Here is a 447,761-nt window from a genome sequence, read left to right on the forward strand (position 1 = left end):
GTCTTTTTTCACTGTGATATATTGACCCTTATTATATTATAAAGTCCCCATCTCTTTTATTTAAATTTGATTGATTGAAGACAAACATTATAATATGTGGACTAACTTTGTACAAGCATGCATTATCATATGCTAAAAGTTACCTCCTCAGATAGACTAGAACATTGATTGGTGCCCAAACATTTTCCTTACAAGGGCCAAACCTGACTGAGGGCCGTGGGCCAAAAGTAAATGTTGTTGTGTTATATTAAAATTAAAGTTGCCCTGATAACCCCTAATTCATAATTTTAAAAATAAATAAGCAAACATTACTCTGTTTATGCATAACTTATGCAGTTTTATTTTCCAAGGCTTTTTGTAGAAAAAAGAAATCGTTTTGCCAATCATTTTAAATATCCTTTTCTCTGTGTGCCACTGCCCCAACCTCTTCATTTTTAGTCTATAGTACCCGAGTCCATTAATTTCCGTGATGCATTTTATACACCTTCAAGAATGCATGAAACATAAAAAAATTCACTTTAATCCCTTGCATTTAATTTTAATTTACATTTTGTAATGTAAAAATACAACAAAAAATGATACATTTTAGAAAATGTTTAATAAAAAATACGAACATCTGCGTCAATGACTTTTGTTTTCTTTTTCCTTATCTCACGTGGCATGATGGGCCAAATTAAAGGTCTATTGTGGGCCAACTTTGGGCACCTCTAGCTGACAGGTATCTGCAGATATGTTTACCCAAGTTTGTCAGTCTGTATCACCCAACATGTTTTGCATTCATATGTGAAAGACTGTCTTTTAGATTATGGACCTGTCTATTGATATTTTTGTTTCCAATTTATCAACATCCTAGCTAGCAAAATTTGTTACATGATGTCATTTGAACGGCTTCTTTTAAACGATGTATGCAGCATTGAGAGATACATGCACAATATTCTTAATATTAATAATAAACGTATTTAGAAAACACAGTTTTTATGTACCACAATACTGTATGTGCTGTCTTAAAGAGACATGATTAACCCCCCACCCCACTCAGCTCTGAAAACAAAGAAGACACCTCTACCTGTGGGTCATTAACATATAAAAAGCCCTTCACACCTCACACCCACCCCTCCTCACAACCAGCTGTAAGGATTCCTGGAAACTTCCACCAGTTCCTACATACATCCACAAACGTAAGGTTTCTGGATGTTTAACAAGTTTACTTTGGTGTATTACCTTTCCAAGCACTCTGCCTCAAAAATCTGGCAAACCTAAAGTTTAGCAGAGATTTCCCATCCCGTATTTGTCCGTATACAGCTCTTTTCATGCAGTGAACTGAAAAGTTTAATGTTGTCTACCATTATTCATTTATGTACTAAAAGACATCCCTGTACAACCATAATTTAACTATTTGTTGACAAAACAAACTCTTGATTATCCGCGAAAGCATATAATAGTATCAGATTAGTTTAGCGGACATTCCATATCAAAGCAACCAAAAAGCCTCAGCTAACACTGCCAAGCAAACCCTAGGGCAGGGTTCCTCAAATCTTACCCTGGAGGTCCGGAGCAGTACAGAGTTTAGCTCCTGCCCTGATCAAAGACACATTAACAAGCTAATCAAGGTCTTCATGATCACTAGAAAATCACAGGTGGATAAATTTGATTAGGGTTGGAGCTAAACTCTGTAGTGCTCCAGCCCTCCAGGGTAAGATTTGGGGAATCTTGACGTAAGGGTTTGCGTTTTCAGCCATATAATAAGTCTTCTTCAGTTATTTTTAAGGGTTTGCCAGGAGACAGGTAACCTTTAGCAATGAGATGATGTTTTCTGAAACGAGCTGTAGGCAGGAATCCAGTGCCAAGACAGTCTCAAACACATCTCCTTATGCTGCTCTGCAGATGTTTTTCACAAATACTTTCAGTTTTCTTTTACAATAATAACCACGGTGTCAACAAAACTTTGTCAAGATTGTGTCAATGAGACTTTGTGAAGTCTGTGTCAACACGACTTTGTCAAGCCTGTGTCAACACTACTTTGTCAAGTGTCAACACTACTTTGTCAAGCCTGTGTCAACACTACTTTGTCAAGTCTGCGTCAACACATAAACACTACTTTGTCAAGTCTGTGTCAACACTACTTTGTCAAGTCTGTGTCAACACATAACCACTACTTTGTCAAGTCTGTGTCAACACTACTTTGTCAAGTCTGTGTCAACACATAACTACTACTTTGTCAAGTCTGTGTCAACACTACTTTGTCAAGCCTGTGTCAACACTACTTTGTCAAGTCTGCGTCAACACATAAACACTACTTTGTCAAGTCTGTGTCAACACTACTTTGTCAAGTCTGTGTCAACACATAAACACTACTTTGTCAAGTCCGTGTCAACATGACTTTGTTATGTCTGTGTCAACACCACTTTGTCAAGTGTGCGTCAACACTACTTTGTCAAGTCTGTGTCAACACTACTTTGTCAAGTCTTACGTCAACACGACTTTGTCAAGTCTGTGTCAACACATAACCACTACTTTGTCAAGTCTGTGTCAACACTACTTTGTCAAGTCTGCGTCAACACGTCAACACGACTTTGTCAAGTCTGCGTCAACACAACAACACGACTTTGTCAAGGCTGTGTCAACACTACTTTGTCAAGTCTGCGTCAACACATAACCACGACTTTGTCAAGTCTGTGTCAACACTACTTTGTCAAGTCTGTGTCAACACTACTTTGTCAAGTCTGCGTCAACACATAACCACTACTTTGTCAAGTCTGTGTCAACACTACTTTGTCAAGTCTGTGTCAACACTACTTTGTCAAGTCTGCGTAAACACGTCAACACGACTTTGTCAAGTCTGCGTCAACACAACAACACGACTTTGTCAAGGCTGTGTCAACACTACTTTGTCAAGTCTGTGTCAACACATAACCACTACTTTGTCAAGTCTGCGTCAACACGACTTTGTCAAGTCTGCGTCAACACATAACCACTACTTTGTCAAGTCTGTGTCAACACTACTTTGTCAAGTCTGCGTCAACACGACTTTGTCAAGTCTGCGTCAACACATAACCACTACTTTGTCAAGTCTGTGTCAACACTACTTTGTCAAGTCTGTGTCAACACTACTTTGTCAAGTCTGTGTCAACACTACTTTGTCAAGTCTGCGTAAACACGTCAACACGACTTTGTCAAGTCTGCGTCAACACAACAACACGACTTTGTCAAGGCTGTGTCAACACTACTTTGTCAAGTCTGTGTCAACACATAACCACTACTTTGTCAAGTCTGCGTCAACACTACTTTGTCAAGTCTGCGTCAACACTACTTTGTCAAGTCTGCGTCAACACGACTATGTCAAGTCTGCGTCAACACGACTTTGTCAAGTCTGCGTCAACACATAACCACTACTTTGTCAAGTCTGTGTCAACACTACTTTGTCAAGTCTGCGTCAACACGACTTTGTCAAGTCTGCGTCAACACATAACCACTACTTTGTCAAGTCTGTGTCAACACTACTTTGTCAAGTCTGTGTCAACACTACTTTGTCAAGTCTGTGTCAACACTACTTTGTCAAGTCTGCGTAAACACGTCAACACGACTTTGTCAAGTCTGCGTCAACACAACAACACGACTTTGTCAAGGCTGTGTCAACACTACTTTGTCAAGTCTGTGTCAACACATAACCACTACTTTGTCAAGTCTGCGTCAACACTACTTTGTCAAGTCTGCGTCAACACGACTATGTCAAGTCTGCGTCAACACGACTTTGTCGAGTCTGCGTCAACACGACTTTGTCGAGTCTGCGTCAACACGACTTTGTCAAGTCTGCGTCAACACTACTTTGTCAAGTCTGCGTCAACACTACTTTGTCAAGTCTGCGTCAACACTACTTTGTCAAGTCTGCGTCAACACGACTTTGTCAAGTCTGCGTCAACACGACTATGTCAAGTCTGCGTCAACACGACTTTGTCAAGTCTGCGTCAACACGACTTTGTCAAGTCTGCGTCAACACGACTTTGTCAAGTCTGCGTCAACACGACTTTGTCAAGTCTGCGTCAACACGACTTTGTCAAGTCTGCGTCAACACGACTTTGTCAAGTCTGCGTCAACACTACTTCGTCAAGTCTGCGTCAACACTACTTTGTGTAGTCTGCGTCAACACGACTATGTCAAGTCTGCGTCAACACGACTTTGTCAAGTCTGCGTCAACACGACTTTGTCAAGTCTGCGTCAACACTACTTTGTCAAGTCTGCGTCAACACTACTTTGTCAAGTCTGCGTCAACACGACTTTGTCAAGTCTGCGTCAACACGACTTTGTCAAGTCTGCGTCAACACGACTTTGTCAAGTCTGCGTCAACACTACTTCGTTGAGTCTGTGTCAACACTACTTTGTCGAGTCTGTGTCAACACTACTTTTTCGAGTCTGTGTCAACACTACTTTGTCAAGCCTGTGTCAACACTACTTTGTAAAGTCTGTGTCAACACTACTTTGTCAAGTCTGTGTCAACACGACTTTGTCAAGTCTCCGTCAACACGTCAACGTGACTTTGTCAAGGCTGTGTCAACACGACTGTTAAGTCTGTGTCAACACGACTTTGTCAAGTCTGTGTCAACACGTCAACACGACTTTGTTAAGTCTGTGTCAACACGTCAATGTCAACACGACTTCGTCGAGTCTGTGTCAACACGACTTCGTCGAGTCTGTGTCAACACGACTTCGTCGAGTCTGTGTCAACACGACTTCGTCGAGTCTGTGTCAACACGACTTCGTCGAGTCTGTGTCAACACGACTTCGTCGAGTCTGTGTCAACACGACTTCGTCGAGTCTGTGTCAACACGACTTCGTCGAGTCTGTGTCAACACGTCTTCGTCGAGTCTGTGTCAACACGACTTCGTCGAGATTGTGTCAACACGACTTCGTCGAGACTGTGTCAACACGACTTCGTCGAGACTGTCTCAACACGACTTCGTCGAGTCTGTGTCAACACGACTTCGTCGAGTCTGTGTCAACACGACTTTGTCACGTCTGTGTCAACACGTCAACACGACTTTGTCAAGTCTGTGTCAACACTACTTTGTCAAGTCTGTGTCAACACTACTTTGTCAAGTCTGTGTCAACACTACTTTGTCAAGTCTGTGTCAACATGTCAACACGACTTCGTCAAGTCTGTGTCAACACGTCAACGTCAAAACGACTTCTTCAAGTCTGTGTCAACACGTCAACACGACTTCGTCGAGTCTGTGTCAACACGACTTCGTCGAGTCTGTGTCAACACGACTTCGTCGAGTCTGTGTCAACACGACTTCGTCGAGACTGTGTCAACACGACTTCGTCGAGACTGTGTCAACACGACTTCGTCGAGACTGTGTCAACACGACTTCGTCGAGTCTGTGTCAACACGACTTCGTCGAGTCTGTGTCAACACGAATTCGTCGAGTCTGTGTCAACACGAATTCGTCGAGTCTGTGTCAACACGACTTCGTCACGTCTGTGTCAACACGTCAACACGACTTTGTCACGTCTGTGTCAACACGTCAACACGACTTTGTCAAGTCTGTGTCAACACTACTTTGTCAAGTCTGTGTCAACACTACTTTGTCAAGTCTGTGTCAACACTACTTTGTCAAGTCTGTGTTAACACGTCAACACGACTTTGTCACGTCTGTGTCAACACGTCAACACGACTTTGTCAAGTCTGTGTCAACGCTACTTTGTCAAGTCTGTGTCATCGCTACTTTGTCAAGTCTGTGTCAACACGACTTTGTCACGTCTGTGTCAACACGTCAACACGACTTGTCACGTCTGTGTCAACACGTCAACACGACTTTGTCACGTCTGTGTCAACACTACTTTGTCAAGTCTGTGTCAACTCTACTTTGTCAAGTCTGTGTCAACACTACTTTGTCAAGTCTGTGTCAACACTACTTTGTCAAGTCTGTGTTAACACGTCAACACGACTTTGTCACGTCTGTGTCAACACGTCAACACGACTTTGTCAAGTCTGTGTCAACACTACTTTGTCAAGTCTGTGTTAACACGTCAACACGACTTTGTCAAGTCTGTGTCAACACGACTTTGTCAAGTCTGTGTCAACACTACTTTGTCAAGTCTGTGTCAACACGACTTTGTCACGTCTGTGTCAACACGTCAACACGACTTTGTCAAGTCTGTGTCAACACTACTTTGTCAAGTCTGTGTCAACACGACTTTGTCACGTCTGTGTCAACACGTCAACACGACTTTGTCAAGTCTGTGTCAACACTACTTTGTCAAGTCTGTGTCAACACTACTTTGTCAAGTCTGTGTCAACACATCAACACTACTTTGTCAAGACTGTGTCAACACGTCAACACGACTTTGTCAAGTCTGTGTCAACACTACTTTGTCAAGTCTGTGTCAACACGACTTTGTCAAGTCTGTGTCAACATGTCAACACGACTTTGTCAAGTCTGTGTCAACACTTCTTTGTCAAGTCTGTGTCAACACTACTTTGTCAAGTCTGTGTCAACACGTCAACACTACTTTGTCAAGACTGTGTCAACACGTCAACACGACTTTGTCAAGTCTGTGTCAACACTACTTTGTCAAGTCTGTGTCAACACGACTTTGTCAAGTCTGCGTCAACACGACTTTGTCAAGTCTGTGTCAACACGTCAACACGACTTTGTCAAATCTGTGTCAACACGTCAACACGACTTCGTCAAGTCTGTGTCAACACGTCAACACGACTTCGTCAAGTCTGTGTCAACACGACTTCGTCAAGTCTGTGTCAACACGACTTCGTCAAGTCTGTGTCAACACGACTTCGTCAAGTCTGTGTCAACACGACTTCGTCAAGTCTGTGTCAACACGACTTCGTCAAGTCTGTGTCAACACGACTTCGTCAAGTCTGTGTCAACACGACTTCGTCAAGTCTGTGTCAACACGAATTCGTCAAGTCTGTGTCAACACGTCAACACGACTTCGTCAAGTCTGTGTCAACACGACTTCGTCAAGTCTGTGTCAACACGACTTCGTCAAGTCTGTGTCAACACGACTTCGTCAAGTCTGTGTCAACACGTCAACACGACTTCGTCAAGTCTGTGTCAACATGTCAACACGACTTCGTCAAGTCTGTGTCAACACGACTTCGTCAAGTCTGTGTCAACACGACTTCGTCAAGTCTGTGTCAACACGACTTCGTCAAGTCTGTGTCAACACGACTTCGTCAAGTCTGTGTCAACACGACTTCGTCAAGTCTGTGTCAACACATAAATACATACATGATGATGTGAATTTAGGCCATGGGGGAAAACATTGCCTTGGCGCCAATTGAAATACACGGGACAATCATGCCAAAGAGTTGCTGTCTCGTTTTCTGTACTACCAATAAGCTAACAAATTATGAATTGAAGCAATACCTCTAGAGTACTCTATAGTATGTCCTAAAATACTATAGTATTCCTATAATATTTTGTCCCAAAATACTACACGATTCCTATAGTTGTTTTTCATAAGGAATGACTCATTCACATTAGCGTTATCAGCTGAAGGCTCGCTTGATAGGCCAATCGCTACGTCTTCCTATATTAGCTTTGTAGATGCAGAGGTGTAAAGTACTTGAGTAATTTTACTTGATTACTGTACTTAAGTATTATTTTTGGGGATTTTTACTTTACTTGAGTACAATTTAAAATCAGTACTTTTACTTTTACTTAATTACATTTTTTAAGAAAAAAAGTACTTTTTACTCCTTACAATTTTATTTACAGTCAAAAAGTACTTATTTTTTAGAGATCACTTTATTCTATTTTCCCTTACTCTTACCAAACCAATTGAATTGTGCTGACGGCCAGTTTAATTTAAATGTTATTTATTTTCCTTGGCCGAGATACAGTGTGCCACTCCCTGAAATTCATACGGTCGTAGCTCAGGCACCTTCAGTCCGGGGTGTTCGCCCTTCGGGTCCCTTATCTTACCCGAGTGGGCCTTTTCAACGAGCCAACCCCCGACTCTCTAACCCTTTCTGTGGCCGACGGTCTCCTGAATTTCAAACGTCCGTGGCTCGGTCGCTTTAAGTCCTAGGCATTCGCCCTTGGCGTCCCTTATCCTACCTGAGAGGGCCTTTCCAACGAGCCAACGCTGACGCTCTAACCCTTTCCCCGGCTGAGATTCAGCGGTCATTCCCCTGATTTTCCCAAGACTGTAGCTTGGATGCCTTTGGGTCGCTTATACCCGAGGGGACTTATGGTGCCCGAGCTACAGACGTGGAAAAAATCAGGGAAAGGACCACCGTATCTCGGCCGGGGAAAGGGCTAGAGACTCGTGGGTGGCTTGTTGTAAAGGTCCTCTTGGGTAGGATAAGGGACCTGAAGGGCGAACGCCCTGGACTTAAGGTGCCTGAGCTAAGGCCAAGGAAAAATCCGGGAAGGGTTGACCAAATCTCGGCTCGAGAAAGGGCTAGAGACTCGCGAGTGGGCTCGTCGGATGAAGATTTTTTTGCTTCTTTGAAACCGACAACACATTAAGCCAGCAAAGAGTTGGATGGATATCTGGCCTGAGTTTCAGACACCAGGAAGTCTCTGCTCACGTTCCCTGCTATTTGCAGCCTCTCTATCAAGACTAAGACCTTGTTCACGCTGTCAGTCCAAAACTGATTTTGTTGCATGTCTGACTGGACAGACTCACTGTCCACATTGTGTTAAGATCCGATCTGTGCGTCCTGTAGGGTTTTGCCATTTTCTGGATTATCTACACTGTTTCTATGGCAATGACGCCACACTGGCACAACAATCGTGTTTACATTTTACGTGACGCAACAGCATGACGTAACCGAAAAGCTACAAAAATACGATCAGATCGGTCAGACTTAAATGTATTTGTGATGGAGCACGATCGCCAACCACGCTGAGCAGGCAACACTGGCGCACACACACATACATACACGGACATACACCACATACACCGCATACACTTACCTTAACTATACTCCGATTCGGCGGCGAGTGCACACGAAGCCGATTCACATGGACATTACAGTCATCAACATTTCCCCCAGTTAATCCTGTTATTTCATACACATGCACACACTTTGTTTTGTTTGTTTGTTTGGTTTGTTTGTTTAGCCAGCCTTCCGTGGTGGGATGCTGCGCCGGCAAACCTGAGCGATTGAGCGGCACACGCTTATGACGTCACAGAGTGTGTCGCGCCGGCGCAGTATTCGCGAAGGTTGGCAGAGTCCATTATGTTTGTTTATAGGGGGGTGGTGTTTTTGTATGTCATTGTTAAAGGGGCTATGTGTTAAATTATATTTTAATATGTGTCAAACAGATGTTTTGTTAGGTGTATATAATGTCATGTTTATGTGTTTAAACTCACTGGATCTGAGTTTAATGGCAATTTAAAATGCTTACCTGGATACTTACCTGGTTATGGGAACTCCCATTGAAGGGGAGGAGTCTGGCTCTATAAAAAGGGAGGCCAGACTCACAATCAGGACTTGTTTACCAAGTCGACCGGAGTGAGTGGTTGTGGAGAAGTTGCTATTGATATATTGTGAATATTTACTTGTGTATATTTTTCGTCATTTTTTTGTTTTATTTATTTTTTTTGGTATTTTGGGTTTTGGTTTCTACACTTGTAAATATAAATATATCACCTTGGTTTTTCTCCTGTTTCACTGTAAATAAACTTCACTTTGTACAAGAGTACATTTGCGGTCTGAGCCATCATTTTTGTTTTGGGGATTTTTCCTTTATTTTTGGGACTTACCCACGTCAAAGGTGAACCGCTGGTGTTCACTTTGTCACATTTGGTGTCAGAAGTGGGATGGCTTCCTAGCAAGAAGAAAGGCCAAGCCCGGCCTGAAGTGAAGGCAGTGAGGGAGGATGTAACCTGGGATGCTACTGAGCTGGTCGGCGAGGGGCTGGCTACCAGGCATTCGGGTGCATCGCCAAAGAGCAGCTCTCCACTAGGCAAGGCCGCTACACCAGGTCTAGTGGCTGAAGAAGGGATGGTTGCCCTAATGCGCAAGTTCTTGGATGCGCAGGAGCAGAGGGAGGAGCGACAGATGCTGGAGCTCCGAAGCCTACGGGAGGCCGTTCTGCAGACGACGTCCCATGCTGAGTTTCCAGTGGATGCCAGCGTTCGGATGGAGCTACCAACCCAAGCAGGTCGGAAAGGTATGGGTCGATACGTTTCAGATTATGACCAAGACCCTCCGCAAAACCCTGCTCCCTTTCAGCCAATGCAACGGGCAGATCCGAAGCTACCCGCCTACCAGCAAGGAGATGATATTGAGAGCTACCTCCGTCGGTTCGAGCGTCTGGCGAAAACCTGGAGATGGCCACAGGAGGAGTGGAGCTACCGTCTGGTCCCATTGCTGACAGGACAAGCGTTGGAGGCATACCTGGCGATGGATGAGGATGAGGCGGAGGTCTACCCCCAGTTAAAGGAGGCGATCCTGGCAAAGTTCAGCATCTCGGCAGAGACCTATCGTCAGCGTTTCCGGGCGACAACAGTACCTGCTGGTGAGTCGCCGACGGAGTCGTACAACCTACTGAAGGGCCTGTATACACGTTGGGTCCGGCCAGAGGAGCATTCGAAGGAGGAGATCGGCGAGGCCATCATTCTCGAACAGCTGTTGAGGGTGCTACCTTTCGATACACGAATGTGGGTGAAGGAGCATGAGCCGAGATCAGGAATGGAAGCGGCGAAGCTAGCGCAACGATACCTGAATGCTCATCGTGATAGCCCTCGCACTCAACCTCCAAAAGGTACTGTACGCACTGTTACACCATTCAAGATGTCCGATACTGTGGTTCAGAAGAGTGGTAGCGAATCCACCACCTGTGTACAGCCAAGTAAGAGACTGATTTGCTTTTACTGCCAACAGTCGGGGCACAAAGCTGCTGATTGTCCGGTACGTAAAGCAAAATTAACTGGATTTTGTTATGTTCCACGAGAAGGGGACAATGTTAAAGACACTATACATGAACTGAACATTATGTGTGATGTGACCATCAATGGACATTGCTTACGAGCCTTAGTGGACACTGGGAGTTCACTTTCGTTGGTTAAGTCATGTCATGTTAACAATGTTGATTATATGCATACATCTGCTGTAAAATGTGTACATGGGGATGTTAAGCAGTATCCCCAAGCAGAAGTCACTGTGGGTATTTTTGACCAAAATTTTCTGTTGAAAGTGGCAGTAGTGGACAATTTACCTGCTGATGTAATTCTGGGAGTAGATGTACCTGTGTTATATGATCTCCTAGCATTTAAGAATGTTGAAACCATGTCTTCCACTGTCAATAATCTGTCATGTGCTGTGTTAACTAGAGCCCAAACTAAGGCTGGTCTGCAACCACTGCCAGACTTTGACGATAGTCTGCTGCAGGGTGCAACCAAGGGCCCCAGGAAAACACGCTGACAACGGCGGCTTGCAAAGTACTTGGGTACCCCAGTCGTTGAGACCTCAGTGGAGGGTCTCAATGTTCATGGCTGGAGGGTCCCAGAAAACATATCTGAGTTGCAAAGGGATGATGTTTCTTTAAAACCATTATTTGATAAAGCTGAACGGTTGGGAAATCCAAATGTGTGTGATGAATCATACGTTGTGTTGAATAATGTGTTGTATTTGCAAGTGAAGGATGTAACACGTTTGATTGTTCCTACATGTTGTCGTCCTGTGGTTTTGCATTTGGCACATTCAGTGCCCTGGGCTGGTCACCTTGGCCGCCAGAAAACATATGCACGCATATCATCACGTTTTCACTGGCCAACACTGTTTACTGATGTACAAACATATTGCAACACATGTTCCATCTGCCAAAAGACCAGTGTTGTATCTCAGCGGGGTAGAGCTCCCCTGCAACCCCTCCCTGTTATCTCTGTTCCTTTCAGACGCATTGCGATGGACATTGTCGGACCATTAGAAAAGAGCAGTACAGGATATCAGTACATCTTGGTGGTCAGCGATTATGCAACCCGATACCCAGAAGCTTTCCCACTACGATCGATCACAACAGCCAAGGTAATTCATGCTCTCATCCAGTTATTCTCTAGGGTGGGAATACCCGACGAGATCCTGACGGACCAAGATACAAATTTCACCTCGAAGCTGATGGGACAGCTGAATCGACAATTGGGCATCACCGCCATAAGAACAACTCCTTATCATCCCCAGACAGATGGCCTGGTGGAGAGATTCAACCAGACTTTGAAATGCATGCTGAGGAAGTTTGTGGCAGACACTGGCAGAGATTGGGACAAGTGGCTACTGTTTGTGCTGTTTGCCTACAGAGAAGTACCCCAAGCGTCAACTGGCTTCTCACCGTTTGAACTCTTGTACGGCTGGCAAGTGCAAGGACCCCTAGACCTACTGAGAACGAGTTGGGAGGGTTCTGCATCTAAACCTGGAGAGAGAGGTATCGTCCAGTACGTGCTAGAGATGCGAGATCGGCTGGAGCGGTATAGAGAAGAGGCAAGGGAGAACCTGCAAGAGGCACAAAGAGCACAAAAGAGTTGGTCCGACAGGAATGCAAGGAACCGAGAGTTCAATCCAGGACAAAAGGTACTACTCCTATTACCTACATCATCAAATAAATTGCTGGCCAAGTGGCAGGGTCCATACAGTGTGATCCGGAAGATGGGGCCAGTAACCTACGAAGTCTCTCACCCTGATAAAGGCAAGACCAAGCAAACTTACCACGTGAACCTACTAAAAGAGTGGAAGGAGCCAACTGGAAAGACGTCTGAAAAGTCACTGCTGGTGCGAAAGGTGGAGAGTGTGGAGGATGATGCTGCAGAGTCCAGAGTGGAGCAGAGAGTGTCTGTGGTGGATTTATTTCACCTAGAGGACCTCAAGCGACGAGACCTGCAACAGCTACTGAACCAGTTCCCTGAGATGTTCCGTCAGAGGCCTGGGCGGACGGAGCTGGCACATCACACCATCCACTTAGCTGATCCGACACCTTCAAGACAGCGGCCTTACAGAGTGCCAGAGCGGCTAGTTGAACCACTAAAAGAGGAAGTCCCCGTTATGACAGAGCTTGGAGTCATAGAGCCTTCGTCAAGTGAGTGGAGCAGTCCGGTAGTGATCGTACCAAAGAAGGATGGGTCGTTACGGATCTGCATTGATTTCAGGAGATTGAACAGCCAATCTAAATTCGATGCCTACCCAATGCCTAGAGTGGATGACCTTCTGGAAATAATAGGTAAGGCACAGTACATCACCACATTGGACCTGTGTAAGGGGTACTGGCAGGTACCCTTAGATCCAGCTTCAAGGCCCTACACTGCGTTCCGCACACCTCTAGGACTATTCCAGTTCACGGTCCTGCCATTTGGCCTGCATGGGGCACCGGCGACCTTCCAGAGGTTAATGGACAAGGTGCTTGAAGGATGTGAAGAGTGGTCTGCAGCATACCTAGACGATGTGGTCATCTACAGTCATTCATGGGGTGAGCATCTAAAACATATAGAAAGAACTCTAAGGAAGATTCAAGAAGCAGGTTTGACGTTAAACGTTGACAAGTGTAACTGGGCGAAAGAAGAAACTTGTTACCTGGGTTACCAACTGGGAAGGGGACAGCTTCGTCCTCAAGTGGACAAAGTGGAAGCGATTCGACGGAGCCCCAGACCAACCACAAAGAAAGAGGTGAGGTCTTTCTTGGGTCTTGCTGGGTGGTACCGAAGATTCATCCCTGAATTTGCTGCCATTGCTGTGCCACTAACGAACCTGCTAGGGAAAAACATCAAGAACCCAATACCCTGGACCGCAGATACTGAAGTGGCGTTCAGGACCCTGAAAGACAAGATGTGTGCCAACCCAGTACTACAGAGTCCCGATTTCACCAAGCAGTTCCTGGTCCAGGTAGATGCCTCAGCAACAGGGGTAGGGGCAGTCTTGGCCCAGGGCGAAGCGGGGCGAGAGTTACCAGTGCTTTACTTAAGCCGGAAGTTGTTGCCTCGAGAGACCAGATACTCAGCGGTGGAAAAGGAGTGCCTAGCGATCAAGTGGAGTCTGGATAGCCTCCGCTATTATCTCCTAGGGCGGGAGTTTGACCTGGAAACAGACCATCGAGCCCTGACCTGGCTGCATACAATGAAGGACAGAAATTCCAGGGTGACAAGGTGGTACCTCAATCTCCAACCCTACAACTTCAAAGTACGACATCGACCAGGGAAGCAAAATGTGGTCGCCGACTACCTGTCTCGTTTCCCGGCCAGTACGCGGCTTGGAGAGGGGGAAGGTAATGTGATGGAGCACGATCGCCAACCACGCTGAGCAGGCAACACTGGCGCACACACACATACATACTGGCCAGATACTTTTACTTTTAATTGAGTAAAATTTACACTCAGTACTTGTACTTTCACTTGAGTAACATTTTTGAGTACTTTTTACACCTCTGTGTAGATGTGACTAAATAAAAAGACTACCAACACATATTGGTGTAATATATAAATAGTGTGAATCAATGCATTGATTGACTGTTAATAAAGAAAAATCATTGCCTTTAACTCAATGTATTTAAATAGCTCACTATGAGCTTCCAGGAACTCAAGTCCCCATGAATCACGTGACATTAGCAACACATAACAAATCACAAACAGCCTTTTAATGGTAACTTTTGTTCTCATAAAACAGATTTATCCATTACTGTGTAATAAGAGATACAGGCTAACGCGATGGCAGTACATATTTATGCAAAAAGCGTATGGGTGTTTTGGCACTGTGATTCTGCTGGTCAATTAAATTAAATGCAATAAATTAATCTATAAATAATTTGTATTAATAAAATGCATTTATTAATACGTACAGGGATTATTAATAATTTAAAAGTAATGAGCATCTCCCTTCAGAAGTTCATATTAACAACAAAAAGATAGCGATACTGTGCCAGTGGTATTATAATAATTTACAATAAATTAAATGAAGAAGTGCCTTATGAGTCTCTTTTAAATATTTTACTTATGAATCAAACAGGCACGAGATATATTCACAGCACACAGTCAACTGTACATTATAAACATGCACAAACATTATAAGCTTACACTCTAAAAAACAAACGGTGCTATATAGCACCAAAACAGTTGCTTTGGATCGTAACGATAGAAGAACCATTTTTAGTGCCATATAGCACCGGTGAAGCACCAGTGAAGCACCAGTGAAGCACCTGTGTAGAACCATATAGTGCTATGTAGAACCATATGTGGTGCTATAGTGGTGCTATATGGCCCCTATATGGTTCTACACTGGTGCTTCACTGGTGCTTCACTGGTGCTTCACCGGTGCTATATGGCACTAAAATGGTTCTTCTATCGTTACGATCCAAAGCAACTGTTTTGGTGCTATATAGCACCGTTTGTTTTTTTAGAGTGTACATACTACACAGTGTGATGCATTTTAAAGCTTTAAAATTGTTAGAGGCAGTGTAACAAAGCACATAACAGCAGCTGACCATACTAATCTTCCTATATTAGTGGTCTTTATTCATCAAAAAAACATTTTTGATGTAACTACATACAAATACTTACATATATTGGTCAGATATTAAATATTGTAAATAAATGCATTTCCTGACTTAAATCACAGCTCTTACTTTTAAACCTTTCAAATAAGGTAATAATAGACAATTTCATTCTAAGGGCAAATCCTAGGGTTGTAAATTGACATGTAAAAACGTTTCTGAATTATCTTAATCACTTAATAAAGCCATAAACCTTCTATGAAGATACTAGAGAACAATTTAATATAATCTTTCAAAGTCAAATTTACTGAGTTTCGTGCACAGACATTTTGAGGGGCAGTGGACGAAACCAAATAAGGGCACTAGAGGGGCGTGTACTATTAATATGGTTTTAATAAAATGTGTTTATAATGTGTAATAGATGACTAGAAAATTAAAATAAATATACTGACTTAACTTACCTGTTAATCAGGGCCTGAAATTAACTTTTTTGACCACCAGCCACTGTGGCAGGTGGATTTAGAAATCCACCTGCCACAGAGACTTTTTACCAGCCAGTTTTTTTTCCCGAATAGTGAATTATAACACTGTCTTTATTGTATGAATTAAATATAAAAAAAATTCAGAGCTACAAAAGTGAATTTCTCTTTGTCTTAGGTTGTTTGATTAACATTAATGACACAGACTTAAGTAGGTTAATTGAGGTTACTGTCTCTTTAAGACCAGCACAGACTGGTTTTTGACTCTCTATACATACACTTAAGACATAAAGAAATGTTTTATTAGAAAATGAATACTGTTGAGATCATTTTGTTTATGTGCCCTGTCAAGAGCAGAAAGATTTTATGTACGCATGCTTTTAGGAACGCGTCTCTCCGATGTGCCCTATTGAGTCCCCTTAAACCTGGCACGCACACAGAGACAGAGGGGGCACAAACTGCGCACATAAACGCCGCACATACGTTGTTTTTCATTACTATATTCGCAAAATGTATGTTAATGTACTACAGTATAAGGCATAGTAGCGCAACTCTCTCTAAAGTTTACACATCAAGAGTTCTGATCCGTCACAGCAGCACTACACATCTGTGCAACTGCGATTGTACAGTAGCCTATGTCAGCATTGCATTCTCTTCCCATCTCACCACCAGTTTAATACTTACTCGCACATCCAAACGTAGTCAGAGAAGTGCCTCATCTTCTTTCCAATCGCATGAACGTTGCGAAACAGCAGCCGCATCCTCTCAATGAATCACTCAATTTGCATCGGTGATATGCGCAGGTTGATAAGAAATGAGCGGGTGCCGGTTACGAGTCATCCAAAAATATTTTACTGATATTCAGGCCGCGGTCAAGTTTAAAAACTATTTTGAACAATTGCGGGCGGGGCGGGTTAGTTGAAAATGTCGGTCTGGAGTGGGTTGTTTATACAATGACCCGCGCATCTCTGATTCGCATTGGCTACCCGCCAATGTGGCTGGTAGATTGACAGTGTTACCCGCCAATTGCAAAATCCACCCGCATTTGGCGCGTGGTCGGGTGTTAATTTCATGCCCTGCTGTTAATGCAACGAACTTCGGCAACTGTCGTCTCCACTCTCCAAATTGTGAAAACATGGTGAAAACACGAAGTGGATTATCGGAATCAGTAGATCTTTTGCGGAGCGGGATTACCGGTTGAGCGACCAGACTGTTATTCTCCTTCCCATAAAATAACCCATCACAATGCAAACTGCACATTATACAATGAGAGCGCGGACGTTCTATGTGACGCTTTACATAATATAATCCATGACGTTTCACATTCCAAAATCCATTATGTCATCTGTGACTTGTAAGGGATGGTGACCTTTTTTTATTGTTTGATTTATTTGAATAGGTATACACGATATATTTGTCTGAAAATTCATCTTAAGACTTTTGTCACTGATTTTATCTTTGGTTCTTAATTGTAATTAAAAAATTTTTTTAAAGCAAACAATATATGTCAGACCCTTAACCTAAATTTACTTGAGTACTCCCTGATATTTTAAGAAAATGTTCCATAATTTAATAGCATTTTGGATGTTTAACTTTCAAGACAATTATTTCTTGTACGTTTAAAAATTTTATGAATAGCATTTTTGGGACCTTCATTTTCTTTTACTGGTAAAACGCATCTGTCCATTTTCCACTTTTCAGTTTTTTGGTAATAGTCACATGACATGCAGACATTAAGTGTTTTATTTAGATTTTTTATGTTTAAACTATTTATTTACAGTTGTATGATTTGGTTATTTTCCCATTAACTCAGAAAACCCCTGCGATTTCCCCACGGACCACCAGGGGTTCTCAAACCCTATGGGCGGCGGTGGCAATTTCTTTTTCCTAAAGAACACAAAATATATTTTGATGGTAAGCACACGATTTTAACCATTGACTTCCATATTAGGAAAAACAAATATGGTGGTGGCTTTCAATGGGTACCGTCAACTGTTTGCTTACCACCATTCTATCAAAATATCTTCTTCATCCTTTAACACTTAATACTTGCATAATATTTGTTTATCTACTATGGAAGTCAACGGTTCCAATAAAAAAAAAAAAATACAAGTTTAGAAAAACATGACGATGAGAACATTTTGAAATAATTATTATTTTGGGTTAACTAACTCTTCAAAACGTGAATGGTTTCCAAATCAAATCCGTATATGTTTTGATCATTGCTTTGAAACTGATCTCCAATAAAAGTCCTTAACAAAAATGCAATTATCTCAGCTTTTTGTTCAAAATGTTGTGTTTTGTGTACACTTTGAGAGGTGATAAAAAGAGAACAAATTAAGATAAGATGAAACGCGTTTTTATTGGTTTGAAAGCAGATGGTCTGTTTTTTCATTTGTTGTATGTTTATATGTTTAAAGGATTTTCTTTTTTTTTTTTTTGAAAACCTTTGTGAAAATCATAAAAATGCTGGTGCTGACTGGGAACTTTTTTAAAAACGCTGGTGGGGAAAGAGTTATACTCCAGAAACAGTTAACTATCAAGCAGTTATATATCCCTTACAAAATTAACATGGTTTTGCTACAGTTCAAATACAAAAAAAAGGTTACTGTAGTAAAACCACAATTACCACAAAATAACCATGGTTTTAAAAAAACATGGTTACTACACTTTTATCACAAAAACACATGGTTAATTTTCGTAAGTGTTTATGTCCAACATTCCCATTGTTTTATTAATTTCCTTAATTTAATTTCTTCGTACATAATATATATTAATTCAGTGTTTATAATGCTAATACTTGAACTTAGAAGAATTTAACCGAAACTGAAATGGATTTTGGAGAGCAAAGGTTTATTGAATTTGGGGGTCAAAAATTTTGTAAAAAAAACTGCTTAAAGAATTTGATGATCAAGTGATTGTACTAGAGTTTTAATTACTAGGTGTATGTTTGTGATTCTATCTAGTTGACATTATTATTATTTTTCTTGTTGACATTAGTTGTAGCTCTCTGCTTTGCTGTTTTCCCAACGCTTTTTGTTTGGTCCAAACCGGTCACCGTAGGTTCACGCGTCAGTGGAGTTTAAGATGGCGGCCACCTTGACGAGAAGTCTTTCGGGTACGAAATGCTCAAGTTCATATTCAAGATGTTTTATTAATTTTATTAAAATAATTTTGAGACTTTCTGCCTTGGACAAATTTCGTATGTGCTGTTACTATTTGTGTATATCTGCTGTAATGCAGAAAACGTTGTATTTCGGGCTGCCTGCATGTGATGTTTTTGCAATTAAGTTATGAGTCTAACGTTACCTACCCAAATTCGCGGTAGTATTGTCAGCAGATTGTATTACTTTGACTAAACTGCATCTGCTTATCTGATGATCAGGTTTGCTGAGACCTCTGTCGCTGTTAGGAAGAGACTGTCTCTCTCATGCTGTCAGAGTCACATATCAGACACCTCGCTTCTCAACTCTTGTACAGAGACATGTCTTTAGACCACTGCATCCTCTTCATAGCACTGTACAACAGACTGCTTTACTGGATCGGTAAATCTTAAATTCTATATGTTTATCAGATACGAAAGGTGTTTGATTATACTGCACAAAAATCCCCTACTTGTCTTAATGCATTAAAGGTTCTTAGTTTGCCCCAGGTATTTGTGTAAGATGCCATCGTTTCCTGTAAAACAAATTGTTTGTTCAACTTAAAAATATTAGTTGACTCAAAAAAAAATTGTGTAAAATATGTCTCAACTAATACTGTTAAGTTGAATTAATTTAAAAAAGGATGTTACCTGGTTGCATTAAAATGTTGAGTTAATTCAACTCTTATTTTTACAGTGTATTAACCACCTTTCCTCTTTTGCAGTGTAACCCCACTCATTCCTTCTCTGAAGCTTCAGCAGAGTAGAAACTTGACATACTACAGTATTTCGAAAGGCAAAAGGAAATCAGTGAAGTCTGTAACGCAGCGGTTTCTCAGGCTGCACTGTGGCCTGTGGTTGAGGAGAAAGGTATATTTTGATATGATCCTGCTTAAATTCTTCATTCATTTTTTTATATTAGTAGCTATTCTGCTATCTCAGGCTAAATCAGTGGTGGCTGGTGACTGCTCTTCTGAGGGGCGCAAATTCAAAATATGTTTTGGAGTGTCATATGAACCTAACACATATTTTAAAATTACGAACCAGACACATAACGGGCTACATACATGTTGTGACGAACATCGCATTGTGTGCCCTCGAAAAAAGTCGTCACCGGCTACAACTGGGCTAAGTTGATAAGATAATGGAACTACAATAAAAAACAATAGTTTCTTTGGAATCACAACAAAACATAAGACTATTTGTTTGACTTTTCCTTAGCTTAGTGGTTCTCAAGCTTTTCCATGTTCTCAAGCTTTGTCCGGTGCAGGGTGCATCCCTTTGCACCCTCCTAAAGAATTTTAATTATTAAACAAATATTAAATTATGCAGTGTAGTGCCTTTGGTTTATGGCCTTATTTTTCAGATGTTTTTACACAGACTTTTTGAATGTTTTTTATAAAATGTGATAATATTGAGGCTCCCTGGGACCATGTCCCCCAGTTTGAGAACCACTCCCTTAGCTGGAGCATTTATGATAAATTAATGTATTTCATTAAACTGGGGCCCCCGGCACAATTTTTTGCCCAAACCTAACACTCACCCCCACCCAGTTGGCAACATCCCCATTCGGGAACCACTGCCATAACTGGATAATGTTGTCCTCCTGTGCATTTCATATTTTTAACAAAGCTGTTATTTTCAGGCTGGTTATAAGAAAAAGCTGTGGAAGAAGTCAGCAGCCAGGAAGAAGCGTCTGAGAGAACATGTCTTCTGTAATAAAACTCAATCCAAACTGTTGGATAAAATGACCACACCCTATTGGAAAAGAAGAAATTGGTACCTCAATGACCCCTACCAGAAGTACCATGATAGAGTTAACCTCAAAGTGTAAAATGCTGATGGTGTTTATCCACATTTCAAATGCTATTTAACAATTTGTTGTAAAATGTCAAAAAAATCTGTGAGTCAATAAATAAAGCTTTAAAAAACGAGATCTGTTTGTTCCCCACAGATGGTTAAATATTTCAAATCAGAATATTAAGCATCAGTTCTTTAATTTTGTGCAATTTGATTAAATCGTTGTTGCAAATTTATAGCAGCTCTTGAGGAGCTTTATGTTAATTTAATCATGTCACACATATTTAGCAGTTCTAAGTAAAGAAGTCACATGACGCAGGTATTCATTCACCTTTTAATTGCTGAATGTCAATACATTTATTTATTTTACATCAACCTCTGTCTTTTTAACTCTCTAGACATATTCAGTAAAGGACCTTGACCAATGAGATATATTCTGGCCTGCCAGACATAACAGATGTGGTGTATGGAAATACTTCTCAATAGTGATGCTGCAAATGTTTGAGAAGAAAGTGAATTCCTGAAAGCACCCTTAGGTTCCTTCTGCTCTGGCAAAAAAAAAAACTTGCACAAGCCTCAAGTCCCTGATTTGATCTAAATGTACCTATGGCATGATAAGGCGCATAAGTGTGAAATGTCTCATTTGCGTATTTGCAAACTACTGAGTAGACTAACCATGTAAATTATATTTTATATATTTTTATTTGTTAAATTTGATTGAGTTCATAAATATTCCATATTTACTCATTACGTAGGAGAAAGCCGTATTACACAACTAAACTGGTCTTCATATAGTAAGAAATGTTAAAGGTTGTCCTTTTAATGACTTCATTATGAAACATATTCAAAGAAGGTTCAGCTACTTTTTAATGCTGTAAAAAGATGAAATTATTCCATATAGGGCACTTATCCTACTTAAATAGAATGCTGGATTTTCAGTGAGCAAAAAAATAAATAAAAATAACTGATGGGATGGTTAACTCTAAATAAAATGCAGTACAATCAACTGTAACAAAGTCAGACAACCTATTGACATTTACTGCTAAATGTCTAATAGTCTTTACACTTTATCACTGCTCAATGACCTTTACGCATTGTAAAAAGTTTTACAAGTGTAAATATATTGGTGATGAAAGTCTAAAAGAACAATTCCTGAGGCAGATATTTTGTCAGTGAGGTTTGTTTCCAAAGCATTTCATTTGGACAGTTCCAAGATTTTACATACATTACATCCTTGATTTTACAAAGTGTGTTTATAGGATTGTCATTATTCTCACAGCCTAAAACATATTCTCTTCAACCCTTCCTAAATATTGAAAAAACAACTCTTTCAATATCCACATTTGGGCTATGCATTCGAAACAGTTCAGACTCTACTGCCCACTTCAGGACATATAAGAGTATTACAGCTCTAAGTTTTTCTAACACATTACTGTAATCAGGAATGATACAACACCAAGCTGTGATACATGTCAGTGTAAACGCACAGTATTTGGACAATTCTATTACCTGTCGATTCCTCTTATATGAGTAAATATGTTAATGCTACCAACAAGTGAGTTAAGAGACCCGCTTTGTGTTGTACCAAAGCATCACTAATGCCACTAAACCCAACTCTGATAAGGTACTTTAAAAGTAATACTGAGCACGCTTAACAAGTGGAGGCCAAAAGTGTGAAACACATTCAAATCGTCAACATTTTGTGTAAATACATGCAACTAAAGCAACTAAAAAAGAAATGTAAAAATCAAAAACACATACAATCTATGATATTCAAACAGTTTTGAAATGTTTATAAATGATTTAAAATACTGTACAGCCTAATAATAATAATAATGATCAAAATAAACACTTTGATTTCCTCCTCGAATATGTTTATCTATTTGAAAGCAACAGCATCATTTTTGTATTACAGTTCAGCAAAATTACAATGTCCATTGCACTTTATGAATAATTTATTGTGCATAATAATATGATTGGTATCAGGTAATCAATACCTGTTTTTGGTTAAACTACGAGCTTGTATTTAAGGATTACTCTTTGCAGACAAATGTTTGCATTTGTTTGTACAGAATTCATCAGATAAATGTTATGTTTGAGGCCAAACACAGCAACCATCTTGGTGAGGTAAATCTTTTCCAAAGAACTTCCATTCAAAGAAAGCCAAAATCTGAACTCTCCTTATTAAACATGTGAGTTTTCGACACTTAACCCAAAATATTAAATATCCCTGTCATAAAAATGAGATGACTGTGTGTGATCATGACTTATGGATGGTTGGGGGACCCGAGACACAAGACCGAGGACACATGCATGCATTGTTTTCTCCCAATATCATAACGAGAAGTCAAACGATCTACACTCAAACATAACGTAAATATGTACAAAACCAGTTCAATGACCCCAAAAGTGTCTCAGAGCAGCAGTATGTACACATAAGTGTTGCCTGCCATAAATGTATATCCTTCCCATTAAGTGTCAAAGATCAAAAGTGAAATGTTGCACGTCACTTTGGTTACCTCATTACAGAGCAAAGCTGCTTTTGAATATTTTAACATTTTGGCTGCATTCCTTTTTTCTCTGCCTTCGCTCATTGCATCTCCCGTTGTTGCAGGTAGGACAGCTAAAGCACTCTCAGAGCATATGCACAGTCACATAGCTTCAGTGTCTGAAGAGAGGGCGGTCTTTGATCTGGATCGGGTGACGGGTCTCAGGGTTCTAGGAGGAGGCTTATAGAGAATGAGAATAGAGAGATGTAAGAGATCAGTGTCAACAGAACTGAGGCCATCATACAGACAGCAGATAAAAGCAGGCATGGTATACACACATGTTAAGTGTTCACAAATCAACACAAGCACAGGCAAAGATCAGCAGGTAGGAGTAAAAATTTAATTTGTAAATAATGCAAATTTAAAAAAAATATATATATCAATGAGATGTCAGTTTTTTGCCCCAACACTAATGAAATGAGCAAAAAAAAGTGCTGTAAAAATGCTCACTGTTGTGCACTGTTGGTATAAAAGAATTCAAGAATTTTGTTCAAAATGACTAATTACAAACAATACAAACACAATCCAACAGATGGCGCAAATCTGTAGTACGCTTTATTATTTTTATGAAATAATTATGTGTCCGACAAGCGTATGATATCAAAGTAACAGTTACCGCGAGACCCGAGAGCAATTCGAGAACGCATCAAAGATGTCTGCTCTTCAAGCGCTCTCGCGGTATTTTGATGTCATCTGCCTGTCGGTCTGCGCGGCTCCGCATGTAGTCGAACACGAGAAATGGGCGCGGAAAATTAAAGATAAGTGTACTTTGAATGCAGCGTGTTTAAGAATGGACATCACATACTTCGTCAGTACGGGACAAAATGCGGTATGTAGATTTGCAAAGAAAATATTGCTGTTTTTAAAGACCATGGCCTGATTACTTGACAATTACAAGGCAGATATGAGTTGGGTTTTGATCTATGATGATTACACCACACCCTTACAAAAATTTACCATGGTTTTACTACAGTTAAACCAAAAAACTATGGTAACTGTAGTAAAACCATGGTAACAACAAAATAACCATGTTTATGGCAATCATGGTTTTTAAAAATCATAGTTAAACCATGGTTACTGTAAAACCATCGATTTGCTGATAGTAATCATACACACACGCACGCACACACACACAAAACATGGTTACTATACTTTAACCACAATAAAACCAAAACCATGGTTAATTTTCGTAAGGGCAGGGCTGTTGAATGCTTTATTCTGATTGATTGAAAAATGCTACGTGAATATGCATTATTTTTCGATAATCCCACACCTGTCAAATGTCTTTAAGAAACCATATGAAAATTAACAATGTTTTACTACAGTTAAAACAACAACCAAACAAAAAACATGGTTACTGTAGTAAAATAACCATGGTTTTGTTTTTAAAAACCATAGTCAAACCATGGTTATTGTAGTAAAAAATGGTTTTGCTAAAAGTAATTAACACACACACACACACACACACACACACACACACACACACACACACACACACACACACACACACACACACACACACACACACACACACACACACACACACACACACACACACACAACATGGTTACTTCCTACACTTCTTTTACCACAAAAAAACATGGCTAATTTTCGCAAGAGCAATGTCTTAGCAACGTCTGTGGTAACCATGGTATAAGCAAAATAACTGACTCCGGTCAGATCTGAATTCTTTGGAAATAAAGCAAACCCCGCTGTGTAACGGGACCTCATTGGGTGTGAATTTTTTTTCAAATAATTAAATGGCCCGTCATCCATTATTCCTTACATATAGCACTACTGATATTTGTTGCTTTTTTGACATTGGTAGCTTAAAAGTGTCCCTGACTATTTACACTATACTTTAAAGGCGGGGTGCGTGATCTCTGAAATCCAATCCTTCTTTTGATAGACCATCCCTACACATACGCAACCCAGACAACAATGTTGGTTAACAGACACGCCCCTTACTGCTGATTGGCTACAAGTATATTTTGGTAGTCAGTCCGACTCCCCTTTTCAAAGTGTTTTTCAAAAATCGTGCACCCCTGTGTAAAAAAATAGCAGTGTGATCATCTAGCTCTCCTTCTGTATATTTTTGGGTGAACTATTCCTTTATGATATATTTAACATACTGTACGAAGTGTCATAGTAAGTTTCCTACTTAAGATGCCTTTGTATGGCCGATAGGATAGCTGATAACAACAACTAAAGGGTAAAAAGACTAGTAGTCCAATGACAAATAGTAAAAAGCACTTTCATACTAAACAATAACGGACCATAGATTATCAGATAATCATTGAAAACACAGCTAACAGATTGAAATTCAGCCTTTTGAGGGATAAGGCTTTATACAGTATTTGTAAACTTGTCTCTTTTCCATTAAAGAGACCTAAGACAACAATTTGTCTCACTAGCCGAAATGTCTCAGATGGTCTACCTTGGGTGATTATCAGACTCACACAGAGACAAATCTTCTGTTGACTGCTGGTTAATCAGCTGCTTTGGTTAGTGGTTGAGTGGGTTAGTCACAACAAAACTAACAAACCCTCAGTGCAGCCAGGCAAGTCAACAGCTAGCCATCAGAAAAGTGGGTACCTCAGGGGCACGTCTCTTAAATTTGAGTTGGGGTGACCCTGCGGGGGCATATCCCTCCTTCCCCTTATTCAGAGGCTCCTCTGGGGATACAGGTGGAGAGGGAGGTGGGGAATCCTGGAAGGACTCAGAATAGGAAAGCAGTGGAGTCAGGGGGTCAGGCTGCGATGGGGCAGGGTAGGAAGTCAATGGGCAGGGAGGCTCCTTAGAAGGGCATGTCTCCAACACCTCATACTCGGTCATGTCAAAATCATAGCCTGTGCCATAACAACAGGTCATCAGATCACAAATTGTATAATTTAATGTGGAATTGAACTCCTTTCAAGGTGTCATTATAGGCTGAGGCAGAATGACACTAATTGATGAGGATTATTGTTGATAATAAGCTTTGACATCGCTGCTAACCAAATGTTTGGGCAAACAATATACTTCCTGCTGCGCACAGGAAAGTGAACTCTAGTACATTTTGTCATACAGCTTTTGTAAACAGCTTTGGACTCTCATGTTTATAGAATAAACTTGAACAGGAAACATGTCAGAAGGAAAAGCCTTCTCTTCCTGTAAAATGGAAAATACTCCCATGTCATCAGAATTTAAGATAATTTAGCAAGGGAAAAGACTTGCACCTCGTTTTCTAGAAAGAATCAAAGCAATAACTTTTTTGCCTTTTTAACCTATATCAATTATTTGTATCTTTAATAACTAGTGATAGACCGATATATCGCCCGTCCGATATATCGGGCCGATATTTGCGAGTTTTTTATGTGTATCGGCATCGGGCGATATGTGGCTGCTGTGTTTGACGATTTTTTTCCGGCATTATTTACACACAGAGTGCTGAAAGCCGCAAGCGATTGCAGGTGACTAAAAACAACCAACCCTTCCATGACAACATCGAAAGCTCGGCCTAACAGCTGATCATAGCTGCACAAAGCAAGTCTTTATTTCTCATCTCTCTATAATATTTGTAGTAGTAAAGAGCTAGAAATCAATATCCTTTGCTGATAGTTCCTCATCATTGTGGAGAGTGCAGTTCATGGTTCCATAGCACCCTCACCTGTTTTTCCTATTTGTTAAATATAGTTTTTTTTTTAAGTTCAATAAATGTTACTTTTTTTAAATTGAGACTTGTAACATTTGGCATCATCGTGTCATTTTTATAATGAAAATTGAGTGAGCAAAAGCAGTATCGGCTCCAAATATCGGCTCAAGAAAATCGGCAGCCTGTATCGGTCATCTGCTAAGGCTGATGAATCAAAAATCGGTATCGGCATCGTCACAAAAAAAATCCATATCGATCGATCCCTATTAATAACATGTCTTAAATACATATTCTTATTTGATCTAGGGAAGATGTTTCAAATTATGATGTTTCAAGTACATTGTTTTTACAGTGCATCAAGCTAATTCATTTCATTAGCTATTTCATGAGATCATGTCTTTAAAGAGTAACTAAACCCCAAACCAACTTTTTTTAGTTAATGATCTGTAAGAATGATGCTTTATTAGTGCTGTTCATTGATTTTAGTAAGTTTTTTGACATTTGGATATAAAGTGTTTCAATACTACAATATATGGTGTAAAAACGTCTGAGTGCTGCCCTCTTGAGGTTGAACGGTGGCTACTGCAGTTGAATTTTCCTATTGGATGTTGGGTCCAAGAAATGACTCGTGAAGTAAGCAGGTTCAAGCTCACCACGCCCTTGTTACGATCTCACCACACACTTAGTTCGTCCCCTCTATCTCCGTTGGGATCTGCCCACTTTTCTTGCATTTTTCAAATATTGCAGTGGGTGGAGCCAGGCTCTGACCAGGGGTTTAGTTACGCTTTAAAGTCCTGGTGAACCGGAAGTCGCGGTCGACTTTACTTCGTGTTGTGATGTATTTCCAAGTGAAACAGAAAAATTTTGGGCATGACCTGTGTTTTCCACTGTGCTTTGATTGGATATAGAAAAGGAGGCGTTTCATTCAGAAATGGAACTGGCATCAGACTGACAGTTGGAGGGGGTGGAGTTAATGGATGCTCTCAAAATAAGCTGAATAGCTGACGTCATCAGAGAATGATGATGATGATGAATTATATGAGGGCACATAAACTGTTTATAACAAATACTGTAATATTACATTAAAATAAAAATTGACAATTTTGACATTGGGACTTTAAAGGAAATTATTAGACTGTGTTTTGGAATGCTTGATTCTGATTGGTCAGTATTACCAAATAATGTACATCCAGATGGTTGTTATCATAAATGAACACCTTTAGGATGATACACGACATGATCACCTTGTTGGGATTTATTCTGCGATAACAACCTTCACACGTTTTCCCTTGTTTGTACAAAGCTTCTCGATGCCTACTGTCTCTTTCAGCTGGATCAATGATAGTTACAACTAATATCTACTGCCGTTTGAAAATGTCTGTTCTGTAATAGTTGTGTTGATCGTATTCTGAACTAGCTTGCAACTCGAGTGTCAAATATAAATAAGAGCAGAGCCCAGTATATTTAAACATAGCTTCACCAGAGACATTGGCAGGCTTACAAGTTTTAGTTACATGCAAAGATGATGAGACAAGCAGCTCAGACAATTAGGATTAGCAGAAGTCTGACTGGGTGATGGCATGATCCTCAAAGGGTTAACTGAAATGCATATGGCTTGGCACACTTACCCTTACTGTAACCAGTCTCAGATTTGCTGCGCATCATACTGCGCGTTCTGTGCTGTGTAGCTGCAGGCTGGGTGGTAACAGAACTCTGGTTGGTTTCTTGGCCTTCAGCCTGGAAGGATGACAGGTCATGCATACTGAAACTCCGAAGTCGCTCAGAGAGAACTCCTTGGCCCTGGATTTGGATATGGAGAGTAACCTTTTAAGAATGTTTATTTAGTATTATGTTTTGTTCTGAAGATTATCATTAACATTTTCTATTTAACAAAATGTTCATGGACCTTTGGATGTTTGGTTTCCCCTGGCTCAGAATTAAAAAAAAATAGTTGTGACTTTATTTAGTTGGCTCAGAAATGTTTAATAAGCTCAGGTTATATAAATTTATCAATTGAGGAAACAGGAAAATTTCTTTACTGTCTTACAGTAGTTTTGTAATATTCTATATGATCATATGATATGAAATTGCCAGCATTTTGGATTGCAACAAGTTGCAAAGCACAGTGTTAACAACAGTTAGGTTGAGGGTTCGATACCAAACCAGGGACCCACATGAACCACAAAAGATCCATGACCTTATTGCCTAATAATCACTTTGGATAAAAGCTGCATGAATTTATTATTCTAAATTGCACCCAAAAGTCAAATTTATCTGAAAAAGATGCTTGTCATAATTTAAAAAATCTATAAAAAATATATTTCATGTTCATTAGATAACTACCTTGCTAGCAGCCATAACTGCTGCTGTTGCCGCCACATTGAGTCCTTTCCTTCCGAAATGAACTAGAGTGTCGTAGCTTTTATCTTTTGCTTGGCATAGGTATTCATCGATGTCCTAAGAAAAAAATACAAAAGATATTTCGCTCTCATACTGCATGCAGAACAGTACAGTTTAAAGAATTCACAATTTAACTTCTCTGTAGGCCCATACAACGTCTTTTTACTGTGTCTGCAAAAGATTTTGCTTATTGTTATCAGTGTCTTTTCACTTGCCCTAACTGTGTCCCTCTGATGAATTTCCTGCTACAAAAATAAAGAGCAAAGGAAAGACTGGAAAATCACAGTTAGTTTCCTTACAACATTCATTCTCGGTCAACCAGAGAGAACACCGAAACAGGAAAAGAAGTCAAATGTACATTTCCTTAGAATCACCCATTAAATTAAAAAAACTATTTCATTCAACAATTCTATCCTTTTAATTGTGTGAACGTTATCTCAGTGTAAATGTATTTTTTATGTTTGTCCTAGGGTATATGTGATATATATGATATAAGATACCCCCAACCCTAAACAGCATGTGGGATAAAAACAAACTTTGATTGGCCAGCCTTAGCAACAGACATCTCTTAGGGCACAATCACATTAGACACAGTCGCCTTGAACTATGCCCTCTACAAGCAGGCCAGGGCACAACTAACCAAACCATGCCCGGGCACGGTTGCTCACACTAGTCAATCACGGGGTGCACGATTTTTGAGATACGCTTTGGAAAAGGGAGTTGGGCCGAGTACCAAAACACATTTGTAACCGATCAGCAGTAAGGGGCATGTTTACTAACCGACATTGTTGCCTGGGTTTGCGTATGTGTGGGGCGGGTCTATCAAAAGAAGGTCCAGATTCTATTGGGATAGGGGCGTTTTTGTTTAGGTGATTTCAAATGTCAACATTGGCTTTCAGAGATCATACATCCCGCCTTTAAAGCTAATGTGCACGATTTTGAAAAATGCTAACTTTAGCCTACTAGCACATAAATCACGATTCCACCCTCCATTCAAAATGTCAATTTGACTTGTCAATTCAGCAGGAATAACTCTTAGCAGATTAAATTTTTATGGGGCGTGCACACCAAAGTTTTTATGCCCACGGCGGGCGCATGTTTTCAATTGTTTCCAATGGAAGCTCAGCGTTTTCAAATAAGCCTGCAGCTAGCGTTGTTTTTTCGCTCTAGGCAGTTTTTCTGTACTCGTCACTGAGCGTCGAGAGTTGAAAGAGATTCAACTTTGGGTGAAAAGCTCCGCTCGTCAATGTCAGTTCTCACACTCCTGTCCAATCACAGTGGAGGAGGGGCGGGACAGGTATCACACCAACCAACCGTCTCACAGATCAAGTATCACAGCTACCAAAGCACTCGGCTAAAGAAACTGGCGCTCAGCTGAAAAAACAGCTGGCAATCGGTGTCCTTCATGCGTTTCAGCCGCGTTTAAAAGTTTTGGTGTGCACAACCCCTTAGTCTTTTTCTTCTTAAAATATGAACAACTACTTTTCTTCATTATATTTTATATATAAAATGAGAATATTCCTTTGATATACCTCATCCAGTTCAAGACAAAGGAAAGAAAACTAAGCTCATAAGTAAAATTCACAGGATCTTTGAAAACATTTTAGTACATTACCTTCTCCTTCGAGGACAGTGTAGGGTGCACAAATTTTCTATAGAGCACACTGGAGCCTTTTGTGTATGGGGAAAGTAACCACACCACAAAGGCGATTTTGAGTTCATAGTAGAATGGGAGCCTTCAATAGACAATAAAATACAATAATACTATTATGTGTCATACTGGTTGCAGCCCACATGACAGAGCATTAGCTGAATAAAAAACATGAGTAATTCTTAACAACAAGACCTGTAAAAGTTAATGTAATGGCATAATGTACTTACCAGCACAAAAATATATCTGTAATCACTTCAGCTGTTGTAAAAAGTGCAAATATTATCCAGTACATCATCCATTTCACCTATTTCAAATAAAACATTAATAACATGAAAAATGAGAAGTCAAATAAAAAGGAAGACAATGAAATTATGCATATGCCTGCTTAGATAAAGCGGTGGAAGATATACTTACGTATTCTCTCACATCTTTAGATTTTACAGCTTTATATGAGGAGTAAGCTGGGTAAAGGGTACCAAAGATGAGCCTGTGAGAGATACAAAAACATACTTAAGATCGGTAAGTGGACAACAAATATTCTAAGTGTTCAATGGTATTGGGATGATCAATGCTTTTTTCAATTGAGAAAGTTATTATTCAGCTATTATTATTATTATACTGTAACTATTTGAGGCAGAAGTCAAATTGCACAAATAATTACTTGATTTTCTTGCTTAAATCATATGTTGTAATAGCTAGTTGAGATAAACACAAAAGAAGATATTTTTGATAAATGATTGTAAGCACAAAATTGATGGCAGAGTATATAAGAGAGGCAAGAATCTCTGTTCCATGCTCAAACCATTTTATAATCACTCCGCTCCAGCTCTGCTCTGGGTTTTCCATTTCCCACTACTCGCTCCCTCTCTGCTCCCTCCTCTTTTACTCCACATTCCATGTTCGCTCCATTAAAAATTTGGTCTTAATGAAGAAATATTTTAGGCTTTCTTTTGCCTACACATTTACAAGTAAATTTTTTCGGTATTATTTGTCTCCCCCTCAAAATATGTCCCTGAGAAATTTTATTTGTATTGTTCCCCCAACTGCTAGGTGAAATTTATGCCCATGGTTGCATTATGAGCCGTAAACATGAGTTGTGCTCTTGATGGAGCGGTAGTGGAGTCCTCTTGGAGAGAAAACCAGAATGCCTACCGTAAATTTTTCTAGCTCCAGATTTCACTCTCTTCCTGAAATGCACGGATTTGAAAAGCTCTGTGTCCCTGATTGGCCAACTAATCTGTACATTGTGATTGGCCACAATACCTCTGACATCAGCCGGAAACGTGACGCTCCTTACCATGTTTGAAAGATTTGGTTGCTAACAGGAGTTAACTTACAGGCTGTAAGGCCAAAGTGGGAGGAATTATGATAATGTCGGTCTACATCACCAATCCCAGGAAGTAAACTGTTGCCAACAATCCGTGTGTTTGTTGTAGTCCAAGAAAAGAGATTTACGTTTGAGACAATAACTTGTGTCATCGTTTACTTTGGGGTATGTACCTTTTGCATATCGTTAATGTACTACACACTTACGCACCAAAGGAAATTTAAAAATGTGAATCAAGAATAGGTGCTCTTTAAAAAAAAATCCACCCTTAGCTCCAAGCAAAATCACGCTGCTACACTCACATACTCTAGTTCCATAGTCTTGGTTTTTCCTACAACATGAGGGTAAGCAAACGGTGACAGAATTTTCATTTTTGTCTTTAAGGCACATTTTAAAATGTTAGCTTACAAAAAGTTGTCACTGACTGTTCACATACTTTCATTTCATTAAAGGCGGGGACCAGGGTGCATGATTTTGGGAAAACACTTTGGAAAAGGGAGTCGGGCTGACTACCAAAACACACTTGTATACAATCAGCAGTAAGGGCGTACCTACTCACAGACGGTAGCCTCTTTCACACAGTAGTTCTGGTAAATTACCATAAATTTACCAGAATTAATTTACCAGTAAATACAAAAATGTGCTGTTCACACATGCAGTGACATTCTGTCTTTTTAACAGTAAGACATCATTCACACATCAGTTTTAAAATACCGGTAAACTCAGAGAGAAAGCGGAAGTTACCTGTGGCGCGCGGCCGGCGAGCTCCGTCCGTGTCGTATTTGTAAACAATGGCGGGTTATGACTTAATATCCACGGTCCGTATTTTGTTGTTTTCACATCTGTGGCAAACGGTCGCGAAGTAGCTTGTGACAAAACAAATTGCATTAGGCGGCGTCAAACGGAACCTGCGTTTGGACATTAGGCTTCACAGATGGTGTACTAAGGATGTCGGCAATATGGCGAATAGATGGTAAGCTGTTTTAAACAACTTTGGTGAAGAAATGTGGATGTTAACTTCAGGTGTGCTCGAATTTTAAGCAGCATGTCTGTGGAAACGAATGTAAACAGTGCGGGGGTGAACGCATCATCTGTATAAAAAAACTTTCTGATTGGCCCGAGCTGCCAGCGCAGTCTGACGTCGTCCGTTCTAAATGCCAGTAATCCTATATTTTTCGTTTACACATAGCGCTTACCGGTAAATTACTGGTAATCTTACAACCTGTCTTACTGGTAAATTGGGAGCACTGATTTACCGGAAAGGTTCTGTTCACACATGACATATTAACTGCAATTTACCAGTAAATTACCAGTAAAGACTGTATGTGTGAAAGGGACTATTGTTGCCTGGGTTGCGTATGTGTGGGGCGGGTCTATCAAAAGAAGTTCCAGATTCTCTTGGGATAGGGGCGTGTTTGTTTAGGTGATTTCAAATATCAACATTTCGCTTTCAGAGATCGTGCACCCCGCCTTTAATCACATTTTTTTTGGCAATTAGGATGTGCAATATACCTTTACATTTTGCTTTTTTAATAGTAGCTGAAAATGATATATAATACACATTAAATAAAAATAAACTGTAGAAGGATTTTGTATCCAAAAATATTCCTCTTAATTCAGTTAATATTGTGACAACATGCCCCATCAATACTATCTTTCTACAAAAATGGTGGAAATGTCAATTTTGTAGCATTTAGTAGCCAAGACTCTGTCCTTTAAAAATAAATTTACCCTAAAAAATATTACTCAAGTAAAAAGTGACTAGTAGGTCCTTCCTACAAAAAAAATCATGACAGGAATGCTTGCATGTAGGATTACGTCATCAGTGCATGCAACAAGGAAACACCTTCTTGTTTTTATAAGATTATATACCTTATGGTAAGAAACAACAACATTACAAGATTATTATATAATATTGAAGGTACATTTAGCCCAAGAACAAAAGCCACATGTAGCCTATTTTATAGGTCTACTTCTCTGAAAGGAAACGGCTCCACTCCCTTTCCATTACTGATATTTGAGATAACTACTGCACTTTAGAAACGCGTCTAGAGTCTTATTAATTCAGCAGGGTACAATAGGCATGTATAATAGCCTACAGATCGTAGCAACACTGTTGCACGTCTACAGGCGACATATCTGTGCGACCCCGTTAATATTTCAAGTTTACATGCTGCATGCTTGATAAAAATAGACCCGCGAATGCTCGTCAAGGGCGCAAAAAAGATCATAAGCAAACAAGACGAGACGAATGCTGTTTGCTGGCACTGCACTATTGCATTTGTTAAACCTGTTATAACGGATATTTGGAAAGTGCTAAAAAAGAAACCAAGTGGCCAGCAGCACCTGTGTATTTTAACTCCTATCCCTGAGTCAACCAGCTCGGTAACAGCTGACCCGATCAAATGACTGACCCACAAACAGCTTCTATAACCAAAACCTAACAAAGCACTTTTAACATATAGTCAGGCTTGGACACAACAAGCAAAATATATGTTTGTTGTGTATTTTTAGAATCGTCTCGTATCCAAATGTAATGCACAAGTGTTGGATGTGCAATGTCATTGGATATTGTGATCTAATATGAACTGAAAGGCTATTTAGAGATTTCGCTCGCGCAGCAAGAGAGACGAAATGAAAGTGCAATAACAAAATTGAGACAACTTTGCGGAATAACTAAAAATGACACATTTTAAATTGTTAATATATATATATATTAGATGTATATAGAAAAATAAAATACATGGTGGAAAATGAACAGGACGATGGCCATCATATGGTTGACCCATCCTATTGTCTTTTTATGCAGACACATCAAAGACCTGGTAAGTAAAAAATTTCCAGCAACGGGCACAATATTCGCACCCGATATTACGAATTTCCTCAAAATATAGATAATGCAGTTTAAATGAATTTCTTTAATATCTCATAATAAACTGATTGTAGGCTACACAATCCACCACCGGTTGTGTCTGATGTTTATTTATAAAAATAAACATAATCAATAGGCTAATCTATAGATCTGCTGTTATATTAATAAGATAGTCTTTGATATAAACATATTTAATATAAACATATTTAAATGACTAATCGGCCAAATTTGGCCTAAAAACAATGATTTAAAATCACTGTAACGTTAAACCTATTCACCCTAGAAATAATAGTAGCCCCAAATAGCTTAACCTCGCGTTATCGTATCTGAAAAGGTAGAAAACAAAATATTCACATATAGATTTAATCACTGAACTGTAGATCATAGAGCAATAGTTCAAAAAAATAAACTTACACCACAAGCCTAGAAATAAGCCAGGAGACCATTGCGATAAGAGCAGCGTGTGTTGTCAACAGGGAGGAGTTTGTGTTGTCGGCACTTACCGTTTGACAGACCCGTCTGCGCAGGCGCACTCATGCAGTCGCTCTCAAGCAGTCTTGCACGTTATAAATAATGACTACGAGAACATTTACCAGTATTGTCCTGTAATGTTCCCATTGGATCCAATGATTAAAACACAACCGAAAATTAAATGATTCCCCAAAATACAGTTTAGTAAGGCAACACTACAAGTTTTGGACAACTATTTTAACATATAATAATGAAATCTTTGCAGAAAAAAAATACTTTTTATATTATTTATAATTACTCATAATCAAATAAATCTGAAAGGTTTTGAAAGTATACTCAGATTTACTGAATCTGTGGGTATTTAAAGGGAAAGTTTGGAAGCATTGGAAACAATAAAGAGCTACAGAGGCAGTAACCTAGATTCCCAGTCAAAAGGCAGGGAAAATATCTGGTTTCCTTTGCTTTGGATGAGTGGAGAAGGAGCGGGTCAATGGGGAATTGAGATAAGTTCCAATTAATCTTCTAGAAATCCAAGAAAACCACAAACAAATGGAAATTGCTGAATGTTTTTAGCGCATTAACTAACTCTGTTATTACTTTTTCTAGGATAAAATAGTGAGACATACATTATAATATCATTTGTATCATTGGCTCTGAAACAACTCTTTTGTTTGTAAAATTTATTAGTGTTATTAATATAATTTGTGTATGTACAAATGGTTGTGCAGATGTGAACATTTTTTTCACAAATAAAATAAAACTTCCACCTAATTTGGTTCATTCTGGAGATTATAAATGTTTAGAATTAAGACACTAAACCTGGATCACTACCATATATTTTTGTTCTTGACACATCCAGAACCGACAGTAAAAGTAAAGCAAACTGATATTATTTGACATGCCATACAAAACATTTAATTGTAATTCCAAATGATATGTTCTTATCTCTGCAGACATTTTTGTAGACATTAACAAAAAACAGCAAATTCCATATTCAGCAGATAAACCTAACATACAGAGCCCAGCTAAAGAACCATGGCATGTGTACCTTTACACCTTCTATAGAAACTTATAGCTGTTATATGCCGTTTTATACATGATGTCATTAGATAAGCCTGTCATTAGGAATCTATGAAATCGGTTATGCTAAAACACTTATAAAGATAACACACAAAAAACATAAGATACAAAGCATTACCAGAAACAGAACAGAAACAATAACTGGACCATGGTGTGATGATAACATTTAAGCTGCAAAAACCAGCCAGTAATCAATCCACAACCAGTCCATTATTTTAAAACCTTGTTTTCCTGCCTTACAATTTGTCAATAGTTTCTTAAACCACGCCGCATATACGAGGGAGTGTTTACTTATAAAAACAACGCCAACATTTAGCGATAATTTTTATATTTAGTATTTTTACAAGATTTACAAATTATGAATTTGTCCTTCTCAGTAAAACCAATTTACCAGATATAGGAAAGAACTATTCACTTAGCATAGCCTACATAAAGCTTAAGAAAAACTGCAAATTTGACAACAAAGACAGAACGACTATGAGCAACATCGATATGACACCACTGAACAACAGATGATTGGACAAGCTGCTGCTAAGCTATAGGCATAGCTTTAAACAAAATGGCCTTTAAAAGTAGTGAAATGGTTTTGAAAAGTCAACAAGCTGAAATATCCTTTCACTTGCTACATTTCTGTATTCTGACATTGCAGTCCTTCTTTCTATAATATAATAAATTTATTTTAATAATTCTATAGTATGTAATCAAGGGTATACTTTCTATTTCATATCCACTCCAATAGGTTTCTGTTTGACTTATGTGCCGTTTGAATACACCCCTAAATTTACCATACCAAAGTGCCCAATGTCCTGATGGGTAAGAAAAAGGTATAGAAGACATAAGAAATGGTGTTGTTGTCTATCCCTGCAGAGCTCAAGGTATTCTAGCTTCTCAGTGCTGCTAGCCTAGACTGCATCTCCTCGATATCTTCTTCTTCCTCCTCTTCTTCTTCTGAAGCTGCTGTGGCCCCAGCTGGCACTGGCTCTGGTAGAGCATCTGTAACTTTGCTGGGAGCTTTTCCAAGAGCACCTGTTATTAAGCAAAACACAAATAAAAAGATTTTCATTCTAAAATATAATATACACTGTAAAGTGATTGATGTCTCAACAACTATGACATATTATGATATGTAGCTTTTGCACATATTTACATTATTTGTGACAATTACAAAAAAATACACTACAAGATAAAACTCAAAAGGTATGCATAAAGTAAATTGAAAAAAATTATATTTTTCAAACAATAAAAATGGATGGGGCTTTAAATAGTTGTTAATAAGAGGTAGAAAGAGGTTTCGGCTCTGTTTAGTATTAATGATGTTGTTTTGTTGTAAAATAAATGAGAGTTTTCTGTGAAGTCACCATTCAGAAGATCATGGGTTGCTTTAGTAAACATGGACTCTCCACAACACATTATATTTCCACAACAATGGAGACCCACATTACCCTCTTTGTATATCTGTGGTGAAACAAGTCCAGTTATGACTGCCATAGAAGCAGTCAATTAAGTTTATTTTTAAAAACTCTCTTAAGATAGGCATTAGTATTTTATATGAGCATCAATTTAAATTAATTTAACAATTTGAGTACAGTCTACATGAGTATTATAAGTAAACTGAACTGGTGTTACATATTTTTTTAAATAAGGAAGGTGGAGTAAACTCAAATATTTATGTAAATTCTTTTTTTTTATATATAATGACCAATGTATGGTCACCCATACTTGAACTAGGACCTCTGCATTTAACACATCATCTAGTGAATAGAGTGTATGCACGTGATGTCAACTTCGGCGAAAGTGAGTGCGGTCAGCAGAAACACGGGAAAAACGCGTCTAAATGGGGAAAAGCTGTTGTGCGATAGACTTTACTAACAAATTAACAAGAATTCAGAGCTATCGTTTTACAGACTGCCAAAAAACACTGAAAGGAGAAGTAAATAGATCGTTCATGCAAACGTACACAGACCACAGGTGGGTTGACAAGTTGCTAGGGTCACTATCAAGCAGAGGTTTTACTTTCTACTTAAAAGTATTTTTCAAGTATTTGTATTTTATCCGTGTTTTTCTTTGGAAAACAAACATTCCAAAGCAAATTATCATAATTTTTACCCTATTACATTTCATAAATACAAGTTTTTGTTTTATATTTAAAATTTAAGTACATTAACATACTTTTACTCAAGTAAAAGTACACAATTGCAATATAAAAGAATACACTGTATGATTCTATGCTTTTAATGAAGTAAATTTGTCCCAATACACACCCTAATAAAGCACAGATGCTTGGAAAATGTAACTAAGTATTGCCCGCTATCAAATCCAATGAAATTCAATTTAATCTGATAATAGTCAGTTTTACTGGCATTTTCCTAGCAGCCGCTATGAAAACCAGCCATTTTGTTGAACGTTTGCCACTCAACAGGGCGAGTTCCGGCGTGGTCCCATGGAAAAGTGACGTCAATGCATACCCTCTACAGTAAACACACCCAAAGCAGTAGGCAGCTATCACTGCAGTGCCCAGGGAGCTATGGGGGACATGTTGCCTTGCTCAGGGCACCTCAGTCCCAAACTTCCAGCTGTGAGACTCAAACCGGCAACTCTTGGGTAACAAGTTCGACTCTACACCATGGGTCTCAAACATTTTTCCTATAGGGCACCTGTCCTGCTCCAACAGTTTAGTTCCAACTCTACTCCAAAACACCTGTCTCTAAACTTAAGGTAGCCCAAACAACTTGATAAGCAGGTTCGGGTGTGTTTGGTAGGGGTTGGAACTGAAATCTGGAGGACTGGTGCCCTCCAGGAACAAGGTTGGAGACCCAGGCTCTACACATTTGGCCACGACTGCCCAAGACTATTTTGATTTAAATCCTCCCCAAGTTGAATTTACTTATAAAGCATGTTGCAAAAAGTATGCATATAGATAGTTTAAGTTATTACAAAATATCTTTAAGTTTATATATAGTGGAGCACCAAATAAAGACTGGACGATTTTATCACCTTCCAGATTGCATGTGTGTATGTGTGTGGTTTCTTACCGGCTGTAATCTCATATAGGATCTTGTCAACCTCAGCTTCTGCTGCTTCCTCCATCTCCTCCTCATCATCCATACCCTCCAGTGTGTCTTCCAGCATCTCCTCTATGATACCAGCCTGCAAAACATAAGTTCCCCACATTACAGATGTAACATGTACCAATAAAATATAATATATTTTTAAGCTCAATCCATTTACTAGTTTTTTATACAATAGTATATTCGGAAAGAAAAGGCAAAACAGGGCATAACATTGATTTTAGCCAAGTTTTGATCCATTGTATATTGACTGGATCACAAAAAATGGGCCTTACATACCAGATTATATTCAAGTCAAGTGGTTTGGAGGAGAGAGGTTGAAAAATAGTAGGTCTTTATGACACACACCAAATAAATCAAGCACAATAAATCCATGAATAGAAGAGTCTTCAGGTAAATGGGGTCCGTTTTGATTTCATGTCAACTTTTGCCCATGGAATAAAAGTGTTTACTCGTTTAAGGTTTATATGTCTGACCTTCGTCATTTCTTTTGATAGCTCTCTCATGGTGGCTTGAATCTCTGGGATTTTAACCAGGCTTTGCATGGCCTTCATGACCTCTGTGCTCTTCTGCATAGCACCAGCTAATCTTAATACAGCTGTAATGAGAAACACAAATCAGTGAATCAGGAAGGAGATGCATAAATGAGTTAATCAAGATGGTGCACATGCAATCTAAAGTAAACATCAACAATTTAACATTAAATAACATTATAATTACAATTAGTGTACAGCACCTGTTACTTTACAGGATTTAGTATGGGGTACGCAAATAAAAAAGTAATACTCACCTAACTGATTCTTCATATTTAGAAGCACAGAGTTCATTTGGGCTTTGGAAGCGTACAGTTTGTTAACAGCCTTCTTTGAATGAATCATCTCTTTGGCGAGAATTATGCAAACATCCCTCTGCCCCTTCCTAGCAGCATCCTTGATGGATCTCTTCACCTTCTCCTCCTCTCTTTGAATATCTTCATGACAATCATGAAATATACATCATTGCAGTAAATGTACAAATGTTAGAAAATTAACACAGTCTTAATTACATTATTAAACATTATTAAAAATAAACTGTATTTTATCTAATAATTAATTTTTTGTTTAATGTATAATTTCCTAAGTGCAATGATAGGAATGTGTATTGAGCATATTATTATTATGGCTCACCTCGGATTTGTCTGTCAATAACCCTCATTTCTTTCCTGATTTTTAAAGACCATTCATTGATCTATGTAAAAGAGAAGTAAACACATGTAATCAATTATCTGTTGTAACTAGATTGAACTGACAGATTTGGGTTTTCCATAACAAAAGCAGCAAATATCGCTGTAAAAGTGTAATGGTGTCTTGTTCACGTTAACTTTAGAAAATAGCAGTGGCATTATGTTATTAACCATGTTATTAACTAATATGATAAGCAAGTGAGCTACTTGTAGGCCTACTTTTCATACTTTTCAACGATAAAACATTAAGAAAAACGTTAACTCCCGTTGCCTAATAAAAGCTAATGGGGATTTATATTTACTTACAAGGTCCTTTGGTGGTTTCTCTTGTGTCTTTCCAAAAAGCCCCATTTTAAACCTCAAAATTAGTTAGTTAAACAGCGACGGGCTAAAACAAAACAGTACATAAAACAAAACAGTACATTACAATTTCACTTCCTGATTCTTACCACTGAGCGTGTGACATCATAAATAACTTCCGGTTATAATGCGTGTGGTATTCATTTCATAATAAAAGTATTACTCTGCATGAATGCAGCGAATGCAGACGTTTCCTCAAGATTATAGTATATATTTAAAATAATTTATTTTAAAGCTAAATAAATATACATTTCTTAATATTATTTCGTAGTATACGATTTCAACTTTACAATACGTAAAATAAATACAATATTTTGTACTAAAGTAAATACAAATTTAGTACATTTAAAAAAATGCTAGATGCTTTTTTATTTCTATTTAATTATTTGTATTAAACCAAACCCCATATTCTTCTCGTATTTTGTGATATTTATTGGACTGTTGTCCATTAAAACGGTTCTGGAGAATGTATTGCTTCGCTGTTACTAAGTGACTCTTTTAAAAGTATCTGGATTTAACATTTTTCAATCAGGAGCATAAAAAAGAGAAACAAATACAAATATAAACCATGTGTCATGGATAAGCTCTAAAGCTATTTTGAGATTTTTTTAATAGAAAATGTTTTTTTGGATGATGAGTTGAATATTATTTTTACACCACATCCAGTGATGGGCCCTATCATGAAAGGTTACCATGCACTCTCATAGGTCGTTTAACTGCACGGTCATTCCCAGTGACGTAAAACGCGAGTTTATTTCGCCAGGTTCTAGATTTTTCGTCCTTGTCTGGGATGCTGCACCAATCGATGAGCTGTTTTGTGTCCAGTGACCAATCACCCCCCGACAGTGGGCGGGGTTTGGTTAAATTCCAGTCCCCCGACAAATGCGCAGGTTTACCCATATTGCCGGTTGACAATATCGGTGAAGGCTGCAAGAATGCAGTAGAAGCGTCCTCTGCTAAGATTAGGGTACAAGAGTTGTCTATAAAAAGCCAGACTTACATAATAGCAAGTAAGTCGTCTAGCTCGGTAAACGACAGGTAAATATTGTAGAACAGGAGTGTCGTTTGTTTTCACCCAGCTGAACTGTTCAAAACTGGACTGGAGGTGTTAAGCATAAAGAAATAAGGACTGAACATGTCTGTGGTGGGCATTGATGTGGGTTTCCAGAACTGTTACATCGCTGTTGCCAGGAGCGGTGGCATTGAAACCATTGCAAATGAATACAGTGACAGATGCACTCCGTAAGTACGGCATTGACATCCCTGTAAAATGATGCTGTGTGTTGTTACGCAACGTTTGCTGTTGCCTAGCTGACCGTGGTGTTTTTGATACATTATATTTCTCACTATAAGTCTCTAATGCATAGTGCAATGCAGCTATTGAGCAGTTAAAAATCAAAGTGAATTTTGTGTTAACCTCTGTAAGTCTTTAAAACTGGATTGTTAGGACTCGATCTTTTTATACAAGCCTGTTTTGCAAATGTGTATGCTGTATATAAATTAGAAAAACTAATGCTAATGCGTCGTAAAAACAGATTGAAGGGCTGAGGCATGTGCACGTGAACGGTATAATCTGACACTTAGATGGGGCAAATCCACAGACTGTCACCGTGTCATCGTGCATGTTCTCCAGTCGACAAATCCTCACACAAATGCACATTTGGGCGGGGCACCTAAACCATATTAAAAATGTTCCTTGTTGTATTTTCTAAGTTTTTTTTGTCCAGTGACCCACAAGCAAAGCAAAAACGCGGTGTATAAGTCGGAACTTAAATCAAATTATGTTGTTAGTTAGCCCATCGTTTATTTACTCAGTATTTATAACTGACACGTTTAATTTTATCATTTGGCTGTGAAATAAAGATGTGACTTTGGTGTCCTTTATGAGGAATTACATCCATGTCTAAATAAAATTTGTAAAATTGAGTACAGATCCTAGATTTAGCCTGATGCCTTTCTTAAATGTCTTGTCAAATAACACAAGCTTGTTTCACACTTTAGTTTGGATAATACGTAATGAAAAATATAGATTAAATACACTGTAAAAATGACCCAGGCTTGATGTACTACAGACGCTGTCCAAGGTGCTGAATGGGGTTGTTTTGAAATGGCGTATGGGAACAAGCTCTATAAAAAGTTTTTTTTTAATCTTTTAAAAATAGATATACTACATATTTTTGAGTTAGGAACAATGTGTTTATAAAGCTTTATTCATTTAACAACATTTTTGATCATTGTTTTTTTACCCTATCCCTATTCAAAAAATGTCAGGTGTCCATTTTCCGGATAAGTTTTAATGCTGTCCATGTTTAATGCTGATTGTTTGTTTATTTGAGAGTGCCATTTAAAATTATAATCCTGAAAATTGTTTGAAAGTGTAAAACAACTTTACCATAAAGCTTAGATTGTAGAACAAATGAATAGAATATGTTTAAGAACAATACTTTAAAAAATAATAAAAACAATTAAAGACAACCTTAGCTTGCATTATAATTAGCTAAATTATAAGCTTATTACAGTTATCTTAGCTAAATGTTTTTTATTTGTTAGAGGCATTCATAGCAGTTGCACCTTTGACTTTCTGGTTGCACCACCTGACCTATGCAATTAATTTACATTTATCAGACTTCTACTTGGATGCTGGTATTAGCTTAAAGGGGACATACCATGAAAATCTGACTTTTTCCATATTTAAGTGCTATAATTGGGTCCCCAGTGCTTTTATCAACCTAGAAAATGTGGAAAAAAAACAATCCAGTTGGTAAACCTTTATCTGCAAGCACGTGAAAAATTAGGTCATTGAAATTTGGCTCCCCTAGTGATGTCAGAAAGGGTTCTTATTTTAATAATACTGCCCCTTAATCTGCACTATCCAACCATGACACTGCCATTTACTGCAGAGAGAAAGAGAGAGATAGAAAAAAATATTGACAGCACAATTGAGTTTCAATTTCAACAAACCACCATCATTGTGATCAGTGTTTGCATTTCATCAGCTCATGTGCATTTTAAAGGACACGCTCAAATTGCACATTTTTGCTATAATAAATAATCTATATGGTATTTTGAACTAAAAGTTCACATATGTATTCTGTGGAGACCAAAGATTTATTTTACATCTTTACAAGTCTTGTAAAATGTCCCCTTTAATATCAAATTCATAAATATACCTTTAAAATACGAATAAAATGTGTTGCTTTTTTCTAGTTTTGGTTGTACAACCTGACACAGAAAGTGTACCAGCCTACCCATTGCATTAAAGTGGCTGTTTTTTCAGTATTTAAGAGAAACCTACAAACTTTTCATTCACCCACAGAGACCACCTGGGGTTTACTAAAATGGTGTGATATATTTTTTACTGTTTATACTTGTTAACCTCTTAATGAAAGTCCCATGATTGTGGCTGTACTATCTTGACATTTAAGAACATCCAAATTGTTGGGCAAAAAGTTTTTTCAATAGGAAAGGTTTCAAAGGAAAGGTTTCGAACATAAACAATGCCAAAGTATCTTATTTTGAATTTTCAAATAATTTAAACACAATTTTTAACATTTAAACCACTAATTTGTACCTGCAGTTGCCTGCCTTTTTTACAAGTTTGACATACCAAAAAATATTTTTATTTATTATTTAAAAATACTGAAAATGTATTTAAACAATATTGGTTTGTATAGAATAAAGTGACAAGTGTCATTTTTAATAGATTTTATAGTAAATAATGCCCCGGGACACAAAAATATGCATGTCATGTCATTGACCCTTATAAAGGTTGACATCAAAGTGTCTGATAAATGTGTGTATGTGATCTTTACAAACAGAGCATGCATTTCACTGGCGTCTAAAAACCGGACCGTTGGAAATGCTGCTAAGAGTCAGGTACTGTTTCACTGTCAAAGATTGAATAAATCATGATTTATGATCATATTCGAATCACTAATCTGTAACTAATAAACATCCTCCTGCAGATTGTAACTAACTTTAAGAACACGGTTCATGGCTTTAAGAAGTTTCATGGTCGAGCATATGATGACCCATACATTCAAAGAGAAAAATCCAAGTTGCCTTACAGCCTTCACAAACTGGACAATGGCAGCACTGGTATAAAGGTAATAAAAATGTGTTCTGCTACCACTCTAAAACATGTAGAAATAAAACCTTTGTGCTGTTTGAAAATATGAATTCAATGCAATGTGACCTAGTGCACTTATTTCTGAGCTGCAAGTATCAACTACCAAACATTTTTTCATTCCCATTTCTTCACTTAAAGTGCATTGCAAAGGTCCATTGTGGATCTATATTTTTAGCAATTCGTTTCTATACCTGTCATCATTCAGAAGGATATGCAGAATGGCAGGTGAGACATACTGCCAGGAAGGTTTGTCAGATGGCCCCTTGTTTACTGGGTGAAATAAGCATTGTTGTTGACATGCATGTGGGTGGTCATGCATTAATGAGATTTTAACGTCAAAAGCACAAAGATATCAGATAAAGACTTTTTTGCAGTCGTGAGTTTAGCACAATTAATTGGATAATTGTAATGTCCATCTCACAGGTCCGTTATTTGAATGAAGAGAAGGTGTTCACCATTGAGCAGATGACAGCAATGCTGCTCACTAAGCTGAAAGAAACTTCTGAGCATGCGTTGAAGAAGCCTGTGGTGGACTGCGTGGTATCTGTAAGTACCTCTAAAATGCTGAACCTCACAAAAGTTGAGACCAGTGGTTTTCACATGCTCATGCTCATTCTATAATGCTCTTTCCAGGTCCCTAGCTTCTTCACTGATGTGGAAAGAAGATCTTTAATAGATGCCACTCAGATTGCTGGACTGAACTGTTTGAGACTGATCAATGACACAACAGCAGGTGAGTAAAATCAAATAAAAATGTCTGGGATGGTCACTGTTCACTATGTCATTTGAATAGTAGGCCAATATCTATAGGTCAGTGCACCTTGGATATTTTCTTGTAGCTCAGTGTTATATTGAGCATGTACAGTGTAAGGTTTTTGTTCAGTGCCTAGCATCTGCAACTATTGTATGTGTGTTCTTAGACCACTGCATTGGCAGCGTTTATGATTCCCAGGGAATACACATACTGACAAATTGTTTAGGTTGAAGGTGCTTGCTAGTCATTTTGGGTAGAAGTGTGACTGCACACACTTACTATATTCATTTTATCTAATGACATTAACACAAACACAAAAAACAGTATCACTTGATGATTTGTATTTTTTTCTATTGTAATTTAATAATCATATCCAAGTTTAAAATAAGCTATTTGTAGGTTGATTTCACCAAAGACTAAACTGTGGCTCTGTGCAACATTCAGGATATTGATCTGTGTGATTAAAATATCCAACATGTCAACTGGCAAAACAAATGGTGTAATTTTGTAGCAGGACTCTACCTGTTTGTCTAAATTAGGGGTGGGCGGTAAGACCAAAAATCCATTTTATGAAATGTGTAATTTTAATTCACAGTAACAATGTATTTCACGGGATATGTTTCTGAGCTTTATATTTATATTGTTGTTTTTTGAATATACTAAATTTAGCAAAATGCAAGAAGTAATGATGTAATATCTTACCGCAAGTCGTCACGAAATATTTAATTTATTTGTGTCATAATTTCTGCTGTTTTTTGTGTTACTGGAGCATGAATGTCTTTTTCGTGTCACCCAGCACGAATTTCTATAAGTAGTTTTTCATGTCATTTTATATTTTTTTCTAATAGTTTTTTCCTATTTTCAAATCATTGTCGCCTTGGGTTGAGGTTAGATTCGGGGTTTGCGTTAGGATATAATTTTATACATTGGTTTCTACATGTTTTTCTTCCGCTTTTAAAGCAACACTTAAGAGTTTTTGCTCTTTGCTCCCCCTATAGGTTGGAAGCGGAATTGTTAATTACCACTGTCATAAATAATTTAGCCTACTGCAGCAAAGCTGGCTCTGATTGGATTGTAGGTCTGCTGTAAAGCAAGTTTTTGTAGTTTTCACCCGAATTACAGGACCGCGACCCGACGGTTGGAAACTTCGTTAGTTCGGTTTTGGCCGATAGAGGGCTGCAAAGCGAATGTAAAAGTGTCGTTCACCCTGTTTTGAGTGCATGAACGACTGAAACTTTTTTGGAAACGTTATTTTAAGGTAAAAAAAGCTCTTTGGTGTTGCTTTAAAGCTATTCTCGACTGGAGTTGGGGTTAGAGTTGGGGTTTGGGTTAGGATTTCGCAAAAAAAAGCAATTCTAAACCCAACCCCAAGCGACAATGGAAAAAAAAAATGAAAAAACAATGAGAAAACAAAAAAAAAAAATGACACAATCAAGAAAGTCGTGCCACAGAGACAAAAATTTTTTTTTTGTTCATTTGTTATGTGTGGATTATTTCACGTTTCTCTGTCACACTCAGTTCTACATGCAAGAAGTGCTGAGTTAACCACGCCCACTTATTTACATTCCACGGTATACATAAAATGGTCAATCTGTTACGGTTGCCATTTCATCTCGCCGTAAAGGTATATACCATATTGTTTATTTTATGCTGTTAGGGGCTTTACACACACACACATTGATTTATCAAAACACAAACGGTACAAAATTCTATGAGCTGTAGTTTTTCAACATCAGAAACTTTAATTAAAACACATTAACTGAGCTTTGTAACTATGCATATCTTATACAAGCACAAACAGCTAAAAAACAGCAAATAATCCCACTATATAAAAAAGAAAACATGAAATCGTATTACTTGACCCTATTAAACGTATACTGATTGTGTTTGAGGGGGTCTGTGACTGGATGAAAGGTGTCGGAGATCATTCTCAACATCGTGATCAGCACTGCTGCTGCTGTTGCTGCTTGTGGTACCCCAAGATCTGACAGGTGGATGACATCAAAGTACCGCGAGAGCGACAGCAGTCTCCTCTGAATTCACGAATCACAGGATTTTGATGCTATCTGTTGCTTGGCTCTTGTGGTGCCACATGAAGTCGAACAAGCTTGTTGTATCAGTCACTGGTTAGATCAGCGTAGCAGTCAAAAACGGGACTAATATAGGACAGTTGGCAACCCTATTTCAAACTGGAGGGGTTTGTTTTACTTCTTATCCATCACATAAATAAATGGACATAAAATATTGATTTGAGATTATGAGAAGCCACAGACTCTGATAAGAGAGAAATTAGTAAGGCAGAAAATAGGAAATCAATTACACATTTTAGTGGTCATTATACCAAAATATTTGACCGCAGACTGTCATGTTTAACCAATCAAAATAAAGTATTCGTAACGGACCTATTTATTCTATACATTAAGGGTCAAAAAAGTATCCTTGTGGAATTGTATATTTAAAATTGGACTGTCCTTATAATGCTGCAAATAATGCAAATGTGGTATTTGGATGAACTATTTCACCATTCTCTCTTTTGATCAATACTATGAAGACTTCACGTTTTCATTTGATTCCTATTGCAGTGGCCTTGGCCTATGGGATCTATAAACAAGACCTGCCAAACCCAGAGGAGAAGCCCCGCAATGTCGTGTTTGTTGACATTGGACATTCATCTTATCAAGTTTCCATTGCCTCCTTTAACAAGGGGAAGTTGAAGGTCTGTGTTTTTCCTGACATTTTGTTGAATATGCATGCAGTACATTTAATCCCTCACTTAGCCGTAAGATAAGATCTCCCTGTTTTTCACAGGTGCTGGCTACAGCGTTTGACCCGTATTTGGGCGGACGCAATTTTGACGAAATGCTCGTGGAATATTTCTGCGAAGACTTCAAAAAACGATTCAAACTCAACGTTAAAGAAAACCCGAGGGCCCTGTTGAGGCTCTATCAGGAGTGTGAGAAGCTGAAGAAGCTCATGAGTGCAAACTCCTCTGACCTGCCTCTCAACATTGAGTGCTTCATGAATGACATAGATGTGCATGGGAAAATGAACAGGTAACTGAAATAACTGTTAGTTTAGTAAATGCCAATGAGTTGCTATTGTGTATTTCAGGCATAGTGCTTCATGATAAATGTTATTTTGGATCTATGGTTTCAGTATGTGTTTATGTGATTTGATACAGGCCTCAGTTTGAAGAGATGTGTGCTCAGTTATTGATACGAGTGGATGCGCCATTAAAATCGGTCATGGAACAATCAAGTAAGCAGCAACAAATGAGTTCTGTCTTGATTTCTTATGCAGATTTAATTTCAAACCTGTCTATTTTCCATGAACCACCCCTCCTTTGGTGTTTCATGGATAAAGTGAGGTTTAGAACAACATGAGAAAATGCTAACCTAACCAAGCTAACAAAAACCTAATAAAAATGTGATATTTATCATTTGCTACAGATTTGTAACTTACATTCCCAATTTTCTTTTATCCCATTACAGAGCTCAGCAGAGATGAGATCTATGCCATTGAAGTGGTTGGCGGAGCTACCAGGATTCCAGCAATCAAAGAGAGAATCTCAAAGTATTTCGGTAAAGACATCAGTACCACACTGAACGCAGATGAGGCTGTGGCACGTGGATGTGCACTGCAGGTAAAAAGTCCAAATGACAGGAAATGAATCAGTGATATGGAAAATTCTAGAAGAAGGGCCTTGTGCAAGTGATCCTAAGGTCATGAATTATAAGCAAAATAATAATAGATATAATATTTGAGTGCATTGTAAGTTGTTTTGGATACGCTTTTGCTGAATGTATACATGTGAAAATGGCCTTGATGTTGGTAATTGCAAGTGTAAACACATACACAGCAGGGAGCCTTTGGTTTCTGTGGGAGAGACATGAAAACAAGATGAAATCTGTGGTCCGTGCCTGGATTATCATGCAATGCTTTCTCTGATTTCTTATACTAATACTCTGTTTAGACAGCTTATGTAACAGCATTTGCTTGTGTATACATAAATGTTTATTTTTGGTGTGTATGTGTGTTTAGTGCGCAATCCTTTCTCCAGCCTTCAAAGTCAGAGAGTTCTCCATTACAGATGCCGTTCCCTTCCCGATTACTCTTCGCTGGAAGTCTCAAACTGATGAAAGTGTTGGGTAAGGAGCCTTTGGTTCTGCTTCAATCAAAAATACATTTATAAACTGTTTGAATCCACTCCACTCCACTAGATAGAGCATTATTTGTCGTGGCTTGCTGTATAACATGGTGCTTGTTAAGGCAAGCATCACTATTACTATGGCTCATAGTACTGAAAGTTAGGGATTTGAACAAACCTTTAATGCTTTAGTATTAAATTGCTGCACGCAATTCATCCAGTACCACTTGTGTTATGGATGTGAAATATGAAACCTCAAATTACACCCTGCAGCTTGTTGTAAAGAGGTGTGCTGTTACTGTCTAAGCAAGACTTGTGAATTTCCGTCTGGCTGATGCTAAATCATAAACACTCATAGACCGGATCCATATCTAAAAATGAGAATATCGTTGGGGATGGGCCCTTTTGAATTGAGGTTGTAATAAATCTATAAAATCTATAATAAAAAAGGGAATAAAAAGCCCTTTTAAACAACCACTCAAAGCACACTACTATTTTGCTGGAGAGCAACTGTACAAATGTAGCTTATTTAGGCATAATTAATTATGCACATAATTAGGGTTATAGGTTTCAGAGGTTTTCCCCTTTGTTTGGGATAATTCAGCAAATTTTTAGTAAGTTTTAAGTAAGTTGTTACAAACATTTATAAATTACTTTGTTCTGCTGAACAAAGCAGATATTTTGAAGAATGTTTGTAACAAAGCAGATCTGGGGCACCATTCATTTCCATTATGCTACTATTGAATGGAATTGTGCCCCTGATCTGTTTTTTTTTTTAAATGACTTCCCTCAAACCACGCAATTAATTGAGTATAGGAATAAGTAGTGGCTCGTGACTGCTCTTCCGAGGGGCGCAAATTTTAAAATATGTGTTCGGAGACGAGGTGTCATGTGTGTTTCTCGTGTTTTCAAAATATGTGTTTGTGACATCATGTGAACCATGTGCATCACGTGTCTTGTCAAAATAAGTGCCTGCTGCACATGCGTCAAAACCGTTTATGATAAAAGAGACGCTCACGTTCACAGAATACACGCAAGACACTCCCTTAAAAGTAAACTATGATTACAAATGAGATTATGCGAGTATCTGGCAAACGTGAGTGTCTCTTTTATCATAAACCCTTTAGACGCATCTGCAGCAGGCACTTATTTTGACAAGACACGTGATGCACATAGGTTAACTCGACGCGCCAAACACATATTTTGAAATCACAAACCACACACATGACGGGCTACATACATGTTGTGACGAACTTTGCATCGTGCGCTCTCGAAAAAATAAGTCACCGGCTGCCACTGATAGAAATGCTGATACTTTTCGCAGTGTTTTAACTTACGTAACACATAGGCAAGCAGCAGTCATATATAAATAAAAATTAAAGGTATTGCGGAGGATTTTCTTTTTCCGGGGTGGATCATCAAGACTATTGGTCCTCCTAGTTGTCAATCAGGAGTGTTGCGCAATCGCATTTTTTAAAAAAGTGAAGAAGGCGGTTCTTTTCTAAAATTTGAGAAAATCCTCCGCTACACCTTTAATTTGAATTAAAGTTATATTTATTAAATTATCTATTTTCTCATTTTCAGTGAATGTGAGGTGTACAGTAAGAACCATGCTTCACCTTTCTCCAAAGTCATCACCTTCCACAAGAAGGAACCTTTTGACCTGGAGGCGTTCTATAGCTCTCCACATGAGCTGCCCTATCCTGACACCAGGATAGGTACGTATCACTGTACTGCATGTTGTATGATTATACAGTACTATGCAAAAGTCTTAGGCCACCATGCCAGAATTAGATTTGTTGTTTTTGCAATGTTATAGTGATCATATATAATTATTTCTCAGTCTCTTTAATAGAATACATCCAGAAAATACAGGAAATGTGTATATAGTATTAAAAACTGTATAAAAATGTAAACCAAGATAGGTCACACTAAACACTGACAATAAGACATTTAGTCCTGAAAATGTAATTCTTTATTTTTTTGTACATAATAAAATAGATTGAAAAATAAATATGGATGGACATTAAAACTTGGTGGTGATGTGGCCTTTTGCACAGTACTGTATGTATTGAGGTTGACATTCTGTTGAGATATTATTCACTTCAGAGCTTTAGTCAGGTTTTCCAGCCTAATTCAAAAGCAAAATGAGACCAATCACTCTGTTGGGAAGCTCAAGGGACCCATAAATAGTCATTCATGTCCTCATTTGATTAAGAATGTCCTCAGCATGGTAATCCATTGTGTCTGCTGAAGTGGGTTAGGGTTAGTCCAAACCTCAGGGGTGTGTCATAGTGGTATCGAAATTCACCATCTGCCTGCCTGTCAGGTAATTAGGACTGAGACATGTTGTCCCATACGTACTGACTTTTACCACATCAGCTGCTTTCTGAAATCTCCAGATTGACTGTGTGTCAGTACGTGAGGGCTACACTCCCATATGGCTATCGCATGAATCTCTGAGGCTTTATTAGTACTGACGCTACTATTGTGAATTTACCGTAAACTAAATCTACGTTTGGCCAATATGATTAAATTAAGAGAGGTCAATACTCGATTGATCAATAGATTTTAAAATCAATAATATGAATGAAAAACATAAGGCACTTTTTCTGATTCTGGGTCTTATTATCTTGTTGTTTTGCTGTGATTAGGTCGTTTTACTGTCCAGAATGTTGTACCGCAACCTGATGGTGACAGTTCAAAAGTCAAGGTGAAAGTGCGCGTGAATGTGCATGGCATCTTCAGTGTGTCGAGCGCTTCTCTGATAGAGAAGCAGAAAGGAGAGGCAGATGATGTGCAGATGGAGACAGATCCTACTGTACAGAACGAGGGCCAGCCTGAAGATCAGGTATGGTTAAACGAACAACAAACTGGCAAAACTATAAATTTATAAATCCAGATAGGATCTGTGCAAATGAAAAAAGGTGCAATGTGGGACTTTTAAAAGGATCTCTTGACAGAAATATAATATACATAACTCTATACTATCAGTGCGGTATAAACACCTAACATTATCGAACAGTATTGTTTTTATTACTTTAGAATGAACTGTTTTTATCTACATACACCATGGATCTCCTTACATGGAAATTGACGCCATGGGCCTCATTTATAAAATGCTGCGTAAAAACCATCCTAAATTTGATCTTACGATCATTTAACAAAAATGCGTACGTGTGATTCATAAACCGAACGTACGCGCAGAAAACGCGCGTACCCCTTTCAAATCTATAAATCAGAAATGAATTTGAACTTGTGCGCGCAGCCGAGCAGTTTCAGATCTCCGCCTTTAAACGATGCGTAATTAATGTCAGACATATAAATAGCGCTTGTCAATGTTTAAACCCAGTTTCAAACAGCAAGAACGGCTTATATTTCCAAAAACCTGCAGCAATCAGACAAGCAAAAGTGCGTACGTCTGCTCAGACCCTGACGTGGCGCTAAGCAGTTTTCCACGTCAAAGACGGTTTTTATAAATATGGACTTTGCCGTGGATTTTCGCCTACGCACACTTTACGATCAAATCTGTGCGTACGCACGCTTTATAAATGAGGCCCCATGTTTCTACAGTAGCCCTAAATGGACAAACTGTTCTACAGAGAGCGTTTCGTCTCCACGTTGTCTCAGAAGACAACATTTTTGTCCTGTGGCAGCTACCGTAGCTTCTATTTGCGCTTTTCAAAATTGAGGTTGGTTGCAATTTGCCGCTAAAAACTCACATTGCACCTTTGTAGCTATTAAAGGTGCAGTGTGTAGATTTTTGTGGCATCTAGTGGTGTGGTTGAGTATTGCACCCCTCTCTTTCGAAGCACATAGAGAAGCTATGGTAGCCATCACAGGATAAACATATCGTCTGAGACAACGTAGTGACGAACGCCCTCTGTAGAGCAGTTTGTCCATTTATGGCTACTGTAGAAACATGACGGCGGCTTCTATGGAACGGGACCCGCGGTGTATGTAGATAAAAATGGCTTATTCTAAGGAAATAAAAACACTACAGCTTAAACAACACTGAAAACATAGTTATCTATATTATATTGCATTGCTGTCAAAAGATCCTACTAAAATGTACACACTGCACCTTTAAACTGTAGAAACCCTATACACATATGAATGAAGTGTACACAGAAAAGTATACACATCCATGGGATTAACCTGTCTCACGTGCTGTCTTCAATTGCAACCACATCTAATACTGCCTGTGTTCACCCCAACAGCTATTTTTATAATGCACAATACACGTGACTAAATGTTACTACTGGCATTAAAACCTGGTTTGCCCCATAATATCTGTCTGTGCCTCTGGTTGAAATCTGCTTTTAAATCTGATTGAGAGTATGAATAATGTTTGCTGCATTTATGTTATGATTGCCACATTACAAAGCCTAGGGTGCATTTGTAGCATAATGATGCACTCAGCCTCAGCTGTTCAATAGTCCTCTCCGTTTATGAAAATTTACATAACAAGCAAAAGAATTCAACACTGCAAGCTTTATCAGTTTATCTGTGGAAGGTGAAGCTGCGAAATCAGATGACACTCGAATGTCATCTAATGTGCTAATTTTACATTTTTTTCATAGAGTAAAATGCAAGTGGATCAGGAAGGCAAAGGGGAAAATAACACTGATGAGGAAAAAATGAATAACTCTGGCAATAAGGTATCATTTGCCTTACTGAATATATTGTATTTTCTCACATGCTTTTGCTTTTTAAAAGTGTCATATATAAATGTTACGTTTTTATTTCCAGTTAACATTAAATTGCCGTTTTGTGTTACCGTACTTTTACTCTTAATTAAGGTTGAAATAATCAGGTAAAAATTAACAGTAATGTTTTTTTTAAGGATGGTACATCTTCTGATAAGCAAGAACAAGGTGCAGGGAGTAGCAAACCCAAAACTAAAGTTAAGAGTGTTGATCTGCCCATCTTGGCCAGCACCACCAGACAGCTGGATAGAGATGTGCTGAATAACTTTACTGAATATGAGGTAAGTTGAAGCATTTCCCTTCATTTTCAGTCTGCCTTAGATCCCTTGAGTATATTCAGACAGCTGGAATTAATTTAACACTTCAAAGTGTCTCTTTAAAACCATCCACCCAATGCCTTTTTGATGCACATTTCAAAGCAGAAATTCGTTTTTTGCACTTTGCTATAATTCATACATAAAAGGTATTCATATTTCATAATGTATCATGAACAAACATGAATATAATATATAATATATATATCTCGCACATATGCTTGAGAATATATATATATATTACTATTGGCTACCATGATACAAAAATGCACAAATTTTTTTTTATAACAAATTATTATATGTATACATATATATATATATATATATATATATATATATATATATATATATATATATATATATATATATATATATATATATATATATATATATATATATATATATATATATATATATATATATATATATATAAAATTATTTGTGATAAAAATATTTTTGTGCATTTTTGTATCATGGTATCCAATAGTCAGTTGAATGAATGCTTCTCTTTGTATCTTACAATGTGCATTGACATGAAGTGAAGAATTTTGTGTTTGCCCTAAATATCCATGACTGAGCTCAATTCACACCTCAGGGAAAAGATATTAGTAGATCATTACGTCAGTGGAATAACAAAAAAAGATCATGCCCTATACACTTAGTGTGTCTGCTTTTATCATTTCATCAAAACTTTGATATGATATGTTTTGATATAATATGTGATGTTCTTGATAAAGGCTGGATAAAAGTGTCACAACTTTTTGCTATTGAAATCTTTTTGTTTATAAAAATATATGTCTGCCTGCTAATTTTTTGTCTTTGTTAAAGGAATAGTCCCCCCCCCCCCTCCCAAAAAAATCTGTCATCATTTAATCACTCTCATGTGGTAACAAACCTGTATAAATGTCTTTGTTCTGATGAACACAAAGAAGATACTTTGAGGAATGTTGATCAGCGGCCCCATTAACCTCCACAGTATTCTTTTTTCCTACTATGGAAGTCCATGAGGTCTCTGATCGGTTTAATTTGGGTGAACCATCTCTTTAGGCGTTTTAAATTATGCATGCTGATTATTTCTGTTGTTTTCTTACATTTGTAACCTGTGTGTTATAATGTTAATTTATAATGTAAAGTAATGATACTCCTTGTAATGCTGATTTGATAAGTGAAACGTTTATGAAGTGAAAAGAATGTGTGCTGTATTGCAATCTGTTTTTCAGAAAAAAATGATAATTCAGGACAAGCTGGAGAAGGAGAGGAATGATGCTAAAAATGGTGTGGAGGAATATGTTTATGATCTGAGAGACAAACTCTGCGGCATCTATGAGAAATATGTCACTGGAGATGTAAGACATCACCTTGTTATCTGTAGAGCTGTTGATCTCAGAGAAACCACTAGGAAGCTTATTTAACCATTTTACAAATTAAATGGAACAGTATAAATATAAATGAGTAGTTACACACAGAAAAGACGTGTTTTTGTATGTATGGATGTTGTTTGCAGGAAAGCAACCGTCTGGCACATATGCTTGAGGACACAGAAAACTGGCTGTATGAAGAAGGAGAAGACCAGGAGAAAGAAATCTATCAGGGCAAACTGTCTGAGCTCAAAGTACGTATTTTTTATTGTCCAAGTTACATATAAATATTTCATAGTATGTACACTCACCTAAAGGATTATTAGGAAAACCTGTTAAATTTCTTAATAATGCAATTATCATTACCAATCACATGGCAGTTGCTTTAATGCATTTAGGGGTGTGGTCCTGGTCAAGACAATCTCCTAAACTCCAAACTGAATGTCAGAATGGGAAAGGAATGTATTTTAAGCAATTTTGAGCGTGGCATGGTTGTTGGTGTTAAATGGGCCGGTCCGAGTATTTTTACAATCTGCTCAGTTACTGAGATTTTCACACACAACCATTTCTAGGGTTTACAAAGAATGGTCTGAAAAGGGTAAAACATCCAGTATGCTGCAGTCCTGTGGGCGAAAATGCCTGGTTGATGACAGAGGTCAGAGGAGAATGGGTCGACTGATTCAAACTGATATAAGAGCAACTTTGACTGAAATAACCACTCGTTACAACGGAGGTATGCAGCAAAGCATTTGTGAAGCCACAACACGCACAACCTTGAGGCGGATGGGCTACAACAGCAGAAGACCCCACCGGGTACCACTCATCTCCACTACAAATAGAAAAGAGGCTACAATTTGCACGAGCTCACCAAAATTGGAGAGTTGAAGACTGGAAAAATGTTGCCTGGTCTGATGAGTCTCAATTTCTGTTGAGACATTTAGATGGTAGAGTCAGAATTTGGCGTAAACAGAATGAGAACATGCATCCATCATGCCTTGTTACCACTGTGCAGGCTTGTGGTGGTGGTGTAATGGTGTGGGCTGATGTATCTGATGGCTACTTCGAGCAAGATAATGCACCATGTCACAAAGCTCAAATCATTTCAAATTGGTTTCTTGAAAATGTCAATGAGTTCACTGTACTAAAATGGCCCACAGTCACCAGATCTCAACCCAATAGAGCATCTTTGGGATGTGGCAGGGCCGGAGTGGGGCCACTTTTCAGCCAAAGAGTTTCAGGCCCAAGACCGGCCCACTTTTTCCATGGTGGAATATTCAAAATTAGCACTTTTGCCAAATTGGATAAATGAAGCAAAAGTTCAGCACTTACTTTTGTGTAGTTTTTATTAATACCATGGTTCAACAAATAATGTAAAGGTTAAATATCAATTAAATAATAATAATATACTTATTCACTACAAAAATTATTAGTAATTAAAATAAAATAATAATAAAAAGTAATTTTACAGCGTACACAGATCAAGCTTGAGTTTTGTTATCAATATTAAACTGCATAATATAGCCTATGAATCGCCATGTATTGGGTGATACACAAGGCTAATATTTTGATTAAATTTATGTTTTGCTTGTGAATAGGTAGAGAACGGTATTAGCTGAATAATTAAGTTGCTTATGCTAATCATTACTAGGCATATCTTTCTTTACCTGTCGCCACCTGTGTTTGTCCTCTTAAAAATAAATTGGTTAGCTCCGAAGTCTTTTTTTCTTCAACCTGGATTTTACAGCCCCTCCTGGCCTCTTCCAACCCACCCATCCTCCCTGAAACACGTACCTCAGGGCTGGCCCAGCCTACCTGAGAAAAGTCTTGGAAAAGACGCGCTATGGACCGAACCAACGCTGTGGGAGGGGGGAACTCACCTACATGGTACAACCCAGAGGCTGCGCGCTGCGGTGTCAGAATGCAGAACGTGTGTAGTGTTATTTAAGAGAAGATAGTCTCACTAATGTGACAAATTTAAAAAAACAAAAACCTCGACCGGCCCAAAAGTTAAGCGGCCCACCGGGAATTCTCCCGGTTCTCCCGATTACCCACCCCGGGCCTGGGATGTGGTGGAACGGGAGCTTCGTGCCCTGGATGTGCATCCCACAAATCTCCATCAACTGCAAGATGCTATCCTATCAATAGGGCCCAACTAACCCAAATGGGCCAACATTTCTAAAGAATGCTTGCACCTTGTTGAATCAATTCCACATAGAATTAAGGCAGTTCTGAAGGCGAAAGGGGGTCAAATACAGAATTAATATGGTGTTCCTAATAATCCTTTAGGTGAGTGTATATTGCTGTGCATATTTTCTAAACTTAAAAATAACATAAATGAATGCTGTATAGCCATTTGGTAAAGCAAGTAGCAAGATGTTGTGTTTGTGTTTTGTAGAAGTTTGGTGAGCCAATTGAGGAACGCTACAGAGAGCATGAGGGCAGACCTAGAGCGTTTGATGAGCTTGGCAAGAAATTACAGCTGTTTATGAAGGCTGTGGATGTGTATAAACACAAGGTAAGTATATATAAGTAACAAAAGTATAATAATCTTAAAGGGTACATATTAGGCCCATTTGTAAAATAAGTCTCAGGTGTGCCTAGAATGTGTCTTGTGAAGTTTCAGCTCAGAATTCCCCACAGATAATTTGTTATAGCATGTCCAAAATGCCCCTATTTGGGTGGGAGCAAAAACACTGTGTTCATCTGTGTACCTTTAAATGCGGTTGTAAATTCCTGTGTGTTTAGAAAAAGTGTTTTGGGGTCCAAGCCCCCTGCTGTAAACCCTGTAGGAGTTTTGCTGTAGCGTTCAGTTTTCTTCCCTATATAGAGATGTCCCAACATCTTGTAAAAGTGGATTTTGCAGAATATGTGCCCTTTAAGATCAGAGGTTTGTACTTTTAAGAAAACATATCTTAATAAAATGTGTAGTGTACTGTAAATGCACTTTAAGTCATTTTGAATGAAGGCTCTGCCAAATGCATAAATGTTTAATTTAGTATAAATCATTTAAAAATATTTAATTATGTTATTAGCACAAATCTCACCTGTTGTATTGTTAGCACCCAGAGGATGATGTTTGGCCTCCTTTTTACAAACATTAATAGACTTTTTTTTTGGAATAACGTCTTTGCACGGCTATACTGGCCTAATTACTTTCATAACTTTAATTATTTTTTACGATCTTAAAGCTATTTAGTGTATAATGTTGTGTTTCCAAATGTTCTCCAGGGAGATAAAGCACATAGTTGATGTTTTTAATATTTAAGATGTTTTAAAATGACCATCTCGTCTTCAGTTGTGCTGGTGGTCATTAAGGCTATGTTCTGCCTTGTTCTTAAAGGAGCATTTCACCCGTAGAAACATTAATCTTTATTGAAAGTGTGTCATATTTGTAGTCGAAATGTAACATACATTTAGAATTTGGTGCCTATTTGACTGAGAAAAGGGGTGTTTGTAGTCTCACCCCCTCAACAAAGATTTTGCACTTCCTTCTTTCAATGATGCAAAATGATGATTTTTACATCATTGAAAGAAGGAAGTGCAACACTGAAATCTGTATTTCTCCTGTCTCAGCGGCAACTGAGGAAATGATGCATGACCTTTCAAAAACATGACTGGGGTTCTAACTATACAAAGCTTAATGCAAAGGGTAAAGTGTCCCTTTAAAGGGGACATAACAACAAGACTTTTTTAAGATATCAAATAAATCTTTGGTGTCCCCCAGAGTATGTATGTGAAGTTCTAGAAAAAATGTCATATAGATAATTTATTAAAGCATGTTAAAATTACCACTTTGTAGGTGTGAACAAAAATGCACCGTTTTTGGGTGTGTCCTTTTAATTGCAAATGAGCTGATATCTGCACTAAATGGTAGTGATGTGGTTGGATAGTGCAGATTAAGGGGTGGTATTATCCTCTTCTAACATTACAAGGGAGCCAGATTTTAATTACCTATTTTTTCACATGCTTGCAGAGAATGGTTTACCGAAACTAAGTTACTGGATTGCTCTTTTTCACATTTTCTAGGTGATAAAAGCACAGGGGACCCATTTATAGCACTTAAAGCAACACTATGTAGTTTTTTTACCTTTAAATAATGTCTCTAAAATTATTTCAGTGATAGAACAACTTTTAACTGGACAAATTGTACTGTTGCTGCAACCTGAGCAGCCTCCTAGCTGCTACAAGCACACTCTGAAAGTGGCGGTGGAGGGTAGGAAACACAGCCCCGCCCCTCCCCCTGTCTGCAGAAGAGTGTCTGATACCAGGCACTGTTGCACTATTCAACCACATGGGGGAGCTGTAAGTCATTTTTACATGGAAATTACATAGTGTTGCTTTAAACATGGAACAAGTCAGATTTTCATGATATGCCACCTTTAAAGACATACTTCACTCAAAAGTGAAACATTCTGTCATTATTTACTTTCAGGATATTACAAACATTATGATTTCTGTTCTTCCGTGGAACACAAAAGGGAAGGAGGTTAGGGACTGATGACCTCAGGCATCATTCATTCCAATAATTTTTTCCCGGTAATAAGATTGTATGTGTTAACATAAGTAAATGCATTAGTTAATGTGAACAAACACTGAGCAATATAGTTTTTTTTCAGCATTTATTAATCCTTGTTATTGTTAGTTAATGCCCATACAATTCTATCCAAACAATGTTCATTGTGCATTAACTAATAGTTAAAATGTCTTATTTGCAGCAATTTACGTATGTATTGAACCAAGATTAAAGGAGCATTTCACCTGTGGAAACATTAATCTTTATTAAAAGTGGATCATATTTGTAGTCGAAATATAACATAAATTTATAATTTGGTGCCTATTTGACTGAGGAAAGGAGTGTTTGTAGTCTCAACCCCTCTACAAAGATATTGGACTTCCTTCTTTCAATGATGCAAAATTATAATTTTTACATCATTGAAAGAAGGAAGTGCAACACTGAAATCTGTATTTCTCCTGTCTCAGCGGCAACTGAGAAAATGATGCACGACCATTCAAAAACATGACTGGGGTTCTAACTATACAAAGATTAATGCAAATGGGTGAAGTGTCCCTTTAATAAATGCTATTGTTAGTTGATGTTAGCTTATGCATTAGCTAATGTTAACAAATTCAACCTTATTGTAGAGTGTTACAATTTCTTCTAAACAATCATGCAAGTGAAGGGTGACTGAGGTCAGTCTCTAACATTCTGTGAAACATCTCCAGTTGTGTTCCACTGAAAAAAGCTAACACAACAACAAGGCTTTTACTAAAATAAATGGGAGCTGAGATATGTTAATTACATGTTTTACATTTGATCAGCAGGATGAGCGCTACCAGCATTTGAGCGCTGAGGAGATGGGTATGGTTGAGAGAAGTGTGAATGAAGCCTACGAATGGATGAATGCAAAGATGATCGCCCAGAGCAAACTCAAAATTGCTCAAGACCCAGCAGTCAAAGTAGCAGACATCATTCAAAAGATTCAGGTTTGTGCAGTTTTGCAAAAATAACATTGAAGAGCTCAGATGCAAAACCCTCTAAGTGCATCTGACACGTTTTCTTGTAAATTAGCTTTTTATCAGACTCTTAAAGGGACACTCCACTTTTGTTTTTAAATATGCTCATTTTCCAGCTCCCCTAGAGTAAAACATTTTATTTTTAATGTTTTGGAATCCATTTTGCCGATCTCTGGGTCTGGTGCTACTAGGGCTGTGACGGTCATTATATAACCGTGAGACCGACGGTTATAGTTGAACAACGTCATTAGAACTCTATAACCGGCAAAACCGTGTTAGTAACATATTTAAAAAACATTTTTATCATAAAGAATGTTTAAATACTAATTAAAAACAGTTGTTCTGTGTTATACGCCCCACCATGTTCTCCCGCAGTGAAAAATACAGAGCTGGGCAGACACTGACAACGCGCTGACATACAGGACAGACCAGGTTACTTTTCAGTTACTTTTGAGGTTTAACATATTAAACAAAGTCTCACCTTTCAAATCATCTCTTCCTTCTAGTTAATTTATAGCATCAAATAAACATGAATGACCATAAGAAGGATGTTGTTTTAACCGCGGAAAGGCGTCAGTACACTCCGCTTTTCAAGTTCAAATCCTCCCGTGCTAATCTACTAACTCTCCTGAAAGCACATTCACTGCTTGTCTTGCTGTTAATTTTAAATAAACGTAGAGTAAGTAGCTAATCAGTGTCTTGTTTATTCAAACGCCGGTTGTCTTCGCAAGTGTGAGCACTGAACAGCGCGTACTGTATGTGGAGAGCGTTTGCCGCGCGTGGCCATTGTCGGCTGGGTTTGCAGCGCATACTTTGCAGTTTAATAACAGTATAAAAATCTCAAGTTCATATTCCTTTACTTTACATGCATTTATGAGCAAAACCTCTTCAAGACGCTTTTTAATCCACATTCCGGTCCATGTAATGACAGATATAGACACAATTAAATCTGTTTCTCTGAAGATTATCAAAATAGATGAGAGGATTCATTTATGCTGAGCAGAGAGTGACAGCGCAGTCTTCTGTTAACAGTGTGTGTGTTTTTTTTATATTTCATTGCTCTCTGTTCAATTGCTTAAAGTCATTACTGTTTAAAACACACTTGGCATCACATTCATGATTTTATGGTAAAATGACACTTTCGCGTCAATCCACAAGCATTTAAACGAGCAAAACGCCCCCCACAGACGGTTATGTTATGAACCGTCACATTTGACTCATGTCATAACCGTCATCACCAATTCTGAAACCGGCACACCCCTAGGTGCTACCACTTTTAGCATAGCTCATTGAATCTGATTAGACCATTTAGCACTGCGCTCAAAAATAACCAAAGAGTTTTCCTATTTAAAACTTGACTCCTCTGTAGTTACATCATACAACTTACAACTATACTCTCATTCTGACGTAATAATCAAGGACTTTGCTGCCGTAACATGGCTGTAGGAGGCGCAATGATATTACGCAGTGCCCAAAAATAGTCCCCTGCTAATGAAAGTTACCAAGGGGACTACTTTCAGGCACTGTGTAATACCATTGCGCCTTTTGCAGCCATGCTACAGCAGCAAAGTCCTTGAATATTACGCCAGAATCTGCCTAGAAAATCACAACTTTTAATTTTCAGTCGGTCTAAGTACACGATGTAACTACAGAAGAGTCAAGTTTTAAATAGGAAAACATATTGAAACTCTTTGATTATTTTTAAGCGTGATGCTAAATGGTCCAATTAGATTCAATGGATTGTGCTTAGCTATGCTAAAAGTGGTACCGCCAGACCTGAAGATTGGCTGAATGGATTCTAAAACAGTTAAATTCAAATGTTTAACTTTAGGGGAGATGAAAAATTTGTATATTTTCAAAAAAAGTGGAGTGTCCCTTTAATGGATTCTGCCAACAAACTGGTATTTCTGTATGGCATGAGGCAGGGATTAAGCGGATATGACACATAAGTATTCGATGAATGTATAATACATGCCGAGGGCATTTGGTTAATTTTATTATCTCATTTTAGATGCCGTTTAGTGGCTTTTGTATCTGAGATTCTTAATTGTAAATTTACTAAAATATTTTGAGATTACACTTAAAAAAAAAAAATATTCTTTACATAAAGAAAACGAGATTTGTTTTTTATAATAACAAATTAATCTTATATTAAAGGCATCCATATAAATATTAATGTGACTAATATTGTGTTGAATTACAGGAGTTAGAGGAGGTTTGCAACCCTGTGCTCAACCGACCCAAACCCAAAACCGAGGAGCCTGTAGAAGAGGGGGACAAAAACAACGGAGCACATAACGGCCCTTCGCCACAAGAAGGTGCTGAAAGTAAAGGCAATCAGCAGACAAAACATCCGTCTGGAGAGATGGAAGTGGACTGAGCTCTTTCACACTCAATTGCTGCCACTCTTACTCAAGCCACTATTAAACTTTTTCAGCTTACACTGAATCAATAATTGGAACCATTCTCTTTGTGTCCACCACTCAGTTGGCTATATTTGTGCATCTGTTTGTTAACGTCTACTCTTCTGTTGGGTTTTCTCTTGTACCTATTAAGGGATCAGATCAGGCTATCCTTTGAATGATACAGATATATTTTCAACTCAGTTTGGGATTGTACGTCCATGATAGCATCATATAAAGTAGATGTAGTGCAATAGCAAAGCAACTCTTAATAAAACCGTATCCCTGAAATAATGTGACACCTGCATTTTGGGAGACCCAAAGTAATTCTCAAGAGGTCAATGATATCGCACAATAACTTGCTATGGGAAAAATGTACCAAAATACTGGTTGATCAGTCATTAAGGTTGAGGTAAACAAGCAAATATGTATGCAATACATATATGTTATATATTTGTATTTAATATATACATTTCCAAAGGATGTGTTGTCTAGAGCCTGTAAATATTATTTTAGTAATTTGAATTTATGAGTGCTTAGATATAGGTACACTCCTGTTGTTGACATTGCAACGCTTTCAGCTCTGTAGTATGTACTGAGGGTTCATAACTTTTTTCCCAGTTTTCATGCAGTCCCATAGTCTTGAGGTTTGACGATCACAAATAATAAAACATGCCTTTATGACTAAATGCGTGTTTGATGCTGTAAAATACATTAGTGTTTCCTCTGTTTATATCATACATTTTATTATTGTTCACTTTTATATTGTTCATCTAGTCTTGGACTGAACGTTTATAGACACACTTTTTAATTTTTATTTTGTCACAAAATCTGTGAAAATTTCAAATAATAGAAACATTTATTTTTCTTAAACTATAGATCAAGTCTATGTTGAAACTGGCAAGCAGTTTATTATTGATTAGAGTAGTCAGTGAGTAGAAACAAGATTTAATGGACATAACCTTATCTTTCTGTGATGTCCTCCCTAAAAACAGCTAGAAAATCTATAATGTTATAAATTTTAGGGGACCCAGTGTAACAATTAAATAACAAGACCATGCTGTCAATAACTAATAAAAAAAAAAAATAAAATATATATATATATATATATATATATATATATATATATATATATATATATATATATATATATAAAACTTAAAATTAGTTATTGACATTCTCATCAATGATGATTAAATGATTTTCATCTACCCATAGATCAGTGGTTGGGGGGACCCATAGGTCACCTGGAGGGCTGCCAGATGATGCCAGGGGGCACCTGTACTATGTCATTTTTTTGAAATATATTTATCATAAATTCTGTGTAATCAAACCTCAGATAAAAAGTCTAACTAACCAACCGAACTACACTGAATAATGTATTGTTTTTATTTAATTAAAATTATAAGTTTGAGTTTATTTCATGAATTTTCTTTAGGCGCTGCAAAGGGGATTCACTTTACACAAGCTTAAAAGGTTGGGTATTTAAAATATATCATGCCTTGGAAAATAGGACTTTTAATTTGACAAACGCTGTCTAGTTCCGTGTTGTTCGACTTCTGGCCACCCATTGGTCATAGGTCGTATGACGTAGAATGCGTCATTACGAGTTCTAACGGGCGGACTTTTTCAAAATGGAGGAAAGGCAAACATTTTGGAGGGGAAGCCATTCACACATATTAAATGTATTTTTGTACGTCATGCTCCAGTCAAAACATCGAATCGCTACAGAAAAATGACGATGTTTTTGGATTTATTTTACAAATCGATCTACTGAAGATATTATGAAGTAAAAATGAGTGTTTCTATCGGGGATAAAATTGAGGTAAGTTAAGTTGAGCGGTCGCTTGAGGCTCGAGCCTGACGAGCTTTCGTAACTTACTTGATTCGATTGTTGTGTGTTTGTTTGTTTGTTTGTTTGTCCTGAAAAATAGTTAAACTTATTATTTCGTAAATGAAATGTCCAGGTCTTAATTTTCATTCGTTTCTGCTACTAATGCATTTGGCAAAGAGTTTTAAACGTATCATATTGTTTAACAGGAACCAAGCCAAAATGCATGAGATGAAAAACGTTTTCAGTTAAATAGTAAAAATGCCCCCGATACGTTTTGACAAATGCTGAGTCTCTCGCCGTCTGTTCATCCATCTGCGGTACATTTTAACGTTGCAAAGGTGTTTTGGGAATTGCGAACATGGAGACAGTTGCTAGGCTACGGAATGTGGCGTCAGTGTCAGGTAGAGTAGCGCGAGGAGAGCGGGAGAGTGATGAACAGATGTCAATGTCAGATGCAGGTAACTAGTGACGCGTCAACAAAGAGTGCACACTGTGTCCAACGGGATGCTATTGTGTTGTTGGGTAAAATCCGTGATCGCAGCACTATATGCAAGATGTTGGATTTAGTTCAGTCATTCCTGCAAAATGTAACTACTAACGATTCTCAAGAGGACAGAATTTTAGCATCATCTGCAGATCTTAACATTGAGGTTAGGAGAGTGCTGAGATTTTTCTCCAAAGAAACCTTCAAATGAATAAGATTGATCCTGGGGGACAGCACTAAACTCTTGAATTGATCTTATTGCATTTGTGTTTTTAATTTCTAACGCAGACTGCATTGTTTTATATTACAGGACTTTAAAGTTCTCACCTTGCTGGGTAAAGGCTCTTTTGCCTGTGTTTACAGAGCAAAATCTGTAAACACAGGGTTGGAGGTGGCAATTAAAATGGTAAGAACATACTTTCTGCTGTGTTTTAATCTTCTGTTTAACAAGCGGGTAGATAACTGGTGTTGTGGTTGTGCAGCATCTGTTCAAAACTGTTCATTGTACCCATGTGTATTTGCAGATTGACAAGAAGGCCATGCACAAAGCTGGCATGGTGCAGAGAGTCATTAATGAGGTGGAGATTCAGTGTCGGTTAAAGCATCCAGCAGTTCTTGAGGTGAGCTCAAATCCTTTTCACAGAGATGGATTACTATTACAGTTCAACTCATGGTCACAATTAATTAAAAAAGCTTGATTACAGCTTTATTGCCAGATTATTTAAGTTTGGTAACATTAGTAAATAAACATAAACAAACATTTTGGACGTTATTGCACAAGAAATATCAAAATGGTAATTTTCCGGTACTCTTTTGATTGACAGGATAACACAGCCATGCTGATAGTGTTGAAAATTGCTTTATTGCTTTTATCAACCGATACTAATTATTGGTAGATCTCTATTATGCACATATTTGTAGCATAGTAATATAACATTATTGTGTATTTGCAATATTATTTGAAGGAAGATGTCACACTGAATTACTTTAATTAAGTAGATATTGACTTATTCTGTTTTTTTTTTTTCATTTTCTGACTCAAGCTGTACAATTACTTTGAGGACAGTAATTATGTGTACTTGGTTCTGGAGATGTGTCACAATGGAGAGATGAGCCGCTTTCTGAAAGACAGGAAAAACCCTTTTACAGAGGAAGAAGGTGAGTTTTAACTTGATCTGTTAGAAGATGGTTAATCAGGCCAAGAAACAATTTAGTGGGCCAGCAAAGACAGCACATTATAAATCATATTGTCTGTTTTTGGTACTTGCATTTAAATTAAATTCTTCAATTACCTGCCTATTAAATTCAGATTGCAAGTTTATGTAAAGTACAGCCTAATGTACTTTTCTATTGTCTGTCCCCTGGTGGTCTGCAACAGAATTGAAGGGGGATAGTGAGTTGATGAAAAACAATGAATTGATTACAATTATATCACAAAATGAAAACAAATAATTTTAATGAATAAATAAAACATTTATTTACACACAATATTTGTTTTATTTGTTAAATCTGAATGCCATGTGACCATAAAACTATGTCAGAATTGAAAGCTAATGCAAAATGAAAGAAGATAAGCATATGAACGTCCAATAAGAGGTAATAATAATAATGATGATGATGATGATGCAACTTGTTTTTGATCAAACTTTAAAGCAGATGAAAAATGTTTTTGAAGCTAAACATGCAAATGTGCTATAAATTATTAGAATATTAACTTCATCAAAGGGATAGTTCACCCAAAAATCAAAATAATGTCATTAACAACTCGCACTCATGTCATTCCAAACTTGTAAGACCTCCGTTCATCTTCGGAACACAGTTTAAGATGTTTTATATTTAGTGCGAAAGCTTTTTGACCTTTCATTGAAAATCTATGTACAGTATACTGTCCATGTCCAGAAAGGTAATAAAAACATCATCAAAGTAGTCCATGTGACATCAGTGGGTCAGTTAGAACGTGTTGAAGCATCAAAAATATATTTTGGTCCCAAAATTACGACTTTATTCATCATTGTCTTCTCTTCTGCGTCTGTTGTGAAGCGCATGCGCAAGACTAAAGTCACATGACTGCAGTGACATGGATGACGTACGACGCGGATGACATGTTATCTGGTGCGCTCCAGCTGTTTTTTTTTGTGTGACCAGGCTTCATTTACAGTCTGAGGGATACACATGCTGTAAGTTTGAAAAAACAACAACCTTGCTAACATGTCTGAGGATAACATGTCATCCGCGTCACTGCAGTCACGTGACTTTAGTCTCGCGATTGTGCTTCACAACAATTGCAAAGAGAAGACACTTCTGAATAGAGTCGTAATTTTTGTTGTTTTTGGACCAAAATGTATTTTCGATGCTTCAACCCGTTCAAACTGACCCACTGATGTCACATGGACTACATTAATGATGTTTTTATTACCTTTCTGAACATGGAAAATTTACGGTGCATAGATTTTCAATGAAGGGTCAACAAGCTCTCGGACCAAATCTAAAACATCTTAAACTGTGTTCCGAAGATGAACGGATGTCTCGCGCATTTGGAACAACATGAGGTTGAGTCATTAATGCCATTATTTTCATTTTTAGGTGAACTATCCCTTTAACAAAGTCTTGATATGATGCATATTATACCTAAAAGTAAAAAAGGATTTTGTCGCACCAAAAAGTATTTTTTAAACACAATTCAGTCATACTTTATTTACTTAGGGTGCAAAAGTCTGTAGGAATGTGATGCTAGAAAACCGATTTATGTGTTTGTTTCTAACGTTACTGTCTGGTAACTTTTGTTGTCTTATTAACAGCGAGGCACTTCATGCATCAGATTGTGAAGGGCATGCTGTACTTGCACACTCATGGCATCATGCACAGGGATCTGACCCTGTCCAACCTCTTGCTCACTAGCAGCATGAACATTAAGATTGGAGACTTTGGCTTGGCAACACAGCTAAAGCTTCCCAGTGAGAAGCATTTCACTATGTGCGGCACACCAAACTACATTTCCCCTGAGGTGGCCACACGCAGCGCTCACGGCCTTGAGTCAGACGTCTGGTCGCTAGGCTGCATGTTCTACGCTTTCCTAACGGGAAGACCACCCTTTGACACGGACACTGTAAAACGCACCCTCAACAAGGTGGTACTGGGAGAGTATCAGATGCCTATGCACATATCAGCAGAAGCTCAGGATCTGATTCAGCAGCTGTTGCAAAAGAACCCCACCCTCAGACCCAGCCTCTCGACAGTGCTGGACCATCCTTTTATGACTCAAACCGGCCCCACCGGAAATAAAGACTCTGGAAGCAGCGACGGAGGGTCCATAGACAGCGGCATTGCCACAATATCCACAGCCTCCAATGCCACCAATAGCAGCGGTAGCAGTCGGCTTCAGAGAAGAACCAGGCAGGTGATTGGACAGCCCTTACCCAATCGCATGGCACCGATCCCCAGCCACTCCCATCACTCCACCAGCTCCAGTTTTAAGAGTGGGCACGAATGGCAGCCTAACTCACAAGAAGAATTTTCCAGGATAGGTGGTGGGCGAATTCCCCTCAGCACTGACAGCGGAAGGCCTCATTCTCGCTACCTAAGACGCGCTCATTCGTCAGATCGATCCGGTGCTGGGTTTAGCCAAAATCGACAGGAGGCGGAGCTTGAGAGATGCCACTCAGAAGAGACGCTTCCAGGGTCAGGGCGCTTGTTCCCACCAACCTCCAATTACAGAGATACGCCCCATAGCTACTCTGAGCATGGACGTCTCCCATCTCCACCTGTCAAACAGCCTGCAAAGTAAGAGGCAGTGTGATTATATAATTTTTTTTTTGAAAGTTCAGCAAATGAGAGCTTGTATGTTATTTTAGTATTATTATAATGTAGTGCAGTATCTATTCCTATTTTATTATAATTTGTGACTTTGTTATTTTTCTTCCTCAGTTCTGGATCTTCTTTCCATACATCTACGCATTCTATAAGATCGCAGATGTCCGACTCTCAAACGCAACCCTGGTTCAACAATGATGGTATCACTATCTCTTACGGTTTATTAGAGGTTTTCTTTCACAGAAATTATAACACAATAAGACACTGTAAGACTTAAAATGACGTGTAATGTACCTTTTAAGTGGTTTGGATTACTTTATACTGTCTTAATGTCTTTTCAAGGGCCTTTCAAGAGACCAGCAGATCTGAGCAACCACAGCAGCAGTGGAAGTTTCCATGCCGGACGTAGGCAAGCTGTGACACAAACCTCCTGCAGTGACAAACCCAGTGGACTTCGGTCTCAACAGCAGCCCAACTTGTTCCCTCACACCAACCCTAGACCTGGCAGAGAGGACGAGTTTAGATCAGGGCAAGCAACTGAATCTCAGATCTACTCAGACCCGTGCCCGTCCCTTGCCAAAGGCAAAGCAAACACAGAGAAGGAAAAAGCATCCTGTAAGAAGAACTTTTCACCGCTCTGTGCTGCCAGACTCAAGCCCATTAGACAGAAGACCAAAAACGCTGTGGTGAGCAAAGCCACTCTGCAGTCTTCATGGACATGTCTAAATGTATTTATATGGTCAAATTAAAAGATGAATAATACAATGTGTTTTCTTCTTAGGTAAGTATCTTGGACACCAGTGAGGTGTGTATGGAGCTGCTGAAAGGACAAGGAACTCAAGAGAGAGTCAAGGAAGTGCTGAGGATCTCCTGTGACGGATCCATGGTGAGGGACTTTTCCCTAGTTAATGTAATACAGCAGTTAATGCTTGTTTGGAAGATTGTTATTTATGGAAGATGATATGCTTAGATTACAGTATACCAGCCCAATGAAGGTAAAGGCTTCCCTGTTTTGGACCATCCCCCCTCACCACCTGAAGACATTCTCATCTGCAGCTTTGAGGATTTACCAGGTAAGTTATGAATTAAACAAGGAGAAAGGGGTTGAAGTATGGTTTATCATAATTATTATTGGGATAAGAAAGATCATCAAAGCATCACAATTTACTTCGTTTCCTACAGAAAAATACTGGAAGAAGTATCAGTATGCTACCAAGTTTGTTCAGCTGGTGAAATCAAAGACCCCTAAAGTCACATTGTACACTAAGTTTGCCAAGTGTATGTTGATGGAGAACTCTCCAAACGCAGACTTGGAAGTGTGCTTCTATGATGGTGAGTGGCACAGACTGACTGTTTTCTGATTTATAAAATAGATATCTAACAATCCTTAACTTCACTGTTCCCAAGAGTAAAGGATGTAACCAAATTGCTTCAGTTGGTCAGATAAACATATTCATCCCACCCACAATGTAATATTGCTGTAGGTTTAGCCATAGCATTTTGCGTCATATCGGAACAATACTGAACGAGCCAGGATTTGTGGAGATATTAACCAACAAATGTAGCCTATAGAAATCTCAAATTAAACAACTGACAAGAGGAACAAAAGGAATTTTTAGGTTCTGGTAAATTACACCCTTAACAAGATGCATCACTGCTATTGCGATAAATGGGGAAGATTGCAACGGTCAATATGGCCGCTCTAGTCCTGCCTTTCAGAGTCAATCGTATACCGTTAAAGGAACATGCTGACTTTTTGGGACTTTAGCTTATTCATCGTATTCCCCAGAGTTAGATAAGTCCGTACATACGTTTTTATCTTCATGCGTGCCGTAACTCTGTCTGACGCACCCACTGCTAGCCTAGCTTAGCACAAAGACTGGAAGTAAATAGCTCCAGCTAGCATACTGCTCCTAATAAGTGACAAAATAATGCAGAAACATTTTACTATTTATATGTTGTGATTTGTATAGTCACAGCATGGACAAATAACAAGGTCATATGAGACATAGCCATCCTTTAACCGTATACATACTGGGAACTATATTTTTAGAAGGCAAAGCACTGCTACTTGGGCGGAGTGATTTGCTCACAGCACCTGAGAAGCCCTGTGGTGAGGAGCAGAGAGTTTGCGCAAGTGTTGAGCAAATCACTTCACCCAAGTAGCAGTGCTTCGCCTTCTGAGAATATAGTTCCCAGTATGTATACGGTTAAAAGTTGGCTGTGTCTCATATGACCTTGTTATTTGTACACGGTGTGATTATACAAATCACAACATACAAAAAGGAAAATGTTGGCATTATTTTGTCACTTATTGGGAGCAGTATGCTAGCTGGAGCCATATACTTCCAGTCTTTGTGCTAAGCTAGGCAAGCGGTGGGTGCGTTAGACAGAGTTATGGGACGCATGGAGATGAGAAAGGTATGGACTTATTTAACTGTGGGGGATACGATGACTAAGCTAAACTCCCAAAAAGTCGGCATGTTCCTTTAAAGAATGACATGCCTTGACGCATGCGCAGTATCTGACTTGTCTTGCTTTACCAAATTGCAAACCTGACGGCGCAGTGATGCAACTTCCCTAAAAAGACCTTGTTGTGTTTTCAGACAAGTACATCCATTAGTGTATTAAAAGGATATTTTGTCATTTTTTTGGCCAGGTGCGAAAACCCATAAGACGAGCGAGCATATGCGCGTGGTGGAGAAGAGTGGAAAGTCATACACGGTGAAAGGTGACGTTGGGCTGAATGGACTGAGTGCTGACTGCAGACTCTACATGGAGCTTTCTGAGGAGGTACTGCTTTGGGTTTAGTACTATCAAAGCTGATTTTTGGCTTTTAACTGTAAATTTATTTTCTTTTCTGCATTGGAGTGTACATGTTTCTATGTCGGGCTGTATGCTACTTTGAGATCGTAGTAATACTCAGGTGTTTCTGTCTCTTTCAGGGACATCGGATGTGTCTTTCTTTGGAAGCAGCTATAACTGCTGAGGAGCAGCAAAGTGCTAAATGCACTCAATTTTTCCCCATCACTATTGGCAGGTGAGCCTTAGGTTAAGACAGTTGTGGACCAGTAAGACTTTGTTGAGACTGTTATACGTTTTGAGTGCACCCCCAATTGGATGTTTGAATTGTTGTATTATTACATTTATGTATTTTCTATATTGGTATTTGTTGCACTTCCTTCAGTTTATGCAGAATAATTTAAAATATATATTTTATTATTGTAAATACAGTAAATAAAGAAGAATTTAACCATTAAAGTAATAGTCCATTTTCTTAAAAGAAAAATCCAGATAATTTACTCACCACCATGTCATCCAAAATGTTGATGTCTTTCTTTGTTCAGTCGAGAAGAAATTCTGTCTTTTGAGGAAAACATTGCAGGATTTTTCTCATTTTAATGGACTTCAATAGAGCCCAACATTTAATACTTAACTCAACACTTAACAGTTTTTTTCAACTGAGTTTCAAAGGACTATAAACGATCCCAAACGAGGCATAAGGGTCTTATCTAGCGAAACGATTGTCATTTTTGACAAGAAAAATAAAAAATATGCTCTTTTAAACCACAACTTTTCGTCTAGGTCCGGTCCAGCGTGACCTAACGTAATTGCGTAGTGACGTAGGGAGGTCACGTGTTACATATATAAAACGCACATTTGCGGACCATTGTAAACAATAAACTGACACAAAGACATTAATTAGTGTCAGTTGACATACAACAACGTAGGAACGGTCCTCTTTCAACACACTTGTAAACACTGGGGCGGAGTTTCACGTTCGTCCTCTGTGACCTCTTGACGTCATGACGTATTGCGTGGGGTCACGCTGACGCATCATGACCTTATCTAGACGAAAAGTTGTGGTTTAAAAGAGCATATTTTTTTATTTTTCTTGTCAAAAATGACAATCGTTTTGCTAGATAAGACCCTAATGCCTCGTTTGGGATCGTTTACAGTCCTTTGAAACTCCGTTGAAAAAAACTGTTAAAGTCGCCATGAAACGGAAGTAGCGATTGCCTTATTTTCCCCGTGGTGACGTATATCCGAATGAAACGGCTTTTGAGATGAAATAAGGCAGGGCTGGATTTGAATTTGTCCATCGAGATCTGATTGGATCGTTTGAAGTTGGGTCGTGTTGCTAATTGCTAATCACTGCGATCTTCTCCCGGACCCCGCCCACCTGCCATACTTTTGACCGGAAGTGAAGAGAGATCGTTTTGAGGAGGGGAGGAGATTTGCATTTTTGATTAAAGATTATGAGCACACACGAATTTTTAAAAAATAATGAAGCTCACAGATAAGTCATTTGTTAATAATACCACACTATTAAAAATACATATATAGTTTTTCATTTCAATTTCATTGCGACTTTAAGTGTTGAGTTAAGTATTAAATGTTGGGTTCTATTAAAGTCCATTAAAATGAGAAAAATCCTTCAATGTTTTCCTCAAAAAACACAATTTCTTCTCGACTGAACAAAGAAAGGCATCAACATTTTGGATGACATGGTGGTGAGTAAATTATCTGGATTTTTCTTTTAAGAAAATTGACTATTCCTTTAAGAATAATGGGAAAGTAAAATATCTAGGTGGTGCATTATGGAATTTTCTGGGAAGTTCTTAATTGTAATGCAAATGATGTTTTAATATTAACTAATGGTTAAAGCAGGGTTTATTTTCTTTATGCAAATTTTAATTTTACTTTGAATTTGAGGTCAAATGTGACTTATGCATTTTGTGGAGAGAACTTACTTACAATTGAAGTTAGACTTTAAAATCAGTCTTGACTGTATTTGAATGATCATATATCACTTTTATTTGTTTGTTTATCAGGAAACCCACCAATCCTGTTTCTCCAGCCCCTCAGGCTCAGTGTTCATCTGATTCAAACCCTGCGGGACCTGCAGCGGTCGCTCAGGTCTGCCCGAGTCCACCGCAACCCCCAAACATCACTCCATCTGTACGTCATGCATGAATTTGAATCATATCTAGTGTTTAAATTATTTCGGAGTTTCGGAAATGAGGAGCTTAGATACAAAAGCTGCTAAACGGCACCTCCGGCAAAAATTATATCATCTGAATGCTTTCAGCACGTATTATACATTCAGCAGTACTTTCTAATCTGCTTAATCCTAGCCTCAGGCGATTCAGAAATACCGCTTTGTCAAGAAAAGGCAAGTTTATTTGTATAGCACATTTCATACACCTACGTAATTAAAAGTGCTTTACAAGTATAAATGTCAGACCCATTTAGAGGACTTTGCATCTGAGCTCTTCAGATTTAGAAATGATTTTTTTTATAATTAACTGATAAAATAATTCAATCCTAGATGATTTCCTACACTGGATCAGACTTCACCACAGCCAGTATGGCTAAAGGCAGCTCACCCCAGTCAGGCAAAGAAGAACGAACCATTAACACTGGAAAGGTCCTGAAGTCCATTTTTGTGCCAAACATTGGCTGGGCATCACAGGTAAGTTAACTTATTTTTTATTTATTATTATAATAATAATAAAATAATTTTTAATGTTTTACATTACAGTGTAGTAAAATACAGTATTATCAGTTTACTTTGTTTTGTTTTAGCTTACAAGTGGTGAGGTTTGGGTTCAGTTTAATGATGGATCCCAGCTGATGGTCCAAGTTGGCGTCTCCTGCATCACTTTTACTTCCTCTGATGGACATGTAACCAGGTACAGGCTTTCATATAGAAATTAATTATTAAAAACATCTGACACAAAGTTATATTATGTATATGTTGAATGTTTCGTTATATTAGCATAAATATAAGCAATGAATGAGATAAATAAAATAAGGGCTATTTTAGACAATACATAAGATCAGATTTAATTTGAAACAATTTTTACACAGGTATAAAGAAAATGAGAAGCTACCAGAGCTGGTCAAAGAAAAGCTACACTGTCTGTCCACCATCCTGGGGCTTTTGGCGAGCCCTGCTTCCAGACGCTGAGAAAAACAAATCACACGCCAAACAAACGCAGAGTTCATGTGACCTAGCACTTCTGTTTTTTATGTCACATTTAACTAATGAAAATGCTTTGAGTGTTTGTAAATACATTTTTAAACGTTTGTACATATAGTCCTAAAGATTATGAAAATTATATATTTTTATGTTGTACATAATGGGTTTCCTGTCTTTGTGTATTTAGATGTATTGTGCGTGGTGGCTTTGTTTTTTCTACCAGTGTCCTCAGCTTTACAATGAAATGTTAGATGTACAAATACATAAGCATTAAACATCTGCTGCCTGGTCTATAATTGGTCATGCTGTTTTGTGTTTCTGCTTTATTTAGCACTTGTTGGAAAGGGAGTTGAACTGGTAGTGGTATTATGACATAAAATATATTTTGCATAAAGAATTGAATCTCTAGAAATATTAAGATGTAATGCTACATTATAACAATAAAGTGTACCCCTCCTACTATTTTAAGTAGCCTGCTATAATGTTAAAAACAGAATAAGGATATGAAGGGAACAATTGAAGATGGGCCTTGAATTATTAGAAAATAATGCAAACACAAGGTGGCAATGTGACACAGGTGTGCATTATTTTCAAATAATCCAACGGCCAGACTTAATAATTGCTCTTGTACCACAGCTACAGATATTGTTCTGGTGATTATTTTAAGACCTTTGACAGGTCAGATGTGCGTTAATCGAAAAATAATGCATATCTGTGAAACATTTCTCAACCAATCGGAATAAAGGATTCAACACCCCAAGGTATAAATTAAAATATGAAGTGCATTTGCAAGTAGCCTACAACATTGTTGTATTTTTAATATGTTGATTTTGAGTTTGAATGTGGATGCTAAGCATAAAAAATTTAATTTTTATTCAAATAAATAATTTATGTATATTAACAATGATTAGCAAGAAAAAAAATTGTTTAGGAATAAAAATGATCTGGATCTATTTAAGCAGGATAAAACGCAAGTTAAAAAAATGACACAAAATTAGATAATTTCATAGAAAAAAATAAAAACATTGTTCCTAGGGAAAAAGCATAAAAAGAAGGAATTTTTTAAGGTAATATTAGTTCAACACAGTGCATTATTTATTTTTTAAATACTTTAAAGCATGGTTTTCAACCAGATAATTTACATTTATGTATACGGAATTAACCCATTTAAATTATAAAATTAATAATGTATGTGTGAATTTGTTTGCTCTTCTTATTTACAGAGGTGTGGTGCATTTTCGCGGGGAAAGTCAGTGTGACGTCATTTTGACTTCAACCCACTTAAAGGAAAATAACATGCAAATTTATGTCTCACAGAGAGATGGCGATAGAAAGTTACGGATTGCAGCTTTTAAAACAAGCATTTCCATTGCAAAACATTGTTTACAAAGTCTACTTAACAGCAGTTATCTTTATTTAGGCGTTTATCTTTCATTGAAGACAAACAAAACGTTTTCTTTCTATCTTTAAACCAAATTCAGTTCAAAAACAGCCACACAGAGGGTTAAATATGTATTACCTTTCTTAAAAATCCCATTATCTGCTAGTCGAAGTACTGCCAATGACAGCACACGTCGCACTGGCGCCCCTTATCGACCATTGCTAGGAAGCGACGTTTACCACCGTCGAGCGGCGAGGCGGTGAACAGCACAAACCTCCTGTCATGCTTTAGGAGCAGCACACACACACACATGTTAGCCGGACTGAACTGAGCCCAGCCCTACCTCTGGACTGCGATCAGTTCACATCAGATCCGTCCGATCATCATCAGAGCTCCTTAAACTAACAGTCTCAGCGACAGACAGACAGACAGCCACACGAGTTATGGACACCAGACTGCCCTCCAGCTAGCTAACTGCTATCGGAGCCCGAAACATGCACTAGACAGGTATTTATACGACTCCATCTGCCTTCTAAATGTATCGACTGGAGATAAAACAAGAGTAGAGGATTTCTGACATCTAACGTTATCAGTTAGACTTGAGATGATATGAATGTGAAAGTAGGTGGAGTGCTAGCTTGTTTGTGCTGCTGTTGAATGAGCGGTTTAAAGCGGATTTCAGTAGTCGGCTTGGGTCACTACTAGACTTAAAAAAAGAAACAAAAAATGCATAAGAGTAAGACTGAACTGTATTTGGTCCAGTATAATGATACAGTTATGTTTAATCCAGCGCTGGGCAGTGTCTCAACATCTGGTGAGCTCCCCTCATGGACAGCATTTCAGGCGGTTTCCTCTTCTTTCATAATATGAATTAAGTGTACGTGCACTGATGTCCCCAATGTTTAAATACAGCGTCAAACATCCAAATCGTTCAAACTCCAGTGAGACTTCGAAAATTGGGAAACATTTATTTATTTAGACAGCTCACTTGGTTTTGAGACACAGCCATGGAGATTTCTGGGATGACCTGAGCATCACTTTAAAGAGAATCTGTTCTGAACATCTACTGGCTTATTTCAGCATCCGTCTTCTTTGTTTAGAGTCAGATACCTGCTGGTCTTTGACGTTATCATTAAGAGGATACTAGCCACGTGTTTGTTGGACTGATCGTTTCTCTTGGGTTTGACAGGCGTTGTGTAAGAAGAACGTTTCCTGTTTTTGCTGGAGTGACATTGGTGTCACATCTGGCCATCAGCAGTTGAAGATGCAGACCTTTCTGAGATGCAGGCGTGTGGGCTATTGGCTCAGCGAAAAGAAGATGAAAAAACTCAATTTCTTGGCATTTGCAGAGATGTGCAGGTAAGCGGAGATCAGTCTTTTTCCTGGATGTCATCCTGCATGTGTTTCCATGTAGGAGCACAACGGGATGGGGTTTCTGCACTTGAGAGAAAGACAATTTTCAGTGCCTGCTCTTGTTCCAACGTTACTAGTTTAAAGATACGACATTTCATGGTGTATGAGTGTCATCGGACATGGCTATTAGGAAAACTTTGAGCTATATTGAGAACAATAAAGGATGGAGGCTTGAGGTTGTTTAAATCCGTGTTCAACAAGGAGTCATGCTAAGATAACACTTTGTTTTTTCTTCTTGGAAGTGCCTTTATGAGTAGGAATTGTTGTTTAGATTGTCAAAAGTGTTTTTTTCTGATTTTTTCTGAACTGTGCAAATGTGCTTGGCCATTTTGGTGGTTGCACGACCCAAGCCCCGGAGCACCCAGGGGATCGGCGCATATCTGCGTGTTTATTGTAGCACTTCCACTCATGAAACAAGACGTTAGAAACCTTTTTGGGGTTATAATGTTTCCAGCCGCGCTGAAAACGCATTCTGGTGTACTGGTAGCGCAGATTGATACTTTTTCGCAACTTTGAGCAACCAAGAGAGAACGGCCTATTCTCAATCCAAAGGCTGCAGCCTCCGGAGGTCGCTTATGCAGGCTGTATATGTCATCAAGCCTGGTTTATTATTTTCAGACATTTGCAAGTCATAAGCATATTACAACAATGTATGATTTAACAAAGAATAATAGTCAACTTTATAATTGTTAATGTTATGAAATAAGACCGTCTTGATGACGTATGCAGCTTGCAAATGCGACCTCCGGAGGCTTCGGATTGAGAAACGACCAATATCTTGCCTCATTGTTCCGCCCCCAAGCCAGCGGGTCATCACTGATATCAGTTGCCTTCCCTTGCAAATAGCGCATTAAAGCAACACCAAAGAGTTTTTTTTACCTTAAAATAACATTTCCAAAAAAGTTTCAGTCGTTCATCCACTCGAAACAGGGGGACCGGCACTTTCACATTCGCTTTGCAGCCCTCTATCGACCAAAACCACACTAAAGAAGTTTTCAACCGTTGGGTAGCGGTCCTGTAGTTCGAGTGAAAACTACAAAAACTTGCTTTAAGGCAGACCTACAATCCAATCAGAGCCAGCTATGCTGCAGTATTTACAACAGTGGGTAATGGACAATTACGCTTCTAACCTGTAGGGGGAGCAAAGAGCAAAAACCCTTAGTGTTGCTTTAACTCTGCGTCTGCTGGCTGTTTGCGTTAACACAAACCTGAAGACATCTCACTGGGCGAGATTGTACTTTATATTTTTCATAATTTGTGACGTGCACACCACCGCAGGGCGCACTTCCCGACCGCGGGTCGCACTCCACCACCGCGGTGTGAATTACAACCGTCCCAGCCCTAATGTAGATAATTTATTATAGCATGTTAAAATTGCCATTTTGTAGGTGCGAGCAAAAATGTGCAGTTTTTTGGGTGTGTCCTTTAAAATGCAAATAAGCTGATAAAATGCAAACAATGATTGGCATGTTAGAGGTTTGTCGAAATTGAAACTTAATTGTGCTGTGCATTTTATTCTCTCTCTCTCTCTCTCTCTCTGCACTAAATGGTAGTATTGGATAGTGCAGATTTAGGGGCGGTATTATTATAATAACAGGGGTCAACGTAAATAATTTTTTATACTGGCCCGGTGGTTCAGGTTTTCACTTGCCCTGCCAAAATGTTCACTGTCCCCACTAAAAACAAATTCAGTGTCTGTCACATATTTAAAAATAATAATTCAAAAGTCAAATATAATTGTATCCATATACAAAAGACATGTCTATCAAAAAAGGGCTCTCAGCTTTTTAGCTTTACCTGTAAACTGTCAGCAAACAGTTTGTTTCTTTCGTCGTATTTTACCAAAGTAAATGTCTGCTTTCAAGATTAAATTAAATTATTATATTTTTGACTGGCGCCCCCACCATCTTAAGATCTTATTGCTCTACCAGCTGACGTAATAAGCAACACACATTGTTGTTCACAACAACCAATGAGGTTGGAGAAACCTCATGACATTACTCAAAAGTAAACCTTCGAAACGCTTAAATGTGTCATGATGATAACATTACATAGGAATACATACGGCCACAGGCAGAGAATACATTTTTTGTTACTGAGGGCGAAGCACTGGCCCGATCGGGCAAGTGACAATACTTTTTACTTTGCCCGAACGTCCCCCATGCTTGCCCCGGGCCACTGGGCAGTCCTTTATGTTGAGCCCAGAATAAGATCCCCTTTTGACGTCACACAGGAGCCAAATTTCAATGACCTATTTTTCACATGCTTGCAGATAATGGTTTACCAAAACTAACTTACTGGATTGTTCCTTTTTTACATTTTCTAAGTTGACAGAAGCACTTAAACATGGAAAAGTCAGATTTTTTATGACAAATTTCTGGTGTCTGTTGGTTTTGATAGTATTTTAACCTTACATACTCAATTTTGGCAAGTAGCATGCTAGTACTATACATAAATGATTCCAAATATGATGTGGATAGGTATACTTTTACTTTTTCAAAAATCCCATAGACTTAAATTGAAGGAAGAAGCTAATAGCTTACGACAAGAGTATCATATTATCCAACACAATCTCATGCAATACATACCTATTTTGGGTACTTTGGTGGGTAATTCATTTGTAACACCTCATTCGTTCATATGTTTTAGGAAAATCTTTTTTCGCCATAGGACATTTTGGGTTGGGTTTCATACATGCCTTTTTTGGATATTCGTATGTTTTTGTATGATTCACATTGTCCGGATTCGGAATTGCCTCCATGTTAAAGAGGGAAATTTCCCCTGAGATCAGGTTGACTCATCTCGGATTAGGTCTCTTTACTTGTACCAGGAAGCAGGCGAATTGCAACTACCCAGAATACTCCAGCAACCTAGTAACCGTTGGTAATAACCACTCTACAGTTTAGCCTCTGCATAACATTGCTGTGGCAACCACCAACAACAACACTGCAGCATCCTGAGGCAGACTTTCACACAAACAAAAAAACTTTAATCTGGTTTAATCAGCTTTGCTTTACATAATACGTTTAGCTGTTTATTACATGCTGTGTTTTAAATTTAGTTGTTTAATATGTCTACTTAAATTCGTAAAGTTAAAGGTGTCAAAGTGAAAAAAGACTCTGGGTTCCCCACTGAACCTTTTTATGAAAGGGTCTTGAAATAACATATCCAAAAATGTATCCTACTAAGAATGGGTTGGTTAGTTTCACGAACAGGTTCTTTATCCACGGTGCTTGCAAAGTGACATGGGTGTTGTGGTGAATGACCCAAAAGCAATTTAGACCAGTTAATGACTAGCAGCTACAATGTGAGACCGTTGCCTTGCTCAAGGGCACCACAGTTGCAATTTGCTGGCCGTGAGACTCAAACTGGAAACTCACAGGTTAAATACATGACTGCCCTTTGGTGGGTCTTTAATATGGACAGGCCCTGGAATACCCGAGAACCCCTGCTTTATGGGACCAGACCTTGAGACAAAGAGTCATTTAAGAACCAAGAATGTGTGGTTTCATCTATTTGTTGCATTCATAATATGCATTATCATAAGGGTAGTTAGCTTGTTTAAAAGCAGAACAAGCTGTTATAGGATCATTGTTTGCAGTGTTTCCCCCAAACCGGTGTTTTGTTCCGCACTGAGTGTGTTTTGGCTAATGCATTTGTTGTTTTAACTATGGTGCCCTTGAATGGTTTTACATGGCGTGTTGAGGTCACCCGTACTGACCCACAGTGCTGTATCACTCCGCCAACCCTTTTTATTCAACCGTGCAATCAGACAGATTGCCTTGCTCATCATTAAAGGTTCCCTGGGTTGTTAGTCAGCAGTCAGTGGGTGAGAGAGACAGCAAGCAGACTGGATGAGAGGGAAAAAGATTTGGCATAGCAAAGCATTCCGAGTCCAAGAGCTTTGGTTCTGTGTTTGTATGGGCTGTGAAACTTGAGTGAACTGAATTGTTGGACCGGCAAAGGGTTAAGGTTACACACAGGACTTGAATATTAAATGTATGTGGTAGAGTGAAAGATTGTGTGTGTGTAGATCTTTGTTTTTGTCTACTCGTTGCTTGCCGTCCTCCACTGTCTCTCTCCAGTTGAATGAACAATTGTGTAATGTGTGAAGCCAGTGTTGCATCGAATTTCCTCAGTGACCAGAGACACTCTCTGTGTGTGTGTGTGTGTGTGTGTGTGTGTGTGGGTAATTGTGTGTCTGAGCTGGGAGAAAGTAGGAATAAGAAGAAAGGGGAATAAGAACAATGTGATCACTGTAAGCATTCAACACTGTCAGCCAATGAACAGACAAGGCTAAGTTATATTTTTTGTGTTTCACACAAAAAAACATGTCAATAAAAAGAAACTTTCCTTGTTTCTTATGATAAACATTAAGAACCCTATTTTAAAGGGATATTTCGACCAAAAAGGAAAATTACTTCTTGATTTACTCACCCTGAAGCCACCCGAGTTACATATGTCCATCCTTTTGAATACAAACACATATTCAGATATTTTTGAACATTTCTGTGCCAATGATCAATGGCACAATCATTTTCAGTTGCCTCAAATTAGCAACACGCTAACAATGCAGTGTTTCTCACAAATCTGAAATTTACTTTTACAGGTGAAAAGGGCAATCATTACCCACTGACAAAAAAAGTTTTTCACACCGAACTCATTGGAAGAGACATGACGTGCTCGCACGCAAAATGTCATTATTACTGTTGGTCTGCGCGTCTACTAGTTTGCCGCTTGAACATTTTGAGTTTACTCGCTTCATTCATGCATGAAAGCCACGTGTGAAATTCTAGTAATCGAGACATTCACATGGAAATTCACGTTATGGGAGGGGCTTCTGCAACTTCTTTCGCTTCCTGTAATCACGTCACTAATAGAGAAAGTTCCTGATAGGTTAACGCGGCACGTTTTTCCGCCAATGTTCAAATTTTCCGACTTGCGCGTTTCCCATGGCAACGCTCAATTCGCGCAATTCGCTCGGACTAGGGGCGCGAATGAGGCGGAAACGCATCTATCGCGCCAAACACCTAATTCGTGCCACGAGACATTGAAATTACTCGCGCTTGGCGCCTCTACCACGGCTGGTGTTAACGCAGCATTAAAGAGTGTCATTTTCACGGAAGAACAAAAAAGACAAAATTGGATGCTAGATATACTTGGGCGCTTGTTAATATATCTGGACGTTCCCCCAAGTAAAGTTAATATAATATGTGGGAAACACTGCAATGTGAGTGCATTTGCTATTTAAAAAACAATAGCGTCGGGTTGAAACTAGCAAAAAACTCTAATGTCGTGACTGGCATCTCATTGCGTATGGTTTATAATAGCGCCCTAGGAGTGTTTATAAAGCACTAATTAAGCTTTTCAAAAATGTCATGCAAATGATTAGTCCGACTGAAATCAAACTATTGTTTTTTGGGGAAAAGAATGTGACATTTACCTAAAGACGTGGATAATGTTACTCGTTATTTAAATGACAATTAAAGAGTTTCGTTGCAAAACGAGATAAATCCGTTTTTAACATTTTTGTCAAAACATGTTTATTATTATGTTATCATGTTATTTTGTTTTATGGTGCTACTTAGCTGTATTTTTTAAGTTATGAAGGTTTAAATCAAAACAAACCAACTGCAGTTGAATTGATATTAATTGGAATTAGGGCTGTCACTTTTGAGAAAAATCTAATTCGAACGGATTTCGAATATCATGCAATGTATCCGAATATATTCGAATATCTAGGCGCCGCCCCCCACGCGCATCAAAAACCCACCGTAATGGAGATTCAATCACAAAATTACTACTGTAGCAGTGACAGTCATACACAGGGTTGTCTGGATTACTTTTTACTTAATGTTTGAAACAGCAGGTTATCAACTTATGAATAACAAACTTATATATATATAAAAAAAAAATGATTCAGAACAGTTACAAACAATAACGTGACAACTTAAATAGCAGCAGGAGTATATAGACAGACGCAAACGGAATTCGCGCCCGCAGATTTCGGCAGAAAACTCCGCGGAATTTCGCGGATTTAATGCCCATCATTGACAAGCACACATATCCCGCGCTTGAGCGTGTTTGTGACCAGAACTGTCATTGACAACAAGCACACTTATACAAAGCCTATCCCGCGCGTTTGTGAGCCGTCATTCACAAGTACATTAACCCTGCGCGTGCTGTTTGCTTGCCCGTTTTCAATGATAGAGAGCACAAACCCTTTGATACTTGAGATGAAATTAAACTTATAGATGAGTTAATCAGATCTCACTTGACTCTGTCGTCTATGTGACGCGCGACAGTCAGCACATGATCATTTAAAATCCGTTTACAAGACAAATGCTGTTGTTGTTTAATATAAAGTTTACATTGCGTGGTAAAAATAATAAAATTATCTTCATTCATGCTAATTTCATAATGCGAACGTATTAACACAAGCTTTTATTCTGATATAATATTTAACACTATAAACAATATGTCATTTTATATACAAACTATAATTCTATCTTAACATGCACATTAGGTTCATGTTGGTCCAATTTATTTCCCTCTCTTGCGCACAGTCGCCGTCGTCGGTCTCACTCTCAGCCTCCTTCCTATTACGAGGTGTTACTGTAAAAAATGCGTTACATATGGCATTTAAAAAACCGGATGGTTTATTTATAGTTCGAATACGGATATTTCACGTCATGTTCGAATGCATATTCGAATATCGAATAAAAAGTGACAGCCCTAATTGGAATGCACAACCAAAAAACGAGATTTCTGAAAAATTAAAGTTTTACAACGAAAATCAATTAGACTCTAGCTTACACATGCTGCAGAAACACAATGAAATGCTATTATTATTATTATTATTATGTTTTTATTAAGGTGTATCAACAGATAAAAGCAGTTTTTCACATTATCATGCATCTATAGGATTTTACAACATAATCATTTGAAATAAGGAGCAAAACTATCGGTATCTGTCAGTAGCAGCAGATGTCAATTTAAAGGTTCTGTAGAATGTAAAACTGTATTTACCTTGGCATAGATGAGTTCTGTAAATGGTAATGACATATCGTGAACCTCAAACTCTATTGTTTCCTCATTCTTATGTAAACCTCAAGCATGCAAAAGAACGTTGGAAAACAGGCCAATCTTAACATTACTTAACCACGAAGTTGTATGTCGAGTTAGCGTTATATGCTAGTTAATGCTATATGCTAGTGTAAAACTTTAGACTGAAGTTCTACTATTGACATTACAGTTACTTTTTGCAGGTCCATACAAAAAACACACAAATTTACCACAACTATAATTTCCAATCTACGAATAATTGATTATTCCTCATACTGTTTCTTCATCTTATATGGGCTCAAACATAAACATAAGGTATTCATCACCTTTAAGTAATTTAAAAACATTTCTATCAGTGCATGCATTATTTATGTTAATATTTAAATGCACACTGTCATAGAGAAAATAAGTTTGCAGTTCGACTAGGCAATAATCCTTGGCAGCATGACTATAGCATGATTTTAGTACAATTGTGTGGTTATCTCATGAGATTCAAAATAGTATGTTATCCCCTTTAATCGAATACCCTCATGGGGAAGGGATACACCATACACCGATAAATCAGCCAATGTTTGAATTTCAGAAACTGTTTATTTCTATATACCTCAGACTTTAATCGCCCTGCTACACTTTTAAAACAAATGTGTTAAAATCTCTGTGTTATTTTTGAAACAACATGCTTTGTGTTGTTTTAACACATCTTGTGTTGTCCCTTTTATCTATTTAAACACAAAATCAACACGAAATGACACATAATGTGTTAAAATAACACATGATGTGTTAAATGGGATAACACAAAACAAAGTGTAAAACTAACACATCCTTTCTTAGAACGTATGTAGTTATCATCATCACATCAGCAGTTAAAAATACCCTAACTTTAAAGAATGACTATTTCTGGAATTATGTCACTATTACGCAATAAAATATTTATACCCAATTGCAAACATCAGTTCTCACAACTAAGGATTGCGGAAGTTATAAAATAATTTGTGACCCGTGTTGGCAAAATGAGTCGGAATTAGCAAATTTTCAAAAATGAGTAAAACTCTAAAATGATGTATGATTTGTTGTAATGTAAAAAAAAAAATTATAGAGCTACACCTGTTTGAAGCTGATAGAGTCAGCAAAGTCAGTTTTGAGAAAAATCGAGTTATATCACCGCATCCATACCTTAAAGGTGCCAAAGAATACTTTGAAAAAATATGTTAAATTATTCTTTGATATCTACATATGAGGTATGTAACTTTGTTTAGTGCAAAAATTATCCAGAAACATTTTTACATGTCCATTTACAACCCTAGGATTTCTCCTTTGAATGAAATGGTCTATTATTTCCCTATTTGAAAGGGTCATGAACAATAATATTGAGCTCTGCTCTGATTGCTCTGCTCTGAGGCTCATGCCAGTAGCTCACATTAGTAAACAGACCTTATATGTTTGAGCCTGTCAAAAAATATCAGACAAAAATACAGATTTTAAAGCTCACGTAACACACGCTGTTTCTGCATTTCTGATGTTAATGAAGTACCTATAGAGTAGTATGACATCCTTTATATCTCCGTCTTTACAAAATAAAACGTAGCGCTTTTCTAAGCGGATTTAAAAGAGGAACTATATTTTATGGCGGAATAGCACTTTTGGGAGTACTTCGACTCGCCTGAAAAATCCTACAGTGTTACAGTGTTGCCGCTACAGTGTAGGTTCCGCATCGGTTCCGCAACGGTTTTTATTTATACTTTTGCGTCGTCGTCCGCGTCGATGTGCAAACACATTCGCAGACCGCTGGTAGGCAGTATCCACGCGTGTAACCATAGTAACAGTTTGGCCATCAGTGAAGAAGCAGCTTGGCAAGTTAACCCACAAACAAAGAAGAAACAGCAACTTGTTGTGTCTGATTTGAGAAGACCATCAATGATGGAAGTAAATAAACAGCGACTCTTGTTGCAGTTTGAGTTAAATCACTCCTCAACTTGGCTCATCTTTCTTCACCGTTGCCAACGGAAATACCTATGATACAGTTTTTTTCCATGACGGGAGGGGTTCTGGTGGACCAATCATAGCGCTTGTGGTCTGTGTAGAACTGACGTGCTGTTAAAAATTTTGCGAGGTGCATGTCAGGCTACGCAGAGGCTACGGATAACCAACGGTGTAGAGCTTACGCACGACTATAAATCGGGCTTAAATGCTAGCATATAGCATTTACTAGCATGCAGCGCTTACTCAGCAATCACATCTTTGTTTTTAGCATTTTTAACAGCTTTCTATTTAATTAAATATGGAATTTAAGGTTAGGGGCGAACATCATGACTGTAACGTCACAGGTGGTGTTATGTTAAGATTGGCATGTTTTCGGCAGTCTTTTGCATGCACGAGGTTTACAAAAGAATGAGGAAACAATCATGTTTGAGGCTCACAATATGTCAATACCATGTACAAAACTCTTATAATGCATCAATGCCTAGGTAAATACAGGTTTTTTTATCCTACGACACAAAATCACCGGTAAAACTAATACAAGTTTACCTCACTTGTAAGTCGCTTTGGACAAAAGCGTCTGCTAAATGACTAAATGTAAATGTAGATTTGGCGCACACAAAGTCAAAAACAATACTAAAGGAAAAATATATGTTCAACTTCTTTCTTTCTTTTATTGTTTGATTAACATTGAGACAGACAGCTTTAAGATCTACTGTAATGAAAATATAATGTTACATATCAGATATTTTTCCCCAACAGTTAACCAAAAATTCACTAAAGACAAAACAGATTATATCCATATCTTAAAACTGTAGTTCTGTGTTTATATCAGGGTCGCATGCTCGTGCGTCTGTTTGTAGCGAATCTGTCAGTCAGCACGAGGAAGTTAATTTCTTATCTCTCTTAATAACTCTTTAAACATCAAGCAAGTTCTGCATTTTTCTCATTTCTGCATGTTTTAAAACTGAAACCAAAATGTCACACACACATGCGGATGGACACGCGTCTTTGAACAGGTTAAGCATTTAGGACGGTACACCTCTCAGCATTGGGAACGCCAGACGAGGGTTTAATGTACTTATTTGTATGAAAACCTCAGTTTCGACCAAAATGGACATTTCTACTATTCCAACATTCATTTTGTCAGCATGGGTCGCATATGTTGTCCCAAATGTCAAAGTGTTTCTGTAGTTTGCAAAGGTCATAGATTTGATTACATACATGTTGATAAAAACAATGTATGAATTGGATGCACTGTTATAAAAGATAAAAGCATCTGCCAAATGCATGAATGTAAATTATACTAGATTGTGTAGCCTACGTGAAATGGAGGTTTGAGACAATAAACACACTGACAGAATAACATCAAATAGACAAAGATTATTTTGGTAATGTGTCTGTACTGTACCGCAAGATAACAATCTTTGACACCACTGCATCATTACGTGCGTATCATACTGCAACAAAACTGCCTGCTTGGTGCCTTGTTGTAAATATTCTAGGTCGTATTTTACGGCATATTGTTAATTCAATTAATGCATTAATCCAGACTACTGCAAACTCATGAGGAAAGAGTTTTCTCAGCAGTGGCTTGGAGGATTTAGAACAGAAGTTTTTTTTTAACCTGGTAGAAAGCCAGCTGTTTTAAAAGTCTTGTTTAATAAGTGTCCTAGGATAAGACCTCAAGAATCTGGTTGACCAAAGGGCAAAGGGTGACTACTTTAAAAATGATTAACGTAATAAAGAAAGAAATATATTAAAGAAATATAACAGTTGTTGTGTTATTTTTATATGAAATAAAAATTATTGCGCAGTTAGCGATTTCCCTTGTCTTTGTCAAGGCGTATGCGACGCGACAGTCAGCCTATGATCATTTCAAATCCATTTATAAGACAAACGCTCTTGCTTTGTTTAATTTGAAGTTATATTATTTAAACTGTTGTAAAAATTATGAAATTATCTTGATACATGCAAAATGTGTAAAATATATGTTTTACTATAAACAAAAAATATATGTAATTGTATACAAGTCTAAATATAATTCTATGACATGCACATTATCTTGTTCATGTTGGTTCAGTTTAATTCTCATTTGGTTTGATTTAATCATAAGCTAATGGAATTTTGTTGTATAGAAAACCTTAAAAAAGTAAATTTTTTAGATTTTATTTTGTAATATTTACAGTTTGATTTCTCTCAGATCTTTTTATAACATTTAAAATCATTCTGCAGAATTCCGCAGATTTTCCCAAAAAATTCAGCAGACAAAGCAAAAAAGATCTTTGATTCTGTCTGAAGCTGCTGATAGAGAAACTTTGTGAAATGCACAGTGTTTCTGCAGTTTGCAAAGGTCATGAGTTTGATTTGCTGATAAAAACAATTTATAGATTGGATGCACTGAAAGATGTTAAAGGTCCCGTTTTTCCTGATTCCATTTTTCAAACTTTAGTTAGTGTGTAATGTTGCTGTTAGAGCATAAATAATACCTGCTAAATTATAAAGCTATGAAGCTAATAGGGGTGTCACGATTCTCCAAATACTCGATTCGATTACAGTTTCGATTCTTAGGTTACGATTTGTCAGTTTTATGCGTTTCATGCGAGCTGAGGAAAACTATCCCTTTTGTTTAAAATATAATTTGCTGCTTCTTGGCGCCTCATTCTCACTCACGTGCAGAGAGCCGCAATCTGTCCGAAGGCAGAACAGTAGGTAGTAATCCTGTTTATGATATGCATTTCAAAGAGTTGTAGCAATACATCCCTCGTGATAAAATATAAATATCTGAGAGGTTTTTCTCCCGCTTGGCAAGCCGACCGCACATGACATGGGGCGTGGCAGCATCAACAATCCCATTTTTTAATTCGAAGTTCGAGGTTGTGACTTAATTTCGATCGATTTCGATTTAAAATCGACACCCTTAGAAGCTAAATACGTCAGTCACCAGCTAAATTCAAACGGCTCTGGCTAAGCTAAGCTGCTGTCCAATCATGTCATGTCTGAGTAAAACTCACGTGCAAAATCTACTTGAGAGGAAAGATCAAAGTTCTTATGACACTTATTGACACAATTACTGCCGCAATTAGGTGACTACACTTTTATAGACCAATTTAGAGTAGACGTCACAGTTACGTCACTGCAAGCTGCGCGCGCAATGCGGTTGCAGAAAAACAGTGGAAATGAATTAGACACGAGTGAAAAGAGCAAGATAACTCACTAGAAAATGTCCTGTTGTGCTGTTAAGTGTCAGAATAAGAATGCCAAAAAAGATGGCTTTCATTTTTATAGAATACCATCGTCAAAGACATCATTTGAAGACAAACGTAGGTGTTTATGATTACAATAAGCCCTTAAACGGACAGAATGGAGCAAGGAAATCATCTGGGAATCTTTTAATAATTAGAATAGAAAATAAGTAGAGAAGATGTCCGGTGTTCTGTCGAAGTCTGTTCCCTCCATGTGTTTCTTATAGCGTTTTTATCATGTTACAATTATAATTTATTAAGGAAGAAATAATAGAAAACAGGAAAATTATGAAATATTTAATAAACGCTATTATATATAATACATGATAGTATTGCTTTTACATGTACTTTAGCGATTCAGACTGTAAAAATATTTGATTTAGCAAAAAAGAACAATACATATACATTACATACATGCATATCAGTAGCCAAGCCATTTAAACTTTTTATCTATCTAAAAAAATAAACGTAATGTGATTAAAACGCTATAAGAAACATTGCACTAAAGGGAAACATAAAGGAATCAGACTTCAACAGAACACCGGATCCATAAAAATCACGGTTTAATGCTAAAACACTTCACAACCCTACTGCGGAGCAGTCACTTTCTGCAACCAGTTTTGCTCCGCCCACAAAAAACATCATCTCTGTTTGCAAACACGAAATTGGTCTATATGCTACAGGTCACGTTAATATTTTTATTATACACTTTATCCTCACTTCGAGTGATCCCTGTATTTAATATGGTCTGGGCTAATCCCCGGATGCCCTTCAATGCTGGAAACGCCTCTGTACTGTACCACAACAAGATATCAACAATCTTTGCATCATTATGTGCGTATCAAACTGCAACAACACTGCCTGCACATGCCTTGTTAATGTAGTGTAGGTTGTATTTTACGGCATATGGTTAAATCAATGAATGCATTAATCCAGGCTACTGCAAACTCATGGCAAAGAGTTTTCTTATCAGTGGCTTAATGGATTTATAAGTTTTTTGAAAGCCAGCTGTTTAAGAAGTGCTGTTTAAAAAGTATCCAATGAGATTGTTTCTAAGATGACAAAAGGGCACAGTGGTGACCACTTCAAAGATGATATAACTGTAATAATTAAAAATATATATTAAAGAAATATAATGGTAGCTGTAACACACAAGTGCGGGGCATCTTGCTGATTCTCAGCTTTTCATGGTGTTAAGTGATGAAAACCTGGAACACTGATGACTTCATAAACCCTGCATTACTTTATCAAGCTAATCAAGGGTGGATGCTACGAGCTACATGCACTTTAGTGTACTTTAGATAATTTTTGTACTTTAACAGTGTTGCAGTTTTTCTGACAACTAGTTGCTTGCTTATGCATCTATAAACTTGATAAGCTTAATTGATTAAAGGTATAGCGGAGGATTTTCTCGAATTTTAAAAAAGAACCGCCTTCTCCACTTTTTTAAAAAATGCAATTGCGCAACACTCCTGATTGACAACTAGGAGGACCAATAGTCTGGATGATCCACCCGGAAAAAGAAAATCTTCCGCTATACCTTTAAGTTATTGAAAATCTATGAATCAATTGTTGATTAATTGTTAATATCCCTAATATGTATCTTATTAAACCTTATCAAATATGTAAACATTTAGTAATAGTCTTTGGGTAAACTCAAGACTGTGTACCTATAGTATACATTTTTCTTTACGTTTTTTTATGTATTGGTGACCTTCTGACTAACACAGATAAATGTTTTGCCGATTAAAATTGTAATCTCTTCGTAACCTCTTTAGAAAAATTACTTGAGCTGTCCAGAAGCAATCTCAGTAAAGGAAAAGAGCAATTTAGTGTTAGGCATATCTCTGTTGACACCTGTCATATTTGTCACAACATGTCCCAAATATGTGTCATCATTTTCTAGGAAAGCCTTTATGACAGTCTTTACCCCCGTCAACTCTTGATTTTCTTGCAGAGGTTGATGTTCTTGTCAGTGGCCAGATTGTGTGTTTTCAAGTGTTAAACACAAAGTAATGTAAATGTAGTAATTTAGAAGTCCTACAAATGAGCTCAACAAATAATAAAAAGCACCACAGAAGTATCATGAAAACAAATCTCATTTTAATCATGATTTATAAAGGGGTTATTGGTAGTGAACGACTGAGAATTTTTACTAAACTGATTTTCAATTGAACCAGGTGGGTAGACTACTTTTAAAATATTTCACTATAGACTATAGAGTACATTATGTAATTTCATGTATTTTGTAAGTGATGCAAACTAAGTGCTCTTCCGCCATACAATATAGTTCTCATTTTTAATAAAATTCCCATGTTTTATTATGTGCCACCATACTTACTCGTGTAACAACTCATGTAAAAGTCTTTAAATAGGAAAACATGGAAGTGTTTGGTGGCTTCTAAATTCATCCCTGTTTGGATCCTAAGGAATGAATGGGGCTAGGCTAAATGCTAACACATTCATGATGTGCTGTACAAAGATTAAGTGCACGCATTGAAAAAAGATAGGTATGTATTAATTTGTCAAAATTAAGTTAAGAACATAGTGAAATATTGAAAAAAGGTGGTGTTTTCCTTTAACCGTTACTTGCTATTATTCTTTTACATTCAATGTGAAAATTATACTCTGGTCTAAAATTGCGGATTGTGAGTGCAATCTATATAAAATATTTAGCTATCATGAATAGGCTTAGCTCAGGAAATTTAGAAATATTCCAAGTTGGAAACTTAAGGAATTAATGAAAATGATTTGTACATTTTCGGTAATTCATAAAAACTGTATAAGTACAAACAATAGCTTCTTCGACATCTGACTCATTTTCATATGTATGCCACAATTTCCATTTATTCCTGTGTAATTTGCATGGAACGTTTCCAAATCGTACCCTAATGAACAACTCCCTTTTCCTTCCTCATTTTGCAATTAATTATAGGCTGCACAATACAAAATAAATAATACAATAACCCAACAACTGTAGTTCAAGTTTTTTTAACAGGTGCAACAAATGAGGCATAGCAACTAATTTAAAACCAAACGGTTATGAACACAGGCAGCCATAGATGCTGGCATGGCATTAAGAAAACGGTTTGTGTGTTTGGTAACCATGAATATTCTGCACGTTCCTGTCCTAAACAGCTGATGATTATTATTCGCTCATGCAGCGGGGGTAAACAAAGGTCATGAGAGTTCATGGTTGCGCTCTTTAAGCAATGAGGTTATCGCCTCAACAGTACCACCCATCCCCTGTCATGTACAATCAGATATAAATCACGTATAAAATTATGAATTATGTTTTATTGTTCAAACCATAGGCTTCATTTGTTATGGACCAGACCTAATAGAGGATTAGATTTGCTTTAAGAGTTTAAGAACTTTAAAATGATTCTTGTAGCTACTCTGTGTTTCAAAAGCAGAACTGAAGTTTTGTTCGGTGTAATTTATATTTGTGCTTGCCATCACAGTCTAAATCTATATTCCAAAAATAGAGAATTTGTGAAGTTAATGTTTGGCTAGGTTTTTAATTGTTTTGTTAGTGTAAACACTTGTTTTTGTGGCTTGTGCTGCAGATGTGCTGTTTAGCAGTGTGGTTCACCACATGCACATTTCTGTATCTGTACTGTTTTCAATTTCATTTTACATACACTGATAGTATTATTAATAATTAATTATTGATTTAATAATTAATTTTCAATTAAATTAACCATTTTTGAAGTCAACCTTTCCAGCTGTGTTGTTTATGGTACTCCAGTTATCACTCTATGATCTTGATATGAAACTTAATTTAAAGTGTTGAACGTCTGCGTGACTAAATGATCATGAATCATGAATGAAAGCATACTATTAGGGAAGTAAGTGGAGCTGAAATGACTGAAGTTGAGTTTGTGGTATGTAACCATACACATGCTCATATCTTCCAGGCTGATGTAAATGTGCTCACTGAATCCCGGATGTTATCTTTAGATTACTCACAAGGCTGTTTGAGTTTTCCATTTTATATCTATTTATTTATGTACTCATTTATTTTGTTTGTTTGTTTTTATAACAATATGTTATCATCAAGGCTAACTATTCGTAAATTGTAATATTTTTGATGTTGTCATATCAATTAATTATTTATTTATTTATAGTCATTTAAAACTCAAATATAACAATACTATTCAAATATTAAGGGGGCTTTTTAATATTTGTTTTAATTATAAAACATATAAAAATATAACATAAAAAATGTATATTTATTTTGTAAATTATTAATAGTTATACTTACATTTTTTATTTAATTCTTAAAACTTAAATCTTTAAAAACTGTGGTTTTAAAGGCAAGTGGGGAACATATTAATAATATTAAAATATAAAGGGGACTTTTGAATACTTAATTTTTTATGAAAATTATATATTTTTTACATTATATACTTAATAATAATTTAGTAAATAAATAATAGGCAACAATTTCTTTAGATTGATTTTTGAATTAATTAAATAATGTTTTATTTTTTACATTAATTATTTTGTTTATTTATTTAAAAAAAAAATTTATTAAATGAAATAATTTTTTATAATTATGCAAGCGGCAAACATTGAACATCACTCTGCTGTGTCTCATGTTCACTGTGTTTCAGACCAGAATATGTGAGTTAATTGTTTAAGCTTTGTTCGATTTATAAGAAAAGGTATTGTGTCTTTATGCCTAAAACTGAGCGCATTGTTTTTCTGGAGTCTGACATATCGTATCATAGTCAAAAAAAAGATTACATGCTCGCCCTGTTTTACTTTCTCCTTCCATTATATCCTGCTTTAGTTAGTTAACAGACTAAAACCCAGCAAAGAAATCTGAGCCACACATACGTCAGTCTTTATCTTTAAATCCGGTGGCCTTAATCTGTCACCGTGACCGAGCTCAGTCAAAACTTTGAGTCTTGTTTTACACAGTACTGCTGTTGGATTGTCTTGCCTTAGATTTAGTCCAATATTTTATTTACCCTTTAGGTTTGGCAGAATCTCCTCACAAAAAAATCCTACTTGGATAGTTAGGAATCACAGGAAAGCTGATCCCATTTAGTTTGTAAGTGAGTGTTGAATTGAGTGCATTAAACCATGTACATTTAAAAGCCAGAGGTCCCTGACCACAATAAAAGGCCCTTCTATCTGCAATTTTTTGATCACTTTTCTTTCACAATAAATGTCATTCTTTCCCTCCTGCTTGCTCAGTTTTTGATGAATGTAATTCTGACAGCATTCTCCACATTCAGGAGGAGTTGAGGCATGTGTGTTCTGTACACTCTGACAGGCCTGCAGATTTTTGATTTTTAGGGAAGCACTGGGGCTTCATCAAAACCACAACTTCAAACTCAAGGGTATTTTTGGATATATGTTTTTTTCAGTTTCCATATCCGCAAGACAGCGCAAAGATGATTTTTTTTAAATCTGTCTCCCACCAAAATAATCCACTACCCATAATGAATTACCCAATGTGTCCCCACACAGAATGCAGGCTTAAATCATTTGCACAAACTCCCATATGACGTTTGTTGACAGAATCAGAAACTTCACATCATATGAATGATATCAACCTAAAATTGAAATAATGTTGAGTATAAAAGTACACACGTTTCACATTTCCAGCTACACGGGTTACTTTCCGATTTTTTTTTAGAGCGTGATTTATAATGGAAAAAATGTCTTGCAAAAAGCTATATAACACATTAACCTTAACTGTGTTCTCCTACTGTCAGATTTCTCATCTAGATCAACTCCTGTCATGGTGCAGCGATAGTTTAAATACAATCTTGCTGAACAAGTTAAAGTTAGTTAACTATCTATCTTTATAGCTAGCTACTAAAATTACACGTTAAGTTTAATAGCGCAGACGTTTGAAAGTAATTTTATCACCCCCTTGTGTACTGAGGTATATTACTGTTATATAGTAATGCGTAGAAAACATTTAAAGGATTAGTCCATTTTCTTAAAAATCCAGATAATTTACTCACCACCATGCCATCCAAAATGTTGATGTCTTTCTTTGTTCAGTCGTGAAGAAATTATGTTCTTTGAGGAAAACATTCCAGGATTTTTCTCATTAATGGACTTTAATGGATCCCAACATTTAACACTTAACTCAAAACATAACTCTTTCACCGCCAGCGTTTTTAAAAAAAGTTGCCAGCCAGCGCCAGCGTTTTTCATGATTTTCACCAAAGTTTAATGCCTTCCAGAAAATGTTCTTCTTTAAATATATACACATACAATATACCAAATGAAAGAACAGACCCTCTGCTTTCAAACAAAAAAAACTGTTTCATCCTACCTTTAGTGGTTCTTTTGCAATCAGCTTTTGAATATGGGTAGGTTTTTGCAAAAACACCATATTTTGAGCAAAAAGCAGAGATAATTCCATTTTTATGACGGACTTTTCATATAGATCCCATTCAGAGCGATCTTTAAAACAGACACGGACATGCAGCAGCTTGCCATTGGGCAATACTTTCGGTTTTAAAAAGTTGCCACCTGGTGGATAATAGCGGTATTGCGGGAAGATGGAAAATCTCGTCATTGGCGGGGAAGAGTTTTCTTTTAATTGACGAGATATCTCGTCAATGGCGGGGAAAGAGTTAACAGTTATTTTCAACGGCGTTTCAAAGGACTTTAAACGATCCCAAACGAGGCATAAGGGTCTTATCTAGCGAAACGATTGTCATTTTTGACAAGAAAAAAAAATGCACTTTTACTCCGTTGAAAAAACTGTTAAGTGTTGAGAAGTGTCGGTGTCCATTAAGGTCCATTAAAATTAGACCTGTTGGAGTCGTGACTCACTCGGATCTTTAACCCGGATCTTTAACTCATGAGTCGCGAGTCTCTAGTGTCATTAACCCGGATCAGTTGAGTCCTACTACAATTCAATGTAAAACCATAAACAGCGCCACCACACACACAAACCTCTTTCAACATTATTGATGAGACTTCGCTCGCACTACAAATCCACTCGTAACCGGCTGATCTGCGCGAGAACTGACCCGAGATTCTCACTCAGAGCCGGAAACATTGCAAACTCGAGAGACCTGCGGATCTGCGCGAGCCGCGAACTGACCCGAGATTCTCACCCAGAGCCGGAAACCATGCGGACTCGAGAGACATGCGAATCTGCTCTGACTCGAGAGTCTCTCAACTCGAAACCGGCTGATCCGTAACCGACTGATCCGTAACCAGCTGATCCGCCGGCTGATCCGTAACCGGCTGATCTGCGCGAACTAGGGATGGGCATAATTAATCGACGATCGATAATTGATTGTTAAGAATTTCGTCGATCACGTTAATTTGTTATCAATTAATTGAATGCATTTTTTTTTATCTAACTCCTGTTTCACAAATACTGCGTATGCAGTGCGTTTGCGTATGCAGTGCGTTTGCGTATGTGTGCGGCGAATCCGTCAAGCACCCGTTGCAGTGCGCTGCTGACCGCTTATTCTGCATATAAAATGTTCATGTGATTGACACTTTCTGTGAACACTTTTCCGCATAAACAATAGAACAAAGCATCATTTTTTTTTTCACAAAACAATATATGTTAGATATTATTTGACAGACTAGTAAATGTGGATTAAGGATGTTTAAAATCTCTATCCTGGTGGTCAGGATCTGAATGGATCAAATCAGCAGTTTTGCAATGCTTTATTTATCTCCACATATATCATAAATAAAAATAAGAAGAGTAACTTTGCAAGTCTAGCCTTCCACTTATATATTTCCTACTATGTATGTATATGATTTCCAAATAATAAACGAGAGTATTCAACGACAAAAAGCGTCTCATATGGAAATAAATCCTCACAATGTTATTATTTCTCAAAACTTTATGACAAAAATAAGCAACTGTATTCATACAATTATTCAAAGACGCACACATTATTCCGCATATATTTGAATATTATACAAACGTATTCATATAACGGCACGTTTCATATGGCAAATAAATATCCTCACATTAACATAACAGCATAATGAAATGAATAAACAGACAATGAAACAGGATTGAAATATAAATTGTATTATTATTACCGGAAAAAAGCAATATTGCTAAAATAATCTCTGAGGTAAATGCGTCAAAAACGCTGTTACCCGCACAATAAGTTTAAATGAGCAATTAAAGTGAAAAAAGCATTATTAGGCCATGTCTCAAAACTTTATATGACAAAATATATTTAAAAGAAATGTATACTTACAGTTATTCAAAGATGCACACATTATTCCATATTACTCCCGTTTATGAGCACGTTGTCTCTGGCCTCGCTCTGTTATTTAATAGATTGACAGGTGCGCATCTCCGTCTTTCAAACATATATAATTTTGTAATTACTACCTTAGGAAAATTAGCCATGATTTTATCATTGTGAAAATGTTTTTTTTTTTTTGCAGATTAAAACGATTTGTATTTCCTGAATTTTACTACAAATACCATGGTTATGGTATATTGTGGAGTTGGAGACCATAGTAAATTTGTGTCTACTGTTGTTTTACAACAAATAAAAACTAAAAGACTATGTTAGTATAATTAAACAATGGTGAATGGGGCTCACAAAACGCACGCTGTTTCACACATACTCTGTATGCGGAATAAGCCAAGTTAGCGCTGAGGTACCTGTGCATCCCGGTCAGTCTCCTCGGAGCGGCTGTTTTCGGCGGCAGCAGGACTGATGGTCACCATGGGTTGCGGTCGCGTCTGACCCCAAAACATGCTTTTATTTCTCAAAAAAAAAATCAGTAGACTGGTGCAGAAGTTTTATGCGAGTTACTTAAGTTAGTTATTTTTCACGAGGCTTTAAGTAGCCTAATTTGTTATAGCCTAATGTTAGGAAGGCTAATATCTTGCACTTTCTTCTGGCTTGAATAATTTTGAGTTACATTTTGACAAAACCTTTCAGATCTAAGTATTATGTTTTTTGTTTAATTTAATGTTAAACATGAATCTGTTTTTTTTTATTTATTTTGGAACTAATGAGGTCTCTGTTTAAGAACGCTGGCTCGCAGCTGCAGGTTCCGCTGCGTTAGAGCACCGCACATGCACGCACATATATGTTTGAAACATAGTTTAAATGTCTGCCACAAGTTGATCTTATAATAAAGGTCTCATCGAGGAAAAACACGCTGTATATTTGTATTCATTGCATTTTTTAAGTATAAAAGTTAAATAACAAATTTTATTATAAAAATATTAATGATTAATCGATAGTCGATCGTTAATTCTCCCGACGATCGACAAAGAAAACTTAATCGAATGCCCATCCCTAGCGCGAACTGTCTCTCCGGCTCTGAGGGCTACAATAGCAGGACAGTTTTATTCTATATTTTCTCTATATTATTATGCTATTGTTATTAGGCTTCTTTTTTAAATGGTTGACCATACACACCAAACCTAAAACCTATAAGCATGTTATTTCAGAAGTGAAAGGCTTTTGTTATGGATTTGCTTTTGAGGATACTTCAGTCGCTCTATAGATCCACTAACCGGCTCCGGCTGATCCACGCGAATCAGCCGGTAAGTGGATCTGTAGAGCGAGTCTCATGTCCATGGTCTGCGAGTCTGCAATGTTTCCGGCTCTGAGAATCTCGAGTCGCGTGGATCAGCTGGTTACAAGTGGGTCTGTACTGAGTTTCCTTGGCAATTTAGCAATACTGACTCAAATGACTCAAGTGAATCACACAACCCGGATCACTTCAGTGAGTGACTCACAATAACCCGGATCCTTAAAAGGAATCGAGTTTGCCAGGCCTAATTAAAATGAGAAAAATTACATTTTCATATCAAAGAGTATTCCAGTATGATGTTATCCTTTAAAATGTTAATGTAATATCATTATTGCCTGGGGAATGAGAAGAAAGTAACAGTCATTGTTTTTTCTTTCTTGCAGAAAAAGGGGGATAGAAGTTGTTCAGGTAAGGAATTTTAACATTTTTTTTTTACATGTTTCTAAAATCACTTCTGTCAGTATCAGTGTGTCAGTATTAATGAACTGAATTTAATTGAATCACTTTTTTTGAGATGTTCAGCGATTTGTTTACAAACACAGTGAATGATTGATTGAATGAGTGATTGTAATGATAACCATAAAGTACACCTGCCGAACATTGCATGTATTATTTATCTTAGCTAGCTATCATTAGCTGTTAGCATTAGCTAGAAAACATTCACATTTTGTTAGCATATTTCATATTTATTTAAATACTCATCATGTGTAACCCAATTTTGAAGGCTGCGACCTTCGACTGGCGTATTACAAGACCGATTGCATCATAGTAGCATGACTTGGCTGTACCAATTTGAAGGCTGCTTAAAATTAAGCCTTAAAATGCGTCCTTATTTCTCAGCACTGTTGTGTCCTGCTGACCAGCATGGTGAACGCGCACAGCAGGTAATGCAAATTATGAATCCTCTGAAGGTAGGGGTGTGACGGATCAAAAAACTCACGGTTGGGATCACATTACGGTTTTTGAGTCACGGATAATTTTTCGCATCAGCAAAAAAGGGGTGGGAAAAATCTAAGAACAAATAAAGAAATTACAAACATTTATAAAAAACGAACAAGGTTGCACATTAAGTAGATTCTAAAATTAGTATTAGGTAAAGAAATTGAATCAAATAAATAATAATAATGTTTTTATTGTATAAATGAAATATAATTATTACTGGTTTAAGCTGGTCCTCCCAAGTCCAGCTGGACAAGTTTAAAAAGTAACCAAAGCTTGCTACAGCTTGTAAAACTAGGCTGGGAGACCAGCTAAAACCCACTAACCAGTGTATGATGGTTTTAGCTGTTTTATTTCAGTAGGGGTGTGCCTAGTTTGTTGTCATTAGAAAGATTGTTTAAAAAGGTGAGCCAAAATTGCTCTCAATGCATTTGACTATGCTAATATTTACATTTAGCATTCAACAAAGCCAGCACCTGGAAAGCCTTAAACCACCTGTCATAATCTGACCAAACTCCTCACATGTAAAGCAGACATCTACCAGTCGCATTTCAGAAGTTGGCCACATTGAACTTTTGATGATTGATGTTCATTACAGATTGAGATGTACACGGGGTCATTTCTATAGTTCAAGCATTACAAATCATTATACCATGTATGAGTTAGCAACAACTCTTTGACTTCTAACCTTAGAGTGCTAAAAGAGATCCGTTTTCAGCTTCCAGATTACTAACAGTGATGTAATGTTTGGTAACTAAGTTCCTCAAGCAAGTTCTCTATAGAGTAAAACCACAGGGAAAAAAACTCAATAGGCTTTTGTGAGATCATTGGGACTTGAGTCGTGTCTAGTTACTGGTGGTTCCCAATTATTATGTGTACTGAAGAGAGGTGAGTTGTGATTATTATTTCACTTAAAGGTGACATAGAATGATTGTTTGGGTCTGTAATGCCTTAGAAGCTTCCTAAAAACCTCTCTCAGATAGCTCTATTAGGGTGGGGGATTTTAAACAAGTGGTTTTGCACCTATTTGGCTCCCCCTACTGGCTTAACTTGCAATCTCATTACTGATTGGCTGACTTGTTACAACTCAAAAAATGTAGCCAATTATTTTAAAGTGGAGGGGCAGTTAGATGCCTGTGATGTCATAAGCTTCAGTTTTTCAAATTGGGCCGTTTTCTGGCTGACATTTCTAAAAGAGGAATTTCTATGAGACTGAGATGTTTAGCATGTCTAGCACTTTTTGTATGTTTGTGATTGCGGGTAGACTGCCATTATTCAACAAAGACAAGTTAAAAATGGTTTTTCATTCTCTGTCCCCTTTAAAGGATAATTCTGGTATTTAACACTTTGAGTCTCATTTCTGGTTTGTTTTGGATAAACTACAGTGATGGACACTGAAATTTTGACAATGGGTCGTGTCTTGACTTTTTGACTCATGTCGAAGCGTCTCTTGACTGCCTCAGAACGGAAGTCAATGACTATGCACAAACATGTCAATAAAACAACACTTAACGTTCATTTTCAAAACTGTACTACTCACCGAGTGGTTTGTGGTGTTCGTTGATGATTAAAAACAAATATATTGGCGCAATGTATGATTTCAATCCATGTTATTTGCTGTAGTGGAACTATTTTTTCAGATACCTCACAACCGCGTATATACTTCCGCTCTATATTTGAGTCTGAAGCGTTAGCACACTCCCGACCACTTGATGGCGACAACCACTTTGCCGTACAAGTACGCTCGGTGTCTAGCGTTTAGACAGTCACAATCGAGCTCAACTTCAAACATAAGGCTGGTCACGGAGCCATTAAATATGGGAAAAATTTTACGAGAGAAACCGAGCGAAAAAACTACAACCACATGTAAACAGACCCCTTTCCCGTTTCCAGCGGCGGAGTGATATATCAGCGAGCAATTAGTCTTCCAAGAGAAGTCAATGGAATTTTACAAAATGCCAAATAAAACACGACAGAAACTGTATTTCGCTACACTACTTGTTTTTAATCATCAACGAACACCACAAACCACTCGGTGAGTAGCATAGTTTTGAAAATGAACGTTAAGTGTTGTTTTAATGACATGTTTGTGCATGGCCCTTGACTTCCATTCTGAAGCAGTCAAGAGACGCTTCTAAACGAGTCAAAAAGTCAAGACACGACCCATTGTCAAAATTTCAGTGTCCATCACTGTAGTTCATCCAAAACAAACCAGAAATGAGACACAATGTGTTAAATACTGGAATTATCCTTTAAGATTTTTGTCTGGTAGACCATTAAATGGAAAAAAGATAATAGTGATAGATTTAAGATATATCATAAAACCATACTTAGGTGTGGACTTTTTATTCTTCTGGGCCAGTAAGAAAGCATCAGAATGCTCTAGCAACTGGCTAATACTGCCTTAGCAACCAGCCCGAACTTCCTGGCAGGTGCATACTGTAGTAACCCCCCAGCAACCCCTCAAAACTCACTTTAGCAACCACACAGCATCTGACAAACAAACTTGCATGATGGCGGTGAGTATAATGTACAATATGTACAAGTCTTCTGTATAGGATGCTATACATTGCAAAAGGTCATGGATTCGAACCCAGGGAACACACATACTGATAAAAGTGTATACCTTGATAAAAGTGACTGCCAAATGCATGAATGAAAATCAACGAAATGACAAATCTAGTTCTATTTTGTTGTTTTTTTTTTACTTGTTCTTGACGTCATCACTTCTTATGTGCGTGTTAGGCATTCGCTGTAATCTGGAGGTCACATCAATGCATGCGAGTATCCCAAAACCCAACAGTCCCTTGAGGCTGACCTTTTGGCTTTTTATTTAAGTGTGGGAAAACAAAGACAAGGCTTTCTTGTGAATAAATAGGCAAGGACAGGCTCAGCCCTCGAAAAAGACTTAAATATATATCATTGGACCTCCCATTGAGTTCTGTTGTTTATATGAAAGCTTTTTATTTTTAGGGATGGGTCTTATAAAAGTCGTGAGGCTGGGTAGGTTTATTTTCATTTTGGATAATGTTATAATAGTTAGTTAGTGGCAAATGTTGGATGAAATCCAGTCTCAATCTAATTTTGAGATTAAAATTTCAGATAAAAATAGATGTGATTTCTGTGAATTCGGTCTAAGACAATAGTATATTTAGCTGCATTAGTGCTACAATGTGCTAACAAACACATTTAGAAAAGCTTTTGGGTAAAGTTAAGGGCTCATTATGGTTGTGCGTAGGTCCTATGGCGTAGCCGCAACGGTGAGGTCACGCGTCAGTTTTCATATTTACATCTGCGTCATCGTCAATGTGCAAACACACATGCAGACCGCTGGTAGGCAGTATCCACATGTGTAACCACAGTAGCAGTGCGGTCATCAACGAAGAAGCAGCTTGGTCAACCACAAACGAAGAAGAAACCGCAACTTGTTGTGTATGTTTTGAGAAGACCAGCAATGATGGAAATAAATAAGCAGTAAATTATATTGCAGTTTGAGTTAAGTCACTGGTCAACTTGGCCCATCTTTGTTCTCACCGTCGCAAACGGAAATAACTATGACGCAGAGGTTCTTGTGGACCAATCACAGCACTTGCTCTGTTAAAATTTTGGCGAGGTGCACGTCAGGCTACGCAGAGCTACACACAGGCTCCAGATAACCTACACTGTGTAGCTACGGGGTAGACCTTACACACGACTATAACATGAGCTCTAACCAGTCAGTGGCTGTGGGTGGGGCTTTGTTAGTGACATCAATTTACCAAAAGAATCAAAACAGCATGTCTACTTAGACTGCTGTGGTTTAGTGGGTAGATTTTTTTCATGGTAGGGTTCACTCACTGCCAACACACACATATGTCTAAACAACTTAATAATAAAATTGACCCTTTAAAATTTACAAACTTTTACAGTTAAGAGTTGTAAAATAAACAAAACATTACTATAATGAAAAAGAAAATGGCACCATATTTTTAAAACATGTTTCCTGTATTTTTATGGTGGTTTTCTGGCAACCACAACTGCCAGTTTTTTTTACAGTAAAAACTATGGATTTACATGCAGTGAAGCTGTAATGCATTCAGACACATTAACCCAGACAATGTTTTCATCAGGCTCATTTCCTTCCTGAGCACTACATGATTCATATTTAATTCTCATACTTTGAGGCTGGAGATGTGAGTCTCCATTAGAACGAATAGCATTTCCTGTTTTCTTCAAATGCTGCATGGGTCCATGGGCATATTGAGGTGAATCATGAGACAAGCATCATATGGGGTTTTCAGCACTTTACTTTGGTTATCTTAAAGTGCTTCTTATTAGCCCATCAGTGCTGTAGGGTGCTTGTCTCTCACCTCAGTATGCTTTTGTATAACCATTCCCTGCTTATTTTCTAAAACAGATCCATCAAACACAAACGCTGGCTGGGAAGAATGTCAATATTTTATGAATGAGGGAAGATTTAAGTATGGTGACATCAGCGGTGATGGATTTTACTCCCTGATGTGACTCCTTTGTTCTCATCTTACTGTATTTTTGTTCCCTGTGTGTGGCGTATATCTGCTGCTCACAAACAAAATGCATTACTTCAGTTTTGGGGGGTATAAAAATGGCATTAAAAACACATTTCAAAGATAATGTAATGTAATAACTCGCTCCACCTTTAAAACGACTTGACATTTTAATTGATGTCACTTAGGTTATGTGGGTAGGGATAATATTGGTAATCGATATCCTAATAGCTTTTTAAAAATGTAAGATATTTAGGCTATTGATGTGGGTTATTACGACTTGGGAGTAATGTAGGAATTTAATGTCGCTTGACCGTTTAATAATTTAAAGGTTATTGTTCATTTAGGTCTATTTTATATTACAAAAAAAACGTCAAAAAACTTCATTATCAGTTACCAAAATTGTTAGGGACAGTCCAAGATTAGTTAAAGGGGCCATGGCACAAAACTTTAAGATGTCAAATAAATATTTGGTGTCCCCAGAGCACATATGTGAGGTTTTAGCTCTAAATACCATATAGATAATTTATTATAGCTTGTTAAAATTGCCACTTTGTAGGTGTGTGCAAAAATGTGCTGTTTTGGGTGTGTCCTTGAAAATGCAAATGAGTAGAGTTGTTCCGATTCCGATACCAGTATCGGAAATTTGTCGGATACCACAAAAAATTCTGCCATCGGAATCGGCGAGTACTTGAACCCATGTACCGATCCGATACCATTCTCTTAAACAACCTAGTTATGCCTGTTATAGCTAACGCTAAAGCAAATGCTGCAAAGCTAAACTAATTTCTTCTTCGCTGCTCTGCGCACAAACACCAGGAAGTTACCAAATGCAACCACTGTTTAGAGCGTTGAAGAAGAAATTAAAGCGCGCAGCCATATGTCCGCTGTTTGTTAGTATTTTAGACTAATAAAACGCCAGCATGTCTCATATGCCATGCTGCATTTTCGATGGGTTGCACAAGTATTAATAACTTTAACACAAGTAACTTAATAAAGCATTTCAAGACGCGTCACCCCAAAGAACACGATGGTTACACTTAAGTCTCTTATTTCACTACACTTAGTGTTTTTAAAGGAACTTTATTTTGCTGTTTTATACAGTTATATTCTAAAACTAAAATACCCTTTCAATTTACAGTGTTAGATTTGTGGCTCTTTTTCACTAAGGTAAAATAAATAATATTACTGTCAAATGTCTTTCAGATAATACAAATATTCTAGGTTACTGTATCTATTTGTTCATGTTTCAAGTCTGAAGCACAGCATAAAACAGTTATATACATTCATACTGGGTTAGTATGTACAGTTATACAGTATATTATACAGATACACACCTAGGTATTGGATCGGTACTTGGTATCGGCCCATACCCTGATCCCAGGTATCGGAATCGGTATCGGGAAGAGAAAAATAGTGCAGATTAAGGGGTGGTATTATTATAATAAGAGCTCCTTATGACATCATAAGGAGAGACAAATTTCAACAACCTATTTTTTCATGTGCTTTTAGAGAATGGTTTACCAAAACTTTTTTTTACATTTTCTAGGTTGATAGAAGCACTGGGGACCCAATCATAGCACTTAAACATGGAAAAAGTTAGATTTGCATGCCATTGCCCCTAAACATTTCAAAATGATGTGATTTCAGTGTCCATTCATATTTTATTATTTAGGATTTCTTAAAAAGAGTAAAAATCTCATCTTGTTCTCATGAACCCAATCTTGTGTATCATCTCATGGATTAAGTGTCCCGTCACACCCCTACTAATTGCATTACATTATCCACAAACATGATTTTGTTAGTCATGTTTGATTGATTTTCATCCACAGTGAAGACAACAACTTCTGTCATTCTACTCTCTTTCACACTTTCATGAAGCTACGGCACTATTATTTTTTTATTTGGTGAAAATTGCATATTACGCCTATAATGTTATAAGATATTTCTATGGTTCATTAAAATCTCACAGCTTTCAAACTATCTGCTAATTCATCTCCTGATGATTGTAACTGACAGTTTCAGAATGTGATTCGCTGCATGATTCGCCAAAATTCATCTTTGGGTTTTTCTTACATTGCACATCTCCCTCTGTCAGCCATCTGCCTGTTTCTTACAGGAACATGACTCATCAGTACAGACTGGGTCAGCATCTGACCTCTGCCTGCTCAGTCTTGTCATGAGCTCTCCTTGTGTGTTACTAATAAGAGGAGAAAATGCCCCATTTTCACATAGATATATTTTCTAGAGGTGATTTTTTTCTTATTTACACTTCTGATATCAGAGATGAGCTATGGAAAGGTGCCTGAAAGCAGCCCATCCTCCGCTAAACACGCATCATAGGTCATTATGTGCTACCTTTGGTTGCAGGCAGTCAGGTATTGGTGTTTAGTTACTTGCGATGTCTCGGTTGGTGTACAGCATCATGAATAACTGATACATTGTTTCTCTACATAGATGAGGAAATGGAAGTGAATCATGATTAACGTGACACAGGATATTACGTTTGGAGTGTTGACAAATTTGTCACTTTATTCAATATCAAATGAACTACACAAAACACTTGTGTAAAGTGATAAAACAATGTGTAACATGCATACATTGGCTGTCTAGGAGCGTTATGCCGTAATAGCATCTATAAATTGACACTTTAAATTACCCTGGCAAAATGCGCTTAAACTTGCCCTGGTTTCATATAATTTCAGTGAATCTTGTATTAAATAGGTGTGCAAAAACATATCAATATGTGAGTATCACGATTTTTTTCCCACCGGTATGGTATTGATTCTCAAAAATGCAATGTCGTTTTTTTTTTAGAAATCATACAAGGTTTATGGCAATTGTTTAGTTTGAAGTTTACATCCCAACCACTAGATGGCATTCTTCTTATTTCTGAACTTAAAACGTGACCGGAAGTACTAACATAAAAGTGCACAACAAATCGTTTTGCTAAGGTTTGCATATGGTGGGGTGTTCTCAATGACAGCTTTCTTAAAATTATATCCTATTATATTCTTAAAAAATGCCATATGCAAATATATTGCCCCACTTTGCAATGTATCGCAACATATTGCAGAGCAACCCATGTGTCGTGATGTGCATCGTATTGTGAGGTTCTTTCCAACACACAGCTCTAGAACTAGGAATGTTCAGCAATCGAAACAGCCGAAAACAATCCCTCAAGAAAAACGTGATTATGCGATCACATGATTCAACATATAATCAGCCAAAGTCCGCATATTTATGCGGGGGCCGCATTTTTCAAATACGCCGCACTTTCGCAGCATAACTTGGAGATTTCTGTGTGCAAAATATGCAGGTCTTGCATGATTTCATAATCCCTGCATTTTAGCAAAAATCACATATATCTTAGCAGAAAGTTGAAAAATGTTGCATTTACTGCACACAAGCACAGCCATGTCTCCTGTTGCCATGTTAACATTATGAAGTGATGTGGTTATGTGACGCAAACATCATTGAAAAGCTGCAAAAGCTGCAAACAGTTTTTGCAAGTTCCCGCAGTTTTTGCAAGTTCCCGCAGTTTTTGCAAGTTCCCGCAGTTTTTGCAAGTTCCCGCAGTTTTTGCAAGTCCCCGCAGTTTTTGCAAGTTCTCGCAATTTCATCGCATAAAATTGCATAATATCCCAATAATTCCATCGCATTTTTTAAGAAAACTTGCCACAAGATTAAGGATTTTTGCCCGCAACAGTCACAAAAAACTGCGATTTTCTAGAAGGACTGTGAAAATAGCAAAAATGCTTTTGCAGTGTTCGGCTAAATGGTGAAAAAAACAAACAAAATGTACAGAACAATGCCGCAATTGATGATGTGATTAAATAACAATAGCATACAGTGAGACTCTTTAGAAATGCAGCAGACATTGCACCAGTGTGAAAGACTTTAGCGAAATTAGCTTTTTTTTGCTATTTTTAACATTTATATTTTCGGTTGCCAGACATTCGGTGGATCCCTAAATAAAACTATTATAAAAAATGAGTTTAATACATTTAAATGTTTACCACTCTATGGGGCTTTTCACACTGGAAATAGTTAACCCTGGGTTATTCTAAACCCCGGGTAAATGTAATCCTTGGTAATTTATTTCACATAACACACTGTTACTTAACGAGGGGTTTAATAGGGGTTAAACCCACAAAAGCGGTGCTGACACTGCTTCAGAGCAGGGTTTCATAACCCTGGGTTAATTTCAGGGATAACCCCGCTTCTAAATTACAAGGGTGAAACGCTCCTTAACCCAGGGTTAAAAGCGGGGTTTAGAATGATGATAACCCAGGGTTAAGTGCGGTGTGAAAAGCCCTTATGTATTGATATAGTGCCGACGTTTTTGTTCTCTAATTGACATTTTTTTGTCTTAATGACATAAATTGACATGGTTAATTTTAAAGGAAAAAGTTATTTGTTGTCAAAAGACTTAAAATATTGAGCTTCAATTTTGATTTACATTAAATATATTGCACATAAACAAGATTATTTACAATTCAATAGCCATGTAAATAACAAATGTAGACTGTATTAACGTTAGTTTAACAAACCTGTCATAAAAAGTTAATAAAATTTAAATTTTGTGCTATTTCCTCATATTCATCTTACAAATTCCTTGTCTCACAGCAAACAGAGCAATTTTGTCTTCGATGTCCCAATACTTATGGAGGGCTCTGTATATTAACATGAAGCTAAATGATGCATACTTATTAATGCATAATGAAGCAATGCATTTACAAGCGAGAAATTATATTACTCTATCGATTTTTTTTAACGAAGTATTACCTTTTGAGTATCTTGTTATATTATATTAGAGGGATCTGCCTCTTGTTACTTTATAGGCCCACTAGATGATATAGAAGCCGCTGTTTAGCCAACAAATTGTCTAAATAAATAAAAGTTGTGGCTATTGTACCATCTTTGGCATTGAGACGGTTGGTATGAGGCCACAGTGGTATGTCTCCACTCTCCACATATGGCCTTCTACTGGAACGACTCGTTCCTGTACAGTAAGCATGAGATTAACAGAGACAGAACAGGTTTGTTAGCGCATCAGCACCCCAGGATTTAAGCTCTGGGTGGTTTAAAGTTGCTCCATCTTCTTGAGGTTGACGCACGGCCACTCGGGTGGTGACCCTTTCTGGACTTGAGAAGTGGGAGGAATGAAACTAAATATAAAGCTAATCTGGGCAGTCATCTCGGTTTAAATATTTTTGTTGCGCTAAATACAACTCCGTACATGGGTTGTAGATTGAAACTAGATTGTAGCCATTAATGTGATTCAGGGTAGTTCAGGGTATGTTAATGTACTACTTATTTAATCTGACATAAGGACTTTGTTCCAAGCTTGTATGGCTTCTTTGGGAAAATGTAATTATTTAGTAAAATCAGATTCAGTTTATGTGAATGATTTCAGACTGGTTCTAAAAAAGCTGACAACTGCAGGGGCAGATTATCAGCGAATAGTAACTTAACAATTTTTCTTTACAGTACTGCTTTATATTTATGCTTTGAGTGCACAAGGTGACCTTTTACTTTTCTCTTTCCCTTAGCTTGACTTGAGCCAGCCGCTAGAAGATCAGGGTCCATTGGATGTCATCATTCATAAGCTAACAGACCTGATCCTGGAGGCGGACCAGAACGACACTCAGTCCCTCCTTCTGGTCCAGCGGGTGCAGGTGAGAATCTGAGAATGTGTCCTGCTGGACAAGCTGTGGTTTAAAGCCGAGATCCACAGCTCTGATTAAGTGAAGGAATCTGGAACAGGAATTTAATCTACATCTATAGAGCTGAAAGGATAACAGGATATAACTACACAATCAAAGCGTAATGATGATTACAGGAAAGTATTTTTTAAATAGAATGTGTAGTTTTATTGTATACTTAAAAAGTCAACAACACAATGCATTGTGATATACAGTGGCGCATAGAATTTGTTTATGATAATCGTCAGTGTTGGGGATAGGGATGTTAACCGATGACCGTTTGACCGATGGTTGACCGTATCAACGTTAACCGGTCAAAGTTGTCGGTTGTCGGTTAAAAAAAGGGATCTGTAAATTAGGCTATTATAGACAGTGGACTAAACCCTACTACAGTTAGTCATCTCTTTCTTTCCAAGATCATTTTGTGTGAAGTGAACAAATCCCTCACACTCAGTTTTTCATAACTGGTCTGTTTGTACTTTATAAACCAATAAAAAAACATTTGGTGCGAGGTCACTGCGTTTGGTTTCGCATGCTCACAAGGTTTGCGAAAAGTAAATGCTACAGGCTATTTTTTGATAAATTCCTTTATTCGAATAGTAAATAAAATACAGCAATAAAATAATTAAAATTAAAGTCTCTCCTGGTTGTGTTCCAAATTATTAACATTTATGTATTTTAGGCTAACAGTAAAGTGCAGAGTAAGTTTTGTTTCTGTAAATCCTCAGCCATGATTTTTACCACTTTATTAAGTTTTGCTTTGTAGAAAGCATTTCTTTAAAGTGAATTTCGTTTTGTATAAATTGTATCTTAATTTTAATAAATGTTTCATCAACCAAATGCATGTATTTAATAAATAAAAAGCAAATATAGCAGAGTATATAATTACCGGTCCGTGCATGAAGGCGCCGGCACGGCGCGTTCACTTGCATTGCATTGTTAATTAGAACGCACCTCGTCATAAATAAATAAAACTCAGCGTAGGCCTATATGCCTCATACAAGCATTAAATATCTTTGCTGCATTTGTTCTAGAACAAACACAGTGCGAGACCTGCTTTGGCCGGTGCGTCTTTTACACATTCTGAAGGTGCCGTTTAATCCATTGGTTTTATCGTGTTGCAGTCTATTAGGCAACATTCCGCATAAGATGGGTTTAGATTTGGAAATACATTACATCTATATTTCAGTGGTAACAGAAAAGGTGATGATGATCATCCTATGTCTTTATTATTACTACCCCAAACTAAAGCGCATTCTCTACTGAGCTGTCATTTTCTTAAATGAGCCGCGGCAATTTTCAAATGAGCTTCACAAACGCCTTTATTTTCAAGTTCAACGCGATCACCTAGTACCTAAACTATTTCAAAACTAAGCACGGCGCCGCGTTTGCGGGACTTATGTTTCGCGCTGTAGGGGATTTAAAAAGTGTTGTGAGGTCTGTGTGTGTGTGTGTGAGCCGGAGGCAGAGCGCAGAGAGATGCAAGTTGCGAAATTGCAGGCGCGGCTCGAAATGGTAGGTATGTGACAAAAAAATATAAATACTAGAAAATTCATATATAATTATAACCATATGATAGATAAAAAAGAACTTTAACAGGGTTTTTAAATTATTAAAATCGGATAATTATTAAGAAAGTTATGGATTTTTTTATCTCGAAAATTAGGGGGAATTTTTGTACCCAATTAAAACGATAAAACTATGAAAAACTGTGACCTCTTCCGCTTGACCAAACACTTTAAAATATCATAACTTCCTCATTTCTTGGTCTATTTGCATAATTCAAACACCACATTGTAGGTAATTAAAAGCCCAACAAGATTAAGATGACATCTTTTTAAAAGATATATAAAAATGTTATTATTTTTGATTAACCACTAATTAATGAAACCCAGAGCATCAATCCACGCATGTCTTTCCATATGAAATCAAAGCCCTCTCAAATAAAATTGCTGTATTTTTATATATTAAAGAAACATTTCATTGTTTCTTTAATATTTCTTAATTGACTAATAATGCTGGCGAGCAATTTAAATGGTCAGATATTATTAATACATTAATTGATGATTATGTTATTTATCATTCATAAATCAATAAATGCATGCATGTTGCATGCATGTATTTATTTATATGTTTGACAAAATTATGCCAATAATGTAATCTAGAGAGTCTAATCCTTCGTTCTGTATGATTACTTTGAAAAATACTGCACGGATTGATGAAAACGGAGAAGTTTTGGAAGCCAATATGATTGAATGGGCGATTCTGCTTTTGACAACAACGTCACTTGCGGATCTTAAAAAAGCTCATGCGAATGTTACAATCAATCCCAAACTTCACCTAATTCAAGTTAAATGTATATTCTATCAAAAGTATTTGGTTTGAAACAAAAAATACTCGCCTTCATAGAGGATTTCAATGCCAAACACAAGAGAAATTTTGCTTCGCTTATAACTTTCTTCTTACGACAGCTGTCTTGGAAATTCGAACGTGAGAATCAACGTGAGGAAGTAATTTATGTCACTAGTATATGGGCTTTAGAGGTATTCACAAAGCAAAGATATGACAGATTTCCTAAGTCACCAACGTGTCTGGCGCTGAATACCTGCTGGGAACACAGCCGTGGGAACAAAGCGCTCGTGCGTATTACGTCATTTTGTCACATACCTAGAAATGGCTGTTATTTTAAATAGCATAGCATATTTTAAACTATCGGTTAACCGGTTTCAACCGGCTAATGAGGCTCGGTGGCCGGTCAAGAAAATTTTTCGTTTTCGCCATCCCTAGTTGGGGAAAGTTACTTTTAAAAGTAATGCATTACAATATTAAGTTACTCCCCAAAAAAAGTAACTAATTGCGTTACTTTTCATGGAACGTAATGCTTACATTACTTTTTAGTTACTTTTGCGTTACTTTTTCTTGACTAAGGGCTTGGTCTTTTCAGGCCTTGCAGGTGTTTTTTATGACTGAAAGTTCTGCATTCAGAAATTGCATATTTCATCACAAAAATTTCGAGCTCTGGTCTGCCATCTCAGTTTCTGACTCAAACAGTTCCCACACAGGTGTGTATGCATAGAGTGCATAATGTAATTAGTTTAATTCAGTACATAATTTTAAATCAAATTAATTAAACTAAAAAGTAACTTGCATTACTTTTTTGAAAAAGTAACTCAAATATTAATGGGTACATTTATAAAGTAATGTGTTACTTTATTCGTTACTTCAGAAAAGTAATGTTATTACGTAATGCACGTTACTTGTAATGCATTACCCCCAACACTGATAATCGTACGATTTTGCACACTTCATACAAATTCATAAGAATTAGCCAATTCGTAAAATATAAAAAAATTCTTGTGAGATCGGGCTGGATTATATTAAAATATTGCACGGAAAAGTGTTCCTATTGCTAGTACAGTTCAGAATTCATTTTGCTCTTTATTTTGTCTTTGTATGAAATTTCACCCCAAGAATTGACCTCCAAATGAGACGGTAAGAGTGCCGAGCCTGTTAATGTTCTTAAACAAAGCTCTCCTATAAGATCAGGCTCTCACTACCGAAGCTCTTATGTTTATTACATAGATTTTCCCACAGGATGATCTCAATATTGATTTATATAACTACACCCAGTGGTAAAAAGTTTAGACTTGTTTACGGTGTTTGCTTGTTTTTTATTATCTTTATCTGCTTGCTTATAATCAATAATAATTTTTAAAATTAATATCTTGCATGCATTTCATGAATATTCATCACTTGGGAATCAACCCCATAATCTTGTTGTTGTTAGCAACATCCTCTACAAGTTAAGCTACAGGAAAGCTGTTAGCTAAAAAAAGCTACTTAAAGGGACAGTTCGGACAAAAATTATATTACATCCATGATTTACTCAACCCCAAGCCGTCCGAGATGCACATGTCCATCACTTTTCAGACGAACACATTTTCAGTTATTTTAGAAAATGTCTTAGATGTTTCAGTTAATCAAATATAAAGTTACAGGGTCCATTCCTTCAAATCCAAAAAATGCGCATACATCCTTCAAAATATTCCAAACGGCTCCCCGATGATGAACAAAGGCCTTCTGAGGGTAATCCACGCCGTTTTGTTGTAGAAATATCTATATTTAAAACTTTATGAATGAAAATATCTAGCTTCTGGTAACGCCGACATCTTAGACTCCTCTGTATTCAGGAGAGAGTATCAGCGAAGTGTACGCACTTTTCTTAGTGACGTATGACAAATTCGGAGGGCGGGGGCACAGAGCAGAAGCACAGAACCCTCCATAAACTTCGTAAGCTCTCATCTTAAATGCAGACGCGACTAAGATGGCGGTGTAACTGGAAGCAAGTTATTTCGTTTATGAAGTTTTAAATATGGATATTTCTACACCAAAATGGCACGGATTACTCTCAGAAGGCCTTATTTTCAATTATTTTGTGAAAGATGGATCCTGAAAAGTGAAGCTGCTTGCTCTTTGATCACCCCCTGGTGGCTGGATGCAGTACAAGTCATAAACCCCACCCTCTCCATGCAAACGAACATGACTCGGGCCAAAATAAAAAATAAATTACACTTCCAATAAAATTTTCCAAAATATGGTTTTGGTCCTTTAAGGTAGTTGATACCATGCTGATATATGTTCAATTGTTAATTTTGGTGATTACTTTCATTTTAGCGAGTAGTTTGAGGCTATAGAAACCAAGGATGCACCAGGGGTGTGATTCTTCCGGATAAATCCGGAATTCCGGCTTTTCCGACCTGAAAATGAGGCTTTCGTGAATCATGCAAATCCAATTTTTTGTGTGTGTGGGTGGGGGGGTTGCAAGGCACCGTTATAAATAACCGCATATCACTACGCATTAGTCTATTTATTTGTCACGATGGAACTTCATTCAAAGCAGAGCTCACTAAAGAGCTTGCAGTCAGATCTCCGGCGTGTGTTGTTGGCTGCGAATTAAAAAAAAAACATGCGTTTGCCAACAAATAGTATGAGAGAAACACATCTTTCACTCTCAACCAAACTAACAAACTAGCCAATCAGAAGTAGAATGGGGAGGGGTCTTTGAGGTGCGGCTGAGGTCCAGCTACAGATGCCGCGCGGCCGCGGTGAAGTCGTAACAAGTTAACGTTGTCAGCAGGATGAAGAGTAAGTTTATGAAGCCTAGGTAAGACAACCTAATTGATAAAGGACCTAAATCAGTGGCGCTGGGCATGGATAGAAGGAATAGGCAGAGACAAACAGCATTTTAGTAGTAAGAAAATTAAGAGAACCCGCCAGGTGTTTGCTGCTTTGACAAAACTGTCCGTTTCAAATCAGGCTATGCCAGTAATGTAAATATCAGATTTCTCGTCGAGGTGAAATGCTGTCTCGCAATATCAATATAAAGTTGCGTTTGTGTCAAAATGTTTGCTTGCATTATTATTCTGTAATCACTTACGTTAACGCACGCATATAAGTTACGCAAACCAATCCAACGTCATCCTGACGAACTCACGCATGCGTTTGCTCCTCTTAATGGTTTGTGAATCTGGCTGTAATGCTTGTGATTACAGAATAATATAATGACAAACACACACATTCATGGATCTGGTTTGCCTGTGTGTGTGCGTGTGTGCGTGTGTGCGTGTGTGAAACGCGTAGCTCGACTGTGCCAATTTGCCAAAAGAACTATGCAAAAGACAAATGCACTTGACTGCCTTTCCAGAAAGTCATAACATTTGAATTAAGTAACAAATGTTGCAATCAATAATTAATCTGTATTAAATGCCCCCACTAATTATTCTATAAACATTAAACATGTTTTGACCAATAGCAAATCCCATTTATCAAATTGTGTATGTGGCTTGTGTGCCTTATTATTACGATATGCAACCAAAGATTTTACTAAAAGGGCATACATTTGTTTAGAAGAACATAAAAATCCTCATAGATCTAGTCACTTATTTTTACTCTCAAAATGCACCACATTGATGTATTTACTTTTAAATGCACAAAATGATTTTGTTCAGTCTGATGCAGTGGCAAGGCTACATAATGGTCAGGGTGGCACTTGCCCACGCATTGACGATTGGCCACTCAGATCGATCAACTTTGAGCCCAAATTATATTTCAACTGTATTTCATTTTATATAAATGTGTGTGTGTGTGTGTGTGTGCGTGCGTGCGTGCGTGCATGTGTGCATATGTATGTCGCCACGTCATGGTAGGTGTGCCGTATATTTTCCTGCTTTTTTGTCCTTTGCCAATCACACCTATGATGCACCGAAACCAGGAACGCACCTGGGGAAACGAGCATGTCGCACCGCATCGCTTTCATTATGCATAGGCTTATGGTAATTGTCAAAATAGTTTTCCCACTTGTCATCCTGGCATAATGTTGCCTACACTTTTTTTACAGTTAAAATCAAATAAAATAAAAAAATACGCTGCTGTGGACATTGTTTACTTCATTCATGTGTTTTACTGTGTTAATGGAATAAGGATGCAAGTAGGATTCAGTATTCGGTTTTGGATTCGGCCAAATCTTAAACAGTGGATTCGGTTTTCGTCCGAACCCAAAAAATCTGGATTCGGTGCAACCCTAATAGAAACTAGGGCTGTAACGATGTATCACATGTCCCATTTAAAAGACCGGTCTAAAATCGATTCTGCATCGCAAGGTTGCGATTTTGTGTTTCATGAGCAGCTTGTGCGTGTACTATGGCATTTTGGTCAGTAAGAACTCCTTACACGAGATCGCCCCCTGGCTTTGGGATGTGGCGGGATTTCACCGTAATTCATTTAAATTAATTCATTGAGAAAACACGGATTTGCACGATAAACTGTTTCAGCCCTAATAGAAACGGGGCGTGTCGTTATGATTGACATTTGTGATTGACAGCTTGTCTGAGCGGACTAGCGGAGCTTCGAGGAAAGATCATACCGACAAAAAGAGTTTTTTTACTAACCTTATTTTAGCAAACCAGTCTAATGAGATGTTTAAGGGGCATGGTTGAATTGGGTGCGGGAGCGTTTGGGCAGATGTTTGATACCGCGGCTTCACCTCCGGGCTCCAGGGATGATTCCTTATGTGCTTGCCCTGGCTCCAAACTGATGTTTTTGTGTAACATGTCAGCGCTCATCGTCGTCCATTTTACAATCAGTACATTACAATGGAAGGAAGCGCCATCACATCATCCATCTTTTTTTATAGTATATGATGAGGACAGAGGAGAGAGCAGTACGAGAGGAAATGGGATGGGTGGTTATGTAAAAGTGACAGCCTTGCAGATTTGCATACAGTGATGTTACAGTAATAGTCTGGCTGCATGTGCACATGTCTATGTGCAATTCTTGTGTGTTAGTTCATACATGTTATATAACTGCCATTCTCTTAACACTGTCTTAATAATGTAGTTGGGATTATTATTGATGATTAATAGATTTTACAAAGTTTGAAATGTTTTATAACTTTCTGTGAAGGAGCTGCATGGTAAATTCTAAACATCCAAAACTAAATAATAACAAATAATTATGGGAATTATGTTGTTAGTAAAAAGTCCAAAACGAATTCACCCGTTATTGTTATCCTGATTCTTTTTTTGATTAATGTGCAACAGGATGTTAAAAATTTCTATTTGTCATTGTTCTGACTTCCGTTGGTCTTGCAGGATTATATTGATGCTCACCCAGAGACCATCATTCTGGACCCACTTCCAGCCATCAGAACTCTACTGGATCGTTGCAAGTCTTACCAGCTGGTCCACCGGATAGAGGACCGCATGAGAGGTAATGGCACATAAGACATTACAGATATAATGAATTTGTCTATGGCAGGGGTCTTCTGTATACTAAATGTGTAAAACACAGATATATAAGCCTATGCGGCCACACACGTGTGCACCTTATAGGGGACATGTACATATGTTTTACATTTTTAGCAAAAAATTACTTGTGATTAAACATCATTTGGTGGACACCTGCAGTTTAGACCCCCGGTTGAGGACCCATAGTCTATGGTGAGCAGATTTGTATGGTATGACACGTTACTGTAGTCACTAGCTCTTCCGGGTTTCCCATTTTGAGTAATGAATACCAACTACTGGCACCTGCTGCTATCTCATCTCACATACGAGCAGAGTGGATGTGCTACATAGCCGGATGTATGGTGACCGACAGATGGTCACTGCACTGCAAAGAAAGAAAACACATGTAAATAGAAAAAACCCAAGCAAATCAAGAAAACATCTTCATCAGTTTTACAACACATACGCTGCAGATACTCGCAACACAAAAAATACAGAAACACGTTACAAATTCTCATAACACAAACAAATACAGAAACGCATTGCAAATCCTCACAACACAAACAAATACAAAAAGCGTTACAAATTCTTACAACAAAAACAAAGAAAGCGCTGCAAATACTCGCAATACAAAGAAATACAAAAATGCGCTGCAAATACTCGCAACACAAACAAAGAGTTTGGTTTCAAAACGCAATAATAATGGGGTATGGGATCGGCAAATGACCACGAGCCGGGAATCGAACTCGGGTCGCCAAAAGGGCGAAAGCACCACATGTCAGAGCGCTCCCCACGACACCATCGGCTCTGACAAGAATTTACTTTTTAATACTGACCTGATACAAAACTGATTTTGGTGGTAATTAACTTTTTTTTTAAATGACGTTTGTCGCGTTTTGAAACCAAACTATTCAAATACAAAAATGCTTTGGAAGCTGAACTAACAACAACAAACTTGTTTCAGGGGAGGAAATTTCATAAGTAAAAAAATCTACTTAAAATTGCCATTAATTTAAACTTTTTTTGACTAGTTAGCAGTTGCTAGACATTAGTTAAAGTTAAAATAACTTTTATAATTCACAACAACTCCTCACTAGTCAAAAAAGTTGAAATGAATTGTAAATAAAGTTAATTAAACTTTCAAATTTAAGTACAACAAGGAATTTTTTTACCGTGCAGGAGAGAAAGTCTGTACATTTTAACACTGGTATGAATTAATATGAATTTATATGAATTTATATTTTTCTTGAGGTGCTTGCAATTTACACTTTTGCTAATGACCAACAGTTACCTCAAACACCCCACCATACACACAATACAGCACACATTTGGGAGCATTTTTCCTTAGTGTACTCTGCAGGCACGTTTGTCAATGTCTATATTTGTCTTTGTGTGTCCGGACTCTATTGAACCAGACATGACAGATGGTTATGTAACACAGTCATCTGTAAACCCCCAGTCTGTGTCTCTCCTCTCGCCCTCATTTCAGAGCCTTCCACCGCTTATCTCACGGAAACATGAAAGACACATTTAATGCGTTCAGTTACATAGCAATATTAAACAGGCTGCAATATAAATTCAAACAATAAGCATTCATTTTTGGCCCATTTCTGTCCTTACTGCTGGCCATCTGTCACCCTCCTATACTCTCTCGCCCTCTCACATTCACGTACGGACACAGACTCACATCCCTCTTTTCAACAACAGTGAGCATGCCTGACAGTGGTTACCATAGCAACAAGCATGGCAGCCGCTCTAGATTACTGGTTCAACTATTTTGGCCAAGGGTTTGGGCACTTTTTCAAACCCAGGGAGTTTTTTTCAAAGAGGCTGTTTACACCTGGCATTAAGATGCATTTGGTTGATTTGATCACAAGTGGACGACCCTAAAGACGGGTGTAAACGGGGTGTAAAACGTTTTGAGCTCGTCCTCTTTTGACCACATTGCTTTGGTGGTGTAGACGCACATGTGGTCGGATGTGTTCGAGCAGCCGCAAAAAAACGCCTACTCTCTGCCTATTGATCTAATGCAGGGGTCTCCAACCTTTTTGTGAGCAAGGGCTACCACAATGGATTAAACAATCTGGAGGGCTACTTTTTGATATACCGTAGTCTACTCAAAACTTTAACGTTTTACTTGTTAATTTTATTTTATTTTACTTGTTGATATGTTTTAGTATTGTTTAAAATGTTAACATGCACGAACCAAGTTTTTCCATTGGACATGACTTCTAGCCCTATAAGAACCCACGTTTTTTTCGTCGTGATCTTTAGGCTTTCATTGCTAAAAGAGCGGCTGCTCTCTGCCTCTTTCATTTATTTCATTTTGCAATCGTTTGAAAGTTGCACAAGCCTATAATATTAATGGCTTTGAAATATCAGAGAACATGTACATGTACAAAACTTGCAGCAAGTTTACTAACAACACAAACAGCGGACTCCACTTGTGATCCGATTGACCAAAATGCATGTTAAAGATCCCAAAGAATGCATTGAAATAATATGTAAAATTGTTCTCTGATATCTACATAAAAGTAATGTGGCCTTATTAAAGGCAGGGTATCTGATTTAATCCAGACACATTTTTGGTTATGCTGGTTAAAAGTCTTCTCACATCATGATAGAAATCACTGTTAAGTTGTTTAAATGTATTTTTAAAAATATATGATATCTGTGAAAGGCATAGGACCCTAAAATATTCAACAAATCATTGAACTCGAACTATAATTGTACGCATGCAATTTTTGCCCCTCATCTGTCTGTGTTTTGCATATGCCCCTGCGAAACCTGTTCATGCAGACACCATACCCCATCAGCGCGTTCACGTGCGCTCACCTCCCGTCTGTAAACAGAGGGAGAAGGGCAAACTTTCCTGCTGAATTGACAACCTGCACAGGAGCCACAAAACAAAAATAGTTTTTTTTTAAACAACAATGACAAAAACTGTCTGGATCAGCAAAGAGCAAAAAATTAACATCGGTAACTTTACTGTTTTACCACGAGATACAAACAGCTGCTGGAGGCAAAGGGTCTGAAATGGTCGTTGCAATGTTTATTTTGGTAATGTAGGTACGTGATATGATTGTATTTAAGTGGATTCAGATATTTTACTTTGATGAAACATTGTGTTGCTTTTGAAGTCTGTGTTCCTTAAGGAATTAGCGTAACAATATACTACTACGACTTTAGTACCGGAAACGTGCTTTAACTAATTCCGATTTAAAACAGTTGTTTATGTTCGTTATTCACCTTGTTCTGCAAAGTTTTCCCACTGGTGAATGAGACATTGTATGTGGACCATGGATCTCTGGTCTGTGCATGTTCATGTGTTTGGGAGGAGGTGTGGCTTTGAATGGCGATTTGAATGGAGGGTGGAATCATGATTTCAGTGTTTGTAGGCTACCATTAAAATTTTTCAAAATCAGATACCCTGCCTTAAACTCTTTCACCGCCATTGACAAGATAACTCGTCAATTAAGAGAAAACGTTTCCCTGCCAGGTGGCGCAGTACCACAACTTATACAACCCAGAAGTAGCACCTCAAGTGAAAGAGAAAGATTTCCGTGTATGTTTTAAAGATCGCTCTGCATCTGATCTCTATCAAAAGTCCTTCACAAAAGTGGAATTATCTCAGCTTTTTGCTCAAAATAGGGTGTTTTTGAAGAAACTTACACATATTTGAGAGGTGATAAAAAGAGAATTAATGATGGTAGGATGAAACGTGTTTTTTTTAAAGCAGGGGTCTGTTCTTTCATTTAATATATTGTTTGTTTATATATTTAAAGAAGAATATTTTCTGGAAGGCAATAAACATAAAATCATGAAAAATGCTGGCGCTGGCTGGCAACTTTTATTAAAAACGCTGGCGGGGAAAGAGTTAAGTGCATCAATTATTCAGAGACATGTCCATTTACAACCGTAGGATTTGCCTTTAGAATTAAATAAAAGAGACATGAATAATAATGTTGAGCTCTGCTCTGATTGGGTGTTTCACAGAGCAGCTCCTTTCAATAGCTCTGTGTGTGTTAATAGACCTTATGTTTGAGCCTGTATCAGACAAAGATACAGAATTTGAGAAATAACCAATTGTTTGGAGATTGTTGATGGATGTTTCTGAGTGCTAAGTTTGTGTTTTTTCATTATGGACCTGCAAAACGTAACTGTAATGTCAATAGTAGAACTTATATAGAGCATATAGCGCTAACTCAACAGGCACAACTTTGTGTTTATCATTGTAACAACATTGTACTTAATTTCATGTTGGGGCGTATATCTCAACTGTAAAGTCACAGATGGTGTTATGTTGAGAGTGGCCTGTTTTCCAGCGGTCTTTCGCATGCACGAGGTTTACATATGAAGGAGGAAACAATCGTGTTTGAGGCTCACAATGTCATTACCATGTACATAACTCTTATTATCATCTATGGCTAGGTAAATGGGTGATTCTCACGAAACCATTGAAACACCACGGCACTAATGATTTGAGATATAAAATGTGTAATATAGTAATATTAAAAAGCCTCAGAATTAACACAATACTGTGTTCTACCTTGCACAATGTGTGATTTCAACATAAGAATTTATAATTTGTCAATTTTATCTCATTTTCTGCTGAAATTCTCATTACCGCAATGCGTCCGGCTGTGTTTGAACATGCGTTATGTTGTAATTTAAACATATTAAAACAAAAATATTTAGAAAAAAAATAAATGGATGTTTTGCTAGACTACTTTAGATGACAGAAAAATAATTTACTGAATATTCATGTATAATAATAATGAAGAAAAATTAGGAAATTGATGTGTCCATGCCTGATGTTCTCATCCTCCGCAACACTTTTTGAGAACAGTTTAAGCACACATACAGAATTTTAATACAGTTTGATTTTGAGTGACCAAGCAGATGGACCAGTTACTTCAAGATGGCTACCAGGTAAGATCATCTCTTTATATCTTTCCAGTTAAATTTGAAATATTCTCTTGTCAGAATGCTTACACGACATTTTGATTATCATTACCGAAACAGGTAGTTTTCTACATTGCGAAGATTTTTTGATTTACAATTTTTTATGAAAATGTTCTTTATTAAAGTCTAATTATATGCACTGAATAAAAAATGAGCAAAGCCTACATGGCTTCTCTATTTTTAGCAAAACATACTGGGGTACCTCATCCTCCGCAACACCATTCTCATATACCGCAACCATTTAATAGCAGTTGCGGTAAAGAGAACTTCTGTTTCGGAAATGAGAATTTAAGCATATTGTTTATTACATTTAAATATCTCTTATGAATTTAATATAAATTTAAAATGTAATAACTGTTGATATTTTGCTTTATGATGCTTCATTGTAGACAGTCAGCAAGTGAGAAAAAAGCTTTAGCAAAGGCCAGGTTGACAAAGTTCAGGGAGAAACTTAACAGCAACCCAGAATGGCTAGAGGAGTACAGAAGGAAGGAGAGAGAGAGGTTAGGTTTGGAGATGTTACTAGCAGGTGTAATTAGCAAAAAACACACTACAGTGTTAGGAAATGTACATGACAAACACACAACACAACGCAACAAGTCTATACTATATGATGATGTGTACATTAATTTTTTTTCTCCCATGTTGTGAGACATGCTAATTTAATGTTATGCTTTCTTTCCACTTTCAGGTATCAAAAACAACCTAGCGATGGCACGCCACGCATCTAGGCGCTGCAACATCAGTTGGATCACAAGATCCACAAAGTTGGATCCCATGCGTGCCAGCATCTCAGCTACCTGCGACCGCACAACGCGCGCTGTCTGCAGCGTCAGATTGCTGCCTGGGGGCGAGGGACAAAGGGAGACTAAAGGCGGCACCTCCTTTCTGCGCAATTCATTAGGACTGTGCGTTAACCCTTTCCACCTCTGCTGTCTTCGCAGCATGTGGGTCGTGTTTGAGAGTGGGGGGGCGTGTTGTAGACGCTTATGTGCGGATGGGCCCTGGGGCGAGCAACACAAAACCAACTGAGGAGAAAAATGCTCTGTTTTTTAACGGCTTCGTTCCGGACGGCAGTCCCCCAGGACCCAGTTTCTTGCATCATATACTGGAGGATTTGTGCCAGGGACTCTTGTGATGCACCACCGGTTCTGGTCCATGAGACACAGGGTGGTGAGGTAGGAAGTGGCTCATAGCGCTCTTCACCGCTTCCGAGAAATGCTCCGTGATTGTGCCCACCGTGTCACCAAACAGGCCGGATGGAGAAACAGGCGTGACTGTGCATGGCCACCATGAGTGGTCTTCGTGGCCCTTGGCGTGAAATCCGTAACCATTCTCAGATCCCTGAAGGTATTTAGATCCGTGCTGCCCTCATCCAGAGCCTTAAGCACCTGCGCCTAAAAGATCTATAGGACCGCCATAGTGTGCAATGCAGACAGAGCCTCTCTCGGCGCGGGTATGCTTTTTCGGACAGGTGTGCTGTCATGAGGCTTCACTACCCTCAAAGCTGCGCCACACCATCCAAGGAAGTGGACAAGGGGCAGAGGTGAGCAGCCACAGCGTCCTTGATGGGGGGAATACAAAGGTAGCCTACCTAAGAAAAAAAATGGGGGGAGGGGTAGCCCACGCTTTGGTGACTTTCCTCCGAGCATCAGCGGGGCGGCCTGAGTGAAGAAAACAAAAGTCAAGCTTGCTTCTCTGGGGTTCTTGTGGGGTGCTCCACTCAATCTCAAGTCCTGCACGGCTTTGAAGAGAATGCGCACCAGTTCCTTGTAGAAGGATGGCTGTGTGTCTGATGCACCACGTGGAGCCTGGTCCCAGTCTCCATCCAACGCTGTCAGACATCTCATCTTCCTCCACCGGAAACCCAAAGGAAACAGACCTGGCGGCTCCCGGTTCAGGACACAGGCTCTCGGTGACAAACTGAACCGGTTGAGCAAGGGGAGGACGACCACCAGCGGCTCTTTGCCGGCAGTGGGACACTGCAGTAAGAAACCTCCAAGGGCGATGTTGAGCCGGGTCCTGAGCACCTTCATCGGGAGATCCTCACAATAAGGGACACCCTGAGCCAACAATTGCCGCCTTTGGGTGGAGAAGCCCCAAGCAGAGCACACAGAGCTCGTGTGAATTGGGTGGGTCGATCAGACCTCCGCACCACAAGCAGATTTGCGACATCCCGGAACACAGAGAGGGCTGCTTATATTTCGACCTGAATTCAATTTTGCTGCCTATGAAGTCTGTCCTAAAGCATTTCTCGGAGCTGCCATTATGCAGCCAAAGTCATTGTCTCATAAGGCAGCGAGGGAACAAGTCAGCTGTCTAAACTTTCGGATACAGCCTCTCTCTCTCTCTCTCTCTCTCTCTCTCCCTCTCTCTCTCTATCCCTCTCTCTCTCTCTCTCTCTCTCTCTAATCGAAACAGATACAGAATGGTAAAAGGTCAGAAGACCAAATCATATCCAGCAAGGAAATATTTTTCATCTTATTTACACAAATGTTTTGTGATATCCAGCTGACATTAGCTGGCCATTTCTCAATCCGATGGCTGCAGCCTTCAGAGCTCGCATTTGTAGGCAGCATATGTCATCAAGACCATCTTATTTCAGTATGTTAAATGCATAAATGGGGACTTAAATATGACACAAAGGAATATTAATATAATTAATATTTTTTTCAAAGACTACACAATAAAACAGTTTTGAACTTGAACGCATGATGCTGTAAATATTATCAGACTTTCTACTTTAAAATTTGTTTTTAACAAAATCTCAGGCTAGTATACGTATTCTCATTACCGAAATAATTAACCTCATTTCCGAAACCTATGTATCATTACCGCAACAGATGCTTATTAAATGTTAATTTCATTAATAGAAGCATAATACTTTGATTTTAAATGCATGTGCAGAATCTCCAAATTATGTTCTTTCAGGTTTGTCATGTCATTTTGAAAATGTGTCAGGTTTCTTCGAAATATATAAAAAAAATAGTTGTCAATTGTGGAAGGTGTTGCGGTATATGAGCTAAATAAAACAAAATAAAAAAACCGTTAAATTTAAAATAAATATTATTTCAGAATTTCAATTTACTGTGCATGACTATTAATAATCAATTTTTTAAAATGTGAAAATATATTAGCTTTTCTAACAGTGTTGATGTTTTCTGACTGTTGCGGTAATGAGATTTTTTAGGACTTATTTTTGAAATTATGTTACAAAAAGTGTTAAATGATAAGTAAAAGTTTTTAAATTAATGTTCCCATATACTTCAGACTTTGTTTCTAATGTCTGGTGGAAAAAAGTAAATTCAAGCAATTTTTACATTTTCATGCTTGACATTTTTACAACCAAGTTTTCGTGAGAATCACCCAAATACAGTTTTCCATTCTATGGCACCTTTAATACCAGGTATAAACAGCCCCTAAGACAGCATCCTAACTGAAATAATGAGTGATGATGTGCGATCCGTGTATGCTTTGTCTGTATCTGTTTAATGGCTTTCCAACAGCGGCCTGCAGCGCACAGGAAGTCGCCCCCTCACTGGTGTCATAATGACCGCTTTTCGTCCTCACTTCACATTCATTTCTCTGTCAGAAATGAGAGGCCGTTTCCTAATGAGACTGCTAGCAATGTGATTATGACCACTTTTCCTGGCTTTGCTGTCGTCCACATGACTCATGCACATCCTGAAGGACTTCACCTAAACACTGTCCTCCTGCTTGCGGACACAAAGCAGAACCAGAATTTACACTTGTAAAATACTTTTCCTGCACTCTGTTTATGTTATTCACGTACAGGACTCCATGCAGAAGACAAGATTGTTTCAGGCTTTATAAGGGAAAGATTCACACCTTTATTATTAAGGATTCTATGTTTTTACAGGAATTGTTTATTACGGAGTAATTTGGAAAAGTGCCTCCCAGATATGCGGTGGAGATTTTTACTTTAACAAATTCCATAGGAAGGAAGATTAGAAAAATGTAACTTGGTTTATTTTGATATATCATTTGGCAAATAGAATAAAAGGATAAAGGATTTATGTACTTAAAATAGAAAACCAAGACTTTAAAGAGATATGGACTACCGGCACATCCGGGAACTTGACTGTCAATTTCGTCTCCGCCCCTTTTGGGGGGAAAACAAACTAGACATCCCATTGACTTCCATATAAAATAACATAACAAAGCAACGTTCTTACACAACCGACAGGCGTAAATACCTTAAGAATTCACTCAGATTGAACATGTCGAGTAATTATATGTCCACCCTGCCCGCCATAGAGTGTGAAAGATACATCAACAAATTTAATTTGGTCAATTTAAAAACATGTCCCTTTCATTTTCCCAGCGTCCAATTTCTGTAACAATGCTACCCAGTAGCCAGAAGTGTCTTACAGTAAATGATTTTACTTCGTATTTGAATGTTACTTTGTATTTATATATTATATCTTTATATTTAGAGTACTGAGTGCACTTTTCCACACATCCATACAACTATCCGGGCTTAGCGATATTTCCATCTATCACTGAATAGCGCTGTTACACAAATGTGACGCTGGTACACAAATTTATAAATTTAATAAATATTTGGTCTGTCATTTCAGAGACTCAGTTTAGCAAAATTTCTCCCTATCTAAATTGTTCAATAAAGGACTGCAAAGTTGACAGTTGGTAGGCCTAAACAAACCCACAGCAAGTTACGTTGGTGTTGTTTAGTAGGATCGAGGCCAAAGCTCCATAGCAATGCTTTATAAACGTGTTCAAAATATTCCACAAACGTCCCATAAACGTCTCAGCCGGCTCCAGCAGGTCTGCTTAAAGCCAGGAATGTTTAGACAGAGGTAAAGATTAATACTGAACTCTCGCTTAGATAGGAACAGGAACATCGGGAAGCATTTGTAATTGCTCACGAGGATTTCCCATTACTCTTTCTTTTTATTTACAGTATCGCCCTCGAACGATTGAGATGGAGTCTCAAGTTCCAATAATAAGTCATTTATTAACAGCCATCAGATATACAAAACCTACAACTGCTTCATGTCGCTGTACAGGTTGTGCACTATAACTTTCCATGTGATGTTCTGCTTTACAACAACCGGAAAATATTTCACTTGTTCCCCAGCTTATACAAAATAAGTAATACATGTACTTATAATTTAATTTAAGCATTTGCAGTTAATATTTTATTAGTTGTTCTCGGTTAAAAATATATTAATTGGTCTCTTAAGTGTGTCAATATTTTGCTATTCATTCTGGTGCTAAAACTTTGCCCCATAGCTTTCTATTGTAACAGGGGACAAGTAAAAGCTTAACATCAAAACTGTATTATAATCTTGGCTGCTTATATTTTGTTTATGAATAGTTGTAGGTGGCTCACGCTACTAAACATCTGTACGTCTTGGTGTTTTTCAACTGGCTTTTATAAACTGGCTTATCTACCTTTTCACTGGAATAGGAGAACAAATAGCTAGCAGGTGGATGAATGGACAAGTTCTGATAAGAAACTAGCAACACACATGCAGTTTCAACAGGATATTTCAATAGTGATACTATCATTTGGCAACTCAAAAACAAGGCAGACAAAACAGGAAGTAAATGGCCAGCGTGTGTTTTTATTGGCTAACGAGAAGCTGCATGTGGAACTTTTGTCACACAATCAGTAACCGTTCTTATAGTTCTCTTTTTAAACGAGTCCTCTTTGCGTTAAGTGAAAATATTAATATACACCGTGTTTAAAAATTAAAATGAAATACTGAAACTAAAATGTTTCTCATTAACTAAAAAGCCCAGAATAGATGGGAATCTATTTAGACTTAGTACTGTCTTAAAGGGGAAGTTTAACCAAAAATGAAAATTCTGTTATCATTTAATCACTTGTTAAAAATGTCTTTGTTCTGAATGTTTGCAACCAAACGCACCACAGACTTGCATCGTATGATAAAAAGATTCTATAAAAATGAATGGTGCTTCACATGAAAGTGTGTAATGATGATAGAATTTTCATTATTGGGTGAACTATCCCTTTAAAAGCATCTACGTTTTTTGCAGGCTGCTTCAATGATGTGACTACTTTTAAGGCGCTATAATACAACATATAGTTTGGGATTATTTTAGAATTGTTTATAGGAAAATATGTGTAAGAATAATTAAGGGGCAGTTGTTCTAGGGCCAGTTGTGGTCTGGTGGTTAATTCTCATGGCCGGTGATTGAGGTACCATTGAGCAAGGCACCCTTTTCCCAGTTTTGGGAGCGTTCAGAGTAAACTTAGCACACAAAGCTACGATTGCAAGTAGGAAAGATAGCTTATCATGATAACCAGATGGTTGTGTAGTAAATGTGAGCTTATTGAGCCGTATTCAGCAGCTCATCAGCACTTTTGTTAGTGCTCAGATGTAATCACAGTCCTCGGTAAGTTGCTTGTGTGGAGAGCCGCGTCATCAGGCTGTTGTGGGTTCACTCTTCAACTCATTTCCTGTGCTGCGCCATCAAAACCTCCAAAAGAAGCCTTATCACCCCAGATAACAGCACTGAACCTGGTGTCTGTCTGAAAGCATGTTACACGCTGCAGATTTGTATATGTAATCAAGTATTTATGGAGGACCATTTACTTCCATAGTAGGAAAAAGTACAGTGGTGCTCCAAAACTTTGGTTACCAACATTTCTCAAAACAAATCGTCCTTTTTGTTCAGCAGAACAACAAAATGTACACTATAATAAATGATGACAGAATTTTCATTTTTGGGTTAACTATCCCCTTAAAGGGACACTCTACTTTTTTCACATAGGCTAATTTTCCAGCTCCCCTGGAGTTAAACAACTGATTTTTACCTTTTTGAAATCCATTCAGCCGATCTCCGGGTCTGGCGGTACCACTTTTAGCATAGCTTAGCACAATCCATTGAATCTGATTAGACCATTAGCATCGCGCTGAAAAATGAACAAAAAGTTTCAATATTTTTCCTATTTAAAACTTGACTCTTCTATAGTTACATCGTGTACTAACACCGACAGAAAATGAAAAGAAAGTGATTTTCTAGGTCGATGTGGCTAGGAACTATACTCTCATTTCGGCGTAATAATCAATACTTTGCCGCCCTACCGTGACTGCAGCAGGTGCAATAATATTACGCACAACCGAAAAAAGTCCCCTTGGTAACTTTCAATAGCATGGGACTATTTTCGGGCATCATTGCGCACCTTTTTGCTGCTAATGCAGTGCTGTACCAGTTAAGCCACAAAAATAATGTACATCCAGTTAGTTATTGTATACATAGATACTCATTAACAGCTATTGAGACTTTTGTTTCATCTCTCATCATACACTGGACATGAAAGTACAGTATTTTCAAACAAAGCCTTGAACCCGGAGGTCAAATTGCTGGACTTCTATTGAGTGGCTCCTGCATTATGCAGAGTGAGTCAGGACTCGGTGCCTTGTGTCCATTGTTCTCCAGTCAGAAAAGTAAATAGGGAAGTAAAGGCCAGCAGAGGGGAACTGATGACAGAGGACTTTTTGACAAGTGAGAGCTCTGAGTTTTTTCATGAGGTTCACTGCGGCTATCATTCATTCTGAACAAATATAATCATCCTTTTCAGTGCGTATAATAATCATTGGGACTAAGCCCGTTATGATGAACTTTAAGTTTAATATGCTGTCAATCTGCACTGGCTTAGTTTTACAGAACATGTTAGATACTGTACAGTATCATTAAATAATGTTTGCTTTCCAGCTTAAATGACCCAGAATTGCTGGTTACCCGGAGACCAGCACGGTTTAAAAACGAATGGGTTGCCCTCATAGGCAGCTGCCTACTAAAGGCCCTTTCACACCAAACATAAATAATCACAATGAATGTTCGGTGCAGTAAATCTCTTGAATCAAAACAATAAGTCCCTATAAAGCTATTCACACCAGCCGTGATCATTTTTCTGCAGACAAAGCAAGGTTTTTTATTGTATATGATCAAATGTGCCGTGTTGTTAGATGTGAGCAATAGATTATGTGACAGTAGCCAAAAACACTTAGCATTCTCAAATATATGACAATGCATCTGAAAACCCGTTTATAATTTTTTTGTGATTTCTGTTTTCTACGTAAAATCATCCTAGATAATGTGAAGAACATACTGTGATAATAATACAACCTTGGTATATACATATACACTCAAATCAATGATTAAAATCTAAGGTTTGTTATTTCCAAATAACAAACGCTCAAAACTATTAACACATCATAACCCAGATGCTGCAAATCATTTTGACAGGTACAGTTTAATATCATATGTCTTTTAACTCTTTCCCCGCCATTGACGAGATATCTCGTCAATCTGCAATACCGCTATTATCCACCAGGTGGCTCTTCCGCAACTTATAAAAACCGGAAGTATTGCCCTAAGGCAAACAGCTGTATGTCCGTGTATGTTTTAAAGAACGCTCTGCATCTGATCTCTATCAAAAGTCCTTCACAAAAATTGAATTATCTAGCTTTTTGCTCAAAATTTGATGTTTTTCATGAAACCTACACATATTTGAGAAGTGATAAAAACAGAACACATGAAGGTAGAATGAAACGGATTCTTTTGTTTGAAAGCAGAGGGTCTGTTCTTTTATTTCATATATTGTATGTTTATATATTTAAAAAGGAGCATTTTCTGGAAGGCATTAAACTTTTGTGAAAATCATGAAAAATGCTGGCGGTGAAAGAGTTAATAACATATATGACATTATATTTATAAATGATTAACCCAAATAATGTGTTTGTGACATTTAATATCTTGTCTTATCTTAAAACTGAAAGTCAATGGGTTTTCCTGTCAGAAGGTCTGTATTCTTAAAAAAATTCTAATCAATATTTAATGTTCCTTACATTACTTATGAGGTAAATTTCCGTGTACCTAATAGGATAATGTACAGGCAGCCAGTTGTTTTTAATGAAATAAGCCCCTTCAGTTTGATACAAAACCCTGATCACACTGTCTGGACTTATTTTTGCGATATCAACATCCTGTTTATACATTATCTCTTACTTAAAACAAGACATAGCAATGTAAGTTGTCCTGTTTCAAGGCTGCTTTCTAAGAATGTGAATAAAACAGGGTCAGTTTAATATCAAATGGTAATATGAATATGGAAAGCCCAACACTCTCTAAATAAGTTTTTCTGGAGAACATTACCAGCTGCCATAAACCAGCCCGGACCAGCTCGGAAATTCCTTCCTTTATAAGTATCTGTGCTGTTCAGCTGGACTTATCTTTATTTCTCTTTATTTCTCTGCAGATGACAGGATATGTTCTCCTCCGTTTATGGTACTGAACAGCGAGTGTGGGCCAGATACACTGGAGCAGATCGAGCAGCACGGTCTTACATTTCCCTTCAGTAAGTCCCGCCTCTTCCTCTCTGGAACAGGAAGTGATGTGTCACTCAGTCAGTTTTCTGTTATCTATGACCACAACAACAAACTGTTAAGTTAAACACTACATTGACTTTAAATGCTCATCAGACTATGAAATAAATATTGTGCCTTTAATTTTGAACAGCTGTTAACAGCTGTTGGGATGTTAAGGAAGGAATAATTGATTACGGACCATTGGGTGTGCATTCATTCTCAAGAACTTATTGGCATAAAGTATCACAGTATATGCAATATTCTGTTTTGTCAGAGTTTCTAGGACTTTTTATTTGCTGGAGTAAAAGATGAGCACACTATGGGGCTGTTTACACTTGTAATTAAGATGTGTGTTTTCATCGATCGGATCACAAGTGGACGAGAGAGACACATCACGTTACACCTGGTAGTTAAATCCGTCTCTTTTGTCCACTTTCGACCGCTTCTGTCCTGAATACTGTGAGGGGGTGGTCTGTGAGATGGTGGGCGAGTCTCTCTGCTGTCATTCAAACGCGAGGGGGAGTAATTATGAGTTTACATGAACGCGTTGCGTACTAATATTCTGAAACTTCAGCGCAATTGATGAAATAAGATCGCGCAACTTTCATACGCTTGCAAAATTAAACTATGCGGAGATCAGACGCTTTAGTTTAATCAATGAAAGGCTAAAAATAGCGCTGTTCACCGTGTGTTCGTGCCAGAAGTCAGAAAAGATGTAAAACATTGTGTTTAGTACCTCAGATTAGATAAATGGGCGGAGAGAAGGTGGTCGCGTGTGGCTGTTCGAACACATTCAACCACATGTGCGTTTACACTACAAAAGCAATACGATCGAAAGTGTATTGGACTACCTCTGAATGTGTTGGAAGGTGGTCGAAAATGGATGAGCTCAAAACGTTTTGAACATTGTTTACACCTGGCATTAACGTCGTCCACTTGTGAACCGATCGATGAAAACGCATGTTAATGCCAAGTGTAAACAGCATCTATGACAGAAAGAAACGAAGCGATCGAGAATGCCAATGCGATTTAGGACTGGGTGATATTCTCAAAAAAATTATCTCAGTAATTTTAGGCTGAATGGCTAAATATGTTTTATATATTGCGCTTTTATATTTTGACTATACAGTGAGTGAAATAAGTATTGAACACTAGAGTTGTGCCGATAGACGATAGTATCGTGTATTGACGATCGTCAGACGTATCGCCAATGGCAGGCTTTCATGACGATAGTTGGCTCATCATCATTATCACATGTTAATAGTATTAATATTATTAACATGTGCATTGCATGCTTTTCCTCGCATAAGAGGGTTTGTGGGCTTCACTTTGCGTGAGAGAGCTTGTAACCCACGCTGATTTCTTCTCGCATACACGTGGGCTTAATGCGCACGTCTTGGACTCTTGCTCGGACCCTAATGCATTCCTTTTAGCACATGAACTTTTCACGCGCATGATACTCCTTCTCGGACATGAGCTTGTAATACACGTGGCTCTGACATTTCCTTGCACTAGAGAGGTTACACACATGGGTTTAAAACTTTCGTATTAATGGCATCAGTTTTAAGAAAGTTGCGGTCATCACAGTGTTGCCCTTGCTACACCAATATTTTGTCCACCAATAGAGTGACTTGTCATAAATGAGTAAAAAATGAACAAATATATAAATGAGTAAACTACTGCCCCGCCCCCTGATACTATCGTGTACTGGCGATCTCACAGGCTGACGATAGGACGATCTCAAAATGGGGCATATCGCCCAACACGTCACTATTTTTCTCAGTAAATATATTTCCAAAGGTGCTATTGACATGAAATTTTCACCAGATGTTGGTACTGTAACAACCAAAGTGATCCATACATACAAAGAAACCAAAACAAATAAGTTAAAAAATTAAGTTATGTGTAATAATGTGAAATCACACAGGGCATAAGTATTGAACACATGTAGAAAGGCAGGTGCAAAAAGGCATGGAAAGCCAAGACAACAGCTGAAAACTATCAGTATTTAAAAAGCAATTTTGCATGTATGGATTACCTGGGTGGTTACCAACATCTGGTGAAAAATCATGTCAATAACACATTTGGAAATATATTTACTGAGGAAAATAGTGAAGTGTTGTTCAATACTTATTTCAAGCGCTGTATTTATATACGCTTTAAACCAAAATAGGTTTTTAAAGCAGAAGTTAAAATCCTTAAATAAAAAAATGAAAATGCACCAAGAGGAACACACATTCACTCATTTCAGCATAGTCATTATATCTGATTGCCCCATTATAATAGTCACTTTACAGATACTACTATCATAAAAATACACTTACCGGTTTTAAAATTCTACACATGGCTTGTATAATATCCAACAACTATTTTAGTCAGAATAATTTGAGCACTGTTTTATTGTTCCTTTTTATGTGTTTGGCCCCTGTGTTCGCTTGCGTATGGCCTGACATCTTCAGAAAACAAAATGGAATTGAAGAGCTCAGATGCAAAAACCGCTAAAGGCCACCTCCGTCAAAAATGAGATAATGATATTGACCGGACGATCTTGGCATGTATTTTATGTTAATCAAATACCTTTACTTCAAATCGTTCTTGCACCTTTCAGAAATACTGCTTTGTTATCAGAATCCGCTAAATGCCTCATTGACTTTGTGCACTTATCCCCCAAGATGAATTAGATAAATGATGACATGCAAAACGACAGTGGATCACATTTAAACTTGTGTCCCCTGTGACTACTTGGACCTTTATGTTGCAGTCACATGGACCCCTGCGCCACTCATGTGTCCTTTGATGTTGTACAGATGTGCTCATAACATCCAAATACTGTATTGCCTCACGCTAGATCTTTAAAGGGACTCTCCATTTTGGAATCCTTTTAGCTGATCTCCGGGTCTGGTAGTAACATTTTTAGCATAGCTTAGCATAATCCATTGAATCTGATTAGACCATTTAGCATCGCGCTCAAAAATATACAAAGAGTTTCCATATTTTTCCTATTTAAAACTTGACACTTCTGTGGTTACAGCGTGTGCTGAGACAGACAGAAAATTAAAAGTTATGATTTTCTGGGTTGATGTAGCTAGGAACTTTACTCTCATTTTGGCGTTATAATCAAGGACTTTGCTGCCGTACCATGGCTGCAGGAGGCACAATGATATTACACAGTGCCCGAAAATAGTCACCTGCTATTGAAAGTTACTAAGGGGAATATTTTTAGGCGCTGTGTAATATCATTCCACCTCCTGCAGCCATGTTACGGCAGGAAGTCCTTGATTATTACGCCAGAATGAGAGTTTAGTTCCTTTTTGAGCGCAATGCTAATGGTCTAATCAGAATCAATGGATTAGGCTAAGCTATGCTAAAAGTGGTACCACCAGACCCGGAGATCAGCTGAATGGATTCCAGAACGGTAAAAAAATCTAATTTAACTCTGGAGGAGCCTATTTTCAAAAAAGTGCCCCTTTAATATAAAAATATTGATATATTTCCCAAACTCGATATATATTTTAGCCCTAGTGTGATTACTTGCATCTGTCTCAGCTTTTGTTAGTGTTGGGCAGTAGTCTCTTTCTCGGTTGAGAGTCTGTAATATTGTAAATTTTGATGGAGCTTTTCAGTTGTAAAAGTTTTTTATGGACTAAGTTACAAGATTTTATTGACTCTCTGTCTGTCTGTGTGTGTTTGCTGTAATGTAAAAATACAAAGGTTTTTGTCTTTTTCTGCTTTTTTTGCTATACCAAGCAATTTGTAAAAGCTTAAATTATTGGACGAAGTAATATTGAACTGTAGTGTAGAATAAACCTGTAACTACTTCATAACCATGTATTATGAGGGAATCCCTTGTCTGTCAAACAGTCAGTATTAAGCATTCATCACTGCCATATTGACTTATTCAAGTGTCTTATTATTAAATGGACATATTCACTACCTCTTTTTTCTGTTTTTTTCTTTCAGTTTGCAAAACACGTGTGGCTCACGGAACAAACTCCCATGAGGTAAGGCTCATCTTTCTGTGACTACAGAGAGGACATGAAGTAATAAAACACACACATATTCTCTGTATAAACATGTATTGTTTTATAATTTCTTATCAGGGGGGGTTTTAGAGGATGTGTGCAGACTAGCAAACTACAGTAGGAGTGTGAAAAAGTAGAGAGAATTCAAAATGTTATGTGAAATAGTAGATGGAGAACTTTTTTTAATAAAGTTTTTCATTAAAATATAAATGACCTTGTTATAGTGACACCTGGTGTTGAGTTTGGGAGCTTGTCTGGACAGTGGACGAACCAGATGAATGAATTGATCTTATTTGGGTTTAGCATTACAATATAGATCAGGGATTTTCAAACTTTTTTGTCAGCCGAACCCCCTTGACCTGAAATATTTACTTGAAGTACCCCCTTACATTTTAAGTTAATATTTTAGTGATTCAATTGCATTTTATGTTGTTGTTGTTATTATTATTATTTTTTTTTGGTCTTTATCTGGGAATTAAATTTTATTGGTAACGTATTGGTCACGTGTCTGTGACCCTGGACCACAAAACCATCCTGGCAAAAGCCAAAAATACATAGTATGGGTCACAATTCATGCCAAAAATCATTAGGATATTAAGTAAAGATCATGTTCCATGAAGATATTTTTTACATTTCCTACCATAAATATTTAAAAACCTTATTTTTTGTGAATGGATGAAGTTGCTACGGACATTTGCACAACTTTAATGGCGATTTTCTAATTTTTATATTTTATATTTTCCAGATTTTCTTTGCATAATATTGTCCCATACTAACAAACCATACATCAATAGACAACTTATTTTAGTGATTCAATTGCATTTTACATTGTTGTTGTTATTATTATTTGTTTCTGGGAATTACATTTTATTGGTAACGTATTTGTGACCCTGGACCACAAAACCTTCCTGGCAAAAGCCAAAAATACATAGTATGGGTCACAATTCATGCCAAAAATCATTAGTATATTAAGTAAATATCATGTTCCATGAAGATATTTTGTAGATTTCCTACCATAAATATTTAAAAACCTTATTTTTGTGAATGGATGAAGTTGCTACGGACATTTGCACTACTTTAATGCCGATTTTCTAATTTTGATATTTTATATTTTCCAGATTTTCTTTGCATAATATTGTCCTATACTAACAAACCATACATCAATAGACAACTTATTTTAGTGATTCAATTGCATTTTACATTGTTGTTGTTATTATTATTTGTTTTTTGGTCTTTATCTGGGAATTACATTTTATTGGTAACGTATTTGTGACCCTGGACCACAAAACCATCCTGGCAAAAGCCAAAAATACATAGTATGGGTCACAATTCATGCCAAAATCATTAGGATATTAAGTAAAGATCATGTTCCATGAAAATATTTTGTAGATTTCCTACCATAATTATTTAAAAACCATATTTTTGTGAATGGATGAAGTTGCCACGGACATTTGCACAACTTTAATGGCGATTTTCTAATTTTTATATTTTAGATTTTCCAGATTTTCTTTGCATAATATTGTCCCATACTAACAAACCATACATCAATAGAAAACTTATTGTAGAGTTGTGTAATGGAACATGACATTTAGATTAAACAGATAAAATATATCTTTTGTTTAAGTATTTAAACAAACATTTTAGAATTTAAAGTGCCATGGTCAGGTCCAATTTCTAAGCTTCATAATATTGTTAAGTAGTCCCCAACAAAAGGTTTAAATGCATGCAAGGTAAAAAACACTGTAATTTTCTCAAAATATAAATTTTATATTACCCCATTTCTCAGAGATTCCCAAACGAATTGTGTGAAGCCGTTCAACGAGTCCTTCTGCCGTAACCCCACCCTTTTGTAGCCTACTCTGCTCTAATTGGTCAACTGACACAGTCTCCTTACAGACTTACTAAGAAGACATTAGCGACATCAATACACATTATTCATCATTAATCCAAGCAATAAAAACGACTACAGACACTAACATTTTAAGACTCATTTAAGCAAGTATGTAAGCTAACCGGGCCATTGCAAAAATTTAAACAGTAGTGCAAAATGCGTTAGCCGCTTGCTAACGTCACTCACTGACAGTATTATAAGCGTTTAAACACCAACATCAATACACATCATTAATCATTAGTCCAAGTTATAAAACGACGACAGACGCAAATATTTTTACACTCATTTAAGCAAGTATGTAAGCTAACTGGGCCACAGCTAAACAGTAGTTTAACTGCAACATGCGTTGCTAGCGCGGCTTACTAATAAGACATTACTGTAAACTAGACATTTTATAACACTCGGGGAAAACAAACACATAATGTAATAATCATACTTACAGGTTGTGGTTAGGAGATGCATGTTGTTCCAAATAAATTGGGGACTGAACTCTTTCATTGCCAAACGTTTAGTAAACCCTTACTTGAAAAAGTCATTTTAACCACTGATCTTTATCCTTTGGTAGTGAAAACAAACTTGCCTTTACAGCTGAAAACGCTGTTTTTTTCGACATGATGTTTACACACTAACTAGCTGAAGTGTCTTTGGCCAAGTCTGAGTTTTTGTTTCTCACGGGCAAGACTGTAGGCGAAGATTATTATACAAAGTGTTTGTATTTATGTAAAGACAGGCAGAAGATTCAAACTATATGATGATTCATTTCAGAGATTCAGAGTCGAGTGCCTACTATTAAATCCAATAACTTTATTAATCGTGCACTTTTTTAAAATACTTTGCACATTGTTTACATTTTAATTGTTAATTTATTTTAATTTCCTGCAATTCCCAGAAACCCAGTTTTGATATAGATATAAATACCTAGTATACTTAAAGTAAATCATATTTTTAGTTTGGTTAAACTTTTTAAAATGCTTTTGAATTCAGTATGAACTTGAAGCATTTATTTATAGTATTTTTTTCTGTTCAATATATCTGTTAAAATACATTCTGCCTTCTCCATTAAGCATGCTGGGCAATGCAAGATTTTGGACAAGAAGAGGTATATTTTAAAAATAAAAGAGCATTACAGCTCATAGGATGGCGCCAAGTGACATTCAGTTTTAGCCCCTGTGCTTGATATTAACAACAGGGCATTGAGATTTATCATTTCTCCTCTCTTTGACCCTGTGCAGATGGCTATAATTTTCGGTGCTGAGGACCTAAAGGATGTAAAGCCCCCTTGTGTTATTCAGAGTTTCATAAACCACAACGCTGTGCTCTATAAGGTGTTCGTGGTCGGCGAGTCGTACACTGTGGTGGAGAGACCATCGCTGAAGAACTTCCCCTTTGGACCATCCGGTAAGTGGGCTTCATCTCTTTCAAAGCAAAATGTCCATGAAAGTCTCTGTGGGATTTTTTTCAACCATGATCCGATAGTTCTGCTTATATGATTTACGTGCAGAGACTAAGGCCTCTGTAAAATACGTTGGCATATGCTAATTTCCGTGGACTTCCATGTAAAACAGTTGCGGTCAGAGGCTGTGCAACCTGTTAGTTTAATGCAAATTCATGAGAACAGCTCTTTGCTGAAATAAGTAATACAGGTGTAATTATATGCAATATAAAAACAATGAGTGGCATGATGTCGGATAGTTACTATACAGGTTTAGCTGCTCATAATGGTCTGTTGAGGTGTAAAATGGGTGTGTGTGTGTGACTTTAAACATCTTTTGCTCTTTCTTTAAGCAACAATGGCATTTACCGTATCCATTAAAAGGGAAATTTAGTGAGCGAAATCTCTGAGGATTAATAGATGTACACCATAAATATTAGCTTGTGACTTTGTGTCTGCATAAAGAAAGAAAGCTGAGTGGTAGATCGCTGTCTCACTTTAAATCAATCGTTTTTATTGCTATTTGAGTGGAGGTTATAAATCTCAGGGTCCTTCGGGCACAAGATTTTTGTTTTTCTTTTCCTCTCTCTCTCTCTCTGTCTCTCTCCCCCCTCCCTCTCCCTGTTTGCCTGGCACTCCTAAAGCCCAGTAAATCTGTGCACTCAATCACGAGTCTCTGCTGCTGTCTAGTGGCTTTTTGCGCACTTGCACTTTTACACTTCATCTCTTATTTAAGTGATTTTGCTGAACTGAACATGTTTTTTTGTGTGTCATACTAATTTGGGTTTTTATTTTGCACCTTTGCAGACAGAAAAGCAATTTTCTTCAATAGCCACAACGTGTCCAAGCCCGAGTCATCGTCTGACCTCACATCTGTAAGCATTCTCTATACAAAGTTTAGGCATCTATACCAGTAAACAAATACGTTGTTTAATATATTGATATTGAGTCTAAATTTTTCTGAATTTATACGTCTTGTGTTTCTGTTTTGTTAGAGAGACAATGTGGAAGGTGTATCTCAGCCACCTAATAATGATGTCATCAGGGAGCTGTGTAAATCTCTGCGGGAATCTCTGGGGGTTTCGCTTTTTGGCGTTGATGTTATCATTAACAACCAGACGGGCCAACACGCAGTCATTGACATCAATGCATTCCCCGGTGCGTATCTCTCCACATAAACATCCTACTAAATACACGTTATACACTCGACACCCTGGCTTTATTGGGTATTTGTGGAATCCATGAAGAGTCCCCGCCTCCACCAGCTCAGACTACAGGCCGAAGTATAGCCCATTTTTTATGTGCAACAAGCATGCCGAACAAGCCCTGAAAAGTGAAGACAAAATGTCTCGATCGCCCCCCAGTGACTGGTCCCAGTATAGCTCATAAACCCCGCCTCCCCCATGTTATTTAATTGGGACTTGAGACCAACTAAACAATTTAATTACACTTCAATTATCTTTTTTTCGAAGCTGGTTTCTGTCATTTACTGTAGTTTTTATCATGCTGATGTAAATTCAAGTGTTTGCTTTTAAAATAAGTTTGTTTTTAGTTAGTTATTTACTCTTATAAAAAGGTGGCGTCACGTCATGATTGACAGGTGTGATATGCGCATTCTGCGAGGGCGGGGCCTTGATTTTGGTACTCAAGACCCAAGATGTCAGCGCCGTATCGGGACACTGGTGGCTTCACTTTTCACCAATAAAAGAGAGCGATTGTGCGTTGTCCATATTTTTTTACAGTCTATGGTACGCAAGGGTACCTGTACGGTGCGCATGACACAATTTTCGTCATCAGAAAAGGGCACACGTGCTGTACCTGCACCACTGTATTTTTGTGCCAGGTTCTTACATTTTTAATACTTTACTAAACTTAAAAAACACCTTACATGAAACATTTTAAAGGGGTCGTATTATGATTTTTCACTTTTTTAACTTTAGTGTGTATTGTTGATGTTTTTATGAAGAAGTCACTAAATATTTTAATTTAAAATGTTATAACTAAATGTTTTATGGCGTTTGTTCTTTGAGTAATATGTGTCAGGTCATATACATTTTGAGACTCACTGAACATAGACCTGTTGCAGAACTTCATATTGGTGGACAAAAGTTTTTCAGATATTAATATGTTAAAACAGAAATCTGAAAAATTGTATCCTTACTATTGGGCCATTTTACTGATTTTTTCCCCCCATTAAAATCTACATATACAGTACTGTGCAAAAGTCTAATACTGCGTTTACACCAACCTCGTTTCAGGCGTCAAAATCGTGTCTACCACGCCTAGTTTGCCGTTTGAATGCATTCGCGCGTGTAGAGCGAAATAGACGGGTGGAAAAAGTTAGCATTTGAAGCGCATCAGAGTCAAAATTCGCTTCTTGTGGGAGGAGGAAGTGCTATGCGGTTGTCTGTTTGCAGGATGGCTGATGTTGATATTGGCTGGTTTGTATTTACTCACCTTACTATAGGGGGAAAATAAACGCCGCAGGTCGATAAACGTCACGCGACTTAAAAGTGAAATGTGTATTTACAACTTACCAGGTTGCCCAATGTCCTCACTGACACTCTTCCAAGCGAGGTCCTTTTTATTACTGTCTCTATAGAAATAAGAACTTGTGTCGTATAGCTCCGGATGACTGCTCATGGAAAATATCAAGCCTTCATGCTAAATGAGTGACTCTGGGCGGGGCTGCTCCTGATTGGTTAACGTGGCGCAAAAATCCGCCAAAGTTAAAAAATTTTAACGTCAAACGCAAAATGCACAAAAGCACCATTTGCGCGTCTTCCACGCCGCGCTAAACGCCTCATCCGCGCCGCGGAACCTCCAGATGCGGGTCAATGCGTCTTCACATTGACTTAACATTGATTGCGCTTGCCGCCTCTACCGTGTCTGGTGTGAACGCAGCATTAGGCCACCACCACCAGTCTTGTTGTTTTAGAAGTTTTAATGTCCATCCATATTTATTTTTCAATATATTTTATTAAGATACAAACAGAAAAAACGGGTACAAAAAAATTATTTTCAGGACTAAATGTCTTCTTTAGGCATCGTCAGTGTTTAGTGTGACCTCTCTTGGCACTAAACACATCTTGAGCGTTTTTGAGCAGAATGAAGTAAAAAGACTAATTTCTTTCAAATTAAAAAAAATTTGGATTCAATTTTATGTAGGTTTAAGAGATCCTGCAGTTTCCTGCTATTGCTCAAGTGGAAGGGGAGTTTACCCTAAAAACTTAACACATCAGTTTAAACTTTTATACAGTTTTTAATACTATACACATTTCCTGTATTTGGTTTCTTGCATTGGTTTCTTGAGCTTAAAGTGTCATACATTTTTTAGATCTGCTCTTTTTTTGTATGCAGGATATGAGGGTGTTCCCGAGTTTTTCAATGACCTCCTGAACCACATCATCAGCGTCCTTCAAGGCCACTCTTCCAGCGATCCGTTGGCTCCGCCTCCTTCCACCCACCAATCCACTTTAGGTGCAGGAGAGCGTAGCTGTGCCCCATCCCAGGAGTGCTGCAGTGTGCTGGCAAAGGAGTCGGACAGCAGCCCCTGGATTGTGGAGGGGGAGGGTGGTCTAAAGGGCCCCTGTCAGAGACTGGGCTGCAACCCGGCCATGTCCCCCAACTTCCAGCAGCATTGCGTGTCCACAATTGCCACTAAAGCATCGTCGCAATGACTGCCCCTGAGCCCCCAGCCTTTCCTTGAACAAATTGTGAAGACAAAGTGAATAATATACAATAACAATAATAACTATAATATATCTGTAATCACAAATAAACTATAATGGGAATAATTGTAATGATGTTGATAATGGGCATTGGCCTCTTTCTCCTACGCCTATGTTTTTTTTTAATAGTTTATTTGCTTTCTTTTTAGTCCAATAACTCAGTACTGTAATGTGAACTTTCTGGAACTCAATATTGATCCGCTGATTTGTGGTATTTTTTAAATCTGTTTTATTCTGAATCAAAGTAGGGAAATTAGTGGAAGTTGAGTCGACTTAACACACTAGTATGATCGGACATTTGAGCTGAAAATGGTTACTCTAGTTGCATACAGAAAGGTTAACTTTAGCAGTCTTTGACACTGAACACACACAATATTCACACCGCCCGGACACCTACAATGTTTTTGTGTTCTATATTTAGTGGCAGTCCCATAGTGTGATGATTCACAGTGTAAGACCTTGGGCATCGTCTCCAAACCTGCTCTTAAATGAAGGCCACATGGAACAGCATGCAGCTTGCATAGACTGAATGCCACCGTGTCTGATTTTCTGACACTCCGTGATTATTTCGTACTTCCACAACTTGACACCTGAAATTTTTCACATACATGTTGCTAAATCAGCATTCTGTTATTTGTCGGTGTTAAGTTTAATTACACAGTTGCAAGAGGATATCTTGACATTCCCTCTGTGTGTGTGTGTGTGTGTGTACATACGTGAGTGCGTAATTTTTTTAAGCAGACCGTCCTTAAAAAGTTCTAATGTTTTGTATTTGATCCAGTACAAGTCATTTTTGTGACTACACAGTAAGCTTCATATTAGTACATATCTTTCAAATATATGAACAAACTGTAAAAGATGGATTTAATGTATATGTTGCGGGTCATTTTTTTGTTGTTGTTTCTAATTGCACAGAAAGAGACATCGGTTTGTAAAAGGGTTAATCGCTTACCATTCCTGCTTTAGAAGGAAATATTGATAATTTTGTTTTTATCGCTAACCTGTTTAAAAATGACTAATTAATACAAAGTATTTAAGTTTTACACAGACATACAGTTAGCTAGGTAACATTAAATAATTTGCTGATTTGGAGACTGATCAAACTAATGTGTTAACAGCCATAAAGTGTTTCAAAAGATTGACTCATTTAGCACTAATTCATAAAAATTGTAAATAAAACCATGTGGTGAAAGAATTAGATATTGATACAAATTAATAACATCATTATTTGATTTGGGGTTGTTGAAAACCGCAGCTTTCGGTTCTTTTTTGCACAAGTTCTTTTAAAAAACTGTAACACATTACAATAAGGTTGCATTTGTTAAGATAGCTAATGCATTAGCTAACAATGAACAATACTTCTCCAGCATGTATTAATCTAAGTTCATGCTTTTTTCAGCATTTAACTCATTCCCTGCCAGCCTTTTTTTTTTTTTTTTTTGAAAAATTGCTCGCTTGCTTTTTTGTGATTTTCAAAAAAGTTTCACAAAATGCTTTCCAGGAAAATGTTCTTCTAAAAATATATAAACATATAAATATATCAAATCAAAAAGAACAGACCATCTGCTTTCAAACAAGCAATAAACAAACTAACAAAACGGGGGGGGGGAACTTTAGTTCTATCTATATTTTTTCTGCTTATGGTTTTTTTTTTTTAAACAAAATTTTTTACCAAAATGCTGAAATAATTTCATTTTTCTGAAGGAATTTTGTTAAGAGATCAGATTCAGAACGATTTTCAAAACATACACAGAGTTTAAAATGAGTAAATAACGTTTTTGCTTCAGTTTTTTATAAATTGGATAAGTGCGCCATATAGTGGATAATCGCGGTATTAACATAATTCGTCAGGAACACATTTTAATGCAAATGTTTTCTCTTAATTGACGAGATAACTTGTCAATTGCGGGGAAAGAGTTAATACATTTTTAATATCAAAAGTTTGTAACTGTTAACATTAATTAATGCACCATGAACTAACACATAGTTAATATATTTATATACTATATAACTGTATTAGCGTTAACAAACATTAACAAAGATGTCAGCTAATGCATTGAGTAATGTTAAGAAATACAACCTTATTATTTAGTGTTAAGCTTTAAGATGTCATAAAAGTTTCACATACTTAGTGCCCATTAAGAGAGAAGTGTTTGATGACCAACGACAGTTTTTTGTACTGTGAGCGTAACGAAGATTAACACAAAGACAGTGGACTTGCAATGTTGTAATGTATATTAGGACAGCGGTAATGCAGGGCAGTTTTCAGCATCTACTGTACTTCAACTGCATTTAAACCCATCCTCCCAACCATGAGCACCTTATGTTGACTGCTGGTGTTCTTGTCCTGAAGGGGTCCATTTTTATGTAACATATTTAAAATGAATATTTTTTCATAGGGAAACTATGCTTTTCTATAATGTCTGCTTCACTGCTATGGACTACAAATGCAAAGGCTGTTATTGAAATGCAATGTTAAAGATCATAAGCCATGTTAACATCAGAAGAAATAGTCTGCCTTTATTTTCATTGGATGTTCAGCCTCTTGCTTGTCCTTGGTGTTTATTCCAAGATATTTGGAATAGGTTTATATGATTAATGTGAATTGTGTTCAGATTAAGGTTGTGTTTTGTATAACCTAAATGATTTTAGCTCTGTAAGAGGTATAGGGATAATGACAGCCTTTGATACAGCTTTACCTTTTGTCTCTGTAATTTTGCCTTTATTGTGCTATCAAATAGAAAAATAATCCTTACCAACTAAATTCCTTGTATTTATAAATATTTTTCCCTGACATGGTTTGGATCTCATATTTGCAAACTACATGCGTAATTACACATAACTAATACTCAATTTACAGTACACAATGTGTCTTTATTTAGTAGTGTTTGCTGGGGCAACCACATAGATAGTGAACATCAAACAGAGTATTAAACATACACTCACATAAAGGATTATTAGTAACACCTGTTAATTTTCTCATTAATGTAATGGTGTGGGGGGTATTTTCTTGGCACACTTTAGGCCCCTTAGTGCCAATTGGACATCGTTTAAATGCCACGACCTGCCTGAGGATTGTTTCTGACCATGTCTATCTTTTTATGACCACCATGTATCCATCCTCTGATGGCTACTTCCAGCAGGATAATGCACCATGTCACAAAGCTTGAATTATTTCAAATTGGTTTCTTGAACATGACAATGAGTTCACTGTACTTAAATGGAATCCACAGTCACCAGATCTCAACCCAATAGTGGAACGGGAGCTTTGTGCCCTGGATGTGCATCCCACAAATCTCCGTCAACTGCAAGATGCTATCCTATCAATATGGGCCAACATTTCTAAAGAATGCTTTCAGCACCTTGTTGAATCAATGCCTCGTAGAATTAAGGCAGTTCTGAAAGCGAAAGGGTGTCAAACACAGTATTAGTATGGTGTTCCTAATAATCCTTTAGGTGAGTGTATTTGTTCTATGGAAATGGTACAACAAATAGCTGACATCTAAGAGGTGTGCTGCTGCGTTTTAGTGCAGTTTTTGCCATTAAGATGATAAAAAGGTACAGAATACACTCACACTATTACAAAATGAATGCGTTAAACAAGCTTATCTGCAGTAAAGCCACAGAATAACCATTTTTCGTTTCTTAAAGCACCTTATAGTGAACCGTTCTTCTAGGAATCCATTTCTTTCTCACCTGTTAATAGTCTAAGAAACCTTTTTCCACTATAAAAAAAACTTTTGTGCAATAGAAAGGTTATGTGAGTGTCTATATGGAACCATACAGCCAGATAAATAACATTTTAGGAGCCGTTTTGTTTTTGTAAAAGTGTGTATACTGTATATACACCAAATCAGCCATAACATTATGACCACCTACCTAATATTTTGTAGATCATCCTTTTGCCACCAAAACAGCCCTGACCCGTTGAGGCATGGACTCCACTAGACCTTTCTATCAGAACCAGCATTGACTTTTTCAGCAATTTCAGCTATAGTAGCCCGTCTGTTGCATCGGACCACATGCGCCTTCACTCCCCACTTTGTACATAAAAGGTGCATAATGGCCCCTGGGGGGCCCCAGTTTGATAACAATTTATAAAATACATAAATTTAATAAATAAACCTCAGAAAAATAAGGCTATACAACAGCACAACATTGTATCATTTAAATGTTAAGTTTTGTAATGTTTTATGTCATACATTTTCTTTGGGACAGCCATGAAGGGATGCACCGTAGCTACACAAGGGGGGGTCGCATGCCGAAAAAGTTTGAGAACCATACTGGTACCTCAGATGTACATATATGTACCTCAATGGTATATATTAGAAAGTATTTATACAAAGATACCGTCCTAGTAACTTCTTTTTCTGATAGTGTACAATTAAAGCAATTAATCTATTTGACATAAAAACAGAAATGGGCAAAGTACAGTTAAAACTGCAGGAATACAGCCAGGGGTTCGGATAATTATTATGTAAATATGTGAAGGACTCACATAGACACAGTCTACTATTTGAGCTAAATGTCTGGCAGAGCTTAGAAACAACGCCACCCTCTTCTTTCCTGCCATTGGTCCACACATTTTCTCCTCAAGTGATCCTGAAAACACGATTGGTCAGACGTTCTGTCCATTACAACCGTCGCTAATCATTGGCCGGCCCCAGTTAACTAATGCGAAAAATCCTTGTTCCCAGGTTTTGACATGTCACTAGAGCAAAGCCACCGGTCCGAACAGAAGTACGGAGAGTAGCTTCACGCCTCGCACATGTCACAAGTAGCACACGACAGATTCAAAGCCGATTTACAGAACAAAAAAATTGCACCAACATTATGCAAACAGCCTAAAGTTGTGTACTTCACAAAAAAATATGTCGTCGATTTGTTTGTCTTCGACCGGACGAAGCTGCGCTGCTAGAGAACTGAGTGGATAAACGGGACTGAATGACGGCTCGTCGCCACGGTGAATGAAGAAACACCAGCTGTTCGCTTCGCTGCAAACCCCGTCCGAACATGGCTGACCGAACAGCACCGAACTGTCATCTACGACTGGAGTGGGTTTACGGCTACCGAGGACACCAGTGCCGCAACAACCTGTACTACACGTCCGCTAAGGAGATCGTCTACTTTGTCGCCGGCGTCGGAGTTGTGTACAACACACGGGAACACAAACAGAAATTTTATTTGGGACACAACGATGACATTATCAGGTAGGCACATCCAAGTTACGCTTTTGAAGAAATTTACGGCGCGTGTATCGAGGTAAATGTATCCCACCAAATGAACAGAAACTATCACGGAAAGTACTGAAGTGGTCAACAATTGTTGTTAATACATGGACGTTGTCCCTGTAGGCCTATTTAAACCCCAACCTCGTCAAAATGCAGATATTGAGGGTAAAGTTGATCCGTGGAGGCGCTGTCCAGCACGCGAGGCTGTTGGAAGGTGATCCCCGTCACGCTCATTTGATCTCCCGATCACCTTCAGGAAGCTCGCGTGCTGGACAGCTCCTCAGCAACTTACAAGGCGCGTTCACATGATGATACGCATTTTTGAGTAATTTTTTAAGATGTTGGTATACGCACACGCGCGTAGGGTCTCGTTTTTCAGCATTTCATGTATTATGAGCGTAAAGTTTAAAGTAGTTCAACTTTAAAACGCGTTCGTGCGTTCTGGTTCACTTCGTCGAGCTCAGTCTAACTGCCTTTGTGATGCGCTTTTAACACTCCTTTAAAGGTTGTTTGTCTAGATGTGGCTGTGTTAAATTCACCTTTAGCCTACATTTCTCATTACCAGTCGTGGTAGTTTTGATAGGTTCGCTGTGCTGTGAAATTATCAAAAATGGAACTTAAATTAAATACTTAATGTATAAAATATAACATTTAACCCGTTTTATATCATTTAAAGCTAGGAAGTAAATTTGGTTGAATTAATAGTTAATATTTTAAAAATAATTACTGTTGAATAGCACAGATAGCCTACCAGTTTTTGAAGTGTGACATTATAATGTAAATTGCTTTTTGTTTGGATATGTAAATAAAGCTATAATGTAAATGAATAGTAGCATAAAATGTAATACCTAACTGCAGGACTTTTTTATTAAATTAATAGCATTTTTATTAAATGTCCATATAAATTATATTTAGTGGTCATAAGGATGTGTCAATCTTAATGATAATTCTGTAATGTCTTAAGGATAAACGTGCATTGATGGAAGGCATCGTCATTCTGTGCGCTATATGATCATCAAGGTTAGGGCATCCTACAGGAGCGCGTGCGCGGGTGTGCGTGCGTCTGTGTTAGTGGGTGTGTCGTTAGTCCGTTTGTGCGTGTGTCAGTTGTGTGTTGTACGTGTGCGGTGTTTTAGTGAGAGCTGGAGGGGGTGGTGATCTGCCCTCGCCGCCGGTCATCTGCCTCAATTCTCCATTATTAATTAAATGACAGCGAAACTGACCTTGGTTACCTTGCATCTCTGTGAATGGGTTTGTGGACACAACGTATCCATCTGTATATAGATACCATGATTGTTGAAATGCTTAAATTAAAGCGCTTAGTTTCTTATGCATATGCTGCAATATGTCATTTGTGCCTTTGTTCAGTTTATTCACTGGCTCCAAGTGAGCTATGTGTGCATGTGTGTCAGATGTCTCATAGGGTCTCATTCATTACTTCAGTAGCCTATCAGAATGTGACCCATTGCTTGGCTCTCTGATAGAGCCATTATGTGCTATTCATGCATATCAGATGCATCTATATGACAGCAGTGCACTGTTACCTATTAGTCTATTAATCTTCAATGCAAGTGTTTTAATACACAGGCAGTCATGTGTTAAGCAAGAATACAATACTGCACCAGTAAATTGCATTTATACATTCTATACAAGACACCTAAAGTACATCAGTTGAGACTAATAGAGAGATATTATTTAAGACGATTGCTAATACAATTATTGGAAGCCTCATATGAAATGCAGAAGGCACAATCATGTACCTACTTCTATAAGGGAACATACAACAATTATACCAGGTCACAAACTTAAGCCACAGGTTTTTAAGCCATTGGTTGCTGAGTGGCTGTTGGCATTGCATTGGTAGCTGGTAGTGAAGCTGGTTTGTATCCATTTATATTTGCCCTTGAGAAATGTTCAGTGGGAGGTAGGGGATAAGTTGAGTTACAGATGTTGAACAGCAGCTTGTGTGAAAGAGAGGGAGAGAGAGGCGGAGGGTGAGAGACCCTATTTTACTTAACAGCCATGCTGTTCTTATCCTATGGTGATTTGGTCTGAATTCACACTTTTAAGGAACTTGTGTAATCATGCTGGGCCGTGTTAAGCACTGCTGATATCTGTCCCAATTCTGCATTAATGTCATACTTTATGAAAACAGCCTCAAGCGCCTACAAAAGCATGTGAAACTTTGTCTTGTAATGCAAATTTCCTCTAGATGAAGTGAGAATACATTAAAATTGAAAACTGCAGAATAAAGTCTTTAAACAAAATACACTGAAGCATTTAATCCATTAAAATAGAACATATTATTATAGGTCTGGGGCCGTATTCACAAAGAATTTTAAGGCTAAAAGTAGCTCCTAACTGGCGAATTTAGGAGCAACTCCTAAAAATAATGGGCGTGTCACTCCTAAATTTAGGACTCCTAATTTTTTTCACTAAGAGTAATTCACAAAGCATTTTAGCCCTAAAAGTAGCACCTAAGTCTGGGACAGCTTAAAAGAAGTCGAGAGGACTCCTAACTCACTAAGACCTATTCACAAAAGATCTTAAAATGTCTTAGGTGCTGATCCTCCTTAACATGGACAGTTTCACCAACTCAAAAGCATTGCACATAGGCTACTTAAAAGCACACTTTAATGTAATCATATTGTTTATAACATTTGTTTCATAATTCATTACATTCATGACAAGCAGGAAGTTTTTTAGAATTACATGAAACAATAATGATATTAAATATTAAATATTATAGGCATACCTGTTGCCATGCTAGTCTGTTTAAAGGCTGCAATCTCAACCCTCTACTGCGATTATAATGCATATACCACCGCCTCTCGCATTCGTCCGGGGTCCGCGACATAAGCGGGAATGCTGCATTGATCTGCAACAAATCCTCTCCCCAGTGATGCGCGGGTTGATCCGAAATGAGCGGATGCATGCGGCACCCGCGGTCACGAGTCATCCAAAAATATTCGGGTCGCGTTCGGTCGGGTTGTTTGAAATAAAGATGGCAATTAACTATTAAACAATTACTACTTGCAAAAAAAATGCTGGCCAGGGAGCGGGTCGGGTACACTATTTATTTTTTATTTTTTGCGGTCCGAGTTGCGAGCGGGTTAGTTGAAAACGTTGGTCGGGAGCCAGTTGTTTTGTACATTGACCCGCGCATCACTTTCTCGCATGTCTCACGCTTAGTTTTGCTTGATATCTCAGTGCCGAATTTCCCTTTTATTACGTTTCTTTTGTCCAGCACCAACTGGGCCAGTAGCAGTAACTGATCCTGCATCCATTTGGGCTTTCTTTTTCGTTTTGGCGAGTTCCACCATCATTTATTTATTACATTAGGCAGGCTTCTTTAATATGGGCAACATTTCCTTGCTTTAAGTAGTCTATTTAGGCTAATAGGATGTACATTAATCAAGCAAGTGTTCATGTAATGTCGTTTTATTATTAGGCAATTGGCGGTTTTCATTTGTATTAGGCTTGATTTAATTTAATTTAATTCACGACTTTTCTTTTATATGTGCATTTCGATGGCATTACTATAATTATTATTTTGTATAGGACACAGACATATTTCGATATTGTAATTCCATGATTTGGTGCGTCTGTGTTATGTTCCGCGTGACAGCCCTGTCATCTAACAACCAATCACCGTGGTCATTGCGAGGCAGCTCGTGCATGAGAATTGACGTCATCCGTAGCAACGAAGACTCACTCTTAGTTTAGGAGTTATCATTTTTCCTTACTAAAAGTAGGTCTGAAAGGCGTTGTGAATAACTTTTAAGAGAAAACTCCTAGCTAAAATCTTTTAGTGCGATTTAGGAGTACTCTTAGTGATAAGATAAAATGCTTTGTGAATACGGCCCCTGATGTATTTTAAGACTTTAAAATTAAGATTTATTAATTATGGTACAGATTCTAATTCCACCTACAACGATTCTGGTCCCTTATACTGTAGTGTTTCATTAATGATTTTTTAAGTTCTTGTATAAAAGTGTCCCAGAAAAATATTAAAATTATGATGTTATCCTAACAAAACTACTACTTTGGCAATTTTGTCAAATGATATACACTCACCTAAAGGATATTAGGAACACCTGTTCACTGAAAAATGATTTAAGCAATTTTGAGCGTGGCATGGTTGTTGGTGCCAGACGGGCCAGTCTGAGTATTTCACAATCTGCTCAGTTACTGGGATTTTCACGCACAACCATTTCTAGTATGCGGCAGTCCTATGGGCGAAAATGTCTTGTTGATGCTAGAGGTCAGAGGAGAATGGGCCGACTGATTCAAGCTGATAGAAGAGCAACTTTGACTGAAATAACCACTCGTTAAAACCGAGGTATGCAGCAAAGCATTTGTTGAAGCCACAACACGCACAACCTTGAGGGTGTGGGGGGTGTTTCTTGGCACACTTTAGGCCCCTTGGTGCCAATTGGGTATCGTTTAAATGCCACGGCCTACCTGAGGATTTTTTCTGACCATGTCCATCCCTTTATGACCACCATGTACGCATCCTCTGATGGCTACTTCCAGCAGGATAATGCACCATGTCACAAAGCTTGAATAATTTCAAATTGGTTTCTTGAACATGAGAATGAGGTAACTGTACTAAAATGGCCCCCACAGTACCCAGATCTCAACCCAATATAGCATCTTTGGGATGTGGTGGAACAGGAGCTTCGTGCTCTGGATGTGCATCACACAAATCTCCATCAACTGCAAGATGCTATCCTATCAATATGGGCCAAGATTTCTAAAGAATGCTTTCAGCTCTTGTTGAATCAGTGCCACGTAGAATTAAGGCAGTTCTGAAGGCGAAAGGGGGTCAAACACAGTATTAGTATGGTGTAAATCCGTCAGGTGAGTGTATATCAGTAGAATTTGTTACAATTAAACATCATCGTAAGACACTAATTACAAGTGAGTTTAAGGCTGATTTCTAGGGGTGGGCAAAAAAATCGATTCTTAGATGAATCGCGATTCGGACGTGGGCCGATTCTGAATCGATTCACAAATGTCAAGAATCGATTCTTAAATGTTAGTTTACAAAATAACGTCACGTTATCAGAACCAAAAGGCGGAACTCAACTGGGGGAGCGGTGATGCACACGGACAACTTAAGAGAGCGCGCCCTGCAAGAGCGCATAGCCGAGCTTACAAGAGCAGAAGAGAAAGAACACTTTAAATGCTTGTAGGACTATACTGCATATATCTCTACATTGAATTTAGGGCTGTCACCATTACTCTATTCTTTTTGAGGAGTTTTAAAAAAAATCCTTGCGTACATGTCGAGTACTCCTTAAAATAGCGGAGATGCGGTTTAGTGAAACTAACAGTATTAGAAGCATACAAATCAGCGCTACGCTGCCTCTCTCTCCCTCTCGTTTGCTCGCTCACACACACCGTGCGTGTGAATCAGGATCTGCGTGAGGCAAGAATGCGCATCCATGTGAATTTTGGAAGTTAAAGACGACTGAGCTGCAGTGGCATGGCAAAACACATTTGAGAAGAAAGGCGCAGCAACTCAAAAAGACCTTGCATGTTTCACATACTCCAAAAGACCATAATGACAATTTTGCGCGTGGAGCAGCAGTTGTGCGATCTACCGGCATTGCCTTTGCGATCGACGTATTGTACACCCCTGCCCTAAACCATCCGCAGACTGTTTAGATATAACATGAATATACTTCTGTAAAAATATGCACATAGTTTGTTATTCAGTCGCTGGGTGCGCTGCATTATATAAATACAGTAATACTGCCAATCACTGTGTATAATGATGATGATTAGACGCTTAACGTTCGTGGAAGTTAATGCCGGTTAACATATAGAATTAATATGTCACGTTAAATTAATATTTTTACTGATTTTAATGTCTTACAACAGAAACAACACATGTATGTATATAAGAATGACATTATTTATCCCTAGTTGCATTAAAGTACAGTATATGACAGTTCAGAGACTAGCAAAAGCGCAATCATTAACCTGGCTTTGAAAGCAAATGCGACGTAATGACGTCACAGATATGCAAATTAGTACGTCAAGAATCGATTCTGAATCGAATCGGGACCCTAAGAATCGATTCTGAATCGATTCATGAGGGTCCAAGCGATTCCCACCCCTACTGATTTCCTTTTTTTAATTAATGCGCAGTTCACATATCGTGCCTAAAAACGCGTTTAAAATGCTAGGCACCACTTTCTCCTTTTGTCAAAGCGCTCAGACAGTTGCGCTCCTGAGGCGTCTGTCGTTGGACCACAATTATAACCTGCTCCTCCATGTTTCTGCTAAGGTTTCAAAGTTATGAAAAAGGTAAGGAAGCTCATTGGTTGGTTCTTGTCCCATGCTTGTGGCATTCTGAAAAGTTGAGATTTTTTAACTCGATGTGGCTGCGCCTGGAAAACGAGCGTGTGATACACCGTGTGCGCGTCGTGACCGCGTTGCTTCCATTATAAAGCATTCCATATGGATTTGCTTCATACATTTGAAATAACGAACTTGAGCGTGCAAATGACCCAATTTGTGAACAGCCCCTAAAAAATGCTGGGTTATTTTTAGCCCATGGTTAGGTCAAAAAAGTACAATCTCCACCGTTGGGTTAAATTAACCAAAATTGTAATTTTTTTTTATCTAACTATGGGTTAATAAAACCTGATATTTTGGGTCAAAACAAACCAGCATAGGTTATTTATAACCCAACAGTGGGTTTGTGTCTTTTTGATCCGACCATGGGTTGAAAATAACCCAGCTTTTTGCATGGTCTTTTGACCGAATAATTAAAGGTCCACTCTTTAGATTATTAGCGACATCTAGTTTTGAATCTGAATTGCAACCAATGGCTCAGTTCACAGCTTACTCCTCCCTTTCAAAATAGCATAGTGAAGCTACAGTAACACTACAGGACAATCATGTCATTGTCTGAGACAATGTAGGGACTATGTAGAGCTGTTTGTCCATCAAGGGCTACTGTAGAAATATGGCGGCGACATCCATGTAAGCGGACCTGTGGTGTATGTAGATAAAAACGACTCATTCTAAGGTAATAAATAATACAGTTCGTTCTGTAAGGTCTTATACCACTGATATAATGAATATATTATATAGCATTTCTGTAATTAGATCCTTCTAAAAGTTACACAATGTACCTTTAAGGGGAACTATTGTGCCCCTTTAAAAAAAAGATGTAAAATAAGTCTCATGTGTACCCAAAATGTGTCTGTGAAATTTCAGCTCAAAACTACTAGCATTCCCAAAAAGCCTTTAATTCGGTGGGTGGGCGGGCTTGCCGGCATTGACATCATCTGAAAAATCTCAGATTCAGACACTGCTTCAGGTTTATGAGAATTATAAAGAAACTTAGTGGGTGGACTTAGTGGGTGGATTTTACCTTTATAGGGTGGTTATTTACAGACACTGAAGACATACAACTGCATTCACACACTATGTAAAATATTTTAATTTACAGTTCTGTTCTACTGTATCATTTCATAGCACCCAGTCTGTCTCTCTCATCACATCCAAATCAAACTGGAAGTTTAGAGCTCAGATAAAACAATTACTTTAGACATGGTGCTGATGCTGGATCACTTTTTTTATTTTTGAGTACATCACTGCATGAATGCAAACATGAAAATCACTTTGTTCTAGCAATTAAAAAGAACTTACGTTCTCAATAAAAATGCAATGAGTATACGTGTTTCACAGACAGGTGCATGCTTCTCACGCAATGGCTGTTTGTTTTTACAAACAGGTGTTCAAAAAATTAATAGAGGTGGATACGAAGCGTGATGAAAAATGACTGAAAAACATTGTCCCCAGTTATCTGCTGCGTGGATTTTCTGGTGCACTTTTTAGGTTAAACAGCCTTGTAGTTTTTATTGGTGTTGGATTAATGTTTTTGTCAGAAAGATTTTGAAGGCTGAATGCTGTGGAAGTGGTTCACTTCTTATTAAAACAGGGATTAGGTGACTTCAGCAACATTTGCCAGATGCTTGGTGTATTGCCAGCCACATGAGCATGTGTGACGGACTGACATCATCGCTCAAGGGGGGATGGGGTGGATATTGTGTCTCGCTTAAACCACGTGACCTAATCAGATGGGAGCTTTCCCGGTCATTTCTACTGCTGGAGTTCATCTGTATGCCATGTGCGCTCATTTCCACTGTAATCCTTAATCTCTGTTGCCTTCTGATGCTCTTACTCTTATAGTATCAATGAGTGTTTGAATGTGTGAGAGCGTGTGACGTTGTGTGTTTGTAGTCGGGGTTGTCAGTTTTACTACAGATCATGTGCGTTGTACATTGCACAAATGGCAGTCAAGGGTTTGGGTTCGACTTTGATTATTGTGTACTGTATGTGTGTTGAAGTTTCAACTGCCACAGGGATTAAATGTCAAATTTTTATACTTTCTACATAAGCCCCTCTGGGCGGACTCGGCTTGTTAGCGTTTTGTCAAAGGGCTTGGCAGCTCTCCACCTAACGTGATTGAACGATTGCTATTATGGCTTATGGAGGAAAACCTTCTTTAGAGGCAGAAATCACTGCTGTCTGAAAAGCAGCCATACATCTGAGACATACAGTATGTGAGACACATAATAATATTGTTGATGAATGTTTTTTTGATGAAGGTTTTGGACAATATGGCCAATATGGTCTTGGATTCTGCAAGAAAAATGTGTCCAGTTACAGGGAAGTCAATGAGACAAAGTTGTTTTGGTTGTTCTGTCTTTGACGTAGACCTTAAAAGTGCCGTAAAATGTAAAACTGTAATTAGCTAGACAAAGATGAATAATAAGAGTTCTATACATGGTAATGACATGGCCTCAAACACGATTGTTTCATCATCTTTATGTAAACCTTGTGCATGCAAAATAACACTGGAAAACAGGCCAATCTTAACCTAACATTGACTGTGATGTTACATTTACTCATTGAGTTATCTCGTCAATTAAGAGAAAACATTTGCATGAAAAATGCGTCCCTGATGAGTTTTCATGTTAGTCTGTAATACCGCGATTATCCACTAGATGGATCCCAATTTATTAAAAAAACTTAAAATTTTACACTCTGTGTGTGTTTTAATAATCATTCTGAAACTGATCTCTAACAAATTTTTTTTTAAAGAGTTTAAAGGCACAGAAAAAATATAGATAGGATGAAATTTTTGTTTGTTTATTGTTTGTTTGAAAGCAGATGGTCTGTTCTTTCATTTGATATATTTGTATGTTTATATATTTTTAGAAGAATTTTTTCCTGGAAGTAGGGTTGCCGCGGTGACAGAATTTTCCCACCAGTTAATCGGCGTGTCACAAAGGTTCATCGGGTGGGAGGGGCTTATAAATGCTTATAAATGCGCATGCAGACGTGCACATTTACTTTTGAATTACGCAGCTGTTTAAATGCAGTGCTTGCGTACGCTGCGTTAAATCGCGTATGAATTTGCGTGCAATGTGAGTGCAACAGCTGGTTTAATAAAGTGCTTGAGTCAATGTGCGCAGGTAATTCTCACAGAACCCGCCAGTCCCAAGCAGAGCAACCGGGTACTTCTCCATAAAGCGCTGCTTGAATGATGGGTTTATTATTTTTCTTGATGAAAAACAGAACAACAAAATGATCTCGCTTATATTAAACATCGTATATGTATATTATAACAAAAATGAGTAAGCAAGCGGCTTCTGTCATCATCATCGCGGCAAGCCTACCTGGAAGGCATTTTGTGAAACTTTTGTGAAAATCACAAAAAATGCTGCCAGGCAACTTTTCAAAAAAGCTTGGAGGGGGTAGAGTTAAAGTACTCATTAAATTAATTACAAGGTTGTTACAATGCTAAAAACAAAGTTGTGACTGCTGGGTAAGCACTGTATGCTAGGTAATGCTATACTCTAGCGTTTAGACTGAAGTTCTACTATTGACCTTCTTTGATTTGATTGGCCATCGCATCATTTTGACTTCGACGAGTGCTTTCATATGCAGATTGAGAGAGGCCAGATAGAGATTTTCTACAGTGTTTTACAGTATTTACGGTTATGCAAATTAGACAATTTTTTATGACTCTTATTACACTCAATGGTAGGGGTATGACAAAAAATTCATTTCACAGAATAAATCATTTTATTTTACGGTAACTGTATATTTCACGGTATACATGTTTTTCAGTTTATATTGTTTTTGGAATATAAAAATTTGCTGAAATTTGCTCAACTAAACTAAATGCTCAACAGATTAAATGCTCTATCATACACCCGGCGCAATGCGCGACCCAAGGGTCTTTTGCTAGTTTCAACCCGGCTCAATTATCATTTTCACGTTTAGCCCCACGTTGTTAAAAATCCCAAGGCGCTGACCGAGTGCTGAAACGCTTTGGCTCTCCGCACATTTGTAAATTCTTTATCTCTTGTTTGTATTTTTAGAGTACAAACCTTTTCTTGCAAATTTGCAAATTATTTTATAAGATTACAATGATTATGTAGGAAATCAATACATTTAGCTACAGCAATTAAAATCCTGCTATTTGTACTTCAATGACTGAAAGAAAACAGCTTTTAAAGGTTTTAATCCAAAAAAATTACATTTCAGTTAAAATGAAAACAACACAATTTTTTAACATAATTCTTAAACTAGGGGTCTTCTTCCTCCGCTTAGTTTTTCAGTTTACGTTACGTTACGCCCAAAACACACCCATTGCTCATAGGAGAATATGAACAACCCTTTTCGACCGTGCGCTTGGTGCACAAACCATTTTAGCAAAAATTAGCAAAAGTGGCATCAGACACGCCCCAACATCTAGACTTAGATTTTAGAAAACGCTCATTTAATTATTATCTTTGGTATTGATTACAGGTATTGGCCTTAGAAGGACTTGGGATCAAAAAGAAGTACAGTTAGGCCTGGTATTTCTATTCTGAAGTGAAGCATAAACTGTTGTTACAAACCAGTTTATCTTCAGTTTTAAATGTCACAAAATATAGGTGCATGCAATACTTAGGGCATTTCAGTGCATGTAAGATGTGTCAGGATGAGCACACACTTGCATCATGTTTGCGAATAGTAAACACATTGCATGTATGTTGACAAGATGCAGTCATGTGGGTTAGAGCCCATTAAAGTGATGCTAATGCTGAGAGACGGGTGCTCTGTTCCTACCGTTCCTTCACACTGATCAGCAAGGCTTCCCCTTTTCATAGCAATGGAATGTCACTCCAGCAGGGAATCCCCCCATCTCTGTCTCTCTCTGTCTCTCTCTCTCATTCTTATTAACTCTCTAGTATCTTCAGTGATCGCAACAATCACCCTCATTATTCATTATCTCAAATCTGCTTATCTTACACAGATACATACCCCTCTGGATAGCCATCATACAAACATACACCAGCACATTTTGTGTCACAGTTTAAATTCCTTTCTTGCAGAGCTTATGGATGGTAAGAGGTCTTTCAGACTGGATGAGGGTATTAATACTGGTATCAACTATTCAACTCTGTGTCCATTAGCTCATGATCCTTTGTAGACCAAATTCTGTGATTTATGCACATCTACACAACCATAGCAACATTATCATTTTTGTAAGTTGTTTATTGTATTCCAACAAATAAAATATCAACATCTTAAATCCCAAAGTCCCTATATGGATTATGTTGGATTACTGAACTCTTATAAACATTTACAAACATTCTGCCAATCTCAGTTCTGTTCAACATATAAAGTTGTTCATATGTAAAATGACTAGATGAAGGAAATGACACCCTCCTGTGCACGGCCCTGTCGCTCATACTCGAAATGTGACCTCTGCATTTAACCTATCCCAATGGGTAGTGAACACTGCAAGTCAGGAACACACAGACAGCAGTGGGAAGCTATCACCGCAGCACCCGGGAGCAACAAGGGGTAACATGCCTTGCTCAAGGGCACCTCAATCAACCAGCCGTGATACTCGAATCACAACCTGCCAGCCATGAGACTCGAACAGCCAAACTTAGGTTACAAGCCATTTGGCCGACTGCCCCCACTAAATAGGTAATGGGTTTCATACGTTACTGTTCTGGGTTTATAATCATTATCAGTTAAGGTTTTCTATTAGTTTTCCATCTTACATTTGATAAATCGTCTTTGTGTACTGGAAGTTTTGAGTTAAAATAAAAATGTCTTTACATTATGTCCCCGTAGTACATTAATGTTTTAATTTATCTCTCTCATAAATTGGTGTGATCAATAATCGTCATTAAGATTTCTAACATGCATTTTACATAACAAATTGATCCAAAATCATAAGACAGTTTCTTTGGAAATTAAGGATGCCTGCAAAAAAGCTTTTCTTCATCTTATTGTCTATAAGAGCCAAAAGGCTATACAGCACAAACACTGGGAAACATTGTGAAATATGGCTTTGGAAAGCAAGTGATGAATCATTCCATGCACGTGATCTGCTCTCTATTGGATTAAATTTTACATGATCTCATCCTGTTGTATCCTTCTTTTATCTCTTATTTTAGTATGGCAGGACCAAATTCTGTTTCACTAGAAATATTGAGAGAGATTAGACTATACTACATCTTGAACATTATTGATGCATTTTGCCTAGCTTTTGGAACTTTCATAAACATTTATTTCAAGAAAAAAATATTGTTTTAAGCACAAATTCGCTTAAATTTATATTTTTGGTCTAAAAACTAGACTTATTTTTGCTCATTTTGCTCATCAAGAAAATACATCTTAATATGAGAATTTATAGATATTGTTACTGAAAACAAGACAAAAATACTAAGTAAGAAAGGCATTTTTTTTTGCAATGCATATGAAGAATTGCTTAATATTAGTCCTGAATAACTTAAATTCTTTATTTATATTAATATGAATTGTTTTATAGCTATTACCGAATACAGTCCAGAGTTTGATGAGTGCAAAGTCACAAAAACTTTCGTTATTTGGCTTTATAAAAAGCACCGGCAGTTTTGCCTCCGGCTGTTTCTGTTGGCTTACATGGACATTTGGCTATTTCTGTGCAGACAGGTGTTGCATGGAGTGTTATTGGTTGTTGGGATTTAACTTGCTCTGTAGAAGCCAGGGTAAGCAAGATAAATACTGACTTTTGGAAATGTGCTAATCTTCTCCTTGCTGGTAATCCAAAACAAGGTCAAGTAAGGTGGCAGCTGTAATAGCTGCTTTGACCCGATTTGGACTAAATCCAGAATGTGTGTGTTGTTTGTGTATGTGTGATTGGCATGGATATGAAACAGTGAACCCAAATATGAAGTGCCATACAGTCATCTCAAAAAGATAATATTTAGGATTATTAAGTAAAAAAGAAGTATATTTAATATACATATTTTAAATATATAATTGAATCTCTAGCAGTGCTTATCGTCAGCATGTTTATTGAATGCAGGTCTGAAGCATGGGATGATGGTGTGCCAACCAGGCTTCTTAACTTAACCAGCAATGTAACGATGGTGTGCTATCTTGAGTATGAAGAGCCACTATAACATCAGTCTATAACAGACCTTGCATGTGAACCGATTCTTGTCAGGAACGCACAACAGACGCTCTCCAACTTTACATTTCACCTCCCACTCATCCTCTTGTTACCATGACAAGCTTCTGTTTCTCACCCTAAAGCTCTCCGGCTTTAGTTTGCGTGCCTTTGCAGCAGCTAAACACTTCCACCCACCTGCCTACCCAAGTAGAGCCCTTTAGCACTTTTGCAGAGAAAACAGAACAAGAGAGATATCCTACTTCGCTGTATATTTGTCCAGCATTGCTGCAGTCCTGCACCATTGGCCTGTGCACCCGCTGAGGACCTCCATCGAACCCATTAGCTAATAAGCTGAGGCATCGGAGAGCTGTACATCACACAGGGATCGGCGCTGTGACAAACCTCCACTTACTAAAGGAGCTCATTAGCTGATTGATTGGTAATATGGGAGAGGGGGTAAAAGCTGTTGTATGTATGGTGCAGCACAGTAACTTAGTGGGTAGCACTGTTGCCTCACAGTAAGAAGGTCCTCGGTTCGAGCCCTGGTTAGATCAGAAGGTCTTTCTGGGTGGAATTTGAATGTTCTTTCTGTGTCAGTCTGGGTTATCCAGTTTCCTCTCACAGTCTAAAGACATGCAGGTTATGTGAATTGGATATGTCTAATTCCCCTTCCCCCAATGTGTGTGTAGATCATCTTGTGTACAGATTAACCCAGTGCTTCCCAATCCTGGTCCAAGAGGACCCCCTCCCAAAAAGTTTTAGATGTCTCCTTATTTAAAACACTTTTGATTCAAGTTGATTTGATTGGCTGTCATTGGTTTTTCGTTAATCAGTTGGAAAAAAATGCTCAGTTGGCAAAAATTTGAAGTAATATTTCGAAATATTATAACTGTTGAATATTGGGAATGAATTCTTAATTTATGGCCATACTTTAGACTAAGTAAGAAAACGAATTGTTCATCTCTGTCCATGATGTAGCATAACCCCGGATTTCCACCGACTGCGGAACGGCTGCGGATCCGCTGCGGAACGGCAGCGGAGTCAATCGGTTTCCATTCAAGTCAATGTGTGTATTTCCACTGACTGCGCTCCGAATCCGTCACAGCTCTGGCCATCCGCAGCCCTCCGGCACAAATACGCAGAGCTTCTATTTTTGACGGATGCCGAACAGCTCCGCAGGGCGGAGCCATGACTTTATCGCGTGATCATACCTGAATACGCGAGAACTCGTGTTTTTTTTATTAAATATTTGCAATACAAACATTACAAACACAAACAAATAAAGTCATTAATACAGAAACAACAAATAAGAACAGAGCCAGGGGCAGTTTCAAATAAATACATTAAAGATAGAGCATAAATAAATGTTTTAGCAGCCTTCTTATTTTTTGAATTTTGGATGGATTTGATGTACTGCTCTGTCTACGCGAGATCTTGTGTTGTGATCTAGGCTGGTTTGTAAAAACGTTATAATTCAACGGCATAATGGGCAGAGACAGAACTAGGTATCGCGCGATCATCACGTGAATTTCCGAGACCTCATGGGTCCTCGTCACTTCAGCACGCAGCCACTCTGCAACAAATACGGATCTGGTGGGTATTGGCGGACGGCGGAGTGCGGAGCCGTAACGCAGCGGAGCTGATCTGCAGCCGCTCCGCAGTCGGTGGAAATCCGGGGTAAAAGATAACTTCTAAATTCGTGTCCAAGATTTGGTCTGCATGTTGTTATGATCGGATTCGGGGCTCCATTCAACACGAGAACCTTACCTATTCATGTATTCATTTATTATCGAATGGTACCATGTAACTAACTAGCCCACCTTTTGATGCATTACCATGTTTTCGTAGCACATCCTTGTACTTTCTGGCAATGTGCCGCTTCAGAATCCAGTATGAATCTTTGATAACTCTTACAGTCTCTCCGCACTAACTTTAAATTTCTTCTCCCTGCTCAATCTTAACTTTGATTTTTACTTTACATTTATGTAAAAGGCTTGCAACTTCATTAAAACAATATTTGAATTCCATAACTTATTGCTAGATGTTTTCACTGATTCTCGAACTAGCAAATTACCAAATGCCATTCTGGGTTGAGCGAGCGGCGCTGAGCATATTGAGCGAGCTGAATTTTCTGATGTAATATTACCACACCGCTCAACCCTCCGCTCCCACTAAGCTCCGCTCACATGCTCTGATCTGAACTAAATGAGTGACAGCTCATTAGATGGAAAATGCCCTTCCTTTACCACATTTTTGCTAAAATTCTTGAAATATCATGATATAATTTTGAGGCAGTATTGCCCACCCCTAGCATCAATTATTTTTTCAGAACTAGATTATGACTCTCATGAGTTTTATGCACATAATCTACCACCTGCAGTATGATTGATGAACTTATAATCAATCTTTTTTTGGCCAAGCATGCTTTCTTTTTAGGCAAATGAGGCTTGTTATAGAATTCACAAATGGTGCTGTTTGTCAGATGCCGGTAACATGTCTCCACCTGCAAATGCTGGCATTTTAGGCAGAATGGACATCTGTGTGTGTATTATCTTATTATTATGACATCATAATTCATCAAAGATTGATTAAATGATAAAGACAAGCATTATAACTGGACACATATCCAGGCACACAATGTAGTCAAGGACATTTTTTGCCAAAGCTTTTTATTTTAACATACAAGTGTTTGACCTGAAAATGGCAGGCTGTCGTTCGATGAAATTCAACAGGGAACAAGACTGTTCACCCAGGCCCACGTAGTACGTGGGATGGTGGTATTTGATCATACAGAATCAAATCAGAAATACCAGCATTTATATTCTGAAAGAGCTCTAACTAGCAAGTCACATAGGAATACACGCTACTGAAGATTGCATCTGGAGCGTACACAGAGAGAGAGCCATAGTTATTGTCACATGACTGTGTGTTGTTTAAGTTGTACTAATGCCTTTTAATGCATTGACATTTGGGGCCCTATCTTGCACCCAGCGCAATTGACTTTTTCAGTGACGCATGTATCATTCGTATTTTGCACCGGCACACAGTGGGGTTTTCCCTCCACAAACGCACGTCGGCAAACTAGGGAATGAACTTGCGCTCCCTGGGCGGTTCAGCGCAAAAAAAGGGGCGTGTTCCGGCGCAAACCATCCCTGATGCTATTTTGCAGTTTCAAAAAACAATTGCGCCACTGACCAGAAAAAAAAAATTTAAAGTCAGTGGCACGTTGCGCGTGGTTCATTATGCTATTTTAAGGGCGCATGCTTGACCATTATAGCGTGCACAACGCGCATACACTTTGCATCTAATCTACACAGATGCAACAGTTATTTTTGCAAATCATAAATTGTTAAACTAAAAAATATTAATACACGAGATAAGGGGAATCATAGTGGTGAGCATTGTGGTGATAGTTTTTATTTATTGTGTGGCTGCGTTAAAAATTCTCATGCAAATAACGATTAAAATATTTTCATAAGTTTGTTGTGTGGCAGTATTACGTTTATTTTATGTAAATAATAATTAAAATGTTTTCATAAGAAACCTTAATGTATATGAACTTGATTTGTAAGAGTACTTTGGGGTTGGACCTTGCTTGCGTTTCTTGGGTCCGATCTCAAAGCCCCCAAACCCTTTCAGCGGAGAGGGTGGACGCAGCGATGTCCTCTGCTGGCGTCAGGTCCTGAGGCAGACCCACCTCCCGTTACACGGCGTGCCCGATTTATGCTGGCAACCTTGGATTCCCCCGTCTCCTGACATCATTGTACTTGGCGCAACGATGGGGATGCCAGCTGATGAGACTGTGGATATTTCCTCTCACGCCTGTTTAACCTACGCTTATTTGGACGGGTTTCTCCTATCCCCACACAAAACAACTTCTCTGCCTTTGACTGCTTTTACAAGAACGTCGGTCTCCTCGGCTGTGAACCGCTCCTGGCCTACGCCTGGTAAATCCGTCATAATAATAGCAACCCGCCATGGAACTTGCGCCCTTGCGTTTAAAGGGAATGTTGGATAGCGTTCTGATTGGTTTATTTGACGTTACGCCCAAACCACACCTATGAATAATGAACCTACTTCAGACCAACCCCTTATTGATTTGCGCCCGGCGCAAGAGTTATTTCTCACGCCGGGAAAATAGCAACAGCGCCCAAGATCCGCCCACAAACTCACTTGCGCGTTGCGCTTCGCACTTGCGTTTCAGATCGTTAAAATAGGGCCCTTAATGTTCTGGTGATTGTTGTGTTGTCTTATTTTTGACTCTCTAGATATCTGTTGTAGCTGAGAGTGTAATCTGTTTCCTAACAGCCCAGCTTTAGTCATTGACAGACACTTAGCTTGTGTCAAAATGTGGTTTGGTTAAGCATGTGTATTGAGGACAACTTCGTGCTTTGACCCATCTGTCCCTTGGGCAGGATTGAATGAGAAATATGGAGTTAATCTCTCCATCTTAATATCACGGTTAATGAGACACGCTGGGGGCTAACACATAAAAAAACTAAACAGTTGTGAAGGCTAAACAGACCCTTGTGGTAATCCATATGTTATGGGATATCCCTGTCTGTGATTTAGAGACAGATTCGATAGACTACTTGTGTTCATAGTGTGCTGCCTACCTAGCATTTTAAACCTTTGGGAAAGATGTTCAAAACAGTAGCAAGGCGGATGCTGCAAGAAAGTACAGTATACTGTACCTATTTTGTCTGCTGTGTTCAGGGCTTTGAGGAACCCTGTTTGCGCGTCCAACATTACACAAAAGGAAAATGTTTACGCACATTTGGATTCCGTGATTCCGTTCACGTTATCCGCATCACGGAATACATAGGGCTCTACTTATAAATGAATAACTTGCCTCATCTTGCTCCACTCCTTCAAGTCTAACTGACACTGTGATGTAAACCAAGAGCGCGTGCCACATCCGGAAGTGCTTGCGCAACATCACGCACAGTGCATGAACATTACCGATCACTTATTGAACTATCGTTATCGAATTATCACCCAGCACTAACGCCCCAACATTAAATGACACATTAAATTAAGTACAATGCTGTTATAATGCTAAAAAACAAAGTTGACTGCTGAGTTAGCGCTATATGCTAGTTATTGCTATATGCTAGCGTTAAGGCTAAAGTTCTAGCAGGGCTCATCATCTGGGCCAGCGTAGGAGACACTTGGGCCAGTAAATAGTATTGTTTCGCCTTCAGTCCCTAAAATATATTTTCTGCTTGTTGCAGTTTGTTTGTATGTATTTTTATGCAATGTTTCAAGACACATTTTAAAGGGGCCACAGCACAAGACTTTTTTAAGATGTCAAATAAATTTTTGGTGTCCCCAGAGCACATATGTGAAGTTTTAGCTCAAAATACCATATAAATAATTTATTATAGCATGTTAAAATTGACACTTTTTAGGTATGTACCATTTTGGGTGTCCTTTAAAATGCAAATGAGCGGATGAAGTGCAAACACTTATCATAATGATGGTGGTTTGTTGCAATTGAAACTCAATTGTGCTGTGAATTATTTTCTCTCTCTCTTTGTCTCTGCACTAAATGGCAGTGCTGTGATTGGATAGTGCAGATTAAGGGGTGGTATTATTATAATAAGAGCTCCTTATGACATCATAAGGAGAGACAAATTTCAACGACCTATTTTTTCATTTGCTTGCAGAGAATGGTTTACCAAAACTAAGTTACTGGGTTGATCTTTTTCATATTTTCTAGGTTGATACAAGCACTGGGGACCCAATCATAGCACTTAAACATGGAAAAAGTCAGATTTTCATGCCATGGCCCCTTTAAGCGTTGCGAACGTTTACTTCTCAGCAATGTCATTAGGTTTTATTATCTTATTGGTTGTTGTGGATGCTGTTGGGTGTATTGCGTGTTACAGTCAGCTTTTAAAGCAAAGAGATGTTAAGATGTTTACCTTTAATATTGGTTCGTTATCTTCCTTACAACAAGATTACTTTGATATGAGTTGTTCATTTCTGTCTGATTGACCCTGATGAGAGAATTGCGATATTTCAGAATCAGAGTTTACATTTAAAAATGTAAAAAAATTGTCTTTACAAGTGATGAATAATATGTAAATGTATGCAATTATATTTGACTTTTGAATGATTATTTTGAATATGTGATTTGTGAATATATTGAAAATTCTTTACGTTGAGCCCTGTCTAGTATTGACGTTACAGTTACGTTTTGCGGGTCCATACTGAAAAATCAAAAACGTACCACTCATAAACGTCCATTTACAATCTCAGAATAATTAATTATTCCTTAAAATCTGTATCATCGTCTGATACAGGCTCAAACATAAGGTTTGTTTGCACACACACAGAGCTACTAATATGAGCCGCTCTGAGAAACAGCCAATCAGAGCAGAGCTCAACATTATTATATATTAACCTTTTAAATAAGGTAATAATAGACTATTTCTTTCTGGGGAAAAACCCTAGAGTTGTGAATGGACATGTAAACCCTCTCTCGATCATTGTTGCACTCCCATGTAGGTATCAAAGAATAAAGTTACATATTATAACAATGCATTCTGTGGCATCTTTAAAATGACTTCCTCGACCTCACTAAACCAGAGGTTCACACATGCATGCACACACATGTATATTCCTAATTTATAACTGTACATACCGGTCCCTTTGCACATAAATTACAAATGGCATATTTATATGTACCTCTCTAATCAACATGTAGCCTGGTACGGGACAAAGTAAACCGCATTTCATATAGGTTTAATACAGAATGCTGCTTTGATGTCTTAAATACGAGATTATTCATTTTTATACGAAACGGTTGGCAACCCTACAATTGAAATCAATTCTGAATCAATTCCATTCTGAGTCTCCATTTTTCACACTATGTACAGTACAGCATTGCCAATGACTCACTTATGAGGTATCAATTCTGTTAGAATGAATGCAGTAGACAGTGAAGCAGCTCTTCAGATGTAATTCACAGAATATAGAAATTTAGAGACTCAACAGGCAGCCGAGAGCCTGACAATTCCTGCTTAAGCAGTCTGAAGCATTGTTAAGCCCTTTTGCAAGTCTCCTTGGCCTTGGCATTTTCTGTTTAATTAAATCCTTTATGACCCCTAGTCATTAATGTACGCAGAAGGCATCAACAGTGACTCTTTGACGTTTATTAAATCAGTTTTCAGTCATAATGTGACGAAGGCTGAGAAAACATTGCGCCAGTGCCTATGCACTATTTTAAGTGTTTTTAAGTTAAGAGATTATGTTATACACAGAGAGAAAAATTAAGACTGGCGACTGCTCAATTTACTGCAGGGTCATGTGCAGTAGTAACTACTGTACACAGCAGCTAAGATTTGGGATATACTGCTCTGTACTAGTTACCAACAAAACTGATTTTAAAGAGCACCAATTATGCTAATAAATTAGCACGTTAGCACGTTATTGTAATATCCCATAGTACATACATGTTATTAAAACTTGAACTAATGCACTGTTAGTCTTATAAATTGCTTACATACCTCACCGATTTCTGCATGTCTGGAAAACGCTCGGTTTAGTTCCTGTCTCCGCCTCCCAAAATGTCTAGTGTATTCGGATTGGTCAGATGACTACTCAACTGTTATTGGTCAACTGGGTTCGGCGTGTGTTTGAAAGGTTACGCCCCTGACTACGTGTGGATTTTCCGGTTCTGACTGAGAGTCACAGGCAACGTAAACAAGCGCTATATTTCTCTATAAACGATGGTGTCTGTACTGCCTTACCACTTCAAGCTCGATCCAGAGAGTTCAGAAGGCCGTTACGATATAAACGATCTCCGTCAATGAACGCGATTGGATTTTTAAGGTGTCCTTAGCTCTGCCAGAATGCTAAACGAAGACGAAAATGTGTTGCAAAGACATCCAAAAGGTAATTATAACGTACTACATTACTTTGCAAACTATATGGAAACACCAAATGTAGCACATAGAAGGTTTTATTTGAAATGATTATAAAACTATTTCACTTATTAACATTATTTTACTATAGTAAACTTTATTATAAAAGACCGCTTACATACTATATTACTGTGCAAACTATATGGAAACACCAAATGTAGCACATAGAAAGTATTTGTTGAAATGATTATAAAACTATTTCACTTATTAACATTATTTTACTATTGTAAACTTTATTATAAAAGACTGTTACATACTATATTACTGTGCAAACTATATGGAAACACCAAATGTAGCACATAGAAGGTTTTATTTGAAATGATTATAAAACTATTTCACTTATTAACATTATTTTACTATTGTAAACTTTATTATAAAAGACTGTTACATACTATATTACTGTGCAAACTATATGGAAACACCAAATGTAGCACAAAGAAAGTATTTGTTGAAATGAATGTTCTACATTATTTCACTATGGTAAAGTTTATTATGAAAAACTGCTTACTTATAAGTGCTATGTTTTTACTTATTAGGTTTTAAGGAGAATGCAACATGTTCCAGGGCCTCTTACCTGCGTGATTCATCATCCAGGTTTTGCACAAATTGTCTAAATCCCTACACACAGAACATTTATTGTACCGACTATAAGCCTTTGAGGTGCAGGACTAGAGTAAGTTTTATTACATTTTTAAACCAATAACACTAAAGTATCATTATAGTAACAAAGTACCCAAAAGAACAAAAGATGCAACTTTAAAGAAAATATAATAGTCAGTCAAAAGTTTTTTTTATTTATTACAAATATATATTTAAATGTTAAACAATATACAAATAAACATACTTTAGTACCCATATTGTGCTCTTGTTTCAAAAATTGTTCAATTCATTTCTTACAGCTATCTATTCAGATAAATGGCATATCAAAGCTTTGTCAGCTGGTGCTATCTAAGACGACACTATAAGGTTATCATCCTGTCGTGTGTTGTTCTCCAGATACGCTTGGAGCTTCCTGATCAGATCGGTCACAATTTTGGCTTTCGACGACCCCTGCACTGAAGATGGCATGCAATCACGTCCTCCTTTGAAGGTCTCTCAAACTGTGATGCCAGGTCCATTGGAATCGGGGTTTCCTTCAGCTTATCTTCAAATACCTCATCAAACACAAGCCTGATCACATCCTCCACATAACTGTAGAAATATTGCAGTCAATAAATCTTTTGTTTTGATAATTTATTTCCCTGCTTCATACATTAAGTTTTTAATTATGAATGTATTTGAAATAAAACATTACTGCTTACGGTATGTCACTTGTGTGTTTTGGGAACATAGCCTTGTACTTTCCCTCTCCTGCTTTTGTTACGGCTTGGTGACATTGTAATGGATGGCTGCAAGGTACAAATACCTGTAAAATATAAACAAGCAATTAATTTATTGTAAAAGTAAATACTACTTTATTTAACACAGTTACTAAAATACTTAAATACCTGCACAGCATTCCAATAAATGAGAAAATCATTTTTTTTTTGCTGCAAATCTGAAATCTCAGGCTACGGACGGCAAAGGCATCCACTGATGATGATGATGGAAACATTGTGAAATGATGCTACTGCCTGGGTTCCTATTATTATGCAGAGAAAAAAAACTTTGTCATCATCAGTTATACATTTAAGACTGGTAGTGGTTTCACTAGGTAAATACATAATATGTGTTAAACACCTTTGCTCCTCATATGCCAGTCTGACTCCTTGTACTGTGTGTAATGATGTTGCATGTTTGCATACAGTGTAGAAGGATGTGTCCAGCTGCGAATCTAGGATATAGACAAATAAAACAAACATGTATTCAGTCAAAAAGAAATATTATAACATAGAGTACAACGACTATAAATCGTTAGCTGTAGGGGTTCAATCTTCAGCTGGCTGGCAGGGCCAGCCACTGGCGGGTCACGTGACCTGACACTCAGCCACTGGCAGGTCACATGACCCGCCAGTGGCAGCGATTTCTCAAAAGTGATAGTTTAACGTATTTGGAAGTGATTTGCTTTGTCTTTTATTCATTCAGTATGTTTAATGTCTATGCGTGTTAGTTATTTGAACATGTACTTTGATTAAAAGCTATTTTTCATGCATTCACAACCGGTAGGACGATCAGTACAGCCAGCAGCAGAGTGACAAAGCTCCTAATGGAGCGCCTTTCTTTTCTGTTCAAAACCGGATTTATTTGGTTAGTCTAATGGATCTGTTTTATGTGTCAGTCAAATGGCTATTAAGGCTTGAATTGGAAGCTCCGTTCATATAGATCCTACCCGCCTGCTCCCGCTTACATTATTATATTAAACGAAATATTTTCAACAGGCAGCTTGTCAGACAGTCAATATTGTGGGCGGACTTTTGACGGGCACACTCCTGCTCTCCGCAAAAGGAATTATATAATTGTTTTACTTATGGATGTCTTCCAATAATTAATTATAATTTTGTTAACATTTATCCCGTTTAAGTTGCTTAAAATCAATGGATATGTACAGGATGCCTTCACAGCCAGCTGTTTTGCGTGAACTTTGATGCTCACCCTCATGCTCTCCACAAAAGGATTTATAGTATATTTTCACTCTGCATTTGTGCTTATGGATGTCTTTCAATAAAAAAATCATAATTTTGTAAACATTTATCACATTTAAGGTGCTTAAAATCAAATTCTCTGTATTGGATGCCTTCACAGCCAGCCAGTGAGAGAAATGATCTGTACTGGATGCATTCGTTTGCGCAAATTTTTGACTGCTCTTCACAAAAGGAATTATATTATTTTTACTCTGATTTGGTGCTTATGGATGTCTTCCAGTAATAAATCATAATTTTGTTAAATTTAATTACATTTAAGGTACCTAAAATCAAACAATTTCTACTCGATGCATTCTCAGCCAGCAACTGTTTTCCGCAAACTTTAAAGCCCACCCTCCTGCTCTGCACAAAGGGAATTATATTATTTTTTATTCTTCATTTGTGCTTACGAATGTCTTCCGATAATCAATCATCATTTGGTAAGCATTTATCACATTTAAGGTGCTTAAAATCAAATTATCGGAACTGGATGCCTTCACAGCCAGCCAGTGAGAGAAATGATCTGTACTGGATGCATTCACAGACAGACCGTTTTGCGCAAACTTTTGACTGCTCTTCACAAAAGGAATTATATTATTTTTACTCTGATTTGGTGCGTATGGATGTCTTCCAGGAATAAATCATCATTTTGTTAAATTTAATCACATTTAAGGTGCCTTAAATCAAACGATTTCTACTGGAAGCCCTTCACAGCCAGCCAGTGAGAGAAGTGATCTGTACTGGATGCATTCGTTCGCGCAAACTTTTGACTGCTCTTCACAAAAGGAATTACATTATTTTTATTCTTCATGTGCTTATGGAAGTCTTCTGGTAATAAATCATGATTTTGTAAACATTTATCACGTTTAAGGTGCTTAAAATCAGATTATCTGTACTGGATGCATTCAAAGCCAGCCAGTGAGAGAAATGATCTTTACTGGATGCATTCGTTTGCGCAAACTTTTGAGTGCTCTTCACAAAAGGAATTACATTATTTGTATTCTTCATTTGTGCTTACGGATGTCTTCCGATAATCAGTCATCATTTTGTAAACATTTATCACGTTTAAGGTGCTTAAAATCAGATTATCTGTAATGGATGCAAGAAGACCTGTTACATAATATGAATTAACCGTTGTGTGATTTTCTCTTTAATCAATTTACAATATTAAAAATGGTTTCTATTTTGCTATAATTTGATTGTTAATGTCTGATTATCTTCACTAGATGTCTGATGATCTCAGTTTGATTCTGGATGTGCCAGTGGGGATTGTGATAGTTGAAGATTGGACGACTCTTTAACCCCTCAACTCTCTGATTACCATTATAAAAATTGAGATTGTGATGTACATTTTGGATATGTGTGTTTCGATATTGCTGCAAGTATTGTCATTTTTTTCCCTTTATTATTTATATTGGGGTAGCACTTAGATGTGTGTTAGACATTATATATAATATAATGACAATATATCAAACACTAAAGTTAATTTAATTGATAAACACAATGGCCCTCATTTATCAAAAGTGCGTACACCAAATTTCCAGCGTACACCTTGCGTACACCCAAAACCACGGTGACTTTGAGATTTATCAATATGGACGTTGGCGTACGGCACGCTCAAATCCTACGCCAGCTCAGGAGGTGGTGTACGCACATTTTGAGTTAGTGCAGAAATGCGCAAAAACTTCCTAACACCACAAAACGTACTGACAAACTAAAATATATGATATATTATGACCCACTGTAAAAAACATAGTAATTATAAACTTCAGTGTTTATTTTTATGCAACAATGTTCAATGTTTAATGACTTTACCAAAGCATTTGATTTGTATGCATATGTATTCCTTCAGTTGAGAGCCTGTGCGCTTTACCTGATGTTTCAGAGCGAGCATGTGAACGGAGCTTAGTGGGAGCGGAGCGTTGAGCGGTGCGGTAATATTACCATCAAAGCGCCTTTCCGAAAATTCCGCTCCCTCAGCACCGCTCGTTGAACCCAGAACGCCCTTTGATAATTTGCTAGTTCGAGAATCTGTAAAAACGTCTAGCAATAAGTTATGGAATTCAAGCCTTATACATAAATGTAAAGTAAAAATCAAAGTTAAGATTGAGCAGGAAGAAAAAATTGAAAGGGACTGCGGAGAGACTGTAAAGAGTTAGCAAATATTCTTCCTGGAATCTGAAGCGGCACATTGCAAGAAAGCACAAGGATGTGCTACGAAAACATGGTAATGCAATAAAAGGTAAGCTAGTTACATACCATTCGATGATAAATAAATACAGATGAGGTAAAAATGCTTGTGTTGAATGCAGCCGTAAATCCGATCATGATGACATGCGGACAAAATTATGGCCACGAATAATTTTTTATGCTATGGACACTTCTTTTTCTTATTTAGTCTAAAGTATGGCCATAAATTTAGAATTTGTTCCCAATATTCAACAGTTTGTTCCTTGGAATTAATTATTATAATATTTAGAATATTTCGTAATTACTATTACAATTATTATTACTTCAAATTATGAATTAGCTTAGCTAAAACATGTGGATGTCGTGGAAACAAATTGTTAATTTGAATTATATCCGGAGCTCCGTATCAAACTGGATCTAAGATACAGCTAACAAACAACTGTATGTAAATACAGAACAACACACTACAAAAGTTAGGGTGAAGTCAGGTAAAGTGGGACACTTTTTGGTAAATTGCATTTTAAACAACCTAAATCAGTTAGAATGTATTAAAAGTGTATGTGTTTTGTTTAAATAGATTGTAATGAAGGCCACTATGGTGAAATTTTTACAATTTATGAATTTATTAACAAACTGTTTATCTTTAAACATCATCTGACACCCTCTTCAGCAAACTGGAAGCAATCAGGTTGAGTGGGACACTTTGTTAGGGAAAGTGGGACACTATTTTTTGGCCCTGGCTAAAAACCTTAATTTTGGTTTGTGTCCTTCAGTCACCTCCTGCTCATATTCTTCAAGAGCCCCTTCCATTCTCTCTTCACTCCACTGGTTTAATTTTCTTCTTTTCGTATTTTACTGTCTTTTTCTTATCTGTATTGCCCTGTCACTTTTTCCTCCCTGCTGAAAAAACAGCATACCAGCAAGACCAGCATATGTTGTGTTTTGGTGCTGGTTTGTTAGTGAACACCAGCTAAACCAGCACCAGCATTAGCACTAGCTAAACCAGCACCAAACCAGTATTAGCACCAGCTAAACCAGCACCAAAGCAGCATTAGCACCAGCTAAACCACCACAATCAAACCAGCATTAGCACCAGCATCCCATGCTGGTCATACCAGCAAGACCAGCAAATGTTGTGTTTTGGTGCTGGTATGCTGGTGACCACCAGCATCAAACCAGCATAGACCAGCATAATTCCCATGCTGGTTTGATGCTGTTTTTTCAGCAGGGGTTCTCTCTCTCTTTCCCTCTCCTCTCTGTAAGGATGCCATCTTGTGTATATTGAAAAATATAAATTTTATAAAAATGTTACACATTATTATTACTTATAACTTAAAAATTGCATTTTCTAGTTCATGAAATGGCTGCACTGTGTTTGCTAGCATTACCCCTAAAACTGTCCCACTCAACCTGAAATACACTGTCCCACTCAACCTAACACTGTCAGGTTGAGTGGGATAGTGCTGTGAATCTAATTTTTACAAATATTGTATACAGTTAGATGCTCATTGTTATTAATCTCTAATGCACAGACAGTATAAATGTATGTGTAAGCAAAAGTTTTATTGTTATATCATAAGTGACAGAATTATCAACCTTATTATTCTACAATAGATTTGCACTTGCCGGATGGCTTACGGTGAGGTCCCAGGAGTGAAGCAATTTGACAAATAACAACCAGCCCACATCTGTGATGTCACACCAATCACAACCTTTATTTCATATTCAATAGACATTCAGCCACAACATAGTAACAATTATTGTGATTGGCTTACAAAATTAACCCCTTACAGTACCCAAAAGCTTAAGTGTCCCACTCAACCTGATGTCCCACTCTACCTGAATTCACCCTACTACATCATTTTAAAATATTATATAAAAAAAATTAACTGAACCATTAAGCAGACATAGAATTTAGATGTAGGCAACAGTAAATAATAATACTAATAATAAATAATTATTCTTCTAAATATCAATAATAATAAAAATAATAATAAGAATATTACAAATTGTCATCCAATTATTAATGTGTCTTTAATCCCACTCTTTAAACTGCCAAATAAAACAATTTTGTTTCTTTTCACTTCCCCGGATTCTCTTCTTTGCCGTCTTTCGTGTGTCAATGGCGTAAAATAAGGGCGTGGGGGAGGCGGAGACTTGAATTTATATGGGCTTGTTATTCTAATGACGCTCGTTTTCGGCCGCGGCATTTATGAAGGGCAGATATTGCGTACACCTGAATATCAACGGTACGCACAGTTTCATAAATCAGGCGGTGAGAGGAGTGTAAGCATAATCTTACGCCAACATATACGCCCGTTTCTACGCAAGAATGATAAATGAGGGCCAATATTCGGTCAATTCAACTAAATTAAGTTGTCTATTTTCAGTTCTCAACTGAGAGAGAAATAATCTGAGTAGTCTCAATTTATTGGAGTTTACAATGCAGAGGGATTTCACCCATTTAAAGCATTTGTTGAACATTTTAGAAAACGTAATAGGCTATCTTTAAGAAAATGTCTATATTCTGTGTAGGTTTGTAAACATTAACAAAACACAATCATTATTATTTGGGAAAACCAATACTTTATGTGGTATGTGATTTTATTCATGCACTATATAATTTTGAATAATCTATTCTGTCATTTAAAATATGGTTAGAACTGTTACAGCAGAGTTAAAGATATATCTCGTTGTACAATGGTGGCTGGCTGAGCTGGCTGTGAATGCATCCAGTACAGATAATTTGATTTTAAGCACCTTAAATGTGATAAAAGCTTACAAAATCATGATTAATAATCTGAAGACATTCGTAAGCACAAATGAAGAATAAAAAAATAATATAATTCCCTTTGTGGAGAGCAGGGTGGGCTTCAAAGTTCGCGGAAAACAGTTGCTGACTGTAAATGCATCCAGTAGAAATTGTTTGATTTTAGGCACCTTAAATGTGATTAAATTTAACAAAATGATGATTTATTACTGGAAGACATCCATAAGCACAAAATCAGAGTAAAAATAATATAATTCCTTTTGTGAAGAGCAGTCAAAAGTTTGTGCAAAACGGTCTGTCCTTAAATGCATCCAGTACAGATCATTTCTCTCACTGGCTGGCTGTGAATGCATCCAGTACCGAGCATTTGATTTTAGGCACCTTAAAAACGTGATAAAATTTAACAAAATCATGATTTATTACCGGAAGACTTCCATAAGCACATGAAGAATAAAAATAATGTAATTCCTTTTGTGAAGAGCAGTCAAAAGTTTGCGCAAACGAATGCATCCAGTACAGATCATTTCTCTCACTGGCTGGCTTTGAATGCATCCAGTACAGATAATTTGAATTTAGGCACCTTAAACGTGATAAAAGTTTACAAAATGATGACTAATAATCGGAAGACATCCGTAAGCACAAATGCAGAGTGAAAAAATAATATAAATCCTTTTGTCGAGAGCAGGCGGGTGCGCGTCAAAGTTCGCGCAAAACAGCTGGTTGTGAATGCATCCAGTACATATCAATCGATTTTAAGAAGCTTAAACGGGATAAATATTTACAAAATGATGATTGTTTATTGGAAGACATCCATAAGGAGAGTAAAAAAATTATATAATTCCTTTTGCGGAGAGTGCGTCAAAACTCCGCCCACAATACTGACTGTCTGACTGAGTTGCCTGTTGAAAATATTTCGTTTAATATAATAATGTAATCGGGAGCAGGCGGGTAGGATCTATATGAACGGAGCTTCCAATTCAAGCCTTAATAGCCATTTGACTGACACATAAAACAGATCCATTAGACAAAGCAAATGAATCAGGTGTTGTGTCGAAGTCTGTTCCCCCTATTTTTCCCTTCAGTGTAGTGTTTTTTATAGCATTTTCATCACATTATAGGTTTTATTATTTATATATTTAAAGTTTTAATGGCTACTGAGATGTATATGTGAGCATTTCTGTAATGTATCTGTATTGTTCTTAATGGTAAGTCAATTATTTTTACAGTATGAATCATATTATATGTATAATATATATTTATTATGTATGCAAACATTACATTTTTAAACAACCAGTAAAGGAAAAAATAAAAAGACAGGCTATATTTTAAAAGAAATACCCTAATAGAAAACTGTCAAATGTATGAAATATTTAATAAATTGCATTATAAAATACATGATATTATTGCCTTTTAGTATAACCAATGAAAATCTTTAATCTTTCTAAATGTTACGTGATGAAAACGCTATAAAAACACTACAATAAAGGGAAACATAGGGGGAACTGAGTTTGAACAGAAAAGAAAGGCGCTTCATTAGGAGCTTTGTCACTCTGCTGCTGGCTGTACTGTTCGTCCTACCGGTTGTGAATGCATGAAAAATACCTTTTAATCCAAGTTCATACTCAAATAACTAACACGCATTGACATTAAACATACTGAATGAATAAAAGACAAAGCATATCACTTCCAAATACGTTAAACTCACTTTTAAGAAATCGCTGCCACTGGCAGGGATGGCAGGTGACGTGACCTACCAGTGGCAGGGATAGCGGGTCACGTGATCTGACGGGTCACGGGACCAACAATCCCCGCTACAGGCAGCTTCCAATCAGCCACTGTCAGGTCACGTGACCCGCCAGTGGCTGCCCCTGCCAGCCAGCTGAAGATTGAACCCCCTCTCATCGTTAGACTATTCATTAAAACGTAAATGTATTACATATTACATGGCCCAACATTAGCAACACACATTACGTGTTTAATTCGTTTCAAAATCTAAGAAAGCTTCAAGTAAATACAACAGTAAAATACATATAACTTTAAACAAATCATCTGTACTTAGAGTTTCTTGAGTTTGATCATGAGAACAAATTTTACCGGTAAGAGATTAGCTGGCATTTGTATTTATCTTAGCAACTTAGCAAGTTTGTAAACATGTCTAAACCAACATCGATAAAAAAAAACGAAAGCCTGCATAATTCAACATACACGTGTGTAAATATGGTACGTTGTTTATGAAATACAGTTTTACAACACAAGACAATTAGCTTGCAAGCTTAGCTCTACACGCACATTATGTTAATCTCCGGTTACGTAATGTACAGTAAAAGGCTAATAATAAACATGAATACTTACAGTCTGTGATCCAGAAGTGCACAGTAATCAACTTTCAAGAGGAGACGTCGCGCAAATCCAGCTTCGGTTCATGAGAAGCAGTTATTGTGAAAACTCCGTGAACAACTTCTGACTGGATTTTTCCGGAACCGTATTAAACATGATGTCCTCTGTGGAAGTCCATAAAGTGCTATTTTGCCCTCGCATCTAAAGAGACAGCGTCTACTTGAGATTTAGTCGCTTAAACAATGAAACAAGAGTTTGCAAACAGAGTAAAAGCAGGGACTCACAACCTCCGCCATTTTAGCTCTCTTCTGACTCGGCGCTCCCCACCCCACCCTCGTCTTTGAGGGCGTACCCAAGCAAAGCAGAGAGGGCTGAACTATGATAATGTTGGTCTTATCTAGTCACTAATCCCAGGAAGTAAACTGTTGCCTACAATCCGAGTGTTTTTTGTAGTCCTCGAACGTTAGAGACGATAACTCGCGTCATCGTTTTCTTTGAGGTATGTACTTTTTGAATATCGTTAGCATGTACTAATGCACACTTACACACAAAAGGATGTTTAAAAACGTGTATCCCATAATAGGTGCTCTTTAATGTATAATGAAGAAGAAACGTATAAAATAAGAAAATAGTGTATGAGAAAAAGTGAGAAGCTGTGTGGAAGCGAGACAGAGGTTAAGACAGACAGACAGGCAGACACGGTGATGTTCACAAGCGGTACGGCTCCCTGAGGGGTTTATTGTAGTCACTCCTCCAGAATGCCAAGAAGGATCACCCTGGCAGGCTTATGAAGCTTCATCAGTGGGCTCAGGCTAAGGCAGACTCTGGCTGAATATCAACACATTCAACAGAGTTCCTGTAAAGGTGTGGGAGATTATTTGACAGATAGTCAATGTTAAATTGTTGACAACATTGTGTCTCTTGAATTATTTGGAGTCCTAGTAATGCCGTGTGTGCTGACTGAAAACTTCTTTATAAAGCTCACAAAAACATTTGTGCACTGTAAAACATGATTTGCTGCCTACAATGAAGACTAATCAACTTGGATTAGTCATTTTAACTTATTTATTATTATGACTTGTGAATTTAGGTTGATTAAAGTTAAAAAATAAACAGTGTGTGTAGGAAGAAAATGGTTCCAAGCTGTCACTGGGGCAGGAGTTGGGTATCGTCTTAATTCTAGCGATTCCGATGCCAATTAAACTTATCGAATCCAGTTCTTATTGATTTTTTGATTCTAATTCCAATATTTTTAGTTAATAATTTTTATTTTTTATTTTATTAATGCCACATTTAGTCTATAACCTGTTGGTTGTAACTGTTAAAGGAAAACACCACCGTTTTTCAATATTTTACTATGTTCTTACCTCAACTTAGATGAATAAATACATACCTATCTTTATTCAATGCGTGCATTTTTAGTCTTTGTAGAGCGCTTTTTGAATGTGTTAGCATTTAGCCTAGCCCCATTTATTCCTATGGTTCCAAACAAAAGTTTTATTTTGTGGCTTATAAATTCATCTGTTTGGAGCCATAGGAATGAATGCGGCTATGCTAAATGCTAACACATTCACAAGGTGCTGTACAAAGATTAAGTGCACGCACTGGAAAAAGATAGGTATTAATTTGTCTAAGTTGAGGTAAGAACATAGCAAAATATTGAAAAACGGTGGTGTTTTCCTTTAACTGTAAGAATTTGTCTAAAAATAAAATTTTAAAAAGTGCCAGAATACATTATACAAATTAATTTCAAATAAACTATGTTGTCCTGTAGCTGCCTAATTTTTTATTGTGATCGCTATTTAAAAAACAAGTAAACAAAAGTGATCAGTCTTACAAAAGAGATGTCAGTTTATCCAGAAGAATGCATCATATCAATTCACCTGGGTTTTCTTTTTAGACAGGACCCTTAAAAAAATTCCTTATATGTACCATTTAGGTACAGATATGTATACATTTGGTATTAATACCAAATTAATACTAAATGTACCTTTGTGGCACTAATATGCACTCTTTGGTACCACTATGTACCTCTGAAGTACTAATAAGAACTCTTTGAGTGCAAAGGTGTACTTTTTAAAAGGGTACCGCCTCAGTGACAGCTAGGAACAATGTTTTTGTCAGTGTTATTACCTTTCTCTGGTCAGTATGTCCCCAAACACAGATTATCCTCTCCTTCTAAAAATCTCAAAGTGGCTAAAAATATAGATGATACTAATTTGATCTTTTCCAGCTGTGAGACAGTACCCTAGCCTTATCCATACTAGTGTAGCTTCTCCATATAGAAAATGTAGTAATCTTTCACATATAACATATGTTTTATAACATTGACTTGTCAGTGGTCTATCTGTATATGACAAGCAGTGGCTTTATGTGACCAGCATTTAAAGCATCCCTGTATTAAACCGAACCAAACAACAACTGGCACGCTTGTTATGCATGTTCTCTTTTTTAACAAGCACAGGGTCTATTAAGTCAGTGCAGAATTACACTGCTGATAAATATGGATGTGCATGTGAGGGAATGTAGTAAAGCTGGACAGATGTTACGCAACATCCATACGCCTCTGGGATTTCCCCAGGCATGTGATGGCAAGCCTGAATGCTTTTGGTGAACTAGTGTGATGGTGAGAGGGAAAACTGCTCGGTGAACCGTGAAGATCTGATTTTTCCACCTCGTGTCTATGCTGTTTCTGCACCAGGGGCATTATTATGGATAGTTTTACATGCTTTGGGATGAAATAATAGTGTTTTTCCAAAAAGGCGATTCAGATCTATTACTGAAGCACACACAGCTTTAATGGTCTTTTTCTGGGCACTTTGTTTTAATGACTCTTGGGTTACAGAAGATAATGTCATCTCCAGATTATCTTTTCATGGGTTTCCGATAACTGCAAGCTCTTCTCACACTTTCACTCCTGGGTGAAGAAAATGATAATCGGGGATAGATCATCTTACTGTAGATGCCCGCAATCATATAACCCCTCTTAAGCACTCCAGCAGTGACATATAAAATCCGCACACCAAAGCTTACAAAAAGATCAAATGTCTGATGAAGAACCTGTGCGCCTGAAACCTCACATTAAGATTTGTTGAGCTTATTAGCTTTGGTGTATTGACTTTATATTTGCTTTGATATTAACACTTTAGAAACTACTATATTACCCCACAATACGATAAGATTCTAGCGATTCAAGACAAGCAATTTGACTGTCAACACCAGACACAGTGATAAATAAAAATCAAAAACCACAGCCAATCAGAACAGTGTGTGTCATAAATATTACACCATTTTAATGTGATTAAAAATACATACTGACTCAAGGCCGCCACACATTAAAAGATAATCTGGCCAAATTTGGGCCGATTTTCTCCCTTGCGACAATCGTCGTGCTTGTTTAATGTGAAGTCACATTTGACAGTACTTTATTTAAAATCATAAATATTACACCACTAAATATGATTTAAAATAAATACTGAGTAAAGGCTGCCAAACATTAAAAGATAATCGGACTGAATATATTTGTTTACTGTGAAGTCTTTGTTGTACTGACATTTTTCTGTGTTCTCAGGCAAGACCCACATGGTTTGTGAAGGGATCCAGTGGTGTGTAGTGTGCTGTCATGAACACATAGGGACTATACCATTATACCAAAAGTGTGACATTGTCGATTTTTTTGTCATTATGTTTGTGGTCGCTCAGTTTTAGAAAATTTGAGTAAGATTTTACAAAAAATCCTTGTCATAAAATACAATTTGTAAGATATTTGCAGTAAAATATCCAAAAACCACTAGCCCAGTGTTTTGTCCAGCTGATTACCAACAATATCTCTAATGTTTTCAACTTCTTGTAAATTATGAGAAAATTGCCATTCTAATCAGTGACACAGAGCAGTGGAGTCGGCTGCAAATTACGTTAATATCCATGTTACCCTTTGTTACCGCCTTTACTGACGTAAAAACCACATGACAACAGTGTCGTGGACAAATGCGGAAGTAATAGCATCTGTCGGGCCACTCGCTTGTTTATGGTAAATTTGTTAATCTGAACACTTAATTATGTGCTGTGTTAACACACCATCGTATTGGACTAATACTGTCACATCTACTGTATGACTAACAATTGCGTTTTGAACATTACATGAAACCTTACATAATGAAATAAAACGATGCCATCAAACACAACATTTATAAAATTTGATTAATTTTCCCTTATGTGTTAACTTGATTTCTCATTCCCATCTAAATGATGGCCATCAGCGTTTGAGTTAAAGACAACAAATCCCATCATTCTTATATAATGCACATGTAAGGTGATGGGAAACCCTGACAAAAGGTATTTTTAAAGCCAGCAGCAAATGGGTGAATCCACAGGGAACCGTTTTTTAATTCCTGTTAAATTATCATCTGAAACCTTTCTCAAAGAATTCACATCTACCCTCCAAGACCCCATGGTGTGGGCACAGAAGAGTCACACCCTACCACGGGCATTCCCAAACTGTGGTACGCGGACCACTAGTGGTCCATGAGGGTACTGCAGGTGGTCCGTTTAAAGGCAAAATAAAATATAAAATAATATATTTTTGTAAGAAAAATATATTTTTTAAGAATATGTTTTAAGAATCTGTTGTACTGATGTGATGACCAGTTATAGTTTTAGTGCTAGTAAGCCTATTTAGAGGTGCAGATAAATAAATTCAGGACTTTGTTTAGACATATTTTATTATGAGTATTATGAGGTGGTCCGCGAAAATTCTTAAATATAAATAGTGGTCCACACACACAAAAAGTTTGAAAAACCACACTTTCTCGTCCCCCTCTCATCATGTTCTATAAGCAAACTATATACGGAATGGTACATTCTACATGCACAAAGAATCTGAAACTGGTCTTGTTTAGTGTTATATGAAGTGTTTTAATGCAAGTGGTTCATTTGGGTTTACTAATATGACAACAGGATTCAATGTTAATATGCAGCAATTAAAGTAAGCAAACTTAACCTAATGTTGGGAGACAACTCCTACTTTAGACATGTTTACCAATCACCCACTGTATGTATATTAGGCAACACCCCTGAGCTTACAAGAGTCAATCAGTATATCATTATCACAATGCTTTGTTCTCTGGATATTTAAGAAAAATGGTAAAAGATTTGGATGGGACTTTCTATATCGTGAAATGCACCCCCATGATGCTGTCCTGGCACAGCATCATGTATTTTTATTTTATTTAGAGAAATCTGTAACCAGATCTTCATCTCATTACCAGGTATGCAATGGGTTTTTCATAACATTGTTTCATATTTGAATTGGAATGTAAATTGGCTTTTGAATTGTGTTTTATCTACCTGGTTAATAAATTGTTACGTTTGTATTCATTCTAATTTGCTCTGTTTTGTTGACTCTTCTAAGTTACTATAAAGTATTACGATATCCTTTGTTACCCACATATCTTTGATCGGGGTTAATTCATGTTAATTAAGTTTTACCTCTAACTAAGTTGTTATGCAGTCTTGTTTATATGTGGGCCATCAGGGTGATGAGTCATAACTTCTAATCATTGCCTTTACTTTGATTAAGTTGTATATAGTAATATGATTTATATATATTCGGCTAGACGGTGCTATGCCCGAAACACATAAGCAGTTTACAGTACTAGACTGTGTGGTTGTTCCAGCAGTGACATCGCAGAGAAAAAACACAGATTAACATGAAAAAGATACTTTTTATTGCATGTCGCGTTGTCATGTGACGTGTACAGTGTCAGATGTCATGCCTCATGAATGTTTGCTGAACATCTGATGCATGAGGTACACAAAAGTGAAAACAATTCAGGTGTCATATGATTGGTTAAATTTGACGCAACTGCAAATGCTGTGATTAGTCCGTTAGAACCCCTCCTGTCAGGTCATGAAAATTTGCATACGCATTTCCGCTTGCGACGGTAAAAACAAAGTTGAGGAGTGATATTTAACACAATCTGCAACACAAGTCTATTTATCTCCATCACTGCTGATATAGTACATCTCCAACATCAAGCTGCTTCTTCTTTAGCATTGCCTTGATGTTGTGTATACACCATGATATGCCCTGTGGGGACATTGCCTATTAGCGATCTGCATGTGTAAGTGCACGTCTGTGAAGTCTGAATGATAACCACTGCGTAGCCTTTGCATCGAGGCTATACGCCGTAGGTCCTATGCAAATCTTAAATGAACACTTAATTATGATGCTGATCAAAACAAACTGTGATTTGTTGGGTTACATTTGGGTGATTCTCATGAAATCCAGATTTAGAAGATATCCAGCCACAGAATTTTTTAAAAGCCCTTGAAGCCATTTTTTTTGCACATATAAGATGAATGTCTAAACTTACTATAACTATTATTTTAGAGGATTTAAAAAAATATTTCCTATAAAATTATTTAAATTTTTTAGATTATCATTATCAAAAATTATCATTACCGCAACATATTACATTAAATATATGCATTTACAAACTCATGTTTCGGTAATGAGAACTACAAAAAAAGTTGTCTAGGTACTATGAAAAACAAAATTTGAACTTTTATCTGGAGAGAAAAAATAAGAACTGCTTACCTGGTAGCCATCTTGAGTGTCACAGTCAATTATGTCCCTTCAAACATTTATTTTTTTGTTCCTTGAGGGCTTAAACAATGATTGAAAATTGTTGCGGAGGATGAGAAAATTGGTCTTGGACACATTTATGTTCCTTATTAGTGTCTCTACATTTACCAATGATCACCAAATGCCACATGTTTCTTTACTGTAAATGTTTATAGTATAACATGCACTGAAGCTTTTTATTTTTTAGATTTTTTAATTATAAATATTTTCATGTCAAAGAACCCAAATCCAGTCATGGACACGTTGCGGTAATGAAAATGTTTTCCTTAAATGTGGAAAAACTGTGGATATCATTTCAAATCATGTGCAAAATAGTACATGACAAGATGTTTGTACTTGTACAGTATGCTTCTTATTTTGATACTCTTAATTTGCATTTACTTTTTCATCAAAATGTTTCATGACACCTCATAAGTCTGATTTCGCGAGAATCACCCATTTCAGTCATATGGTCTCTGGACAGACGCCATGTACTTAGGAGTCCAGACCTTTTTCCATGAGTCTGAGGGCACGGTCACATTATACCAGCCAAACCGCACCAGAGCACCGCGCCAGAGCCTTTTGAATGTCTGAGCTGTACACGTGACAGATCAACTAAGCAATATGATAGGAATGTGAGAAGGCAGTGTGTCATTGCGCACCAAACGACCCAGAATAAAAAACACAGACTTAGCATCACAATGGGTTCCAAGAAAGCGCTTTACTTCCTGTTTTCTTCAAAACAATCGCATCCTAATGACCAAAACGTGCTCGGATCGGTCAAAATACAGTGAGTGCGTGCTTCTGGGGGAGCAGGGAGGGGGGACAATCGCACAGGTTAGGTATGATATGAGTGCGCCCTGAAGGTCTGTCTATGCAAGACTACAACAGCAGTTACACTGCAAAAAATACTTTCTTACCTAGTATTTTTGTCTTGTTTTCAATAGAAATATCTAAAAATTCTTAAATTAAGGTGTTTTTTCTTGATGAGCAAGTAAATAAGTCTAGTTTTAAGACAAATAATATACAATTTAAGTGAATTGGGGTGAGAAAAAAAATTGTGAAATAAGATTTATTTTTTCTTAAACACTTAATTCAAGTAAAATTTTCTCACCCCATTGGCAGATATTTTTGCTTGTTTTAAGCATAAATTCACTTAAATTGTATATTTTTTATCTAAAAACTAGTATTATTTTCTAAGGTCATTTTGCTCATAAAGAAAATACATCTTGATTTAAGAATTTTTAGATATTTCTACTGAAAACAAGACAAAAATACTAAATAAGAAAGTCATTTTTTGCAGTGTATGCCTGCTTTAGCACACCCTGTGCTATGAATTGTGTGCTTATGTACCCGGAAGTGATAGGATGGACATGAAGGGTGTTTTACATAACATTTATCATGTTAAATTAATACAAATGTTGGTTTCCTTTTTTTCTCATTAACTTTCTCTTTTCACAGTTTAGCCTTGCATCCAGAGCGAGTGATGGTGGCCACAGGACAAGTGGGAAAAGAGCCGTATATATGCGTGTGGGACTCCTACACAGTCCAGACGGTGTCCATATTGAAGGACATGCACACGCATGGTATCGCCTGTCTTGCTTTCAACCTTGAAGGACAGGTGAGTCATTGTTAGCAACTTCTATGAAGTTAAAGTTGTACTCTCGCTATGTGATAATGTCTCTGGTAAGGTGCTGTGAAGCTTTTCATAAGTTTTTGAAACCTGCATCTGTGAATCCACAAGCTCCCACAGTGTGACAATATGTGTGAGACTGTGTGCATGCCGCAGCCCTTGCAAAAATTAAAAAAATTTTACTACAGTAACCATGATGTAACTATGGTTTTTGAAAACCATGGTTATCAAAACCATAGTTATTTTGTGGTAACCATAGTTTTACTACAGTAACCATGTTTTTTTTTGTTTTAACTGTAGTAAAACCATGATTAATTTTGTAAGGGAGTTGTTGGGTCTCACCCAGACACAAATGCAGGCACTTGAAACTCTCTGCAGTCACGTCAGATGACAAACTCAGGGATCGTGGCCAAACTCTGTGCTATAGGCTAATGGCATTAGAAGCTTATATCATAAGAGTCCTTGCTGTACTTGCACAATGATTACACTTTCACCAGTGGCAGCTGGTGCTTTTCAAGAGTGGAAAAGCGCAGATGTCACTTCTCAATGGCAAAATATGCGTTAGATCTATTTTTAAGTGAATGTGTGTCTGCTATGTTGCTCCGAAATTCTGCTTTTCAAATTACCACTGAATAAGAAATGAGTTAACAAACGGCCAGGCTCAGAACAATGTTTTTACATTATTTGCAAAAATATGATTAATGTCTGCAGATAGAATTAAAGATGCCGTTTAGCGGCTTTTGCATGTGAGCTCTTCATTTATTTTTACTTTTATAGACTTAAGCTGCTTTTCCATTGTTTGGATCGGTACCATGCACCTCGACTCGTCTCACCTTACTTGGGCTCGGTTTGCTTTTCCAGTGAGTTAAGTACCGCTTCGGAGTGAGTGGGATTTTCGGCGTGTTGTTAAATTTGCGCTGACTACTGCTGTGACATCATACAAACGTAGGATACACTTTGTTTCCCATACATTCATTTATTTGTGTCTGTCAAAATTGACAACCACAAATAGATTTTTGCACATAGCATTTATCACGTTCAGAATTGGTCTTCCTGATTCTCAGCCTGTGGATGTTGTCCACCGCTAAAAGTGAGATTGGAAACTTGTACTACAAATTAGAGATGACAACATCACTGGTTTACTCGAGACAGCTCTCACATGAGGGTAAGATATAAAGCTAATTTGCATTTAGCAATGACGCTTATAGTGATGATTCTCTTAGACCAATCAGTGATCTACAGTGTTTTCATTTAGTATCAGCTCAGCTCGCTTGGAACCTCAACTGAGGTAAAAAGTATTGGGTACTTCTTTACCCATTGGAAACCCACCCAAACGTGAGCTGAACAGACCCGACCCATGGGGTACTCTGCAATTAAAAAGCGCCATTACAGTGCAGCATGACATCTGGGTGGGTCCCAAAATGACATATTTACAGTCTTGATCTTTACTCTATTACAGTTACTGGTACAGATATCTGCTCAAGAGTCTATGGACCATCCACTGAATCCTACACATACTTGTTTATTGAAACAGATCATAAACATTGCAGTAAAAAACGTTGATTTCACCGAGAGTGATGTGTAAAACATTTAAATATTATTTGTGCATAGATGAATGACATTTCTGCATTTTTAGCATTTTAGCATTGCACATTATAGCAGAAAGACATTTCCTATGTACAGTATAGTCTTGTATGGGAGTTAAAACCTGTCAAACTTGTTTTATAGCATTTTAACAGTCTTTACCTTTCAAGGGTTAAGCAATCACCACTGACTTTGACATTGTTCAATAAAACTGGCTGTCCATTGATTTTCAGGGCTTTTTGCAATGCTGTAAACATTCTGCACTTAGCAAGAATTGTTCTGTGTAGCCCAAAGTCAACCAGTTTTTAAGCTCAAAAGCAGCTGAGAGCTTAGGGACCAGTCTGCTTTAATAATGTACGAATGACACTGTGACACTGAGTGTAAATTTGAAAATATCGAATTCCTAACATTTAAAAGCAAAAGGCCAAAGTAGATGAGAATCTAGTTAGATTAACAATCCTTTAAAGCCACCTCACTAAAGACTTACAGGAGAAGATTGACATTTTTATATTTCTCAGCTAACTCTCACTTTATCTGAGAGAATTCACCCATCGCCACCTCCAGCGGGGCTGAGAAAGCTGGATTGGCTTCATAATTTATTTGACACAGATAGATGAAACACCAAAGAGAAAGATGCAAGACAGGCGTATACAAACCCGTAGTGTCTAAAGCAACACTTTCACTAAATTCATCAAAGGTTTAGCAGCTCATAATTGATTGGAGGCACTGAGTTTCAGTCTGTGCACAGTTTGTTGGAAGAACTCAGTTTCTAGAAGCAGTTTATACTTTAATTCAAGTAATATGGTAGATTTTCATACATATTTGGTATCACTGTAGGGAACACATATTCACTATTATACTTTATGAGATGGGGCCCCTACCACAAACAGTGATGTCATGTCCAGCACCTGCTGCAATAACAGAGTCTGTCCCTCAATTTACATAATTTACTTAAATTCATTTTATTTGTAAGGTTTGTTTGTACAAACTACTTAAATATCCTAATATAACTAAGGTCAATAAATGTATTTGTCATGAATTTAAAGGTCCAGTTCTTTGTGTGTTTTTAAACCTTTGATTGTGTTTACAGTGCGCAATATAACATGTGTTCATGTTTCACGTGTGAAAACCGCAGTATTTTTTTTAACCAATTTACTTATTTTTATACCACTGTTTTCACTGTCCTCAAAATGGGCTGATGTCTTCCTTGTTCTATGAAGTCCCTCTTTCAGAAATACATAACGAATTCTGATTGTGTAGCTTGTTTAGTGTGTTGTGATTCGACAGCAGCTTAGCTTGCCGTTAGCTTAGCTTGCCGTTAGCTTAGCTGGCGACTGACATATTCCTGTGGGCGGAGTTAAGTCAAAAAACTGTTCTACTGACATCATTAAAGCAGGAAACAGAGGGCTGTAGTCCAAACCGGCCGTTCGCTGTAGGCTTTGAAAGGCGAATTCTGTAAATATATTGCCTGGCAGTGAACTTTGAGCTTTATCATTTTACAGGTATTATTTATGCTATTATAGCAACATTATACACTAACTGGCGTTTAACAAATGGGATCAGAAAGAACGTGACCTTTAATAGGTTGCGTATAATGCTTTTTAGTAAAAAAATACTGTCAAGAAAGCATTTTTGTTTTACGAAAATGCAGACAAACTTACCCCATTGCGATTTTATTGTTGGATTATCAAAAACAGAAATAATTTGCAGCATTTCTTAAAGCCTCATGTTATAATCAACATATTTTATTAAAATGTTTGGTCATGTCTTAGTTAAAGCCCTTGTCTACAGCATTAGACGGTTTCAGCAGTAACAACATAAACAAGCGGCTTTTCGTGGTCAACACGTTACATCCGGTAAACTCCGCTAAGAATAAATAACAACAAGTCCTTTTAAAGTAGTTTATTTATATAACAAGCAAAATAAACAACACGTAGATTACTTGGAAACCAAAACATTTGTTATTTTCTACGAGGTATTTGTTCAAGAGTTCAGTTTAGCAACTAGTCAGACCATTAAAAAAACTGTAACCGGAAGTAAAGTTCGGACCCGACGCCACCGCACATGTGTCAGATGAATCCTATAGGGATTATAGTCAAATTTTGCAGATTGTAAAATAAATTACACCGACATATTTATGGCTTAATATATAGCTTGAAACTTTTTAATTTTTTTTAAACCTTTTTCAGCCAATTTGACACAACGCTGTATGCTACATTTTGATAACTTTCCATACAATACAAAAAACACTTTTGACAATTAAAAACACTTTTGACAATTAACCTTTTTTTAATAAATAATAGACATTAACCTTAAATAAAAAAAATTGTTCGCAAAATCTTTCACTGCAGCTTTTTCGATGCTGCAAGTGCGGGCATTCTTGATACTCAAAAGAGCTAATCTAGAAAGTCTTTCCTGGGGCTATGTGCTTCGGAGATATGTCTTGATCATTTTAACTTGGAGAATTATCTTTCAGCAGTTGCAACTGTCACGGGTAAAGTAAGAAACAACTTGAGAGCTGTTTTAAGTCATAAAGACTTTTATGATTATTTCAGAATATTTACAATTAATATAAAGTTGACTGTTATTCGTAGGCTTGATAACGTATGCAGTCTGCATATGCGACCTTCGCAGGCTGCAGTCTTTGGATTGAGAAAAAAAAGTTGCACACTTAAATACACTTTGTCTTTATTTGCCCTGAGCTTCTACTTTCAAAGCTAGGTATTAATTGAGTTAACAAAACCAGTAGTAATCGAATGCAGACATGATTATGCAATGTAATAAAAGAGTTGATACATTCATATAGTCTTCCAAATACAAAAATGAAATGAAAATGAGTTTGACACCCCTGCGCTACAGTACAAAGTTTACAGTTTCAAACCGGTCGTTGTCATAATAGCACAGCAGAGGACCAGAACACAAATACCAAAAGCACTTTGTCACTTCATTCAGTTTGAGTGATAGTTGTGATGTACATGTGTCAATTGTTGCACAGAAAACAGAAACCTAAGATTTTGCAGACGTTGATCTTCGCATAGTTTATCAAAATGCGTCTTCATGCACCTTGTGAATAAATGAAGAACGAATGCCTAAGCCTTAAAAAGTCATAATAAAGATACTTTTGTTTGATTGGAGAGCAGCACACATGGGTAAGTGCATGGGGGAAGTAAAAATTTGTTTATATATTAATTAACAGAGAATGTCACTCACTGCAAAGATTAAAAATTAGAATTCATTTAAATTTCAGATAAATATTTTATGTGCGTCGGGACCATCAAAGGGGTGGGGTTTGCGGGGGTGTCCCCTATGCCAGTGAGTGAGTGGGTCCATTGGTCTTAAAAAGTGAGTGGGTCTTGTCCCACCCACATATAATGGTTCTAACGCCCATGCTTTGATATGATATTTTTCTTATGTGATTTGTCTTCTGCAGTGTTTGGTGTCAGTGGGCTTGGATTCAAAGAACACAATCTGTGTGTGGGACTGGAGACGGGGTAGAGTTTTGGCAGCTGCTCCTGGTCATACAGACCGGGTAAGAACACACAAATCACTGGATATGGCAGAAAGGCAGTGTTATAATAATTCTTTCACACTTTTATTTGCCTTTCCTCCCTTATTAATTTACAGTCACTACATTGAGTGACTCATAAGTTACAATCCCAAAGCAGACAGCCATAAACACATTAGCAATGATTAGGTGAGTGTTTGGATTCAAGGAAACGGCACCTTTGAATGCACTTAATTAAATGATTTTTGAAGTTACTAATGGAGTTGCCGTATATTCGTTGAACCAAAAACACACTTTTCCTGCCTTTCTGTTTTTCTTTATAGGCTACACCCACATTTAATAAGAGTATTTTTACAAAAATATCTTCTCATTTTTGCATGTCTCCCTGTGGACTTGTTATGAATTTCTGCACATTAAGCCTCAACGCATGCACTGTAAAAAGACATTTGTTTCATCAACTCAGATTTACAAGTCACTTATTATTATTTACTTTGACAAGAGATGAGTTGCTAAAACGTATAAAGTGAAAGTTGATTTCAACTTATAAGTTATAACAACTCTGTCTAGTAAAGATAAATAATATTAAGTCGAAATGACTTATAAATCTTTTAAAAGTTGATTAAACAAAGAAATTTAGGGCAGCAAAGCATTTTTTTACAGTGTGTATATGCTCTGGATTTTTGTAATTTGGTTACTAGAGGCAAACTTGAGATTTTCTTGGGCTTTGTTCAAACTGCAGACAAATTCGATTTTGTTTTATAACCATTCGCACTGACATTTTGCAAGATCTAAAATCCATTTTTCAGACATCTTAGTCAATATCTGTTGTCTCGGTTGCTATATTAATGATGTAAGAGACGACTGTAGGAAAAAAATTTGGCTTCTACTCATGTTTGTCATGACCTTGTTGCAGGACCTGTGTTGAACTCATGAGGCTCATGAGAGAATAGAAGCAATTCATGCATATACTGTGTCTAAAACCACTCACTCGTTCACATTTCACTATATAGTTTTCTCATTCACTGCAGTATTTACTACGTAGTAGCGCTTTTTACACTGCACTTAACCCCTAGTTTATCTTTATAATTTAATTTGCATGTATTTAGAAATTTTGAAAAACAGTGCTTAAGCTTTCCAGAATTTCTTTTGATCATTTAGCTGGTTTGTGAATTGAAAAGGTAAAGCATCAATTAAATCTAATCCAATGCTTTTCATTTTGACTTAAATTTAGCTTTCTACTTGCTAGCAAATGAAAGAAAATAAAAAGAAAATATATGAAATTGCCTAATGTGTTGAACCAAAATCCCTTGAGCGCACATCGCACTGCGATTCAAATTTCAGACCAGTAAGTAAAATTTCCCAAGTGAACTTGAAAGCAGTACCTGTATCGGTTCACTGGTTTCTGTGGGTACCTAGTAATTTAATTGACGAAAACTTTTCTTTTTTTCTTTTGTAAAGATATTTGACATATCATGGGACTTGTTTCAGCAAAGCAAGCTGGTCAGCTGTGGAGTCAAACATATCAAGGTATGTTCTCCTTTTCTGTGTCTAAATCTGGTCGTTTTCTGAATGTTTTCTCATTTAAAAACAAAATTACTACTGCTCTCGGGTGCTAAAACTTTCTTCTTAACACTTCAATGTTTCAAAAGAGATTACATTTGAAACATATATTTTTGTCTGGTTAATAAACATTAGGTAAGTCGATGTAACCTTCTAAATAACCACCTAGGTATATAGGCAGCCCCTTATCTCACTCTGATCTGAGTGGTTCCAGCATCCCTCCACCTGTATACTTTAGATATCTATTCTGTGTAATCATGCATTAGAAGTCCTAACAGAATTTGACTTAAACTGCAAAAGTCTGCCAAAGATAGCAAACCCTACACATTTTAATCTTAATGCTTAAAAAATATAAACAAATAGAAAACAGCTAAACTCTTTTCTCTCCAGAAAAAAATTTTCATCCTACCTTCATTTGTTCTCTTTTTATCACCTCTCAAATATGGGTTTCTTCAAAAACACCAAATTTTAAGCAAAAAGCTGAGATAATTCCATTTTTGTGAAGGACTTTTGATATAGATCAGATACAGAGCGATCCTAAAAATTTACACAGACATACAGCTGCTTGCCCTAGGCCAGTGTTTCCCAATCCTGGTCCTCAAGGACCCCCTCCCAGAAAGTTTTAGATGTTTCCTTATTTAACACACCTGATTTAACTCATCAGCTTGTTAGGGAAACACGTTCACCATTTTGGAAGGAGGCTGATTAGTTGGATCAGGTGTTTTTTAATAAGGTGACATCTAACCCTTTCTTGTAGGGGGTCCACGAGGACCAGGATTGGGAAGCACTGCGCTAGGCCAATACTTCCGGGTTTTATAAGTTGCAATAGAGCGAATAACGTGGTGGATAATAGCAGTATTGCAGAAAGCCGGAAATACTCGTCATTGGCAGGGAAGGGTTTTCTCTTAATTGACAAGTTAACTCAATGGCGGGGGAAAGAGTTAAACATCCTTTAAATTTTCTCATCTACCAAAGAAAATCATACAGGTTTGGAAACACATGATGAATAAATGATGGAATAAAAGATGACAAAGGTTTCATTATTGGGTGAACTATCCCCTAAATAAACCCAAAGATATGCACAGGAACCAAAACATTTGGCTCTTTGTATGAACAGCTGGTCATTGAAATGTACCACTTTTCCATTCTACATTTCCACATTCTCAGTTCTTCCAAAAAACTTGAGGATCTCCTTAGAAATGCAGAAGAGCTGTGAAAGAAAGGGATTGCATCTAGTTCAAAAACCCTCTGCCAAAGCTTCTGCTGAGAATACAGATGAAAGAATTCCCACAGTTTATTTCAGTTTCTGTTTTTTTGGCTACTGTATATAGGCGGTTGCAACAACATAAACAAATGGCATTTGTGGCCAAACTTCACTTCCAGCATTGGGTAAATATTGGACAAAACACACTGATGGGTTAAAACTTACCCAATGCTGGGTTGCTTTAACTCAACACTGGTTTGTTTCCACCCAAGTGATGGGTTATTATAACAGAGGATAACAAAAAACAAAAACCCAGCATTGGGTAACTTTTTTAACCCTTCTGTGTGTTCTGTCCAATATTTACCCAATGCTGGGTTGAAAATAACACAGAATTTTTAGAGTGTAACCCTAAACCTAACCCAAATTGAGTACTTGTACTTAAATATAAAAAAAACATTTTGCTGAATAAGAATACTGTAAAATGAAGTGCATCCATTTAGTCTCTTATGAGATATTGTATTCAATTGTTGCCAAGATGGAAAAGAAATGTACATTACTGTGAAAGAGAGTTCTTTGTTCTATTAGTTTTTCTCAGCCCACATGCAAGAAAATAATAAAAACATAGATTGGATACACAAGCATTGTCTGCATACTAAGTGAGTTAGATTAAAGCACTGATAGCATTTATCTTAATGATGTTTATGCATCCTGCACTGGTGCACTTTATCCTTTAAAGGGATAGTTCGGCCAAAAACGATATTAAACCCATAATTTACTCACCCTCAAGCTGTCCGAGTTGCATATGTCCATCGTTTTTCAGGCAAACACATTTTCGGATATTTTAGAAAATATTTTAGATCTTTCAGTTGATTAAATGTAATGTTACGGGGTCCACCCATAGTCCACGACCTTCAAGTCCAAAAAAAGTGCGTCCATCCTTCACAAATTAAATCCAAACGGCTCCAGGATGATAAACAAAGGTCTTCTGAGGGTAATCCGCGCGGTGTTGTTGTAGAAATATCCATATTTAAAACTTTATTAACGAAAATAAATACCTTCCGGTAGCGCCGCCATCTTAGTCGCGTCTGCATTCAGGATGAGAGCTTACGCAGCCTATGGAGGCTACTCTGCTGCTGCTCTGTGCCCCCGCCCTCAGAATTTGTCTTACGTCACTAAGAAAAGTGCGTACACTACGCTAATACTCTCTCCTGAATACAAAGGAGTCTAAGATGGCGGTCGTTAATAAAGTTTAAAATATGGATATTTCTACAACAACACCGCGCGGATTACCTTCAGAAGACATTTGTTTATCATCCTGGAGCCGTTTGGATTTAATTTGTGAAGGATGGACGCACTTTTTTTGGACTTGAAGGTCGTGGACTATGGGTGGACCCCGTAACATTACATTTAATCAACTGAAAGATCTAAAATATTTTCTAAAATATCCGAAAACGTGTTTGTCTGAAAAACGATGGACATATGCAACTCGGACAGCTTGGGGGTGAGTAAATCATGGGTTTAATATCGTTTTTGGCCGAACTATCCCTTTAAGACAATCCCTCTTATTTTAAACAGCTAGAAAACTTTTATAAAACTTTTGGTCAGTTGTGCAGCCCACCAGTAATTATGTATGCACCGATGGAAATGTTCACTTCGACCAACAATACAGCAATTTGTGACCTTGTTGTCAAGAAAGAACAATAAAGTATGATGCCTCAAAATACCTCAAAAGATTTAAAGGCACAAAACATTGTGTTTGGAGAACCTTTGTGGTTAAGAGTTGAGGGTGTACTTTAAAAAAGCCTGCTTTTGTATGTATGTGTGTGCGCATTTTTTAAACAGCATTCCGTCATTATCATTGTCTCATTTTTAGATGAGGTAGCTTTCTAAGTGGCATTTTATAGTGGCAATAAAAAGTATGTTAACGTTTTGGGATGTCATGGTTTTCTGAATAAATTTGTCATAAAAGGTGATCTGATCTTCATCTAAGTCAAGGGTATTGAAGGGTACTGTCTAAAAATAATTACAGGGAAGTGAACCCTTAAAATTAATAACTGGTTAACTGCCCCCTTGGCAGCAATAACATCAGCCTGGCGCTTTCTGTAGCTGTGGATCAGACCTGCACATTGTAATGGGGGCATTTTAGATTATCCTTCCTGGTAGAACTATTTAGTTCTTTGGTCGTCTCATGTGTATGGCCCTCTTTAAGTCAATCCATAGCATCTCTATTGGGTTGAGGTCTGGGCTCTGACTTGGCCACTCCAAAAGGCGTGTTTTGTTTTTCTGAAACCATTCTGTTGTGGACTTTCTCTGGTGTTTTGGGTTGTTGTTCGGTTGCATCACCCACCTTCTACACAGTTTCCGCTGACGTGCTCACATTATCCTGAAGAATTGTCTGATATTCTTGGGAATTCATCTTCCCCTTAATGATTGAAAGCTGGCCAGGCCCTGATGCAGCAAAGCAGGCCCAAACTATGATGTTTCTTCCACCATACTTTACAGTTGGGATGATGTTTCATGTTGATATGCCGTGCCCTTTCTATGCCAGATGTTATGCCGAGTTCAGACTGCACGATTTAAGCCCTGATTTTGACTCGCCGACAGGTTTGAGAAGTCGCAGACAAATGCCTGAAATCACAGGCAAATCAATGCTCGTGCACGCGAGTGACAATCACACAGTGTGAATTATGGAGGAGGAGTGTTTCCAAACATTTCCTACTTCATAATTTTTATTTCTTCTTCTTTCCGCTTCAAATGAGTGCACATGCAAGCTACCATTTTTAATAATAATCCCAGTCTCGCGTGAGAACTCCGGTCTTGCACGCATGACCTTGCGTTGTCTCCTTCGTGTCACTTCTCGCGTGCGTTTGGTTGTGAGACGTAGTTTGCGGACCGGGACAAAGTTGTCAGTGATTCTTCCTATGCTAAAGTCATGCAGTATGAAAACCCCTGTCGACAATCCATCATGCAGTCTGAAACAGCAGTGACGGAACGCTACCCCAGATAATCACGCAGTAAGAAAACATCTGTGACCTGACTAGTTTGAAAATCATGCAGTCTGAACTCGGCATTAGTTTCATCAGTTCACAAAACATTTAGCCAATGCTGCTGTGGAGTGTCAATGTGCTCTTTTGCAAACTTCAGGTGTGCAGCAATGTTCTTTTTAGTAAGCAGTTGCTTCCTTTGCATTGTCCTGTTGTGGATAACCTGCCTGTTCAGTGTTTTACACATTGTAGACTCATAAACAGAGATGTTAGCAAGTTCCAATGATGCCTTCAAATCTTCTGCTGTCATTCGAGGTTGTTTATTTACCTCATTGATGAGTCTTCGTTGTGCTCTTGGTGTCGTTTTGATTGGGTGCTCACTTCTTGGTAGAGTAGCAACAGTCCCAAAGCGTCTTCATTTGTAGATTGTTTGCCTAACTGTGAACGTCCAAAGTCTTTGAAATAACTTTGTAACCCTTTCCAGCTTTATGTATAGCAACAATTCTTGATCGTAACTACTCGGAAAGCTTTTGTTCTTCTTGTGCAGAGCAAACTCCAAAAGTTTAAGGGGTTTTTATCGGTCAAAGTAGCTGTAGTCCACACCTCCAAACGTATTATTTTAACAAAACTCCAGATGTGCTAAAACCTGACCCCAATTAGCTTTTTTGAGGTCATTACTTTTTTCACATAGTTTTTCCAGAAGCACTTTGAGTTTAAGGGCCCTATTTTAACGATCTGAAACGCAAGTGCGAAGCGCAACGCGCAAGTGAGTTTGTGGGCGGATCTTCGGCGCTGTTGCTATTTTCCCGGCATGAGAAATAACTCTTGCGCCGGGCGCAAATCAATAAGGGGTTGGTCTGAAGTAGGTTCATTATTCATAGGTGTGGTTTGGGCGTAACGTCAAATAAACCAATCAGAACGCTATCCAACATTCCCTTTAAACTCAAGGGCGCAAGTTCCATGGCGGGTTGCTATTATTATGACGGATTTACCAGGCGCACACCAGGATCGGTTCACAGCCGAGGAGACCGACGTTCTTGTACGGGGGAATTCCAAGCTTGCCAGCATAAATCGGGCACGCCATGTAACGGGAGGTGGATCTGCCTACACATGACCTGACGCCAGCAGAGGACATCGCTGCGTCCACCCTCACCGCTGAAAGGGTTTGGGGGCTTTGAAATCGGACCCAAGAAACGCAAGCAAGGTCCAACCCCAAAGTACACTTACAAATCAAGTTCATATACATTAAGGTTTCTTATGAAAACATTTTAATTATTATTTACATAAAATAAACGTAATACAGCCACACAACAAACTTATGAAAATATTTTAATCGTTATTTGCATGAGAATTTTTTAACGCAGCCACACAATAAATAAAAACTATCACCACAATGCTCACCACTATGATTCCCCTTATTTCGTGTATTAATATTTTTAAGTGTAACAATTTATGATTTGCAAAAATAACTCTTGCATCTGTGTAGATTAGATGCAAAGTGTATGCGCGTTGTGCACGCTATACATTATGGTCAAGCATGCGCCCTTAAAATAGCATAATGAACAATGCGCAACGCGCCACTGACTTTAAACTTTTTTTTCTGGTCAGTGGCGCAATTGTTTTTTTGCAAACTGCAAAATAGCATCAGGGATGGTTTGCGCCGGAACACACCCCTTTTTTTGCGCTGAACCGCCCAGGGAGCGCAAGTTCATTCCCTAGTTTGCCGACGTGCATCTGTGGAGGGAAAAACCCGCTATGCGCCGGTGCAAAATACGAATGATACATGCGTCACTGACAAAGTCAATTGCGCTGGGTGCAAGATAGGGCCCTAAGAGTTAAAGGGTGGGTTGCACCAACAAGGATTAGGCCTAAATCTGGTTTAAATCAAAGCTTTTTTAATAATTCCGTTGCACCAAACTTTAAACCTTTTTAAAAATAATCAGGTTTTCATTTAAACTGTCATTTTGATCCAGGTTTAAATCTTACAGTAAGGGGTTGTGTACACCAAAACTTTTAAACACGGCTGAAAACGCCTGGACAACATCGAATGCCAGCTGTTTTTCAGCTGAGTGCCAGCTTTCTTCAGCTAAGCGCTTTGGTAGCTCTGATACATCAGCTGTGAGATGGTTGGTTGCTGTGATACTTGTCCCGCCCCCTCCTCCACTTTGAAACTCTCGGTGCTCGGGATGAGCGGGGAAAAAACGCCGGCCGCCGGTTTTCAGCGCGGAAGAAAACAGCTAGCTGCTGGCTTATTTGAAAAACGCCGACCTTCCATTGGAAACAATTGAAAACATGCACCGGCCGCGGGCGTAAAAGCTTTGGTGTGTCCAGCCCCTTAATCTAGATTATCTTTAATCCTGTTGCTCCATTACTTTAAACTCTGTTTTAAATCTCAGTGAGGGATTAACTTTAAACTTGCATATGAGGAGGTTTAAATATGTTTTTTTTACAATTAAATGTCTGGCTAAATGATTAGAAACACATACCACGAGCGTGGTGGCGCTATTCAAAGATGCGTTTATTATAACATCTCAACAAAGTGAGTTTGGCGGCTCAAAAAGATTATTAACAGCACCGGTGACAGCTACCGATGCTCATATGTGCTTCTCCTCTGTCACGCACGCTCCAGTCAGACGAAGGACAGTGAATGAACGGACACATGGTGATGCTTCATGACAAATACCTCGACACATCTTGCCCATTATATAACAATATCTGAGATTTGCGATATTTCCTGTCACAATATTTCCTGATCTGTTAATCAATAAAATTGTTTTAAAACATCGTCAAATGTTTTTATTTGAATCAGACCTTTAAATTAGCCTAACGGTGTATGTAGGTGATTTATAATACAAAAATTACATTACCTTTGCTTGCATAAACTGTTTATTTCCATTTTGAATGACCACGTCAACATTGTTGTTGTTTAATTACACCGGAAAATTCAACATGGCGGACAAAATAAATCGCAGATGAAGGGTTTAATACAGTTTAAATTTTTACAAGATTTGTTAATCTGCGTTTAAATTTAAGTGGTGCAACACAACTCGACTTAAAATTAAACTGAGATCAACAAACCCTAGATTAGCTCTAAACTCTGGTTAAGTTAATCCTTGTTGGTGCAACCCACCCAAAGAGTTAAAGTTTTTGTTAATATTTTAGACACATTATGTTTGTCAATTCCCTTGATCACATTTTATGACAAATTTATTCAGAAAACGATGAAATTCCAAAAGGTTCACATACTTGCTCCTGTCACTGTATATATAGCTTCATACGTTCTCCTTAAAGTAATCCCCAGAGGCTATACCTTAATTTTTATTTCTCTCTCTTTGTGCCTTTCTTCCTATCTCTCTTTCTTCCCTTGTTTACTTGAAGTTCTGTACTTAGATCACTGTGCATCCTCTATATCTGTTGCTGTTACAGTATTTTTTTCTATATGTCTCTGTCATTTAACCCCCCCCCCCCCTTGTATCAGGCCAGTGTAGCAATTGTCCCATATAATTCTTGAGTCTCTAACCCCCTCGACCATGTGACATCTGCTCCCAGGCCTGTGCTCACTCAGCGATTATGCACTCAATGCATGCCAGAGATTTAGCTTGCTGTAATCCCCCCTTTTCTCTCTCTCTTTTTGAAGCAGATATTGAAGTCATTGCTTTTTGGTGTCAGACGAAATGCAAAATTGTGTGGGAACCTATATCTTCAAAGGCTGTTCCTCCTTTAAGAACATTGAACAGTTTTTACATCAATTTTTTGTAATATTAATATTTAACATTACGTTCAAATCATCTGCCATCTTGAAATGTTTTGACTGAACTGCTCATATTGCACTGTGGTATTGCCTTCTCCATAAGAGATGGAATATGCCTAAAGTATGATCATGTTTAATAGCGTCTAGGAGTAGTGTGTTCTCAATACAATTGAAAGGTATCTCGACTATGAAGACTTTTATGCTTTAATACTTTACATTTGCCTTCTGGTAATGAAATCCATAGAAACACATTAAATATTTTTATTACTTAAAGTTTCTACAACACAAGCTGTTTCTGCATTTCTGATGTTAATCTGGAGTACCTATAGAATAGTATTACATCCTTCATATCTCCGAAGAGTCTTTAGTTTTATCAGATTTATAAAAGACAGATTAACTTTATCGAGTCTTTCTGATAACTTAAATAATAGACAATTTTGGAAGAAGGAGTTACTAGCTGCGGGAGGAGCGAGTCAGAGTCAACACTTTATACAACACTGGCTGGATATCTTATGATTCACTGCATGTTTGTGTCGTTTAAATTATATGCACTTACATGCCTATTTCCAACATAACACAGAAGTCTTACTAACCGCATGCAACTCATGACCCGGTTGGGACATTTCAATAAAATCCAGGGTTTAACAAACACACACAAAACACTCCGCTGCTACCCCGGATAAACAAACTATATATACTGTTATCATAATGCTGGCTTTATTCTCTACTTACATCCAAAAACACACTCATTCTTTCGTGTCATTGTTGAGTTTGATATAAAACAAAACTGTTGCGTTAAGTGATGCCTGTAACTTGCCCTGTGACTCGGCTCGAGCTGATTGACGTGTGAACATGGTTCCCTGTCGAGAACGTTCTCTCGACATTGCGTCAGTTAGCTGACGCTATGGGATTGATCCTTCAATCACGATCACGATAACCCTGAAGCCTTATTGCACAACGCCAGTGCAGTTGAAACTCGCGCTGGCCAATGACGCTCAAGACGGCAAAAGAGGGCGTGGCCTTCTCACTATAATAGCAGCCGTCCTGAGCGAATATCTTCAGTATTTTCTCCTTCACGAGCAAGTTTTACCCTGCAACGAAGACATCTGTTGAGTACGCGGATAAGACGGACGTCCCTCTTAGCGATCCAGATGTCGCGAATGTGCTCACGGTGCGGAGGTCCTATCGACCCGCCCGATTCGCACAAACTGTGTATAGTATGTCTGGGGCTTCTCCACGCAGAGACGGCGTTGGTTGGGTCGGAGTGCCCTCATTGTGATGAGCTCACAATGATGGTGCTCAGGACTCGGCTCAACATCGCTCTCGAAAGCTCCTCGCTGCAGCCTCCCACTGCCGCCAAGGTGCCGCTGGTGGGGGCTCAGCCACCGACGGAGAGCGAGCGCGTGCCGGAACGCCGCGCTTCCCCTCCCCGTCGCTCTCCGGTTCAGTTCGTCGCCGAGAGCCTGCGTCCTGAACCGGGAGCTGCCGAGTCTGTCTCCTTTGGGGTCCCCGCAGAGGAGGATGAGATGTCACTGACGGCGTCTGACGGAGATTGGGACCAATCTCCGCCTGCCGCGTCGGAGGCTGACGCCCACCCCCCCTCCTTTCACGAAGAGCTGGTGCGCATTCTCTCTAAGGCCGTGCAGGATTTAGAGATCGAGTGGAGTTCCCCGCAAGAACCCCAAAGGAGCAAGCTCGATTCGTGGTACTTTGACTCGGGCCGCTGCGCCGCCTCTCCGAGGAAAAGTGCCCCTTTCCTCCCAGACCTGCACGATGAGGTCACCAAAGCGTGGGCGACCCCCCAAGGCGTCCGCGCTCGCGCCGGCGGGTCTGAGCTGTTTTCTAAAGTGGACGGGGCGGAGGCTCGTGGATACCTGCATATCCCCCCCGTCGAGGAAGCCGTGGCGGCCCATCTCTGCCCGTCGTCCTCCTCCTTGGGTGGTGAGGCTTCACTACCCTCTAAGGCGTGCCGCATGACGGCGCACCTGGCTGATAAAGCCTACGCCGCGTCAGGGGAGGCTCTGTCGTCGCTACACGCCATGGCGGTCCTCCAGATTTTTCAGGCGCGGGCTCTAAAGGCGCTGGACGAGGGCAGCACTGACCTGAGTACCTTCAGGGATCTGAGGGCGGCAACGGACTTCGCGCTGAAAGCCACCAAAAAGTCGGCGCAGGCTATCGGACGCAGCATGGGCTTCATGGTGGTGATGCAGCGCCAGCTGTGGTTAAATCTCACAGATCTCAAGGAGGCCGACAGGAAGACGCTGCTTAACGCTCCCGTTTCCCCATCTGGCCTGTTCGGTGACGCCGTGGGTACCATCACGGAGCGATTCTCGGAGGCGGTGAAGAGTTCTAAAGCCATGAGTCACTTTCTTCCTCGCCGCCCTATGTCTCATGCGCCGGCGGGACCGCCGCCGCCGAGACACCGCTCCGAGTCTGCGCCACGCCGGCCGGCAGCGCAACCCCCCGCGGCGACGCCCCCGACAGTGAGACCTGAACCGGTGGTGCGTCACAAGAGCCCCTGGCACGAATCCACCAGGAAGCGTCGCAAGAAACCGGGTCCAGGGGGACCGCAGTCCGGAGCAAAGCCGCGTTCCTGACGTGAGTGGTGTGAGAGAGAGAACGCCGAGCGGCGAGCCCGCCGCCAAGAGAACGAAAGTCTCGTCAAGCGTCCCCCTGGCTGTTGCGGGCGACGCAGAGACTGTCTCTTTAAATGTTTTTGTGTTGAATGCAATAAAAAATGTTACTTTTTCACAAAAAGAGCGTTTTCCTCCTTATCTGGTTTCGGGTCGCTCGCCCCAGGGCAGCTCCCACCCTCATATAGACACGCACAGCGCACCCTCCCTGCTTTCGAACCCCCCCGCGACGCGCGGGTCGCAGAGAAAGCGGGGACGGGAAGGGTTAATGCACGGTCTCAGCGAGCCGCACAAAAGCCCGTTGTCTATCGCGGCGTCAGCCGCCCCCCGGCCGTCCTCTCTTGTGCCCGTAACACACACGCTGCACAGAGCGGAGAGGTCTTCATTAGTCCCGCTGGGTCACTCGCCCCCGAGCAGCGATCCGGCGAGCAACGCGCAGCCCCCCAGAACCGAGCTACCCGTCACGCACGAGACGCTCGGCGGCAACGAGCGGTCAGGTCATCCTGTCATTCAACCGCTATCACTGCGCTTAGATGCATGGCTTGCCATTCCCAACATATCGGAATGGATGCTGAACATTATTCAGAAAGGATATTCTCTACAGTTTCGACGCAGACCTCCCCGTTTCAACGGCGTGATAGCGTCAACGGTCCGGGCTCAGGACGAGTCGATTTTGTATCAGGAAATCTGCAATCTCCTCGCCAAACAAGCGATAGAGTCATTTCCGATGCAAGAGAGAGAGAGCGGTTTTTACAGCCGGTACTTTGTCGACCCGAAAAAAGACGGCGGTCTCAGACCGATCTTGGATTTGAGACAAATCAACAAAGCATTACACAAACGTGCTTTCAAAATGACTACACTGAAACAGATCCTCGCCCACATTCGGCCCGGGGACTGGTTTATTTCAGTGGACCTAAAGGATGCTTATTTTCACATTCAGATCGCCCCGCACCACAGGCGCTTTCTGAGATTTGCATTCAAGGATGCTGCATACCAGTTCACGGTCCTCCCGTTCGGTCTGGCGCTCGCCCCGCGCACATTCACGAAATGTATAGACGCGGCGCTGTCCCCGCTGAGAGCGAGCGGCATTCGCATCCTGAATTATTTGGACGATTGGCTGATTTTAGCACAATCCAGAGAGGTGCTCATCAGCCACAGGGACGCAGTACTTTCGCATTTAGACAGCCTCGGTCTACGTGTGAATTTGCAGAAGAGCGCTCTATCTCCAACGCAGGAGATCGCGTTTCTAGGCGTGCGTCTCGACTCAGTCTCAATGAAGGCTTTCTTATCAGAGGAGCGCAAACGGGATCTGACGTCTGCTCTGAATGTATTCAGCCACGGAGGCACTGTGCCACTGAAACGGTTTCAGAGACTTTTAGGCTTGATGGCGGCAGCCTCACCGGTTTGCCCACTCGGTCTGCTGTATATGCGCCCGTTGCAACTATGGTTACGATCCAGAGTGCCCAACAGGGCGTGGATATCGGGACGAGCGCGCATTACAGTTACGAACGGATGTATGCGAGCGCTGAGACCCTGGTTCGATCCCAACCTGTTCAGCGGGGGTGCCCCACTCGGGCTGGTTACGAGACGGAAAGTAGTCACAACGGACGCGTCGTTAACGGGCTGGGGAGCCCTGTGCGATGGCGTCCCGGCTTCGGGCTCCTGGCCGGAGTCGGAGCGGTTATGGCATATAAACCGTCTAGAGCTCAAAGCCGTCTTTTTAGCACTGCAGAGCTTTGCGACGCTGATCGGGGGCCATCATGTTCTTGTCCGGACGGACAACACTACGGTGGTTTCATACATAAATCGCCAGGGAGGAGTGCGCTCCAGGCCGCTGTTCAGGCAGGCAGAAGCGATACTGTTGTGGGCGGATCGTCATCTCCTTTCAATAAAAGCGACGCATGTACCGGGCAGCATGAACTGCGGAGCGGATATGCTGTCGAGGAACGGCATTCCCCAAGGGGAATGGAGATTGAACCCCCTATCTATCGAGCTGATCTGGAGTCAGTTCGGGAAAGCAGAAGTGGATCTGTTTGCGTCCGAGGAAAACACACACTGCCCGCTGTTCTTCTCGTTGACGAGCTCTCCTCTGGGCGGAGAAGCGCTGTCGTTGCCGTGGCCGCGAGCCAGCAAATATGCGTTTCCCCCCATAAAACTGCTGCCGTCAGTTTTACACAAGATCAGAGAGGAAAAAGCAACAGTGACACTAATCGCCCCGTACTGGCCGAACCAGCCGTGGTTTCCCGAGCTGTTGGAACTGTCAACGGCTCCCCCGTGGCCGATCCCGTTGAGACGAGACCTGCTCTCTCAGGCGAACGGATCAATCTGGCACCCCAGCCCCGAGAAGTGGAAACTTCACGCGTGGAAGGTGTGTGGGAACCGCTGACAGACGCGGCGCTGCCGCAGAGTGTGCTCGATACGCTGATGCAGTCGCGTGCCCCCGCTACAAGACGGTTATATGCCCTTAAGTGGTCGGTATTCGCTGCGTGGTGCAAAGAAAAAGAGTTTGACCCGGTGAACTGCTCCGTGTCAGCTATTCTATCCTTTCTACAGCACAGAATGGATACGGGAAGCATGCCCTCCACCCTTAAAGTGTATGTTGCTGCTATCGCAGCTTTTCATGCTAATATTGGGGGGCGCTCGGTGGGCAAACACGAGCTCATAACGAAGTTTTTACGGGGTGCACGGCGCCTCAGACCTTCTCGCCCTCCCACCGTACCGTCTTGGGACCTGGCCTTGGTCCTGAAAGCACTAACTCTTCCTCCGTTTGAGCCTATTCTAACGGTAGGTTTGAAGGAGCTTTCTCTAAAAACTGTGCTTCTGCTGGCTTTGGCTTCAGCTAAGCGCATAGGAGATCTGCATGCTCTCTCTGTGAACGCTGAATGCTTACAATTTGGACCAGGAGACTGTAATGTCACGTTGAAACCCAAAGCGGGTTATGTGCCTAAATCGCTATCCACGCCATTTAGAGCGCAGGTTATTTCTATCCCCGCCTTCTCCTCGGATGACGCGGCGACTACTAACGCGATCGTCCAGAGGGAGCTTTGCCCGGTAAGAGCGCTAAAAGCTTATATTGATCGCTCGGCACCGTTCCGGGCAGCGGAACAGCTGTTTGTTTGTTTTGGAGGCAGCACCAAAGGACGCCCAGTTTCCAAGCAAAGACTTTCGCACTGGGTGGTTGATGCTATTTCACTGGCATACTCTAGCCAAGGAGTGCGATGCCCTTTGAATATTAGAGCCCATTCTACGAGAGCTATTGCATCGTCATGGGCTTGGTATAAAGGCGCATCTATTCAGGATTTATGCTTGGCTGCTGGCTGGTCGTCTCAGAACACCTTTGCTAGGTTTTATAATCTGGATGTCTCCTCATTGGCCTCCCGAGTGCTTTCGGTAAACAATGCCTCCACCTCCAGTGCCTGACATACCTGATGGTTTCTATCAGGTCGTGTGTAAGGGGCGGCGCTACTGCGACGCCAACTTGAGAATACCTTAGCGCCGGACGCTGCTCGCTCGCTGAGTATTCGGTTTATTCACTACGAGAATACCACCATGTATTGGTTTTTGCGGATTATCACTTGCATTCCGGACGCCGGAAATCACCCGCTCGCTGGATGCTGAGTCATATGAATATTGCATGTGGATTATTTTCTACAAACTTCAACGCCGGACCTCGTCCGCCGTTTGGGGATGTCAACAGGTGACTGCAAGAGTGCTGTGTTCACCGCCGCTAGTCCAATGATCTAAACACTTCTACAACTTGTGCGCCGGACGCCGTCCGCTCGCTAGGTATGTTGTTAATTCTTTAGCGTTTACTTCTAACCCGCTTAATGTGGTGTTACGCTAGTACGCTACTGGCCCTGTTATGGTTTTTGGCTGGTGATTAGTACGATATGCCGCTATCGGCTGGTCATTGAGATTGTTGCATGCTGTTTGCTTCGTTATGCTTGGCCTATCTTGCCGTATGCACGGCGCGGTTCTATACAATCTCCCATAGCGTCAGCTAACTGACGCAATGTCGAGAGAACGTTCTCGACAGGGAACGTCTCGGTTACTATCGTAACCTCGGTTCCCTGAGAGAACGTGAACGAGACATTGCGTTAGCTGCCGTGCTCACGGCTTCGTAGGCTGTACGCTCGTTCAGTCGTTTTTACTGAAGATATTCGCTCAGGACGGCTGCTATTATAGTGAGAAGGCCACGCCCTCTTTTGCCGTCTTGAGCGTCATTGGCCAGCGCGAGTTTCAACTGCACTGGCGTTGTGCAATAAGGCTTCAGGGTTATCGTGATCGTGATTGAAGGATCAATCCCATAGCGTCAGCTAACTGACGCAATGTCTCGTTCACGTTCTCTCAGGGAACCGAGGTTACGATAGTAACCGAGATGTTTTCCGGGGGAAGTGCCCATAAAAAGAAGTGATACGTAGAAACATCAGCAGTTCCTGTAATCGAAAAAACTTTATGAAACTTGTACGAACCCTGGCGAAGTGCATTCAGAACAGAAATACTCTGTAAGACGTCCAACTGCTTTTTTGACACTTTGCCTATGTTAAGCATGAGGCAACAACTCTATAACTGTGTTAATAAGTCAGAATGCATGAAATACCGTTGAACCCCCCTTTAAAAACGTCTCAACATGTAATACTCATTTTAAGCTGTGGAGGGTGACATTATGTCTCGAGCATAGTGCGTTGTGGGTCGCTGACGTGTAATGGTTGTTGCAAAATATTACAACTGTTTACTATAGTAATTACTATGTATCTACAGTTCTTTAGTTTATCATGTGAGAATATTTTACTTTCCACTCCCCAACTCTTACCTGTTTATTTTTATCATCTTTCATTCGTATATTTTCTGTAGTTCATCATTTATGTTACTCTCCGAATCATATTGAAAGGGGTGAACAGAAGACGTTGATGTTCTTGTATTTTTAAAGGGGCATATCATGAAAATCTTTTTCCATGTTTAAGTGTTATAATTGGGTCCCCAGTGCTTCTATCAACCTAGAAAATGTGAAAAAGATCAACACAGTAACTTAGTTTTGGTAATTAATTCTTTGTGAAAAATAGATAATTGAAATTTGGCTCTCCTTGTGATGTCAGAAGGGGATAATACCGCTCATTAATATGCACTATCCAACCACAGCACTGCCATTTAGTGCAGAGATCAGCTCATTAGCATTTAATAGGAAACACCCAAAAAAGCACATTTTGCTCACACCTACAAAGTTTAAGATGCTATAATAAATTATCTTTATGGTATTTTGAGCTAGAACTTCACATACGTACTCTGGGGACACAGAATATTTGACATCTTAAAAAAGTCACGTGAACGTCCTCTTTAATGGCATGCAGCTTTCAAGACCACACACCGCCACCTACTGTCTATGTGCATTTATGACTCTGATCTTCTGTTTCATCATTATATCATAATTGTACAATCTTTTCATTGAAGACTTGTTTACCATGTTTTCCTTTCCGTAGCGTTAATAGAACAGGTTTTGATTGCAACGTTCTGATGTCATGTATTGTGATCACACAAAATTACGGCCTCAAGAGTAAAATTTATTACAGTTTATTTCAACTATGACATTTGTACTGTTTTTAATTTCACATTCATATATCCAATTCAACTGTTAATGCGTTTATAGTCGGGGTACCCCTTAAAGTATGTATGCCGCACAGAGGTGTAAAGTACTTGAGTAATTTTGCTTGATTACTGTACTTAAGTATTATTTTGGAGGATTTTTACTTTACTTGAGTATAATAAAAAATCACTACTTTTACTTTTACTTAATTACATTTTTTAAGAAAAATAAGTACTTTTTACTCCTTACAATTTTATTTACAGTCAAAAAGTACTTTTTTAGAGATCACCTCATTTTTTCTTCCCTTGCTCTAACCAAACCAATTGGATTGCACTGATGGCCAGTTTAATTTAAATGTTATTTATTCTAAAGCCTTTGGACCACTCTAACGGTACATTCACACTGGGCTTAAGCGTTAATGCTTCCCATTCACTTTTAATGGGTGACGTCATGCGTTGCCGAACTGAATTGTGGATCCGTCGGTGCCCCGTCACTGCCGTTGCTCGCCATAGATATGTATAAAGGCTATGTGTTAAGGCGGAGTCTCTAATGTCATCACCTGGCGGCCATCTTACCACAGGGCGCTCACTCACTCGTACCATTGTATTTTAATGATGCATACTTTTAAATGTTAAACCATAACTTGCTCAATTTTCTACCAAATTTTCAAACGGTTTGGTTTCTTACAAACGTTATTAACCTGGCTATAATTCTGAATGCTTTTACATGTTTCATTTTTTTTTTTTTAAGTATGTAGTGTCATAGGTACATCTTTGACATTTATAACAAACCAAACCGTTTGAAAATCGGTAGAAAACTAAGCAAGTTATGGTCATTTTAAAGTACATGCATCATTAAAACACAATGCTACGAGTGAGCGAGCGCCCTGTGGTAAGATGGCTGCCAAATGCGGACGTTCCACTCAGTTGGCCAGCAGCATCTAGCCTTTATATATATCCATGTTGCTCGCGGTAGAAGTTAAACATTTCTCAAGCGGCAACGTGTGCGCCAGCCAATCAGATCGCCTAACCTAGGCAGAGCCGGCCAATTACATTTATGGAAGACCGGAGCATGTGTTGCGGCCACAGTGATTGGCTGTTGGCCACGCTTCAGACAAGCCTTCCATCAAGCGTTAACGCTTTCGCCCCGTGTGAATGCACCGTAAGGAATTGGCTAACAGTTCATCTAATGATGAAGATTTTTTTCGGTGCTTTGAAATCGACAACACATGAAGTGTGTTCCCGTGTGACACGTTCTCTGCTATTTATAGCTCTCTATCAAGACTAAGACCTTGTTCACACTGTCAGTCCAAATCTGATTTTGGTGCATATTCAATTTGACAGACCCAATGTCCATATTGTGTATCACAACTGTTCAGATCTGATCTGTGCGTCCTGTAGCGTTTTGCTGTTTTCCGGATTATCTGCACTCTTTCTATGGCAATGACGTCGCTCTGGCATGACAATCTGCCTCGACGTCTGATGTGTTTACATTTTACGTGACGCGACAGCATGACGTAACCGAAAAGCTACACAAATGCGATCAGGGCGGTCAGACTGAAATGGATTTCTGGAGTTAAATTTGAGGTTACAACTTTGAGTAGCATGTTGCATTTAGGTTGTAGGCTTATAGTTTGATAAATAAATACAATTAAATACAAACAGTTGCAAAGCAGGATAAAACCTTGAATGTGGTTCATTCATTTTAGAGATGAAAAGCTTAAACAAGAGTCTAGTTTTTATTCTTCCTGTTACTTTTACTTTTTTAATACTCAAGTACAATTTTAATGGGGTACTTTTTACTTTTACTCAAGTATGATTCTGGCCAGATACTTTTACTTTTAATTGAGTAAAATTTATACTCAATACTTGTACTCTCACTTGAGTAACATTTTTGTGTACTTTTTACACCTCTGATGCCGCAATAAGCCCCAATATTAGCATGTGTGGTTCAACTGAGGTTGCCTGCTCAAAGGAACCCTCTCACTGCCTCCACCACATAATCACGACATCACCCACACAGGGCCAAACAAAATCACTATATTTACACAAATAACACAACAGTCACAACAGTGGTTTATAAATCAGATATGTGACAGCGGCCACACACCACGCAATTACATGTAACCAGATTAAGGTGTTGTGGGCCACCCTGGACTAATTATCCTTCTCCCAGTATGCTAATTATGCTGTAGTTGTCTTGCTGGCTTTAAGGCTGTTTGATTAGTCTAGATGTGCAGATTCGGAGCGGCACGCACGGTCGTGCAGGAGGCGGCTGTCTCCATAGAGCAGGGAGATGTGCTTCAGGATGAAGCCGGGCTTCCTCTAATGGAGGCTTGGCAGATGAATGGCACTGAGTCATTTTGATTATATTAAAGCTTTGGCAAAGCACAGACCTGCAGAAACACAGGATCTTGTGATTCAGTGCTGCTCTGAAGCTCCCTGACGTCATACAGCTTGGCTGTCTGGAAGAGAACCACCGGCGCAGGGCTACTAATGGGCCAGCAACAGCTTCATCTTACGCTTTTTTTCTTCCCCTCTTCATGTCGTGACTGCTTTTTTCAACGCTGAAGTGCTTGGGTTTTATGGAGACAATGAACTGTAATTAAAACCTCTGAATTGAAAACAAAGAAATTTGAGATGATGTTTGGTTGAGTGCTGCTGGTTGCGGGTGTTGGCTGTTAGAGCCCAGATTAAATTTTTATTGCTCAGAGGAGAGGCTATTTAATGTCTCCCAGGAGACCTAGTAGACTTCTCAATTATGTTTCACGTAATGTATAATCAACTGTACAAAACATCTTACGTGTTTCTCCTAAAATTATTCATAAATTCATAGAAACAAATGAGAATTGTTGACATATACAGTAGCTAACCAAAGGGCAACGTCCCAGATATAAAGATTTTTTTATATCTGAAAAATGGAATGGAATGAGACCACTTTAAAAGACCTCAATCAGACATATCGCACATATCTACATCACTGTGTGGGAATATCCGGGTTGTGGCTAGAAGGGATACAGCTACGGCCAAATCTCGTGAAATCTCGCAGGATGAGCGCTGTTTTCATCATAATCCTACCTCCAAACCTAACCATAAACCCAACATTTTATGTGATTTAGGCTATAGCTTTATCCTATCTAACCAGAATAGCTGTTTTTATCCTAATTCTGCTTCCAAACCTAACCCTAAACCTAACATCAGATCAATTCCCTGTAGCCATAACTGAATATCTGCATGATAGAATACATGGCTTCAGAAAGAATACATGGCTTTGTTTATTGCTGTAGTGTTGTCACTGCTATGTCTTGGAGATGCTGTGTTTCTTTGCGATAGCAAAACTGCTTCATTTGGCTTTTTAAAAGAGGACACAATTAAAAACCTGTGGTTACATTTTATTTACAAGACAGTACAACCCAATCGATGTTCAGCACAATTTACAGGCCAGCTGTGCACAAAGGCTGTTTCTAAGTGGGGAAATTACAATAAAAATGGTGCTTAATAGCACAAAAAGTGGTTCACTGGCTCGTAATCATAGGGGAACCATTTTTAGTGCTAAACATCACCTACGTAGAACCTTATTGTGCTATGTTGAACCATGGATGGTACTATGGTCATGCTTTAGCAAAACTTATGGTTCTACAGAGCTATATATAGGTGCTCTGTGGGGCTAAAAATGGTTCCCCTATGATTACGAGCTTTTAGTACTATTTAGCACACATTTTTTTGAGTGTAGTATCCTCTGTTCTTTGCTTATAATTGGCAGGGAAAAGACATTTTCCAAGTTAAAAACAAGTTAAGGCATTGATGTTTTTAATTGGACAGGCTAATTAGATTTAGCACTCTGTCCGCTTTAAATCCAACACAGATAAAGTAGGGCGATAGGATTGTATTTATTTGAATTAATTATAACATTTATTTGGATTAATTATTGAGAGAGAGAGAGAGAGAGAGAGAGAGAGAGAGAGAGAGAGAGAGAGAGAGAGAGAGAGATGCATGTCTCTGATAGTCTAGTAAAGGTGCTATCCAGAGGGTCACTTGGTAAGGGTATAACATTTTCTCAACACGCTTGAGCTATTTTCGGCCAATTGAAGTGCACAGGCTCAGCTAGCCAATCAGAGCACACTGTGCATTTCAGAACTATGAGATTTGTAAAAATAACTTGTTTTAGAAACATTGGGCATAGTAGAGCAACAAAGATGTGCAGATTATGTGTAGATTAAAAGTGTCTGTATATCCAAATGTGAAACATAATCTAGGGAAGCATAAGAAACAGTACAAAGCACACAAATGATGGGAAACACTTAAATACATTATAGTGGGGCAACATTATAAGAACTACAAGAGAAGATTGACAGGACTATAACGGAAAATTACATCATTAAAGACATGATGACAACAACAGCAAAACACAGTTATATGACACAGAGAAACATGCTGTTAAGGAAAGATAGTGGCTGTGTTCATAATCGCCCCCTATACCCCTATACCTATACCATTTGTTTTGTATCCTAAACCTTAAGCTATGTTTATAGTCGGCGCGTCTGCACAGACGGTCATGCACGTTGGATGCACGAAACCCCATATTGCGTGGAGGTGTGCACGGCTCGCATCTGAAAATAACCGAACTCGAGTCGATTCTGTCCAAGAAGGCAAGCCAGTGACGTATCTCTTTGATCAATCCATGCATATACTATTTATCTGACACTCTGGAAGTAAAGTATGGAAACTTTGCAGTTTATGCATATACTTTAATACATATGTGACCCGTCACGGAAACCAGTGACACAAGTCGGCAGCACTCTTGAGAAAGAAAGTTTTTTTTTATTTGATTTTCGTTTTATTGCAGAATCTGTTAGTTGAGATCACGAAGACGCCTCTCCATGTTTGAGATAGCAGTTTATTTATATTTAATATATATTTTGCGGTTGAAATCGACTTGTTTTTCCGAAGACACTTGCGTGCAGCGGAAGGGCATCATTGTCTGTGTATATTTACATACTGGATAAGCGGGTGTTTTTCCCCCGCCCCCAAAGGGAACAGCGTGGCCCCTTAATAGGGATAGTTTGCCCAAAAATAAAAATAATCTCATTAATGACTTACCCTTATGTTGTTCTAAACTTGGAAGACCTCCGTTCATCTTCGGAACACACTACAAAATCTACGGTTTCCATGTCCAGAAAGGTAATAAAAACATCATCAAAGTAGTCCATGTAACATCAGTGGGTCAGTTAGAATGTGTTCAAAATCGAAAATACATTTTGGTGGAAAAAATAGCAAGAATTTAGACTTTATTCAGCATGGTCTTCTCTTTCGGTTCTGTTGTGAACCGCATGAACTAACGTGACTGTAGTGACGCGGCTGACCTGTTCCTCAGACATGTTTGCTAAGTTTTTATGTTAAACTTACAGCGTGCGTCTCCCCAGACTGTAAACGAAGCTCGGGCGCACAAAACAGAAGACAAAAAAAGAAGCTGGGGCGGAAAAGATAACAGTCAGCTGCGTCGTATGTCAGCCGCATCACTGGCTTGCTCGACTATATGCGGTGCCGCAGTCGGATGACGTCAAAGTACTTTGACGTCATCTGTCTGTCAGTTCTTGCAGCATAGCATGAAGTCATACATACACAAAAAAGTCACACAGATATCGTTGGATTTGTTATATAATTGGCTACATGTTTTTTCTAACAATATTTTCCATGAAGTCATTGGCTGATGGAGGAACGAGCGAGCGATTGGTTACATCCCTAAAGGACGTCACAATTTTAAATACAAACTTTAAAGGCGGGTTCATGTGTTTACCGGAATGTAAATTACCGGAGTGTACCTTACATGTTACTATATTTTATTACCAGACGTTCATGCGAAATATGATGTAAACAATAGACTTTATATCTATATTTCACGGATTATACGCATTTGTGGACAAAAATGGTCATTGGATGAATTACACATCTGAAACACACTGGATTCGACTTGTGATCAACACAAAGGTAAAAAGTCATGTTTATTTTTGTCATCTGGACTTCTGTCACAAAATACTTCATATGATGCTAGAACATCTGTATCTCAAAACTGGTTTACAGGGGGTATGGCTTAGCTAAATGAGATGTAAATGAGCCCTGTTGTCTCTCCCAACAGGGAAAAGTGTTAACTATTCTTTCTCTATTTTCTCGGTTTGAGTTTTCCTGAGTTCTATATTTAAATGGCCACAACTTCTCCAAATCTTATCAGATTTTTTCATGTGTTACACATTGTTGGAAAGCTTAGAAACTTCACTTTCAGGATCTGTGAATAACTCAAAATGCCCCAGATCCGACTTGTGTCCCTACTTTCCTTGACTGGTCACATATTTAAGAGAGTGTTGTTTTATTCATGTTCTCATATTTATATTTCAAGTTCTGATGTTACAGCACCAGGGTTGTTCCAGCGGACGACAACTTCTATCCTCTTCTTTGTGTTTGTTTTTGACTTGATTGCTTGCGTCGCCCCCTGGCGGTTCAAAGAATAATGCAACAGCCAGTGCATCAACTATAAACGCCTTGTCTGTTTGTAGAGACGCGGGCGCGATCAGCAGAGACTCGTGTTGCAGACAAAAGCGCGACTATAAACAAAGCTTTAGTGGCCATTATTTAGTGCACTCATTTAATTCCATGATGCTGGGTTTTTACAGACAGTGACAAATTTATGCATTAAGAGATTACTTCAATGCTCTCTACGCAACTTACGAAGCATTGAAGGTCCTAGGTTACCTGGGAAGGAAATCAAACGGATACCCTTGACGTGTTAGTGCCAAACTCTACTAGTTATACTAGTTCTACGGAAACACATAAATAGAGTGTTGTCTAAGAAGAAATAAGATATTCCTGTCTAATTTTAATATCATTGCTATCTAGGAGAATAAGTGAGATAATAAAGAGATTAGTAATTTTTCTTTCGTATGGCAGAACATAATTTAGAAACCAATGTCTGACCCGCTTTAAAAACACTTCAGGATTACATTATAAGGTCATACACAAAGTTAACCCTGTTATTCTCTCAAACAAAAGCATGTGACCTCATGAAATAAAGCTCCGGGGTGTCCCACAAATACACACACAGACACAGCTGATAAGAGTCAATGAGGCAATTATTATGCATTGGCTGTGGGGGCTATCAGTGTTTGTTCTGGATTGGGAATGTGCCTGTGCATTTTAATGATGTGTTTAACAAGTGTAAGCAGTAGTATTTTTGCAAGCCTGTATGTGTTTTTGTGCATGTTCTCAGTGATCACAGGAAAATGTATTTTGCTCCCTAATACAAGTGCGCATTTATGTGCACTGCTATGGATTAACCATGTCACTATTTATTTTGTAAGACCTCTAAATGTTTTTTTTTTTCAAAAAATTATCATATTAAGGGCCAGATTTACTAAACGGCATGAGAGTGCAATTCCAAAAATGCGCCGATGGGAGTGGTAATATCTGCCGGTTACTTACTAAAAAAACGCAAATTGAATAACACAGACCAACACAAGTTTGTTCAAAACTTAATCAGTCCTTCTAGAAAAACGCAGAGTTTTTTTGTGATTGTTGCGGGCAAAAATTGTTGATCTTGCGGCATGTTTTCTTAAAAAATGCAATGAAATTGCGGGAACTTGCAAAAAACTTTGCATCTTTTGCAGCTTTTCAATTATGTTCCCGTCACATAATCATGTCAATTCAGAACGTTTCCATGGCAACAGGGGACATGGCTGCGCTTGTGTGAGGTAAATTCAACATTTTTCAACTTTCTAAGATATATGTGATTTTTTCTACGAAAATGCGAAGATTATGAAATCAAGCACTGCAAATTTTGCACTCGGAAATCTGCAATTTATGCTGCGAAAGTGCGGCATATTTTAAAAAATGCATCCCCCCCATAATGCGTTGAATCATGCGATCACATAATCGCGTTTTTCTGGAGGGACTGACTAATATCAAGTAAAGAGTCGAGAGACTACAGCAACAGCAATCATAACAAATAAGAGATCATGAAAGTGTAACTGATGTATATAATGCTTTCAATATTTATACATATTCATATTTATGTATCACTCTCTCCTTTAGTTCTGGAGTCTGTGTGGGAACGCTCTGACACCTAAGCGTGGTGTGTTTGGGAAGACCGGCGACCTTCAGACGATCCTCTGTCTGGCCTGTGCGAGAGAGGAGATCACATATTCTGGTGCCTTGAATGGAGACATCTATGTCTGGAAAGGAATCAATTTAATTCGAACAGTTCAAGGAGCCCATGGGGTACGTGAGTGGGCATTTCCACCACCCACCTCAGATTGACCGCCGAGCTGACATAGATCTGCATTTGCTTTCATTTATAGCTGAGCAAAAAAGTAGTTTGTCTATATCGCTGTCATGAGAGCTTTAGAGTTTATATTACAAGATGATACAGCTTTTAATGCTTGGAGTGTTTTAAGAAGAAGCTTTAATGTCCATGTACTGTAAATAATTGCTTTTACGTGCATCATTTGGCCTGTGTCATAGTCAATTTGTTCTCTCAAACATTCAGTTATTAAGAAATGAAAAGGATAGGTCACCCAGAAATGAAAACTTTATTTTCATTTGTTATTTACTCTTTCTAAAGTTGTTTGTTCCCTCAATGTCTTGCTTTATCTTTAAAACCCTAAGAAAAGTGTTTGTTTCATTTAATGACAGAGTGTTGCTTTGGGTTTTCTGGTTAATATGGGAGTGGTTGATGACCGCCTCTTTAAGCTTGAAAGGACCCAAAAGTGTTAAAAAATTACTCCACTCGACTTGATACGTATAGTTTAAGTGTCCTGAATGCATACAAAGGGTTTCATTATTTAATGAAAGTCTTTAAGTGCACACTCTCTGTGCCTGAATTGTTGTTTAGGCAGTTTTATGTTTACTTAACTATTGGAACAACAGCAATATCCACAACAAGAAAGTAGAGTAAATGTCTTCACCCAACTTGTCATGTCATGTGTGTTAAATTTTAAGTCTAATGGAGTTCCCTGTCAGTCGGCCACTTTGACATCACATCAATGACAGAACTCGCTTAGAGGGACCAGTGTGCTTCGTGTGTCTAAAATAGAGCCAATGAGTATTGGCGTGCAGCATTTGCATCTGTTGGCAATGTCCTGCCATGCGAGTTTAAAAGGGCAGCAGGTGCGCTACATCAGTAGCTTTTCACTACGAAGCCAAGCGGTCATCTGCTCGACTAGAAGCGTGGTTGTCTGGAGAGTCTCTTATTCTCTTATTCTTGACTGATCATTGACGTGAAGGCGTTACAGCGGCTGTCTCCGCCATTTCCCCTGCGGCCTGGATTCAAATCACACTGGCTTGCCGCCAAACTTTTGCTCGTGGTCAGACTTCATTTTTTTGGGCAGGTGTGTCCATAGAACAGGTTTTCAGGCATACTGTGGTATTCACGTATGCCTCCTTCACGGGATGGGGGCCATGTACAACAGGCATGCATATCAGTAGTCTGGAAGGAACCCCAGCACATCAACCGCCTCGAGTTGTGGACAGTATATCTTGCTCTTGACCGCCTCAAAAGAGTTACGAGGCAAAGATGTTCTAGTCCGTATAGAGAATATTGCGACCGTTGCGTATATCAACTGACAAGGTAGATTGCCGAATGTCACAACTCGCCGGCCATCTCCTCCTGTGGAGTCAGAAGCATCTGAGGTTGATTCACGCTCAACCGTAGGGCCGATGAGCTGTCAGAGGCAGCACGTCTAGTAGAGTGGCAACTCCACCCTGATTTGTCCACGGTTTGGGGTAGCACAGGTAGACTTGTTTGTGTCCACAGAAACCTCTCACGGCCACCTATTTTACTCTCTGACCGAGGGAACACTCGGAACAGATGCACTGGCACACAGCTCCAGAAATATGCATTTCTCCCAGTGTGCCTTCTCACACAAACATTGTGCAAAGTCAGGGAAGACGGGGAGCGCATCCTTCTAGTGGCACCTTATTGGCCTATCAGGACATGGTTCACAGAACTTGTGCTCCTGGCGACAGCCCCTCCCCAGTGGATTTTCCTGAGCAAGGACCTTTTTTCTCAGAGAGGGGACACCATATGGCACCCGCTACCGGATCTATGAAACCTTCATGTGTGGTCCTTGGACGGGACACGGAGGTTCTTATAGGGGGCCAGAGGCCTATGCAGGGCACTAGAAAGGGGCAGCACCCATAGCACTTTGGTAGGGATTGACAATTCGTCATCATTGGTGTGATGTTGAAGTGACTGACTGAAAGGGAATGTCTGGGCTACGGATGTTATCCTTGTTCCTGAATGGAAGGAAACGGAGATGCCAGTCTCGTCGCCACGAATGCTGTACCACTGCTGAGGCAGCCTGGACTCCCAGACTTGGCTCCTCAGAGAAAAACTATTGATGCAGCGCACCTGCTTGCCTTTTATACTAGCCCGGTGGGATGTTCCCAGCAGATGCAAATGCTGCATGCCAATACTCATCGGCTCGTTTTTAGACACATGAGGCAGATTTGGTCTCTCTAAGCAAGTTCCCAATTTCGTTGCACATCGATGTGACGTCTCAGTTTCCTTCCTTCAGGGAATCCCTAACTGAGATGTTATTTATCTACTGTAACACCTTTGATTCATTTTGAAGCTAGAAGGGTTTTCTTGTTAATATGGGTGTGGATAGTGAATCATCCACTCCCATAGTAGTTTGAAAACCCAAAACAACACTTTCTGCGATTGGGTTCTAAAGAACAAAGAATGACTTTTAGGGTTCAAACAACATTTACAATTTTGTGTGAACTATGAAATTCTGTTTGTGTTGACTAAATGTTGTTATGTTTTACACATTATTTTATTTAATTTTCTCAAATTAGATTTTTTATGTTTAGTTTCAATAAATTATGTTTTGGCACTATTTAAATTTTAAGATGTTTACAGTACAAAGTAAATTGTAGTCAAAAAAGACTAATTGAATTTCGTATGATACTATATGATACCTTCAGGACCATCACTGCAGTTTACAATACTTTTTTATAAAGTTTGAGACAGTGGATGTCTTTTGATTAAATTGTTTTAGTTGTCAGAGATGTTCATTCTCTTACTGAACCTGTGTGTGTTTGTGTGCAGTCAGGGATTTTCAGCATGAATGCGTGTGAGGAAGGCTTTGCTACTGGAGGCAGAGATGGTTGTATCAGGCTATGGGACTTGAACTTCAAACCCATCACCGTCATTGACCTCAGGGAAACAGACCAGGGATATAAGGGTGAGTAAGACAAATTCAAAGAATCCATACACAATTATTTATTTAATTCATTAGGGTTTCAATTTTTTTATAATGCCTACAATAAAGCAGGATCCCACAAAACAACTGTCTTTTGTCTCTAACTGAGTCCTATCTTTGTTTCTTTCTTCTTTAATTCCATTAACTTTGACTCATCAGTAGCTAGAGGTGAAAATTCAAGAGGTGCGTTGTGGTGGTCAGTGTTGTTTATGCAGGCCATCCGCCCTGTCTTTCAGTATATCCGTAGCTCTTACCTCTGTTTGTCAGCAATCCTATATGTATTTTTAAGCATCCAAGACCCTCCCCATCTTCTCCCTAGTTGCTCATGATGGTCTACAGCAATGTTCTTCACTCCCAACCCTGGAGAGCCGGTGCCCTGCAGAGTTTAGCTCCCACCTTAATCAAACACACCTGCAAGCTAATCAAGGTCTTCATGATCACTAGAAATCACAGGTAGGTGTGTTTGATTAAGGTTGGAGCTAAACTCTGCAGGGCACTGGCTCTCCAGGATTGGGAGTGAAGAACACTGGTCTACAGCATACCCAGTGTACATCCTTCAGTCTGTTCAGGATCATATCTGTGTACCTTTGTGATTAACTTGTAGTATTGCTATATTAATGGTGCTTAATTGTGTATACAATGGATCTGTGCAGGCCTGTCAGTGCGTAGCGTGTGCTGGAGAGGGGATCATATTCTGATAGGCACACAGGACAGCGAGATCTTTGAGGTGGTGGTGCATGATCGCACCAAGCCCTTTCTTATCATGCAGGGTCACTGTGAGGGGGAGCTGTGGGCCCTGGCAACTCATCCAACCAAACCTCTTGCCATGACCGGCAGCGACGACCGCTCTGTTCGGTAAGAACAATCACACATCAAAAAAACTGATTCAATTCAGTATTAAGTTAAATAATCATATGTCTTTGACTTTGTGGGCAGTCAAGGCTAAAAAATGCTGTTTATTTACGGTTTTCTACATAACATCATCCTAGATAATGCAAAGAACATTCTGTGACAATATAACATTGATAACCTTGATAAGAGACACTCCACTTAAAAAATAGGCTTATTTTTTTAGCTCCCCTAGAGTTAAACAATTGAGTTTTAGCGCTTTGGAATCCATTCAGTCGATCTCCAGGTCTGGCGGTACCACTTTTAGCATTGCATAGCATAATTCATTGAATCTGATTAGACCCAATAATATTACGCAGTGCCTGAAAATAGTCCCTTGGGTAACGTTCAATAGCTGGGGACTATTTTCAGCACTGCGTAATATCATTGGCAGCAAAGTCCTTGATTATTACGCCAGAATGAGAGTATAGTTCCTAGCCATATCAGCCTAGAAAATCGCAATTTTAAATTTTGCATCATTCTTAGTACATGATGTTACTACAGAAGGGTCAAGTTTAAAATAAAAAATTTGGTTATTTTTGAGCGTACACTGCAAAATGTAATTAGTTGACCTTACTTAAAAAAAGTATGCAAACTCGTTGCCTCAAAAAAATTAAGCAAAGTTAGCTTAAGATTAGTGATTTATAAAAGCTTGTTTATTTTAAGTGTGCAGTATTAATCTAGTAGTACCACTAACATGCTTTTTTTAAGTTCATGTAACTTTTTCATTTTGTGTGGATTGCTTGATATAAATTTAACCCCACTTAGAATTACTAAATACCTACAACTTAATACTTTTAGTTCTGCTTACTCAAAGAAACCAATTTGGGTCCTTGTTTTGTTGTTACGATCTAATAAACACATCCCAAACATATAATTTAAAAGAACACGCACTTGATTCAGCTACATTACAACATTTATTCAATGCACATTCATGTACATAACAGCAGCTAAACAAAGTTGTGGTTGATTTAACTGTAGAGAGTTAAAATGTAACTTTTTTTACATTAAAAAAATTGCATTCAGTTAAAAATTGCATTTTAAACTGAAAGTACAACAAATGCTTTTGTGTCCCAAAGTGAGCAGTGAAAGGATTAAAGCAACAAACAAAAACATCACTCCTTGGGGTTTGTATTTGTACTAAATTACAACTATAAAAAGCTTTCCTAAAACACAAATGTAAACAGGACAACCGTGGTAGGTTATTTTCTGACATTATCATCTAATAACAACTAACAACTCTTAATAAAACACGGTGGCTCCATTTCCAACATTAGCATACCTGGATAACATTACAGACTTTAATGGAATTTCTTTTATTTATTAAGATCAGAAGCAAATACAGTTGCATGAAAGCATCAAACTGTATCTAACAACAGGAGAACATTAATGGCTGCAAAGCTTCCAAAGTTCTATCGGACAGCTCTTTAACCCAGAAGACTGTTCTTCAGAGTCAACCGTTTTGGTGGGAGGTTTTTCTTTCCCAGTCCAAGCATCACAGTCTAAATAAAGTTGAGTGTATTTGCCATGCATTTTGGGTAATCCCAAACAAAAGACTTGAGGCAAGTTCTTAACATTATCCATAACAATACCTCCCTCCAGAATGATGGCAGTGGAGATGGGCTGGAGGACCACTAAGCTTTGACCCTCGTGAGGACTATCTTCACTGACAACCATCAGGACACCAACAGTGATGCATTCTAGAGCCTGGTGTCTAATGATACACAGAGAAAGAAAAGATAAGTTAACAGAGTAAATTGCAAGGCACAAGCAGACAGGAAATAAAATAGGTTGGTCTGGATTGTCTCATTTAGAACTTGATGAACTAACATACAGATCAAAAGCAAAATGAATCTACTTACCAGCCAGCTCATGTGCTGCATCAGCTCCTTGAGTTTCTGGCCAACAGTTCCCTTTTTGTTTTGAAAAGTTCAATGAAACGTGGGGCATACTGGTCCAAAGCCTCAAGTCTCCCTCAAGATTCTTACTGGCGATTCTATTAAACTCAGCAAACACCTAAAAAAGTAGAGAGGGGTATTAACATTCCAACAAGTGTTTGGATTTCTAGCCACACCCCTTGAATTCATTTTGATTTGCATAATTTTATTGGTTGAAAACAAAAATAGGTTACCTGTCTCTCTGTGAAAAGTGCTGGCCATCGTTCAACCATGTTCTGTACAGCAGGCCCTTGTTTTTTACAATTTCTTGTCTGCATAGTGGGAATGATTGGTCCATCATTTGTGAAATGAGAGTGCCACGTTTGGTTGTTTTTTCTTCATTTCTTCCACTAAAACACAAAGAAGTGACATTATATGGGGATGATGGGAGAAACCCACACAAATAAGCTCTGGTTAAAATAATAATAATAATTTGGGTTAATTCTTTCACATCTTCACGGACACAACAATTAATGTTTTAATATTTTTCCTTGTAATAATGTATGATTAGAAAAAATGCAAATGCATTCGTGTAGATGAGGGAATCAAAGTGTATGCTCGTTGTGCACACTCTACATTATGGCCAAGCATGCTCGCTAAAAATAGCATCGGAATACCACAAGCAACACTTAAAACAATTCCACCACTGACTTTAGACATTAGAAACTGCAAAATAGCATCAGGGATTGTTTGCGCCGGAACACGCCTTCTTTTTTTGCGCTGAACAGCCCAGGGAGCACAAGTTCATTCCTAGTTTACTAACGTGCGTCTGTGGAGGGAAAGTCCGCTGTGCATCAGGTGTAAGATAGGGCTGGCTGCATTATCAGACTTTATTACACGGCTCTCTGGAATGCTTGATTCTGATTGGTCAGTTGAGACATTTGCAGGTTCGTTCTTTTCAAATAATAACCGCTCCAAAATAATAACGCATAGCCGGACTACTTGTACGAGTAAAATCGCTCCGCGCCATATAAAGATCAATAAAGATTACTGTTTGGCGCCATCTTGTGACAAACACTGGAACATTTTGACATTCATTTTAACATGTACGGAAAAAACAAAACATTTAAACAGTGGATAGAAGAACGAACAGCGACAAGACACAGAGAGCTTACTGAGACTGAACTTGACAAAATAGAGCATGACAGCTACGAAGCCAACACCAAAAAAAAAAACAGAATGGGCATTAAAACTTCTCAAAGACTGGCTAAAACAAAACAAAAATGGAGACAGACAAGTATGAAGCAGAGGATCTTAATAAGGTATTACGATCATTTTATGCATCTGTGCAAAGTTTCGCGGAAGGATATAAATGTTAATTTAAAACAAATATGCCAATAAAATGTTTCAAATTCATATTCATGACCAGTTTTTTTTTAAGTGGCAAGTAGCCGTGTAATAAGCGGGATAATGTACATTATCCCTTACTTAAATACCAGAGCTATAGGAAAAAGGAAATCCTTGCAAAAATCTAATTATCAAGCTTTTCATCATTGAACTTCAAGACAAGCGAACAGAGCAGTACAAAAGGTAAATTACTCACTTTTGTGGTTGGCATCTAGGATACTGTAGTCCTGGGTATGATGGACTGTCCACAGTATCTATAAAGACAGTTCAGAAATACTAATTACATCAAATATTTGAAATTCAACATATGCACAAAATATTCTGTATGATGAAATGTACTATAATGATAAATTCATTTAAACACACAAGATATTTACTTTGAATTCCTTAAATTGATTTGCTTTTGTTGTAATCCAATTGCTCTGATGTAAGAATAACTTTTACTTTAACATGCAATAATAACAGTTATTAGTTGAAAATACCTTTTATTGCTGGGATTATGGAATGTGTGGAGGATTGATTACCATTCTGCTTGAGCCTGAAAGAGGACAGTTTAAAAAAAAAAATACAACAATTTAATACAACCAAAGTTCACCACAACTCACAAACAAGTAACGTTACATGTGAAAACTAACATAGCCCTATAACCCACAGACAGTTCCCCTTATTAAAATGTGCATATTATGTACAAGATGACATTGAATAATAATGTAAGCAACGGAGTATGCCAGCAAATACGTTCCCCATCATAACAGGCTATGATAAACTGTGTAAAAAAAATTCAGACAGGGAGACACTCTTGTCTGTAACGTGTCTGATCTGGGTACTACACGTGGTAACCATGGAAACGGCACAGCTACGAATATCGACCAGTTTTAAGTGCGAGTGTTAAATAAAATAACATTGTTGGGATATCCCCAATCATATGTCGACACACGTGGTAATCTTGTCTTTGATAAGCACAGACTGTTATTATTGGTAGCTAAATTAGCATTAGTGCTAACTTTACAGCCTAGCTTAAAATAAAATGATACATACATACTTGTTCTGCCTAAACTTATAAAAATCAGTTATAAAGCTCAGGAAACTCACAAACCACCGGGATCATTCTGTCATCATGCTAGTCAGTACGTTACTCGACAAAAGTTACCTTACTAGGCTTGTTCGACTTCATGCGGCGCCGCAAGAACCGACAGCTGGATGACGTCAAAGTACCGAGAGAATGATTCAAGAAATCTTTTTCGTCTCGCTCTCGCGATACTTTGACGACTTGCGGCGCTGCATAACACTGAAGTTATTCCTGAACTTTAACGTGTCAAAAGTCTTTAAAGTTTCCAATTTTCAACACCGAGGAAGTTGTGGATTGAAAAAATAATAAAGTATTGACCAAGTTTCAGCAAAATATAGCCACGTTATGTCTATAATATAGTTAGCCAGCGTAAGCAGACATTACTACACGCAAATCAAGCGCAAAATACTGGCGCAGACTTACAGATACAAAACGCTGTGCACACAGGTAAAATATTTACTCACCAAATAAGTGTGCCAAGCACAAGAATCTCGGCTGAAGATAATCAAAAGTGCCGTAGAAGCGATGTATAGGTCCAGCTCCACCTGGTCAGTTGCGGCATGTGGTGAGGTGACTTGTAACGACCGTCTGCAAAATTATGATTCCCGCAACGCCAAGACCCGCCCCACGAAGCACCTTGATTGGTTGGGTTTAGGCATTTCAGAGAGGACTGATCTGCGCATGTCCACATGTCATAAACTTACTTTTTCTATATGAATCCAGCTTAAGTAGACTGAGCTGGTAAGATTTTTCAACCTCAAAGTACAAGTAACTCACTAAAAGCAAGTGTTAAAGGCGGAGTCCATGATGTTTGAAAGCCAATGTTGATATTTGAAATCACCTAAACAAACACGCCCCTACCCCAATAAAATCTGGACCTTCTGTTGATAGACCCGCCCCACACATACGCAACCCGGCATTTGATTTGATTTGATTGGCTATAAGTGTGTTTTGGTAGTCGGCCCGTCTCCTTTTCCAAACCGTTTTTCAAACATCGTGGACTCCGCCTTTAACAGCAGGTTGATAAAAACTGATTAAGGTCAATTGACTTTTTTTAAGTAAGTACCATGTTTGCATTTACAGTGTAATGCTAATGGTCTAACCAGATTCAAAGAATTATGCTAAGCTATGCTAAAAGTGGTACCGCCACACTTGGTTTGGCTGAATGGATTCCAAACAGTAAAACTCAATTGTTTAACTCTAGGGGAGCTGGAAAATGAGCCTATTTTAAAAAATGTGGAGTGTCCCTTTAATATTGACTGAGTAAGGTCATGTCAAAGATTAACATTAAAGTGAAATCGGTGAGGAAAATCAAACTTTGATGCTCCTAATCTTATTATTATTATATATTAGCCTGGATTTTAGAGTTAGGGTCATATTGCACCTATAATAAAAGTCATGGTAATTAACAAAAATTAAAAGTTTAGAAAACTGCTAAGAAGTCCAAGTTAAAAACTAAAACGTTTCGCATCAAATTCTCCCAAGACCAAATCTTCTGAGCAATATTATTCATTCATTTTATAACACTGTACTCTCACAGTATGAAAACAATTAGCCCATTTTTGATTGTTTTCTCATACGGCTTTCTAGGAGACACATCTGGTACAAAACTGATGCTTTAACAAAACATAATTAAGAACTCATTAAAGTTTCTTGAGCTATGAAAAGCAACCTCTGAGCAAGTTTTCCTCTAGGGCTAAATTAGATGCAGATTAGATACAGAATATTAAAAACAAAATTTTTAATGGCCAACATGCTAATTTGTGTATCTTTATGGATCATTGTGTGTTTGTGTTCGGAGGATCTGGAGTCTTGTGGATCACGCGCTGATAGCACGCTGCAACATGGAAGAACCAATACGATGTGCTGTTTTTAGCCCAGATGGTATCCACCTTGCTCTTGGCATGAAAGACGGATCCTTCACAGTACTGAGAGTCAGGTGAACAACACAGACACAACAAAGACACTGTTCAGATCAGAGTTTCCTAAAATGTTTTGTCTGTATGATTTCATCAGCTAACCAGAGTAGCGTTGCTTATATATTATAATATTGATTTTATTCCTTATTTGAAGATATAAAGGGGTCATGACATTAGGAATCAAATTTGCCTTGACCTTTTGACATATAACAGATCTTGGTATCATTAAAAAGCACCAATTATTCGATTCATGATTTTACATTTCCTTTGGTGTGTAAGTGAGTATTTGTAAATGTAAACCATATGCAAAAGGTACATACCCCAAAGTAAACGTCTCCAACTTAAATCTCTTTTCTTGGACTACAACAAACACACAGATTGTAGGCAATAGTTTACTTCCTGGGATTGGTGATGTAGTAAAGACAGACATTGTCATAATTCCTAAGGGTGCAATTCTGTTTTAAAAAGTAAACATTGCTGTGTTTGTACACATTAGCTGAGAACGATATGTCTGTGTTCGCTAGTGATTCATTTATATGCTTCCTTTAGCGGTAAAAACTTTTATCGTTGACATAGAGACAGCCCCAACGTGAAAAGTAGCACACAAATCAGACTGTTTTATTCAGAGGATAGAACACAGGAGGACTTTAAACTTAGTATTTTATAAGTGCACATCACGGAAAATAATAAAAACACATGTCATGACCCATTTAAATTAATACTGTGGTTAAGAAGTCTTTAAATGTACCTCTCCCTAATTTCAAAGCTGAGCTTATTTTGTATGTTTGTATTAACTTAATTATCATTGAAGCAGTAGGAAAAATCAACTGTTTGAGGAAACTAAACCCCACACTCAGACAGGTTTTGTTATCTTTTCTTAAAAAGGAACACAATTTGTGTATGATTAACTAAAAGAAATCACAAAATTTATTGTGATGTATTAACAGTTTTGAGATTTTCCTATTATAATAATAAGTACAATTTTAAAAATTAAAAACAAAATGTTTAACAAAGGAAAGTACATGCACCCCTGGCAACTTTGTTTACTGTATAATAACCATACTGGTGTTGCAGGGACATGACGGAGGTGGTTCACATAAAGGACCGTAAAGAGGCCATCCATGAACTGAAATACTCCCCTGATGGATCATACCTAGCTGTGGGCTCTAATGATAACTCGGTGGACATATACAATGTCATGCAACGCTACAAGAAGGTTGGCGAATGTGTGGGCTCCACAAGCTTCATCACACACATGGACTGGTCCACTGACAGCAAGTTCTTGCAGACCAACGATGGCAATGGCCGGCGACTCTTTTACAGGATCCCTAGTAAGACCTCCATCCTCTCATGGATTTATGCTCTTGTCTGTTTTTATTGATTGAAAAGACATCAAACTCTATGGGCTCTATCTTACACCCGGCGCAATGCAGCGCGATACGCGACGCAAGTGTCTTTGCTAGTTTCCACCCTGCGCAATTATCATTTTCAATTATAGCGCCAAGTTGTTTAAATAGCAAATGCATTTGCGCCCCCTTTTGCGCCCATGGGCGTTCTGGTCTGAAAACGAGGTGTGTTCAGGCACATTGTTGGCACGTTGCTATTTTGAGGCAACTAAAATAGACTACGCCATTGACCAACAAATACCTGGTCTAAAGTCTAAAGTCAATGCCGCAATATGTTTTTTGTTATTTAAAGAGCGCATTAGTAATATGCACCTATAAACAGGACGACAACGCAGGTTTGCTTATCACATACATGAATGCGCAGCAGCACAAAAACGCTTTTAAATATGAAAGATTAAATCATTCAAATGTAAAAGATTATTATTGAGTCTCTTCGACATAAATGAGGACCGATTATGAGACGTTAGAACACTGAAAAAAATTATTCATTGAATTTAATCATTTTTTTAAGGAAAGTGGTTGCAATCAATTTATTTAAGATACATTTAAACAAAAAAGATTAGTAAAGTAAAATAAAATATAAAACTTTTGTTTAAATGTAGCTTAAATAAATTGATTGCAACCACTTACCTTAAAAAAATTGATTAAATTCAATGAATCATTTTTTTCAGTGAAGGCACAAAGAGCTGCTTCACCTGCAGCCTGGTTAGTAAATAAATGCTTTGCTTTAAACAAATGCATCTATTTTTAAATGTTTTTTTAAAAATGCTACGTCACGGATTTATTGTATATGATGACTCTGTACCTGTGGATATGGTGGTATGAGAAACATTTTTAAGTAATGCTTAAAAAAACTGACGCTGTCCAAGTGCTGAAACATGCGGAGAGCCGTTTGTAAATTCTTTATCTCCTGTTTGTTACAAATAAAGTATTTTTACAGTACAAACCTTTTCTTACATACTTGTAAATTATTTTTTGATGATATTGGATAGCCATACATTTAAAGCAATTAAAAGCCTGCTTTTTTCTTCCATGACTAAAAGAAAACGGGTTTTAAAGGTTTTAATAAAAAATAACAATTTCAATACAAGTGAAAAACAACACAATTATTTAACATTAATCTTAAACTGGGGATCTTCTTTCTCTGCTTAGTTTTTCAGTTTACAAAGTCCGTCATCTAAATAGGGATTAGACATAGCGCCAGCACAGCTGGCTTTTAAAGGGGATGAGAGATGAGACTCTCATTGGTTTATTGCACGTTACGCCCAAAATACTACCAATACTCATTAAAAAAGTAACAACCCTTTTCTACCATGCGCTCTGCGCACAAACCATTTTTCCCTTTGTTAAATTAGCAAAAGTGGATTCGGACATGCCCATTTAGACGTTGCGCTGTGCGCTTTAGACAATGCGCTTGGATCGTTTAAATAGGGCCCCATGTATTTAAACGCTTGGTGTCTCTATCAGGCTTTATAGCTATCAGCAGTCAACCAGGTTCACTATACAGAACATGCTGGTAAACTAGCTTCTAGGGATGGGTCACACGGGTCAACCAGTCGACTAACTGCTGACTTTTTATCTCATTTATTTTTATATTATTGGTTTCGATAATTTTTGGGTTTTGCCATTTATGAACATTTCACTAGTTAGTTCAAGTTATCAATAGTCCAACTACCACATATGTCTTGAGACCCTGAATTTTATTTAGGTCTTTCCTTGTGTCCCTTGTCTTTAGGTGGCAAGGAAGTGACAAATAGGGAAGAACTGAAGCTTGTCCAGTGGTCCTCATGGACCTGTGTCCTCGGACCAGAGGTGAACGGGATTTGGCCCAAATACTCGGATATCAATGACATCAACTCTGTGGATGCAAACTTTAGTAACCAAGTTTTAATTACTGCTGACGATTATGGATTGGTTAAATTATTTCGGTACCCATGTATAAGGAAAGGTGGGTCCTGTTTTTGTTTTTATTTTTGTTGCATTATGATTGCATTATTTATTATCACTCTGTCTTATTTTGACCTCCAGGTGCAAAGTTTAAAAAATATTTAGGACACTCTGCACACATAACCAATATTAGATGGTCACATGATTATCAGTGGGTGATTTCTATTGGGGGAGCTGACCACTCAGTATTCCAGTGGAAGTTTGTCCCTGAAAGGAAGTCAAAAGAAACTCTTCACATAGCTCCTCAAGGTATGAAACAGTCTTTTTAAAACTCATTTAGGCAGTGTTGGAAAAACTCCTTCGCAGTTAGCTGTTTGGAGCTGTTAACTACAGTCAAGCTACCCATGTAAATTGGAGTTAGATGCAGTACAAGCAGTACAGAAACAATAATTAAAGTCTCTGTAAAGCCAATCTTGTAAATTGTTTTTAAACACATTATAAATGTTAGAAATAGTCGGAGTCAATGGTGTAGTGGGCAGCGCTCCGACATGTGGTGCTTTCGCACTTTCGGCGACCCCAGTTCGATTTCCGGATCATGGTCATTTGCAGATCCCATACTCTATCTCCACCCTGTACTTTTCTGTCCTCTCCTCTATCAAAATAAAAGGCAAAAATGGCCAAAAATATACCTTAAAAATAAAATCCTATTAGAAATGCTGAAACACGCCCTAAAGACCGCAAAAAATGACTCTCTTACTAAACTTTTTTGTCTTGTTTTCAGTAGAAATATCTAAAATTTTTTAAATTAAGATGTATTTTCTTGATGAGCAAAATGACCTAAGAAAATAAGTCTAGTTTGTAGACAAACTATACAATTTAATTGAATTTGTGCTTAAAACAAGCTAAATTATCTGCCAATGGGGTGAGAAATTTTTGCTTAAATTAAGTGTTTAAGAAAAATAAATCTTATTTTAAGATTTTTTTCTCACCCCATTGGCAAATAATTTTGCCTTGATTTAAGCACAAATTCACTTAAATTTGATATGTTTTGTCTTAAAATTAGACCTATTTTCTTAGGTTATTTTGCTCATCAAGAAAATGCATCTTAATTTAACTTCTTACACCCTGAAGCTATTTTGGGGATTTTCGCCTGGATTTGGCCTACCCAATTTCAAAAGCATCCCATACCCACATGCAGAGGTTTACATACAAAAGTTTGGTATCATTTTACAGGTAACCCTTTGAAATTACATAAAACACTGTTGAAAGTGCTCAACATGGTTGTATGTGATATCAGTCCTCTAATAAACACATAAATAAATAGGCGCTTTTTAATGTTTTTTTCTAAAGTTTTTATTTGAAAGTATATAACTCTAGCCCTGGGTATCTCAGGTCCCTGCAGACAGTTTGATTCCAGCAATTGTCAGCTTACAGAGGAAAAAGGAATTTTTTCTCTATCATAATCTATGCAAAAGTTATTTTACTCCAACTGAAGGGAGGAATAATACCCTTTTTGTATACAATTTCTGCCTAAGAACATTTGAAGTGTCCCCATAACCACATACAGTGGAATAAATGCAATATCTTTATATCATTTTAAAGAAAACCCTTTGAAGTTGCATAAAAAGCTGCTGTTTGTGACAAATTTTGTTATTTATGTTGTTTTTCATATGATGAAACACCAAATTTTCTTTTTTATGTTGTAAATACTGTCTTTGATAGTGTATAACTCTGGTTCTTTGTGATCTAGCAGACTGCAGACAGTTCTGGTTGTTAGCAGTGGCAGACAGTAAACACCCAAAAAAAGAATGAACTCTTTAGCATGTCGCATTCAAAAGTTATTCTCATTTTACTAAAGGGTGTGAAAATACATTTTTCATATAAATATTAATTTTTTGTTTTGCACATATAATAAATAGCAAGGGATTAATTATGCACACAACCAAAGAAAATGCTGTGAATGGACTCATTGTTTAGAGTAGGACCTAAAATAAAAGATGGTGTATCATTTGTGGCTATATGTGCTATCTGAGGCAGTCCACACTCAAGTTTCACATATGTTTACAAAAGACCATTTTTTACCTTATTATTCATTCAGCGATTGTTGGATATGTGTTGATATTAGAACAAAAATAATGCTGTAGTCTTATTCCTGAGAGTGAGAGCTTTCATTTGATATAAGACTTGCCCATGTTTGTCATTTTTGAAAAATATGAAATATGTAAATATTAAATGATATAATAAAATATTGGGGGGGTGATAGTGTAAATTAAGTGTAAATAACTTTCTTACAGTAAAAGATGTGTCAAAGTGATGCATATCTGCAGAAAGTAGAGACTCTAAGCTTTCAAACAGTATCTCATATGTGTTACTGGGGTCCATGACGGAGCATCAAAGATTAAAAGAATATTTTATATTAAGTCAAAATACGAAATTCTGGACCCGGGACAGGGTCCTCAGGGTTGAAGAGGTTAAGAATTTGTAGATATTTCTACTGAAAACAACACAAAAATACTAAGAAAGTCATTTTTGTAGTACTTAATATTTTTGTCTTGTTTTTAGTAAAAAGATAATTTTTTTTTAAATTAAGATGTATTTGTTTGATGAGCAAAATAACCTAGGAAAATCAGTCTAGTTTTTAGACAAAAAATATAAAATTTAAGCGAATTTGTGCTTAAAACAAGCAACAAAAATCTGCTGATGGAATAAGAAATTTTCTTGAATTAAATGTTTATGAAAAAAGTTAACTTATTTCAATAAAATATTTCTTATTCCATTGGCAAATTTTTTGCTTGTTTTAAGCACAAATGTACCTAAAATTTATTTTTTTTGTCCAAAAACTAGACTTATTTCCCTAGGTAATTTTGCTCATCAAGAAAATACATCTTTATTTAAGAAACTTTAGATATTTTTACTGAAAACAAGATAAAAATCCTAAGTAAGAAAGTCATTTTTTTTGCAGTGTATTTAAACAGTTTTTCACCATTTCTGTGTTCAGGATTTTTTTAGGTCACGCACTTGAGCCACCGCGCATGGAATTTTTTAAAAATACAGTAATTCCCTATTTTGGTCCAATTCCTGTTCTGCTGAAATATGCATTAGATCAGTGGTTCTTAAACTTTTTCGGCGTGCGGCCCCCCATGTGTATGATTCATCCCTTCATGGCCCTCCAAAGAAAGTTTAATGACAAAACATCCTAAAACCTTTTTTGTGGTCAGTAGCCATTTTTTTCTGAGGTTTAATACACAGAATTTATGATAAATTAATATATTTTATAAAATGTCATAAAACTCAAGCTCCCCTGGCACAACCACTGCATTAGATTATAGAAGCATATTTTTAACTAATGCAAATTCACTTCTTTTTATTCCTTTGCATATTGCAGAGCTCAGACAAACATGCAGCTTTTCATTTTCCTAATGGTTTTGTCACTGCTCACGCTGGCAGTTATGTAACTTAGTCATCAGCAGTTTTCTCGATGATTAATCTATAAAGAGTAAAGACAGAACTTAAAAATGGCTTAAAAGTTATTCAGGACCTCTTAGGAAATAACAGTAATAGAATTGTTGCTAAAGTGTTAATTAATTAAGTGTTTAACTAGAGTTCAATGCATAATCAATACATGAGCCGAAGACCTCTGTTTATCCTACAGAGACATTGATGGACTCACACAGCGAGGAATCGGATTCTGATCAATCAGATGTGCCTGAGATGGACTCTGAAATTGAGCAGGAGACGCAGCATACATACCGGCGACAGGTCTGCAATTTCATGGATATCAAATATTGTGGGCTGCACCCTGATGTATCACACTGGTGCTATGAGCAACCCTACAGTGGTTGTTTCCTTCTCCTATCACTTCCTGTCTATAATCCACTGTCCAGTCCAATAAAGCCCAAAGTTATAACTTAACTCTTTCCCCGCCAGTTTTTTTAAAAGTCGCCAGCCTTTTTCATGATTTTCACAAAAGTTTAATGCCTTCCAGAAAATGTTCTACTTAAAAATATAAACATATATATCAAATGAAAGAACGGACCCTTTGCTTTTTAAACAAAAAATAATTTCTCTTTTTATCACCTCTCATATATGGGTAGGTTTCTTCAATAACACCAAATTTTGAGCAAAAAGCTGAGATTATTAAATTTTTAGTAATAGTATAAAGGGTAATAGTATTGCAGAAAGACGGAAATACTCATCATTGGCAGGGAAGCGTTTTCTCTTAGGGGTTGTGCACACCAAAACACTTCAAACGCGGTTGAAAACGCCTGGAGGACGCTGAATTCCATCTGTTTTTCAGCTGAGTGCCAGCTTTCTTTAGCTGAGCGCTTTGGTAGCTCTGATACTTCAGCTGTGAGCCGGTTGGTTGCTGTGGTAATTTCCCGCCCCTGCGCCACTGTGATTGGACGGCCGTGTGAGAACTGACATTAATGAGCGGAGCTTTTCACCCAAAGATGAATATTTTTAAACTCTCTGCGCGCATCGCTGAGCACCGAAAAACCGCCAAGCGTCGGTTTTCTGCACGGAATAAAACCGCTAGCTGCTGGCTTTTTTGAAAAATGCAGAGCTTCCATTGGAAACAATTGAAAAAATGCGCCGGCCGCAAGCGTAAAAGCTTTGGTGTGCACGCTCCTTAAATTGAGGAGTTAACTCGTCAATTGCAGGGAAAGAGTTAAACAAGACATTGCTTAGTGCAAGTAGGTTTTTGAAAGTAAATCCATGTTCTCACGTATCCTGCATGTGAATTTGGTGATATCCCTCTCCAGGTTTACAAAGAAGATCTACCTCAGCTTAAAGAGCAGTGTAAAGAGAAGCACCGTGCCATGGCCATGAAGAAAAGAGAGAGAGCTCCAGCCAGCGGATTGAGGTTGCACTTTATCCATGGGTAAGAGCTGCAACAGATCCCCAGACCAAAAGCACTGTTTGGTCAGATTGCTATTTGCTCAAAGATCTGTCTAGTCAGATTTGTAGGTTTGACTCCCAATCTCAGTTGAGCGCAAGTGCAGTTTGGTAATCTTGTTAACTTAAGGTCTACCAAACAGTTTTCTTTTCTTTCCTTGATCTGAAACCATCAGGCCCCAGTGCAGTTTTTTTACCAGATCCACATACAGTAGGTGTGGACGAAGGTCTGATCTTCTGCTAACTGATGGTCTAGCCAACCAGGTCTGCTCAATTTTTAGTACGATATTCTGTGACAATGCACTCACCAGCATCCTGCTTCTCAGATGAAGCTCAGAGAATCATTAAAGAGCACCTTCTTGACAGTCCACAGCCCAATGTGTTTCTGAGATGATGTGACCAGCACTGAAGTTTTTTGGGACTGTCCCATCTCCCTTCCTTTTCATATTTTCCACGAAAGGCTGAGGATACCTATAAACAAGCTCATGTCAAAAGCATTGGTGAAGATGAGCACAGGAAGCTGAAATAGGGTTTGTGATTAAAGTGTTAATTTTAGGTGGCTCTATAAATCTATATACATCTTCTAACAGATTTGTGATGAAAATGTCACTGTAGTAGACTTGGATATGCCTTTAGAAGATAAAGAAATGCTTAATAAATGAAACTTTTATTCGAATGCGGAGGCAATGCATTTGATCAGATACTTTTAAAACAGCACTCATGTATTTCAGTGTACCATAATTTTACGACTGCACTCTGCTAATGTGGTTTTGTTTAAATAGTATATGGCATTCCTGTATCTCAGAAGGTCGAGCTCTTCACACTAGCAATGCTAATGTCATGGGTTCGATTTTATAGGGGATACAAACTGAAATGTGTGTAAGATCTTCACTACCAAATGCAAGATTTGTTTATAGTGCATGTAATGGTCCCACAAGCCACCTACAAAGTTTAATTTGTTTGGAATTAAAGAAGTCTGTTCATTACATTACATTAGATAATCCACTGTATGCTTACTGTGTGTTGCAGTTACAGAGGTTATGACTGCAGAAGTAACCTTTTCTACACCCAGACTGGTGAGATTGTGTATCATGTGGCAGCTGTTGGAGTCGTGTACAACAGACAGCAAAACACACAGCGCTTTTACCTGGGCCATGATGATGACATCCTCTGTCTGGCCATCCACCCTGTCAAAGACTATGTAGCCACAGGCCAGGTACAGTCAAACAGTCAATGTCTGCAGCATACTGAAGTAACAGGTTTACTGAATGCATCAAGACAGCAGTTAATGTTTTGATTTACCATATTCATGGGGATTAATATTGATATCTGTGTATATTTCCTATTCAGGTTGGCCGAGATTCTTCTATTCATGTATGGGAAACAGAGTTTTTGAAGCCTTTGTCTGTACTTAAAGGATTTCACCAGTTTGGGGTCTGTGCCCTTGACTTCTCAGGTACATTTGTTGATGAGTTTATCAGCAGTGTCAATGAATATTATTATTGTCTTTTTTTGATTATGTGTGAAACCTTTATTATTATTGGCATCTCTTAAATCTAAGATCCTAAGTATTATGGGTTATTTATTTATTTTGAGAAGAAAGCAGAGGTAGACATGAAGCAATAATCAAGGACAGAGAGGATAGGATTGGAAAAGGACCACAAGTCGGGACTCAAATACCGGGCTTACACTACAGGATTTACAATCCTGGCCGATTATGAAATCTGGTTGCAGCAGCACACACATAAGGAAAATCCTGACAGTTTTTTTTCTCTCAAATCTAAATCTAAATTCTCGATTTAAAATCGTATATATCAAACATGTTTGAAATGATCAAAACGGCCCTATTTGCTTGCGAACATATTGGGAGGTATAAGATTTCTTTTGAATGGGGCGGTTTCCCTGACATGATTTATTTTAGTCCCAGATTAAAGAGCATGTTTGAGCTGCCTTCATTTTAAAACAACTTGCATTGATGCATCTTAACATATATCATTACCACTGTTTTGTCTCAAGAGGCACACCAATAATGTTTTTTGTAAGGTTTGTTTGTAAAAACTACTTAAATGTCCTAATACAACTAAGGCCTAGTCCTGGATTAATCTAAGAGGCTGTTTACACTTGGCATTAACATGCGTTTTCGTCGATTGGATCACAAGTGGACGACGTTAATGCCAGGTGTAAACGGTGTTCAAAACATTTTGAACGCGTCCACTTTCGACCACTTTCAACCACATCCAGAGGTAGTCGAAACCACTTTCGATCGGATCGCTTTGGAGTTGCGGAACGCAAATGTGGTTGAATGTGTTCGAACAGCCACCCGCGACCGCCTTCTCTCCGCCCATTTATCTAATCTGAGGTATTAAACACAAGTTTTACGTCTTTTTTTGACTTCTGGCGTGAACATACGGTGAACAGCGCTATTTTTAGCCTTTCATTGATAAAACTACTGCGGGTGTTCTCCGTAGTTTCGTTTTGAAAGCATGAAAGTTGCGCGATCCTATTTCATCAATTGCGCTGAAAATTCAGAGAAAGCTCCAACATATAAACAAACAAAACACTGTGCAGCATGTATACTTGCTAAACAAGCAGCGGACTCCGACATAATATTAGTTTGCGTCCATATAAACTCATAATTACTCCCGCTCGCATTTGAATGACAGCAAAGAGACTCGCCCACCGTCTCACGGACCGTCCCCTCACAGTATTCAGGACAAAAGCGGTCGAAAGTGGACAAAAGAGACGGATTTAAATACCAGGTGTAAACGTCATGTGTCTCTCTCGTCCACTTGTGATCCGATCGATGAAAACACATCTTAATACCAAGTGTAAACAGCCCCTAAACCCTGTCTGGGAAACCGCCCTTAAATATCGCACCATTACATGATAATCTGAGCTGAACATCAGAACTGATTGAGGTCTTGGAATTGACTTTCCTCAATAACACAGTCTCACCCCATTTCGTAGGGTATACCTTTCGCGTCATTTTTTGACGAACTGGGGACTTCAATACTATTACGTCCGTTGCATTCTCTTCTCCTATTTTCTTACCAATTTCGCGTCGGTTTAGGGTTAGATTACGCAAAATTAAACCGTGTACGCGAAATTAAACAGTGTACGCGAAATTAAACAGTTGTCACCTGGCGTTGGGGTTAGAAACAGTTGTCACCTGGCGTTGGGGTTAGAGTTAGGTTTGGGTAGGGATGTCATTATGTAAATCTAACCCTAAACCGACGCGAAATTGGTAAGAAAATAGGAGAAGAGAATGCAACGGACGTAATAGTATTGAAGTCCCCAGTTCGTCAAAAAATGACGCGAAAGGTATACCCTCCGCGTCACATATTGACGAATGGTCAAGTGTCGTCAAATATTGATGAAATGGGGTGAGACTGGGTTGTCCTCAAAGGGGAAAACGGTGGTAAATTCGGGATGAACATTCTGTAGTGTGAGCCTGGCTAAAGTTGGGTACTAATGTGCTGTAGCACTATGGGGCATTTTCCCGGACAGGGATAGAACTAAAACTCCTAGACTAAAATAAATAGTAAGATCTGTCCAAACTGAAAACAATTTGCACTGACATATCTTAAAATACATCAGTGCCCTTTGTTTTGCCTCAAAATGCATGCCAGTAATGTTTTTAGTTAGGCATGTTTGTTAACACTAGTTATATTTCATCCAGGAAACCACCCCTAAATGTCTTTAGTAGAGGTTTTCACTGGTCCACTAAGATCCAAAAATCAGGTTCGATCCAAGACCCAATCAGGTTCGGGTCCAAAAGTTTCACGTGTGCCTCGGACATGGGTTGTTTATTATCAGCATTGGGTTAGCGGGCCAAATTGGATGCGAGGCCAAAGGGTTTTTGGTGATCTAACTGGTGCCCGCCGGGATGCAGACTGCACACACGGCGATGCTGTTTATATTCGGGTCCAGTCGGGTTCAAAACAATTGTCATTGGTTTGGGTTGGACTCTCGGGTTTGTCTCGGATATGGTCTTTCTTTAACAAAAAAATATTTATTCACGTCAGGTTTAGGTAAAAGTGATTCAGGTAATTTCTGGTCGCGTACTTTTCTTTGGACCCGAGAAGACCTCTACTGTGGAGCGCGGATTACATGGCCAAAGCTTCAAAAATGCAAAGGATTACCTGTCCTACCCACAACATTTGTGTTGAGGAGTGGTTTGAAACCTTAAATGTAAATGTGGCTTGTTAAAAGGGCTTTGACTATAAGGAAAAAATAAATAGCTGCTAAGTGGGGTAAAATAGCTCTATACATGCATTAAAGAAAGGGATCTGAGACATATCGGGAAACTAAAAACATGGAGACTTTGGGGTTCTGGTGTCCACACAGAACAACCCAAGCCAATCTTAGCATACATCCAACACACTAGAAATGTGAGATGTCTTTCACAAAGGTGACTTTCTTAGCAAAATGTATAATCTTGCTTTGTATTAATATTATCTAAACATTCTGAGATCAAGTGGTAAGCCATAGTTATTATTTAAGGTACAATTATGTTGTCGAGAGGAAGACAACTTATATGTTTGCAGTTTTGAAAAATATTGTAACAGTGGGTGTGTTGTACACTCGAATCTTTTCTGAGCCAGTTCATTATATTCTCACTGTCTGGCAGCTGTCTGGAAATAGCAACCGACTCCCTCCCTCCAATCACTGTGGGCGGCACCTGTAATCTCTGTGTTAGTTTAGCAGGTCCAGATGTCTGACAGTCAGCAAAATCTGGCCCACATTAAAGCTTATTATATTCAAGAACCACACACTGTCAGAAAAAAATGGTTTAAAAATGGTCCCTAGCTGTCACTGAAGGCGGTACCCTTTAAAAAGTATACAGTTGGTACCAATATGGACATTTGAGGTACCAATATGAGTTCTTTAGACGCAAAGGTGTACTTTTCAAAATGGTTATACCCTGATGACAGCTAGGGACCATTTTTTGCACCATCGACGTTGCAGAAAAGACTATTCAAACACCAAATCATACCCATTATATTCAGAGAACAAGTTTGTTCAAAGGTATTGATTAATTCACAATGTGACCAGACTATCTACAGTATGTTATAAAAGAGTGGTCCAGTTTATAGAAGCAGCCTCACATTGACAAGGCAAAATAGCCTCCCACTGTCTGTCAACGTCACATGCCTAAACGTAGATGATTATTCCCATTAGAAATGCTATTCAGCTTATATTCCCTCTGAAATGATGCCTTGTTAACTGTCACCTTACATTACTTGGGACGTCTTGTTTCATAGTTGCTGGGTCCAATACAGTTTATTGTCATTACAGTATTATGCCGTTATTTACTGACTGATATTTAGTGCACTCAGAGCTGAGTTATATGTCTGTATTCACAGCCGATGGAAAGAGGCTGGCATCAGTGGGTCTGGATGAAAATCACACCATCGTCCTGTGGGAATGGAGGAAAGGAGAGAAACTCTCCACCATCCGGTGAGTGAACAGGACCTGTGTTTATCCTTGCCCCTTTTATTAAAGGTGAAGTGTGGGATTAAGGCACCAATAATGGCACCAAAAGGATTTACAGCAATATAGTTACCGCTTTAAAACTGGTTTCCGAACACTTCTCCTTTGTAGTTGATTGGGAAGATTGTCCTACCCCAAAATCACAGCAATCATTTAATTTGTGGTTTAGGTGTCCATCACTGATTTTTTTTGGCATAGAGTTTGTTTTACAGTTGCCATGGTGGTTTACACATCACATTGTGATTATCAACTCTTAAAGGAAAACACCACAGTTTTGCAATATTTCACTATGTTCTTACCTTAACTTAGACAAATTAATACATACCTATCTTTTTAATGCGTAAACCTTATCTTTGTACAGCGCAACGTGAATGTGTTAGCATTTAGCCTAGCCCCATTCATTCCTTAGGATCCAAACAGGGATGAATTAAGAGCAAAAACTCAAAAACTTTCATGTTTTCCCTATTTAAAGACTATTTTACTATGTCCCTATGTTACATGAGTAGTTACACGAGTAAGTATGGTGACACTAAATTAAACATGGCGATTTTTTTAAGCAGAAAAAACTGAGAACTATGTTGTATGGCGGAAGAGCACTTTAGTTTGCAGCACTTCGACCTTGGGTGCATGAATATTGACGGATGTTTGAGCAAGAAGGGGAGTAATCAGGAGTGATGATGTTACTGCGCGCCAAGGTTGAAGTGCTGCAAACTAAGTGCGCCTCCGCCATACATAAAGTTCTCATTTTTTATCTGCTTAAAAATTGCCAAGTTTAATTTAGTGCCACCATACTTACTCGTGTAACTACTCATGTAACAGTCTTTAAATTGGCAATCATGGAAGTGTTTGGTGGCTTCTAAATTCATCCCTGTTTGGATCCTAAGGAATCTGTCATCATTTAATCATATTGTTCTAAATTTCTTTTTTCTGATGAACACAAAAGAAAATATTTTGATAAATGATGGAAAGCACACAGTTGATAGCACCCATTAAATTCCAACATATTTTTTTATTCCTACAATGGAAGTCAATGTACACTATATGCTGTGTGTTTACCATTATTTATCAAAATATCTTCTTTTGTGTTCATCAGAAAAAAAAGTTCTAAATACAGATTCAGAACAACATGAGGATGAGTAAATGATGACAGAATTTTCATTTTGGGGTGAACTATCCCTTTAAGTGCACGCATTGAAAAAAGATAGATATGTATTCATTCGTCTCAGTTGAGGTAAGAACATAGTAAAATATTGAAAAACGGTTTGTTTTCCTTTTACCATTGTAAAATCTCTAAAGAATTCCTGAAATTATATTTTTTCTTTCGCACATCCTGGAAACACCCACGCATGCTCTCTTGTCCTAATGTTTTAACTGAATCACATATTACACAAAGTTTATATATAACATTTCCTCTCACTGACTAAATACCTATCTGAACTCCCTGTCTGGAGTTCGGAGGTAGTGCAGCGCTCCAAACAGCTCCGCCCTGGGGCCCTGTCTGATAGAGCGGGTGTGTGTGAGAGTGGAAGTAAATAGGGCCTGACAGTGCAGCCGCTGCTCAGTACTCTGCCCGTTCCACATCAGGGCCTAATGCGGAGCTGTGGACAGCCACTGTCCCCTGCACTGAAGCCTTCACCAATAGCACTCAGTTACACAGCAGACAGGTCAGTTACATCCCAACAGCGTCTCATGCGAGCCTATAAACTCCACTGTCTAGGTTCATTTCTGTCTAGTGGATCAGTGAATACATACCTGAAGATAATCTCAGTAATTCTTCTGTAAATACTGTACTTTTTTGTAGACCAGATGCTATAGCATTGCTTTATAGCATTTTTGGGCGGACTATCAATTTAAGATTTCATAATAATGACTAAATTTACAAAGCCTTAAATATTTCTCGTTCATTTAAAGGGGAAGTAAAGACAAGATCTTTGTCATTAAAATCAACCCACACGTGCCAGACAAACTGATCACAGCTGGAGTAAAACACATGAAGTTTTGGCACAGAGCAGGTAAGACTAAAGCCAATGTGAAGTAATTGAAACAATTGATCAGTGTTAATCTGATATTGTGCCTGCAATCTCCTCAGGAGGTGGAATGATTGGGAAGAAGGGCAGCATGGGAAAAACAGAGACCATGATGTGCGCCGTATATGGCTGGACTGAAGAAATGGTCTTCTCAGGAACTTGCACAGGAGACATCTGCATATGGAGAGACATGTTCTTGGTGAAAACTCTCAAAGCTCACGATGGGCCTGTTTTTAGCATGCACGCTCTGGAAAAGGTACTGTATCAGATATTTAACCTTAAATGTGAAACGAGGCATGTTTACATTTTTTAGTAAACAGAAGTTTTCTGTGGTCAACAGGGCTTTGTAACTGGTGGGAAAGATGGAATAGTGGCTCTGTGGGACGACACATTTGAGAGATGCCTCAAGACATATGCCATTAAACGATCGGTGCTGGCCCCAGGCTCCAAAGGTAAACTTTCCATTTTCCCTTTGTGTAATACAAAATTGTAATTTTTTAACTTATGTAAGAATTTTTTTATTTTAAGCATAACTAGTGAAAATTTAAAGCAGCTTAAAATACAAAGTATTGGGCGCTGTTGCTATTTTCCCGGCGGGAGAAATAACTCTTGCGCCAGGCGCAAATCAATAAGGGGTTGGTCTGAAGTAGGTTCATTATTCATAGGTGTGGTTTGGGCATAACCTCAAATAAACCAATCAGAACGCTATCCAACATTCCCTTTAAACGCAAGGGCGCAAGTTCCTTGGCGGGTTGCTATTATTATGACGGATTTACCAGGCGCGCACCAGGAGTGGTTCACAGCCGAGGAGACCAACGTTCTTGTAAAAGCAGTCAAAGACAGAGAAGTTGTTTTGTATGGGGATAGGAGAAACCCACCCAAATCAGTGTAGGTTAAACAGGCGTGGGAGGAAATAGCCACAATTGTCTCATCAGCTGGCATCCCCATCGTTGCACCAAGCGCTACAATGATGTCAGGAGACGGGGGAATCCCAAGCTTGCCAGCATAAACCGGGCACGCCGTGTAACGGGAGGTGGATCTGCCTCTACACAGACGCCAGCAGAGGACATCGCTGTGTCCACCCTCACCGCTGAAAGTGTTGAAGGCGGTTTGGGGGCTTTGAGATCGGACCCAAGAAACGCAAGCAGTCCAACCCCAAAGTACACTTACAAATCCAGTTCACATACATTAAGGTTTCTTATGAAAACATTTTAAATATTATTTACATAAAATAAACGTAATACAGCCACACAACAAACTTATGAAAATATTTTTATCGTTATTTTATTTGCATGAGAATTTTTTAACACCGCCACACAACAAATAAAAACTATCACCACAATGCTCACCACAATGATTTCCCTTATCTCATGTGTTAATATTTTTTATTGTAACAATTTATGATTTGCAAAAATATGTGTTGCATCTGTTTAGATTAGATGTGTGTGCGGGTTGTTCACGCTATATATTATGGTCAAGCATGAACCCTTAAAATAGCATAATGAACCACGCACAACGCGCCACTGACTTTAGACTAGTTTTTTTTTGGTCAGTGGTGCAATTGTTTTTTGAAACTGGAAAATAGCATCAGGGATGGTTTGCGCCAGAACACTCCTCCTATTTTGCGCTGAACCGCCCAGGGAGTGCAAGTTCATTCCCTAGTTTGCCGACGTTCGTTTGTGGAGGGAAAAACCTGCTTTGCGCCGGTGCAAAATACGAAAAGATACATGCGTCACTGACAAAGTAAATTGCGCTGGGTGCAAGATAGGGCCCTTAAAGTTAAACTGTGTCACTTAATTCTACTATCAAAAATATCTCAAATGAATAATTAATAAAATTAAAACACTCCATCTGCCAGTGGTTAGCCAAACATTGTTTCAACCCAAACTTACAGTGTTGCCAGTGTTGCTGTGTCAGAGCAGAGACATAATGTTTACACTTTTCAGAGAAAAGGGAGTACAGTTATAGTCGTCTCTGCATCTTAAGTATATTGATATAGGAAAAAGTATTTCACATCGAAAAATGACAGACTCTAGCTTTTATAAGTGGTATTTTTTATAAATCTCTGGCTATTTTTACTGAAAACCATGAACTTTATACTGTTTTATTGCAGTGCAGCGTGACATTGAGTAACATATGCATTTAAGGTCAAATACAGTACATCCTTTCATCCAAGAATGTTCTGTGTGTTTAATACAGTATATAGAAAGAAAAGGTCATAGATGAGTGTTTATTTATAATACATCCCATCCTTCAGGTTTGCTTTTGGAGGACAACCCCTCCATTCGTGCCATATCCTTGGGTCATGGATATATTCTTGTAGGAACAAAGAATGGTGAGATTTTGGAGGTGGATAAAAATGGACCTATCACCCTTCTGGTTCAGGTAAGACACAAATTTAGCTGCTCATCATCCAGAGCTTTTGTACGAACAAGGATATTTACAGTCAAAAAATTTGAATACCTATCCAGTTAAAACTACATTAATCTCATAAGGTACATAAGCAACCATCTACCCACAACCAATGATGATTCTTCTGGCATCCCTTCTCCACCCCAGCTCCTCCTGTATGCTAATATACATTTACATTTAGTCATTTAGCAGACGCTTTTGTCCAAAGCGACTTAAAAATGAGGTAACAATAGAAGCAATTAAAGGAACACAAGAACAGCAATACGTAAGTGCACTAGAACTAGTCTCATCAAGTCTAACACAGTATACATAGCCAAGGGTAAGTAAAGATAAGGATCGAGAAAAAATAGAAAATATTAGCAAGTGAGGTGTTGGCGGAAGATGGGTTTTTAGCCAATTCTAAAAACTGCCACATAGTCAACAGATCTTGTCGCAGCTGGTACTTTATTCCACATATGAGAAACAGACCCAGAGAAAGTGCGCGATAATGATTTTTTTCCTTTTTGGGATGCACCACAAGCCGTCGCTCTGTGACAGAGCACAGGGATTTAGAAGGTATATACGTCTGTAAAAGCAATTGTAGGTAAGGGGACACTGACCCAAAGGTGGTTTTAAAGGCCAGAAGCAGAGCTTTAAATTTGATGCGGGCTGCTATAAGAAGCCAGTGTAACCTGACGAAGAGAGGAGTGACGTGCGCCCTCTTTGGCTGATTGAAGACCATTCTTGCCGCAGAATTTTGGATCATCTGTAGGGGTTTGGTTGTGAAGGCTAGAAGTCCAGCCAATAACGCATTGCAATAGTCCTGCCTGGACAGGACAAGAGACTGAATTAGGACTTGTGTAGCATGCTCAGATAGGAAAGATCTAATTTTTGTAATAATGTAGAGGATAATTTTACAATTGGGCGGTGCTGGCAACATGCTCCGTGAAACTGAGCTGATTATCAGTGACCACTCCCAGGTTTCTGGCTGTTCTGGAAGGCGTAATGGTCGAAGAACCTAGTTGAACTGAAAGATTGTGTTGAATCTTAGGGTCAGATGTTATGACAAGCAGTTCTGTCTTAGCAACGTTTAGCTGGAGATGATGATCCTTCATCCACAGTGAGATGTCACACAGGCAAGCTGAGATGCGGGCAGAAACAGTGAGATCGTCAGGCTGGATCGGCAGGTGGAGTTGTGTGTCATTTGCATAGTAGTGATAAGAAAAGCCATGTTTCCGAATGACAGATCTCGGGAATGTCATGTATATCGAAAAGAGCACTGGTCCAAGCACTGAGCCTTGAGGTACCCCAGTACTGAGACATTGGGGTTTGGAGATGTCACCTCTCCAGGATTCCCTGAATGATCTACCTGAGATGTAAGACCTGATTCACAGTAGCGGCGTTCCAGAGACACCCATAGCCTTGAGGATCGACAGGAGGATGTTGTGATTGACCGTGTCAAAGGACTGCCATTGCCTGTCTTAGGGCTTCAATGATGGAGAGCAGTGCAGTTTCAGTAGAGTGACCACTCTTGAAACCAGACTGGTTGCTGCCCATGAGGTTATTTTTTGTGACGAAGGAGGAGAGTTGGTCAAAAATAACATGCTCAAGAGTCTTGGCAATGAAGGGAAGGAGAGATATAGTCATATACAAAAGTTTGGGCACCCCTGACAATTTCCATGATTTTCATTTATAAATATTTGGTGTTTGGATCAGCAATTTCATTTTGATCTATCAAATAACTGAAGGACACCGTAATATTTCAGTAGTGAAATGAGGTTTATTGGATTAACAGAAAATTTGCAATATGCATAAAAACTAAATTAGACCGGTGCATACATTTGGGCTTTAATGCAGATAGTGAGGAGCTCCCTTATTTTTGCTTCATTCCAAAGTTTGCAGACTTTTCTTGTCATGTTGATCAAGATTTAAAACCCTGTGTCAAAGAGTTCTTATTGCGATGACACTATGACACACCCCTGATGGCATTGTTCCTGCCTTTTGGTCACACAGGACGCGTTCCAGAAATGTTACGTCAGTGTCACTAGGTCCCCTTTATGGAAACAATGCCATAATAAATTACAGGACGTGAATGCATTCACACAGAAGGCAAACTGGCAATTTTCTGAGAATTTTCCGGGATCTCGTGCTGTGTGAAATGGGTTTAAATAATTTGATTTGTTTTCTTGTTTCATTTTAAACTGTAACACTACTCTTTTCTTGTTGTTTTCACTCCAAAGTTCTTACAGCATCACTGGAAGTAAACTGTATGATTTGTATTTCAAAGAGAAAGTAAATGGTCTTGCTGTATGGTTATGTAACACAGTGTCAGTAAATGCAGACTGAGCAAAAATGTCATTATTTTTCCACTCTACATGCTTGAAAATGTATTTAGAGTTTTTGTTGTTCAGCTTGATGGTTCCCAGTTTTGGGACAGGGATTAAATGTTTGTCGCTTTGGCTCTGGTGGAGTTGGGCATCAGGATTAATTACCAGTTTTTGTTATTTGTAGAACTCAAGTCCTTGTTTACCTACTAAATGTAACATAGCAAGCGTTCCTTTGTCACACATACCCCAAGGGTTTTATTTGAGTCAGTTCATTTGTCAAACAATTATTGGAATAGATAAATAGTAAAATCAGTTTTTTGCCTTATGGGCCATTTACATGACAGTTTTCAACTAAAAACCGAAAGTTTTTTATGTTTTTTGGTTGTTTTTGTTGATGATAAAGGAATATTGTTTATTAGTTAGCAGTTACTGTATGTTTTGTACGTGACTGGGTGTTTTTAGGGTCACATGGAAGGAGAAGTATGTGGTCTTGCCACTCACCCTCATCTGCCACTGTGTGCCACTGTGAGTGACGATAAGACTCTGCGCATATGGGACCTCTCGCCCAGCCACTGCATGCTTGCTGTTCGCAAACTCAAGAAAGGTAAGCAGGTCATTCTGGCATTGCACTAGAACATTGGTCTCCAACATGGTGTCTGTGAATTGCACGCCAAAGCACATTCAATTAATAGCCTCAATTTAAAAAAAAATGTCCTGAACTATTCTAGTATTCTTTTTTCTACTATGGAAGTCAGTGGAGCCTCTGATCGGTTTGATTACAAACATTCCTCAAAATATTTGGGTGAACTAACCCCTTAGAGCGCTTTGGATTACCTATGTCAGTGGTTCTCAATTCCAGTCCTCGCCCCCCCTCCCAGAATGTTTTAGATGTTTCCTTATATGAAACACCTGATTTCACTCATCAGGCTCCTTAATTAAAACATTAACAAGCTGATGAACTGAAGCCCTGTTTACACGTACATGGTTATTTTGAAAAACAGAGACATTTCCCTTCATTTGCGCACTTCGTTTACACGCAAACGGAGAACTCGCCACTGAAACCAATTCTTTATAAAAACTCCGGCCAGAGTGGAGATTTTGAAAATCTTCGCTTGCACGGTTGCATGTAAACTGAGACAAACGGATGTTTAGGCAGCCAACAACACAGGATGCGCCAAAGCTCGCACCTACGTCAAAAGTGCGACCTTGTTCAAAAGAGGAACAGGAAGTGATTTGTTGCTGTTTTCGGGTAAGCTTATTGGCTTACGTGGGCTTGAGCTTCTCGTTACACCATATATACACAGGTACGTGTCAATGAACACTTTTCTGAAAACTGACTTGTGTGCACAAAGTTATTTTTGAAACCGGAGAGGTTGAAATATCCGTTTTATGAAAATAGCCACCCCGTCTGAATCAGGTTTTTTTATATATGGAGACATCTAAAATGTTCTGGGAGGGGGGTCCCGAGGACTGGAATTGAGAACCACCCTGCTGAACAAAACAATAAAACCATTGCAGAACATTCTAATGGTTTCCATTAAAATACCAATAGGAACCATTAGCTTTTACCATTAAAACCACTTCACTGTAGTGTGTTTTGGGCCATATTCCATTAGAACCACATAGAACCAATACATACCATTAAAGACCAACAAAGACCAATACACTGTAGTGTGTTTTGGGCCATATTCCATTAGAACCAATAAAATTCCCAATAAAACCAATAGAATTTCTGTGATGGTATCTATTATTTTTTTTATCAGGGCACTGACTTATTTAAGGGATTGATGCAAATTTTGAGGCTTCAAAGTTGCTCCCTGATCCCTGTTTTCTCCCATTCTAAGCTTGAAAAAGCAAGGATATTTTTTTTAGTAACTCCATATGTGTTTGTCTGAAAAATGATGGACATCACAGGGTAATTTTGATATTTAAATGGAGTATCCCTTTAAGCTCTCTAAACGTTAGAGTTTTGTTTAGCTGCTCAATTCTGTGTGTGCATGCCTGAAGCTCATTGTCCATCAGCGCCACTTATCTTACAGTCGTGAAATAGCTGAAGGAGAAAAATCGTTTAGTCCTTGATGTGTTTGTTGGCAATTCGCTTGTTTAATTGCATCGCTGGCAGTGTGTAAAAGCTTTACTTCGTCTCTACTCTTCTTGCTGAATACACAATTCTTATTAGAATCTGGCCTACTACACAATGATTGACCTCTTTATTCTTCAGAAACTTAATCTGCACAAAGAAATATAATTTAAGTGAAGAACACTCAACATGTAAATGTTTGCCTGAAGGCAGAATAACTAAAGCATGACTGAAATAGTGTTGTAGAAGAGCTACTGGCGTTCATACAAAAGATACTCAACAGAGCGTTCACCCAAATGTGGCATTTCGATCATGATTTTCTCACCCTCATGTTGTTTTAAAGCTGTGAGACTCTTGTCAAAAGATGACTTTTAGCTGAATCATTGATCAGTGGTACAACTATAAGACTTGACAAAATCAATAAAAAATCACAGCCTGGTCATTTCAAACAGTTGTTATACAATCTTTCGATGCTACATGCTATTAAACAGTTTTCTTCTGTTAGGAGGTCGATGTTGCTGCTTCTCACCGGATGGCAAAGCTCTGGCTGTGGGCCTGAATGATGGCAGCTTCCTCATTGTTAACGCGGACACTCTGGAAGACCTGGTGTCATTTCATCATCGCAAAGATCTCATATCCGAAATCCGCTTCTCTCCTGGTTAGTTAACATGCTTATATTGCTACACAAGCTTGGTATGTGACTATACTGTAGGACTGACAACAGGAGCATACTTAAATGTATTTACTCTGTTCAGCAGGAAAGTATGAAATATTTCTATACTGTACCTTGGCATATGCTAATGCAATGAACAGAACCTTTTGGAAAAGTATTAGCATATTGATACTTGGTCAATGGGCAGAGCTAAAGATTAATCTTTTTTGTAAAGTAACAGGGAAGTATTTGGCCGTGGCATCAGCCGACAGCTTTGTGGACATATACAATGTGATGAGCAGCAAGAGGGTTGGCGTGTGTAAAGGATCCATGAACTACATCACCCATCTGGACTGGGACAAGAGAGGTGAGAATATCAAAGAGCAAAATGTATTGACAGTGTTAAATACATACGTCATCCATTTTCAGTTAATAATGCCATTTAAAGGAAAACACCACCGATAACACCAGTGTTTGGTGGCTTCTAAATTCATCCCTGTTTGGATCCTAAGGAATGAATGGAGCTAGGCTAAATGCTAACACATTCATGACACGCTGTACAAAGAGTAAGTGTATGCATTAAAAAAAGATATGTATGTATTAATTTGTTTAAGTTGAGGTAAGAACATAGTAAAATATTGAAAAACTGTGGTGTTTTCCTTTTACGATGCTATGAATGATGGCAATGCAAGCAGAGAAAGTTGAAAGCAAAGTATCCTTAATGCAAATGAGCAGTTATGCAGGTGGCAACTTGCAATATTGAGTGATTCGTTACATTAAAAATGATCATTGTGTGAACAACAATCAGTTTGTTTACTGCCTGTCAGTGACTAACTTCTTAAATCGTAAACATTTGTTCAGTGTCTCTGTTTTCTGTATTTAGGAAAGCTTTTGCAGGTCAACACATCAGCAAAGGAGCAGTTCTTTTTCGAGGCACCCCGTGGGAAGAAACAAACAATTCCCTCCACAGAGGTACTGTATGGATCCTGAGCATCTTTCTGTAAAGGGCACTCTTATGGTGCTTTTCCATTGCACAGTAAATAGGGTGGCCATTCATGCCAGTTCCGCCGGACACATCCCGAACATGTTTTCGGGTGTGTTCTCCGGAAGTCGCATTGGTCGACCGCATTCTTCATCAAGGTTTAAAGGGCGATTTGCAGGTAAAATTTTTCAACGAATTTGTGCAATTTGCTTGTTGATAATAAACATTTAAACTGTTATCCATTGTATTTTATGTTGTTGGGTATCACAAAACCCGAAAAAGTATGAAAAAGTACAGCGGTTTGCAATGATTCTCCTTTCCCCCACAACGCACTGTATGACGTCACGCTGGGGAGAGAATTTCCCAAAGCCGCATTGAGAGCATTGAGAATGACTATAGAAAGACGAGTAAAGTACAGTTCTGATAGCGCAGATTATAGATAGATAGATAGATAGATAGATAGATAGATAGATAGATAGACAGACAGACAGACAGACAGACAGACAGACAGACAGACAGACAGACAGACAGATAGATAGGCTAGTATAGAGAGATAGGCAGACAGCCAGATAGCATAACGTTAGCATATCTTCGTGTAGAAAGTAAACAAACAATTAACATACTCGTGCATGCTGGCTTGAGGGGGATGATCCTGCCTGAAATGGGTGTAACTTTATGCGATCTTCAGCACAAACGGTTTTGGCAGCATGTCTCTAATCCTGGAAGCTGAGTGAGGCACGTCACATCTGTTCGCGGGGACCAGCGACCCAAACGCACTCACTTTCTTACAACCAGTAGCGGAATGGCAATCGAGAGAGTCGGGACTTTCCCGGTGGGTCGATCTGATAATAGTTATACATTTCGAGTTAACACAGTCTGGCGGCGTGATATGCGTCCGGTTCCCGCAGCCCGCTGGTCAAACTGCTCAACCTCTCTGCTAAACAAAGTATATGAAAGTCCTCAACCTGTTCGGCAGGTCCAAACATGTACAGGATTTATAAAAATACGGTGATCAATGAGCGGTTCCTCCTCAAATGGCATAGTCTGTCGTGATGTAAAAAGCCACCGAACGCCTGTTTATTACAGTATGTATGCGGTCGGATCCGAGTATGCTGCAGCTGCTGACTGCTGCGTATAAAATGATCGTGTGATTCGTTATAATCGCATAAACAATATAAAGCATCCTTTTATTTCACAAAACAATATATTTGAGATATTATTTGATAGACTAGTAAGTGTGGATTAACTAAGGATGTTTAAAAATCTCTAGCCTGGTGGTCAGGACATGAATGGATCAAATCAGCAGATTTGCGAAGTTTTATTTATTTCCACAGATATCATAAATAATAATTATCATGGTAACTTTGCAGTATAACACATTATATATTTACTACGATGTATATATGATTTCCAAATTGTATACGTAAGTATTAAACAGCAATAAATGTCTCATCTATCTCTATGGCTCTGGCTGAGGCTTCCTTCACTTCTCCCCAACGTGACGTCATCGCAGAATTGCGTAAAAAAAACCGTTAATACCAAAAACGTAAAAAAGTGGTCTTTAAGACCATTTTTGAGACATTTTAAAAATTATACACATATCTTGAGTGATTTATGTACCCATTAATCGACAGTGGTGGTTAACCTGCAAGACGCACTTTAATATTTCGGGTTCAATTTTTAAAAAAGCAACCGTTACATTTCAAGGTAAGAATGAAACTACAATTATTGTAGGTTACACTTTATTTTGATAGTCCACTTTAGACATTCTACTAACTTTAAATAACTTTGCAGCTACATGTCAACTAAATTTCAATAGTTTGCAACTATATGTCAACTAACTGTCATTAGTGTATTAGTCGACTGTAAGGGTTGGGGTTAGGGAAGGGGTTTGGGTTAGTGGAATAAGTTGACATGCACCTGCAAAGATACTTATAGACAGTTGAATGTCTGTTGAGATATCATCAGCAGACAAGCAGACAGTCTACTAATTCTCTAAAGATTGGTAGTTGATAAGTAGTCGAACGTTACTTATAATTAGTAAAATGTCTAAAGTGGACTATCGAAATAAAGTGTAACCATATTGTATGTCTTAAAAGAAATAAATCTGAATTTTTATGTATTTTAACTGAAATGTTAGAACCTCTATGACGTGTGCGGTCGAGCAACGCGACTTGAACCGAAAACATGTTCGGGATGTGTCCGGCGGAACTGGCACGAATGGCCACCCTAATAGTACCCCACAGTTTGGTTTGGGTCAGGTCGGGTCACCTCACTTCACTTTGGCTTGGTTAGCTTTCCATCCAGTTTAGCAACACTTCGCAGTGGGAGGGATTATAGACGTGTCGTTATATTTGGGCTGCCTACTGCTGTGACATCATACAAGTGAGAGCGTCATTGTACATTCGCATATATTCATTTAATTGTCAATCCGCCAACAAAATTAAAACTGACCACCACAAATAGATGTTTGCACACTACCTCTGTCTCACATGACAGTTTCTGTACAAACACCCGAGGCGTCAGTCGCGAATGTGCCCCCACAAACTGCAAGTCTGGAAAAAACCTGTTACGGTGTTCCTGATTCTCAACTTGTGGATGTTTTTTATCACTAAAAGGGAGTTTGGGAACTTACAGCAAAGCACAGATGACAACAGGTTTTCTCGAGACATGAAGTTAAAGCTAATCCTTCACATTATAGCGATGATGCTGGTAGTGACAATTCTCTCAGACCAATCAGTGATTTACAGTGTTTTCGCGTCACGTTTTGGTATCAGCTCGGGTCGCTTTGAACCGAGGTGGTACTAAAAAAAGTATTGGGTACTACGTACTGCACCTAGTGGAAAAGCCCCCAAAAGTAAGCTGACCCAAACCGTGGGGTACTATGCATTGAAAAAGCGCCATTAAGGTCAAGAACATGGCCCACTTTTCATTAGCTTGCCTCTAAATTTGGAGGCAGGGAATTAGGCCATGTTTAGGGCCACTTGTACATTGGGACAGTGAACAACACTTATCTTAATAACTGGAGATTTAGTAAAAGCTGGAAGCCCTTCAAAGCTTCTGATCTTCTGCTGTTAGCTAATTGCCCAGTTTCTGTTGGAGGCATTCTGGCCACTGTTCATATTAAATTGCTTTCAATTCTTGACATTAATGCTGCTATTCATACTTCTACAAAGGTTTTTGTTCATTTGAAGTTATAAAATATGTATCTTTGATACATTAACTATATATACCGTGTTGATTAAACATTGTTGTCATTATTAGAAATAGTTCCGGTTTTCGTTGTTTTATTAAGTCTGGATTTTAATGATAAACCTCAATTTCTGTTCTCAGGTTGAGAAGATTGACTGGAGCACATGGACATGTGTGGTTGGAAGTTCCTGTGAGGGAATCTGGCCCGTGGTCAGTGAAGTAACTGAAGTAACATCTGCATGTCTTACCAGTGACAAGAAGTTGCTAGCCACTGGAGATGACCTTGGATATGTCAAGCTCTTCAAATACCCAGTCAAGGTTAAAAAAATCTTAATTTTATTATTGGTGATTGCTAAGGCCAGTATTAATATTGCTCATATGCCTTAGCATTCATCCAGAACACGCTAGCAACCACATTGCAATGCACTAAAACATTGAACACTTGTCCCACCCTCTTGGACAACTTGGTATATAAAACAAACTATGTAAATTAACTTTGGTGTGTTTCATATAGGGCAGTTTCCTGGACAGGAAATTTATCCAAGACTAAGAGCCGATTCACACCGGATGCGTGCCGTAAGCGTCTCAGCTGCGTGGCGTGTCCGTTTTTATTTAGGCTCCCATGTTAGCAGGTTTGACCATGCACACGTGACGTTTTTGTAGTTGAAACCGGACACTTCAGGTCAGTTTATCAATAGGAAACATACATGTATACAGAATAGGCTAGCCGCAGCAGCGCCATGTCAAAAACGCTTCTGGTAAGCAAGGGCATAGAAAACGCCACGCAGCTGCCATGCAACACACACGCCACGCATGCTGTGTGAATCGGCCCTAGGCCTTAGTTATATTAGGACCTCTTTTACAAAAAACAATGCTTGTGTGCATCATGAAACAAAAGAATGGCACTGATATATGTTAATATATGTCAGTACAAGGTATTTTTAAATTAAGGCAGCTCAAACATGCATTTTTATCTGGCACTAGGATAAGCCCTGTCCGGGGAAACAGCCCCTATAGGAGGACAGCCTCTTGCCATATAAAAAATTTGTCTTTCTCTTTTACATTTTGAAAATAATCCCTACATTATATAGTCATATCAATTACCATGCATAGAAGAAATTGTATCCAGCACATAAAATGACGAGTTTAAGATCAAGCAAAAGTATTTGTAAATAGTAAATTGTAATCTGTTTACATACCTTTTTAGCAAGGATTACCAAGTCAATGTTATGTCACCTAATTAATAATCATGAGTCAAGCTACCATGTTTAAGTCAGGGTTTATAATATGCCTCTTTTTTAGTGCAACTATAAAAAGACACAAACATTTTTTACTATGATCTTTTTAAATGTTCTTCACTTAAATTCCTCCTACATGCCCTTTAACATAAACTTTATCTTAATAGGGAAAGTATGCAAAGTTCAAACGGTACATGGCTCACAGCACCCATGTGACCAACGTGCGCTGGTCACACGACGACTCCCTGCTGGCGTCAGTCGGCGGCTCCGACACCTGTCTGATGATCTGGAGCCATGAGACCGAGAGCTGTCGAGAGGCGAGACAGTGTGACAGCGAGGAATCAGACATCGAAAGCGAAGATGATGGAGGTGAGAAATGAAGGTCATTCAGCTTATGAGAACAATTGCTACTATCACCTGCTGTCATCTGGTATTACAGTGAGTTGCTATCCATCATATAACACAATCTTAATTTAAAGGCGTTTTTTAAGGATATAAAATTGAAATATTTCTCCACTCACTCGTTTCTCTCTATATCGATCTTCTCTTTCTTTGTAGGATACGACAGTGATGTAACTCGAGAGAATGAGATCATCTATATAATTAAGGCCTTATCTACAAATTATCGACCTATGACAGGGGTCAAGCCACACTTACAGCAAAAAGAGCCATCAGCAGATGAAAGGTAACCTCTTATGGATTCAATAAATGGCAGCCAATGTGGCATAAGTGTTGTGAATGCTGTTTGGGGTCTCTTTTTCTTTTGGCTTTGCTTTTCTTTCTGGTGTGGTACACAATGTTTTAAGAAATGATAGTTACAAATGTTGTGACAAGCTTTTAAACAGGGTTTATGTAAAACAATTTTACAGGTGTAAAAATGGCATATTTTGCACTCAAGTTAAGACCACCAAAAGGTGTGTTTGCACAGATTATTTTTAAATCTCAGGAGTTATTAACAATAAAGCACATTCTTAAATGTTGTTGATATGTTGTTATGATGGCAAAGCCGATAGAATGAGATGTTTAGATAAACATTGGGCCTCATTTATTAAGCATGCGTACGCACAAATTTGTGTGTGAGATGTGCGTACGGATGTTTTCATGAACAAATCAGGATTCAACAAAAGCTTTCATATCAAAATTTCTTCTAAATGTATGCAAAAAAAAAACTAAAACCACTTGAACCCAATAATCACATACGCTATAATCAAGTACATGGCTATAATTATAATGTTTATAATAACGTTGATATATAAAATTAACAAAATTATATTTTATATTATAATATTTTCTGTATTATATATTATTATACATGATCTACATTATTATTATATACATTATATTATACATTATTATAGCCTACTTGTTTTTTCCACATACAGTATAAAGAAGATACACTTAATAAAACATCTTCATGCTTTCCTTTCTCACTTTTAAATCTTTATATGAAAGCGTCTGCTTAATGCCTAATGAGAAGTCCAAACGTCAATTACTTGATTTCCTGTCTGTTTTATTTTAGATAAAGATGCACGTCTCTGTCATATTAATTTAATGTCATATTTGTTAATGCATCCAATGCTTATTTAATGTTACTCCGGTCGGTGGACAGCACTGGCTTCCTCCAGCGACAACAAAACCTCACAAATAAAAAATGCAAAGCAAATTGGACCTTTATTGATAATAAATATGATGCTCTTTTGCTTCTATGACAAATTACTCAAAAAAATTTTGTAGACCAGCCCTGCGGAAAGCCCTTATATAGAGCTGGTGTGGGCGTGTTTTATGCAAATTACCAACCTTGTTCATGCGGCCGTAGAACACTCCAAATTCACTTACGTAAGAACAAGTATAAGAACAAATTTATGTGCGCACGCATGTGTTGTGAATTAGGCGAAACGTTTTTGTGAGAAGTTTAAGTGTGAGTATAAATACGAAAAACGTATGCAATTATTACTGAATGAGACCAATGTTTAGCTTTACCAAGACAGAATAAATAGAAATCTCACAAAAGGCACACAAAAGGTCATTGGAAACTTTACAATGGTACAGATTTATATTTGTAAATGCAGTATGGTGTTGGCAATTTAATGTAAAGTTTCACATAGACTACTTTACATGTCCAACCATATTGAATGCATCTATGAGTTACTGTTATTTTTAGTTCATACTCTAAGTTTATATTGGTAGCACACATTAATAATCCTTTACCAAATATTTAAGTCCCCCTGTAGCCGAGAAATCTATCCCTTAAAAAACTCATCTTAAAAACAGCATTACTGTGATAAAAATAATTTCTTCATGTCTTAAAATAGCTTTAATGTAACTCTACACCCTTGCCTCATTTAGTATACGCAGATCTATGAATATGCTCCATTAGTCCCCACTTAACCTTGATAAATCCTTAGGGTCAATCTGACCCCCAAGCCACTTTTCTTTAGTTTAAAAACATGGTTCCTTTCATCTCAGTGGAATAAGATTTTGGGACTTTTCCAGATTATCTGTCAAGACTCATATAAAAAACTGAGCTTGATTCGGTCATTCTAAAGAGGCGTTTTTTTACTTACATAGTAAAAATGACCCCAATTGGGAAATGCAAAAAAAAAACTTTTTTTCTTTTTATTTGTCAAAAATAATCAATGCATCCAGATTAAATCTGAAAATTTCAACACAGAAAAGTAGGCCTGGTACTAGAGCACAAATGCAATATAGAAAAGACATGCTCAATCACACCCCACACAAACACGCACGCACACACACACACATGCATGCACACACACACACACACACACACACACACACACACACACACACACACACACACACACACACACACACACACACACACACACACACACACACACACACACACACACTGGCCACATCCAGTGAAATGAATGGGTCTCTATGGGCCTCTGCTGGTTGAAATAATTTATTTCCAACTGTAATTCTTTAGTTTTTTTTCTAAACACCTGATGGCCGAATTCAACACATAACATCTAGATCAATATCTAAAAACAATTTAATACAAATTTAGATCATAATTTATGTAAAATATTCATAACAATTTGATATTATACAGGCAAGCTAATGGTGTAGTTGAGGAATTTAGTGGTTAACAGGTACAAAAGTACTTCATATCTCCCGAAACAAATGCTCTTAAAGTTTTTTACACGAGCCAGTCAAACATGTAACTGCAATTTTGGTACACAAGTTTCTCTGAAATGTAACAAAATTGAACCAAGAGACTTTGTCACAAGACACAACAGATCTCACAAAGCCCATTTCAACCCTTAACTCAATTTTGACCAAATGCGTAGTTAATATATATATATTTTTGTATCAGGTCATTTTTACCTCTGCAGAACTATAATGTATACAGGAAAATCGGGTCTTATGAGGGTTAATCACACCAGCTCAGACCATAGATATATGCACCGATCAGCCATAAAATTATGAGCCTTGTCCGCCCATGACCCTGTCGCCAGTTCACCACTTCTCCTTCCTCGAACCACTTTAACACATCAACTACACTTGTCCTAAAAAATTATGTGTTAGAAGCAGGAAAAATGGACAAGCATAAGGATCTGAGCGACAAGGGCCAAATTGTGATGGCTAGATCAGGGCATCTCCAAAACTGCAGCTCTTGTGGGTTGTTCCCGGTCTGCAGTGGTCAGTACCAATCAAAAGTGATCCAAGGAAGGAAAAGCAGTGAGCTGGCGACAGGGTCATGGGCAGCTAAGGCTCATTGACACGTGGGGAGCGAACCCTGGCCCATGTGGTTCGATCCAACAGACGGGCTACTGTAGCTGACATTGCTAAAAAGTGATAGAAAGAACTAGTTGAGTCCATGCCTTGGTGGGTCAGGTGGCAAAATGGGTCCCTACATTAGGCAAGTGGTCATAATGTAATGGCTGATTGGTGTATGCACATAGATGCCGCATTCGGCAGTTCTAGAAACATAGCAGCTGAGGTCAATTTCAAAATACACATGTGAGCATCTCATGATCGTGCACCTAGTCTATACGGCATTCCATACATACAGTATCTATGGTTCAGTCTGCATGATGCACGGTTCAACTGACGTGATAGGTTGGATGTTTGTGATGTAGGAAACCAGGGCGAATTTAAACTGTGTCTTTGTAAAACTGCAATTTTATTGAGAAAACTTGCAATGGTGTTGAATGCTGAATTTGCACATTGATTGTCTTAAAGCATATCAAAAACATCACATAGACACATCAAAAACATTAAAAACTTGATTTTTCTTCCACATTTAGATAATTTACTGATTATTAAACAGGTTTTGAACAGAGAGGTTTTACTCAACACATGTGGCTTAGTTAAATGTGTGAGTTTTGAGTGACATTGCTATCCTCTTGTTTGTCTTTTTCAATTTCCTTCACTTTTCCGCAATGCACCCTCTCTCTCTTTCTCCATGTGAAGGCAGGGCGTAGTCAGGTAAGATCAACAAAAGTGTAATTTGTTCCCAAAATATAAGCCGATCCCATGTCTTGCCTTTCTTGTGAACTTTGCTATGCTGCACACAGACAGCCATTATATCCATAAACCTACTTGTCGCTAAATTATTGCTCCTGTTTTAGCCTGGGATGCTTTAAATGCAGGTCATTTTCGTCTTCAATTAGAGTAGATGGCACTGCATTACGGTAAGTGGTTTGCTGGCTGACTTTATTACTTTATTGTAATTATTTAAACAGTAATGCTGCTTCTTCAGCAACCTGGAACATTGCTTGTGCTTTATCCTCACAGCACAAGCATAAAGAAATCATTTTACGCCTGAGCTAGTTTTAGACAGATTGCTTTTCTTTGCTTGACAAGCTCTTTGGGTTGTTTTGACCATGTATGCTCTCAAATAAACACGATCTTGGTTATAGAGAACATAGTAAGCAATGCTGCCAGTGTGTTTTATGTGTTGCCAGTGTCCTTGTGTTGTGTTGCGTTTTATCTGGAGAGCATCTGGGTAGCAGCTCACTAAGAGACCACAGTTCTAATTTTTTTTCTTTCTTTCTCTGTTAATGCTGCTATTTAAGGGGCTCAAGGTAAGACCAGGCCACTCACTTAAACTTTTGTTGTACATTATCGACTTAAATAATTTCATCTTTAATAAAAGGTTACTTTTTTGTATTCCTGAAGTGAAACAGAACCTTAAAAAATACCTGCTGTCTTTTCCACCATGTTACTGTATAATTACTGCTGTAAGCCTAATTACATGTTTTTGTTTTTGCTTGTTTGGGTGCAGACCCCCAGTAAGTAGGGCTCCACCAATGCCAGAGAAACTACAGACCAACAACGTGGGCAAGAAAAAAAGACCCATTGAAGTGAGTGATGGGCTGCATGGTCCTATATTATTCTACGTATATAGAGCTACAGGATGATGTATTTTTGTAGGCCAGCCTGGAAGTTAGCTTCACACAACTTCCCTTGTCAATGTGTCAATGGGTTTTCTCCATAGGCTTTTGAATTATCAAGAAATATGTGATTAAGAGAAAGTCTAAATACAATTGCCTAAAATTTGACATCTGAAAACTATAAAAATCATGAGTAGTTGTGTTAATTGTGTTTCATATCATAGATTAAAACAAAAAAATATCTTGAGCTTTTGTTAACCACAGATTTTATTCAAGGTCTTAACCAAAAACAAAGAACATTTTGGGTTGAGAGAAGTGCTAAAATGCTAATTCTGTTTCAATCTCTGCAGCCCTCTGTACTATACTATGCTATGCTTTATACAATGCTATACAATCCTATATCATACAGCACCATACCAGACTGTACAATGCAATGCAATACAATAAAATGCAATGCTATTGACAGTTTCAGCAGCAACAACATAAACAATGTTTTTGTGAATCAAATTTAACTTCCAGTAGACATCCGCGTAGAATCAACAACATAAAATTTGCTGATTATAAGCAGAGTGAATAACTAGTAAATTACTGGTTACACTTTACTTGAAGGGTTGTTCATAAGACTGACATGACACCTTCATAATCATGACATGACACGTGCCATTAGGATGAAGGAGATTTTATGCACGTTTATGACAACTGTCATTGAGTGTCATTTATTCAATTATGTAATTTTAATGCAAAAATGACATTGTTTGAGATGTCTTTGTTATGACAACTTGACATTTACCAATACATCATAACTTTATGATCATTAACCAAGACAACATAACTGAACACTTTTAACCAGTGATACAAATTGAATTTGTCATTAAAATGTCATTAAGTCTTAATACTCTGTGTTTTATAACAGCGTCATGAATATTTTTCTTGACCTCAACTACAGTCGTACAAATATAATTTGTCATTAAAATGTCATTAAGTGTTAATACTCTGTCAAATAGTTTTATAATGGCGACTTTTTAATTTTATTGCATTTGGAGACTGATTCACCTAAAATTAAATTAAAACATACTATAATGGGTTAAGCAATGCAGTGTTAGTGTGAGAAAGAACAAGTTCTGTTAGTTGTCAGTTTTTTATGTAAAATATAATCTTTTGACGTGTCTGTTGCTTTTTGTTAAGGTATTTAAAATTATTTGACATAGTATTAACACTTAATGACATTTAAATGACAGTTTAATGTAATGTTAACCCGTAAAGCTATGTAGTTTCTTAAGTTTGATCATTATTCTGCTATGCCATGTTTATGACAGATTTATGACACGTTATGATGTATTAGTTTATGTCAAGTTGTCATAACAAAGACATTTCAAACAATATCATCTTTGCGTTAAAAATTACATAATCGAACAAATTACACTTAATGACAGTTGTCCTAAATGTGCATAAAATCTCCTTCATGATTAAGAAGGTGTCATGTTAGTCTTATGAACACCCCTTCAAGTAAAGTGTTGCAAAATTACCTTCAAATTACCTCAAATCATAGCTAAAGCGTATCAACCATTCTACTGAGCTAACATTAGTAGTTACATTACAGAGGTCAGTGTAGTCGCTAGCCAGACTGATAAACAAGCATGGACCAGAAGTTAACTTCGAGCCAGATGGGTAACCACAGCAAAGCATGTGCGTCTGATGAAACCATCTATACCAGTGGTTCCCAAACTTTTTCAGCGTGTGACCCCCCTTGTGTACGGTGCATTCCTTCGCGGCCCCCCAAATAAAATTTGTGACAAAAAACTGTTCTAAAACTCAACATTTTATAAAAAAAAAACATTAAATTATACAAAAAGTAGTGCTTTTGGTTAGTAGTCTTATTTTTTTAGGTTTAATTACACAGAATTCATGATAAATTAATGTATTTCATAAAATGTCATAAAACTGGGGCCCCCCTGGCACCATCTCGCGACCCCCCTGGGGGCCCCGGACCCCAGTTTGAAAACCACCGATCTATACTATACTACGCTATTGCATTGGGGATGCCAAAATATCCTTCCCTAAACTTGTTTATAGATTAAATTGTGTGTAGATTAGATTGTGTAGCGTAAATAAATAAACTATACCATACCACACCATTTCATACCATACCATACCACACCATGGATTATGATCTGTTCTGTTTAACTAAGTAAATTAAACCTAACAACTCAAAATACATTTTTCTCAGTTTCAGTATTTTACTGCAGTTACTGCATTTCGGCTTTGAAGGGCTTGTTTGCTATGTAATGCAGCACTTTATTATATTATACCATACGATTCTATCTTACTATTTCTTTTCAATTAAATGTCCATTACAGAGCCTTCTGTTCTTTCAGTGAGATCGGTTAGATGATCTTTTTAACCTCTCTTGATTGAACTACACCATAGATTTCCTGTGCCCATCCTTTTACATCCCGACAGCAAGATACTCTCAGCTGTTGTCATGGATACGACCTCAGACACCCCTCTTTGACTCTCTCCGCAGGACCTGGTGCTTGAGCTGGTGTTTGGTTACCGAGGCAACGACTGCCGTAACAATGTGCATTACCTAAATGAGGGGGCGGATATCATCTATCACACCGCCTCAGTAGGGGTTGTCCTAAACTTAACAACAGGTGTGGGGGATCTCATAATTTGTAATGCAATTGTTAATGCATTTATGTAAGAAGTCAGCAAGGATTATATATGATTTCATTTATCTATTTATTTCAAGCAGATGTGCATAACTGTGTTCAGCATCCTCATTGTTCTTTTCTGATTGTTTATTCTTAGCGTGTCAGAGTTTCTATTTAGAACACAGTGATGATATTCTGTGCCTGACTATAAATCAACACCCAAAGTTCCCCAACGTGGTGGCAACAGGCCAAGTAGGTATGTTTGTGAAACCATCCACCCTATCTACTCACTTAGACCTTTGTTTCTTCTAAAATGCATTTTGAATATTTTATGTCAAACATAAGTAGATAAGCTGCATAAGATAGGAGTAATGTTATATATTAAAGAGCACCTATTGGCCAATTCCCGTTTTTACATTTCCTTTGGTGTGTAAGTGTGTATTTGTACATGTTAACGATATGGAAAAGGTACATACCCCAAAGTAAACGATGATGCGAGTTATCGTCTCCAACATAAATCTCTTTTCTTGGTCTTCAACAAACACACAGATTGTAGGCAATAGTTTACTTCCTGGGATTGGTGATGTAGACAAGACCGACATTATCATAATTCCTCCCGCTTCAGACTCACAGCCTGCAAATTAACTCCTGTTAGCAACCGAATCTTTCAAACATGGTAAGGAGCGTCACATTTCCTGCTGATGTCAGATGTATTCAGGCCAATCACAACGTACAGATTAGATGGCCAATCAGGGACACAGAGCTTTTCAAATCCGTGCATTTCAGGAAGACAGTAAAATTTGGAACTACAAAAATAATGTGTGCTATTTTACAAACACATTGTAAAATACCGAATACACGAAATAACGTTGTTTTAAGCAATGAAATAGGTGCTCTTTTAAGTAGTTAAATAATTACCTAACAAGGCCAATTAACAGATCTTGAACCTGCAGATTTTTTCTTTCATATTTAAAATGTTAATGTTTTATATTTTGTCTAACAGTTGTTGTTGTTGTTTACTCAGGCGACACTGGTGATATGTCAGGTAAGGTTAACACTAACCTTGTCCAGCTCTTAGTAACAGATAGATTTCTGGTTGAAAAATTCATTAGAATTCATGCTATATGATTATTTTGAATTGGGTGACAGTGAGTTACAGTTTGTATGCTCTGAACTACTTGGATTTCAGAACATAATAATTTGAAACAAGGAGTAAAGAGCAAAACTATTTATTGGTATCAGTAGATGGCATTAAGTAATCAAATATCAGAAATTTCAGCAAAAAAATTTTCTTTATTCGATCTGGCACTGTCGTTAATATGCCCACCACAAACCTGAACCATTGGTTGAGCCATAAGTTCACATCAAGCCCGGACTATAGTCTGTTTTTTATGTGTAAGCAAACGTACGTGCACGGTTGAACACACAAGCCTCGCAAAGTATAGTTTATTTGACTCGTACGTGTACACAGCCATTCGACACGTGCGCTTTGTGACTAAATGCAATGCATCTCCTAGGCTACATACAATATTCTCCTTCAGGCAAATAATGAAATTCACTATGTATTGCGGGTTTTAAAAATCTGACGGTTTGTGTAAAGTACGCGTGCATTTTTCAGATGACGAAAAATGTGTCAGTCGCACTGTACCCTCGCATACGCGTAAAAAATGGACTATACTTCAGCCTCAACAGGTTTTAGAGGTTTTGAAAATGCTGCAATCAACCTACAATTATCTTAGTTGTAGTTAACTCTAAGGGCCAGATTTACTAAGCGCTTGCGCCAGCGTAAACCATCATTTTGGCGGTAAATAGCGATGTCGGAATTTACTAAAGACGCGCAGTGGATCATTAGCGCTGAAAAGGTGTGGTCTAGTTCTTTTTGCGACTGACCTGATTCCATATGCATTTCTAGGAGTTTCCCTTTCAGACGCAAACATTTTGGGAGGAGACTATTTAAATGATTCACGCAACGCGATTTACTAATGTTTGCGCACGTGTTATGTATGGCATTTGCGCGACTATTTAACGCCGAAAAAAAGCATGTCTTAAATCATTTTGCGCTCGAAATGGCTGCAATTGTTGTTGCTAGGAGGAGACATCGCAGAAATCAGAGACTGCATGGTAGAAGGGAGAGGATTTTTTCCACACGTATCAATTTATTTGGAATGCCAGAACAACAAATTATCCAAAAATGTCGTTTGCCAAGCCATGTTATTCTAAATTTGCTGGAAGAAATACAAGACGATCTGGAGCCCTCAACTAGAAGGAGTCACGCAATCCCAGGTGTTTCAAAACTTCTTGCAACACTTCATTTTTTGTCCTCCGGTTCTTTTCAGTCTACTATGGCTACGTTAGCTGGAATTTCACAATCCGCATTTTCACCTGCGTTGTCCGTGGTGCTGAAGTCCTCTAAAGGCGTCAGGGGCATTTCCTCAATAGGACCACCACCGGTCTTCTTCACTGCTGCTTTATTAAAAGCGACCTTTTCTTTTGTACGTCTCCTTAGGTCATGCCATCTTTTCTTAATTTCATCAGCGGAACGCGATTTACCCCCTATTGCATTTACCTTTTTCGCAATAAAGTTCCAAATGTCCTTTTTGCGAGCAGTTTGGACATTGCGATTTTGAAGCATTTTACTATAATTACTACACTCCTCTACTAACACATCCAGTTCTTGGGCAGAAAACTTCTCCCTCCGCTGCCTCTCCTTGGTCTTTTCCGCCATCATTTTACCAGATAAGTTCACGCGTCTCTCTGCCTTTATTTATCGGCCTGTATATCACATGCACCTGCAGGAGCATCATCTCTGCTTATTTGCAACCATGCGCTAATTTGCGCTGCTCTTAGTAGATTGGTTGGTCATTATGGAAATCAGCTGTTGCGCCTGTGTTATTTAATTAGCGCTTTTTTAGTAAATAACCCGCAGATATCACCACTCCCATCAGCGCATTTTTGGAATTGCGCTCATGCGCTAATTTGCCCTGTTTAGTAAATCTGGCCCTAAATGTTAAACAAGGATAAAATGAATTATTTATACATTATAAAAAATTACACACTTCAACTTTAACTACAGATAGTTAACCCAGATTATTAGCATTCCTTGGAACCCTTATTGCTACATGATTAAGACATGGTTACTTTATAAATGTAAATAACAATGCACATCTAAAATATATATGTGTATTTGTAGCTACGTCTCCGTCTATCCATGTGTGGGAAGCCATGAACAAACAGACTCTTTCGGTGCTCCGTTGCCATCATTCCCGTGGTGTTTGTTCCGTAAGTTTCAGCGCCACCGGCAAACTGCTGCTCTCCGTGGGTCTGGACCCGCAACACACTCTCACTATCTGGAAGTGGCAGGAAGGTAATTTCTTGTTCACCCACAGCAATGTGATTTACAATGTTTAGGTGATGGTATCATTTACTGTGTATAATATTTTTTCATGTTCGTGGTCTAATTCTTTACTAAGGTGCCAAGATAGCCAGTCGGGCCGGTCATTCCCAGAGAATCTTCGTGGCTGAGTTCAGGCCTGATTCGGATACTCAGTTTGTGTCAGTTGGGATAAAACACGTGCGGTTTTGGACGCTGGCTGGCAGAGCTCTGCTTAGTAAGAAAGGAGTGCTAAGCTCTATCGAGGACGCCCGCATGCAAACCATGCTGTCAGTAGCATTTGGAGCTGTAAGTAAGCCTCTGTTTCTAATTGAATCTAATTTGAATGCCATTGTTAAGAGTTGACCCAAAATCGCAAATTTCTGTCATTAACTCACTCTTTTGTTGTTCCAAACCATTATTTTGTTTTACAGTTTCCTATAATATTACGCACCCGACCGACATTTTCAACTAACTCGGACCGCAAAAAAAAATAATATTGTACCCGACCTGCTTCCTGAGTCCTGACCCGCATTTTTTAAGAGTAGTCATTGTTTGAAATAGTTTATTGGCATCTTTATTTCAAACGACCTGACCCATCATTAAAAATATTTTTTGATGACTCGTAACCGAGGTAACCACGGGTGACTGCAGACACCCGCTCATTTTGGATCAACCCACACATCACTGATTCTGGAGACTCTAACATACAGGAATGTCAATTAGGGATGTCAAGTTAAAATATGAAATGTGCGCTACAGCATATACACTCACCTAAAGGATTATTAGGAACACCAGACTAATACTGTGTTTGACCCCCTTTCACCTTCAGAACTGCCTTAATTCTACGTGGCATTGATTCAACAAGGTGCTGAAAGCATTCTTTAGAAATGTTGGCCCATATTGATAGGATAGCATTGTGCAGTTGATGGAGATTTGTTGGATGCAGATCCAGGGCACTAAGCTCCCGTTCCACCACATCCCAAGGGGGGGGGGGGCATTTTAGTACAGTGAACTCATTGTCATGTTCAAGAAACCAATTTGAAATTATTCAAGCTTTGTGACATGGTGCATTATCCTGCTGGAAGTAGCTATCAGAGGATGGGTACATGGTGGTCATAAAGGGATGGACATGGTCAGAAACAATGCTCAGGTAGGCCGTGGCATTTAAACAATGCCCAATTAGCACTAATGGGCCTAAAGTGTGCCAAGAAAACATCCCCAACACCATTACACCATTGCATTAATGAGAAATCGAACGGGTGTTCCTAATAATCCTTTAGGTGAGTGTACGATAGCTTTGAGTGAGGAACAAACCAAAAACACAATTTTCTAAAAATCTTGCCTTACACCAAAAATTTCATATCTCAAATACTTTACATACATTAAAGTAGGCATGTTGCGTTAGATTAGACGTCAATGAAGAGCGGTCGCGTTGCAAAACAAGAACCAAAGATGGATCAAACCTTCTGTGGCTCAACGTGTCATATTTATATGTAAAGGACTATAAACAAAATCTGAGCGACACAAAATAACTTCTTTTGTGCTCCATGTAAGACATAAAATATTATGTTTAAAACAACATAAGGGTGAGTAAACAATGACAGATATATTTTTGGGTAAATAGTTTTTTGTGGAAATGTCTGTGAGTAGGTATTTATGTATACATGCAAGCATGTGTGTGCATTTGTGCATTTGTTTGTGTGCTGATGCGTCAGCTAATATCTTTACTTATTCAAGACATTGTCTGGTTGTATTCAATAACTTTAAAAATCCACACATTTACACATAGAAGATCTTTTAAGGAGCTCCATTAAATGTTTAGTACAAAAGTATTAATAAAAGAATATAAAAATGCTGTGCTTTGCTATGTTTGTGCTGTTGTTTTTCTTAGAGGTCACTAGATTAGTCCAGGTTTGTTTTCTTTTCAGAATAACTTGACATTTACAGGTACCATTAGTGGAGATGTGTGTGTATGGAAGGAACACATTCTAGTGAGAATCGTGGCCAAGGCTCACACTGGACCTGTGTTTACCATGTACACCACATTACGTGACGGGCTCATTGTCACAGGAGGCAAGGAACGACCGTGAGTGATCTGATCATAATAAACTATTTTTTTCTGTGTTAATATATTTCCTATCGAAGTAGAAATGTTGGTCGGGATATTTTTACTTGCCAAACTTACTGGTTGCTACTGCTAGTCAGTAGTAGGTGGTATTTACTTTACAGTTTGTGGTCAGGGGTGTTCTCACTCTCAACTTGTTTGAATAAGAAATACAATTTAACGTTACAGGTCCAAGCCTCCACTCGCTTCATATGAGACTATTTATTTATATCACACATTTAAGCTATATATTTATAAGCTTTACACACTACATTCTCCAAGTGCACAGTGGCTAAAAATTGGACAAAACAATTATTAAAATAAGCTAAAACAAGTAAAAAGCAAGATTTTTCTTATTTTTTGGCCATTGTAGTAGCAAATATACATCTGTCTAGTGATTCCAAGTTCTATTTAATTTTGTGTGGAAAAAATGGAGTGAGTGCGGGGCCTTTAAATATTGTTGTGGGCAACTAGGGGGCCTTGAAGTGAAAAAGGTTGGGAACCACTGGTGTATTGAATGAAAGGGTTTGTGTGTTCTGCCCTCTGCAGGTCTAAGGAGGGTGGTGCACTGAAACTCTGGGATCAGGAACTGAAGCGCTGCAGAGCTTTCAGACTGGAGACAGGCCAGATCATAGACTGTGTGCGCTCTGTGTGCCGTGGCAAGGTACAGCACATACACAACATCATTATAATGTGCAACACACTTACTTAACAGACAATCAGCCTGCCACTTGTTATGTTATACATTAGCGATGTGAAAATATTTGCCTATAGGTTTGTAATTGGGGTCCCCAGTGTTTCTATCAACCTAGGAAATGTGAAAAAGAACAACCCACAAACTTAGTTTTTTGTAAACCATTCTCTGCAAGCATGTAAAAAAATGGGTAACTGAAATTTGGCTCCCCTTGTGATGTCACAAGGGGTTAATACCGCCCCTTAATCTGCACTATCCAACCACGACAATGCCAGTTAGTGCAGAGATCAGCTCATTTGCATTTTAAAGGACACACCCAAAAAACCCACATTTTTGCTCATGCTTATAAAGTGGCAATTTCAGCATAATATAATAAATTATCTACATGGTATTTTGAGCTAAAACTTTACATACGTACTCTGGGAAACAAACGATTTATTTGACATCTTAAAAAAAAGTATTGTGAAATGTCCCCTATAAGCAATTGTGTGTGTCAAATTTTTAATAAGATCCATATTAGCTATACTAACTGTGCAAAAACTATGCAGCTCAATAATGTCTGCTGTTATATATTTTGTATCATATCATCATATTCTCGTGTAACATCACTATTCAGGGAAAGATTCTTGTGGGCACTCGAAACGCGGAGATCATTGAAGTTGGTGAGAAGAATGCAGCGTGTAACATTCTGGTGAACGGCCACATGGATGGTCCTATCTGGGGTTTGGGAGCTCACCCCACCAGAGACGTCTTCCTATCCGCTGCGGAGGATGGCACTGTTCGCCTTTGGGACATTTCAGAGAGGGTAAATGTAGCAAATTATGATGTCTTTGCAGGGGGAGCTGTTCTTCTGCAATAAAATCCTTTAATACGTTCTCTTGTATGGAAACACAGAAGATGGTGAATAAGGTGAGCCTCGGCCATCCTGCGCGCACGGTGAGCTACAGCCCAGAGGGCGACATGGTGGCCATCGGCATGAAGAATGGAGAATTCATTATCCTCCTTGTCACCTCACTCAAAATATGGGGGAAGAAAAGAGATCGGCGCTCTGCCATTCAAGATATCAGGTGAAACCGATGCTCTTTATTTCACTTAATATTATTTTATTATTTCAAGCCGACAACATACACCATTATTGGGGGGGGGGGGGGGTAACATTTTAACAAGATGTAATATAAGTCTCAGGTGTGCCTAGAATGTGTCTGTGAAGTTTCAGCTCAAAATCATGATCACAGATCATTCATTATAGCCAAAATGCCCCTGTTTGGGCGGGGGCACGAAAAGGGCTGTTTTTATTTGTGTACCTTTAAATGCAAATGAGCTACAGCTTTTGTTTATAAATAGATCTGATTCAGATAAATACATTCTGGTACAAAAGTACCTTTAGATGCATTAGGGCTACAATGTGCTAAGATACACATTTAGAAAAGTTTTTTGGTAAAATAAACCTGTCAGTCAGTGGCTGTGGGTAGGGCTTTGTTAGTGTGACATCACATTAACATTAAAAGAGTCAATATAGCATGTCTAATGAGACTGCTCTGGTTTGATAGAGATTAAAAAGGGAGTTGTGGATGGATTTTTTTCATTGTAGGGTGGTTGTGTTCACACACTGCCAGCACCCATTCATTTCCAAACACCTTGCAAAGTGAATTTTGCATAATATGGGCCCTTTAAGCCTCAGACATGAAGCCCATGGACCACCTGCAGTCTGTTCACAGACCTTCTGATACATATTTCACACCCAAATGGCAAAAGTTTAGTTAAAATTAGCAAGCTCTGTTGTAATTGACTGGATTTACGTAATTCAGAGGATTCAGGTTGCAAGTTTTTTATCATTTAAATGGAAAATAAAGTCAATGTAGCAAACGTTGGTGCAAGGTTTCTGCTGTCAAATATTTGCAAAATATAAAGAATTATGTTTGAAGTTTTATATCAAATTTCAGATTAAGCTATCCATTATCATCAAATGAAAAGCGTGAACTGTAATTGCTCATTTTAAATGTTGATCTGATGGTCTCTTCCTGTCTAAATATGCAGTTCTTGGCCTGATGAAAATGCAGAATGATCAAAACCCATTTAACATAAATATTAGTACGATATTAACGTGGTGCATGCAACAGCTCAAGTTTTCTTTTTTTCAGGTTCAGTCCAGATGCCCGATACCTGGCTGTGGGTTCTAGTGAGAATGCTGTCGATTTTTATGACCTGACATTAGGACCACAGCTGAACCGCATCAACTGCTGCCGAGACATCCCTAGCTTTGTCATGCAAATGGATTTTTCTGCTGACAGCTGCTATGTGCAGGTATAGTGTTTAAAAAAATTGAGATAAACTTCTGCTTATTTCAATTTCTAGACAAACTCATTCACTCTGTATGCATTTTTCTCTGCAGTTGTCCACTGGTGCTTATAAACGTGTCGTCTATGAGGTGCCTTCTGGAAAACAGGTCACTGAGCAAGCCATGATAGACAGAATTACTTGGGCCACATGGACGAGGTACTGTAACTGACTTTTGCATTACCTATGCTCTCAATTATTATTATCAAGAGCAAATATATATATTTGATGCATGACATCAGTCTTTTGAAGCCACAATATGTAGGATTTCACCACTAGAGGTCGCTATTTCACAATAATGCAATAACAAAGGCGAAACATAATGATATTATGAAGGAGAGTGGAACAATGGGAGATGTTGGTTTCACCATTCAGAGACGAATGGAATTCGCTAATCATCTTCATGGCTAAGATAATGAATTAAAGTTTATTTTACATGTACGTTTAATCACATTATTTTATGCCATCATATTGAATTAGCTGCAAGGCACAACAGCTGCGTGTAAGATGCTGTATAACCGCCACTTTGTCCACTCGTGTTGCCTCAGTTTCTGCAACCGGAAACTGAGGATAGTGTAGATATTAAAGGGACAATCCACTTTTTTATATATGCTCATTTTCCAGCTCTCCTAGAGTTAAACATTAGATTTTTACAGTTTTGGAATCCATTCACCCATAGTCTACGACCTTCAAGTCCAAAAAAAGTGCGTACATCCTTCACAAATTAAATCCAAACGGCTCCAGGATGATAAACAAAGGTCTTCTGAGGGTAATCCGTGCGGTGTTGTTGTAGAAATATCCATATTTAAAACTTTATTAACGTAAATAAATACCTTCCGGTAGCGCCGCCATCTTAGACTCCTCTGTACATACTTTTCTTAGTGACGTATGACAAATTCGGAGGGCGGGGGCACAGACCAGCAGTAGAGTAGCCTCCGTAGGCTGCGTAAGCTCTCATCCTGAATGCGGACGCGACTAAGATGGCGGCGCTACCGGAAGGTATTTATTTTCATTAATAAAGTTTTAAATATGGATATTTCTACAACAACACCGCGCGGATTACCCTCAGAAGACCTTTGTTTGTCATCCTGGGGCCGTTTGGATTTAATTTGTGAAGGATGGACACACTTTTTTGGACTTGAAGGTCGTGGACTATGGGTGGACCCCGTAACATTACATTTAATCAACTGAAAGATCCAAAACATTTTATAAAATATCCGAAAATGTGTTTGTCTGAAAAACGATGGACATATGCAACCCGGACAGATTGAGGGTAAGTAAATCATGGGTTTAATATCATTTTTGGCCGAACTATCCCTTTAAATAGGAAAAACTCTTTGGTTATTTTTAGCACTATGCTAATGGTCTAATCAAATTCAATGGATTATGCTAAAACTATGCTAAAAGTGGTTACGCCAGGCGTGGAGATCAACTGAATGGATTTCAAAACGGTACAAATCAAATGTTTAACTCTGGGGAGCTGGAAAATGAGCATATTTTCAAAAAAAGTGGAGTGTCCCTTTAAGTTACTACAATGGCGAAAATTATAAGGGAGACAAGGGATGAGACATTATTTAAAATAGGAATTTCTCTAATATATATAATGAAAGTAGCCTACACAACTCTATGAAATATCAGACTGTGATATTTTATTACAAAAATCGTACATTTTGTGGCTTTAAGAATCTAATTATTTCTTTTGACATAACAACATATATTGCTCATTTTTAGTATGTTGTGTACATGTAATCTGATCTAAACTGTCTCTGTAGTGTCCTAGGGGACGAGGTGGTGGGCATCTGGTCTAGGAACACAGATAAAGCAGATGTAACCTGTGCTTGTGTCTCTCACTCCGGCATTAACATTGTCACAGGCGATGACTTTGGAATGGTAAAGCTGTTCGACTTTCCCTGTCCAGAGAAATTTGTAAGTTCACTACCTTATTCTTGAATCATTTGAAAATACACTTAATATGTGCAAATGTAATCTAGTTTATTTATTTTTTAGTGATAACTTGTTAAATGGTCATTGCGTCATTATGAAATTTTAAACCCCCATGACTTCAAAATGTCAGTAGCCACCTAGCCTATGTAGACTTGGGCTGTGCGTTCTGAAAATGAAAAAAAAATACGCAAAAAAACGTTTTATATCTTCCACAATGTTTATTTTGAAGATTAAGCCAAATCATTCACTAATATAAGAAGATGAATGTCAGATTAAGGGTGGGTTGCACCAACAAGGATTAAATTAAGCAGAGTTTAGAGCTAATCTAGGGTTTGTTGATCTCAGTTTAATTTTAATTCGAGTTGTGTTGCCCCACTTAAATTTAAACACAGATTAACAAATCTTAGATTAAAACTTTAAACTGTATTAAACCCATCATCTGCGATTTATTTTGTCCGCCATGTTGAATTTTTCGGTGTAATTAAACAGCAACAATGTTGACATTGTCATTCAAAAAGGAAATAAACAGTTTATGCAAGCAAATGTAATTTGATTTTTGTATTATAAATCACCTACATACACCGGTAGGCTAATCTAAAGGTCTGATTCAAATAAAAACATTTGACAATCTTTTAAAACAATTGTATTGATTAACATATCAGGAAATATTGTGACAGGAAATATCGCAAAGCTCAGATATTGTGATATAATGAACAAGATGTGTCGACGCATTTGTCATTAAGCGCCACCGTGTGTCCGTTCATTCACTGTCTTTCTTCTGACTGGAGCGCGCGTGACAGAAGAGAAGCACATATGAGCATCGGTAACTTTTTGAGCCGCCAAACTCACTTTGTTGAGACGTTATAATAAACGCATCTTTGAATAGCGCCACCACGCTCACGATATGTGTTTCTAATCATTTAGCCAGACATTTAATTATAAAAAAACATATTTAAACCTCCTCATATGCAAGTTTAAAGTTAATCCCTCACTTAGATTTAAAACCGAGTTTAAAGTAATGGAGCAACAGGATTAAAGATAATCTAGATTTACTGTAAGATTTAAACCTGGATCAAAATGACAGTTTAAATTTAAACCTGTTTATTTTTAAACAGGTTTAAACTTTGGTGCAACAGAATTATTAAATAAGCTTTTATTTAAACCAGATTTTGGCCTAATCCTTGTTGGTGCAACCCACCCTATGGGGCAGTTTCCCAGACAGGTTTTAAATTAAGCCAGGACTAGGCCTTAGTTATATTAGAACATGCTTTAAGTAGTTTTTACAAACAGAACTTACAAAAAACATCACTGGTGTGCAACTTGAGACAAAACAATGGCACTGATATATGTTAAGATACACCAAGATGTTTCTACATTAAGGCAGCTCAAACTTGCATTTTAATCTGGGACTAGAGTCCTGTCTGGGAAACTTCCCCAGTGTGCTTTTGTGGTTTTAAACCTGACAGTCAGTAAACAGATACCAAAGACTAATTTTCACTGTTTCGGCATAATATATTTATGGAATAATAAGGAAAATGTGACATGTGACAACACCTCACAACAGACAATAAAAAATTAAATGTGACTCGATTTCCTTCTGTGTTATAACTTCTGTAAAACACATTACTAATACTGCAAAATCTGCGCATTTTCACAGCCAAAGTTCAACCTTTTAATGGATGTTTATATTTTTTAAACATTATATATACCTATATAAAGCAAAGGATGGCTGAGCAAATCTGTCTACTATTATATGTCATATATTTTTAAAACCTCTCCCTTACTCAGCCTATCTCTGTTTTTTCAATGATAAATGTATAAAAGTCTCACTAGAAATTGTGTCCTCAGGCCAAGCACAAACGTTTTCTGGGTCACTCTGCCCACCTGACCAACATCCGCTTCATAAATGGGGATCGCTTTGTCGTCAGTGCCGGAGGTGATGATAGAAGGTTGGTTCTGTTAGACATTGCTGTGTTATTTTTTTAATAATATTTCTCTTGGTTCACAAACTTAAAACTCTTCCCTTTTTAAAAATCAGCATGCCTTGACAGTTTCAGTACTGCCAATGTTTTGTTCCCCTGTGGTGAGATTAATCAGTTTTGAGGTTTAACCAAAGTCCCTTTAGGGAAGACGTGCCACTAGGTGACCATTTTTTCCTCCGGGCAGTGATTTTCTTTATTCTGCTTGAATGGGGAAAGACAGATATCTCTAAATTTGCGTGCTAAAATTAAACAGAAGTTTTTGGACCAACAATAGGCTATTGTTGGTCCAAGGCACACCTGGATTAATCAGTGCCTGACCTCAGTAGTCACAAACAAACTGATTAATCCAGGTGTGCCTGACCTCAGTAGTCACAACAACATAATCAGACACACCTGAATTAATCAGTTTGTCCAATAATGGCATACAGGAAACAAGGAGGTGGCTGAAGTTCAGGAAGTAGTGCAGCTGGGCATAAAACCTATTAAACCTGACAACTGTACCATAACTTTTGTTCCTAATGCCGCGTACACACCAAATGCGAAGCATCGCGTTCCTCGCTCTAATTAGGTTTAACTTTGGCTGTGTCTCAATCATCTCCCTTGTTCAGTAGGCAGGGCACTGATCAGGGAGTTGGCATGGCAAAATCCTTCCAGTGCACTAGAACAATTCCCACAATGCAACGCAAAAACGCAAATATTGCGAACTCAATAAAGTTCATGAAATGCGTTAGTTTTAGTTTTTATATAAACACACATTGCTGGACATGTAGGGACCACAATCTGCTTAACTCTTTCACCGCCAGCGTTTTTAAAAAAAGTTGCCAGCCAGCGCCAGCATTTTTCATGATTTTCACCAAAGTTTAATGCCTTCCAGAAAATGTTCTTCTTTAAATATATAAACATACAATATACCAAATGAAAGAACAGACCCTCTGCTTTCAAACAAAAAAAAACCGTTTCATCCTACCTTTAGTGGTTCTTTTGCAATCAGCTTTTGAATATGGGTAGGTTTTTGCAAAAACACCATATTTTGAGCAAAAAGCAGAGATAATTCCATTTTTATGACGGACTTTTCATAGAGATCCCATTCAGAGCGATCTTTAAAACAGACACGGACATGCAGCAGCTTGCCATAGGGCAATACTTCCGGTTTTAAAAAGTTGCGGATAATAGCGGTATTGCGGAAAGACGGAAAATCTCGTCATTGGCGGGGAAGCGTTTTCTCTTAATTGACGAGATATCTCGTCAATGGCGGGGAAAGAGTTAATATATAAATGTAATATTCCTCAAAATGTATGCATGGATATGTAATGTGTCATTCACACCAGTCGCGGAAGAGGCGGCAATGCAAGTGATTAACATGTTAAGTCAATGCAAAGACGCATCCTGTGGTGTGGTACGCGCGAATGGTCTGGTGCGAATGACGCTGAACGCACGGAAGGCGTGGTGCGGAGCATGCGGAAGGTGCAGTGCGGATGGTGCGTTCCGCGCAAATTGAGCGTTGCCGCAGGAAACACGCAAGTTGAAAAATTATGAACTTTGGAGGATATTCGCGACGCGGTAACCAATAAGGAGCTTGCTCTATAGCAGTATTCACGTGATTACATTTTTTTTATGAAATTTTATTTATATAGCGCTTTTCACAATTGATAATTGTTTCAAAGCAGATTTACATTAAAAGAAGCAGGAGAAAACACAGAAAAATCGACAAACAATATAAGTAGCAAAATACTGTGGCTATGAATAAACTTTACAAGCGAGCGTATTAATAATGTATCGTATACAAGAGAGTGCTAAGTTAAGCCAATGTCAGCTGACTCCCCGGGGTTGAAAAAACCCGCTGATGTTAACGGATAAGGAGATTGTTAAAGAAAAAAGTCTTAAGTTTAGATTTAAAGTGATCGACTGTGTCTGATTCACAGACATCAGTTGGCAAATCATTCCAGAGCTTAGGGGCTAAGTAGGAAAAGGATCTTTCACCTTTAGACACTTCTGATGTTCTAGGGATAGTTAAGAGACCAGAATTTTGTGACCTGCCAGTCGCAGAAGCTCCTCCCATGACGCAAATTTCCGTGAGAATGTCTTGAATGACTAGAATTTCATAATTCGCGTTTGGTGTGTACGCCCCATAAGCCAAATTGCACTTAAAATGATGTTTTATTAACAAAGTTCGAGAGGAGCACATTTTAATAATCTGCAAAACTATCTCGTAATTACGGCCAGCTGTCAACAATCAGCAATCAGGTGTCCACCTGATCGGCATGAGTGGAAACCTATATAAACAGGCAGCTAACTCTCACATGTTTTTATAAAACATCCTCGTTATTAATGTTTTTAATATATTTATACTTTCTCCTTGTCTTTTTCGTCAATCAGCTTGTTTGTGTGGCGATGTGTCCATGCTCCTCACTGAGGGAACACCTTTTCCTTCCATTCCCTTAAGCCTCAAATCCACAATGAGCCCAGATGACTGCATGAATGAACAGAATCATGGAGTTATTCTGCTCTTTTACCAGGTGCATGGATCTTAATGAGCTGCTGGCCTTGTTACACATACATGAACTGAACCGTTACTGAATGACCGTTGGGCACACAATGACCAATGTAAAAGATCTTGTCAGATATGTATGTGTTAACCACACACCTTTAAAGAAGAACGTCTTATATTTTGAAGTTTGTTTGTTTCATTGTTTCAAAGATTTTCTTCCAAACGATAAAGCTCTTGTAGCAAGCTAAGTACGATCAGCCTTAAACTACCTGTGGAGTGTTTTTTTTTTAGTTGTGATTGTTATTTTTGTGATGGGGTTATTTTGGAAACTTTTGATTTTATTTAATAATAGTTTCTTTGGTGGTGAACATTCATAGATCTCCTGTGGCCTTCTCCCTGAATGTAACACTGGTGTTATATTCTAGGATGTCAGCATGCCAAAGCATTCTATGCACTGTATACTTGACCTGCTCACTGTGGTAGTTCAGTGGTCTTTAAATGTTGATCTTGAACGTGGTATTCAATCATTAAACCTCAGTCTCCCTTAAACAGTAGGTAATACTCCTAACCTTATATGTAGCAACTTTAGCTTGTTTAGTAACTTGAGATATGTCCGTATGTGTGTTTGTTTGAATAGGTAAAAACTGTATGCTTTGTCTTTAATGTCTGAGATAACAGAGTATAGGAAAAAAAAGAGTAATACAGTAATTCCCTCAGAAAATGAATGATGATGTTGTTTCATTGCTGTCTTATCTTCAATCACTGTTGCTGCTGAAGCCTTTATAACATCACATTTCATTCTGACTATGAATTAAAGTTGAATAATTCGTTTTTTTAATCAGATTTGATTTTGTTTAACTGGACTGTCTTGCATCAGAATTAACTGAGGATATGAAATGCAATATTTTCTCTCCTTCAGTGTAACATTCTGTTTGAAATATGTGCTCAACGCATGTTGTTTTCCAATGTAAATATCATTTGTAAAGACATTTTTGTATATTTTTTGTGAAATGTTTCTTAAAGTCAACTTTAATAAAAAAAGATGTATATATATATATCACAAGTTCATGTAAGGAGGTGATGTTATTAGATATATTATTGTATATTTCTACACTATTTCACTATTTCATACACTCATAAAACACAAATTTTCTGCAGTTATTGAATTTAATACACCACAGCTTTTATATTATACACTTTATACAAGGAGATACTTTAGCAGACTTGTGAGTTTGCAGTTTAAATGAAATGAAGTGAGATCTCAAGGGGTGATTTCTTGGACAGGGATTACCTTAAACCAGGACTAGGCCTTAGGTTAATTAGAAAATATAACTAGTTTTAACAAACATGACTTACTTAAAACATTACAGGCAGGGCTCCAGACTAACTTTTTTCACTAGGAGCACAGTGGCCCCCAACTGAAAATTTTAGGGGCGCAACCAGAAAATTTAGGGGCACACACTGTAAATCAACATGCTAACCAAATATTCACATTTCTACTAAGTAATACACTGTATTACTAATAAATACTTTGATGATAGATGCAGAAAGTACAATGTGCTGTTTTAAATTCATTGTCACATCACAAAAAAAGGTCAAATTTACTGCTCGCACATGTGCGACTGGATGTAAAAAATCAGTGGCACACTCTCAAATTTTGGTGGCAAAATGTCACCATTTGGTGGAAGTCTGGAGCCCTGACTGGCATGCACTGATGTATTTTATGATATGTCAGTGCAAGTAGTTTTAAGTTTAGACAGCTCTTACATTTATTTTAGTCTAGGACTAGTCTAATCCCTGTCCAGGAAACCACCCACAAGAGTTCCCTTTAAAGTTATAGTTCACCCAAAAATCACATTTCTGTCATCGTTTACTCACCCTCATGTCGATCTAAACCTGTACAAGTTTCTTTATTCTGTTGAACACAAGATATTTTGATGGTGGTAAGCATAAAGTTGATGGTAACCATTAACTTCCATAGTATTTGTACTTTTTACTATGAATTCCAATGGGCACCATTCACTATGTGGTTACCTTATCAAAAACAATTTTGTTGGATTAATGGATGACAATGCTTTTCTCAAATTTAAATAAACTTCTTAAAAAGCTAGCAAAGACTGTAACAGACCAGTCTTTTATTACAAAATTATTGTATTAAGTGTGGCCCAAATTGATTCTTAACATTCTTTCACACTTACCTTTGATCATCTTTAGGCGACGACCTTGTCAGCGATACATACAGTACTATGACTAATCTCTTTAGGATCATGAGATTTAATTTAAAATGATAATAATGTTTGTAATGCATTCAGAAAGATCTTTCATTCAGTTCATTTAATGCAAAATACACATTACTTGATTAAATCTGAGAGGCCTTCTTTTGTGTGAAATATTAAAGTTGTCCTTTTCACCATCATTATGATTAAGAGCTTCCTCAAAACACACATGATACATTAATTTACTGGTATTTTTTGTGTATATCCAAAAGCAACAAAGGTTGCTAAGACAACATGATTCATAACACAAAAACACAATAATAAGCTGAGCAACTACATTTTAGGATAGCAAGATCACATGAAGTTTATTAATAGTCTATTTACATTCTATGTACAATACACAAACAGCTTTGGGCTCCATCGTGTAACACTGTGCGTTTATATAATTCATAACTTATTCATCTTTTCCTTCATCGACTGTGAACAATGCTTCTGACTGAAATGCTTCTCAACTTTATTACATTTAATAATAATCTCGTAGTGACAAAGAAATGTTTAGACCTTGACAGAAAAAGATGAACCACATGAGCAGCCGTGATCAGCTTTAGGGTTCTTTGACACCAGAAAAGAAGAGCGAATGAGCTCCTGACTGAAGTCAATTGTGGATCCTTTCAAAAACTCCAGACTTTCCTCGTCGACTATAACTCCAGTGCCATTCTTTTCAAACAGTCTGATAAGACACCAAAGCAGAAACAGAAGTAAATGCAAGTGAAAATCCATTACTGTATTACTTTACATTAAATTTCTGCAATATGAACACTGGTTTGGTATTGTGTTTTGGGTGGCCACATGAAAAATCCACCCCTAAATCTCTACATGCTGTCATCTATCATATTTCAGTTCATGTCCAGTTGCTTAGAAAAGCAATACACACTTTAACATGTCAGTTTCTAAGATAATGTTGCTGCAGGACACTTCCCAACCTTAAAACACAAAAACTAGGGGTTCTTCTACTCCATAAACTTTAAAGGGATAGTTCATCCAAAAATGAAAATTGTGTTATCTTTTACTCACCGTCAAGTTGTTACAGATCTGTATAAATGTATTTATTCTGCTGAACACAAAGGAAGATTTTATGAGCAATGTTTGTAACCAATCTTGGGCACTATTGACTTGCATAGTATTTGTTTTCCTGCTATGGAAGTCAATGGTGCTCATTTTTTCCGCTTCATAACAAATATCTATCTTTGTGTTTAGCAGAACAAAAAATGTATAGAGGATCAAATGATGACAGAATTTTCATTTTGGGGTGAACTATCCCTTTAAGTATATGCAACAACAAATAGAGATGCTAATTTTATCAAACACCACTAAATACTAATGCACATGAGGAGTTCTTTCTGACATTAATGGTGTCATTACCTATCATCGTTGTTTATGGCTGTGTCCACTGAGAATTTATACTGGAAACCTGAACATCCACCGCCCTCCACTGTTATCCTCAGATACTCTCCTTTACTCATGATTTCTGTAAGCCTCTGCAGGGACATCACAAATCAACACAATCATACAACAAGAGGCTTATTATTTGCATTGTATGAGTTCATTTGTTACTTTATATAAATGCAATCACTGTGAGATGTAGTCAAACCTTGACACAGGATTCAGTGAGATTAATGCCATCACCAGCTGTGCTGGATGTGTTTAGTTGTTCTTTAGAAGAGGACACGCTGCTGTAGCGCACTGTAACGTTAGATGTGGCAGTAGATCGTCTCACTGAATGACCTCTGGCTGAAGATAAACTGAAGAAAAACATCAAGAAATGTCAGACAACTACCATACACAGTGACATTTATCATAGTAAACGTATGGGTACATCACGAGGTCATAACCATATTATATTAATGTTAATATACTGAATAGCATTTGAAATACATATGATAAAAACAATGGCTGGATACTTTGTTTATTAAATGAAGTCGTTTGGTTAATCGTTTAAATCTTTGCATTAGGAAATTACACATTAATTAAATCACATATTTTATCTGACATGTTGAATAATAGTCGACATCAAAAATGTCACTTTTAAGGTAAGTTATTGAAACGCAGTCATATACTGTAGCTTAACACTGCAGCTGCATCATGAAGCTAGCAAGCTAGCTATGCCAACTTATGTCAAAAATACTACGAAGTCATTTATTTAGGCAAAGTAACTGAACGAATCACTGTCATGTCGTTAAGAAAGTTAGCACATACTTGAGAAGGTAAAATGTTGCAGTTTTGGGGGCGCTTGAGAGGAGTCTTCGAACAAGTGACATCTTCTATAACGCAAAATGCGTACTGCGCATGTGCGTTATTGAAGGGCAGATAATATGGGTTGCCAGATTGTGTGAAAGTTGGAGACGTTGTTGTTTGTGTTTTGATTACGCAGAATATGTTGTTTTTTGTGTTAGCTTATAAATGAAAGGAAAATAACTTTTTAAACAAAAACGTATGCTGCTTTTCAGTATAGATCAGCGACTATAAAAACGAATTAGATATATTTGCTGTTTCTGTGTCTGTTGGAAGACACAAGTGTGTACTATATAATATATTTATTTATTTAACACGGAATTAAATCAAAGAGTAAACTGTGCTTATGTTTTTATTAAACACAACCACAATGGTGTAATGTGTTGTTATGTGCACCACTAGGGGGATGTCTTGATTTTAGGATTATTGTAGATGTCGATGTGACTTCTCCAATATGCTGACGGGGCTGGGAACGAGCAACTCGAGTGTTCAGTAATAAATATGTGTGCTTGAGACATATTTATTAAATGCTCTACACAAATATTGTGGTTAATTGCTTGTCTCAACTATTGGGTGGGTTATTTCAATTATCTCCCACAGAAATTACGTCCCTGGAAATATATTTGAAATGAAAACTAAAATTCACTTTATACTTTTATTAATCGCCTATCGGTTAACAATCCTCGACGGGTAGATGAAAACTTGTAATATATTTGGCAACATGATGTTCCCCATGAGTCATTGCCATTGGTTAAGCGTTTAATAGAAAGACACATTCGTCACTGTCCACGCCCACATAGACAGTATTTGATTGGGTGACAGTCACACTTATCTCGTGACACGGAAACAAAGTATAAGAACTGTGGACTCAAAATCGGGGTTTGGTGGGTAAACGTATGTTTATTCTATAAGACGATATTTATCACATTTTAATTACGATCCAGATTGTTTGTTTGTTTACTTACTTAGTTTTAACACAGTTTTCTGGCGGATTGAAACTATTTTTGAGAGGAAGCGTAGTGAAACTAAATTCAGTAGACACCCTGTCATGTGATTTGAGTATTAACTGTTACGTTTGTTTTGTCTGGACTCTGTACGTTAGTAAACGCGTATTTTCTTGACAGCATTTACCTGAACGATGGAATACCGTGTGATCTGCGTTGTTTTGCTCTCTTTCCTCGGATATGCTTCCTCTGAACAAGTGAAATATTTAGATTGTGGTAAGTGCTGTTTATCTTGACGCTTCTTTGAAATGTTTAGCAATTATTTTACTGCAATTTGAGTTTTTCTCCTTTTTAAGTTTTACATTTCCAGTGCATTGTATATCCAGAATAAGAGTCATTTTGTTGGAACGTGTGATCATGCATATAATCTTTACTGCTTTCCATACAGATTGTTTTTTTTTGTTGCCATGTATAATTTGTACCCTCATGTGCTCTCATAGGCTCAGTACAGGGTGCAGTTATTGGGGTTGACATCCAGCCCTGCCCACAACAACCATGCAAGCTTCACAAGGGACAATCCTACACTGTCAATGTAACCTTCAGCAGTAGTAAGTTGATTTTTTTCATTTAGGCATCAGGGCCAATACCTGTACAGCAGAGCAATGTTTTGACAAGCAACAACATCTTTCTTTGAATCTAGATGTTGTGAGTCAGACCAGTAAAGCTATCGTACATGGAGAGATCGCTCGAGTGCCCGTTCCGTTCCCCATCCCGATTGATGATGGTTGCAAGTCTGGAATCCAGTGCCCGATTAAGGAAAAACTCACTTACAGCTATGTCAACCAGTTGCCTGTCAAGAGCGTGTACCCAGAAGTAAGTGCATTAAAACACTGTTTTCACATCCTCTTCAAAGAGCGCATGCTTTCATTCTAAATCTGGTCATGTGCCTGTCACTGGCTTCCTTAAAGTATGTTTTTATTTGTTTATTAGATCAGGTTGGTTGTGAAATGGGAGTTAAGAGACGACTTGAGCAAAGATCTGTTCTGCATCAGGTTCCCTGTTGAGATTGTGAGCTAAAGGCCAACCCTGAAACCAAGAAAAGGACTCTCGAAAAGGGACATTATTAACCTTTGTGTGCCTAAATGATTATCTACAGACATTTTAGATCTAATTTAATTTTATGATTGATTTTTCTAACCATGACAGATGTCATTTTAACGTTTGATATCCATCTATGGACACGTGCCACTTTACAAGCAATTGCCTAATTCCATTTTTTGTTGTGCTAAGATTATAGCAATGATTTACCGGAGTGAGATGCTGACAAATGGCATTTGGTTTATATGAGGAAGATCAGTGTTCGTGATTCAATCAGGCTCATGTGATTGTTTGCTAGCTTCTGCAAGGCTAGACTGTACTGTTTTAATCTTTTCTTAAAGTTCAGATGTTAATTTTACTCATCTAAATCTCCATATTAAATAAAAACTGCATTTTTTTTTAAATTGTTGTCTTTAGTTGCCACAATTGAAAGGCTGTGTTTAATAAGCAACTATGTTCTGACAGAAATAAACTACTTTTTATATGGTACAATGTGATTGTTTTGAATTATTGGACTTAATAATTTGTTTGTATTGCTTGTGTGCAACTTAACTAAAAGTGAATTTCAATTTATTACGGTTAATTAAAGAGATCTGCTATCTGGTTGAAAGTATCAGTTTCTAAAACTACAGGAATGTGTTGAAAGTGTATACCATGATTTAAAATGTTGCCTATGAAAGCAAAGTGACTCTTTTTGGGTGTGCACATTGTTTTTGTAATTCACCTGGTTTATCATATCATGTGCTTTATTTACTTCTTAACAATAACCATATGTCAAGATTTGTCAGTGTTAATGTTAAAAACAAAATTACAAAAATAATTTACAACGTTATTTTCAGAGCTTAACAGTAGTAGCTTTTTTATTTTTAAAGAAAGAAGGAACACTGCTTTTATATGCTGTATAAGCTCTTTCTGCAAAACAAATGGGTAGCACTTTATTTTACCAAACGTGTACTAACCTTGTACATATATGGTAAATAAGTTGTACTTATCGACAAATGTGTGGTACTTACTTTTAGGTATTTACATGGTAATTAATTTGTATCATTACGGTACTTACCAGTGGTACATGCTTGGTAGTTATTATGTAACTCTAGATAAGTACTGGGTAATAACAGATACATACTTATAATGTAGATATTCTGTAACTGACGATAAACATTACTGTACTTACAAATAAATCCACAATATAAGTATTTATCTAAAGGCAAGTTAGGGTAAATGACAGGTATTTATAGCGTACATATTTGAGAACTCATATCAAACACTACTGTACTTACAAATTGTATATACACAATAAGTTTGTACTAGTGAATGTACCCAGTAGTTATTCATATGATAGTCAATGGTTGGGTTTGCCTCACAGTGACATGTATATGATGCTATATCTTAGGTGGTAGGTCCTATGTAATAACTGTGTAAAAAGTAACACTTTATTTTAAAGTCCTGTTCCCATGCAGTTACCATGGACGTACTAATGAATGTACCCAGTAGTTAATGCATATGGTTATTTAATGCTTTGTTTAAAGGACAAAGATAGTGAGTACCCTGGCACATTAGTAATGTTTGTTCTAGTTATTATATACGTATGGTATAAGTATAACTTACACTTGCCTGCAGGTACCACACACTTATCGTGTATATACAATTTGTAAGTACAGTAGTGTTTGATATTAGTTATCAAACACTATAAATACCTTTCATTTACCCTAACTTGCCTATAAATACTAAATATTAAATTGTAGATTTATTTGTAAGTACAGTAATGTTTCTTGTTAGTTACAGTATACCTACACTATAAGTATATCTGTTATTACCCAGTACTTATCTAGAGTTACATAATAACTACCAAGTATGTACGACTGGTAAGTACAGTAATGATACCAATTAATTACCATGTAGATACCTAAAAGTACGTACCACACATTTGTCGGTAAGTACAACTTATTTACCATATATGTACAAGGTAAGTACATGTACTGTAAAATAAAGTGCTACCAACATAGGTAAATTAAATCAAACCAAAATAAAATTTGAATGTGTATTTTTTATTACAAGGAAATAAAAGCAAGCAACTTTTAGGTACATAAGATAATTGTGCCATGTAATTTATCTAATTTATCTGTGTTTAATCTTTTCCAAACAAATATTGAGGAAATTATTAGGACGCTTTCAAAACAAGAAAGGTACTGTATGTTCTGCTTAATCAAAACCACCTGGATACACAAAATTGCCTTTCCATTTTAGAAATTGAAATTTTATCTTATCTCTCAACTGAATTATAGGGAGATAAAAGAAAAAATGAAATGCAATGTAATTGTAGCATATTAAGCAGCCAAAAATCACTACCAAACATCCTTTTGTGCAATTTTGTTCGCTCTCTCTCTCTCTCGTGAGATAGATATTATTTTGAACCAAATCAAAGACTAGTCACTACATAATATCTGTCATCCCCAAACCAAAAATATTGTTAAACACACTTTTAAAAAACTAATATTCTAATCACATATTGTGTGATATTTTTAATCAACCATGAAATATACCAATCTTTACAACAAAAATAAGGACATTGCAAATAAAAATATAATGCTTTTATGAATTATTTAAGAAAAAGACCATTGTCTACATTAACAGTATGTTCCACAGTATTGTAAAGAAACAATTTAACATTTTCAATAAAATATTTTGGAGTATTTTCTACCGACTTTGTCAAGTTGAGAAAGCAAAGAAAAAGTTAAGACACAAGGGGGTTTGATATGAGCAAACAATTGTAAGGTAACATACTAAAGTGTTCTGTTTTAAACTAATGTATGCACAACACTGTGGACCGATCGAACTTAAATGTGTGGATGAAAGTATTAAGGCATCTGATATTATTTTTAATAATAATACCTGTACCAAGCTTTAAACTGATGACACAAGTACAGTACGAAGCTTCAAAAATAATACTTTGCTGGGCCCAGTTAAGCTGAAATCAGTGCAGCTAACACAAGATCTTAGTACCAAGAAGTCCTCAAATATTTTAACATAGTAAATTATGTGGAGTAATATTAATCTGGTCTCCTTATCGGTTGCAACCTCAAATAATACCTCTCTAAATAATACTTAAAACATCACAAGCAAGTCATTTTCCAAGTTCTATAAAACAAATAACAGGTAAAAATTGAAAATGGCAAAGTATCAATGATGTATTAAGCAGAGGGCATCACAGGACTTGGTTTAATGACCAAGATGTTTTGAGTCATACTGAACCCCTCAGTGTCCATTTTGTTTAAGTCTCTCTAGTCTTTGTAGCAAAGCATTTCCAAATGCCTCCCTGTAACCAGGACTTAAGGAATCCAACAGTGAGTAAACAGTCTCATGATACTGGGTGCTCAAACCGTCATCGACCTGATCAAAGGTGTGTCCCACCACCTAAAAAATAACAGATGGTTTTAGAACATGGTAGAAATTATTCCACAGGTTAAAGTACAAGCCTAGATCAACACATCCCTCACTCCATTACCCATCAATGCTTGAGAAAACAGTAAATTGTCAATATAATGATCAATGTCGTAATAAAACTTGTTTTGTCCAGATCTACACCACTGGAGACTTTTTCTTCGTTTTATCACTCACCCTCAACCCAGCCTCGGTGAGCTCCAAGCAATACCGGTGTCCCTCTCTGGTTTCGACGTTAATATACGCAACATCCACTCCACTGGTAAGACTGTGAGAGACGTACATGGTTGTTACGGCGAAGAGCACATCGTTGACCACCGCCTCAGCTTCCAGCCTCATATCTTTAACATCTGTCAGCTCCACACAGCGTTCCTCATAGGCACACTTGGACAGGTCCTCTGGTTTACAGTCCACTTCCATTCCCTAAAACAACAGTGTGCATTCAGATGATCGAATACAAAACTAAAGAACTGCGGAGACGAACTGCATTTTCATAAACATCTGACGTCGTCTGATCACGAGGGGGCGCGAGCGACCGCTGATAAAATGATGCTAACGTCTCTGACTCATGCTGCAAGTTGAAGTACCAAACCAAAATACGTAGTCTTAGTAAGAATACAGTTTTTGGAGGAATCAGATATGATAAATTAACAGGTGGGGTGTACGATATCGATTCTAAAGTGTACGTTTTAATAAGCTTATAAAAACCTATAACATAACGTTAAAGAGCTAGCCGTCTAAGCTGCTGTAGTGTAAAACGGTGACATTAGTTGATACGATTTCAAAAATCGTGCGGAGACACAATCCACCCATTTGTTATTAGATCATAAAAGTTTGCAGTGGTTGTTAATAATTATTTATTATAGCAATTTTGTACTAACCTCCTCCTCCAGGGGTAATTCGTCAGAACACTTCCGGCTCATGCCGGTGTCGGTGTCGGTGTCAGTGCGGTGTGCTCATCAGCGTCAATTATGCACAGCAGTTGCGCAGTGCATAAAGGCGTATCCTCAACAGCATGAGATTATAAAAAAATCTGCGGTGTATGAAGATGCATATTTTACAGTATACATATATGCCACAAAAATTATTTGAAAATGAAAAAGGTTTATATTTTTATAATGAATAATACTTCATTATGTAACTGTGCGTGTGAGCTTTGGGGGCGGCGGCTTCCAGAGCATTCTGTATTCTTAATAAAACCGATGCAATTTTTAATAAAATAAATATAGTTATTAAAATTATACTAACGTATAGTATTATTGCTATAAAGGTAATTAACAGGTTTTGTAACACCTTTAGCATTGTATTCTTAAATGTGAGAGTTTATAACAGTTGTTCATAGATATGCGTAACTCTAATAAACATATTCGAATTAATATTTTAAATCGCATTCAAAGAAATCTACGTCGGTTTTAACAAGGAAGATTTAAGAATTTAAATTTAGCCTTCGTCATTTGGGTCTTTTCAACGCGCTATGTGCGGTTAACTGTTTGCCTACAGAAACTCACACACAGAAAATGCACAACTACAGCACAAAACGACTTAAAAAATCTGACACCACACATTAGATCATCTAAATCCATTATACTATATAATTTAAAGAGACTTACCATAAACAAAACACATTTGCTTAACATATGCTTTTAAACGACGTTTTTCCTCCCGTAAAAGATACTCTCCTCTAGCTGCGTGGCTAACTAAGCTGTACAATGTCTGCGCAGAGCGGTTGCTCGTGAACACACCGCGCATGAGAGTGCGCAGTCACAAGCGTGTTTGTAAACACTATCATTGGCCTCATTTAAAGATATAGATAGTGATGCTGCTTTCATGCGACCCGACGGCAGCATATAATGCACCCAAAGCCCAGAATCTCCAGTTTAATATAGATACTATTATTACGCGATGCTTTAGCTGAACAGACAAACGTGAATAAAATATTAAGGATTGCGTTTAGCCAGCATGCTAGTTCGCCCAAAGCTAAGGAACAACGGTTAGTCAGCTATTTTTAACACAGGTGAGATATTTCACTTTAACATATCTTATTTTGAGTAAGGCCGACGCATGCTGTCACTTTTTAAACGTTTTATTGTTGCATCATGATCTAGTATTGTTGACAGGCAAACAAACTGACCAACATTAGCAAACGCTGGTTACTAAATACTGTAATTCCAGACAGCAGTATCATGCAAAGGCAGATGCATACGAGATGTAGTCTTTTAAAATTTGTTTAATATCGCCACGCTTTTCTGATATTGTAGTGTAGTGATTGGTTGTCATTTTCTGTTTGACATTCAGACTTTATGTGGATTGAGAGTAAGTATTAGTGTATGGGTTAGTTGTAATGCAGATATGATTGATCAAGCAGTAAAATCAGTTTGATGGCAGAATTAGTCATCTAGAATCAGGTCTTGTATTTATACTTAGTCATTATTATCAACAACCTTTCCACATAAACCAGACTGTTCACTCTGTAGTATTTAGTAAAACAATGTGACAAGTTGTCAGATTGCCAGTACTATTTTAAACGGCAGAAGTCGTTGCATTTTATGTACTATGAACAGTATGTGTATCATTTCATCATTAGTTTACAGTAACAACATTTAACTGCACCATTTAGTCTCTGCCTTCCTAAAGTTTAAAGATAATTCTAGCAAAAAGCTCTTATGGCTGGTTAATGTTTGTCCCAGTCTTTTGCTTAGTAAAATGCCCTGGATTTTCCTGTTTTAGTACATGCTAATCTCAAGCACGGGTCAAGATGCCATGGCCATTTTCTGAATCTATTAAGAAGCGGGCATGCAGGTACCTGCTGCACCGCTATCTTGGCAATTTCCTCCAAGAGAAGCTTAGTTTGGACCAGCTTAGTCTGGATCTCTATCAAGGCACAGGGTCGCTCGCTCAAGTGCCACTCGACAAATGGGTAAGTCTTTAGTTTTGTGGTGTTGCCACTACAAATCCCCATTTGACATTTGCTTCTTAATTATAAAGCCATCAAAAAGATTACATTTCAATGACTTTGTTTCTTGCATCTCCAGTCCCTGAATGAGATCCTGGAGTCTGTGGATGCTCCATTTGAAGTAAGTGAGGGCTTTATTAAGACCATTACACTCACGGTGCCATGGGCCTCACTGCTTCAGGACAACTGTGCGCTGGAAGTGAGGGGTTTAGAGATGGTGCTCAGGCCAAGACCTCGAATGAGTAAGAAACACTGATGCAATCACATATCCATTTTATTTTTACAGATGTCTGGGTTGCATTTTAGTGCATTCTACAATCGTCTGTGCTGCAGATGCTTTGTGGTCTTTTGTGAATGGTTTTATAATGTTTATTACATTGATGTGCATGTGTTTAAAACTATTCCAGTAGGTCTTTTCTAATGTCTTTTCTGTGTTAAATGCAGTCTATTTTGTGTGCATTGTGCTTCATGTTTGGTGCTACAGTGGCAAGAAAAAGTATGTGAACCCCTAGGAATAAACTTGTTTTCTACTGTGATTTGCAGTAAAATGTGATTTGATCCTCATATAGGTCACAACAATAGACAAGCATAATCTGTATAAGCTGACAACACACAAATAATTCGAGTTTCTTGTGTCTTTTTTGAAAACACCCATTAAACATTCACACTGCTAGAGGAAAATGTAAGTAAACCCTTGGATTTAATAGCTTGTTGGACCCTCTTTGGCAGCAATTACTTCAAGCAAGCGCTTTCAATAGCTCTGAATCAGGAATTTTTACCCATTCCCCTTCCGGTTCAACTCCGACACATTTGTAGGATGTCTGGTGTGAACCAATCTCTTGAGGTTATTACACAGTTTAAGGTCTTGGGTTTGACTAGGACACTCCTAATTTAGTTTTTCTTAAGCCAGTCTGTGGTGGATTTACTTAGATGATTAAGGTTCAGTTTTATTATCCCACTAAGGGAAATTAGATTGCAGCCAGGTATCAAAAAACAAACCACACACATTCAATACATAATAAGTGATAAACCATATTACACCACAAAAAGAAGACAAGGACCAATACATTAATAAAATACAATACAATACGAGATCACTGCATAGAGGGACTGAAAGAAGTAACAGTCATTGTCTTGCTTCATTAAACAACTTCTACTGAGCTTCAACTGGCGGACAGCCACCCTGACATTATCCTGTAGAATTTTTGGCTCAACTTGGGAATTCATTTTCAACTTGATGCTGTCAAGTGGTCCAGGCCCTGAGGCAGCAAAGCATGCCCAAATCATCATGTTCCCTCCAGCATACTCCACTTTTGGGATGATGTTTTGATTGTTTTTTGGTAAGCTGTGCCATTTTTGCACAATATAATTTTTCCTGATCAATTCAACATTTTTTTTCATCAGTCCATAAAATATTTCTCAGTAGCAGTAAAGTTTGCTAAGGTGCTCTTGTGCAAACTTCAGGCTCACAGGAATGTTTTCATTCTGCAGCGGCTGTGCCTGTTCAAAGACTTGCGTATGGTAGACTCATGAACAGAGATGTGTGCCAGTTCCAATGATGTCTTCAAGCCTTAAGCTGTTACTCGCGAGTCCTCTTTACTTCATTGAGTATTATGCGTTGTGCCGTAAGGGGGCATTTTGGCTGTGCACCCACTTCTAGGAAGGGTAGCTACAATATTAAACTGTCTCCATTTCTAAACAATTTGTCCTACTGTCGACTGATGTATGTCTAAACTTTTTTAGATTGTTTTGTATCCCTTTTTAGCCTTATGGAGTGCAACCTCTGTTGATCGAATCTCATTAGAGAGGTATGGTTCATAAGAGCTTATTCTTCTTAAGGACAGCAATCTTAAAATGTTTAAGTGTCTTTTAATGAATCAAAGTTGCACTAAACCATACCTTTAAACTCATTATATTAATTGAACTCCAGTTTGCCAGCTTCTGACACAAATTAGCTTTCATTAAAGTAATTAGTCTATGGGTTCACTTAGGTTTTCCTCCAGCACTGTGAATGTTTAATGGGTGTTTTCAAAAAAGACACAAGAAACTAGAATTATTTGCGTGTTGTCAGCTTATGCACATTGTGTTTGACTATTGTTGTGACCTAGATGAGGATCAAATTACATTTTATGGCAAATTACTGTAGAAAACCAGTTTATTCCTAGGGGTTCACATATTTTTGCCACTGTACTTTTGTTTATAAATTTTGTTTATTTACTTACTTATTTACAGCATCCGGGATGGAGCCAATGTACTGGTCCAGCTTCATGGCCAGCAGCATGCAGCTGGCCAAAGAGTGTCTAAGCCAAAGACTCACTGATGATCAGGGAGAGAGCTTCCAACCTCTGGATGGTCTGGAGAAGTTTGCAGAGACTATTGACACAGGTATTATTCTACATTTTGTTTTATAGACATTTAGTTTATAAATCAGTTACTTATCATCTTTTAATGCTGATTGTTTCTAAAAGGAAACTTAAATTTCCCAGATTTTGGAATTCAGGATTCATAATAGAGTTCTTCATTATGTTATTATATGTTATGATCTTATGTTTCCCTCATATCTTTGTTAGTGTTGAGAAGAGTCAAGATCACTTTTGTGGATACTGTTCTACGGATGGAGCACATTCCCGAGAACTCTAAAACTGGCATTGCCCTCGAACTCAGAATTAATAAGTTAGTAATATTTTTAATGCAGCATGATGTGCTTCAGAGAAGTGCCCTGTATAACCTTACATAACTCACTTTGATCTTAACTTGGTCCAGTAATTGCTTTCAATTGAAACGTCATCATGCTCTCTGTACATGCTGTGATGTATAGGATGATTTACTGTGATGAGAGTATGGAGGACTCCAGTGTCAATATCCATCAGCCCACCACATTTGCACATAAAAATCTAACACTGGATGGGGCTTCTGTGTTCTGGGATGAGTTTTCAGAATCGGCACGCGCTGGCCTCAAATCACCTCCTCCACAAACAGTGAGTTTACTTGTTCTGTTGTCATCAAACAATCATCCTAGACCTTTATAGTTGCAGACAAGTTGTTTATTATTTTAGAACGTAAAGATGAAATTCATACAGAAATTACAAATCCGTCATCATTTTGTCATCACCCTTGTGTCACTAAAAGAGCTATCTAGCAGAGTTTTTATTTTTGGGTGAGCTATCTCTGTAAGGACATTTACTTTTTGCTGTATACAAGCGAATTTCAAAGCACTCACACACCATATGTACTTTACACATTTAAGGAGACTGAGCCTAAGCTTTCACCGAGTTGGAACCCAAGAATCATCTGTGAGCCTCATCCCCAGTTCCCAGAACCTGTTTCATCCAGTATGGCATTTGAGCCGGTGCAGGTAGGCTGCCTTAGTGGTCGACTGGAGCTGTCCGTGGTTCTGAAGCAAAATGAAGCCATCCCAGGAGCAAAGGTGGGTGAGCAAATGAAGAGTTTGGTTCCACAACGAGATAACTTTTTTCTTATCTTAAATTTTTGTCAAAACATGTTTATTATTATGTTACCATGTTTTTATTGTGCTACTTAGCTGTATTTTTTTAGTTATGAAGGCAAGTTTGATGCAGTTTGAAGCATGCGTACACACTGATTTGTGCGTGAAATGTCCGTTCTGACGTTTTCACAAACAAATCAAAAGTGAAAACTTTCTACAACAACTAATACCACACATACACAATCATGTAAGCCCTAATCAAACACTAGGCTATTGTTATAATGCATCTAATAATTTGCCAGCAGCCATATCACCCTGTAGCCCAAGACAGCTTGCCCACTGAAGCTAAGCAGGGTTGAGCCTGGTTAGTACTTGGATGGGAGACCACCTGCGAAAAAAACCAGGTTGCTGCTGGTAGAGGTGTTAGTGAGACCAGCAGGGGGTGCTCACCCTGTGGTCTGTGTGGGTCCTAATGCCCCAGTATAGTGACGGGGACACTATACTGTCAAAAAAAGCACCGTCCTTCGGATGAGACGTTAAACCGAGGTCCTGACTCTCTGTGGTCATTAAAAATCCCAGGATGTCCTTCGAAAAAGAGTAGGGGTGTGCCCCGGCATCCTGGCCAAACTTGCCCATTGGCCTACTAATCATTCCTCATACTAATTGGCTATATCACTCGGTCTCCTCTCCACTAATTAGCTGGTGTGTGGTGGGCGTTCTGGCGCAATATGGCTGCCGTCGCATCATCCAGGTGGATGCTGCACATTGGTGGTGGTTGAGGAGATTCCCCCATTCATATGTAAAGCGCTTTGAGCACTGGAAAAGCGCTATATAAATGTAACTAATAATAAAAAATAATAATAATAATGTTGATATATAATATTTTCATGATTATATTTTATATTTGATTAACCACAGTATATTATGTATTATTATATGAGAAAATAAAACTTTTTTCTACATCTAAAGAAGATACGCGTAATCTTCATGCTTTGCTTCCTCTCTTTTTTAATCTCTATGAAAGTGTTAATGCCTAATGTAAACGTAATGTAATGAAAAGTCCAAACGTCAATCACTTGATCTAGGCCCCCTGTCTGTTTTATTTTAGAGAGTCTACAGATGCGCGTCTCATATTATGAAAGGTCTTCATTATCGCATCTCATATACTTCTTTCTTTTTTACCAATACCTGTTACTCCGGTGGACACACAGCACACCTGGCTTCCTCCACTGACAGCAAAACCTCCCATATCGAAAATGCAAAGCAAAACAGAACTTTACAGATAATAAATGATCATGGTTTCTTTTCTAGCTATTCTGCTATACTGACAAACTTTTCCAAAATTTTCTGGAGACAAGCGCTGCGGAAAGCCCTTATATGGAGCTGATTTTGGCGTGTATAATGCAAACTGCCAACCTTGTGCACGCGGCCGCTAATGTAAAACACTCCAAATTCACAAGTATAACAATAAATTCATGTGAATACGCGCGTTTTGTAAAGTATAATTACGAAACGTATGGGTGATTCTCATGAAATCCAGACTTATAATTTTTTTTTCCAATTTTTTGCACATATAAGATTAAGGTCTGAACTTACTATAACCATTATTTTTAGAGGATTTAAAAAAATATTTCCTATAGAATTATTTAAATTTTTTAGATTATCGTTATCAAAAATTATCATTACCGCAACATGATATTACATTAAATATATGCATTTACAAGCTCATGTTTCGGTAATGAGAACTAAGAAGTTGTCTAGGTACTATAACAAACAAAATGTAAACTTTTATCTGGAGAGAAAAAATAAGAACCGCTTACATGGTTGATGGCCATCTTGAGTGTCACAGTCAATTATGTCCCTTCCAACTATTTTTTTTTTAAATGTTAGTTCCTTGAGGGCTTAAACAATGATTGAAAATTGTTGCGGAGGATGAGAAAATTGGTCTTACACATTTATATTCCTTATTATTGTCTCTACATTTACCAATGATCACCAAATGCCACATGTTTCTTTACTGTAAATGTTTATAGTATAACATGCACTGAAGCTTTTTATTTTTATTAATTAGAAAAATTTCCATGTCAAAGAACCCAATTCCAGTCATGGACACGTTGCGATAATGAAAATTTTCCCCTTAAATGTGGAAAAAATAACAAAAATAAGTTGGTTTGTATGATGTCATTTGAAATCATGTGCAAAATAGTACATGAAGAGATGTTTGTAACTGTATGCTACTTATTTTGATACTCTTACTTTGCATTTACTTTTTTTTATCAAAATGTTTCATGACACCTCATAAGTCTAATTTCAACAGAATCACTCGTATGCAATTATTAGTAAATGAGACCCAGTGTTCATTGTTTAAGTCTTTTCAACACATCATCTACATTCACAACCCAGTTGAATGCGGCCCCATTATGATTTATTTGGTAACACAGATCTGTTATTTGGATTTCAGCAGTAACCGCTATAAACACATTAGATAGGACATTTGATTTGGGCCACTTTCATATGTGAAAATTAATTGGGTGAGAAAATTTGACTCTAATAAATTGAACTTCAACTGTGTATGGCTGAAAGAGGATTCATTTACATCTAGGGTGAATAAAATACGGGCTTTTGTTCATTTTGGGTGAACTTTTTAATAAAAATAATAAAAAGTGGTTGATTATTGGTATGTTTTATGGCTGTTTTTCACAGTTGGACATCGATGGACAGTTTGAATCACTAATCATGTTACTATCACCACGTCAAGTTCACCTTTTACTGGACATGTTTGGTGTCTTCTCCGGCTCAGGTGACACAATCACACAGGATTCACTTGTATGGTTTCATTGTAAACGGGCACCAGTGCAATCAGTAAGTGTGATTGAGTTATCATGTGTATGTAGCAGGGCAGGAGTGGTCTGCTTTAGGAAAAGACAGGAAGAATCGCCCTATGCAGCAGGAGGATGAATATCGCCTTCAAATGGAGCTCAACCGCTGCCTGAAGAAGGAAACCATATCAGGAGTCATAGACCAGGACCTGTTTGAGAGTCAGACTACCAGAACAGTGTCCAGCAGGGGTTAGTTCAGCACATCATTTAAGTCTCACTGCTTTCGGTTTATGTAGTTTACTTCGCTGATGTGTGCCTTTTTATATTGGTCTGACAGAGGATGTATTTTTCTCTATGGCTGATATGGACATGTCCCACAGCCTATCATCTCTTCCACCTCTTGGAGATCCACCCACCGTGGATCTGGATTTGTCTCTAAATAGCAACTACTCCGCTTCCCTGGGGGAGTCGCCCACTGGAAATGTATCAGTATGTCACCACTGCTCACTTTAGTAGTGAACTAATTGTTTTATTAATATTATTTACAGGGTCATATCACACATTTGAATACAAGCGTTCTTAAATAAAATTGTCTGCAAAAATCATGCATGAAAATTAATTAATAACTTGATGAGGTACATTTTTACAATATGTAAGATATTTATTGTGCCATATATTGTGTTTTTCAAGACTGTGTGGGATGAGTGCATAGATGTTTCTAAACAAAAGGAGAAACGGACTAATGAGATGCCACAGCTTTCCAGAGATCCTCAGTTCCCCCAAAGGCTACTCCGGCAGACCTGTGAGACTCCTTTATGGTCAATAAGAGTTGAACTAAACTAATCCTTTGGTCTGGTTTTCCAGATTAGACTAGACTTTTAACTGAAACAAAAAATCTTATCATAAAAAAATCTTACAAATATATATAAGGGCCATTGTTTTGTCTTAAGATGCACACCAGTTATGTTTAAATGTCATAGAGTAGGCCAGGTTTAGGCCTTTTCGGTGAAACTGGACCTTTGAGATTCATCTGAGCTCAGTCTTAGCATTTATTGGAATTGTTTACCTTTATGTTTTCTTAACACATAGTAACTAATTTCTGTGTGATCCCTAGCTCATCCATCTAAGGGCCACTGTGATGAATCCAGGCCTGAGCTGGTTCTCAGGCTGTCATTGGGGAACGTCTGTCTGTCAGTCCTACATATTGACCCTCTCCCACCACCAGATTCCTCTGTCAACCCTCTTGCACCAATGGCCTCAGAGTTTTTTCGTATACTGTCTTTAAATCAACTCACTGTAGGGGGTTTTATCCAATCACGAACTGTCTTTGATCAAGCCTGTCCACATGATCATCTCAGGTAAAATTATAAGAAGGTAATTTACAAAACTTGATAAGTAATATTGGAAGCATTGATAAGTTTTAGTAGTATTTGTAATGGAAAACAAATTCAGAATGTTTCCTTTTTCTGCTAACTGGTAAACTATTCAATTTAAACTATAAAAAAGTGTTGGACCAAAGACAGAGCCTTGTGGAACCTCATATCCATGCTGTTTTGGAGAAAAGGTGTTTCACTGAATACGGGGTAACTTTTGATAATGTACTTTTTACCTCCTCAGGTTCATAGGTCAGAAATTAAAAGTGACTTATGAGCACTGCCAAAGCTCCAGCATACGAACACTAAACACTGATCTTTCCCTGAGCCAGCTGGAGCTTCTGGAGTGCCTGTATTCTGCTGATAGCCGCACTACACAGAGTGGAGCACAATACACAGAGGTACACATACACACCGACATGAAGATAAATCACAATCATACTGTAGCTAACATAACATATAAAGAACTGTTGACTTAGAGGACATTCTGACGGCACGTTTCCCTAGATTAAATACTGAAATTATTTGTGTCTTTTGTGTGAAATATCAGCTTCTTACTTTCGACGTCCCAACCAGTAGTAGTGAATCTCCCCATCCCACTTGCCTCCACCTACTCTACAAACTAACAGAACGCAGAGGCCCGCAGGTAACTGATCAGTATGATGCAACACTTCTTAATAGATTTGATTGTAATATTTCACAGCTAATTCACTATATTACTTTAACCTGGTCTTTCTAAAGTAAATTGAGGCTGCTTACTTGACATCATGACTTACTAGTTGCATTAAATAAATGTAAATGTTTCTGAACAAACACATTCTGTTTTCACTAGGGCGGGCAGGTACGTCTGAGTGCTATACCTCGTAAGGCAGAGTTGCAGGTTGAGCTGGGTAAAGTTCGCTCGGAGTGTGATGTCAGTATCGTGGACAGGCTCAACTCTCTGCTCCAGCCCCAGAAACTGGTTACCACAGAGATGATGGCATCTCACATGTACACATCCTACAATAAACACGTCAGTCTGGTGAGAAACACTATCACCCCTCTCTGTGTTATTTAGCATTTGTACTTGTGTAGTTCTTTGCCTCACAGTTTTGTGTTTTCCTCAAGCACAAGGCATTCGCAGAAGTCTTCCTGGACGATAGTCGTAACCCAGCGCACTGTCATGTGTCTGTGACGATAAACGCCCCCTTGCTGGTGCTGGTGGTGCGGTTTCCCATCCCAGATCTACGTTCGGATCAGGAGAGGGGTCCCTGGTTTAAGAAATCCCTGCAGAAAGAGCTTTTGTGTCTGGAGCTAGAAGACGTAGAGCTCAAGACCGAGTTCACTGGAGGAAACTCATCAGAGCAGACCAAGATGGAGCTCATGTTTAAAGAGCTCAGTGGTAATAACTTACAGACACACATAATTTAAATGCAAATACTTTTATTGTCAAGTTTTTGGTTTAGTTCTGTAAATTGATGCTGGACAGGAAGTCTAGGTAATTGATTTATTTAAATGAATACACTGCTGTGCTCTTCACATATAGGAAGCAGATATACTTTTATAAGCATTACTTCTTGTTTTTTTTTAACATAGAAAACTCAGTTCTGTAAAAACATACAGGTGTACTTCTCGAAAGTTTTATGTTTACAGAATCTAGTTTTTACCCGTCATATCTAAAGATAAAGCAAAGTGGATAAAAAAGTTATTCATTGACTTTTTTTATACAATCAGTTTAAACACAAATGTATAATCTAAAAAGCTTTCATATGGTGGAAGACCCTTGACTCTTTATATTTCAGTAATTTATCTGCATTTGGTAACATTCACAACGTCTCCTACAATATACCAAATTTCAGCCATACATTATTATTTTGCTTTACCAGGGTCGTTCCAAAAAGACAAAGATCACCCTGCAGCCAGATTCTTACGAGTAGCTAACACAATGGAGGAGGACATGACGTCCTCTGACAGTGGCAAATTTGACTGGCCCAGGTATGCTGCGCTAGGCTCTCTAAATCTGTAGCTTGTTCTATAAAACATTACCTGTATAAATCATCCAGGTTCAGAAGCTGAACTTTTTGGTTGTTTTGTTGTTCAGAGTTGTTCTGAAGGTGAACCCCAAGGCTGTGCACTCCATCCTAGAGCGTGTAACAACCGAAGAAGAGGAGGAAGGGGTGGATGGTCATTCACAGGAGGAAGAAGAAGAGGAGGAAGGAGCCTCCCACTCCCTAAAGGATGTGTGTGATTTTGGCAAAACTGAGCCCTCCCCTTTTTCTTCACGGCGTGTCATGTATGAAAACGAAGAGGTAGAAACTGCTTTTCTCTTTGGAATAAACATCATGTTATGGAGATAGTGATGAGAAATGTTATTGTTCGCAGCTTTCATTTAAATATTTTGCAAGGGCAGTGACAAACGTTTATCTGTAAATAGATTAATCCCATTTATTATGCTGTAAATTTTGGCATGTTTTGATGCAGATGGTAATCCCAGGAGATGTGTTGGAAATGACGGAATTCCAGGAAAAAACCATGAGCAACTCTCGGTACATCCTGGAGCTGTTTCTTCCCAATGTTCAGCTCGCTTTGCCCAATAAAGCCTTTTATGAGAAATTACACAACAGGTAACCATATTACTGTTAGTCCACTAATAAACCTTTACATACAGTGTCAACCCCTAGTGTGATGCTAAAAAGAATGTTATTTTGTGTATTTGGTAAATGCAATGGGTCTCATTCACAAATAACTGAGTAAATTTTTCGTATTTATACGCACACTTGAACTTTTCACGAAAACTTTCTGCCTAATTCACAATACGTGCATACGCACATGAATGTGTACTTTTACTTGTTCTTATGTTTGTGAATTTGGAGTGTTCTACATGAGCGGCCGCATGCACAATGTGGGTAATTTGCATAAAACACGCCCACACCAGCTCCATATAAGGGTTTTCCGCAGCGCTAGTCCGCCGAAAATTTTAAGAGTAGTTTGTCATAGAAGCAAAAGAGCTCGAAAAGATCCATGATCATAGTTACTATCGGTAAAGTTACGTTTTGCTTTTCATTTTTTATTTTGGAGGTTTTGCTGTCGCTGGAGGAAGCCAGTGCTATCCACCGACTGGAGTGACATTAAATAAGTATTGGATGCATTAACAAATATGACATTAAATTAATATGACAGAGACGTGCATCTGTATCTAAAATAAAACAGACAGGAGATCAAGTGATTGTTGTTTGAAATTCTCATTACATTTACATGACGTTTACATTAGGCATTAAGCAGACGCTTATAGAGAAGAAGGAAAAAGTGAGGAAGGAAAGTGAGAAGATTTGTCATTAAGTGCATTTTCTTTATATGTGTAGTAAAAATAAGTAGGCTATAATAATGTATAATATAATGTATATAATAATAATATAGATCATATATTATAATATATTGTACAGAAAATATTATAATATAAAATATAATCATGTACATTTTATATATCAACATTATCATACACATTATAATTATAGCCTAGTATTTGATTATAGCGTGCGTGATTATTGCGTAGTTGCGTACGAGTGGTTTTAAGTTTTTTAAGTTTAGAATTTTTGCGTACATTTAGAAGACATTTTAATATGGACGTTTTTGTTGAATCACGATTTGTTCGTGAAACATCTCGCGTACAAATTTGTGCGTACGCATGCTTAGTGAATGAGACCCATTGTGTTTGCATGGTTAACTTTATGGTTTAAAAATCTCATTATTTTCCACATACCGTTTAGTATTGGTGTCTCCTTTATGCCATGCCTCTCTAAAACATGTAGATTTTGTACAAAGCTTATAGTTCTGAAAGGGGTGGTATGCTTCGGTCGGCCACCTATCTAGTGTGTTGTGATTGGCCGATTACCTATTTATTATATTTATTATAGTTCAACTAAACGGTTGCCTACAATCCTTGCGTTTGTTTTAGTCCAAGAAAAGAGATTTCACTTGGAGATGATAAATCTCTCATTCATATACTTTGGGATTTATTACTTTGCATATCGTTAACATGTACTAATACACACACAAAAGGAAATGTAAAATCGGATTATAGGTGCTCTTTAAAACATTATATAATTGAAACCAAAATGTAGTTTGTTCAACAGTCCTCTCTTTTCCTCTGACAGGATTAACAATGACCTGCTGCTATGGGAGCCCACAGCCCCATCACCAGTGGAGACAGTGGAGAACATCCCATATGGTGTTGGGCTGTCTGTAGCCAGTCAACTCATCAACACCTACAATAAAGACAGCTTCAGTCAGTTCAGATCTACCTGCCCTGAGGGTAAAGGCACATCCCATTCAAAATGCTACATGGCATTAATCACTTTTTAATCCAGACCACACATTAGTACTGGGCGATATTGACCAAAAATCATATATAGGGATTTTTTGTTGTTGTTAATAATTGGTGATATACGATATATATCAGTATTTTCCAACATGATCTCATGGAAATTCATGTTATCGTCACGGAAAATGTAATCACTTTATCCGTGTCCATGTCACAGAATTCAGCGAATTTTAGAATTTACCACAAACAGCATATGATAAAAATAAATAAAATTCAAAGACAGGTGTTTCCTCCCATACACAGCTGCCTACTATGCGAGCTGTTTGGAAAGCTTACGTCTGACCCCAGTGTACATATCTGGTTGAGGTTTTGTTGCAAAGACGATGACTGATGTATTACCAAAACTCGGTATACCGCCCAGCCCTACAAAACATAATGAAAATATAACATTCATTGCCAAGACTTTAAAAGTATGTTGTTTGCCAAGTGATAATATTTTCTGGCATGTTGTTTGTTCTAGTGCCTCTTTTAAGTCCTTAAACATGCTTATGTGTTTGTCTGTGTGTGTAGAGGAAGACAGTGGTTCTGAAGAAGAAGCCCTGCAGTACTACACTCCTGCTGAGCTTGGCTACAGGAGCAGGAGGAAGAAGAGGAGTAAGATTCAGCCCAAAAACTCACAGAGCCTCTTCTCCATTGTCTTGTCTGTAAATCACGGCCTACTGTCTCTACACACACAGATCAAGGTATTACATTAGTATCACACAGACACGAAGAAAAGCTGCCAATGCGAACCCACTACTATATTTTTGCCCTTTGCAGAGTTGCTATTTGGAGTACTAGTTTTTGAATCAGAACAATCATATAAAACTGATTTATGTAAGTAATTGATGCATTGCTTGCATATTTAACAAATGGCAATACTTCCAGCAGGAGGATAATAGTGTGTTGCCAAACAAACACGGAGAGTTTTGGTTAGAAGTGAAAAATGGGACTCTGTTTGGCGTGACACAGCATGAAGGCTACAAAGACCAACATTACATCTGCTTTCACACATCGCAGGCTTGCCTTTATCACCACGGTAAATACATTTTTATGTTCTTCTCAATGAGGTAATCATACTTCTCTATTTCTGTTCATTTTGGCTGTTATTTGAGTTTTTTTTTCGTTCTTGAATTCCTCAGGCTCTGTGGATGGAGATGCCCCTGACTGGAGTGTTACTCTGCCCTGCAGGACACGTCCTCATTGGCTGGAGCCTGTGATGTACGCATCTGAATCGGCGCCTGAAAGGGCGTCTCCTTCTGAGGGACTCAGTTTGGAGCCTCACAGCATGCTGTCTGTTGCTGTTAAAATCTCCTCCCACAACACTGAGCGCAATGTCAAGGTGAGCCACAGCAACTGTGGACAGATTAACGGTCACTTCATATGCATAGCAGGGTTTCATCAAAAAAACACGGCAAATAACTCCAATAAATTATTTAGTACTAATATTACTCTTTCGCCAAACAAAGTAGTTCCTCAGAAACATCAAGTGTGACTGGAACAAAGCGGTTCCCAAGCAACACAGATGCAGCAAAGACACAATGAAAATATAATAAATAAATTAACATTTATAACATGCAATTGTTGAAATTTGAAACAAATTCTTTGGAAGCTTGCTTAACTCTTTCCTCACAAGCGTTTTTTTTTTTTTAAGTTGCCAGCCAGCGCCAGCATTTTTTTTTATGATTTTCACAAAGTTTAATGCATTCCAGTTTGTTGTTTTTTCCATTGAATGTCTTTTTCTCAAAAGAGTTTTTAAAAATTGCTGAGTTCTTGATATGTGTTGCTGTGTTGTTAGGAGTTTCTCATAGCCGTTGGCATGAGGGGGGTCACACTTCAGCACAGAGTGGTGCCTTCAAGTCTGGGATGGTACGATCAGGTAAAACAGAACCACATACAGACCTAAAGTAAAAGCTTTTACTGTTACATTTTAAAAAGATGAAATGATACACGAGAGCTGACATCTGATTTGAAAAATGCAATAAAGCTGATTTTAGTGTGTATCTGTGCTAAACATCTCTGGTTGTCTGTCCACTTCAGATAGTTGACTTTTTAAATGTGTCGGACGAGCCAGTACTTGGCTATAACCCCCAAACTTCAGCATCTACCCTTCATCTACACCTTTGGAGCTGTTCTCTCGATTACAGGTGATGCCTTTACCTATAGTTCAATGTAAACTTTTAACAGTTAAAGGTATAGTTCAGCCAAAAATGAAAATTACTTTAGGGTGAGTAAATCATGTCATTTTTTGGTTGAACTAAATCATGGGGTAATTTTCATTTTTGGCTATAATATTCCTTTTAACATTACAGCTGCCCTGTATGTATTGTAAGAAATATATATTGACAGAGTATGACTGTATGATTTATCATATAGTTATTTGCCATGATTTTGAAGAAACATATTGTTAAACAAATTAGTTAGATTTCTACATGGTTTAAGATGTTTAAAAAAAAAGATAAATATCAATAAATATTTCTCTACTTAAAATGCTAATTTATTTTGGAATCTGTGCAAATAGGTATTCATTATGCTTTATTATGCTTTCTATAGACCCTTATACTTACCTATGAGATCTCTGTTGACTGTGGAGACTTTTAGCATCTCCAGCAGCGTATCCTTAGATCACTCTTCATCTAACCTCAGGTAAAGCTTGGATCATGTCAACATCTACACCAGCCATTACTTAAAGGAAAACACCACCATTTTTCAATATTTTACTATGTTCTTACCTCAACTTAGACAAATTAATACAAACATATCTGTTTTCAATGTGTGCACTAAATATTTGTTCAGCGCATTGTGAATGTGTTTGCATTTAGCCTAGCCCCATTCATTTAGAAGCCACCAAACACTTCCATGTTTTCCCTATTTAAAGACTGTTACATGAGTAGTTACACGAGTAAGTATGGTGGCACAAAATAAAACGTGGCAGTAATATTGATGGAAGTTTGAGCGAGAGGGGGAGTAGTCAGGAGCTATGATGTTACTGCGCGCCGAGGTCGAAGTACTGCAAACTAAGTGCTCTTCCGCCATACAATATAGTTCTTATTTTTTTATTGCTTTATCACGTTTTATTTAGTGCCACCATACTTACTCATGTAACAGTCTTTAAATAGGGAAAACATGGAAGTGTTTGGTGGCTTCTAAATTCATCCCTGTTTGGATCCTAAGAAATAAATGGGGCTAGGCTAAATGCTAACACATCCACGACGCGCTGTACAAAGATAAAGTGCACGCATTAAAAAAAGATAGGTATGTATTCATTAGTCTAAGTTGGGGTAAGAACATTGTAAAATATTGAAAAATGGTGGTGTTTTCCTTTCATTCTAACATGGGTAGTCTAGTTGCTCATACCATTCTCTCTTTTACAGAATTATTTTAGACGAGGCAGCGCTGTTTCTGTCTGACAAAATCAATGCTGTGTCTGTCAATTTGGCTCGAGGTGAGGAATCGTATACTGTATGCTTAATTGCAGTATCAGAATGTGTCTTCCTATAATAGAGACTAACATTTCCTTAACTCTTATGTCTTAGATTATGTACAGGTGGTTGATATGGGCACTCTGGAATTGAGGATCACAGCAGTGAAACCAGGAACAGATGGCAAAATGGTAGGAACTTGTTTTCCCTCATGAATCTCATGGACTTTATTATCTTAATCTTATGCCGTGTATATTGTTTATGTCTTTAGATGGAGCCAAGGTTTGAGCTGCGTTGCTCAAGTGATGTTATTCACATTCGCACCTGTTCTGACTCTTGCGCCGCTCTTATGAACCTTATTCAGTACATAGCCAGTTATGGGGACCTACTGCCCCCTTCTGGACTGGAGACTAAAAGCAGAAGCGCTAAGCAGAGAGTGAAGGTCAGTTCAGGTGGACATAATCTTTTTTCATATCTCTAAACAAGTCTTAAATGCAACATTTAATCATTTATCCACAGTTAATTTTAATTCTTGTTGAGGGTGCACTGAGCTGTTGTTTATGAATGATTCATGCTGATTCAGACTGAAGCAGGAAGCCGCCCACCACCTCAGACTCCTTTGCTTCCGGAGGCAGATCAGCAGATTCTTCAGGATCTGATGAGCGATGCTATGGAGGAGACAGACGGCCTGCAGTCTCACGCGCCTCAGCAAAACGGTCAGACTCTGCTCACAGATAGGCTAACAAAAATAAATCGAACCTCTAACTTGCTGCATTCTGTTTTGATAAAGGATGCTTTAATGCACTGGTCTTCCTCCCATTGAATCTGTCGATCTCTTCTGCAGGTGTCAATGAAAATCACTCCCATGATCAAGACCCACCCCGCTCAGATCTCTTTCTCTTTCCTGACGAGAGCGGAAACCTGGGGCAGGAGCCGAGCCCAATATACCCCACCCTGCATTCCCCACTCATCTCTCCTCCCGTTCCCTCCCTGCAACACGATTCTGATGACTTTTGCATCCTGGACACACCCAGTTCCAAACTAATGGTGAGTTACATTATTGGTTGTGTTTCAATTATCCTTCAAATTGACAATGCGCCCAATGGAAACGCAGAAATTTCGCATAAACTCCAATATTTTGCAAGTTTATAAGCTCGGGTAAGGTGGTCTTTTTGGAAATATGAAAAAGGAATATATTGCAAAATGGAATAAGTTTTTTGTTGTTGTTGCATTTACAGGTACAGAAGAGTTGTGGTCGACTTCATGTGGCGTCATAAGAACTCTCAAGCGCATGACATTAAAATATCTATTCTATATGCTTTCAAGTTGCTCTGGCGCTATTTTGATGTCATCCGCATGCCGGTCTGGGCAGCGCTGTATGAAGTCGAACACACCCTTCACCAGTGTTTTTGGAATGAATTATCGCAAGACAGTAAATTTACTTTATAGTCTCATAACATCAGTTAAATGCTGTCATTTAGCAATCGTTTTTGGATTGCATTAAGAAAATGACGCCAAAAAAAGAAAAGAAAATGACGCCAAAGTTTTGTGCAAATCTTTAATGGTAACGCACTTTCTTGTTTTTTGGAAAAATTCAGACTTTGTGGTCTTTATTTCAGGAAAGGGACGAGGAGCCTGTGGTAAAGAAGTTGACCTCAGAACCCATACTATTAAAGGAGAACTACTTCAATGCCCCTATAGAGGGCAGCTCTAATAGGGGCCCACTTCACTTCCCCATCCCTGAAGTAAGATATCTTGTCAAGGAGATCTCAGTGGTGTGGCATCTCTACGGAGGAAAGGATTTTGGAGGCGGGGCGCTCTCCTCTTCGCCAGCTCGCAGTCGAGGGTATGGAAAAGTTTTCGCTTTACAGAAATAAATCTGTGCATGCGCAGTATGACAATTCAGAAAGCTGAACTGTATGTTGATTTATGTGTGTGTGTAGGTGCACTCCACACAGTTCTCCATCACAGACTCCTTTAAGACAGGCCAGAAGAAGCTCCCGTGCTGGAGGAGGGTGGAGCAGAAATGCTGATGTTCTCATGGAGATTCAGCTCAGTAAGGTGAGAGTCGTTTTTTGTACTGTATGCAAAATCTTTATACTGGTTAAACTGGTTATATTGAAATCTGGTGCTTTGTTCTTAGTGCTTGAATTCCATCTACACTCACCTTAAGGATTATTAGGAACACCTGTTCTATTTCTCATTAATTAAATTATCTAATCAACCAATCACATGGCAGTTGCTTAAATGCATTTAGGGCTGTGGTCCTGGTCAAGACAATTTCCTGAACTCCAAACTGAATGTCAGAATGGGAAAGAAAGGTGATTTAAGCAGTTTTGAGCGTGGCATGGTTGTTGGTGCCAGACGGGCCGGTCTGAGTATTTCACAATCTGCTCAGTTACTGGGATTTTCAAGCACAACCATTTCTAGGGTTTACAAAGAATGGTGTGAAAAGGGAAAACACATCCAGTATGCGGCAGTCCTGTGGGCGAAAATGTCTTGTTGATGCTAGAGGTCAGAGGAGAATGGGCCGACTGATTCAAGCTGATAGAAGAGAAACTTTGACTGAAATAACCGAGGTATGCAGCAAAGCATTTGTGAAGCCACAACATGCACAACCTTGAGGTGGATGGGCTACAACAGCAGAAGACGCCACCGGGTACCACTCATCTCCACTACAAATAGGAAAAAGAGGCTACATTTTGCACGAGCTCAGCAAAATTGGACAGTTGAGAACTGGAAAAAAGTTGCCTGGTCTGATGAGTCTCGATTTCTGTTTTCTGAGACAATCAGATGGTAGTCAAAATTTGGCGTAAACAGAATGTGGACATGGATCCATCATGCCTGGTTACCATTGTGCAGGCTGGTGGTGGTGGTGTTATGGTGTGGGGGATGTTTTATTGGCACACTTTAGGCCCTTAATGCCAATTGGGCATCGTTTAAATGCCACAGCCTACCTGAGCATTGTTTCTGACTATGTCCATCCCTTTATGACCACCATGTATCTATCCTCTGATGGCTACTTCCAGCAAGATAATGCACCATGTCACAAAGCTCAAATAATTTCAAACATGACGTTTCCTGAACATGACAATGAGTTCACTGTACTAAAATGGTCCCCACAGTCACCAGATCTCAACCCAATAGAGCATCTTTGGGATGTGGTGGAACGGGAGCTTCGTGCCCTGGATGTGCATCCCACAAATCTCCATTAACTGCAAGATGCTGTCCTTTCAATATGGGCCAAAATTTCTAAAGAATGTTTCAGCACCTTGTTGAATCAATGCCACGTAGAATTTTAGCATTGAAATTTGGCTGCCTTGTGATGACTTCAAAAAAGCTCTTCACAAAACTATGGGTGACGTCACAGACCCTACATCCGTATTTATTACAGCCTACTGTATGTTTGAATCATGTACAGGTGCGGTTCCAGCATGAGGTGTATTCACAGATGGCACCAGAGGCAGGTGTTTCAGCAGAGCAGCCGGTGTCCAGACAGGTGTTTTCTGTGCAAGACCTGGAGATACGAGATAGGCTGGCCTCCTCCATGATGAACAAGTTCCTCTACCTGTACTCCAGTAAGGAGATGCCCAGGAAGGCTCACTCCAATATGGTGAGAGACAAATACTGATCACACAGCTCACCTGATATGCAGATGGTTGCAGCATGGTTTCTAATAGAGCCCGACCGATTTATCGTTTTGCCGATTTTATCGGCCGATATGAGCCTGTCGCAGATATATCTGTATCGGCGTATAAGCCGCAGATATGAAGCCGATATGAACGTTCCTTCAGAAGACATTAAATGCTTTTGAAAGATGTAAGTACTTGTTTGTCCAGCAGAGTGCGCCCTACTGGTTGCTAATGGTGACCCAGGTCACTCACTGTAGTGACACCAGCCAACCCCCCTTCACTTCAGTCAGTCTCTCAGTTCAGGTGGAGGCAGCCACGCGGTTTCTTCACAGCATTTTACACCTGGTATTAAGACGCGCTTTGGTCGATTGGATTAAAAGTGGGCGAGAAAGACACATTCCGGTTTACATTTGGTGTTTTTAATCCGTCTCTTTTGTCCACTTTCGAGTTGTTTAAAACGCAAGCGGAAGAAATGACGCGAGGTGGAGAAAGTACGCCCTTTAACTGATGCGAAGTCTGTGGGAGCATGGGCGGAAATCCCGGGGGGGTCGGGGGGGACAGGACCCCCCCTATCTGAGGGTTGTCCCCCCTAAATTATCATTAGAATATGTGTATTGAAAATAATTTAATGATTTATAATACTTAAACTAGTTGTGTAAGAAGTGAAACAATACAAATGCAAACGGAGCAACAACAAAAAAACGTTTTAAATATTTGGATTCCCCCTCCCTTGCCTCACAGTGGTTTGGTCCACTGCCCACGCCCCTTTTACCTCACCACCACACATTCCGGTGGTAGAGAAGTGTACGGAGCCGACGCGTTAATAAGCTATATACAATACAACGTTTCCCATCACTTATCAGTTTATCCTCATATGTTTTAAAACTGGACTATTTTGACATATAAACATGAACATATTTCGTTTTCTGAGAACAGAAGCAGATAAACGATCAAGAAAACATTTTTATGCATTCATGCAGAGGTGAGGCAGAGCTGAAAGTAACAAATTACATTTACTCACCTTGCTGTAACTGAGTTTTTTGTGTACTTTTACTTTGAGTAGTTTTTAAAATCTGTACTTTACTTTTACTTAAGTATGTTTAAAGTATTGTTGGTTACTTCGCTACATGTTAAATCATATCCGTTACTGAGTAAAAATAAATAAAAAAGTAAGGTGATAAAGACGCGCCACGGTCGGATGATTGATTGATGGGCGGGGGAACGCGCAAAAAGAACCATGGAGAGGGACGAGACAGGCGCAGGCTAATGCAGACCCTCAATTCAATTCTTACGAAAGAAACCCCTGGCCATTGACGCAAAGCGATTGTTTCATTCAGGTAGGGTTCATGCTCTTGAGTACGGAGTTTGAGAATTGCCGACCGTGTTTAACCGCTAATTTGCACGATGCATTTTTAATACATGCGCATTATCTTCCGAGGTCTAGCAGCTTCGCGTCAAGTCAAACAACTTGAGAACGTCCTCGAGAATGCGCAGATCATTAGACATTGCAGAGAGAGAGAGAGCGCGAGAGAGATAGATTGAAAGACATCAGGTACACAGGTCTGGGAGCTAATAAACGTGTAAAGGATGTATAGTGTATAGCCATGGCACTCATCTCATTATATGTTCATTTATGTATATAGTTTAATAACAATGTATGTTACCAGCAATACATCAATTACAACCTTCATATAATGATTGTATTTACTAGCTGCTGACCTCATATTATTTTTGCTTCAAAAGTGCATAACTCACCTGTAAAAATCATTAAATAATTCCATAAATGTTTCTTAGTTATAAAAAGCTTTTTATTTTATTAACATTTGTTATTGCACTTTAATTGTAGAGATGTTTACAATTAAAAACATAGTTTGAGATGTATATATCCTTCCTTTGTGAACTATACTAGAAACCTCTCCCCGCTGTAAAAAAGTAACTCTTAAAATTAAAATGACTTTTTACTTGAGTAGATTTTTAGACCAGTAACTTTACTTTTACTTAAGTAAAATATTATTAAAGTAACTTTACTATTACTTAAGTAGAAAATTGTATTACTCTTTTCACCTCTGCATTCATATGTATTAAAATTAAATTTGCGTCCGTTCATAGAGAAAGAGAAACGTTTTCTATCTGTACCCATTTCCTTGCAAGTACAATTTTGCCTGTATTATTGGTGTCCCCTTCAAAAATTGTTCTTGAAAAATTTTATGTTTATTGTCCCCCCCAACATTTAGATGAGATTTTCGCCCCTGTGTGGGAGCATGGGCGGAAATCCCGGGGGGGTCGGGGGGGACAGGACCCCCCCTATCTGAGGGTTGTCCCCCCTAAATTATCATTAGAATATGTGTATTGAAAATAATTTAATGATTTATAATACTTAAACTAGTTGTGTAAGAAGTGAAACAATACAAATGCAAACGGAGCAACAACAAAAAAACGTTTTAAATATTTGGATTCCCCCTCCCTTGCCTCACAGTGGTTTGGTCCACTGCCCACGCCCCTTTTACCTCACCACCACACATTCCGGTGGTAGAGAAGTGTACGGAGCCGACGCGTTAATAAGCTATATACAATACAACGTTTCCCATCACTTATCAGTTTATCCTCATATGTTTTAAAACTGGACTATTTTGACATATAAACATGAACATATTTCGTTTTCTGAGAACAGAAGCAGATAAACGATCAAGAAAACATTTTTATGCATTCATGCAGAGGTGAGGCAGAGCTGAAAGTAACAAATTACATTTACTCACCTTGCTGTAACTGAGTTTTTTGTGTACTTTTACTTTGAGTAGTTTTTAAAATCTGTACTTTACTTTTACTTAAGTATGTTTAAAGTATTGTTGGTTACTTCGCTACATGTTAAATCATATCCGTTACTGAGTAAAAATAAATAAAAAAGTAAGGTGATAAAGACGCGCCACGGTCGGATGATTGATTGATGGGCGGGGGAACGCGCAAAAAGAACCATGGAGAGGGACGAGACAGGCGCAGGCTAATGCAGACCCTCAATTCAATTCTTACGAAAGAAACCCCTGGCCATTGACGCAAAGCGATTGTTTCATTCAGGTAGGGTTCATGCTCTTGAGTACGGAGTTTGAGAATTGCCGACCGTGTTTAACCGCTAATTTGCACGATGCATTTTTAATACATGCGCATTATCTTCCGAGGTCTAGCAGCTTCGCGTCAAGTCAAACAACTTGAGAACGTCCTCGAGAATGCGCAGATCATTAGACATTGCAGAGAGAGAGAGAGCGCGAGAGAGATAGATTGAAAGACATCAGGTACACAGGTCTGGGAGCTAATAAACGTGTAAAGGATGTATAGTGTATAGCCATGGCACTCATCTCATTATATGTTCATTTATGTATATAGTTTAATAACAATGTATGTTACCAGCAATACATCAATTACAACCTTCATATAATGATTGTATTTACTAGCTGCTGACCTCATATTATTTTTGCTTCAAAAGTGCATAACTCACCTGTAAAAATCATTAAATAATTCCATAAATGTTTCTTAGTTATAAAAAGCTTTTTATTTTATTAACATTTGTTATTGCACTTTAATTGTAGAGATGTTTACAATTAAAAACATAGTTTGAGATGTATATATCCTTCCTTTGTGAACTATACTAGAAACCTCTCCCCGCTGTAAAAAAGTAACTCTTAAAATTAAAATGACTTTTTACTTGAGTAGATTTTTAGACCAGTAACTTTACTTTTACTTAAGTAAAATATTATTAAAGTAACTTTACTATTACTTAAGTAGAAAATTGTATTACTCTTTTCACCTCTGCATTCATATGTATTAAAATTAAATTTGCGTCCGTTCATAGAGAAAGAGAAACGTTTTCTATCTGTACCCATTTCCTTGCAAGTACAATTTTGCCTGTATTATTGGTGTCCCCTTCAAAAATTGTTCTTGAAAAATTTTATGTTTATTGTCCCCCCCAACATTTAGATGAGATTTTCGCCCCTGTGTGGGAGTACAGCTGCTTGTGTTGTTACTGAACATGCTCATTTCAAAGCAATTGATTAAATAAGCTTGCGCAACTTTACACCCTCGCTAAATTAAAGAGGCGGAGAGAAGACGCTTTAGTTTTATAAAAGTTTAAAGTACCGGCAGAACACTGTGGGTTTGTGTTATAAAAACGTTGTGCATTACATTAAACATAAGCCTACATCAGTATGTTGTCAGTAAAGCATTGTCGTCTTAACAGTAAGTTTCTAATTAATTTGTGAAGTACATAACTTACTGTAAAGCTAATAAACAATGACTTTATAAGTTTCCATTTTCAAAATAAGCCCAATATAACATTATTCTCGTCAAAACTGACAATCATTTAAGTTATATGTATTTTGTTTTGTTTGTGTTTTAAAGTTATTTATAATTAGTCAAGTTAACTGTTTTGTGCACTTATATTAGAATCATTTTGGATAATAAAGTTTATTGTTAACTTGTAAAACACACCTGCCTATATTACATATCTTTGTCACGTCATTTTAAGTGTTTGATCACCACATTTGTGAGTGATCATTGCAAAAAAAGTATTTATATATAGTATACTCTGTTAATGTATATAGTGTATTATATGTACAGTAGCCTGCTGTAGTATAATATACTGTAGTATATGTGTACTGTACTATAATATACACATAAAGAATATCGGCCGATATATCGTTATCGGTCTTTTTTAACTCCCTAATATCTGTATCGGCATCGGCCCCAAAAAATGCATATCGGTCGGGCTCTAGTTTCTAAACCATCACTTATAAGCCATGCATTACAGAAATTATAATGAATTGAATGAGTGTTTATGTGTTTAGTTGACCGTCAGAGCCCTGCATCTGTGTCCAGAGGTGGGCCAAGCACCTCAGGAATGCTGCCTACGTGTATCTCTAATGCCCCTTCGTCTGAACATCGACCAGGTACAGAGCACCACACCGCACACGTTCTGCTTTGTGTACACAGCACAAACAAAATCAAGTTACTTATCCTAGTCCCAGACTAAAATGCATGTTTGAACTGCCGTTATTTTTATCTTAACATATGATATCTTAACATATATCAGTGCCATTGTTTTGTCTCAAGATGCACACCAGTGTTGTTTTTTTCTAACATATGTTTGTAAAAACTGTTGAACAGGATGCTCTGTTCTTCCTGAAGAACTTCTTCACCAGTCTTTCAACAGAAGTTGAACTGTTTTCTCCACCAGAGCAAGAAGGTGATGCACAGCATGCAAAACACAAACTACGAGGGACTTTGCTGCAGGTGTTTTAACACTGCAATCATTTATCGATTTGTGTTGCAGTGTTCTACATGTCGATGAAGAAGCCACCCGGCCCTGACGTCTCGTGTAGTTTTTCCAAATACAATGGTGGGACGAGTCAGGACCCCGCTCCCATCATCTCTGTGCCAACGCAAGCACGTAGCAGTCCAAGTTTCATCAGCACCTGCAGCCAAGGTGGTGCTACTGAGACAGACACATCTGCTTCCTCATCTTTCACAGACCAACCTATTTTCTTCAGGTGTGTATGTGTGAGAGAAATCTAGTTAATGATCTTAAAGGGGACATTTCACAAGACTTTTTTTTAAGATGTCAAATCAATCTTTGGTGTCCACAGAGTAAACATGTTAAGTTTAAGCTCAAAACTAAATTTATGTTAAAATTGACACTTTGTAGGTGTGAGCAAAAATGTGCCGTTTTTGGGTGTGTCCTTTAAAATGCAAATGAGCTGATCTCTGCACTAAATGGCAGTAGTGGTTGGATAGTGCAGATTAAGGGCCGGTATTATCCCCTTCTGACATCACAAGGGGAGCCAAATTTTAATTACCTGTTTTTTCGCATGCTTGCAGATAATGGTTTACCAAAACTAAGTTACTGGGTTGATCTTTTACAAATTTTCTGGGTTGATAGAAGCACTGGGATCCAATTATAGCACTTAAACTCAGATTTTCATGATATGTCCTCTTTAAATCATGTAACAAACTGTTTGAATCATCAAACAAGTAGTAAGAAGTTATGAATCATTTCCTAACAGCAAACAAAATGTTTGGTGATGGTTGTTTTTCAGAGAGTTCCTATTCACGTCAGAGGTGCCGATCAGATTAGACTACCATGGAAAACACATGGCAATGGAGCAGGTGCGATATGTCGTCACTATCATAGCCTGACACCTACTGGTGCAAATTTATGAAACATAACTATTGTTGCAGATAAATTTTTAATTGAGGTTCTATAAACTGCTCTCCCAAACTAAACCCTTATTGAACTTGACCCGTTTGCAGCTATATTTCTTTATATTATTATTTTGGTTATAGAGTCACATTTTACCCAGACATTTTTTTAAAGAATATACGAATAAATAATTGTATGATATCTGGGTATGATGTTGTGCTATTACTTTCTCAGGGCACATTTGCTGGTATTGTAATTGGACTGACACAACTAAACTGCTCAGAACTCAAATTACGCCGCTTGTGTTACAGACAAGGGTAAGAACAGTCATCTTAATTTTATCTCACAAAATGATACAAGTCGGCTCATAAAAATAACTTTTTATTGTTTTGTTTTTTTAAAGATTGTTGGGTGTTGACAAGCTGTTTTCTTATGCCATTAACGAGTGGCTAAATGACATAAAGAAGAACCAGCTGCCTGGGATCCTTGGAGGGGTGGGACCCATACATTCCCTGGTGCAGCTAGGTCAAACACACTTTTATATCATACCAAGTGAATGAAATGCTTTTGTGACCACGTAAATTCACAATGCTCCAGTAAGTTCAGTGTGTTGAGTAGTGTTGTGCTCTCTGTATAGTTCAGGGTTTTAAGGATCTAGTGTGGCTGCCCATTGAGCAGTACCGGAAGGATGGGAGAATAGTACGCGGCTTCCAGCGAGGCACCGCCTCTTTCGGCACCTCCACTGCAATGGCGGCATTGGAACTAACCAATCGCATGGTTCGAACAATACAGGTAAAACACAGCACCATGTGTAAGATAAAGTTTACCGGCCATGTAAAACTTTATGTAATTGATGCAGTTACACATGTGCATAAATACTGTTTTTACATGTTACCAAAATGTGACTACATTATTCATTACTTTTCACCGCATTCCAAATTATTATGCACATGCCATTTTTGTTTATATTTCCAATACGGTCAGTAAGTTTAGAAATTTTATTTTACACTCAACACTTATAAGATAGTGTGGATGTTATTCTATTTACATGTAATTAAAATGTCAAAAGATACTTTTGAAAAACATGCTGTTCCAAATTGTTAAGCAAGTTGTAGTTCTCCTAAAATATGGGTATGAGAAAAGATGTTTCTAAAGACAAAAAGTGTGCATTATCTTAAAAAAGCTAATTACTTCCTATAACAGTTTATATTTGGTAGATCTAAACAGAAATTATTGAACTATTATAAGATTTATAAGTGATTCACAGTACAGAAAGATTTGACTATATAAAGGCTTTTTATAATATTTCTAGGAAAATATTAGGAAAAGGAAGCAATAAAAAGCCACAGTTAAGAAACAAACATGTATGTAAACCTGCTGGTGTCTCAGGAATCCCAAGAACCCCTTTAATACCAGATCCTTCAGTGCATAAAGCTGTATTTTTTCCCCTCTCCCAAACTAAAACTTGCAAAATGAAACATTTGCTGTGAGCTCAGAATACTAGAAGACTATGTAAACACAGTTTATTCATTGACATGCCATAATACACTGAATAATGTAAATAAATGCCATTCTGAATTGTTGGTGAATAGCCACTATATTCAAACAAGACTGTAACATTAGGGAAAGGTGGCAGAGTAAAGATTTGGACTCGAATATTGGGAAGTAAGATGCTAGGTCCCTTTAGGGTCCCTGAGGGGGTCAAAAGGACATCTAAAAGAAATGCAGTGTTCCTAAAAAGATGTTTTTCACAATGGGATATAAAGGGAATCATGTCTTCTGATATAAATGTACTTTCGTGGAGGATAATACACCATCCCATGCTACAAAAAGCATCAGACTATTTTAATTCATATGAGCATAAAATAATAAAGAAATCAAGGTGTGACCACCATCATCCTCTAACCTTAGTCCTATTTAAGAGCCCATGGTGCATCATTATATGAAAAATAAATTTGGTTAAAGTGCATTCTGCATAATAATTTGGAATAGCATATTTTGCATATTTAAAGTATTAAAGTATCTTTTAACATAGGTATTTCATTTAAATAGAATAACATCCACAATGTCATATAAGTGTTGAGGGTAAAATAATATGTTTAAACTTACTGACTGTATCGGAAAAAAAAAAACAAAAATGGCATATGCATAATAATTTGGAACGTGGTGTATATATCAGCACGCTTTTTTGTTATGCTTCTTTGGTTAAAGTCACAAAACCTATTGGGAAAATATACAACAAACTCAAAAGTTTCAACACATGCAGAATATCTTTTATATCATTTAGATTTTGGTGTAAAATCATTTTTATTATGAGAATCAGGTATTAAATAAATGACACCTGATATTTTATTTTGATTGTTTTGTGTGTTTTTTTATGCAGGCGGCTGCTGAAACAGCTTATGACATGGTCTCTCCAGTTCCAGATGAGAATGAATGTAAAAAGATTAAACGGTACTCACATTACTGCCTGGCACATCAACCAGTGGACCTCAGAGAGGGAGTAGCCAAAGCATACAGTGTAGTGAAAGAGGTATGACCTGCCGTCTTATATACAATGATTGTAAAACCTTCCAGACTGTATACGAATAAATATTAATGCACTGTTAATCTAAAGAGTGTTAATATTATTCTAACTGTAATGTGTGTTTACAGGGCATTACAGACACAGCTTTGACTATTTATGACACTGCTACACGCGAGCATGAACAAAGGGGCATGACGGGCGCTGTGGGCGGAGTCCTGCGTCAGCTTCCTCCCGCAGTCGTTAAACCTCTTATCGTCGCCACAGAAGCAACTTCCAACGTGCTGGGAGGCATGAGGAACCAGATTCACCCTGACGCGCGACAGGAAGAGTCCCAGAAGTGGCGCTTGGGGGAAGAATGAGCTGTGCTCCTGTAAATTTGCCCCCCTGCCCCGCATATCTTAAATGATATTCATGCTGACGTAACGGCCCATAGTACATGTGCTGACTTTGAATAGTGTGTTTAATGCCTGTAAAGGTGATATGTGGCCAGTTTCAGTTTTCTGCTTATGCTTTTGTATAAAGCGCTCATGATGTTTTGGAGGCAGACGATCACAGGCTGTGGTAGAAAAAGTTTGACCTCCAGATGAAGCATTAGAGGAGACTAAAATTTATTTCATCCTTTTTTTAACACCGCTTTATGATATTTAACTGGAGACATTGAGTCGCATAACTGGAGATGCACAGCTCTAATAGTAGTGTCTTTATGTTACAGTTCATTATTATTACATGATATGGTTAAGTGTCTTGTGGTCAACAAGATTACTGTGCCATGTATTGTTTACTTCATTCTAAAAATGGCTGGGTTATTTTTGACGCCTAATGGGCAAATATTGGACAGAACACATGCTGGGTTAAAAATGACCTAATGTTGGGTTGTTGATATGCAACAATGGGGTATAATAACCCAGCAATTGGGTTAAAACATCCCAGCACTGGGTCACTTTTAACCCAGCAGTGTGTTCTGTCCAAAATTTACCAATTATGGGTCAAAAATTACCTTGTTCAATTCTAAAGAAATGCTGGTGACCATTGTTGTGTAATGTTAAGCTGTCTAAAAGGTGAATCTCTTAAAGTGTCCTGATTATAGAGTATTTTTTTCTCCATTTTTTGATTTTGCCGAAGAAATTATATTTTGCATAAAGAAAATACTGCTTTGTTTCCTTTTCAAATGTTTGCATTGTGAAAATTGTTTGGACACCTCTCACCTCAAAAATTGGTCAGTCCACCCTAAATTTTTATTAAGAAGTAAAAAAATAAATGATTATTTACATTACAGTGGGCTATTAGAGTTGCCAAATATGCACTTATTGATTTTAAAAATATCTGTGCAAGAGAGGCTAAATATAAAATTTTCATGAATTAATTTAACAATGGGGTGTAAAATCACATGAACATTCAGTTCAGTGGAATTTATACATAAAAGCTTAACATGGCAAATATTTAACTAGAGTTATAGCTAACATTATTACAATTAGAAAAAAAAAACGTAGTATCTCCATCACCTGTTATCGAAACAGCACTCTTGTTTGAGTGGAAAACAGCATTACAACTAATAAATTTGTCTGGAGTTCAAGTAACACAATATTGTGTAGCTTTTCTCTTTCCAGTTGTGGTGTTAGAAACTAGTCCTCAAAGTGTGTGTGGTTTTTATTACCATTTGCACTTTGTATTTCAGTAATCCTAGAAAACTATGATCTTTATCCCTAATCTATCTTTGGCAGTTTTGTCAGACGTGTGTCAGCGACATTCCTAAGCAGCTGCATTACAGGAGTCGATACTGCACATTTTTCTTAAGATAAGGACACAAAACCCGTATGTAGTTTTCCGCATTGTTAAAATATTCAAATAAACAAGCATTTTTTTTTGTTTTTCTTTCAACAGTATGTTCAATCTGTTTCTACTGGGAAGCATTCTGTCAATTGAATATTTGGATGAACTAAAAATTATATTAAAATCTCAATTTCTCATTTAAATGGCACCTCTAATATTTATTGTACGATTTATTTTAAATTGTGGTGATAACAGTTCTTGTACATAGATGTATAGGTCATTTTCCCAATTTATACAAAAGCATGTATGATCAATAAAAGGGAAATAAATTATTTAACGTCCACCACTTGCCTCTTTGTGCTGTATGCTATTGCTTTCAGTGAGCATTAAATTGATTGAAATAAAAAACAAAACTAATAATGCAGATCATTGCTGTTATTCATTTTACATAACATATATTAAACAACACAGTTTGCTAGTTATATTACAAAAAATGTGTTACAATACCACCCAGTTTCCAGTATGAGAATTTGGTATGGGAACACCTCACCAGTTAACATCTGTGGTTTTTCCAAAAACTGATATGATAAAGGCATTTGTTTAAAGGCGTACATTTCCCATGAACTTCTTGACAGCTTATAAAATGAGAGTGGGATTACTCACCCAGATGGTTGCTTGTGTGCAGGGACACAATGAAGCTTTTGCTTGTGGCTGCTCTCATTGGGCTTGGCTTTGCCCAACACGACCCGAACACTAAACATGGCAGGACCTCCATTGTTCATCTGTTTGAGTGGCGTTGGGAAGATATAGCTGCAGAATGTGAGAGATACTTGGCACCTAATGGCTACGCTGGAGTTCAGGTATGTGCTACATTTTATATATATATATATATATATATATATATATATATAAGGAATAATTGACGACGGGCCATTGAATTATTAGAAAATAATGCACACCCAAGGTGCAATGTGGCACGACATTATATACATCTTGTTGATACAGTAATTTTTTAACATGGGCAATAATAGAGATTTTGAAAAATGTGCAATATCTTTTAGGTGCAATATGTCTTTGTAAACATTATATATACTTATTTTGCTTATAATGTTTATTATATTATTATGTCTTCTTTTTGTTTTTGCTGTTGTAACACTGACATTTCCCCATTGTGGGACAAATACAGGAATATCTAATTATATCAATTATATTCCTTTTATACCACGGTTACCACAAACATTGCTTTGGTGCCTATTTTTAAGACATTTGACAAGTTAGGTGTGCGGTTATCAGACATAAATGCATACCCACAGGACATTTCTCAGCCAATCAGAATATAGCATTCAACAGACCCTTGGTATAAATATAGACTTTAACACAGTTCTATATATATATAGATTTCCCTCACTTTCAAGAGCTACACATCTGGTTTATAACCATATATCATACTTTATTTATGTAAACCAATTATAACATGAAGCTGATAATAGTGATATTAAAGGGATACTTCACCCAAAAATGAAAATTCTGTCATCATTTACTTACTCTCATGTTGTTACAAACCCATATAAATTTATTTTGTTTTGAGGAACACAGAGGAAGATATTTTAAGAAGTGTTTGTAACCAAACCGTTTGTGGACCCCATTTACTTCCATAGTATTCTGTTTTCCTAATATGGAAGTAAATGGAGTCCACGAACGGTTTGGTTACAACCATTTCTTAAAATATCTTCCTCTGTGTTCATCAAAACAAAATACATTTATACGGGTTTGTAACAACGCAAAAGTAAATTATGACAGAATTTTCATTTTTGGATGAACTATCCCTTTAAGCCTTGCTACCAAATGCACAATACTGTTAGAAATATATTTTTACTAAATGTTTTATTAGTTATCATTTTAAATATTAAATGTTTTCTTGGCTGATTTATTAAAATAATAGTGATTTTCCTGATTAGCCTTTCTCATGTGTGGCAAGTTGGACCTTTAAATTGTGAAGTCATATTTATCTGACCATATGGTACACATTTTTAAACTTATTATTACTTTTGTGGTCTGGCAGATCTCTCCACCCAGTGAACACATTACGCTGACTAATCCTTGGCATCCTTGGTGGCAGAGGTATCAGCCAATAGGCTACAACTTGTGCTCCAGATCAGGAACAGAGGCTGAGCTGAGGGACATGATCACACGCTGTAACAATGTTGGGGTAAAGTGTACTATATCATCAGAACCATTAAAAGAGCCATTAATAAGACATCAGTCACCCTTTCACACTGTTACATCATCAGACAGACACTACAAAGCCAAAACATCAAGACTAAGAAAAAGCTCTTATCCTCAGCATCCACCACCTCTCTCTTCATCACAACAGACACAAATTTTGTGTATAAAAATGACAACAAAATAACAACATGACCACATTCGCCATGTTGAAATTGCTCTAAACACTTTATAAGTCTCTTTAACGGTTTCATAATAATTAGGAATGCACTGATTTTTTTACTATAATCAGCAGATAAAAGCATTTATTGTGAAATGGGTGACAATGACAACAGAATTGCAATTTGTACAGTCTGCATTTCTAGGATTTTACTACATAATATTTTGAAATAAATTTACAACGCTCGCTTGTAAGGTTTATTCTTAGCCGCTGTTTTCTTCTTCTTATATTATCTATAGATTATTCTGTGTTTTTCCCTACATCTATTCATGTAAAGCTGCTTTGAAAAAATTGTCTGCTTTGGCGACAATTGTGAAAAGCGTTAAATAAATAAAATTGAAATGAATTGAAAAAAATATAATTAGAATATCATATAATAATCGAATCATTACAATATCATCAAAAAGTTGATTTATTTCACTAATACCATTCAAAAAGTGAAACTTGCATATTCATTCATTACACAGACTGATATCTTTCAAATGTTTATTTCTTTTCATTTTGATAACTATAACTGACAACTAAGGAAAATCCCAAATTCAGTATCTCAGAAAATTTGGATATTGTGAAAAGGTTCAATATTGAAGACACCTGGTGCCACACTCTAATCAGCTAATTAATTCAAAACACCTGCAAAGGCCTTTAAATGGTCTCTCAGTCTAGTTCTGTAGGCTACACAATCGTGGGGAAGACGGCTGACTTGACATTTGTCCAAAAGACGACCAGTGACACCTTGCACAAAGAGCACAAGACACAAAAGGTCATTGCAAAAGGGGCTGGCTGTTCACAAAGCTCTGTGTTCAAGCACATTAATAGAGAGGCGAAGGGAAGGAAAAGATGTGGTAGAAAAAAGTGTACAAGCAAAAGGGATAACCACACCCTGGAGAGGATTGTGAAACAAAACCCATTTAAAAATGTGGGGGAGATTCACAAAGAGGGGACAGCAGCTGGAGTCAGTGCTTTAAGAACCACTATGCACAGACGTATGCAAGACATGGTTTTCAGGTGTCGCATTCCTTGTGTCAAGCCACTCTTGAACAACAGGCAGCCTGGGCTAAAGACAAAAAGGACTGGACTGCTGCTGAGTGGTCCAAAGTTATGTTCTCTGATGAAAGTAAATTTTGCATTTCCTTTGGAAATCAGGGTCCCAGAGTCTGGAGGAAGAGAGGCACACAATCTACGTTGCTTGAGGTCCAGTGTAAAGTTTCCACAGTCAGTGATGGCTTGGGGTGCCATGTCATTTATGGTGCTTTTCCATTGCATAGTACCCCACGGTTTGGTTTAGTTAGGGTCGGGTCAGCTTACTTTTGGGAGCTTTTCCATTGGGTGCAGTACGTAGTACCCGATACTTTTTTTCGTACCACCTCGGTTGGGGTTCCAAGCGACCCGAGCTGATACCAAACATGACGCGAAAACACTGTAGGTCACTGATTGGTCTGAGAGAAGCGTCATCGCTATAATGTAAATATTAGCTTTAGCTTACTGCTAGCTTGCGCTGTCTCAAGCAAACATGTTGTTATCTGTGTTCTGCTATAAGTTTCCAAACACCCTTTTAGCGATGAAAAACATCCACAGGTTGAGAATCCGGGACACCATAACAGTTTTTTCCAGACTTGCAGTTTGTGGCGGCACATCACGACGTGCACGTCCGCATTATATATGCTTATTACACGGCTCTCTGGAATGCTTGATTCTGATTGGTCAGTTGAGACATTTGCAGGTTCGATCTTTTCAAATAATAACCGCTCCAAAATAATAACGCATAGCCGAACTACTTGCACGAGTAAAATCGCTCCGCGCCAATAAAGATCAATAAAGATTACTGTCTGTTTGGCGCCATCTTGTGACAAACACTCGACAACCACGACAAGACACAGAGAGCTTACTGAGACTGAACTTGACAAAATAGAGCATGACAGCTACGAAGCCAACACACAAAAAAATACAGAATGGGCATTAAAAACTTCTCAAAGACTGGTTAAAGAGAAAAAAATGGAGACGATCATTTTATGCATCTGTGCAAAGTTTCGCGGAAGGATAAAAATGTTAATTTACAACAAATATGCCAATAAAATGTTTCAAATTCATATTCATGTCCAGATTTTTTCTTATGTGGCAAGTAGCTGTGTAATAAGCGGGATAATGTAGAGGCAGCAGGTAGTTATTGGGAAATAAGCCCCGACAGTGTGATCAGGACCCGACGCGAAGCGTCCCTTACTTGAATGAGGCTCAGCGGAGCGCCGTCGACTGACGCCACGGGTCGGGTGTTTGAACAGAAACTGTAATGTGAGACAGAGGTAGTTATAAACACAATGTGGAAACATCTATTTGTGGTGGCCAATTTTAATTTTGTGGCAGACTGAGAAATAAATGAATGTATGGGAATGTACAATAACGTTCTCACGTGTATGATGTCACAGCAGTAGGCAGCGTAAATATAACGACACGCCTATAATCCCTCCCACTCCGAAGTGATACTAAACTCAATGGAAAAGCTTACCATGCCAAAGTGAGGTGAGCTGACCCGACCCAAACTAAACTAAACCGTGGGGTACTATGCAATGGAAAAGCGCCATTACTGGTCTTGGTCCACTGTGTTTTTTGAGGTCCATGGTCAACGTATCCGTATACCAGGAAGTTTTAAAGCACTTAATGCTTCCTGCTGTTGACCAACTTTATGGAGATGCAGATTTGATTTTCCAACAGGACTTGGCACATACACGCAGTGTCACAGCTACCAGTACCTGGTTTATGGACCTTGGTATCCCTGTTCCTAACTGGCCAGCAAACTTGCCTGACCTTAACCCCATAGAAAATCTATGAGGTATTGTGAAGAGGAAGATGTGATATGCCAGACCCAATAATGCAGAAGAGCTAAAGGCCACTATCAGAGCAACCTGAGCTCTTATAACACCTGAGCAGTGCCACAGACTGAACGACTCCATGCCACGCCGCATTACTGCAGTAATTCAGGCAAAAGGAGCCCCAATGAAGTATTGAGTGCTGTACATGCTCATAATTTTCAAGTTTATACTTTTCAGTTGGACAAGATTTTTTAAATCCTTTCTTTGTATTGGTCTTAAGTAATATTAACATTTTCTGAGATACTGAATTTGGGATTTTCTTTCCCTCAGTTATAAAAAAGTAAAAAAACTGAACATTTGAAATATATCTGTCTCTTTGTAATGAATGAATATAATATACAAGTTTCTTTTTTTGAATGAAATTTGTGAAATAAATAAACTTTTTTTATTAAAAACTATGTGACCAGCACCTCTATATTGTATATAAATAATCTAGAAATGGTGTACATAATTGATATGTTATATATTATAATTATAGTACTATAAAAATATTACAATTTGATTATTGTGTACGTGTGTAAAATTTAATTTACAATAAATTTTGGAATGAAAGGTTTAGGTGAATCACGATTTGTTTCTCACAAATTTGATTTGTGCTTAGTGAATGAGACGCACTGTTTTCTTCTAGTCGTGAAATTTAATTCGATGTTTATATTTATTTTTGTTTGAACAATTTCTTATAAAATTTTGTAATGTTACTGTTGTTGGTCTGTGTGATACTGTAGGTGAATGTGTACGCAGATGTAGTGATTAACCACATGTGTGGAGCTGCTGGTGGAGATGGCACTCACTCCAGCTGTGGATCATACTTCAACACCAACAAGCAGGATTTCCCTTCTGTCCCCTACTCATACCTGGACTTCAATGATTACAAATGTAAAACCGGCAGTGGAGACATCGAGAACTACAATGATATCTACCAGGTTCTTTTTAACACATACAATAGAGATATTGTGCAAACCAAAACTAATTCAAGCAGACTAATCTGCTTTTCTTTTGATTTGTCTGCTATATTGAACAGGTCAGAGATTGTCGCTTGGTGAGTCTCTTGGATTTGGCCTTGGAGAAGGATTATGTTAGAGAAAAAGTGGCTGAATTTCTGAACAAACTGATTGACATGGGTATGGCTGGATTCAGAGTGGATGCTTGCAAGCACATGTGGCCTGGTGATCTTAGTAATGTTTTTGGGAGACTCAAAACCCTGAACACCAAATGGTTTCCATCCGGCACCAAACCTTTCATATATCAAGAGGTAACAATCGTGGTGTATTCTAGGTGTTTGTGCTGCTTTAAAATTTTGAGTTAATTCAACTTACAAATATTACAACATTTTGACACAATTTTTTGAGGTAACTAATGTTATATGTAAACATTGAATTAACTCAAAATTTGAAGGCATGCATAAACACTTACTTTTTAAGTTGAACCAACTAATTTTTTTAGCTGACTTGATTCTTACATAAATAAATCATGACACAAATAACACAAATTTGTTTTATCAGGTTATCGACTTAGGCGGTGAGCCCATTAAAGCCAATGAGTATTTTGGGTTTGGAAGAGTGACAGAGTTCAAGCACAGTGCAAAGTTGGGGACAGTCATTCGTAAATGGGACGGAGAGAAGCTAAGCTACCTGAAGTATGTAGCAGTTACTCTTAATGTGTGTGTTTGGTGATGTCCGTTGTGATTCTTATGTTATGTCTGTAATTAAGTAAACTAATGTTATTTTGTCTTAAAGGAATTGGGGAGAGGGCTGGGGTTTCATGCCCTCTGATAAAGCTGTGGTGTTTGTGGACAACCATGATAATCAGAGAGGCCACGGTGCTGGTGGAGCTTCTGTTTTAACATTCTGGGACTCCAGGTAACAGTTTTATAATCTCCTGTTATTAATAAAAGCTGTTGTTGAAGAGTCAATACTCTTCCTGACGTACTATAAATGGTATTTTATAAATTTTGGGTGTATTTTTTAGGCTTTACAAGATTGGTACAGGACTCATGTTGGCTCATCCATACGGTGTGACCAGAGTGATGTCTAGCTTCCGCTGGGATCGACACTTTGTGAATGGAAAAGTAAAAAACATAATTTGAGGAAATATTGATAAATTAAATTTAGTTCAAAGTCATAAGTTTAAGGTGAATATCTTTTATTCTGTTACATTACATGCAGGATCAGAATGACTGGATGGGCCCTCCAAGCTTTTCTGATGGATCCACTAAACCAGTACCCATTAACCCTGACACCACATGTGGGGACAACTGGGTGTGTGAGCACAGATGGCGCCAAATCAGGTTGGTGCGATTGAATCCAACCCTTTTAAATATCAAAGTCCTGTCATTTATGTTAACTCTGTGCTGTCTGTCCACAGGAATATGGTCATTTTTCGCAATGTGGTCAATGGGCAGCCTCTCAGCAACTGGTGGGACAATGGCAATAGTCAGATCAGCTTTAGCCGTGGCAGCAAAGGATTCATTGTGATCAATAATGATGATTGGTGAGACTCTCCTAACACTTAAAGGGATAGTTCACCCAAAAATAAAAATTCTGTCATCATTTACAAATTACAGCGGGGAAAATAAGTATGAGACACATCAGCATTTTTATGAGTAAGGGGATTTCTAAGTTTCAACCAGATGTATCCATCAAGCCAAATATTGAATTCATAGAAAGAAATGAGAACATTTATGTATACAAGTTGAGTCATAATAAATAAAATGACAAAGGGAAGAAGTATTGAACACACTTTATTTAATACTTTGTAGAAAGGCCTTTGTTGGTGATTACAGCTTCTAGACACCTCTTGTAAGGAGAGACCAGTCGTCTACATTGCTCAAGAGTTCAGTTTTGCTTTCATCTGACCATACTATAGTCTCCCAATAATCCACCGGCTTCTCCAAATGCTCTTTCGCAAACTTGAATCAAGCGTCAACATACTTTTTGTTCAGCAATGGAGTCTTGTGTGGTGAGCGTGCAAGGATGCCATGGCCGTTCAGTGCATTACTTATAGTTTTCTTTGGAACAACAGTACCTGCTGATGCAAGGTCTTCCTGAAGTTCTGCCCGAGTGGTTCTTGGCTCTTGGAGAACTCTCCTGATTATTCTTTGGACTCCTCGGACAGGGATCTTACGTGGAGCACCTGATTGTGACCAGTTTATGGTGAAGTGATGCTCTTTCCATTTCCGGATAATGGCCCCCACAGTGCTTACAGCAGGGGTGTTAAGAATACGGCCCGCAAAGGTGTCCAGTCTGGCCCGCATGATGATTTTTACAGTATTATAAAATAGGGAGGCTGCTGAAGGCAGTTCAACATTGCAAACTTGGATTCAAAGCTTCATCAAGCCAGCAGGTAAATCATATTGAATTTTAGCAGATTGTCACACTTTAATTCGTGTTATTATATTTCCCATTATTATCATTTGTCTAAGTTGATGCTAGTAATATATAACACATCATATTTATAATACTTTATTAAAACCATAATAATAGTACTACCCCCTTTGTGCCACTGCCCCATCTAGCATTTTCATTTTCTAAATGACTGTTCTCATTTCAAATATATTCCAAAGAAAAGTGAATGGTTTATAAATAATTTTGGCATTAAGGTATACAGGAACAGCGTTCTGGAAATTTGCCTATAACCATTCCCATCAAAATGCTTTTCAACAATAAGATTACGGAGATCTTGAGAGAGTTCTTTGCTTTTACCCATCATGAAGTCTTTCATCTGTGCCTCCTGGGTAATGAGAAGCCTTTATTTGCCATCAGTTAGGACTAAATCAGCTGATATCAATTAGTACTGATAGGGGGCAGGGTTTCTCTCTCAATACTAACAGAATTCATTTGATCTCCTGGCTTTCTATGCCATTTTGCACCTTGTTCTCTTCATGTGTTCAATACTTAATCCCTGTGTCATTTTAGTTTATTTATTATGACTCAACTTGTATACATAAATGTTCTGATCTCTTTGCATGAATTCAATATTTAGCTTGAAGGCTACATCTGGTGGAAATCCCCACTTAGAAATCCGCTTACTGATAAAAAGGTAACATAACACATTACTTCCATAGTACTCTTTTTTACTACTATGGAAGTGAATGGGGTCCACAAACCCTAGTTTGGTTAGAAACATTTCTCAAAATACCTTCCTTCATGTTCATCAGAACAAAGAAATATATACAGGTTTGTAACAACATGAGCATTAGAAATTGATGACAGAATTTTTTTTTTGGGTGAACTACCCCATTAAATGTTGAAAATGTGCTGAATGAAATATCTAATAAGTGCTAAATTAATTATTACCAATACCACAGGGACCTGAATGAGACCTTGAACACGGGTTTGCCTGAAGGAACATACTGTGATATCATCTCTGGAGATAAGAGTGGGAACAGTTGCACAGGAAAAAAGATCTCAGTGGGTTCAGATGGACGTGCCACTTTCTACATCAGCCACACAGAGGAGGATCCATTTATTGCCATCCATACTGAATCTAAACTATAGATTTAGTGAGGAGAAAACCAGGTTGTCAAAATTGTCATATTAAAGCAACCTTTGATGACATCTATTGTCTTGAGTATATTAATAAAAAAAATCTTAAACAGATCAAGGCAGCGATAATAATCTAAAAGATGCTTTTCTACTACCTATGGGCGGTTCCCCATACAGGGATTAGATTAATTTAGGACTAGGCCTTTGTAAAAAAAAAAATACATAAATCTCTCTCTCTACCTTTTAGTTAATTTTATAGCTTTTAAAGACCAAGGCTAAATTACGGTCTAATTTTAGGTTTTACTAAATGACAGCAGTGCATCAGACAATTCCGAGGCATTTTACTTACACAATGCAATTACACAGAATATAATTTAAAATGTTGTTTTTTATTAAAACTTTTTCCATTTTGTTGTTCAGTCTTTGAATTATTAGCTATTTATTATTTTGTTATATAACACATAACAGTATATTCCAGTTTAAATATTACTCATATAAAACATCAAAAAGTAAAACATTTCAAATGGCAGTGCACACGTAATAAAATAGCATTCATAGTCTTATAAGGCAGCAAAATATATAAATCACTGTTCGTTTCCTCTGTATGAGAGCATACAGAATATTGTTGTTAGCTGCACACTCTATAGTCCATGGGCTATTTATAATAGCTTGTGCAATGCGTTTTTCTTCATGTAAGGAATTTCTTCCTGACCTATTGTGCATAGAGGTACGTCCTTGTGCTTTTGTGCCGCACTCTTTGTAACAGGCTCTTCCTGGAGTCGTGTATGACAGAGTTTCTGTCAGAAGACCTTGCTTGTGTTTGTTTATACTGTTTGTACACATTTAGGCAGTGTACATTTAATGTTGACTTTTTTAAAGAAATAGTTCATCCAAAAATAGGGTATAGTGACGCAAGTGAAACGTCATTGAGATTAACCAAATGATTTTCGTGCATATCATGGTTTTAGCTACCATATCTGATTTGATTGCTATTTTATGTGGGTTTGTTCCTCATAACATTTAGTAGTTTAATTCTTTAAAGCTTTACGTCAGTATAAAGTATGGTCAGTATAAACTAAAATGAGCTCCTTTAAAATGTTACACAGAATAAAACAACATATATAGAGTTTTGAATGTCATGATGAGTGAACGGTGACAGATTTGGGTAAACTATTCTTTTTTTAGTCTTTGGAAATAGTGTGATGTGTAAATGTGACTGAGAATTATTGTAGCGGGTTTTTCGGGGTCCATCTGTGCTGGCCGAGCCACTGCTGTGAGATCTGATAGAAGAATCCTGGTGCATTCCGACAGTTTGATGGTGGTAGCAGCTAAAGTACAAACCAGAGGTCAATAAACCATGTTTATTATTTTGCCTTTGCACTGGAATTGAAACATTTAGTGTATGCTAAATTTAGCTAATTATTTGATCTAAGTTTGAACAGTCTGATTCCAAAACGCGATAAACGCCATTTAAAAAATAATTTACCACCAAAATCAGTAATGCATCTGGTTAGGATTAAAAAGTAAATTCTTAATTTTAAGCAAAATCCAATATCCGCCGTGTTATTCTGTCATCTTTTCCCCGTGACAAATGCCAGTCCTCCTTCCATGCAGAATGCAATAAATCCACTCAACAAATCACAGCACACCTTTCCATGCATTGTAAACAATAAGGGTGGTGCTTTGAATACAAAAAATCCTAGCTTTCCTCACTTTGTACTTCGTGATCAACAAACAAACAAAACAAAATAATATTTTAGATGGCATTGATAAACCTGTGGTGGTTTTCTGTGGCGGGGCAGAAAAGTAAGCCATCAATATCTAATAATGTACGTGAGAAGCACTCGGGCAAAGGAAAAATGCCGGTTGTTGCTTGTTCTCACATGACAGCATTAAGCTCCTGTCATGCTAACACATTGACCCCAGGGGATCTTATGAAAAACTTTCCATTATTTTACAAAAATGAGCAGGACCAAAATATTTTACAGCTGATCGCGGTCAAAAAAGTTCAGTGACGACGTCCCAAAGATGACAGCAGCAATGACAGTGTTATTAATTTAACAAAGTAAGTGTTTTGATTAATGCCATTAATGTTTATTTTTTTTATCAGTGTATACCACTAGTCAACTAAATGAATATAAAATGGCAAAGATGAATGGACATTTATATATTGACTTAATAGATTTATAGCATTTAAAAGAAAACTTAATAAATAATCAGCTTTTATAATAAAACTTTGAAAATCAAATTATGGATTTGAATTTATTTATGTTAGAACCGAAAGATGCTATGTGAAAGTTTGTAACAGAAATAGCGGTTTTTAACTTGTCACTTTCTTGGTATAGAAAACACGTTTTTACAGAAATGAGTAAAAATGGATTTATAACGTTTTGGAACCAAACTCTTTATTTGTTAATTAATTACCAATTATTATTACTCTTGGTAACAAATTAATTGCATTGGCTGCATCCATGAAGGCACTGAGTACACATGACAGGTAAAGAAAGACTAACCTTGGTTTGAATAAGTGCTACAGGAAGGTCCTCAAGCTCTTCTAGTTTAAGATCAGAAAGAATTGAGCTCTGTAAAAAAGGGACAATTGCTTAGATTAGCAGAACAACAATAGATGTTCTTTTTTTACTTTTTTTGTTTCCTATTTATGTTGCGGTGTATTGTGAGCTTTACATTTGTGTCGTAAGTTGAGGTAGAAAGTACAGTTTTAGGTTTTTCGATGACCTTGCTGTCATTTGTATTTGGAACTGCAATTAAATGACGACTGATTTTAATTTTTGTGAACCAATTTCTTTCCCAAAATGTCTAATTCCAGAAAAGTTTTGTACATTTTAATGTTAACATTGTGATCTGTTTACTCTATATCACATTACATTTTATTGGTCCAGTGGCAAAAACATAACTTCCAAAAAACATTACTGGTGTGCATCTTGAGACAAAACAATGGCACTTATGTTAAGATACAAGATGTTTTTAAATTATGGCAGCTCAAACATGCATTTTATTCTGGGACTAGGAAAAGCTCTGTCTGGGAAACCACCCCATAGTGCAATAGCTGGAGGTTTGGATATAATCAAAATATGAAGAAATAATAATAGTGATGATTGTCTTACACCCTTAAAAATAGATGTGTTACAAAAAAATGCCATAGAAGATCCACTTTTGTTTTCCCAAAGAACCATCAATTTTAACCACCTTTTTATAGACTAAAGAAAGATTTTCCAATCCAAAAAACCTTGTGTGAATCAGAAGTTAAAGATTTTTTATGGAAGCATTATTTTTAGGAGTATAGCCATCATGTTTTGATACTCCACTTAGATAGTGAAGAATCTATAAAGAATACCAGTAGCACTATCACAGCCTGTATAAACCCACCTGTGAGGATGTGTCTGTGTCAGGTTGTCTGAGCTGAAGTGTTTTCAGGAGTTTTTCCCTGCAGTGTAATTTGGGTCTGATGCCTGACAGTCTGAGAACATCTGACTGTAGATGACACCAGAAATTTGCAGCTTCACTGTTGGGGAATTGGAAGAAATAATCCTTTAAATAACCTTTCACCACACCAAATCATTTAAAACATTTGCATTGTACTGTGCACAGTAGTTTGTGAAAGTAGTCCCCTGCTATTGAAAGTAACTATGGGGACTATTTTCGGCCAGTGCGTAATATCACCACGCCTGCTGCAACCATGTTCCAGAAGCTGAGTTGTTGAATATTACACCAGAATGAGAGTATAGTTCCTAGCCATATCTGTCTAGAAAATCGCAACTTTTAATTTTCCGTTGGTCTTAGTACACGATGTAACTACAGAAGAGTCAAGTTTTAAATAGGAAAAATATCAAAACTCTTTGGTTATTAGCGATGCTAATGGTCCAATCAGATTCAATGGATTATGCTAAGCTATGCTAAAAGTGATACAGGCAGACCCGGAGATCAGCTGAATGGATTCCAAAAAGTAGGGGTGTAACGAATAACCGCGCAAATGCGCGTTTTCTCAATGAATGAATTTGAATGAATTACGGTGAAATCCCGGCACATCTGAACGCCAGGGGGCGCTCTCATGCAGAAACACCCTTTGTACCACACAAGTATCATTGCAAACACTATTCCAGGAAATTTATACACCGTTCTTCAAATTGTTTCAGGTATTTTCATGATAATAAAGAATATTTTGAATGATTTTGCTTAACGAGTGTTGCGCTTTTAAATGCACGTTATAAACGACTCCAACTCATAATGATTTTAGATTGATAAGGACTTCCTACTGACCAAATGCCGTAGTACACGCACAAGCTGTGCATAAAACAAAGAATCGCAGCCTTGCGATTCAGAATCGATTTCAGACAGGCATTTTTAATGGGGACCGCGATTGAATCGTTACATCCCTACCAAAAAGGTAAAAATGTAAATGTTTAACTCTAGGGAAGCTGGAAAATGAGCCATTTTTTAAAAAAAAGTGGAGTGTCCCTTTAAGAGGTTAAATTGATAATGTCTAAAACCAAAAGTTTTTCAACCTAAAATGTTTCAATTACTTCAATTGATAATTTTTATTTTTTAAACCCAAAATATTGAAATGTTTTCAAACTTGTCAGGTTGATAAACTTAACATTTTTAGGCATTATCAACTGAATAATTTTTTTTTATCCTTTTTACAGTATAATGTTTACTGGTACAACCTTATTGTAAGGCATTATTGCTTAAATATATATTTATACCTTTATCTAATTCTTTATAAATACCTTCTATAATATAATAATTTGCTGTATAATGCACAGTTAATTTTCAGTTTCACACCCACTATTTATATAATGACAGTGACAGCCACATACAATGTGGTTCACTCATAGACCCGTACCTTGATATTCCTACAGGCTGAGAGGGCAGATCTGTTTTGCTGTGCAGTAGCTGGAACAGTGTAGGGATTTCCATCTTGAGAGTTTCTTTTTCTGCCTCACCATCATGAAAACAGTCATGAAAAACAAACTGGACATCTGCCTGGTTCTCATTTTCCGTCTGTAAATAAAATCAGCGTTAAATGCTACAATAACACACAATCCAGCAAATAACTACAACTACAGCAAACAAAACAAACTTTTTCGGGAAGCTCTGAAGTTCCTGTTTCTACCACAGGTATGGAAGATAATTCTTCCTCTTTCCTGGTATTGTCCTGGAATTCAGACCAGTCTGACCTGTTGTCGTCCTGTCGAGGCTCTGCCCAGTCAGCAGAGCTAAAGGTGGACCAATCGGCGTCAAATCCCTCAGAATTCTGAAAATCATCTTCATCATAGCTGTCCAACATACATTCACCCATTACATAAAACTACTCCTGTTATTATCCAGGTATTCAGATGAATACAATAAACACCAAGAAAGTCCTTTCTACATCAGTAGTCTTTTTCAAACTTTAACAGGATCGACAGGGATTGTTGGAGCAAGCACCAGCCTCACGCCAGACCTAACTTTAGATGTCTTTGTAGCTGTGGTTTTGGATCTCTGGCAGCAGGCAGCGAGTTTCAATTGTGTTTCAGATGCAAGCTTAGTGAAACATGCTTCCTTTTAAACACAAAAGCAGCTGTTGCATTTCCTTGGCTGGTTTGTTTCGATTTTCCAAAAAAGGGCCGGAGAATCTGTAGAGAGAGAGAGAGAGTGAGGTAGAGACCAACATGGTTATTTGGTCCAGTTGTGTTTCCTATTAATTACTGTGTTCTATGTTTTTTATTAACGTTACATACAAGAAAATATCTGGTACACAAATGGTTGAAATAAACCAAACACAGTACAAAGAGATCACTGGATGTCATGTATGTAACTGTCATAATATTATTATAAAGTATGATTTTCTTGACATACTCTCCCCACTTACTCGCAAATCTTTTTACTGCTAATATTTAAATGCTTAAAGATTAATTTATTTTGTGCATTGGATAAGCTAAAAATCCAATGCCCAAAACAATACAGTTCATATGTGACCCTGACGTCATCAAAAAAAAAAAAAAAACCCCAAAAAACACGTAGTTTTCTTAAGCTCTTTTATGATTTCATGTACAACAGCAAATCACACGACTTTATCTCGTTTTTTACAGATTGGGTCACATATTGTGAACTCTTGGCATATGGTTTAAAAAGCATAGACGGGGCAAAGACTGGCTATTTTAAGAATATTAAAAAGTTTTGATTTATATAGTTCAACACTCCACTTGAAGTCTTTTTTTACATCCTTTTAATCAATTCACTGTTTAAATGTAAGGATGGCAGATCCTAAACCTTTGAGTAGCAATGTACATTTCAATATACAGCATTTAACAGAATCTAAACATATTACAAGGCACGCTTTTCGAGACCAATTGTTTTTAAGCAGGTATCGTTTCTTGGTTTTTCCTTTTCAACGATGCTCTTTCAACCGGCAGGTAAATAAACATTGTAACGTGACATATTCTCTAAAACGACCTGTGTTCAAATAAGCAAATAAATAAATAACTACAGCCCACTTACCTTGTTAAATAATAAGCGAATGGCATATAAAGTGGATATAAATGATTATCCACGTAGCGCTTCCGCATTTTACACTCATTATTTGACGTCAGAATAACAGGCGTGGTCAGTGATGCGCACACCTGTCTGTTTGACGACACGCTCAGCACAGGTAAAACGCATCATCATCAACAGTAGGTTAAATATTTTGTATGAAAAATAGCATTCTTACAAGCCAGATAAATCTTGTACTTATATATGTATATATATATATATATATATATGTATATATATATATATATATGTATATATATATGTATATATATGTATATATATATGTATATATATTAGGGCTGTCAAAAGATTAATCGCGATTAATCGCATCCAAAATAAAAGTTTGTGTTTACATAACATATGTGTGTGTACTGTGTGTAAATATTATGAATATATAAATAGACACACAATCATGTGTATATTTAAGAAAAAAAATTATATTTCTATATAAAATATTTATATTTCTATATAATATAAATTATATAAATGTATATACAGTATATAAATGCAAATATTTGTTAAATATATACATGAATTTGTGTATATTTATATATACATAATATTTACACACAGTACACACACATATTTTATGTAAACATAAACTTTTATTTTGGATGCGATTAATCGCGATTAATCTTTTGACAGCCCTAATATATATATATGTATATATATATATATATATATGAATTTTATTTATTTAATAAAGAATTGTATTTGTAGGCATAGTGCATGATCATGTGTATGCAAAACATCAAGGGGCACTTTCCAGACAATGTTTGAATGAATCCAGTCCTAGGATTTAGTTAATTAGTGCATATAAATAGTTTTTACAACCACACCTTACAAAAGACAAAACTGGTGTACATCTTGAGACAAAACAATAGCTTTTATATGATATGTCAATGCAATTTGTGTTCAAATTAAGGCAGCTTATATGCATTTTAGTCTGGGTCTGGGATAAACCCCTCCAGGAAACCGCCCCTATATGCATCATTTCCCACAGGAGTTGAATAGCGGATGTTCAGCTATCGTCCTTCACGTAATGCTGTTTATCAATATACATTTTATGCTAAAAACAGAGCTTGAAAGTGTACATTCAGACAGTGGCAAGACCAGTGTTTGAAGTAAGGGGGGTCTCAGAACACTCTCATAAGCATTAAAGAGGACATTTCACAAGACTTTTTTAAGATGTCAAATAAATCTTTGGTGTCCCCAGAGTACGCATGTGTAGTTCTAGCTCAAAATACCATATAGACCATTTATTATAGCATGTTAAAATAGCCACTTTGTATGTGTGAGCAAAAATGTGCTGTTTTGGGTGTTTCCTTTGAAATGCAATGAACTGATCTCTGCACTAAATGGCAGTGCCGTGGTTGGGTAGTGCAGATTAAGGGGTGGTATTATCCCCTTCTGACATCACAGGGGGGAGACAATTTTCAATGACCTATTTTTTCACATGCTTGTAGTGAATGGTTTACCAAAACTAAGTTACTGGGTCGATGTTTTTTTTTCCATTTTCTAGATTGATAGAAGCACTGGGGACACAATTTTAGCACTTAAACGTGGCATTCCCCATTTATTTTTTATTAAATTGTGTGTGAATGCGTTCCTGACCAAACCTTAACTGGATCAATTGTTGTTGAAGAGAACAAAAAAAAACTAATACGGATACAAAATTCACAATTAAAGACAAAGTAATAGAAAGTCAGAATTCTTTAATTTATTAGAGGCAATTTTTGTTTAATAAAGGACAAAGATGTGCAAAGGTTTAGCCACAGAGAATACCTCAGCCTCAAACTGCCTATTTAGCTTTTAAAATATGACCAGAAAAATAAAGGAACTCCTCCTAAATGTTATAGACAGCAGTATTTTGAACGTTTAGAGATGACAGTTCTAAGTTACAACGAATCTTGCTAGTACATTTGTTAAAAGGAAGCCACTAGTTTGGTACAGACATAAATGACAGTCTTAGTAACTACGACCAAACATTGTGTAGAACTGGGCGGGTTTTTTCCCACAAACACACATCTGACCGGGCTGCAGTTTCTTCAAGGGTTCAAAGGGGATACACAGACTCTTTGCTCCCATTGAAGGTGCCCCAGGCTCCAGATCTTGATCCCTGGGAGAGAGAGTGAGAGAATATTTGAGATGTGTCAATACGGTCCATCTTAAGCAGAAACTGGTTATCACAGAAACAATAACCTGAGGGCCTAGACATACAAGTCAGTCAGTCACTAACCTGGCTGTTGTCTTCTTAATCCAGTCCTCACACTCTATTTCTCCACAGAAGGGTATCTGTACAATCTAAAAGAAAAAAAAATATATAGTTAGTTTATCAAAATGTTAACCTTCACCATCAAAGATCTATGGTGTTTACTTACTTTTCCCTGGTCCAGTTCTTTCTGGAATTGTTCCATACTGTCTGCTACAACCATGTGCTTCTTCAGGTCATCAGACGCCCTGAAAAAAAAAGAGGGGAAAATCCATAAGTCATTATTACAAATCTGGCAACCAGAGATGGCAGCGCTTTAATGTGGTGATGTAACAAGGACATGTTATTCAATCAATTATCAAGATATTTTAATTTTTTTCTTTCTGATGGTAATGTGTGCATACTTCTTAAAAAGATTGTTCTGGATCTCATCAAGAAGGTTTGCTATTTTCTTCTCCGTGTCAGCCTCTGGTATGGTGATCTTTTCTCCCGTGTCTCTCCTTACTGCAACAAACTGGCCCTTCTTTAAGTCCTTTGGCCCAACCTCCAACCTTATGGGTACACCCTGCAATTATAAAACAGGAAGTCCAACTTCAAATTCAGGCTTAAAGCAAGCAATGCAAGAGATGAGGAACCTCCATACCTTTAACTCCCAATGGTTAAACTTCCAGCCAGGTGAGTAGTTGTCACGTAGGTCTGCCTTCACTCTGATGTCGGCCTTCTGCAACCTGGAAAGATATTTGGAGCACTGGGCCAATATAAGGTCTTTCTCTGCTTCTGGTAGCGTGGCTGTTATTCCACAAGGAATGATGATCACCTGAGAAACAGAGGGTGCAAATGAGCATCAAATGCTACTGTCCATTATTCTTTGGAAAAACAAGGAAGATACCTACATACCTGTAAACATGCTACTTTGGGTGGCAGCACCAGGCCCATGTTGTCACCATGAACCATTGTTAGGACTCCAATGGTACGTGTCGTGATTCCCCATGAGTTCTGGTAGGCAAACTGCTTCTCACCTGGTTTTTTAGGGTCTTCGAAGATAATCTCAAACATCTTTGAGAAGTTCTGGCCCAGGTGATGAGATGTGGCCCCCTGAAGGAGTGATACGAAAAGTTAGGTTTTAAATGTATTACAGGACGTTAATAGTTCATTCTTGTATCCTCCAGGACTGAGAGCACATTAGTCTATTTGGGCTAAAATTCAACTACACAACTTTCAGACAAAAATCTGTGTGGTCTTTCCAATGTTAACATCTCACAGCCACAGGTTTTTATGGTCCTTGGATAAATATTAGAAACAAGCAATAAGTGCATACAATCCTAGGTGCTTGCTTACCCTAACATTGATAAAATAACATGTAGTAGCTTAATTAACTCATACTATTTAGTCCTATAGTGCTCTCTCTAGTAATAGATATGCATATCTTTGCTAGTACTAAAACAATGATTGATTCTAATGTTGTTTGAAAGAAAATGTGGTAACACTTTATTACATGGAGCATGCATGTCATAATCATGACATGACGTGAGTCATAAACTTGAAACTGTCATGTGGTTGGTTTTGACATTGGCTGTAATGAGGCCATTATAATTGTGTCATGAATATATTTCTGACCACTTTTTACCAGTGATACAAATTGTATTTGTTATTAAAATGTAATTAAGTGTTAATATTCTGTCAAATAGCGTTATAACAGCGTCATTAATATTTTTCTTGACCTCAACTACAGTGGTTAAATTTTAACTTGTCATTAAAATGTCATGTTAATACTCATGAATATTCTTCATTTCATAATAGTGTTTGGCTATATGCCGCATTTAGAGATCGATAAAAACTTTTAATTTTAAGTACACGATAAAAGGGATCTGCAATTTTCTAGGCAGATATGGCTAGGAACTATACTCTCCAACTGGCGTAATAATCAGTGACGTTGCTGATGTAACATGGCTTCAGCAGGTGTAGTGCTATTACGCACTGCCCGAAAATAGTCCCCTGCTATTGAAAGTAACCAAGGGGAGTATTTTCGTAATAGCACTACGCCTGCTGCGGCCATGTTACATCAGCAAAGTCACTGATTATTACGCAAGGTTGAGAGTATAGTATAGCCATATCTGCCTAGAAAATTGCAGATCCCTTTTATTGTGTACTTAAAATTAAAATCTCTTAATTTTAAGTACACAATGTAAATCTTGGCAGAAGAGCCAAGTTTTTGAGCACAATGCTAATGGCCTAATCAGATTCAATGAATTGTGCTAAACTATGCTAAAAGTGATACCGCCAGACCTGGAGATCAGCTAAATGGATTCCAAAACAGTAAAAATCAAAATGTTTAACTCTAGGGGAGCTGAAAAATTAGCATATTTCCAAAAAAAGTTAAATGTCCCTTCAATGACAGTAGTGATCAACGTGCATAAAATCTCCTTCATGTTCATGACACGTGTCATGTCATGATTATGAAGGTTTTGTGTCAGTCTTATGCACACCCCTTCTATAGTAAAGTGTTACCGAAAAGGTTTGCCAGGGGTTTTTAGAAATCAAATGTTTACCTGAATAGCTCTGCCGCTGGCTGAGATGAAAGCCTCCACAGTAGTGGTGTAGTCTCCTCCTGCAAACTTTTCCTTCTCTGTCTTTCTGCCCTTGACCACAGGAATGGCCATCAGCTCCTCATACACCCGAGCATACAGTTCTAGGATCTGCATAACCTACCGAACATGATGGACATAGAGAGAGAAGGTCAAAAACACAGAACGGCTTTCAACATCGGTATGCAACTGGTGAATGATGTATGGCAGGCACATCTAACCTCCTCTGTGGCTTCTTCCTTTGTAGCAAATGCTGTGTGTCCCTCTTGCCAAAGGAACTCTCTGGTCCTCAGGAAGGGCTGTGGGTGCTTGAACTCCCAACGCTTAAAAGAAAAAACGGAAGGGATTATATAGCCTACTTATTTTATATATGAATTTCATGACATAGAGGCTAAAACTTACCACAACGTTGCACCACTGGTTGAGTTTGATTGGCAGGTCTCTGTGTGATTGAACCCACTTGGCATAAGCGGGGTACATCACTGCAAAAACACAGTGGAAAAGTACATAAGATCACGAGACAGGAGTCTGATTATTGGAGGAGCTTTTAATGTGAAGGCAAAATTCGCTCACCCGTCTCGCTAGTGGGACGCACAGCGATGGGCTCAGCCAGTTCTGTCTTTCCTGATCTTGTCACCCAAGCAACCTAATGAGAATTTGCAGATTAAAAGTTGAGTTGTGCCACAGATAATAACAACAGCCTACTTGGCAATAAGCCACTTTCCATTGAATTATGCCATGAACCATTAACTTTCTAAAACCACCATACAAATTATTTTTCACCTCTGGAGCGAAATCTGCAATATGGGTTTTCTCTTTCTCCAGGGCAGCCTGAGAAACAAACATGGGGAAGTAGCAGTTCTCCACACCCAGCTTCTTGATCTCACGATCAAAGAATTCTTTGATGGCATCCCAGATGGCGAAAGACCAGGGCCTCAAGACGTAACATCCACTGACGTCATAGTACTCAATCATCTCAGCTTTGGTGATCACCTGAAAACCGAAAATTAAAAGTGAAAACAACTCGGCACATGATTTATGATCAAGCGACTTGCACTTAACAGCCCAGACGTACCTGCGAATACCAATCAGCCAGGTTTTCCTCTTTTTTGGCTTCTAGTCCAAGCCTACATTAAAAAACACAAAGTGAACCTGTTGTTCTGGCTTTCAACAAATGCAACACTTTCAAATACATAATCTTTGTAGCCATTTGTGACCTCAATGAAGTGTTCACAAACACAGCTAATGTTCTGAATAAATCATTCAGACAGAGCTGCAGTGTTTGAGGTTTAATCTTGGAGGACAGAACCAGTTGTGGCAGTACCCAAAAAACTGCAAAACTTTCTCAAGCCTCCGATCTAGAACATCCTAGCAGCGAAGTAAATCTTATGTGGCTTATTAAGATCCTCCTACATATCAAATCATTTGTCATCTGTCACTTCCTAAAATGACTCAATTATCTTTAAACATCTCATTAATGTCTCACCGTGTTTGTTTCTTTGGCCCCTGGCCATCTCCTGATCCACCTGCTGCAGCATCTTGACCTTGAGGTTTCTCTCCTCCCTTCTGCTGCTTGCGTCCTCCACCGCCTCCACCTCCTCCCTGCTTCTCAGACTTGTTCTCTCGCTCCTTGCGGCTCTTGTCTTCTCCTCCCGTGTGTCCTCCTGGTGTTGTCACGGGTTTGTACTCTTCTCCGGTGAGGGCTTTATACTGACCTTTCAGCTCCAGCAGAGTCTTCAATGCTTTATCCACCTGCTCCTGAACCAATACATCATACAAAAACAATCCCATGAGCATTAAATACGGCCATATTAACAATTATATGGTACGGATGCAGGATAAAACAGGAAAAAAATTTCATATGGGTTTAAAATAATAATGAGTAAGTATTAAAGGGGACATATCACGAAAATCTGACTTTTCCATGTTTAAGTGCTATAATTTGGTCCCCAGTTCTTCTATAATGTGAAAAATATCAACACAGTAACTTAGTTTTGGTAAACCATTCTCTGCGAGCATGTGAAAAAATAGGTCATTGAAATTTGGGGCTGCAACTAACGATTATTTTAATAATCGATTAATCTGTTGATTATTTGTTCGATTAATCGATGAATCGGATAAAAAACAAAAAACAAGAAAAGCATTAATTTCCAACCCCTTATTCAAAACAGAACTAAAAGAGAAGAAATTGCACAAACACGTTGCTCCTTGAACACACCTGAGCTGTTACAATAATAATAAAATAAAATAAAAATGGACAAACACAAAAAAATACACATGTATGCTTTACATCTGCCAAATATATAGACTTTTTTATGATGCATTTCCCATCAAGAAGCCTCTCTTGATGTGATCAAAAAGATAGTATATGAGTTCACTCTCAGAAATAAAAGTACAAAAGTTGTCACTGGACAGTACCCTTTCAAAAAGGTACACCTTTAATAAAAAGTGCATATTAGTACTTCAAAAGTACACATTGGCAGTTCAAAGATACATATTTGTACCTAAATGGTACATATTAGGACCTTTTATAAAGGGTACTGCCCCAGTGACAGCTTTGTACCTTATATTTGACTTTATGTGTTTTCTCTGATCGGATAGCAATCTCATTTGTTAAAACTGTTCCCTTTAAATTTGGCCACATAAATGCGTCTTGTGAAAACGGAAAATGCGTCTTCTACTCCCGCGCATAATGCAAATACAGCATTCATTACTTCGCCTTAAAAAATGTAAGACGATGTTTATGCAACAAAAGGCTGCACTTAAGGTATGTTGTACTGTATGTTGGGTACGCGCGTCTCCTTGCTCGGCATGAGCTGAAACGCGCAGTATAGAACAGCAGGAGAGTGACGGCGCGATAATTTAACATAGGTCCATGACGGGGAAAAGCATCCATACAACTCTCTCTCAACGTTTTATTTCTTTGTTTAATATCATTGGAGTTTTTTATTCGTTCTAGAAACTTTTTTTACTCTCTGTCATCGCTCCATAAAGCATAAGCGTGTCGTCTTTGTTTGTTTACCTCTTTGCCGGCTATAACTTCCAGATGACGCGCTTATGTTTGGGAGGAGTAAAACACTGACATGTGGTTTTCCTCTACCTTTGCTGGTTTTTTATCTTTTCTCTGCCCTGTCTATGAAGCGCCGAACTCTGCAAGCAACAGTGCGCGAGAGAGACCGCGCTCCGTCCCAAACCGCATACTTCCATACTATATAGTAGGCGAAAAGCACTACTTCTCGTACTCTTTGCCTATGGAATTTGGCGGTTTGGGTCGCAGTGCGAGTGTGTTCACTCCGCTCCGCGGTTAACTGAAGTTTTTCCTTTTTTTTATTAAACGTCTCTGCGTCACAACGAATTGATTAGGAAATTCGTTGCCAACACTTTTAGTAATCAATTTTTAATCGATTTAATTTAACTCTTTCCCCGCCCTTGACGAGTTATCTTGTCAATTATGTGAAAAAATAGGTCTAAGTAATTAAGGGAAACGCCTTCCCTGCCAATGACGAGTTTTTACGGCAATCCATTTCTGCTATTATCCACTATGTGGCACTCTTACGCAATTCATAAAACATTAAAGCATTAATGGTTTCAAAAACAGTAAGTAACTCCATGTATATGTTTTGATTATCGCTCTGAATCTAATCTCTAACAAAAGTCCTTTACAAAAAAGCAAGTATCTCAGTTTTTTTCTCAAAATTAGGCATTTGTGATGGGTAATAAAAAGAGGACAAATGAAGGAAGGGTGATATGACCAGCGGCCATATCACCCTGTAGCCCAAGACAGCTTGCCCACTGAAGCTAAGCAGGGTTGAGCCTGGTCAGTACTTGGATGGGAGACCACCTGGGAAAACCAGGTTGCTGCTGGTAGAGGTGTTAGTGAGACCAGTAGGGGGTGCTCACCCTGTGGTCTGTGTGGGTCCTAACACCCCAGTATAGTGATGGGGACACTATACTGTCAAAAAGCACCGTCTTTCGGATGAGACGTTAAACCGAGGTCCTGACTCTCTGTGGTAATTAAAAATCCCAGGATGTCATTTGAAAAAGAGTAGGGGTGTGCCCCGGGCCAAACTTGCCCTACTAATCATCCCCATATCTACTAATTGGCTATATCACTCGGTCTCCTCTCCACTAATAAGCTGGTGTGTGGTGGGTGTTCTGGCGCAATATGGCTGCCGTCGCATCATCCAGGTGGATGCTGCACATTGGTGGTGGTCGAGGAGATTCCCCCATTCATATGTAAAGTGCTTTGAGTACTGAGAAAAGCGCTATATAAATGTAACGAATTATTATGAAACATTACATTTTTTGAAAGCAAAATCTTTCAAAAAAAGTCTGTTCTTTCATTTGATATATTGTATGTTTATATATTTCAAAGAAGAACATTTTCTGGAAGGCATTCAACTTTTGTGAAAATCATAAAAAATGATGGCGCTGGCCACTTTTTTTTTTTTAAACGCTGGCGGGGAAAGAGTTCAAGAGACAAAAATCGAATAATGTGTAATCAAAAATAAACCAAATTAATATAAAAGAACAAAGCACAACATCTCTAAACCCTAGTTTAGCTAGTATTTGGTAGTCAACTGAATACGAAAAGCAAACAAACCTTAGGAGCTTTCTCTGCTTTGAGCCGTCTCACTTGCTCCCCCTGCTGGGCTATATCTGCAAACAGCGCTTGAGCCTGAGGGGAGGAGCTGGACTGAGGTTGGGAGGAGCTTGTTGATTGTTGGGTGGGGGGAGATTTTGAAGGGGCAGGGCCTGTCGAAGGAGGCACGCCTGGTTTGTATTCCTGTCCAGTTTGCTGCTTGTACTCAGCTTTAAGACTGAGCAACTGCTTGACAGCAGCATCTATCTGATCCTAGAAAAATTTAAGATCGTTAAATACCACTGAGATATGGAAAACAAAATAATGTTTACAAACATAAAAAATGTAAAAACCTTGGGTGCCTTGTCTGTTTTCAACTTCCTCACAAGTTCACCTTGTTGAGTTACACGTTCATAAATAGGCACAGGGGAGCTGTCCGAGGTGCTTGACACGGCAGGTGTGGTGCTGGCAGGCTGTGCTGGAGCTGATGGAGAAGCACCAGCTGGTGGAGCTCCTGGCTTGTAATCCTGGCCCGTCACCTTTTTATACTCTGCCTTTAGAGACACAAGTTGCTTTACTGCTGCATCAATCTGTTCCTGAAGGGGAAAGTTTGATAAGGTGTTATTATTCAGCTTGACCGATTATGATCAAAATATACAAATTTTAACGACTGTCTCACTTTTGGTGCTTTCTCAGTCTTCAGCTTTCTAACCACGTCTCCTTGGTCAGCTACGCGTGCATATAAGGCAGCAGAGGAGGAGGAGTCAGACGAAGGTGCAGAATGGGATGGAGCTGTGGGTGGACCCATGTCTGGTTTATAGTCCTGACCAGTAAGCTGTTTAAACTCCGCTTTAAAAGCCAAAAGTTGTTTCACAGCTGCATCTATTTGCTCCTGTAAAATGGTGTTGATATTTCCAATAATGACTTTACTGTCTAACAATTTATGAATTAAATATATAATTGGAACAGAGCTACATATACAAACCTTGGGTGCCTTTTCTGCTTTCAGTTTTCGAACCACCTCCCCTTGTTCTGCAACGCGAGTGTAAGGACATGAAGAGGAAACAGGACTTGGACTACCTCCTGCAGGAGTGGGGGCGGAGCTCTTTAGTGCTGGAGCAGAAGTGGGCGGTGTCATGCCAGGTTTGTACTCCTGTCCGGTGAGCTGTTTGAACTCAGCCTTGAGGGCCATGAGCTGCTTCACAGCGGCGTCAACTTGATCTTTAGGGGCTTTATCCGTCTTAAGCTGCCTGACTAGGTCTCCCTGAGCCACAATACTAGAGAACACGGCAGGAGCATCTCCTGAACTGGCTGATGATGGACTGGTGGTCGAAGCTTGTTTGGCTTTACTGGGAGCAGCAGACTCGGCCTTGAACAAAAAACAAAATGGAAAGTTTTTTTAAGCGTTAAAATAACAGACAAAGAAGTTGGTGTATAGAATATGGACATTTCTCTGTACTCACTGGTTTAGCAGAAGCCTGGCTTTTGCTCTTGTCCTTGGATCCAGCAGTGGGCATATCTTTTGTGTGTCCATCTGGGATGTAAAACAGGACACAGGGACTCTCCTTACAGCTGTTAGGGCTAAACAAACCATAAATGAGACAGAAAAAATGATAAAAATCAAATTTTATCAATAGAGGAGCGATGAAAATCAAGTGAAATTAAGTCTTATTTAACACCAGGAAGATTCTCTCTGCAAGTATGTAAAAAACTAGCATTTCTAGCTACACAAGTCCAATTTTATACATCATTACATCTGTAGTCAAGCGTTCATGTCTCTGTATTGCATTAAAGGGGACATATCAAGTAAATCAGATTTTTTTTCCATGTTTAAGTGCTATAATTGGGTCCCCATTGTTTCTATCAACCTAGAAAATGTAACCCCCCCCCAAAAAACAGTAACTTAGTTTTGGTAAACCATTCTGTGCAAGCATGTGAAAAAATAGGCAATTTAAATTTGGCTCCTCTTATGATGTCAGAAGGGGATAATACTGCCCTTTAAAGGAATAGTCAATTTTCTTAAAAAAAAATCCAGATAATTTACTCACCACCATGTCATCCAAAATGTTGATGTCTTTCTTTGTTCAGTCAAGAAGAAATTATGTTTTTTGAGGAAAACATTCCATGGACTTTTATGGACCCCAACACTTAACAGTTTTAATGTGGTATAAAATGGCAGTTTTATACAGGTCTTATCTAGCAAAACAATTGTCATTTTTGACAAAAACAAATATATATATGCACTTTTAAACCACAACTTCTCGACTATCTCTGGTCCTGTGACGGGCCAGCGCGACATCATGCAAAACGTCATCACGTCAAGAGGTCACAGATGACAAATGGGAAACTACACCCCAGTGTTTACAAGTGTGGAGAAAGAGGACTGTTCCGACGGAATGATACTAATAAATGTCTTTGTGTCAGTTTTGTTGTTTAAAATGGTCCGCAAATGTGCGTTTCATATATGAAACACATGAGCTTTCCACGGCATTACGCAATTACGTGAGGTCGGGCTGGCGCGCAACAGGACCAGAGAGAGATGAGAAGTTGTGGTTTAAAAGTGCATTTTTTTTCTTGTCAAAAATGACAATCGTTTCGCTAGATAAGACCCGTATGCCTCGCTTGGGATCGTTTAGAGTCCTTTGAAACTCTGTTGGTCGTGTTGGGGTCCATTAAAGTCCATCAAAGTGAGAAAAATCCTGGCATGTTTTCCCCAAAAAATATCTTCTCGACTGAACAAAGAAAGACATCAACATTTTGGATGACATGGTGATGGGTAAATTATCTGGATTTTTTTAAAGAAAATGGACTCATTTTAATTTTAACTTTAATCTGTACTATCCAACTACAGCACTGCAATTTAGTGCAGAGATTAACTAATTTGCATTTTAAAGGACACACCCAAAAAAGGCACATTTTTGCTCACACCTACAAAGTGGCAATTTTAACATGTTTAAAGAAATTATCTATATGGTATTTTGAGCTAAAACTTTACATATGTACTCTGGGAACACCAAAGTTTTATTTGACATCTTAAAAAAGTCTTGTGAAATGTCCCCTTTAAATATGTTTCAGGCAAAACACTTTAGAGTAGATTTAAAAGACTAAATGATTAAGTTAGAATAGATTCATTGTGTAACCTGATTGGCTCATAGGGTTGATCACAGATATAGAAGCCCCGCCTCTGCAGCTGTATAATGTCACCTTTCTTCAAATCTTTAAGGCAAGGATCTCCCAGCATCTTCTCCTCCATCTGGAAACAAAATATCACATAAATGTATATTACAGCGTGGAAAGAAAAGGTGAAAAACTTAACATAAGTAGCTGGGCTATGTTCACAAATTCAATTTTCCATTTAAAACTTTTTAAACAGCTCATTTCAGACACTATATTTTTGCATCAATCCATGACAGACAAACATGCGATATACCTTGCTATTCTTGTTAATGTAACTCTTGAAATCATCGTCTTTGCCTAGGACTGGTTTGGTAATGAGATGCTGGTAGTTCACACATACAGTGGGCACAAGGGGGGCATGGGCGGTGTCAGCAATCCAGGTGATCTTAGTGGTCTTTTTATAATCTGTGTTCTCCAGGTTTAGCCGAGCCTCTATTGATGATATCACTCCACTGCTGTCCCTAAAAGACCAAGATGAAAGTGGAGCATTAAACAAGCAGCCACTATTTAATGCCATTAACAGGCTAGGAAGAGCCAGGATATTATTTAATAGCTCTAAATGTGTTCAGCCAAGGAAAGGAAGTTAATGATGCTGAAAAATTCCTAAACTATTCCTTAAATACTGTGCTTTTGTGTGTCCCCAGCATGTTTACAGATGCTTTACCTGTGGATTTTGGTGATGATAAGGTTACCCCAGTTGATGAAGGTGACCATCTCACCCTCTGTGAACGTTTCGGCATCAGCACCCTCAATAAAGACCTTTGGCCCGAACCACACCTGCTTCATTCCCACATCTGCATTCTGAAAAATTCCACAAATTCCAACTGACAATCATTTTCACCAGACAAGGCCCAGTTTACCAGGCATGGGTAGTTAGACAAATCTACCGAAAGGCAAATAGATGCAAATTCCAAGAACGGCTTTTTTGGGATTCAAAAGGGAATTCCCTGCTTAATGTCTTGTCATTGTCCAACCAAACATATTTTTATGCTACTGACAAGTTGAATGAATGCAGGTGTGCAGCATCTATTACCTTGGGATGTTTGGCGACCTCTTTCATCTCCTCCTTGGCTTCAGAAACGTGGACTGGAACGACCTGAGAGCTTAGCAGGGCAGTGTATCGAGGGGCTACTGGGTCAATGACCTAACACAGCGACACAAAAAAAGAATGAAACTGTTATTTAGGCCAGAGTAGAAGTTATTAATGTCAGAAAACAAGTAAGAAAAAAATAACCCAACTATTAAGTCTTTTAATGTTCACACACTGTTCTGCAAAGACCGGAAAAGCAACTTAAATGGATAACACATGATGGAGGGAAAAAGAATGTGATGAGATGAAGCAAGAAAGGATAGATAATGAAAATGAGTGTGGCATAAAAAGCATGGGAAGCCAAACACTATACTATACTGTGTATACCAAACAGATTCTGTATGAATAATGATATCTGCCCAAAACACATGTGCAGGTTTAGTTGGGTAAGCTTACAATAACCGTTAAAGCATTGATGGTCTTTAAATGGGACATGAGTGAGTCATTATGTGTTACAACCATTTAAGTTTTTAGGTTAGAAACAAATGTTTTTAAATGTGTGTCTAGGTATGTCTACAGTGAAATATTTTGTTTTCTATGATATCTGCCAGAAGCTGTATGAGGGGGAGAATGATTTATAGGACAAACACAGAATGTATATAGGAAGGTCTCCTCACAGAAATGTGCCAAAAATAAATATATAGCTAAAATGTTACTTTTGGGTGAATTACACACAACTCTTATGATCTTTTAATACCCTTATGTCTTTTTTCAGTGGAACAAAAAAAAAAATTTCCAAGCTGTTCTATGGCCCCATACACCTGCAGCTAAATTCAGTTGCCGGTTCACCGTTTAGTGCTTAATCCTGTTCTGTATGAGAGTGACAACAACATTCTACTACTGAATTAACCTCGCTAAGTGCTGGAGTGACAACCGCTTTTACAGAAATTTTACGCAGTGTGTAAAGAACGGAACAGAACAACCAGATATTGATATACGTGCGACAGGGACATTACAAGTCTCTTCGGTGTGCGTGATGCAGAAAACCACAGGAACACATGTATGAGTATTTACTTGCTCGTGCTCCCTGATCTTGTGCAAAAAACTGAGACCATTATAAACCCATAATAAATCCAAATGCATTACTTAAAAACAACTCAAACTATCACGACTCACATCTTTCCAGTTCAAAAACTCCAAAAACTTGAGCCAAGAATGAAAACGGTTAAGCCTCAAAAATATGTGGACATAAGACAGCACATCTTTAGATGGGGTCATATGATTCGACTTTGTTTTTCTTTGTCTTTGGAGTGTTAAAAACTGTTCATCAGTATAGAAGATCTGTAAAGTCACCAAGATTAAAGTCTTAAAGGGACATTCCACTTTTTTTGAAAATATGTTCATTTTCCAGCCCCTATTGGTTACTTTTAATAGCATGGGACTATTTTCGGGCACTGCATAATATCGCTACGCCTGCTGCCGCCATGTTAAATCAGCAAAGTCCTTGATTATAACAGCAGTTTGAGAGTATAGTTCCTAGCCATATCAGACTAGAAAATCGCAATTTAGTCTTAGTACACGATGTAACTAAAGAACAGTCAAGTTTTAAAGGAATAGTCTACCCTTTTGCCATATTACACTATGTTATTACCTCAACCTAGACGAATTAATACATACCTATCTTTTTTTAATGCGTGCACTGTACAGTGCGTTGTGAATTTGTTAGCATTTAGCCTAGCCCCATTCATTCCTATGGTACCAAAAAAAAGGTTTATTTTGTGGCACCATACTTACTGGTATAACTCCTCATGTAACAGTCTTTAAATAGGGAAAACACGGAAGTGTTTGGTGGCTTCCCTGTTTGGCACCACAGGAATGAATGGCTCTAGGCTAAATGCTAACACATTCACGACACGTTGTACAGTGCACGCATTGAAAAAAGATAGATATGTATTAATTTGTCTAAGTTGAGGTAATAACATAGTTTAATATGGCAAAAGGGTAGACTATTCCTTTAAATAGGAAAAATATTGAAACTCTATGGTTATTCTTCAGCGCAATGCTAATGGTCGAATCAGAAGGTGCGTTCCATTCGACAAGGTCCCTACAGTGTGTTTACTGCTCCCTACTCCCCGAGAACGGTATATCAGTTGAATTGGACTACACTGACAATAACGTTCATTTGGAACGCCCTGCAAACGGCATCAAAAAAAGTCAATGACCGGGTCGCGCAGATTGATATAACATCAATATATATATATGTGTGTGTGTGTGTGTTTCATCAATGGTCATATAATTGCATAGCGGTCTGCCTGTTCTGACTGGTGATGACGTGGTGCGTGCAATGACAGTTGGGTGATTATCGCTCTCCACTTCCTGTGAAGTGATGTTTCGATGTTCCCTGATTCCCTATGGCGTGCGCAGCGCCCTTCAAACTGAACATGTTCGCTCCCTTCGGATTGGAATCTCAGTTAAGATGGCAGAATACCCTGCGAAGTCCACTTCGCAGTCCACTTACGGTCAAATGGAACGCACCTAGATTTAATGGATTGTGCTAAGGTTTGCAAAAGTGCTAGCGCCAGACCTGGAGATCAGCTGAATGGATTCCAAAACGGTAATAATCAAAATGTTTAACTCTAGGGGAGCTAGAAAATGAGCATATTTTCAAAAAAAGTGGAATGTCCTTTTAAAAAGACATTCTTTCTAAAAGTGAAGGCTCATCCACGCCTCCCTTAAACATCTCAAACACATATCTATGCACTGGGTGGAAAGATTTGCGTAACACTGCCCAAATGTATACGCAAAGAAAGGCGGCGCAGCTGCCATGTCGTGGAGATGCTGTGCTTTGGCAGCTGATATTCCAAATATGGTAAGGGGTGTAACATTTCGTTACATCCTTGATGTATTCGGCCAATCACAGCGCACTGGATAGCGGGCCAATCATAGCACACTGCGCTTTTAAAAATGATGATGGTGGGCATAGAGAAGCAACAATATTCTATGGCATGTAGAAAATAATGTTTTTTTATACCTTAAACAGCTTAAACAGATTGCATTACACCAAATATACAATTGCAATATAATGTTCTTTTTGCAACGTCATATGACCCCTTTAATATTATTTATATAACAGCACACTCTAAGTATGCAAGGTGGCAGACCGTTGCTATGGTTACCTCTGAGTCAATGGCATTTGCGGAAGCAAGTCTTGCTCTGTATGCACACACATGTATCCATCATTTAGGGGATTCACTCTTGCATTAAAATGTGGTTATCACTCCTGAAACTTTGCGGTGTGTATGGGGCCTATGTCATGTATAATTCAATTCTGTTAAGTGTGTTAATAATAGGCATGAATAAAAAAAAAATATTCAGAAGCTGCTTGACCAAGAGAAGTTAATGCTTAAATACAATAGGACTGGCACACTTATCGTTTTAGCTCCCAAGAAAATTTTGTGAGTTGTAAAATCCAGGCTAATTATAAGATAAGGAGCATCATATATGATCTCACTTTAATTTCAATCTTTAACATGACCTTGGTATAGAGATATCAAGGCTAAATTTCACAAAATGTTCTTTCAAATTATGTAGGATGACTTTATGTAGAACACAATAAATTTGACTTTAGCTGGTATTTGTTCCTTGGAGAGCTTAACAACTGTCCAAATTTTTTTATTTTTAAATAAATGCAGAATATTGATAAAAATTTTAAAACAATTAAGTGAAAGAGATAAGGGAATAGAAAGTGAGAGGCAATGCAGGGGACATGTGAGGAAAAGAAAAAGGAAGGAGGAAAAGGAGGAGTAGGAATACCTTTTTACAGCTAACTGGCAGCTTGTAAACAGAAGAGTGAGATGCACTTTAATGCAGAACGCGACACACAGCTCACAGATGGACAGAACGGGAAGTGTTTCAGTGTGCAAATCTCAAAAACTCTTTCGGTTTATTTAACATAAGGACCAAGCCCATGAGCGGCAATTACAAACTTGAACTTAATAGCCTAAATGTAACGTAACGGCCAAAATTATCTAAAGATTTTATATTTCCTGACCATAAAAACAACACTCCTGCTCTCAAACAAAAAAAGAATGCAGAGAAATTTTGGTGTCAAAAAAAGCAAAGAATGAATAGAAAAAAAGTAAGATGATGGTGGCTGATGAAGATGACAGATCGTGCAGATAACCAATAAAATACACAATATTACAAACATGTTTCTAGCTTTTGAAAGATGGCTGTTAATATGACTTGAAGATAGAAGTATCAATAAAGAAAACATGAGCCACGAATAAAGCAAAAGCTGTGAAAACAGGAAAATGATAAAAGCACTGCGATGTCTGACACAACAAAACAGATGCAGAGGTGAGTAAGTAGGTGAGTGGTAAGCTATGAGGAATGCTAACGAAAAACTCCACATCTGAATAAAATCTTCCCAAGGACTTAAAAGATAAGCACCTGAATCCTTTAAGATTAACTTAGAATGTAAAAAGACTACCTAGCTAATTAGTTTAAGATATTTTAACAAGTGAATGAATGTGATCACAAGGACCAGCTGGAGATCAGGTGCATTCATGATGAATGTTGAGTGTGGTCACAATTTTTACCTTTTTGTTAAATGACCAAATCTTGTCCCACTCCATGTTGACTACAGATCTTGAACCTCCCTGAGTGTAGAATAAAAAAAAGAAAATGGACGAGACTACGGTTAAATACAGCAAGTAATCTCTTTTCATGTTTGTCCCAAATGTAGCATTTTGATTGTAAAAAAATACTAAACACACCTGAGCGGCAATGAATTGTTTAAGTCCCTCAACAGTCATTCCTCTTCGCAAAACACCTCTGACTGTGGGGAAACGAGGATCATCCCTGTAGGAAGGAATGGAAAAGCAAATCTAAGATCTAATAACCATGACATCTAATACTCATACTCAAACTAATCATGTGTAAATGAAACTCACCAGCCATCCACATAGCCCTCATTGACAAACCAGGTGAGCTTCCTCTTGGAGAGCACAGTGTTGTTAAGATTGAGTCTGGCATACTCCCAGATGAAGGGTTTACGTATACCCAGCGCATCTATTACCCAGTAGAACTGCTCGTCTCTGTCGTGGTACTCGGTGGTACGCAAGGCATGCGTCACACCCTCAACGCTGTCCACGATTGGGCAAGCAAAGTCATATGTGGGGTACACTCTGGAAGAACAAAAAAGATAAGACATTTAAAGAACGTCTCTATTTTCCCGAAATAAATTTGTAATTTGGTTCTTGCATATACATGCACAAAGCATTTTGATATGTATGAATAGTTTATTAAGTATATAGTATGTATAAATTACTGAACAGTAGGCCTGTGATGGTTGTCATAACCACCGCACCATGCAGCACGGTGGTGAAGTTCAACCAGCGATGGTGTTCACATCACAAACTATAAAAATATAAAGTACAATCTAGCCCAGCGAGACTCATAATATAATATAATATAATATTCGATATAATCTATATTCATTGAGTTGAATCAAGAACCAAGTATAAAAACCGAGCAGAGAATCGAAAATCGAATCGATTTGATAGCTTGTGAACCGAAATTGAATCGATCTGGAACATCTGAATTGATACCCAGCCCTATCCACCACATCCCAATTATGCTCTATTAGGTTCAGATCTGGTGACTGTGGGAGTCATTTTAGTACAGTGAACTCATTGTCATGTTCAAGGTGGTCATGAAGGGATGTACATGGTCAGAAACAAAGCTCAGGTAGGCCGTGGCATTTAAATTATGCTCAATTGGCACGAAGGGGCCTAAAGTGTGCCAAGAAAACATCCCCCACACCATTACACCACCACCACCACCAGCCTGCACAGTGGTAACAAGGCATGATGGATCCATGTTCTCCTTCTGTTTACGCCAAATTCTGACTCTACAATCTGAATGTCTCAACAGAAATCGAGACTCATCAGACCAGGCAACATTTTTCCAGTCTTCAACTGTCCAATTTTGGTGAGCTTGTGCAAATTGTAGCCTCTTTTTCCTATTTGTAGTGGAGATGAGTGGTACCCGGTGAGGTATTCTGCTGCTGTAGCCCATCCACCTCAAGGTTGTGCGTGTTGTGGCTTCACAAATGCTTTGCTGCATACCTCGGTTGGAACGAGTGGTTATTCTGTCAAAGTTGCTCTTCTATCAGCTTGAATCAGTCGGCCCATTCTCCTCTGACCTCTAGCATCAACAAGGCATTTTCGCCCAAAGGATCGCTGCATACTGGATGTTTTTCCCTTTTCACAACATTCTTTGTAAACCCTAGAAATGGTTGTGAGTGAAAATCCTAGTAACTGAGCAGATTATGAATTACTCAGTCCGGCGCATCTGGCACCAACAACCATGCCATGCTCAAAATAGCTTAAATCACCTTTCTTTCCCATTCTGACATTCAGTTTGGAGTTCAGGAGGTTGTCTTGACCAGGACCACACCCCTGAATGCATTGAAGCAACTGCCATGTGATTGTTTGATAAGATAATTGCATTAATGAGAAATTGAAAAGGTGTTCCTAATAATCCTTTAGGTGAGTGTATATAAGCCTATATGCATTAATGCATGTGTGTGTGCACCGTGGTGAATTGGTGCATTACCATTGTAGTGGTAAAAAAGTGGTAGTGGGCTAAATGTCAAATCAAAAACCAAAAGCACCATGTAGTTTTTATTAAAGTAGAGACTTAGAACAATGCCTTACTTGTATGTGCTTCCAGTGCGTGGATGAGGAGCATTTTTGCAGCGGTACAATGTGGGGTCACGCAAACAGCCGTTGTTGGAGTTCATGTCAATCTTTGCTCTCATGCAGCAGGTTTGGCCATACTCAGTTCCTTTCTTCATCTCCTCCCACATCTGCATGTTCTTCTCCACCGCTGCGGCACACCAAAAAAAAAAAAAAAAAAAACACATTCAGGGCAACATCTTGAACTAGCACTCTTAAGCAAATGATACTTTCTATAAGAAAGTAAAAACAACCGTTGCACTCACAGTTACTGCGGTTATGCGACTCAATTCTTTGCTCTCTCTCTTGCTTCATGACGTCTGGAGGCGTATCATCTATGTAGGCCTTGCCCTCCTGCAGAAGTTTCTCTGCCAGCCGCTGGATGGCGGGAAAGTGATCGCTTGTGTAGGTGAACTGGTCTGGTTTGATTTGTAGCATGGCTACGTCCTCCAGGATCACCTGCAGCAAGAAAGCACCCACCGTTACTTTGGGAGTCATGGCTTAGGAGTTACAGCAGATATGTTGAACCCTGGAGCTAAATTATGCAGAATTGTGGATGACGAAAGATCACATTTTATGCTCCCTTGTTAGGCTTAAATTGAAAGGAACGGACCTGAGCCATACAGGTATATTGGCAACAAAACATCACATACAGTCATACCTTTTCAAAGTCCTCCTTCTCCTTCTCAGGGTTGGTGTCATCAAAGCGCATGATTAACTTGCCCTTGAAAGTAACCTGGTAGTGCTGGTTGAGCAGAGCTGCCTTGGCATGGCCAATGTGCAGGTACCTGAAAAGATATGTATATAAGAAAATCCTACATCTATACAGTCAGAGATTAAGATAAATACTACGTACCCACTAGCCTCCGGGGGAAAGCGCACGACAACTTTGCCCTCCTCAGCCCCAGGAAGCTCCACAAACTTTCCCAAATCCTGTTTCTTCTCCTTTTGCACAGCCTACAAACAACAGTATTAAGACTTTAAAATGCAGAGAAATTCAAGTAGATGTATTGTTTTAAAGTTGCACAACTTTATTATTCAATTTATTTTTAAGTTAGAGCTTTATTACTTAAAGTGAACAGGTACACTCACAGTGGCTTTGCTGGCAGTGATCTTGCTTGCCCATTTACTGCCCACAGAACTGAATGGCACCTGAGAGCTCAGGAAGGAAAACCAGCGGCACAGATGTGGGTATGAGTTTGACTTGATGTGTGATTCGCCATTACCTGAGGGTCAAAGACACACCTGACCTTTGATACATATAACTAAATTATATTACACGCAGCATACTTGCTTTTGTTGTACTGCTGACATCTAGCATAGCAGAGGGAGCATCATGCAAATACAGGTTTTTGTAGCTATCAAAATCTGCTATTCGCACAATAAAACAAAAGAACTGACCTTTGAGAGCAGCCCACACAGAGAGGTCAGCCAATGTCACACTGTGACCTACAAGAAAGGTTCTCAGCGCCAGAGCTTTATCCAGCTCAAGCAGACCATTAGAAAGATCTGACTGACCACAGAGACGACGGGCACTGAACTCCAGCCAATGATCAACCTGCAAGAAAGAGAGCAACTTCAAGAACATTTCCCATGATAGACAGATTTATTCATGAAGCAGATTTATTGGACTGAATCTGACCGTTTTGGCAAGTATCAGTTTCAAATATCTACCAATACTGTTAATAGATGTATATTTTATTTTGCAAAATAAACCAATCCTTGTCATTTATGTGTTTAAACATGTTTTTTTATTAATGATTATACATTTTTAAAAGTATTTATTATTCAATGAGGTTTATGTAAAATTTATTTGCTATAATTAAATTGGAATATACAGAGTAGATTCCTAAATAGAAGAATTTACTTCAGAAGGCATGGACGTGAAAAACCTGATGTTCGATTATCATCATGATTTAATAACATTCTGAAGAGCATCATGATGATAGATAATTTTCTTTAAGATTAAAAGTGCTGACAGGGTCAAAGTCAATAATCCGCTCATTTAATTAGCAGCCTAGAAACTTCTTAAACATTTATTCTTTATTTTTAATTCTTTATCCTAAATGATTAAATTAAATTGTTTTCCTTATTGTAAACAAAATAAATCAGTTGAGGTGGTTTTTCAGGTCATTCGAGTCACTTGATGTGCGTATATGTCACATGATCATTCTTTTAAAAAGATGCTGTATGTTTGGTTAAAGGACCAGACAGAAGAGGTGTGTTTAAGCTTCATGTGGTGTAACAAGAACCGACAAGCACATGACATCAGGTATTGCGAGAGCGATTTAGGAGTCAATTGCTCTGTATGCTTTTAAGTAGCTCTCGCTGTATTTTGATGTCATCTGCATGTCGGTCTGCTTGGCACTGTACAAAATCAAACACATCCGTGACCATTTTTCTTTGTGAATGACTAATCGCTAGACAATAATATTACGTTTTAATCACATAACATCGGTAAATGAAAACATCGACATAAAGCTAAAAAAAATAAAGCTAAAGTTTTGTGCAAATCTTTAAAGGGAAAATTAAAATTCTGTCATTATTTACTCACTCTTATGTTGTTAAAAACCCGCATACATTTCTTTGTTCTGATGAACACAGAGGAAGATATTTTGAAATATGTTTGTAACCAAACCGTTAGTGGACCCCATTCACTTCCATAGTAGGAAAAATGAATGCTATAGAAGTAAATGGGGTCCACGAATGGTTTGGTTATAAAATATCTTCCTTTGTGTTCATCAGAACAAAGAAATTTATACAGGTTTGTAAGAACATGAGGGTGAGTAAATGATGACTGAATTTTCATTTTTGGGTGAACTATCCCCTTAATGTAATGGCAGCTAGTGAGGTGTAATTGATGATTCCTAACCTCAGTTTGCTCCATCAAGTTAGAACCGTACAGTCCCAATGCTGGAGCCACTCGGGCGAGATATCGTGTGATGGAGTTCACGTCACTGAACTGCACCTTACTGAAAAGGAGAAACATGAATAAAATAGTTGAAAAAGAAAGTATCTTCTAGGTATAAATATATTTTTTAAAAATCTTTCATTTTAGTCTACATGCAGGAAATCTACTGATTATACTTACTCAGACACAAGAAGCTTTGTGTCTTTACCCTCCTCAACAGAAAGATTGACACTGCCTTTCACATGTTCTGCAGCCAACAGCGCCCCTACAGACAGAGTAATGAAATAATTAAAGTCGCATGCAAATCCATTCCAAAGCAAGCAGGGCATTTACATAGGAATATGGCAGATGCTTTTATCCAAAGCAACTTACAGTAACACATCTGCCATATTCAGACATGTAAACTCAAGCCATAATTTTTTTTGTGAATTCACAAGCTTAAAATGACATGCCTAAAGATGACCATTTCTAACCACTTTTGTTTGCTTGCATTTTATGCCATGATATGACTAGGTATTTTCATGACATTAACCAGGTAAAGAAAGAATAAGAGATATAAAAATGTCAAAACTCAGTTTAGTCTGACTGTTAAAATTCTTTATCTGACAATAACAACATATGCGGTCCTGAGTGACCTACACACACACAAAAAAAAATTATGAATACATCGGTATAACGCTTATACTCCAACATATAAATATTTTGTTTGTTCATTTTTTATCATACTTTAACTTGGGAAAATCTATAGTGGCAATAAGGTCAAAGGGACCGAAAAAAAATGTCCATAATAACAAAACTAATTTTTCTGACTTGAAAAGCTCTGTATGAAAGGAATTAACTTCTGCCTTACATTTACACTCGCATAGGCATTTAAAATAGTTTCCCTTAAAAAAAAAAAAAAAAAAAAAAAAAAATGCTTTTCTGCATCGCGACTACGGCTGATGCCTGTATTGGGATTTTGATACTGAAACGATAACATAGCAAAGCAAATTAACTTTCGGTTTTGATTTACTGCAAAAATTGTTTTTTGAAACATTACTTAAGCTATTTCATCTTAAAACATTTACGACCATATGCACATCAAAATAATCTCACTCTAATATACACAGAAACATTTTCGACAAAGAGAGAGTGCCCTGCTGCACAAAACGCATGAGTTTGACAGCTGTGGGATACTCTTTCAAATGGCTTGCATCAGCCGGTGATACTCCTCCCCCAGCAGAGGACGGCATTCTCCTCACTTCATTTCAACATTCAGATTATTTCATTCAAAACAGCATAACATAACAAAATTGTATAACAGACAGGCTTTAAAAGAACAACCGGAAGTCTGCACTTTGTGAGAGTAAATATCCATACCCATCATAATAACTCCTTGCACAGTCAGTTTGATTTGCTATAAACCGATTTCCATCATATAAGTAACCATAAATGCCCTTGCTTAGATTTACTTTCTTTTAAAATGCACTGTACTGAAAAGAAAGGCCCATGTGTCCCATAAAAAGTCAAACAGATAATTGAAGGCTATGCCACGATGGCACGAGGATATTCTGTGTGTCAATTCATAGTGCTTGTGTTCGTGCTTAGTCGCAGTATTATTTTCGCACCTAGCATGCATTTAATGTAAAATATCGCAAGTGTACTTACCTAAAGGTGGGTTGCTGCTGTTGATAATCAGGTTTAGTGCCATATCGTACTCGCGGTCAGCTCGCAATGATCCTGTCACACTTTCAGCACCGACCTACTTCATTAACCCAAAACTGCTAAGCTCCGCCTACTCTGCATGCACATCACCTAAATGATCCGGATAAAACCAGACCCACGAAAAAAGGTTCCGTTGTAAAGCAGGGATGAAAATGTGTTATGGTAACAATTCATTTATTTTAAATATTCATTTACAAATTTGTACAGAAAAAAAAAAACATTTGTTAGCTAACTGCAAAACCACTAATAGGAAAAAATGGTGTCAGATTCCAGAGTTTCAGTTAAATGCTACAGAATCTTCATGTTTACTCTAATGCGACTCCAGCGACACCAAAAGGAATTGCAATAATAACGTTTCCTGCCTGCACTGCTGACGGTTTCTTTCATAGATATGTATATAAAGGCTAGATGGCTCAAGGCGGAGTCAGCTGTGTCGTCACTTGGCGGCCATCTTAGGTCAGTGCTGCCATAGTGCTGCTCCCTGCTGCTGTGGACGGAAGGTGAGTGACATACGCCAACTAAAATGCTCGTAACTTGCTGAATTCTTGACGGATTTACAAACGGTTTGGTTTTTTACAAACGTTGTTAACGTGGCTATAATTCTGGATGCTTTAACATGTTTCATGAATTTTTTATTTATTTTTAGTATACGTATTCAGTGTCATAGGTACATCTTTGACGTTTATAACAAACCAATCCGTTTGAAAATCGGTAAAAAATTAAGCAAGTTATGGTCATTTAAAAGTACCTGCATCATTAAAACTCAATGCTACGAGTGAGCGAGCGCCCTGTCCTAAGATGGCCGCCAAAATGCGGACGTTTTTTTTTTTTTTTTTTATTGAGTAAAAGAATACAAAACAGAGCATAACATTATACAGTTTTATACAAAACAAAATATAGTATTAATTGGACATCGGGCATTGGAAAATAATGTCATAGAGCTTTAAACATGTTATTGACTTTTTGTTTTTTAACAATTTTAAAGAAGAAATAAAACATTCAAATTCTGCTAAAAACACCTTGAAAATTGGTGGTGCATTTAAATACTTTTGTTTATGTATATAGAATTTAGCCTGTAATATGAATAAATTAACAATGTACTCAAGATCTTTGTTTGCATTGTTTTCATAGTGTACAATGATATCCTTTAAAGAAAAAAAATATTTATCCTTTACTTTACTAAAAATATAGGTTGCCAATTCTTTCCAAAAAACTTGGGTTATGTTACAATAAAAAAATAAATGTGTTAACACTTCTTTCTCAATTTTACAAAAGGAACATAAATCATCAATATCAGAATATTTTGAAATTATTGACTTAACAGGGTAAATGGTATGCAAAATCTTAAAATGTATTTCTTTAGTTTTGTTATTTATACAATATTTAAAGGGAATTAACCAAGCTGTTTTCCAATTAATATTCTCGATAATAGAGTTCCAAAAGAATTTTCCTCTGGGTTTTAATTTATTTTGATTTTGTAATATAGTGCAGATATGTTTGTTATTGCATTTTTTATCAGTCAGTTCAAAACCATTTAACATTAATTTGGGTTTTATCGTCACTTTAGAGTTATAAAGAACATGACCTTTAACAAGATGAATAAGAGTAAGAGGAATAGCTTTACAGACTGAATTAAATTCCTTGAAATGCACAGGGAAATTGTGGATTTGCATAAATTGTTCATAGGGTAAAAGATTTCCATAATTATCAAACATATTCATAAGATGATTAATATCCCTTTTAAACCAATTTCTTAAAAATAAAGATTTATTACCAGTTGTTATGTTGGCATTATTCCAAATGAAGGAAGTATGAGGAGAGAAATTATGTGAATAGCATATCTTCCAGGCTAACAGCACTTGCTGGTGGAATTTGGATAACTTAAGAGGAATTTTGGAAATATTGAAGTCACAGGTTAATAGAAAATCTAACCCACCTATTTTGTTAAAGAGACTGTGTGGGATGTGGTTCCAAAAGGAATTACGATTCCTCAAACATTTTTTAATCCAACTGATTTTAAAAGTTCTATTAACATCTTCAAAATAAAGTACTTCCAAGCCTCCTTCAGCTTTCTTATTAGTTAGCACCCTTTTCTTTAGTTTTTGAGATTTGTTTTTCCAAATAAAAGAATAAAACAAATTATTTATATCTTTACAATAAGAGTCTTTAACATACAAAGATAGGGAGGGATAAACAAACCGAGATAATCCTTCTGCTTTAGATAAAAGAACACGACCATAAACCGAAAGATCACGTTGTAACCAACAGTTTAATACCATTTTTGCTTTTTTTAATCTAAATGAGAAGTTTAAGTTTTGTCTTTCATTAACATCTTTTGTTACATGAATTCCTAGGTATTTGACAGACGATTTCACAGGAATATTATTAAAAACTTTATCATTTAAATTGTGTAAAGGGAGAATTTCACATTTGGATAAGTTTAGTTCTAAACCAGAAGCCTTAGAGAAAATATTGATGAAGGAGATAGCATTGGGGACAGATGATAAGTTTTTTAAGAATAGGGTTGTGTCATCTGCCAATTGCGATATTTTAATTTCTTTTCCAAAAATTTGGAGACCTTGAATTTGTTCATTATTTACAATACCAATGGATAATAATTCAACTACCAACAAAAATAAAAAGGGGGAAATTGGACAACCTTGACGTACACCACGCTTAATGTTAAATCTTTGAGTGGTAGAAGTGTTAATTATTACGGAGCTATTTATATCATTGTAAAACATTTTAACTACATTCAAAAAATTATTTCCAAATCCAAAATGCGGACGTTCCACTCAATTGGCCATCAGCGCGGACGAGCCATCTAGCCTTTATATACATATCTATGGTTTCTTTAGCACATGCTGCCGCCCCCTTACGTCCATCTACAGATCAGCATGCTGTGTGTGCTCGAGAGAGTATTTGAGTCAGCGAAATGGGTTTCTTTAGCCGACAGGTAAATATTAAATAACTAGAAAAATAACACAAAGCTTTGATTATGTGGGATCATAATCTGTCACAGGTTGGAGATTGTCTTCCAATATGAAAGAAAAATAAAGATGACCAAAGTGACCAAAGAATAAAGGGAGAAGAAAAAGAGCAGATACGCCAGCGAACTTACAGGTCAGTTATCATTAAAGAGGACATTTAACAAGACTTTTTTAGGACTTAAAATAAATCTTTGGTGTCCCCAGAGTACGTATTTGAAGTTCTAGCTCAAAATACCACATAGTTCATTTATTATAGCATGTTAAAATTTCCCAAAAATGTGCTGTGTTTGGGTGTGTCCTTTTAAATGCAAATAAGTTGATAAACATTTTAATATTAATTAACAGGCTGTCAGTTTATTAAATGATAAGTTTACAAAAGCAGTTTATTCAGTGTCTTGAAGCATTTTCTCTAGTGACATCATACTGCTGCATTGTTTTGTCTTCATAACGTTAGACTCTTTAATGTTAGACTGTAGGAGGGTTCTGATATGTCCTTATATAGCATGAATCCGGTTTAGGTGTCTAGCTAGATATCTTTTAGATTAGTTTGTGGCACCCTTTTAAAAGTTACCATCTTATGTTTCCGACATTTGCCTGCTGGCCTTGCACAGCTTTTGATGAATGCAGTGAAAAGGAGGGTAGACAAGTAAATCCATTGCAATTTATGTGTCCAGGGCAGTAAACGCCAGTATACCTGTTTACCTTAACAATGTTAATTAAAATAAATAGAACAAATGGCAGCAACAGCAAGTCCATATCTACGTCAAAGGTAATGTGGATTTACTTAAATGCTCAGGATAACATTAACTTTTATCAATGGCTGTTTTTGTGTGCCCCTAAAGCTATTATTGTCCAAAATATGATGCCCTGATACATTTTCACAACCCAGTTTGTGGAAGCACACCAACAGTAAACCTTTTGGATGTTCCCGTAATTAAATACATTTAGTTGGACTCGTCGGCTCATTACACAAGACCTGGAGTGGGTGTGTCAGATAAATGAGACATTCAAATCACAAAGTGCCTCCAGGAACAGAGTTGGCAACCTGAAATGTACCAATCCTTATGTTATTTGAAACCCAAGTAACCTAAAATACATTTGTAACTACTCATGTAACAGTCATTAAATAGGGAAAACATGGAAGTGTTTGGTCGGTGGCTTCTAAATTCATCCATGTTTGGATCCTAAAAAATGGGGCTAGGCTAAATGCTAACACATTCATGACGAGCTGTACAAACATTAAGTGCACACGTTGAAAAAAGATAGGTATGTATTAATTTGTCTAAGTTGTGGTAAGAACATATTAAAACATTAAAAAACGGTGGTGTTTTCCTTGAACTATTTTGCATGGTAAGAACCAGGCTTGGTGCCACAGGGGGGCAAAAGGGGGCATCAGATCTGATTCCCCTGAGTTTATTTCTGGTAATCATGGCAAGGTTTAAAAATGAGGCTTTACAAAAAGATAACTAATTGAAACTGTATTGTATGTTTACAAAAAACTAAAAATATAAAGAAAGTATATTTAGGTTTCTTAATTTTCTGTTTATTTTATATGCAACAAGTCTACGCGCCTCCGACTGGCAATGAGGCATATGAATAATCGCCCTAAAAGAAAGGATAAACGCGGATTTCTGTTGGCAGCATTACAATTTCTATTGGCTGCCTGTCGTGCTGGGTGCATCTCATGTAACGCAGCTCAGTGTATAAGGTCAGTAAGCCCCCTTAAACATTTCACGTGCCCCCTCAATCATTTCATTCTGCAGCTGGGCCTGATCAGAACACATTTACATTTTATGCTTTTGGCAGACGCTTTTATCCAAACAGAATTACAGTGCATTCAATGTAGCTATACCTTTTTATCAGCATGTGTCTTCCCTGGAAATTGAACCCAGTCCCACAACCATTTATGCTGCTAACACAATGCTCTACCAATTCAGCTACAACAAGCTACAAAGGTTAAAAGTATATTTTTATTCATGTTGTATAAGTCGTGCATGTCTTAACTCAATTTTTTTGCACTTCTGTTTTACAATTTAGCATAGCCGTGGTAAAAATAAACAGACCACTTCAAGATTATTTTCAGTTTTTCTAAATTAACTTTTTATAGTTATGTGTTTAAGTAAAATACTATTTTTGTTTCATTCTGTCAACTACCAACACCAATTGGATTGCTCTACAGAGTTTGTTTCGTCCGTCTCAGACAATGACATATGTTTGTGCTGTGGCTGCTATCGTAGCTTCTCATTGCGTTTTGAAATTGGTGTTGGTTGCAATTCACAATCTCACCACCAGATCAAATAAACTTTATAAAAAGAGGCTTTAGGCTTATGACGTATGTTCAGTGGCGGCTCGTGACTGTTCTTCCGAGGGGCGCTAATTCAAAATATGTGTTGTCATGTGTTTGCTCGTGTTTTCAAAATATGTGTTTGTTGCGTCATGTGAACCATGTGCATCACGTGTTTTGTCAAAAGAAGTGCCTGCTGCATACACGTCAAAACCGTTTATGATAAAAGAGACGCTCACGTTCACAAAATACACGCAAGACACAAGGCACTTATTTTGACAAGACACGTGATGCACATAGGTTCACGCGTCGTGCAGAACATATATTTTTTTAATTACGAACCACACACATGACGGGCTACATACATGTTATGACGGACTACCCATCGTGCGCCCTCGAAAAAAAGAAGTCATCTAAAACCTTTATATTTTTGTACAACTTTTTGATTCATTTTTGTTTAATCCTCAATTGATTTTGTAAAAAAAAAATAATGAAGACATAATGCATAACCCTAAGGCCAGTTTCTGTTTATATAGCTGACAGACTACATCATTAAAGATGCTAATCTTCATAGTTATGCAACTTATACCAGCAACATCGTTTGTTTTTTCCACCGATCATTAATCCATCTGACAGTGCAATAACTCCTAGGACCAGCTCTTATACTCATGTGGAGCTTCGTGACAGACTACAGCGAGGATTTATGTGGTGAATTGTCATTCTCTCATGTGTTTGTTAAAGATGACAGAATAATAAGATAAAGACATAAAGCACTCTACATGTGAGTGGGTAAGACAGCATCGATGGAAGTGTCTCTCCTACGCTGTACTTCATTAGAGCTCATACTGTACACGCACTGCTCCCACCTTTAAAGCCCTAACAGGTTGGAAGCACATTAGCATTCACTTCTAATGAGACTCTGGCAGTGAAATGCAGCATCAAATTTATATCTTCCAAAGGCAGAGACATAAAACCCAATAATGCCTGACGCCAAAGCAGGTACACCACAGACTGATGAAATATGGAAATGTGACTTGTTTGCTCAGTGAGGTCTGCAGTTGCCGCTGACATTTTCACACATAAAGCCAGTGTAAGCTTATTAATCTTCGGGACTATTCCATATGTGAAATCACAGAAGCGGTAGAGGGAGAAAAATCCCTTCAGAATTACGTTAGACGGCTGTGTAATGAATGTGAAGCTAATAGCTTCAAGACAGCGCCTTAGGACGGAGGCAGAAGAAAATTGCGGGAGTTTCTTTCTTTCTTCTATTTCTTCTTAAGCGCGTTACATACTTGACAATATCTTCATTAGACCTCATATCAAGTATGTAATTACCAGAGAAATGAAGAGCCTTTTGAAAGATCAATCTTAGGCCCGTAATTGTCTTGTCATCTCATTTAGATGGGAGGTCTGTGTGAAAAGAGAGAGAAATTGCTTTGTCAGCTGCACTTTGTCATTTTCCCATTTGAGAATAATAGAGTCACTTGAAGGCATTAATGCACTTGTTCACTTGCAGCTTTTATGGAAAGATTGCACACACGGTTTCAGGTTGTTGTAACTTTAGAAAAATCCCCAAACGTCACCAGGAGATGGTGGTGTGTGACTGAACAATGCCATGCTGGGTTGTGTGAGGGCAAATTTGAACTGTATTTTTCCACACTGAATTATGGGGAACTCAAAAATAGTTACATGTGTAAAACAGTAAAAACTGCCATGTTTTTTTTTTTTATTTAAATTGTGAGCAGGAGAACAGGCACACTTATATAGTGATCGTTTACTTAGGTACCATGGTGCTATAGCTCAGTGAGTGGCCAGGTTGGCTAATATTAAGGTGAAGTAAATAAAACTTTCGTTTTAGGATATTTTTATTTTTTATTTCTCTCTTTGACTGCAATTCTGAATGGTGAAACAGTGAACCTTGGCCATTTAAGTACATTTGAATCAGACTTTCCAGGTTGTACAACCTGTATTTGGCTAGGAAACTACATTTAAAGCTACAACTAAATCTGTTCTGACAGCAAGAGTTTTCTTTGTGTGAAAGACCTGGTTGCCTACAGCAGGGTTTAACAAAAATGTACCCACAGCACTGGCCACATAAACCCTGGATTTTAGAAATGTTTTTAACCAGCAAGTCAGTCTCTGCATGTGGGTTTTTGGATACATGGAGAGGCTTTTATACAGTATGTTTCATATTCTTCTTAGAAACTAAAATAAAAAATGATATTATGGCTATATCGATGTTCCTGTGTTAGTTTTGAAAGTACTTTGCTGTTAATTCTCACCTGTGTTAAGCATTTAATGTGCAACAAATGAACAAAAAATCGCAAAATGGATTTTTGCGCCGCGTTAACAAAATCAGGGGCTAGCAGTGATGTGATTACAGGAAGTAAGCGGAGGCAGAAAAGCAAAACAACAATGCAGGACAATCATTGCTACAAGATACATATTCGTTCTTTTACATGAATTAAAAGGATCTTGTTTGGAAGAAAGTGAGTGAGGAGGTCAAACAATCTGGTAAGTTTACTCAATTCGAGCTATAAGCCCCTCCCATGACGCAAATTTAAACGTGAATGTCTCAAATGACTAGAATTTCACGTACAAATGAAGCGAGTAAACTCAAAATGTTCAAGCGTCCAACTATGCCAAATAGCGCGTTTTTGCCGGCTCTTCTGCATCTGGTGTGAATGGAGAGTTATACATGTGCTTTGGACTACATCAAAACGTACACAGAAGGTTGAACTATGCGCACATAAGGCACAGTCTGGCCCGTCCAACAGGCAATACAGGCGATTGCCTGGGGCCCCGCTCAAAGACATGGGCCCTCCATGGATAAAAATTATTTTGTCATTGCACAAATCTCATACACCCGATCAGCAGGCAGTACGTGCTGCATGCGCAGGTAGTACCTTATTGATTAAAATAGGGATCACAAAGAGGGGAGGTGAAAAATCACAGGGATTGAACAATAGGATAAATTGCCCACACAACAATCTACAGTAAAATGAAAATAAATACAAAACCTTAGTATAAGTAAAGACATAAAACATTACAAAATAAGAACAGAGTGGGCTAAAAAACAGAGTGCATAATGTTAATGATGCAATGGCGCTTGCGGAGGTGTGTCTCAATGCGCATGCTTGGAAATGAAACGTTTTGGATTATGAGTAACGTAGTATCGTATAACAACGCAATGTTTACGTTACATCTTTCAATAAAGATAAAAACAAGACTTATTTTAGTGAGGTTGCGGTGATTTGGCAAACTATGGCATTAAAACGATACCTTTTAGGAGCTGAAGAGAAAAGCAGAGAAAGAAAAGCAATCACAAACTAAAGGTATTTTCTGCTTTACATTGTTTTATGCCTATGCTAATTTAAAAACATTAGAAAAATGTCCAGCACCCCTTCTAAATGAACCCACATGAAAAAAAAACGCAGTAAACTGTTTAGTAAAATACTATTAGATGCTAAAAATATACTATAGCAGGTTTTAAAAACAGAATACAGAATACTGTTACACCCTATAGTAATTATTCTGTCAATATCCATAATATTTGTATTGATACAGTACTGTAGTTCTGTTGCACTACAGTTGTTGCACTAACAATATTGCTAAATATGTTGCACTTAATAAAAACTTCTACACCAGGCCCGGCGCCACGAGGGGGCAAAAGGGGGCATTGCCCCCTCAGATCTGATTTGTGCCCCCTCTGTTTTATTTTTGTATTCATGGTCACAAGTAAAATTTTCATCCTTTTGAGTTAAAAAATAATTTAACCTTATCCCCATATGGGAATTAGAATGTTCAGTGACGTGACATTACTGCCAGATTCAAAACTCTTTCGCATTGGTTTATGCTGTGGACGCTGAGCCAGACGGATGAGCTCAGCGCTCTCATATATCAACACTATGCAGTGTTTTCAACCTCATAATGTTTATTTTAGATTTCAGACATTTAAATAAACATAAGCACAAAACAATAGCCTATAGTTTGCAAAATACACCCTGATGTCCGTGGAAGCAGCAATAAACATCTATTCAAATAAAATAATTATAATTTGCAAATAATAAATAAAAATGTTCAAATAATAATAATTTGTCAATGTGTGTTATTCATATCAGACAAACACAGTGGAAGCAACTATAAAGTTAACTCTATTGTTATAAAGGTTATAATGATACCTGTTTAAATATAGCCTATGGAATAATGTGTGCATCTTTGAACAACTGTAAGAATATTTCCTTTAAATATCATTTTTGTCATATAAAGTTTTAAGAGATAATAATGTTTTTCCACTTATATTGCTTATTAAACTTACTTGATTAACAGCATGTTTGGCGCATTTAGCCTACCTCCGAGTTTATTTCAGTAATATTGCTGTTTTTCCGGTAATAATAATACAATTTACATGTCAATACTGCTTCCTTCTCTGTTTATTAATTTCATTATGCTGTTATGTTAAGTTATATAGCCTATGTGGATATTTATTGCCATATGAGACATCCATTGCGTTTATAAAAATCATATGCGGAATAATGTGTGCATCTTTGAATAACTGTAAGAATACAGTTCCTTTTGAAAATATTTTTTTTTCAAAGTTTTGAGAAATAATGTAGTTAGGATATTTATTGCCGTTGAATACTTTTGTCTATCATATGGAAATCACATAGGACATAGGCTTTATAATGTGGTATACTGCAAAGTTACCCTGCTAATTTTAATTCATATGTGGAGATAAATAAACCTTTGCAAATCTGCTGATTTAATCCATTCATGTCCTGACCACAGGCTAGAAATTTTAAACATCCTTAATCCACACTTACTAGTCTATCAAATAATATCTCATGATCTATCATCATTAGTGAGTTTCTGGTTACATGTGCTGTGCAGTTGCATATGGAGTGTTTTATGGACCGCTGCATTTAAAAATATGTCTTTTCAAAGCGAGATCTCAGTGTATCATTGATGGTATAAAGTTAAGCCCCCTCAACAATTTCACATGCCCCCTCAGTCATTTCATCCTGCAGCCGGGCCTGTTCTACACTTAAATATATACATTTTCATTTTTGTCTGTTTTAATTTCACTTATCAAATTGCATTGCTATTAAATTTTTTACACCAGTAGGGCCCATTTTCAAGGTCTCGCCTAGGGCCCCATAACCCCAAGGGCTGGCCCTGCTGTTGTGGTTTAAAGGAGATTACACAAAGAAGAATAGATGGATTTGTATTATTACAGAATGTTTTTGCCCACACACTGGCAACTAATTTTCTGCTAAAAACACATTTAAAGGTGCATTTTTTAGGTAAGGGGGGCTTTAAGGATAGAAAAGTGGCAAAATGTCTGTAGGCACATTGACACGCACTGTGTGTGAACAAATATTTATTTTTTTTATAAATATTATATTTTACAATTATATTTATTTTTCATAAATTCTTACCTTCGGTTAACCGGTCACATACCTATAACAAACTTTGAGCAATAAAACGTTCTTTATGTAGTGCCAAATGTGCACAAATGTGTATAGTTTGTTAGTATATAGGGCAATATTTGGAAATCCAACTATTTGAAAATCTGCAATCTGAGGGTGCAAAAATATCAAAATATTAAGAAAACCACCTTTAAGGTTGTCTAAATAAAGTCCTTAGCAACACATACTAATGATATAATATATCAAAATTTATTTATCATCAGTTTATATATTTAATGTATAGGAAATTTAAAAAACATCATCATGGAATATGATCTTTACTTAATATCCTAATGACTTTTGGCATAAAAATTTATAATTTTGACCCATTCAATGTATTGTTGACTATTGCTACTATTATACCTGTGCGACTTATGAAGGTCACAAATACTCAAATAGAAGCATAAGATTCATATAGATATATTCACATAGCCCGAACATACTTACGTCCACCAGCATAAAAACGATTAATCATTCATTAATCACTTTATAACCCAATGTTTCAGTCAAACATTTCACCTAAAGCAATCACTGATATTCTAAACTCAGATCCCTTGATAGGTTGCGCTAGTTCGATAGAAGATATGCTAAATGTCCTTGTTTTTATTTTTATAAATATCTGCACCCAGATGCTGTGCTGGCCCAGAAGATTTGTTTTCCTCTGGCCATTATAGAAGAAAAACTACAATATATTACTAACATTAGCCTCGACAAAACATTTCTCAACCATGCCAACGTTTCAACGACCTATACATGCAAGATAGATATACGTCACTTTGACTCTCTCTGCTGTGACTGTGAAAAATACAACACAATTATAAGCCGCATTGGTATTGATCGAAATCCTCTCACAATACTTCAGATGTTGTGGTGGATAATGTCACAAAGATTTTTAGTTTATGGAATCTGTATCAGACAAGGTATCCATAAATACAAGCAACTCTCCAGGGTCTCGTTTTTTAAATGCTCTGAGATGTTACACCACCGTAAAACTCATTAAACGACTTAGCTGTTGACAGGCATAATTCTTCCATTAATGGTATTTGGGTGCGTTTTTCTCCACCAGGATCGAAGTAGACATGCAGACGAATGTTCACAGAGTCTAGCGCAATAATTTGTCATTTCTTTCCTCCGCTGTCATACTTTCTCTTCATCATGCTTCTGAAAGGGTAAAAGGACGTGGGAAACAGCGGCATAGAAAAAAGGAACAGCTGATGTTTGCAAACTTCACTTAAATCAAAAGCTAGAAACATTCTAAGCCTGAACTTTTTGAATACAATTTAATCTGCTCAGTTTCGAAAATAGCAACACTCCCACATTTAATTAGAAATAGTTGTATATATATAACAATATTATGATACTACACTATCACTCACAGCTCCTAAACATTTAAATATATTAAAGTTAAATAGGAATCAGGTAATTTCTGCACCACTAGACATAGCAAAAAATTGTCTTAACCAATTGGGTAAGTGTGCGGCAGGACTAGCTGTTTGTCCAATGGCAGATAAAGAAAGCCTTTGAAACTTTGAAAATAATCATTATCACAGTTTTGTTTGGTGGTACAGGAATTTTAAAACTTACATTTGAGATAAATATGTACACTGATGAGTTAAAACATTATGACTGTTCTCTCCATGCTACCAAATAGGCTCTGACCCACCAAGCCACTGTAAAGCCCACTGACTCAATTCACTCGGAGTAAAAAGGTACAAGAAGGTACAAAAGTTGTCACTGGTGTACCTAAATTGTACATATTAGGTCCATTCTAAAAGGTACTGCTCCAGTGATACCATTTGTACATTTATTTCTGAGAGTATTGGATTGAGATCTGAAGAATTTGAAGGTCAGGGTAACACCTTGAACCCTTCAACATGTTCTTAAAATCATTTCTAAACAGTGTGTCCAGTGTGGCAAAGTCCATTATCCTGCTGTAAGAAGGCACTTCCACCTGAAAAAAACATTGTCATGAAGGGTTGTACCCGGTCTGCAACGTTTTGGTAGGCAGCACTGGTCAAATTTATATCCATGTGAATGGTCGGTCCCAGGGTTTCTGAGCAAACATTACCTAAAGCATCACACTACATCCGTCGGCTTCCCGTCATCCTAAAGTGCATCCTGGTGCCATCACTTTCTCAGTTAAATGGCTGTCATGATGTAAAAGAAAATGAGTCCATACTTTATTTTCTAAGGGGGAAATCCTGCATATTCTCCACTGTAAAAATGTATTGTAGCACTTACATTTTTAAGTTTAATCAACTTGAAATTTTAATTAATTTTAACTTTCTTGACTAGTGAGGAGATGCTATAAATTATACAAAATAAAGATGAAATAAACTAATTCAACTTAATTTTCATAATTTATATCACTCGTCACTAGTTTATTTTATTTTATTATTTTAAAGAGCAACTATGGTCCGATTCACAATTTTACAGTTGTGCATTCGTACATGTTAAAGATATGCAAAGGGTACATACCCCAAAGTTAATAATCGTCTCCACCAAAATCTCTTTTCTTGGACGACAACAAACACACAACAGGCAACAGTTTACTTCCTGGGATTGTTGATGTAGACAAGATCGACATTATCTCACAGCCTGTAATTGAACTACTGTTATCTCCTGTGTGACCAAATCTTTCAAACATGGTAAGGAGCGTCACATTTCCTGTTGACATCAGAGGTATTCAGGCCAATCACAACGTACAGATAAGCTGGCCAATGAGGGACACAGCGCTTTTCAAATTGATGAGTTTTGTACAAAATCAGTGGGATTCAGGAAGAGAGTGAAATCTGGAGCTATTAAAAAGGTACGGTATGTGGAAAATAATGTGTCTTTTAACCATAAACTACTCGAACACATTGTATTATACTAAATGCACAAAAATAATGTTTTTAGCAGTAAAATAGGTGCACTTTAATTAACCCTTGACTATGTATACAGTGATTGACTTATTGCACTTATGGATTGCTGTTCTTGTGTTGCTCTAATTGCTTCTATTGTTCATTTGTAAGTCACTTTGGACAAAAGTGTAAATGTAAATGTAGTCAAGAAAGTTGAAATTAATTTGGAAATCTAAGTTGATTCAACTTAAAAATGTTAGTACACATTTTTGGCTGGAGGAAACCCAAGTACCCAGAGTAAACTCCACACAGAAAGGCCACCTAACCCAGCCAGGGTTCAAACTGGGGAACTTCTTGTTGTGAGTCAACAGTGAGCCACTTTCCAGTAAATGTGTGATATGCAAATTATTATACAACACCGTCTGCTGTCAACAACATCAAATTTTAATCATCAGATGAAACAATTCTGTATTTATTCTTGTCAAATTTGTCAATATTTATAATAAGCAAAATTACACAGTTTTTGAATTTATTTTATCTACATTGGAACACAATGAATGCTAGGCAACAGATCTTTTGTCTACAACCCATTCAGCAAATGCATTAAATTCAATGAAAATGACCGTACAGTAATTGCAAGGACAGTTTTCTTGGTGTAACCCAAGGTTAAGTGAGCTCTGAAGGGTACAGTGGTGATAGAAAAGGATTGTGATCTCATTAACTTCAGACCTGGTTCATACCAATTTAGGACTGAACTTATAGCCTTCTCATTAAAACCCAAAGCCCAGAACAGTTAGCACACCACAATCATTAAGCTGCTGTCACTCTTTAAGGTAGCGCTTTTCTTTTAAAAGCATAAACCCATTAGCAGTCCACGCAGTTTGAACTACACCAGTCAGTCATACAGATAGACTAGCAGAGGCAGATTTGCACTATTGGAATAAAGTATTGTCTACTTTGTAACAGAGTCTGGTAAAGTGATCAGCTAGTTTTTATTATTGAGGTATACATTTAAAAATATCTGAAACTATCAAAACAGACTGGAAAAAGCAGGTTCAAATGGATGAACAGCGTAAACACTGCACAAAATATGTTGTTAAAGGGATAGTTCACCTTAAAATTAAAATTCTGTCATCATTTACTCATCCTCATGTTTTTTAAACCTGTATAAATGTATTTTTTCTGATGAACACAAAAGAAGATATTTTGAGAAATGATTGTAAACATACAGCAAATAGTGACCTTTGACTTCCATAGTAGGAATAAAAAAATATAGTGAAATTTAATGGGTACCATTAACTGTGTGCTTACCATCATTTATCAAAATATTTTCTTCATCATTTATCACAATACTTCCAAAATGTTTTTTTATTACCACGGAAGTCAATGGTCACTTTTTTGTGTTCATCAGAAAAAAGTAATTCATACAGGTTTAGAACAACATGAGGATGAGTAACTGATGACAGAATTTTCATTTTAAGGTGAACTATCCCTTTAAGAACAAATAACAATAATAATAACAAAATGTAAATAAAAAAAAAATTGTCAGACACACTTAGAGCGTTTTGCATCTAAAGGCATGCTAAATCTCTCGATTTTAATTCAGTCCTTTTGGAGTGCTTTCTGGTGTTTATGCATATTTCATGTTTAATATTTCATAAAATAGTGTTGTTTTACCATTGTCTGTTAATTACAACTGCATGAAAGGTTTTTATTAGCCTTTTGTATATATTTAGACATTCTATTCACTTGAAAGTTTCTCAGGTTTTTGTAAATTGTTAAGGTGTGTTTATAGCGCCTCCTTAGAGGTCACACTTGCATTCTGAAGGCAAAGAATAAACAATGATGCATGTGGGCCTAGTTTATTTGTGCTTTTTGTGATGATTTTGTTTTTGTGAAGTGTTAAATCCACAAACCTTGTAAACAACACTCACTCACAATGATTGCCAATTAGCAGTGTATATGAGCAGCAAAAGTATTGCGACAATTAACACTTAGACATGTTTGTTTCCAAACAACATGAAGCAAAAGAGGTCAAAGAGTTGGCGTTAAAGTTCCATGTGCAATAGTTACAAAAAACACAAGAAATCATTAAAGCACTGACAATGAATAAACTTCACTCTAAAAACAAACAGTGCTAAATAGCACTAAAAGTGGTTCTTGGCTTGTAATCATAGAGGAACCATTTTAACTGCCATATACAGCGGGGAACATAACTATTTGACACATCAGCATTTTTATGAGTAAGGGGATTTCTAAGTATTGACACAAAATTTCCACCAGATGTAGCCATCAAGCCAAATATTGAATTCATACAAATAAATTAGAACATTTAAGTATACAAGTTGAGTCATAATAAATATAAAAGTGAAATGACACAAGGAATAAGTACACATGAATAGTGCTGTTTAGCATTATTTGTTTTTAGAGTTTTTAGAGTGAGCCAATGGGAATGTTGGCGGAAGGTCAAGGCTCACTGATACAATACTTACAAAGCAATTGAAGCAGCTTCTTTGGGATCAGTGTAGTTCCTGTAGTTCTGGTACAGGTAGTTAAGCTTGATGCTAGCTTGCAATGTCAAGGTCATGGATTTGATTTCCAGGAGATACAGGGACTAATCACTGATCTATATAAATGACTGGATTGCGCATGACGTCACACTTGTGAAGCCACCGCGCCGCCATGTTGGTATACCCAAACGTTCTATTAAATCAATGGACGTTATCAGATTTTAATGATAAAACATCACTTTACTCGTCTTCGTTTTTATATGTGAAGTTACCCTGTACATTATTACAACACAAAAGTCCAAAGCATGTAAATAGTTATTTACTGAAAGTTGTACAATTTGCGTTTTAAACAGTTATTATACATTCATCTTTATTACAGTATTAGATCAGCAGACAGACCGCAGCATATTTAGTATTAATGACAATAAACGTACTCATTCTGAAATCTAAATAAATAATCATGCTTTGTACCGTATGTGCATGCAATAATTTGCTAGTTTTGTAATTATGTTATCTAAACTTACAAGTTACCTGAACTTATTTAGAGAAATAACGCTGACCGTCACAGAATGTCAAACAAAACTTTATTTATACCCGTGTCATTAACAAATGCAACAGACACACTCACCTTAACGGTTTTTTATAAATTCATTATCCTGCCCGATTAAAACATAAACATTGCAAATAACACCAGAATTAACAAATACTTAACGTATACATATCCTAAAAATTTACCTTATGTAACTGATACGCTGTAAAGGGGGTAAATTTTGATCATGATTTTGAATGGAAGTCAATGGGACTCTCTGCCGGTTGCGTATACCAAGATGGCGGCTCGAACTCTGCGCTGGCTTCACCTCACTCGGTTACGTCAAGCGTTCTATGGGCAATCCAGTCATTTATAGATCAGTGGGACTAATGTATAAAATGTGTAGCTTGAATGAGTTGCTTGACACATTATTGCCACCCAACCCTGTGGACACTACACTTTCCACTAACAAAAATCTCACATTTTTGTCATATGCACACAACTCATGTTAAAATTAACCTTGCTACATTAACTGTGAGCCGTTGCCCACTTTTGGACACATGTTATACATCCTCCATTATTACACGGCTCTCTGGAATGCTTGATTCTGATTGGTCAGTTGAGACATTTGCAGGTTCGTTCTTTTCAAATAATAACCGCTCCAAAATAATAACGCATAGCCGGACTACTTTCACGAGTAAAATCGCTCCGCGCCAATAAAGATCAATAAAGATTACTGTCTGTTTGGCGCCATCTTGTGACAAACACTCGACAACCACGACAAGACACAGACAGCTTACTGAGACTGAACTTGACAAAATAGAGCATGACAGCTACGAAGCCAACACACAAAAAAAATACAGAATGGGCATTAAAACTTCTCAAAGACTGGCTAAAAGAGAAAAAATGGAGACAGACAAGTATGAAGCAGAGGATCTTAATAAGGTATTACGATCATTTTATGCATCTGTGCAAAGTTTCGCGGAAGGATAAAAATGTTAATTTAAAACAAATATGCCAATAAAATGTTTCAAATTCATATTCATGTCCAGTTTTTTTTCTTATGTGACAAGTAGCCGTGTAATAAGCGGGATAATGTAGAGGCAGCCGGTAGTTATTGGGAAATAAGCCCCTTCAGTGTGATACAAGACCCTCCGCTTCGCGTCGGGTCCTGATCACACTGTCGGGGCTTATTTCCCAATAACTACCGGCTGCCTCTACATTATCCCTTACATAATGTAGAGTAAATATATTATAAGGAATATTTCATTTATTGTATCACAGTTTATATCATTGTCAAAGGGATAGTTCACCCAAAAAATGAAAAATTCTGTTATAATTATAAATACAAATCTGTATGAATTTCTTTGTTCTGATGAACACAAAGGTAGATATTTTGAGGAATGTTTGTAACCAAACGGATCATAGACTCCATTGACTTCTATAGTATGGAAATTGGTGAGTCCTCTGATCGGTACATTTTAATTTTTGGGTGAACTATCCATTTAAGCACAAGTACACCAAGACAAATTCCTTTAACATGTAAAAGTTTAGTACTTGTCAATGAAGGTGATTCTGTTTCCTCTGATTTTGTAATGTGTCGCTTTCTATATCTCTGTCTGCTAAGTGCATAAATTAAATGCCTTGTAATGACTGCAACAAAAACCACTGAAATACCACAGCATGTTGTGATCTTCATAACATTTGTGGCAGGGCTAATTGAAAACTGCTTGTTTTCAAGGCCAAAACACATAATTGGATGACTCTATATGGTTTAATTTGTCATCTTTTCTGCATCACGAGGGCTTTATATTTGAGAAATACCTTCAGTTCTTATCTATTGTTAAGTGCTAAACAGGGCAGAAAATCAACAATGGCATGTGCAGACATTTCACAAGCGTAATTTGGTCTGCAGACTGTTCTCCATTATAGATGAATGTTCAAGGAAAACGAGATTCTTATACTGTACTGTAGAATGCGATTATGGTGCAAACAGTGCTCACCCATGAGTCTCACATATTCCAGGATGGGAATGAATGTCCTCTTAAGGAAAGGTCATGCATTTCACTTCATTATAGAACTTCTATGACCTTGTATGAAGAACTTTGAGAGAAAATAATTGAATACACACATTGCCCTCATAATGCACCTTAAAGCATATGAAGGTTCAGTTCTTAAAGAAATAGTTCAACCAACAATAAAATGTATGTCTATAATGCACATCTTGGCAAGATAACAACGTAAAGCTCACATTCTTTCTTACACAAAATTATGGCATGGTTTCAAGAGGCATACAAGACATATAAACTACTGTTATAGTGCTTTTCTGTCTTTCTGTAGAATAACAAAAGTCATATGGACATGGTAAAAAGTTTCATTTTTGGATGAACTATCCCTTAAAATTTTTGCTCTATACTGCCATCAATATTAAAGCCCTTACATGAGCTGATATAATTTGATCCAATAGGAAGCTTGGCTCTGCTGTATGAAGTCAGGTTGCCTTCATTATAGATCCTTATAGTCTCCTAAGCGCTATCCTGAATCAATCTTTTGTAATAAGCCACTTTTTTGTCCTGGCTAAATAAAGTGGGCAGTTTCACTGACATTTGCACTTTTTCCCTACCTTTCTAGCTTAGCCCAGATAAAAAGTAACCCACCTCTGCTGTCAGTCACGTCAGAGAGATAGAAAAAGGGAATGAAAGGTGATGTAGGAGACAGAAATAGTAGAAAGGAGTGATATTTTCTCAGCACTTTTTTATTTCTACTGTTGATTTATGATGTAGTCATCAGAATCTTTTAATTATCCTGCATAATGAAACGACTCTCATTCATCTCCTGTGGTTAACAACATGTTCGACTGTGACTCAGAAACAGCCTGAGATCTATACCAGCAGTCACAACCCACATGTTCTATATGGTATGCCTGCTGTATAAGGTGGTAGATTGATTATCACTGTATTTTATATATTGATTTTCTATGTTTTTCATCTCACTGAGCCATTTTAAACTGCAAAGGTAGCATTTTAAATGACACAGAAATGCATAGTGTTTGGGTGAAAACTTGCCTTTATGCTCTTAAAAAATTCTCACATAACACACACTGTTTCTGCTTATGACAACTTATGATTCACTACGTTCGTGCAATTTACATTATATATATTTTCGCTCCGATTGCCAACAAAACAGACATTTGATGCAGTTTAACTTACCGCCTGCGACTCGTGACCCGGTTTGGACCACCTCATTTGAACAAAATCTAGCTTTAAACAAACACACTTGAACAACTCCATAAGCATACTATATTTATTCTTTCCATAATGCTGGGTTCATTGGTATGCTGAACAAATTTAACTCATTCCCTGCCATCCTTTTTTATAAAGTTGCAGGCAGCATTTTTTGTGATTTTTAAAAAAGTTTCACAAAATAACTTTCAAGAAAATTTTCTTCTATAAATATATAAACATACAAATATATCAAATGAAAGAAGAGAACCTTTTACTTTCAAACAAAATGCGGGAAAAATCATCCTATCTTCATTTGTCTCCTTTTTATACCCTTAAAAAATAATTGCATTTTTGTAAAGGAATTTTTTTAGTGATCAGAATCAGAATGAAGATCAAACATACAGGAATTAAAAATTGATTAAATTCGTTTTTGCATCAGTTTTTTTTATAAAAGCGTCATCTAGTGGATAATATCGGAAATACAGATTACCATAAAAACTTGTCGTCTTAATTGACGAGATAATTTGTCAATGGCAGGGAAAGAGTTAAACTTTCCCACTTCTCTGGTGATTTTGAATTTGTGTCAGCTCTTGGTGGGTGTGTGCGTACCTTATAGAGACAGAGCGCAACACGTCATAACCTGAAAACCATGCCCACTGGGCGGTAAAACAATCCATCCGTCTCCATTGACTTTGTATTGCGAAAGGCTGCCTCCTTGTCATTTCTGGCTTATAACAAAAAACAGAGAAATGCCTAAAAGCTGCTGTGTGACAGGGTGTACAGCTAACAAGCCAAAAAACCCAGAAATAAGTGTTTATAAGCTGTCGACCCCAAAAACTGAGTGGTTAAAGACACAAAAGTGGAAACAGGCAACTTTTTATAGTACTACTATTAGTAGAACTGCACCCACTAGAGGGAAACGTAGTCGGCGATCCACTTTTTTCTCCTTAAAGGCTGGGTTTTACGGCTCGACAGCTTATAAAAACTTATTTCTGGGTTTTTTGGCTTGTTAGCTGTACACTCTGTCACACAGCAGCTTTTAGGCATTATTCTGTTTTCTGTTATAAGCCAGAAATGACAAGGAGGCGGCCTCTCGCAATGGAGACGGTTGGATTGTTTCCCCCCGGTGGGTGTGGTTTTCAAATTAGCAAACCTGCGCTCTGTCTCTATTCCATTAAAAGTACCCATATAAGGACTTCCACTGTACTTCCTACACTGAAATTGCCCATAAAAGAATTAAAGCATTACGAAACTTACACGAACCCTAGGGAAGTGCATTAGGCACAAAAATACTCATATGCCCAAGTTTGCCTATGTTGCATGAGGAATCCAACTCTTTAACTGTGTTATTATAATAAGTCAGAATGCATGAAATAGCTTCAGTCAGTCGAACTGCAGTAACACAAGCAAGTCTGCATTAGGGCCATATATTAACACGGCTGTGGCTTAGGCCTTCAACCAAATCACACCTTTAATAATGGAGCCATTGAATCAAATTGGACAACTAGCCCAAAAGTCGACCAGCCCACCAGGAAAAGTTCAGGGGGGTCGGATTTACCAAGAAGTACTGTACTTTGCTTAACATGTCTCGGATTACATTGATGCAGAGGGGCACTCGAAAAACTACGATGATTACCCAGAAAGGCTTTGTATACCAACATTCTTGGTTCAGGATTATCCCAGGTACCCTATTTTTATTTTGTCATTGCTCAACACAGTAAAGATTCCGTCATCAACACTGCTGAAATAAAGGGATGCTCGCTGGTGTAGGAAGCCACTACACAGAAAGATCAAAGCAGTGTCTCTAGGGCTCATATGCAGAAGCGCTGAGGAGTAGAGGATGAGCGCTGGGCTGGAACGCATTTATCACAATGTACAACTGACAGCCTGACGGTTTTACGCTTAAGAAATTTTACCAACACAAAAGCAGAGGTGTAACATCCTACCTGTAATGTTTTCATTATGATCATTTAAAAGAAAAGAGACCTAAAACACATGAAAATATTGTTGAAAAAGAGCACCCCTGATTTAGAGAAAGTAAACCACTTTATAGGTGAGCTTTATGAAATTCTAGGTGGTCTCGTTGCTGTTGCTTTCTTAAAAAGTGCACTAAATAATTTTTTGATTCATTGACTTTTGTGCGGGTCACCTTTATTCATTTTGCACAGATTACTGTATGCAGATGCCTGCTTTGGTAAAGTTCATCAAACTTATTTTGATTTAGGCTATAGTAAAGGATGTAACTTGTTGCATGATCATGCACTCTTAGAACGAATGTGTTAAAAACAACACATTAGTGTTGATTCTGGGACAACACACTAAATGCGTTGTCCCAGAATTCACCCATCTCTGTGTTATTATCGAAACAACACATTTTGTGTTACTTTTAATACAACTTGTGTTATATTTTAACACAAAATCAACACAAACCCTATTGAAAAAAACAGCATCAAACCAGCATGGACCAGCATGGGAATTATGCTGGTCTATGCTGGTTTAGCTGGTGGTCACAGCATACCAGCACCAAAACACAACATATGCTGGTATGACCAGCATGGGATGCTGGTGCTAATGCTGGTTTAGCTGGTGCTAATGCTGGTTTGTTGCTGGTTTAGCTGGTGCTAATGCTGGTGCTGATGCTGGTTTGATGCTGGTTTAGCTGGTGTTCACTAGCAAACCAGCACCAAAACACAACATATGCTGGTCTTGCTGGTATGCTGTTTTTTCAGCAGGGAAATCACACATAATTTGTTAAAATTACACATAATGTGTTAATAGCTTAAAGGAATAGTCTATCCATTTTCCATATTAAACTATGTTATTACCTTAACTAAGAAGAGTTGATACATCCCTCTATCATCTTAGTGTGTGCATGTAAGCACTGGGGCGCGCTGCGACACTTCGATAGCATTTAGCGTAGCCCCATCCATTCAATGGTACCAAACAGAGATAAAGTTAGAAGTGACCAAACACATCAACGTTTTTCCTATTTAAGACGAGTAGTTATATGAGCAAGTATGGTGGCACAAAATAAAACGTAGCGCTTTTCTAAGCGGATTTAAAAGGGTAACTGTATTGTATGGCGGAATAGCACTTTTGGGAGTACTTCGACTCGGCACAGTAACACCCTCCCTCTCCCATTATGAGAGGGAGAAGGGGAGCGGATTTTTCGGGCGAGTCCATTCCGCCGTACAATATAGTTACCCTTTAAAATCCGCTTAGAAAAGCGCTACGTTTTATTTTGTGACATACTAAGTAAGAAAGTCATTTTTGCAGTGTAAGTCGCACAAATATTGCTTGATTTTCAGAACATTTTAACCAAATGCTTTTTTAACAAAATCAGCCATTTCAAAAAGTGGTGGGGACATGTCCCCAGCGTCCCCAGTGTAAATGACACCTATGCATATTATTTATGGGGTTTAGACCCCCAACAAAACCCCCCCTTGGTTCGCACCATGGGAGTAGCATTAGTTTAAAAGTTTTCACTATTTCACTTTTTGCAGTCATCCAAAATGTGCATTCTGCAAGCAAAATATTGGATAGTAAGAGGTTTACAAGCTGAAGTAAAATTTGGCTGTGATCTCAGCATGGCCACCCCCATAAGCCCACCAGCTCGATTTAAAATGAAACTATTTTATTAAGGTAAAACAGTGACTCTCTTCTGTTTCACTGATGCCTCTTGAAAACAGAAAAAAACGTCAGTAAATAATAGAGTAGTCCTCAACGGGTTTAATTCGAGAAGATACAGTACAGTAAGATGCTTTAAATAAAAGTGTCTGTCAAATATGTGCATGTCATGTTCTTATTGAAGTCTTCATATCAGCAGACAAACTATTAATTTATTTATGTGCAAAACTTTTTAAAACACAGTGCACGTGTGAAATCTATTAATAAATTATTTTTGACATTACACAGGTGGCGGTTTCCTATGCAATCCAACTGATAAGCAGATGTTCAAATGGTAGAAAGGTTACAATTAAAGAGCTCAAATGCAAAATGCTCTTTTGACATAATTTCTTGTAAATGAGCATTTTTTACCAGACTCTTAATGGATTCTGCCAACAAAGTGGGATTTCTTATTGGCCTTAGGCCAGATTTAGTGGACTTGAAGCAAAAGTTTTTGATGAACTTATAAAAAGTGCAGCGAGCATTCTGTCAGTATTTTTATCAAATTTTTGATGAAGATGGCGTTTAGTGGCTTTTGCATCTGAGCTCCACAATTATCCTAAATCACTGTAAACAATGATGTCATTTGCGTGACAAGAGTAAAGTCAAAAATTTTCTAGCTAGGGAAGGTCTGTTTTAGTAAATGGCAGAGGAAGATTTTTGGTTGTGAGAAGAAAAACACATGGCAGGGATAGCAAACAGCTTTGCCACAGTGGGGTTTCTCTCTGGATACACGCCTGCAGGGATGGTTGAGCTTTTAATATCAAGTTGGCTGAGGAAGCGTGTCGTTCCCTCAGAGACCATCTGAAAGCTCTGTCTAAAAATCAAGAAAGACTGAACAGATGATTCGGGTGGAGAGGGTGTGACTAGATGTGTTTGTCTGCTTGTGTGATTGGAAAAGATGATTTGTGTACTGTACTGTATTTTAAAAAGAAAAATAGGCACTGGTAAAATATAGTGAAAAATTTAGAAACGTGCTAAGTGCATACAGTGAATGTATAATACAAAATATTGTACATTAAAATACAAGACAAAAGCTATTAGGAGGGTACCACTTTAAAAAGGTCATAATATGTACCATTTAGGTATAGATATGTAACTCTAAGATATTAATATGCACCCTTTAGGTACAACGGTGTAGGAAAGACTCAATCATTCAAAAAATATTTGCATATGATTAATCCTATTTTTACACAACCCACACACACACACACACACACACACACACACACACACACACACACACACACACACACACACACCTACCAATGAACACAAACCCAAAGTTTGTTTGTGGAACATAACATTCTCTTACAATTGCACTAAAAATAACAGAAGTAAAAATGTTACAACTTAGCCCATATGTTTGAGAATTGTAACACTACATTTAAAAACAATTATCTGTTTATTAGAGGTGGATGTTTGTACATCTGTTTCCAACAGATAGATATCCACACATCCATCCATCCATGATCGTTCATCTAACCTTTCTTCTATGGATCAGTAAAGATATTTTTGAAAGAAACAAAGACTGATTAAAATAATATAAGGTTGGTTTTGTGACTTACACACCCAACACAGAAATCGAATAAATATTACAAATTGAGACTATTAATAGAATGTGCTTTGGCACCACGTTGGAGACCCATGGTCTAAAGTCAATGGCGCAATATTGTTTTTGTTATTTAATGAGTGTGTTAGTAATATGCGCCTGTGAGGAATAGCAGGAACAGATGAACCCAAACGCAAACGATGTCGGGGGGGGAAACAGAAAACACTTTATTTTTACAAAAAACAAAAACCCACGAGGGGGTACAAAACATGAAACATGAAACTCTGACAGATGACACTAAACTTTGACTAGGTAACAAGACTTGAGCCTACACGAGGAACAGAACACAACACAATGATCCTGCACAGAACTAAAGATACACTGACATTAAATAGAATGAACCAAACAAGATAACGAGCGGGGAACAGGTGATGGGAATAAGTAATAATTAACAATAAGCAGGAGGACGAGGGGGCGGGGACAAATGACAAGACACCGGAGGCACATGCCAAACACAAAACAAGGCATGAACCTTCACACAAGGCCAGGGACTGCCAGAACTCTGCCACCCTGACAAAATACAAATGTAACACAAGACTTCAAGGCAGAGTCCTGACAGCGCCTATAAACAAGACGACAACGCGTGTTTGCTTATTACAAACATGGACACCATACAAACGTTTTTAAATATAAAAATTAAAGAATTAAAATGTAAAAGATTATTATTGAGCCCCCACAAATGCGCATTAATTGCAATAGCCTACATAATTTTAAAAAAAAATTTTTACTACTAAAATTAGGTATACCATTAAGGTACTGTACCAATATGCACAACAGTGTATATATAACAGACAGGAACCAATCACAAAACAGAAACACTGGGTAATTACGACAACACACGAGAGGGAATAAATGAGTTCAATGAGTGTCCATAGCAAAAAACAAGTGGGTGGAGAAATCAATAAACAGGAGGGCAAAACAACAGACAGACTCATTACATGTACAATGTAGACGTATTTGCAACATTTAACTGTAGCATTATTAAGTTTTTACAGCTACAAAACATAAAGCGTTTACAGATCTTTCATACCATAAAGATTGCTGTATAATTTTGTTTAACCATTTTATCAATAATGTTTCCACCCCTACCCCAAACCTTACCCAAACCAATTTTTTTTTTTAAATACGTAATGTATTCTTTTTATATCATGCAACGTAACCGACAGAAATGTGTAGGAAAATTTTAATAACAATATAGCATTTAAAAGATATTTTAAGCCACTAATACAGTCCTATCCCTAAACCTACCCAAAACAGTTTATTCAATCATGTATTGTTAAAAATAAAAAGCATAACAGACAGACAAGTGTATCCACAATAACTTATTGTGCTGCATCCGCAGTCCTTTCTGGAGGATATGAAGTACAGAAAAGTATAAAAGTTATTAATTCACGAGAACGTTACTCCGGCTTCTCTTTGTGAAGGCGTCCATTTCAAATTTCAAAAGTACATGGACTTACAGATGGCAATGTCGCAAATCTGTGACGTAGCAGGTTACACGCAAGAGCCAATGAGCTTTTGATATCACCTTAAATGTATCACAAAGCTTCTTGAGATGCAATATTTGAATTCAATTAGTGAATGAGAGATTTGATCTTTACAGTCACGTATTAGAACTGGAATCAAGATCGCTGGATAAAGTGCAAAATTGGGTATGTTTCTCGTGATCGTATAAATTTTTCTGGCTTAAATGTCCTGGGCTGCGTTCTCTGAAACTACCTTAACGCTACGTCGTTCTTAAGTTGTACCTTAAGCTGTACCTTATCGCTAATACGTGTTTGCCGAAACGTTCTTAGTTACGTATACCTTCTGTAAGTCATACGTTCGTAAGGTTGGTCTGGAGCACTCTTAGCTAAACCTTATCCCACATGAATCCACTAGGGGCCATTACTTTTATAAAAGCTTACATTGCGATCTATATAACTAAATATTTGTAAAAAAAAAAGTTGCAATACACTCCGTGTTTAATTAGGCAAATATTTTTATATTTAAAGAATAAAACATTTACATAATTAGACATCATTACATTGATGGTTGTTAGATTTTTAATTATGTTTTCCAAAGGGACGTCATCAGCTGCGAACTATTAAATGCTGCAGGATTAAGAAACTATTTAAATATTTGGTATTATAATATTTGGTATTTATAATATTTTGGGTGATGGAGTTGGTGATACTGGCAGCTATACAGCGAATCCTATTTCATTTGTGCATTTCATATCCGTTAAATCTTAGTCTACCGGCTAGTATTTTAGCTGCATAAATAAATCGGAAAAAATTACAAAAAAAACGAATTATGATTATTAATGTTAATTCGACTTTGCATCAAAGTTTTTTAATGTTTTATAACTTTGAGGCAACTGCATGCCATATTATTTATAAACATTCAAAATAAACTGCGCAATTGATTACTGCTTGTTTAGTCTCCTAAGGTCAACAACATTTCCACATTAAAACTAATCAAAGATAAAATCTACAGCAATCATACTATATATTTATATAGGCTATTATATAATATTTAATATGTTATATTTAGACAGACAGGCTCCAGAAATGCGTCCGTTAAGCTTTATCCGCATTGTAACCACGTTGCTTGCGCATCCAGTGTCCAAGCACAATAAACGCGTGAACTAATGAACAACAGCAGTTTGTTTTTATATATTTTAAATGTAATGCACAGCCAAGTACTTGCACGACCCACCTTATTTCCCTGTGCAAAGCACTTATTGGGAACCCCTAATATAAATGATCCTTTCAAGGCATAGCGGATGAATTGGAGCAGTTTAAACATGATACGTTTGGAAATAAAGTTGCGGGTTTTGCAGAGGTTTGATATAAAATATAGAAGGTTGAATTTATTGTTTGCAATTTGAAATATTTTTTACCAGATATTCCTAATAAATTTAACTTGAACTATTTCTAAAATGTTTCTTAAATAAAGAAAACCGCTATCTCATAACGCAGCGAAACCTATTACATAAAGTGAACAATTGATTGTCGAGCAATCGATATCAACCTATTCAGCACCTCCACCATGGACAGCACCCGCTAAGGTCGAACTTAAGAAGGTTTACCTTAAGCAACATCCTAAGGTATAGTTCGGAGAACACACGTAAGAAAGGTATACCTGTAGTTAAGGTTTACCTTAAGAGTCTTCGTAGCGCGCTAAGAGACAACGTTATCGGAGAACGCACCCCAGATGCTTTTTGGGACCCCTGTAGTTTGGCATAGTCTTCATACTGAAGGTCTGGGAATCTTGGTCACTTTGAATGGCTAAGGAGGCCATGAGGTCATATGACTGACACGTTAAGCAACTATTAACACAATAACATTTCGCTTTGAGCCATGTCATGTTTAGGGTCGTTGAGATGTCTCAGAACAGTGTGCAAACATCATTCTCGGATGTCTCCAAACTGTACAACAACAATGGGTTAAAATACTGTAGCTCTTTTAGAGTCCACTAATTGCTTCAAGCTAAAGATGTCTTTTAAGACTTTATGCCGTGAACCTCGCATCATTTTTTTAAAAAGTAGCTTTTATCTCGATGAAGCATATTGTCAGCGATGTAAACATGACAGCTTTCTTCTTCGATCAGAAGACTTTGTATTGTTTACAAACAACGGACTGTTAAAGATCGCGACACACACATTTCTCAGAAATCCTGTAAATTTCAACCAATCAGAGACCGATTTAGAATTTGCTAAAGTGTTTCCAGTTGAGTGTCAGACATTCAGCGAATAGTCCCTCGGCGTGATGTCTGAGACCAGGGCCACCTTATCTCATAAATAATATAATAAGGTTTTGCTGACACAGCAGTAATAGGGACATGCACAGTTTGTGCCAAACTCCGGTTAAATTCACATGCAGTGGTCAGATTAGACTGACAAACTCTAAAATCTTAAACTACAGGAAACCAGCCGCAGTTTATTTTGCATGGGAAGCAAAGAGATTAATGTCAGAAACAACTTTTTTCACTCGTACGGCTTTGCATATTTCCAGTAACCCTTTTAAGGGTTCAGATCCATACGACCAGCTGAACTCATTCCAATCCAGTCAACACCAATTCAGCATCTCACATCCACATTCCACATACATTTTCAAGGGTTTTTACTATATCCGTCCTGCATTTGGCGATGGTCCACTCTCATAGAGCCCTTCATCTCTCAAAGCCCAAAGACTTGAGAAGCGAAGAGCTTAATCTCACCGGCCAATCTCATCATCCACGAGAATGCTGAAAGAAAAGTGCATGTACAGAAATGGCAGGCGTGTTGTTGTAGGAATTAGCTCTGATCATCAAGCTGCACCATCACATCCAGAATCCAATGCGAAATCCTTTAACCCATATCTGTCACAGCCTTAAGTTATCCAGAAAGATTTTCAGTCCATTCCTTTTTCCAACTGAAATCTGCGGCTTTCAAACGAGCGAGTTTTGACCATTTGTGCTGTGGCTTAAGCCCCTAATGTTTTGTTGTTGAGCAACGTTTTATCACCTTACTTTTTATGTTTGGTAATTTACATTTAAACCATTCAGAGCAAGACTTCTGCTCTGTAATTCATCATTTTTATGTGAAAACCCAAACCAGGGAGTGAAAATTACCACGGTTTTGCAAGAAACATTTAATCAAAGCTCGAATATATATTTATTTTTTAATAGTTTTTATTGTGATTACATCTTCACATAATTATTCCGATATAGTTTGTTTTTGTGGAGCAATGCAAATAAATACACCGGCCTTCGCCTTCCTTTAGGGGCTATGCCAGCAAGAGGAAGTAACACGTCCCAAACAGCAACATAATGAGCCATTAAGATTGAAAATGCATATAACTTTTTAATGTTTTTATCCTGGGGGCAATGTAAGGGATTTAGAAACCATAGTGAAATATACAGTTGTGCTTAACTCATTTAACTTTAAGACACAAACTGCAACCACATTTTTATTTTTTGCACATGATGCCTTTAGCAAAACCTTCATAATTTTTTTTTTTACAAAGCTCAAACTGCAACAATAACTTCAGCACAGTTAAAATTTTGTAAATACTAGGGGTGTGGCGAGATTAAATGTGTTTCGCGAGATTACATGTGTCTCGCGAGATTTTTTGTGGAGGTGAAATGCTGGCTGTTTCTCAAATAAAAGACTGCATCCTTCGGAGGTCGCATTTTTAAACTGCATTTACTTCATCATTGTCTTATTAAAACTATTAACAATTATAAAGTTTACTAATTATTTAGTTAATTGCAAATTGTTGTAATATGCTCACGACTTGTGAATGTAATGCTCAGTTAATGATCTGAAATAAACCTTGATGACGTATGCAGCCTGCATATGCGACCTCCGGAGGATGCAGCTTTCTGTTTGACCCTTTTACAGTGCATGCATTATATTTGTCTTTTACTGCGTTTGCTTTTTTGTTTGGGTTTCCAGTAATGTTCGTTTGGGAGCTCGTGTGAAGTCTGAGACGCGTTGTGTTTGTCTGTTGATCAGTGTCAGATGTGAAGTCTCAGCAGATTAAACCCTCACTCAGAGTTTACATGATTTAATGTCTGCATGTTCTTGCTAAAAATGACAGTGGCTGTATCATTTCTAGTGTAAAGAAATTGACATATATTAAATATTAATATGGATTTAAACATTGTTTGGCTAAAAATAAGCATTTCTCTCCGTCTAAAGTGAAAGTGAAAGTGAAGACAGCGTCCGCAAGACGAGTCCTCTATCGCCCCCTGCAGGCATTTTTTATAATACATACATAATGCTTTTTATTCATAGGCCACAAATGTAATGTGTTTGTTAATGTTGTTTAATGTAACTTGGTTTTAATACTTAATTTGAACCAATTATTATTGCATCTTCGTTATTATGTAATTTTAAATGCTACTGCTCACTTGGGTCTATTTTTATTACCCCAAAATAACAAATTACTTAATTATCAGTTAGCAAAATAATTGTTAGGGCCAGTCCTTGATTAGTTAAAACATTTAAAAATAATGTGATTTCAGTTTCTTATTCATTTATTTTATCATTGAGGGTTTCTTAAAAAGTGTAAAAATATCGTCTCGTCTCGTTTTTGTGAACCCAATCACGTGTTTTGTCTCGTCTCGTGGATTAAGTGTCTCGTCACACCCCTAGTAAATACAGTATGTATCTTCTTTTTGTTAGATGGCAATGAGATTAAATAGAGAGCAAATTCAAACACTGGCTTATTCTAGACTCTAACACTCCGCTACTGCTTTTGTTGTCATGTTGCATGGCTTATGTGACTTTTTCAGTCACATTTGCATGTTATTATTTCTTTTAAGAAAGTGTTTCACATCGCCACATTATTATCTCTTCAAAATAAGCCCATGCATTTGCTTTCTGTGGGTCATGTTATACACACGTGTCGCTTTTAAAACTCACAGTGGGAACTCATCTGCACTGTACTAATTGGATTATGTGACTTGACGACCGTATCTAGGAATAGCATTGCAAAAAATGCAACATAATTCATATTCTTCTTCTGCAGCACTTAGCTTTTGTGTAGGAAATATAGCCCTTTGTAAAGCTTTTATCAGAATCGAAAGCTGTCAATTTCCCACTTTTCTGGGATTTTGTGGTTTATACATAAATGATCTATAACTGAAACTTTTTCAAATGTCTTGAGCTATAAAAGAAAAACTTCTGAGCAATATAATTTTCTATTTTTGAACAAAGCTAAAAAGTCAATGACACAGAACAATCATCAAATTCACAAAACTAGAGCTGTTCAATATACCAGAATTTCTCATATGAGCATATCGCATATCACAATAGTTTTAATGAAATAATAAATGAGATTTCATTTTAATACATTGAAAAGTAACAAGGTTGATTGGCATAATATAGTATCTGGCAAGTGGAGATTAGTTGGGATATGCGTGCGCATGCACAATCCAATTTATATTTTGATATTTAACTGATATTTATTTTTGTTTGTTTGTTTACATTGTTAAAGAGAGCACCTATTTTGTAGCTAAAACAGACTTCATTTTGTGTATTTGGTATACAATAACACAAAAACACATTAATTTCCACATACCAGACATTTTTGTTGCTCCAGATCGTTCTAGTGAATGTACCCAGTATTAATGCATACAGTATTCAATGTTTGGATTTAAAGGGTACAAAAAAGGACAAAGATACTGAGTACAAAAATTGCACATCGTGTTTGTTATTAATTATTGGTTATTATATATGTACACTATAAGTGTCTTTCATTAACTTACACTGGGCTGCATGTACCACACATTTACTGTGTATATAAAATTTGTAAATTCAGTAATGTTTCTCGTTAGTTATAGTAGGGGTGCGCTGGGCAAAAACCAATGCGGGGTTAGTTGTAGCACAGACTTTTTACATTGTTGCACAAGGTTGAGCATTTCGTTTTTCCGGTACTTTTTACGCTGCCAAATGACGATCTCCCGCAAATTATTGGAAATGTATAATGTTCCCTTTCAATACGGTTCACTTCGCATTGCGTCAGTTAGCTGACGCTATGGGGGGAAACTCCTGTTTACTCCGTGACTGAAGCCTATTGGTTAACGTCTGTACAAAGTACAGACCAATGACGTTTGAACCCGCGCGCGGGAGGAATGCGTCCCTATATAAGCGCGGTTCAATCGTCAGGAGCTCATTATTTTCTCCTTCAGCGCGAACCTCTCGCTGCTCCGAAGAAAAAGAAGAAGCCTTACCTCGCCGTTGACAAAAGCCCTGCAGCGGAGTCCAGGCCTAGCGTCTTCCCCTGCCGTTTTCCGGCTGAGAACCGAAGATAGCAGAGTCCAGGTCTAGCGTCTTCCCCTGCCGCTTTCCGGCCGAGAACCGAAGATAGCCTTCGCTTGCCGTGGTACGAGCCCTGTGCAGCGGACACACGCCTGACGAGGTCTCCCCTGCGGCCGCCCGGTAAGATCAATATTTTTAATATAAAGCTATAAGCTAAAAGAGCAGGCGCTGTTGTAATAGCGTCCAGCACAGCGGCTCGGTGAGCATCTCTGCTATGAATTTCCTCCGAGCGCGTTACCGGTCTGGCACCTCCCACGCCGGGACCGCGCTTATGCTTTGGTTGTCTTATCCATGTTTCGTGCTCCCCCTGCTGTTCCTCTCTCGCCGGGATGAACACACGGCGAGCCATGAGACTAGATGGATGCATAGACAAGCACACACGGACTAACCCCCCCTGTGTTCTGTCACACCGCAACCGTTCATGCTTACAGAGTCCCTTCGCTCCTCTTACATTCAGTGGCGAGATCTCTGGCACATATATTAATCCCCCGAGTGCATCGGGTGATACCGTCACGACGCATGGCTGTTCTGTCTGTGTTGCTGCTCCCCTCTGCCGTTCCTCTCTTGTTGAGATGAACAAGCGGGGAACCGTAGACCTGGATAGATGCATACGACAAGCAAACACGGGCGGTCTGCCCCTGTCTCTGTCATAGCACAGCCACTCGTGCTCCACGCTCGCGGAGTCCCTCGCTCCTTTCCCCACAGTGGTGAGGTCTCTTAACGGCTTAGCTAGCACGCGGTATTACGGCTCGCTGCCTCTAAATGCAGCTGTCCAGTGTTCAACGATTACAGAGCTTCATGCCCCTCCCCTCCTGGAGCGGCGCGATCTCATTCGTCTGCTCGATAGGGCCGATTCGCCGCTATTGGAGCACCAAGAACACTCATTATAAGAGAGCTTCATGCCCCTCCCCTCCTGGAGCGGCACGATCTCATTCGTCTGCTCGATAAGGCGGACACGCCTCTATTGGAGCGCTAAAACACTTATTATAGAGCTTTACTGGCCTGAGCCGATCTCACTTCAGATAGCTCATTCTTTGTCTGCCTGGTAATTTCTCTCTGGTTTAGACGGAATCAGAGGCAGAACGAATTTGTTTATAATATACTGAGGCCCGAATACCTCCCTTTATTCAGTCCCGTCCTATATCAGTGCGCTGAATATTGGTACATTCTTATATATATACCCGGTTTTTCTGCCCTTTTAATAAACGGCAAAACCGCGGGCCTCACGGCAGACTTCCTCTCTGCGATGGGTTCAGTCTGACATTAAACCACCTAGACATACTACCCTGCTCCGTGAGCCGTTCGGTCACCGTCACTACTGAGGCTTGTGCACCTGAACGGCTGAGCTCTGGTCTCCGCAGCACAGCTGCATCAACAGAGAACGAAACTGTCTGGGAGAAAAGGGGTTATGTCGCGCCTCGGCTGGACTGCCCTGAAATGTTTTCTGTGTGCTGTTTATCCAAACATACTGTGTAATACTGTCGGCTATGCGACCTCACTATAGTGGCGAACGGTATTTAATTCCTCTAAAAAGAGTAATTTCCGTGCTTACTATACTGTGTTTTGACACCCACGGTTGTACGGTGTCTCTAAACACTTTATCGCCTTACTGACAAGCAATCAGTAATACGCACACACGGCCCGCTGTCCATAATTCTATCGACGCTAGCCGAAAAAACCCCGGTTTGGCCATATACTGTGTATTGACACCCCACGACTGTACGGTGTCTCTAACACCTTTCTGCCAAATTCGCTCGCAGCCCACCTCAGTTTCTCCGCTACGATGCTGATGGCGCAAACGAGCACGGTCTTACGGCTGTTATTCTCTCTTCCTAGAGGAAGGACAGCCTCAGACTTTTGCATGGCTCCAAGCGTTTGAATCGCGCCCTCTCCGGACGGCCACTCAAAGGCTTACAGCCAAGCGGTTTATGACGTTTTTCGGCCATATAGCTGATTTATATTAGCGGATCCGAAGACGCTCACACCTCCGCTCCAATACTCGGAGATATTAAGGGTAATATCAACCTCAAGTGAGCTTGCTACCCGCCACAATAAGTTTCAAAGCTTAAAGCGCGCGCACAGTCAGACGCGCGCGGCATCTCGTTTAAGACGGGCACACGTACCCCTCTAACGAGCCTCAGAAAGCTGAATATCGTGGCATTCTGTTCATAAGTCCACTTCAGTTTGACTAAGCAAAGGTCCCGCCCCGAGCTGACGGCCGGGAAGCTTGCTTAAGTTACACACGGCTGCATGAAGTGCTGTCATTACGAGCTAGCCCAGCATTTGCTGTGGGTTGAACACGCTTTACGACGGCAATCAGCCTTCGGCGCGTGGAACGCCGTTTGTCTCATATAAATCACCTTGTACTGTGAATACGGTACATTAAGCGGATGATTTAGCACTGCAGCACTCTCGACCGTGTTATTGTGATAATGCGGTCGGGCAATCTACGGTGGTTTCATTATTTACCGAACCAGACTGAGATCTCGCCCCCTGAACAAGCTGACGAGTCATCTCCTTTATAAACTCATTGCATCGCTTTATAAGCTATGTTCAATCAGAGTGATACGCATCTCATGCTTAACTACCAATATTAACCCATTACGATGGGCGTGCGGAGATGGCATCCGTGGGACACGACCTACATTACGTGCCTTATGACACATTGACACAAGCTGCTAGGACCCCTTTCACAAGGCGTCCTTATGCAAAGTCTGATCCATTCTGTCTAGTGACATTTGAAAGTCAAAACCCCCCGCGAATCGCCGGTGGAACACTTTTCTCCTCACTACAGAGGCACGGCGGCTCTCTCCCCTACCTATATCTATGTGGCCGTGATAACAGCGAACCACGCTTTTACGACCGACCATTCATTTAATTCACAAGCCTGTCATCTCTCAGATGCGGACGGCGGCGGTAACAGCGAACCATGCTTTTACGGCTGGCCATTCACTTTATTCATAAGCCTGTCATTTCTCAGATGCGGACGGTGCCCGAGGCACAGCGCTCTGGAACTGTCCAAGGTCCTGTATGACACATACGTCTGACGTACATCAGACGATCAGCTGTTCATCTGCGTCACAGATCACTCACTAGAGCACCTGTCAATACAGGCTATTTATGGATCGTTGACGTTATCACCTCCCGTGACAATCATGCTCACTTGTCTTAGAGCATGGGCATGGTCTTAGAGGTTTCTCATTGACAATTGTGACACGGCCGGCTGGTCCCCGCCGTCCACGTTGTCAGTTTACAGCTTCGACATCCCTGCTTCGCGCACTACTGAGGTTTGTTGCATTAAAGGTGCGCCCATTAGCTCACCTGTATGCACGATATGGTTTTTAATTATATGCGTCCACCGTGCGCTTAGAGAAGCTCACATGTACACGCTATAACATTTTGGTATACAATAAGATGCGCTTGGGAAAGCTCACCTGTATACACAGCTGTGTTATGCTTTGTGACACATACATTGTTGTTCATCTGTGTACGTTCACGGTGCGTTGGGTGCCCACCGTTACGTTCATCAATCATATCTGTACACATTCACGGCGCGTTCTGTGCACTGATTTATCTATACGCATTCACGGTGCACTGAAGAGTTCACCCGTGTGCGCACAATTTATTATCAGAACACATGACGGCGCGCTCGAGAATCTTGCCGGCCTGTGCATTATAACACTCTGATTCATCTATATGCATTCACGATGTATTCAAGTGTTCACCTGTGCCCGTGCAATTTATAGTCAATACACATTTACGGCGCGCTTGGAAAGCTCACCGATCTGTGCACTATAATACTACCTATATGCATCCCGATGCGCTCGAGGGTGCACCTGGGTTCACACTATTGTGGTATCTGTATAATCCCACGCTACGAACCGTTCTGCCGCATATTATAGTCAGATCGGCCGTTCGTGAGCTGCGCAGATCACTCACTACGTATGTCTGTTGCTAACAGTGGTTATTTAGATGGATCGTTGAAACCATCGCACTGGCTCACGCCCCTCTATGAGCTATGTCCTATATAGAGCCCACTCTGTGCGAGTTTGGCTTCTTCATGAACTTGGTCTACAGGGGTATCTATATCTATATTTGATATCTGCTACGCGGCCGGCTGGTCTTCGCCGTCTACGTTGTCAGATTGTACAGCTTAGACGTCCCTGCCCTACGAGCGCAGGTTCTCTCGGCTCAATCATGCACGCTCATGCGTTTTATGTGTACACCACGGTGCGCTCAGCGAGCTCACCAACGTGACTCTGAATTTACTTATCTCGCACAGCCGCGGCGCGCTCGGTACCTCGCCGTCTTGTGCTATGTTATGTGCCCCCGGTGCGTTTAAAACCCCACCGTGTGCGCGTCAACAATTTATATGGTGCTTACACATTTGCTTTTAAAGCTGTGAATATGCCGGGTATAGGGCCACACGCAGTGTCTCTCCGGTAAGGCACTTCAGTACGTTGTGTATGCACGGCGTGATGGGATTACGTTCCCCCATAGCGTCAGCTAACTGACGCAATGCGAAGTGAACCGTATTGAAAGGGAACGCTTAGGTTACTCACGTAACCCCGGTTCCCTGAAATAACGGGAACGAAGCATTGCGTCTCTTGCCGTGCTACAAACGTCTACGCAGCGAGTGTTATTCGGCTGCGCGCTTCAGTCGAATATAATGAGCTCCTGACGATTGAACCGCGCTTATATAGGGACGCATTCCTCCCGCGCGCGGGTTCAAACGTCATTGGTCTGTACTTTGTACAGACGTTAACCAATAGGCTTCAGTCACGGAGTAAACAGGAGTTTCCCCCCATAGCGTCAGCTAACTGACGCAATGCTTCGTTCCCGTTATTTCAGGGAACCGGGGTTACGTGAGTAACCTAAGCGTTTTCCCAGAGAGTTATTGATGAAAGAGTGTTTTGGTGGCATTTAAGTACATTTTATGTTTTTTTTGTCTCAAAGTTGGGTGTGTAAGATACCAAATCCAATGCTAAGTCATATTAATCATTAATCATAATTGTCTTGTTGACTAAAACATAGCATTGTTTGAAATATGTCTGCAGCAATATGAAAACCGCTAACTTTAGCATAATTCTTGCCATTGTTTTAAATAGGCTACACAAGAATTGTGTGTCAAATTTATTTTGTTCATATCTTTAATATTAATTGAATAAGATCACGTCAAAGATTGAAATCATAATGAAATGAAAGGCTTAAAATATAGACTTTGATGCTCTTTATCTCAGAATTTGATTTTGAAACTGTAGTATGGTTATTACAGACTGGGTCACATATAAAAAAAAAGCTTTGTCATAATTGTGCTGCTTTTTCTCACATATTTAGACATTTGTATCCATTTATATTTGAACTATTGTTAGAAAAGGGCTGGATGAATGAATACAGTGTTGATACCCGTCTATTATAGAAAAATATATAAACAATATCCACTTCAATTATATAGACAAATTAGTATTGAAATATTTGCCTGCAAACTTAATTTTTAGCAAGTGTTACAACTAACCCCCTGCCTGTTACAATTAACCCCACCTATGGGGTAAGTTGTAACGTTTGCAATTCTGTCACGTTTGGTGTAATTGTCCAAGAATGGTAAGTACTAGAAACAAACTTCAAATGGTCATTTGTAGCAGAGATGTGTGTGTTGCTTGTGTAAAAATTAAATGTATTACTTAAAAATATAAATAAAATAATAAAAATAATAAAATATAATAATAAAAAATAATAATAAAATAAAACTTAAAAATATTTTTTTGAATGATTGAGCCAAAACCAAAAAGGGTTAGGTTGTGCCCCGCTCTCCCCTATATATACACTATATGTGCCAGTATATGTAATACACACTTACCATGTACATACAATTTGTAGGTACAGTAGTGTTTCATACCTGACATCAACCCACACTTGCCTGTAAGTACTAAATACTTATATTGTACATTCATTTGTAAGTACAGTAGTGTTTCTTTTAAGTTAATGTATACCTACACTACACAGGTAAGTATGTATCTGTTATTACCCAGTACTTATCTAGAGTTACATAATAACTACCAAGTATGTACCACTGGTAAGTACAGTAATGATACCATTTAATTACCATGTAGATACTCAAAAGTAAGTAGCACACATTTGTCTGTAAGTACAACATATTTACCATATATGTACAAGATAAGTACACGTACTGTAAAATAAAGTGGTACCAATATTTTAATACAAGTTAAATCGATTAAAAAAAAAGAAACATTGCAGTGCATATTTAGCATGCTACCCTATGCTAACCCTACACATAGCTAAAGCGTTTTCCTTTTTCTCCTACTGTACTACCACATTTCAATGGAGAGTTTAAGAATCACACAACTTCTAAACTAAAACTCTTATCATTTTTAATTTCTGCGATATTTAAAATGTATGTCATACACAGGACATCTTCCAGATGTAACGATTCAACATTACATATAAAGTGTATTATGAGTATAACCAGTATTTCAAAGTTGGCCTTTGGGCTAAGCCCTAAATATCCACTGATCTTAACTGCCCATGATTTAACCAGATAAAGTCAGCTTAACAATGTGAAGACTCACAAGAGAGACTGCAGTGTCTCTTCTCTTATTCCCAGGGTGAAATTGGATGACCATTAAATGGTTTAATGCAATTTTATCAAAGCGAGATTTTTGACACCCAATTGATTGAGTGTCTGGCTTAATAGGGGTTAAGTGCAGTCTCTATCTTTTAATATAGATGTGCCGACAGCAGAATCAATGTTAGTACTGTGGAAAAGAATGAGACATGTCTTAACCACTGGAGGGTTTTATGAATTAGGTACACGCACACCTGAGTCAGTCTATAGAAGTGGAAAGAGCTTTTGAGATATCCTGCAGTGGACGTGAGAGTGAGGATGGATTGAGACCGTGTACTGGAGAGCGCATTTGACTGGGGTAGCTGCGTTGTGTGCCAGCTGATTTGGCCGTCATCCAGCTTCTGCTCTTAGGAGTCCCCAAATGGATTTGGCTTTATTACATAGAGACACACAGAGAACAGAAGAATGGAGAATCGACCTGATGAATCTTAGGACACGAGATGACAAATCCTGGGAGAGAGACCCAATGCCAGTCTATTGTGTCCCAGTGATCTCAACCATAATTTCTCTCCTTGTTAGTTAGATATAGACAGCATATTAGAACAGATGTGAGGCCATATAGAGTTAGGTACTCCACAGTCTCGTATAACCAGACATTTAACAGTAGGCAGACTGGTGCACATCCCAGTTTGTACTAGACAAAATTGCCTTCGTTGACAGTAAAGGGGATCTAGGACAACTCGGAAGTACAGTATCGTACACCGGAAGTGCACATTAAATAGAGCAAGCTTAGTCAGATAGCGTCTACTTCAAAATACAAAATATACGTTAGCAGCGAATGTTATACCCTAAAGATTTGGGACAAATAAGATGTAATTTAATATTAAACTATGTGAGTGGCGCGACAGGAATTTGAGCAGCATCCTGAATCACAGCGGATAGCCGCCGGCAGGCGCCGCCAGTGTGCGTGCATTCATAGAAAATATTGTTTTCTGTTTTTAGATTCATGGCGCAAGGCTGCACTTCTCGTCCGGTGTGCGACCCCCTTGAGGGTCTGTTTGGCCCTCATGTAAGCAACCAATCACAGTTTTTTGTTTTGGCAACTATGATTTGCAATATACAGCTGTGACAGGCTTGATTTTTGACCAGTTAGATATAATGTGGACATGGTCATATGTCCTGGCGGGTGCTCGCCACAATGTCAAGAAATGGCAGACACTATGAGAGCACCCAAGTGCTTTGGGAAGAAGGAGGAAAGCGGCACATTAAAGTTTACACGCAAAATGTTAAGCGCCTCTTTTTCTGCATGCATTGTAGATATTACTTGTGATATCCACCAATCAGAGCTTTTTTGGTTAAAATTAATTGAGCATATCTGGCGTTTTCCGTCGGTTCTCGCCATTTCGGTGGGCACTCACGGGATCGGCCCATATGGACGTGGCTACCTAGCCTCATGTGAAAATACACAAAACTGATCATTAACAGGCACAATTTCATCTGTTAGATCTGTTAGCGCTACTTAAAAGTGGGGTGCATGATCTCTGAAAGCCAATGTTGACATTTGAAATCACCTAAACAAACACGCCCCTGCCACAATAGAATCTGGACCTCCTTTTGATAGACCCGCCTCACACATACTCAACCCAGGCAACAATGTCGATAAGTAGACACGATGCTTACTGACGATTGGCTACAAGTGTGTTTTGGTACTTGGGCCGACTCCCTTTTCCAAAGCATTTCTCTAAAATCATGCACAGCGCCTTTCATTTAATGCACTCTTGTAAGATAAAAAAATCTAATTTACTGATTTAATTAAACTCTTTAATTTGCAAACATTATTGTAATGAGTTGTCCGGACATAATAATGTTGATAATAACATCTACCTAATATTGTGTGTAATTTAAGCCTTATCCGTGAAATTGGCAGATAACTTTTCCACACCAATTGATCATTAGCAAAGATTCACAGTCTCCACAGACCATCCCCTTAAAGTAATCAGGACAGAAGCGGTCAAAATTGGACAAAAGAGATAAAATACCAGGTGTAAACGGAATGTGTCTCTCTTGTACGCTTGTGGCAATTGCGAAAAACGTATCTTTATACCAGGTACAAACAGCCCCACAGTAACATGAGTGATCGTTGGGGTTACAACAAGAGAGTTTGTAAAATGTACAGTAATAATTTCAAATGATGCATTCAAAATTTTTGCCATTGGAAAAAGATCAAACTAGTTTAATACATCTTTACATTGTAAGTGCCGAGTTAAGTGGAAATAGCTTTTATACGGCTAGTTCATGTATGTTGGATGATTATTGACTCCAGAAAGGCGTTCAGTCCCATAAATCTCTGCAGGGCAGCCGGATCAATACTGCTTTGGTTTACATGAGCGAATGAGGCTTTAACTCACTTTCAAGCAATTTTACAGCACGCTTTCCTTAATCAGCCCCTCTCAGTCTCTCATTACACAGAATTTCCTGTAAGGTAATTTGGAAAATGCGTCCTGACGTCGGAATAACGGATTGCCCGCCTGTAATCTTTTTAAGAAGTATTCTCCTTCACAATATTCTAGTAGGTGCTTTGTATCCATGAGAGCTTACCCGTTAAGATGCTAAACCCTGCATCAAGCTAAGCTTCACTCCGTTTCTATTTTCCCTGAAATAATCCTGTTCGGCTACGGTGAGGTTAACATGCTGTCAAAGGCGCTGGAGCTGCACTTTAGAGCACTGACACTGGGTTGGACTGCTGTGTTTCCTGACATGGCCCTCTAAGTGAGATGTAAAAAGAGTATAAGCATTTGGTAAGTGACTCAGACATCCGCTACGGTGATGCTAGACAGTTATGTCATCGATGAAAAGGGTCTAAATCCGGAGAGCTCAGGATTCTGCTTTTCTCCTCACTGCGGCACCGGTTTTCTCCCTGGGGAATGGGAGATACCGTGAAGCGATTGATCTTCTCGCTCTCTTTTATGTTTTTGCATTCAGCTTGCAACCACATGACATAGCAGACAACCAATCGTGTGAGGATACACTAGCAGTGTTGGGATGATTTAACAAAAAAACATGGTGCAACAAGGCCTGGCTATTGGGCTACGCTACAGCCCTAAATTTTTCTTTAGTGAATCTTATTTGTGTGCTTATTCTTGTACTTTTGTTAAATTATTTGATTCTTTAATCTTTGCTGTAAATTTTGCTGTAAGTTGCTGTTAAATTTTGAGTGCAAAAAACAGATGGGTGTATATATATATATGTGTGTGTGTGTGTGTGTGTGTGTGTGTGTGTGTGTGTAGAGAGAGAGAGAGAGAGAGAGAGAGAGAGAGAGAGAGAGAGAGAGAGAGAGAGAGAGAGAGAGAGAGAGAGAGAGAGAGAGAGAGAGAGAGAGAGAGAGAGAGAGAGAGAGAGAGAGACGTTGCAGGCCATATTCACTCCCCCTGTGCCAGTTCCCTCCTCTGGAGTGAGGTCATAACAGAGTATATGTTGCTCAAAGCTCTCTGCATGATGTATTTTAAAGAAGTGCACTGAAGTGTATTCAAGTGTGTGTGCTTGTGTGTGTATCTCCAGACGGTGAAGTAAGAGCGATGCAATGAACCCTGACTGCGAGTGCCGATGGCGCTGCCCCGAGGGAATGTGTGCATGTGTGTGTGAAGCCATGATGGACGGGTAAAAGACATGGTGCCGTGCCCCGGCAGGTGAAACTGAGTGGCACAAAGGTTGCCGTTGTTTGGCATAGGATTGTTGTTGCATCATTCTTTAACTTATTCTGTCTCTCAATCACTCTTTACTTTGTCAAGCTGAAAGTTTATGCAAATAAATATAATTTGAATCTCTTTATATCCACTTTTACAAACTGTATTGCAGCTCTGCCAAATCTCAGGCTGAAAATTGCTTTAGGGGCAAAGAATGCACACTGAGCAGCCCTTAAAGTGAAGTAGGACTGCTTGTTTACATATGAAATACCAACGCATGTATGTTAAACCATCATTTCTGACACACATCTCGCTTATAATCAGGTGAAATATGATTGGTGGTTGTACATGACGATCAAAAAGCCCCTTCGTATTTGAACAGATAGCTTTTTGGCCTGTACAAGCTGCAATTTGCACCAAATTTAATGCAGACAGTCACAATTTTGGCTTTTTTGTCTAGTCGGAGCAGACTGTGGTTTATGAGAGCACCCGATACGCAAAAATTATTCCCGGTACTGTGAAAAGAATTGCCAATACTCCTAGCCGGCCCACCTCAAGCACCGTCAGCGGATAGTGATGTTTATTTGAAGCACAAAACACTCTTTATCTGCAGCTCCCCTTTTTTGCCTTAAAGCTGCCCGTCCAAAACAGACCTCCATTTATCCTCACTATAGACGATTTCACACCTTTAATGCCACAGACCCACATCACACACTTCAGAAACAGTGGAGTAATTACACTCTTTATTTGAAGCCTTTTATGAGGTTATAATTGCCCCCTGAGCCCTCCAAACAAACTCTCATCCTCTGCTGTGAAACAAGCACACTCTCTTCAGCAGGGAAGTGTGCTCCCCTTGGATATTGTCATTGTATAATTCGCTCTGCTCTTTTTTTCTTCCCCCATCTTACCAATTGTTGGGTCTTTGATGCTGCTCACTCTTTGATAAGTGCCAAACAATTGCTCATTTTGGGGATAGTATTCATGTAGCTCAACTGATGGAGCACTTTGTTGGGACACCATCATTTTTGTTGTTTTAGCAAAGTTTTAATTGTATATTTGTACATTACTTGTATAAAAAGGCAAAAGTCAGTATTTAGTGTGACCTCCCTTGGCACTAAACACATCTTGAACTGTTCTGAGGAGACTGAAGTCCTGAAGTCATTAGATTAGAATCCAAATTAAAGGTACAATTCGCTTTTTTTGAAAATATGCTCATTTTCCAACCCCCCTAGAGTTAAACATTTGATTCTTACAGTTTTGAGATCCATTCAGTTGATCTCCGGGTCTGGCGCTAGCACTTTTAGCATAGCTTAGCACAATCCATTGAATCTGATTAGACCATTAGCATCGCACAAAAAATCCCCAAAGAGTTTGGATATTTTTTCTATTTAAAACTTGACTCTTCTGTAGTTACATTGTGTACTAAGACAGACAGAAAAGTAAAAGCTGCGATTTTCTAGGCAGATATGGCTAGGAACTATATTTTCAAACTGGTGTAATAATCAAGATAATCATGATATTACGCACTGCCCGAAAATAGTCCCCTTGGTTACTCTCAATGGGAGAGGACTATTTTCGGGCAGTGCGTAATATCACTACACCTGCTGCAGCCATGTTACATCAGCAAAGTCCTTGATTATTACGCCAGAATGAGACTATAATACTAACCATATCTACCTAGAAAATCGCAATCTTTTAATTTTCTATCGGTCTTAGTACACAATGTAACTACAGAAGAGTCAAGTTTTAAATAGGAAAAAAATTCAAAACTCTTTGGTTATTTTATAGCGCAATACTAATGGTCTAATCAGATTCAATGGTTTGTGCTAAACTATGTTAAAAGTGCTAGCACCAGACCTGGAGCCTTGGATTCCAAAACGGTAAGAATCAAATGTTTAACTCTAGGGGAGCTGGAACATGAGCTTATTTCCAAAAAGTGGAATGTCCCTTTAAGGTTTCATTTCATTTAAAGGGGGCATATCATGAAAATCCGACTTTTTCCAAATATGAACCCAGTAACTAAGTTTTGATAAGCTATTATCGGCAAGCATGTGAAAAATAGGTCATTGAAATTTGGCTCCCCCTGTGATGTCAGAAGGGGATAACACTGCCCCCTAATCTGCTATTTAGTGCAAAGATCAACTCATTTGCATTTTAAAGGACACACCCCAAAACAGCACATTTTTGCTCATACCTAAATAGTGTCAAATTTAAAATGTTATAATAAATGATCTATATGGTATTCTGAGCTAAAACTTCACATAGGTATTCTGGGGACAGCAAAGATTTATTTGACATCTTAAAATTGTGTCTTGTGAAATGTCCCCTTAAGAGAGCCTGCCGGTTCCTGCTATTGTTCAAGTGTAAAGGTTGGTCATACTAATTACGTGTAACTTTAGCTTATAATTTTATTTTGTTTTTAATACTGCTCTCAAATTTCGTGTCATTTATAGCTGTTTTCTTACAAAGTGACTGAAGTAATTATATATGAACACTATACAATAAACAACAAATTGAATAATGACATGGTGGTCTAATTCACATTTTGAATCTAAAACCGTGCAGAAAACACAACGCTTTCCTTCTTTTTCCAAAGTGCTTTCCAAAGTATTTTTAACTGGCTGCATTGCCGACGCACCTGGATAAAAGAGCATTGCGTGTGTGTTGTATGTGTCATGTCCATGTCACTCTCTATATGAGCGTGATTGCTGTGTGTCTACATTTAAAATAATGTATTTGTGCACGCAAAAAAAAATAAAGCTTTGCACAGTACACGTAGTTTGATTGCACTGGAAGTTTGCTTTGGATGAAAGCATCTGCCAAATATTTAAATGGCTAAGGTTTTAAAACACCTCTACTATACTGCCCTACAATGGCTAAGTGCAGACACTGAAACTGAGAAAAATGCCCTTAAAGTTTTTTACACCAGCCAGTCAAACATTTTCCTGCAATTTTGGCACACACGTTTCTCTGAAACGGGACAAAATTGAACCAGGAGACACAACAGATCTCACAAAGCCCATTTTAACCCTTAACTAAATTTTGACCAAATGCGTAGTTATTGCGCTTTGGCTTTGTAGGGCAGTATAGGGTTTTACTGTGATATGAGAGTGTAAATGTGGCCACCCAGAACAAATGAATAGCAAAACACCTAAAATTCCTTTAACTCTTTCACCGCCATTGACGAGACCTCTCGTTAATTAAGAGAAAATGCTTCCCCGCCAATGACGAGATTTTCCGTCTTTCCGCACTTCCGCAACTTATACAACCCGGAAGTAGCGCCTCACGTGAAAGAGAAAGAACTCCGTGTATGTTTTAAAGATCGCTCTGCATCTGATCTCTATCAAAAGTCCTTCACAAAAATGGAATTATCTCAGCTTTTTGCTCAAAATTGGGTGTTTTTGAAGAAACCTACCAATGTTTGAGGGGTGATTACAAGAGAACTAAGGTAGGGTTTTTTTTTTTTTTGAAAGCATGAGAGTCTGTTCTTTCATCTGATATATGTTCGTTTATATATTTAAAGAAGAACATTTTCTGGAAGGCATTAAACTTTTGTGAAAATCATGAAAAATGCTGGCGCTGGCTGGCAACATTTTTTAAAAAACGCTGGCGGGGAAAGAGTTAAAAAACCCTCAGTGTCCATATAACCTGCTAACAATCTACACTGCAAAAAATGACTTTCTTACTTAGTATTTTTGTCTTGTTTTCAGTAGAAATATCTAAAAATTCTTAAATTAAGATGCTTTTTCTGATGAGCAAAATGACCTAAGTAAATAAGTCTAGTTTTTAGACAAATAATATACAAGTTAAGTGAAATTGTCCTTAAAACAAGCAAAATTATCTGCCAATGGGTTGAGAAAAAAAATTGTGAAATAAGATTTTACTTAATTCAAGTAAAAATTTCTTACCCCATTGGCAGATATTTTTGCTTGTTTTAAGCACTAATTCACTTAAATTGTATATTTTTTGTCTAAAAACTAGTATTATTTTCTTAGGTCATTTTGCTCAAGAAAATACATCTTGATTTAAGAATTTTTAGATATTTCTACTGAAAACAAGACAAAAATACTAGAATGTATTTTTTTTTATTGAATGCCATGGAAACCTGCCAAACAATTTAGCATTGGAAGTGTTTTGGATGGACCAAACTCACATTTTCTTCAGAAAAAGTAAAAATGAGAAAACCATGACAAAAATCTTTCTATATTTTTCTAAACCTTTCACTTTGATGTACTTCAAGCCATCCAAAACCATTTTTCCTCAATTATGTTGTTGTCCAAAATCATTTTTATGCTGTAAATAAACTCGTTCTGCACTATATGAAAGTGATTTTATTTCTTTTAGATAATACTTTTCACAAAACCTGCTGTAGGGAAAACCATGTTTGCAGGTGTTGCAGCTGGTATCTTCAATCTTTTGCTGAGACTTCTCATGAAAGGTGAAATCTTTTTTTGTGAGAAAACAAAACCACAGCCACTCAACACAAAGCAAAGGCCTGGGATCAGAAGCATTTCACAGAATACTTTAATCTCAATATAAAAGGCGATGGTGGAGTGAGCCATCAGACCATCAACATGACGTCAGTTAAAAACACTTTTAGGTTTTAAAGTATGAATGTTTGTATTGTTTGTACATTTCAGGGTAGATTTACCCCTTGAAAATTGCTTTTGCTTAAACCAACCAAAATGCTTCATCATGAAAAAGTAAAACATAAGGCCCCTCTAAAACAGCCTAAATTGCAATATTCAGAGCAGTCATGGTTGGGTCCCTTCCTACAAACTGTCTGTTTAATTAAATTTAATGTCTGAAAAAAGTGCTTAGAATCTACAGTATAAGACCTTCTGTTATTTTACTAAGATGCATTAACATTACCATAAACATTGGAGTCTGAACTAAAGGGACACGGCATTAGTTCACTCAAGCCTCATGCATCTGTGTAAAGAGCCCTTGTCTGACAAATAGAGAAAATGGTTTAAGGACATGTGATAATTGGCGTCTCTGATTGGATCTGATTAATATTAGTCATTGCATTTGTTTGATGCAATTGCCTCTTGAATGCTTTTGCAGCAAGGCTATTTTCACAGAAGAGCTCACTTTACCTCTGGCTACACTCCAGGAAAAACTCTCTATGCTGAGGATGACATATAATAGATCAACATCAAGGCTCAAAATGTTAAAAAGTCAAAACAGCCTGAAAGTGCCAGATATGAATAAGCAGACCGGGCTGCATATTTACAGTAATTGGCCTTCTAAGTAAGAAATGGCTTTCTGCTATTGGACCTGTGGAAAATGCAGGCTTAATTCGAGGCCTTTAGAAAAAGCCTCGGTTGCATAATGACAAGCATTACTAGATCCAGCCACAATTGATGTGTCTGATAAAATTCAACAAATAAATGGTGTGGATAAGTGGATGGGAAACACGACCCGAGGCTTCTTTGGGACCCTTATTTTTAGTTCAATAAACTTGAAAATGACATCATAAAAATGTAAGGCTGTATATCTCACATATGCAACAGTTGGACATAAAACCAATTTGTAAGTGGTTTTAATTTCACTATACTGCAGTATCTGCTTTTGGGTGTCATGTATGGTTATTACTCCACTCACTGTAATTAGACACATAATAAAACTAAATTGAACTAGCATAGATTGTAATTTTGCAGTGTGTTAAGAGTGTGTGTTTGACTGTCGTACTACAACATAATAATCAACATCTCTACATTGAAATGCAACTCGCAATATCCAAACCAAACTGGGCCTGTGCACGTTTGACCCCCCAAGCCTGGTTCGTTTGACTAAAAGGGATGGGAACGAGTACGTGATTGCTCGAGTACTCGAACATGACATCGACAATCGATCACGAAAACGATGATCGGGTGGGTTTCTTTTTTTCTTTTTTGTGGTTATGATGGAATTTGTATGTCAGGTTAGCGTTACAGCTGCGCAGACCGGCGTATGACATCAGTACCATTTATTCATTGTTTGGCGCAAGCCCCACATGCTACTCTATGACATTAGGCGTAATTTATAAGCGTGGGAGATTACACATGACCACAGGTAGCGCTAAAACAATTTAAATAGCCACTACTATACACAGTGCTAATTCAGAGAGGCACATATACTGTATAACAATACTAGCAGACGTGCTAAATGTTTTTATTGCCATTTGTCAAAACAGTGAAGCTCTTCACCTGTAGAGAATGCAGTTTAAAACTCTTGAAAGGCTGGACAGCACCCCTTCGCTTTACTGTATGTACTTAGCAGCAGTTATAAATCAATGATGAAACTCGCATCAAAACTGGGAAAGAACTGACAAACGCACACATTTCGACATCCATGGCAACTGGAGTTTGAAATGCACTTTGATTATGAAATGAAATGAAGTCACCAGCCACTACTGCTGTACATAACCATTTCCACTCTCTCTATTATCCTTAAAATGCCAGTAAACAGGCTGTTTTTTATTGTACTTTTGGACTAATCTATAATATTCTAAAATAGTAATGTTGTTTTGACGTCATAATAATGAGGATTTTTGAAATAACTATTTTTGTAGCTTAGTTTTCCTGGGGCCTCATTTATAAAGCGTGTGTATGCACAAAACGGGGTTGAAAACATGCGTACATCACTTTCTAGGTAAAGGTTGTGATCTATAAAAAAAACTTGACAATGTGAAATTGTCAATGGAAAATGTGCGCACCTGTAAGTAAACTCTACGGAGCCCCTTAGAGGACATGGAGCAAAAATTAAATAAAGATTAGTTTCGCGTTCTAACGTGAAACTTTAGCGTGCTCACGTGAAACTTTTGTGTTCGCACGTGAAACTTTCGCGTGCGCACGTGAAATTGACGCGTTTAGAAACTTTTGCGTGCACACGTGAAACATGAAATTGTCGCGTTTAGTTTAGCTTGCTCATGTGAATTTTCGCTTTAACGTTAATGTTTCATTTTAGCATGCAAAACTAAACTTTAAAAAAAAATTCTGCACATGAAGGTTTCACGTGAGCACATGAAAGTTTCATGTGAGCACATGAAACTAAACTTTAGATTTTTTTACTCCAATGTCACCTTAGGAAGTAGGCCTACATGTCAGACGAACTATTATAAGTATTGATGCCAAACACACACATTTAAATTTACTCAATATCATACTTTAGATCTACATTATTATGAAAATTAAATCCAGCAGTGATATTTGTGCTTGTACTAAGTGATTAGTGTTTCATACAGGCCTACATCTTCCTGTAAAATCCGATCTTAAACCAAAAATCATTAAAAAATTTTAATCAGCGCTGTCTCATTGTCCACCGCGGGAGCGCAGGAGGAGATGGCCTGACTGCATGGAATACATGATAGTCATCAAATATCCTACCATTAGATAACTGTGCAGAATAACAAAATATTATATTTATCAACAAATGTCAAAGTGTGGAAATACTCTTGGCCAATCGCTAGGCTACTCTTTACATCCTTGTTATAATAATACTAACTATAGTGTTCATAACAAAACTGGCATGAAAAATGTGCCCTTGCCTACAGTATTACACACAAAAAAATATTTACTTATACATGTGTAAGTTATTAAAAAAAGAAAATAAGGGGAACGCTAAAGTAATAAGTCTGTTAGTAAAAGGGAATGACCATTTATGTTTTTAAATTAAAATGATTCATTTTCTTATTTCTGCTTTTGTAGAGCACGCTTGTGCTGCTGGAGAAGAGCACACATATATCAGACGCGTGCACTAAAGGAGCAGAAGACATTTATTTTATTTCAGTGATACCACTAAATCATGCAGTCTAACTGCTGTAAACATATAAAAGCTGCAGTTATCTCCGTGTTTAATGCTGTGTGATTGCAAAGCTGTAGAATTACACCAATGGCTTGCATCTATTAACGGAGTGCACACCATCTTGCGAACAAACAAATGGATGCCAGTCTCATTATTATGCGGATCAGTATCAGAAGTGATTTGCATTGACTATTTATGGCTTAAAATGGGCGTGTACAATGCAGGATATGAGGCTGATTCACGTAGGCACACTTGCAAGTGATCTGTTATTTACTGTATAAAGTGAAAATTGCGTAAAGGTTTTATAAATCTCAATTTTGGTTGGCATACGCAATTCTCAGGTTTCTGGCATACGTTCAATTTTAGTAGGGATTCTACGCATACTTTTATAAATTAGGCCCCTGGTCATAATGGACTTCAAAGGGACCCCTGTACACTACATTGTTTCAACCTATGCTTGGTTAAAATATAAACAAACCTTATGCGCTTTTTCATATGGATAGAACATGATGACGTTAAGCAATAAAAAAGAACAATCTTTCACTATTTTCTTATACTGCGGTTTTATATAATTGTATATAAAATATAAAAGCAAAAAGTGTATTGCTGTAATGTCTCATGCTATTCCCTCGTTAAAATTAATCCTTTCAGTTGTAGTATACCTCGTTTGTTTCCTAGGATTAAAGCATCAGTTAAATGAACAAATCAAAATGTATAACATCAAGAAAATCCTGTTTGCTATGTTCCCATCAAAGGCAAAATGTATAATACATACAAACCTTTGATTGTTTTTTCTCTCTTTAATGCACAGCGTGTCACATTTCTAGTCACAAAGCTGCGTTCCCTAATGTATCTGAGACGAGCAAAGGATTACCAGCACCAGTGCCATGGAAAACAGGAGGGCTCATCAGAACTGTTTATGCATGCGGGTTCTCAAGCTTCACATCATAACAGCTTTAGGGCAAACATCTTAAAAGTTTTGACTGGGTCACTCTGAAGAAACAGAATCTCAATCTTTTTGCATTTCTGAGAGCTTGCCAAGAATCGGAGAGAGAGAGATGGTCATGCCTCATAACCGGATTTCATGACTTTAATGAGCTCATTACAGTGGGCCGGCCTCATAAGAGACAGAGCTCACATCGCCCACAGCGCTTCCGAATGGACGTTACTGTGACCACCACGACAGCAAGGAATTAAACCCTGCGTGTGTACAGATATCCAGGCTATATGCTCATAAATATTTATGCTTATGTCTGACTGTTTATCAGTGAATGGTTTCAGACAAACAGTAACAAAAACATGAAGTTGTGAGTTTGATATTGAGTTGACCGAAGAAACTCAGCTCTACAGTTACCAAAGGAATAGTTCACGAACCAAAATTGAGATTTATAAAACCTTTACGCAATTTTCACTTTATACAGTAAATAACAGATCACTTGCAAGTGTGCCTACATGAATCAGCCTCATATCCCGCATTGTAACAAAAAACAAACAAAAAAAAACAAAAACATATGAAGAGTTTGGTTCCAAAACGCAATAAATCCATTTTGACTAATTTGGGTAAAAATGTGTTTTCTATACCAAGAAAGTGACAAGATGAAAACCACCATTATCTTTGTTACAAACTTTCACATAGTATCTTAAGGTTAGAATAACATTAAAAATTCAAATCCATAATTTGATTTTCAAAGGTTTTTTATAAAAATAATAATTTTTTTAAATGTGCATTCATCTTTGCCATGTTATATTCATTAAGTTGACTAGTGGTATATACTGATTAAAAAAATAAACATTAATGACATTAATCAAAACCCTTACTTTGTCATATTAAGAAAACTGTCATTGCAGTTGTCATCCTTCGGACGTCGTCGTCGCTGAACTTTTTTGACAGCGATCAGCTGTAAAAATGTTTTAGTCCTGCTCGATTTTCGTTGAAAAATAATGAAAAGTTTTGACAGAAGATTGATGCTGTCTTGTGAGAAAAACATTTTTCCGTCACGCGAGTTCCCCAGTGGCTTACGTTTCTCCCCGCCACAGAAAATCAATGCCATCAAAAGTATTATTTTGTTTGTTTAATGATCAAAAAGTACAAAGTAGATGAGGAAAACTAGGATTCTGTGTGTATTCAAAGCGCTGCCATTGTTGTTTACAATGCGTGGAATGGTTCGCTGTGATTTGTTGATCAGATTTATTGCATTCTGCAGAGGAGGAAGACTGGCGATTATTACGTTTTGGAAAAAAGGGAGTAAAGTTGACAGAATAACAAGGCGGATATCGGATTTTTCGTTTATTGCGTTTTGGAACCAAACTCTTCAAACATTCCAATGTTGTCTTCTGCAGAACACAAAAGATACAATTTGAACAATACATTGATTTTTGTTTATTTATTTAATAATCATCTTCCTGGTAGTGAACTACAGTAGATGACTTCATGATTTAAATTCAGTGCTTTTTCCCATACAAGCTATCATCAGAAAACTTGGAAAACAGCACACCATAATGATATGATATGAACCATTATGATACTTTAATGGTACCTCTGTGTCCTTTTTGAAGTTTGAAAGCGCCAGTCGCTATTCATTATAATTGCTTGGAAAAAGGGTGGCCAGTACAACCATGTACCTGAAGCATGTACACAAAAGAAACAGGACCTGGCGAGCACTCTAACCATGCTGGAAGTCAAATGACCCAAACGTCCACGCGAATCAGTAGCTCAAGTAATTGGTCTTAGTGGATTTAGATTTACCCAATAAGTTGAAGATAAAACGAGGCCGCTTTTGAACCCGCTCAGCCACACGTCTCTGAATGGAAGATTGACAATTCAGGTAGCAAATGCAATTATCCAGACTGACCCATTAATAAGTGATACATAATCATCTGATTTGTGCATTTTCATGAGTTCTTTCCTAAAAATCAGACGCAGTTTTAATTTATTCTGTTTTTACCCGAAGGAAACTCCATAATAAGAGAGCCAGCCGTCTGGTGTGAAGTTTCTTACAGATTGATTTATGACTGCCTCCTTAAACCATGAACAGAGCTTTGATCTTTAAACGTGTGGTATTTCATGCTCTCTTAGACCACCATGTCAACAACTCAGCCAATACTAATAACTGGATTGCCACATTTTACTACATCTTTTACCAAATACCTCCTGTGCCAAAGTTAACAGGCCAATACTGTAACTTGTTAAAAGTTTTGTGATGCGTACAACAGTTCTGCACAATTATTAAAGGGGCCATGGCATGAAAGTCTGGCTTTTTCCATGTGTAAGTGCTATAATTGGGTTCCAGTGCTTCCATCAACCTAGAAAATATAAAAAAGATCAACCCAGTAACTTAGTTTTGGTAAACCATTCTCTGCAAGCACGTGAAAAATTAGGTCATTGAAATTTGGCTCTCCTTATGATGTCATAAGGAGCTCTTATTATAATAACACCACCCCTTAATCTGCACTATACAACAACGGCAAAGCCATGTAGTGCAGAGAGAGAGAGAGAGAGAGAGAGAGAGAGAGAGAGAGAGAGAGAGAGAGAGAGAGAGAGAGAGAGAGAGAGAGAGAGAGAGAGAGAGAGAGAGACAGAGAGAGAGAGAGAGAGAGAGAGAGAGAGAGAGAGAGAGAGAGAGAGAGAGAGAGAAAATAATTCACAGCACAATTGAGTTTCAATTGCAACAAACCACCGTCATTGTGATCACTGTTTGAATTTCATCAGCTTATTTGCATTTTAAAGGACACACCCAAAACGGCACATTTTTACTCACACCTACAAAGTATAAATTTTAACATGTTATAATAAATTGTCTATATTCTATTTTGAGCTAAAACTTCACAAATGTGCTCTGGGGACACCAGAGATTTATTTTACATCTTAAAAAAGTCTTGCAACATGGCCCCTTTAAAGAAATGACAATACTTGCTGTCATTAACCAATTGTGAAAAGTTACGAATACCATTAAAGGTCCACTGTGTAGATTTTAGCGCCATCTAGAGGTGAGACTGTGACTCGCAACCAACGGCAATGCATTGTGAAGCTACGGTAGCTGGCACAGGATGTGCCATCATTGTGAGACAACACACTGACAAAACACGCTCTGTAGAACAGGTTTTTTGTTTTGGGGACTAAAATTACAATTAAACAACATATTTCAAACCAACAATTTAACTTGACATCAACTGTACCAAATCATTTGTTTCTTAAAGTGATACTCCAGCCAAATATCAAAATTACCCCATGATTTACTTAGCCACAAGCAATCTGAGATAGAGGTCTTCACTGGGCCACTTAGAACCGAAAACCCAAGGTCCGACCTGAGACCCGAACGGGTTCGGGCCTAAAAGTTTCACGTATGCCTCGGACACGGGTCAGGTATAACAGCGGCATCGGGTCTCGGGTAATTTACAATAGAGGATGGATACCCGAACCGAGCCCGACGGGACCCGGCGGGACCCGACGGGCCGGGCCGGGTTCGGATAGATATTTAGAAATTATGTTCGGGTTCGGGTCGGGCTCGGCGCAATAAGGCATTGAACATTTGAAATTTAAAACAGCTTATTATAATATGTAGGTAGCCAATGAGCCTGTTTAGAGCGATAGTTCATCTTAAAACGAAACACGCGCGTTCACATCACCTTCTTATTCATCTAATGTTTAATAGCAGGTTGCGACTTGCGAAACAACTTCATAGGTGCATACTGCCGCCTACTGTAATGGGGGCACAGCGTGAGAGAGTATACGGGTCGGGACTCCCGTTTCTCTGTGGATATGTTGTACTGTATAAATAATGTTCGGTTTTTCACACAAACTGATCTTTTCGTGTCTTAGGATATCGATGTGTCGTCACGAGCCGCAGGGTTTAATTTGGATTTGTCTGTGCATGTTTTTTTCTCTCTATCGGATTTTGTTACCATCCACTTCCATTATACAACTGACAGACTGAAATGGTTGGAGTTAAAAATCTACATTTGTGTTCTACTGAAGAAACATAGTCACCTACTTCTTGGATGGTCTGGGGGTAAGCTGATAAACTTAAAAGTTTTATTTTAAGATGAACTATCGCCATCCATCTTCATGTGTGCGGAAATGTGTTTATGTTGCTATGACAATGCAATTATTAACTGTTTCAGGCTCGGGTCGGGCTCAGACATAAATATCTTAATGCCTGTCGGGTTACGGTCGGGTTCGGTTACTGCCCGTTCGGACGCGGGCCGGGCTCGGACAGAAAAATGCGGCCCGATCCGCACTCTCATTTACAATGAATATGTTTTTGCCGAATGGACCCAAAAACCAGAACTCTCTCGCGTGTGTGCATCAAGAGCGCTTGCGACATTGTGTGGCTGGCGGTATTTTAATTTACGTTGAGACAGACATGTGAGTAAATTTTAAATTTTAACGGTTACCTGTGTGTTGTTTTCAGATAACAAAGTTAAACAAATGGAGCAGCTTGCCAAATTGGTTGCGAGACCAGCGGGTTTCTTTCTGTCTGACTGCTGCGTGCGGGGCTGCAGACTGCACACACTTCGGTGCTGTTCACATCCGAGTTAAAAAAATGCCACTGGTTCGGGTCGGACTCGGGTCTAATTTTCCATAATCTTTTAGATGAACACATTTGGAGTTATTTTAGTAAATGTCCTTGCTCATCCAAGCTTAAGGGATCAGGGAAAAACTCTGGTAAATGGGAAACCAGCGGGTGGTCCGCCGTATGCCAGCATGGTTAGAGTTGGAGACTCTAGGGTTGGTTTGTTGGATAGGCCCAGTCGGTGAGACCCAGACTTGTTTGTAATAACTAATGTGAGTCCAAGAAGGCGACGTTACTGGAAGCTAGTATTACACTTTATAAACATTGCAATATGGATATTTTTCTTAGAAAATCACATCAGTTACCTGCAGAAGACCTTTATTAACCCATTGAAGCTGTGTGGTTTACCCCTGTATAGAATCAATTTGGGGTTAAAAGTCTGAAATTGTTTCCTGATCCCTGGTTTCTAGCATTATAAAGCTTGGAAGAGTAAGGACATTTAAAATAACTCCAAATGTGCTCATCTGAAAGATGATGTACAAGTATCTCGGATTGCTTGAGGGTTAGTAAATCATGGGGTGATTTTGATATTTGGCTGGAGTATCCTTTTAAGCTTACATTGGGCTTAAACATTTTTTTTGCAGTTGTTTCAGCCGAGCATAAGTTGACAGTCACCTCACATGACTCTGACGTTTGGTTCTTTTAACTTGAAGGCGGAACTTTTGTCGCCAGAGCAGCCATATTGAGCGTTGCATTGTCTCCTATTCATAGTAATAACAGTGCCACATCTTGTTGTATGTTTGGATAAGATCCAGCCTACCTAGAACACAACAGCAACTGTATGCCAAGTGAGCTAAAAATCACTGCAAACACATTAGCAATCAAACAGCAACACAGTGGCAACCAAATACAACACCCTAGGACTGTGGTGCCAATGTTTGGACCCATTTTCTTTTCACAAATGAGAAAATAGTTTTACTTTGGCAGTTTATTGTTTGTAATTGTAAAGGTACATGATGGGGAGTATGTGGAGATTTACTGCTAATTACAACTGGAGCACCGCCATGTAAGACTGATACTGCATCATTTGTGTTAGCAGCTCAGATTGAGTTGATTCTGGCAAATGGAGCTCCGCTTTGTGCCCAGCTCTTTCTTTTCCATCAGCTCTGCGGCTGGCCCTGACCTCGTTGGCATTATCTCTCAGGTTAATGTGTGTGATGAGACAGACAAAGAGAGGAGACTTCCTTTAAGTCCACACTGTTAAAGAGAGTTGAATCCCAGGGGTAACATTCAGCTGACAAGAATAACAAGGTAAGACTGGATTTAGAAGTGAGATAAATTAGCAAAGAAAGCTTAAAGAGAGAATCAAATCAAGTTGGTTGGGTTTCTCCTTCCTCTGCAGTCAATACCCTACGTTCACATGTTTTTTTTAAATGCACTACATGGCAAATTTACTGTTAAATATTTAGTCATATTAAAATGACCATATTAAGTGCATGCACAAATTCAGGTCTATAAAGGTTAGGTCATGCCGAGTTGTACATTACTGTAGATGCACAGAATGTTGTTTACATTCATTATTATTGTAATGTTATGTACTTTGTACTGTAATATTGTGCCATTAGGAAATCTTTTGCGTTTCATGCTCCACCAACGCTACACTGCTAAAAAAAGATCCATTCTTGGCTAAATGGTTCCATAAAAAACCTTAAACATCCAAATGACCTTTCTGTTGCACAAAAGAAAAAGAAAAGGTTCTTTGCACTGTAAAATGGTAAAAAAAGAAATGATTCTTTAACAAACCTTTGACTGAATGTTTTTTTTTTTTGAGGAATCTTTATTTTTAAGAGTGCATCTTTTGTGATTCATGTTTTTGTGCATGGTCATGTATTGAAGCCTATTGGTTAACGTCTGTTAAAATTACAGACAAATGGCGTTCGAACCCGTGAAGAGGGCGGGGCTTTTGCCCTATATAAGTCTGGAATCGACCACCATAATTCACCTTTGTTCGACTGAAGTGCATAGCCCAATAAAGGCCGTTTCACACGGTACGCGGAAACCGCGAGTGTTTAGTTCTTTTTCAATAGGAGATGTGCGGAAAGCAGCAAAACGGGGGCGGTTACATAGGTGGAGCGGAGTTAACACAGTCTCACCCCATTTCGTCAATATTTGACGACATTTGACCATTCGTCATATGTTGACGTGAAGGGTATACCTTTCGCGTCATTTTTTGACGAACTGGGGACTTCAATACTATTACGTCCGTTGCATTCTCTTTCCTATTTTATTACCATTTGCGCGTCGGTTTAGGGTTAGATTACGCAAAATTAAACAGTGTACGCGAAATTAAACAGTGTACGCGAAATTAAACAGTTGTCACCTGGCGTTGGGGTTAGAAACAGTTGTCACCTGGCGTTGGGGTTAGAGTTAGGTTTGGGTAGGGATGTCATTATGTAAATCTAACCCTAAACCGACGCGCAAATGGTAATAAAATAGGAAAGAGAATGCAACGGACGTAATAGTATTGAAGTCCCCAGTTCGTCAAAAAATGACGCGAAAGGTATACCCTTCACGTCAACATATGACGAATGGTCAAGTGTCGTCAAATATTGACGAAATGGGGTGAGACTGGGTTGGCGGAGTTGGTCCACACGCCCTGCTCGTGCACCCAAAATCCTATTCCGTCTCCGGACATGGTACTTCATGACAGGCGCCGTTGCAGACAAACATATTTGCACTAAATGCTGCACAAAATGCTTCCAATACAAGAGAAAAGCTGAAGCCGCGCGGCGATTTTGCAGCTGACCGCGTACCGTGTGAAACGGCCATAAAACTTGCTGCATTAGGCATTTATACTGTAGCACGGCAAGCTACGCAATGCTCGTTCCCATTACTTCAGGGAACCATGGTTACGCGATTAACCTTATCGTTCCCTTTCAATACGGTTCACTTCGCATTGCGCCAGTAGCTGACACTATGGGGGAACATTATCCCATAACGCTGTGAATATACAACGGACTGAAGTGCCCTACTGGAGAGAGACGCAGGGTGTGGCCCTTAAAACCAGCATATAGACAGTTAATAAGTAAAAGTACCATAATAATACACATACGGGTGAAGTATTTAATGCGCACTGGATGCATATAAACCATACACAAGCCGGCGAGTCTCGCGAGCGCGCTGTAGATGTGCACAAACAATACAATATGACAAAACACGATGGTGAGCTCACCGAATGCACCGTAATGCACACAGATGACATAAAAACGAGCATGCGGGTGGATGGGGCCCTAGCCTCAGTCAAAGTGTCTAACACTTGTCCTGAAAGGTGCAAAGGTTGCCATTCAGAAACCATTTGTGTAGATTCCATAACTTTGGCTGCAGATGCCAAATCGACCCTCCCGCTTGAGAGAGGAGGTCCTTCCTCAGCAGTATCGGCCAAGGCACTGACGTCATCAGCCGCCACAGGTCGGAGAGCCACGGTTGTTTTTTTCCAAAGCGGAGCGATCAAAATCACTGTGCATTTCTCCTCCCTGATCCTCTGGAGGATCTGGGGCAGTAAAGACACCGGAAGAAAAGCGTACAGTAGACACGCTGGCCATGCTTGTGACAGGGCATCACAGTGTTTCGAGAATAACGTCGGGCAGTGCGCGTTCTCCTCTGAGGCAAATACATCGACTTCCACTCGGCCGAAAACAGTCCATATTTTCTCGACAGTCTGAAGATTCAGTCTCCATTCTCCCGGTGGCGGGACATTGCGCAAGAGAATTTCTGCACCGTGTTGGCCATGCCCGGTACGTGAGTCGCCCTTAACGAATGCACGTTTTCGTGAACCCATAAGAGGAGATGTTTTGCCAGCTTGGAAAGGGAGTGGGATCTCAAACCTCTTATAAATAAAACCACTGTCATGTTGTCCGACCGCACTAAAACATGATGATGTTGGAGTTTCGGTCGAAAATATTGTAGCGCTAGAATCACCGCCCACATCTCCAGGTGGTTGATATGTAGCTGAGACAGTGCGCACCCCAACCCATCGCAGACGCATCCGTAGTCACCACTTTCTTCCAGTAGACAGAGCCAAGCTCTGTGCCCGAGAGGAAGAGATGAGGGGATGTCTATATCAATATCGGTTTCACGCAGCTGTCCGTGACTTGATTGTTAAGCGGTCCGACTTCCAAGCTCTGGGACGGACTCTAGCTTTCAACCAAAACTGAAGCGGTCTCATGAACAGCATGCCCAACGATATTAGTGAGGATGCTGCTGCCATGAGACTTAGCATCTTCTGAAATTGTTTGAGAGGAACACGAGTACCTGCTCTGAACGATAATGCAGCGCGTCTGACCGAGAGCATGCGTTCCTGTGTCAGCCACCCTCGCGTCTCTACAGAGTCGAGCGTCATGCCCAAAAACGCAATCCGCTGTGTCGGGGTGAGCAAACGTTTTTGGAGGTTGATTTTGACCCTAAATTCTCCAAGTGTTGGAGTAGAAAGGATCTTTGCGTGAGAATTTCCCTTTCTGACTGGGCTAGGAGAAGCGGTAACACTTTATTTCGATAGTCCACTTTAGACATTTTACTAACTATAAGTAACTTTGCAACTACTTATCAACTACCAATCTTTAGAGAATTAGTAGAATGTCTGCTTAATATCTACTAACACTTTATTGTGATGAAATCTCAACAGACATTCAACTGTCTATAAGTCTATATGTCCTGGTTACTTTAAGGGCGTAGTCTGTGGGAGATTCCCTCTGCTTTCGTTTAAATGCGAGTGGGAGAAATGACTGGTTTAAATTGACACACACTAATATTATATTCATGTCCGCTGCTTGTGATGTTGGTAAACATGTTGTACAACATTTTGGATAACCTTCATTAAGAGAACCTTCATCGTGTAGAAATAACCTCAAGAGGACGTTCCGAGGATGTTGTTCTAAGAACGTTTTCTTGTAACATTATGACAACTTTCATTGTGTAAAAATAACCTCAAAAGGACGTTCCGAGAACGTTGTTCTAAGAACGTTTTCCCATAACATTATGACAACTTTCATCGTGTAAAAATAATCTCAAGAGGACGTTCCGAGAACGTGGTTCTAAGAAAGTTTTCCCGTAACATTATGACAACCTTTATCGTTTAGAAATAACTTCGAGAGGACGTTCCGAGAACGTTGTTCTAAGAACGTTTTTCATCTACATTATAAGAACCTTCATCGTGTAAAAACAACCTCAAGAAGACGTTCCGAGAAGGTCGTTCTAAGAACGTTTTCTCGTAACATTATGACAACTTTCATCGTGTAAAATAATCTCAAGAGGACATTCTGAGAACGTGGTTCTAAGAACGTTTTCTTGTAACTTTATGACAACTTTCATTGTGTAGAAATAACCTCAAGAGGACGTTCCGAGAACGTTGTTATAAGAAAGTTTTCTCGTAACATTAAGTGAACCTTCATTGTGTAGAAATAACCTCAAGAGGACGTTCCGAAAACGTTGTTCAAAGAATGTTTTTTCATCAACATTATAAGAACCTTCAACGTGTAGAAACAACCTCAAGAGGACGTTCCGAGGATGTTGTTCTAAGAACGTTTTTCATCAACATTATAAGAATGTAATTCGACCTTTAATAACGTTATAAGAACGTTGCATAAACGTTGTGTTAAAAACTTTTTGCTCTAACCTTTAAAGAACTTTTAAAAAACGTTAGCGAATGTTGTGGGAACGTTCCCTGTTAGCTGGGTCTGTCCTGATTACTTTAAGGGCGTTGTCTGTGGGAGAGTCCCTCTGCTTTTGTGTAAATGCGAGCAGGAGAAATTGGTGGTTTAAATTGACACGCACTAATATTATATTCGAGTCCGCTGCATGTGATGTTAGTAAACATGTTGTACAACATTTTGTACATGTATATGTATGGGCTTTCTATGATATTTCAGAGCGATTGATGAAATAAGCTTGCGCAACTTTCACATGCTAGCAAAATGAACAAAAATCTGCCATAATTTCCATCTGATTGCAAAGGGTTACAGTAAGGGTTAGATTTAACACGGGGACTGTGTTTTTGGAAAAACAACATATGTTTATTTTGGAAAATGTCCTGTTTGGCAAATCACGGTCACCCAACAGTTTCACCTGAGGCTCATTCAGGACAGGGGCTAAAGCAGTTGTTTCAGAGACACATGGAAGTTAATGACTGTGATTTGCTGTATAGCATCTGGCAGCAGCTTGATGCTGATTAACTAATTCTGCATCTGTAAAACAAACTGTATGGAGGGTTTTTAGCTGTGAAAGCTAGTTATTGAGGTCTGTCGCCAACCATTGCTGTAGCGTTTTATGCAAATCTAGCACATTAGTAGGTGCCTTTCCCCCTTTTTAGTGCTTGGCAGTAAAAATCACCACCCACTATCGGTGTGTGGACAATAGCGTTTAGCAAAATGTCTAATTTTGTGTATCACTTAGGAAATAAAGTCATAAAAAAGGGTTTGAAATGACATGAGGTCGAAAAGAGAGAATCTGTGCATTTCAGCTCAGGCTGTCAATTGATTAAACATTTAATAGAGTTCATTACATGGTATGCAGTTCAGTTAATGAAATTAATTAAGCAATTAATCACGTATATCAATATTTGCCCAAAAGAAAGCCTCTCAAATGGCCACATAATTATGGTAGATAAAGCATTAAATAGATATTACCGAAGGTGGCTCTAGATTGTTTATTTTTTATATCATTAAATTAATCATTACCCTACAACTCACAGAGACAAATTTCTAGTTTGTCAATTCTTTTTATATGGGTAGAGAAACATGTTTTGGTCTATTCAGCAATTTTTTTTTATAGTTTTTACAGAAATAAAAAACAGTTTGGATTTGCTTGATATGTTATTTTTGTTATTCTTTGGATGACAGATTGTTACCTCCGTGTTTCCACAGGAAAACTAAAAGTCCTAAAGATGCTGTCACCAGTCATTGCTCTTTTCATGGGCTCATATTTCACGTCTAACTGTGGTACCTGGTGTGACAGCTGCAGCATAAAGTACCTTGCATGAACCCTTGTTTTTCATATGCCACCTGTTGTTTTACACTAGGGTTAAATATGTTAATATTTGGACCCTGTGCTCATGAGAAACATCATTAATGACTAAATATCTACACTGTTAGAAAAATATGGTCAAAATATGTACCCCAGATGCCACTGGGTTAGTACCCTTTAAAGAAGGCTCTAATATGTACCATTACGTACAAAATGTATACATTTGGTACCAATATATGTATCTTTGAGGTAGTAATAAGCTCTCTTTTTATTTTTGTGTATTTTGTATAATACAGTGTGTTTATGCACTGTTAGATGTCGCTGTAGATTTAGCAGCACTGTACTGTAAAAATCCACAGTACTATACTGTATGTGTACATTACAGTACAGTACTGCAGTTCATAATGCATTCTGGGTAAATTTGTTTGAGCGGGAAAATTTTACAGTATATTTTGGTCTTGATGTAACCTTGCTGTAGCCATTGCTGTAATGTGCCAGGTGTACTTGCAATAATCAGAGAAAGTGCGCCAACGTCAAATCACACAGACAGAGGGAGAGCACAACTCTTGGCTGCAGCTGAAGGAGGACGATTGATTTCTGGCAGTTCGGTAAGTTTGAAATATTTCTGTTTCATGAAAACTTAATTTTTAGTTTAAGAATGTTGTCAACAAAGTTTCAATCTCCCTCAGAAAGTAAGCTAACGTTACACACAGATGTCTACCGCTGCTTTAACTCGCTTTACACCTTTTTTAATGAATATAGGGTTGTTTTAACTAAATTATGACGGTTTGGTGAGTTTATATTGTGTTGAAAGTGTGGTGACAATGAAACTATTTTTAACAAAATGGACAAAAACAACCCGCCAGCGCGGTCTTGCGGTCCCAGCATAACGGTCGTTTATCTCGGCGTTTCATCCGTTCAGTTAGCGTCAGAGGAAAGTATTAAGTTCGACTGTTTGGTAAGGCTGACTCGTGGTTGTAAACAGACAGGACTTGACACGCCGTACACAGCATACTGTAGTACCGAACTCCTCCACAGAAGTGAAAACAAGAAACCTCATATTTAACTGGATACATGCATCGAACTCATCGCAGCTTTAACTTCGACCAAATATCATTCAGACCTGGGCTCATCTTAATATCAGATGAATGAAAGGGATTGCCGCGCTTATTGTTGTTGTTATTATATTACGGTATATCAACAAAAGCAGAGAATATCTTCTCTTAAGCGTTTTACACGCCCAGTAAGTTGTCCAATACATTTTTATGGCATATTGTTTCCACCACTTCAGATGCATTACACGCTGTATAAGTTATAAGTTTCCAAAACCCATCAAATCAGTGCACGAAAAGAGAATGGGCTCCGCATTTACGTACCTTTGTCTTCTCGTCTCTGTCATCTGATCCTTCATCTCTGGATGTAAAATAATCCATAATAACATCGTGTAGGAAACTGGCATCACCAGGATTGCTCAGATTTAGGCGATCATGTTTATCTTTAAAGTGAGCAGCTAGCTACTAACTTGTTAAAAAACTTTGCGTGAAATAGTGTTACACCGCAGCCGGTCCGGGTAAAACATTAAAGGGACAGTCTTTTTACCTTGTCACTATAAATCGCTATTTTCTGCACTAAACGAGACATTTTCAGAGATTTTCTGTAGACAAGATGTTATAGAATAATAATAAAAAAAGACTTATTTAGATATTTATATATAATATATAATATTACAACTAATATATATATATATATATTTGTTTTACAACTGACTAAACACTTACAGAAAGGATTTATTTGTTAGCATAGCATGATATTAGATTTAAACACTTAATACATTTTTAAATCAATCACTTTGTCCCTGCACAATGAACATTATCAAATATTATTAATGTTGTAAAATATATTGTTCATTGTTAGTTCATATTAGCTAAGGCATTACCAAATGTTAAGGAATAAACTCTTATAGTAAAGTGTTACTAAATTTTCTTTTACCATTTCCTTCACAATGTCTATTTATTTCTATGGCTAACAGATTTTGTAACATTTGTCTTTTTTACAGTCTTACCATTGCTTGTAAACTGGATTGGGTAAGATGGATCATCTTTAAAGGCACCAGGCAAGTACATGATGTACAGTTACAAGTCATGTATTTTTTTGACTGCAATATTAAATGCTTTCACGTCACATGCAAAATTACACAGGAATGTGGCTGACTTTTTATTTGTAGTTTACCTGAGTGTCATTGCACTTTTCAGGAGTTAAGGCAGATGTGGAGGCACAACAGGTGATACCAGACACACACCAAGCACATTATGTTCGGTAAGTTTGTACTTTACCACTACAGCTTCTTTAAATACCCATGTATACACTCATTCACAATTCCCACACACAACACTGTAACACGATCATACACAACATGTATACAATTTTCTTAGTTTGCCATGTAGAAATATACAAACAGAAATATTCAGACTTTGGTTATAAGAAATTTAATTAGGGCCCGAGCACACCGGGGTGTGAGGACCCTATTGTTCTTCAAGGAGTTATTATTTTTTTTCTTTTTCTTCTCCGACTTCAGCGGGACTTTAGAGGGCCTAAACATACTCGAAAACTCATGAAATTTTGCACAGATGTCAAGAGTGATGAAAATTTACATGTGGTGTAGGCTTTAGAATTAGGCGTGGGAAAATGGCTCTATAGCGCCACCTACAAATTTTCAACGAAGCAGCCCTCGGACTGTGTTTGACGTACAATTACGAAATTCGGTACGCTTCTGTAGCATGACATGACCTACAAAAAAGTCTCTTGGAGCGAAGCCGTAAACCAAACAGGAAGTCAGCTATTCTGAGTTATTTTTGTGATTTGGGCGCAGTTTTTGTCATTTCCAGGCGTCATACTTTAACTAACTCCTCCTACAGTTTTCGTCGGATCATCTTCATATTTGGCGAGTGTCATCTTAAGGCCTTTGTGATGCTAAATTGCGAAGGATTTGACTCTACGTAAAAATTTGTGTCGGTTCTGGCCCGACAAAGTTTGATGTTTTCCGATGAAACAGGAAGTTGCTGGAACTCATGCATACAATGTCCGATCTGTCCCAAATTTCACATGATTGCTTAGAGTCCTGACCTGAACACATCTACATAACAATTTTCATTTATAGCCATAGCGCCACCAGCTGGCAACCTGAAGGAACATGTTTTAGCGCCACTTTCAAATATTGAATCAAGCAGCCCTTGGACTGTGTTTAACTTACATGTACGAATTTCGGTATGCTCATGTATTATTACAAGCCCTACAAAAAAGTCTCTTGGAGCAACGCCCTAAACCAAACAGGAAGTCAGCTATTTTGAATTATTTCTCAGATTTTGTCTCAGTTTTTCTCATTTCCAGCAGTCATACTTTAACTAACTCCTCCTACAGTTTTCGTCGGATCATCATCATATTTGGGAAGTCTCATCTTAAGGCCTTTGTGAGGCTAAATTGCGAAGGATTTGATTCTATATTAAAATTTGTGTCGGTTTCGGCCAGCCAAAGTTTGATGTTTCGCTATGAAACAGGTTGCTGGAACTCAGGCATACAGTGTCTGATCTGTCCCAAACTTCACATGATTGCTAAGAGTCCTGACCTTAACACATCTACATGTTAATAGTCACTTATGGTTATAGCGCCACCAGCTGGCAACAGGAAGTGACATGTTTACACTGATTATGCAATGTCTGATCTGTCCCAAACTTCACATGATTGCTAAGAGTCCTGACCTTAACACATCTACATGTCAATAGTCACTTATGGTTATAGCGCCACCAGCTGGCAACAGGAAGTGACATGTTTACAATGATTATGCAATGTCTGATCTGTCCCAAACTTCACATGATTAATAAGAGTCCTGACCTTAACACATCTACATGTTAATAGTCACTTATGGTTATAGCGCCACCAGCTGGCAACAGGAAGTGACATGTTTACAATGATTATGCAATGTCTGATCTGTCCCAAACTTCACATGATTAATAAGAGTCCTGGACTGAACACATCTACATGTCAATAGTCACTTATGGTTATAGCGCCACCAGCTGGCAACAGGAAGTGACATGTTTACACTGATTATGCAATGTCTGATCTGTCCCAAACTTCACATGATTAATAAGAGTCCTGGACTGAACACATCTACATGTCAATAGTCACTTATGGTTATAGCGCCACCAGCTGGCAACAGGAAGTGACATGTTTACAAGGATTATGCAATGTCTGATCTGTCCCAAACTTCACATGATTGATAAGAGTCCTGGACTGAACACATCTACACGCCAATAGTCACTTATAGTTATAGCGCCACCAGCTGGCAACAGGAAGTGACATGTTTACAAGGATTATGCAATGTCTGATCTGTCCCAAACTTCACATGATTAATAAGAGTCCTGGACTGAACACATCTACATGTCAATAGTCACTTATGGTTATAGCGCCACCAGCTGGCAACAGGAAGTGACATGTTTACAATGATTATGCAATGTCTGATCTGTCCCAAACTTCACATGATTAATAAGAGTCCTGGACTTAACACATCTACATGTCAAAAGTCACTTATGGCTATAGCGCCACCAGCTGGCAACAGGAAGTGACATGTTTACACTGATTATGCAATGTCTGATCTGTCCCAAACTTCACATGATTAATAAGAGCCCTGGACTGAACACATCTACATGTCAATAGTCACTTATGGTTATAGCGCCACCAGCTGGCAACAGGAAGTGACATGTTTACAAGGATTATGCAATGTCTGATCTGTCCCAAACTTCACATGATTGATAAGAGTCCTGACCTGAACACATCTACATGTCAATAGTCACTTATGGTCATAGTGCCACCAGCTGGCAACAGGAAGTGACATGTTTACACTGATTATGCAATGTCCGATCTTTCCCTAACTTCACATGATTAATAAGAGTCCTGGACTGAACACATCTACATGTCAACAGTCAGTTATGGTCATAGCGCCACCAGCTGGTAACAGGAAGTAACATGTTTACAATGATAATGCAATGTCGGATTTGTCCCAAACTTCACATGATTGCTAAGAGTCCTGAACTGAACACATCTTCATGTCAATAGTCACTTATAGTTATAGCGACACCAGCTGGCAACAGGAAGTGACATGTTTACAATGATTATGCAATGTCGGATTTGTTCCAAACTTCACATGAGTGATAAGAGTCCTGAACTGAACACATCTTCATCTCAATAGTCACTTATGGTCATAGCGCCACCAGCTGGCAACAGGAAGTGACATGTTTACACTAATTATGCAATGTCTGATCAGTCACAAACTCCACATGATTGATAAGAGTCCTGGACTGAACACATCTACACGCCAATAGTCACTTATAGTTATAGCGCCACCAGCTGGCAACAGGAAGTGACATGTTTACAATGATTATGCAATGTCTGATCTGTCCCAAACTTTACATAATTGACAAGAGTCCAGGACTGAACACATCTACATGCCAATAGTCACTTATGGCCATAGCGCCACCTCCTGGCAACAAGAAGTAACATGTTTTACACTGATTATTCAAAGTCAGATCTGCCCTAAATTTTACATGATCAATAAGAGTCCTGGACTGAACACATCTATGTGCCAACATTTACATGTAGTCACTCATACTCACACACACACACACTCGCTCACTCTCTCTCTCTCTCTGTCTCTCTCTCTTTCTCTCCCTCTCTCATGCTATGTTACACGATGCTACCTCACTGTAATTTGTAATTAGCAACATGAAATGTGGCACATTATACTACACTTTTAAATAGTTCACCTATGTTTACATGCTTAAATGCCTATTTACTACTGTTCCCTTTAATTCTTATGCCACGGCGTGGTGGTGTCATGTGTGCGAGGGCCCTTCCATCACTGCTTGCAGTTTTAATTTAATAATTGTATTTATTTAGCAGAGGTGTCCCTGGACTTTATTGACAAAAGATTTTGTTTTCAGAATAAAAAGTTGTGTCCAAATCAGTAAATTGTACTTTCTGTTCAGGACATTCAATCATGACATGATCCCATGTGGATGCTGTCCATTGAGGAAAGAGTTTGTTTAGCGGTAAGTGAATCTTCTGTATTTTAATGTAATTAGGTGTGGAACAGTAGAATAAGAGCAAAAGGTTTCAGAATAGGGGTAAATTCAAGGCTGAGTTTAGTTTTTTTAAGAATCTTTTTCTATCTTATATTTGTTGACTTAATGTTTATGATATTTCTAACAGGTTTCTGGATATAATTAATTCCAAAGATGGGAAAAAGTGCACATCCAGACAAGGAGCAAGCAAAAAGACAAGGAACTTGGTGCAGAGAAAAGCTGTGGCCATTAACCCCCATGTGAACAGCTTCATGCAGTCCCTGATTGAGTTCGAATGGACGACTTCAAAGTAAAGGCCACTGTGGTCTGTCTGCCACAGTTTAATGCATTTATTTTTAGTGTTCAATGAAATTCAAGTAGAACATTTAAAACTATGGGCCAGTGTTCTTTTTACCACAGTGAAATGTTACCTTTTAGTCGATGATGGACTTTAAACTGAAAACTTCAAACTATGCAACAGTGTTCTATTTGCCAGAGTTAAATATGTTACAGCAGGGGTCTCCAAAATTTGTTTATACTTGTTGATTTTATTTTATGTTTCTTGATTATATGTTTATTATTGTTTATAATCTTGTTTTAAATATGTTTGTTTCAATTAAATGTTTTTTTAAATAAAATTTTGATACAAACATTGCTTGGATTGCCTTTTAATTCATTATGTTTTAATTTAGCATTTTTACCATATTAATAACTATAGATTTAAACCTAAATATCTAGCTATTATATATAATATTATTGTATTAACTGTAATAAGTAATAAATAGTATTTATGGGTCAATATAGACATTACAGTAAATTACTGTAAAAATAGACTACTGTAATAAAATATTGTAAAATTACAGTACAGTACTGCTTTGTAACTATACAGTACTAGTTTGTGTACTGTAAAATGGTATTACAGTACAGTACTGTAAAACCAAAATACAGTAACTTACTGGCAACCATGCTGCCAGTACCGTACTGTAAAAATACAGGGAAATCGTTAACAGTGTGGTTAAAAAACACATTATTTCCACATACTGTAAATTTTGCAGCTCCAGATTTCACTCTCTTCCTGAAACACACAGATTTGAAAAAGCTCTTTGTCCCTGATTGGCCAGCTAATCTGTACATTGTGATTGGTCTGAATACCTCTGACGTCAGTCGTAAATGTGACGCTCCTTACCATGTTTGTGCACAATGAAATGCTAACAGGAGTTAACTTACAGGCTGTGAGTCCCAAGCGGGAGGAATTATGATAATGTCGGTCTTGTCTACATCACCAATCCCAGGAAGTAAACTGCTGCTTCATCCGTGTGTTTGTTGTAGTCCAAGAAAAGAGATTTACATTGGAGATGATAACCTGCATTTTCGTTTACTCTGGGGTATGTACCTTTTGCATATTGTTAACTTGTACTACACATTTACACACCAAAGAAAATGTAAAATCGTGAATCAGACCATTAGTGCTCTTTAAAATCTGTAATTTTACTATTAAGTATGTTTTGTTCAAAGTATTGTACTTTGCTACTATTTAAATCTGTTATCTAGTAACAAATATAAAAAATAATGTAAGGTGGAAAAGGCGCACCATGGATGATGATTAATTGATGGGTGGTGGAACAAAAGCATGGAAATGGACGAGAGAGGTGCCAGTGATGCAGACCCTGAATTTAATTCTAAAACCCTGCCCATATTTAAGCAACCACTAAATTATGCAGTGTTAGCTGTGTTTGCCAAAGGTGACTGAATATATATTATATGTATGTATGTATGTATGTATCATCGGATTTGAGCGGCTCCTCACCATTGCGCCACTTCAGATTCATGTGTGTTTCGTTGTGGGCCAAAGTGTAATGACCCAGTTGACTTGATCTCACCCCTGACTAGTCCTGCTGGGAATGATACAGACAGTCCGGGGTTCAGAAAGAGAGAGCTTTATAAACCCTTAAATCAAGTTCTAAGTGAAAGTTCAGGAGGGGTGTGTAATCCCACCAGACACAACACAAAGGGAATTTATAAACAGCTGCTTACCGCTCCACGCTCAATTCTAGCATTCCTCCTCCACCCCGACTCCCACTTTAATTGTATAATTCAGCCCAGGGGAGGAACGTTGAGCTAGAGTTCAAGTCTATCCATTGTGAACAGAAATCAAAACATCTTTGCCCTTTTCTCAGATTGAATACCTTCCTTTTATTGTGTATGATTCATAGGTGCACTTTTGTCCAGTGATAAAAACTTTGTGTTCATAATTTTTCATTGAAATCTAATATATGCTTCAACTCTGAAATGACTTCTTTTTTGGCTGATGTCACATAGACTGACCATGCTATAATTTTAGCTATTTAGGCATAGTTTCACAGGCAAATTAGCTTTTGTGCTGTGATCAATGTAGACCAGTAGTTACAGTAATAGAGTTAAATGTAGCAATAAAAATAAAAATAAAAAATTTCTAGCATGTGTATAACAGCATGATTCTTTTAATTATAAACCCTACATGCATTGTAAAAAATCATGTCAAATCAACATATATTTTTATGTTACTTTAACTTAACAAATTAAGTTAAACAATTTCAACTTTTTTAATTTATGTCAACTTATCACAAGTCAAAACTTAAAATAGTAGGTTGATTTGACTTGCAAACCCATGCTGCATTTTTTACAGTTTGTGTGCTTCAAGATAGAGACCTTCATTAAATAATTTTGCCATCTTTCTATCATAGAGATATTGTAATAAAAAGGTTGTATTACATAAAAGCTGTATCGGCTACTTTAATGGTGCTTTTCTGTGATTATTTTTCCATTTGGAAATAAGATAATGTTACTCTCTAAAAAATTCTGGGCTGTTTCAAGCCATAGTTTGGTAAAATTGTCATAGCATTTTGGTATTTTTTTGTCATTTTGTAGTGTGAATGGGGACAACAAAGATGTTCAAAAATAATGCGTTTGACCTTATCCGCCATCACAAGAACCGACAGGCAGATACTTTAATGTCATCCGCCTGTTGGTTCTTAAGGCAAACACGGTCATGTGAAGCAGTCATGTGATCAATCCAAGTCAGCCCCATGTTGTACCTGTGTAACTTGCCTTCTATTAAGTTTTGAAGAGTTGTTAAATATGCATAATTTGCCAAAATTTGCAACCTGGTCTTACTGTTGGCATAGCAGCCATTTTAAAGTGTGGGGGGAGGGGCAGCTGTATGGCAATGTGACCCAAAGCTGATGTTCAAATTAAGAAATTCTAAATAGAATATTAGATTACATTAATTGATGTGTGGCAAGCAACATATGGGTTGCTATCTGGAGTCCGTGTCGCAGAATTTGCTATTTTCTTATTTAGATGGCATTATCTATTGCTTCAGACCCGGGTCATTCTCCTACTCCTTTCTGTAACATTTTATATATTTCCCACTTCAACATCTTGACTTCCTGCTGAGACTGACAGCTGGCTGACTGCTATCACTTGTGATTGGCTCATCAACGCGGATTCATCATCGGCATGGCGTCAAACACATGCAGTCGGCGCAAAATTTGCACACCTGCCAAGCCAACTTTTACCTGCACAATCAAATTCAAACCTGCCTAATCTGGCAACACTGTAGTGGATGCTCTGATGCTCGAATGCATTCTCTGGAATCATCTCAAGCGGAGGTTTTGGCCTTCGGATTGGTTTTCGCCGAATGTTTCCACCATCCGATTGGTTGCCGCCAAACCATAGCCAGCCGTGTCATAGCCAGGGCCGGCGTCAAGGGGGGGTATTCGCGGGCAGTGCCCCCCCGAACAGGTTGTTGTGTCCCCCTACAAAGTTTTTTATTACTTTAATATATATCAAGAATAATTAAAATAAATAAAAAATTGAATGTTTCATGACTTATAATATAATCAAATGAGGAAAATATAGTTGATATATGTTTTCTTTAATTAAAATAGACCAGTTTCTCTGATTGGATGTATTGCCGCGCCTCACCCGTCTTACGTCTTTAGCATATTTGTGACTAGTTATGGTTTGGCGCCGGCTCTGGTCATAGCTTATTACCATAAAGTTGAGCCGATTTCAACTTACCTCAAAATCAGCTCATCCCATACATGATGCCGGCTCTCAAATGACTTCCGGACACTTTGACACTTGTGCCGGTGGCGGTGTGAACGCAAGTGCGGGGGACGTGTCCCGCCCGTTTCGCCCGGTTGCTACGTCCATGGTAGTATTCAGATGTAACTTTCAAAAAACACAAAACATACTTTTTTTGGACATTTAGATTGTATACTTCAGCATCTATGTAGACATATTTGCAACAGTAAATCGTAGCATTATTAAGTTTTTACAGCTACAAAACATAAAATATTTATAAACCTACCATAAAGATTGCTGTATAAACAAGCCTAACCTTTCTCTTTAACCATTTTATTGACAATGTAACAAAATGTTTCAAATTTCAAACATACATCGACTGAAAGACGACAATGTCGCAATCTGTGACGTTGCCTACAAGAGCCAACGAGTGTTTGATATCATTGCCATACAATGTGTCGTAAAGCTTCCTTAGGCACAATATTTTAATTTAAATTCATAAAAAACTCAAAATTTTATGTTTACGGTTGCTGCTGAGAACTGGTATCATGATCGCTATATAAAGGGCTGGATTAGGATATGTTCCTGGGAACCGTATCATTTTAAAATTGTGGATTACAGCGAATTAATAAAATTAACATTTTTTGGTGAATTTATGTTGTGTTTTAATGTTATTATTGTTGCATAAGAGACGACTGGATAGGAGAAAACGCCTTTGTGTGTCATGGCAAACAAACTACAGTATATATTACAAAACAGAATGATTACAGTAATTTTATTAATTTTGAGGTTTAACAGTGTAGTCTTGTTTAATATTGTGTAATTCTCTGAAAGGCAAACATTTCATTAGGTAAATGAGTAAACTGACTTAAATAAGTCAGAAAATACGATTGAAAACATGTCTTTATTATGAGTAACAAACGGCAATGCCTGCGAATTTAATATTTATGAATAGGAATAGGTACAAATCTGTATGTCGTAATATGTAAATAATTTTCATTGATTTTGTATGTTTAAGTGTGTACAGTATAAACATGTAGTAAAGGTACATCTACAACAACACTTACATAAAAACAAATGCGTATTCTTATGAGATCATGTTGAAATATGATATGTTTTTAATATTCATAACTGCATGCTTTTTATTTTTTGAAAGTGCAGCAGGGGGATTTTTGTCTGTGGAAATGTTTACAGACATTATGAGAACATTAGATTTTAGTGAGAAAGGTGACCCTAATTGGAGGTAAACTTTTGAAAGCACCACCATAGGCTACTATGTGGGTGCTGTATTTCTTGTTTATCAAAAAACAAGAAAGGGAAGCAGAAAGAGAGTTTATTCAGCTACATCACCTATGAGGTGTATGTTTTTACCGTAATAAGCCTACAGAGAGAGCTTCCATTAAGCATCACCACATGCTGTAAAGCTGTCAGCCTTCCCTCTGTTTTATGGCTCTCTAAATATGGCTGGCCCATTCCTACTAACAGCCCAATGAGCCCATAATCACCACCTCCATGTTCTGGTCTTATGACACGCCACTGGCCCTTTTTACTGTCTCCTGCAAAGTCTCTCTGGTTTATTTGCCACCTCATAAAGCATGCAGCCTGCCCACGACAACGGCCGATCCACACAAACACTTCAGCACAAACACACACATGCACACACACAGACACACACAAATAGAAAACGCCTTCTTTATGGACATTATGATGACATCAAAGAATAGTCCATGCAAAGTATAAGCAAGATAATTTGGTGTGTAAGTGTGCATTAGTATGTTAACGATATGCAAAAGGTACAAACCCCAAAGTAAACGATGACGCGAGTTATCGTCTCCAACGTAAATCTCTTTTGTTGGACTACAACAAACACACAGATTGTAGACATCAGTTTACTTCCTGGCATTGGTGATGTAGACAAGGCCGACATTATCATAAATCCTCCCGCTTCGGACTCAGCCTGTACAGTAAGTTAACTCCTGTTAGCATTGCATTGTGACCGAATGTTTCAAACATGGTAAGGTGCGTCACATTTCCGGCTGACGTCAGAGGTATTCAGGCTAATCACAACGTACAGATAAGCTGGCCAATCAGGGACACGGCGCTTTTCAAATCTGTGCATTTCGGGAAGAGAGGGAAATCTGGAGCTAAAAAATGTTAAATAATAATGAAGGAAAATAAAGTGTTTTTTAACCATGCAAACACATTGTATCATACCAAATACACAGAATAACGTTGTTTTAAAGCACTGAAATAGGTGCACTTCTTCAGATCTCACGAGAATCATACATATTTTACAATGTGGCTAATTCGTATGAATTTGTGCAAAAAAATACAATTATCGTAAAAAAATAACAAAACCCCACCTAGAACTGCAACATCACATGGAAAAATGTAAGAATGTGGTCATACAAATTAATATAAATTAGCCACCTCGTAAAATACGTACATAATTTGTATTTATTTTATGAGGTAGCTCATTCGTATTTTAAAGTCCAAATTTATAAGTTTTTGTACAATTTGCTTTCTCTCCCTATAGTTGGATTTAGGGGCAGGGTTATGGGTGAGGTATCATTATTGTTTTTTTTTTACGATTCACTAGCCAACTTGTAAAATCCGTGCAAATTCCGTTGAGATCAGGTTGGCTATTTCACATCAAATCCCAAGGTGTAGCAAATAAATACGCTTGGATAAGTTTGAGCAGTATGCAAGCACTGCACTGTCGATGTAAGCCCACTGTGTCGTTCAGAGATTAGACAGGGATGACCCACCTGCTGGCTTTCCCCCCGCATGCTTTAGACTGAGTGCAGGTCAGTCAATCAAAAGTGCCAACCACATGCCATAACATCTCTAATCACCAACAGAGAGACTTCCACTTGACCTGCTTCCAAGCATCAGAAGTGATTTTCTCAAGTGCTTGGTTCCGTTTACATGAAACTATCTGACCAGATATGGAGGCAGAGAAAATTGCGCACTCTTCCAAATTGCTCCTACCAGCACTATGGCGACAAAATTAAATGCATCACATGTAAGAATCCTTAAATGCACATTTCATGATGTATAATTGAGATATTGTGTGGAAATTGTATGGAGCTGCAACGCAGGAACCATTCATTACGCAGTTTGAGAGGCAATGAACAGCAAACGTTGCCTTATAAGAGAGCAAGATTTGATGAACGTGTTAGGCTAGAAACACTTAGCTTAACTTTTAAAAGCATTTTTAGAGTAACGGTACATTCACACGGGGTGAAAGCTTTAACGCTTGACGGAAGGCTTGTCTGAATGTATGAATTTGCATAAGGTGATCTGACTGGCTGATACACGTGATGCAACGTTGACGGATCCACAATTCAGTTTGGCAATGCATGACGTCATCCATTAAAAGTAAATAAAGAAAGCTTTCACAGTGCAGAATGACTTTTGCTTTGATCCCTTTTATAAAGTCAGAGATCTGGATTCAAATGGCAATTAAAATACCACAGGACCTTGTTGTTCATCAAAAAATGAACAGGTAATTCGCCGGGATTTTTACACTGGTGGTCGGAGAAAAACACTGACATTTTGGATTCGATAGCACTAACATTACTGACTTCCCCCTGTAAATTATGGAAATACCTTCATCCCCATAAGAAACAATTAGAGCTATATTCTGTATAATATACTTTACTGGCAGTTTTACATAGAGCTTAGATTGGGCCCGACCCTACCCAACCTTGAGCACGTTGTGTCCGAGCCCGGCCCAAGATGTTCACTGTAATTACGAGCCCAAGCCCGATGTAAACATGACCATTTTTTATATGTGGGCCGTTATAACCAGGGGCGGTGCCAGATAAGGCAGGTGCTGCTGTATAGATCATTTAGGCTACAGGTGGAAGCTGCGCAGTTATATATATAACTGCTGCTGCGGCGCTGTCATATGATTAACCCTTCCACTGCTGTTCAGTTCTCGGTCTTCAGTCAGAACTCCATCATTCCTGAGTCTGTAATGCACACAGAGGAGCTTAGCTCATGGTTTCACTCCAGCTGCCAAACTGTTTTAGAGACTGTGGCTCCATTAAAGTCCAGGCAGCCTAAAACTAAATCTGAGCCCTGGCTAAATTACATGACGCACGCTGCCAGACGTGAGTGCCGTAGAGCTGAGCGCAAGTGGAAGAAGGACAAACTGCAGGTGTCTCTTTAAATGTTAAGGGATTGTTGGCGTCATTATCAAAAAACTGTTAAGGATGCTAAAGGAAAACATTTCTCAGATTTTATTCTGGCAAATTGTCACAAGCCTCGTGTTTTGTTTAACACCATTGACTTACTTGTAAATGCCCCGCAGAATGCTTGTATGGAGGCATCCCCTGCTATGTGTGAAAACTTCCTAGGCTTTGTTATAAATAAGGTCACTTCTATCAGGTCTCAAATTGTACCTTCAGCTTCAGACCCTTCAATCTCTGTCCCCTGCTCGGCTGTCTTTGATCATTTTGAGTTGGTGACTTTGTCCTTTTTGGAGGAGGTTGTTGGTCATTTGAAGCCCTCAGGTTCTCCAGATGATGCTGTCCCCTTCAAATTTTTAAAGAGGTTTTCCCCACTATAGGACCATCTGTTCTTGCAGTCATAAATAGTAGTCTGACCTTGGGTATAGTCCCTGAAATTTTTAAAACATGCAGTAGTTCATCCTCTGATTAAAAAAACCTGCTCTAGATCCAACAGTTCTTGATAATTTTAGGCCTATTTCCAAATTGCCTTTCCTTTCAAAAATCCTGGAGAAGATTGTGCACAGTCAATGAATGGCCTTTTTAGAAGAACATAATATACTTGAGGTTTTTCAGTCTGGCTTTAAAGCCATGCACGCCAAGAGTTTTTAATGATATATTTTTAGCTTCTGACTCTGGTGACTGTGTTATACTTGTGCTTTTAGATCTAACTGCTGCATTTGACACAGTGGATTATGAAATATTGATTTCTCGGTTAAGGCACTGGGTGGGCATCAGGGGCGTAGCACTGGAGTGGTTTAGGTCTTACTTAGCGAATCAAACTTTTTGTGTTAGTTTAGGTGATTCTGTATCCTCTTCTGCTCCTCTCTTGTGTGGGGTCCCACAGGGCTCAGTCCCTGGCCCTCTACTTTTTTCTCTGTATTTGCTTCCACTGGGTTCTATACTTAGAAAGAACGGCATTTCATTCCACTGTTATGCAGATGACAGTCAGATTTATACCTTTTAAAAAGAGAAATGATAATTCTGTTGGATAACTACTCAATTGTCTCAACGACATAAAGGCCTGGATGGTTCTGAATTTTTTACATTTTAATAACAAAAAAACTGAACTGATGGTTTTTGGAGGTACCACTGAGACCCCGTCTGTAGATCTGGGTTCCTTGGCACCCTATATTAAATCTAGTATCACAAACCTAGGAGTTAAGGTGGACCCTGAGCTAAAATTTTACAGTCAGATTACAGCTGTTGTCAAATCAAGCTTTTTTCACTTGAGACAGCTGGCCAAAATAAAGCCAATTTTGTCATGACAGCATTTTGAAACTGTAATCCATGCTTTTGTAACTTCACGGCTGGACTATTGTAATTCACTTTATGTGAGGGTTAGTGGGTCCTCCATCACCCGTCTTCAGATGGTACAAAATGCTGCAGCACGTCTTTTAACGGGCACATGTAAACATGAGCACATTTTCCCCAATTTTAGCTTCTTTGCACTGGCTGCCTATTCAATTTAGGATCCATTTTAAAATTCTGTTATTTGTTTTTAAATCACTAAATGGTATTGCACAACCATACCTCTCGGAGCTCCTACATTCTTATAAATCTGCCCGCTCTCTCAGGTCAGATGATCAGCTGCTCTTGACTGTGCCCAAAATTAAGCGTAAGCTCAGAGGGGATCGTGCCTTCGCTGTGTCTGCCCCTAAGCTATGGAATGATCTGCCTTTGCATGTTAAGCAGGCCTCTACTCAGGGCCGGCGCCACGAGGGGGCGTGAGGGGGCGTCGCCCCCTCACTGGCACTATCCCGCCCCCTCAGATCACCATTAATGTTGAATGGGATTTTAATGATAAAATGCGCTATTTAAAAATCACGTTTGCCTTGTGTATTGTCTTCCTAAAGTGAATTTTAAAGTCTAATTATTTAACAAAACAAAAAAACAAGTGTGCATGTATTCTACCGTGACACACGCCCAATCATGTGTAGCCTGTATGAATTCTTCAGGCGAAGACGTCAAAATGCCGCGAGAGCGAGACGAAACGACACTTAGTATGATTTCTCGAATCGTTCTCGCGGTACTTTGACGTCATGTGGTTGTTGGTTCTTGCAGCCGCGCCTGAAGTTGAACAAGTTTGTGTTGACGGCTTGAGGCACGCCGACAATGAGCCCGCGTTCTGAGTCTCAGAGGGAAATCAAGATGTCGAAGTGGGAAATTATATAAAAATTTACAGACAGGAGTGTGAGAGTGACCTGGGCCTGCCCTGTAGCAATGGATATATGGAAAATAGCATTGGAAGTTCTACAAACCGGACTCCGGATTGTCACACATCAATTAATGCCGTGGCGTGGATGAATTATCGGAGCATATCAGGTGCAAAGATCCAAATGTTCGGCTGTCATTAAGTCAATTCGGGCACCATGAACTTCAGCCAGACTGTACATAATTTTGAAAAGTTCAGATGTTCATGTTCTTCAGCATCCTTGCAAGTCAACGTACAACCAACAGCCTATTATTGTTCTGCATTTAACGTTAAAGGTAAGCCTGTACAATCTCTCTCTCACACACACCTGTTTATCAGGAGTAAATAGATAAAAAACAGACATTGTTAAATTTATAATTAACGAATTTGAATTAGTCTATCCTACAGCATAGCTGTATATGTAAACGAGTTATTGTCATTTTGCTATTGTGGTTCTGTAACTTAGCTGCTTAATCGCTAGCTTATGGTGCATTACT

General features: G+C 38.1%; 14 protein-coding genes, 2 long non-coding RNA genes, 1 other non-coding gene and 1 pseudogene across 29 annotated transcripts; 9 read left to right on the forward strand and 9 right to left on the reverse strand.

Annotated features, from left to right (window-relative positions):
• The first annotated feature begins 18,959 nt into the window (after window positions 1–18,959).
• Window positions 18,960–21,003, forward strand: mrpl35 (mitochondrial ribosomal protein L35). The gene is made up of 4 exons (XM_065288575.2): window positions 18,960–19,043; window positions 19,311–19,470; window positions 19,793–19,937; window positions 20,713–21,003. Exons 1-4 carry the CDS (start codon window positions 19,013–19,015, stop codon window positions 20,899–20,901), a joined length of 525 nt encoding a protein of 174 aa, XP_065144647.1. The 5' UTR covers window positions 18,960–19,012; the 3' UTR covers window positions 20,902–21,003.
• Window positions 21,004–21,265: 262 nt separating this feature from the next.
• reep1 (receptor accessory protein 1) lies at window positions 21,266–35,792 on the reverse strand. Its single transcript, XM_065288574.1, has 8 exons — window positions 35,718–35,792; window positions 31,519–31,591; window positions 31,332–31,408; window positions 31,066–31,186; window positions 29,394–29,507; window positions 28,679–28,850; window positions 26,012–26,265; window positions 21,266–23,596 (listed from the first exon to the last, which is right to left on the reverse strand). The coding sequence occupies exons 1-8, from the start codon at window positions 35,747–35,749 to the stop codon at window positions 23,519–23,521; spliced, it is 921 nt and encodes a 306-aa protein (XP_065144646.1). The 5' UTR covers window positions 35,750–35,792; the 3' UTR covers window positions 21,266–23,518.
• Window positions 35,793–37,651: 1,859 nt separating this feature from the next.
• Window positions 37,652–41,586, reverse strand: chmp3 (charged multivesicular body protein 3). Its single transcript, XM_065288572.1, has 6 exons — window positions 41,451–41,586; window positions 41,089–41,149; window positions 40,713–40,892; window positions 40,399–40,520; window positions 39,887–40,001; window positions 37,652–37,880 (listed from the first exon to the last, which is right to left on the reverse strand). The coding sequence occupies exons 1-6, from the start codon at window positions 41,493–41,495 to the stop codon at window positions 37,735–37,737; spliced, it is 669 nt and encodes a 222-aa protein (XP_065144644.1). The 5' UTR covers window positions 41,496–41,586; the 3' UTR covers window positions 37,652–37,734.
• Window positions 41,587–42,373: 787 nt separating this feature from the next.
• hspa4l (heat shock protein 4 like) lies at window positions 42,374–65,645 on the forward strand. 2 transcript variants are annotated; one of them, XM_065288571.2, is made up of 19 exons: window positions 42,374–42,746; window positions 45,323–45,380; window positions 45,470–45,610; window positions 46,057–46,179; window positions 46,267–46,366; window positions 48,970–49,103; window positions 49,196–49,440; window positions 49,569–49,645; window positions 49,879–50,030; window positions 50,429–50,535; window positions 52,119–52,252; window positions 53,189–53,385; window positions 55,118–55,195; window positions 55,381–55,524; window positions 56,778–56,903; window positions 57,062–57,169; window positions 59,311–59,430; window positions 62,238–62,399; window positions 64,633–65,645. In XM_065288571.2, the coding sequence occupies exons 1-19, from the start codon at window positions 42,640–42,642 to the stop codon at window positions 64,807–64,809; spliced, it is 2,490 nt and encodes an 829-aa protein (XP_065144643.1). In that variant the 5' UTR covers window positions 42,374–42,639; the 3' UTR covers window positions 64,810–65,645. The 2 variants fall into 2 exon arrangements, with proteins under 2 accessions (XP_065144643.1, XP_065144642.1); XM_065288570.2 differs by having other exon boundaries at window positions 42,375–42,746; window positions 62,235–62,399.
• An 811-nt stretch (window positions 65,646–66,456) lies between these two features.
• Window positions 66,457–76,966, forward strand: plk4 (polo-like kinase 4 (Drosophila)). Its single transcript, XM_065288568.1, has 16 exons — window positions 66,457–66,656; window positions 67,460–67,555; window positions 67,674–67,769; window positions 68,193–68,307; window positions 69,948–70,929; window positions 71,074–71,159; window positions 71,302–71,645; window positions 71,741–71,845; window positions 71,930–72,032; window positions 72,142–72,291; window positions 73,619–73,752; window positions 73,905–73,999; window positions 75,795–75,921; window positions 76,292–76,435; window positions 76,549–76,655; window positions 76,834–76,966. The coding sequence occupies exons 1-16, from the start codon at window positions 66,627–66,629 to the stop codon at window positions 76,931–76,933; spliced, it is 2,814 nt and encodes a 937-aa protein (XP_065144640.1). The 5' UTR covers window positions 66,457–66,626; the 3' UTR covers window positions 76,934–76,966.
• Window positions 76,967–78,562: 1,596 nt separating this feature from the next.
• On the forward strand, window positions 78,563–147,510 carry itpk1b (inositol-tetrakisphosphate 1-kinase b). Its single transcript, XM_065288567.2, has 11 exons — window positions 78,563–78,833; window positions 79,516–79,685; window positions 101,929–101,953; window positions 112,545–112,670; window positions 120,347–120,464; window positions 134,721–134,819; window positions 138,790–138,830; window positions 141,975–142,140; window positions 142,982–143,049; window positions 143,170–143,332; window positions 145,535–147,510. The coding sequence occupies exons 2-11, from the start codon at window positions 79,591–79,593 to the stop codon at window positions 145,852–145,854; spliced, it is 1,221 nt and encodes a 406-aa protein (XP_065144639.1). The 5' UTR covers window positions 78,563–78,833; window positions 79,516–79,590; the 3' UTR covers window positions 145,855–147,510.
• Window positions 147,511–150,634: 3,124 nt separating this feature from the next.
• Window positions 150,635–284,477, forward strand: eml5 (EMAP like 5). 6 transcript variants are annotated; one of them, XM_065288563.1, is made up of 42 exons: window positions 150,635–151,115; window positions 190,525–190,684; window positions 195,711–195,809; window positions 197,244–197,312; window positions 221,580–221,765; window positions 224,599–224,734; window positions 225,406–225,607; window positions 231,795–231,932; window positions 232,987–233,243; window positions 235,054–235,266; window positions 235,347–235,514; window positions 238,858–238,964; window positions 239,969–240,087; window positions 241,131–241,317; window positions 241,452–241,557; window positions 245,468–245,561; window positions 247,506–247,606; window positions 247,684–247,877; window positions 247,962–248,073; window positions 249,879–250,006; window positions 252,802–252,943; window positions 254,925–255,077; window positions 255,307–255,438; window positions 255,955–256,043; window positions 259,387–259,563; window positions 260,651–260,852; window positions 261,042–261,168; window positions 265,741–265,819; window positions 268,374–268,503; window positions 268,661–268,759; window positions 269,528–269,548; window positions 271,694–271,867; window positions 271,974–272,182; window positions 273,805–273,962; window positions 274,530–274,644; window positions 275,291–275,479; window positions 275,569–275,741; window positions 276,816–276,978; window positions 277,067–277,170; window positions 278,784–278,937; window positions 280,804–280,904; window positions 283,314–284,477. In XM_065288563.1, the coding sequence occupies exons 1-42, from the start codon at window positions 150,919–150,921 to the stop codon at window positions 283,348–283,350; spliced, it is 5,901 nt and encodes a 1,966-aa protein (XP_065144635.1). In that variant the 5' UTR covers window positions 150,635–150,918; the 3' UTR covers window positions 283,351–284,477. The 6 variants fall into 6 exon arrangements, 4 of the variants coding, with proteins under 4 accessions (XP_065144635.1, XP_065144636.1, XP_065144637.1 ...); XR_010544413.1 differs by lacking the exons at window positions 275,291–275,479; window positions 275,569–275,741; window positions 276,816–276,978; ... (2 more) ...; window positions 280,804–280,904; window positions 283,314–284,477 and having other exon boundaries at window positions 273,824–273,962; XM_065288564.1 differs by lacking the exons at window positions 275,291–275,479; window positions 275,569–275,741; window positions 276,816–276,978; ... (2 more) ...; window positions 280,804–280,904; window positions 283,314–284,477 and having other exon boundaries at window positions 273,834–273,962.
• On the reverse strand, window positions 173,593–174,376 carry LOC135778362 (uncharacterized). Its single transcript, XR_010544543.2, has 4 exons — window positions 174,261–174,376; window positions 174,029–174,162; window positions 173,843–173,946; window positions 173,593–173,732 (listed from the first exon to the last, which is right to left on the reverse strand). It is a non-coding gene; the product is annotated as an uncharacterized lncRNA (long non-coding RNA).
• LOC135778361 (uncharacterized) lies at window positions 226,545–229,521 on the reverse strand. The gene is made up of 5 exons (XR_010544542.2): window positions 229,407–229,521; window positions 229,121–229,178; window positions 227,772–227,927; window positions 227,503–227,656; window positions 226,545–227,354 (listed from the first exon to the last, which is right to left on the reverse strand). It is a non-coding gene; the product is annotated as an uncharacterized lncRNA (long non-coding RNA).
• A 1,513-nt stretch (window positions 284,478–285,990) lies between the features above and the next one.
• Window positions 285,991–287,998, reverse strand: isca2 (iron-sulfur cluster assembly 2). The gene is made up of 4 exons (XM_065288821.1): window positions 287,898–287,998; window positions 287,293–287,443; window positions 287,064–287,179; window positions 285,991–286,371 (listed from the first exon to the last, which is right to left on the reverse strand). Exons 1-4 carry the CDS (start codon window positions 287,957–287,959, stop codon window positions 286,197–286,199), a joined length of 504 nt encoding a protein of 167 aa, XP_065144893.1. The 5' UTR covers window positions 287,960–287,998; the 3' UTR covers window positions 285,991–286,196.
• Window positions 287,999–288,697: 699 nt separating this feature from the next.
• npc2.1 (NPC intracellular cholesterol transporter 2, tandem duplicate 1) lies at window positions 288,698–290,472 on the forward strand. 2 transcript variants are annotated; one of them, XM_065288560.1, is made up of 5 exons: window positions 288,698–288,817; window positions 289,058–289,153; window positions 289,378–289,485; window positions 289,578–289,750; window positions 289,868–290,472. In XM_065288560.1, the coding sequence occupies exons 2-5, from the start codon at window positions 289,072–289,074 to the stop codon at window positions 289,952–289,954; spliced, it is 450 nt and encodes a 149-aa protein (XP_065144632.1). In that variant the 5' UTR covers window positions 288,698–288,817; window positions 289,058–289,071; the 3' UTR covers window positions 289,955–290,472. The 2 variants fall into 2 exon arrangements, with proteins under 2 accessions (XP_065144632.1, XP_065144634.1); XM_065288562.1 differs by having other exon boundaries at window positions 288,785–288,827.
• A 2,010-nt stretch (window positions 290,473–292,482) lies between these two features.
• Window positions 292,483–295,178, reverse strand: gskip (gsk3b interacting protein). Of its 2 annotated transcripts, XM_065288558.1 has the most exons (4): window positions 295,027–295,156; window positions 294,298–294,449; window positions 293,594–293,839; window positions 292,483–293,389 (listed from the first exon to the last, which is right to left on the reverse strand). In XM_065288558.1, the coding sequence occupies exons 2-4, from the start codon at window positions 294,337–294,339 to the stop codon at window positions 293,231–293,233; spliced, it is 447 nt and encodes a 148-aa protein (XP_065144630.1). In that variant the 5' UTR covers window positions 294,340–294,449; window positions 295,027–295,156; the 3' UTR covers window positions 292,483–293,230. The 2 variants fall into 2 exon arrangements, with proteins under 2 accessions (XP_065144630.1, XP_065144631.1); XM_065288559.1 differs by lacking the exon at window positions 294,298–294,449 and having other exon boundaries at window positions 295,027–295,178.
• A 44-nt stretch (window positions 295,179–295,222) lies between these two features.
• atg2b (autophagy related 2B) lies at window positions 295,223–326,223 on the forward strand. Of its 3 annotated transcripts, none has more exons than XM_065288555.1 (43): window positions 295,223–295,430; window positions 296,144–296,333; window positions 296,449–296,611; window positions 298,602–298,754; window positions 298,940–299,042; window positions 299,188–299,347; window positions 299,617–299,796; window positions 302,518–302,614; window positions 302,709–302,882; window positions 302,971–303,122; window positions 303,324–303,435; window positions 303,748–303,991; window positions 304,251–304,407; window positions 304,557–304,652; window positions 304,839–305,027; window positions 305,114–305,387; window positions 305,872–305,980; window positions 306,087–306,294; window positions 306,467–306,609; window positions 308,140–308,297; window positions 308,877–309,049; window positions 309,234–309,384; window positions 309,488–309,687; window positions 310,144–310,224; window positions 310,386–310,492; window positions 310,899–310,991; window positions 311,720–311,790; window positions 311,882–311,958; window positions 312,039–312,209; window positions 312,351–312,483; window positions 312,612–312,814; window positions 313,387–313,613; window positions 313,711–313,828; window positions 315,189–315,380; window positions 320,235–320,336; window positions 320,554–320,632; window positions 320,720–320,936; window positions 321,483–321,552; window positions 321,821–321,903; window positions 321,990–322,111; window positions 322,224–322,378; window positions 323,970–324,119; window positions 324,242–326,223. In XM_065288555.1, exons 2-43 carry the CDS (start codon window positions 296,172–296,174, stop codon window positions 324,470–324,472), a joined length of 6,240 nt encoding a protein of 2,079 aa, XP_065144627.1. In that variant the 5' UTR covers window positions 295,223–295,430; window positions 296,144–296,171; the 3' UTR covers window positions 324,473–326,223. The 3 variants fall into 3 exon arrangements, with proteins under 3 accessions (XP_065144627.1, XP_065144629.1, XP_065144628.1); XM_065288557.1 differs by having other exon boundaries at window positions 309,237–309,384; XM_065288556.1 differs by having other exon boundaries at window positions 302,712–302,882.
• A 308-nt stretch (window positions 326,224–326,531) lies between these two features.
• amy2al2 (amylase alpha 2A-like 2) lies at window positions 326,532–335,746 on the forward strand. 2 transcript variants are annotated; one of them, XM_073812328.1, is made up of 10 exons: window positions 326,532–326,743; window positions 327,946–328,092; window positions 331,916–332,117; window positions 332,216–332,442; window positions 332,693–332,826; window positions 332,927–333,049; window positions 333,159–333,258; window positions 333,356–333,477; window positions 333,555–333,680; window positions 335,497–335,746. In XM_073812328.1, exons 1-10 carry the CDS (start codon window positions 326,576–326,578, stop codon window positions 335,684–335,686), a joined length of 1,539 nt encoding a protein of 512 aa, XP_073668429.1. In that variant the 5' UTR covers window positions 326,532–326,575; the 3' UTR covers window positions 335,687–335,746. The 2 variants fall into 2 exon arrangements, with proteins under 2 accessions (XP_073668429.1, XP_065144625.1); XM_065288553.2 differs by having other exon boundaries at window positions 331,916–332,113; window positions 332,212–332,442.
• A 154-nt stretch (window positions 335,747–335,900) lies between these two features.
• LOC135778120 (uncharacterized) lies at window positions 335,901–342,265 on the reverse strand. The gene is made up of 6 exons (XM_065288554.2): window positions 342,176–342,265; window positions 340,776–341,310; window positions 340,539–340,696; window positions 339,062–339,197; window positions 338,188–338,256; window positions 335,901–337,002 (listed from the first exon to the last, which is right to left on the reverse strand). The coding sequence occupies exons 2-6, from the start codon at window positions 340,992–340,994 to the stop codon at window positions 336,898–336,900; spliced, it is 687 nt and encodes a 228-aa protein (XP_065144626.1). The 5' UTR covers window positions 340,995–341,310; window positions 342,176–342,265; the 3' UTR covers window positions 335,901–336,897.
• Window positions 342,266–343,908: 1,643 nt separating this feature from the next.
• On the reverse strand, window positions 343,909–367,253 carry eprs1 (glutamyl-prolyl-tRNA synthetase 1). Of its 2 annotated transcripts, XM_065288551.1 has the most exons (35): window positions 367,096–367,253; window positions 365,629–365,713; window positions 365,410–365,509; window positions 363,939–364,095; window positions 363,630–363,763; window positions 363,394–363,494; window positions 363,199–363,325; window positions 362,804–362,996; window positions 362,517–362,688; window positions 360,750–360,983; window positions 360,573–360,657; window positions 360,396–360,455; window positions 359,608–359,628; window positions 355,798–355,908; window positions 355,429–355,565; window positions 355,018–355,225; window positions 354,728–354,840; window positions 353,051–353,168; window positions 352,573–352,956; window positions 352,267–352,479; window positions 351,941–352,183; window positions 351,609–351,860; window positions 348,492–348,763; window positions 348,081–348,132; window positions 347,789–347,998; window positions 347,579–347,651; window positions 347,408–347,487; window positions 347,227–347,328; window positions 346,970–347,125; window positions 345,318–345,515; window positions 345,064–345,237; window positions 344,825–344,985; window positions 344,590–344,668; window positions 344,448–344,512; window positions 343,909–344,327 (listed from the first exon to the last, which is right to left on the reverse strand). In XM_065288551.1, the coding sequence occupies exons 1-35, from the start codon at window positions 367,136–367,138 to the stop codon at window positions 344,177–344,179; spliced, it is 5,064 nt and encodes a 1,687-aa protein (XP_065144623.1). In that variant the 5' UTR covers window positions 367,139–367,253; the 3' UTR covers window positions 343,909–344,176. The 2 variants fall into 2 exon arrangements, with proteins under 2 accessions (XP_065144623.1, XP_065144624.1); XM_065288552.1 differs by lacking the exon at window positions 359,608–359,628.
• Window positions 348,229–348,361, reverse strand: LOC135778415 (small nucleolar RNA SNORA47). Its single transcript, XR_010544572.1, has one exon. It is a non-coding gene; the product is annotated as a small nucleolar RNA SNORA47 (small nucleolar RNA).
• On the forward strand, window positions 350,756–350,872 carry LOC135778414 (5S ribosomal RNA; annotated as a pseudogene).
• Window positions 367,254–447,761: the final 80,508 nt, after the last annotated feature.

The sequence above is a fragment of the Paramisgurnus dabryanus genome, chromosome 17 (genome assembly GCF_030506205.2).
Source record: "Paramisgurnus dabryanus chromosome 17, PD_genome_1.1, whole genome shotgun sequence".
Classification (NCBI taxonomy): Eukaryota; Metazoa; Chordata; class Actinopteri; order Cypriniformes; family Cobitidae; genus Paramisgurnus; species Paramisgurnus dabryanus.

Excerpts from the sequence above, each read along its gene's own strand:
- mrpl35 (XM_065288575.2), top strand. The coding sequence starts at position 19,013 with ATGGCGGCCACCTTGACGAGAAGTCTTTCGG. Across the intron at positions 19,044-19,310 it reads CTTGACGAGAAGTCTTTCGG|GTTTGCTGAGACCTCTGTCG; the intron begins GTACGAAATGCT and ends TCTGATGATCAG. Across the intron at positions 19,471-19,792 it reads CAGACTGCTTTACTGGATCG|TGTAACCCCACTCATTCCTT; the intron begins GTAAATCTTAAA and ends CCTCTTTTGCAG.
- itpk1b (XM_065288567.2), top strand. The coding sequence starts at position 79,591 with ATGCAGACCTTTCTGAGATGCAGGCGTGTGGGCTATTGGCTCAGCGAA. Across the intron at positions 79,686-101,928 it reads GCATTTGCAGAGATGTGCAG|AAAAAGGGGGATAGAAGTTG; the intron begins GTAAGCGGAGAT and ends TCTTTCTTGCAG. Across the intron at positions 120,465-134,720 it reads GATAGAGGACCGCATGAGAG|ATGACAGGATATGTTCTCCT; the intron begins GTAATGGCACAT and ends ATTTCTCTGCAG.
- npc2.1 (XM_065288560.1), top strand. The coding sequence starts at position 289,072 with ATGGAATACCGTGTGATCTGCGTTGTTTTGCTCTCTTTCCTCGGATAT. Across the intron at positions 289,154-289,377 it reads AGTGAAATATTTAGATTGTG|GCTCAGTACAGGGTGCAGTT; the intron begins GTAAGTGCTGTT and ends GTGCTCTCATAG. Across the intron at positions 289,751-289,867 it reads TCAAGAGCGTGTACCCAGAA|ATCAGGTTGGTTGTGAAATG; the intron begins GTAAGTGCATTA and ends TTTGTTTATTAG.
- isca2 (XM_065288821.1), bottom strand. The coding sequence starts at position 287,959 with ATGTCACTTGTTCGAAGACTCCTCTCAAGCGCCCCCAAAACTGCAACA. Across the intron at positions 287,444-287,897 it reads GCAACATTTTACCTTCTCAA|TTTATCTTCAGCCAGAGGTC; the intron begins GTATGTGCTAAC and ends GTTTTTCTTCAG. Across the intron at positions 287,180-287,292 it reads TCACTGAATCCTGTGTCAAG|AGGCTTACAGAAATCATGAG; the intron begins GTTTGACTACAT and ends ATGTCCCTGCAG.
- plk4 (XM_065288568.1), top strand. The coding sequence starts at position 66,627 with ATGAGTGTTTCTATCGGGGATAAAATTGAG. Across the intron at positions 68,308-69,947 it reads CCCTTTTACAGAGGAAGAAG|CGAGGCACTTCATGCATCAG; the intron begins GTGAGTTTTAAC and ends TCTTATTAACAG. Across the intron at positions 72,292-73,618 it reads GGAAGTGTGCTTCTATGATG|GTGCGAAAACCCATAAGACG; the intron begins GTGAGTGGCACA and ends TTTTTTGGCCAG.
- chmp3 (XM_065288572.1), bottom strand. The coding sequence starts at position 41,495 with ATGGGGCTTTTTGGAAAGACACAAGAGAAACCACCAAAGGACCTT. Across the intron at positions 40,893-41,088 it reads TATTGACAGACAAATCCGAG|ATATTCAAAGAGAGGAGGAG; the intron begins GTGAGCCATAAT and ends ATTGTCATGAAG. Across the intron at positions 40,002-40,398 it reads TATCAAAAGAAATGACGAAG|GCTGGTATCATAGAGGAGAT; the intron begins GTCAGACATATA and ends TATGTTTTGCAG.
- atg2b (XM_065288555.1), top strand. The coding sequence starts at position 296,172 with ATGCCATGGCCATTTTCTGAATCTATTAAGAAGCGGGCATGCAGGTAC. Across the intron at positions 299,043-299,187 it reads CTCGAACTCAGAATTAATAA|GATGATTTACTGTGATGAGA; the intron begins GTTAGTAATATT and ends TGTGATGTATAG. Across the intron at positions 310,493-310,898 it reads AGCTGTTCTCTCGATTACAG|ACCCTTATACTTACCTATGA; the intron begins GTGATGCCTTTA and ends TGCTTTCTATAG.
- amy2al2 (XM_073812328.1), top strand. The coding sequence starts at position 326,576 with ATGAAGCTTTTGCTTGTGGCTGCTCTCATTGGGCTTGGCTTTGCCCAA. Across the intron at positions 326,744-327,945 it reads ATGGCTACGCTGGAGTTCAG|ATCTCTCCACCCAGTGAACA; the intron begins GTATGTGCTACA and ends GTGGTCTGGCAG. Across the intron at positions 332,118-332,215 it reads CAATGATATCTACCAGGTTC|GAGATTGTCGCTTGGTGAGT; the intron begins TTTTTAACACAT and ends TTGAACAGGTCA.
- hspa4l (XM_065288570.2), top strand. The coding sequence starts at position 42,640 with ATGTCTGTGGTGGGCATTGATGTGGGTTTCCAGAACTGTTACATCGCT. Across the intron at positions 45,611-46,056 it reads ATGGCAGCACTGGTATAAAG|GTCCGTTATTTGAATGAAGA; the intron begins GTAATAAAAATG and ends TCCATCTCACAG. Across the intron at positions 46,180-46,266 it reads TGGTGGACTGCGTGGTATCT|GTCCCTAGCTTCTTCACTGA; the intron begins GTAAGTACCTCT and ends TGCTCTTTCCAG.
- reep1 (XM_065288574.1), bottom strand. The coding sequence starts at position 35,749 with ATGGTCTCCTGGCTTATTTCTAGGCTTGTGGT. Across the intron at positions 28,851-29,393 it reads CAGTTATGGCTGCTAGCAAG|GGCCAAGGAGTTCTCTCTGA; the intron begins GTAGTTATCTAA and ends ATCCAAATCCAG. Across the intron at positions 26,266-28,678 it reads TGAGACTGGTTACAGTAAGG|GCTATGATTTTGACATGACC; the intron begins GTAAGTGTGCCA and ends GTTATGGCACAG.
- LOC135778120 (XM_065288554.2), bottom strand. The coding sequence starts at position 340,994 with ATGGGTGAATGTATGTTGGACAGCTATGATGAAGATGATTTTCAGAAT. Across the intron at positions 340,697-340,775 it reads CTTCAGAGCTTCCCGAAAAA|ACGGAAAATGAGAACCAGGC; the intron begins GTTTGTTTTGTT and ends TTTTATTTACAG. Across the intron at positions 338,257-339,061 it reads ACACAGACACATCCTCACAG|AGCTCAATTCTTTCTGATCT; the intron begins GTGGGTTTATAC and ends CCTTTTTTACAG.
- eml5 (XM_065288563.1), top strand. The coding sequence starts at position 150,919 with ATGGCTGACCGAACAGCACCGAACTGTCATCTACGACTGGAGTGGGTT. Across the intron at positions 241,558-245,467 it reads CTGTGCCCTTGACTTCTCAG|CCGATGGAAAGAGGCTGGCA; the intron begins GTACATTTGTTG and ends CTGTATTCACAG. Across the intron at positions 247,878-247,961 it reads GCATGCACGCTCTGGAAAAG|GGCTTTGTAACTGGTGGGAA; the intron begins GTACTGTATCAG and ends TGTGGTCAACAG.
- eprs1 (XM_065288551.1), bottom strand. The coding sequence starts at position 367,138 with ATGGCACTAAACCTGATTATCAACAGCAGCAACCCACCTTTAG. Across the intron at positions 365,510-365,628 it reads ACAAAGCTTCTTGTGTCTGA|TAAGGTGCAGTTCAGTGACG; the intron begins GTAAGTATAATC and ends TCTCCTTTTCAG. Across the intron at positions 351,861-351,940 it reads AAACAGACAAGGCACCCAAG|GATCAGATAGATGCTGCTGT; the intron begins GTTTTTACATTT and ends AAATTTTTCTAG.
- gskip (XM_065288558.1), bottom strand. The coding sequence starts at position 294,339 with ATGAGCCGGAAGTGTTCTGACGAATTACCCCTGGAGGAGGAG. Across the intron at positions 293,840-294,297 it reads AATTACCCCTGGAGGAGGAG|GGAATGGAAGTGGACTGTAA; the intron begins GTTAGTACAAAA and ends CTGTTGTTTTAG. Across the intron at positions 293,390-293,593 it reads TCACCGAGGCTGGGTTGAGG|GTGGTGGGACACACCTTTGA; the intron begins GTGAGTGATAAA and ends GTTATTTTTTAG.